The sequence below is a fragment of the Pezoporus occidentalis genome, unplaced genomic scaffold (genome assembly GCF_034315485.1).
Source record: "Pezoporus occidentalis ecotype Australia unplaced genomic scaffold, CSIRO_AGI_Poc_V1 ctg37, whole genome shotgun sequence".
Classification (NCBI taxonomy): Eukaryota; Metazoa; Chordata; class Aves; order Psittaciformes; family Psittacidae; genus Pezoporus; species Pezoporus occidentalis.
This window is the reverse complement of record NW_026915691.1, coordinates 2,908,091-3,440,380: the sequence shown is the minus strand read 5'-3', so window position 1 is coordinate 3,440,380 and position 532,290 is coordinate 2,908,091. Positions and strand designations below refer to the sequence as shown.

General features: G+C 42.2%; 13 protein-coding genes and 2 long non-coding RNA genes across 35 annotated transcripts; 6 read left to right on the top strand and 9 right to left on the bottom strand.

Moving 5' to 3' along the window:
- Positions 1–296: 296 nt before the first annotated feature.
- On the top strand, positions 297–17,269 carry GGT5 (gamma-glutamyltransferase 5). 2 transcript variants are annotated; one of them, XM_062631391.1, is made up of 12 exons: positions 297–677; positions 8,209–8,339; positions 9,862–9,951; positions 11,064–11,253; positions 11,484–11,641; positions 12,074–12,223; positions 12,629–12,762; positions 13,348–13,550; positions 13,960–14,051; positions 14,457–14,566; positions 15,107–15,214; positions 15,415–17,269. In XM_062631391.1, the coding sequence occupies exons 1-12, from the start codon at positions 517–519 to the stop codon at positions 15,559–15,561; spliced, it is 1,674 nt and encodes a 557-aa protein (XP_062487375.1). In that variant the 5' UTR covers positions 297–516; the 3' UTR covers positions 15,562–17,269. The 2 variants fall into 2 exon arrangements, with proteins under 2 accessions (XP_062487375.1, XP_062487376.1); XM_062631392.1 differs by lacking the exon at positions 9,862–9,951.
- A 2,297-nt stretch (positions 17,270–19,566) lies between these two features.
- GGT1 (gamma-glutamyltransferase 1) lies at positions 19,567–81,320 on the bottom strand. Of its 9 annotated transcripts, XM_062631385.1 has the most exons (16): positions 81,205–81,320; positions 79,214–79,318; positions 63,576–63,640; positions 52,775–52,911; positions 31,482–31,649; positions 30,714–30,841; positions 30,392–30,481; positions 29,175–29,367; positions 27,181–27,338; positions 26,170–26,319; positions 25,538–25,674; positions 24,478–24,665; positions 23,544–23,671; positions 22,585–22,697; positions 21,433–21,546; positions 19,567–20,396 (listed from the first exon to the last, which is right to left on the bottom strand). In XM_062631385.1, the coding sequence occupies exons 5-16, from the start codon at positions 31,643–31,645 to the stop codon at positions 20,253–20,255; spliced, it is 1,707 nt and encodes a 568-aa protein (XP_062487369.1). In that variant the 5' UTR covers positions 31,646–31,649; positions 52,775–52,911; positions 63,576–63,640; positions 79,214–79,318; positions 81,205–81,320; the 3' UTR covers positions 19,567–20,252. The 9 variants fall into 9 exon arrangements, with proteins under 9 accessions (XP_062487369.1, XP_062487370.1, XP_062487374.1 ...); XM_062631386.1 differs by lacking the exon at positions 52,775–52,911; XM_062631390.1 differs by lacking the exons at positions 52,775–52,911; positions 63,576–63,640; positions 79,214–79,318; positions 81,205–81,320 and adding an exon at positions 52,384–52,519.
- LRRC75B (leucine rich repeat containing 75B) lies at positions 60,900–82,311 on the top strand. Its single transcript, XM_062631399.1, has 4 exons — positions 60,900–61,550; positions 66,214–66,342; positions 69,559–69,671; positions 80,447–82,311. The coding sequence occupies exons 1-4, from the start codon at positions 61,293–61,295 to the stop codon at positions 80,967–80,969; spliced, it is 1,023 nt and encodes a 340-aa protein (XP_062487383.1). The 5' UTR covers positions 60,900–61,292; the 3' UTR covers positions 80,970–82,311.
- Positions 82,312–96,405: 14,094 nt separating this feature from the next.
- Positions 96,406–100,255, bottom strand: SNRPD3 (small nuclear ribonucleoprotein D3 polypeptide). Of its 3 annotated transcripts, none has more exons than XM_062631403.1 (4): positions 100,163–100,255; positions 99,110–99,259; positions 98,166–98,358; positions 96,406–96,564 (listed from the first exon to the last, which is right to left on the bottom strand). In XM_062631403.1, exons 2-4 carry the CDS (start codon positions 99,233–99,235, stop codon positions 96,503–96,505), a joined length of 381 nt encoding a protein of 126 aa, XP_062487387.1. In that variant the 5' UTR covers positions 99,236–99,259; positions 100,163–100,255; the 3' UTR covers positions 96,406–96,502. The 3 variants fall into 3 exon arrangements, with proteins under 3 accessions (XP_062487387.1, XP_062487388.1, XP_062487386.1); XM_062631404.1 differs by lacking the exon at positions 100,163–100,255 and adding an exon at positions 99,898–99,998; XM_062631402.1 differs by lacking the exon at positions 100,163–100,255 and adding an exon at positions 99,877–99,982.
- Positions 100,246–110,960, top strand: GUCD1 (guanylyl cyclase domain containing 1). Of its 2 annotated transcripts, XM_062631401.1 has the most exons (6): positions 100,246–100,408; positions 102,232–102,316; positions 103,775–103,940; positions 104,652–104,743; positions 106,371–106,612; positions 107,254–110,960. In XM_062631401.1, the coding sequence occupies exons 1-6, from the start codon at positions 100,372–100,374 to the stop codon at positions 107,343–107,345; spliced, it is 714 nt and encodes a 237-aa protein (XP_062487385.1). In that variant the 5' UTR covers positions 100,246–100,371; the 3' UTR covers positions 107,346–110,960. The 2 variants fall into 2 exon arrangements, with proteins under 2 accessions (XP_062487385.1, XP_062487384.1); XM_062631400.1 differs by lacking the exon at positions 100,246–100,408 and having other exon boundaries at positions 102,131–102,316.
- A 22-nt stretch (positions 110,961–110,982) lies between these two features.
- On the bottom strand, positions 110,983–127,503 carry UPB1 (beta-ureidopropionase 1). Its single transcript, XM_062631398.1, has 10 exons — positions 127,378–127,503; positions 126,558–126,729; positions 124,966–125,053; positions 124,167–124,261; positions 122,853–123,014; positions 118,752–118,921; positions 115,552–115,633; positions 114,670–114,712; positions 113,432–113,586; positions 110,983–111,219 (listed from the first exon to the last, which is right to left on the bottom strand). Exons 1-10 carry the CDS (start codon positions 127,476–127,478, stop codon positions 111,124–111,126), a joined length of 1,164 nt encoding a protein of 387 aa, XP_062487382.1. The 5' UTR covers positions 127,479–127,503; the 3' UTR covers positions 110,983–111,123.
- A 245-nt stretch (positions 127,504–127,748) lies between these two features.
- Positions 127,749–136,620, top strand: LOC134170162 (uncharacterized). Its single transcript, XR_009967141.1, has 2 exons — positions 127,749–127,819; positions 136,206–136,620. It is a non-coding gene; the product is annotated as an uncharacterized LOC134170162 (long non-coding RNA).
- Positions 136,621–150,160: 13,540 nt separating this feature from the next.
- Positions 150,161–184,118, bottom strand: ADORA2A (adenosine A2a receptor). Of its 3 annotated transcripts, XM_062631343.1 has the most exons (9): positions 183,968–184,118; positions 182,060–182,149; positions 181,648–181,715; positions 180,982–181,030; positions 180,844–180,901; positions 179,166–179,291; positions 177,622–177,743; positions 161,183–162,075; positions 150,161–153,821 (listed from the first exon to the last, which is right to left on the bottom strand). In XM_062631343.1, the coding sequence occupies exons 8-9, from the start codon at positions 161,530–161,532 to the stop codon at positions 152,861–152,863; spliced, it is 1,311 nt and encodes a 436-aa protein (XP_062487327.1). In that variant the 5' UTR covers positions 161,533–162,075; positions 177,622–177,743; positions 179,166–179,291; positions 180,844–180,901; positions 180,982–181,030; positions 181,648–181,715; positions 182,060–182,149; positions 183,968–184,118; the 3' UTR covers positions 150,161–152,860. The 3 variants fall into 3 exon arrangements, with proteins under 3 accessions (XP_062487327.1, XP_062487325.1, XP_062487326.1); XM_062631341.1 differs by lacking the exon at positions 182,060–182,149; XM_062631342.1 differs by lacking the exons at positions 177,622–177,743; positions 179,166–179,291; positions 180,844–180,901; ... (2 more) ...; positions 182,060–182,149; positions 183,968–184,118 and adding an exon at positions 177,260–177,383.
- Positions 184,119–185,049: 931 nt separating this feature from the next.
- Positions 185,050–254,147, bottom strand: SPECC1L (sperm antigen with calponin homology and coiled-coil domains 1 like). Of its 4 annotated transcripts, none has more exons than XM_062631338.1 (17): positions 254,097–254,147; positions 239,649–239,838; positions 237,478–237,576; positions 233,550–233,709; positions 230,943–232,576; positions 228,916–229,123; positions 222,209–222,282; positions 221,526–221,701; positions 219,681–219,844; positions 217,936–218,027; positions 212,894–212,984; positions 210,908–210,991; positions 208,857–209,013; positions 205,298–205,400; positions 195,588–195,704; positions 194,693–194,752; positions 185,050–192,552 (listed from the first exon to the last, which is right to left on the bottom strand). In XM_062631338.1, the coding sequence occupies exons 2-17, from the start codon at positions 239,799–239,801 to the stop codon at positions 192,463–192,465; spliced, it is 3,462 nt and encodes a 1,153-aa protein (XP_062487322.1). In that variant the 5' UTR covers positions 239,802–239,838; positions 254,097–254,147; the 3' UTR covers positions 185,050–192,462. The 4 variants fall into 4 exon arrangements, with proteins under 4 accessions (XP_062487322.1, XP_062487323.1, XP_062487324.1 ...); XM_062631339.1 differs by lacking the exon at positions 254,097–254,147 and adding an exon at positions 253,715–253,995; XM_062631340.1 differs by lacking the exon at positions 254,097–254,147 and adding an exon at positions 241,550–242,459.
- A 217-nt stretch (positions 254,148–254,364) lies between these two features.
- On the top strand, positions 254,365–257,341 carry LOC134170158 (uncharacterized). The gene is made up of 2 exons (XR_009967138.1): positions 254,365–254,451; positions 256,643–257,341. It is a non-coding gene; the product is annotated as an uncharacterized LOC134170158 (long non-coding RNA).
- A 5,698-nt stretch (positions 257,342–263,039) lies between these two features.
- On the bottom strand, positions 263,040–356,594 carry BCR (BCR activator of RhoGEF and GTPase). Its single transcript, XM_062631336.1, has 23 exons — positions 354,700–356,594; positions 309,712–309,896; positions 299,824–299,928; positions 299,143–299,328; positions 295,505–295,612; positions 293,739–293,799; positions 292,794–292,846; positions 292,302–292,442; positions 284,003–284,124; positions 282,641–282,809; positions 281,166–281,285; positions 280,915–280,990; positions 280,220–280,324; positions 279,366–279,440; positions 278,234–278,331; positions 277,433–277,564; positions 270,013–270,072; positions 269,766–269,875; positions 268,811–268,950; positions 267,193–267,327; positions 266,548–266,653; positions 265,525–265,687; positions 263,040–264,888 (listed from the first exon to the last, which is right to left on the bottom strand). The coding sequence occupies exons 1-23, from the start codon at positions 356,210–356,212 to the stop codon at positions 264,799–264,801; spliced, it is 4,053 nt and encodes a 1,350-aa protein (XP_062487320.1). The 5' UTR covers positions 356,213–356,594; the 3' UTR covers positions 263,040–264,798.
- Positions 356,595–363,588: 6,994 nt separating this feature from the next.
- On the bottom strand, positions 363,589–373,359 carry RAB36 (RAB36, member RAS oncogene family). Its single transcript, XM_062631626.1, is given in 9 exon segments — positions 363,589–363,653; positions 363,885–364,004; positions 365,657–365,750; positions 367,031–367,086; positions 367,684–367,748; positions 369,525–369,600; positions 369,873–369,877; positions 372,398–372,479; positions 373,293–373,359. Coding segments are annotated over 9 exon segments (630 nt in total).
- A 3,446-nt stretch (positions 373,360–376,805) lies between these two features.
- Positions 376,806–462,352, top strand: RSPH14 (radial spoke head 14 homolog). Its single transcript, XM_062631335.1, has 6 exons — positions 376,806–378,020; positions 379,793–379,895; positions 380,057–380,175; positions 459,376–459,601; positions 460,948–461,081; positions 462,025–462,352. The coding sequence occupies exons 1-6, from the start codon at positions 377,822–377,824 to the stop codon at positions 462,264–462,266; spliced, it is 1,023 nt and encodes a 340-aa protein (XP_062487319.1). The 5' UTR covers positions 376,806–377,821; the 3' UTR covers positions 462,267–462,352.
- On the bottom strand, positions 387,447–445,282 carry GNAZ (G protein subunit alpha z). Of its 3 annotated transcripts, XM_062631332.1 has the most exons (4): positions 444,889–445,282; positions 441,805–441,938; positions 421,368–422,648; positions 387,447–389,509 (listed from the first exon to the last, which is right to left on the bottom strand). In XM_062631332.1, the coding sequence occupies exons 3-4, from the start codon at positions 422,088–422,090 to the stop codon at positions 389,165–389,167; spliced, it is 1,068 nt and encodes a 355-aa protein (XP_062487316.1). In that variant the 5' UTR covers positions 422,091–422,648; positions 441,805–441,938; positions 444,889–445,282; the 3' UTR covers positions 387,447–389,164. The 3 variants fall into 3 exon arrangements, with proteins under 3 accessions (XP_062487316.1, XP_062487317.1, XP_062487318.1); XM_062631333.1 differs by lacking the exons at positions 441,805–441,938; positions 444,889–445,282 and adding an exon at positions 440,740–440,887; XM_062631334.1 differs by lacking the exons at positions 441,805–441,938; positions 444,889–445,282 and adding an exon at positions 436,552–436,573.
- Positions 462,353–469,916: 7,564 nt separating the features above from the next.
- On the bottom strand, positions 469,917–499,158 carry SLC5A1 (solute carrier family 5 member 1). Of its 2 annotated transcripts, XM_062631331.1 has the most exons (16): positions 499,053–499,158; positions 498,435–498,565; positions 494,902–494,973; positions 487,043–487,147; positions 484,887–484,946; positions 484,442–484,546; positions 479,748–479,853; positions 479,443–479,523; positions 478,103–478,323; positions 477,329–477,464; positions 476,446–476,553; positions 475,274–475,424; positions 474,530–474,698; positions 473,429–473,644; positions 473,027–473,129; positions 469,917–472,127 (listed from the first exon to the last, which is right to left on the bottom strand). In XM_062631331.1, the coding sequence occupies exons 3-16, from the start codon at positions 494,968–494,970 to the stop codon at positions 471,907–471,909; spliced, it is 1,851 nt and encodes a 616-aa protein (XP_062487315.1). In that variant the 5' UTR covers positions 494,971–494,973; positions 498,435–498,565; positions 499,053–499,158; the 3' UTR covers positions 469,917–471,906. The 2 variants fall into 2 exon arrangements, with proteins under 2 accessions (XP_062487315.1, XP_062487314.1); XM_062631330.1 differs by lacking the exons at positions 498,435–498,565; positions 499,053–499,158 and adding an exon at positions 496,839–497,186.
- Positions 499,159–532,290: the final 33,132 nt, after the last annotated feature.

Below are 532,290 nucleotides of genomic sequence, written 5' to 3'. Positions count from 1 at the left end.
TTTTACTTCTCTGAGTAGTCTTATGGAAAGAAAATTCCCCAACTTTGCAATCCCAGTGTAGGATTGATACAGTTTTCCCAGTGATTCACCATGTAGGCTGCCTTTGTTTGGTGATCTGCTCTATGGGGTAAGGATGTGAAGACAGGGAAGTTGTGTGAAGCCAATAAGCAGTGTAGAGATTTCACTTTAAAGTGCTCCAGCAGTGAATGTGTTAAACATTTTCATCAGAGCCTTAAAAAAAAAGACACGTGGTGGATATGCCTGAAAAAGTTTAGTTTACGAAAGAGAGTGAAAAGTTTCTCACGTGTAAGGGAGCAGGAAAGGAGTACTCTGCTTCCTTTTTAACAGCTTTTATTCTTTAAGCAAGTGTAATTCCCAGTGGCAGAGGGCAGAGCCCACTTCAGTGGGACCTCCCTCCAAACCCGCCGGGATCCTCTACTTCCACCCTGAGCAAAGCAGGCGCCTTCACAAAGGAGTAAAAGGCTCCCAGCTGCCTCTGGCAGCATTGGAATAGAGATGTCTACGGGGAAGGTCTGTTGTCTGGTGCTGCTGACCCTGGGGGTGCTGGCTGTGGTTGTTACACTTGTGGTCATCCTGACTCAACCCAGGTGTGGTCCTCAGCAGTACCTGCACGGCGCCGTGGCTGCTGACACTGAGACCTGCTCTGTCATCGGCCGGTATGTGCATGGATCGCTTGGGTTTGCGGGTTATCTGTTGTGTATGTCGTGGACTTGGACTGACAGGACACTACTAACCATGGGAGTGAGCTGGGTTTCTGCCCTGTCCCCACTTCTGGGGCTAAGCAACAGTGCTGCTCTCAGTGTTCTCCGTCTGCAGTGGAGCAGCTCAGAGAGCAGATGGAGCTCTGCCTCTGTGATTGTTGCTTATTTTCATTATCCCATGTCACAAAAATTTGCAGCACTGCAGCCCCATGGTCTTTTGGAAGGTACAAATATTTACAATATACAAATACAATGTTGTTTTTAAGTGGGAAGCAGGAAATGAACTGTTTACTTCATGGTGGTAAGTCTGTCAGATAAGTGGTTTAGGAATAAACTAAGGAAGAAGTGAAAGCAAGTAGAGAGCAGCAGCTGGGAGGGTAAGGGGGACTGGGCATCGCACCCTTTAGGGTGTGTGTTTAAGGACTGTAGCCTGCAGCAGGTGTGTCTGCTATGACAAAAGACACTGTATTGGAAAGCACAGAGCAAGTTTAATTGAAATTTGGCCAAGACAGTGTAACTACAAAAGACATACTTCCATCTCTTGGAAGGAAATATGTAGGTTTAAAAAATACTCTAGTTGTGCAAGTCATAAGACCTGTAGCAAGCTGTAGTGTAGCAATCTCCCTCTCAAACATTTTGTCTCCTATGTTATTAATTACTTCAGTGCTTAAATGCTTTTATGCATGAAAGTAGAAGGATGGAACTTCACAAGCTACATGCTGGATGCTCCAGCAACGGATGTGTGCTCTGAGCTGTGTGCTCTGCCTTGTGGCTGGATGAGTGAGGTAAGACATGGTGCCATTACACCATGCTTGCCATGTCACACGTGTGTTCATGCAATGATGTGTTGTCACAGCATTTCTGAGTAGTTGGAGAAAATGTACCGTGGCTGCACATGGGTTTATTTATGCTAAGCCGCAGGTTAGCTCTTCAGAGGGCAGAATAAGTATCTTTTAAGTCCGTATTAATGGAAATAGAGGAAAATACATTATTGGATTACTCAAAAGAATCTGCTGGGAAAACCACAGCACTTGTTCTGCAGCTATTGGAATTTACTTAAAGTATTGTAGAATCAGCTGGAAGGCACTGAAGTGAGAGCTACAGAAGTCTGTGATCAGGTGGACAACTGATAAGCTTTGGCTAGCTGGCTCCTGCTGTTGGGCTGTCATCTGTTTCCTTCTCTTCTCTCTGCAATACCTCAACCATTGCTGTATCTGTGCCTCCAGCACTTGCTGACAAGGTCCATTTGTGTCCCTGCAGTCTGATGGACCATCTTACATTTCCTACAAATAGTGATCTCCACAAAATTCTGCCCTTGCTCCAACTTCCCATCTCACATTTTTCCCCCTTTTCCCCAGCCTGGGGCATCTGCACATCACATCCTGATGTATCACGCTCCAAATGTATCAGCTGTCTCCCACAGCCCTTCCAAGCCCCCTGGATCTCCCCAGCCAGCACTATTCACCTTGGTTCTCTATACCACCCAGTGGTTAGCTCTGCTCCCCTATTGCTGCATGCTATCTGCTGCGTTTCCTGCTATCCTTTGCCTGCAGCCAGTCCTGGAAACCTGTGTGCTCATTTTCTGCTTGGAATGAACCAAGCTCCTGTGTTGTTCTCCCAGCTTGAGCTATCTGCTCATGTTCTTGCAATAGACCATAATAAAACTGTTCGTTTATGAAAATGTGCCTCTGCAACAGAGCTTGTGGTCAGAAGCTTTGTATGGTTGCCCTTTTTGTTGTCATTGGCATATTTCTCTCTTTGTCCTTACTGGCCCATAGTAGTGGCTGGAGGAAGCTTCCTACATGCTCTGTACTCAATGTGATCTTGTTAATTTCTCCCAGACATTTCTGTGCTGTTAGATCTGTATGTCTCATTTTAGTTCTTAGCTATTAGCACATGATAGTCACCACTAAATTAGTTCTCAAAGCAATATAAATAAGTATAAATGAGGAAGTCTAGCATGGCACTTGTACTTTCTGGATACCACATCACAGTCTCTGCCTTTCAGAGCAATCTGTCCTGCTCAGGGTGCTTCTTGCACTGACCTTCCATGTGACTGTGCAGGGGGAGGGCTTCCTTGAGCCTGATCCAAAGGTCTGGATGGGAGCATCAGGAACTGAGAAGCATATAGTGGCCTTCTCTCTAATCTTTGCTGAACAAGATTATAGCATCATATAGGAATTTTATCAGAGTTGTAGCAATAAAATCCACTTTCTCAGAGTAGTCTTAGCCATTAGACCCTGTTGTCCCCATGAGCTGCCACTTCATTTGCAATTTAATGCTAGAAAAAAAGCAAGAGCTGGGCAAAGTGAAGCATCCCTTGATGCATAGACCCAGCCTCTTTCTGCGCAGCCACTCAGCAGGTGGGTTTGAAATGACAACAGTGCTGTGGACTTCTGTTGTTCAAATATAATTAAACTCCCAAATCCATGAGTCTTAGGAGAGAGGAAGCAAGATGAAAAGATTTATCTTGGGTTTTTCTGTTTCTTACTAAGCACTGGGTCACTCTTTTTCTGCAGTTACGCAGAAATCTGCAAGTTTTTGTACTGGCTGTTTGGACTTGGAATACTGTAGATTTGTGAAGTTATACAGCAATTATGAATGGTGAGATCCCCAGTGGCACAAGAGCTGGGACCTGTATTGCAGCTCCTGAGTCTCTGCTGAGCCGTTTGCTGCTGCTGCTGTCTTTCTTCTGCTTCATTGCTGCTCCATCCCCAGCTCTGTGACTTCTCCTTCCCACATGTACCCATCTCCTGTGTTGGTGTTTGAGTCTGTGCAGTCACTGCTTCTGGTCTTCTCATCCTACCATTGCACCATTACCCCACTGCTAAACTGCTCAACATTATGGGCTTTCTTCTGCCCTGATCCTACTCCAAAGCTCTGCCACCTCACTCCTCTCCCACCTCCTCTCTGTTTGAGACAGGACATGGCCACTCTCCTTGCTCATGGACCAGCCTGGGGAGCACTGAACACCAGGGATAAGAATTTCCTCATTTTTTCCATGTCCCAAAGCCATGGCTGTTATCAGATGCAGTTTTTTCAAGGAAGCTGTGCTAGCCTCTGCAGCTGGGGATTAGAACAGGCTCATTTCCACTATTATTGCTTAGAAATCACCAAAAATGGTTAATCCACTGATGACCACACATGTGCATTAAATTAGAGTGAATCGTTTGAACTGAAGGCAAGCTACACGTCTGGCTTTGTACTTGCACACTGCAGAGCCTCCTAACAGATTTTCTAGAGGAGTTTAAATCAAGTAAAATCAGGTAAATGAGCAAATTTTCTCAGTCTAATTTTTTCTGTAATTGCTGAGTGTTTTTAGTGGAAGCATATGGCCTCCAGCGCTGTGGGAAAGAAATGAGGTTTGGTGGCTTCAGTCTATCAAAGCTGGAACCAAATGAAAACCACATGTTGTAACTGAACCTGTGAGCCTGCCTGCCTGCTGACAAGAGCAGGAGACATTGCAGCCAGTCCCTTCAGGCACAGCACAGGGTGATCCAGCAGTGCTGGTTCGTCCTTGCTGTTCCCTGCTGACCCTGCAGATGCTCTATCTGCTGGGACCCTGCAGCCACCCCTTTTATCCTACAAATCCCCCCAGATCCCAGGAATCTGCAGGGGATGCTCAGAGTACCTCCACTGCAGGATGGGCATGAACCAAATCACACTGGTCCAGCACCTACTGTCTAAGCTTAAAGTAGCACCTGGTCTCTGACCTACTTACAGATTTTATTCTTTAATTAAAAAATGTTGTTTCTTTTACAAAAAAAGGCAAAAAAAAAAAAAAAAGCAAAAAAAAAGCAACCCAAACCACATGCTCTGTGAGTTGTCTTTAACAGCAATGAAATTCCTGGGGCATTACATGATACAGTGTTGGTTTAAGATGCTGCTGTTTAAGACAGAGTCTTTGAGTGCTTTCCTAATAGAACTTCCAGTTGAACTTCTCCAGAATAACAGAACTGGACCTCTTGCCCAAAGAGCAATCTGTTTTTTAACAAGGGGGAGGGTGGTTTGGGAGAAGCACCTCAGGGCCCATGTGTTTCCCTTACTGGTAGTTCAGCTGTGAAGGAAGGGTCAGTAAAAGAAGTGTGTGGCTCTGTAATTCTTTAGTCCAAACAGGAGATGGGGGACAGCCCCTGTTTGGTGCTCTTCTTCTTTAGTTATGCTCAGCTGTCATCTTCAGGTTTGGGTTTTCCAGCTCTGGAACTGGTGTTTGTAAATTCTGGATGGTGTAAGGTTCGACTTTCTGAAATCTTTATGCAGCTCTGGCTCTCTGCAGGAAGTGAGCAATCTCAAGAACCCTCCGGTGTGTCAGCATGCTTGTTGGCAGGTCCTGTGCTAGAATTGCCCTTAGCCAACTGTGCCCAATATTCAGTGCTGAACAAGGCTGGCTCTTCTGCTGTGAATGGTTTTCCTACTAGAGACTGGGAGCTGAGAGCAATATTGTGCAGTTATCTGGTCCAGACAGGGGCCCTGTGCTGGAAGATAACTTGTTTCTGGGTGAAGTGAAACACTTCTTTGGTGAAGAGGGATTGGAGGCTAAAAGGAGAGTCAGAGTTTTTATCACAAGGACGTGCATTTGGTATGAAAGGCCTCCTCAGTATTTTGTCCTCATGTCAAGAAGACGTGAGGAGACAGGAGCTGATTGCCCTGGCAGTGAGTAGTACCCAAACCCACCTTTACCTTAGCATCTTTACCTCCTGGCAATGGAAGAAGCTTTTTCCATCAGCCACACAAAAAGCTTTATATTCCCTACAGATGCGCTGTTTGAGCTCTGCCATGCACTGCTCTGCATCTGTTTGTTTTCCAGCTGGCAGAAGCAAAAGCCAGCATAGGTCCAGGGAGAGATTTAGGAAAAGTGCTTATTCCCACTGATGGGATTCACTGCAGCGAGGTGCAGCACCAAGGAGCAGCAGCCAAGAATCAAGTTGCCGCTGTGCTGGTTACAGAGCAGGAGCAATAAAGCCTTCTGAGGAATACACAGTGCCAGTGTTGGGGGCATGACCCCTCTGAAAACAATTGGGTGGATTAACACCCTGGAGTAATCACTGCTCATCAAGAAACACTTGCTTTGCCTCCACCGTGCCAGGCAGGATGTGTGGTGAAAGTCCTCCTCCCACTTGTTCCTTGATGCTCTCAGGAAATCTGTGTGCCTTTTGCCAATGGCAGTAACTGTCCATGTCTCAGCTCCTTGGAGAGGTTTTGTGCTCTCTCTAGCAGGTAAATACACCTTTTCTGCTGAGACTTAGACCTCATTTGTCCTCCCTGATCTCAGTGGAAGCCAAAGGCACAGCTACAAACTGGAGTTCACACGGCTTGTGTTATCCTGGCTCTGTGTCTAACTGGGAGTTTTGGAGGGCAGGAGCATAGAGAAGGTCATGCTCAGAAACCCTCGGGTTTGTATGCTTTGTGAGTGTGCACTACATTTGCAGTAGTTAAAGGTTATTTAGTCCACAGTGTTGCCTTTAGAAACAAATACTTGGAAGCAAAAATATCTCGGCATCATCCAGAAACAGGCCATTTAAGTGTATGAATGTTAATCTATAAATCGGTAACTGTGGCCACCCTTTAGGACATGCTAAGTTAATGCAGTTCCAGTGCAGAGCATTCTGGCTTGGTGCAAATCAGTGGGGAGAGAGGGAAAAACTCATCTTTCAGAGCAGTTAGCCAACCATCAGCAGATGACACAAGAAGGGGTGAGGATCTTCATCAGGGAGTCCTCCTTCAGGCACAAGCATTGCTGGGGACATGGTGTATGGCACCCACTTCAGAGGGAATGTGGCTGGGAAGTTGAGTGAGAATCATCTGATGCTTTTCAGGCTTTGGGAAAATGTGTCTGATGTTCCATGTTAAGGGCTTCGTACATTGCATTGAAATGAATACTAACAGTCTTGCAATTTCTTTTGAAAGTTGTTTTTTCACTGCAGATTACCTCAGAACGCTGGTTTTCCCAGGCACAAGGCTTTGTACATAGGCCAGGGTCTCTGCGGAGCACTGTCCTGGGCCAGCATCGTGGTCCTTCTGCCCTGTTTCCCCAACTTTTAACATGCTGTCTGGGCCTTCTGCAGGGTCACTTACTTCCTAAGGGAAGCCCTCGTGTCCTTCCCTTCTATTGTTAACATTTAAAAAGCTGCAGTTTCAGGAAAACACCACCCAGGGACATTCATGTGGTGAGACTCTTACCCCTGCTTCGAGGAGACGGATGGGTGAGCCTGAGCCTCAGTCTCCATTTTCAGAGCTACAGCCAGGGATCTCTGGAGACTAAAAGCCATGCAGACACCAAACAGGAAGCCTGGTGATGTCCCACTTGTCCATTTCCTTACAGGCAATGGTTCCAAAGGTGCTCAACTTAGAGAAACAAAGGAAAGCCACAATCAGTGTGCCTGCCGGCAGCATCCTGTTCCCAGCCCCAGCAGGTCCCACCAGCATCAATGGATGTAAAATAAACAGCAGTCCCTATGTGCACGCTGTGTTCCATCACAGCTGCTGGGAGCAGTTGCACGGCAATTAATGAACTATTCCACTTTTCCTTCTGGCTTATTATATCAGTAATATCCCAATTCAGTCAGAAAACTTCCTAGCAAATACCAGTGCTGGCTACGGGCAGGCTGTGCAAGGAAACCCTACCCCAGCTCATTTCCACAGCAAGGAAATGATTCCATGTCCTTCCACTGCAAGGAAATGATTCAGCTGTGCTTGAGGGAAGTATTTGCTAAGACATGTTTCTCTAGCACAAGCTCATGAGGCTGCCTTAATGCCAGTTTATTCTTTGATGTGCCTGTGCCTAGGTAGAAAGAGTTGAGGTTTGCTTTTCCTACTTGGTTTTTTGATGCTTGTTTTGGCTTTGGGGATACAGGGAGGGAGTGAGATGTCTGTGCTAAGATCACATAAGTACAGGAAGTCACATTGTAGAAGCAATGAAGTGAGGCCTGAATTTTGTGCTAATTCACATGTAAAGTCTCAGGAGTTTGCTTTTCATGTGGACCCATGGTTCCTGCTTCAGTGTCCCTGTCCTGTTGACCAGCATAGTCCTTTTTATTGGAAACGGTAGCTGGAGAGCTAGAAACCAGTTATTTGGGTCCCAGCATGTGGAAAGCTGTCTCCTCTGCTGAGAGTGTTCTCCTCCACGTCTGGGAGCTCCTTGCTGTCTCTTTTTGACAGGAGCATTGGTGAGTGTCTGCAGCTCGCTCCCATTACTCTTTGCCCAGAGGAAGACCAGCCTCACACAGGTCTGGCCCCTACCTGCCCTTTAGCCCTGCAGACTCCCCCTTCTTTTCCACTAATTTTGATTTCTCACTCCCACGGGGGAAGGTGCCTTCCTGTGCTCTCACCCCCCACACTGCTGCCAGTAGCTTTCTCCAGCTGCTAGGTACTCTTGTCAAGCAGGGGCTGCTTTTCAGGTGCCCCAGGGAGACATTTTCGTGTGGCTCCTCCATTCTGTCATTCCTGGATTTTAATGTTACCCTTTTCCCCTCTCTTTTTACCACAGGGACATCCTCAAAAGTGGAGGCTCAGCTGTGGATGCTGCCATCGCTGCCTTGATCTGCACCTCAGTGATGAACCCTCAGAGTTCAGGCCTGGGTGGTGGGGTTGTATTTACCATCTATAATGCCAGCAAAGGTATGGGCCAGCCCCGTCTCCCTTGCAGACACACAGCTGCCATGGAAACGTCAGAATCCTTCATGTTCTCGCAGAGCAATTTTTTGAATATAAAAGTTGCATTCTCTGATCACAAACTTTTCTTAACCCAAACATCCATTACAGGGAGTGCATCTTCTTTTTGCAGCAAGAACATGGCAGGGGTGCAAGGAGCTTTGGATGTAAAATGAACTGACTGCCTCGCTTTACCCTACAAAGGAATCCTAAATTACATTTCAAAGTCATATAGCTGACAGTGCAGCAAGGTGTGAGTGGTGCTGAGCTGCTGCTGGGGTTCCATGGAGGCAGGTGGGAGCAGGGTGAGGTGTGTGCAGCAATGTGGAGGGGTTGAGGGCTCACTTGAGCCCTTGGGCTGGGACTACAGGGCCCATTCTGCCCTCGCTGGTGGGGGTGGGACTCCCCAAAGCATTGGCGAGACTTTCTGACCCAAGAGATGCGTTCTCATTTCAGAAATCTCAATGTAGCAATGGTCAGGGCCTGCTGGGAGCCTTTCTGTGCTTGGCTTAACTCCTAGTGTTGTGATCTTGCGTCTATGTTTTTAATGTTGGAGGTTTTTAATTGTCTTGGCTCCCCAAAGGCCCCCGAGCTTATTGGTCTAAACAGTAAAATCAACAATGGACACAGTAACAATGCTGTGGTTTTAAAAGTACTGCCAAGGAGCCTCACAGATTCATGGGTCTGGAAGTGCTTGTGTGGCTCTTACACAATAGCATCATTTGGCAAAACACCTGTATTGTTCTTTTTTCCTTTTTGGCAGATCCATGTCCCTTTGTCCCCTACCAACAGTCCTTTTCTGCTACCTGTAGTATCCTGCTGCACAGAGCTGCACATGGCCATGGACAGCTCAGGTGCTTGGTAAGCTAGGTAGCTCTGTGGGCTCCTGCAGCACAGCTGCCTCTGTGCACTGTGGTAGAAAAACAGAAATACAAGGCAGAGAAAGAGGTGAAATAACACCTGAAGTACAACGGGCATTGGGTTTTTTTTCTGTTCAAGCTTTCTGATACATAGAGGATCTTTGGGTGTCTCCATTCTGCTTATAAACATGATGGATGTACCTCACCATCCCTTGCAAAATGGCCCAATAATGAGCATAAGGCTCACGTTATGTCTGACATGTCCCACATGTAGAGGAAGTCAGGAACCTGCAAATCAGATGTGAAGCAGCACATCCCAACCCATGTCTCAGGCCCAAGAGCTCTGAGGGGACCTCAACTGGCTGGAGACAGGCTCTGGCCTTGTCCCTGTACCTTTGTTGCCTCCAGGCAGGCACTGCTGTGCTGTAACTAAAATCATGGATGCAAATGACTGTGCTGACCACAGCCTGTCCCTGCAGTGTGCATGGCCCGTTGGCAAAGGGCTCCAAAGCAGTTCAACCCCATGGGCTCTGGCCTTGTGGCCTGTGCCGTGCCCACAGCTTGCTGAGAAGTGATGTTCACCCGCTCCAGGAGGACAACGTTATGTATTTCCCCCCTTTCCTTCCTAGGAACAGTCGAGGTGATCAACGCCCGTGAGACGGTCCCACAAGAGTTTCCGCACAACTTATTGTCCGGCTGTGCTGCTGGTTTCCCTCTTGGTAAGGACACAGAGTGGGCCATGAGGGCTGTGTCGCAGAGCTCGGGGGGGACACCTAAGACCTTGCTGACCCCATGTGAAGCTCTGTTTAATTGATTGTTCACATCCTGGGTCTTCCTTCCTTACTTTTGCAAAAGTAAGAAAAATGCTAGGTCCATAAAATGCCTGTTACGTAGCATTGGCAACCTGACCAGCAGGGAGGGTGGGGAGCACCACAGGAGGAGAAATGGGAATGTAACATTATAACTTCATAGGAAGTCTGCATTTGAAGACCAGCTTTCCCAAAGCGCTCATTTCCCAGCAGTTCCTATGGAGAAAACTGTGTCAATAGCACCTCTGACTTCCTGGAAATGAAAAAAAATCAATCTAGTGTGGCTGCCCATGTCCTCACATTGGGGAAGCAACCTGGCAGCATCAGGAGTGGAACTGCTAGGCTCTAGCTTAGCTCAGCTAGCTCTTTGCCACCTTACTCCCATCCCAGGAAGCTCCATGTCCATCTGCTACTACTGGTTTGGCAGCAGGCACTTGCACAGCACATCTTGGATCTCTCCACATTTCCTGCTGCATTCATTCTCCTCCCTTAGCACATTTTCTTCCAGGGTGTGCCCTAGCTGCTGGAGGAGATGTTCTGTTCTTCTCCTTGAAAGACGAAAAGGACTCAGGAACAGCTCTGGTTGGAAGGGACAGTTGGCAGTCTCTGCTCCATCTCCTGCTCAAAGCAGGGGGATGTCAGAGCTGGCTCAGGCTGCTCAGGGCCTTGTTCTGGCACAGTTTTTACCTTTTTCCAAGGATGGACAATTTAACAGCTTCACTTGCTCTAGCAAGTGAACTTGACCAGGCTCCTTGTAGTGCTGTTTCTTTTATGTCCAGCTCCCATTTCTCTTGCTGCAACATTGTGCTTTCACTGTGCTCCTTGGAGTCTGGCTCGGGCTTCTCTATACCCCTTCTATTAGGAGGTAGAAGAATGTATGAACAGAAGAAGATCGACAGTGAAAAAAACAAGCCTGCTTTTAGAAGTCTCAGTTGCCTCTACAAATCCACACTTCCCTTGGAGTGCTTTCAGGGAGGTGAAACCTCAGGGCTGTTACTGTGTGACACTTGCTCTGCTTTCAGGTCCCAGCTGGATTGCTGTGCCAGGAGAACTCCGGGGGTATGAAGCAGCCCATAAGCGATACGGCCGCTTACCATGGAAAGCCCTGTTTGAACCAACCATCAAGGTCCTTTCAGAGCCACTTGTCATTTCCCCAGTTATGGAGAAGTTTATTCATCACCCAGCCTTTGCCAGTCTAGGAAAAAGCCTGTGGTAAGACCCACAGATTAAATTGCAGTGTGAGGACCACTGCTCCCTCAGCATCAGACCCTTCCTCTGGCATGCTGACTTGGAGCACAGGCTGCTGCTCAGTGAATGCTTGCTATGGGGAGGGAGGGAACAGAACTGGGTTTTTAAAAGACATCATTGGGTAGGAAAAAGGGATGGGTGCTGAGGACAGAGTAAGCATGTGCTGAAAACTGATGGATGTTTTTCTTTAATAGCCCACTACTTTGTGATGGTCAGAGGTTTTTGAAGCATGGAGAGACCTTCAGGTGGCCAGCGCTGCAGCAGACACTGAGGGTTGTAGCAGAAAACGGAGCTACAGCATTTTATGAGGGACAGATAGGAAAGGCCCTGGTGGAGGACATTAGGAAAGCTGGTAGGTACCAGATGTAGTTAATACTAACAGACAAGCGTTTTCCCAGCAGCTGGCTAACATTGAGTCAGCATGAGGGGAGAGCCAACATGTGCCATTCACTTGCCACTTGGGATGGTAGCTGGCATGGGAAGGGGCCACCTTTCCCCAGTTCTTATAACTCGGGCATAGAAGCAGGACTAAAAGCTGCAGCTCTGGCATTCACCCACAGTGCTCATGCACTGGCCTGCCCAACTTAGGCTTTGTGGTGTCCTGGATTTTGGTGGTAGGTGAGGACACATGAAGACGGTGCTGTGCTTGGTGGAAGATATTTGGGAGCATACAGAAATGGTTCTTTAGAAGCTTTACCAAGGCTCTGGTGTAGCCAGCCCATAGTAGGTAGATGGTAGAAGATAATGTGCTAATGACAGCTACCCATCTGGTTTTCTGTTGAAGGGTCCAGCCTGTCACTGGAGGACCTTAAGGCATACAAAGCAGAGGTGTCCTCAGCTCTGAACATTACCCTGAACAACCACACCACAGTGTTTTCTCCTGGACCACCCATGGGAGGTGCTGTGCTCATGCTCATCCTCAAGATACTGGAAGGTAAAGTCATAAGGGAAAGCAAATAAAAAATGGTTTGCAAAGTGTTGCTCTAGAGCAGTAGCGAAGTCCTGGGCAGAAATGGAGCTGGTGAGCGATAATGGGTCCAAAACAGCAGCATGACCGTGCTGTACAGTGGGATGATGAACTGGCTCCTTTTTACCATGTGTCAGCATCACCACAGCTGCTGCAAAGGCCAGAGGACACACAATTTTTCCAAGGCTTCAAGGATTAAGTCACAGCAGAAGTTAGTACTAGGTTGCCTCTGTATCCACATCCTGCTAAAGCACAGGGAAAACTTGATAAGACCTGGGATGGCAAAAGGAGGTGCCTTTCAATTTTGTATTTAGAGTTCTTAAAAAACCTATTGCCTTGACTCTAACAAAATTATTTCATCCTGCTCTATAGAGTATAAGCTCCATGAAGCATCACTGGCAACCCCTGAGGAGAGGGTAGAAACCTACCATCGCATTGCAGAGGCCCTGAAGTTTGGCAACATGCTAAAATCCAGCATGCGTGACCCAGCCTTTTCTGAAGCTCTGGTAAGCTGGCATGGTACAAAGGGGCAGCGACAGACACCCACAGCACTGACAGCTTCTTCTACACTGCTGCTTGACAGAGAAGGAGCAGGGAAATCCCATCGCCTGCTTTTCTTTTTCAAAACCTGCATCATCACCAGCTCATTTTAGCCTATGTGTTTAGGCTTCAGGCAGGCTGCCTATCCTGTCTGCCAACACACAGTACCAAGCAATGTGCTGTCCTGCTTTGCAGTCACAGAAGGAAAGAAACTACTCAGAACTGCTAGGCAAGAGCACTGCAGCTCAGTTGACCACGGCAGAGGCAGGATTAGGCCATTTACTCTGTCTGCAGTTTCTGTTCAGCCATAGGCTGGTGCTCACTTGCCTGATGAGGGGTGTGCATATGCTCTTGCCAGTGTTGACGGGCCTCAGTACTGAGCTTGCTTTGCTTTCTGTGTTGAGAGTGGCCTGGGGATTCAGGCTGGATCTGAATGCTTCAGGTCCCCAAGCTCAGACTATTGGGGCTGAATGCCCCAGGCTTCCCTATGCCTAAAGACCCTGTGCCTGTCCTTTTATGACTCAAGCTATGTGTCCTTGCTGTCATTGCAGAAGACTGTGGGGCGCATGCTGTCTGACGAGCTTGCTGAGCTCGCCAGACAGCGAATAGATGCCCGTGGTGACCACCCACTTACCCATTACAACCTGTTGGAGCCCACCTACAGCCACAGATACAAAAGCAAGGGCACAAGTCACGTCTCTGTGCTTGCTGCAGATGGCAGTGCTGTGTCCGCCACCAGCACCATCAACTACCCGTGAGTAGCCAGGGGGCTGGTAATTGTGTCACAGGCCACGTGTCAGGTTCACGGGGTACCTGCAAGACTGTTTACCAGAAATGCAAAGCCCTTGGGCTTCGCTGGTGTAGGCAGTCTTCACTTGTGAACAGCTTTTCCATATGACAGGAAAGGTCTTTGAGAATCACCTCAATACTGTAACAACTTGCTGAGCTCTGTGGAGTTTCTGTGGATTGGGCAAATCCCCGTGTGCACTAGTGACAGGGAGCTCATCTCTGGCACCAGCACAGCAGCACCTTTTGGACACCCCATGTGGGGCAATTCTGGGTTGGGAAGAGATAGTGATAACCCACAGGGCACCTTGGGTCAGTTAATGTCATCCACAACAGCAGAGCACCGGGCACTGAAAGGCTTCCTCTCTCCCCTGCAGGTTTGGCTCTTTTGTGTATTCTAACCAAACTGGGATCATTCTAAACAATGAACTTGCTGATTTCTGCATAGGAAACAAAAGCATTAAACCAGGTGAGTATTAGCACCCCCAATATAAAACACAGGGCAGGAGATGGATATGCAGACTGTGTATCCCCTGGGTCTGCCAAGAAAGAGAACATCAACACTGATGGCAGGATTGCTGCTCACAGTTCCTCAGCTGACTTGAATATACTGTAGTAAGACCTGAATACTTGTGGTCTTATTGAATACATACCAAGAGGTGCTGCCTATTTAGCCTGTGCTATTAAGGTCCAGTTTCTGTGAGATAGGGTCTGGTCACAAGCACACTCGTTTCTCTGAAAGACTTGAGCTTGAGGAATGAGCAGCAGCTCATTTCCTTGGGAAATGCAAGAAGAGTGGGGCAGCTAAACTCGTGTGTCTCTCCAGCCCCCTTAAGAGCTACATTACAGAAACAATACTCTGCTTCTGCTCTAGGAGAGAAGCCTCCCTCAGCAATGGTGCCTTCCATTCTCATCTCCAAGACAGGAGACATGCTGGTGATTGGAGGAGCAGGTGGAAGCTGGATTGTCAGTGCTACTAGTATGGTGAGTGAACAGGTACTGCAGAGGAGTACCTTCCACTGCACAAGGGGAGCACAACCTGTCCTGAACAAAAGGAATTACTTTGCTGCTGAAGTCTAACAAACATCTTGTTCAGATATCAAGAAAATACAGGTAAGGCCACAAGAGGAAAAAGAGAAGTGTTTTTACTTCAACTTTCTTAACCTGGAGAGAAGCAGGGGAAGGAGTCCCTGCTAGCACCTGAGCTGAATACAGAAAGAACAATTGTCAGTATAAAGATATAAGATCCATCAGTAGATATTGAATTCAAGGACAGCACTTTGGCTCAGGGAAAGCATTCTGGGAAACATCATTATGTGCTCTGTTATTCTAGCAGGATTCGTGGTTGAGTGGTGGTTGAGTCCTGGTTCAGTGCAGCTCCTTTTACAGCCCAGGTTTGCCCCATCCTGCAGGCAGGATTTACAATAGAGCTGCTCTGGCCTAACACCAGTGCAGAGGCTGGCAGAATGGGACCCAGGTTTTTATTCAATATCTGTAGTCAGGGTGGCATTCATTTCCTTGCAGGCAATTATAAACAAGCTGTGGTTTGGCTACGACTTGGAACATGCTATTTCAGCTCCCATCATGCATACTGAAGGTGAGAGTATCCTGTTTGAGGACCACTTCAATGAGGTGAGTGGCCTTGTTTGGAGAACTTCTCCTTTTGGTGAGAAGGACCCTGCTTCTGTAACTCTCCTGAAAAATCCTGGTTGCTTAAATCCCACTTTCTCAACCTGACCCCATGTACACATCCTTCATTTTTACACCTGGCAATGCTAAGACCTCAGGTTTCTGCCCCATTCACTCCATTTCCTCTTCTCTCCCCCTTACAGGAGGTTAGAAGCAGTCTGCTGAGAAGAGGACATAAGGAAAATAAAGTTAATTTTGCAATGAATGTTGTGCAGGGAATTTCCAAGGAAGGAAAATGCATCTCTGCTTACTCTGATAAAAGGAAGATGGGGAAGTCAGCTGGATATTAGCATGAAATGCCATCACAGCTCACAAAACTACAGGAGATAACTAGATTCAGAATGTACTTTGGCTTGGACATGCCAGTATTGCCTGTTCCCATCAGGATGCCTCCGAGAGCATGGGTAAAACTTGTGCTTAAACCCAGTTCCAGAGAATGCAAGTCACCCTCAGGCAATGCAACAGGTCAGCCAGCCTTGTTTAGAGCTACACCCTCCCTCACTTATCTGATACATGGAAAAATGTATTTCTTGAGCATGTCAGCTATTCAGAGTAAGATAATACAAAATGGGAAAGGAAAACTGGTCCAAGCCTCACTGAGAACACTGTGATGGCCCAGATGTATCTTCCATTCCTGTTGGAGAGTCCCAGTTAAGGGTAGGATTGGTTTCTTTCAGGCTGTTGCCACAATAATTATTATTGTGACTCAGCAATGTGAATTAAGTAGCTATTCTGGTTATGAGGATTAGGAGCAGTGTCTGTAGGGTCTGAACTGTAAAATCGTTAAGTAAGTGTCCAGGCTTAGAGGGTGGGTTTGGAAAGGGAAGAGAGTAAAACCCCACACTCTTCCTCTTTGGTTCCTTACCCAAAGAAGCCCAATTTTTCCCAAAGGAGGCAGATGAAATTGGCTCACCATAGCTCACATCTGCTGTCCTACTACACTCTTGCTTTGGGGTTGCAAAGGACCCACAAGCTTAGAGTAACTGTGCCAAAGCATCCTTCAACCCTGCCCATTGGTGACTTTGAGAATAAGCTTCCTATTGGACAATGTGTGTTCCCTGGGGTGGACAGGCTTCAGCTCAGCTCCCTGGGGGCACCTCTCCCTGTGGCGAGAGGAGTCCCAGATCATGCCAGTTCTCCCTCCACATGCCAGCAGAAGTCATTTGGGCAGGCAGGTGAGGCCTGCAGTGGAAGAGCTGTTACTTTGGGAAGCTTTAGAACTTTCTTCAACATGCAAGGGATATGTGCCCAGAAGCCTTGTTTGTAGTCATGAGCTCAGCCTTGCCAGGCAAACACTAGGGCTTGCTGAGAAGTGATGCAGCACTACCAAGCATTACCACAATGCTTTTCTCCTGTAGTCTAAGGACATGCTCCAACTCCCTGTTACCACAGCTAGTCTCTAGGCAGAACTTATACACTGTCTTAAAAGAGCTATTAGAAAGAGGGGAATCCTCTGGAGGAGAGAACAGAACTCATGTGGCTGGACACAAAAGGTCTTTTGCAGTTATTTCATAACTTTACTTTGCTCAAAATGGCCAAGAATCAAACATTAAAAAAAAAAAAAAAAAAAAAAAAAAAAAAAAAAAACCTAAAAAATAACCCCAAAACCAACCTCCCAAAAGCTTTTCTCAAATACCAGGGACAACTTCCCATGACTCCCAACAACTCCATCTTCTGAAAGCTGATGAGCTGTACTTCCCTATGGGCACAGACAATATTGTATGTGTGTTCCTGAAATTGAAGCCAAATCAGAGCAAGGCACTAGCAGAGGCCTCCCCTGTGTGTTTTAGTTCTTATCTCACACATAGCCCATGATATTCCTAGTACCCAAGCAAACAAAATCCCTCTGTAAACACCATAACAAGTACTTGTGCACATACTCTTAAAAACCAAACAAGGCCACGCACAAACCCACTTGCAAACAAGGCCAGATAGGTTTGAAGTCTACATTCTTAGCCACAGTCTGTCCAATAAAGCCATTGACTTGTTGGAATCTCAGCCTTCACTTGCTCTTTAATGATGTGCTGAGTCAAGCTGACTAGAGCCAGACACGTTTTCCTTCAGAAGTTGTACACTAAGGACTATAGCATGACTGCAGCTTGTATAAGAATGGATTCTGATGTATGAGCTTAATGAGAGGGAATTCTGAGCTGCCAGATCATAGCCGCAAGCACTTCATCATGCATATGAAAGACAAGTTTGTTATGTGGAGAGCCAGCTCCATGCACTGCCCCATCCTTCCTCATCCTAGTGGAATATATCTTATATCCCCTAGTTCAGGAAGGACTACTGGTTTCTCCATTAGTGGTGCTCACTCAAGCAGAAGTGGCACAGCACCCTGTTAGTAAACATTCAAATGTGGCTGAATGTGAATAAGGCCAGGGAATCAGCCCGAAGTTTGGGGGGGGGCAGTTTATATTCATTTGAAAGGGATTCCTTTGGGGGTTTTTGGCAGTCATCTTCAATCTACGTAATTCGCTATTGTCATTAACCCCCTCCTTCACTTCAGCTGCCAGTTCCTGGGTACATTGGTTCTAGTGTCAGAAATAACCCCCTATGGGGTGCACCTATGGGCACCAGACACCATCTGCAGCTCACATTTCAGGACCAGACAGACTAACTAGACCAGACGCTGGCTTTAGCCAGATCTGAAGTTGGTTTCTGGCCAGCCCAGCTGAGCTAGAGTTAACAAAAACCAACCGAGAACGGCACTGGCTGCAGACAGGCAGAGCAGCTCTCCCTTCCCTTTTAAGCTTTGGGCAGCCTTAGGCCATGCTCCATCATGTCTGGGTAGCAGAAAAAAACAAGTCACCAGGTAACTAAGCCTCCAATTGCATTCACTTCTGATTACTTCTGTAATCCAGCCCATCACCTTGCCACAGTACAGCAATATCACAGCTGCTTCCCACCAAGAAAGTGTGGGAATATTATCTGTAGTCCAGAGCTCACTGCCATTTAACAACTTTGCTACTAACACTGAAACTGAGCCAATTAAGCAGTTTATAAAACCCACCAGAGCTTTCATTTGCAAGATGGAAAGGAATGAGAGCGCAGATCTCCCACTGCAGCAGTCCTGTAGTCCTCACTAGCAAACAGCTCCTGTAGGATCTCTGCTCTCATTCTGCCACCTCCTCACCGCTGTTGAGATCGGCTTGAGTAAGGAGCCCCCGACTCTGGTCTCTCCCCATTCATGCTCATGCCAACAGGAGAGAATTATTTTTGTACTCATCTTACACAGATTGTTAAAGCATCGCTGTACAAAAGCTGCTCTATTTTCTAGTGAAGTCTTTAAATTATATTTTTAATAAAGTGTTTTAAACCAGTCTGGGAATTTCTTCTTAAACTGCTGCCTACCCTGACACCCAAGCAGAGGGCTGCTTTTGAGAGAGGACTGTGATGCAGGTGTTTCCAGAACTAACACTTGCTCATCTGGAGACTCAGTGCGCTCAGTTCAGTGACAAAAGGATACAGGTTTGTCCCCAGACCACTCTCATTCATAAAGGAACACAATGACTTTGGGTTATTTACCACCACTGCCTTTGCTGCATCTAACACACTGTCATCAGTAACAGCTTAGCAAAAAGGAGCACAGAGCACATCCCAGGCAACCTGTGGTAAAAGCCTCTCATTTAGTGGAAGTGATAGAAGCAAATATACATGTTAAAGTTGTGACTCTTTAAGCATGATATAGTTCATTCCTTAAAAGTAGACTCTCCTCTGTTCCAGAAACTGTCGGGAAAGAGAGGCCTGATTCCTAAAATCTCAGCCTTTCATTTTCTCTGCAGTGCATTCTGTATTTTAAGGTTTTTCCAAACTGATGGGAAGTTCCAACAAGCCAAATAGCTGAGTTCAGTTACTGCTACTTACAAACATCCCTAGAGCTTGACGACATGCTGGAATTGTTGGCTTTTTTTTAGGCTATTAGTCCATGCTGGTAGGTGAACACCAAAACCTCCTCGTGCATAGTTACAAACACTGTTAGCTGTTCCAGATCAGATACGGATTTCTGGGAGGTCATTCACCGTCTGATTAATGGTAACTTACCTTCTAACAAGAGTAGCTGCAGGGTGCCCTTCTCTAGAGGCTTCATTTCCTCAGACTCTGGTATTTCAGGCCTGCAGTTTGATGTGGTAAGAAGCAAACTGGAGAAAAGCAGCCTTGTTTTGGAGATTTAACTTTTTTTAACTCCTCCTTTCATCAGAGGCGTGAAGAAAAGAGAAATACCTCAGGAGAGCTTCTTTCACACAGGCTCTCCCCATCCTTGCTCACAGGAGCAACTGCGCAGGCAAGAAAAATGTGTGACTCCATGTTCATTTATTTAGTTGTGCTCAGAGTTTTACAGGTAGCATTTTCCCTTTAGACCTTCTCAACAGAAATATAAAAAAGTTTGAAGCCATTTCCCCACTTACACACTCGCCTCCAATAACCAACTGAAGTGAAAAGCAGAAACATCTGTAGTTAAAAGAAAGAGCAGTGAGATTGTGAAGGCTTCTCCCAGTCTAGAGCTGGGCTTCCTGCTAAGGCATAGACCTACTAGTCTGTAACTTAAAAAACTCCAGTCCCCAGAGTCCTGTAACTCCCACCTACTCAACAGAAAACAACTCTTCTCTAGCAGTGACAGGGACATTCCTGGTAGCTGACGCTGTGCAGGGCAAACACTTCCTGCAGCTCGAATGAGCTTATTCAGAAACTCTGGGTACCCAGTTCATGCGCTGAAGAGGAGACGGAGCAAACTCTTCAAGGTGAAACAGTCTTTTGAAGTAAGTACTGCACGCCCTGATATGACATGCCTGTCTCAGCAGACTGCTGTGGCATGAGGCACTTCAGTCATGGCTGTAGAGAACTGTCCCAGCTCTGTCAATAGAACCACAGGTAAATTTGTTCTTTCCTGTGAGAAGTCCCTGAGTTGCAGACCTAAAGGATCTTCCCCCCAAACACACCTCAGTGTCACCAGACCACTGAAAAAAGGAGCCGAGCCACATCAGTAGCCTGCAGGGAAGCCTCCTTTCCGGGAATCAGAGGCTGCAGCCCATCCTTCATCTGTTCTGAGAATGGCTTGCACAACTGCACCACCGCTCACCCGCGTGGTGTTGTGTTTCCTCTTCCTTAGTTCTTCTTCTATACCCTGGAATGCAGAAGTGAATGAGGACAACGGGAGGGGAGCTGCGCATGTGCTGTAACCTGCATCCTCTGTGACTACCAAAATGGCTGTATTAGGTGGACCTAAAACTACATGCTGCTCCTCCTCTTCACTGGCATGCCCTGCTTTTGAGGAGGTGGAATTGGGAAGATGTGGCATTTGTGGTGCTTAGTGTGAGCGACCAATACTGTTCCTGGTCATGGAGCCTCTGATATTCATATGCAAACAGCCAAAGCTGATGGATCCTGTTTGGGAATGGGGAAAACGTAGGACTTGTATAGAGCAGGGCATCCTCCCCAGTGCAGGCAGGTAGCTGTTACCTTAATAAGATGCTTATTAAAGGAGGATCTTCTGCATAGTTCGATGAAGAAAACTGCCTTATGTAGGAGTGTTTTTTCTAATATAGAGGCATGAGATGAGAGATATACAAAGACTTCATCAGCCTCAGGCCTCTGGGACATGTAATTCCTCAGGGTGAAGGAAGCTGCCAGCTCAGGTGAGTGATATGCAGGGCTAGGCAGATGTTGCCATTGGCTCTCATACCAACAGTGCTGCGCAGTCACCTTTGCTGGGAAAAGATTTCCAGGTTTGTTCTCGTGTCCCTCTATGCATCCCCCTGCGCTCTGTGCCAGCACAACTGGGAGGTTGTGCAATAGGACAAGCTTTTCCTGAGGGTCACTGGATTTAGACTGCTGAATGGTTGGGGCCCTGAGGTGGTTTTGTGTTTTGCAAGTTTTGTGAGGCAAACAACAATGCAAAAAAATACATACCCTCAGTTTCAGATGTAGGTCATGTTTGAATGCACCCCTTCAAACCCATGGGACTGAGATTAAACCAGATTTTTTTTAACTGAGATTAAACTGTTCAGATTACACTCTGAACAATACTTAACCTATCAGCTTCAGTACTGCTCACCTAGGAGCATTTGGCAAAGCTTTGTGATTTTCCACAAGCCTGTCTTCCCAAAACTAGGAACCCAGCCCATACAAGTTCACACACCCCAGGCTCCAGCTAGACAAACCTCCTCTATTTCCTGCTCAAGCTCTGTGATACTGGGAAACAGCTGATCATGAATTCTTGGCTCTTCCACGGCTTTCTTCACATCATAGCCAAACCAGATGGAATTGATGATTGCCTGTAAAAAGCAAAAAGCCTCAATGTTAGTTACTTGTCTTTATAGAAGCCTGGCCCTTGTAGCAACACAGGCAGAGTTATCTGAAGAATGTTCACAAGAGACCATTAAAGGCATACTTTATTGTCCCAGATGCTTTCAGTGGTTCCTCTCTCAGCTAAACCAAAACACAGGTACAGCAAGCCATTTTTTATATGCTTAGGAGGATTCCCACACAAAGAGACTATGAGTTACTAAAATTAACATAGTAAAAGGATCAGATCATCAAGCTATTGTAGCTGGATTTATGATGCTGTGATTAAGCTAGTGCTGGCTGACACACACAGCAGTCACCTCAGCAAACACAGCTACAGCCTCCTGTTACTGTGCAACCGGTTTCCTTAAACCTGGTTCATCTCTACATGATTAAGTTGCCATTTGGAGCTGCTGGCAAATGAAAACAGCTTTGGGATGAAGGGCTAGAAAGCTGCTTGTAGCGGTTTTTACAGAGACTTCTTTACCTGAGCCAGAAAGCAAGATCCAGCCTGATGTGATGTGCACAACTGTGTGTGCTGGCACAGGAGACAGCTTTCTCCTGCATTCACTTCTAGGCTAGCTGGGCATTTGAATGGCTGCCACAGCAGCCCACAGAGAGCCTGCCTGTCAGATGGCCTGAGACCATGCCTGACCTAAGGTCTTACTCAGCTTCTCTGTGTGACTTTCATCCAAAGTTCAGGATTTTGGAAGGGAATGGTTCTAAAGTAGCTAAAGAGACTAGTTCATGGAGATCCAGAGAAGTTGATGCTAAACTGAAGTCAAAAATCTTCTGCAAGTGGTAAGAACAACTTGCCAAAGGAAAAGACCTGGAATCCCTGAAAGAAGTGAGTACCTTTGTAGCTGTGGCAGGAGTGGCAGGAACCTCCCTTTCAAGCCCCTGGCCCACAGCAGAGCTACAGCCATGGTGTAGCAGGTGCACACTTCAGCCCCTTACCCCAAACGCTGCCTCTCCCCCACCTTGTTTGGCCTTAGCTGTGTCACCTGTTCTCCCATATCATCACATACCAGTGCTGTTGCTGTGGTTATTTTTGTTCCTCCAGAAGCACCAACCACCATCCTGACCTTCTTCGTTTTATCCACCAAGATGGAGGGGCACATAGAGGACATCGGCTGCTTACCTGTTGGGGTCAGAGGTGCAAGACAGGCTCAGCTTTCCACCTGCAGCTTATGAACTGCCAGCTCCTGCCCCCATGTCTGAACCCAGAGCCTCAGTATCTACCCTCCTGACTCAGCTCCTGTGTCTTGTCAGCCCTTGGAGATCCCACTGTCCCCTGTACCCATCTCCTTCATGCTTCTGCGATGCAAACTCAGCCCTGGTTCTTCACACAGAGGCTGAAGGTACCTTTCCTCACAGTCCTGTCCCAGCTGGACTTGTCTGTGATGCAGCTGCCTCCAATATGCTATGGCACATTCCTTCCTGTCCTTTCATTTCCCTGTCCCTCTCCAAAACACAGGTTAGCAGAATCCCAGCCTGCTTTAGTAGCATTTATCTGGGTCTGCAGTAGTGGAGCAGGCAGATTGCTTGGGTTAGGTATTGTAAGCTGTATCTACTCAAAGCTGTTTTACAGCTTCCAAGGCAGCACAGGGAGAAGGCTGAGCAGTGCCATCTAACACTTTGTAGTTAGCTCCTGCTGCTGCCTCCCTCTTAAATCAGTTCAAAGAAATCTTTTGCAGCTCTAAGTAATTTCATTTGGCATGTGCTGAGCTCCCAGGGAAAGGATTTCTGGCTGTTGGAAGGAGTCAGACACAAAAGCTGTTCTTTAGACAGCCTCTCCTTCAGGACTGCACCGGGGGCTGGTTGTGTGCTTCTGCCAGGGATGCCAGATGACTTTCCATCCTCTGCAGAAAGGCCCAGCTCTGTGCCTGATGGCAGACATACTGCAGCCTACCTTGCAGACACCACAGCATTAATATGCAAGACATAGCCAAAAGTCGGAGTCAGAAAGGTAGTTTATAGTTCGTACCTGGTGCTATGAAATTTGCTGGAGAAGGAGGGATTCCAAATCCATTGATTATGTAAGGTGAGCTGAAGTCATCCATCTCATCATTAAATATGATTCCACTCACTTTGGATCGTACATCAGAGCCAAAGCTAGAGAAAACAAGTCGGTGCAAATATGTCAAAACTAGAGCAAATCCAGGAGAACCTTCAGGTGAATTACTGCAATGTCAAACCTGGAATTTGATTGGAATTACTCTCCAATCTCTCCTCTTGTAAAGGACGTTCTGTCACCTCTTGGGGGAAGGAAGTAGTTTATGCCATGAGTACACAAAGAGGAAAGGCAGCTCAGAGCCCTGCTGTACAGCTCCCCTGTAAGGACCCCAAGAGGAAGAACAGCACAGCAACTAAGTACAACTATTTCCCTTTCCAGCAGGCAGAATGGCACTTCATCCAGAGGCAGCATAACTCACAGGCTGGCACACTGGGGAATCACTGAGGATTTGCTTTGATGTGTCAAGCTGGAGACATTTTCTATGGACAAAAAGAACCTTCACCCCCCCTTCCAAGCTTCAAGCTACACACACGGAAAACAGCTCTTCCTGCCAGCACTTGAAGACAAGCACTGCACTTCCAGGCCAGCTGTATTAGCTCAAACTCCTGTCTGGGAAGTCAGAGCCAGCAGTGATACCACTGCTTATAATAAGATCCAGATGGAGTGCATGTTTTCTTGGTGGGTGAGCTCCAAATGAGAGAGGACACATCTTGTTCTCTGACCCAGCCACATAGGTCTCAGTGTTAAGAACTGACCTGCAAGCTCAGCAGTAGTGCCCATCAACAGTGATATTCATCACTACCCCAACAAAGAGGTGACAGTTCAGTGATGTTTTATACCAACCACAGAACCACCACTAGGAAGATGACAAAGGCCTACATGGAAGTAATGTCTGAGCTCATACTATTGGTTGATGGTGCTGGTGGCGGACACAGCACTGCCATCATCAGCCACAATGGAGAGGTGGGATGTACCGGCATTATCTCCAGTGTAATATACTGGCTCATAGTAGTCAACTGGATGGGAGGTGTTGTCTGTGATTCTCCTTCGGAGACTATCCGCAAAGAACTCAGACGTCATGTTTCTGATCGCCTGTCAGAGAAATCCAATGCAGTTACTCAGCAGATTAAGTTTAAGTGACATGTAGTTATGAGGTTGATATCCAATACTTCAGAGCATGGAAGAGTGGCAAATCCCAGCAGTGAAGCTATAGTTTTCCAGCAGGGGCATTCCTCCTTCTTGAGAGATGGACATTGTACCAAAAATCATTTTAAGCAGTCACAAAAGCAGCTGGTACAATGCAGCCCTTTGTGTAGGGAGATAATCGGCATCTATCATTGCAGGTCTATGGAAAGCTGTCATCACTTTACATCACTGTGCATCAACACTGCTGTAAGGCGTAGGCAAGCAGTGTTACACTTGCTTCAAAGGTGAGAGGAAAGGAATCGAGAGAACTAGGCCAAGGCAAGCTCTGATCATTGCTCTGTAAACAGCAAATTGGTATTCATCAAGCTGGGCTGGGCTCAGATCCTGCTGCTTTTGCAGAGTCACAGAAGTAAAAGCACAAAGTGTGAAGTTGGGAAAAGAAGGGTTCCTGCCTCAGCCCTTCCCCTATGTTGGTCCATTTACTTTAGGCAGGACTGGGGTTAGAGAGCCACAGGGATGTCATCTAATAAGGCTTCAAGCACTATGAAACGAGGGAGGGTTAGCCCTAAATATACTCAGATGCTCCTCATGAATTAAGGATTTTGGTTTTCTTTACATCAGGGAGGTTTCCTCCATTTATATCCCTCATACTCAGCCATGAGTCACACAGGACTTCACATTTGGATTCAGAGATATTACAGTGCCTGCAAATATCAGGTGTCACAGAGCATCCCTAACAAAGTTTAGTCACCCATAAACTTTAAGCCGTGCTCCAGCCAGTCTTGGTGTTGCAGAAAGAAAAGGCTTTTGCCAGGTACCTCTGTAATGTTGACAAATTTGGGATCTCCCAGTAAAGTCCTCTTGGCATAGGCAAAGCGAAAGGCCTCCACAATGCGGTGGTAAGTCAGACCTTTCTTCTCCACCGTTTTGATGCTGTCAGCAGAGAAATTATATCCTGGCAACAGAAGACAAATAACTGTGAACAACAAACGAAAGTACATGGTCAATGGATTGCAAATAAACCTGTGACAAATGGTATAATCTTGAAGCCCAATCTCTCAGAGATGTGATCACTGGACTGTCCTAATCTCCCCACAGAGAACGCAGGAGCTCTGGTAGTTTTGAGCACTAAGGGAATCACCAGCAGGCTTTTTACTTTGCAGAGATGTTTCCCAAAAAAGCCTCAAGTACAAGTTAGTTTCCACACATGCAGGTATCAGGGAAGTGCCCCAGTCACAAGCATATTTTCCCTCTCACACCTGTATTTCAAGTAGGAAGGAGTTTGCAACAGAAGAGAAATGTTTCCACATCTCTGATCCCTCCTGGGGTATCAGACTTCCCACCTGCTGGAGGGCTATCAAGGGAGGCACAACTCCCAAAACTAAAAAGGTGTTGTCTTTGGAGCCCTCACAGTCCTGTTGCCTGTAAGGTACTGCTCAGGGGCACTCACCTTTCAGTATGTTGAAGATGAGGGCAAGCACAGGGCCACTTAGAGGGGCACTAGGTGTGTAGAGGGTAAACTCCCCAAGTGTGATTGCTATGGGGTCTTCTATCACTGTTGCATTGTAGTCCCGCAGGTCTTCCAATGTGACAATGCCCCCTGGAAAAGAAAAGGAAACTATAAGTGTGGGTTTATGTGATCTTTGGTAGGAAGAGAAAGCAATACTCCATCACTGCGCATCACAGCAAGGACAGGAGGGAACAGAGGCAAATCCAAAGAGTTGCAAGGTAAAGAAAGCAAAGATGGATGCACAAGAGATTAATTTATTCCTTAATAGATCCAGCTGAGGCTCAGATAGCCTAAGCTTGAAGTTGGGCTGATTTACAGCAGCCAAAAATCTGGTCATCCATCTTTTTTTATTTACAAAGGACACTGGCAATGTCAGGTAACAAAGACCTTAAGAGTCCTGTTTACAGAAGGAGGATGCAGCTTTCGGGTGCTGTGTTACCCCACAAGCAGAATCACTTTTATGTTCTATTGCCTTTCTTAACAGAAGGGGGAAGACAATAATTGACCACCACAAATGACTTATTCAGATGAGGTTCAAGCTGGCCAATGCTAGCTAGTAAGGATACGATACTACCACCATCTAGTGGTATCGAGAGATTAAACAAGCTCAGAGTTTACAGGACCGTGTCATGTTTTAGGTTGAAACTTGTTGGATTCATGCTCTGTATGCATGTATCCACTATCTACATCCAGAAACACATAGGCTTGCTAGACTTTATGGTACAGAAATGCACAGCATACACTGTCCATTTCAGACTGAGTTTCAAATGCATTCATTAGAGTGCTAAGAACTTCTCTAGTGTCCTGCTGCCACACTTCTCAGAGGCAGCATTTCGGGCAGGGGACTTGACCCACTTCCAAGGTTTCTGCAGGTCACTGGCTCCTCCCTGGGTGCTGAGCAGCAGCAGTCAAGTCACTCATGCTCTTTTGGACAGATGTCCTGTTTCTCACCTACACTGTGGATGTCATCGATGATCTGCTTTGCCAGGCTTCCTGTGTAAAAGGCATCTGCTCCTTCTCTGGCTATAGTCTCGTATGTGTTGGCTAGTTTAGGCATCTTCATGATATCGCCCTCATGCAGAATTTTCCCTCTTTTGCAGAACACTTCACTAAATGAGAAAGGAGATTGAGAAGATCAGATCTGAGAGGCAAGTTCAAAACTATGTGTACCTGTACCGACACAGTATTTGAGTGCTCATGCTAGAGGCTTCTTGGAGAGAAGAGAGACTGTGTAAACCATGCCCCAGGGGTCCTGAAATCTTGCACTGGGACATAAAAGTGAACAGTGGCTCCTGACCTGAGATTCCACATTGCTCAGAGTTTGCTCAGTGAAGCCTACAGGAGGGAGTGTTGACATTTTTCACCAAGCCAGGCCACCCTCCCTAGCTGCCCAAGGGGCCCAGCAACTCCCTCAAGATGCCCGGGAGAGGCCATAGTTCTTGCACTCAGTTCAGTTCAGGGCACAGAATGAAGCTATAAGGCTCAAAGCTTCCAGTGAGCCCAGGAGAACATGTTTTGATCCCAGTTTGTCAGAGCACTTTGAGGTAGACAGTTTCATCTTTAGCTCCCTGTTGTGGTTTAAGTGTCCTGAACCCAGGACACTCCCTCATCAAGGATCACAAATGTGCTGCTGTGGACCTGCGAGATGGAAGTACAAGAGATAGGCCCAGGCTGTACATCCCAATTGGATTGGAAACCATCTTGCAGCTGCCAGAGATTTTAAGGAAAAGAGAGACTTAAGCATGATCTCCAGTAGGGCTGGACATAGGTAGGAAGGGTTTGACTGTAAGAAGTGGAGGAGCACTGAAAACCCTTTATGTTCATAGTCACTGCCAGAAATGGATGGTCAGAGGCATTGTTTGAGGAAAGGTTGGCTGCAGAAAGCCAACCGTGTCCTGGGCTGCATCAAAAGGAGCGTGACCAGCAGGTCGAAGGAGGTGATCCTGCCCCTCTACTCTGCTCTTGTGAGACCTCACCTGGAGCATTGTGTGCAGTTCTGGTGTCCTCAACATAAAAAGGACATGGAACTGTTGGAACAAGTCCAGAGGAGGCCACGAGGATGATGAGGGGACTGCAGCACCTCCTGTATGAAGACAGGCTGAGAAAGTTGGGGCTGTTCAGCCTGGAGAAGAGAAGGCTGCGTGGAGACCTCATAGCAGCCTTCCAGTGTCTGAAGGGGGCCTATAGGGATGCTGGGGAGGGACTCTTCATTAGGGGCTGTAGTGACAGGACAAGGGGTAACGGGGTAAAACTTAAACAGGGGAAGTTTAGGTTGGATATAAGAAGGAAATTCTTTCCTGTTAGAGTGGTGAGGCACTGGAATGGGTTGCCCAGGGAGGTTGTGAATGCTCCATCCCTGGCAGTGTTCAAGACCAGGTTGGACGAGGCCTTGGGTGGCATGGTTTAGCATAAGGTGTCCCTGCCCACAGCAGGGGGGTTGGAACTGGATGATCTTAAGGTCCTTTCCAACCCTAACGATTCTATGATTCTATGATATGACCCAAATTCCCACTGTCTGAGAGCAGGAGAAATGTTCGAGGAGTCTCTGCAATTTCCCCAGCTGCAGGTAAGATTAGCTTGATATACTTACAGCATGAGGAAAAGCTGAGGATTCAGAAAATATGTTGCTGTCTGACAGATTTATCCCAACAAGTACTCTAATTCCACCTTTGCTCAGACAAATGGACTTCAAAAGACCAGAATTTCTCTCTCTTTAAAGGTCAGGACTGAACATTCCTAAAATTGGCCACATTATTTAGCACTGACAGGCAGCTAGAATAACAACATCAGGCACAGTGAGTGCTGTCACTGGAGGAGAGGCATGCTCCTCACAGATGCTACATTACACAAACATAAAGACTTTTCAGCTAGAATGAAGTTACCCCAAATTTCTCTGTAGAGAACAACAACTGCTCTACCTACTACAGTGAGACTTCTCTACCTACCACAGTGAGGGATTGCTCTCAATTGACTCCTCTCTTGATTTGATGGCTGCTGCAAGGCCTTTCCCAATAGGGAACCCTTCTCTTGCCAACTTGATGCTGGGCAGAAACAGGTTTTCCCATGCCAGTTTGCCATGACGTTTGTGAGCCAGTTCATACCCACGGATTTCTCCTGGCACAGCAATGGACAGTCCTCCTGGAGCAGATGAGGAATGTATTAGTGTTCCATAGCAAGAAAAGAAAGTGATTATAATAGAGTACAGAGGTAGAGCAGGCTTCTATGTTAGCCCTGTTTTTAGGCAGGGATTACTTATACTACATATACTTCCAGCTCGTTTTATGCAGATGATGCTAATGGAATTACGCTGTCCAACATAACATGCCTACATATTGTGGACTGCACCAGACAGAGGTTGAAACACCTCTACCCTCTTCCTATTAACTCACGTTGTTGGGTCTTTTCCCCTCAGTGGGCTCTGCACCGGGGAAAAGCTGCTCAGAACACAGAAGTTATCACAGCTGCCTGCAGTTTCCAGTCCCTCAGAGGAGGACTCACTACAGTACAAGGACACAGACATACTTCAGCCAAAAACCTTTTTGCAGCATTGTAACTACAATTGCAATATATTGATTACTGCATTGCACAGTGATGATGCAGTTTGTTTTGATCCTGTCTTTACTGGCACCTCCCTGAAGTTCTACACATTTCTCAAACCCTCTCCAAGATGCTGTTCCTCCTTGGTTACAGGAGTGACCATGAAGAGAGCTAGTTAGCATTTCTTTTGGTTTTGATTAGAAAATACTGCCCTGAAAGGAAATGAATTCTTCTCTGGAGCCCTTCAACCACTAATTGAAGCCACCACAAAAGGTGTTTAGGGAGGATATTGAACTGACAAGAACTAAGCTGATCCACAAAGATTTATTCAAAAAGGTGTAAAGATAGAACAGGTCATACTCAGTGCTCTGGATTCACCTGCATTCTCATAAAGTGAAAAGCAGGAAGTGCTGAGGTGAATAACCAGTTTGAAGGGCATTATTTTTAGCTTGCATTGTCAGAACAGAGTTTGCAGACTGTGTAAAAGAGGACATTTCTGGGTGAGAAATCCTGGAGATAGGCAAGAAGCTAATTTAAAGAAATACTCTTAATTTAAACATGTCAGTAGTAGCTAATGCTGGAATTATTTGGTCCCCCCAAAGCAATGAAATAGCTTTTGCCATACCTTTCAGAGAAAGCTGTGTGTTGTTCCAAAACATGTCCTCCGATGCTCTGCTTGGAGCCACCTCTCTTGCGTTAATGATTTCCACTTTTCCTTTAATGACAGAGCAAGGAAGATGATGTTTAGCTCTGGACTCAATACACAGGCGTGGTCTCTGTTAAAGTCTGATCAATATGAGCCAGTTTCTTGGCAATTATTTTGAGGATAGTGTGCTCCCCCAGAGGCTGTCAGAATCAATCTTTTACCCTTATTCAGGTAGGATAAATCACCTGCTTGAGTAAAGACTTACCAAACTGTTCCAGATGTGTATGGCCCTGTCTCTTACCTGTGCTGCTATAGATGGTAAAGAAGAGACCCCCTCCAATGCCCATGCTGTGAGCATTCATGAGTCCTACACAGAGCATAGCTGCAATTGCAGCATCCACTGCTGATCCACCTTGCTGAAGGATGTCCCTGTGAAGCAGAAGAGAAGGCATCATATGGTGACATGTTACAGTGTTTCAGCTACCTGTGAGCAGTCAATTAACCTCATCAGAGCAGCTATGACAGATTCTCTAATGCCCATTTGTCTATAGGTTCCTCAGGAAAAAGAAGTTTTGAGCTTCTATCAACTTAGAGAACAGATCCTAATGGTCCAGTTCCAGACCAGATCAGCCCTCAGAGACACATCCACACTAGTCTGGAAGCACCAAGATGTGTTAAAGTGCATGTGGGGACAGGCATCCCAGACACATTCACATGAGAAACAGCAATGCTTGGAGGAGCCTGAAATCTCAGCATTTGCATCTGGGACTAGAGGACAGTTTGCTAAATGAATTTTATAAGGAGCTCAAAAAGCATCTCTTGTTCCCATTGTTCATGAATGATCATGGGGATCTTTGCCTGCTATGCTGTCTTTGAGCAACTGCAGTAACTTTGGTGAGGAATGGTAAAAGCCCAGGTTTTATTATGGCCTCCTCTTTCCACGGGGAGTTTAGAGGTGACCTGTGCTGGTCAACTGCCAGGCTTGCACCTGGACACTGGGGAAACAACAGTTTTATCTTGTGCAAGAGGTGTCAGAGTTAATGCAAGTCACAGAACAATTAGTAGGTACCTTCCAATTATTGAGCACTGCCCCGCGTCTGTCGCCACAGCCGCCTTCTTGTAAGTGTGTGTGTCCCCTGAGTCAGAGGGCAGTCCAAAGAAGAGACCCAGGAACAAGATGAGCCCCAGCAGGGCTGCAGTCAGGACTCCAGTCACCACATAGCACTTCTTCATCTTCCTGTGGAACAAGACAGGATTGTCAACCTTGCAGCTTCTGGGGTGTATGGGAACTAGAAAGCAAATGATCAGACGCAAGAGCAGCCTTTTCATCTGTCTTCTTTCATATCCACTGTTTCCCCCTTCTACCCCCCAGCAGCTGAAGCTCTGCACATGGGAGGGTGGTTGGGAAGGAGTGGCCAGGGGAGCTGTGAGCCCAGTTCTGTATTCCTTGACATTCACAACAGGGTGATGTCCTGCTTTTAAATGGACTATTAAGAGAGAAGAGGATATTCAAGATGTCCTGGTACTGTTACCTTTCAATGGTGATAGGACAACCCAGCCCTTTATGACTACACTCTGAAGATTTTAGATGCTCAGCAAGCATTTAAGTTATGCCCTGCTTGGGAGAACAGGGGCCCAGTGTCAGACTGGATTTTAGCTAGATGCTAAGTCAAGTCAGGAATACCAATCAGAGAGTCTTCACCAGATTTCCCTCTCCTGCACATGCTGGCAAGGCCTTTGCCCCTTTGTAATGTGATGGAGTTGGGCACTACATCCTGCCCACACCCTGGATGCAGGCTGGATTTGATCTTTTCCTCCCTATTCTTAGCCACATGGTGAGGCTGTATATGACCCTTCCCACCTTTCCAGCCCTTGAGCTATGGGCAGTGAATGGCTTCCTCCTCCCCCAAACCTCTCACAAACAGGGTCTTACAAATATCTGCTCACTCAGATTCATACCAAGACTTTTCTATGGGCATTGCCAGCACCATTTCTATGCCCCTGCCATCACTGTGCAGAACAACTATTCTAACAACTCCAAAGCTTTTATCAGCTTCCCCTTTACCCATTCCTGCCATCCTGTTTGCAAAGTGATCTGCTTCAGTGGGCACCTGAAAGCTCTGAAGTGTTACCAGAAAGGAAAAGGCCCCCAAACAGCAACTTGGGCTAGTTACAGCAGGTAGGCAACCTCATACACCAAAAAAAAACAGTAGATTCATAGGTGAGAAGGGAAATTCAAAGAGCAGAACATAACTGATGTTAGTCATATCATTTTCAGAGGAAAACTTAAAAAAGAAATTAACTTTATATAATGTGCTTTCAAACACCATGTCTGTGGAGGAGTCTCTGTCCAGAAGGCTGTGAATGACCACTGCAAAACACATCTTAGTCATTAGCAAGCAACCTTGGCCAAACTATTTGGCACACCCCAGTATGAACACAGCATCCCACCCTGTCCAGGCCCTTGGCCAGAGCACCTTTCCAGTGAGCCTGCCACTTCCAGATGGTGATGGGCAGTGGTCACGTCTTCATGTTTCCTGGTGCTGCACACAGCTGCTCCTGGGGTGCACAGGGTTACAGTTCATCTGTGAGTGAGCAGAAGTCACCAAGGAGCTCTCTGGCATGCACGTTACAGATACACACCAGGAAGATTGAGAGCTATTGCGGGGATGGAGAGTTACTACCACCTTGCTGGGACTCACAGTTGATGAAATACTTCTTGAACAGCTACACTTTGACCCATTTCCTTTTCCATTACAAGATTCTTCCATCAAAAAAGACCTAAATTCATCATATTGCCTTCAGGGACCGACTTCCCCCTCTGTAGGGCAGCTCTGGGTGTTAACTTTGACTACTGTACTTGTGTAATAGGCCAAATGCCCTTTACCTTTTGGAAGCATCTTGCCACATTCAGAGACAAGCCAATCCATGGCATTGTGGGTGAAGAGTGGATCCATCAACCCTACCCTCTGTGGATGCTCAAGAGCCCAAAGTAGAACAAACTCCATCAGCCAGAGCAGCACTCGGCGCCTTGCAGCAGCAGCAGGATTAGGGAGCAGTGAGCATGCCAGCACTGAGGTAACTAGAGGAAACAGGCCAGGCCAGCCAAACCAAAACTCTTCTCAGAGGGAGGAGACCAGCAAGCACTGTCCCCTCACCCACCCCACTCCTGTTATTTCAATTAGGAGGTCTCTAGCCAAAACCTGTATCTGTGGGTCTCATTCTGAGCAGTAATGATATCTCCAAGTAAAGCAGCTCAAACCAGGGTGTAAATATACTGCTGTTCTGCAAACAAATGTCAACTGAGGGCAGTAAAAGGTAAATGGATGAAAATTCTTTCCAGGTTCTAGAACTTGATTTACACTCAACTACTTTTAGAAGAGACCAGTGGCCTGTTAGCGGAGCAATGACTGTGCAGGGAAACAGAGAAGCCATTATGCCCCCAACAATAGCTCACACACAGCCTCAGAGTTTACAGGCAGTTTTGTTTGTTGGCAGAGGGAGCTCAGCTTCAGCACTGGCAGTCTCCTCCAGGCTTCACAAGAAATGCCAGGGGAGCTTTTATCTACGCCCCAGCCAGGCAGAAGGTACTTTGTTTTATCTGAAGGCTGCTCTATGCTGGGCTGTCCTGCAAGCACGGGGTGACTCAAGTGCCTTGGTGGGTGAGTTAACCCGTAGGCTCCTGGCTAGGGCTGTGCAATTCTGTACAGCTGCCTGCCCCACTGCCAGGTCAGGCAAGATATTCTTTGAGCAGGAGAGTAGAAGGGGAAACCTCAGCTGGTACCTCTGCTCTCATCTTTCACCTCCTCTCTGGATTCAGATGATGCTTATGAGCATCTCCTAGACCTGTAAGAGCTTCAAGCAGAGTGTCCAGCTGCCTGGTGAGTGCACAGACCTTGAAAAGGGTTCTCCAGCTCACTTCATAAAACTCAGGTGCAGCTCCAGGCCCGCTGCCAGTCCCTCAGACACACACTATTGGCAGCAGGAACAAGCACACAAACTGCCTCGGAGACACTGCTTGCCAGGCACTGCTTCTGTACAGCACTGTGGGACCACATTGCCCTCTGTGGGCCAACTGGGGCCAGAAAAAGTGAATGCTCTTGATAAAAGTGCATCTGTGCAATCTGTCAGATTGATCCTACTAAGGAAGAAACAAACGCATGAGCTAAAGATCTGCAGCTTTCTCTTCTTAAACAGTACAGAAGGAAAACTCAGCTGAGGATAATCCCCTCTGCCTCAACTGCCAGCTCAACTCCCTTAAGTTCCTTAACCTGTTCCAGGCCTGACCCTAGAGGGAAACATCCCTTGCACAGTTCTTACTGCCTTCCTAGCTGTAGCACATCAGAGAGCCAAAGAGACATTTGTTTTCTGCATGGCAAGTGGGAGATGGATCAGAACCCTGCAGATATCCATTCTCTAGCACACCTTTCCATACTTCCCTGTGCTCTGGGTAGGTGCGTTGCAGGAATTTTGCACCAATGGTCTTTTTGAGCCTCAAGTCCCCACTAGGATTTATTGTTGGGTGTAGAGCAGCAGCTGCAGGCCACCACACGAGCTATTGTCTGCTGAGGCTGGCTTTAACCTCCAAATTTCTGCCAAATCCAGCTGCTTGGAACTTGGCTAGCACTTCAGTCACAGAGCGTTGCTTGGCAGCAGCAATAGGTCTCCAGGAAAGAGGCCTATAAAACCATTAAAAGCAATATGATTATTTCTCACTGTTATAAAGTTTCAACAGTCAATCCTAGCCATGGTATTTATAAAGTAGCCTGATAATCTGTCTTAATTTGTATTAGGAGAGGGGGAGGACCATACGCTTGTATGAGCAACCCAAATGAGCTGTATTCAGATGTGTCACAACATTCACAACCTTATTTTAAGCATCACACTTTTTGAATTAGAAGAATCCAGTGCAACAGGCTAGCTAGTGTCAGGCAGGAAATACAGAGTCTGACATCTCTGCCAAGAGGGCTGGTGTATGCTGTAGAGATGAGGCACCTGCCACTGTCAGGGAAAGCACTGGGAGAACTGGAAGAGGAGATGTACCAACCAGAAAGCAGGGGAGAGAGAACAGTGGAATACCAGAGGATGACAAGGGAGTTCATGCACTGCCTTGTTCTTGAATGAAGCACTGAAGGAATCATCCACCGACAGCATCTAGAACTTTAACTCCAAACTTTAACCCAAGAGGTCTGTGCTTTAAACCCATCATGCAATGGCTGCATACCTCAGCACCACTCCTAATCATTCCTTGTACTCCCAGCCCCAACCCAGTAGCCAGCACTTGGCCATTAGTTTCAAGACATTCCCCAAACAGCACACATGCAGGCAGGCAGATTCCCCTACAAGGTACTGATCGTCATGGTGGACTAGCAGGTGTTTTTTTCCATAACTATTTCTACCTTGTCCACATGGTGTCTTCTAGAGACTTTAAACAAAGTATTAACAACCACCTCTTGTACCTAAGGAAATCACTTCCAATTCAAGTCTGATACAGATTTCTGTAGAAAGCTGACTCAAAGACTAAAGTACATGGAATTCAAAAAGAGCAGGTATTTTAAGTCTAGTAAATTCTAAGCCACACAATGAGATAGGAGATACATTCTTGTATTGAGCTGGAACTTAAAACTATGAAGTTCTTGTGCATACCCATTACGAGATTTAAGTTGAAGTCTTATGCAGTCTTCATCTCCACCAGTGATAAGGGAACTTAAGCAGAGTTCAACCAAGCCATAAAGAAGCCCAAAGAGGCTTCCAAATTCAGATCTAGGCAGTGGTCCTGCCTGGAGCAGGGGGAAAGAGCAGTCCCTGGAGAGACTTCAGTAACTCCATTTGACACAGTTAAAAGCCTTCCTCAGAGCTAGTGCTCCATGTTGGTTCCTGCCCTGCTGTCCTGCACCCTGTGTGACTTGCTGCCTCCTTCCCCTCAGATGTAGGCAGTATTTTGCCCAATGTAGAGCAAACTCTGAGCTCACTGAGAGACAAGAATTTCCTCTTGAAGCAACTTTTTTCCCCCTGAAAAAGCTTTCATGTTTTCCTGAAGAAATTTTAGTGTCAAATCGAACAATTTTTATTTTAAGACACCCAGCATAAACTATGAAGTGAAAAAAAAGCAGAATGGTGAAATAAATGCAGAATACCCCATTTCACATTGTTTTCACAGTGTTTTCTAGTTGGGGACCTTCCAGAAATCCAGAACTGTCAAACTCGATCTCAAAAATGCAAGTTACTAAGATAAAGTTTTATAAACCCATTCAGAACATCGCTGTTACATTCACTCCCAATTTAAAATCAAAATGCTTCTTAAAATAGTTCTATTCTCCCAACTGTTGCAAAAGATGTTTTCAAATGCTCTTCTGACATTCAACTAGAATTTATTAGACTTGAGCATATTCAGACTTGTTAGTCAGGTCCCATCAATTCTCTTTTGGCAAGCTTTCATCTGAGTGTTAAAAAAGTCACATTGTCACAAAAGTCTGTTGAATAAGATCCCACACAGCACTTCCAGGCTGAGGGGATAGCCTAACAAAGGTAATTTCTAATTTCCTCTTACCTTTCAAACATATTTGCAAGTCTGTTTTGTTCTTTTTACGCAGGTCTCTATGTACTGATATCCTTTGAATATCCTTGCTCATGCATTGAACCGTTTCCTAGGGACGGTACATCCTTGTAGCAGTAACCACTTATGTTCCCTTAAAAGCTCTCTGAAGTGTACCATTTGATATTTGTACTGTTCTGCTCACGGAGACCAACTCATTGAAACTCATTATGTTTGAATTCACAGTACGAGAGGAATGCACATGTAATCATTGACTAGGTGAAGTGTCAAGAACCCACACCTTTTAAAATGCATATTTTAGCATCCACAAAGGTTGTGTATCACCAGCAGAATCATTCTGTGTTCTTGAATTCAGTTACTACATGGTGCAAACATGAATTTTCCCACACCTCATCACTAGCTCTTAAGCTCTGAGCAAATATGTGGTCATCTTAAGTAGAAGTGCTCCCATCTCATGTACCCTCACACCCCTCTTGCCTAACCCACTGGCGCATTGTGGCTCAAAAAGAGAGGGATTTCAAGTGGGTCTGTAACTTGCAACTTAAACCTAGACACATGGAGCTGTGATTACGTTTGGTGGGAATAACCTCTCTGCCAAAGGAAAATCACTGCCTGCAATGTGAGGGCACCTGACCAGCTCACATACCTGTTCTTCAGTAATCACAACTACACACTACTTTAAATTGTCATTGGGTTTAGTTCAGATTAACACTCCTGTCATCTAGCTGCAAAGAGAAGATGCAATGCCTGTTCTGCTACCCCTGCTCCCATAGCAGCACCCTCTGGCAGGATGGATGGCAGAGCAGGAAGGTAGGGATGAAGAAACCTGCCCTCCATCACTTATCCTCATTGAGACTTTTAAGCAACAATCCTACATACCTGTTTGTGCCACATCTGGAAGCATGGTTGCAGCTCAAAGGTTGCAGCTCACCTTCCATAAAACAGGGTAGCATAAACCCCAGTAGCAACCCAGACTCAAGGTAATGAGTTGCACAAACTGTCTTTGTACTCAAACAACTTGGTTACAAAAGCTGAATGCCCATCCAGAATGCAGCACAGGCAAATCACAGCAAGAGTTCAAGCTCACATGCCTTGTGGCCAGGTGGCTGTCCTGTAAACACAGAATGAAGCAAAGTCTGCCTGAATGCCAGTCAACACTGCCTGATGCTATCTTTTGAATACTAGGATTAGTCAACTGGTTAATGTCTCAATTCCAAATATGCTCAGTCTCTCTGCCCCACTCCAACCTTTGATACACCAGATCTTTACTGACTTCAGAAGGATGGTACCTGTACTACAATGACTCATTAACAAAGTTTGGCCTAGCTTCAAAAGTAAAAGTATTTGAGAACGTGCTTCCCCTGCTTCAAAATACACATCTTAATAGCAACAAAATGGATTTCTCTTTATTGTTTACATTTGGTAAAATCAGTACTATAAAACAAGAGCATTACAGCCTTAAGATATTTGTAAGGGATTTAGGATCTTTTCAAATACCCCTTTCAACTTTAGGACTATAAAACTATGTCCCTGAAGTAGACCTAGGTCAGAAGAGTACTTCCTGTCTGCAACATTTGTATCAGAGGGTGCAAGGTGACATGAAAATGCTGCTAGATGTAAGAGATCCCTGTTCTAAATCGTAATTATCCAACTGTTACTCTTCATCCCAATTGCTGAAAGGCAAGTTTTAAAACAGTATGCCACCAAAATGAAGCAAATTCCTATGTCCTTCATGGGCAATGCAGTGTCATCTCTGCATATTCTTAACAGCACAGAGCTGGAGTAACTTGGATGCTCCTCAGCAAGTTACTCTTTCACTTATGCATGAGTAGAGTTGAGGATAGGGTCAGAGAAAGTTACGAAACCTGAAGTTAGTGTTTCTGGTTCTGATGTAGATAAATAGCTTGCTACATACAGGTTGTGCTATGCACAACTCCCTCATTTCAGTTTACATGGTCTTTGGGAACAGACAAGTATCTTTGTGTAGGCATTAATACAATAGATAATCCTGTTATAACACAGCCTTGCATGTTTCAAGAAGCAAAGCCACATCTCAGAGTAACACCATATTTAATGCAGCTACATGGCTGCCTTGCTAATCTCAACACAGAATTATAGAACCCATTACAAAAAAAAAGAAGAAAAGCATCTCCTGCAGGGCTTGCCGCCTCTCTCCACGTGTGATGCTCATGGCAGGGTCAGCTTTAAAATTATCCAAAAATTAGCATGTGCTATTACATTGAAACATGAACAACAGAGTGAAAGCTCCATTTGTTTCTTCTGAAGGAATGCATCTGTCAGCATTTGAAGCAATGCCTTCACAGCTCTTGTAATAGAACTTGCAGATACTGAAAACCCCCAGGCAACCTGAAGGCACTTCTAGGTAATTTTCCTTTCTGCTTCCTCCCTCACCCCCACTGATTTTTTCCATGGGGATTTCATGAAGCAACACCAGCAACAACTCGCACAACACAGATCACACAATCACATCTACTGTTAAGATTCCTCCTTTTATGGCAGGACATGCAATACAATCCAATCCTCCATTTCCTGATGTTTTAACTAACACCTTATTGGAACAGAAGCATTAGAAGATGCCCTAATTTTGCAGGTTAGCTAATTTTTTCCATGGGGAAGTCTTTCCCCTCTAATAGAACAATGTTCCATTCCAATACTACCTGAACAGAAGCATCAAATAGTACCTTGAGTGTCCAGTAACATAGAGATGTAAATAAGCCTGCAAAGTTTCTTCCTACAAAATAAGTTTCCTTTCTGATCCCTTGCTCCACTCCTCTGCCTTTGGGGCCCCCAGTGGAAGTCAGGTACCACTCGTGTGTGTAGCAGACAGTCCTAATATAAGCTGGACACCACACAAAAACCACTAATGAAAAAGATCACTGCTGAAAAAGTCCTTGAAAACAAGTGACTAGGGGAGACTCTTAAGAGAAAAGATACTACAGGAACTGGAAAAGTTGCCTAGCGTGTAATAGGTCAAACTGACTAAGAGCATGGGCACAACAGCTGACTTTCAAAGCTGAAACTAAATAAGCAGATATTGGGTCAGAGCCAAAGCACCTCCTTCCCCTCCAATGAGAGCTGATTCCACTATAACACACCTGCTCAAAGAGGAGGAACCCACTGAACTCATTTTATGAAGTCTGGTTTCTGATGATAATCCGTAGGTGCAAAGGTAAGCAATGAAGAGATAATTGGAAAATGAGGAGGTTTATTACCCTTTCTTGCCAGCCACATAGCCCAGTTCTGGTTACATTCTTCTACGCACATAGGTAGCTGAAGTAGTGTCACTGGGACTTCTAGTGTGACAGCTCACAAGGCTCCTTGGTTGATTGCCGTGCAGAAGGAGCAGTGATTCACCTTTGACAGAGAAAACTGGGATGTGCTTAATAGGGGAAAGTTTTGATAAAGCCTTTTGAGGTTGTACTTTTCTGACATCAAGGATTTGTGCCACTGGCATATTAATAAAATTGTTACGGTCCCAATGGGTTCTGATTCTATAGTTACTATAATTCTAATGATATTCCAGATGTAGAAAAGAGATAAATCTAAAGGAGACGATGATTAGACAGTGATATAAGATCTTCAAATGGATTATGACTGATACATAGATTATACAGTTTAGGTGATAAGAAGGGTCAGCACATTGCCTGAGCTGTCTTAGAAAGGAGATTTCTACATCTTGTGTGATCTTGTTCTGCCAGATAGAGGATGTATGTATGAAAGAAGGAACAACTTAGTAGTGGTATTCTGTTTTGTAAGAGCACTGTCTTGATTTTGATAAATAAGGATGTTAACCTTTCCTATTTTCTGTTCAAATGACTGGCTGTAATAACTCAGTATGCCAAAATGAGCATAAAGTCAGTAACAAGGACAAATTCATTAAGCCTTACCTAATTTCAAGTCTTATCTGACAATAACTGCAGATCTTCTGCTCATCCCTTCCAGAAAAGGGCATCTGCCCTCTGTTCAAAGTTTGTCTTATCACTTTTCCTCAATTTATTTTCCCTCTGCTACTTAGACTCAGTCTTTACACATAAATTTTATGTGTATTTGTGTCAAGCTCCACAGTTTCCAAAACCTACACCAATCTGTGCTATGTATTTATCAGCTTTATGAAGCCCTTTCATCTTTGCAAACCCTTTCTGCCCGGCCATCAAGGACTTGCAGCTAACAGATCTGCCTTTCCCACAGCAGCCAGCTCAGCAACACAATCCCAGACAGGCTCCCCTCGAAGTCCTGGCATAAAAGGGAGGAGAGGGCTACTGAAGGAAGGGAGGGGGAAAGAAGAGAGAATAATGTGGGGTAAAGAAGAAAACCTAAACTGGTAGAAGAGAAAAACAGGAAAGGAGAATGAAGGAGGCAGGCAGGAGGACAAAAAAGTCTAAAGGAAAGGAAGAAGCAATAAACAATGCCCGTTCTCAAGGCTAGATGCTTTCTTCAGTTTAGCCTGACTGCTGCAGTTGGATCTATGCTTCACATACACGTGGAAGCTCTCAGATCACACATAAAGTCTGGACTTTCTTAGTGCTCTGCAGAAGGTTTTACTTAATGTTATTGTCATAGCAGGCAACTATTTAATATTTCATAGACTGTAAAGCATCTGGACAGCAAATAAACAAAAAACTAGATTCCAAAATAATTAATGAACTCGAGCCTGCATTCACTGAAGAGGAATCAGCAGACTTCAGCAGAACTTGGAAAAGAGCTCAGTTTCCAACTGAAAAAAAATGTGGAGCTACCTGCTTAAATTCACCTTCTTTTGCTAAATCAAGGCTCTACAGATTGAGAAGTCTTTTAACCGCCATGGAGCTGGTTTGAATAACTTTGCTTCTCCTGGAGTAGCCATGGTCTGACTCCTGCTTGTCATAGACTTCTAGATCAGAAAATATAGCCCAAGGACTGGGACCTTGTGTTGGATTAGAGAGAAGAGCCTTGGTCCTGGGCGGCCTGCCTTTGACGTATTAGAAGGGCATCAGCACAAACAAAATAGCTATATGGGGACAGAGTGTTTTTTTAGTGAGGGATGTGTACCTCTTCCACTAGAGAGGTAACCAGAGCTGCTGGATTCAGCTTCAGTAATTGGCATGAGACGGAGATACCACAGCATAAGAAATAGCCAAGAGCAGGACCAGGTCTTTGGTTTCCAAGCACAAGTAGAAGAGGGGCATTCTTTTTGTTCTGGTAATGCGCATACAGCCTTCTGCATGATGTTCTGGTCCTTCATGTGTCTAAATATTCATTTTCCCAGACAGAATCTGTTCCTTCTCACACAAATACTGTTGCGCTTGACAGCTCCTTACAACAGAAATTTCTTTACAAACAATTAAATGTGACCTGCTTGGTTTAGTTCAGGACATTTCTTTCTGTTTCACAGGCCAGTTTCCCCATACTCAACTAATCCATGACGTGCCCTGCTGAGTGCTGTCCCTGCTCTGCATCAGGAGCTCTGCTCTCTCCCACAGCATTGGCCTTCCACTCTACTTCTCAAAGACACCCCCAGCATCATCCCATTGTCCTGGCAGCTTTTCTGGCTCTGCACCTGCCTCCTGGCCCTCCTCTTTGCTGGCAGGTAAGAAAGAAACCTGTCAGCGCTTGACCTCCAGTCCAATAGGGTTTGCATTTCCTAGGTTATATTCCAAAGCACAGAATGACGTGAAAAGAGGAGCTCTGCAAGATCTGTTGATTTCAAGCCCAGAAACTAACTTTCTCTGAAAAGGACTATTTTTCAACAGGACATTGACTTAAGTAAGAATTTTTCATCTTTAAGAAACTATGAAATCTGCCTTTCAGTGTTTGTATAGCTCTGACCTCTGTAGTAGTTTGAGTCTTTCCTCTATCAGATAAGCACTTATCTTAATGGTGCTGTACTAAATATAAAACTAGGGTCAAATTGTGACTCAGCCTTATGACCCTACATACCAACTTTTCATAGACCTTTTCAACCCAATAAGCAGTGAAGACCACCATCAAGTAGGGTGGCAGATAAGATACCTTCAAAGGGTTGGATGGGCCATGAAAAGGTGAAATATCTTGCCCACTGACCTGAGTAAGATCCCTGGTTACTAGACTCCCAGCTCCCTTCGCTGATCTCAGCCTCTGTCAGAAAACTGAATTCCTCTGGAAACCATTTAGTTAACGTACTGCTGATCCTATCAAGCCACAGTGTTAAGCAACAACCCTAGGGGGTGTTCAGATTGCCTGGACAGAGACTCTGCTGCCCGCGACCTGGCCTTCATTAACTGAGAGAATCCAAAGTCAACACAGTAAATCAAAACCTGGCAATCCCTATAAAAGAGAAAGACTTGCTCTTCAAACCTAAGCCTGAAAGCTTGTGAAACAAAGGTACACTTTTATAACTATGATTAAAGAGCTGGAAAGGCATGCAAGAAAGGGAAAGAAACAACTCTTCAACTTCACACCCCAAAATAAGGAGATGGTAAGATAAAATCATGCTGTTTACTCACTGCTTTAAAAGCTCTGTTCTCCCTGCGTGCAGTTCAACTTTGGCTAGTGACACCAAAAGGCTTCTGCCTTGCTCTCTTCCCCTTACTCTTCAATGGCTCCCAGAAGCAGGGATTTCAAAAGCAAGACTGGTCATACAGAGCCGAGAGGCAGCAAGTCTTTATATATGGGAGTGGTAAGAGAGGGTGATGTACTCATATCTTTGAGCAGTAAAGGCATGCCACCCTTCCCCCTCCCTGTCCCTGAAGAATTGCTGGCTCACAGGGCAAGCTGAGAACAGAGTGGACAGACACTTTCCATGCCGCACTTCCTCACAGTAAAGGGAACAGCATAGAGGGTGGGGATCAGGGAAAGACCAGATTTGAATGGAGACAATACTTTGATGTTAGATACTCCCAGGAGTGAATCTGTTCTGGCAAAGTTGTTTCTTTCCTCTTCTTCACATATCAAACAATAACTCTGCCAGCTGCTGGTTTTGCGTGTGGCACAAGGCCTGACAGCAAGTGTTACAGCAGTGTTGCCCCCACACTCACCCTGTTAGGGAAAAGCCCACTCCTTGCACTCTTCGAAGTTAGCTGATGCTGGAGCACTGCCCTGCTCCATGGCCATACAACCTGGGAGCTCTGTGGAGGAGAAAGAATGTGTATCCCATAAAAGGTGGTGTCCTGGACACTGACCTGGGAAGCTCAAGAGGCATATCCTGTCCTTCTCCACCAGAGGAAGTCTTGTAGTCTGTGAATGGAAAGGAAATCTCCCAAGGATGTACCACTGCTCTCCAAAGGGAAAATAATTCACTTTCAGCTTCCTCCATTACAGTTTTGTTGATCTTTTACTGAAGGGTTTGACCATGAAAAACTACGTCATGAATTAGGACAAGGTTTGCCTGATTCAGAGCTATAAATTACTGATTGAGTATCTCTGGGATAGCGGTATAAAGGAGATGCCAAGGCTAACAGAAGATATCCATGTGTTCTCAGCTGAGGCAACTGGAAAAGGAAGAAGCCAGCCCAGGCTTTCACACAGTGGAATTCATAGAGTTACTGTCACTGACAGTCAACAGCACAAAGATCTGCAGGATCATGCAACAGCAGCCAAATAAATGCCACCAGCTCATAGAATCGAAATCCTTCACCAGCAGGAACCTCCATGGCTAGCTCTTAGGTTTGGGTGGGGAAGGGAGATGTGGCAATGACTCTTGCAAACAGAGCTGCTTGTTGCAATGCATAGTGAACTGGACTGGAGAACGATCTTACTTTTGCCTGTTCCCAGGTTATTTTTCAGCCAGAGATCTCCTCTGTCCTCTTCACATTACATTGTGCCAGCTTAAGTAAGTGAGCTACCTAAAATACTGCAAGGAGTGTTCCTGTATACCAAATCATGGTCCAAATCTCCCTAAGGAATAAGCCTGCTTTGAAAGCGTGAAGAGACTCAAAAGCATAGAATCATAGAATCGTTAGGGTTGGAAAGGACCTTAAGATCATCCAGTTCCAACCCCCCTGCCATGGGCAGGGACACCTCACACTAAACCATGCCACCCAAGGCTCTGTCCAACCTGGTCTTGAACACCACCAGCGATGGAGCATTCACAACCTCCCTGGGCAACCCATTCCAGTGCCTCACCACTCTAACAGGAAAGAATTTCCTCCTTATATCCAAACTAAACTTCCCCTGTTTAAGTTTTAACCCGTTACCCCTTGTCCTGTCACTACAGTCCCTAATGAAGAGTCCCTCTCCAGCATCCCTATAGGCCCCCTTCAGATACTGGAAGGCTGCTATGGGGTCTCCATGCAGCCTTCTCTTCTCCAGGCTGAACAGCCCCAACTTCCTCAGCCTGTCTTCATATGGGAGCTGCTCCAGTCCCCTGATCATCCTCGTGGCCTCCTCTGGACTTGTTCCAACAGTTCCATGTCCTTTTTATGTTGAGGACACCAGAACTGCACACAATGCTCCAGGTGAGGTCTCACAAGAGCAGAGTAGAGGGGCAGGATCACCTCCTTCGACCTGCTGGTCACACTCCTTTTGATGCAGCCCAGGATACGGTTGGCTTTCTGGGCTGCAAGCACACACTGAAGCCGGCTCATGTTCATTTTCTCATCAACCAACACCCCCAAGTCCTTCTCCACAGGGCTGCTCTGAATCTCTTCTCTGCCCAACCTGCAGCTGTGCCTGGGATTGCTCCCAACCGGTGTAGGACCTTGCACTTGGCATGGTTAAACCTCATGAGGTTGGCATCAGCCCACCTCACAAGCGTGTCGAGGTCCCTCTGGGTGGCATTCCTTCCCTCCAGCGGATCAACCAAACCACACGGCTTGGTGTCATCGGCAAACTTGCTGAGGGCGCACTCAATCCCACTGTCCATGGCAGCGACAAAGATGTTGAACAAGACCGGTCCCAACACCGATCCCTGACGGACACCACTCGTTACTGGTCTTCAGCCGGACATTGAGCCATTGACCACAACTCTTTGCGTGCGGCCATCCAGCCAGTTCTTTATCCACCAAGCCAGTTCTTTATCCACCAATAAAGGTACATATGTGAGTTAGATCCCCTTCTAACTGCTGGAAGGCTGCATAAGAGATTTATTTTTCAGATCTAGGACAAACTAGCTTTTTCTTACATACGTAAGATTTGTTGACTACATTTGCATTCCCCTGCAAATTACATAAACATGATCTCAGTAAACTACTCCCTCTTGCTCTGTTGCTTTGGAAGAAGGCTGGCTATGGAGTTGTTGGGATCAAACCAGAAACAACTGAGTTGCTGGGATACTGTTATCCAAGGAAGAAATCTGCACCCTTGGCAGGCATTGTGCAGTACAACCACAACTGCAGCAAACTCTTCCAACCCCATTTGCTCAAGGTGCAGCATGTCCTGTACAGGGTAGCTTGGAGACACCCTGAACACACTATGTGGGTGGCAGAGCAAGCTCTAACCAAGTTGTAAGCAGAAAGAGGAAGAAAAGTCATAATAGGTCCCTTCCCCTGTATCTGCACTGATACTCATGGTACAAGAGGGAATCACACAGGGGAGGCTGTGTAAAGATGCCTAACAAGTAACAGCCTCCAGTACTCACTACATCTACAGGAAGACCCTCAAACTCCATAATCTGTCCAGATCGCCAAATCTTATCACAATCACCACAAGAATGTTTAGTAACTTAAGAGCATTTTGAAGGTACTATCGGGGCTAGGGAATCTTCCAGGCCAACATGAGAAAAACATTCATGTCCCCACTTTAGAGACAGGGCAACAAACAGTCTTCACAGGGATAAGAGCATGTCAGTGTCAAGGTTGGAATAAGGAACCTTCCCCCCAGATTCTTTTAATGATGTTGCTAGACACCCCCTCTCTTCCCTGTCATGTGTCTGATATATTTAATAAATCCAGACGCAGTTGGAAGTGACAAGTGCAGAGGCTGACAATGATCTAACTCCACAGCGCCTGCAGCTCCGTGGGCTGTTGTTTCCAAATATTCTCATGGCTTTGGTTTTTCCCTCGCTGTAAACAGGAAATGAATAAAACATGAAGGTAACACTGTCTCCTTGTGAAAAATGACAGCAGATTAGATTGCAGGAGAGGAGCTGGGGAGAGGTTCAAAGTGTTTGCCCTTTAATGGAAAACGTGTGGATTATTATAGAAAGTTGCTGTGTGACTAATTGCTGTTAAAGTCTAACCAAAGCAAGAGGGCCCTGAAAACAGAGGAACAAGGGCTTCATCCAGGAAGAGCCAAGGTCCACTATACAGACCTTCACAAACCTTTTTTTCATTCTGCCTCAGAATCAGTGGGATTCAGAGGAGCAAGGCTCAGAAGGACATGAAGAAACATTGATCCAAGGCTAAGCCCCACAGAGTTCTGTGTGTGCAGCCTGCTCAAACTTCGCCTTAGGAGAGCTTTAGTTCTTGGGAAGTCTCACAACTTCTTGTCCCTTTCTCAGCTGTTTCTGCCGCAGAATCAGCTCTGCCAGTGTCGGAACAACAAATGAAACCTCTCAGCATAAAATTCAGCACATCCTGGTAAGCCAGAATCAGCCCTGCATTACCTTAGTATTGCAAGTTTTCAACTGGACCAATTAGTACCTCCTGCCCCATAGCAGGGGCAGGGCTGGAACCTCTCAAAGAGGGATGGGACAAAGCAGCAGAGGCCAGAGGCAGTGCAGCATCCCCAGATTTGTTATCCCCACTTGTCAACCCACATCCCCAGGCTTGGTGCCTGCCTGGGGCACTCAGCTGACATGGCAGTGGGAACCAACCCATCTTCCAAGGGTGCTGCAGGAGCAAAGAGCCACTGATGGCTGTTAAATTGCTCTGTTAGAATTCCTACCCAAGAGGCTTTAGATAAAGAGCTAATTTGCACCCAGTGTGTGCAGGGGCCAAGTACTTTCTGACTGCACCTCCACCAGCCTCCAGAGGCCAAAACCTCTTGGGGATGATCACACAAAAACAAGAGTTTCATGGGCTGGGGAGCTCTGATTTACACCACGGCCCTTTTTCCTGCTGTGAGCAGGTGAGGAAGGCACAGAGTAGCAGCACAGTTAATTCACATAGGACTACATAGGAAGGTCTCATCCATACCAGACAGTTCACGCCATAGTGGAGAATCTGGACTTCCATTTCTTTTAATTTCAGCAGCTCTCAGCACCTCACACTCTGTTTGCTCCCCAGAACAGCCTTGGGAAACAAATGATTTTCCTTTCTAAAGATGTCACTCCCTGTAGCTCAGAGTATTCTCCTAGCCCTTCAGGCTCACAGTTAAGACTTCGGTAACAGTTCATTTGCGTGTGCCCGTTTGCAACCCAACAGTTTTGACCTTAAGAGGAAAATGTACTGTACAGGTTTAATCTTGATAAATAACTTTCTTGAGCCACAGCCCACATGTGGGATGGACACTATTGTACAATGACTCCCGTCACAGCCCATGCTTCAGCTGAGCAGTCAAGCATGTTCACCTTCCACCAGCTCAGGGGTACACGCTGAAATCACTGGATGATTCCATGCTTTCCAAGGATGGTGGTCACACGTTACATCCAAAAGGACCACAGAGACTCAAAAGGCCTCTGCATCTGAGTGCAGAAACCTGGCAGGTTTAATGTTCACAGCATCTCCTCCTCCGGGCAGAGCATAACATTGGAATGGATAAGTGTTTCAAATACCAACAGGTCTCCCATCCTGAGAGAGGCAACCTGCTATCAGGCAAACAAGACTCACATCTCAAGTGTAGGTTCCAAAGCCCTAGATGTCAGAAAACAGTCCCTGTCTGGTTTATCTGGCCCCCTGTCCAGCCCCCTTTAGGCTTTGTTTTGGTGCTGCAAAGGGCAGAGAGATGGCCATTGCTTTTGAGATACCAGAATCAGAGGCTTCTGCCTCAAAGCACTTGCAACCTATTGTGGAAACTGTGAACATCCAAGTGGGCTGGAGGCAGAGGCTGTACCACCATGGCTCCAGGGAAGACCCACTTGCTATGGCTTTGGGAGCAGCATGCATGCCACAGAGGCTGGATAGAGAGTGCTGCACAGGGGCCCAGCTGGCACACGAACTTGGCCTCTCCAACCTGCACAGATGGGCTGCCCTGCATTCTCTCCACAGCCTCTTTCTGTTGGGATAGGCCACATGCCTAGTGTTTTCCCATCTGCTAAGCCCACACCTGCTGCCCTTTCCACTCCAGTGGGAATCACAGATCCCTTTACCACATTTCAACCTGGTCTCTGGGGAAAGCCTTGCTTGTTTTCCCAATGTGCCAGGGCTGCAGCTAGCTGGCAGAGCAGGCAGCAGGCCAGTCACACCTGCATAGCACAGCACAAAGGGATATGAGTTGAGCAAGCTGCTTTTACCCCACCCTTTATCAACCTGGGACCCCTGACCACTGGTCCCAGACAGAGAGAAATAGCAACAGATAGGAAATTACAGGCATTCCTCTGGTTCTGTGCTCTCAAAGTTCAGGGTGTTTCCCACAGGTCAAGAGGAGCTGTACTACAAACATAGGCACCCCTTATACTACAAGAGCTGCAGCAGCCAGTGCCATCAGGCACAAATGGACATTTGCCGCGGGGCAAGCGGCCTCGTCCCTCCCTCTCAGCATGGGGGAAGAGGTGAGGTCAGCCTGGTGTGAAATGGGGTTTGGGTGAAGCAGACCTTGTGGACTCAATTAAGCTGCTCTCCCATGAGAGCTCCCTTGGCCAGAAATCAACTTTGAAATCCAGTGGTGCCAGGCAGGCTTGTGCAAAGACAGAAGACTAGATAAAAGAGACCTCTTTTTTGTATTCTTAAGAGAGCAGGAAGGAGAAGGGATCAGCTCAGGGCTCAGTCTGGCTGTTCAGATCTGAGGCTACCAGAAAACACTGGCTGCTCTTGAAAGGGCTTCCTGCCTTCCCCTATGCCACCCTGGCTGCCTCACTGGCCCTGCCACAGAGATCCCACCAGCCTCGAGCTAATTTGGGCTCATGTGAGAGAACACAGAAACACAATGGTGACAGGAATGAAAGGCAGCAAATAACACCCAGGAGACTCAACCTTATCAAGGAAAAACATTATATCAAAGGGGAGCTGTGAAGACAGGGAAGAGCCTTTTATAAAACCCACAATTGAGCCAAATCCTGTAGTTTTCACATGTTAGTCCCCCAGAAACCCTATCATGAAGACTGACCCAAAGGGGGACTCAGGTGCCAGGTCAGGTCGCCGGCCAGACTGCACATAGAGCAGTAAGGCACTCACTGCAGAGCTGCTGTTTGCTCTGTGTGTGTGCTTTTTAATTAGTTTTTGTTTGCAAAGCATCTCTTCCAGAAAAGACAAACTGCATTACTCGCAGCTTATTAAAATCACACTCATAGTTTCTCAACTGCTAATTACACCCACTGCAATTAAGGCTGGGACGCATGTTTGGGGAGCTGGGAGCCCAGCTGTCACACACAGCCCCTGCCCTCCACTGCTCTAACCAGCCGGGCCAGGCAGAGCCAGGCTCAGCCACAGCAACGAGCTCAGCCCTGCCCAGAACTCAGCCCCCCGACATTCCCAGCACAGCTGCTGCCCTGCCACGAGGGAAGATGATGCATGTAAGGCCAAGCATCTCCTTAGCACAGGGGAATGAGACCACTGCACCAACCTCCCTAGATTACAACTGCTGCATGGGTAGGGGCTGGGGAAGGGAAACATGTAGCCTCGGAGTTATAGTGCTTAGGTTAGGAGGGTGAACAGGGGTTTACTCCTGTTTCTACTGCTAAATTATTGCAATAAACCACACTGACTGTCTGAGCCTCCATTTCCTTGCAAGTAAAACAGAGTTTGGGCTTCCCTGTCAAGAGGCTCTGGGGACAAACTCCAGAAAGGACTCTTCCTGGCACCCATCTCACACAAACACTTTAAAGCCTACGTAGACTGTGGCACACCAACAGTCTTGAATTACACAGGGGAAGGCAGGAAGCCCTAGAGACTTCAAGTCCCAAAGTGAGAAAGCAGTAAAGGAGCTTACAGACCTGTGAGAAGCCGGGAGCTCGCTAGAGAACCCACCGTGCCTCCGCACCGATCGATCCAGGAAAAGAGCAAGTGCAGGTGTGCAAACAGCCACGCAGGCAGCATAGCCCAGCACCTGCCCGAGGCCAGAGCTTTAGAAAAGAGCTCTCCAGAGCACAGATGGGACCAAGTAAGCTTTGGGCAAGTGGGGACTTAACACTAGCACTGGCCTCCTGCTGCGAGGGGATGCTCTGGAGAATACTACCTCCAGGAAGATGGAGCAGTAATTAGGGAAAGCTGATAAACACTGCATCTGTTTCAAGATGAGCTTCCTTCCCACTGAAATCCTCACAGTTTCAGTGCACAGCAGGATGCAAACACATCCTTTAATGACTTCCTGGAGCCTTGGTTTCAAAGATCAGTCCCTTAAAAAGCAATAACATGCCAAGATCAATAGCAGCCCCAGAAGAGCTCTGAGCATGCCAGCTATCACTACAACCAGTTGCTTATCAGGTGCTAAGGGGCAATTTAACCTTTTCACATTTGAAAAGGCAACTGAGACTTCCTAAGCAATCAGGCTTGCTTAAGTACCAAGAAAGAAAGTAAATTAGTAGGAAAATTTACATTTCAGAAACAGCCTGACATGCCTGTGCAGTATGTCCTGGAGAGGGAAACCTGCAGAGCTCCATGGGGAGCAAACCAGCAGACGCAGCTCACAAGCAAAGAGAAGCAGAGCTCAGACTCCTGGATGTGATCCTGAGGACAAAAATACATTTGTCTCCTCCTTGAATGACTTTACTACTAACTTCAGAAGCTGCTGATAAGAAGTTTTGGGAAGCAGGTATCAGATAATAATTTTTAATCCAATACAAGTTACAGCAAAGATGGAATGATCAAAATGTCACACGGGAAAAGCTGAGCAGGGTGCCCTGCTAGAGTGAACATGCTAGGGGCAGCATGTTCAATATATTTATAACATATATAATATATAAAATATGATATATATAATATAATATTTCCTGGCGGCCCAGTAATGAAGTGGCAGAAGATAACATGGAGGTAGCAAAGGACATCAGGAAAGTTTCTAAGAGCTTGTGAAAAACGTGAAAACATTTGAGAAACAGGGCAAATAAGAGCAGATGAAATTCAATATAAAGAAATATGAAAGTCTGTCTGTGATAAACCAATATGAAGGATAGATACATTCTGATGGGCTTGAGTTAGCAGCTCTTTTCAACACCATTAATTCTCTTACACAGGTTTGTGGAAAAAATAAAATAAAAAGGCAGCAAGAAGGAAGCAAGAATTTGTTAGCTCCTGATTTATCCCCTCTTATTTAGGGCTTATAAATTAAACTGGGTCTGTAAAGAGGAGAAGTATTCCTTTGAAAAGGATAAAGAGGACAGGGCAGAGTTAAGAACCAAAGCTGGCAAACCAAGCTACAGCTATAGACGCTTTTTGACAAAAATAACAACTTAGTACAAGGACCTTACCTAAGAAATGGCGTAACAAAGGTTATGCCCAAACAACCTATACTTACATTGGGGAAAAAAAAAAGTGTTTTACAATCTAGGGCATTCACTTAAGTAAAGCTAGCTGTAGTTCCCCTTGGAACAGCATTGAAATCTATCCAAAAAGGAGAATTCCAGTGAGAGGTCAGTACTTTTGTTCCTTAAAACACGTGTGCAGCGTCAGAGCATGCCATGGGAACGCAATGCCTGAAAAGCAAACGCAGGATTCCCGAGAACTTCAAGCCTTCCTCTCCCTACCTGCAGCCTCTGGCAGCATAATATCACCCAGCCTCACCTCACCTCCAGCCTCGGAACAGAGTCACTCTCCCCGCTCCATCCGCCCCACAGACACACCTGCGCGCTGCGATCCTACCTGGAACTAAGTGGGATTTTCCATGCAGGCGGTGCGGCATCTCAGGGGTCCTCCCAGTACATCCCTGCCTGGCCCAGGGCTTGCCGCCTGGCCCAGGGAGAGGAGAGCCTCTTCTCCAGAGCGGCCGGGCTGTTCCCCTGTGGGTGAGAGGCTGGGTCAGTCCCAGTTCTTGTACTGGGCACTAGATGGCACAGACGGGAGGAAATTGAGGGTAGCCAGCCTGCGGTCTGTGGGATTTCGGACAAGGGGGTCTGCCAGTTACCCAGAGGAGGAAGCTGCCATGGGGGATGCGCTGCCAGCAGCAGCGTCCCGCGAGGGTGTCCCCTCCATGGGGTGCTCCCCTCGCCACTGCCCTGCTGCATCCCCTCAGCATCCCGTCCTGTCCCTTCCAGCCGAAGTGTCACACGTGCTTCACTGAAGCTGGATAGTCCTAAAAGGAATCATGCCCTTGCCTCCTGGACACGATCTGCTGTTCCTCACCAAGCACATGCCTCTGGCATACAAACACCTTGTTTGCACACCAGCCCTGTATTTGGCTCAAACTGCAGCAAAAAGACGGAGGAAATCTCTGCTGGAATCATCCAGGCTGATGCCTGAACAGGGCATCAGTCTGCAGAGTAACCAGCAGACACCAGCGAGTGCAGGGCCAAGTACCCCATCAGCAGTCCCTCTGGGTGCAGGGGAGGTCTGGGAATGGCACCTTGGCACTTTTCCTTTGCCCTGTGGGATGATGGCACAAAGCAGGGAGGCACTTAGTCACTGCTCTTCAAAGCATTTTTCACAAGGTAGCTCCTCTAAAGCAGTCCACTTTTCCCTCTGGATTTCTTCCTTTTCAGCACTGCTCCCTGCAATCACTGACGTAGAACCTGTGCCCCAGAGCCTTCACAACCTCATCTTCCTCAATTTCTTTAAGGTGTGGATGAAAATTCCTTACAAGTGAACTGTGTAGACTGACGCAATGAGGCAAACATGGGCTAAGCCACACAGAACTGCTGTGGTAAGCACAGAAAAAGCCAAAACATTTTTTATGGCGAGACAAAAAGTAGGGGAAGGTGGAAGGTTGTATGTTGGCCTCTGCTGTGCTGACATTAGAAATGTGCTTTGCTTCAAAGGTTAACAAGGCTAATATCTCTAGTGATGCTCTGACAGACTGTCTGGAAAGGCTCCATCTGCAGCACTGCACAAGGTGTATAGCATGTGCAGGATGGCACCGAGGTGAGCAGCAAGCTTTGTGTACAAGGCAGAAGCGGCACACATGGTGTTATCCAAACCAAATGTGACCTTGGCGAAGCCCAAAAGAGCTTTTGTGCTGAGCAGCTGGGTAGTGCCAGGTGACACAGACAAGACTCCTAGGAAAAGCCTGTTTGCTTTTCCAGTAGCACCAGACAGGCTACACTGCAGCCTTCTGGAAAAGACTGAGGTGAGCAGTACTACCCTTTCCTGTTTGCTCATGGCACTGCGCTGCAGACTGAAGTGGGTCTGGGGATCTCCTAAGTTCAAATCCCTCAGGGTGCCTTAGGTGAGAGAAAAAACATAAATCAGATGCCAGAAGTTTAAGATCCAAATTCATCTATGGTGTAGCAGGACAGCAGGTCAGTTTGGCACAGTGGCTGTTATCTTTCAAAGGCTGGAGTGGGTGACACTGCTGACCAGGCCACAAGCTTGAGGGAGACTCATGCTAGCTCCAGGAGGCAGCTACAGTCCAGGGTCCAGAGGCTGGCTGAGCAGGACAGAACAGCCAGAGAAGCCCTTCAACATTGGACACTCACCCACAGACTTAGAGACCTGTTTCTTATCGCCCATCTAAGTCTAAATGCTGTGTCACTGGTGTGTAACAATCTGGCTCTGAAAGGTTCCCCAGAGGAGGAAATGCTTCAGAGAATGCTTTTATGCTCCAATTCTCACTTCAAGCCCTGCTTCTTGTACTGTTCTACTAGCTTTTAAGTACTTGGGTTTTTTTTTGGTGAGAGATGTCTTTCTATCTTTGGATATAGATGGAGAAAAACTAGTCAAGCTGGAAAGAAATAAAATCAGCTGATAACTTTGCCAGGCCTGCCATGAACTGTAAACAAGGTTTTAAAAGTACTGAGATCTTTGGAGAACATGGAAGTCTTAGTCAGTGGAGTCACCTTCCTCAGCAGGAGGATTTCTTATGTGTCATCCTGATGGCTGCACTCACTTCACTCTGCCAGAGACAGTGATGGAGAGAGCACCGAGCTTCCCATGCAAACACCACTGGAACCCACCACCAGCACTGTCACGCTTCATGCCTGCTCAGGTCAGACCTTTACAGCCTGGCTGTCTTGTCCACATACTCCCCTGGAGGCCTGTGGTTGCTGTCAGTGGCTTAGCACTGCTGCTAAGAGCTTAGAGCCAATACAATCTGTGCACTTACTGGTTTCAAACTCAAAAAGCAGCTTAGCAGCATCAAACGCTGCCTTCAGCCCCTCCTGTATGGGTTTAAGATGGCTTAATTCTGTTATGAACTGTAACTGCAGCCCATAGCCTGAAACTTGTGGTACTTTCTGAGCCAGGTTTTCTAAAAGCGCTTTAGAAATATTTTTATGAGACACAAAGAAAAAAGGTATCCCAGAGGGACATATTATAAAATTTATAAATACATCAATTTATATTTATATATCAAAGTTATATAAAGAAATATATATACCTATCATAAATATATATATGAAGAATATATCAAATATTTCTGCTTCTTGAAGGCTGGAAATGTGACAGCCCCATAGCAAGATACATTTTAAGTCCTTGCAGGGCTTTCCTCAACTGTTTCTTCTGCCCTAAACCATCCTTTCAAATGGTCTAATGTATGGTAATCCCTGGAGAGGTGGCAGGGCCTTCCCTTACACCTCCCATCAGCCTAATGAAAGCATCAGCAGGCAAGCAGCCACCTCTGTGCCCCAAAGGCAGGTGGCTGAACAATAAAGCCTGGGACCACAGACTGTCCCTGGAGGTGCCACTTCCTGGTGTTTGCTTCAGTAACTGCAGTTGCCCTGCCTTTTTAATTGTACTGTCCCCCTTTACAGGCTGATCAAAAGCACAGGGGGGTACAAAGGGACCTTGTGCTGCTGCCTTGAAAGGCCTCCTGCCAGTCACACTAACTCTCCCTTACCTTTCTGTAGGGTTTCCTGAGGGTCTGTGTGTCTGCCAGGGGAAAACACAGAGCTGGGGAGGTCAGAAAAGGTGTCTGGAAAGCATTCACAGGACCAGGCAGCAAGAGAGAAGTGGATGAGGTGAAGGGAAAGAGCAGGGAAGAGTCAGGGCTTCCCACCACCTCCCTCTGAAAGCCAGCACAGGGCTGGAAGAGATACCCCATGCTGGAGGTGTGTGATACACTTCCTGAGTGGCACAGGACAGGTCAGGAAGGGCAAGGGCTTTGTGCTGAGCCTGGCTAGTTGCAGTGCTTCCAGAGTTGTGATGGGTGTCTCTGGTGGTGCTTTCAGAGCTGCTAATTCTGCCTTTCTGCAAGGCACTGCAGCTGCTGCAGTGGTTCAGTGCAAGACTGTGTGTCCAAACCTCACGTATCTAGCTTTATACATGGCTTCACTTAGTCAAGATAAAATTAATCTAAATGAAATGGGTGCAGCATGCTTCCAGAATGGAGGCAACAGAAATCTTCCACGTACCTCAGACTCTGAATTAATTTGTCATGAAAGCAGTGGAAGCTCAGAATTCTCTTGTGCTAAGAAGTCAAGTTAATGTCATGTGTCACTGAATGGACTGGTGACATTCCCTGTGCTTCCAGCGATGTTGTCCAATTTATCTGTGACCACAAGATCACAAGCTGTTAAGATCCTCTATTCAGGCAATACACAGGCCAACAAATCTGCTTTTATGGGCCCTGCTAGAACTTCACTGCTTTCCCCAGTAATGGTGGGCCAGTGTCCATAGTTACTTAACAGAACTCTGCCATTTTTAAGCCACATCACTGCACAGATGCATGCCTCAGACCCAGAACACCACTAAGGTGCCTCATGGGCTGTAAAGAGAGCCTCAGCTGCAAGAAGCAAAAGGCTTAAAACCTATTTAATATTGCATGAGCTATTGCTGCCATTTCTCTATCAAGTGCAGTCTCAGCAGTGCCTGTCTGTGTGCAGTTGCTACTGCCAGCACCGATGCTGTGTTCACCTTTTATCTCCCCACCTCCACGTGCTCTGCAGAAGCACTAAGAGGATTTCTTCCCCAAAACTGCAGTGTCATCGACAGGGGGACCTTCTCCAGGCTGTGCTGCTTTGTTCAGTCAATAGTTTACACCTATTTGCGACTATGAAGCTTCCTACATACATTTCCCCTTGAACAGACCACAGCTAAAAAGCAAGTGCATTTGCCCTCACATATAAGGGAATTAAACCTAGACTGTGGACTAGTTCTTTGCATGTAACTCTCCAGGGCAGTAGCTCCCTTCCCTGCAGGAGGCTTGGCTTTCAGGGATCTGCCAACAAGCTCAGAGCCATAAGAAATAACAAGTTGGGAGCTCAGACAAGCAGGCAAACAAAAGCTGAAGCTGTGAAAGTATGAGGCAGTCTGGCAGCACAGCCTCACCACCGCCTTAATCCTCTTTCCCTTCTTAAGCACTACATTAATCAATTACGTTTCTAACCCAGCAACAACAGTCAAAAATGTAACCTTCATCATATACAAGGCAAACATAATTAGGATTGTGATTCGAATCCAGCTTGAGCAGCATACAAATCAGAACAGCCTCAGCAAGCACGCAGGTGTGTGAGTGAACCCAGCTCCTCCCAGGCAGAGGCAATGGGAATTGCGGTCACACTGGGAGCACCACAGCATATTTATTTCAAGGGAGAGGGCAGTGGCAGAGCTCTGGCTGCAGCGATCCAGCTCTGCAGTGCTCTGCTGAGCACTCCTCAGACAGGGTGGTGGCATGTTATACAGTGCACACTCAAGGCAACCCTCCAGTTGTGTCAGGGAGGAAGCCACAAACTGCCCTACCGCAGAATATGAGCCTGAGCTCCCTGCCTAGCACTGCGTATGCCACAGAGCCTACACAGATGAGACAGTACAAAAATGAGAGGCTTTGGCAACCTCTGAGCATGGTTGCCAGTGTGAATTCGTAAGGAGTGAGCAGTAACTATCCCCTTCCCTGTTTACTGACAGGCAAAGTGAAACACAGGAGGCTAAGCATGCTATGCAACGGCAAGAGCAAGCCAAGAGCAGTCAATGAAAGCATCAGCCCAGACCTCAAAAGCAATCAAAAAGGCAAAGAGAGTGCTAGGAGACAGAGCAAAACCATAAACCTCACTGCTATTGGGTAGCTCCAGGGTGCATCTGCATCCCGATGGCTGTTGTGCCAATTTGCTAGAGGCTACAGCAGGACTAGAGAAGGGGGTGGGAGCTGGTTAGGGGTGATCTAAGGTCTAAAAAGGCTTCTGGATGAGAGCAAGATTCTTCAGCCTAGGAAACAGAAACTTGAGAGGTTTATCATTTGAAAGTAGCTTAGAGAAGATGAATAAGGAATGACTGCCTGCTGCCTCTTTCAAAAGCTGCAAAGCATCAAAAGAAACTCTAAATGACAGATTCAGAACAAGGTAAATATTTCTTCACGCAACACACAGCTGAACAGTGGAACTCATGGCCATAAGATGCTGTGGATGCCCCAAATTTGCTCAGGCTCAAAAAATGTAGGGGAAAAACCTGTGAAGGACTATGAAATGTAGAGATCCCCACCTTAAGAAATTTGCAAATTAGAGATGGTTGATGGCAAGGAGTGTATTCAGGAACAGAGTGACCTGCATCCCTCTGTTTTTACGCTCCTCTCTAGGCATCCTCTATCAACCACTGGTAATTCAGGATTCCAGGGGAAAGAGGCCTGCAGTCTGTTCCAGTACAGTTACTATGCTGTTTCTGCCACTGACTGAGCTATCCTTGCTCAAAAGGCCAGGAGCTGGGAGTTTTCCCATTACTGGAAACTGGGATGACAACAAGGAGGTGTGCTTACAGCGCAGAATTGAGTGACTAGCGAGAGGATTTCTGTTTACCTTTCATTTTTCCCATTTCTCATTTTAAGAAAGACTTTTGGTAAAACTCTTTTGTTAGCCATGCTACACCCAGCTAGTTGCAGTTGGCAGCACCTTGTACAGCTGTGTTAAGGTTAGAACAAATTAATATCCTTCTGAGAAGTGCTAATATATCCACTGGGATGAGGTGGGGCCTCAGTGAGAGACCCTGTAGTCCTCACTCTGTCCTACCCAACAAGCTCATGAACTGATCTATCTCCCTGTAATGCAACCACAGCAAAAAGGAAAGGGAAGATGGGAACACTCCTGTAGATTGGTATCCCCCAGGTATCCATCCTTGCCTACTGGCTCAGTCTCTCCTGGGGCTGCACAGGACCAGAGGATGCACTCTCTGACACAGTCTACTCTTCCCAAGCAAACTCCTGCCTCCTCCCCATACATGCAGCAAACTTTGTTGACCATCTTAGCTAGAGAAATACACTCACTAGCTGTCATAATGCCCTTCACACAGATAGGGCAGAATAATTTCTTAGTCTACAAAGAGCTGCCATCCAGACATTCTCCCTCAGTAAACACAAGCACTGGTGTGTTTCTCTTTAGCTCCTATTATTCATACTATTGTAGTGTCTCCAGTTGTAAAACACACAGACCAGAGAGAGCTGAACTGCTCCTGCAAGTGTTTGTTTGTTAAGAGGATTTGATCTGTGGTAGGATATTTCAAACTGGCACTCACTTGGAAGTAGAAGGTGTCCTAGTACCAGTGCCATCCTCTGAGGCGCTTGCCTTGGTTCTCCCACTGCCTTGGAACAATGCACATGAGCTCATCCTTGCCTACGTGTAAACTGCAGATTATGTTTCCTTCTCCTGACTCTTGGAGATAAGGTATGAGACAATTAGCCATACAAAGCCATTCAGCTATTAAACCGACCCTTTGGTTACAAACCCTGCTGTTGCCACTTCTCCCTTCAGTAGCACTCGCAGAACAGAGCAGGCAGAAGCACAAATCTAAGGCAGCCTGTCTAGTTGCCTCCGCTGACACCTTTACCCATCGCTCCAGCCAGTTATTGTCCTTCCCTTTGCTCCCAGTGACACTCCTGCAGCCATAATGCTGCACCCCAAACAAGTGATTTTCTCTTGACCCAGCCTCTCTCGAAGCTCTCTGACCAGATCCTTAAATCCTTACTCAGCATCTACTCCCTCCAAATGGAATTAGCCTGAGTCAGGCTCAGTGATATCTCAGCATCTGTCACGCTGATTTCTCTCTTGCAGGTTCTTAGATAGAGCAGGTCTGACCAAACATTGAGTAAAACACTAAGAAGGGCTGTCAGGATTTGGGCTGTCATGATTAGAGATCCGCGTAAATGCTGTGACAAAACTGATGCATTGGCCAGGCTGCTGTTAAGAGTCCAGCCCCATTTTGTCCCTGTCTCTTCAAGCCAGACTGAGGTCACCCATAGCGCATATGAAAGAGGCTGCAATGATGCAGAACACACACGTCTCCAGCCCCATTCACGGCTGAGGACTGCTGAGAAAGAAAATGAACCTTGCTGGCTCTGTACAGCAAAGAGCCACAGCCACCCCCATTCCCCCAAAGTGAAGACCCAATGACCACAAGAACAGATTCTACTGCATATGCACCAGATGATACTTGTTTAAGGGATGCACAAGGCAGTAAGAACTTCAGGTTGTTTCCATAGCTGTGTGCCCTCACATTACAGCTATCACACACTCCTCTGTGTGCAGGACTTACGGTCCATCATGGGCACCTACGGCTCCAGCTCCAGAGCAGGTCAGGCTGAGCCACCACGACTCAGTTGCCTGCAAAACCTCAGTGGTTTGAGGTGGAATTCGAGCGTTATATTTTACCACCCTGTCGCATGGCAGTGATTTTAAACTTGCTGTGCACTGCTGGAGGAGGGAGGAATGCATAAGAGGAAAACACTTTTACCCACAGCAGGTAAGGAATAGTGCCAGCATCATACTACCACTTGGAGACAACGGGTGGTGGGCAAAATTCCTGCCACTTTGTTAAAAACCACCTCCTCTGGGTCCAGCAGCAGACCAAGAGAAAACATAGCCCGCAGAAGAAGTCCTAGACAGATGGCGTGTTTTGAACCACTATTAATCTCGACAACCTTTTGCAGCATTCAACGAGTTTGCCTAGGGGAAAAAAAAAACAAACCAAAACTCCCCAAAATGCCTGGATGCAAGGGGCGCTCCCGGCAGCATCCGCTTCTCTCCTTGTCTTTCCCACCGAGCGTTTCCCGGCACAGGAGGAGCCTTAGGGAGAAGAGGCAGCGAGGGCTGCCCAGCCACTGGGGAGGCGGGTGCTGGGGCTGGGACCCGAGCAAATAAAATACCCCTTGGGCGTTGCTGCTCCGGGAGTGCCGGGGACTACCAGCGGGGAGCACGGGGAGCCGGGGCGGAGCCGCCCAGACCCCCCGCCTCCCCCGGCACCTCCCCCGGCCCACAGCCCCGTACCCGCCTGGCCCGAAGCACGACGGCATCGCGGTCGGAACGCGGCCATGGGCTCCCGCCTCAGCCGGCAGAGCAGCCTGGAAGAGGAGAGCACCGAGGAGCCCTGCGCCGGCAGGCTAGAGGGCGGCCGGGGCGACTTCCACCTCTCCTCCCTGCTCCTCCATCCACAGAAGCTGCCCGGGGTGCTGCGGAAAGCCTCGCCGGCGCCCTACGTGCGGCGGGTAGGGTGGCTGCGGGAGATCCAGGCCACCATCCGGGAGCACAAGCGGGAGCACGCCGTGCACATCCTCAGGCTGCTTCGCAAGGTAAATGCTGAGAGCGATGAGGGGCCCCGGCAGCCACCTCCGGGGCAGGGCGGGCAACAAAGGGCTGTGCGCGGCGCGGGCGGTGCCGGCCGGGCCGGGGTCTGCAGAGCGGGGAGGGGAGCCGGGGTTTACAAGCCCCCCTCCTCGGCAGTGTGGGGTTTGCAGCTCCCCTCGGCGGGGCGGGGCGGGCTCTTTGTGCTGCCTTTCTCCGCTCCTCGCCCCGGCGGTGCGGGAGCTGCCTCGCTAGGTGCCCGCCGCAGCAGGCAGAAGCGGCTGCCGGAGGCGACACCCACCCGGCCCCCAGCCCGGCTCCCTGTCCGGGCGGAGGGGCTGGAGGATTCGGCTGCTGGCAGGAAAAGGGGGGTCCAAGCCTCAGCTGTGCCCATCCACACCCCTCAGTGCAAGTCGCTGGGTGCGCTCGGGATTGATGTCCCCCCGGAGAAAAGCCAATGCCATCCCGCTGCCACCACATCCCATTGTGTCCATCCAGCCAGGCTGGCCAAGATCTGTTTTTTGGGAGAGCCCAAAATGGGTTTGGAGAGGAAGAGGACCTCTGTGGCAGTCTTCAGGGAGAGGAGAGGTAAAGGGGTCAGTGTATCAGTGGAAGCTTTCTTCTGTCTGCTACTATTCAGGAACAGAAAAGCCAGTGTGCAGACAGTGTGGTGCCAAACTGCTGCTGAGGACAGAGCCCTGCTGCTGGAACAGAGCCATCTACTCCATCGCTCAGTGCTACCATCACTTTCCAGGCAAACTCGCTCCCCCAGCTGCAGGCAACTCTGCAGTCAGTAACACAGGGGATGAATCCTCCCTCTGATTTGGACATAAACCACCATCAGTTCTTAGCTTTCATCTTTGTTAGATAATGACCTACATAATCTTGGGAACATACTCAGTTTCTCACCATAGTGGCAAGTAATCTTTGGGCTACTCGGGGAGTGTACTGAAGCAGGACTGGCTTGCTGGGATGCTTGCAGCCATATTACCAGCTGCAGGGAGCTGCATTAGCAGCCCTCCCTGCTCTGAACATCCTGGGCTTTGCAACACATCCAACAATGGTGGTCAGTGTTCCCAAGCAGGTTGCACATTTAGAAGTAAGAACTTACAGGACCAAAACCTGTATCTCTACTTTTCCTGTTCACTGCCTTAGCATTCACATGAGGATTGCCACCAGCTCAACGCTGTTCTTGCCATACATGTAGACAGATAAAGCCTGTACCGGTGTGGCAGAAAAAGGTGGAATAACATTTCAAAGGCAGTTTGGAGAGGCACCATTACAAGAAGCTTCTGAAGAGAGAGGCAACCACTCACTTCATGAATGCAGCAATGTAACATGAACAGACTTTTGTAGAGTATGCCCGAGGCCAGAACTACAGAATGTTATTTTCTATAGTGCTCAGCACCTCTCCTTGAGACTGAAGCACTGAAATCCTCCACAGGCCTTGGAGGTCTCCACAAGATCCAATTGTGAACAGCCATGGTTTGAATGCTAAGTCACAGGGCCATCTGGCATGGAGGGTCATTTCTAAGCCCTCCTTTCAGGACCAGTTAAACACTCAGCGCATCTGCACTGAGAATCATCATGTCCTGAACATCAGATTTTTTCCACTGCCTTTCCAGTTCCTCTTGTTATTCCTGGTCCCCATCTCTGCCTGCCCATGTTGGAACAGTGACCCTCCGTTCATCTGCTCATGACGGAGCAGTGAGACGTGCATCCTGTAGTCACAACACAGTGAGATGGGAATCCATCCAACACCACCCCAAAGACTCCGGTTCATTGTGTGCTCAGATATTTCAGAGGCACAAAGCTACACCACTAATACACACCACAACCTTCAACAACTAAACACAACTGTCAGCCAGTCTGGGGTCAAGTAACCAGAACAGTCCTCTTCATATGTCCAGCATCAGCTTAGAGGGTACTACGATCAGCCTTTTTTCCCATTTACAAATTTACCTCGTTCCCCAGCTAAATTCATTCCTTAGCTTGGTCCCCAAGCATGTCCTTCCTTACACAGACTGGCCTACCTTGGCAGTAAGATGCTCTAAGGAGTCGCGGATTAATGTGTCCCAGGTAAGAGTCTGTTTGTAACCTGTAAAAAGAAAGAGATACCTTGTTTAGTGGACAGTGATATTTAACACCATACCTCATCACTGTGCCTTGGGCAGGGTACACACACCCCAGAGAAGGCAGAGCAATGGTGAGACCAGAATCACAGCCTCCTCAGGTTGCTCCGCAGGCATGCTCAGGGGCTGCTGGTGTGTGCCTCCTGCTGCAGGCAGCCTGCTGCTCCCGGCAGAGAAAGACCTTGTCCAGCCCTGCAGATGTACCCTGCAGGGTGTAATTGTATCTGCTAGTGGGTTTTGACCTGTGTCTGCAGACCCCAAAGGGCTGTGGACTGCTCTAGGATGTGAGGAGGGTGTAATAAGGTAAAGCAAGCCAGGCAGAAGCAGATCCACTAACACAGATGCAAGGTCCCACCATTTTAGAAGACTGCACTGAGAATAACCACAAACCATAGGTATACACTCAGGTACACTTCCTTTGTACAGGAACGCTTGGACAACTCACTGCACATCACCTTACCAGTCTCAGAAATAACCACTTGCAAAAGGCAGCCCGGATTTCTGCTGGTCTAAATGGACATCACTGAGCTGAAGCCAGGGGAGACGATGGATTTACACCAGTACAAAGTCTGGTACAATCCAATATCCCTGCACCCAGACAATGGCCAAGTATAATTTTTAAGATAACAGCACTAAGCAAACTGATCTGGCAAGACTTACAATATTCTGCTGTCTGCAGCCATCCTTTATGTGGTTTAAAATTTTCCAAGAAATGATAGAGGGAAGGAGGGAGGGAAGTAAAGTAAAATGAACCAGAAAACATCCCTGGGCTAAGAATTTATGGACTATCAACATGAAATGAATATTTACAGCTATATTACATATAAAGCCCTTGCAGGCAGGATTTATAATGGGAATGCAAATTCATCTTAATAGTATAGCTCCAACTGGGGGAGTTTAATTACTGCTCTGACATCCACTGCTGCATGCCCAGCCATGCCATCCACTCGGCAGCTTGCTTCATCGGCGCATATTACACTTGGCGTAGGAGGCTCCATTTCCCTGAAGCCTTATGGTTAAGGGAGACATTGGCATGGTGCCTTGGTATGCTCCTGGCCCACATCCAGCTGTGTCTGGCTGGCTGTCTTTCGGGACTGATCCACTGCTTGGGTTCCTTGCTTGCTTATGGGTGTCATCTGTGTACACACAGTAACGGGGCTGTAAAGCATTTGATTTATCATCCCTTTCTCCACTAGATCTGTAGCCAGGGTCTCTCCTGTACTGTGCTCTCTGCTCAATCCAGGCAGGAGAGAGTAGGTACAACACTGGCTGTAATTGCTGCTTAGGGTTAAGATCCCACACCACTGCTAGCTATGGCTCTGTCCCTGCTGCTGATGGATGTGTGTACACCCAGCTGTTTTTTTTCTGTCTCTCTTCTTCCCTTTTTTCCCTGAGCTCTCACAGCACCTTTCATTGGTGGTGCACACATTCCGTGGAGCAGCGCGAACATATGGGGCACCCATTTGCTTATTCATTTCTCCTGGCAGCAGCATACAGAATGTGCATAGGACTTGTTTCATTCCTCAGCTGAGCCTTCCTTGTCAATTGAATCAAATTCACCACTGTCCCTATTAGGGAGCTCCTTTGTTCTACATTCCTAATCCTGGGTTATTCTTTTTCTGTCCTTGAGGTATTTTCAATGTGTGTGGTCTCTCTTTACCGGATGCCCTTTTTTATTTTCACAGCCCTGTGTGGCATCTCCTGATTGGAAGTAACTGTGCCATGTGTTAGATCTTAGCTTTCCGTTAGGAAGAAACAGCTTAGTTCTCTGCAGTATCACCCATCTGATGCCCCTCAGAGGCTTTTTTGTTCCCAAGGATGCTGAGGGTTCTTCCAGCAAGTCCAAAGGTGCCTCGTACTCGAAGTCCATGCAGGTTAGTTGCATGGACTACAGATATTCCCCCAGCTCACTCTGTGAAAGACAAGAAGAGGACTCCCCATGACTGTCATGGTAGAGTTACCTACAAATTTACCATTACACCCAAAAGGCAATACTGGCAGTGTTAGCACTTAGTGAGAAATTCAAAGGACAGCTAAACTCATACTGATGGGCAGGAAGGACTTCTGCTCTGCCAGCCATGACCAGGGCATATGGCAACATCTAAATACCTGAGAAAGGTTTGATTCTTCCTGGAAAGCTGAGATTGGAGAGGCATTTTTAGAGCGAGCCTTCCTGCACAGCTTCTTCAGCAGATTCACACATACAGGCTGACAAAGCCGTGAGCTTCTCTGGAGCTAATTCTCTCTGGGCTCCAGCCAGCCTGGGAATGATACCACTCTCACCTTCTTATGGTAAGTGAAAACAAGGTGCTCAGGCTGACTAGCTGAACTTAACACTCCATCTCATTCAGCTCTTTGGCTGTCCACATTCCCCATCACAGTGATGCTGAGTCAGACCCAGCTGCTTCACCTTTGTTGGATAGTTTCCTGCATTGAACAACCAGCTGGCACCTCATCACATTTACTTTCTGGTTTCAAAACACCTCATGATTATAGCTTCAAGGAAGCCCATGTATCTGACTGACTGTTTTTCCTGTAGGACCTGGGACTGGAAGGAACATTTCTCAATGAAGTGCTCTACAAAAATGCAACTTTCCTCAATTTGGTGGATCCCATCTCCCACGATTTGCTGATGAGCCTCGCTAGAGATCTGCAGTGTCCCAAAAAGGTGAACCCTTGCCCCAGCCCAGTGAATACTTCGCAACATAGCACTGATGCAAAGAGAGCCCTAATGCAGTGGTGGGTGATAGGTAGTGCTCTGCAGTCTTTCAGAACCAGCCAGTGTATGCCCTTGCAGTGGTAGCATATAGATTACATATAGATACAGCGTAGATTGTGATATATGTTTCCGTAGAAATGAGTTAAAACTACCTCAGAACATGAACGCAACTGAAGGAAGGGGTGGTTATGTGCACAGAAATCACTATTTTTGTGCCAATAGTAAACTTGATGACAGGGTACAGGCCAGATAAAAATGTATGGGGTGGATAGTGGTGCCATATTGACTGGGACACAGCAGAGGTTCCAAGCAGCTAGCTTATAGGGGGGCTTATGGGGCTGCAGAGAGGAACAGAGATCTCTGTGCACCTCTGCCCAGACTGGTACCTCTGCAGGAGAAGAACCTCTCTCTTGCCAGGCCCTTTGCTATATGTAACTGCCCTTTCCCAGCATTACATCCCTGCTATAACCTTCCAGATCCCTAACAGCAGTGCTGTAGGAATACATTACAACTCAGGGTCCAACAAGCAAATGTATTAGTGCACAGTATCCCTGCACTGCTTCGGCACATTCCTTCAGAGACTGAGGAGAACAGAGGTAGGGCTGGGTGTAGACAAACATCACGGATACACAGTCCCACTGCAGTACCAGTATCTTTTTGTTAACCAATTTTGTTTTGTAACACCAGTAACTTCTGTTACTCTTTGCCACCACAAACACTTAGATTTGCAATACACCCATTTACTCATCAGACTTGGCAAGTGTCATGTTTGCTTTATAAGGAGAGCAATAGAGTGAATTTCTTTATTCAAAGAGATATTACTTACACAAAGCTCAGAGCAAACAGCAGGGCCCTAGGGAATACATTGGATGCTTGCTGTAGGTTACTGGCACTTCTAACCTTGTTCTGTCATCTCCTGAGGCTCTCATAACAATTAACCTGTCAGGTGTCAGTAGACAAAGTACATTTAGACAAAGTTCAATTCTCATAACTGGGCTGCGATGCAGCCTGAATAAGATCTTTTGAAGTGTAGTTTTAGTGCAAATTTTATAAGCATCTAAAAAGGAAGGGGGTGGGTTCCAGCAGCACCTCTTAACCATACTTCACTTGACCTCACCTCCAGCTGTTGCACCAGACCATCTCCAACCTCATACTGTGCAGAGCCCTTCAGGGGAGGCAGCACGAGGGAACATGACCTTACTTACACAGGTACCTAGCAAATAACACACTACAGTTCTTACCTACCTGCATATACTTCTCCTCCTCTATTTTCCATGTATTATGTGACAAATGTACCATTATATAGATAAGATTTTCCCCAATCTTAAGGAAAATGTTGAATACCTGAGCTGACCCTCAAAATCAACAGGAGGGCTGGAGACACTCAGTAAGTACCCTACAGCACCAGCACAAACACCAGCAGTCCATGTCCCCTCTCTCTGACCCTGGCTGAGCATCTGGTGGGTGTAAATGCATTACAGGCAAGCAGGCTGAGTGCAATTCCCAGTCTGTCAGTGGAAATTAAATCAATGAGGACATGGGAAAGAACAGGAGGGTAATTCTCAGTTGTGAGCCAACAAATGCTTGCAGAGCATTGTGCCAGCTTCTGCGCTGAAGCCTGCCGTGCACGTGCACCCACTTGGAAAGGTTTGTTGTTTTGGTGACAGCAGGGTGCCACTTGCAGTCTTGCCAGCATTGTAGTAGCCTAAGACAAGGCACCTAACCCAAAGGCATGGGCCAGTCCTTGTGGGGTTCCTAGGGGACCTGTGACAGGGATGAAGGAGCACTCAGCTGAGCACTTAGGCTGGGATCCCTCTCCAGTTGGCACAGCACAACAGCCACATGCTGGCAGCGCATCCCTGGAGAGTTGAGCTGATTCAGTGACTGCTGAGGAAAGCCACAGTGCAGCCGCTGGCCCACGGCACAGCACTGTAACCACTTGCCATAAAGAATGAATTAGCATATTCCCCTACACAGCTTTACTATGTGTTTACCTACCAAATCCCTAAATGCACATGTTGCACAACAGCTGGAGGGCTGAGGAATGGGAATGCAGGTGTCTGCCAGCATTTGGAAAATATGATAAAGAGGGCAGAATTCCCAGCCTTCAGCAGCTGCCATTTGCCATTCTGCTTCACCAGAGGAAGAGAGGTGCTGTTCAAAGTCATGGCAATAGAGAATACATGCAAAAATAAACTCAGGAAGGTATCAGTCATCTTGGTGCCATCTTTTTCTGAGGAGTTACTACTGCAGGGGCTGGAGGAAACTGCTGGCATTAGGAAGTGCCCAAACTCAAACCTCCAGGAGCAGAATGAACACAAGGACGTAAGATGGAGTATGGGGTACTCACTGATCCCTTGTCCTGCTATCTCCCAGCTGGAACATAGGGGGGAACAAAGTCAGGGTGCTGCTGCAGGTGGAGCAGGGATATCCCAGGGCACATCTCTCCCGGCAAGCAACACCTCAGAAACAGGGCAAGGTGCTGAATGCTAAACTTTCCATATCAGGGTAACAGATAAGTCAGTCCAAAGACAGTTTGTAGTGAGAGTTTGGGAAGCGTGGCAACAAGGGTCATTAAGAGTAATTTAGCAGAGTCCTGTACCACATTGTTGGCAGCTTGTCTGCACAGCTGGGGACAAGTCCTGCTGAGGATACAGCAGTGAGGAGCTGAGACACCCGTGCTGTCCCTGCACTAGGCTTTCAACAGCAGTGGAGGTCTTCTGGAGAAAACGGTGTAGGGGGTCCCTGCACAGAGCCCCTCACACTGTCAGCCACCTCTGCCCCCCTGGGTGTTGCCTGGCCTAGAACGAGACTCCCTGCCACAGCTCTAGAAAATAACCCCTCTTCTGAGCTGCACTTGCTCCTGGGTAGGCTGTGAAAGTGTAGCCCCACTTTGGGCAAGAACATATTTGGATGGGCTGGGGTCCTTCCTGGCAGTGCACAGCTCTTGCTGCTCCTCCCCACCTCAGGAGGAGTTGGCATGTAGCAGAGGCACCTCAGGCCTTCTCTCCACTCCTCTTTCATCCTTTCTCTTCATCTCCTCCCTTATATACATACACCTGCTCCACTACCACCTCTGCTCCTTTCCCATCTTCCTCTGTTTTCCCCCTTGCCTCCTCCTCTGCTGTGGTGCACACAGAGTCTAAGCTGTCCCTTTGCTTTCAGGAATATGACCCCTGGAAATCCTCAGACAGGATCTGCAGGCAGCTGATTTACCACCTAACCCCCCACTCGAAATGGCACCGGCACGGCATGCCCCGAAGGAAGTCCCAAGTGTGGTAAGCAGCATGGCAGGGATACTGTGGATGGGCACGGAGGGGGATCTGCCAGGAGAAACTGCTGAAGCCCAGCACCATCCCAGTCTGCCACTGGGATGCCACTGGCCTTCTCAGAGAAAGGTAGGACTAAAAACCTGCATGGCAGCCACTGCTGAGTTTCTTAGAAAGCCTCAGGCAAGCAGCACAGGGTCAGAACCAACACCCCTCTCCTTGGCCTGGCTTGCTATTTACTCCTTTTTATATAGTCTTACAGTTCTTCAACCTCTCCCAAGTGCATCAGAATCAATCTTGTTGACTGCAAAGTGCAGACAACCTTCCTGGCAGGGCTTACAGGGTGTTTGGCCCCCAGCTCTGCATCCCACTTTGTCCTTGTTTATCCCAGCAAAACTTCCCAGCCTGTAGGGAAGATCTCCTATTAAAAGGCACTACCACAAGCTGATCACCCCACTGTGGGGTGGCTGGCAGAGAGGTGACCATCTTTACTTACCTTGCATTTCTCTGCCAGGACTAGAAGGACCCGAGATGGTGTAGAACCTCAAGTACGGGGAACCCAACTCAAAGTACAATGGCCACTGACAGCTACTGGCTGGCAACTGCTTTCCACTACTACAAACATATCAGACACCCACACTTCTCTCCTTGCAACTTGATGGATTTTTCTAACCAGATAAAGAGCAATCCCTACTTCTTTTAAATCCACCCCTTCTTTCCTAATTTTCTTCAAGCAAAGCCTGTTCTGGTGACACAGGTCACCACTGCTGAAGAAAAGACAGACAAATTACTAAGAAAAGAGGTCATGTCAGTCCCACTAGCTTCTCAGGAATAAATGCAGGACTGGATAAAAAAAGTGCAAAATTGGCAGCACTCCGAGAATGGCCTTGGGCTTTTCTGAGACTGTCAGTCTTTGATGCGTGTACCAGCAACTTAAAATCCCCCGTGGAACTGCCCCATCATACCTTTCATTCTGACTCAGAGGCAGCTCCCCCGTGCATCTTAAGGAATAAAATCCCTAATATCATGTGTGTGATATGAATGGCTATCTGCCATTCATACCTGTAGCCCCATTTTACCACTGTGAGTTTCAATGCTCTCAATCCCAGCACTCCACAGGGCAGGAGTGTTCATGCTGGTTTGCAGGTGGGAACCACAGCACAGAACAAGACCAAGGGACCAGAGATGAGAGAGTCCTTTTCCAGATCCACTCAGTTAGATGACATTTTCCCTATGGGATCCTACAGAGCACTAGAGATGCAGGATATAGACAGTAGATCAGACCTCAACCCCATCCATGTCCAAGATAGAGAGACTTAAAGATAAGAAGCGCTGAAAATACGTAGAACTCTGTAGAGGGTGGCTGTCTCAATGCCGAGCTGAAACTCAGCCCCCTTCTGTTTTTCAAAGTCAGAAGTTCCTCCCTGCTGCTGCTAACTCAACCCTCTGCCTATGTACTCCTCTTTGCAGAACAAACCTCTCTTCCAGTTGGACTCCAGGATGGAGAGTCCAACTGGAGATGTTCCCTGATTGCACAGTCCAGAGGACTGCCTGCTGCAAACTCATCACTTACTAACACCACAGAGAGGAGGTCTGTGGCCAGAGAACGAGCTCTGGGCCCCATGAGCCCAAATCCCACACAGAAGGGTCAAGCCAAAAGGTACAGGGCATTGGCCAGAAACAGAGCATCTGTGAGCATGAGCAGAGAGAGGGCAGCAAGACAATATGCAGTGGAGGGAAATAATAGGTCTAAAGTGGGCAGCCCTGCCTGGCAGTCAGGCCCAGCTGCACAGTGTTACATAAAGCACAAAATAATTGTGATTAAATATTAAACAGCAGAGCTTTACTTTTAAGAGTGGAGAGGAGCTGTCTTGCAGCAAAAGTTCCTGCAGAGCTGATACCCAAGGCTGCTGCAAGAAAATGGATGTTGTCAGTAGCAGGAAGGCAAGAAATAGCTGCTTCATTTGGAGATGCAAGCACCTGGTTTTGTCCAGACAGGCTGTTTTAACCTTATCCAAATACTCTGCTTCCATCTATCTGCTAGTGGGAATATTTTACTACAGTGTCTGTCTCTGAAGCCCATGCCCCTGGCTTGCACCCTTGCTGCCATCAAGGTCCTGTAAAAAGTATGGGTGTAGCAGTGATACTTTGATGGCATTTCTAAAATCTAGTGTGCATTTGGGACCACAGGGCGGAGTCAGTGCATGGAGACCACACTGAGGAACTGAATTAATTTTCCTCTTGCTTTTGTGGTCCCCTGGGCTTTGGCTTCTGGCTTTCACTGAGCTGATGGAGGACCCCCTTGTTCTCTTCTGAAATGTGATTTCTGCTTTCTGGCAGCATGTTAGATGGGCCCAGGAGATAATTAATAAGAGAGCTTCCAGCATCTGCCAGGTTCTAATTACATTTGGGCTCTTATGGAGATGTGGTATGGGAGATGAAAAGGACCTGCAATACTGGGACCAGATCACCAGATGTTCCTCCCCACTGCCAAATAGCAAACCAGCAGGTCAGAAGCAAACTAACTGTAGTTACATCCCCATGTCTTCTCAGTGGGACCCAAAGCATCCAGCAAGTAGAAACCTGAGCCACCCATGTACTAATAAAGAAGAAATAATAAGGTACATCAAGCTCTCCTGTTCTGATATACAGGCCAGAAGCAGAGTCTATACAGAAACATAGAAGGAGAAAGCTTATGGCAGCACAGTGAACTCTGCAACAGTAGAAGAGATCCAGCCCAGGCTGTGTCTGTTTTCTCTGCCTGATTAAACTGTCAAAGGTGATGCTGGGAGGCAGTTTGCTCTCTGTATCTGTGCCTCTGGGTTCTTGGCAGTAGCTGTCTGCCTTGTACAGTGAAGGGTTAGCAGCGTCCCAGCTGTGCAGTCACCCAAAGAGACTATTTCAGCTGCCCAGATGATGCTCAGAAAGCTTGCCATACTGAAAGCAAGGGCTTAATTCTCCTTTGCTGCAAAATCCTGTCTCAGGTCTGCAGCTTCCAGCCAACAGCAACATCTCACTCGCAGCTGACCTTATTGGGTTGGCTGCCTAACCAAAAAGAGAAGGTGAGCTCTTGGGGGATTTAAAATTAAAACCAGAGAAACTGGAGGATCAGATTTCACAGAAGGGCCCAGCACAACTTTGCTGCATAGTTTTCAGTCACTTACATCCTCCTGGGAATTCAGTTTTAGCACCATTTTACAGTTGTATAGATCACTCACACTTAATGAGCAGAATTCATCCTAGAGTGTTGTATAACTCCATCTTCACTTCCTTATTAAATGGACATTTATAGTGTAAAGAGTAATGGACGAAGAAAAGCTGCTCTACACACATGAGCTTTCTAGGCTATCAGCACCACTTCTGGGGAATTTTGACAGATGCAGGATTTTTTTTATGTTAATTCTGTTTTCAGAAGTTGAGACCTTCTGCAAAGCTAAATTAAGGAAAACCGTATGTGCTTGTGCAAGTGCCACCATCTGTCTCCAGAACAGGGCTAGACCCAGAGGGTGTATTACTTTCTGAGGGCAAGAGACACTGGACTGCAATTCAGAGTGGAAGGGTATCAAGTGAAGACAGTCTTTGCTTGGAGAGCTCGATCACAGCCTAGCACTGCAACCAAGCTGTGGATTACAACTGAGCTGTCTTGGCAAAAGTCATGTCAGGGAACCTTAATGGATCTTCCACTTGCCTCATCCCCAGAGCTGGCTACTTCAGTGTAACTACTTCCTTTCTTAAGTGCAAGGATCAAACCTGAATATACAGTAAACACAAGATGATCTTTACAATCAGGATGTTCCTGGCACAGAAAACAACCAACAGATTTTCCACACAGTGACTGGTTCTGGAAAAGGAAAGGCAGCTGTGTGTATGGAGTTAGTAACTCCCAAACTGCACGCATCTGGGCTTTCTGTTTCACAAGTCTCACCACAATTTTACTTTGCCCATCTGAGTGATTCTCGGCTTGGCTAATCCAAAGCTGGGTGGAGAACCAAGTATCCCTTCTGGGCTCATTGCTCCATTTCTCAATTATTAATGCACATTGTGCAGACATTGTGGTATTAGATGCACTTTTAAAATGCAATGAAAACAGTTGTGTCTAGAAGACTGCAAGGAAATAGCTTTAAATGGCTTTGGATCTTTTTTTCTTGAGAACATCACTCAGGGCTGTGGATAACAGCTCTGGCAGATTAAATCCCAGCCTTTACATGGCATGAGATGAATATTAAGTACAGCTTGATGTCACCCTTATGCAACAGGGTAAACAGGCCCCATCATTCCTACTTCAGAGATAGGAAGCCAAGTTAGAGAATACAGTCAGTAAACTAAAACCACATGGTAATAGTCATATGGGAGTACAGGAACTACCCCACACAATGTTTTCAAGAGACTGCTGCTCACAGAGAGGTTATCTGGACCGAGATGAGCTGGTGAATAAGTTATGGAAAGGCAGGAACTGTCCCCTCATCTTACAGTGCAGTCCCAAACAGTATGCATGATCAGGGTTCCCAGCAGCATTGAGAGACAGGTACATCTGCAGAGGCTGTTGGAGATGGTAGAAAGGGTCATCCAGCAGCTTGACACTGCCCTGTCACAGGTCAGAAGAGAAAGTCCAAGGCTGGCAAGCAGAAGCTGCAGGACAATCTGACAGAAAGAGAGACAATGAGTGAAGCAATGGAGGCTGGTGGGCAGATGGCAGTTAAAAGGAATCAGCAGAGACCTTGTGCCTTCATGACTCTTACACAGTTGAAGATCTGACAAAGACATAGGCCAATATAAGACATTTACAGTGAGGAGGCAGCATTATTTGCTGTGTTGCTAGGACAGACCTAAAAAAAGAGGAGAAACAACCAGAGGTCTTGGATGGATCACATGGCAGCAGGAGGGAGGCCAAGGGTTCACAGCTCTCTTGAACACACCTTCAAGGACAGAGTGAAGATGACAGCAGAGCAAGGAAGAAGAGAGGTGTTCAGCTGTATCAACACCTACAGGTACCCATGTCCCACCCCAACTGCAGAGGGAGGGTGGTAGGAAAAAGGCTGCCTTTGCACTCCCTGCTCTCCACAGTGAGGGATTTCCCACAGTTGATCAAAAGAGCTTGGGGGCAAGAATGGAGATGTGATTGAGGAAGTCCCTTCTCATGAAATGCTCATGGAGGTGGCCTATATGTGCACTGTCTCCATCTTCACAGAGGTGCTGGGCCCAGCCTCACCAGCTCAGGCTGGGTTAGTCTAGGTCAGTGCTTTTGAGACTTCACTTTCCTTTTTCATGTCTCACTAGAAGCAGCTAAAGCTAACCATGCACAGCAACACCCTGTACCACAGAGAAGCAAAGCAAGCAGATTATGCTAAGTAGGTGATTAAAAAGCCCAGAGTCCATCCCCTAAATCACTGCTCAAAGCAGAGGAGCCATCCAGACATGTCTGTCACTAGATTCTATGCAAGGAATTGCAGCCAAGACATACCAGACTCATGGCTAATTAGCCACTACTGGCAGTGCCTGTTAATGAAGATGGAGATTCTCAGTGATGGCAGTCTCTGGCAACAGAAAATTCTACATTTGGAGGCAAATCAAAAATAGGAGGAGGAGAGGGCTGGTAATTCCCCAGAGACAGGCAAGGAATTCTGGACATCCCTCATTACTGAAATCCAGTCTGACTCAACATTTCCTCCTAGCATCCCACCACAGCATGGAGACAAGGAAGTGAGGCTGGGACTCCACAAATCTGAACATCCTTGGCCTGAACACGCTCTTCCAAATCCCACAAAGCCAAAAAGAGGCAGCGGCCACTGCAGTGCTTGGCAAATCCCATCAGAGCAATGGTCAGGAGCTGTTCCACCCCTTCCCTGTAGCCACCAAAGAATTTGGCTGATGAGCAAGCCATTGAAGGGATTCAGTGCTAATAAACAAATACAAGTGCCGAGTCCTCAGCTTCCTGGACTCAAAGAAGGACTTGGAAGAGGGCCTAAGGGTTAAGTCCCTTAGGGCAGGTCCTGGAAACAAATGACTAGCAACTAATTTCAGGTCTCCTCATTATTTCATCTCAAGACAGCTCTGAATTTGCTTATTTTAGCTGAGTTCCCAGGAGAAAGGAACAATGACTGATCCTTATGTGGAGAGAAGATTTATACCCCAGAAAAAAAGCCAATGGAGGCACAAGATTGTTTCATTCCTTTCCTGTTTCCAACCAAAGGAAGGCAAGCTTTATTCTGACATGTGCAGGTCCCTCAGAACCCTTGCTCTCTGGGCTGGTCCTGGGTGGATCTTACACGGCCAGGCTCGTGGTGCAGCCTGGGGACTGCTGAACGGTAGACTTGGCACCTAAGGAAGGGTGAAAGGAAGGCTGCTGGCCTGTCAGTGGGAGAAAGACCAGATCCCAAGAAGGGAGTTGGGAACAACACAAGAAAAAACTTGTTTCACAAGAGAAACAAGGAGATGTACACCAAGAAGGGCTCCCATCCCTCAGCAGTGCTGGACCAGGGTTGCAACCAGGAGGGTGGGCAGGCACTATCCCTCAGTGGATGCTTCATCTAGCTGCAGGCAGGCAGGAGGGGGCAGGTTGCTGATTATCCTTGCTTAAAGTTTCACAGAATTTCTCATTTGCAGCCATTTCTCCAGAATCTGAGGGAGTAGGGGGTTTGTTTCCTCTCTGAGCTTGTTGCAGATAATACAACACAGTCTGCTTCCCTGCAGCCAGGGTTCAGATCCTTGTCAGATGCAAATCCCCACAATTATAAATCTGCACACAGCACCAGCTGCAGTAGCATTAAGTTGCTGGCATCCAGCCTCCAGTACTTTGCAGTCCTCTGTCCACAAGTCCCATAGGCATCAAGACCCATGTCCTAAGTAGCTACCTTGTCCCACACAGGAAAAAAAGCTTCTGCAGCTGAAGCAGTCTTTAAGCCTACTTCACATGCAGTAGTTAGGGGACAATAGAGGATCCATTTCCCTGGAAGTAAACCTGGCATTCTCTTAGCTGCTGCAGAAGTGTCTGATACTGGTGTCCTGTGTTGTGCACCCTCCCACCTCCCTTCTCCCCTGAGAAACAGAGCTTAACAGAGCTCCAAAAAAATACTAAGTGACAGATAATTCAGAGTAAAGCTTCTACCCACTTCTCCCTGTCCCTTTTCTGACAGCAGATATATCTACCTCTAAAGCAATAGAGGAGAATGAGTGGGCAGCTATTCTGTGCCCTGACCTAGAGATAGTATTTAGCTGCACCTCTTGGAGCTGCACGTAACCACCAAGGAGGTGAGAAGAGCTAGCATGCATGGGGCATCAGATCTCATGCTTCAGCACTTACCAGAGAGCTGAGGGCCTGGCTGCAGGATTAGGGGCTATGTTCACCAGGACGAGGCTTCTACAGACACATCCCTACAAGAGGCATTTTTACAGGCAAGAGAATAACTTAAACACAGAAGGAGCCTACAGTGCTGAGACAGGAGGCCCAGAGTCACCCTGGCAGGTACAGCAATGAGGGCAAAAGGAAGCAGCAAAAGCACAGGAAAGGAAAGAAAAACGAGCCAGCAAAGGAGAGAGGGCGGGCTCTGGCACAGGACAGGAGGGTTTAAACACATTCAGCCAGGAACAGTCCAGTCTGGAGAATCAGTTATGGGAAGATAATTTGTCTGCTTGATTTAAGCCTCCCTGGGGTATTGGCTTCTTGCTGGAGAGAGCAGCAAGAGGTACCTGCTCTGGTCAGAGCACGATACATGATTTACTACTGCAGTGTCTGCATAGCAGCCAACAGGAGGGGGAGGCTTAACAGGCAGAGACAGACAAGCACATTGCTTTTGTCCTTCTGACATTTCTCCTCACGTATCACTGTCTGCATTCAGAGCCAAGTCACTCAAAATGGGACCCCAAGAGCCATTCAAACTTGCCCCCTGTTAAGAAAGCTGCAGCTGCACACGCAGCACGAAAACCGGCACCTGAATGCTGAGGCCCGGCAGAGGGAGCGGTGCTGGCTCAGACGTGCCCTCCAGTGGTCCCCACTCCAGCCTGGTTCCCATCCCCATACCAAACTGGGAGCACTAAGGCTTTTTCCTTGCAGCTTTGCAATAGGAAGGTTAGATGAGGCTTTGCACAGACTCAGACAAGGCTTGGGGCTGGAGGAGCCCTATGTTTATGTCTCCTTTGTGTGCTCCCCCCACCCAGGATCTGCCAATGGTTGACAGCACTGGGGCAGAGAAATTCCAGGAGCCATAGGCTGTGTTTGCACAAAACAGGCACTGAAGTCATTGCAGGCTTGCCTCTATACTTGTTATCCTGTATTCCCCCAGACCTCCAAAAAAGTCTTACTCTACAGGCAAGAGAAGGCTTCCATCTCACCTTCTGCACCAGCCCCTACTGGATAGAGGGGACTATATCCCCTGTGCAGTCAGGCTTACATCAAGATTCATTTCTTCCTGCTTACTTTCACCAGTATGAATGCACATCTCCACTGTGCATTTGATGTTTGGTTTTGCTAGAAGTACTCCACATCAAACACCCAGATAAAACACCTAGAACAGCTAAAGGGATAACATTTTTCCAGGGGAGACTGAAGACTTCCAGCTCTGAGGACAGTCCCTGATAGAATTCATACAGTTTGAATCCTCTTTTGTGGTAGATTGTGCCACACCACTGCTAGTCTCTGGTGACAAACTATACCAAAAAAGCGCACATTTATTTACCAGGAGAGTTGACAAAATACAGCTCCAAGGCAGCCTAGGCTGATATCAAGCATCCCTTGATGTAGCAGGAACAGGGAGGCTAGTCTAGTGCCTTCCAGACTGCAGTATGCACAGTTCACAACTCCTGCTCTTATGGCAGCAGCTAAGAGAACTGCACTGCTGCAATAATATTCTTCACAATCCTGTCTCTGGGGCCCTGATACTGGAGAGGTATCAAGTACCATCTCCAAATGAAGGCCCTTTGGAGAACGAATTTGTGTGATTTCAGATTAATATTTCACCAGTATATCAGTCTTTGCTGTACAGCACAGACAAGCACTGCTCCCCTTGCCCCTCCTGTGATTTACTGAGATGGAGTCTGGGTTACGTAAAGTGTAAGCATTTAGTAAGTAATGTATAAGGCTCTTTTAAACCTTTAGGCCTGAATGTAAGTTATTTCATATTGTTACTACCTCTCTACAATTAAAGCTCATTAACTCAAATGCAAGTTTGCAGATACAGCCTGAGCCTTGCACACTGAATTCCTATGAGAAGCATAAGGGCATACAGAAGCAGCTTGAACAAAGTGCTGCTGAACCCAGGATAGGTATTTTTTGGCTTGAGAATTGACAGGACAGGCCACGAGGTCTTTGACCTCACACTCCTACAAGGAAGCACAGCTACAGGTTTGCCATTGTTGAATGTGTCCACAAAGGGCTGTTGCCTGCACTGACGCACATTTACTCACTTGTGTGACATGCTCATAGGGGATTATTAAGGACTCAGATTTGCAGGATGCCATGAACTGCATGTGTAAAGCAAAGCTATAGAAGCATTGTCACATCCTCTCACAACTACAGCAGGGCCTGGCAACACTAGGGCTTGTAGGGACATTCTCACCTGCCACAGGAGCTCCTGCGGTGCTGCAGCCTCCTCCGAGGAAATTGCATGTCCCCGTGTACCCATTGCTTTCAGGGACTGGCTGTGCCACGGGTGTGCAGGACACTACGGAGAGCCAGATAGGAAGAGTGGGGACCTTCAAATTGGTGGTTAATTCTTAACCCACCCTGCTCCTCCCAGGCTCAACAAGGCACTTACAAACCCCACTGAGCACATGATTAGTGACACTGATTAACGGAAGGTCCTAATGAGGCTCCCATAACCTTAAAGCTAGATCTGCCTGAAAAGAGAGCAAAACTAGAATCATTTGCACCAAGACATTAGGTTCTCCTGCAGCGTATCCCCACCAGCTCCTATGGCTCCACAGCTTCCACTTTCCACAGCACTCTCACAATCCCACAGTCCATCATAAAACTCCACATCCCACTCCCCTTGTATACACAGTCCCACAGCACACCTTTGCCTCGTGCACATCTTACCTACCTCATCCTCACTCCACTTTGCCAGGCAGACAACAGAATAAATGGCTAAACCCCTCTCTCTAGATTTCTTTTAGCACCCCTATGTCCTCACAGCTGCAGCAGATCTCAGATGATTTGCTGACCACAGAGACCCAAATAGGCAGCCACTGGTGCTGCTTAATGACTAAGTGCTGTTTAGGAAGGCTTTTAAAGGGACATACAGTAAATCCACTCCTGGAGTGCAGTTTGCCTATAGATTGTTTTCCTGATAAAATACTCATTTCTCAGCCTGTTAACACTGCTGTCCTCTACAGTAGCCCTGCAGCACAGTCTATTTGCCACAGACTTTGGCATTTACCTGGAGAGGTGGTGCACAAACAGCCCCCACACAGTGCAGACCAGTGCACCTCGAAAGTTTGCTTGCCTTGGTTATCTCTGCTTTCTATGCATGAGCATCTGGACATGTGCATACATGCCCATTGAAATGTGCCAGTGGGAGACTCTTTAGCATCCTGTGTTTAGCCAGTTCTGGCAAAGTTTATGTGTTAAGTGCTGAGAATATACAGGAAAGCCCCAGGACACAGTCTGCCCTGAGGCATGGTACAAACCTTGCACCTGTTTCTCCAATGAACTCCATTAAACCTTTGCTTAATTTTCTAGCCCATGTTCTTAATGAGTTCCCCCTGTCCCAAGTGCTCTCTCCCCTGGGTGAGAGATGGATGAGAGTGTTCTCATTAATGATCTCTCTGTCTCTCCCCCTTTCCACCATTAGCCTGAAGACCAGCCTACAGAAGAAGGTGAGCCAGGACTCCATGGATTTGTCAGGGATCCCCCTGACCATGCGGGATGTCCACCGCATGGCCTACTACCTGCAGAACAATGGGGACCACCTCACCTCTGTGGACCTGAGCTTCACCGAGCTGAATGATGACATGGTGCGCCTGCTGCTGCCCTTCCTCTGGGCACTACCCAAGCTCACTCATCTTTCCCTCAATGGCAACCGATTGACGCGGGCGACCATGAAGGAGCTGACTGATACCATGAAGGACATGAGCAAATTTCCTTGCCTAGCCTGGGTTGACCTTGGCAACAACGTGGACGTCTCTTCCATGCCGCAGCCATTGCTTGTGGGCCTGCGCAAGCGCCTCAGCCAGCAGACCACACTGCCTACCATCTACGAGGCGCTTGACTGCGACTCGGAGATCTCCAGCGGGCATGAGGGCAGCCAGCCAGAGGATGAAGCAGCCGGAAGCACCATGCCACGTGGTTTTTCTCAGCAGGGTTGCGAGAGGTGACTGGACAACAGGCCGGCACTGGCACGCTGAAGCTGCCCCAAGAAGTCTTGAGTACAAATACCAAGCAGAGGGCCAGCTTTACCGGCTTCCTTTGGCTCTTTCCTCGCGCCTTCCCTGACATGTCCCCCCCACCTGCTGCGAGACAAAAGCCTGTCATCCCCCCACAACGTCCTCCACTCCCTCCCCTCACTGCAAAACCCATTGCCCATGTTCCAGAGAGGAAACAATGACTTACAGTGAACCTGGTCCCCAGGCAGGGTCTCACTGGAAGACGGGAAAAGACCTGTCGGAGTCAAGAATATCCTCCAGCAGCCATTGGGTTGAGGGATATGGATGGGGAGAACCTAAAACAGAAACAGGCTTGTAGTTTACTTCCTTTCTTCCTTTTCCTATGCACCTTGGAAACCTTGGGACCTGCAGCCTTGAGTGTGAAAGGAGGTAGCCCAAGAGCCTAGCTGTTGTGGAGCTTAGGTGAAGAGCTGAGAGGCTAGAGCTAGAGCCCAGCAGTGTGTCTCCCTCTTGTGTCTGGCTCCTTTTGTTTTGTTTTTTTCCTATTGTGTGTTTTGTATTAACCTCTGAACAAAGGGACTTGGTCAGAGACCATTGGATCGCATAGGCTGGGGCGGACACATGGCTTGGAATTGCAGCATCAGGATATTTGCTGTGTGACCGGGGTGAAAGGGAGGGGAAGGAGGTATGTGTTGGTGGGAGCATGGGGGATGGGATGAGTTGGGATGGGATGGGAGGAGGAGGGAGGAGAGGGAGTGGGAGCAGTCTCATGGATTAGCAGGACTGGTTTCAAAACCTGTGCTTTTGTACTAAAATTACAAGTTCCAAGTGAAATGGAGGAAAAGCAGACAGCTAAGTGCGTAACTGTGGCACCAGAGGAGCAGGCAGTGAATATGCCAGAGGTGGGCACTTCTCAAATGAATGCGCAAAGCTTTGGCTCCTCATGGCATATTGCATACCTCAGACACGATGTGAGCAGCTGCATCACCATTTCCAATGCTGTCCAAACCCTAAACCACCGATGCAGTATTTTCAGTGTTTTCCACGCTGCTCATGCTCTATGTAAACATAATAAACAGTTCTCTTGGACATGAGCGTGAAGCACTACAGAGTCTGAGTATTTGGGTTGTTCACAGCAGCCCAGACTGCAAGAATACAGACCAGCAGTGCTCCTACAGTGCTGAGCAGTGTGGCAGAGGAGCAGCAAGTGCCATTCACATTGGTAAGAGTGGTTCATCCCTCTAATGAAAGTGAAACGTCGCTATTCATTTGTGGTAGGCTGCCACCCTTAAGTGTTGCAAGGTGCTGATACAAATAAATTGATCACACTTCAGCTGGTAAGTCAAGTCCTCTCAGTTATCTGTCCCCACAGGAATTCAGAGAGCAGGTATGTTTCCGAAAGAGGGAAAAGTTAAAGAAATTAGACATATTAAAAAAAACCAAAACAACAACCAAACAACAAACATGTAAATCCTGGCCCTCTTAAATTAACAATGGTAACTTTGCCTACCTCTGCTGATTCTCTCTGGGAGTCTCAATACATGTAAGCAACTCTCATATACTAAGCCACACAAATCCACATGAAATAGACACACCTTTCATGCTCATTGCTGATTTTACAAATTCTGCAGGAAGAAAATAAGTGATATTTTTCAAGTGACTTATCCCCTTTGGACCAACAGTGTGAGGGCACTGGATAGTATCAGACAGGATCAACTACCAAAAGCCCCAGTAAATCCAGTCTCCTGAGGAAGAAAGCTGGGTTTAGAGACACTGTACTGAGTATTACAGCTTGACACTGCAAACGCTAGAGCCAGTCCTGTTCGTACTCCAGTCACTGGAGGAGGACCTCATGTCCTTCATGTTGTTAACTTGCAAAAAGAAGTGTTGTAGAGTCTGTCCAGCTGACAAAAGAAGCAGAAGATGTAAGAGGGTAAAGCAAATATAGCTAGGGCCAGGTGCTAGCTGCCCCATTCCAGTGGAGGAGGAAGAGAAAAGGCTCTGAGATAGGCGGAATATGATGTTTGGCCAGGAGGATGGGGAAGAGGGCATGCAAATGTAGCCAAACCCCAGCAAAACCCAAGGTGGGAAGCAAGCATGTTCTCCCCTCAACAGTTGTCACCCAAACCCACTTTTTAGCCCTTCTAGTGAATCTAGAAGTGGATAAGTCATTTCTGCAGCAAAGACTGAGTTTGGGGAACATGCAGTTGTTTTGCAAAAGGAAAACCAGAGCTGATAAAGTGGCCATTCCCATTACTGAGGGAAAAGCCATGCTGCTTCCAGAGGTCACCAGCTGCCTCTTCTCAGAACTCACTTTTCCCTTCTCAGTGTGGTATGTTACAGAATTACAGAATTGTTCTGGTTGGAAAAGAACTGTTAAACCCAACACTACCAAGTCCACCACTAAATCGTGTCACTAAGTGCCACATCTACATGTCTTTTAAATACCTCCAGGAATGGTGACTCAGCCACTTCCCCGGGCAGCCTGTTCCAACTCTTGACAACCTTTTAGGGGAAGAAAGTTTTTGTAATAACCAATTTAAACGTGCCCTGGCACATTTCCTCTTATCACTTGTTACTGAGGAGAAGAGACCACCACCCCTATCACTACAGACTTCTTTCAGGTAGTTGTAGAGAGCAATAATTTCTCTCCTGAGCCTCCTTTTCCGCAGGCTAAACAGCCCCACTTCCCTCAGCTGTTCCTCATAGGTCTTGTTCTCCAGACCCTTCACCAGTTTCATTGCAGTTCTTTGGACAGTCTCCAGCACTTCATTGTCTGTCTTGTAGTGAGGGGCCCAGAACTGAACACAGTGTTCGAGGTGCAGCCTCACCGGTGCCAAGTACAGGGGGATGATGACCTCCCTAGTCCTGCTGGCCACACTATTTCTGATTCAAGCCACAGTGCCATTGGCCACCTTGTCCAGCGGGGCACACGCTGGCTCATGCTCAGCCAGATGCCAACTTACACCCCCAGGTCCTTTTCCACTGAGCAGCTTCCCAGCCACTCTTCCCCAAAACCGTAGCATTGCATGGGGTTGTTTGACACCAGTGCAGGACCCAGCACTGACCCTTGTACCTCACACAGCTGGCCTCAGCCCATTGATCTATGCTGTCCAGATCCCTCTGCAGAGCCTTCCTGCCTTCCAGCAGATTAACACTGCTGCCCAGCTTGGTGTCCTCTTTAAACTTACTGAGAGTGTACTTGATCCCCTTGTCCAGATCATTGATAAAGATAATAAACAGAACTGGCCCAAATACTGAGCTCTGGGGAACACCACTTGTGACCAGCCACCACCTGTCTTTAAGTCCATTCACTACCACTCTTTGGGCTCAGTCCTCAGTTTACCGCCCTACTGTGGAAAAGATTACACAATTTTTTTCTTTTTTCCTTCCAAAATACCTTTCGCCAAAAATGAAAAGCATTTCAAACATCAGCAAGATCTGCTTAAACTCTTAAAGCCTGAGCAGAGCAGCACTCTGTGCCAAGAAGAAAACTCAGCCATGAAGCATTTTAAATGAAGGCTTGGAGCCACCTGGTGAGCCAGTGGCATATCTAGAAAGAGGGAGCAGGGGTGCTGTGCATTTGGTACTTGACTGAGCACTGCCTCTGTAAGGCTCTACATCAAGGCATCTTCACAGCTTCTCCATAACAGTGGCAACCTCCTGAAATGAGGCAAGACCCCCAGCTTGCAGCCCACCGCTGACAGCTCTTCCCTGCAGAGCTGCTGATTCAGCCCCAGGGAGGATCTGTGCAGCCTGTTTCAGCCCTGCTGAAAGTTGTGGTTTTGGTCTGAGCTGTGCTGTGCTAATCAGCAGAATGGAGATGAGACATTCAGCCCCTTGCAAGGGAATTCTGTACTAAACCCTGATGATGCCTGGCTGCCAGTTGGCAACTCCAGGAGCTGGAGATAAAGCATGGCTTGAAACAGACTGCTTCAGCTGAGCAGCTGTGGGACTGTGTTTATTCCTCCATATGCACGTGGTTGCTCTGCCACAGAAACCTCCCCACAGAGAACTGATTGTGAATAGATACATGCAAATGTAAATTATGAGGTCCTGGCCTAAGAAATTGCCACTGCTGCTTGCATGAGCTCCGCTGGGCTGCAACTTAGCTGTGGAGAAGCTATCACAGCATAGCCAGCTGCTCCCTGCTAGCTCCTGACTGCACTGACAATGAGGGACTGTGAGCACAGTGGTGTGCATCCAGCTCCAGAGCTGTGAAGTGCCCCAGTGCCCCCTAAGATGAGATGCATGCTCAAGGAGCAGGCGTGGCAGCCCCAAATACAGAGAAAGCTAGTTTCATAAAAGCCAAGTTTATAAACCAGAGAGGATGACAAACCCAAATGAGCCTTTCCTTGCACTGAATGAGAAAGCTCAGTGCTCTCAAAGGGGATTAAAGGGATGAGCTGCTAATTCAGGTCTTCTCACTGATACCAGAGGGACCAGCTTAGTTATGCTCCTAAATCAGGAGATGGCTGCCCTACAGTGAGCCTCTGTCTCCTGCTAGATAACACAGCAGGAGAGATGGATCCCTGTCATACTGAATACTCTCATCAGTACCATACTTGCTGGCGCAGAGCTGTAACCTCAGGTACCTAAAGCAGCACACCCCATCATTTGCAGTTTCCCAGCCTTCCTCTCTGTGCAGGTTGCAGCTGGTCAGCCTGTGATGGGACCTTTGTCATGTAGCAGAGGGGAAGCTGGAGCTGCACAGAGTAGTATCATAGTCCTTTCCCCACCTCTGACCTCCCATCAAGTGATAGTCTCACAATAGATCTCAATGTGAGATACTTAAGCACATTTTTCAAAAGCAGGCTTCTGGAAGGAGAGGTCACCAGATGTAAAGCTATGCCACACTTTCCCACCACCTTATTTTTCCCAGGCTTTATAAAGTACCCCCAGAAAACCTTCCTCCTCCTAGAGTCTCTTTTGAGATCTACCATTGCATAGTGGCAGGGTATGAGATAGTGAACTCCTATCTCCACAGCAGCTTCCTCTCCAGCACCCCTCACAACAGGCAGTTTCACAGCAGACCCCCTTGCATGCTCACAGGGCCGCCAGCAGCACATCACCTCTAAGTGCTGGTGAGCATGGCCAGCTGGGGTCGGGCAGGCAGCACAAAGCTCTAACAGAGCCAGCCTGCAAAGCCCAACCGCAGGGAGGTGCACTTATGTGGGGATGCTGAGCAGTACTGGTGCCAGACAGCAGAGGAAAGCAGGAACAGGCCAGACCTTTTCAGTTACCCAAACACAAATGCACTTGTTCCCTCCCTACCCAATTGGACAACACCTTCCTCACTCCTCCATCCTGCATTTTGCCCCAGCCTCTGACCACAAAACCCAGGGTAACCACCTTAGAATGCTCCAAGTGGCAATATGCTTAGCACTGAGGCCACCACAAGCCTCCCTTGTTTTTGTAACTAAATTTAAACAGGTGATCATTTTGGTGAGGTAAGGATGCAAAAAACACCTGGAAGAACAGTCTTGTCTGATCTATTTTTATTTCACACACTTCAAGATCTGTCAATCCCCTTCTCTCCTGCACATGGGGCTCTTTTTTCAACTTTTTGACCTACAACTCATTCCTCGTCAGAAGCACTTGGAAGATAAAGGAGCTTGCACTGTTTGGGGCAGGCTTGCAGGCTCCTTGGTGGACAGCTGCTGACACAGATGCCAAGACAGAAATTATTTAATCTTAAAGCAAACAAGAGAGGATTAAACATTTGCCTTTACTGATCACTGTCCACCACCAGATCGTGTTTGTTTCACAGCTCAGAAGAGACAAAGGTATGTTGCAATACAAACTTTTCTCACTATACTATCTTGACAGTGCAGCAGGTAAACATTCTTCCAGGGCACTGGCAGACACCGCAGCTCTAAGCTGCTGGGGACAATTATCAATGGACAAAAGAGTCTGTTTTGCACTTTTCTGGCATTAAAAAAGTGCTCTTGAAATAAATGCAGTAGCTGGTTTAAGGCTGCCAAGAGGTAGTTCACAAAAGAAAATAGACCGGAACACTCGTAGCTGAGGCCAGCACTCCAGGAAGCCATGACCACAACTTGATCTACTTCGAGACACTAAGTACTCTATTATGAATCTCCTTGATTCCTCTCTGACTTGATGGTATTCCAGAATAGAGTTCAGTGTTGCCAATTCAAAACCAGAATAGCCACGAAACATAATAATCACACAGTAACTCTTCCACAGGATAAGGGTGAAGAGGAAAGTCAGCTTCTCTTCCACGTGCATCTACTCTTTTCCCAAATCCCAGCACTCCCCTGTTGCACCCAAACTGGCTTCAAAAACAACCACAAAACCACTGACAGCTCTTTCCTATAGCATCAGGTTTGTTTAGCTAGCACACAGGGCATGTCACCAGGGCAGAGAATAGATACTTTGCTGCTCAATGATCAGCAAGTTCCTCCACTTCTGGGAGGATTACTCCTTACAGTCCATTTTCGAGGCAATCTGTCCCAGGTTGGATACAATGATGGGAAGCATTTGGAAAGCTATTGTTGTGGGTAACCCAGTACCATAAAGCCGCTCCCTCCCTCCCCCCCGCCCCAAGTACATGGGCCTTATTCCACCTGTGCAACTCCCCTGAAACACACGGGGCTCTCACCAAGCACAAACATGGCACAGAAAACCAGAAAAAGGCACTTTCCTGGATGAGCAGCAGCGGCTGCCTCTGGGGCTCCACATCAGACTTGTGAGCGGAGCTTTGTTCGTGATCCCCTGAAATCTTTTGGTTTGCGGTTTGATGTGTGCACCTGTGTCTGAACTTTGCTGTAACTCGGTAACGGAGCACATCAGAACCAAACCTGTTTTACCAATAGTTTGGGGGGTTTTAGTTTTTCAGAAGCTGCAACTGAAGGAGAGCAAAATGGAGGACACCAAAGGAGCAGCTTTGCTCTGCAGACACTCGAGAGGCAACAGCCCGAGCATCTCCAGCTCCAAGGTCCCCTCTCCTGGGTCTCAGCCCTGGACTGGCCCATCCCTCAGCTCCAGGATGAAAACGAGTATTGCAGAGAGGACTGTGCTGTGCCTGCCTGTGCCAGCCTGGCACTGCCCAAACCTCCTCCCTGCCAGCGCGCGAGGACCACAGGAGCGATCGGCCATTTTGTCACCGTCTGAACTGGAAGGTCAGGAGCAGAAAAGGCAGCGTCATCACCTCAGTTTTTGCACTGCTAATGCCTGTGCTGTTTCAGTCCCTTTGCAAGGTTACTAGGTCACTGATTTGCCTCTCAACCAGCGGCACTCGCTGACCTTCCAGGCTTTGGCTGTTTCCTGAAGACCTTCATAGAGACTCCTTGATGGCAACACACAGTGGGACGCTTTAAAGCAAGAGGAAGGTAATGCCGGGCTCCTACCTGCAGTTCCTGCTGCCCCTCACTAAGCAGAAACCAAGTCACTCCAGGAAACCACGATGCCTGGTCACTAACCTCTGCTGTCCCACAGGAGAGAGGACGCTCTGCCATGCCGCGACAGGCACTGCTCTGAGGAGAGATCAGGCTGGCTGCGCTGGGCACGGCCGGTTCCGACTGGTTCCAGCCAGTTCCGCAGCAGCCCCTGTGCCGGGCACTGCTGAGCCCAGCTCCACTGGTGCTGGCACCTCGGGGAAAATGCACTTAGGAAAGGGTAAAACACCTCCTGGCAGCGAGGGCTGAGGTAATAAAGTGCGAGGAATAGCCCTGTAACACCAGGGCGAGAGGAGGAGGGAGAAAAAGAGGAGGAAAAGGTGCTCCAGGCACCCTAGTGCTGTGCAGCCCATGGGGTGGCCATGGTGGAGCCCAGAAGGAGCCCCACGCTGGAGTAGGGGAGCAGTGTGAGGAACAGCAGACAACCTGTTACAGACCCACACAGCCCCATCCTCCCTGTGCCATGGCGGGAGGGGAGGTAGAGGAGTCAGTGCTGAAGGGATGAAACCAAGCCTGGGAAGAAGGGGAAAGTACAAGGCATTGTTTCACGTGAGTCTTTGTTTCTCACTGTCCAAACCTAACTGGCAATAAATTAATTCTCCCCAAGTGAAGCCTGTGTTGCCCGTGACAGCAACCGGTAAGTGATGGAAGTCATCCTCCTGTCTTTACCTTGACTCACGAGCACTGTCATCATCTTTTCTCTCCCTGTTGAGGAGGGAGGGTGGGTGCCCTGAGACCCCCAGCAGGTAACACAACTGCAGCTATCACCGGGGTTGGGGTTCAGAGGGAGACAGCCAAGGCACAAAGGACTGGGGATCAGGTTGCTAAAGTGAAGCTAAGGCTGCTACTGGGATTATCCCAGTGTAACTCTTAGACTGGGGATCAGTGCCCCATAGCATTAGTTTCAGCCTCATGAAAGACTCATGTTCCAAAAGAGAGAATTGAAACATACACCAAAAGCAAGGCTAAATACTGCCAGCCTCCCAAAAAACTCACCCCCTCTCCCCAAAAAGCCTAAATGCAACAACCTTGACAGGTCTTAGTTTTAGACAACAAATCTCTTTGTTATTTACAGATGCAAACTGCACTCAACACACAAACTGGAGTACAAAGCCAATCCACATTTGAGTGGCAGAGGTCTGTTCTCTTCTGTCAAGAGGGGTGGAGAGGCTTCTACCCTGAAAACAATCAAGTCTTTTGAAAGGAGGATTAGAAATAAGACTAATCCTCTAATCATCATCTTTGGTTGCACTTGGGCAGAGCGATTTGCAAAGTGTTCTTACCACAGTAATCAAGGCCATTTGATAAACCAGTTGTCTTCCTCATATCCTTGCAAGGAATGTAGCACAGTTATCTTGTCAAGCAACTTCCCTATAAACCTTCAGAAGAGGCAGAGGCTGTAACCTCTTCCCCAGTTTCACAGTCTCATGTCTCTCTCTGAATGCGCTCTCCATAAAGACATCTATCACTTTACCGATAGTGGGTAAATGTTTGCCAAATCACAAGAACTCACAGCCTGATCGCACCCACTGCTGTTATACACTTAGAGGTAACATTCACTTATTCTCCAGAAGGGAATGTTGGCCTGTGTCCTTTAAGGATGACTTTAAAGGAGGAATTAGGGAAGAAGGATGAAAATAAATCAGTGTAGCACAGATTAGGCAGTCCTTACTGGAACAGCCAAACAAGGAGAACTGATGCTTGTTGCAGGAGAGCAGAGCAATCAGGAAAGGGGGTACAACACAGCTATAACAGAAACAACAAAACTGCACTTTTCCAGATGCCACCAAAGGACTTCCAGCAAAGCAGCTTAAATCTCCTAGGAAGTACCCGCTCCACTAAGCCACCATTAAGTGGCTTACTGTTCAGCAGGAGGCTGATGCAGGAGGTAATGCTCAGAGACCATCACTTCTGAGATGATCCAGCAGTTAGAGCACTCACTGGGCCTCTGCAGGCTTTGTTCCTGATCTCCAGGGACACTGTGAGGCCTGTCACTGAAGGACAAGGATGAGTACTGTAAAATACTTAAGTGCTTATCTCATTGGTTTCAGCAGGAGCTGTGGGCCCAAATCTGCCTTCAAATCCTAGTCTGAAACTCTTTGTGACTTGTTCTCCATCTCCCTTTGTCTTTACACCCAGTAATAGTTTTGTAAAGAAAAACACATGAAAGCAACAGCCAGGTACTTTACAGCATGGAACCACAAACAAGCTAAAGGGGCAGTTCCATGTAACATGCCATCTCCCTGCAAATCCAGGCATTCCCATTGCCTTCCCTTTGCATCACCAGCCTAGTGCTGTTGATATTCCTGCCGAGTGCTGTCCCAACTCCTTGTTAACATTTTAGGCACTGCGGGACAAAACGTGAGGAGTTTTGCCTTACAAGCAGCAGTGGTTTGCTCTGGAGTAGATGTGCTAGCATCTCTCCACTGAGCTGGAAATAGGGCAAACCCCCAACCAGACAACAGATTTTAAGTCCCCAGGCAAGGGAAAAGGAAGAACAAATTAAATACTCGCTGCAAGCGGTTCACTAAACAAAAGGACAATGAGTGGTTTTCTGCCATTCCTTTAACTTCTCCCAGCATAACTCCACTTCTTCTGGATGCAGTCTGTTTCTTTGCCAGGGCTTCAACATTCTCCCCTGAATTAATGATGCTGGAAAACCTCCACTTTTCATAGACTCCGATAGTCTGCTGAGCAGCAGAGGGCTGCACAATGCCTCCTTATGCAATGACTGGTTCTGTGCCAGGAATAATAGCCTGTCTACTAGGAACAACCAATTCACACACAAAACCAAAATACTTTTCCCATTAAATGTCTGAATTAGGTGCAGTAACGCACCGCAAAGCTGGCCATGCTGCACATTAATGTCAGCCTCCACACTGAATTAAATAATCCCGCACCCTAGTCTTTGGGAGCAGTTAAGGGTGGCACTTCCTTATTCTTTACCTCTAAAGTACTCTTGACACTATCAAGAACTGTTATTACAGGACACCTGACACAGTTAAAATGCAGCTTGATCTGGAAAAGTAATTTCAGACAAGCACTGCTTTGGCTACTTCATACACTAGTGGATGAGGAGGTGGAGAACAGCATCATCTTACTTGCAAAGTAATCTGCAGCACACTGCCCATATCAGCATTTGTTTTAATGCTAGTCTGGGCCATGCTTTAAATGTGGTGTATCCCTATTGCCTCACAAAGAAACACTGAAGGCAGGAGGGTTCCATAAAGTTAGTTTTACCTAATTTGTGAGGAGGAAGACTAGGTCTTACTGTCTGAAATCAGCTTAGCTGCAATAAGATGCAAGTCTAGTTTTTGGTCTGTCAGGATGGAAACACCGGAAATCCCTGGGAGAACCTTTCCTCCATTTTGACCCATGGCTGAGAAATAAGAGACCAAATCACTGACACTTTCTTGCAGACCTCACAATTCCACCCTCTTCTGCCTTACCAAATAATTACTCCACTGAGATGTCAGTCTTCCATCCTTGCTCACATTGTACTGGCAAGAGGAAGCAGGACATCTCTACGTTAAATGAAAGCTCACTGTGAAGCTTAAGTAGGAAAGAGGTAGAGACTGTACAGTTACCCTGACCACTAGCACCAGACATTCATGTTTCCCACTTCATTCTTCCCTTCTAGAAGAGGTTTTATGGAAGGCAGGGGAGATCAAGGGGCCATCTCCCCTTACTTCTGCTTTCACTGGCAGAGGTTAAGAGGCTGCTGCCTCTTCCACAATTTTAAGAGTTGGTATAAGCCAAGTGGGAGGTGTCCCTGCCCATGGCAGGGGGGTTGAAACTAGATGATCTTACCGTCCTTTCCAACCCTAACTACTCTATGATTCTGTAAGTTCTGTTAACCTGGAGAACAGGGCTTTTACAATGTGGCATGTAATTACACTCAGAGAAGAGGCACCATGGCTTGGCACTTAACTCATCTACACAGCATCCCTTCTCAGCCTCTCAGTCATAATGCAGCACCTCACAGACTGCTATTTTACAAAGTACCCTTGGAAAATGACTTAAAATACAGCTTTAGGATCAAATATAACACACACACCTGGAGAGCAGAACTGCACATGTATGGGATGAAAGCACCTGATCAGTGAGGAAAAGTACTACAGTTCTGTGCAAAGCATTTTTCCCAAGTGATACCTGCTCCAACCATTTAACTCCTCTGTGCTGTCATAAGGATCTCCCCTCTAGTTTTGTTACCAGAGCACAGCCTTGGTTTTGACTCAGGATGACTGGGTGAATTTCTACCTGCACCTTTCCACACTTCATTCTGCGTGGCTGCACTATAGTGTCTCTGTCCCACATGAGCGATGCAAAGGCATCTACACCAATGATATCAAAGTGGCGAGTTCACATCAAAGCTTCAAGCCAGTAGTTTGTCTATCAAAAGCAGGAAGTGACGGTGAGCCCTGAACCCACTGAACAGGAAGAGGTTTACAAGACCCCCCCCCAAAGTGAAATGTTGCAATCTGTAACAAATGTTGCAAATTGAAATGATGCAATCTGTAACAAAAAAACAAAGGCGAAAAATGAGGGAAGATGCTAAAACCAGAGCCAGCATCTTCCATTCCAGAGAAACAGATTAAGCTGCTGAACTCAAGAAATCTGCACAACCTACCTAAATGCACCCACCCAACTAGCCAAGTGCCAGGGAAACACACAGCAACCATCAACAGCTGGTGTAACCTGACTTGTGTATGAAGCCAGCACTCTGGCAACATGGAATAACAAAGAAAATAACCTGAGTATTTTCACGCTGCAGTTTGTAACAGTACCGAGTCCATGGATTTTTATAGCAGAAGTTACATTTCTTGCACTATTTTCCTTCCAGAGGGTTCTGGATTCTTGTTATTTCATTCTCTTACCGACAGAGCCATCTAGTGGATGAGACATCATTTACGTACAGGAAATTTAGACGCAGCGCACTGCAAGTAAGGATAAACCAGACTTCACACACAGGATCTTCAAAGCAGCCTGTAACAAACTAGCACATCATTTAATACAGTTAGAAATTGGTAAGAGATACGTTTGCCGTGGTGGGGCTTACGTATCTAATTATTTTTTTTTTCTAATTTAATTTTCTATTTTTTTCTTAAATTTTTCAGTTGGAAACTTCAGATTTTTCAACACTAATTCACATTACCTTCTGACTCAGCCTCAACCTAATTGCAAAGCTTTTCATTTATGCAAAATCCAGTATCTTCATGAAAGCTAACATGGATTAGAGATGCTATGAGCTTTAAAGAAAGCTTCAAAGCTAAGGCAATACTGGCAGGAAAAAAAGTTCAAGAACAAGTTTCATGGCTGTGTGCTCAGTGACAGTCACTCATACAGAGGGTGAGAAACATCAGAAGTCAGTGGTCAAAATGTGCTGCCATTTCCGTCGGCCAGCATCTAACCTTCAGGAAAGGATGCATGCTGTTTAACAGTCAGAAGGAAACACCAAGACACAAAGCCCATGGGCTAGATTTGCAGCCTTGCCAAAATGTTGAATCTCTTCCCAAAAATATTTCTAGTCAAGCTCCCCATCTGTGGCTTACGTATTTTCCCACATATTTATAGTTCTTTCTGAAGGCTTTACAGAAAAAGGATGCAGAGCTTTGAGGGCTGGGAAGTACTGGATAGTCCCAGCAAAAGAAAAAGATGTGCCAATCCTCACCACTGGTTTCCTTGAGAGGTTACAGGGAGACACAGCAGAAGCCAGAGCCAAGGAGATCTGGCAAAGTGGGGTCTCTCTGCTCAAGCTGCAAGTGCACCTCTTGTTTCTCTTGTTACTTAACAAGGCAGCAGTAACTTCGTTTGTCACCCAGCCATGGCCAAGCTGACACCCTTTAAGCAGAACAGCTTGCCATCCTTCCACACTCACACACTCCATCTTAAACTATTTATGGCAATTAATTGTTGCACTAATTAATCTCAAGTTTCTATTAGGTGTTTGCTTTAGAAGAGAAGGCAGTTCTAGCTGCTGAAGAAGCATCCTATAAAATCTTGCAGCAGATACTTGACTCATTATACAGAAAGTATTTGTATTGTGCCATTCTTGCTCTTCCTCTTGACCGTAACTCCATTGTACAAAAATTCCAACTTGACTAGCAGCACAATCCAAGCCTGATGTATGAAAAGCAGTTAGGGACAGTTAACAGACTGAAAATAAAACACATATTTCAAATAGCCATAATATATCACCATATACTACCAGCAACAAGGAAAGCCAGTGGATGTCAACAAGTACCTATTCTTACCTACCAACCCACCTACAGAGATCCCAGCCATTTGCATGGGATACTAGAAGCAGACAGTTCAATTCTTACCATGAAGACCATGGCACAAAACAAGATGGAACTGTTTTCTCCTTTGTGGGTTAAAACCAGTCAGTCCTTTTGGGCATCTACTATAGACTCAAAATGGATTTCGGCTTCAGGTTGACCTTAAGATGGTCTTTCTCAGAAAAGTCTTGTGAAATTCAGAGGCCTTAAGCATGGAGAGGAAATCCTGTGAGGATGTCTTCTTTCCCACAGGAAGAGCTAGAACCAAACTTATTTAAGAATTCCAAACAGTACAAAGAGCTGCTATTACTAGTGATGAGAAAGGCTGTAGTTTGTATACAGACCAGTGCAGTTTTACTTGCCTGTATCTTACACAGACTCTCAAGAGGGAAATTACCTGATGAACTAACACCAGTCACAATTCTCTTCTGAGTGACCATCAGTTTGAAGAATTTCACATTTCCAGAAGAAGTGTTTAATATCATTAACTAAAGGCCCAAATTGCTGATTTTTAAGTTGGAAATAACAACTTCAGCACTACAGCTGTGTGAACATGACTCATATGCCATGTTTTGAAGTGAGGCTTTGTGAAAACTGTCCTGTCATATGGACAAATTCCTCAATCTAGGAGTATGACAACTTGACAATGTTTTTATAATTAAGTTCAAGCATATCTTAATCACATTTTAAGGAGCTTTCTAATGCAAATATTTAGGATCATGACTACCCAGAAGAACATGTAGCAGGATTTTCCTAATGGTGTACAGCTTTATTTACAGACAATTCAACAAATTAATACATAAGTTCAACTTTCATGTCTGCACACAAGGGAGAATCTTCACTGCGTAAGAGCAAGACTAGCTGTTCTGTACAAGTACAGACTGATAGTTGATTGTATGCAAGTATATGATAAGGTACAGAAATCTTACACTTCTCAACCATCTAAGTCAGTAAGAACAACCACACCTACGCATTAAAGAAAAAAAACTTCAGTTACTCAACTACATTTGGCTTCCTGCAGATCAGCTGATGATCTGTATGACTGTTAAAAACCAAAAGTTGGGGTTGATCCTAAATTTTGTTCAGAAGATTAGCAATTGTATTGAGTTGTATTTAATGGATAACCATTTATAAGACTTTTCCAATATACCTGCATTACAAGTTTACAAAACATGTCAAATTTATCCTTGAAAATCCCTACTTTATATTGTCTTCTTTTCCCAGGCAAAGGGAAAAAAAAAAGTACTAAGAATTCAAAATTTTCACTGCAAATAGAGACTCAGGCTATCAAAGCTGTGTGTTCCTAATGAAAAATTATCCCTGTATCGAAAGAGAAAACTAAGAAACACAAGAATACAAGCTCAAAGTACAGATCTGAAGATGGACGGACCTCTATCTACTGTAAGTTCGTATAAAGCAGAAGAACATAGCGCTTTGCTTCTCAGGAAGCTGACTTTGTTTCACTGTGTTTTCTGTAAATGCAGCTGCTAATACAACTTTAAAAGGTACTGTTTAAAAAATTCTTCATAAAAAGTATATTCCCATTCTTGAGAGAACAGATGACAACAGGACTAAACAAGAAACAGGAAACGTGATCTTTAAAAGTCAATGCATCCCACAAGACAGTCAAATGTAAAAATCAAGTCCACTATTTTCCAAAGCCTTTTCAAATTGCAATTGATCTACAGTGTATTTGCCCAGGAGGAATGCTGCCATGCAAGAGCAGACAAGTTTTTGTCAGAAACATTTATTAAGCAAGACTGACACCAATACACATGAAACCAAGTTAATACCCCCAGTGAAAAAAAAGTGTCACTCAAGACCAAAATTATCTTCGCTTCTGGAAGATGTTGCCACGGCCCATCCCACGGCCTCTTCCTCTGGCAGCCACTGAAGAAAGAAAACATCAAGGATGACATGAATTTGACATACCTCATTATTCATCTTAACTGGCAAACAAAACATAAGCAACACGCAGTCTCGTGCTTACAAGCAAGGAAACGAGGCTGTCCTATGAAGTTCAGAAAGTGCGGTGACAGCAAGAAAGTTTGTGATAAGAACCAGAACTAATGGTTACACAGACTTGCTGCTTAGAACAGATGAAGTGAATACTTACGCACTTGTGTTCCTTCTAAGATGACAGACAAATCTGTATGCCCAAGAGATTTAAAACCCACACTCTTCATAGGTGTTGCAACAGAACTCTGAATGTTTCAGCAGATTTTACTTCCCCATATAAACTTAACTGCATTTGCTAAAGTTAACTAAGGACTTTGCAGCCCATAATTATTACTCGATCTTGTTATAACTACATTGTTCTCCCAAGAGAGGTACAAATGAGAGTGAGCTGCAGAATGGCTAGTAATTACAGCTTCTCAGTAGGTTAAGTACTATCTTAATATCAGTTTGTTTTCCTCCAAAAGCTTATCAAGAACTCCTGAATCCTTCCCTACATATTCCAAACAGCTAGTGGCCACAATCACTAGAAAACAGAAGGCAACATTTTATATAAAGCCCCTGTTTAATAAGGATACTCACTGTATCTAAATTATTGTAGCATCAATATTACACATTCAGGTAATTGAACAGTTGGGAGTCTTGACTCCCACCATAAGATGAAATATGCAGAAAAACAATGTATCATAGAATCATAGAATAGTTAGGGTTGGAAAGGACCTTAAGAGCATCCAGTTCCAACCCCCCTGCCATGGGCAGGGACACCTCACACTAAACCATGCCACCCAAGGCTCTGTCCAACCTGGTCTTGAACACTGCCAGCGATGGAGCATTCACAACCTCCCTGGGCAACCCATTCCAGTTCCTCACCACCCTAACAGGAAAGAACTTCCTCCTTATATCCAATCTAAACTTCCCCTGTTTAAGTTTTAACCCGTTACCCCTTGTCCTATCACTACAGTCCGTAATGAAGAGTCCCTCTCCAGCATCCCTATAGGCCCCCTTCAGACACTGGAAGGCTGCTATGAGGTCTCCACGCAGCCTGCTCTTCTCCAGGCTGAACAGCCCCAACTTCCTCAGCCTGTCTTCATACAGGAGGTGCTCCAGTCCCCTGATCATCCTCGTGGCCTCCTCTGGACTTGTTCCAACAGTTCCATGTCCTTTTTATGTTGAGGACACCAGAACTGCACACAATGCTCCAGGTGAGGTCTCACAAGAGCAGAGTAGAGGGGCAGGATCACCTCCTTCGACCTACTGGTCACGCTCCTTTTGATGCGGCCCAGGATACAGTTGGCTTTCTGGGCTGCGAGCGCACACTGAAGCTGGCTCATGTTCATTTTCTCATCAACCAACACCCCCAAGTCCTTCTCCACAGGGCTGCTCTGAATCTCTTCTCTGCCCAACCTGTAGCTGTGCCTGTATGAACCCTTAATCTCCGTTTCTCACAGTTTACATGCCCTCAGTGATAGAAATGAGAGTTTTCCAGGTCTTCTACAGCAAAATGGGGAACAGGGACCCATAAACAAACTACACACCTTGAGCTTTGAGAATAGCTGCTTTTCCTCGCCCAGCTCCAGAGCCCTGGTTTTTATTCTTCATGCTCTTTAGCATAGGAGCGTTCTTCAACATATCTGGTAAAATGAGAAACCGTATCTTGCTGCCTCTGATGTAGACCTGTTCCAGCTGTGCCACTCGCCCGTCTCGGTATGTCACCGTTATGTTGGACATCTGGAAAGTAAAAATAAGGCAGTGCTCACAGAGGCCTTTAACAGTCTGTGATCCTATTTCCCTTGCCTGCAGAATATACAGTCAGGATTCAAGTACCAAAGCCAGACTTTCCACGCTTTCTTATCTGCAGTTGTGACGCAAGGATCCAGGGCCATTTAAACATACTCCTATACCTGCTGTTATTCAAGCAGACCCATGGCTTATGCTTTCTCCCCAGTTGGTGATTCAGCTTTATCAGCTTTGTTAATTTTCTCATATTGAATCGGTTTTAATAAAACCGATTGTTTAGTCTAGTCTAGTCCTACCAAGGAAACATTTTGATTTCAACAATACCTTGCCTAAAGTCAATCAAAATTAAGTCCTCTTGAGATGACTAAAGTCATGACTAAAGCATAAAAAAAAGCTTTAATTGCTTAAATCAAGGTTTGCTTATTCTTATGATCAGTGTCTTTACATAAGGAAGTCCACCAGAAACACTGTTCACAGAACAGAACCTTAAGAACCCTGATATTATTAACAGAACTGCCCAATTAAACTCTAAAACTGGTAAGAATAAGCTCTGGCCTCTTCAGAGCACTCAGTAATCTTGAATCCATTTCACTACAGTAAGACAGTATACACACAGCAATGGTTTGCTTTATCCTAAGAATAAAAGCAACAGTCTTTTAATCATGCTGCCTACAAGCTAGCTATCAGCCTTTCCAGGCACAGAGCAGAGAGCCCTCCCTTCGTCCTCCTGAAGCAGGTGTACCTGACAATTCATGTTGTCTTCAGCTTCAATAAGTTTGCCTCGGTAAACTTCTCCTGTATTGGTTTCACATGTCACGATATGGCCTTCGGCCTCATGTAGGACTTTAATAGGCACTCCGATTGACATGCTTGCAGTGCTGTGGCTCTACACCTGAGGCAAGAAAAAATGAGACATGATTACAAAGAAAGCTGTAGACCAGATTTTACCTACACAAGCTATGATTTCTCTCATTATAATTTTCTCTCTTACTCAAACACACTGTATGCTTTGAGAATATATTGATAGAGCTTGCTTAGACAGATGCTCATGGGAAGAAATTACTTGAGATGAGCAAAAGCGGATATTTTCCAGGTATAGAAAACTCCCTTACAAATATCAGGTAACGGAACACAGGTACAGCCGCGCACACCTCACGCGGAAACAGCCGCAGGTACATGACGGGGCAGCCACCCTGCCCCGCCGCGCTCGCAGCTCACCCCACACAAGGCATGGGCTCCTCCACGCCCAGCTCACATCATCCCCCCAGCCCTGGCAGGGCCTCCTTCACCCACAGACCCCAGCCCTAGCCCCACCACAGGGGAGAGAAGGGCCCCAGCCCGGGGGAGCTCCGTCCCCGCAAGAAGCCGAGCAGAGGCCCCCCTCCCCGGCCGGTGGCCACCCCACCCCACCCCGCCGCGCCTTCCCCACCTCAGGCCTGGGCGCCCCAAGGGGGCTGCAGCGACACGGCCCAGGTGGGTGCGCGCAAACCCCTGCCCTCAGCACCCACCTCAGTGCGGGCCCGCGCTCACCCCTAATGGCTCCTCCAGCGTCCCGCCGTGCACCGCGCGCCGGAACCGGAAGGTGGCGGGGCGGACGCATCCCATCTCTTCCCTTCCCTTCCCACCCGACCGAACACCGCGTTCCGGTGCTGCCTGTTCCAGCCGGGCGGGGGCAGCTCCCTCGGCGGCGGGGATCCGCCCCGGGGCAGGGCTGGCCGTCGCCGCGCCCCGGGTTCCCCCACCCGCCTCAGGCCGCGCCCGCGTCCCCCGCCCGCCGTGTCATGCTCATACCCACCCGCGCGCCCGACGACCACCCCCAACACCGCCGCCACGGCGCGGGGCAGACGCCCCGGGGCCCGGTCCCCCGCAGCCCCCGCCTCCGCGGCCGGGAGGAGCCAGCGCCGCACCGAAGCATGCCGGGGCCTTGGGCCGCGCCGTGGCGCGGGCCGGCTCGGCGGGGCCGGCAGTGAGCGGGTGGCAGGAGCCGCCGCCGCCGCCGCCACCATGAAGAGCCCCCGGGAGGACGGGGAGCCGCCGCCAGGTCAGTGGCGCGCCGGGCAGAGCCGTCCGCGGGGCTCGTGGCGGCGGACTGGGGGCCGGAACCGGGCGGCGGGATGGGCTGCGCGCCGACTTGGGCCGGGAAGGCAGCCCTGGGTTCGGCCCGGCCCGGCCCACGCCGCGGATCAGTGGCTGGTGTGGTCCCTTCGGAGGCCTGGCCGGCCTCCCCCCTCCCGGAGCCGCGAAGCCGCGGGTTTCGCCAGCAGCAATGTAGAATTACCGGCTCCGGTAAGTTCGCTCCAAGTTCGCTGCGCCGAGGAGCTGGCGAAGCAGAGAGGTGGTGTTACTGACGGCCACAGCGCACACGGGCTTGTCTTATCTTAGGACAGTCCACGGGCATCACTGAAGAAGCCTGGGTGTGTTGGGAAACAGGGTGACTGGAAGCTGAATAGACAAGAAAGTTAAAAGTTATTACCCTTTTAATTCTTCAGATAGAAAATACGCACCTCTTCAGTGAAACTTGGCACTTGACAGTAATAACAGAAATCTTGGGTAATTACAGAAAGGGGACAGAATCATGCGTGGTACTCGGTTGCCATCTGGGGTTAAACCATGACACACGCCAAGAAAAAATAACAACAAAATACTCAAGAGATCCTGGTTTGAGGAGAATCTGGGAACTGGGTTTTCATTTTTTCTTTGGGATACTTAACTAGATTAATCAAAACAACTGAATGTACCAATGGTGTGCCAGACTTCAAAGTCAACATTAAACACTGGCACAACCATGAAAACATATTTGGAAAGAGGCTGGAATTGGCTTGTCCCTACTGTAGGTCGGTAGCTTTGTTAAAAGTAACAAAAGATTACAAGCAACATTACCTAAAACATTTTAGTTATAAAATTGCATCAAAACTAGAGCAGTCCACATGATGTCAAATGTGGTTTTATTCCTATCTTAAAATGTAGCTGGCCTTGTGTTACCAAAACTTTCCAAAGGTCTTCTCTAGATCAAAGGTGAGAAAAACCCTTTATGAGTAACTCGCTTGGATTGATGCTGAAGCAGCACTAATAGGCAGAGCTCTTCAAGCCTGTCGAGTGCAAGGGTATTTCTGCAATGGAAGCCACCACGCTGCCAACCCTATAAAAATAACTGCGGCAGAGGGATGGAGTTATGGTATTCTGGGACTTTTTGGTAGAGATTGTTCTTCCTCCCCTCTCCCTTTGTTGAGGGAGTTAATACAAAAGGCAACTGGTGCCATTTGTGAGCTTTGTTAACCTGGAATCACTCAAAGCAAATTGCAGTCCCTGAGGAAAAAGCTGCAGAAAAGGCTCAAATCTGCAGAGCTGGTGGGAAATCAGTACCTGGAGATCTTGGTTATGTCTGTTTTCTCACAGTTTGGTTTAACTCCTTTTGTGGCACAGAAATAGATTCAGACAGAAGAGAAAGGATTAATACCTGTGCCTTACCTACTATTATTTAGGAGGGGATACAGCTTCATACTGTGGGCTGGTGGGATATCACCCCACCAGGAATAACATGAAACTTCCAAAGGAGAAGGGGGTGTATCATACAGCAGAGCAATCCAGGCATGGAACAATAAAGGAGTACAAGATTAAACCAAACACTTAACTGTACATAAGTACCAAACCTACATTCCTCTCAGAAAGACACAAATATCTGCCAATCACATAAAGTAAAAACATACTTTACTTACTGCCAATCACATAAAGTAAAAAACCCCAAGTTTCCACAACCATAGTGCTGAGGACAAGCTGTGTTTGAATGCCAAGGTATGGAAACCCCATTCTTGTCTGCACTGACATTTTCTGTGTTTTACTCACGCTGGGGTGTTTTCACTGCAGTTGACTGCATCCAGCTGAAAGTGCCAGTCATTCAGCAGCTCTACCACTGGGATTGTGGGCTGGCCTGTTCCAGGATGGTGCTGCAGTAAGTGACTCTCTTGGCTTGAATGGGTGGGAAGTGCCATCCCATCGGATGGGGGTAGTGGGAAGCAATGTCTAGGGAGGTGTGTTGAAGCAGCTGTGAGTTGAATTTAGTCTTACAAGAGTACATACATACTCTCAGGTACCCTCAGAGAATTACTGCTGCTGGGCCTGGCACAGCTTTCCAGCAGGAGCAAGGGAAAATTTAAACTAAGCTTAACTTCAGACCCTTTTGAATAACTGCCAGTTCTGAAAGATGCAAAATACCTGTAAGAACTGTACAGGTCAGCATGCATAAGCTGATAAAAAGTTATTCCTCTTTCCTGCTGTTAGAATTCAGACCAGATGAGTAGCATAGCAATTCACCTGCCTCCTTTCTGTTATTCCCAAATGATGGGTAGGCATAGCCCAGTTTACGAGTACATACTTTCTCTGTCCTGCTGAGCCCCCAGTCTGTGGGTGAATGTTTTTGTTCCAGTAGATTAACTCAAAACAATGCACTGTATTGCCCTTTGGGGTGGTTTTTGGTTTTGTTTTGGTTTTCTTTTTTTGAACTGGTAGCTGTCCTGCTGAACTCCTCTTTCCTTCCACAGAGGAACATGAGCTTAGGTGCAGGAGAAATACCTATTTAGATGTCCACTTAGTAGATATGAAGCAGAAGATTTTCATTTCTCTCCATCCCTTCTGCCAAGACGTTAGTCCGTGTGCTGGTAATTTCCCATCTTGACTACTGTAACCTCTGCCTCTATTCCCTTTACCTCTTTGCCACTCCAGTCTGTCCAAAACTCAAGCTTCCAAGATTAGTCTTCTCACCCTGCTGATATGGCCTCGTTTACCCTGTATCCTCAATTCCAGTCCCTTTTTTTTTTTTTCCATTTACTTCCATTTGTTTTCTGACTTCTAGAACTCTCTGTAACTGCCTTTCCCTACCCCTTTGCAGCCTGTCCCAACCTTTCTCCTGACTTCATCTACCCTTTGTTGCCTTTTGTTCCATCAGTGCCTAAGACAAAGCTTCCTTTGAATATTTACTGACTTCCTTTACAGTTCCTCCTTTTGAAATCCATCTATTGCGTGAAGCAAGTTTTAGTCTTTAACACTTCTGTGTTTGCTCTAATATGCTTGTACATTTAGACTGTAAGCCCTTCAGGACAGAGTTCTATGCTTGCTCAGAATAGCTTGCCTATTGTACAGCACCTGTACACTTCTGTCATTATAAATCAGTCAAGATACACATACATTTCCAATTTTAAAAAGTCAGCAATAAATCCAGTTAAATATTCCCTACACCCTTCCCTTCCCTTAAATCTGTGGCTCCTTTGTGGGTTGTTTTCTTTTTGGTATTTCTTAGCCAAGCCCATTGTTTCAGTTTTCACGTCCTGTGATGTGGAAGCTTGGGCTACAGGGCACATTTTGCTTCTCCTAAGATCTGTGCTTCCCTTCCCTGCCTTTCCTAATATCACAGGTATCTGAATCACTGGGACAATGATGAATTTCAGAAAGCCATCCAGGAACTCCAGTTAACAAAGAGTATCTGGACTATTGACCTGGCCTACCTAATGCGGCACTTTGGTGTCAAGCATAAGTTTTGCACCCAGACACTTGGAGTGGACAAGGGCTACAAAAATCAGGTTAGTAGTCTCATGTACTGGGAGACAGCAGAACTTTAAAAGCCCTGTGTGTCACATTGTAAAAGCTCTGCTGTGTTACTGACAATCAACCACAATCCCTGTAAACAAGGTTTGCCTGTTGCCACATCAGTTCCAAAGGCGATGCTGGATACAAACCCGCATACTTCACATCTTTAATTCCATAACATGAATTTTGGAAAAGTTTTCATGTAGTGCTCATGAAAGGTTCCACTTACTTGACAGCCTGGAGACTGAAGCCCTTTGTCTATCTACAGAACAGGTACAGCCTGGGCAGCAGCAGTGCTAGCTTCCACCCCTTCCCCACCACCGTGCCTCAGCCCTGACCTGGAAGAACCACCTCTAGAGGTGAGAGGGGAACTCAGCCTCTTCAAGACTGCCAGCAAGTGGGCCAGTGAGGGCCCATAGTAGCAATGGCTTTTCTAATGCAAGCTCCTGCCCAGTATGAACCAGGCAGGCTTCTTTCATGTAGGCAGCTGAACAGCCACTGGATGAAATTACAATAACTGACCAGGAGTGAATTTAAACAAATTAGAGCAGGAATCCTTTTCCTCTTACCGGTTAACTAAGGGAGAGATCTCTTATTCCATAGCCAGATCCCCAGTTTATGCAGGCCCTTGCTAGCAGGGATTTAAGTGGTGGATTACCTAAGGGAAACATCATTCCAGTTCATAACTTTTATTATCTCCACAGTCATTTTACAGGAAGCACTTTGACACAGAAGAGAATCGAGTGAATCAGCTCTTTGCACAAGCCAAAGCCTGCAAGGTGCTGGTGGAGAAGTGGTAAGCCTGTTGTTTTCTTTCCTTTCTCTTTGGAGAGTCTGTGGGCCCTATCTTTTACTTGGAGTCAAACTAAAGAGACTGAAATCAAGCCCTGAGCCTTTTTTTGGGGGGGTGAATTACAGTCTTTCTAATAAATCCATCTCAAAAAAAATAATGTGGACATCAAGAGTTAATACTGAAGTTTGAAGAAAAAGAGCTGACACAGAATTACTATTTGAAAATCCTGACTGGATTTTTACAGTTCCACGACAACTTGGCTATTGTTTATGTTTTGAAGCGGATTATCCATTAAAATTACCCTACTGGGGTGCCTGCAGCACTCTAAATGGCCATTGCTAGAAGTAAGGTGAGTGCTACATGGGCACACAACCCATTGTTCCCAGAGCTATGCAGACATTACAGCTCTCTCTTCCTAGACAAACACACAAAGAAAAAGCTTGCAAACAAGCTTTTGCCAAGAGGAGGGTGAAATAAGGAACCTCTATGAAGGAACTGCAAACCCAGGGGAGGAGCTAAAACCGCAGAATTGTTTCACAGCTGACAGTGACGTTCTGCATGGGAAATTACAATGTGTCCATGTGAACATTTGAGTTGCATCCCTTTTTATAGTGAAGCTGGATTTGGATCTCTTGTCAAAGAAGGGTAAATGATCAGGAAAAGAAGAGAGAGTGCAGGGCAGCCACAACAGCTTTTGAATGCTGTAATGCAACTTGCACTGAGCAGAGTTTTCAGTGTCCTTTTTAACACACACACAGTCTTTTTGGCACCATCTATTTAACTTGAGTTGTGACAGGGCAGAAGGTTCAGTCAGTCCATTCTGCGTTAGCCATCTTAAGATCATGGCCTGGATCAAGGCAAGGACAGAGAGCACGTCTGCCTGTGTAGACACAGTACTGAGGCTCGGGTGTCAAAAAGTGACACTGGAAAAGATTAAAAAGCATGAGTTCAGTTAGGTAGTGCACACAGCCTGGACATCTAGAATGTATCCAAAGAATGAGCTTCTAATGCATATGGACTGCACGTGCCCCAGTGAGGGACAGCTTTTAACAGATGAAGTTATATTTGGATAATACTCATTTTCTGTGGGAGGTACTATAGTAATAAAGCCTCAAGAGCATCAGGTAGTCCAAAACTGCTACTGGGAGAAGTGTATTCCTGTGTGACAGAGGCAGATTTGGGCACGTCTTAATTTGGTTAGTGATTGTACAATCTTTAACCACTCAGCCAATAAAGATTTGGTACTTAAGAGATAAGCTTTTCTAGGAGCAGGAGAGAACATTTGCTTTATGATTTTCCCACATCAGAAGTCTCTCAGGTTACCAACTGAGTTGCCAGCTACTTTAAAACTTTTCTCTGGGGCATCTGATACATTCAGAGATACCATTGATGTTACTGCAGAACCCAGAGCTCTTGCTCTGCACTTCAGCAGCAACAGTGAGATCAATGGGCCTTGAATGACACAGGTTTTGTCAGGCTTTGTAGCAAAGCTGGATGGGTTTAACAGCAAAAAGCTGTACCTGTGACAAAACACGCCAGCTGCATGTCTTAAGTACTGTCCATCACCACACACTTCATTGTGTACCAGTCTCTTCCCTGAACTTAAGCATGCCTGATCTTTTTTCTGCAGCACAGTAACTGTTCAAGACATTCAGAACCACCTGTCTCAAGGTCACGTAGCCATTGTCCTAGTGAACGCCGTCCTGCTGTTATGTGACCTTTGCTCAAGTCCTGTCAAATACTGCTGCTTCCTCCCCATTGGACAGAAGTGCTTCTGCAGGAATCCTGACTACCAGGGCCATTTCATTGTGCTATGTGGCTACAACAAAGCCTCAGGGAGTATTTACTACAACAACCCTGCCTATGCTGACCGTGAGTAGCCTGTTCCTTTTGGGTGGATTATCAGCCATCATTTTAGTGACATGTCTGTAATACAGAGCTACAGCTGGACCTGCTGGACCTCCTCTAACAGTGTGCCTATGCTCAAGCATTGCTAACCAATTTGTCAGAAGGGGTTTTGCCACATTAATTATATCAGTGCTGTATTTGTGCTGTGATTTACTTGAGGAATTGATATACTCATTCTAGCAAATGTGTTTGGCTCTCAGCTGGGTTTGTGAGAGATGCTGAACTGTTCCTATGTGCAGAACATAACAGAATGGGCAATTTAATACCTATTTACAGCATTACTTCCATGAGCACTGGCTTTGAGCTGAAAAGATCACAGAATCAAGAATTGTTGAGTTTGGAACAGAACTTTCAGATCACCAAACCCAACCGTTAATCTGGCATTTCCAAGGCCACCACTGAAGCAGGCCCCTAGTTCTACATTTACATGTAAAGCTTGCTTCATGGTGCGTCAAAATGAAACCAATGAGTAAAGCTGTAACCTAAGCTGATAGGTTTAGTCTGTATGCTAGTTATTTTTCTTTGTAGAGGCTGCTAACCCCAGTATAAGAGCCTTTCACAGGCAAATTCTGAATTCTTAGTAACGTTTTGTTCCTCCTGAACAGGAACGTGCTGCACCAGCATCAGTAACTTTGAGGAAGCCAGGACAAGTTATGGCACTGATGAAGACATTCTGTTCATCTACACAGACAGCTGACATCCACACCTGATGCTCCTGGCCCTTTCCTGTGCAGCCTGCATGGCAGCTGGCTGCTTATCTCAGGACTGCCCCTGCAGAGACCTTGCTCCTGAACTGCAGTGGGATCTTAAACAAGGGAGGCTTTATAGACATTGATAGGACTATATTACAATGCTGTCTTTACCTTTTTTTCCTCATGATGTATCTAATTTTGCATTGTATGTCTGGTTTTGGTGTTTGGTTGGTTTTTGTTTGTTGTTGGTTGTTTTTTTTTTCTCAACATTGCACATTTGACAGCAGTTTTAAAATACGGCCCCAGAGCCTAATTTGCTCTGAGCTTATTTTCAAATTAAACACATGAGAAAAAAAGCACCAGATTTATGAACTTTAACACTTGGTACTACATGCACAGGTTTAGCTAAACAGAAACAGGAGGGGAAAAAAGAGAATACCTGTTTCTCTGTCAAAGCATCAAGGGCTGATCTTCATCCAAAATCTAGGGATTTGAGGCTCAGCAGGGTGTTATGGAAGGAAAAAATATTAATTTAAAACCACTGTTAAATTACAAAAAAAGCCTAGCTGGCTCATCAGGTCTGTGTTGTAGGAATGAAACGCATTTACCCAAATTCACCTTACACAAATACAGCATTTATGCCACTGCATTCTGTTTTGAATCGTAGTTATTAGTGTTGTTCCCTTGTCCCACAGACTTAATCTCTTTTGGCTAAATCCTCTAGGATGATTGCTCAGAGCTCCGTGTTGCCCTAGAAGTGAAGATATTTTATTTGTACTTACAAGTCTTGCTTTTTGCCAAAACCTCTGAGCATTATGCCACCCCCATGTGCCAGTTTCTGTAGGAGCCATTCCAAATATAAACTTTAAACTTCAGCCAGTGCAGAAAATGAGCATCTACACTAATGGCATGCATTTTGTGTGTAAATGTAAATATCTGACAGTGTATACTGGATTATAACTAAAATGCTGAATCATTATTTGAGCCAAATTTTGCCATTGGCATTAGTTCAGAGACCTTCTAAGAAGAGCTGAAACCAATTAAGAAGGGGGAATACAAGTAAAAAGGCAGGAACTCATTTTCTAGCTCTTATGCTACAGTGTAAATATTGGGCTTAAATTGGAGTTACTGTATTCAGACATCAAGTGAAACTGTTAGCGGCCCATTCTTAATTCTTTAATGGTTTACATGCGTTTAATCACTTTGCTGAGGAGCGCTCTAAAGTGTAAGGAATAGCCACTTACTTCAGATTTCATCCATCACAATTTCCTACAAGTCCTGATCTCCAGTCCTGTCTGGGTTGAAGCGAGTAGAAAAATCAATACTGATGTAAAGCTAGCACAATTTTCTTTTGCACTTAAGACAGACATCCTGCACCTCTGCCATGGTGTTAGGAAAAGGAACTGTTCAATTTCTAGAACTGTGTAATAACGGTAGAAAGACATTGTTACTTAGTGGTGGAGATAATAGGAATCTACTTTAAGCATTGTAAAATCTTTTGCTAAAGAGAAAAGTTTTCTTCTATCATCAGTTTTTGACGTACTGAATAAATAGCTGGAAAGCATTCAATAAGTAATATTAGTAGAATTAAAAGTCCTCCTTTGCACAAACAGATGCTAACAGATATTTACATGCAATAGCTTTTAAGAAGTCCTGAACAAAAAGTATCTGACAAGAAATTTTCAGTGTCTCATATTTTGCTTATAATTGGTGAAGCTGGAATACACTGCAAAATGAGTAAAAATTAGGATGCAATTTATGAGTAGTAGAACCAGCACATTAGTGGCACCCAGCAGAATCACAGAAAAAAAGTACTAACCTGTTATGGATAAGGCCTTCTGATCAGAAGTCAGTCACCAGAACGCTACTGATGTGGGAATTTTTATGCCCCAAGTCCAAATTCAGGATGTTTGATTTGGAGAGATTGTATTAGCTATGTTACTAATTAACAGGTATGTGTACTACAGGACAGTAGAGTACTTTGTTAACCCCTGTGGTTTCAGGTAGGTAGTTCATTCACTACCAGTGAACTGCCCCAGATTTATTTCAGAGCAGGCTTGGTTAGCTAAATAAAAACAGTTCTTCAAAGGGCTTGTAACTGACATTTAGCCTCTTACTGGTTTGGTTACCAAATATGAATCGTGAGCTTATGCATAAAACATGAACTTGAGAGCACGCTAAGTGTTCTGAAGTGCACAGATAGGTGTAACAATATTGACTCTTCAATATTTGGTACCCAGAGTTTAAATACTTCAACAAAACTGAAAGATAAACAAAGCTGTTTAAGCTAATACAGACGGAGAGCTCCACTGCTGCAACAGGATCTCATAGCTGCCAAAAGCAGGGTAGCTATGAAGGATGAAAACATAAGAAGCAAAAGCCAAGTGAAGAGGCTGAGTATTTATATGACACAAATTCAGATTTAAAAGCAGTTCACTGCACATCTGCATTTTCTGAAACTTTGTTTCCCATTACAAGACTGTCTATGAAAATACTCATTCTGAAAATGTCACTTTGTTTCCTTCATGATGTCAATAGCAAAGTAAGGGGTATTTTACATGCAGGGATTTTATACATAAATATATTTTTATTTGTAATTAAGCCATTCTCAATAAAGGATTAAAGTCACAGATAACCCTGTAACATAATGTGGCAAGTGCATTTATTAACTAACTTATTATGAAACATGTTGGAAAATCTTTAGAGCATGTGTTACATATTTAACTGGAAGTGGCAGAGCTGAAATTGTGATTTGGGAAAAAACCCTAAAAGTTCAAATACTTATTTCAGCTATGAATTCAGAGTTGCTAGGCTGTAAATTCTGCACTTTCTGAACACCCACTGTATCACCTGAATCACACTAAAGCAAATTTCAAGATACACTAGGAGCTGAGAACAGCAAATGGATTGTTGCTATCTATATTCAACAGCTGCTTTGTGTACTCCACAACCACTGAGTACCCTACTGGAGTGCAGCTCCAGGGAAACAGTCTTCATTACCCATCCTTATCCCTGATAGCATCTCCATGGCTTTCTGTTCACAATGCATGGCACTGGCCTGGCCTATGCTTCAGCCAGAGTTTCTATTTTGGCCTCATAGCACTGAGCTTCTGAAGATACTAAAAGCTTCTGTCTGCAGCACTACTTCTGCACCTTGAAGGAGCCCATCAAAGACATTGGTCCAACTGTGCTTGTAATTCATAGTATAAAGGGAAATAGAACCAAAGTGATCTTGCTTTGCAGTACCCAGAGATCTTCAAACAACTTGGACATGTTTGGGACATTACTTAAGTCTAACAGAACTTTATTAAATAGTTTGTAATTAAAAGACAGATTAAAATAATTGATGCCTTCTTTCTCCCTAAATTGTGCTTTTGGGTAGAGGGTAAAGAACTGGAAAGCAGAAGTGAATAGACACACGATGCAAAGCCTATGTGAAAATTCTGATCTCCTCTGAATGCATCATTTCCATCAAACTATATCACAATAAACAATACTGAATACATTTCATCATCACTTTATAGCAACGTAATCCTACTGGATATATTTCTCATAACAAACGAAAAGTTTGGACTCATCAGTGTAAATGAAAAAAAAAACCAACAAACCAAAACCAAAACCGCAAACCAGAACCAAAGAAGCTATTTTGCAATCATTTTACTTAACAAAGGTTTGAGTTCTACTACTTGAAAGTTATTTACAGGAAATTAAAATTACAACATGAAAATAACAGCTTGTGATCCACAGTAAGGCTATCATCCCATGGTACCTTTTTATTTGACATTAATGAGATGCTCTCTCTTTGATTATATTGGGTATAAAACAAGGCTGGACTGCTTCAGTGAGCTTGTCTGCATACATTTCATATCTACCGGTCATCTGGAAAAGAAAAAACAAAGCTTCAGTTCATTTGGTGAGCTGTGGAAGTACTTCAGCAGAAAATATTTACATTCACCCTTTTTTTAAATGATGACATACTATTTATTTTTCCCCAAATGTAAAATAATTCACTCAAAATGCAAGACCTCCAGTGTCTTAGCACAAACTAACCTACTTTTCTAAAAGAACTCACATTGTGTTGCCTAAAACTATACTTGTACCCCCCCAAAAAAGTACATTTCTACTCTGAAAAGTACAACTCCAAATTGAACACCTTCCTGTTTTGCAGCTCTCCTTCATTGACAGTCATGTCTGCTGACTAATTACTTAAGGCTATTTTGGTTATCCTGGATAGATGAAAGTTGAATGTGAAAGGTGGACTGACTTTCTTAGCATCAACAGTACTCTCTTTTAAGTAAATTATGTCAGTGAAGGCAAAGGAGTGTATCTGTAATTATCCTGTCATATCATGTCCTTGACAACTGATGAACTCATGCAAACTTACTGTTGGCAGCAATGTGCCACTGATGGTATTTGGGTTGCTCTTACTTTAGTCATTAATAATACAAAACATTATCATTGCTTTGGGTGATACAGTAAGTTAGGAGGCTGGAATACAGCACTTTATGTAGTGCTATCACCGTCTTCCGAAGTGTACAGTCTACAACACTGGCTGTGGGAGGGCTGAATTACTTCTTTCTTGCCAGAGTGTAATGATGGCTACTTGTTTAACTATTTTCCTGCTGTAAGTTTAGAAAAGACATTCTACTTAAATCCCTTTCAGGCATCATTGAATGCAAACTGCAGATACTAGAGTAGGTTAAATAGGTTCCTGCTTGCTATCAAGGGGTTTATGCAATGGATAACTGGTGGCTTCATACTTCCTCATTCCCCTCGTATCAAGAACTACCTCTGTCTTGGCCACAAACAGGAGGAAAAGGAAACAGATATCCCCTGTCACATGAACAAAAGCTACAGCTGTGCCTTATGTGCCAAAAGACCAACAACAGCAATCCACACCATCAACATAAAGCTAAGGTGCTAAAAACACAAGTCTTGAACACAACAAAAAATAATCAATTCTGTACAATACAGCCAAAGGTCAGTGGTTGTTTTTTTTTACTGTTTGTTTTTCCTAATCAATACAACTGCTTTTGTTCAGATACCCCTATGACACTGTGGTAAGCAATGCTCCATGTGCTTCCTGACACACTAAATCTCTACTCTGCTATCAGGGCTTCAGATTTCCATGGCAAGCAAAACTAAAGACCTGAGTTAAACAACAGTGGGAATCTCTCAGCACAATTTAATTCCACTACTACAACAACCATCTACCCACTACACACATCTGTAAAATAAATGTGTGTTAAAAGAAATAAATAAAGTCCCATCACGCCACTAAACCAGTATCCAGGGTGACACCCCGCATAGCTTGTACTGGCACTACTGAAGGGTTAGCAAATTACAGTGCTGAGGTGTCAGTTTCTTAAACCAGCAGCACTGCTGGACAAATTAAATCAAATTGCACCCTCAGGAAAGCTGATCCAAATGAGCTTTACCTCAGAATATTAAAAGAATAGTAATAAATAAGTTTGTTAAAGCCACGTGGAAAAGCTTGCAGCCATCTTAACTTGCTGCAGGTAAATTCAAAGTGTGTTAGGATGCTGTAGAGATGAATGTACACAGTTCTCTGCGGCTTCAACATGTCCATAAAATTCAGAGAGTTAACAGTGCAAGAAGTTTCCATTCAGAAAGCTCTCAGAAGCATACAGATTGTTGTGGGTTTGGGTTTTCACTGATTTTCATTTAAACTGACAAATAAGGCCTATAGGAACATAAAGATCCACCATATTAGGTCAGATCAAAGGCCCATCTCAGCTCAGTGCAAATGCCCACATACCTTGCCTAAGGAAACCACATGCACTTCCCTAGCAGTACTTGGAGCTCCTGGCACTCTACCGCAAGGACCAAGGCTAACCTTTTCATTTAAAAGCTACTGGCCTCGTTTCCCTGAATTTGGCTACTCCTTTTAGGAATCCATTTGTGACTTTGGCCTCGAGAACATCCTGTTAAATTAGTTCAACAATTTGAGCCCTGGACTGTTGAAAAACAACAAAAAGGGCTGTCTTTAAACTACTGCAAGATCATAAAATCATTATGAAAGCTTGTTTGTTCTAGTATCATATGTTTGTTTCTTTATAAGTAGGCTTACCTTAAAATTCCATTTGTCACTGACTTGCCTGCAAAGATTCAGATCCATCTCCACCACCAGAAGTCCGTCCCGAACACGAGAGAGTCCTGGTGTCCTGCTGCCATCTGGTGCAGCTACGTAACTTGAGCCATAAAAGTAGCCCAAGTCATGGTGTGCTGAAAGATTTTTAAAAAGCATGTAATGCCACCTGCAAGTAAGTATACAACTTAACATGCAGTGTCCTATAAAACCTGGCTCTACTTCTTGTTGTTGCTCACTAACTTGCTTTGAACAAGGCATCATCCTGAAGAGTCACAGCACAATCCTAAGGTAACTGTGTTTTTGACCAGCAGTTACTTTCATGCAGAGTACAGCTTTCACATACATTGAATTAACAGGAGAAAACTCCCCGCACTGCCTTCTAAATAGTGTATGATTATGCCTTACCACTACTAAGTCTCTGAACTAAAGGCTTTGCTTTCACTGTTTTTTATTTAGAATTTAAATGAATTCTTATTGTCAACTCATACATTTCCAAAACAGCTGAGAAAGATCCACCCATTCCATTGTCAATACAAAAGTCAGAGGTGAAACCACTGGGATTTGAAGCACAGGAAATATCTTCATATTGCACAGCTCTCAGTTGTGCCAAAACTTAGCCGCATCTGTTGTACCACTAAGCAATGGGTACCACAGACCTTTCTCACACAGCTGCTCCAGAACTAGGTAAAAAGAGGCTCAGGCCCACTCCAGATAAAGCCAGAAGCAGTCATTGCTGCCACAGGACAAATTACAGTATTTAAACATACAAGTGAAGCAGATACAAGCAAATCTCATGTTCTTTGAGCATCCTCTTTAACTTTCAGCAAATCTGTGGAACAGGGCAAAACTGGCTGGCTGGGGATTTAGTCTAGGACTATTACTGTTAATAATCTTACAACTACAAATAAGAAGTCATGCATGCAGTGACAACACAGGCTGATTTGTGGGATTTCTGTCTTCCAGTCCTGCAACACCACATTGACTCCAAAATGCTTCATCCTCTGAAAATATACAGAAACCTTAGGTGTCAGCTCCTGGTGACCACACACCATGGTGCCTTTAGTAAGAAGTGCTTCTTCTCTCCAGCTTATAAAACAGCAGTCTTAAGTATGACAGTTGCTGGCTACCATAGCTGTCATGGGATAGGCACCTATGGGAGAGCTACTGTTTCTAGTTAACAATTACTAGCAACTGCTGCATGTGATTTCTGAACATACCTTTTCCACCATCTCCAGAAGTAAAGGAATTTCTGTAGTATTCCTGTGAAATAAGAAGAATCCGTAGGTGGCAGTATAATTCCATTTCACGCAAGAAATCCTTGCTAGTCTATCATATTTAATATGGAAGTTTATATAAATCTAGTAAGATTTTTTTCTGGCATACTATCAGCACTGTCTAAAGGGAGTCATCAGAGGGGCCTAATCTCTAAGATGGACAAGGTAGAAAGCAAGATCTTTTTGTGTCACTGCCTGTCTTTCATACACTTTGGGGAACATGCTTCCTATCAGTTTCACAAGTCTATCTTTAGGGGCAAAAGAGAAGACATTTAACCAAACGCATCTTTGCGGATCACAAAAGAAGGCAAATGTATTCACATAATGGCAAGAACAAGTCTGGATTTTTGACAGAACCTCATAAAAGAACACATATTGAGGGTATCTGGACTAATGTGAAGGCAAGAATGACCTCTTATGTGCAATATGAATTTTTAACATAGAATTTCAGTGTGCAGAAAGAGGTACAACAGCAAACAGTTGTGTACCACTGACTGGAGGATGTATTTAATCTTCAGTCATTTTGGCTAAAAGAATACTTACTTTAACACAGAAACCAGGAAAATTAGCAAAAGGGAGGGTGCCGATTACAGAGAGCAATTCAAGAACAGGAAGCAGCTGCAACCAAAAAGTAAGCTGCCAGCAATAAGGCAGCTCTCAATCTCTTTATCATTGTCCACCTTCAAATTATATTATAAACAGTAATACAGTAGTTATACAGTAGAGGAATCTATGCATTCCAGTGCTATTCAGTTTATTACGTTGAATGAACTCATGCTACAATACTTAAATTATGAAATTAAATAACAAAGCGAAGATACACACCGTTCCTACCCTGTTGATGGCACACGTAAAACAGTGATTAGCTATAGCAGCATTTCTTGCTTCGACTGGCCACATTGACTCGCTGCAAAACACAAAAGAGCAGGCAGGTATTCACTACTCGCTACTGCAGTGCTGAATTCAGGTTGTGACAGTCTCACACTACATTTTCTGACAAAAAAGGTCAGAGTTACCTACGAAGACTGATCTTGGTCTTACAATCACAATTATTTTCTGCTCAAATACAAGTTTAAGAAATTCTACCTGGTAATCTGGTACATATGGCTTTGTCATGTGAAAAAAAAATGAAATTTAACACAGCTCAAGACTTTCAAAGCAATTAAAAGTGTAAAATGTTTTACATTCTGAATTATGCAAAGGATTTACACATCTGCTTTCATATTCCATTACCTTTCAATACACCAAACATAATTCTGCGGCAAAGCTGCAAGATTCATAGAAGTTGCATCCTTTTTTTCCCCAGACAGTTGAGGAGAGGCTTTTGTAGCAATGAATAGGGGCAAAAAAAAAAAAAAAAGAGGGAGGAATAATTAAAAAAAAGAAAAAAAAAATCAAAGGAAGGAAAAAAAGTCTCTCTTCCAAAGGAGATTTCAATTCTGATTAATGTTTAAAAATGAAAGAAATCTTCTTTTTGTTAGTTTGATACACAGGGATGACTGGTTAATAGGATGCCTGGAAGCACTCAGAGCTCCAAAACAAAGGTGATATAATTTGTACACTCCTGTGACAGCTTGTACCTGCCAGATTCTGAATACCAAGACAAGGTTGCAAGCATCTGACTCATTAATCTCCCAGTCAGACTCAAGAACTGGACTGATTGCAAGGACTTGGTTTATTGCCTCTTCTCTCAATTGCTTTGAGTCTGGCAGCCAGCTCTTCTAAGAAAAAGGGATTTTACTGAAAAGCTCCAGAACATTACAATTTCACAGAAGAGAGACAGAAAAAAAACCTATAGCCAAGAAGCAACCCCAGAGACAGTTTTTACATCAAATACTCTTTCTGCAGTAAAAATTCTGTGCTTAAAAACAATCGAGTGAAAGCTACTAATTTGGAGAACCTGAAACACTGATGAAGTGCTGTGTGACAACAAGGTAATTTCTGTTTGCTTTCCTGTTAATGGGCTACAAGTGGACAAACATCACAAATATTCCAGTACTAACATAAATGACTCAAAAGCATTGTGTATTCAACTCTTTTCAAATGACATTTCCCAACATTAATATAAACACATAAAATATCTTCTATACCACAAAATATAAAGGCAGTTTGAATGACAGAATCTAACCTGCAGTTCCACCCTCCAGGTTTCTAAACACATGGTTCTCCGCATCAGAACTAGCTGCAGGTATGAAAATTTTATGCCTCTAATATATTTTTCACCATTTCTACCCTATTATGAATGCTCATCATCCTCAGAACTTTCTAACTGGTCAGCAAAATAAAAAATGGATTCATATTCTATGACCATGAAAACTCCAAATTTGCATTAAACATGAAAAGCAAAAGGATTGTGGGAAGCTTGAAGAAACAGAAAATGGAATAAAAAGAAGATATTCCTGTCACATTTCTAACTCTGCTACTGTCTTGCATACCCAGTGAGCAAGTCTGTATTGCCTGAACATTTCAAACATTAAGGTTTACACAGCTGACACCAAAGAAGTCTATTCATCTAGGTTTAAAGAAATAAAAATGAAACTATTCTGTAATTAGGCCAAGCACACAAGCTTAGCTGAAGGGAGAGAGAAATGAGAAAGAATTTTTACCATTGTAAAAGATGTGGGGGCTGTTTTGTTGTTTTTTTTTTCCTACTGGATATTATACTTTGTATTACAATATCATCAGTAACAATGAAATATGCTCCTGTTAGCTTCCTAAAACTTATCTTTGGAGCTGGAAACTAAAAAACAGTTCAGCTGGCCTAAAATATGTTTTTTTTTAACTCACAAAGGAAATGATCTTGTTCCAAGGAACTCGCAAAGCCAGACTTCTCCTTCCCCCATAACAAAGCTAACCACTTATGCTGAAAAGGGTTAAAAATATTAATACTGAGAATTAAGCATAAATTACCATCACTTCCTCAGCTGTATATATGTAAACACCACACACGACTAAATTACTTTTCAGAGCCTACTCTACCAGGGAAAAGAACAAAAAAAATCCCCCCATAACCCCTAACCAAAACAACAAGAAAATGCACAGCTGCTCCATCATGCGCTAAGCTGATGTGCAGACACATTCTGGAATCTCACATCTCAATTTATAAATAGTCTAATTTTAATTTTAAAGTATTGAGTAGAATAGCAAAGGCCAGAATACAATGAGAATGAAAGGAAGGCATGGTGATTTTGTCTAGAGCAGTGGTGTAAAGAACTGCTGAGCCCATTTCTACCAGGTTTGTACCTAAAGAAAGCTCTCCTGCCAGCCCTGAAGCAACGCAGTTATTTTTCATCACCTTATATCCCAGGCAATGCACAGCCTGTGTCAGGCAATGCTTTGGAAGCATGGCACATTCAAATGTGACTGATGCTAATAAGAGGCAGAGAATATTCAAGATCTAATCCCCAAATTAATCATTATGGGCTAGCTAAGAAGTGTATTTTCTTAGTTCATTGAGCTAGTTTTCTTTTGGCTTTTAGGAAATCAAGTCAGTAGGGTGCAATTAATGTCAATCTGCAGATGATTAATCTCAAGGGAAACAGTTTACACTAGTTCAGTCTGGTTCAAGAGGTCTGATAATCACAAGATTGCCAACAGTTATTAAAAAAAATAGTTTTGGGGAAAAGCTTGGCAATTATCAGCTCCTAGGTGGCCAATGCAAGCTGGCAAACTAAGCCTGAATGTAAATTACTACTGCCTGTCGTAAAGTAAAAATATGACATAAATAATGTAAGTAAACTCTCATTAATTTTCAGAACAGCAGCTGGACGCTGCTTAACTCTCAGAGACAAAAGACGTGCAGATGTATAACTGAAGTTTTGGAAGAGAATCAGTGACTGTGAGCAGACTGGTAGCCCAAAATTCCACATGGAGAAGAATGTAGATTACTTCATGAAGGCAAAACAAAGAGGCTACACCTCCAGTTCCAAGACCTTAGGCAAGATGGCCGTGAGGACACAGCAAGCGACTTGGAGGTTGAGTTAACCAAGAAAGTGCGAAACAGCCTAAATCAGTTTGTATTTTACCTGAGCTGTCCAACAGTGGCTGAAGGGTTAAAGATGATCTCTGCTCCATTCATACTAAACATGAGCCAATTCAGAGGGTGATGACGCCCATAGCAGATATTCACAGCAACTGTTCCAAATTGGGTCTGAAACACTGGGTGTCCTGTATTTCCTTCCATATAGTAAGTAGACTACAGACAAAAAAACAAGGCAGACTCTTAAAAAAGTGAAAACTACCACCTCCAACATTGCTTTGACACTTGCAATTTCTGATTATCAGGTTCCAGTAATTAAGCCATGAGAGATAACACCTTTCACTTAGTACACAGCTGCACTGTAATGGGTGTATAGCAAAAAGTGGCTCTCTTCAGCTGCTGAGATCAAATTCAAGCCTATTTCCCTTCAAACTACACCTAAGCGCTGTTCGATTCTGACATACATGCTTCTACTAATGCTAGAACCTTCTACAGAAGCTTAAAGACATTCATAAATGACCAAACCGTAAGCACCTCTCTTAGTACTTTCACCACATGAGAAAATTTTCCGAAGACATAATGATCCTTTGATTCTGGTAAAAAACAGAGATGATGAACGCTGTTTAAAGGACACGTTCATTCATTCCCTCACATTCCTTCAGGAACACATTCATTCCTTTACATTCACCTGTTATGCAATGACATGCAGTAAGTTTATGAACGCTGTAAGGAAATACCAGTGTATAGCCAAGATTCGATATTTAAATCTTCTATATAGCTATTGCTTTGAACAGAGGGCTTGAAATAACCACCAGGAAAATCACAATATAAAACTACAGAACACTCCTCAAAGAAACTGGAGCCAACTGTTGGCTTAAAAGATCCCATTTACCATATGCTGTGAACTTTTATCTTATCAAACATTTCTAAAGAGTCACGAATGCACTGGTTCCTATAAAAGGCACTGGGGAAGAGAAGGACAGGGCAGTTAACGGCTATCAGGAGAGACAAACATTCACAGAGGTATTGTAAATGAAATGTACAGATATGGTTATTCCCAGATACAAGAAAAGGGTACATGTGGCATCCCTGACAGTTGCCTGCTCAGTGGTAGCCAAAAACCCAAGAAAACTTGGGACATAAGCAGCAGGTGTACTAAAATATAATAAAACATTGTTTTGCTGGTTTATAAAAGTTTAGTGTGCCCATGGCTTGAGTACTCCAGGCAATCCTGCTGTCTGCATCTCGATATACTAGAGATGGAATAAGCAAAGGCAGCTGAAAGGGATGGGGCAGCTCTCTTCTGAGGAGCAACTAAAAAGCCTCCTCAATCTGCAGATGGAAGGCTGATGGAGATATAATGAGTAAGATTTACAAAATTACAAAGGCAATGGACAAGATGAATACAGGCAACCCAGAGCAGCAGCATGAGTAGTGTGTATTCTCTAAAATAACAGTCTTTTACCTATTTTCAACCACAGTAACTTTCTTTTCTTGCAACAGGCAGTGTACTTCTGAAACGTGCGTCTTTGTGAAAGCAGGTATTATCACCGGGTTCAGAAGGGATTAGACAAAGACACTGATAAGAAATGAAACAGGCAGGAACATGTCACCCAAAATCCCTAAAACAATGACTGTGGATTCTGAGGGAGTACAGAAGTCACAGTGTCCAGACTTATTCCTGGTAGTCCCTTTTTGTGATGATCTCAAGAGACAGAAAAGCAAGGTACACAATACATCAGGCTGACCCAGTGGGGCACGTCTCTTATCACATTAGAGAGGTGTGTTTGTAACCAATTCCATTTTTATTGAAACTATCTGTCTATTGTAACAACCACAGCACTGGTCTTGAAGGAAGCAGGCCTAGAGCAAGCGCAGCTACAGCTGAAGAACAATCTAGGGCTTCGTGTAAGTGTGCAGGAATGGCATGACAGATACAGCGGGTCATCTTCTGAAATCAAGGACTAGAGGGTCAGCGTGCCCAGTGAAAGTGACATCTCCTGTTTCTTACTCATTATCAGGTCTCGTGAAATTGCAGTCTCTTGGGCACTGATTTTACCTCCATTCATGTCTGTAGACAGCACATGGTGGGCACTCACACAATTCTTTTTCAAAACAATTCTGCTAATTGACTGTATTTCCTTTCTTTTTTTCTTCTATTCTCAGTTTTATTTTATTACAATGGGAGAAGGAAAACAAGAATGCTGCTGCTTCAGGGAATTCATCAGTTCTCATTTGCTGCTCACCAGAGGTCACAAGATGTTGCTCATCTCCACAACAACAAACTGATGTCTCAAGAAGGACAGATTTTTGTTTATTTCTATGCCATACCACAAATGGCTGAACAGGTCACAGACCCATCTCATTCCACTTTTCATTTCATTCTCACTGATTCAGCAAGGATAATTTTAACAGGGCTCCTTTCCCTACCTGTTCTACAGAGATGATCCACAAAAAAGTCATTTCAAATTCAACACTTCCTTGGGCATTAACTTTGTTGATAGAGAAAACAACATTAAAATAACAGAGATGAGCATAATCCTTCCCTGTAGCCTTCGTGGTTTCTAAAGTTCCTTTATCAGAATTGCTCAGCTCAGAAGAGTGGACTTAATGCTTTGCTAACAAAACTAGCTAAAAAGCCAATGCTGTTTTAGGTAAACACTACTTGTTTCTATAAGATAGGTACAACAAGAAATGTCATATCATTATAGTATACCTGCAAGATATACAGATATAATATTGTGGTAATTCTGGCATTTACGATTATAAGAATTAACTGCTTTTACAAATCATGCAAAACTTTAAATGAAATTCTAAAAGAATATTTTTTAGGTGTGTTTCATTACAGTTTCATACCTGGAAACAAGGAATTTTCTTGTAATCTGTTGATGCTCCACAGAACACTAGGACATCATATTTTAGCAAGAAAACAGGAATATATTTTTTTTGTTTGATTACACAAGGAACAAATCAAGAATGTGGAAAGTAACCAAAATTCATTTTTATTAGGGCTTGTATTTTATATGGGTTTGTTAGTTACTGTTTTGCTAGCTAAAAGACAGAGCTGATAAAATAATATTAAATAACAAAAATTATTGTTAAACATAGGAGTCAACACTGGTGACTGACAGGCCTGTGCCAGTAATCTGTTCTGCAGAAACCTGTTAACAGCCTCCTCTGAAGAAACACAAACCAGTCTGATCAGATGTGGGAGACCAGGTCAGAACTGCCAGTGGTCTCGAACACGAAGTTTCAAGACACCAAAAAACTTTTAAAAATTAATAAAAATGCAGTTTGGATTCTGAAGCGTCATCTTGACTGGGGCATTTAGACAGGGAACAAAAGCAACTGCAGGTATATTGCAAACCCCAGTGCTTAGAAGCAATGCCTCTGTTAATAACTCACTTTAGCTGACAAGGAGAGACTCAGGTAAGACAATGTATTTTTAGACTTTGGTTAATATTTAAACCTCATCTTTCTTCTTGTGATAGTTCTATGGATGGATAAACACATTTCAGATCTACCAGTTTTCCTCTGACATTGCCTTTACTACCAGTTCAGCTTCTGAAGCCGATTCTGGAGGACAGCCTAAAAATTACTTCAGTGGAAGTAATGTGATTAGTAAACAGAAGAGGCCATAAACCAGCTATTCAGTCAGAAGAATAACGAATTAAGGGATTCTGCTCTAAGAAACATAAGCAAAGTAACTGTCATTTCCAAGACAACCTCACAGAGAAACAGAGATCAAGATCTGAATGCTTACACCCAAACCATGAAACAACTGCCTTCCAAAGCAAAATAAATTCAACATGCACACATGCAAAAACTATCTAAGCCAATCATGCACAACTAACACAGCAAAGTTGTGACTAGGAATTTTGTTTTAAAGATTCTTGATACTTCCTTAGTTTCCATCAGGCCAAGAAACAGTACCTAACAAAGATTCAGTGTTATTTGTCCTTTAACAGACATACTGATAAATTGACTTACCATAATTTCACCAGAAAAACCCCAAAACCAATTTAACACTTATTGAACCACATTTTCTAGAAATACATTCCATTTGCTGCCAACCTGACTCTGACAGAACATATGCTGACCTGAACAAAAGCTACAAGGTAAGACTAGCTTGAGAATCACATCTTACCTCATTGAAATCTCCAATCCTTGGAATGTGATTTTTTCTACTTTTGCCAAGGACAGCTCCAGAACTAGAAATGACCACTGCAGTATTCCAGAGAGTTCCCCCGTGTGTTTCATCTCGCTCCAGGATTGGAGATATCACAACCATACTGTATTTCTTTGCCAGCTACACAAATGAACACAATTCTATTATTCACAAGCCTGCAGTATATTCACATTTTGTTCATAAAGAAGGATTAAAAAAACCCTTTCATCTGGTCCATTATTCCGAGAGTTATCAAGGGCTAATGCTTAACTTGCACTGGCACGCCCACATCAACAGAGTTTCTTCAGCAAACATGGATACATCACAGACAGCCTTCCCCCTGAATCCTTCAACTAGAAATGCAAGGTACCAACAGGAAAAAGCATTCTAACAGCAATGGTCAAACTACAGAGCTGACCTCTATCTAGTCACATGTATAGGAAGAGACAGATTCCGTTCCATTCTGAAAACAGTTATTAAAACAAAAGTAAAATGTTAAATAACACAGATATAAGTTGAGAAATAGAGCAACTTCTTTTCCTTCAAATCACTTATTTATCCACACTTCCCCAGTGTCATTAATTCCACAGATCAGACTAAAGATATTATGCTGTCTACAAAAACTTAATAGGTCAGTGCATATCTGGGCAAATTTGACATCAAAAGAGTCTCCTGTTGTTTCAGCCACTTGTAAAATAATTGAAATTCCTTATTTAAAAAAAAATGTTAGAAAACAAAAATAAACTCTGCCACCCTTACAGCCAATAGTCTCTGGAAAAATAAAAACCAGACAATAACAAATCTCCTTGGGTCCATACAAAGTCTCCTACATTTGGTGTCATTTCACAGGGAGATGCAAAGATTTATGTGAAAGTGTTCCCTGTTTAGAAAATCCTGGCTATTCTCACACCTTCGTACAAGCATTGCTTAATGCTCAACTATTCTAGGCAAGAAAGAGCTTTTACATTGAAATGGAAATTAAAAATATTTATATGAAGAATGGTTCCTCCCTTGAAAATTCAGGCACAGTTAAAAGGGCAGTTTCAAATGCCTTCCATGGCACAACGTAGTCTATAAAGGCAAATAGCTTAAACACTAAATACTGGGCACAGTTGTCCATTTCTACCTCATTCACTATCATAATGTTTGTAAAGCAAGTCGAAATTTTTATTATTTCAGTTTCCTCAGTAGTATAAGACCAGTACACAAAGAAGAAATCCATGCTCATCAGTGGCAGGTATGGGCTGGGGTTGGAAGCTTCATTGGCGGTTTTTTGCTTCATTGTTTTTTTACCTCCTGACAGAATTTTGTTGTTGGCCCATCCTCTGCTGACTCAGCAAATTCAGTCCAAGGAAGCTTCTCTCTTGTACAGAAAGCAAAGGGCATGGCTGCAAAACATCAACGCAAGACAAAATTGACAGGAATGTTCATGTCACTCAAGAAATACACACTGCTTGCACAAATACAGACAAAAAATAGTTAAGCACTGAAGAAGGATTCAACTGTTTCCCTTGTTTCAAGGCAAAAGCTAGTTAAAATATTTTAAACAAGGACAGGGAGTTTTGGGCCTTTGCAGAGCAAAACAGAAGAGTAAGAATGCACTCAGTGAAGCCTTACTGGAGGTAAAAATACAAAATATACCCCAGTCACTACTGTACACTTTCTGTGAATTTTCACAAACATTTTATCAGCCTTCGGTTTGGTTTTTCCTCTATTCAATCTCAAAGACTGTATCTTCATTAAAACTGAATTTTCTTACTACCTGTATAGAGAAAAAAACCAAACATTTTAGGAGAAAAAAAAAAAGAGGAAAGGCTCATGAAAGATGACATGAAAAAGGAGCACACCCAGAAATATCACTGTTGCAGCACACACCACTCTTCAATATAACAGACTTCACTATAGCATCTTCCACACAGTTTTGCTAACTAAGATTCTTTGGGTTTTCCTCTTGAAAGTAAATCAGTGAACTGCTCTATCTTGGAAGATCTCTGCCGTTTACTTATAAAACATACTTCTAGTACAGGGTATGTGTTAAAACAGAAGGAACTTGACCTCTGAAAATCTAGGAGAAATCACAGAAAATACTCACTCCAAGCCTCCTGGAAACAAACTATGTTGACCCCAGATTGTGCAGCTACTTCCACAATCTCCGCAATTCGTCTGTGCAGTGCAGCCACCTGATTGTGAGAAATGTCATGCTATAAAAAATGCTGTATGTTCGAAGTCATTTGTATATTAACAGCCTGGGTTTACACGTTTTATTCACACTGAATTTATCTTTTTCTATACTTAGTCTCATTGCTTTCAGGGGGAATAACTCAGGAAGTTACCATTTCTGAACACTGATAATAGAAAGAGTTAGGTTTTTAAAAGCATTTAGATGCTGAAAATAGAGAAAGCAATCCAATGGAATTCTAATTCGATGGTTACAACATTTAAATACAGGGCACTTCATTGCTTACTGATCTGCAAATAGCAAAAAAACTGTAACAAAATCAGCAAAAAATGTTGCTGCTCATTGCAAACAATCTACAGAATGATGTTAAGTAAATACAAATTCAAAGTCAAATACTCAGAATCTTAAAACGTGATGTAAGGACAGTATTTCCTTCATTATCTCCAAATCCTGCTCACACTTACGGATCTTGGACACTCTCTGAGTTATTAACTCCAATCTATTTTCTAAATCCCTGTCATAAAACCAAAGCAGATTATTGCTAAGAAAAAACATCAAAGCATGTATTAATTAGTCAGAAAACACTGTTTCAAAGTACTTTTTTCTTGAGTATTCTACTTAAATATAAGCATAGGTGTAGCCCTTTGCATTGATGTGTTCAGCTGTCAATAAGAAAAAGTCAACAGTGACCTATGAACTCAACAACTGTACACTGATTTACAGAAATAGTTAACTAGTTATTTAGAAGGTAAAATCAAGAATATAACTGGTAATCTTTCAACAGATGCTACAAAGAATCCACAAACTTGATCCATTTACTGAATTAATTATTTGCATCTGAGATGGGTAATCTTTCCAAAAGAAATTACTTCAGAAATATTCTGTCCTGTCACTGCATAAAACTACTGCTCCAGATTTTAGAAATAGGGTATTTTCTTTCACTTTTTACAAGCTACTTTTAGGAGGCTATTTCTCTACATGTGTCACCGCAGTGCTTTTGTGTCCAAGATGGTGAGAAATGATGGTCACGTTGTAATAAGATTTCATTTACTGCTGTACAAAGAATCATGAACACAGCTTTATTAATCTGTGTTTACCCTAACAGATTTTCCTACAATGGAACATTTCTCGGTTAAAACAAGAACTGCGCCTGTGCTTCCATGGCTTGATTTTGGGTAAATGATTTTCCGTTTCATTTGAGAGACAAAGGGTTTTCATGGACAAAATCAGTGACTAAATATTTAGCTTTGGAAACACCGCAAAGGGGGGGGCTGGGGCAATTCACTAGGTGAATGCAACACAACAGATGTTTCTGAGAAACATTAAAACCGAACGTGTCATTTAAATTTCTTAGAGTATGCTGTATTAAAACAGTGATGGGTCCCCTATTGCCAGACAATCAGCAGACACTGCACAACGGAGTTTCTAATATCAACCTGTACGCTATGTCTCAACCCAGGAGAGCATGAGTTACACACAGACAGCCCAGCTCCCAGTTTGTGTACCTGGACTGACACTGCTGTGTCTGTGGGCAGTGGAATTTTGTTCTGTATCAGTCCCACTCGAACAATACGTGGCCTTCTCAATTGCTCTGGCTCGGCATCAAATCCATAGCCCTGCAGCTCAAAATCTCTTTCCTGAGCAGCTGATAGAGCAGCAGCTGGCAAATGAAGTTTTCTGAATTGAGGAGGAAACAAAAACCTTTCAAGATGAGATGCAGTTAACGAAAAGGATCACAAATGCAGTCTGTCTCTCAGACACCCGAGCTCCCATGCCCCAAACACTTTCTGATACTTCCCAAGCATAAGGGATGTATCAGACAGTAGCCAGGTCATGTGCAAACCTCACTGCTCTCCTCCATGGCAGCAGACTCCCGCTGTCCTCCTCTGTAAACGTCAGTTCCAGACATTAATAACACCTTGCTACAGAAATCAAGGCGCACGTACGTACAAACCTCCATCTACCACCCCCGGATCACAAACACTTTAATGTATTTTCCTCATGACAGATCCCCGCTTTTCCCGCTCCCTCACCCCAAACCGACCAGATCCCTCTCAGGTCTCTCATTCCTGTCAGCCACCTTCTCACAGGACCTCTGTTACCGCTCAGCTTCCCAAAGCTGGATTACCTCCGCAACCACCCCCCTTACCACAGGCCCTACCCTTCCTTCTCCTTTCAGCCACCCTGCATCCCGCGCACCCCTCCTCAAACCCACTCCTCTCCCCTCATCCCGGGCTAAGCAGCCCCGCGGCGCCCAAAGGGGAGGAGGGAGCCGGGCCGGGCCACACCACCCGCGGCGGGGGCGCGGGAAGCGGGGCAGCGCACCTTGCCTCGCCGCCGTACAGGATCCGCTTCACCTCGGAGAGCTCCTCGGGCGGGAGGTGCCGCTCCAGGCACGACTCCACCGACTCCAGGATCCCGGCCATGGCGAGGCGAGGCGAGGCGAGGCGCTCCAAGGGCTGGGCACGCGCTGACCCTGAGCCACGCTTGCGTCCACCCCGAACTTTACCCCTTGGCGGCCCTGTTGGAACCCGCCCCTCTCCCCTCAGCGGGGTTCGGCGGGGGCCAGCGCCGGGTCCGACAGGGCTGGTTGGGTTGTGCGGCCTGAGGTGCCGCAGAGAGGGAACTTGGTGCTTGTGGGGCAAGTCCCCAGCCTCGGAAGTAACTCATCTGGAAGCAGAACATCTTGAGGAGCTTTTGTGTAACGGTACCGTTCAACAGAGAGGCTTAGAAACTGCCGGTCGTAAAATGGGAATGGTTTCCACAGGTATGCGTGTGCCCGTTTTACAGCAGTAAGACTCTGAACAGGAGGCAGTACGAACAAATGATTTTGTCTTCAACATGAGTTTGAGGCCCAATATACTTGGGCATCGATTCCAAAACCAAAGTTAGTGTCAGACTAAGGACTGAACAAATTAAGACCTCATTCCGGGGCTAAACAAAGTGCATCTAAATAAATCGTGTTAAACCAGGCACTTCCACTGAACTACTGTCTATGCCTTCTGCTTCAAAATGCAACTAGAATTCACAACGTGGTAATGGTTTTCTCATGAAGCACTGACCCCAGGGATGGCTGCAGGCATTTAAATATATGGCACTAAGTTTAAGCGCTGGTTTTTGTGTCTTCCGGAGGATGTAACAACGTTCAGCACTTAGCATTTGCAGTTGTTCAGTATTTTGAGTTAAACATTAAGCCTTTTAGGCTAAATAAATAAAAAAAAAAAAAAGAAGAAAAAAGGCAGAGAGTGTCTAACATTTAACTTTAAACAGAAAGTGTGCTTGGATAACCTAGATAGCACTCTTTCACTCTAATCCACCCTTTTTAACCCCAAAAGAAACAGCGATGCTCTGTATGCCCAGTGCACCATGATAAACACGTTGCTTTGCTAGGGGCAGGAACTCCTTGGAGTAACTCCTAAAGCACTGTCTAAAGGTGTTAGTCTGCTATTGAGGAAACCCTTTAATCTTTGTGGGAATTTTGAAGATAAGCTGAGAATATGTTACAAAGCAAAGAATGGTGAATAAGAAGGAGAAGAAAAATACCCCATCATCTCAGAGGAAGGAGCTTCTAAAAAGTTGGGATAGCTAGTACATAGTTTTGAGTACATTTGTCCTGTACTCACGGGTGTAGCAGCTCCCTGTTCATGACCAAGGGCCTAAAAACCTGTTCCTAGGAATTATGTTACTTTTCCAGTCACAATTCTGAAGGGCAAAAATAAGCAGTGACTGATACTTACATAATATTTATCATCTGATGATCCTAATTTGGTTGAATGGCCAATTTTAAAGGTATGTAAAGGTAACACTTTGATCCATTCATGGCTGGCAGATCTTTAAACATTGCAGAATGCGAGATCAATGCAAAAAATCAAAAGGAGCATGACCAGCAGTTCAAAGGAGGTGATCTGCCCCTCTACTCTGCTCTTGTGAGACCTCACCTGGAGCATTGTGTGCAGTTCTGGTGTCCTCAACATAAAAAGGACATGGAACTGTTGGAACAAGACCAGAGGAGGCCACGAGGATGATGAGGGGACTGGAGCACCTCCTGTATGAAGACAGGCTGAGGAAGTTGGGGCTGTTTAGCCTGGAGAAGAGAAGGCTGCGTGGAGACCTCATAGCAGCCTTCCAGTGTCTGAAGGGGGCCTATAGGGATGCTGGGGAGGGACTCTTCATTAGGGACTGTAGTGACAGGACAAGGGGTAATGGGTTAAAACTGAAACAGGGGAAGTTTAGATTGGATATAAGGAGGAAGTTCTTTACTGTAAGGGCGGTGAGGCACTGGAATGGGTTGCCCAGGGAGGTTGTGAATGCTCCATCCCTGGCAGTGTTCAAGACCAGGTTGGAGAGTCTTGGGTGACATGGTTTAGTGTGAGGTGTCCCTGCCCATGGCAGGGGGGCTGGAACTGGATGATCTTCAGGTCCTTTCCAACCCAACTATTCTATGAAATCAGCTGACAATACAGGAGGGAAATCAGGAGACCAAGTAAGTTCCTTTCCATATCTGCAAACCCAGGATACCAAAAGAAAAAGCATTTCTGGAGCATTTGTAGAAACAAACAGAAGGGCTTGGGTTTCTCTGGGAACTGCTGAAGTTCTTTTCTGCCTGGACTGCAAATTAAAAGGAAGAACAGCAGGTCTATTTTGCATCCAGCTCCTGAAGAAGGTCACATAACTGAACTTTTCTCTTCAGGCTTCTATTCTTAGTGTGAACTTTCACTGACTCCTCTATTGGTGCCTTGTTTATTTGTAATTTAGTAAATTGTACTACATGTAGGAAATGGACTTCATGGCAATAAAACCGAAGCCCCTTAAAAGAATACTCACGAACAGTGGAGATCTGAAAAAACAGTACATTTCCTGTGCACCATATCAACCATCCTGCAAGAACACAGTGAGGTCCCGACTGCGTGAATAGGAAATGGCAAGCCTAATAACGATCAAAGGAGATCAGGCTATTCCACAGGGACTGTGCCTATATAAAAGTATAACTCTAGCCAACACAATAAACCTTCAAAGCATGAAATGTTAATGTTCAGCAGGAAAGTAACCTAATAAAGGCAGATGCCTTCCACATCCCAGACAAAGCATATTAGAGAGCTTAGATTTAAGTCTGAATGTTCCACCTCAGTCATTGCAATTATCTTAAGTTTGATGCTGGGATTCAGCTCCTAGTGCTGTTTCTGACTTATTCACATATCTGTATTTAAGCTTCTTCCCAGTTCTGCATTACCCGGACCAAGAAAATATTTTGGGAAATAGCTGAACCTTTTGGGATGAACACAGGCTGTAATAATGTGTTCAGAGGGAAGTAAGTCTTTTACTTACAAAGAACAAAAGTTCTTTGAAGCAAGGGAAAATTCCTGCAAAACATTTCTGAAGTTTTCATCTCTATTGCCCTCAGTCAGGGTGGTCCAGGAAGTCAGATGTAGAAGTCAGGACCACACAGTGTAATCTGTACAAAAAGCAGTTCTTTGGCACTTCTGTGTTGAAACCCTGTGTTACAGAGATACCATCTCGGAGCTAAAACTTGGTTTTGGTAACTCTGGTCCACACTGTGCTACAAGACTGTTCCCAAGGGTTCCTGTAAAACCCCACAATAGCACCCTGGCATTAGTCAGAAGCACCCTGGAGAATGAAGTTAAGAGCCAAACATCTAGAGTTCAGGCTAAAACTGGGAAAGACCCAAGAAAAGATTTAAGCAAACAAACAAAGTCTTTCCACTGTAACCCAAGATAGGAGCAAAGGCTGAACAGCATCACATACAGAGCTAGTAGGCAGTATTGTAGGCAGCATTTCTGTCTTTCCTTCCTAAGTTAGTAGTATGTACATACACTCCTCTGAAACACCCAGCATCTTTCAAACCCTGCTACTATCATGCGAATCTTGTTTCCAGACACTTTCTTCTCCTGTCATTACCTAAAATGGGTCACACAGAGTTCCCCAGAGCAGCTAAATAAATGAACAACTCATGTCCCTAATGCTGTAACTGTTCCAGATCACCCACAAGGTCGTGCTGCTTGTTGTTGACACCTATCAAGGGATTTAAGTGGATGTGGACGCAGATGTGTCCTGCAAGGCCACATGATATTGATGTTCTGTCTGAGCTTGCTTTCTAGATGCTGCAACACCCTTCAAATGACCTTCTACACTGGCCTTTTCCAGTGGCCACAAAATAAAGTACTGAGTTGTTCTGCAAAATATATTACTGAAACTGATCCTTACATTGCTTCACCTCAAATGCACGTTCACTTGCTTCATATGGAGATATAAAACAATTCTCTTGGAACCCACCTGATTTAAACATTCTCAGCTAAAAGAAGGAAGAAAGTTGCTAAACTTCCTTTCTGTCCTGCTTTGGTTTATATGTTGAGCCAAATGAGCTCTAAGGAAAACCAACATACTCTGTTGTAAAGTCATTCCTTTGTACCACAACCTCTTGTTAATAACACTTAACTTTGGCTGCGTTTTTTGGGTTTGGGTTTTTTGTTATTGGTTTTGTTGTGGCTCAGTTTGGTTTCTTTTTCATTTACACTGGTTCCAGACACAGAGCTCTTTCTCTGACTCTACTTAAATCTTTACAAGTATTCTTACCAGCTTTAGAATGGGTCTGTATGTAAACTTAAGCCAAAGCAAAGTTGAGAATTTTGATATGGATGGAAAATTCTGGTCTACAATGTGATTTGCTGCCTTTCCCCTGGACTCTGCAAAAAAACACAGGTACAATCACCTATCGGGTGGGAGAGCCAAATTATAAACCTCATATAGTTGGCTTTGTGTCATCTGCTTTGGGCTTCCTGCTATTCTGAAGGCTGGGTGAGGGGAAGTGGCTGAAAACTAAGGAAGTTAATTGTTGACAATACATTTTGCCTGCTCTCAGGCATGCCTGGGACCAGAGCAGTCCCTAACCAGCCCCAAGTCTGGGGGTGAAATACAAGTTTTCAGTCACCTTCTTCTCCCTCCCACGGGAAGAGTTCAGCTCACAGTTTTCAAAGTTAAAGTACCTTTGGTAGAGTCCTTCTGTTGTTAGTGCTGTTGTTGTTCTAGCTAGAAATAATCTCCTTGCTTGCTTTGACTAAATCACACCTGGAAATGTAATCTTTAAACCAGAACAGACTCACAAATTGACCACTTTTCCCAATTAAAAACTTCATTCTTCCCTGGAATATGGCTATCTCCCTCATGCACAGGAAGGGCATTAAAGAAATAGTACACTCATAAAACACATTTAATGATCTAGCATTTAAGAGCAGCATTCTTGTTCATTACTGTAACTTTCTGCTAAATTACCACCAACAAGATTGCTCATGGGCTCAAAAGGTCAGTGTTATTTTTGCTGTTGAAATCGTGGAGTCTGGGAAACAACTGTGTGTAAATTGCTGATAAACTGGAACAAAGACAGAAGAGAAAAACACTGAACATATGTAAGTAAACCAGCAGGAAAGGAGGGGAGGGGAAGAATCTCATGGACGGTTTATTAAAAGAACAAAAGAATAAAATCTGGCACATTTGTTTTCCAAGGGTTCAGGAAGCCCGGTCTTTAAGCGCCTACTATAAATAGAGTGTTTAATCCTTCATCAAAGCAGGAGTAGTCTATACCAAAGTGAATGAATTTTAGGTATAATCTGGGAAGAGGAAGATGTCCCTCCCCTCATATTAGGAGAAAGAGCTTTTGTTTCAATCCTTGCAGAAATAAGGTAGTTCAAAGTGCAAGAGCTGGAGAGATGAGGCAGAGTCTGGAACATGATGTGTGTGTACTGCCAGGTTCCTGGTAAGAATATTGTTAGAGCATGGAACCAGCAAACATTTAATTTGGGATTGAACAACCTGATTTTGAGGAAGATGGTCTTCAAGTGTGCCTGGCTTCAAAATCCTCAAGGAGCTCCTCTCTGGGGGGAATCTCTATTTGAATTCTAGAAACTTCTGAAATTTAACTTTAGAAATTTCTAAAATTAAAATTCTAAAAAGCATTTGATAGCATTTGATAAAAAGTGTTGATAGGGATGACATATAAAAAATAATGGGGACTTATTTGAAATTCTGAAAAGGACAATTTTCAGTCATTAAGCCCTCTGTAAAGCATCCGAGTGTAAAGTAATGCCAAAAAGCTACCTCAGAGCCATCCAAGTTAAAACATAATGTTGAATGGGTTTGGGTTTGATGTTAATTCAAAGCAACTCAACAAGGAGGTTGAAGAGGTTTGTTTCTACCTCCTGCCCGCTGAACTGAAAGCCTAACACATAACTTTTAGGATAGGCACTGAATATTCTTCAGGCAGGTCAAAGCCTGCACACTGCAGTCAATAAAGGGCTACATTAATCTTTAGTTTCACACTTGGCAGCACAAAAGGAACAATAACACCTACTAACAGTCAACGTCTTGCATCCTGGGAAGGCATTCAAGCTGTCAGCCATGAAATTAGAATAAGGCCTGCCTCTCACAAAGCATGAGACCCTTCCTACTTCATTATGATTATTAAGGAGAACCTGTTAGGCATATACACAAGCACTAAAAAAAAGGACCTCCAGTGCAGATTGTATGGACTGGCCCAAAGACAGAACATTCTCCATACTCAGATGCTCTCTCCCAGTAGCTATCCAACTCAGGTCCCACAGAGCAGAGGTAACTAGGGCTGCAGTGTGATTTGGGTGGCAGGGAACAGAAGGAAAAAAGGGAGCATCTGAGGGCTCACACTGCTGCAACACGATGTAGGAGCACAGGTTTGTGCTAAGAAGTGGGGAAGGTGGCTTCAACCCTTCAGTTGAATTTGTCCAATGAGTTGATGATAGCCCCTGACACTGAGGAGCACCGTCTGTCAAGATTTCAGGCATTGAGGGGGTTTGTACACAGGGACTTAAACTGACACCCAGCGTGGAAACTTCTGCTTCAAAATAATTTGATCTGCTTTATAATTTATTTCTGAGCAACATACTCTTATTCCAAGGTGAAAATATCAAAGGTGCTAACCAGAAGTAATATTTCACTTGAACTGCAGACTCCACCACAATCCAAATCAGTTGTCCAGGGGAAACAAGTGGGAAGACAACAGATCTTTTAAGGACAGCTCATGGAAGGGACACTGTGAGTCCTCAACAGCACATTTGTGCACTGAAGCCCAGTATCTCTGGCTCACAGCAACATGTGAAATTGGGCAGATGGTTGCAGCTGCACATGGCGAACAAACAGTAGTAACCTAAGCGTGACGCTATAAATGATGGTTATTGAACTAGTGTCTTCATGAAAAGGCTAGATGTTGGCAAAAGGGCATGAGGAAGACAAAACAGAAGTTTAATTAACTTAACAGGAAAGCAAAAATCTCCTAGATAAAAGGAAAAGAGCAGTTTCTGAGCCAAGTATTTAAAGGGTTCTCAGACCTTCCCAGGCCAAAGAGTGTCTGTGTGTAATGCTGACTTCCTTCCAGCTCCGTCTGTGCCAGAAATAACTCGTCAATGGAGTGTATGTCAATAGTGTACCTTTTACCAAGCACATTCTTGCAAAAAAGTGATAGTTGCTGCCAAGATGCTGCTGGCAAACAAGGAAGCAGGCAGCTGCATTTATGAAGAGTGTAACACATTCTACTCTCCTTCTGCTTGAGCACATACACGTGCTTGCTGACTCATAATGGCATGAGCTGAAGACACAGAGCAGAGTGTGTGCACAGGGCAAGAGTGGATCTACAGTGACCAAGAGGAGAAGAAGAGGACTGACTGGCCTCATCAAGATCTTGGGTGTCTTCAGTGTCTTTCAAAGGCTTGTTAGCAGCTTACATCACTGATACTGTCTTTCGTATCATGTTGCTCCTAGCCACAGCAGACTGAACCCCTGGAGTCAGCTGGTATGGTGGTCACACAACATATTGCCGACCAGCCAGCTGGGTTGTAAGCACAGAACAGACTTGCACGTTGCCTGTAGACAATACATAGCTCTTGACTTGAGAGAGGCACTGAAAGAATCTACTACCTATATGGTTATGCATTCATCCACCAACTGGCTGAGGTTTGCCTGACATGCTACAGTTCAGGATCTGAGCTTTAATTTAGACAGAAAAGTATATTTCTATCTTTCACAGTTTAAAGGAAAAAAAAAAATCATGCGTGAATAGAGCAGCTGAAATAGCATCTGCTGAAGTCCGCAGACAGCCTGAAATCAAAGCTCCAAGAAGAGTAATTGCCTTCTACCCAGGTATCTCACTGGGATCCAAAATACAAAGACTGGCTTTATGCAAACACAGAAATAAAAAGTCTGTGTTAACCATTTCATTGCTGGACAGCAGTGTAGGACACTAGAATTTAAACTAGTTGGACAAAGATGAAAAGACTAGGCTCCACGTGGAGCTTTGGTCCAACCTCACAGTGCAGAGTTCAGCGGGTCCATAAGAGAAGACAGTACTAAATTTATAGCCATCATCTACTATTCAGGATGGAATGTAGTCCTCTCCAGTAATGAGCGAGACACTCCTCCCACAGCCAAAGAGAGGGGCTTTTATCATTCTTCTTTTACACACAGGGCACCCTCCTGCCCCCACCCTCCCCCGGCACTGCATGCATATAGCCATTTCCTGAAACATTTCAATTTGTTTTCCTTAGGTTATTTGTGTCTACAGCCACCAGCTGCTCTCCGTCAAAGCCGATATGTTCAACATATTATTCCATTATCCTAATAGGTTGAACATGTCCTTCCTCCCATGAGAGCTGTTAAGATATCAGTCTTGGAGAAAAGAGACAGCTTTAGTCCCACTGTCACCTCCTCTTTCCTTCTGAGTAGCACACTGTCCTCAGTGATCATATGGAATATAGCTAACTTCTTAGAATACCTTGATATTTTGTGTTCACACATGCAAGAAATGATCCTTGGCCATTTAATATCCAGCCCTGCCCTGAGCAAAGCCACACACATGTATCAGGTGGGGGGGAAAGAAAAAGCTTTGAAGGCTTGAAAGAGACAGTGCCTAGTGCTTTCCTTTTTTCATATGACAATTTTCTCTACCATATTATAGGGCTCTATAATTGCAAATTATCACTTCTCCTCCTCCATCAAGATATTAGTCATATTTCCAAAACTGCTCTCTTGATCTTAAAAAGTCTTGGAAAACATTTCCAACTCAGGTCAACGACATTTAAACTGAGGAAATGGTCACCTTTGGTTCTTCTCTGCAGGATCCTCGTGCCCCTGGGAATGGGAGAGCAGAAATTCCTGGCTGGTTTCCATGACCCCAAGGACTGAACATTCCTTGCTTGAGGAGCCTTCCCAACCCCTCCAGCAACTACAACTAAGACTGCTTGTGTCAACACAGATTATTCAAAAGATGCTGTTTAAAGTTGCTGTGGGTAGAAGGCAATGGGAGGGGAGAGGGACGGAGGAAGTGAGGGAGGAAAGAAGAGGAGAGAGATGGAGACAGCCAACACACAAACAAATGAGCCTACTTCAAAGATTATGTAGGATCTCCTGGGGGAATACTTAACAACAGGAGCACTAGCTCTTGCTTTGCTCCAAGAAGCAACTGGTTGAGAAAGTCCCTGAGCAGGGGACTTTTCTTTTTACCCACCAGAAGTAAATGGTTTTGAAACAATACATAGCCCTGACTGTTATTTGCATGCCTGAAGATTTCCACTTCCCTCACACCCTGCACTTGCACAGAATCTCAGAAATAACTGGTGAGGGAACAAACATCCCCAGAGCCACAGGAACAGGAGGCAAATGTAACACATGCTCCCTGGATAGATCGTCTGCAAGACATAGTCCACCCACAGATGTAAGGGAGTGCAGGAAATGAGTGAGTGTGGCAGGGCTGTGGGATGGATAACTGGGGCATGCAGGGAAAAAAGAAATGGGATAGCGCCTTGTCCCATAAACAGCTAGCCCAGCACCTCCTTACCAAATCAACTCTCTTACTGATCTGACAGGATATTCACAGCACTCAGTGACAATAAAGGAGCATTGTTTTCCTTTATCAGTGACAGCAGAAAAAGGCAATGCTACAGCACATCTTCCCCCAACACACTCTCTACTTGATTCAGTCTCCAGAGAAAAAGGGAGCTTGCAAAGTCTTCATATCTATGTTTTAGTACCTGCATTCTATGCTTTTACATCTTTTGTTCCACAGTGGGAAGCAGTCACAACCACATCACTCACAAACCTGTTGATGCTCAGTTCAGTTCCTCCTGGTTCCAGCATAATGACAACCACCAGCATCAGATCATTTCTAGGAACTGAATAAAAGAAAATCATGTTTAAAAGCCTCCATCAAGCCAGGCTGTGCCCAGGGGTGCCCCTTTAACACAGCCTCCTCCTCCTGTGTTAACCAGAAAAATTAGTACAGAGCCCACGTGTGCTTACAGACCGATTCATCTTCCCCTCCTCACCCTGACTCAGCAGAGCATTATCAGGTATTTCAAGCGGAGGTGATGATGTGTGAGTAGGGTCCATATGGCCCCTTCAAAAGGCACCAAAATTTGTAACTGACCCAGGAAGCCAGCGTTCATCTCTATTACTGCTGCATCCCCTCCAGCTGTAGATTTTTACCATCCTGTGACACTAGGGTTGTATGTTCTCCCCAGAGAGCTGGGCAGTAGGTGAAAATTAACAGGCATGCAGCCAAACCATAGCAAGCTAATGAACAAACTGATACTAGGGCAGAATGGAGAGGTTAATACCAGTAGTTCCCATTGAGAGTGGCTGCGGGATCACCATTTACAGATGATGGCAGAGAGGCTTTTAAAGATGTTTATGCTTGGAAACAGTCACTGGGAGCAGCAGTTCCCAAACAGAGGAGAGCAGCAGTGGTACTGTTATTGTGGGATGGGACAGCTGGGGGATGCCAGAGTGTCTCCTACATGTGCTGTGACTCAGACCATACCCAGCCTCTTTTCTAATACACAGGGGTACCATTTTTCATTTCCTTCCTTGCTGAATTGCTTTTGTCACCATAAATCCAACTGTTCAGGCTTTTGGAGGGAAGAAGCAATTACACCAAAGGGCTGTAAACCAACACAAAGTTAGGCTGTGGTCCTGAGGAATTGCAACACTTCTGAGGTTCGCTTGGACCTTGCATTCAATACAAAATTCATCACAAAAATATGATACACTGACTATCACATCTGCTGGTCCACGCTTCTCTGTTCATGTTATGTGCTTAATTTCATGTTAAATGTACAGGTCCTCAAAGCATCCTTATAACATAGTGTAATTCTGCAACATAAGCAAGCCCTCTTTAGAAACCATTACCAGACTACCTGGGAAGCTTTGCGTACACAAAGCTGTCGTTTTCAGTGCAGGAGTTCTCCCCAAGGCTAGAAGCAAAATGTTAGTAGAAGGATTCCTCACTTCTTAGAGGTACAAAGAACCATTCTCTAGTTATGGTGAGTCAGAAGATCTTGAATTACCAGGCCTAGAGGAATTTTACTTACAGTGATTTAGCAGAATGATGGAATAAAAAGGTGAGAGAAGCAGCAGCATAAAAACACCATCCAAATGATCACAGTTTCAGAATGTTAGTGCCCAGACCCTGGAGCCACAGATTACCAGACAGAAGCTGGGAGCAGCCGGCAAATGATGTTCGTAATGATTGTGCAGTTTAACCCAGCTCTCATGAAGATGGATGGATGTAGCATGCAGATGTATTGCTGCCTGCACCAAACAATTGCTAAAATCAGAAAGATGACATAGTGCAATTTGCAAATAGTTACTATGCCCGTGGCCTTTCTTCACCTTTCCATCTCCTTATGCATTAGACAAAATACCCATGTCCCAGGCAATAATCCCTCCCAGTTCAGATCTCCGCATCCCACTCTTTCCTCCTGCTTCTGATTTGCCAGTCATTCACCCATGTGTCCTTGACCTGTAAGTATGTTCTCACTTACTTTCATACACTCAAAGCAAGCTTCTAAACTGAGTACCATTTGTCTCTTAGCTGCCTGCTTAAGATTCACAGCTCCTGTACAGTGTGGATGAGATCAGACACATGATCAAATTGGTTTCTGTTACTCTGTCTTATTTCTATGTCTAATTTTTCTACACTGTGTTCTTTTTTAGCTTGTTCAGTGTGTACAGCTGCTAGCAAAGCAAGGGCCAAGGTTAACAGCAAAAGAAATATTTAAGAAGATTGTTTCCCCTCTTAAACGTAGAGACTTCAATTTAACCCACAGAAAGTGTCTCTGATGGTTTACCAGCAACCAGACGCAGGAAGCACCGAGGTGGCTATTCTTGGGCCTTTACAGAGAACTTGAACACAGTGTTTTCCATTCATGCTATGGACAGTTCTGCCACATCACCTCTCTGTCTGATCCTTGACAAACAACAGAGGGAAGCATTGAAAACCATCTAAAGCCCAGCCTCTTAGCATGACCTACCTTGTTTAACAATGAGCCCTTTGGGCTTATTGTGTCTTGTGCATGCCGGGACATGTTAGCAGTTTAACCGAGGTGAGGGAAAATAGCACTTTCATGAGTTGTCAGTCCAGTGAACACTCAGAGTGAGAAAGTCTTGTTGCTCCTGACCAGAGCTGCTCAGCCTTCAGGGGCACCCAACCGAAATACCTTAACAAAGGGTCAGTTACGTTACAGCTGAGAAACACAGGAACATCTTCCTGAGCACAATTCCAGAACGTGGTCTGCACAGAGAGAGAGTTGGGGCAACAAACAGAAAGCAAGCAAACAAAGGGGAAAACCCTCCAAAAGCAAAAGAAGGCCTCATAAACATGAAGTGAGAGGCCATACTGGTTTGTCCAAAGAACAAAAGGGTTTTCTTCTGTTCCTCCCACCATCTCTGCCAGCAGTTCTGCCCTGTTCCCCCACCCACCCATACAAATTCACCTTCAATTACCTTACCTCAGGAATATTCATTACAGGAAGATGCCCTGAGTGGATCAAATTAGTGCCTTATGAAAGCCCATTCAGGAAACATCTATGTGATTCTTATTCAGTTAGCAGGAGGGGATGGAGTGGGGATGCCAACTGACAAGGTGGTTTTATGCAAACACATGGTTTAGGACTGATGGGATAGCAGTGCTCTGCAGGCACAATGCAGAGGGACCACATCCTGCCTGCTCTGTTCCGAGCACTGATGCAGCCTTGCAGTTGCTTTTGTTTTGCTAAAACCATTGTATTTTAGAGTTGCAAAATTTCTAATCCTAGATAGAAAGCACTGGGATGAACAACTGGGCCAAGAGGTATCCACAGGAGTCACCCCATTTTCCGTTACAAGAGACACAAAGGGCAGTCAGCCTCAGATGTCTTTGGATGGTGTTGTAACCTCAGAGCTTTGATACGAACTTAAGGCACTGCAACAAGCAGCCAAGTCACTTGGAGCAACAACAGAGATCACAGCACTCCAATGTAGCTGGGATTGGGAAAAGGTGAGATTTCCATGTGCAGTAAATAGAGAGACTTGACTGCAGCAAAATCTACCAACCAACTGGTTGAAACTGCCTGTGACACACTGGTGCATGTCTTCAGCACGTTTCCTTAGGTGCTCTACACAGATCTCATCCAGGGGGACAAAGCCACAGATTAGTACCTCTGCTTCTTGAGTATAGAAGGGTACAGGAACATAGTGTCTCATAAAAGTGTCCCATTCTCCTGCTTGTGCTGCCCCAGGGAAATGGGATGTAACATGCTGCCAACAGCTGTGAGCAAACAAGATTGTCCACAGGCAGCTGTAAGGCAAACAGGGCTGGAGAGAGATAAATTCTTGTCTCTGACAATAGCTAATGGGCTCCAGGCAGACTGGCAGCTGCAAAGCACCCACTTCTCTGCTCTGGTGCTGCTGACCAGGCACCGCTGGGACTGTACTTTGAGCTGGTGAAGAAAAGAGGCGGAACAAGTCTGCTTCAGTCTATTTATATATTGCAGCTCCATCTGCTCCTCTCCGCAGCTGGCAAGGCCTGGAGCTCAGCTTAGATCCTCCCAACAAAAAGCCTCTTCATGAAGTATGGGAATTCCCTCCACTATCAACACCATTTGGATTGGATTGACCAGGCTGAGGCTATTTTGGGCACCACAGGTGGCTTCTCCATCTTGCTGAGCACAAGGATGGAGCCAGCAGAGGCCTCTCCGCAGTATTACCCAGCCACACCACCAGGGATGAACTCTGAGTAATGTGGGGCCTCGGATAAGCCCACAGGATCTGGGAGGAAGGGACACAAAGCAGAGGCCAAGAGGAGGAGTTCAGTGGGTGGGATTCACAGGTGAGATAGCGTAGAGCTTCCAGCAACACAGAGACCCTCAGAACTGCTTTGGAGACACAAAACCAACCAGTTAATTAGCTCATTAGCTTGAGAGTCTTTGCTCTGGGCAAAGCACTAACTCACCCCACATCTAAACTAAAGATCTTTCAAGGCCAGGTTGGACGAAGCCTTGGGTGGCATGGCTTAGTGTGAGGTGTCCCTGCCCATGCCAGGGGGATTGGAACTGGATGATCTTAAGGTCCTTTCCAACCCTAACTATTCTATGATTCTATGATCTTCACTCCACAGACCCTTTACCTTAGAGAGCAACTCCTCTGGACAAAGCAGAAACCTCCTTTTCTCTACTTTCCTCTCTGCTGAGGCAGTAACGCCTTCCTTTGTGCTAAGGTTCAACATCTGCTTGCTCCTGTTAGAGAGAGCTCCAAGCTCTGTCCTTCCCCCTGGCATGCAGCAGAAAGCTGTCCCAGCCTCTCCTTTCTGTTATCTCACCACATGGATGTTATTTCCTGTGTTTATTTTTCCTGCCTGTCGAGCTGGCCTGGAGAGTCTCACCTGCTGGAAAACTGCCATTACTTCTCCATCTGCAACACTGACCAAGGACTAACAAAAAAAGAGGCTTAGGTCACTTCTAATTTCCTTAGGATGCCTGACTACCAGCAGGGGCCAAAGGCCACAGATGCTGAGAGAGAGCAGGTTCCTGTGTGTCTTACCTGGAAGCTGACATCAGCAGATGCATCTCTTTAGGAAGCAGAACAGGGACATGTATTTTATAGCACTCGGATTTCCAGCCACTTGGAAAACACCAAATCCATGGCTACATCCACAAGGACCTCTCTTCAGAGACAGTGAACGTGTCTGTGCAGCAGAGAGAATGCAGCCTCTTCCAAGACCTGATTGACACACAGGCTTCAGCATTCAGTGTCATCCACATGTCACTGACCCCAGGATGCAACCTTGTGCTTTTGATGGGAAAAAAACATTGTGCTCTCCCTGGGAGGATCATATGTCCCACACAGTGCTTCCAAATGGGAAGGTCCTCCTGTAAGGGAATCAGGCTACAGTTAACATAGAGAGCATGTCCCTCCCTCCAACCACACAGTGGAAGTCTACAGGAAGGTTGTTGCTACAGTTCTTTTGGAAGTCCAGGTAGTGCTGCCCCAGGGAAGGGGACAGCCAGCCCCTTCATCTCAGATAAACCTCTTGTGCTTCCTGGGCCTGGCATACTGCAGGAAAGGAGGATCATCTGCAAAGGCAGAAATTAGGATGGGAGGGAACTTGCATGGGAAGCAAGTGCTCAGAGAAAGCAAGCTATAAAGGTTTCTGATTAAAACCTTGATTCCCAAGCACTGGCTCAATCCACAAGGAATTTGGTTTAATTTAGTTGCAGATGAACATTACATGGCTTAGTGCTGCAGACTGGAAGGCCTCGGTGCAAGTGAGGGATGTTACTGTGTATTTCTTCTGGAAGGAAATCAAAATGCTATTTCACATGAATTCAGAAAGAATGCAGCTGTAGGACAACCAGCTGACTCTCAGCTTTAGCTGTGGCATTGAGTTACCAATGGTGGGAGAAAAGACTATTTCTGTTTTCCCAATGCAACCTTTAGCATTTTGATCCTTCTGGAATTAGAGGAGGATCTTGAGGAGGGTCTGTGATTTTTTGTCTCCACCCTATTCTTTTAGTGCTTTTGGCATGAATATAAAGAAAGGCAGGCAACTCAGAAATTAAGGAGCCAATTGCCTTTTACTTTCAGATGCTGAGTGTTCATGTAGCCCAGCACCCTGGTGCCAGTGGTGGGTGCTCTCCTCTTGAGACTCTGCCTTTGAATCAGGCAAAATCTTTGTGAATGAACTGCAGCTCTCCCCCTGTAGGCTCTCTGGGACTGGGAATGCAAACATTGGCCCTCTTCTTGTCTTCTGGTCTTGTTCAACATCTTCGTCTCTGACATGGGCAGTGGGATTGAGTGCGCGCTCAGCAAGTTTGCCGATGACACCAAGCTGTGTGGTTCGGTTGATCCGCTGGAGGGAAGGAATGCCATCCAGAGGGACCTCGACACGCTTGTGAGGTGGGCTGATGCCAACCTCATGAGGTTTAACCACGCCAAGTGCAAGGTCCTACACCTGGGTCGGAGCAATCCCAGGCACAGCTACAGGTTGGGCAGAGAAGAGATTCAGAGCAGCCCTGTGGAGAAGGACTTGGGGGTGTTGGCTGATGAGAAAATGAACATGAGCCAGCTTCAGTGTGCGCTTGCAGCCCAGAAAGCCAACCGTATCCTGGGCTGCATCGAAAGGAGTGTGACCAGCAGGTCGAAGGAGGTGATCCTGCCCCTCTACTCTGCTCTTGTGAGACCTCACCTGAAGCATTGTGTGCAGTTCTGGTGTCCTCAACATAAAAAGGACATGGAACTGTTGGAACAAGTCCAGAGGAGGCCACGAGGATGATCAGGGGACTGGAGCACCTCCTGTATGAAGACAGGCTGAAGAAGTTGGGGCTGTTCAGCCTGGAGAAGAGAAGGCTGCGTGGAGACCCCATAGCAGCCTTCCAGTATCTGAAGGGGGCCTATAGGGATGCTGGGGAGGGACTCTTCATTAGGGACTGTAGCAATAGGACAAGGGGTAACGGGTTAAAACTTAAACAGGGGAAGTTTAGTTTGGATATAAGGAGGAAATTCTTTCCTGTTAGGGTGGTGAGGCACTGGAATGGGTTGCCCAGGGAGGTTGTGAATGCTCCATCCCTGGTAGTGTCCAAGGCCAGGTTGAACAGAGCCTTGGGTGACATGGTTTAGTGTGAGGTGTCCCTGCCCATGGCAGGGGGGTTGGAACTAGATGATCTTAAGGTCCTTTCCAACCCTAACTATTCTATGATTCTCCCCAATGTCTTTTGGCTCTGCAGAATAACTTTGCAATCTGATGTGTTACCATCACTGAACAGCTTCAATTTAACAGCACACGATCCCTGTGTCTCACAGCCCCTGCTACCAGGGCTAGCTCAGAAAACCTGTGATTGCTCACAATCGTGGTTAACAGAGGAGATGACAGGGCATGAATTTGCTCGGCAGCAGGCAAGTCTCAGAGCTACCATTCCTGTCACACGCAAAACCGGCCACATCCTCTGGATGCTGGAATTGTTTAATATCAAGTGTGCAGGGCAAAGCTGCTCCGAAGACATTAATACTGGAAGAAGTACTGCTCAATACAGACTTACATGCTTGACAGTTCATAGTAAATGAAAGGATGCGAGTCGTCTTTGCCCCAGGATTCATACCACTGCAAACAGCATTCTTCCTGTGCAAGACACTACTTTCCTTTCTATGGCCAAGCACTAAAAAGTTATATCAGCGTGGATTCAAAATGACCTTCATCCAGCCTGGATCAGCATGGTCAGAGATGCTGGGTCCAGCACACCTGCCCTGCAGAAGGCTTCAGCATCTGCCACTATTCAGCCCTTCAGCACACCTCCAAAATAGGAGCTTGGCAAACAAAGCTAACAGAGTGCATTACTAAGCAGAACATTCTGCCGAGTCCCGGCACCAGGACTGCACGTTATAGGGCACTTGCCAATTCCTGAGTCAACTTTATTTATTACACACTAGAAAGGTCATGACGAATCTCAGAAGATAAAATCTGTGTCTGTCAAGCCACCTTCCTTATTTTCATTGGCCTGGACCCTCACGTTCCACACCAACAATAACAGGACATGGGTTCAAGAGGTACCATGACTGCAGCTTACCCTGAGATGGCCCAGGCTTGTTTTGCATTCTTTGTAGATCTGATCCAGGCTGCTCAATTCTCTTTATTAGGACTTTGTTGGTGGTTGTTTTTGTTGTTTTGGTTTGTTTGTTTTTTTCCCTGGATGCAATCACCACAATGCACAACAGCCTCCTTGCATCCCTGGAACCCCAAAGCACAGGCACAAGCTTTCAAGGCACAGATGATGCCAAATGCCCAAATGATGCAGCTGTAAGTTCTCCAGCAATATGAGGTATTCAACTGAGATACGCAGAACTCCCATTTAGATGTAACATCCTACACCTATACGAGCCCAAAAAGACATCCTCATGACCTCATCAACAGCTGAGGCAGCAAGATACCCCCACACATGGATTTTCTCCACTGTCATTATGAGCTGTTATCTAATCTCCTTGCCTTAGGTAAGGCAAAAATGAGAGCTGCCCAGGGCTTTGGGTAAATCCTTGGCAAACAAAGCCTGAGTGTTTGCAGCTCCAGTGCTGTCAGTGTCTTGCAGGTTTAAGGATTGCACTGGGCTCTGTAGAAGTTTCAGTCACCTCTCTGGATTGCAGCTGGACACTCCCAAAACCCACAGTCCCAGCTCTGGAGTTCAGTGCAACAGGCTCAGACCACACAATATGGCTCTGCACTCCAAATAACCTCATTTGTACACAGTTCATTCTGAACCGTCGGACTGGAAGCTCTTTACCCAGTCCTTGCCTTTCACTTGCTGAAAACTCACCGCTCTACTGTGGTGCCTAAGCCCGGCTTAGAGCTTTTTCTCTGAAGTGCTGCAAGGACTCCAGTCCTTGAAATTAAGTTCTGATTTTCTGAGATATGGGTAGTGCTTTCCTGTCACTCTGCAGGATCTCAGCAGTGACTACTGCAGTCACACAGCAGAGAAGGGATTGTGCTTCTAAGAGTGGCACATCTTACAGCCAAAACCCCTCCACCAGTGCCATCCACTTGGTCAGTTCTGAGGAAACAACACCAATACTCAAAAGTGCCCCCCTTTGTTCTCAGAACAGCACTGAAGAGGAGATTGAGACATCAGGGAGGAATACAGCTCCACTTACCATTGAGTGAGACCCCAACCCGCAGTGAGTCACATCATCTAACCTGAGGTGCATGTTATCTGTGGGATCAGAGGTGGATTCCTCACAGGATCACTCCAAGCTGGCAGAAGTCTGTCTCCCTCCCCTGAATGAATACACAGGGACTCTCACTCTTCACTTGGTCACTTCAGTCAAACGCAAGTGCGTCCTTCCTGTGAAAGTAAATTGTGAGGTGCACAGGGCCTCAAAGAAGGTGCTCAGAGCTTTTAATTCCTTGAATTCTCCTTGAAACACATGATGGCCAAGGCCACAGCAGGTATCTATGTACTATTCTTAGCAGCAAAGGCTTCATGTTTGGGGGCAGAAGTGACAAGGAAGATCCTGCTGCTTCAAATACTGTGAAAGTTTTTTAGCCAAAACCATTATCCACCCATTAGTAGGGAAAATGCCATCCCTCACAGCCCTATCCTAGTTCACCACTCAGAAATGTCATCGGTTCCCCAGTGCTGCAGTAAATATTACACTTGTAGAGCTGTATCATCCTCAAACAGCCTTAGCCTACAGCAAATGCTCTGCAAAGCCCAGCTTCTCTGGCTGACTAAGCCAAAAACTGCTGAGCAGAGGTTTCCAGATCAGACCAATTGTGCTGTTAAACTGGGAGCTCTCTCTGTTCTTTCAAGTACTTGCTTTCTTCCCGGGTCCAGGTAGGGCCATTGTTTCCCTGGGCTCCTGCAGACGCCCATTGTTCCTCCGAGCTCCTGGCCTTTGATGCTGCAGAACAAAATGCACAGTGTTTGTGAAAGGAGGGAAAAACCAAAAACCTTTTCAATTACACAGTTGGTTGAACAACTTGGGCACAGCTGGCCACAGAGCACAAGGGAGCCAGCACTGCTCCACAAACTGGGGCCTCCAGCAAGGCCTCTAACCCAGTTGCAAAGTGAACCAAGAGAGGGAATGACCAGTCATTGATGGTTATTTGGTGAACTTTCATTTCATTATTTCCCAATTCCAAATGCTCCTGGATTGTAGACTTCCATGAACCTCCTCACACACATATTTAGTAGCTGCCAGCTGGAAAAAGGTGGAAATTATTCCTGCTTCATCCTTCGGCATTGCTTGGAAATGGCCCTAAGATTCACTCCCTCCATTTCCACACTAATGTGGCTGATGGGGCTATCTCAGCCTCAGTGGCACAGCACAACAGAGAGAGGTCTGAAATTGTGAGGGTCTTACAAGGAGGTCTGAAGTGCACTGGCAGGGCCATGTGGAAGGAGAGCCAGCAGGCTGGGATGCCCCTCTCACAGCTGCAAAGTTGTTTCAGGGTCCAACTGGGGGCAGAAGTGACAAGGAAGATCCTGCTGCTTCAAATATTGTGAAAGCTTTTTAGCCAAAACCATTAGTAGGCAAAACGCCATCCTCCACAGCCCTGTCCTAGTTCACCACTCAGAAATGTCATTGGTACAGAAATGTCAAGGGTACAGAAATGTACCCTTCAGGTCCTGCTATGCAACACATTGTTCCTGATACTGCAGGGGTTTGGGCAAATGCTGTGCTCTACCTTGTGTTCAGTATGCAGCTGTAAACATTTGCTCTTACTGCAGAGATGACAGATCCCAGGATGTCACAGATGTGAGGGGTCTCCTAATCCATCTGGGTCTGTCACTTCAGTCCATGCTAGTACGTTCTGCAACAGAGTAGGCAGCAGCAAGAAGGGAGCTCTCTGGAAAGGTCAATCTATGGGAAAAGCTAATAAAACAGTAAGAAAACACTTGCACAAAACAGGGTGGCCCAGCCGGGTCTTCCTGAGACAAAGGCACTCACACTCTCTTTTACAAATATATTTTATTATTTGAATGCTTATTAAGAAATGTAACCAAGACAGACTCAGCAGCACTGGTGGCTCCTCACTGCCCAGCAGTCTGACGACTTCACAGATATGAAAACTTCACAGATTGACAAAAAAAACCCCTTTTGGTCAATGCACTTTAAATACATTTGCATGCACAGGTTCTCCCACCCCCTTCCCTCCCCTCCCACTGGTAACTGACAAACAGGGAAAACAACAACTATATTCATAAACCATTTAAATTAAAAGAGTAATTGTTTTATAGTGACAGTGTGTGCAGCAGGGTGTTCATAGTGTCTCGGTTTGCAGACCACAGAGACAACCGCTCCACAGGATGAGGGCAGGAACACCAGCTCCTGAGACAGAGTGGGAGAAGCAAAGGATGGACTCAGATCAACAGGTTCCAGTCTTGATTTTAACAGTCCCAGCAGACAAATAAGACAGGGAGTTACACACAACACTGCCCCAGTCTAGGGATTCTCAGTCTGTCAGGGTTAGGCACCTCTCATGCAGATAAGGAACTGGTGTGATTTTCCTTCTTCTGATGTGTTTTACTGTAAAGAAGGCCAAAAGCTGAGGGCTAGAAAGACAAAACTCTGGGATGACTCAGTGCAGTGTGAGTCCCAAAACAAATTGGGAGAGAACTGACTATGAGGCAGCTAAACATAGCAAAGACCACTAAAGAGTATTCTACAGTTCTGATGCATCACAGCACTTACAGCAGGCTTGTCCTCCCCACAGAACACGGCTGGATTGATTTGGTTTTAGGTAGGGCTCATGTTCATGAAGCAGAAGGGGTTTTGTTGCACCCGGACACAGTCATGAAATGTGACAGTGTCTCTGAAAGGGAGGTAATCCACAAGAACTGTCTCTGCCTTGGTCACTAACAGACCTTACGAATTGAACCCTCCGCATGCACCCGGTAAGGCTGACTCTCTGTACTGACCCCCGGAGAGCTCTAAGACTGTACACCCTTTCCAGAGTCCTTCCTCAGCAAGTCCCACCTTGGTCTCATGCCAGTGCCATCTGGGCCATCCGCAGCACCTCCCAGCACATTCCTGCTCCCCTGAAATCCTCCCAAACATCTCCCCTACAAATCTCCCTTCACCACCAAGATTTCCCATCCATTCTAACCCTCCGTTCTGTTCCCACACCTCAGAGACTTTTCTGTATCCACCAGCATCTGCTGGAGCCTCTTCTCAAAGAACAACCAAAGATTCAGACTCTGCCCCATGTAACTCCCAAGTCCATCTGCACAATAAGCTTCTCAGCACCAAATGAGACCAGTGGCAAACCTTTTTTGTCTACGCTAACCCCAGCTGTCTCACCATGCCGAATTGTTTCTCCGTTCAAGAGCTGCAGTTCAAGCTTACACAGAGCTTTGAAATACCACTGATCCAAATGAAGCCCTGCAGGACAAAGCTGTAAGTGCACTTATTTGCACACACAAAACCCAGCGTCTTACTGAGGAGGGGGCCCCAGGAAGAACTCTTGATAAAATTACTCCTGGCAATTGATCAAACTTTACTTTCTCTGAAACCCTGTAAAACAAATAAACCCTGGAGCCAGAAGTCTTCAGGGAATGGTGAAATTCGTGGACTCAATCACATCAAATGAGGCATCACATCTCTCTGTGGATCTTCAGCCACTTTTAGTAAGAAGCTCCAGTTGAATGGAATCAGTTTCTCCATACCCCAGCTCTTACTCTCTGGACCCACTGAACCTTGGATTCCCAAGGAAGCCTCCAGCCTCTCCTGATAAGTCACCTCACTCTTCCCTTTGTCTTGGTACCATCTTTGTTTATCCAGAAGAGCTGTAGTTCATCAGCTAAACATTCTCCAGCTGGAAGAAGAATGGGGATGAGTGGGAAAAAAACATTCCATTTTTCTACTGATCCCTGTGCAGTTTGGAAGACAGGTACTTTCCAAGAGTGGAGAACGCTGCCAGAAGAGCACATTTCATTGATGGGACCGTACAGCTCTTTTTCCTTTTTTCCCTTAAAAAACCCCAACTAAACAACAAAACCCCCAAAAGCAAGCCTTGCAATGGTGATCCCCACTGCACTTCCTTCTGCACGCATCCCCTGGCCCCTTCACACACCCTATTCCTGTCAAATCTGCATCACTAATATTGAAAGGGACACAGCCTGTAGTGCAATTGCCATCCCTTCCTTCCTGTGACAGCAGACTCCCAATGCTATATATAACATGCTGCCTCCTTAGCCCCACTGCACTTCCTTCTGCACATCTGGACACACCCTTCAGTCAAATCTGCATCACATGGCAATCTGGTTCACACAACAACAGAAAAGCTAATTTCAAGACATCTGGAAATTCAGTAAGCTTACATGGCAATCTGGTTGGGCAGGCAAGTTTTCCAGAGTGGCAATCCTAAATTTGTCACATCAACATAGATCAACTTGATTCTCGTGGCAACAAAGCAAGAAGCTGCCATAATTGAGTGTGAAGAAGCTCAGGAAACAATAGAAAGCAAGCAACCCACATCAGCTGTTGAAAGTCTGATGCAATGTGGCATGAAACATCTCATTACAATGGCATCTAAAGCTCAACAGGGGACACTTCTGCACTCGTGTGTGTTCCAGCACATAAGTGATGCTGGTATTTTCCCACACTTCCTTTCCTGCTCTGCTTCTTTGTGGACCTAATTGTTATTGACATGAATACCGGATGTAATCTTGTGTTATTCTTAGAATCATTTCAGCTCCCAGCTGAGGCCTGGAGAGATCAGACCCCCATTTTCCTGACTGAGTTCCTCTGCCACTGTTACACAGGAGGTCAGAGGAGCCATCCCACAAATAACCTACAGAAATACCCCATGCAGAAGCACCAAGAGGAACAAGATCCCAGGTCACCCTACAGAGGAACCACCTACAATGTCAGTCCTGGGGAAACGGCTTCGTGTGTGTTAATGGTGCTGGAGTGATAATCCACTCCCCTGACGTCAGACTACGTAGAAGAGCCGTGCCAAGAAAGCAGCAATTCAATTAAACTGTAAAGTCAATTGTTCTACAAATTTACCTGTCTTTCTGCTAAGGGTTGTGGTGGCAATCCCATCTTTTTGTCCATCTCTTGTGCTACCCTGGAGCAGTTACGTACTTGAGCACATTTAGCACTATAAACTATTCTCCATCTTCATGTAGGGACACTGGCAAAAAGAAAATTATCCTCAAATAAAACTGACTTTTCATTTTAATAGTTCACAATATATAAAACAAACATCGAATAAGAACACACAAACCTAACCTGCTCTTCCTCAAATATCAAAATCCAGTTCCCCTACCCTTTCTGCAAAAGAGATTATTTGGCTTCTGAAATGTTAGCTGACGCATGTGAGGAGGAGCCAGGTTTGGGGGGTGATATTTCTGATGTTTTCAGCCAGGGAATAAGCTTCAGATCCCTGGAATTAGTGGACTTTTCATTTTCCAGTAGGACCATTACCACCAGTCTCTCTCCAGAAGGCTGGTGGTATTAGAATGTGAATTATTTGTCTGGAGAACAAAACCAAGACAATCTTTAGGTAGAATTCAAGCTGAACGTAGCATTCTGCTGTCCTTAGGGTATAAAGCTTCATAAATGATCCAGAAAATTATCAACCTGCTGTGAAATACCCCTACACCAAACCACACCAGTGCATACATTTGCTGCACCATGAATTTGCCTGTTCTCTTACACAGGAGACTGCAGTTCCTAAGCTGGTTTCCTCTACTACCGATGTCTTTCAGCTTCTCAGAGTAAAAGCATCTTCTAACCAAACAGACCCACTTCTGTTGGCCTCTGCACCACAGGGACACATCAGGCTTCACAGTAAAGCACTTGAGGAAAAAACTGAAATCACAGGAGAAAAGGTGTTTAAATAGAGCTCATTGGAATTCAAAAAGTAAGCGTTAGGTAGGTGTGTGTGTTCCTCCCCACCCCAATAAAGAAGATTACACAGCCTTTTGAGTGAGGATGAAAATGAACAAAGTATGGGAAATCAGCTCCCCTCACACACATCTGGAGCCATGGCAAGAATGTGCATTCTAGGAGCTCAAACACAGAGATGGGGTGGGAAGAAGCAGACAGTGCCCACCAGCCTACAGACAGCTCACACACCTCGAGGCATGACCACCCTGGTGACGCAGACCACAACCTGGCCTGTTTGCCTGCTGTCTGCAGCACCAAGTCCTGCTAACAGCCCTTTTGCTAAGGGAAATCCATATTACAGACTCCGTTTTCCTTATTTACTAAACAAAGTAGAGAGCTGTGAGTTTATTTGCCTTGTGCATCTGGAACGTCGAGCGCTCAGGGAACGGATATGAGTTCTGGCCCATCTTTTATAACTTAACATAGAAGTAATCTTATCAAGACAAGGAAAAAAATACTCAAGCAACCTGTTGCAGTATAAGCTTTAAAAACATGAACTGAAGGACAAAATGCCATGGTTGAAGGTATCCAAAGTTCCCATCAGGTAAATTCCTTCTCTCTCCAAGCAGCTGCTGGCATCCTTCCTGACCGACAGATGTTGCTATCCCCCTTGTGTTTGTTGCAGGGCCAAAGTACTGAACGGCCCCTTCCCTGCTGCTCTTCATAGTTCAGTGAATACTTTCAGGCACACTTTTATTCCTGCTGGTAAAGCCAGCAAAACTGACATACAACCACAGGTACACAGTACAGCATAATGTCATAATATGCCCTGCATCAGCAGGGTCTCCCAGTGCTGAACTTGGAATGCCATCTTCGACCTCGGCACTGCTCGTGGTGACAGGTCATTGATGGGTAACGCGTCCCTCCTTCCTTAGTCCATTTCAGTGGTATCTTGGCTTTTCTCCAGTCTAGTATTTAGGATCATCCCAACAGTCCTGGGGAGGGACCCCTTTCTCCACAGCAATAGAGATTCACACCTCTCCCCCCGCCCCCCCCAACCTCCCTTTCTGCCATGGCAGAGGTCACCAATGGGAAAAAAAAAAATCATTCTACCAGGAAGACTTTGCAAGTCTCATCAGGAAACATCAGCTGCTGCCAAGGCTGCTCTTTCCAGATCTGAGTAAGACACCTGGGCATCAAGTAGCTCTTCACTGTGCAGCTCCCTGCTCATGCACACATCTGAAAGAATCCCATTTTTGCAGGAATGTAGCAGATGACCATTTGTCTCCATGTCCAGAGCATTTCCATTCTGGTGCCAATCCAAGCCAGCTTTGCATTTGTTTAGGTCCTGCTTTTCAGGATCCCTGTGGATCTCTCCATTGGTGTATACCTCTAACGCATACTCACTGATTCGTATGCTGGCGTTCTCCGCGTCCCCACCGTGAGTGGAAGTCCTGGAGCTGGCTGTTCCTGCCTTGAATGGCTCCTTCCTGCCCAGGATGTGCTGGCTGATGATTTTACGGAAGGTGTATCGGAACTCCCTGATTCGGTAGGCATAAATTAGAGGATTTACAACCGAGTTGGCATGAGACAGGATAATAGCCAGATACATCAGCCAGAGGGGAGCATGAGCACAATTTGGGCAAAATAGGGTAAAGCAGTTAATAATATGCAGTGGAAGCCAGCAGACTGCAAACAACCCAACAATGATGGCTAAAGACTTGGCTGCATGGACTTCCTTCTGCAAAGTAGAGCGAGAACGTTCCCCATGTACCATCTTGTTCTCCATCTGCTTGAGCTGTCGCCGGGCTGCCATGAAGATTTTCAAGTAGATACCAAACATGATGAGTAGGGGCAAGAGCACACAGGCAAAGAAGTTGTAGTAGACCATGTACTCCATGGTGACCACAGCCTCAAAGAGACATGCCACCATACTGTTGCTGCAGTTGATGGGAGAGGACTTGTTGGAACCCAGCTCATCGATCTGGGCACGATTGTGCCACCCTAGCATTGGTGTCAAGCCAATGATGAAAGATAATACCCAGCAGATGGCAATGATACCTTTAGCTCGAGAGCCAGTCACCAAGCCATTGTACCTATAAAGCAGAGGAAATGGGAATTACATCAGTATAATTCAACAAGCCCCTGACATTCATACAATTTCCCAATGGCCCAGAAGACACAAGACAGCAAGAAAGGCACCTGCTTCTTCAGATGGGCCCTCGAACTGCCATGCAGAACCCACGCAGCAGAGCACAGCAAAGACTCCATGGTGATGTATGCCACCTACTTCCCTCCCCTTTCCTTTAGGCAGTGAATATGTGACAGAAAACCAGGGAACTTAATACAGTTTTCATCTGTGTTTCTTCATCAGCCCACTTGGTCATGCACATACATCTTGCAGCCTGAGCAATCAACAGCACTGTCCTGACCCTTAGTGATGAAGGCCACCATGGCCTTCTTGCCAAAGTCTGAGATAGTTCCTCCTTTCTGGCAAAGGAGCAGGCTTTTAGCATAGAACTGCTATGCCTGTCTTGCAGTAGATCTGCAAGCCAAACAGCACAAAAGAACCTGGAGGCACAGCCACTGGCCCCATGTCCATGGGCAGGTGTGCTCCAGGGAAATTCTGCTGACTCAGCAGCAGAAGCCAGGCTGGCATTGCCTCTCACAACACCTCACTCTGCTCCACTATGGCACTTTCAGGAAGGCCAGCACCGCCAACCTTCCTGACACAACTGAGACAAGTCAGCAGCGTCCTCATCAGCCCAGCTAAGAGGACCCCAGGCATTTCTCAGAAAGGACTTAAGCTGAGTGCTCTGACTACAGGTGTTCTGTGGGCTGCACTGCACACACCAAAGGAGACTTCAGTGGTGGAGGTATTAGTCTGTTGAAAGAGGCAATAAGCAACATGGCAAGAATCTGACAGTACAGGGAGGGACCTCGGTTTGTTTGCAATATCAGCCAGTTCCCAAGGCCTCACAGGTTACTGCGAGTCCTGAGCTGACTCTACCAGTTCTTCTCTCTGAAAATGTAAATCAGGGCAACAGTTTATTTCAATGCACTTTCCTTCCCTTGGTAATGCTTAACATGGAAAGTAGATGGCTGGATTCCCACATTGTCCAGTGTGGGTCCCACACTGTACTTGACCCCATGTGTCTGCGATCGGACAACAGTAGCGCAGGGCTCTCAGTGTTTACCCAGTGCTCCTTCTCCCTCTGTCCCCAGAATTCTCTCAGCAAACAAACATCAAAAATAAAATAATCCAACAAGCCACAGAAAACTTTCCATCTCTCAATGAAACAGTCACTCCCACAGGTTCATGCTCCTACCCCAATGCAAGTTCAAGACAGGGGAGGAGAGAGGCTGCTTTTGCTGGACACAGTACAGAATGGAGATCCTGCATGTGCTTTAAAACCCTGCTGATGGGCCTTGGGGGAGATACAGACTCCACACAAAGCCTGGCAGGCTTGAGTCTCCCTTCCCTGGTTGCATTTCAAAATCAGAAAAAGGAGTGGGTGATGGAGCCAACCACAATTCACAGTATCCAAAAATACCGAAACCCTCTTCCATAAATAAGGGAGGAATTTCAGCTGATTCTGAGAGATAAAAAGCTTTCTCCAGCAAGCAGTGGATTCTGCTCAATGTCTAGGGGATGCTAAGGGCACAGCATTGACAGTAGCAGGGGGCTGATCGCATTCAGACCTCAGCAACGCAGCAGAACAGCATCTGCGCTTTGAAAAGTACACTCAGGGAGCAAGAGCTTGGCTGAAGGCACTTGAAGCTTGGAAAAAAAACAAACCAAAAACCCTCAAAACCCTGAAGCCCTGGAATTGGCTGCATCTTGTCAGAGGAATTTTGAAATCGTGCAGCTGTTATCCCACGACTAGAGATGTCCCTTCCCTTCCACTAAAAATACATTCATTACTGCTCCAGGCAAGCACCCCCCAACTTGTCCCTCCCTCTTCCCCTCTGGGGAATCCCATGCAACAAACTTTACAAGGCTTAGGAACAGCACTTAACCCAAGCAGCCTCCTGCTTTCCAGCTGCAGTGTATTGTGTTGGCAGTGGCAATTGCCAGCCTACCAGAGAGTGCATTTCCACAACACCCTGCTCAGTATCTCCAAGGGTTAAGAGAGAAAGCTCACAGCACCTCATGATGTAGCACTACATTGGACAGGAACACACTGAGAAATGTTAATGTGTTTGGGAAAGCATAATTTCTAGCATGCGCAGGGACACCTCTGGCTGACTGAGGGAGGGTTATTGTCCAGGCAGACTTCCCTGGACTCATTCCTTTTGTCCAGTTAGAGATGTCTGAGAGACACTGGAGAGTTCATGTACCTGTCTCAGCATCTTTCTAGGCTCACAGCAGCCAGGCCAAAGCTTGTCTCTGTAAGCTCAGTGCTGTACAGCTCTACATGGCAAGTTCAGGGCTTGCAGGAAGCATCACATACACTGTGAATTGCTGGCACCTATGCAGGAGACAGCCTGCTGCAAGGAGCTGGTCACACCTACAGCCCATGTTCTGCATAGCTGGCAGGTGACTTTGTAGTGTGTCTGATGTGTCCAGACAGCACTGGATTGTCCGTGCACAAGCGGTTCTCGTGCTTCCTGGAAATACTGGACTCGCTATGCAAACAATGACTTATCCTCGTGAAATTCCAGACACAAAGAACATCAGTGCAGAGCACAGGGATGCTCACAGTGGGGCTGGGTCACCTGACTCCTCTAGAAAACAAACCCCACTTCTGCAAACACATTAAATTGTGGATGTTTTCCCCAAAATAATTTCACCTGCCCTGCTGCTCTTCCGGCCATCAGCCTGGCAAACTGCCTCCAGGAGCACAACTGCCCTTGGTGCATGAACAGCTCAGCAGTGCTGCCTAGAGTAACTCAGCTGAGGATGTGATGCTGCTGGGTCCTTGTCAGCAGGATTCCTTCACAAAGTGTAGCACCTCGCCAGTCCGATTCACGAACTATGAAGCTGGGTGGAAGGCAGAGCTGGTATAAGAACCACAGTTAACTCAGGTAGGAGTTAAAATCATTCCATACATTGCACGATATGTAACTGGCCTAACTCTTTGTCATGGCATCCAACCAGCCAGCTGCTTGTCTTCAAACCCAGCTCTGGCTGACAGCACTGCACATCCTGACCAGACGGCTCTGCCATGCATGGAGCATGTTTCAGCCACCATCAGCACACCACACCAGAAAGCCTGTGCTGAGCACTGAGGGCGCTGGGCTTTGATCTGAATCCCAGCAGTGCTCAATGGGTTTCAACAAATCACTACAAAACACCATTCACTGGGTGCATCCACTCAACAGCCCCCACCTTGGGAGCTGCAGCCATAGGGGCAAGACAACAGGAGGATATTCTATCCCTATTACATGCATCTGGAAATGACAGACACTGACAACCCCAGCATTGCCCAGGAAATCTTGTGGCAGAGCAAGAAGCCAAACCCAGACCTTCCCATGCATCACCTAAACAATCCTTTCCCAAAAGTCTCAAGAAACTTCCTGCCCTATTACCAGGTGCTGTGTAGGCTATGAAGACAGTGTAGAGTTGGATCCCAAAGGTGGACATAGGGCTGTAAACTCCAGAAGCAGTAACTGTGGGCAGGCTCCACTCTTTTGCCCAAGGCACAATCAGTTTCCAGACTAAAAGCTTGGAAACAGTAAGTTCCACTGTGGCCCATGAAGCCGCAGACAACTGGCAGTGCTTTCAAAGCCATGCCCATGCTTGTTCAAAGGAGGAAGTAAATTACTCTTCTTTCAAATTAGGCTGAATCTGCCCATGATCTATTTGACATGAATGAAAAAAGGAAACACTTGTCATAAAGTCAACAGGTTTATGGTGAGCAGGGAAAGAAATAAGTCCAGATATGGCTCAAAGAGATAATAAAACTTGAAATCCCTGATTCACTGATTCAGATGTTCGTATATGAGCATTTGAGAAGGCAACCCTAGAGAATTAAAGCAATGGCTGAAACAGACTGTTGTCAGCACGAAGGTCCTTTCCATGTCCTATATTTCCATGTCCTATTCAGGGTTTGCGTTCATCTCCCCTATTCTACCTACCCCAGACTCTGAGAAGCCAGTTCTTCATGTCCATCATCCCCAGCCTCTGGCAGAAAACATTCCAATGCCCCCTCAGAGCTGTAGTTTCAATCACCACTACATGGGATAAATCTGTCCCAGTGTTCCATATGACAGGGAGCTGCACCTTAGTAACGCTTTCCTAGAGAGGCATCCCGGCAGCTTAGGCAGTCATCTCCAAAGCAGCTTTCATCAGAGGAAAAGGTCTGCACTTCAGCAAGTTACTGTAGTTGGCACTGTATGACCTACATCAGTATGTAGGCCACAACACCTGAATCCAGCACACTGAGCAGGCAGTAACCTGAGAAAACTTTTCCGTCTGGCTGCAGGAGGAAAAACGCCTCCCCTCTCCCCAGTGCATCGGAGCTACCTGTCCTTCACCATGGGAGTATCCTTACCATAGATGCCTACACCAGAACACGTGGCTGGGCACTGTGCCCATGAAGCCTTTGCTGGTACTAAAGAGCCTGGAAAGTGGCAATTGTTTGTGGCCTATGACTTCATCCTGCAGCTCAAACTTGCAGCCGGTTTTGTTCAGAGCACCCAGGGGGTCTGTATCAGTGAGCACAGATTTCAGGTTAGAGACATTTCAGATCTTATCCCAGACCCAGCAATGGCTCACACTCACTTCCTTGGCAGTGCTTTTTGTGCCACGTGGAGAGTGTTACCTTCATATAAAACATGGCAGAATTCAGCAAAGGGTTTGAGAACTTGTGGAAAGGTTATGGAATTCCATGTTTGAATCATCTGAAAGGCAGAACACATGAGACTTGCACAAATTAGATTTAACGTATTGTTAAAGTTTACATATTGATGTCTTTTCTCACTGCAAGTTTTGGGGAGAAGGTCTTTTATCCACAGAAAAATCATTCCAAAGGCAACTGATTATGAAACGAGGTGTCCAAAAACCCAAGCAGAATCATAAATCCCACACTTCTGCCTCCTTAATGCCGACAGATTATTTGTGTGGGAATACACATCCACAGAGGTATCCAGAGACATGTGATTACCTTCCTTAGGACAAACCAAACATGAAAGAGTTAAAAAGAACTAGAAAATATAGGTTTGACTTTTTTGGTTTCACGAGAGTGAAGGAAGTCTGTTTTATTATTTTCTTAGGAGCATCCATCTAATGAATATTAGGAATGCCTGGTGTTACCTTTCTTGTCCTCTGAAGGGGAGAGAAGAGGCTTTCCCAGGCATTAAATGACGGAGTGAAAACGTTCCATCTTTAGCGGCAGGACTTTCCTTCCACTGGTTTGACTCATTTTTGAGACAACCGGATAAAGGACGTGAGCAATCTAAGTCATCCCACATCTCCCTCTTCAGCTAACCAGCTTTCACTTGCTCAGCATGTCTGAGGCTATACATTTAATGCTTATTCATCCATAAAGCCTTCAGGGGAAACACAATTGACAAGTTCTCCACTCCTACTGTAAAAGGAGAAACCTGTGGAGGACAAGGAGGAGAGGAACCCATGGATGTACCTGTGGGTTTCTGCATCCAATCAGCTCCACTGTTCCCGGGGCAGAGGAAGGTGTGTTCTGTTATGTCAAAAACAAACCAGCAAACCCAGTAGGGTGCCCGGCACTGATCGAGTCTGGTTTTTCTAAAGGACTCTTCACCTTGGCTATTCCAGGAAATTAAATTTCAAGACAAGATCATTACAGTGATACAGCCAAAAATGGGCAGAAATCCAGATTTTAAAATCCTTTTCCTGGTAAGTCATCCTCTAGCAACAAGAGCGCTTAAACTGTCCACAAAAGCCCTCGGGGTTAGCTCAAGGGGGAGGAATTAAAGACATCAGCCCTTCTCAAAACCGTTTCAGAGGCAAGCTCCCAAGTACTCTACATATGGTTATATGGTTATTTGTGCCATTTATCAATACATTTGTTTATAAACTGAAACTACAGAAAAGTGGAGACAGTTTGATTTATAGGTAACTAGTATCAATAGAGTTTTCTCTGCAATGGAATGGTCATTCCTGACAACTACATCAAAAATAGAGGCTGTGACAGGTACAGCTCCAGGTTTGGAACCTGACAATTAATGGTAATATTCCAGCAGCCCAAGCTTGCTGAGGCTAGGCTTCAGGAAAGGCTACACTGCCCTGGTCCACATGGAAAGGTAATTTCTGCAGCTTTAGGGAAAAGAATACTTTCTCTTTTGGAATGGAGGGTTTGTGTTAATTGACATAAGTGCTGGATGACCAAAGTATTCACAAGAGACAAAACTAAATTGCAGAGGTCAGCACAAGTGAATTAAGCTCAACAGGAGTGAGCATGTCCAAAGCCTCAAACTTGAGAGCACAATAATCAGAAATTTGTTCCATTTTTGCAGCCACATTTGTTGTTAAGGATAGGAAGCAAGTCTATCCATTCCTGACAGTGGGCTGCATCCTCCTAAGGGCAAAACAGGAAGGAAGGAGACTCCTACACTGTGCCTACACCAGCCTCTCCCGGGGCTTCCTCTACATCTTTCAAGCTTACTGAATGACTTGGAAGCACTGTCACACAGCATTCAAACCCAGCCCACAAAATTAAATGCTGCTTCACACCCACGGTCAGATATATCCCATCACAGCACCGTGCTTCTGGAACACTGAACTGAGTGGCAGCCCCTGTGCGTGTGGTAAAACTTCCCCTTGTCCCTGGCTGCACACAAAGTAGCAGCTAGTCATATTCAGCTTTCAAGCTCTAATACTGGAATGTGCTTTTCTTCCTTTAAATGCCAGAGTAGACACCACAGAATAACCATCTGCAGGTCTGGTTAGGGACAAGCCTCTGCCTTGACCTAATAACGCTTGTTTCCAGAGGCAGTGCCTAAGCTATTTCAGATCCTCCTAAGACCCATTTCTTCATCGCCTGCTGCTTCTCCTCCCTTCACATTTAACAAAACCCCATCCACACTCTCCACAACCTGCTATGGCTGCAGGCAGAGTCCCACTCTCCCCATGGGGAAGGAGACAAGTTGTCCTCACCCCCTTTCTGCCCCCACCATGCACTGCTTTAGCTCCACTTTCCCCCAGGGATCCTTCTGGTGCTGCTGGCTGCAGCTCAGAGCGCAGGTTGAGGTTACTGCATGATCCTGTTTAAATTGGGAATGGCAGCTCCTAGGCAGTGCAATGCAATGCCATGAGCATACACCATATGAGAGCAGAGAACTGGAAAAAGAAGCAACCAGAAGATCCAACAACCAAGGCAGCCTTCAAGACCTAGAAAAGTGGGGGCTTTCTTTCAAATTACAAGAGAAAAAGTGCTGATCCTCAGTTAACTTTTCCTTCCCCAGTTCATCTCCAGATGTTATTACTGTGTTCATCCCTCACCACCCCAGCCCCACCAGCCCAACCCGTGCTTACCTGAGGGGAATGCGGATCGCAATGATTCTGTCAATGGCAATAGCAAGGAGGCTGAAGATTGAACTCTGTGTCAAGACCAGGACGAAGCAGGCAATGAAAAGACAGCCATAGAAGAAGGCACAGAAGCCAGTGCTGATGGTGATGGCAAAGGGGATTGCCAGCACACCCACGGCAATGTCAGCAGCAGCCAGGGACACCACAAAATAGTTGGTGACGTTCTGCAAGTTGCTATTCAAATAGACTGCCCAGCAGACCAGGATGTTCCCCAGGATGGCCAGCACTGCAATGATCAGTTCCAAGATGATATAAGCTATGTCTGAGAGGAAGTCTTCTTTCCCATGTACTAGCATGGTGAGAACGACCAGGCCAATGTGAGAACGTGCCAGAAAAGCTCAGCGTTCATATCTGCAGAGCACTGAACAGTCGAGATACCTCAAAGGTGCCTTCGGGTCTGAAGGGCGCTCAGCTGCCAGCTGGTGAAGGTTGCTCACACATCCCTTTTCTCCCCATAGCTTTTGAAGTTCTTTACAGTAGCAGGTGTCAAGAAAAATTCCCAGGGTTTGCCAGCTCCAGCAAAGTGGGTTAACCAGATGCAGAACAATTCAAACTCCAGCAGATGAATGGACAGGAGAATATCTCACGTAGACATACACTGGTTCCCAGGCCACACAGTCCAGCAGGCAACAAGACACAGAAAGTGTATTGTATGGCACCATCACATCAGCTATGGCTTTTTGTTTCCTGTTGACAATCACACTGCTAGTCATGGCTTCCTGTCATGTACATACCTACTAGCAACATCCTCTGGTTCCCTTCTTCACCTTTTCCCACTAGGACCTGGGAAATATTCTCTTCAGCTGAAGGAAACATTCAACTTCTTCACTTGTCGTTTCCTTTAGAAAAAGAAAAAAAACACAAAGAGCAACCACACACGCTAAGTAATCAGCTCCATGGAGGAGATGGAAAAAGCAAAATCTCATTAAAGTGGCACATTAAATTGATAATGGATATAAAACAGACCTAGAAGAATACATCATTGGCAAAAATCTCACATTCTTGTCTCTCCTGAAAGCTGCAGGGCCAAACCCAAGGTTCAGGAAGGCAGTAAGTCATTCACAGCGCTGATGAGAAACAAGGGACGTTTTGTTTTCGAGGCTACCAAGTGAGCTGGCTCTTGAGCAGCTGCTCAATAGTCTGCCCTGAAACATGAGAGCCCCACTAATGATGCCTTGGCAAGTGCTGTGGCTGTATGAAGGAAAGGTGGAGGAGCCTTCTCATGCACACCTGCCTCCCATGACCCAACACAAAGACCTGAGCCATCACGTGCTGCCCACCCTCACGTGCTTTGCCCTAAAAGCACACTGCTCTGCGGTGACACAAACCTTCATTCATAAGGTGGCTATGTTGCTGGCATGTGTGGTCACCACTCTGCTGCCATACCCAATCTCTCCTCCAAGTGCAGGAAGGACACTGGAACGTGATCAGCGCCAGGGAGAATAGTTTGAGGTATGTCAGATGGTGACACCTCTGAGGACTTTCCTGCTGAGCACACGCACTCCCTGCAAGGGTCTCTGCAGGTTCCCCTCCTGCAATACCATCATTTTTGTTCAAGTAAGTTTTCATTCTATGAGGAAGCCATTTATTCGTTATACCTGCATTGTCCATAGTGTTTGTTGCATCCACAGATTCAAGTCAGCACCTACAACCAGCCAGAAACACACCCACCAAGATACACTTCTCCCAGAAACACACATAGGCACAATGTCAACATCATCTCTCAAGTATGCATTCATGTTCCTGCAGCATCATGCGCACAAATCTGGGATTAAAGCTGTTGCTGCTTCAAGGAAACACAGTCTCTAGAGCTGCCATTTCATAGGAACCGACAGACATCACCTACATGCTTGCATGTCTTACACACTTATCTTGCAGGTCACCTCATCCCTCTGCTTTCAGATACAGATGAATTTCATCAGTTTCAGCTAAAGTATAGCAATGGAGAATACAGTTCCCTCAGCTTTGTGCCACAATCAAGAGATAATTATATGCTGTCCTACCCTGTCACTTCCTGAGTGGGTTCTAAACCTTATTTAGAAAGCTTTAGCAGTAATATTTTCTCATTAATTTAAAAACCCACAGCTACTTGAAACGTCAGAGAGCTGGGGGAGAGAGGGATACAGGACTAACCCATAAATCACTCAAACTCAGGTTCAGATGCAACATGAACCTCCAAACCAAAAGGTTTTCAGGACCCCAACCACAGGTGATCTGGTGTGGTCTAACCCAGCAGGGTTTCATGCCTTCACAGTTCACTCTGTTTTTGAGTCAGGAACCTAATTTGTCAGGAGAAAATAAAAGGGTAAAGACAGTGATAATAAAAGAAAATATGATTAACTTGTGATTCACATCTGATCTCAGGAATATAACCTAATTTTAGACCTTTCATTGATTTAGAGCTCTATTGCTAATGCTGCATTTGAAAGGAAAATGAATGATTCTTGGTGGTTTGGGTGTGCTTCAAAACCTTAGCCTTTCCTCCACCTTCAGCAATCTTGTTTATGTCCTTTGTGTGGTTTGTGTGGAAGAAATCAACAGAAGAGTTGTGATCTGGCTAGTAAGAGGATAAAGATTGTCTATTTAATCTTTCCCAAAGAAAAAAAAAACAACAAAACCCCCCAAACCAGCCAACCCTCCATATTGTCTATCTTCCTTTAGCAAAACCTCCAGTTTTCCACTGATCTCCTAAAGATTACTTATACTTCCCCGAATTTCAGGGGTGTCAGTGATATGCTGCTACTCTGCAAGCATCAAAATGTCCATTATAAATCCCAATAGATTTGTTTCAAGGCAGAGATAGTGAAAACCTCCCTATGAGCGTGATTTCCAGGGAAGTGGATTAGAATTAATGTAAGATAGAAATAAAGAAAAGCTGGAGGGAGAGAAAAAGGAAAGGGCAAGATGAAAAATAAACAATGTTCTGTGCATGTGTGTGCACAAAAAAAGGGGAAAAAGAAGACAGGAAAAAGCTGTTAGGAGAACAAAACCCCAACAAAACAAGGGAAGGAGTCCCATGTCCCTTGGCATCATGGCAGCAGAGACAGCAACAGGGAGTGGACAGCAATGGAGCAGGGAGTGGACACTTCCCCACTTCCCAACATGCTCATGTTTCCATGCAGGTCAAGCTCATGACCAAACTCCAGTGTCAGAACAAGCTTAATTAAAATTAACAAATTACTGTGACATACTGGGGCCAAACCCACTGCTGTGTAAAGTAAACCCACCACAAACACCTCCACAAACTACTGAGATGAAGTCAAAAGAACTGAACAAACCATTTCTTGAAAGGACCTAAGAGCTGGTCACCTTAATCCTGATGCTAAGAGGGTTTACTTGCAGTCCTGCTGTGTTGCTCTTGCACCTCATACTCATACCACATACATCTCAGTGAAATTACGGGGACACTCTGACCCATTTCAGGGCTTCCTTTGGTAGGATTATGAATCCATATTGATCCCAGATGCATTTTGTTTAACCTGACTCTTTCAGTGGCTCAACTCAAACCCATTTTCCAACAGGACGTGGAGAGAAGTAACAAACCTATGCTGTGGAGGTCCACCACACACTAATTGTTCAGCAGAAAGCTGGAATTACCTAAAGCTCTGCGTGCATTCTGATAAAGCACAACGCTGGAATCTGGAGTTCAATGACCACATCACATACTGTTTTTTAACACAGCAATGCTTTTAACCTTACACTTCAACTGTTTGTTTCATGGTCTGATGTTAAATTTAAATTTACCTCTGAATTTGCTTAGTCCCTTCCCTTTGTTTCCCCCCTTGCCTTCACAAACAATGGCCTGATTCTTCAAACCAAGCCCTAGCCATTTATTCTGAAGCAATCTGTGAGATGGGATGTCCAGAAGAGGACAACGTGTCCTTCCATGCTCTGCTCTCAGAAGGGCTGGAAACCAGAGTTCTGCAGAGCCAGCACATCTCAGAAGAGAAATGACTGGAGCTGAGCAGGTGTCCCAGCCACGACACAACAACATCTTGTGCCTGCTTCAGCACCAGTGCTGCTGCAGTAACCACTGGCATTAGAACAAGCAGTTATTAGCCACAGAACCCCAGCACATCAGAGACCTCACCTGCTACCTACAGAAGGTGCCACAACCCAGGAGGTTCCCATAATCAACCTGAACTCACCCATCTCATCTCATTCATCTCTTGCAATGTTAGCCTGTTAACAGCTTTCACAAAACATGGTAACAACTCTAACTGTAGAATTATTTGCAACTTGCTATAGAACAGGCACAGGCTCAGACGTTCTGCTTATATGGCTAAAAATCTGATTCACAGGGACAGAAATGAAATACAGACCACCTAGAGAAGAAGACATATATCCAGAGGCAATACAACACGTATTATTAGATTCATCTACTTCATGCAAGACCCAACGGCTCTGCAACCAGGTCCGACAAGACAAAAGTAATTAACAATCGGCTTTACTCACTGGGGGAGTGTATATTTAACATCTCAGGCCCTCGAGGGCTCAATATTGCAAGCTTCTTGAAACTTAAGAAAAATAACCTGTATCACACAACCTGCTGGACAGTTACAATTAGTATTTCTTCTTAAGCCCGTGTTTTATATTGTTAATTGGATTAATTCCTTCTTGATACCCTGGGCTATGTTCGACCTTTCTCCCATTATTAAATAAACCTTTTTAGCCACTCACAAACCTGTAAAGCTGTTGCTACGTTCGTTTTTAGTGACTTGGAACATTCTGTTCTCTCTCATATTTCAGCCCCAATGAAAAACTCTCCTTGAAAATTCAGTAAAGCATCTGAACAGCACGTTCACATGAAGCACTTCACTGCTGGAGTCTAAGTAAGCTTTTGTTCGGCCATCTCCAGTTGGCTTTGGACTGAGGTGTTGCCTTTTCTCTCTCCTGAGCACCAAAAGCATCGAAGCAAGCCCTTGGCCACTGCTTGGTGGAAATTACCCACCTCAAGTAAATTCATTTCCTGTTCTCGGCCTCTTCGGGCTGAGTTCAGGCACCCTGGTTTGGACGCCCACACTCTTGCATACTCTGCTCCATGTGCCAGGCTGTTGTAATGACAATGCCTGTGACACTTTAGTTTGACAGCTACCCTCAGACATTAGCAAAATCTCCAGGGTACCAGCAGCCTTCTGGGCACCCAGTGCAGTCAAGGAGCACATAGGTGATAGGCTGCAGCTTCCCTGTGATCCAGAGAGGGTTGTTTTCTCCTTGGCTGCTTCAGGACAGGGGCAGCAGGCAGCTCACGAGTCCATTGGGGAATCTTCATCAAGGCTCATTCCACAGATCACAATCTAGTATCTCCTTTTGACAACATGACCCTTTCCAGGTACCAGCCACAAAGAGATTACCTAACTCCCTCAGGGAAAACCCCTGAATTTACATATGGCCATAAGCAGAAAAATTGGTGCTGCTAAATCATTTGTTTCCTACTTTCCAAAGCCTGGAGGGGGAGATGCTTGTCAATTTTCATCCTCTCTTTGAAATCCCTTCAGCTCAAAGAGAATTTCCTATCTTTAAAATCAAAGACTCTAAGAAATCCTGTCTCTCCCCATGATCAAGTCACAATAAATAAGCCAATGTGCTCACAGGCAGCACAGACCTGCAAAACAACTCGGGCTGTAAAACACAAGGAAAACAGCTGGAAGGCTGCAGTAGCCGTTTTCTGCATTGCTCAATGGTTTCCTTTCTAAAGTTTGGTATTTTATGAATACTCTAGATAGTTTGGCTTCCCTGTGTCCCTGACTGCTCACACAAAGCCAGTGTGCTTGGAAGTGTCAGCAAGCATCCTCACTCCTGCCTCCTACCCAGGGGTGAAGAGAAGTGGCTGGGTGGGGCAGGAAAGAGAGGAGGGAGGAGGCATCACCCTTCTAACTAAGATGTACTTCTGGTCCCCCTATTTGCTTTACTATTGGCTGCTGGCTAAATGATCTTTTAGGTCATCTGCTTACAGTAATAGGAGAAAATTAAATATTAATAATAGACTATTTCCCTCTAGACTGCTCTTTGTTAACAAAAGGATACAAGTGAAACAAAGCATGCAAAATTATCAGCATACCATGCTCTTGGTTTTCATGTACCTAGAGCACTTGCAGTTTCCTTCAGCATTCCTTGGAGTTAGAGATACTGCAATGTCCTGCACAACTACCTGTGGGCTCCACATGGCAGTCTGACCCTTCCAAAGCATTGTTTCAGACTTTATCCAAAACGTCATCTGATCTGAAGTCCTTAATGACTAGGGGATTATCCGAGACACCCATACTGCTGCAGCAGCGACAGCAACAACAGCATAATAAAACCATACCCTTCAAGCCTGTCCCATGTCTCTCTCTCCTGTTTATACCCCATATAAAAGTTGCAAAACAAAAATACCTTGAAAGTGAAACCTCACTGGACAAGCAGCAAAGGTCGTAACACAGATGGGATGGCTAATAGGAATATCCAATTCAAAACCAGTATTTCAATGTTGCCTTCCTGCCCTCCAAATGCTAGAAGTGGGTTAATTTTTATTGCAGTAGTGGAAGAGAAGACTAGAGCAGAGCGCGTTTCATCATTTCTTTTTCTAAGTGAACATTATAAATGTTTCAAAGCAAGAAAAAATCCCTCACAGTAATTATTCCCGTTCTAATGGTCCCAGAAAGCCAGGGAGGGCAAAACTAAGTAAGGCTGAATGACCAGCAGTTAAATAAGCCAGATCAAACAAACAAACAAACAAAAGGGAGAAGGTTCCCCTGTGCTCACTGAAGTCTCACTGGGCAGCAGGCTTCTTGATATACTTCCAAAAGGCACAGAAACATGTTGGATTTTTGATGAAGCCATTTGTATCTAGGATTGATGATGATGATTTACCTACAGTGGCATTTCCAAAAATAGAAAACAGAGCATTTGAATAAGCTTTCATAAGACAGATGTGTAAAATGCATAATTAAAACCATGTACCATGGCCAGAAACAAGTTACTACTGCCAATATCATCCACAATGTCTCTGAGGAGCCAGTTTTCCCTTCCTGTGTGAGTGAAGAACTTAAAAGCCAACTCTGCCTCCCCATAGCCCTGCTAAAGCCAGCTGTGTTCTACATAAAGAACATTTCCTTCAAGAGCAAAATAAGAGAAATGAGGAAACAGGATACCAAGAAGAGGTGATCCACTGAGGAATACAGGCAAGGGAAGAATTCACTCTAAAAATATTTATCCTATTGCTAATGCATCCATTCTGGTGTATTTTAAAATAATGGAGCAGACTTCTCTCCAGATGTGACTTCACTTCTCTTTTCTGCATGAAGTTTCCAGACAGGCAGTTGAGAATTGGGTACATCTGTTTGTTTTCCTGCATTTTTATCCAGTTGTTCCCAAATTCTGTTTCCCTTCTCCAACTACAGGCTTGCTCTCCATGAGGCTTTGTGATCATTGCTTCCACTCCTCCGAGCACCTTCCTTTTACAGGTTGCAAGTAGTATTTGTGGAAGCTCTGCCTGTGAAATAAAACCTACTCCAACCTACTCCAGAGCAGGGAGGGCTGTTGTACCAGCTCAACCAACATCCTATCTTCTACAACAGAAGGAACTTAACTCCTTCCAACTCTCTATATGTAACTTACAATTATTCCCCTTGGAAGCTGTCCTTCCCTATCCTGATGAAGGCACTGTGCAACTTGAACAGAGATTAGTAAATTCTACCTGCTTCCAAGCCAAAGCAAGGCTGTCTCACTCCATTAGCTCATCCATGGCTCATATGCTGACCCCTCTGAGGAAGGGTTATTACTGAGGACTCACCATGAAGCTCCCATTACCACCAAAGTGGTTTGACTCATATCCACCCACAGTATGAAAAGCACTCAAGCCTCCATTGGGTTGCTAACCCAGCTCATCACATCCTTCCTCCTCAACTTCTCCCTGCTCCCTTCTCTTAGTTTAAGCAGTGACACAGCAGCAGCACAGAGCCTGCCTCACAGCCAAACATCCCCAAAAGCTCACCAATCCTCTGCCACTGCACACTGCTCACTGCTTGCTGTTTGCTCTACATGGACTCTTCACTGCTGGCTCAATCACAGAGACTGACCACATGCTCCCTGGGCCTTGCAATACCTGCTGAGTTTTGGCTACACAAGAAACCCTATTTGCTCCCATGCCCCAGGGTGTGTGCTGTCCCCCTGCACCCCAGCCTGTGCACCAGTTTGTTTATTACCCAACTCATTTCACCTCAGCTTGTCAATCAGCTGCTAGTGAAAAGGCATTTAGACAGAGCGACAATGCTGGTGGTGTTCATCCCAGCAGGCAAAAGCCACAGTAACTAATTTCCTGCCCTCTTGGCTTGTTTCCAGCAACTTTTCTTCTTCCATTTTTTAAGGCACTTACCCTAAGTCGCTGATGCCTATTTGCTCTGTGTCATGCCTCATCATCCCCCGTTACCGTTTCTCTCTGTCTCAAAGTTATTCAAGACATTTTTAGGACTCTGCCACCCTCTGTGGATAAGGAGAAGACACTCTGATGAGGCCACATGCCCTTACTTTGTCCCTCCCCCTTGTCTTTGCTGTCTCTGACTTGCACCATACTTCTGTTGCTCTTGCAAAGTGACTTGCATTTTCACTCTTAACAGTCAGGCACGCCAGAGCAAGCCTTTCTTAGAGGTACTCAAAACGACGGACTTTTTTCCCCCAAGTATTTGGTTATAATCTGATTTATTTAGAACTCTCCGGTGTCACTGCTTACTGACACCGAGGTCTCAGTGTTTAGCTGGTGCTCTGAGGACTCTACCAAAATCCTTTCTTTGTTTCCTTAGCCCTTGTCCTGTGGTAAAAGCACATTCAATTACAAGAAACAGTCTGCTACCTCTGCCTACTTCCTCCTCTTGCTGCTCAGGCCAGAGACACTGATGTTCTGGGGTGGAGAGAACATGCAACTGCTGGCAAAATGACATTTCTAGTCATCCATTTCTTTCTTCCTGCATCAAACCACTGCACTGGAGTAGACATTAATAAATCATTTTAGAAATGGTTTTACTGGACTTGCTAGCTGTTTATGAGTTAGTGTGCTTGTCTGGAAAGGCAAGGAGAGCAGCCACAAGTACCCTGCTACAATTGACACATCTCTACCACACCTGGGAAGCAGCCCTTTTCTCCTATGAAAACTTAAAATATTTCACAGTTTCTCCACAGCAAGAGAGCGTAAAAAGCTCCAGCTGCAAAGAAACCCTGCAATCACTCCTCAAATCCATGACAGTCAAGACCCTCACACCTAGCTGAACAAGGATAACCCAAAGACTCCCAAGGCAAATTCTTTAGGGACTGTGGCATTTGAGTTCAAACATGAGAGTTGTACCCAAAGGTGGATGGCAGGGAGGTGCCCACAACAGACATCCCCAAGGCTTGAGGATGGTTTCTCCCAGGTGAACTGTGTTCATCTCTTGCCTGCTGTAATCTTATAACTAGGCTGTACTGTGTCTCCATGGAGGAAAAGGAAGATTTCCTTTCAGGAACAGGTAGGAAAGACAATAAAAACCATCAGTGAATCCTCATTCAGCACTTCAGCCCACGAATACAGCTTCTTAGCTTTCTATATCCTGCAAGAGCTTACACCGTACACTTGTACCGGAGAAAAAGAATCCCGTAACTACAAATCCACTGCAATCCTCTGTCTACCCATGTTATAGCCCTAAATGAATCATAATGGTCAAGCAGAGTCTGGCTCAGCATTTAGCAATACACAGGATGACACAAACCAAAAGACTGATGTTTTTTAGGTGTTTGACAAAACAGTTCTAACAGGTGCAGCTAAAGAGGGCTGATTTCTGGGAGGAAAGCACTGTTTGGAATCAGCGTATTTTAAGGAATCCCTGACTGGCAGCCGTTAGCACAGGTCACTTTCTTTTTTGGCCAAAAATCCAGGTCTGCAGAACATTTAAGAAACTTTTTAAAAGCCAATGTGCTTCCCCACACATGCTCCAGGAACTGTAATGGTGCTGGTGCCAGCCCAAGTCAGTCTGATGTTATTTTCCATTGTCCCATTGAACCTGGGCACTGATCTGTGGATCAGACGTATGTGGAAACTGTAATTATTCAAATCAATTTCAATCATGTGCCTCTGTTCTGAAGATTGTATTAAAACCCCACATAGCTCTTGAGTGTCTTTTATCCTGGGAAATATTTCCTATGGAAAATCCCAGTCTGCACCCAAGTATATGAATATTATACTGGTATCAAAGTTGTTATCACCACAGAATATGATGTATAATAGTCTACTTCCCTTAATTCCTCAACCTCAACAACTGATTCATACCAGAATCTAATAATCCTATTATGGGGAAACCTCAATAACCAAAATGATAGGTCAGTTTGTAGAGGACTTTCCCAGTACAAGATGGGGGTTGTAGGTAACAGGCCAACATTACAGCACATGCAAAGGGAGCAGAAACACTTATGTGCCCCCAGGAAAAAAAAACGGGGGGGGGGGGGGGGGGGGAAGACAAGAATTTAAGAGGAGAACACAACAGTCTAAAACCAAAATAGTTCCAAAGAAGCAAAACCAGGAGAAAAATGGAAGAGACTCTGAGGTCTGAATACTAAATGAGGAAAGAAACTTCTAATAGGGAAAAGAGTGCAGACCTCACCACTCCCAGAGGGATGCATTAAAAGAGCAGAATGAGACTAAATTGCACTTCCCTCTGTTCGACAGTATTACTCACTCAAATGCACCAGGGACTCTGCCCAGGGAGATACGCAGACGTGACCCCCAGCTGATGCTGGCTCAGCTTCAGCTCAGCTTCCAATGGCTCCACCAGCGAACCATCCCTCTCATGCCCTCCTTGAAGAGCTGCTGAACAAGGAGGCACAACTGCGCCTGTGAGCGTCACCTGGGATAGAGGCAGGGGACAGGGAGACAGAATGCTGTATCTCTGCTAGCCGGAAGATAAAACAGTCCCAATCTGCAAGTACTAGAGGCCTCCTGAGAATGCCTGAGTGCCTTCCAGCCTGGATTTGAGTGCAATCACAAATGCTAATCAACACAGAGACAGGAGCCCAGCATGTCATTCGTCACGTCTCCAAAGCTTCAGGAAAACCCCCCTTTCCTCTTGTAGCAAAGAAGGACAGGAAGATTCTCTCATCCCCTGTCTGCCCTTCCCTCCCCCTGTCCCTGGCTCAAATCATCCCTTGGAAGAAGTTTCACTCCCTGCTAACTTCTCCATTGTCTCAGATGCATTGTTTGCAAATGTTCCCTAAAAACGTTGTGTAAAGTATTCTTTATTCCTGTTTCAGGTTTTTCCACATCCCTATGTAACACCTGGACTTTATCTTTCTCGTTTACCTGTCAGATAGTGATAAACCTACAGCACACAACCCCTGACTTATCATCTAAGATAAATACAATTTATCTTGGAGCTGTCATTTCTTTTCAAACCATGCCTTCCACCGCTGTATTTGCAATTGTAACAAATAACTTATTTTATTTGGGTTTGAATTATGTCACTTTCAAAAAGAATTCAATTAAAAAACCCAAACAAACAAACAAACCCATCATCATGAGCCCCAAAACATACAAAAAATTTCAAGCGTGGCCCTCCTGGCATTAGACTTATTGCTAATTCATGGGCAAAGAGGCTCTTGTATCGCTCTAGTGTATCTTCTACAATGGCATTTGCATATATTGCACACTGTATTTTATGCTACCTGGTTATTTTTGGTTTCAATAATCAACCAACATGCCCAGGGATGAAAAGTTTTCATCCAGATGATGAAATGCTTTCTCCAGAGCAGGTCATAAAATACACTGATAAGGTTTGTGTTAGCCGCTTACATGTTGTAAGTGAATAGTGAGGTCTAAAGTGCTCTAAGCTATCACCTGAGCCTCTGGTGTCACTTTAGAAAGGCATGCATCTCCCTCAGGTCCTATCCTATTCTCTGCCAGCCCCACTGGGATGTCTCACATAGCACTAGAGGTCTGTTTATAGCACCCATATCAAGCCCCAGGCGTCCTGAACAGGAAGGGACAACGCTTGCACTCAAAACACAAGCTGCAGCACTGTTAACACTTTCACCTGACAGCAGTGATTGCCCTCAAATGCAAGTTTTACAGAAGCCATTTGTTGCATTTGGCTTCTCTCTGAATTCTCCTAAGCACTTAGTGGCTCTTCAGCTCTTTTCCTGACCTCATCGCTGTGTGTTTATCCAAATGACTTGATTCTAACTTTACTGCTGAAGCATCATAAGGAGCTGTAGCCCAGCCTATCTACCCCATCCCTCCCATGCTACTGCTGATCTCCAGCCACACCAGGCGCAGGGTAGCCATGTGTTGTGTGATTTACCCCTTACAGAACACAGATTGAAGACAGAGATCATACCTTCATAAACCCAGAGTTACCAAATAATTCCATTTGCTGAAGCACTTCTAAATACTCTTTGCTGAGTCTCTCTCTGTGGGCTGCCCACTGTGTTTAGGATGAGGTGTGACTTACAGCAAAGGAAGTTTAAATTGGACATCAGGATGTTCGCTGCGCACCAGGAAAGTAAGGAGTCTCCACTGTAGGTCTTTCGGAGCAGGGTTGAGAAATAGATGTCAGGAATGGCAAAATCATAGCCGATCTTGCCTTTGGGCAGAGGCATGGGTTGGGTGACCTCGAAGTACCTCCTGAGGATATTTTCTGTAACTGAGAGTGGTATGTGCCATCTGTCCATTCTGATCAACAGAGATTTACTTCAGGAGGAGCAAAAAGTGCAATACAACCAATAATTATTCCTGACACAGATACAGCCATTGGGAGGGGGGAGGCACCTCCCAACTCTGTAGAGGCCACTGAAACCTTCAGAGGTTGAATCACCTTCTGTGTAATCTGCTGAGATCCTTTTGCCCTCCCAAAGCAGGATGCTGTCAGTTCTTTCCCCATAACAGACCAACCCTCAACATTCAGCTAGATGAGCATCTCACTAAGTAGGCAACTTTCTCTGCCTTTTTAAAATGAGCAGAGAGGTGAGGAACTGGTGCTGTTGTGGTCAAGTAGCTTCATCAAGGCTGCTGAGGTGCACTGATACAAACCTGCACATGACCCATGAGGCAACCAAGACTTCTGGTCCTAAATACCAGACCCTAGTGAAAGCGAGTAAGTCTCCACTGACTCGTGAGAGTCCTCCCTGATTCACTGACACATAGCTCAAGATCTCTTGGTTTTTAATTTCAAATTCAACAAAGAAGAAAGTTTTAATATCCCCCCTCCATTTTCAGATGGAAAGCACACAATAAAGAATGACCTGGACGGTTATTCACCATCCAGATCAGACGGAGAGAATGAACAAGAAGAGCTGAAATCTGTTCAAGCTGAAGACAAGGACAAGCTTTGCAGGACACCAACAGAGATGCTGATAATGCTGATATCAGCCTTTGGATGGAAAACACCTCGCTCACAGATGCACAGAACTCTTAGAGAAAGCTTCACCACATTATGCCTCGTCCCATCTCACGTGTAAAATGTGGGTGGAAATGTCAAACCAAAGCAAAGAGCTGAAGCATAGTGAAAATAAGTGCCTTGGTGGAAAATCTGTGAAGCCTTAAGCATCCTGTACAGATGAGAAATTGTACAGCCATCAGGCACCCAGGCAGAAGTGGTAAAGGAGGAGGTTTCCCCCCACACCAGAGGGAAAAGCTGCCAGGCTCAAGAGCGAAGGGGATGGACCCAGCCAGCCTTCCAGGACCCTTCAGAGAAACACAACTGAAAGGAAGGGTGAAAATTCAGAACAGTCCCTCCAAACCTCCTGCTGTACTGAGCTTTTCCCAGTACGTCTTAAGAGGGCTTAACCACACAGCTGTACATAAAATCTATCATTGAAGATTAAACAGAAAAGATGAATAGCTTTCAAAAGTTGATTACATCCAAACTCAATAGTGCCAGCAGCCCTTATGGAAACATCCTATTAAAATATCAGCAAAAACAGAAATGCAAACAGAGGAGACCTGGCAGGAGGCTTCTCAGCTCAGATCTTTAGTGCCTTTTGCACCCACTCACAGAAGGACAAACACCATCATCACCGGGCTGGCATCTCCTGACCCGGCACAGGCTGATGCTGAGTCTGGTTTTTATGTATAAAAATACATATGAAAGTGAGACAGATGACCTGTGTGTGTGAATTCCAGCCTTACCCATGAGCAGCATTAAAATGGACCTGCTTGCCTTTTTTAGTTTTTCACACCCAGGAACAGGTCGTTTTTATTTTATGTACACACACACGTTTGCAGTTTGGACCCATGTGTTTTCTCTACAAATTCGATGGCTCCTAGCTTTCCTGGTTAATCTGGGATTAAATCCATTTGCCACATTAGATGGGATATCATTTCCACAGTATTTTGGTGATATGTGATTGCATTTGTATTGACTTTTTAATTGCAATTCGAAATAAGGTATTTCTTCCACAGATCTAATTAAATTGAAATATTTCTCACATCCCCATTGCTCACTCTATCTAATCCTTTTGTATTTCACTTGGGCAGTATGTTCTGAGGTGTCTCTAAGCACAGGACCTGCCCATGCTTTCTTTCTCCCCTGCAGAAGAATGAATTCATCAGTTGCTACAGCTCTTGAGTTACACAGGTCTGAGACTCATGAGCCTCATAAGAAACCTTAAATACATCCAACAATTTATCTAATAGCTGACCATCTGCTTAGGAAAATAATTTTAAGTAGTTAGGGCAATTCTATTAACTGCTATTTACTATGTGAGTCATGTTGCTCTTTAAGTTAACCCTAAGCTAACAGAGTCTCTTCAGTGGGCCCTGGGCCCTCTGCCCAAGGCAGTTTTGAAGAGGGTGCTTGATCACCTTTATGACTTTCAAGCTCTAGCAAAGTCTGCAATACCTCTGCACTCAAAACCCACCCCAAGCTCATACTGCACCGGGGCATAAAAGAGCATTAAAGCAACTTCTGAGTGACATTTAGACCACACAAACAAACATGCAGAAAATTCTCCCCCCAGGAGCATTCCCTGCGAAGGTACCACATACCAGCCCAGAACACACCAGCTGAACACAGAACGTACCAAACACAGCAGAACATACCTGCTGCCCAATGCACTGCTCCAGGATGGGCTCCTGCACCTTGGTGAGGGCAGGACACCCTGAGTGCTGTCTGTCAGAGCAGAAAGCCGCCTCACACATCCTCCCAACAGCTCTGGAAACAACCAGCACCCTGCAGCCTGTTCCCCTTCATCTGCCTTCTCACCCCCAGTACAGAGATATGAGGCCCCTCTGTGTGTGGCAGCTCCACTAACATACCTGCTGGGTCCCAAGGCTCAGAGGGCGGCAGAAAGATATCGCTAAAAACTGTTTCAGTCGCTTGACACAGATGAGGTGGGATGAGGACAAGGAAGGGATAAGTGTGCGTGCAGGTTTAATGCCATTTATTCAGTCCCTGCCCTTTTCCCCTTAGCGTGATTGTAAAGTGCATGATCTCCTTCGTTAAACACGATGGAGAAGTTTACAGGATGCAAGGTGCTCCTGTAGAATCACTATTTTATGATTAAGCACAAGCACAAATATCAGCTGAAGGGGCAGAAGGAGGGCTGGGCGCAGGGGGGCAAAGTCCAGCATTGATATCTGAAGGAAGATCCGAGGAGGAAACATCCCGGAGCGTGGGGGTGTGTCGAGGGACTGACAGTTGGTTGCACCGGCTCCACGGTGCAAAACCCATCCGAGCCGGGCAGGGTGAAGCGGCGGCAAGGAAACCTCGCCGCCGTCCCGGGCGGGGGATTCGGCAGCACCGAGAGGGCAACGGCGGCCACTTTGAAAAGTCGCGGGGGAGGCAGGAGCGGGGCCGGGGACACGGCGGGGGACGCGAGGGAAGTTGAAGCCGCCCGCGGCGACTGCCGGGACCGCTGCCCGCCGTGCTCGGGATGCTCGTGCTGGGGCCGCCCGCACCGCGCGGACCGGGGGAGGCAGCGGGGCGAGTCCCGCAGCCCGCCCCAGCCGCGTGGTCCCGCTGCGCCCTGGGAGCTCGCACAGCGGGCGCCCGCCCCCCTCACCGCGGCGACGCCGGCATCACCCACCTGCCCTCGGGGCGCCGCTCCCCTCCGCGCCGCTCCGGCCGCGCCCGAGACGCGTGTGGCGGTGCCGGCCCGCCGGGCGCTGCCCCGGCCCCGCTCCCGCCCTGCGGCGCCCTCCGCCGCAGGACGCGGCAGCCCCGGCGGCGCGGAGCCGGCAGCACCGACTCCCCCTGGAGGGCGGCGCGGGCGGCGCCGAGCGGGAGAGGCGGCGGGGACGGGCCCGGCCCCTGCCCCTGCCCCTGCCCCTGTCTCTGTCTCTGCCCCGGTCCCGGTCCCAGCCCCCGCCCCAGCCCCGGCAGGTCCCGCGGCCGCAGAGCAGCTCCCCACAGCGGAGCGAGCGGCGCCCGGCAGCCCCGCAGCTTTACCTGGCGGTAACCGGGCACCGGGGGGCTCCGCACCGACGGGGACAGCCCGGAGCAGCATGTCGAGAAGCGGCTGAAGGAGATTGCCACTTATTTCAAGAAGTCCAGCTCTTGTCTTCAGGGACCTGCAAGGGCCAGAAACGGGCTTGATCTGCATACAATGAAAGGAGGCAAGGAGAGGAGAACAAGGAGAGGAGGGCTTTCCCCGTACATTCTACCGAACATCTACTTCTTTCCAGGCTTGAAAACCCATCCAGTGAGTTTAAGCCCACAGCCATACCAAGTGGCACAGGGCAGTGCAAAGCAGAGGTATCTGGAAAGACTGCACAAGCAGAGAAACTTGCACTTTCTTCCCTTCTCTGCTTAACTGTCCTTTACTACTAATGGAAAGGAAACCCTGTGCATTACTATTTACTACTCTGGAAGTGTTTAAGAGTTCTCATTAAAGATATGAAATCTTTTACACAAGTTTCCCATCTCCCATCGAGTAGGTCCCACCAGCGTGCACACAGTGTTTCCTGCCCCTGCCCCTCGGGGCTGTGCCAGTCCCCAGCCATCGCCTGCTACTCTGCATGAGCAGACTTGGGGAACAGCCATGACTCATCACACAGCAATTCTGAAGCGGGGAGAGAACCTCTCAAGAATCTGAACCCGCTGCTCTTTGTGGATCTCTTCTAAGGTTTTTATTATTTCTATTTTTCAACTTTACATCTTAGCAAGTCATTTATCTACAAGTTCCTATTGGTTGGATGTTACAAACAGGAAAAAACATCAGCACAACTCCACACTTCCCACCAACCCCATGGCAAACCCCAGCCTATGAAAAACCCGATTCATTGCAATGTCAGGCAGCCCAGGCCCTTCTCTGCAGGGGACTGCTACAGCTTGGAGGCTTGTGCCATGCAACTGAAGTTATTTTGGGATTCCCAACTCCAGAGATGGCTCATGCCACATCTGCCCACAGCAGCAGAACTGGAACCAACCACTTCACAACACCCTCAAAAACTATGAACCCCTAAGATTAACAACCTAGCACCCAACCCCTGTGCTGTGCTGGGCTCCCCTCTTACCCCAGATGGGTGGCACACAGGCTGCCTTTCCACGCGGCTCTGAGTTAGAGTGGAAGCCAGAGCACTGCTCCACACACAATGGGAATCCTCCAGGGAGGAAAAAAGTGATTTTTCCCAGAAGTTACAGAAAAAGCTGGAGTGATCTCCCACACAGTAATACATAAAGATTTTAAGAACAACATATATTGACTAGCCAAGTCAAGAAAAAAAGAGAAGTGGGTGACTACGAGACATTCAGGAGCCTCATCAAAACATGCTCCAATAATGGTGAATTTAGAAATGCTGCCTGCCCACATGAAGTTGCTAGGGCTTTTTGAGAAACTCTGACCCTAGAACTGGGCACTGCTCATGTACATGGCAAAACTGAGACCATTACAAGAGGCAGTATTTTCCCACTCCTCAATTACGCTCCATGAAATTTTATGCTGTGCAATTGTATTTGAACTAGATGGGGAAGTGCCATGCTGTAGCGATTACCTGTTTGCCAGAATTTGCTGCTCCTATTCAGCACTGCTCCTTCCCAGGGTAGTGTTTCCTATATGGTAGAGGTTGCCTCACATCTCTGGCCCAGATCCTCAAAGTCATCCAAATGACTCTCTCCCACTGAAATCACTGAAAGCTGGGAATCAAAATACTTTCAAGGAGCAGGGATGCAGTTTCTAAATCTGATTTTCCTCCTGAATACATTAAAATCAAAGTTGCTGCAGTCAGCTCCCTTTATTAAGCTGTCAGGCTGTTTTCTTCCAACCATCCCATCCTCAGCACATCATCTCACAGGTTTCCTGAGCCACAGATGTTGATCAAGTTATCTTTGAAGGACTCCATAAATGCTTCATTATGTTTCTTCTCCCACTTATAACTCTTTTTTGATTTTTGCAGCTGATCAGTTTTAAGATTTGATGTAGATCATGTAGATTTTCTTTTAGATCATCAAGTCATACAAGACCCAAAGCAAATATCCGAGTGCTTTCACAAGGCTGGCTGATAATGGCACCCTGACAAGCCTCTAATGTTTCTTAGAAGTTATTTTTCTTTTATTCCATTAAAGCATTCTGACACAACTACCAAAGCCTATTACCTTCCTTTTGGAAGGAACCAAAACCACTGGTTCCTTCCCTCAGTGGCCATTCCAGCTTGGATGGCGTATCAGGTCGCCACTGTCACCTACTGATTTTCTCTGTGCAGCTGGGAAGCCTGCAGTGTTTCAATATGTTAAATATCAGCATCAACACCTCAGAGCAACTGAGATCCTCTGTTACTTTTCCATGCTCATTTCTCACTTCTGCACAAGTAAATGTGTTTATAATGAGCAGCTGCAGCTTTATGTCCTATTTAGCAGGATAGGATAGCCTTGATTACTACACTGTGATCTGAACACATCTGTTGCCTTTCATTTGAATTAAGAAATTAATTGGCTTTTATTATTTTTATGTTATTATCCCTGCTAAGTATCAGAACTGCACTGTTTTTCAGATATTTCTTCTTGTACGCATTCAACGTGTATTGTTCTTACTTGTAGATGTTTCTACTTATGCTCTCCCTTACCAGTGGCCAATACCTACAGTAATTTGGCCCTAAGGAGTACAATAATCTTACATTTTTACTTTGTTTTTATAATATATGAAGAGATAGCAGTACAAGAGAGTGCTAACTTCCTTTCCCTCCTTAGTCACTCATGAAGGAAAAAACAGCATTACTGTGATTGCTGTGGCCATATACGCTTGGACAAGGGACTACATGAACAAGTAGGCTGAAACTACCTGGAAACTAAAGAGCCTCCAGCAGCCACGGGGAAGGTACTGCCACATGCTCAGAGGTGGCTTGGGTTGCAAGCTGAAAGAAGTTCAGGACTGCAAGGAAAGAAATTAAGTTTCTGATTCTCCTGTGTACAGCCAAGAAGGGCTTTTTCACTCCTGAAAAGTGGAGTTGCAGTAGCATACTGTACACTGCATCCTAATTGAACAAGCCAAACTCCTGAGTACTGGGCAGCTGAAAAGCAGTGATACAAGATTATTTGCACTTCTCAGACTTAGCAACTGAGCTCAAGTAGTAAACTCTAGAAGACTCCCTAGAATAAACTGTGAAATGCTTCCTTCAAAAAGATGAGAGCAAAGTAAATAGAAACTTCACACTTGAGACCTGTCATGAAACTCACCCCTCTCTTTGCCGATACTCTGTGAGTGACAGTCTGCTTGGGCGCATCAGTGATGCCACTGTAAACACAAAGCAGACTCCTGCAATGACTACAGCCAAAATCAGCCTGCCACTCTGGTAAGCACCAGGAAAGTCATACCTGTGTATTGGGGCTTACTGTGAAGGGCTGAAGATGATCATCAGTTTGTCTAAAACAGAATACGGAACAATTATTGCTTTTTTAAATAGAGAAATTATTTCTGTCTAAGAAAGAGATTACTTTCTGTCAGTTTTGGAGCTCTTCTCTCTGGTGAAGCTTTTCTTTCTAACCAAACCGAATCATCTGATATATGCAAAATTACATTTAAGGGATGCGTAGTTTGCAAAGCATCATCAAACTGACTACTGCATTAGCACACATACGCAGTGTTGTTCAACAGGACACTTAAAATGATGTATTCCAATTTGTATGTAATCCCATTCCCACAAACACTGTCTTGCATCTCCTTAAAAGCAGTGAAGGGCACTTGTGTTAGTCTAAGAGAAGGGATGGAGGCAGGGTTACTTGAGGTCTTTTGGAAACACTAGCAAATTCTTCAACATGACAGATATACCTAAATAAAAAAATCCTTATGTGTGTATACATAAGCAATTATTTTTGCTTACATTGGTCAACAATAAATGTTAGTAATTTTAAAATCAACATTGGAAAACAAAAAGAAAAGGCAGCAGCTAGATTTTGTGAAGAGAATGTCCTTTAACCAAATCACACATGCAAAATTCTGCTGGAAATGCCCGTTGCTAACAACTTAATGAAGGACACTACTTGGTGTCAGAGAGCAAAGCCTCCTCACAAACCACTCAATTCCAGCATAGGAGGAGTTCAGCTTTTACCTAGGCTTAAGGAAAACAAGCTAAAGTCAAAGCAAGATTTGTGCTCAAAGGGAAACGTGAACCCTATCTCCAACACTGCTTAAATCCTGCCATTTGCACTTAGGTCAGGAACAAAAAGAGGATCTTCAGTAATTTAATGTTAAGGGTTGGACTGTTCTCTAAAAGGCACTGTCCAAACAGACTGTGGATTCATTCCTCTAAACACTATTCAGCATGACAGAATAGGAGATGGGAGTTCAATCTAAATTTAAGCATTCTCTGTAGACTAATAATAGCAGAAAAACTGGTAGCATGAATCATCATGTGGGAGCTGCAGAGCAACAGCTATTATATATATAAGTTACCTTTATACAATAAATGAACTGTTGGAGTTGCAAGGCCCAGCAGAGGAAGTCAGATGATTCTTCTTCACTTAACACTATTCTCATTTTATTCTAAGGAGCAATGAAAGGGCAACCCTTATGTAACTTGTCAAAATACACATTGTGTATAACCAAGCTCTGCCACAACAGAAATTGGAGATGAAAAAGTAGCAACTGGCCCTGTTCCTGCTAGGAAATAGTGAGTCTTGGAAATGGTGCAAAATGGTGAAACTTCGTAGATTTATGAAGTTAAATTAGTGTTTCAGTATCTTGTTCCAATGCCTGTGTAAGTTAATGACATCCCTTCACGTTTCTTCTCTTCTGGGACAATAGCCCAGCTATATTATTTTGTTAGATTAGCCATTTTGAAGAAAGATTTTTTGCAAAGACCAAACATTCTCCAAAGTTGTGATTTTTTCACAAGATAGTTCTGGTTATGAGCACCACAGACTTCACCATGAGCTTTACTCCACTGCAACTGATGGACTCTGAATGCAGGCACCCAGAGACACACAGTGTTAATTAACTCAACACATTGGCATTTTGGTGCTCTGGGGGACATTTATTTATGAAACCCATGATAGAGTCTGCAGCCCTGTGAAGCTCTCTCCAGACTGTTATGTCTCCTTCTCAAGTTTCTTTCATTTTTAAGAGCTTAACTTTTAGGCTTCCGGTGTGAGGAAAGAGCCTAAAATTGCCTAAGAAAAGGAAGCATAAACAAGAGAGTGAGCTATGAACAGCACTGGAGAGAAGCACAAATATTCCTTCACACGACAGAATCAATGCAAATGTCTAGCAGTAAAAATACTGTGATAAGACACCGTTGTGTTGAACCCCGTTTTCATAATGCTATTAAAGAGGTTCCAAAGAGCTGAAAATCCTGAAGGGCAAAGAACATGTAAGAAAAGTTGACATCATATTTTTCCAACATGGCATTTCATATATAGAAATTCAGTTCCACAGAGTTCAGTGAAACCATGGTGATACAGAAGGCAATGGCAGGCATAAAGGCTAATAAAAACCTTGGATTAGGATTGATGGCATCACTCCTTATCTACTTTTCTTAAAATTCAGAGACAAATTTGTTTCTAAACATATTCCTGCATGGGAGAAGTTTCAAAGCAATTTTTCTAACGGAGATCAACCTAATACAAAAAACCAACAAACATTTAATTAGACGTAAATACTCTTCTAATCATGAGCTGCCAATGATAGACATTAACAAGAAACTTCTCCATTCCAGGTAATGGTTGCAGCATCAAGCAGTAATTCATATGGAAGGTACTGGAGCTTTCCACAATATAATCCCTACTTTTTGAGCAAATTCAACAGTAGGTGCTGGCTGTTAATAACTTCCCATCTGGAGAAGAGAGTTCATTTTTAATGATAAGTTAATGTCTCTGTTATAAAAGAATTTTGTGTGGAAAGAACTTACATCTTCCTCGGCCCCTCCTGTCTATGCAAATTGTGGAACTACAAAGAGCCTCTGGCAACACAGATGATACAATCCAAGTCTCTCCCATTGATCAAACCAACTGTGAAACCCTTTGTTTTGTTTAGCTGAAAGTTCTGTAATGCTAACCTAGTTCTTATACCTCATTTAACTGCAAAACAACAAATATAAGCTTCTGTTTAACACAATGAATGTTATATTGCTGTTGCTTCAGAGGTTTTTATTTTCCTATTCCCTATAGCTGCAGATTTTCATTTTAGTAAGACATTCAAAAGTTATTTAACCAATTTCATTATGTTCAATACACTTATGGAGCTTGGAAGACAATGCACGAAAAAAAACCAACCCAACTTTGGTTAGGGAGCATTATCTCAGTGGATATGGGAAAGAAGAGTTGTGATTCTACAGTCTGTGCAGACACTACTAGTTTAGCATACCTCAGGCCTGGCCTGTGTCCGGCTCACTGCTGTTGTCTTGACCTTCAGACTGCAGCTGCAAGTGTGCAGGTCACTTCTACAATGCTGTCATGCACTTGCTACAGAAAAGAAAAACATCTATTTTCTGACATGAGTTTACTACACTACCCTTTTAAAACATTTAACACCACCACCACCCCCCCCCCCCCAGCAATTATGAAAACTGATGATCCATACTTAAAACCAGGATATAAATCCATTTTGAGAACTAAAGGAAGAGTTTTCCTAACCCTCTCAAATTCAGGGAGAGTATTTCACCTCAGGAAAGGAGATGCTTTCTTGCAGAATAACATTGTTTGGACAAAGATTGCTGAACAGTCATAAATCACCACTCAAGCTAAACAAAAAGTCAGTCCATTTCAGAACATTTGCAATAAATAACTCATTCCAAAGCTCTGGACCCAATTTATTCCGGAGCACTTGAAATTGAAGCTCTAAATCAGGATTTGAAAACAGTTACCATCGAGGATGCTGGAGACCAAACAAGGTTTGAGGTGTTTGAGTCTTTATTTTCACCTGGAAGTTTTATTTTTAGGCATCAGACTTTGAACTGTTCTAGGGATCAAGTCCCCAATTCCTCCCCAGCCCAATTGCTTTAGAGAGGGAGGGCGCGAGCACACACACATGCACTGCTTTATGTGGGTTGGGTTAAGTAACATTAATTCTAATATTGTAATGTATTACACAAGTTGCCTAAATAGAACATATTCTCTGCATTTCCTTTCTCTGCTACTCATGTTCAAGACTAGGTCAACACTGGCTATGTAGATGCCTTAAGTATTTACCTCTTATGTAGGGTATTCACCAGCTTATCATTTAAAACCCTTTGGGAGCAGATACTGTAGAGTATGCTGGTATACCAAGAGAGACATGACTTCCAAACCCCATGATGTTACAGGCATACGAATCATTCACATGCACTTCTCATCCACAGTGTATAAACTACTTCCTGTAACATTTACTCTTGAAAAAATACAGTGTTAGAAACAGCCTTAAAATATTCCCTTTTATAGCAGCTCCACTCAAGAAAACATGAACACACATTTTGCTATTTGCAATCTTTATTTCATGAATAATTAAGAAGAGAACATGGCAACATTGGCAAATTGAAGGCATACATACTAAATACTTATACAGAATACATTATGGAGAAAGTAAATGCCCAGATCTTTAGTGGTCCTTGCAAACTAAAAGCATATTAGGTCCTCCAAAAGGTTTAGCTTAAAATATGCTTGTTGACCTTTTAAGTTCCAATGATGAACAGCTTGTGCCTTCCAAACCAGAAGCAGGGTGAAATACAGTTTGAACATACTACCAAATTTTCCTCAGACCTGTATTTCTCAGCTCTAACTAGAAGCAAACAAATTGTTGGGTTTTTTCTCCTTATTTTTTATATATACACACTAATACACCACCCTAAGTATTCAAGACGCAAGCACTTCTTGAAACATGTTCAATTTTATTAAGAACCTGTAGATGTACCTACATGTATAACATGTATACATGTATGTAGATAGATATATATATCTATGCAAAACCTCTCTATAGATGTAAAATGTCCATATATGCCAATGTGTGTGTGTAAAACATTTGAAAGGGCTCTGGAAAAAAGCGCTTGTTGTCTAGAACAAGAATTACTAAACCCATACATGTACTGTTAGGTAAAGTCTACAGTTGTGTTTCAAGGGACTATAAAGCCAATACAAATCAGGAAAGCTGGATGGATGAGAAGAGCTTTTAAGATTCACTGTGTTCTACATCACCTTTAAAAGCCACTGAAAATGAGCTTTAAATTAGCTATTTGAGATATTATTGCTGGCTGCAGTGTCATCTCAAAGAAGGTTAGTCCTTAGTCCTTATCCAACATACTGATGTGAAGTTAGAGTGAGATATCAATAAAATTCTGTTCTTTCATGAAGTCCAAATTAATCACACTGTTCTGCTAATTCTGCCTCACACCTGAACTGAAAGGACCCTCACCCAAGGGTTGGAGGGTACCTATTAATGCCCTTCTGTCTTTGATCTGGAGAGCTGTCCAACATTAAATGGGATCACCGATTTATTTCATATACATAGAACAACTCTTGATCATTACTGACCTAAAGTGAACTTACAGTCTGGAGGCTAATTAGTCTATGCTTTGTTTAGTAGTGTTATACTTGCTTGCCATTAGATAAAATGCAGGAAAAACATTTCTGTTCAAAATAACCCTTCAGATATGTTTAAAAGTGCTGCTTAAAAATAGTAAAATTGACCTTACAATACACAGAAAAAGTTTCTGACAAACTGAAATGTTGTAAGTTACAAGGATTAATTACTTCAGTATGTTACATGTACTTGTGCCCTCTTTACTGAGCTGATTCCCAAGTAATCATCCTAATGGAACATATGCAATAATTGGAAACCAGTAAAAGCCTCCAGAGAACTTTCAACAATGGGACAAAAAAAGAGCAGCCTCTTTCTCCCCAGCTGTTGAAACACAGTCCAGAAACAAAAACGACTATTCCATTATTGCAAATGCAGTCTACTGTCAAACCAGGTCAGTTCATGAACTGTGGAACCGGGACTGCCAATGGCTCCTCTGCAGCAGGAAATGTCCACTGGGCTTCCTAACTACCATATAAATACACTAGTTACATGCAATTAAAATAATACACATATCACTAGAATCAAAATGCCTGTAATACATAGCTATACTGGGGCAAAGTAGGTTTTAAGCTTTAACTTCTCCAAACACCTTGTTCATATTCTGGAAATCTATGCAAAATACAAAAGCCTTAGAAAAGTGCAACAAAACTAGCTTCATGACATTTTTCTTTCCACTTCCATAAATACAATCTCATAAAATATTATTAAACAGAAGCATACTTCCCAGTGGAGAACAAATGTGCCACATTTCAGCTTTGAGTAAGGGATTTTGGCTAAACTGAAACCCCCTGAAAATAGGGGATTAAAATGAAACCAGCTTAACTGCATCAGGCTGCCATAACACTCTACCAAAAGTTTACCCTACAGTTTTGCATCCACAAGTCCTGCTGGAACTGGCTGGAACTTTATGGGCAACTCTGTGGCAGACAGTGGCATAAGAGTAAAGAATATTCCAAGTAAAAGCTAAGCTAATGTCAGTTGGAAGAAGTCATCCTGTAGTCATAGGTTTTACTGAAGTTTCAGTGAGAGGAAAAAACTCTATTATTTCAGAATGAATGAACTGAAGGAGACGAGGACAGAGGCCTCGTCAAACTGAGTTCAAGGGTGCTGCATCCCAACAACTGGCAAGCACAAATACATAAGGAAAAAAGGACACTTGTATCAACACGTTAACAGAAATCAGAACTGTACAAACCTTGACCTTTTAAGTTACTTTACATTAATTACCAAAAGCATAGCTGCTACATATTCCAGATGCTTAACATCTTGGCTTTGACAATTAAGAGTACTACAACACTGATACCGAAATCAGGGAATACAACAGAAAAACCATACATGAATGAAGGACTGGGAATGCTCAGCAGGCCAGATAGCAATTTAAACCCCATCCAGCCACTCTCCTTTGAAGGCAGAAACACTGTGAGAGCAACCTTTCTAAACAAGGACAATTAAACATACATTAGAGATGTCTGCAAACTCTTAACTCATCTAAGGAGTTGATAACCTGGGGGCAAGGACACCTGATGGACATCCTGGGATGATGTAGGCTGTATGAGAGATAAAGAAGTCATGAGAGAGTTGAGCAGCTCTAACATGTTTCGCCAAGCAACACAACAGGAACACACTTTACGCTTGGGAAGGCACAATGGCATGTCCAGAACTTGTGGATGACAACTACACTTCAATACCAGTTCTCTCCACATCATTTTTCAAAGTGATTAATATTACTGAGCATTCAGACACTAATGCTAGCTTAATGGAAGGAATTCCAGAAATAGAGCTTGGCAGAACATAAAAATAAACCAGGAATAAGTATTTACCAAGTCAAGGGAAGGATCACAACCAAAGTATATAGGCAAATCAGCCTGTACATGGACACTAGTACTTTAAATCCTCTCTCTTAGGCCACCTCAGCAAGAGCAGTACTCACAGTAGGCAAAACCATAGTGTAAAGGTGTACAACTGGATTCCTTCCCAGAAGAATTCAGCCCCTTATCAGCTCTTGCTTGATGCAGCCTGCAGTTAAGCTGTGATTGTATTAGTTGCAAGAGGCAAATAAGAAGTCCTCACATGAACACAGTTTTAAAGGCTTAACTTTAGCCTGTGCATAGCTTCACACCAGCTGTCCAGAGGGGGCAACTTTGGAAGATACAGTCATGTACCACCTGAAACCAGACAGCATTTCCAAACCAGTCCCAAGCAGAGCACAGAAAGAAAAACACCTATAAGTTCCCAAATAACTTTGTTTAAAACAAAGCTATAATGAAAATTGGACCAAAACTGTACAGCAACACAGAGAACTAAGTACAAGTAACTTTTTGATGATGGAAAAGATGCAATAGAATCCAAATGTCTCAAGTGTTGAATCAGGGAACTGATAAAAGAATAGGTAAAAACTTAACATTGATATCATTAACAGAAATGAGATGCCAATGAGAACTTTGTGTCACAGCTACAAAATTCTTAAGGCAGGCCCTCAGCACTTCAAACTACTGTACTGCAAGCAACAGCCAAAGTGATTTCTCCTTAGGCATGTAAACCCAGAATGTGACCGCTGCCAGTGATATTAATGCGAGTTTACACCTACACATTAAAGCTGAGTTCATTTAGCTCTGGCATGATGATGGGCTTTACAGAAAAACACAAACAGTGGAAGCATTTTACAAAATTGGAGACAAAAAAATATCAGAAATGCTACATGTAAATTCAGGAATATATTTTATGCAAAAGAGAAAAGAATTACTTTTAAATCAGAATATGCTGTAACTGAATACAATATTCTGGATAACAATCCAGAAACACAATTCTCAAAGGGAAAATTTCACTCACCATTTTTCAGAGGCATGAGAATGAGAGGTCTTTATGAGGGCCAGAGAGTCACACCAGAGATACTAAACTAGTGTTTCTATTTAAGTAGACAACCAAATCAAACTGGATCAAACAAAACCAACTGAAAACCAAATCAAATGTAATCCACTCTGAAGTCATACCAGTTCTGTTACTGTTAGATATTCCATATCAAAACTTCTCCAACAGCATTTTCCTGAATAACCCAAGTTAAGTTTTTCCTCCCACCCATTCTTCATTGGTAAAGAAAATCCCACCAATGTTCATTCAGTTCGTTCCTACTAATCTTGCATGAGGATGAAAACTAGCCAAACCAAATCCACATTTGGCTGTGAACTGACCTCTCTGGTCTATGGAAGTGTTTCAGTAAACAGAATCAAAAGATGATATAGCTGTATCCGCAGCAATATGCTCCATTTTATTGCCCACCCCACCCCTACAGCTGGCAATGAGTAACCCTGATATGCTACAGCACAGGCATTTGCAAGGCACATATTAAAATGCAGTAACATAAATTGATGATAAAATATTTGTCCTTTTTCTAGTACATTCAGAAATATTTTCTGGATTAGAAAGAAAGGAAAGTAAATCAGCATAAACTTACACTTCAGATGTACAAAAAAACCCATGCTGTTTCACAATTAACTATGAATAGGAACCAAACAGAACAGTACCATCGTGTCCAGAAGGACTACAGCTATTCTTCCTCTTGAAAAATTGAATGCAGTTTGGGCCTTCAGAAAAAGAATGTTGTAGAGTGCAGCAGAATGCTTGGTTTGGATCTCCCATTGCCTCATTACTTCCACTTGGACAGCAGCTGTGCAGCACCTTCTATGTAAAGGCTCAGATAATATCATTATAGAAAACACTCTTCATGAAGCCCAATATTCCTTTACAGAGGCTTATCAGACAAATCACACTAAGAAGAAGTTTACAGAGCTCTGAAGTTGAAAACAAGGTAATGTTTTTAATTCTTTTTCCTCTCTCCCTATGAAGACTAGCAATTCATCTTTTTCACAGAAAGTATCTACGAAATGTGATTTCCCCTTTTACAAATGATGACACTATTAGTGTTGTTTCAGTTAAGGACTAATAGAGCATACCAAGTAAATGAAGTTGACTTGGACAGCAAAAATCAGCTTAAAGCTCCAATTACCTTAAGAAAACAGGTCATGGGTGAATTTAGACCAAGAAATGCTTTTTCATTAGAAGAATATTTTCTTCAAATCAAAAGCAACGAGTAAGACAATCATAGGTAAGGAAGTCTGTCCAGAGGATGAATAGAAAGATTTTTGAACACAAATAGGCAAAACCTAGAATTTATTAGTAGGAGATGGACTGTGAGACAGCAATAATATGCATTTCCAATAAGACTATTCTTATTGAAGCTTACTGGAAGAAATTAAGTAACAATTTTTGAAGACATATATGGGAGAGGAATTTGTATTTTAGACTTTTATTAGAATCTGTTAATGAAGATTTTTCTCTTGAAGCCTCTCTTTCAACAACTGACTTTATATTACATTTGCTCTTGAAATGCACTAATGAATCATCTCTGGGTATTTAGCTACTTTTAGGGTACCAAAGAACTGTAAGTGTGTATGAGACCCTGCTGCTCTGAAAACTTCTCCCAAGTCCTTCAGCATGGATTAAGTAGTTATGTTGCAACTTTTCCTAATTTTCACAGGCACATATCAGTGTAAGCACGTATTTTTACGCAATGCTAGCTGCTAGAGACATGCTGAATTGTTACTCTTCACATGGGCTGTTCTTCAGATGATAGATTTTTGGATTTGGCAATAATACTGAGTTAAATCTGTGCTTTTATACCATGATGAAGTTTCACAGATGCCAAGCACAGTTGCATTCACTGCGCTAACATCCTTAACAGTCATAAGAGCACCACAGGAATGGCAGATTCATTTTCTTTGTAACAGGGTTACTGTGTTGAAAGAGCATGTGCTTATAAATAGCAGTTGTTACAGAACTTGCTTCTAAAGTAGGCTTCTGCTCAATATTAATGAGAGATGTTCAAGTGTGGATTAATTGCTGATAAGTATTCAGAAAAATAACAGGCAGAAGCAATGATAGAGTGAAGTCTTCCCTCGATTTGACAAACAAGATTACAACAAACAGCTTATTACAAATGGATATATGAAATCATTCTGAGCTATTAACATTCCACACAAGGCCCTGAAGTGCCAGGATTTATCAATTCAATGATCACTAAGGCACTTACTTGAACTCTTTTGCCCAAGAACTGTTACATGAATTCAGGTACATTTTAGGAAAATAGAAGTTGAGCAGACGAAAGTTTCTCAGTTCCTTCCTTGTGACAGTGAGTCATTTCCACGCAATATTCAAGACTACTGGGTGTATACACATTACATCAGTTCCTCCATAGTTCCTGTCAGAGAATGTCTCACCTTCTGTCAGACAGATGAGGATGTGCAAGATCAACGAAAACCACACAGAAAACATGGCAAAGATGGATTTTGAGACAAACTACTTCATTGTTACATCTTATTGAAAATATCTTCTCTTCAGAGAAATGCTATCCCAGTTCCAAAATTCTGTCACAGAAATCCATGATGTATGTTCATATTGCTGTAAAGCCTGGGGTAGCTGTGTGTGCTACACAAAGGAGAACCAGCGGAAAGAACAAGCCATGCAAGGGTTAATTATTGTTTCATTTCTGTTACAATGGAAGCACAGGGAGTTTGGAAAGATTCCTTGAAATACAGCATGCCCGGAAAACCAGGAGCTGTGTGTGCTAGTCCTTATAATCCATAAAGTTGGAAGCCACATAGCTGTGACAGAGGTAGGCTTATAATGAAGCTTTAGAATGAAGAGTTCTGTGCCAAATTTTTCGAGGTATTGAGAGCACTTTTCCACTCAATTTGTCATTAGGAATAAAAGCTTGTTTTCCTAGAGCATTGTGCACATTTAAAAGGAGGGAAAATAGCTGTAAAGGCAATAATTAAATTACCATCAAGAACTCTACTGTATTGGGGTGCCATATGCTGTTGATAGAATATTCTAAGATGCTACAGAAAGTTCAGTAATATGATGCCATGTTATCCTTTTCCTTCTCAAAGCTTTATCTTTGCTATATGCTATAGGATCCATTCATCTCACTCTCCTAGGAAAGAAAGCTCCAGGAAGTCTGGCTGGAAAGGCAGCACATAAGTAGTCCAGGCTCTTTAGGCTACATAATTAATGTGAATAGCTTAACAACTCGGGTTATTCCAAGCACTGTGGCAACAAGTTCTTGCTTTTAAACACCTATTTCCAGGCTTAGTAGCTGAAGCATTCTGAGGCAATCCAGCATAGCGTCACTGAAGTTTGAGGGGACTCAAATGTTGCCAGTTTTCAGTGAAACAGGGATTAGCATTCAGTAAGGTTTCCATCTGGTAACTCATGTTGGTTCTATCCCATGGATCTGTTGCATTATTATGGTTTCAGGTTTCAAAGTATTTGTAAATTGCTGTAACATACAGCATGACATTCTGCCAGTCCGGACGCTCAGTTCGCACCATTTCATTGATGTCCTGTCACAGAAAACAGATTGGTCAAAACCAGGAATGACAGCCTTGTGAGTTACGTGGTAGTGTTTTTAGAAATTCCTGCAAATGGTAAATCTGTCAAGTCTCCACAATTTAAAGCACTGATGAAAGCTCTGTTTTCTTCCATAGATCTTTGTATTGCTAAGAAAAGGTAAACAGCTATGAATATTGTATTTGTAAATAGGTATTTTCTTGACTTAAGATTGAAATGTCTAATGCTGTGCATACAGGAGTTGTCCCCCACTTTGTACAACAATACAGTAGTCAAGACTTTAGTGTTCACATACCCCCTACACCAGCCTCCAAGTCAATGCAACCTACCTAGAAACTGTGAGCATAGAATCAAGGCTCAGAAATTAACTGAAACTAAAGTTACTATCAGGGTAAGAGTCTTCAATAAAGAACTGAATCCCTTTTTACAGCAGACTACTGAACTTTTGATTTGAGTAAAGATGCAAGGAAGAAGAAAGTTTCCTACCAATTTGGGTATATCCAAGAGACTAAGCCATGGGTTCGTGTCTAACTGATTGGCCAGTTCACACATGTTTCATGGTAACAGTCCAGCAGACTGTCAGTGAATGAGCAGCATAAACAAAGCCTGATCTATCCTTTTCAGCACATGTACAAGGGAAAACAGAGGGATGTAGTTTCTAACAATTTTTGTTTACTGTAAGGTTCTGGTTTGTTACCTTTGGGTCCAAGAACCTCCAGAGCTCAGAAAGAGAAAGTAGTTATTTTATTTACCACAAGGAAGTAACTAAACACTTTCTTACTCAGGAAGCAAGTAACTTCCCCTTACATTACCACTACTATTTAGATACAGGAGTCTTCACACCCTTTTTCACCCTTCACCCATCGACAAAGAAAAATAAAAAATCCACAAATATACATGGTACACACTGCATACGTAGGTATGAAAAAGAAACTAAATCCTTACAATGGATATGATTTGCACTTAGAAGATGTAATTCTATTCACTTTGCCTTTTTAGAGCATCTGTAATTATGTACATGACAAAATGAAAGGACAGACAGTAAACATTTAGACTGAAGATGAATTATGCAAGAACTGCGGCAGTTATTTTCCACAATCTAGTTCTTACATCAGCACTTTGTGAGAAACTTCCATGTTTCAAATCACTGACAATGCCCAAGTACGAAAGCCCAACAGTTGCACTGCCATTGTCAGCAAATACAATCCTGGGGGACAAAAGTGCTGATAAGGATCAAGGCAAGTGTTATCTTGAAAGATGCGTGACTTTGTTGTATTATTAGTTGCCAACTATGGCAGCTCTGTTAGAATTCAGGTTACAGAAGTATCAGTTCAGTATCATTTCTGATACTGGCAATTTTAGCTGGGAGGCTCCTAATTCCGTACCTTCAGATAGCTTCCTTTTCTAGTACTGTTGAAGTCTAGTACTGCCTAGTACTACACTGTTGAAAACTAATTCTTTTAAGCTTCTATTTGTATAAGAAAGCTTATTATAAACAGTAATTCTTGCAAAAGCTTACAATTATTTACAATGATGACAAATTAAAAGTCTAAACTTGAGAAGTAAATTCTGACTTTCATATTACACTGACTAAAAGAACAAATTACGTAGCTTGATTTCTACCCCCAGAATCCCAAAAAAGCCAAATCATTTGAAAGTAGGTCAGAGACAGGAGAGAATTAATGAATTCTTGAAGACTGTATCATATAACTATTTTTCAAATACATTGCCTTTAGTATTCTTTCTTATGGTACTGAGAGATGAGTTTTGGTGAATCTTCCTTTTATACCTCAAGAGTTTATATGCTATAGGCCATCAGCTTTTTTTTGCTATCAGCTGCTTTGGCTGCAGCTGTTGCTGGACTACAGGTCTGTATCTCAGCCACTATTTAATGCAAAAACCATGTAAAGCTTAAGTTATTGATGACAGTGGGTTTATTAAACAAAGCCACTGGGATAGGGAGTATCTTTTATGTTTTTCACTCAAGCATGACACAGGGGCAATAGCCACTAGCTGAGCTCATCTGCTGCTATTTTTAAGTATAAAGCAATAAAATGTTTCAAAAGTACAAAATAGAATAATTTGATTTCTATAAATGGGTCATCATTTATTCAGTATGCATTTAAAACTTACCAGAGTAGATTTGATGCCAACACTTTCAGCTGCCTGAAACGCCAAAGTGAAATTTCTTCTCTGTTAGAACACAACATAAAAACATGTTAGAAGACAAGGAAGTATTCCTTAAAGCATAATAAAGTGGTGTTACGAATTTTCATAGTAATGCTGCTACTTTTGCTTCAAATGGAGTTTGTTATTTGGACATGGAAAATTTGTATTAATTCCTTATTCAGAAGACTGTGCTGAAAAATTACTGCCAGTGAAGAATGAGCTAAAAATCCTAAAGAAGAGATAATTTATTCTTTAAAAAGCACAAATATTTTCATGTGTTAGTAAAGTATTCTTGTATTTTTTTTAGGCTGCATTATCATTAATAATACATCTCCAGGTAACACACCATTAGGTACTAACTATAACACACTAGAACACAGACAACTGCAGTCTTGACATCTTCTAGTTTACCTTTATTTGATACTACCACTTGAGAAGAGTATGAGAAAGTAGGATGAAACAACATCCTTGTGATATTGAAAGAAATGAACAAAACATGTCAAAAATCAAATTTGATGGATTTAAAATCTTTAAGCTTAGGCACTCCTTGCTTCAAAAACCTGACCTGAAAACACTTTCCAAGTGTTTGGGTTAAATAAAATGCCTCAGACTTAAATTTATGAACTTTTAATGTTTGTTTGTTTGTTTGTTATATCTGTTCCAAAGTTCTGTTTAACCCAATGTTCCCATAATATTAAGAGCTTATAACAAGAGTAGCATCAAGGTAGTTTGAAGTGTTTAAATTATGAACCCTAGTAACATTGTTTTTTTTAAAACTCAAATGTGGTCATTCTTCTTTATTAATTCTCATTAATGATACAGTCTCACAGTCCCAGGAAATGGATTTTTAATATCTTACCTTGTCCTGGCTATTTAGTTCTTGATAGGGAATATGGGCTGGGAGGTAAGTATGGAGGACTGCACAGAAAGCCAAACCATCATTCCAGCTACTGCTGAAGTTTGTTATGTCGATATTCTTGAAGGGGAAAAAAAATATAAACAACATTAAAATCATAACCTAGCAAGTGTTAGTTATACCAATCCACCAATAGTTGTGGGGTTTGGTTGGTTGCTTGGTTTTTTAAAATACCTTTGAAGAAATCAACAGAGAAAGTGAACAATCTAATACTGAAGTTCAGGGGTAAGAAAACAAAATGCACTGCTACAGAGATCAACAAAAAAAATGGAGTTATAAGAAAGTCAATTACTGCAATCCTGCATTCTTCATTATTCAGTTCCAGTAGAAAACTCAGTGGCACTGGTAAAACACACCTCCCGAGACTGTGTTCATGACTGTAAAAAGTCATCCCAGTCCAGCAGAGTTCTGAAGATGCCTCTGTGACCTGCTAAGTTACTGTATGCTTGGCTGTTGGCAGTCAAACAGTGGTAAAGAGGCTAAGTGGATGGCAGTCTGTTTAAATTTTAACTGAGAAACAACCAGTAATAACAACTCACAGTTTACCTTTCAGACTTTTATGGAGAAATATAACTACTCTTTTAACATCTAACTCGGCTGGGCTTAAGCAGACACTAACCAGTTCCCCTGTTCAGTTTTTTTATGTAGCAGGAACTACAACCTTCAGCCACAGAATTGCAGAAACACAATGACACAAGTCAGCCATTCATCTGAGAGCCATTTAATCATCATCACCTGTCTTTGACAAGACACAAGAACTCCTCACTCCTAATGCAGAAAACTCCACACAGAGTTGGTGTTACTGTGCCACGCTGGCTGAGAAGCAAGGCAGTTGTATTTCTTGTCAAAGCAATGATTTGGATTACAAATGGAAAACAACAGAGGGAAAAAACAAAACTCAAGAATGTCTCCATTTCCTGCTCAGCTTTAGCACTTTTTATACAAAGTCCACCAAACACAGGTTGGAGCGTACGTGCTGAGGCTCACAATGCCCAGGGCAGTGGTCTGAGCCTCGCCGGCCGTGCCGCTGCCTGCCTGCAGACGGAAATGTCATTGTTGGAGACCCCCAGTCTGTGGGAACGTGTTCCTCACACAGCTTCCTCCAGCCACAGGGATGGGAAAATGTAACAGCAAAAGGAAAAAAAAAAAGCAGCTCTCCCTCCTTTCTCCTCAAGAGAGACAGGAAATTGGGTTTAAACTAATGCTTGGTTAAAAGTTTTTCAGTGTGACTTAAATAGGCAAACAAATGCAACACGGTACAAGGCTTTAAGGAAAAAAAGGGGAAAAACAGGAGATTTTTTAGAGCCAGTAAATTCCTACTTGTGCCTGCTTACAAAGAAACTTTTCAGAAAACTCTCTCTCCCTAGCCTGTAGATCACATCTGGACCACTAGGATGGATAAAGGTAGGGAGAGCGCTTTTTCTTGTCACAGTCATCTGTGGCAAGCTAGTTAGAAAGAAATCAAATGGGAATGGCCATGTTTCCTTTGCTACACAACCTACTGAGGGAGAAAAAACTTTGATCCTGGGTTTCACCCCTTGGCTGAAAGTCTCCCTCCTTCCCCAGGATGGGAGAGTGATGTGGAAAAGGGAGGAGAAAGAGGTCCGTTGGCATTGTCACAGCTAAATTAAACACAGATCTGCTCAGACATAAATGCATGCATTGAGCCAACTATAAAGAAATACTAAAATCATACTAGTTAAAGCTACTGGAGAGCATTAGCAAATATTTAAGTCTCAAGACTACAAGGATAGATATGACATTCCTTATTACAGTAAGGAGGAATGCTGAAGCATTGCTGAATCTTGTTAACAGTTTTTAACCCATCAATTTCCAATCTGGTGAACTGATGTTGGATATTGCTTCAGCAAGTACCTGTTGAATTGGTATTATTACAGCATATATTCTATTTACCATAGACCATGAGTCCATTAAAGCCAGCCAGCAGTCACTACAAATAAAATGAAGTTTGATAGTACCTTGTCTCACAAAGCTTACAATGGTTTTTCTCTCCCAGGTTATTTATTGGAAACTTTAGTAACAGCTTGAGCCTAAACACCAGCATCACTGAAGCACAGACAAGATCTCGGTATAAAAACAGGGATGGAAGGGCACACAGCTGCAATGTGAGAACAATAGCTTCTATTGGAAATGAGCACAGAGAAAGGAGAAGCAACCAATGCAATGCTGTTGAAGCTATGAGCTGGAATAGCGATCTCTACAACAGTTATTAGGATGGACATCAACAGGTAAGAATGCAATCATCAAAATTAGAAAACAGGATGTTGCAATGATGTGTGTGAGATCATAAGAACTACACCTGAGGTTTGACGCTGTGGATGAAGAAGGAAGACTTGTGCTCAGAGTATATGAAGAAAAACATCGCAAGGTATCAAAACAGTCTGGATGCACTAAAAGATAGACCTACAGAACTACTCGGCCTGAAGAGAACTCTTCACTTAATGTAAAAACCAGGATTGCTTACCTCTAAAATCTAGAGACCTTTTTTATATTTCTGTTAAGTATATTCCCTCATCCCCACACATGAGCAAGAAAAACAGGATAAAGTTGTGATAAAAATGACAGATTAAACTAAACCAAGAGAAAGTCATCTTCCCTCACACGTTATGGTTGTATAAACTAAAAAAATAAAAAACCCAAGAAAAACCCCAAACCCACTTTAAATATTAGTAGTATCCATACAATGTTGAATTTTGAATGGGGAAAAAGGGCACTTTATAAAGTTAACCTACAAATTTGGTTGTTTCTCAAAAAGAGCTCGGAATACCCTGTTTTTCTAAATCTTCTTGGAGGGTCCAGCTTTTATTATTAAGACAACAAGCAGAAAACAAACCCATCATCCAAGAAGCTTAATGTATCCAGAGAAGCCGAATTAAATACAACGGAAGGAAACAATTAAAAGGGACTGGTTTCTGTTTCCAATTGCTCTGAGCATTATGAATTATTATTACCTCTCAGACTAAAAAAAGTGTAATATTGGTCAGACACTAAAAAACAAATCTAGAAACTGGACAGATTGTAATTTAAACTGAAAATTTAATTTTTTAAGGAGGGCTTTGAGCACAAAACTGGCACATTTAAATACAGCACAATTTCATTTCCCAAATGCTTTTAACTACTTGTGGTTTTCTGAAAAAGCCTGGGCAGTATAATGAAATCAATCTTGCATTAAGCTCTTATTTCTCAAGGAACTGACGGTAAACAGAACATCAGCCTAAAATCTCTGACATAATTTCTTCTTTACTGCTTTTATTAAGTAATTGTCTCTATTAAGAGAATTCTGCTGGAATCTAATCTGGAACTTTTCTTCAAGCCATTTCAGACCGCAAAGTATTAAAGCAATGGAAGGACATACTTTCAGATAAATTGTCAAATGAGGAATAAGCCTTTCTAGAGATAGGTGAAGTGGAAGGAGAGTTATCAATCCTTGTCAATGTTTAATACTTCAGAGGGCAGTGAAGTCACTTCTTGTACATGGGAGAGATTGTTTTTAAAAAGGCAATTCTAACAAAAGGAGTTGAGCAAGTGGCTGTTGTCACAAGAAGATCTGTGGAAGACATTTTCCAATCAGGAATAAAAACAGTCAAACATTTGTAAGATTTTAGTTCTAGAGGCAAGAGCACACGAAGATAACATTTTACATAACCCAACAGACCAAATGCTACAGTCCATTCTACAGCCATGACAAAGAGGAGAGAAAAAGATGGTAGGCAACACCCTGGTGGATCCACAACCAACAGACATTTCAAGCACGACTCAAGCTCCTATTAAATTGCAAAGTGCAGAGTAGGAGCAGGCACCACGAAATGAGCAGCCCCTTAAGCTACATATTAAGAAAGAGTAAGAAGATTCTTTCTGAAACAAGGCTGAAATGTAATGGGAACAACAACTGAAAAAAAAACAACAATCCGTCAGGGTAGGCTGGAATATAATAGTGGTTAAACAGCAAATGAACTGCATTTGAACATGAATCAGAAATGCATCCTTGCAGTAAAGAAGGCAATCTGTATCCTGAGGGCATCACTAAAAGTACAGCCAGCAGAAGGAGGGCTGGGATTCTTACATTTTACTGTACCCTGGTCAGTCTACACCTCAAATACCATATAAAGCTTTGGTCCCCCCAGTTTAAAATAGTCAGTGAAGAATAAAACATGGGTCCAGCAGAGTTATCAAGATGATTAGATGGTTAGAGAACTCAACAAATGAAGAAAGGGTGATGGAATTTGGTTTATTCAGCCTAAAGAAGATTTAGGAGAGTTGTAATCAGAGTATTCCAGTGCCAAGGCAGTTACAGAGGAGGTGGAGGTAGTCTCTTCACAAGGACACATGGTGACACAACAAGATGCAACAGGAATAATTTTTTTCCTGGAAAATTCTGGAATTTCTGTCCACATATAATAAAAAAGTCTTCACTGTGAAACAACAAAGTGTTGTAATAGTTTGCCCAGACAGTGGAAGACTCTCCTGCAGTAGAAACATTCTAGACTGCTTAACAGGGCTGTGTATAACAGGGCTCTTGCAACCTATGACTTTTCTAGAATTCGTAATTTTAAAGTGTTTTTAACCAGTGTAGTGCTAACTTTGAAATTGTTTCCTCTCGCTTTTTGCAATGATCCTGAATTAACTGAGGGCCTTCTACAGTCAGTGAAAATACCCTTTTTTATTAAAAAAAAAAAGGCAAGAAACAACTATTAACTGTTCTAACCCAGTGAGTCAACCCTTGCTCCAACCCGAAAACTCCACAGCTAAAACCCTGCAAACATCAAAAACCCCAACTACACAAAATTTGGTTTCTAACTTGCAGTTCCAAGCGAAGAACAAAGCTATGTGAACTATCACTTCAGCAGACACATCCACAGCTGTCTTCAATTTCCCTGAACTATGTATATTACAATCAGAGCAGAGGCACATACTGCATAGCAGCTATTTGTCCATGCCTTACTCTGCACAAGAAGAAGAGGTTCCCACATCTTAACTCAGTTTGGCTGCGAAATGAGTTAGGACATGGAGAAAATAAAAACATGTGTCTATGTCTCTGTTGTATTGGTTAACAAAATAAGCAGGCTGAGAAAGCAAAAGCATTGATATGATTTGGTACTATAATATATATTAAAACCATTAAAACAAGATTTGAGGTTTAATTGTACAGACCTTGGCAGGCTTCTTCACATGGCAGAAAATTACTACTAAAAAGCTTGTAAAGACATATACACACACACAAGAGTATCCACTAAAAAAATTACAAAAATAAAACTACAAAATAACTGCTATCCACGCTCCACTGAATCAGGATTCAATGATTCTCAAATCACGGATTTAAGTCAAGGCTATCAGTACTTCTGGCAGTAGGCAAGAATGTAGAAGTATTTCTGCAACAGATTAAAGAGCAGTCCCAACTACTGCCTCTTCAATCCTAGCTTTTAAAAAGGCAGTAAAAGGCAAACTACCAAAACCCTTAAATATTGACTGTTAAAACTTCTTTCCATCCCGAAGACATGTTACTTTTCAGTTTTGGCACAAAAAAAACCAACAATAAAAGGAGCGGTCATACTCGAAAGACCCCAATAATAGCTTCAGACATTAACATGCGAAGCACTTACAGAGATACAGACAGCCTCATAATTTATTCTAAATATTGTCATAATTAAGTCTAACTAGTTGACATTTCTCTTGTATTAGAATTCAATCCAAACAGAAAAAGGAAGCATGTCCTTCCTTAACTGAACAATTTTTGGCTAAAGCATCAGAGCTTAAACCAAGGAGAGAAGTGTTTTGGCAGCCTAACTACTTAGATGAATCAATCAGACAGCACCAGGGACATCATGCACACCATGGAGTCATTATTTGAACACAGGCTGACATAAGCACACACTCGTGGCCTCTTTTAGTGCTTTTAAAGAAAAACAATATAATACTCGGAGTAGAATACAGTCTTGCTCAGTGTTGTTAGAAACGTGTATATAAGAACAGGCTTAAAAAAAGGCAACCCAAACCATCTTTTAACTTTAGCTTTGTTATTCTACACTTATTACCTGAGTACAAATGAAACCGTTGCTTGATTTCAAGGTGCATTCAGCATAGCATTAGGTATACATACATTCCTATCCGATCACATTGCTCAGTCACCAACAATTTTATTGTTTATTGTTGCCATGTAGATCGTAAGTTTTAAAGTTTTAGTAAGACATGTAGCTTTGGAGGTACAGGAGGTAAAAATTAGGTGGTCTTTCCAGAAAAAAAGCAGCATTGCATGAATTAGAGGACAGGTACCACAAGGTCTTCCAGAGTATCTGTAATTAGGAAGTGTGGAAAGTGTAAAGAAAGGTTAAAACCGCCTAATTTAGTCTATTCTTGCTGCTATCTTGAACAATTGAATTTTGGTTTCAGAATGTTGGAAGTGAATTATATCTCTGAATGCTGACAAAAAATGGAAACTAAATTGAAATACTGCTATAGATAAGAATGGGTGAGGATGTGCATATCCTGTTTATTAGTCCCCTTCGTAACGTGCAACACGCATGCTCACACCCTTTTTCGTATTTTTATTAGTTGCATAGTCAAAATGAAAGTAGCTGAATTCCAGCTAGGCTATATGCTCCGTAACAGCTAGATGGAATTACTTTATGCTTTGAAGACATCTGGAATTTATGATAGTTTTATGACACTGCACATGCTTTAGGGAGCCAGGAGGATTCTATTCTCTCTGGAAAACACAGCACTTGGCACTGTGCTCTGAATCAGTATGTCAGAACCTGAGCAAAGCTAACACGTTATCAGATTGCAAGTGTTTTGTCCCTGTTCATCTGAACCCTAAAGGTGACTCCTCCTTTATCTAAATTCTTAAAAACCCCACCCTTATCTTAAGAGAGCAGCTCTCCTCTTTCATGGCTGAGGAATCTGTTCAGCCCTGAATATAATTACACTCAGTAACTTAGTGACTGCAAGACTGTCTAGACTGAACAGGCTCTAAATGAAAGTTAATACAGAACCTGCCTGCTAATAGTTCTTTAATGACCTTCTGCAGATCACCATTCTCCACCCTAAGCTTCAAGGAGAAATTCTGCTTGCAAAAAACATTCAGACAGCAGGTCTACTAAAAGCAACAATGTAGTAAAAGCCATCCAGTTTTTTTTGTATCAGGAAGAATTTCTTTTGTTTTCATGGCTATTTTAACCTTATTCTTTTATTGAGGTACTCTTTAAAAAATACCAGATTTGGAACACAGTTAAATATTGTTTAACAACTACATTTCAAAAAATCTGCCCATTTATTCCCTTCCAAATTTGCCTGAATAAATCAAGTAAACTGCACAATGAAGTCATTCATTATATTTTTTCAACAGGATTATATATTAGCTTGTTTATCATAATGCCTCATAAGAGAAAGTCTTAAGACACCTTTAAAAATTGTGCTGTGTGTAACTACGTATTTGTCAGAGGTGGAAATATGAATAGGACACAATTAACAAAAGCACTATTCTCAAACAAAACCGTTCTAAGACTTCCTTTTTATTGTTTCCAAGCTATGGTTAAGCTTTTCTAGGTCATTTTAGAACTTGTTACAGACTCAATTTGCAAGTATTTTTCCTTTAACCTGTTACATTTATAAGTAAATAAGTAATAGCTAACTGACTTAAATTGGTAACAGGACAGAAATTGGTGACTAGATAGAAACTGGACCTACTGCTATTCCTACAGAGAAAAAGGCTGGAATATTTAGGACTTGTCTGTTCTGTGTGGCTCATGCAGCAGCTCAAACGACAGTCAGCTGGTCAGTCAGCATGCAGGTAGGTCTAAAAAGCATGTGCTAGCTCTGGCTCAGATGCTAAGGCAAACACAAATGAACACTGGTATGAAGAAAAGTAGAAGTTACAATGATGGGAAACGCTGGGAATAAAAGGAAACTGTGGCAGAGTCTAAGACATGAGGAGGAGCTGGAGGTAAGAAAAGGTACCCTGTCAATATCTGGGTGACAGGGAAGGAGGAAGAGAGCTTGAGTACCTTAAATAGAATTGAATGAGGGAGATATTCATTATTCTGATGCTTGCTCACTGCTTGTTGGGTTTGAATCCATGTAGTTTTAAAATAAAATTCAAACTAAGTGAAGCTTCAATTAAAAAAAAGTTAATCCTTGTCTGGTATTGATGGTATTTCTGAGATGCCAGAAAGCTGGATAAACACTATTCACAGTGAATGTAATGCTGGAAATGTTTGAAACATTCGGACACTACTAACATGGTCCTCAGCCAGAACTGAATTTTGGGGGATGCTGAAAATAATCAAATTCAGTACAACACAGAAATGAAAAAAAGCGACTGTGCCTAAAGCAAAAAAGCATTCTTCTCCAAAAAATAACTTCATATAACCTGCTGATGTTAATCATAGTCATTCAAAAGAAGGCCTGCGTTGGCTTCTACAGATGCTGTATGCTATGGTTTCTCAGTAGCAATACAAGCAGAGAACCATATTGCAGTTGTTGAAGCAAGTAAAGTAAGCCTCAAAACCTATTCGTCTATTAAATGTTTGTAAAACTCAAGTAGTTAGAAGCAGCAATCTACAGAAACAAAAGCATGCTCTTGCATGTACACACAACTACAGAATGAAAAGTCTGGAATACTTTCTTTTAGAGATAAGGAAGCTGTCAAAGTCATCTTTCGTTTCAAGACAATATGGGAAAATATTTTTGCATTTAGTTTTAGAGGATTTATAGAGAAATATAACATCCTGCCTTTTTTAAAATGTGGGGAAGGAGAAAGGCTCTTTCCACAAAGAAGCTTATCCTCAGAAATAGCACAGTTTAGAGCTAGACGTGCCACAGGAAAAGGGGGGGAGGGCTTATATCACAAGCCTGTCCATTGTACTGAAAGATGACTTTTCCTATGGATGGGCGATCATCCTGTTATGTGGCTTTCCACTTCCTCCTGCATTGTGAGTCTCAAGTCATGGAAAGAGTAAAGTTCTTAAACTGAGGATTGTGTTGGGAACTCCAAACACTTTCAATACAAGTTAACCAAACAAATACATCATGGGCAGACTATTAACATCCTGGTTTAGTGCGCTGAAGCCACTATTCTTTCAAAAAAAATAATGTAATCAGGAGAGCTCTGGATAGTTATCTTGGTAGTTCTTTTGGCTTCTGATAACTACAGTAGAAAGCCAAGTTCAAAATGCAAGACAATGAAACCATCAGGAAACAAACTGTCCCCAAAGAAAGCTAAATGGGAGCACACTGAAAGATTAAAAAAAACCCAAGCTATAAAAAAATGTCTCTGAAATCCATGCAGTGGTACCCTAACTGCATGTGGAAAACATTAATTTAAACCTTGAGTTGCTAAAGGTTCAGTTACAGTTTGAAAAGTGCAATCTGTAAAAGGCTGATTTAAAGTTCCTCAGTAAGAGGTCAGCTGCCCCCTTAAGAAAAAACGCTATTATCAACTTGGAGCAAAGCGACTAAAGAGCTATTAATGTTAGTTAGGTTAGGACTCGTAGCATGTGTTCCAAGAGGAGAGTACAGTACATACCAGTGCCATTGCAATCTATGCAGTCAACTGTGGAGCAGCCAGGTTTATGCCACTGGCAGATTCTAATGTGTTGCAGCTACAAGTATGCTACATTAAACAGCTCTGCAGTTACCTGATACCCTTCTGTTTTTTTCTGGCACCACTTCAGCAAGGCGTTTCTCTTGGATCCTCCATATTCCCTTGCTAGGGCAGACAAGGGATCTTTCCTCTCTTCCCTAGGAACAAGGCAGAAGTGCAACTTAGAGCTTGTACTGTATCTTTTGCAACAGAAATACATATTCTAAAAGCTTAAAAAAAAAAAAGACAAATACAGTGAAAGTAGCAGAGTACATTACTGACTGAAAAACAGAATACACAGGAATACCTGCAGACTTGAGAGTTATTTTGGAGTAATCCTCTAGCAAATAATGTTTCTTATTCCTTTAAACATTTTTTCCTAGGTGTTTCAACCCCAATGATACTTTTTCTATGAGTCCAGAAAATAAATCTCACAACATAGTAAGTTCCAGCTTGAACCATTAAGCTAACTCAAGTGACTTTATTTTGTATTTAGAAAGAGAATAAACTGATGCTATCTCTTTTGCATATTATGGCTGACTACAAATGTCACCTTGAAACAAGTTTGCATATTAGCAGCATGGTGTTATTAACAGAACATTTGCCTGGGATTTGGAGTTCTCCAAGAAGAGGAGAGAGATCTGATTAGGCTGATCTGTCACTTGCTATCCCAGCACAATAAAAGCTATCAGTTCATTTCACTTCCAGTCTGTCAAGCTATCTTAAGTAATTTTTTCTCTAAGGAAAAACTGGGGAAGAAAAGAACAATCCTATCTGATTTGGCAATTTTTAACATGAATCTTACAATATAAGCATCTCTTTACCAGGCTTCAGAAATAAGTGCTTAGATTAAAAATACGTATTATAAGATTAATACTTTCGTAGTGGCCTAGTCACATGATTCAGTATTTCTATACTCTGCTGGACAGTCTTTAACAAAAAGACTAGGTATTATACCACTATGAAGCTCAGTTACAGGGCATAAGTGTGCCAGCATTTGTTCTTATTTTAAATAAGTTCCATTTGGAAAATTCAAATGAGACAGCCATCAGTGAACCCATACGGCAAAGACTCTCTGCCATCTTCTAAAGAGCTCCACGCAGATGTAAGAAAGAATCTCACAACATCCACAAAGATTATACCCTATGCTACTGCTTTTGACTATTTCCAAAAGGATCCACATTCAATCTTAAATCCTCAACTCTTTGTTCTTTACAACCCACTTGGTGACTGGAAAGACAGCTGGAATGTGGAAATACATAGTCTATTCAGTGGATTCTCTGTTGTAGATTGAGGTAGCAATTCTCTGGGTCCTGCTAGGGAAAAAGAAAGCATCCACGGAATGTGGATTTCTTCATGCATGTGTGCTGCTAGCAGAACACCAGAGACTGTTCCACTTGTCAGCATCTGTTACTATGCATAAAAGAAGAGAACATGTACCAACATACAACAAAACATTATCAGGCACTAATCTTAAGTATATGTACTGCAATTTGTTTAGCTTTCTGCCCTGAAATACGGATGGCAACATCTCAAAGTTGCTTAGAGATAACATTTGAAACACCCATGAAAATATATGCACAGCAGAACAATAAACAGGAAACAGTAAGTGCCTTCCAGCATGTAAGATAGTAGTACGAGCCTTCAAACCTGCTAATCTCAGGGAAAGTTAACATGACAAGGAAGTTGCTAATTGTGTATTTTAAATGCGAAATAACTTATCTGCATAGGTTCCTATATCTACCACACAGCTAAAATAATGCTTTGAGAAATTCTGTACTTCAGTTCTTAAATCAGTATATTTTTCAACAACCCAAATGTGTATTTTTTTCATTGGTGATTGAGAAAAAATAACAATGAGATCCCATATTCAATCTACAATGGAGATTATCCAACACTATGAGAACTTTAGAACAGAGACTGGGGACAACATAGGAGAACCTAAATTAAAAGCTCCCTCTCTTTATGCTAAACATACTGATTAGACATGATGGAGCTGTACAGCCTGTTCTCAAATTCCAGTAAGAGCACATGGTTTATATCAGGTTCTCACAGTTATGAAAACACTGCTGAGAAAAATAAATTAATGTAAGTTGTATGGAGATAATGAGAAATGGTTCGACATAAATCTTACAAGTTAGTGTATTAGGTCAACTGTATTCCAAATCGAAGAGCCAATGAGATTTCAAGTAGAACAGGGAACAGTAAACTGCAAGCATTTGTTTTAGTGTTAACTAAACTAATAACTAATAACTATTGCAATAACTGTTTAATTTACAGCATCTTTCAGAAAAAGGCAGGGGGGGGAAAGAGAAGATCACATAACACATCAAAGTCCAGCAGAGACGTTCTAAGGATGGTTACATAGAGTGTGTGGGCATCACTGCACACCCACTGCTGCAGATTCCTCTGCTAAGGCTTCTAGCAGTGCTTAGGATGGCAGCCAATGTTGAGCAGCTTAGTAACAATATCATAATTATAACTGTACAATTGTGCCATGAAATGCCACACTATTTGCTACAGTCTGCAGACTGCCATCAACGCAATTTTATACATTATAAGTTCAGCGTCATATACAGGTAGTTTAGTCTTTTTTTTTTTCCATTTATAGATGTACTCAGCCTAAATTTAGGTGCTACCACACAAGATTAACTGTTGCGGGTGAAGTAGCCACAGATCTAAACTCAATTCAATTTGTGCCCAGTGAAAAGAAAACAGCACTGAGACATGTCTCAGCTCATCTCAGGGAAATCATTTTAAACAGCACACACAGCTGTAAATAACTTTACAATTGTATAATCTAATTATTGCATATTGCAAATGTCTCAGAACATTAAGGGTTTAAATATTTCTGCTGTACACAAGCTTTGTCAGGAAGCTCTGTGTGAAATGGTCTTGAGAAAGTAATTTAACTTTTGTCTGCCAGTTTCTCTATCTACGAAGCAGGGCTAACTACAGACGTCACTTGCATAACAGGGAGGCTTAAATACTTTGAAGTCCTTTGATTGATAAGACTACAGATAGGAAAAGTTTTAAATTTATCACAGACGTATCTTTTTATCTTATTAATGAAAGGGGGTTGCCTGGCCATTTGTTACTTAGACTTGCATTATGATTTCATCTGTGAGACAAATAAACCAGAGAATCATAAACTCATGGCTATTTAGAAGATTAGTGTTTTGAGTGTCTGGAATTGAGACCTAATCATGCTACTTTCTGTCTTCAGCTGTGATTACAAGAGGTAAGGTTTATCATATGGTCTCCCTGGGTTCACGCCACTCTGAAACATTTGTTCAACATGCTGGAAACTTATTTCTTGAATCTGGCCTCATGGTATTTTTGAACTGGTAAGTGACACACCTTACCTTGGTTTTCTAGTGCAGCATAAAGTTTTGGTATTATACTCAGAAGCTAACATCTAACTTCTGGTCTAAATTTTAAAACACACTGAGCTGCAGAAAACACCTTCTGAAACTCAAAGATTACTGAAGATCATTATTGTAGGGATGGCAGTAAAGTCTGCAGTCCTAGTGCCAATATTATATACTGCATCTATGCAGAGAGACAGCTGTGAAATTAACACACTTCAGTGCACCACAAAAAGCGGTTCTTACCTTATTCGACTTCTGGTTGTAGGGGTGACTGATGCTGTAGGAGAAGATGAGAGTGACAGTTGTGGTGAGGTGGTACCCATTGCCATGAGAGATGCTGGAGATGCTCCATCAGGTGCACTGATATCCCGCTTGATTTCTTCACTACTTCTTCGAGAGACTAAGTGGGAAAATGCCCATAGATTTATCATTTGCAAATGTTAAACCTTTCAAACATATTCTCACTCTCTGACAAGCGTTAGCTCAGAAATGATGCATAGAAACCTATATCCAATACTACGCTTCAACATTTTTCTGGGTACTTTCCACTTCAGAAATACCAAGGGTTTAGATGGCGCTACCAACATTTATGAGCAGGCCTGTATCTTGAAGCAAAGACAATCTGATGAATGTATCTTAATGCAATATTGCTAATTCCATTTGAAGGCTTTTATGAATAAGAAGGGATTTTAACACCAAACTATTTGATTTTCTCTAATCCGTGTGTTTACGTTACTAAGCTTCAACTAGTTAAAAAAAAGAAACCCCAAAGCAAAACAGTTGAGAGAGGACAGCTGAGCTATTTCCACTTCATTTTAATCAGGAACTGTCATGTACGTGATGCTCTGGACATTAACTAAACATCATCCACGAGCATATTAAAGACTGACCTGAGGCTACTCAGCCACATTCTACAGAGCTTGCTGCATTTCAAAGAACGAACAAGATTTCTTTTGTATGAAAGCACGAGCATTACACTCTACAAAATGGATTTTTGAATGGTTGTATTTTTTCTACATGGAAGAGTTTCCAGTTAAAAGTATGAGGTTTGCCTTTTATACCTAAAAAGTCACCACTGTTTATACTTGGGCAAATCAAAAATACAATTCTCCATATATATATGTATGTGTGTGTGTGTGTGTGTGCATATATCTGAGAGATTTATTTTCTAATGGCTTAGGGCAAGTAATTAATTTATTAATACCAGGCACAAAAAGATGGGAGAAAAAAACACTTTTGGATGTTTTTTGTTGGTTTTTTTTTTTGACACATTTTTAGGACAAATCAAAATTATTTTAAATGCATTTTCTTCTTGAAATTATCTGCACAAATACAGGTGTTTTTAAAAAGTATTTCACTCCAGTTACTTCTGCCTAGTTCTTAAAAAGTGTCATTTTCACAGCATCACACTATTTGTGCTATTAATCTTACAGATCTGTTTTTAGAAGTCCCTGCTGATACCAAGATGCCAGTTTGATAGTAAACTAACACTGTACCTAAACTTCTAATTAGCAAGTTTGTATTTTAAAAACCCAAAGTTAACATCAAATGTGCAGCAACCACTCTGAGTAATACTGAAGGATATTGGTGGATGATGCCAATCACAAAATGGACTATTTTAAAATGATTCACTGCAATGGGTACAATTTTTGCTAAGTAATATGCAAAACATTTATATACATTAGATAATGTAGAATGACGTATCTGTTACCTAGAAAGAACAATCATGCTATTTTAAGCCATTGACAGTAATTCTTTCCACAAATAAAACCAGAATGGCCTAATTGGAGATGGGTAACATGCTTCTTTGCCTCACTCAATTAAAAAATAATGCTACATCCAAGCAAAGAAAAGCAACAGCCAGGAACAGTTTCTTTCCTCACATATACCTTGTACACCTAAACTGTCTGTAATGCAGAGAAAGATGACATAGAAGTCAACTGTTACGTGCATGATTCATACATGCACGTATACATCTCGTATGTTGGTGGACGTCTGTATATGCAACAGTGAGTACACTAGATGATCAATTACAATTCTCTTCAGTTCCACCTGATGCAATAAAACAACATATTATTTTACTAGTGGACTTCAGTTTCTTTCCTCAAATACCTGAATAAAAAACTTGAACACTGAAAAATAAGCTATTCCATACACTCAAATAGAGTTTTCCTGACAAGAGCTTGATAGTCTGAAGACCAAAGCTCTCTCTTGACAAAGTAAAGTAGATCTGGAAGTATATTTTGAAATAAGAGTTCCTAATTTTACTACTCATCTAAAAAACGTGATATTACCAGAAATAGATTTGGCACTTTCCATGGCAGGTACTCTTGGCAAAGATGCTGGCCTGCTGGTAGAGGATGTTCTCAGCAAATGTTCTGGACAAAGAAGAAGAAAACAGCATTAACAAAGGCTCCAGTTAAATTTAAGACATTTAGGTATGAGTCATTAATACTGTCTACCAGTGCCCCAGCTTGGCTCTTTTACTGAAAGCAACTGATTATATCTGTATGAAAGAGAAGGCCTAAATTTGCTCATTACCAATGAAGCTCACTATGAATACATCCCTTCTTAATCCTTTTTCCCTAAGGCCTCTTAATAATCCACTTGCCCTGGTCTATGAAAAATTAATTTCTAAACCAAAAGGCTGAGCAAGGAATCCCCATTTAGTACACAGCCAAAAATATTCAATATGCCAATGAGGATTGTACCCCATGTGGTTCTTTTCCCTTTGGGTTGTTGAAAGTTGGTTTGGGGGTATTGGAGTTTTTTATTTTTTAAATAAAATCATGTCCTTTTTTTTCTTCTTTTCCTGCAAGCATTGGAGTCCAAAAGATACCTTTAAATACTGAGGGGAAAGATGAGTTCTGCCTATTGCCAAAGTAAAATCAAACTGTAACAAAATTCATTTCTGTAGCATTAAATCAAAGCTATTTCCTATTCTTGAAGAAATATTCCTTCAAATAAAACCTTTAGACTGTAAACAAAAAGTCTACATACTCCTATGTAGAAACACTTGGAAGGCAGTAATCTAAATACAAAAAAAAAAAATCATAAAAATGAAGAATGAGGATTAAAAAATAGTGAAACCCTGTTCAACAGTTGAAAATGTGACATAAAAAGCTACAAAATACCTTGATATAAAGATGCTTTAAAAATATATACTGTTGTAAACAGAAATTCTGTCTGGCAAAGTGTACTGGAATGCAGTCCTTCTCCTGCATTAACTGACTATAATGGAAACACAGCTACTATGTAAAGCATACCACTCATTTTGTCTAAGCTGATATCTACCCATGAACTCTGTAACAGTTAAAGAACACTAAACTATCTTCTTGGAAAGGCATTTCAATATTCCTAAAAATACCCAAGTTTCTAAAATTAAAACTCCAGCTGCATTGTACAAATAACCTCAATATGCATTTAACAAAAGCAAGAAGGAAATCTGGCACATACAGACTATTATGAAGTGCTACAAAAAAAAAAAAACAACCCACCAAAAACAAAACACCCAACCCTTTAGAAAGCATCAGACCCCAGGAATACCAAACTGAGAGGAAATATTCAGCCTGGAGTCATATGGGGATTATCTTGAGAAACATCTACATGAAAAAAACCCACCCCTAAAGCAGGCATAAATCAGAGGGCTGCACCCAACAGATGATAGCCATTCATTCTCACAGGAAGAGCACATTGTGAACAGTGTTATGAGAGACAAAACAAAGTTTGCAGAACAGGGAAATATTGGGAAAGAGATAAATCAACACTCAATTCCATTCAATTTTTCATCTGGCTCGTGAAGATTCAATACTTAATAAGTTTATACTTCGTTATTCACATGCAATGCCAACCATCATCCTTGTTTCATTCCTGGGGGAAAGAAACTCCAAACACAAAACCCCCAACCACACAATACATAATGTAACCCCAAAGTGTGTATTTTTAATAACTGGAAGACAGCTGCAAGACATGTCCCTGAAATCACCTTATCTTGATTTTGCAAGTGATTTCAGTTTATGCACACATTAACAACTGTCAGAATGATGCCGAGTTATCAGCATGCAATCATGGTTTTGTTGAAAATTCATCAAAGCATCTTTATGATATGCCACCATGTGTGATGAAACACAAGTAATAACTTGAATGTGAGATATTATATGAAAATATTTAAATACTTTGATATTAAAAAGCATATAACATGATAATGCTTTAGATAACAATATAAAATAAATATTAATAGCATTTTTAAGAGCAAAATTGGAATGAATTTGGATAAATACCTTGAACAGGTATTTCAGCATAGCTTGGTCTTTTGTCTGTCAGCGTAGCAAGGGGTTTTGAAGCTGAGATTGGTCCACTTATAGAATGCCTCTGAAATGGAAAAATACTTGTGTCAAACATAATTTGAAGGTAAAAAAGCAAATATGGAACTGCAGAATCACTTTCAGAAATCAGATATGACACTATTAGTGAATTAAAAGACCTAGAATAACACAGGAACCTTTAAAAATAACTTGGTAAATAAGGATGTGTCCTCTTTACCAGCTGCTTTTGCCATACACACACTGTGCATTGACACTGTTAACATTTGCTTTTTTAAACTGAAACCTGTTCCTCAAACCAATGTTGCAAATTAAAGCTGCAAATTCTCTTGTAGTTTTTGTGTTAATTTTCACCTTCATTTATGTTTCGTTTGTGCAAACCTGTTCTAGTTAAACCTGGTATATTCAAACTAATACAACCCCCTATAACGCAGCCAAGATTTTAGTGTCTGATTTGTGTTACTAACTTAGACCTCTACTTTGAGCCTCTTCCTGGAAAATTAGGATAATGGTGTGCTGGGTATACACCAAAGTCCCCTTTGCTAAGAAAAACCCTAGTGAAAAAACAGCTTTTAAAGTATTTTTACTATTTACTATTATTTTACTGATTAGAACATAAACAGCTTTTGTTACCACCTATTTGAGATGCTCTGTGAACAACTGGAGAGAGACATTTTGTGAAGTATTTCTCGAATATGTAAGAAAACACAAATATAATTATTTTTTCTTTCCCAGGTCACTTTAATTTCTGTTCTGCTCTACACAGGCTACAAACTGAATTTTGTCTTCTCAAGTTTTATGTAAAATACTTAGCAACGCAAGGCTTCTGGCAGGTTAAAGTACAAGGACCTGATCACAGATGTGTTAAATCTTGCACACAGGAATTTAATAACCACTGGATAGCACTGAAATAAGCATTTGTGTCACACAAATTAACTGGAGAATGCAGTAATTACCCTTACAGTTACTGAAACACATAGGCACTTGCTGAAGACTCTGGGAAGACCATCTGGAAAGAGCCTATTGCAAATTACAGTAGATTCATACCCTGTCCTTTCTATTAGGTTCCAATATTTAACCAAAATCAGCTCAGTAATTTGTTTATCCTGAAAACTCTTTCTGCTTTCCATCTGCTCAAGGATTAAATGAGATGTTTAAATGAGCCTTATCTTCATTAGATAATAAAGGTCAGATGTTTCTCACACCGAATCATGTAGGCAAGACAGACAAATTCAAAACTGTGATTAAAAAACGTTAGCAGTATATACTCTGCGGCATCATGTAGCGCAAGCAGGATTACAGGACTACTTATTCATTCTATACAGTCGAACTAGAGTTATGCTTTTGTGCTAGAAATCAGATCAAGAAAACAACTGCCAACATATAGCATGAAGAATTTCCTCGCTCTATATATCTGTAAATGTGCAGGTTAAATTGACTGGATTGTGAGCCATGCACAGAAGTGTCTACAACAGCTTCCCATAGGAGCTGGTATTTCAAGCTTGCATTATACCTTTAAAGTTCACTTTACCCACTTGGGATTTTGAATAAAGGACAAGGACGGTACCTAAGTGAGAGCCATTTTGTTCCAGTTCCTCAAGGAAACAGCAGATAGATAATGAGATTAAAAGAAGACGACTTCCTTTTGGTTAGCTTTTGGATTGTCATTACAAAGACAAGGCAGTACAGAACTTTAGCCAGGACCCAAAGGTGTGTACAACAGAGCAGGCACATTGCTGGCCAGCCATATATCTTTATCACTCAGATCAGTTTCCAGATATCACTTGAAAACAAACATCCTTTAAGGATATTGTCAGAAAGTGGTCATACTGCTCCACTGATAACTTGCTGTGTACAGGCCTTGTCCCTGTTAAGCCTTTTTGCTCCTGTTGACACAGCAGACAGAGCTTACTTTCACTACTGCTAGTTCCTTATTACATATCTTATAACTACCAGTGGTAACATCATGACTAATACACCACAAATTAGAGGAAAAGGAACCAACTAATGCTTATCTAGTTCTACTGGGCATCATCTATCTGGTAGTAAAGCACAAGTCTCTTGGAGAATAATCTTCCCTGAAACGTTAATACAAATGTTAAAAACTCTTCTGCTTGACTGAGCTTTTGGTGAATTTGCAGATTAGCCATTCCTCATTTCACCTACAAAACAAACCACACCTGAGGTACAATTGAACAAGTATGGATCCTACCAATCCCTTTATAAACACCTCTTCTCCTTCAACTAGAAATATGTCCTAAAACTCAATTAGCTGCTAAATACCATTTGTCCTCTATAATAGCATTCAAACTCCTCAGCACTAAATAAAAGGATCAAAAGTTTGGAGGAATCACTTGCTTTTGAGGCTACCCACGGAGGCTACACATCGCACAGAAATTACTAAAGATGCCCTGCAATCTGTGATCCTCTTGTTCATCCTACATTGAAGTCTAGCAGAAGAAAATGCTAGAAAATTTACAAACCAGTTTTGATGTGAACAATTTTCTTCACACATCACAGTTAAATAAAATGTTTCCACACAGCAGTCTTTGTATAATGCAATTACAGTAAGAGATAAAGATGCTAAGATAACCAATAATTACTTTCTCACAGCCATTCCTAGTTTGAAGATAAACTTTCCGCTAACTACTTATGACCTTCCAGATTACATTTTTTTGTGCGTATGATGAGTAACAACTCTAGAAAAGGAACCAGCACACAGGTAAGACAATGCAGAACAAACATCTGCCATTGCACTCACACGTGGCAATTTCAGAACAAACACGGTTATTCACATATTAAATAGTGAAGATGTGGAAACCTTTGACACCAAACTGCTTTGAGTCTGAAAGTTTATATGCTCAAAGCAAAGCAGAACATTCAGTGATGATGAGTAAACCTGAACCCGCACCTACTTCAGAGGGTCCTCCAGCAATGAAACAGGAAAAAAAAGTACTTAGGGAAAACAACAGACATTCTTCCTTTCCTTACATTCCTCCCTAGGCATCTGCTTTGGTCACTCTCAGTGGCATACCAGACCAGCTAAGCTTTGGGCTAACCTAGCAGGGTTGTTTTTATAGTCTGAAGAGCATTCTCTTCATACCTGTCTTCCTAAACTGTTCTGCAGCATTGCTAAGCGCTGTGGTAAATAACAGCTATGTTCCACTGTGGGCTTGGACCTGAATCCAAAAAGAGTTTTGTTTGTTTGCTGGTTTTCAGTTGCAAAAATGTCTATTAGAATGTATCTCCTTAAACATAACTCACACAGTGATGACTTAGCAAAGTCTTGCTTTTCAATTGCAAAAGAACAAAAAACAACAGATGAAAAATTACATAGAACACACACACACCCCCCCCCCCCCAAGGTAGTAATATGAAAACAAAGAAAAAGAAAAGATAATGAAAATTGGTTTTGAACCAAAACCCCTTCTCTGTTGAACAGGAAATAGTCTTTAAATCAATTTACATAATTGAGGTCACTAAACCTATTTGCCTTCTAGATAATTACAAATACTTTCAAGAAAATCGCCTATCTTCAAAAAGACAATAGAAGCTGTTTCCATTTACAGGCCCTCCCCTTTGTTTTTCAGGCAATGTTTGCCACTAATGAGTATCCAGCTGTTAATGACTTGGTTGTATACCAGAAGTTCAATTCAATATTCAAGTAATTCTGGCAGACCAAGAACATCAAAGAGCTGTAAATTTGAGCAGGTTTGCAGTATTCTAAAGGATTATTTTGGATCATGGTTAACTTACAGGTAAATAAAATGAAATAAGCCTTAGGCTTCATCAAAAAAGTCTTCTGTCTGCCAAAGCTCTGGCCTAGCCTTTCAGAACATGAGATTAAGTCTGCCTCTTCCTACAAGAGCACAGAAATAAATAGAAATATAAAGACAGATCAGTAGGAACAAAGCATCTGTCAGAGAACTTGTCACATTTAACTACTTTAGAAAACTGCTGTCGAGTGACTGAGCCACAGAAGTAGCAGAAGCTCTCACAAAAACATTTATTTTTTTCTCTGTTTTGAGGCTATCTATTTGTTTCATGGAATTCACTCTCAAATTAATAAAAGCTGCACTAGTCTAAGCATAGGAGAACAGTCAGTCTGTTCCAGGTATACTGAAAACTTATAGGCATGTAAATTACTCAGTTCACACAGAGAGGATTTATTCCCAGAACATTACACTGACCTACAGTAAAAATTAAGTTCTGGTACTTCTGGTACACAGTATCTTGAAACCAACAGCAGAATTACTGATATTAAAATACATAGTAGCTTCTTTGATTTTTAATTTGTGAATCTGGTCCTATCTGCTTTGCCCTGAAACTTGCTGGCTTTTGCCAAATCTCACTTCATGCAGGTAGTGAGATAATAAAACCAGCAATGATCTATAAAGCTGAGCATGATAGTGTCGATGATGCAGTCCTAGTGTATGTAAGCTCCTTTAGCAGCTGAACAAATGGACAAAGCTATAGAGGGGACAGGACAAAATACACAGTACAATCACCAACTTGACAAACTTCACTCAGTACAAAATGTACAAAGACAATTAATTCACAGTTATTTCATTCCTCTCTGGTCAGGTCCGATATTGAAAGCACACACCACACGGGATACATTTATACTGATGGTCGGTGACAGATTCTATGCAGATCTCAGTTCATTGCCTGAAGGGGGGATTACTGCTGTTTCCATGCCAGGCGCAGGACTAAGAACTGGCAAATAGCAACTCTAAAACTAAGGAATGCAGATAAAGTTTTTCTCCCATGCTTCTCAGTAGCACAGGATAGTGATGGTTGGGAATATTTAACGAGAACTTCTAAATTATGCCAAATCTTCTATTTACAACTCAGTTCTCAGTGAAACACTCCTGTGAGACAGAGCATTTTAGTAACTACTTCCTTGAGGCAACATTTCCCCAGTATCTGTATACTACCACTCACAGTTTCACATGCTTTTCTTTACAAAGAAGGATTAAGCGCAGTCATAAAACACATACCTGCATAGGGGATACAGCAGCAGCTGGGGGAGTTTTCATGGGACTTGGGCTCAGGGGAGTGCGAGGAATTGTGGCAGTAGCAGGGCTTGGAACTAGTATGAACACAGAAAGGAAGCCACCATGAGCATTGCGCTGTTTTGCAGTGAAACAGGAGATTGGCTGTTGTAGTGAACTCTCGCTTTGTACTTTACATTACTAGTTATACCAGATGACATTTTTCAGAATTTCAATTAGTAACTGACTGCAAAATCATTTAAATGTATGCCTACACATTTACTCCTCTGTAATTACATTCATTTTCTGTCTTGAATATATCACCCACAGTTAAAGCATAAGTTTACTGGGGGTGGACAAGGCTAAGGTGAAGGATATTATTACCCTGGCAGATGTAAATGATGGCATCATTAGTTCTCTGATCTTCAGATAATTAAAAAAATGGTATCAGGTTCCTGGGTCTGCCAGTAAGACAAGAAAGATAACCTGTATCACCTGCTTCTCCTTTCTGGTTTCCAATCAAAGGTCACAGGTACTAGATATTATATCCCTGAAATTTTGGGATTAAACAAATAACAAATTTAGAAATGTATGAAAACAGATAGATACTGAATTGGTGAATCAGTCATCTGATTATTTAACAGCATGTTTAGACATGAATGCTGAGGAATAAGGCAGACACTAGCTTGAAATAAAAGATTCAAAAGAAGGGATTTATCATTTTACCATCTAACTCTGTCAGGAAAGCACCTTTATTCAACAGCAGATTGGAAAAAAACCTTCTAAATTAACATTAGCAAAGTAAAAAACTGTAAGTGCCTATGAAGAAAGAGAACAAGTGTAGAAATAGAAACATGCACAGAATCACCAAATAATATCGAGATGCTTCTATACCTTAACCAATTTTCAGGTTATACGCAATTAAAAGTAGATTTGCCATGCACAGTACAGTGCTGTCTCTCTGGTAAAACAGTCTACTTCAGGCCAAGCCTTTTTGCATAAGAGACTCACAGCAACATTACTGTAAGCGAAATTCAAACCCCAAAGACCTGACAGGGGAAATATTTTAATCCATAGAGGGCCTTCCACGCAAACAAAGCTAAACCCCAAACACTTCTTTCAAGGTAAGTAATTGGATTCTTTACTCTGTTCATCTACAGAGAAGGACAACAGCACCTGTTTCCACAATCAGAATTACAGTGAATACTCTGTCTCAACAGTGAGATCCCTTTCATTTTAGAAAATATTCCCTCTATCTTTTAACAGGTGATACTAGCTGGACCTTATTTTTAATTTTCAACATCACTTTGGTTACAAGAATGTAAGTCATTAAAAGAAACAAACTCAGCTCTAGCTATTACATGGCTTTCAGAATGCTTAATTTGGCACATTAAGTTCACATTTTAATAGTCATCCTGAAATCAGCTGTGCTTCTAGCTATAATTATGTGCGTAATATGTGTTTATGTATTTCTAATATACAGGAGCACTGAATCAAAGCATCTAGCATATGAGTCATTGGCAATGCAACAATGAAAATAAAGACAAGAAAAGGATGCTTGCACATAACCGCAGCAAGCAATCTGTTGTGCAGTCTAGTTTAGGTTGGTTTGTTTCAGCCATCACTTACAGGTCATGACAGTACAGTTAAATAATTTATCTTTGCATTACCTAAGCCATTAGAAGTGTCCCTGCCAACATATGCAAAAATCATACCTTGGTACAGCTACGACACTGGTTGAAAATAATTACCTTGGGAGGCACTGTCAAATGACTTGATGAGTGTTTTTACTGTAGGAGTTGGCTCTGAGGAGGTGGATGATCTGCGACTCAGGCCCATTCCTTGTCTCAGAGCTGCCAAGTCTCTCTCGACAGCATTCATGTAATTGTACACTCGACCACGTTCCTCTTCCTGCCTGAAATCAACATGCATCCCATTTAAGGCGTTTAAATAACATTTTAACATGCAAAGTCTTAAAAATTCAATGGAAATTTGAAGCCAAATTAAAATCTGTGGTCTAAATTGGCCATTACATTAACCTAGTTTTCTTTCCACTATAATTTAGAAATAGATTACCAACCTAAATTATCACTGTAAGTTCCTACTATTTGTTAGCAAGAGAACTTCAGCACCACGTGAAAAGTCTATCAAATCAATACTTGATTTAAGGCTTGATTCCTGCTTCTATCTTTCCCACACACACATGGATGGAAAAAAACTGAGCCTTAAGAATTTCACTGTTTCTCATGAAAGTAACAATCTCAGAGAGCAGATTTTTTTTTCTTCCACCTGCATAAATAGAAAACATTTTACTAAGGAGGTAAGAACACATTTCTGGCATATGTCTTTAGACGGCATTTGAATCAGTTTAAAAAGACAACTACTTTGATTTTTAGTACAGAGCATTGACTGATTTTTTTTTGCTTCAGACTTTTCTAGCACCTTCCCTCTAATGCAATACCAGTATCCAAAGAATCTGATTCAGTTGCCTCTTTTCTGCAGTGCATCAATAAGTCAAAGAATGCTTCTGGATAATATGGAAACAGCAAGCCAGTCCTACCTTCAGAAGTGCACCTGTAACCTCAGAGGTTCACTTGCAGTAACTGAACAATTACAATTGTGGCTGAGATGTATTAGTAAGAACTGTTCATATGTCTTAGTTTGGTGATCTTACTTCAGATAGATGCCTTCTGCCCACCAGTCATCCAGCCAGATAATTTTCCGTTTTCAGTGTAACCAGTCTACTTTTCCTACCATTTTTATGCAAGTTCCACAGCCTGCATTACTTCATATCCTACTGGATGCTGGGTTAAGTGTAATGTACACTATAAAATGCCCATCCACATGGAAAAAATTGTTTAATATATAGACATTGTTTAATATATACACAATATATAATACAAACATCATTACTGCAATTGTAAACTATACATAGATATATTCAATCTCTAGAGACAATGTAGTCAGATTCAAATGATGCTGTCCAAGATGTTCCTATTCTATGGATATGAGGACTTCAATATTTCTGAAGGATGTATAACTCAGTTTCTAAATAACTGTAGCACCTAATTCAAGTAATAATACATTATAGTTTGAATTGTTCTACTAAAAATGTCTTTATACCAAAGCATCTCTATTCCCAGAAACAATTATCAGTGGAAAGAAAACAGTACAGGATATATGCAGAATTAGATGAGGGTTTCTTCTCAGGTAAAAATCCAGTTGTATTTTAACCATACCAAAAGCCTTGGCTGCTAATAAGAAATACTAATGATGGCACAGAAAGGCCAACACTCCTTGTTTTTCCACACTGAGGAAAATGCCCAGCTGTTAAATGGGAAAAATCCCCCACTTAACCTGGTTTTGCAAACTGAATATTTTTGGATGGATGAAATATAGTATATTGGATGGATGAAATAGTATAAAGAAACAAATACTGTTCTTAAAGTTATTTTGACCCCTGAAAGCCTGCATTGTGGAAATACAGACAGCCACAGATCTATGAACTTCCAGAGTCTCAGTAATAGAGAAGATACTGGATTTCCAAAGTTGTACCCCCCTACAAAAGCAGCATTATCCCTACTGTCTTTGCATACTTGCGTGACTTGATTTCTTCCAGCTCTTTAGTGAGCTTCTCATTTTTCTCCTGAGCTTCATGTAATCTACGTTTCAGGTCTCCTATCTCTTCCTGGGCCTCAGACTTGATATCATTTGCTATAACCACTGCAGTCTGTAGATCAGCCTGGAACTGACGCCATTCTGCTGACTCCTCCTACAAATAAATAAAACACAAAATTGAAAGCAGCAGCAAGAATTTTGAATCTAAAAATAAAAGTTACCTTTATTATTCATAGTTTCCCTATGCTGTTACAGGAGTGGCAAAGGCACTCATCTCTGGCATTAGATACAACCTAACTTACAGGTTAAATTGAAGAAGTTTTGCTGGAAATAATCAGACTTCCAAGGTCATGAATTTCTTTTCTAGAAACAAAGAAAATGCTCAAAGTGGAGGGGGGGGAATTACAAAATTAAACCATGCATCAGAAGGCACAGGAACATTTTCTCCTACGCCCAACACTGTATCTTTGTGACACTAGGAACGTTCCAGAATTCTTTAGTGTCTGTAGGTTAGTAAATATTTTTCTATATGATGCCCATCTCTCAGAAATAATTATTTTAATGGTATTACATCTAATAATATTATCTTTTCACAATTGCACATGCAGGTCTTATGACTTTCCAAGTTCACAGTTTATTGAGTTTTTAGATTTTAACCTACCCGGAGTCTCCTGTGGAGATTCTTTATCTCTCTTTCCATGTCATGCTTTTGGTCCTGAAGTTTTTTAACTGTATCTGGAAAGAAAGTCAAATTCTCTGTAAGATCTTAATCAGGGATCTATTTACTTTAAAAAGAGTAACTGAAAAAAACACATAAAACCTTGCAAATGCTTTTGAAAACTTACTCAGAAAACGTATTTTTTTCAACCAAAGCCATCTGGAGAAAAACATTATGAGGAGAAGTAAGTTTACAGAAAGTGTCAACAGGTACAACTTCTCTATGACTGGTGAGGGGAACAGCATAAGCAAATTCAATTCTTATACAAATCCCAGTTTCTCTTCTATCCTTCACAGTATTAAAATGACAAAGCAATAACAAAGAACAAATAAAACAGATAGGTAATCTAACATGGAAGGATCCTTAAAACATGGAAGTCTGGGGGTTTTATCTCTTCAAACATAAGCTACAGCTACATGAAGCCTTTTGATTCACAATTTACTCCCTGCCACAAAGCAGCTGACATAACACTCAGAGCCATGCCCTCAACGGGGATAAAATTCCACTCCTGTCCTCAAGAATCCTACATTCTTGTCTCTCAAACTACTATTTGAAGTCAAAGCAAGCTATATTTACAGCAATGGGACAAACTGTCGATAAGATTAAGTTATGAAAGAGATGGTCCTCTAAATCTGTCAGCAGCCACGCAAAAGGATATGCAGCTTGATGGCCACCAGCTCCTCACGTGGCGTCTGACAGACTGGCTACTGCAATTATTCATTTGCTCCTTTATTCAATACACAACGACAACGTGATTGATTACTCCTTTCTTATAACTAAGCAACTAATGAAGAAAAGCACAGCATAGATTTCTAATTAGCATGGCCCTTTACTGATCCTTGGATCATAGGACGGTTTATACAGCATCATGTAGCAATTTTCAAATTGTAAAAATGATGGATCAGTTGATTTAAAGCCTTTTTATTTTGTTCAGGTTCATTGTTCCAAGACCTGCTTGACACATTTTTCCTGTATTGTAGCAATGCTCTTTTCACAAAAAGATAAAAGGTGCCCAATACACTCAAACTGTTCAAAATACAAAACCTTGTCAAATCTAACCGCATAAGAAATGTTTGAATAGTCAGAAGATGGGTATGTATGTTCATACAGACTGATAAAGTTTTGTGACTCACATTTTCAACATGAAAACACTTTCCAGTGCTTTGATTTGGGTATCAGGACTCAAGAAAACCATTAAACCAGTTTATTCTGTTCTTCTACCAAAACCTAGCAACGCCCTCCCAAGTAAGTCTGTATCTTCAGTACTCCTGGTCTTTTGTCAAAGGGCTTTTCTTAACAATAAAAATGAGCCTATGTCCAGCCAAACAGAAAACAGTAAGCATTTTAAAAATGTTTAAATCAAATGTTATGTTGAAACTGGATGATCTTTAAGGTCCCTTCCAATCCTAACCATTCTACGATTCTAGGATCTAAGCTAATTAATGCTGCTGTGTACATTCAGGAGCCTTAACTATGCTCATTTCAATTTTTCAGCTATAGAAACCCTTCTGGTTTCTTCACCAGGAGAAATTCTTGAGTCTTGCCTCTACTGTCCCAAGTGGCTGACAATGCCACCACCAGTTTTTTTCCTTTCTTTTTTTTTACAAGAATTATATAAACCACAGTTTTCCTGAAAACATGAAAACCTTTCAGGCTTGGAAAAGTTGAAACACTGAAATTAGACAGCTACTTCCGTATTTACCAACTCACTATAAGACTGCACATTTTAAGATGCATCCAACTGATCTTTAAGCTTTGAAGATAAGCCTAACAGGCCACTCCAATGTCATGCTACCCTGGTACTTAAGCAAAGCCCTCCAATTTTTAGCTTGTCTCTATACACAAATTGTTTGAGTTAAAATCAGCACTGAGATGCCAGCTTTAGGTCCAAGTTATAAGTCACTCCCTCTCCTCATCCTATTTTCCTTTAAGCACATGCTAAAAACCCAGTTGAAAATTAGATAACTTTCAACAGTGACAGCAAGTCAACATGCCCTAAAGAGCTTCCAGTAGCATTCTGAAACAAAATGACCATATTCTCTTTTAAAGTTCAAAGAAAATGTGTTTTTCAAAAACAAAATCTGTTCTACTACTAAAATCAAGCTACAGTTCATCTAAAAATAACCACAAACCAGAAACTATAAATGCATCCAGAATTAAAGCTTGTGTAATGCCATTGTTTTGAGCTCTTGTGAGATATGAAACGCACCATTAAGTTTTAGTATATTTATGCTTTGAAGTAAAACACAATGGTCTGAATATTTTGCAGTTACTATAAACAATACAGAGCACTTCACAACAGTTGTTGGAAACAGTCTTATCCCTCAATTCATCCAAGAGATTTAAAACCAAAACAAACAAACAAACAAACAACCCCCCCCCCAAAAAAAAACCCTACCAAATTGCAACTGCATTTGAAACACAGTGAGAAATTAAGACTAAGATAAGCAATTTCATCTCTGTCAGTCTGAACTCTATTCTTCACATTGTGTCACCAATTACAGCCTGAAAATTCAAGTAGTCAAACTGGGCACACAGGCAGCAACTCCCCGCAGAGCTGCCTTGCAGTATCCTTCCTTTCTGCATCCTCACAACCTCCATGATTCTTCTGTAGCACACACTAAACCTTTCCACTTGTATGTGCTGTAATTTGTAGGACAGGTACTTTTCTTCTACTATTATCTGGTCTCCATTTAAGGAGCACAGATAAGAAAGAGGATTGAGATAAAAGTAAAAGTAACTATTGTTTAGGGTATGTGAAGAGCAAGGAGACCGTTCTGATGAATGAACAGGCTAATCAAAACTGGCAGCTCAGCAGCTGCTTGTATTTTACTGCAGGATCCAATTATGTCCACATTTTACCAAATGATACTGATTTAAATCACAGTTTAACAAGGCCTTGCTTTTTAAAATGCAGAAAAATAAATTATGGGAAAAACATACTGCAAATGATAAAGAAAAACATTGCAACTAGGGCTGGAGGTGGGAGGAAAAAACTAAGATGTCATCTGAATGTTGTAAGGCTGCCAGAGAAAAAGTATCACTGTATTCTGTACCTGGAACTCTTACTAATTATAATCAGCCATTAGAATTTATCACTACAAAATAAAAGTTAAGTATCAAAGATCAGCTGATTAATTTCAAAAGTCTTGGGGGAAAAAAAAAAAAGAAGAAGGGAAAAAACAGAAAAAACATGATAATCCTGTCATTCCTGATATGCAACACCAATGCAAGTAAACATGACCCTGGCAAACCTACAATGGGCATTCTCACAGTTTTTGCACTAGTTCCATTGGTTTGCCTTATACTAGGATAGCATTTCAATTTTTGTTAGCACAGAAGTGGCTATGTCAGTATAATCTCATCTACAGAGCAGCACCAGCATCACAGTTCACTTAAGAATCACAGCTTCTTTATACAAAAAAGAGGTACTAGTTAGAAATATGCCAAAGCTCATGCTATTTGCACATAAGTCTTGCTCTTGAGCTCATCACTGTCAGATAATACATCTAATATAGGAAGAAAGCTGAATTTTTAAAGGGTACAACATTAGCTCCCCCCCCCCCCCCAACCTAACAGTTAGAAAATGAGCATCCAATTGTCCTTTCCAACACTAGGGTAGAAAAGGCCTAAATATGGTAATGTAGAAATTAGGTTTTGCAACTGCTGTCAAGATCCTCTTCAAAATGAGATATAGCAGAATTAAAAAGACTGTCAATTCCATGTAAGAACCATTTATTCACTCAACAATAGATAAATCAACTTTCTTGCTCACCTACCCTTGTCCAAAAAATGTACTGACTTAAATAGTTACAGACTAAGAGAACTGATGTTTTTAGCACATGTACCTTGTGCTCAGTGAACATGCAATTAATATTTTCAGGCTTCAGAAGAACCATCTGACAACTGATAATCTAACCTACAAATAGGAACTTTCCACAAATCAGGAGACAAAGTTCTCTGAAAAAAAAAAAAATCCCCCACAAACTCTTATTAACTGTTTGGAAGAACAATAGGTTTCTTTTTTCACCCAACGTGACTAATGTGACAGCTTGGCTACCTGACTGCAGTTTTCTGCAGTGAGACACGAAACCCAGAGGCATCACGCCACCTAGTGCAACGCTCGCCTCTCTTGCACTTCCAGCCAGCCCCTCGCCCCCACTCCAGCACCTACAGTTTAATCGGTGCAACTTACATCCTACTGTCCACATCAAAGAGATCCCAGTTTTTACAGGCAAACATATTAACAACTAAAATGTGATAGTTCAATATTAAGATGACTGTGAAAAAGGCTTGTATGTGTGTTTGTTGTACTTCTTTCTGGTTTAGACAGCCCACAGTGAAGCATGCCCCTATTACCAGTGCTAGAGCATTTCATATTCCTACATTACTATTTAGGGCTGATTAATCAATAACATTGAATGAACACTCATCACCTCATCTATGAAGCATCTTTTTTCTAACTGTAAAGTATGCCTTTTACTGATTCTTTAAGTGATAATTTTCCATCACTTGTCATTTATTCAGGTGTCTTGCTGTCCCTTTCTTTCACTCAATAACTTTGCCAGTCAGCAAACTCTCCTTAAGGCATGGGTTAGATTGCCTCATATATTAAAATCTAAAATAAAAGTTCACTAAAGAAAACCTTTATGGTTCTTTACAATACCTGGGTTATCTGGGCTGAAAAAACACCATTCTTCTAACTAGTGCTTTATAATACCTAAACCTACACTAAATTCTCCACATTTAAAAGCACAGACATTATACATTTGGCTGTCAGAATACCAGACCTGACCAAAAGTCTCATCAGCATTAAGAGAACTTCTACTACCAGCATGTGCTTTTCTGTCACTTTAATACAGATTTTTAGAATTCTCCCTTTTAGATGTTGTATGTACTAGCACAAGTCACAGAGTTTGTGGTCACAAAGAACAGAGATGCTGTTCTTTGCTGTCACTACTTAGACGCTACCACCAAGGAACTCCTGTACGAGGTTTAAATACGAACCCATAATGAACAGTGTTTCAAAGCGGCCACAAAAAAAAGTTCAGACTATTTTACGGGTGCCATTCCTTCTTACCGCCACTAGATGCCACTCTCCTTCCTGCCTAGAGCTAAAATCCAGCTTGCTTCCATAAAGGATCAGACCAGGCCAACAGCTAGTACAGTTAAATTTTCCAGACTATGTCAAGAGTGATGAGTAGCAAAGATCGTCATAACTTCTGCTGAAAATTCCTGCCCAGGCAGAGGTTTATCTGTTTGGAATTTTACCAGTTTCAGTGAAACACCTGCTACCTGGTTTGCACACCCAACGAAGCATCTAAAAACTAGAGCTGCCTTGTAACCAGGTATCACAAGGCAGATACCTAAATGTTTACTTGCCTACAGTGCTGTTTCCTATAAGAATGTATTTCATCTAATGGACAAAACAATGCAAGTATAAAAGTGTTCAACCTTCTCAAGTCTTGCTACAAAGACGACTTCAACAAAGTCAGAGCCACTGACCATGTGCCTGAGCTCCTGCTTCCAAGCAAATGTGTCTTTGGCTTTGGTAGAGAAACAAAAAGAAAAAAAAAGGCAAAATAAAAAGCTTACACACAATTTTGTAAAAAGAAACAGTGACTGCCTTTCCAGACAAAGAAATGTTGTTTAGGGAAAGCAAGCTGACAGCCATGTCTGAAAACACTTCAGTTGAATAAGCAATGTAGCTTGCTTAAAACACTACCTGTTCTTGAGGGCAGACCAATTTAAATCCTTTCTATGAATATTTCCCTTGCTGTTAAAAGGGGATCATGCTTTGGTTTTGTTCCCATGTTGTTTAATCTTTGTATGCCATGGAAAAGCAGCAGATACACTGCATGTAGCACTGTGTAAAGACAGCTTGCCAGGGTACAGTTGCCAAAGTTCTTATTTAGATGGAGACTAATTGCAGAATTCCAGCCTGCAGTAGGAATGTCTCAGCACATCTTGGAGAACAGAGAAAGATCTAAGGCACAGACAGCTGGACGATCACACAGTAATGACACTACAATGAATGTCATTATAAGCCCTAAGCATTTCTTGTATGGTGGCAAAAGTCAAGAGATAAAATTTTATTATAGCTTGCTTAAAGTTTGTCACATTCATTGCTAGGTTCACAGAGCAGCTTCAGGACTTGAGCTACACAGAAAGAGGTATAGAACACATCCATATTGCCAACTCAGCTCTGACTAAAACCACCTTTCTTCAGGTGGGAATAATGATTAATTATACACATGCTCAAGATACCTGGGAACTCCTGATATTTGGGCACTCAAAAGAGTTCTTCAAAAACCACCACCAAAACACTAGATCAATCATCCAATCTCAAAAATGCACAAGGAGCACACTAAGTCTGTAATTACAATGCTCTTTTACTTTGAAAAACGACTTGAAAACATCATTATCAGATTTCATTTTTATTCTCAGTTCACAGGTTTTAATTCCCACACCAGCTACTCCTTGGACTGGAAAAACAAAGCCAGCTTGATTTTTTCCCCTTACTGTATAAGGGTTCTGCAAAGGCCCATCTGATTTGAATTCAGACATACAGAAGACAAGTGAAAATATTTCCACAATCACAGTGTTCTTAAATTATCATTTCTCTCACAAGGGAAACTCATAACACTTACTCTCCAAATCAGATATGATGAGGTTGTCGTGAAGCTTCACAGCACGATGCTGCTCTACTTCATCCTCCAACTCAAAGATAGTTTCTTTCATATCACTTCTTTCAGTCTCTTTTTCATCTAGTTCTGTCCGAAGTTTTTCTAGAGTCACATTGAGATCCTCAATTTGTTTCTTGGCTTCTTCTTGGAACACTCTGTATTCATCTTCAACCTGAAAAAACATGTCTTGTAGTAACTAAATTGGTTGCATTTTAAAACACACTTCTAGTTTCTACCATACTTAAAATACGCTTTTTTTGCAGCCATAAGAAAGTATGGGACAAGTCGTCAAGCGTAAGCCTTAAAAAACATATTGTTCTAGTGCAACTATTTTCCTGAGCCAGAGCTAAACTCCTTTATTCCCAAGATGAATATATGAGCATTCCCCAGCTACTTTAACATCAGCGTCTGTATTCAAGAGAAGCAACAATACAATAGTACCAAGGCTGTAGTTTCATGAGCAGCTGATCCAATTTAACATCTAACTGCTGTGGAAAAGGGAAGGGGTGGTGGGGGAAACTCTTTACTCTTTCTTTCTCTTGCCAAAAAAAGGCCTGTTCTCTTCTGTGCATCAGTTTCATTGCTTGCTGGACCTCTTAGATGATTCATTTCCTTAACCAAGTAGCAGGATTCACTTTTGTGTGTGAGATGTGTTAGTGAGCTGAAGTAGTTCCCAGAGGACTCATACTAGCTACTGAACTGAAATACAAAACCAGAAAAAAACAAAAGCCCAGGGAAAGGAAGGAGCAGACTTCTTGCTTTGAGGAGCAGCCAGGCTATTTTATCTGCCTCATGAAACTGCAACAGAAGTAACAAGCTGAGATTAGAGGCACTGTAACTTTAACCCAACAACAAAAATAGGGCATCAGAAAAACAAGAGAAATCAGGTGATGGCTTAGGGTGGGTCAGCACAGGCATCAATTTTAACAGACAAAATGCCCTGCTTTAAATCATCTGTTTCAGTATTTTTTATTTCAATAGCACTACCCAACTATAATTATTAAAATTACACTTTTTTTTCTCCTCCCAAATTAAGGTTGATTCTAAACTGGCTGGTGACCTTGACTAACATGCTGATTCGAAACTAAAATACAGTTTAGACTACATTTGGCATAAACTGTCTCATCAGACAGACCTTTAAATGCACCCTGAAAGTTACTGAATATTTTATGATTATTTTTATATTATCTAGTAAATATGTCTTGTAAAAGCATTTACCATAAATTAATTATATCTGGATCAAAATAGATGTTCTAGAACTAGAAATATACATTTCAAATCAAAACCCAGACAATACACAAGCAGCTGCAGGATGGATCATTAGTGAAAATCCCTATGCATATTTGCTGTATTTAATAATCACTGTTAAAAAGCTTATCAGAATATTTTAGTTTGTGGGGTTTGTTTGGTTTTTCATTTTAAACTAAAATATGTATTCAGTATATTTAAGTTGGGTAAAATTTCTCTCTACCTCAGAATTAGTCATACCTTAACTGAGAAAGTTCTGCTTTCTTTATCATTAGATAACGACCAACTTGAATAGGCTGAAACTCTCTCCACACCTGTGACAGGTCCCACAAGTCATCACCAGCTTGGTGAACACTTCAAGCTTTGTCTCCCAGTACTTCCTCAGCAATACCCTGGCACTAACTCCTTGAAACTCTTGAAGAAGTCATGCAATTTAAGCACAAAATTCATACAGTATCTTAACTGCTGCTTGAGTTTGGTCCTTGAAATAAGTTGCAGAGTTTAAATGCCAGTATTTTAAAAACAGCAGCATGACAGTTACCATGTGGCTGAATGTGTCCATATAATTTCTAAAAAGGCCTCCGACATTTTCATAACAAAGATCAAGAGAAAGGAACCAACCCTAACACTGACACAGTCCTATTAACCTCATCATTAATTCGTTACTTCAAAAAGATCTACAGTGACCAACAGTAAGTCATATTATATACTGGATGTTAAAATACAACTCTTTTAAACAGTACCTTAGCAATGGCATCCTGCAGTCGGTTGGCATCATTGCGGGTGTGTGCCAGCTCTTCTTGCAGACTACTGGCCAAAGTCTCTGCTTTTTCTTTATCCAGCCTGACACTCTCCAGCAAATCTTGTATATCTGATTTGTCTCCAGAGTTGTGTATGGAATACAACTCAGCCACTTTCTGCTTTTCATGCTCTAACTGAGCTTTCAGCCTGTTCATCTCAATCTGGTCACTGGCTACTGTGGCTTTGTACTCCTCTAAGGTAGATGCTATCGCTGTTTTGCTTTTCTGCTCTGACTCAATAATCCGTTCCATGTGGTGATTTCGTTCTTTTAATGCCCCTATCATTTCTTGAGCCTCCTTGTTGTCTTGTTCCGCCATCTTCAAAGTGTTGCTCAAGTGCTGCTGAACACCTAACAGCTGCTCTCGCTCAAACCGAGCGTTCTCTGCAAGGTCCATATAACGCTGCTCTAACTCCATGTAGCGACCACTTTTCATATCTTCATCAATTACATATGAAATATGGTGTTCATCTAAAAGGGACCGAAAATACTCGATCTGGCGGCTGAAGTGTTCCAACTTGTCACTTTGCTGGCATAAGGATTCCATGAGGATTACTTTTTCCTCTCCAAGTCTTTCATTCTCACTGTTTAGCTCTTGTGTTATTTGTTGCAAATCTGCAAGTTCTTGAAGTGTGGCTTGGAGCTCTTCAGCTGTACTGTGCTGATTCTCTTCCATCTGATGTATTCGTTCTGTCAGACAAGCTACAGACACTTCACTTGCATTGCCACTACTTCCCTTCCTAGATCTCTCTATACTTGGTACACCTTCAGACTCCGAAGATGATGGAGCATCTAAGGCATCATCACTTGATGTCAGTGGCTGATAAACTTCACTGCACTCACTGTCTAAATTATCCATGGAATTACTATGTTGGTTGTCCATCAAAGTGTTTTCATCCTGACTTAACAAGTCTTCCATTGATCCAGGAGCAGAACCTTCCACTGAAGATGTCAGAGTACCACCACCATCACTGTGGTTGCCAGCTGTAATCTCTGGACTCAAGGACTGATAGCCAAAGAGTTTTTCAGAGTTATCCAGCCTTTGTTCCAAAGAAAAGCCTAATGCATTTAGTCTGTCTTTTAACATTCGATTCTCATTCTTCAGCTGGTTCAGCTCTTCTCGGATGGCAGTGTTTTGTTCCTGTAACTGTAGCAATGTAGACTCTACATCAGTTGGCTGATGGACAACTATGGCCTCTTTTTCCTCAGATTTTTCATCACCTTCAAGCTGATCTTCATTAAGTCCCAGCTGAGCACGCATATCCCTTAGCTCATTCCTCAGATGCAAGATTTCCACATCTTTAGTTTTTGCCAATGTCAAAAGATCGTTCACCTTTGCTTCCAATGCAGCTTTGTCACTGATCTGATTGTCTGATTTGGACTTACTCATTCGAATATCTGATTCTGGGTTGGTGCGACTGCGGGAGCGTTTTGCCAGTACCGTATCATTGGTCCCCTGGCCAGTCAAAGGCAGCTTTTTGCTCTGGCTTAAACGAGAACGGTCGCGTATTCTTTCTCTAGAAGAGCTTGACTCTTTATTTCCAGATGAAGTGCTACGCTTAGTTGTGGAACTGGTACCTGTATGTTTTTTGAAAGTTAGGAACATTAATTTAAAATACAGTTATCTGTAACAGAAGACTGTGTATTTTGTATCTGCAGTACAGCAGTTGATCTTCTGAATCACACGGGTCAACACATTTCATAAAATACATTTAGAGTAAACACTTCAACAACCTGAATCATGAATCAGTGTAGTTACATTTTAATTTATACACACTTTACTAATTGCTATGCTTTACCTGTATATTGCAAATGAGAAAGACCTTAAAGTTTAACATTTGCAAGTTTCTTTTTTTTCCCCCTTCAACAGCTTCTGATAAATTACGCACAGACTGCAGCAGTGCTATTCCTACAAGTTCACATTTGTCTCTCTTTTGAGTAAATTTGAATGCAAGTCTTTAAGCTATGGTTTACACATTATGATTCCCCAAAATAAAAGTTAAGGGGTTTTGTATTTTCATCTCATTTCATAAAGACAAGGATAGATTATTACTACTTTATTTCCAGAAGCTTCACAGCTTTGCAAGCATTTTTGTATCAAAAACAGCAACAGAAGGCAAGACATACTTCCAACCACATTGATACTACACTAAATTTCACTTTTCCAAACAGTTTCTCAAAGCTCTCTTACTTTATAAAGCAATACAGGATGTCCAAAATGTTGACTGCAACAAGTGATCTCATCTTAAAAGATTAGAGCTTGAGGCATGGATTTTTTAAGACAAATTATTTTAGGCAAACCTATGATTCTATAGATTAATTATAATACCTAGTTTTACATAGTAGTTGCATAATCAGTGCTGGAAAGAATAAAAGGAACACCGTTCAAAAAGGCAATTACATTATTGAAAACTGTACAAAGAGAATAGAAGCCATTTGACTTGAGCATGGCCTTACTGACATTTCATTAGGCAGCCTAGAACCTCAATACGTAATAAGAAAATAAAAAGCCACCCAATTACCATCTTTAAGGATCAATATATCCATTTACCTGCAATAGTTTTGGGTTTATTTTCCAGACTGTTCATGGTTGTCCCTGAAGCTGAAGATGCTGTTGCTACACAAGTACTCTTCTTTGCCTTGACACCATTGGTCATTGTCACTCCACCACCACCTGCCATCCCCGCTAAGAGGTCATCATTGCTCTTAGTCTGAAAGAAAGGGAAGAAGCAGCTTTAAGGCAGCTGGCTGAGATGTCTGCATAGCCAACATTTCTTATGTTAAAGATTTCATCAGTTTAAGAAGTACATATTTGACTAGTCATATGTCTATGAAAGAATGTTGAAAAGTATAAATGCACTGCACTGGGCAGGGTTACTAAGTTGGATGTTGAACTTCAACTCCTTAAATATGATTGATCATAGAAAACGACTCTTCTCTCTCCCAGACAAAATGGTTAATGCTTCAATACCAAAGCAAAAAAAGAACATAATTAAAGTACAGTAACACACCACAGTGTAACACTTGTCAAGTTTGACCGAAAGCCTGCTTAAGCATAAGAATGAAGACAAACCTCCAAATACTAAGAAGTTAGATAATGCCCTTCAATAGAATCTGATCAAGCATTTTCTGGTGGAAAAGCGCACAACAAGAAGCACAAACCAAACAAAAAAAAAAATCAAAACCACAACAACAAAAAAACAACATTAACAAAATACCTGAACTCAGAGGATCAGAGGGGGAAAGAGCCACCCTCACCATATATCCTTGCTTTGTTGTTATGCTCTTTACTAAGCACTCTCAGAGACAGAATATGTTTGATGTATTTTTGTCTGACCTTGTATGATCATTCCTGAAACTACTGTTAGCCACAAAAGCTGCCTGGAATGTGACAAGGCCGTAAGCACAGGAGTCTCAAGAACCAAATTCCCAAATAAGAATTCATCTTTCAAATTAAAGCAAAGGCTACAAATACTAAGTTCTCAAGTATTAATTGCCAGACTTTACAACTCTTTAAAATGCATTTTTTCAAATGGTGAAACAATCAAAATATGCTAAACACTTCTCCTGTTATAAGGCCAAGAAAAAATTAAAAGAAAACAGCTGTGTTAGCAGCATTCCTTGAGTAACTGTATTGTTCAGCTGGACAACACATTTGAAACTCAACCAGCATCCCAGCAAAGAGGTAGTGCTTAGGAATTAACCAGCTGCTTTACTTCATGACTTTCAAATTCTGCAGGTTTATAATTTCTAGCTCCCATACATATTAATGTTAAAAACTACATGCCAGACATGGTTTTACATAGTAAGAACAAAGGTATGTTTGCTTAATTGAAAAAAAAGAAGCAGTTGCATCTCCATTCTATATAGTCCCTTTTTTCAAGTGGGAATTTCAGAGCAGTTAGGAACACTGATCACGATACTGTGGAAAGGATATGCTGGGATTTATGCCATTTACAAGGAATAGCTGCAAAACAAAAGGAGTTTGGGAAGAGAACATATTTGTTCTATGAGCAGTTGTTAGAAATACAGATAATTTGCAGATAGAAACAGGTATTTGTGAGGGTAAAATCCTCCAGGACAAGAACGTTTTTATTGAATCATGGAGGAAGTGGTACAGCCTTCTAAAAAGGTTTACAGAAGGCTGGAAGAAAACATTACTCAGAGGCTCTTGTCTGATGTGCAACAAAGCTGGCTTTTCTGCTACAAAAAAGTCACTGTTTCACCCCACTCTTCTCCACATGCTTACACTGAGCTGTGTAAATTGAAGCCTTTTCAAAGGGCTCCTTTCTCCCAGGAGCCAGATCCATTCCTTGATCTGCTGTGTCACACACCCATGCAAACCAGCAGATGCAATCTAAGTACCAATGGGACAATAAAAATGTTGGAGAACTACAAAATCAAGAAAACTCACACCACTTGTGTGCGAAGAGCTGAGCGCAAACTACTCTGTATGACAGTCCTCCACTACTGGTGGTGGGGGGAAACAACCTTGTGATGCAACTATCACCTAAACCAAGGTATTCTAAAATGGTGTAGAAAGTGATTTTCTATTTTGCTACTGAATCTACCAGTCAGCAAAGATGAGAGTTCAAACAGACTATTAGCTGTCAACAATTTTACCCTGTTGAAAGAGTGAGGAAATCAGATTAAGCTTTTAGACACTTATAGTACAAGTACATGTTATCAAGCCAAATAGGTCAAGAGGTGACTCAGCTTAAAGAAAAAAAAAGCCAAGTAAAATACACACTTTCTGACATTAGTCATCCCCAGTCCTTGCTGAACAAAGGAACTTGAGACAGCAATTCTTCTTCTGACTTACCCATAAACTATTTCTAGTCTAGATTGGAAGGCAGTGCCTCCTCTGCAGCCAATTAGTAAACAGTTTCTCCAAACTGTAACACTACACTCTTGGCAAAGAAAACTATTTAGCAAAGCTTTGGAAAAATTACAAACCAGCAGCTCTCTTTTCTTAATGCTCCACAATGGCAACCATTCTTAACTGTAAAAAAACAAAGTACTTTTGTTGTGTATATTTTTAATGGAAGAAAAATCAACATTGTATGTTTATTAAACAGTTTTTTTCCTCATTTACTGAGGACAGTGCAATCCTGCTCAGTGTTAAAACCCCCACATTAAAACATGAAACATTAGAAATTACCAGAATTAGAAATGCTCATCCAGACCTATTTTGATTTTCCGTATTGAAAAACTACTTTATAATCATACAAATCATAGTCTGTTTTCCCTCACATCTTTCTTTCAGTGCAATGTAACTTGAATGACCTCTACAATTCATTTCATCTTCATTTCTCAACGTGTATATCCTATTTACTGCACCTTATTCAAATCCCTTTATATATATATATATATATATAAATATATATAATTATTCCTACCTGGAACTTTCTTTGAAGCTTGCTGTTGCTGCATTTGAGTGCTTCAAACATCAAACTTAACAACAATCTGTAATTAAGTTACTGCATTTTGAAAACGCAATACTGAAGCCTAGACACATGAATACTGAAAACACATTCTAATTTTGAATATTCAAATATTGTTGTCCAAGTCCTGGCTTTTCAGGGACACTGGATTTTGCAAGGTGTTTGTATGAAGTACAGCTGCCGTCTGTCCTGGGTTCAGCACTAGCGGTCACTTTTCTCTTTCTTAGTAGCTGGTGCAGTGCTGTGTTTTCGAATTTAGTCTGGGAGCAGTGCTGATGATAACACAGTGATGCTTTTAGTTCTTGCTAAGTAATGTTTACTCCGATCAAGGACTTTCTCAGTCTCATGCTCTGCCAGTGAGGAGGGGCACGGGAAGCTAGGAGGAAGCAGAGACAGGAGACATGACCCAAACTAGCCAAAGGGGTATTCCATACCACAGCACATCATGCCCAGTATATAAACTGGGGGTAGTTACCTGGAAGGCCCAGATAGCTGCTTGGGTCGGACTGGGTATTGGTCGGTGGGTGGTGAGCAATTGTTTTCTCTCCCCTTGTTATTTCCCTTATCCTTATTGGTGGTAGCAGTAGTGGTTTTGTGTTATACCTTAGTTACTGGACTGTTCTTATCTCAACCTGCGGGATTCACATTCTTCTGATTCTCCTCCCCATCCCTCGGGGAGCTGGGAGAGGAAGAAGCAGGGGCAGGGGGGAGTGAGCGAGCAGCTGAGTGGTTCTGAGTTACCAGCTGGGCTTAAACCACGACACCATTTAATTACAGTTGTGAGCGTCAGTATGATCACAAGCACATCAGACAAAAAAGTAAAATTAATAATCTTAAAAATAAGAACACATTGTTACTTGCAGAGTATTTTTTGACAAATTCAAAACTAGAGGTGGGTGGCAGTCACCCTCCTGCTGTAATAACATGGGGTGATGGTGGGTGCTGAACGTTACAAAAGTCCTGGGCAAAGTGGGAGCCAGACACCTACATGAATTAACCAACAAAAAGCACAGTGAAGCAGATGGACAAACCAACCTCTGGAGCTGTGCTCAGCTGTACAGAAGGGTGGGTCTCAGAGTTCCTTCCTGGGCTCATTGTCCACCCACTTTGAAAACTCCACAAAACAGGACAAATCTATGGAACAATGCATAGTGAAAGAAGCCCACCTGAAGCTGAACACCATTCTATGGTTGTATCATGAAGAGGAAAATTCCCATCCTATAATTACAAAGTAATATTCAATTTTGCAGCATCATCGCTAAGACTGGTATAGTAGGGTATATGTGTATTTCTTCTCTTTAACAGTGATCTTTCATTCAATATCCAACTCAAAGGTTTCTGTACCAGTACACACACTTTCCCTGAGGACTGAACAAATGAGTAAGCTTTGCAGTTGAAGTTATTTCTTTGGTTTTTTTTTTGATTTTTGTCAATGAATATTAAATGGAATTCACAATGCACACACTAATTCATCAAGTCACAGGGAAGATCCTCCAACCACTAAGAGGAAAAAAACGTGCCAAATGCTTCACCTACAAGATCAAATATAAAACTGTATGAAAAATTATTTTTAAAATAATACAACTTGATGCTCCTTTTAAAACAGCAATTATAAATGTGATTTTCCAGTATCAGTAACAAAAAAACCAGACTTTGTTGTGTAAGTATGGGATGCTCAAAGAAGGTAAGATGCATCATTATTATTAAGTCACATATTTGGCACAACAGCTTAACAACTACAAGACATCCAACTGTGTGAGTAAGCCTGTCCGTAACATAAAGCTGAGATAAGTCTGAGTAATTAAGAGAAAAATTTTCATTGTGTCCCAAACATACAACTGTCATAAATTCTAATCCCACACCCAAAAATAGCCAGAAGTGTTAGCAATACAAGTAAAATTGTGAAAGCATACTGGGCCAAATTTCTTCATTGTTAGATCATTCTTCTTCTTTATCTCACCGAGAGCTATGACATAAGAAACTTGGTAAGTAAACTACAAAGGACTTTTGTTTCCATATTCTTTGAAATGTTTCTAGAAATACAAAATAAGTAGCGTCAACAAGCATCAAAAGATTCTTTAAAGTTAAGAAAACTGCAAGATATGTTGGGTGGCTGAGGAAACAGGAGGGCACTGGGAGAAAATCTACCTGAAACCTGGCTTGCAAGTTTGTCAACAAAAGTATTAACCATTCTTCCATAGAAAAAAAAGCAAGAAAAGCAAGAAAGAGAACACACCTTTTGATTTCACTAATCCTGCACAGCTATTACAGAAAGACCTCAGCCCTTACCACCTCTTTAATTTTAGGTCTTTATTTGTCAGTTATTGAAATGGCCTATCTGGCTTCCTGGAGGTGACAGTGGTTCAAGTTCCAGTTGCAGACACCAGCCCTTTCCCTTGTTCTGTTCATCTGCTCCAGGGCAGAGCTTTGCCACAGCTCTGCATACTGAGCTGCAGAAAGGCAAAAGGAGGTGGGGTCCAGCCACGTTTTCAAGCCAGGAGAGGGAGGCAGCCCAGGCTCACACCATCCATCCATGCAACACAGATGTGTATGCTCCCAGGTGAAAACTCCACACTAGCACACCTCAGCACGTCTTATTTTTCTTGGTTGTTGAAAACCATATCCTTCCAAGGTTACTGCCCTGTTTTGCTAATAAGAGAAAACCTCTACCTTTGAACTTGTTCTAGGAGCAAGAATCAACTTGTGAAAATTCAGCTCAAGCAGTATTTCACGGAAAGCAAAGGCCAAACCAGCTAGAACAGTGCAGCTGCACTGACCCAACACACATCACTGATACCAAAAAGTTTCCTATGTTAGATACCTCATTAGTTCTTGTTTCAGAATCAATAAATAACTTTTATCAAATCCTATTAGTCACTGACACACCATTCAAGCATAAAACAGACACTACTAAAAACATTCATCAAAATGCAACTTCCACTCTGCTCCTTTTGCAGAACAGCCAGGTTGTGCAAAGTACATTGCTTTCCATCACATCACACACTGCAGTATGAAAAATACAGCTTGAATGCCCCTCAAAATCCTACACCCTGCCCAGTGCTGTGTAACTACTCAAATTCCCTTCAGTTACCCACAGAGCAAACCTCTAGTCTAAGCTGCATTAAAGACACACCTTAAAATTCTACTCTTTTTTAAAGCTTTACTGTAAAAAATATAAATAATCAGACCATTCTATTGGTTCTTACCTTCAAAAGAGATGCTGATGTCCCGGTTTTAGAGAGTTTTGTTACTGCAGACACTGAGGAGCCGTTTTCTGGTTTGGCTTTGTCAGTTGTTTGAGTTTTATTTACTCCAGGCACTTTGGGCACTGAGCCAACACTCCTGCTTGCTTTCTTCATTCTGGGCTGTCTGTTTATGATGCATTTACAAACAAATCTACAAGCAGAAAGAAATTTTATATATAAAATACAAATGAAAAGCAGTGCTTTTTTTTTTAATAACGCTCTATTTAAGACCAGAAGTCCAGAACAGAAAAGACCACAGATTAGAGCCAAACAGAATGCATGTGACTGACCAATGGGTTTTACTTTTTAAAAGGAATTTTTATCAAGAACCAAGGACTTCCTACAGCTCCACTCTAAATTATAGTGCTTTTTTTCCCAGTTCTCTTTCCACAAATGGAACTGAACTGAGGATATTTTATAAGTGACCCATGTTGCTGAATTCACTCGTTAGCTAGCAAAAGAAAAGCTTATTAGGGCAGCAATGTTCTTTATTCCTGACTGTGGGAAGGCAAATACTGTGGGAGTATTCAGGCAACAGCCTGACTACCAACAACACTGGATCTGAGATTACTGCCAGCTTGGTAACTGAAGTACTGAGAGAGAAATAGCAGCTGCAAAGAAAAGAGTAATTTATAAAAACTAAACATCTCAGATTCCCTGAAACCATTTATTATTAAAAATCACACTCTTAAACACATGGGATTTCATAGAATTTAGTACTAGTCATACAATTCCAAGGGTTATCCCTAATAAGAAACTGTACATAACCCACCACACTCTAAGGTCCACAGTCAGGACACTGCAGTATCTTCACCTTTGTCTTCAAGGTTTTTCAAAGAGTAGACAATTGTCAATACTGTCAATCTAACCACAAGCAAATAAAGGAAATCCCAGGAAACAAAGCTGACTTTACTCAAACCAGGAGCAGCTGCAGCAGATCCGAACATCACAGTTCTCACAAGAACTACTAATTGATTCTGGAAGACAACCTGAGAAAGGGTAGACCGGCTGACAGCCATAATTTGAAGCAGGGACTAAGAGAAAGGCTACACACATTGAAATCTTTTCTCTTGTAAGAGTGAGATAGTTGTCAGCTGTTTTCTTCATCTCCCTTGAGTCAGAAGACTCAGGATGCAAGATTAAGAGGAGGAAACTTCCACTCCTCTTTCAGTTTTACACATTCTGGGTGGAAGTAAGTGATCAGGTACATCTGAACCAATATCCTACAGCTGATTAGAAACATGAAACACAGCTAGTTGTTTCCATCTCTTAAGAAGTGAAGCTTTTCAAAGGCACAAAAAGCAGACTGGTGGTTGAGTACAAGATGTGCCACACAAAAACACATTGATCAGGAGTACTAATTCTTTTCAGTTAACAAAATTAACACTATACACCAACACACATTCCTCCTTCCCTATCACCACCTCAGCTGCACACAAGTAATCAGTAAAACTCCAGTTGCCTCCTCAGACCCCCAAGTGCTGTTTACAGAAGCAACAGGAAGTTGCATTTTAAGACACTGAAAATATTTGCTTATAGTTTCCAGATTCCCTTTAGCTCTGAAAGCTGGCAAGAACATACACAGAAAACTTTGTTTGCTGTTGCAGTTTCATCATCAGAATGTCAAAAATGCACTGGTCCTGCCACATGGCTACTAGTAATCATAATGCCTTCAGAGAAGATTAAATAACTGAGAGGTAATTGAGATGAGACACTCCTAAGAAAACCAAAACCCAAACCAGAAAAGCCCCATGAAGGTAATATGTTTGCTATACACACATAATTTTAAGTAGTACAACTACCTACTAGATTCCAGAAGTAGATGCTAATATTTACACGTAGTGCCAAGTTGCCACACTTACATTTCTTGCCATTTTCATGTTTATGAGTTCAACACTTGTGCTTTGATCTTATGCAGTTGAAAACTCAAACTGAAAAGACCAAAGAGGATAGAGCTGTTTAGTAAAGCTGGCATCATTACCATTGAATATTTTGATGTTCTACAGACTACATAAAGAAGTTGCCCACAGCATACTTGAGAAACAAACGAAGTTCCACTGCGCAGTGAAGCTGACTGCATTTAAAAATTACTTCAATTTGTCTTGCAACAAATCCAGCAAATCAGAACCATAACTTTTTGACAGCCCACAGAGCTAGAAAAACAGTGCTACAATGAAGGTTAGTGTATGACTATCATACATTTGGTCAGAGCTTGACAACCTTGTCTGGCAATCTAGATAAAGCAGTAGTTTCAGCTGGCATGCAGACACCCCGCAATGGCCACTTGCAATACACATTTATCAAGTCTACAGAGCACACTCATCAAGTCTGACACACCTTACAACATGCCAGATGCCCACTGCACACATGATCTTTGCACACACAGTAAAAGATCCATACATTTTGGATCCACTTATTACAGCAAGTAGTACAGTAATGTAACCCACTGGATGTATAATCTCAAAGAGAAATACAGGCTAACATTAGCTTTTGCAGTACAAACTATTTATACTCCAAAAAATATATCACAGAGGTTATCAGTGACAGAAGACTGGGTGCAGCCAAATGTTTCTCATCCACAATGGCTTTTCTAAAAACACGTTTTAGAAACACATTTTGTTCCTGAAAACATGCCACAGTATTTGCTTCAGTAACAGTAACTGCATTGCAAAGTGACGTAACTAACTGAAATTCAATAAAGTAACTAAGTATAACCCTTATGTTTCAGCTCAGCACTAGTTTAAAATACCCATAAATTCTACATTGAAAACTACTCTTTGTTATTTAATGAAATTCAAAGGTAGAACCACCTTTCTAAGAAGATACTTAGAGAACAGGGAAGTTTGGGTACTGCTGGTCCTGTTTTTGTTCCAGACAAACTAAACTCTAGTGGTTACTTCTTACTGAAAGAAGATTTTGTAATTATAGTTTTAAAACTGATAAAAAGATACAAATGAGTCCCACTTAGCTTAAAATAACGACAAGACATTAATTAGCATTACAGGTTCTTTAAGCAGCTGTTCACTCAGGCTCCTAAAGTGAATTTACGACCTCTCTGGGCAAATCTCTCTCCTCCTGCCTTCTCCAGGAAAGGAGGATGGGGTTTCAGCACTGAAAACAAAGGCATCAATATTGTTGAACTGTAAGTGGAAAATCCCTGCTTCACCCAGTTTCTCAAAAGGCAGATATTGCAGGAAAAGATGACCTTTATGCTTCTAAAGATGAACACATTCCTTAGGAAGACACAGTATTAAGAGTCAACAATAAACTTGTCTCTGCCCAACATTAATTTTAAATAAGGGAAAAAAATGCTCACTAGCCAAATAAAACTTTCTAAAGATTAACACAAAACACTAAATAACACTCTCATTCAAATGAGAGCTAAAATATTCTTTCACTATTGTTTTAAAAAGCAAATACTGCATATGAAGCTGTAGTTCATATTTTACCCTAGGGAGAAAGAAGGAATTACTGAAGATTTCCTTTCCCTTTACACACAATTCCTCCCACCTCAAGAAATAAATTAAAAAAAAAACCCAACAAAACAACAACAAAAAAAAAAAAAAACCACAACCAAAAAAGTGAAGTAGGAGCTTAACACTAAGAAGTTGCAGTGTCATTAAGAGTTGTAACTCTATGAAGTAGTCAAAAGAGAGACTTTTGGAGGTTCCTCATCTCACACTACTAAACAAACAATTTATCAACAGGCACAAGACACTGCTGGAAAACACCTGATCAACACCAACTCTACAGCATCAATTATAAAATAAATCAAGATGGAAAACTGACAACACAAAGCCCAAAATATCAGATAGAAAGACTGCATTCCTAAACTAAAATGTAACTATTTGCTCTAACCTGTATCCTTTCCCAGAGGTCTCTCTTTCCACAGCACACATAGTCCCGGAAACAAAAGAGAATCCTGTTCAGTAGCGTGCTCTCCTTGCTCTGTGGAGGCATGTGAAACCAGTCCTGCATTTTATACCAACTGCAAATACAACTCCATAAATAATAATTTAAAAGTGTTTTGCCCAATGGCATGGCTCTGCTCTTTACTGGAAACTGATATGATACATCCACCCAGCCAACATGCAATGCTTTCAGGGTGACTCTTATGCACTCTTTAGAAACCTGAAAGCTAAAGCAGGGAGGGTATGATCTCTAACTGCAATTAAAATAATCTCACCCATTATCTAACAAGCCTATTTATGCCAATATTGCTGTCACAAAAGTAAGGCCCAATTAAAAGAGTACAAAAAGTAGTTTATTATGGCTCTAAGGTAAGTGAGGGTTAAGCACCTCAGAGGTGTTAGTCTTTTGCTTTTGGTTGGAAATACAAGGTATCAAAAGGTACTAAGGAGTTTTATCTATTTAAAAGTTGTGAATTATTACTAAAGTTATAAATAATCTTCAAGTAAACTTCTAGGAGTTCCAGAAATATAGAAACAACTGATCCCTCAAAACTGACTATACTGAGCATATTTGAAAAATCACATTTCCTCAATTACAGAGGAAAACAGAAATATTCACATCTAAGAGCAATGGAGTTAGTACACTTTCACCCTCTATTTGTACAGGTTCTTTAGATTTGATGTATTTAGGCTGACAACATTTGCCCAGATAATAAGGGAATGACATTTTTAGGTCACTTACATAGTCCCAAAAGGCAGAACAGTGAAGAAAAGATTATGAAATACAGCCTCTTCAACCCCCTGTGAAACACAGATTCAGAATCTCCCTAGGTGGATACAAAACAAGCTACATAAGAAGAGACAGAGTTTTCTACATTTATAAGTTCCATAGCTCAAGCTTCCAGCCTGCAAGCTGCACAGGCACTCTACCATGATGTCTCTTGCTCAATAGTTTCAAAAACATAATCCATTAACCACCAGATTCCACAAGCCCAAAGCAGTGCATCTGTTTTATTGCTCAAGATGAAGACATCAGTTTTAGTGACCTGAAAGTTAGCTGATGCTAGAGGGTTATTTAAGATACCAAGGATAACAGGAAACTGCATGGAATCAGAAAAGAGCCTAACTAGACAATAAAAACAGCAAAGAAACTTAAATTTAGATAAATAAAAAGCAATCTAACTCTTGGGGAAAAGCTTCATATATAAATGTGCTCTCAACTCATCAACATTGTTCATCAAGACTTCAGTGTTTTGATTCACAGCTTCATTAAACTATCAGTTTTTATTCCAACAGTGTTTGGAATAAGGCAAAACACCCCAAACAAAAGGACACCAAAGCAATTCCAGGAATTATTAAAGAAAGGAACAGGGAACAATTCATAAAATACAAATATCTCACTCAACAAGTCAAATTTTTGCCCATCTACCCACAGCTTAATTGATACATGCAGCTCTGGTCTCTCCACCTGAAAAAACCAAATGATTCCCTATAGACCTGGCAGAGTTTCAGCAAGGGGCAAAAATAAGATCAAAGGTATATAATGTATAATAGCTCCCATGAGACATCTCACAGGGAACACAACAAAAGCCTATCAAATCTTGGAAGATACTGAGAAGGCAGATGGGGACTGGCTGTTAATCATCTCTTCACTAAAAGACCAACAAATGAAGTTAGAGCCAGGTTCAAATTAAGAAAAATGAGCCATATTTTTAATGAAGATTGAAAGAATGCTGTGTCTGCACACAGAGTGAGTGGAAGAGGAGATTGGACATGCACAAGGTAGAGAAATTCCCTAATGGATGCTAAATAGGTGAGCACAAAGGACCCAGAAACCCCTCTGAGCCAAAAATAATTGCAGGGTGGGAAAGCAGGCAGAGCAGGAGGGAAGGCTTCGGGTTTGGTTTTTTTTCCTGAGGCATCTGTTCACATCCCAGTACCAGGTGGGATGGATCCCTGCACCAGCCAGGGCCATGTCTGCTCTGTTCTTGTACAGTCAGTAAAATATACAGATGTCAATGATTTATGGATGCTGCAATTTTGGAACAACTGAAGCAGGTAGTTATTTACAGAGGAAAGGCTTCCCTATTACTTTCTATCTTAAAAATTCAATAGGGTTTTTAGTTTTCCATTACAAGTTGTGGAATTCCGACAATAGAAATTCTACCTTTTTAAGTTACGTTTTCCATCCACTCTTTTCAAGCCACATTTGCTCTTGCTACTTCTCTTTTAAACCGAGGGGAGGAAAGACCAGAGCTTTGGGCAAGAATTGGCTGTTATATACCTAAATTTCTCTACTCCTTCTTTGGAGAAAACTTCAGAGCTTCAACTGCTGTGAGCAATGTGTAACTGTTGCAATACTTAACATTCCAGACAAGTGACAGGAACATTTACAGAGCTCCTAAACTTACGAACTGTGCTCTAAAAGCCTTTTCATAACAAAATTAAATAACGTAGTCTTGTTTTCAAGCTCCTACTTTAAACTATTTCAAACCACTGCTGAGGAAACAAAAAACAACTGTTCACCAACTAAATCCAAGTGATTCTTCTAGCATGGGGAATCTGTTCCACTTGGAAGGGGAGCACTGTCTCAGGACTTAATTTCTACATTGAGCGCACCTTCAGAAGCTTCTTAGGGTTTTTTTTTGATTACAGTTTTGTATACCAGAACAAAAAAATCACCTTATTGGTATCCATCATGAGCTGATTAAAAAATGTTCTAAGCAGCCTAAGTACCCTGGAGCATGCTCATTAACTATGCTGCTCATGCTATAGATGAGAATACCATCCATGTTACTATTAAGCAGGTTTTGTTTCATTGGTGTAGATAATACCCATAGTGGAAAAAAAAACCTTATATGTGAAGGCAGTCTGTGTGTCTCATACAGTGCAAGCTGACATATACCTCAACCAGCAGAACATGGTAAAGGAAATAGAAGAGCAAATACAATATGTAGAATATTAATTATGATAAATATGAAAGGACACTAAAACCTGGTTTCACAGAATCACAGAATCCTAAGGGTTGGAAGGGACCTCAAAAGATCATCTAGTCCAACCCTCCTGCAAGAGCAGGGTAACCTAGAGTACATCACACAGGAACTTGTCCAGGCGGGCCTTGAATATCTCCAACGTAGGAGACTCCACAACCCCCCTGGGCAACCTGTTCCAGTGCTCTGTCACTCTCATAGTAAAGAAATTTTTCCTGATGTTCACATGGAACCTCCTATGCTCCAGTTTACACCCATTGCCCCTTGTCCTAAGGGGCAATGGTTTGGTTTGTCTTTTTTCACTCCTTTTGCTAAACTTCACAGTTGTACCCAAATGTCACACCATGCACTAACAGATGATGTAATATATTCCTCTTTCCGGGATATTAATTACACTTTTTAGATTTTAGACATAGGCTCAAACAAACTTGGCAGAAACATCGGCCTTCTCTGTAAAACCCTTAGGTTAAAATTTCAATAAACCAGAACCATCTCGTATTTTGGTACTGTAGGTTTTCTGGGGAAAAAAAAAGAACCACAGTAAATTTCCCAGCTAAAGGACTAGCCAGCTTTAACTAGGAAAAGCAGATAGTCCAAAAAAATGATACTTGGTCTGTTAACCACGTAACTGAAAGTGTTGTTTATCATCATTCCAAGCATGTTCTACAGTAACTGTTATTACAAAAATCAATAACCCTCCAGTTACAAAGGTGTATTTAATGTCATATAAACCTAAGCATATACTGTATTCCTTACCCAGATTCTCCTGCACACATGGAAATTTCCCTTGCACTGCCAGAGAAGTACTTTCAAAAGCAGCAGTGTACAATTTTAAGACCAGGGAATTTGTCAGAATACCACAAGAGGTGCACAACTAATACAACAGCTTCCTGTTCAAACTGACTAGGCTCAATAGACATTTCAGTGTGATGTACTCTTGTCTTTAGCACAGCTGCTCCCAAAAGTGTTGGCTAGAGTAGGTTATCAGTGGTGATCTTTTCCCTTCTGCCCACTGAAAATGTTGTCAGATGAACTCTTACATCAACAACTGCAGCAAAGGCTTCTGCTGCTACATGAAGCTCCCAAGGAGAAGACAAGCAGCAGTAGCTTAGCTCCCACCAGAAGAATGGATGGGCAGTGTGCTACTTCAGGAGCAAGACCAGAGGTTCCCAACATATGTATGTTACAGGTAAAACCTGTAAGGTAAAGTGAATACCTTCAACCAAGTGCCATGTTCATCCAAAACACGACACCAGATCTTCAGTTCATAAAAGCTCCAAAACTGAATCCTCCTTCCAGTATAGTTATGACAATAAATCTGTTCTTACCAGCTGTTGACTAACATATTCTCAACTAGAGCACTTTCTATCGCCTGGATTTATGGACCTGGGAGGTGAGTGCATGCTCACTATGTCCACCTCACCACTGACCTAGTCTGGCAACATTCCTGAGGGCACTGCAACAAAAAAACTAAGAGAACAGGAGAAGGATACAGAGATACATTCCCTGAGGACCATCCCAGCCCCCAGGTGCTTACAGCTCTGGGATTCCCAGCCCCAGAAAGACCATCTTGGTCACAGGTGACCCAAGGGAATGGCCTGGATGGGAATGGACCATCCAGAAGCCAGCCTTGCTAAGGCTGAAGGAGGAAAGTGCCTGCTGGGGATTGCTTAAGCTAGTAATGAAAATTATTTAATTGCACCCTGCCACCAAAAAAGGCTGTCCCACCGCTTCCTCAGACCTCTCCCTTCTTTCTAGTCTAGCGATCATAGGTTGTTTTTTGATGAGTTGGTCTTTCAGTCAGATCAGTCCTGATCTGACTCACCCTGTAATTGCCAGATACTATGCAAAGGAAGCAGCGGGACCTAGAACTGGGAACAAGAAGGAAGGCTCATCCTTTCAGAGACAGTGTAGCCTCAAATTTGTTTTAATTCAGTCTCAGGCTATTGGAAACTCAGCAACAGCCCTGATTTAAATGAACCTCTTACTGCCACCTTACCACCACCAATTTCCAAGCCACACTATTCTGTGGAGACACATGGTATGAAAGGTGAGGCAAGAGTGATGAACAGTGTCATTTTAAAGCAATCAACACAAGACAAAACAAGGCACTGAGGGGTCTGAAGACTGGCTATCTATGGCTCTGACCCACATCTTCCTTCACCTCCAAGACCTACCAGCAGTGCACTCATTACTTAGTTTAAAATCCTTTAGGCTTGGCAGAGAAGAGATGGAACTGCATGCAAATCTTTCCTAAATAACCTGGTATCACTCAGGGAGGAGCTACCCCAGTGTGGAAGCCCAAGGACATACATTTGAGTCATATAGGAAAAAAGTCCTCAGGACAGAGCCTTGGGCAACATGGTCTAGTGTGAGACATCTCTGCCCATGGCAGGGGGTTTGGAACTGGATGATCTCAAGGTCTTTCCCAACCCAACCCGTTCTATGATTCTATGGCAGGATGGGGAGGTTCCCATTTGTGGCCACTATTTTTTTTCCTCCCCTGGGAAAAAGGGTAAGATACTGTTTCACATTTTTATTCCATGCCTTCTGGAAAAGAGTGAATCAGTAACCAGTTTATGGAGTACCTGTTACCATGGACAGTTTGGTTGTTGGAGCAATGCAGAACTCTACGTAAGACACAGCCTGTGAAAGTATTAAAAGCCCAGGACCAGTACAGCATCCCTAAATGATGTGACTACTCATGTGCTGCTATCGCCATGGAATGCCAAGTACCTAACACCTTAGCACTTGCCATTGTGAAACACTTCTACTGTATTTCTCTGATAAGCTCTTGTAACTTCAGGTTTTGTGGTGAGCCTTTGATGTTTGGCTGAAGAACTCAGAATAGCTTTCCCATTCCCACCAGAAAAATGTAGTCTTTCTACTCAGAAAGACATTATTGAAGTCTTTAGTTATTTTTCCTTCAAATATCCTTTACTTACACACTAATCCATAAGTTATAGCCTTAATGGAATAGATACTATTTATTTTACAGGTATATACCAGAAACATTCTCAGAAACCTACCAAGAAAATCTTATAATGCATATTGTTATAATTTTATGGTTTTTATATAGCAAATTTACTTCTGAATGTGAAACACAAGTAGACTGAAATCTCATGTGCAAACTTGGAATGATCATCTTCAAAGTGTTTCTAATGTTTTTCTGTAATTTTACTGTAAATCACAGTAACATCTATCATAGCAAACAATCAAAACCTTTGGAGAATAGCATAACAGCACCCTCAAGAACTTTTTCAAAGTCAGACTCCCAGGTTAAGGAAACCTGGAGGTCTATATTTTTGTACAGTTTTGTATAAGTCTATACAAAAAGAACAGCAATAATTGTGGGTGAAACGTTTATGGCAGCAAGTGTTAATTTTAACATCTTAATTCTTGAATAAAAGTTCTCAGTATAGCCAGACCCAGTGACATTGCCACATTCCAGGACGCATCTCATATTTAGAAATCATAAGTCAAGAATAATTTGATGACAACTTCCAGCAACTATAATTATTTAAGAAACTCATCTTTTCAAGAGACCATGTGATAAGTGAGTATAGATAAAATGTGGCTGTGCATGCTTCTGTCACTGCTAGGAAGGAAAGATCTCTTTTGTCACAGAAAGAACTAAAAGAGAAACTAGAGCTTCAAGTGAGCAGAGTTACTCAGATTTATGGTAGAAATTATGTCTATAAAGAGCAGTTTTAATTTTTCTTTTTCTCCAGAAAAGTCCATATTTTTCAGGGACTTGAAAGAAATATTTACCTCTAACTATTTACAACACTGGTTGGTTCTTAGGGAAAAGCAAACTGAAATAGACATAACCCTTATTTGCAAAGAAAGAGAGGTTTTTCACTGCACATGATGCTACTTTGAATGCATATCCATCATCAAATCTCAGTGCCCTTTAGCTCGCTAAACAAAAGAAACTTTAAGCTCAGTACAACTTGGCAACACAGTTAAAATTAAAATTAAAAAAAATCCTATGATTAAACAGAGAAAGTCAAGCTCTAATGGACCATTTTTATAACTTGCCTGTGTCAGTTAAGACTTGTCAATATGAAGACTGCCAACATTTTAGCAATGAAGAGTGAAATGTTCTGTTGAAGGAGCCTCTCCAGCACCAACCCTCACAAAGCAAGGAAATTCTGCAGCCAAAGTTTCAAGAAGGCTTCATCTGCCAAAACCACAGAGTGCTTTTAATTAAGAACATATACAGAAATGGACTAAGAAGAACATGAAGTTTCAAGGAGTGTTCAGAATGCCAGCCTCTTGGTCAATCTTTCCACCCACTCCCTAAAAGTATATCCCACAGGAAATCATTTATTCACTGCATGTACCTGTGTAGAACACGTATCCTATAATGGCCAAATGACCAGTCGAGGAAATGGTTTTAGCATCAGAAAATACTGATACTTTCAGGCTGATGTCATCAAATACATCACTTGAGTACTTCCATACTACCTTTATTCCTTTTAAATACTATTTAAATACTAGATGTTAGATGCCTAGTTTATTTTCCTGACTAAAACTGCATATATAACAGTTAGTTACAGGCAATCATTCGCTTGGCTTCATTCTGGCAAACAGCCCTGGAAAATAAAATTAACTGAAGATCATGCAAGACTTTTCTTTCACAGACGTCAAACCAAGTCCTTAGTAAAAATTAGTTACTTTCTCTCTTGGAATTTTGCTTAAGTGACTTTACAACCCTTTAATGTGTAACAAATGGCTAGTTCTAAATTAAGATATTTTTCTTTTGGTACCGACAACTTTCAGATTGATCCCCTTAAAAAAGTCTCTTTGACCCAACTTCACAACTGGTTCTTGCGCTACCCTTCTCTGCAATTTGGGAAGCTATTAGTTCTGCCACTTATTTGCAACAGTGTCAGTTCTTTGCAAAATTAAGGAATCCTAAGACATTTTATTTACAAAGATGATCAAAAATTGTAGCGTCTTTATGGTAAAGAAAAAAAAATCCTCCTTCCCAAAGAAAATAATGCATGTGCCTGTGAAAACTCTAATGATGTGTTATTTATATGTTAAAAGATAGTAACCTATGATGATTTGTAGGCTGCATTAAACTGTTAAGTGGCTTCTGTGATCATTTCAGTTGGAAAAAGCTCAAAGGAAACAAGTAATATGTTCCTTGTGACTAGTCACTTAAGGCTACGATTAAGAATACAACTCAGCTTCAACACCCATTTTCCCTTTTTCAGTAGAAAGACTAAAAATATGATCAAATGGAGTGATTTTTGAAGCCAGGAAGTAAAAGCATAACATTTCTTACACCGTTTTCCCCACTGAGCAATAGAGACATTAATAGCATTCTACACTTCTAAAACTGGATCCTAGTTGGCAACACAGGCTCCACCATTGCAAGATCAAGGCAAGAAAAAAGGAACTTCTGAAGTATGCTAGTGAAAGATCTCTTATGAATTTCCATCACATGCCTCTACCTTCTGAGTGTATTTTCCTCTTTCATACTAACAATAAAGCAAAAACGGCACAAACTTGATTCCCTTCACCACATTACTTAGAAACATATATTTATTCATACCCAAGGAGTTAACTGTACACCACCTCATCTATTTCGCACAATGAAATCTTTGCAGCATAAAAATAACTATTCCAACATGCACATAGACAGAAACTTCTAAAACTCGTTGGCCTTTCCTGAAGCCTAATGCAGAAGACGCCTTTGGTAGCATGCCTAGAAAGCCACAGAGATCACACTGCCTTAGAACATGGAGGGAAAAGGAAAATACCACAGAGCTGGTAAGCTGCAAAACACAGTAAAAAGCGCAGTCCATGAGCACTGGAAATCCTGCACAGAGGTTTGCCCACTGTGATGTTCCACCATCACCAAATTTTAATAAAGCAGTCTTTTAAACTGCTAAAGAGAGTACAAAGATCTTTATTGATGATCACACCAAAACTCACGCCAATAAATAGTTCTTTCACTTGAGCATACAATAACTGGGAAATGTGGACTGCAGTACTAATCTAGATGACACTGTATCTGACAGAAATGCTACAATCAATCAAAGAGATTTGAGATGTTTTGTTCTCTGCAATTACGTATTGTATTCGGTAAAGAAAGGAAAACAGACACAGGTCTTCAGACATACTGAAACATCTGAATAAACAAGTTTCCTTTTCTGCAATTTCACACAGTCTACCAGCCTAGAATCTGATCTTCCCATCAACTGAAAGTTAAGTGGCAGTGTTACAAGATACAAGAGACTACTCCAATCTCAGTCTGTTTACAGTGATCCGCTCTTTTCATTTTTGTGAGCAACTACCCAACACCGATCAGCTAGGCTGGAGGGAGCAGGAGAAACTGCACTTCTGAGCCACTGCAGAACTATATTGTGACCCACAGGGAGTTAAAAGCAGCCACTGGCTTTAGTTTGTCTACATTTCAGCAGCCAAAGTTCATACCATTAATTAAGCAGGAAGCAGCAACAGAAGATTCATGTTTGCTTTTGGGGTGAGCACAGCTTGCATGGACTACGTCCTTCAACGCAACCTATGGCTCTTCAGAACACTTTCCACTCAGTGGAACCATTTACAAGCCATACTTTTTGCTATGAGACAGCTGTGTTTTCCAGATCCCAGCAGAGATAGACACTCCATGCAGTCACACACAATGAGATGCTGTTGTAGAGAGGAGTGTGCAGTTTGCTGAGGATCAGCATTGCACTGTTCTTCTCTCTGAGGACACCGAGCATGGAAGACCCTTAGAACAGGCTGATGACTCTGATTCTGTCCCTGATCACATAAGGCTTACAAGAAGGAATACCGTGGAGTAGAGAAGGGGTGACAGCAGGCACAAAACTGGAGCTTATAGATCTTTCAGCTATGAAAATACAGAAAAACGGCACTCCAGACAACCACGAGACCAAAATCCAGACAAAGGTCCTCCCCATCACACCAAAACCTAGCTACAGGGCATTGAAGCGCAGGCAATCCACCCTTCTCCTCAGCAAAGCTTCCACACGCCCCACCGCCATCCCTCTCCACAGAAACAAGCCAGCAGCGTGAAACGGATGATTGCACCGAGGGATGCAAACGGGAGCTTGTCCCGCTAGCCGGGAACGGCGAAGCCCTCCGGTACCTCACGGCTCCCCGGGGGCGGCTCTGTCCGGCTGCGCCTCAGGCACAGCCACAAAATGGGTGACAGAGACGCGGCGGCTCCACCAGCCAGGGGAGGGAGGAGGACGCGGCCGCGGGGCGCGCGCGGGGACCTGAGGTAACTGAGGCGGGAGCGGGGCGGCTGTCACCGCCGGGCTCGGCTGAGGGGTGACAGCGCGGCCGGAGGCCCCTCAGGGCACACGGAGCGCAGGGGGCGGCGGCCGTAAGGAGGAGATCGGACCCGGGAGGCGCGGGAAGGGGCTGCGGGCGGCGGGAGCCCGGGACACGGGCCTTGCTGGGGCCTCCGCGGGTGGCCCCTCAGCGAGCGGGGGTCGGGGCTGAGCTCGCCGGCGCTCGGCGCTTACCGGGCAGCCGCCTCCTTCCCGCTTCTTCGCGGCGCGGCCCGTGTGTAGGGGAGGGGAGGGGAGGGGAGGGGAAGGGACGGGGACGGGGACGGGACCGCGCCGGGTGAGGCCGGGCTGGGCCGCGCCGCGAGCTCCGCCGTGCGCCGCGGGGCGGGGCTGGGCCGGGCCGGGCTGAGGCGGCTCGCGGCGCTGGGCGTGAGGAGGTGGCGCCGGGTGCAGGTGGCCCCGGGCCCGTGATCATTTAATTTGGGAGGTTTTGGTGGTTTTTTTTCCTGGAATAAACCCGTCTTTTTTAAGCTGCAGAGAACCCTTGAGGAGGGAACCCGCGGGTGTGCAATAAAGCTCGAGAGTGAAGGTGCGGCGGTGGCGGCCTCGCGTCACCGTTAGAGCCAGGGCCCGGAGCGCTGGCACGGCCCAGGCTGCCGAGGGGGGGGCAGAGGAGCTGTAGGTTTCCTAAAGCTGTGGCTGTGACGTACACCGCGATGTTAGGTGATTTACGGGTGTCCATCTGAGCAAGGAGATGTTCAAGTGCTGCGGGCAGTAGCTTTGCTTGCAAAAATTTAATGCGAACGCAGGTTTTCTGACTTCCAGCTCCTAAAAGACTGCACTAAACTAGGTTTTGTAGTGCAACGTTTGACTTGTCACGTATAACAGGCAACTGCAATTAATAAACCCAAATGATAGTGTTGGTGCTTTAGTGGGAGGTATAGCCGAGTCTGCATTTACAAGTGTTGGCTAGAAAGTGCTATGAGCACAGTAACTAAGTGAGACCAAGGCATTAGGCCTTAGCTGAAATAACGTTGCTTTTTAGCATGAGTATGGCTTAGCACCTAAACGTGAATGCTGGCTCGACAGGGTGCCCCTCTGAGGATGGGAACCTGACTTTCTGGGGAAGCATGATAAACAATGCATTAGAATTGGGACCTGTAGACGCCTTGCATCTGCTTCTGTAAATTGGTTCTAAGCAGGCACATCCCTAATGGTAAGTTATGATAACAATTTCAGCAAAGAACTAAGCACGTAGCTTGCAGGTATTAGTAATTGAAAGCTGAAAGGTAACCAATAGACTGTCATTGTAGCCCTAACCCGAGTGTGCAGTAGGATAAGAGGACTACAGTTATATAACTTACCCAATTGTATGTGTTCATGCTTTAGGTAAAATTATATCAAGATGGGAATGTAAAGTATAAAAATCCCCGAAATTTACTGTGCTTTGGAGATGTGTATGGAGGTTTGAACCCCCATGTGCTCCCAGTGCCGACGGAGGTCTGTGCTTTACTTACAGTGTGTACTGTGAAGTGATTTGTTTAAATCAAAGACAATGTGCTGACTTGATATTCCTGTGAGAGTTTCCTCATCAGGGTTTCTGTTTAGCTCAGGCCATGGGTTAAAGCCCCTGTCCCAGCAACAATGCAACTGTTTCATTGAAAGGAACGCCTCAGTGTAAGATTGCATTGCAGCCTCTCCCCTGGGGTACTTTTGCTCCTAGAATTCATAGGCCTGTAGATTGTGAGTGCAAGTCTGATTTACAGCCCCATTGTGATCTTGGGTAAAATTTGCTAATTGTAAATCAAAGTAAATGACATTCAGGTTTCATCAGAATCCACTTTAAAACTGAGGATGTTTGTCTGTGGTTCAGCCTTACCGGCTGGGCTTAAACCATGACAGTGTTACAATGTAGTTTGGTTTACATTGAGGGGAAAATGTCCTATTTATGTGTCTGATAAAGTCACTTCAAGGGCACAGCATACCTATTTGACATTGAAAGGCTATTTTATACTTAAGTAATATTTCTGGTGTTTGTTTCCAAACAGTACAATGTCACTCCACTATTTTCTGATCCATGATAGATTGAACAAAATGTTGTTCTGCGTGTCTCCCTTTAGATTGATTTTAAAGTTGCCAGTAAGGCTGTGGCATTTCGATGACAATCAGCAGCATTACGCTGTACTAGGGATGTGGAGATGCCTGCTTTTGTTTTGTACAGTGTATTTCTCACCATAGCCCACAAAGGGGCTCTGCTTTCTCTTCTCTAGCAGGAAAGAACAGGTTTCGTTCAGCTAGTGAATGAATGAATAAACTGGTAGGTGGCAGTACATATGGCTGGTTCAGGAACTTACAAGGTCCCTAAAAAACTCTGCCTAAACCTGCAGCATTATATCCTGTAATGTGTGCAAGGGCTGTCTACTAGGAAAGATTTCTCATTGTTGTTATGTTCAGGATTAGACTGCCCAAGAGGATGATCCAGGAGAATCTCCATAATTAGAGGCCTCTAACAAAGAGCAGATGAATGTCTCCAGAGTCGAGCAGGTACAGCTGATCCTGTCTCAGACTGACAGCTGTATCCTGCAGGGCCTCTGGATGAGCAGCTGCCTCGGGGCAGCCTGTCTGAGCCTCGGGAAGCAGTGTAAGGGCTGCCTGGAAAATGAAAGGCAGCTGCTCCAGTGTAGCAATTTGCACAGACCATTCATGGTTATTATGCACTCTAGTATGTTCTTTCTCATCCTGCTCCAGCCTTAAGTTTCATTTGTTCCTTCTCGTTACAGGGAAGTAGTGTACTGAAACTGTGTACCAGCTGAACTTGATTCATTTCAAGCCCATGGCTGTGTTGCTCACTCAGCGTCTTCAGGTGGGGGAAAGCAGCTAGGAGAAATGGCTGGGAAGTAGCAGCCTGGTAGCAGTGAAGGAATTGAACAGTGAAGGGAGTGATGCAGTAAGAGCATGGCTGTGTGAGCAGAACACATGGCATAGGACATCACAGCTTCCAAGCTCATGCAGGGATGTCCTGGTATGGTTCCATGTGATTGCTCTACAAAGGTATGCTTTGTAATGGAGTGAGAACAATTCTGGAGACTTCTACATTGAAGCCATCTGAAAACTATTTTGAAGCTATTGCATATTTTACAGCTACACCACTGGCAGGAAGTATTCATGTTAGTCATTGATCTTCTTTTCCCAATACAGGTGGTAAGTATGATCATTTATTTTTCTTGATCTGCATCTCATTTCAGTGTTAGTTTTGAACACATTCAGCTAAATTTTTCTCTACTTTGGATATCACCCTTGAGACGTCATCTTTGTGATCCACACTGAATGAAAATCAGCTAGAAAGCTTCCAAGCAGGTATCTTTATTATAGAGAGGTTTATATATTATATTAAGTTGGACTATAGCAAAACATAAATGTACTTTAATTACATTAATAATTTAAATATTTGATTTAAATAAAGCACCAAGAGAACTTGATTTAAATGACTGATTCAGTTTCCACACCAATTCCTACAAAACCCACTAGTTTCATGCAACGTTTGAATAACCTAGAGGACAGAGCTGACTTCTTAGCAAATACGTAACTACAGCTGAAGTGCTCTGCACACAAAGGTAAAGTTTACAAGGTTTGAGATGGTTTGCACTCTGAAGCAATACTCCTACAAAGGGGTTAATACAGATTGAAAATGGACTGGTTTGCTCAGCTGTGTCTCTACCTTACATGTAAACGATTTCCTCACATTATAGCTGGGTTTAATTCTGTACTAACCTCTAGAGTTTAAGTGATGCAGCTTTTACCTTCTCAAACATGTAGGCCCAGGTTTTAGTTAAAGAAGACCAAAAGAGCCTGACGTAGATACAGGAGATTTTATTTAACATTGTGTACAAAGAAAGGCTACAAATGCCTTAGACATTTTTCCCCAAATACAGTTTTTTGGATCCCTTTTTTATACCACTTTTCTCAGAAAAAGAAAAAAACATCCAGAATGACAGTTTCCCCCCCCCCCCTTCCCTTTTTCTTCTCTCTTTGGGCCTAAACTGAGAGATGTTTAGCAGTACAGTTTCAACACCTTTCAGTATTAAACTACTATTAGGTTTTCTTCTCCAAAACCAGAGCACTTTTAGATACTGAAGCAATAGCAACAGCAGTATAAAATGTCAAAACCTGACTCCCTAATATGGTAGTGTTAAAACAATGCCAACAGTATTAACTCTGATGAAACCCAAAGTTATCCAAACAATACATCTTCTACACCTGATAATTTAGCACTAATCATATAATTTAATTGTATTTATATTTAAATAAATAGTCTTAACTCCTTTCCTTGGAATTCTTCACAGATTATAAACACTTGCAATACTAGAGATAGGAATAAACTACACAACTTACAGAGGCAAGAGGAGGCTTTGTTTTATTTCTTTTGCTGGACAGACACAGAAAGGACATTTCACGGTGTCCTGCTGAGATAGATAATCTTTAAGTTCACTTTCATTGCGGTGCTTCTCAGGCATCCAACACAACAATTCCTTACCCTCTTTTGCTGCCTTGGTAATCACTTTTGGTACTGATATCCCAGCTCCTGAAACATCTGTCCCTGTGTAGCCAAGTTTTATCCAGGATTCCACAAGTTTTGCAGAATAAGGTAACCAAAGCCCAAAACAAGATTTCTCTGAAGCTTTGAGCAGCAGTAAATAAGGGATTAGAAGAGGCTGTTGGGAAGAAATGGGAAGAAATGTCCTTTTGCTATGGCAGCTTTTACATTACCATCATATAGATGAAAGATGTAAAAGATATGAATCAGTTTTCAGCTATTTGCATAATCCCTAGAGTTAGTGTAGTCCTAATTTCTCCCAAAATAGCACTGAAATGGAGGAAATTTGAGCTACTTTATGTAGACTGGGATTCAGTTAGGCACAGTAAGAAGGAACTGGATGAGTTTTTTCCTCTAACTGCCTTCTGGATCTAACTCAAACTGCCCCAGGAGTGATGTGAGCACCTAAGGACCAAGGCCATCGCTCACTGGTCGGCTCTGCCTGTTGTGATTCTTGTTTTGGGTCATCTGCAGAAAGCTGCTGCATTCTTCCAGGCAGGAAGCTGCTCTGTACACGAGCCTGCCCTTTTGTACACCCACAGGGATATAAAATGGCCTTGCCACATGAGTCATTCTACAGATTAGAGAAATGGGGCATCTGTACAATGTCTTTGGTTCTCAGAACATCTTGTCGCTGGGGAAAAAGGCTGCAACAGCCACACAAACAAAAGCTCTAGTGGAAAATGAGGAGTTTTCTCCATTTTTGACGAGGACATGAACATGACTGCAGCAGAGCAAACACAGCCTTGGGGACTCAAGCATATTAATTCCCAAATATGTTTGCACAGGTGTAATTAATGGAATCTTATTTAACTTGCAAAACAGGAATACACTAGCCCAGAGCTTTAGCAATACCTGTTCTATTCCGTACCGTAAGACTGGAAATACTTCAGTTATCTTCAGGGACAGCTCTGCTACAAACTGACCCCCCCCCGTGTGGTAGTTTTTACAGTGCAGAATGACATGAAGTGATTTCTGTTGGAAAAGGAGGGGTCTTTCTCACTGCAAGGTGAAACACAGCAGTAAGGACTTAAGTGATGGAAAATGCTTGCATGGTTCACCTGTGTGTTTCTGCAAGGGTCTCCAGCAATTCCACTATTGGATGGTAACACAGAATCGACAGTGGATGCAAACGAGGTCATTTAATAGTTTTCTAATTCATGGCAATAGCATTTATGTATTTGTTTGCCCTAAAAGGCCTGAACTAGGGATATAAGCAAGGGAGGACGAGAATCAAGTTTACACTCAGGTTTGCTTTGGTTCTACTGTTTCAAACCACCTCATCATTACAGCATATGGTGGCATTTTATCCTTGCAGGCCAGAAACAGACTTTTACCTTAAAAAACAATCTACCTTTCTGGTTCTGTTAGTTTTTTTGTTCTCTGCAGTGGTGTTTTACCCATGGTAATACACAGACTCTAATGCTTCTCCCTGTCTATTGCCACAGGAGTGTGGGGAAATGTAGAGAGCAAGTGATAAGCATTGCATTCTTAGCACTGAACTGTGGATTTTCAATTGCAAGCAAGAGGGACCGCAGCACAGAACTGGGAGGCTACAGTAGCTAAATTCCTGGGGTTCCTAAATTAATGTTTATTTACTGAAAAGACAGCTGTTGCTCCCAGTTACCTGGGGAGTAAGCCTTCTTCCAGAACTTGGAATGAGATCTTCTTTCTAGTCCCAGACAATATGATCTGAGTGATTTCTAATTATGCTTCTCTTTTGTATTACTTTCACTCCCTAAATTAAGGAATAATCATTAAGTGCTTCCTTTAGGGCTTCTGTTGCTTTTAAGGGCAATGCATGTATTTAATTCTACTCAATGAGAAAATCCATAGAATACATATGAATGTTCTTTTCATTCCACTTCAGAATGGGGAGTCGCTAATACTGATCTACCTACAGCTCCAGTATCCCAGTCGCACACAGCCTGTGTTAAAGGAAGTGAATAGTATCATAGCTGTACTACGATGATGTCAGCAAAGCTTACAGAGAAAAACATACCCAGGCTACAAATTTATGAGGGCATAAACACGAATGCCCTTAGAAACTGCCCTTTCAGATTTTGCTTCTTCAAGGACCTGAAGCAAACCCCTTACACGCAGCATGAACATATTTATCTGTGGTTTGTTCCCACACGGCCACACCTTCTTGAACTGAAGGAAAAACAGAAAGGCAGCAGTTTTTTCTTAAAACTTTTCTCATTCCTAAGAGTCCCACATCTGAAAATGTTGTCCCAGGAGGTGAGCAAGCGCTGAAACCAAGGGGTTAACCAGGGAGGAATCAGAGAAGGTTGGGTTTTGCCATCAGATTTTCACCATTTTTAAAAGCCATATTGGTCAATTTGCATTTTATACATACTTGAAAGAATGGCACATTAAGATGAATGAGCACATTGCGATGCCTTCCAGTGTTACAGGTGTGACAGATTTGGAGATCCACATATGCTTTAAAGAACAGTACATTTGTTTAAATAAACTCATAGGAAACCAACATAAACAACCGTAAAACAGACTTCTAAACGGGTAAAATGCATGAAGTGTAAAAATACCGCATCTCCCATGAACAGACTCTGTGGTGCCACCACCTTGTGGCCAACGAAACTGTTGCAGTTTTGCCTCAAAACGGTGCCGGCCGATTGCTTCGTCAAAGCAACTAAGGGTCAGAATGGAGGCAGGCAGCGGGCATGAGCAACTACAGTCACTGCGCTGCCCTAGTGCCCTTAGCTGATCCACTGAAAAATAGCAGCATTGAAGTACAGCTTGAAAAAGCCCAGCTACTGCCTCCGCTTGTTAAAACTGTGCAAGAATAAAGAACACCAGCAGCATCTTAATGGATGTGTTTCAATTTGGTTTCAGACGCTCCCCTCCTATACAAAGCACATCCAAACACAAAACTGAAACCAATCTAATAACTGTTATTTCTTGTCCATCTCTGAAAACTCATCCCATAATTTGCTTTACTTTTTTAAATTTTACCTAAACTCTTCTGTGTTCAGAAAAAAAACCCCATTCTAACTTTAAAATAGTTTTTAAATGCCAGGAAACGATGCTTTTTCCTCTCCTTGACCTGCAGATACACAGAGCATCCTCATCACCCCAATTTCTTAAGTTCAAGTTCTGACATTTCAGATTTCTGTTACTGAAAGCTACACTTTTAGGAAGGTCTCTCCAATACACTAGAAACAGAAAGAACATAAACTCCCAGTGCCCATGTAAAGGGTAGTTTGTTTGCTAGTTTGCTCTTATGTTGTTTATATTGTACCTTTGTGACATAGGAAATGGAAGAGTTAGGTTTTTCTGACAGAGCTTGCAAGGGAACAGATCAGAGTAGAAATCAGAAGGCCTTCTCTGAAGCCAAGTTTTGCAATTCCCTTTTTGTTTAAGTATGATAAGGCTTATTAAAAACATAACTAAAGTATCAAAAAAACCCCAAACCCCAACCAGCACCTTTTGGAAATCCTTGTGGAAACATAAGGCTATTTGAAAAAACTTAATTGCAAAAGTAAAGGAAATTCAAGAAATCAATTCTCGTATTTCCAATCAGTCCATGATTTCATCATCAGCAATAGGATGTGCTACCTTCTCCAGCCCAAAATTACCAGCTTTGGGGAAAACATATTCACACTTAACAGAAATAATTAACGGGCTAAGTTAAATTAACTTTTTCCCTGATCCACATGCCTGCATGTTAGATAGTGTTACAGTAGAAATGAGCATTGTAATGAGAGACTAAAAGCAACAACCTGTAACAGTAACCAAAGCAAAAGCCATTTTCTCATGGTTACATACAATAGATCAGTAATTTAATATTAAAATTAACCTCCTATATAAATAAAAATAAACACGTTGGGCAGAAGTAAATTGGCACAGTCATTATGGTATTGCTTTCCAGTTTCAACACTGCAAAGGGCAGCCACGGATTCCAAACACCAAAAGGAAAAGGCCTTCACCAACCACCTGCTGCAGCTGGGGTTTTTCTCCTTTCAAGGTAAGTCATCAGCATTGCTGCTGCCTCCAAGATCCCAAACAACAGCTTGGAAGAGGTAGGGGTGCCGCTGGCAGGACAGGGATTGCTATAGAACTGCTATGTGACAATGAGAGCAAATACAGAAAACCAAGCCCAGGGCGTGTGGTTTACTGCATGACTGTTCTTAAGTCAATGGTTTTCAGGATTGTGACTAATTTTTACCTTAAAAAGGCAAATAATAATAAAAATCAAAATCTTACGCCTTCAAGTTTCCTTGCCTTCATTCCCTCCCTCCCCAAAAAAGCACCTCCTACTATAGACACTGTCTCTGGTTTACAGGTTCGGAAGTTGGAATGTAGTGGAAATACATACAAGAGAGAAGGAATTTCTAGTTGTACATTACATTACAAAAAGGTTTTCTCCCAGACCTAGGGACGGAGGGATACTAAGCAATAGTAAATTCCTATAAGAATCCTTACAAAGCATGCAAAATATTGATATACTCACAAAATTGAACTTTATAATTCTTCCTTTTTGAATTTGCAACTTCACAGTACAATGATTTCTAATACGCAGCCGTCAGAATTCCAGTGACTACAGAATCATTTCCCTTTCATTTTCTTTCCATTTGTTTGAAAGATTCCTTTGACTTTTTGTTGAGAGGTTGCAGATCACCCATCAGAAAACGGGAAATTCACGTAACAGGGGTTGCTTTCTTTGTTATACTTCCCCTCAAATGATGTTGACAGCCTAACTACCAATGTTTCCAAACCCATCCCTCCCTCCCCTTCTCATGCCCATTCCTTCCCTTGTCTCCCAGCTGTACTTTTCTCCTCCCCAGGATGACGATGGACAGATGGCACCAAATGCAGAGCTGGGTAGGGAGTGAAGGGCTTGGGGTGCTTCATGCAAATGGAGTCGCTCCCCCCTGCCCCAGGGTGTTCAGCTCAGCTGCTTCACAGCCGGAATGCTCTGCTCTGCTCTGCACAGCAGCAGTTGGACTGTCCTGTGCTCCCTGGACAAAGCTGCCCTGCACCCCTGTGTGACCACGGTGGCTTTGACCACTGTAAGCACGGCAACACAACGGCGGTGTTTGGCTTGACCTGTACTGCTCTATGTAGCTCCATTGATATGTCTTCACTGCTCTTATTTAAAACAGGGTTGGAATTGCTGGAGAATACACAATGAATGCTGCTTGCCGGATTGTCCCTGAAGTACATTCTGACATGGTTTATCAAAGTGGAGCAATCAGAAGAAGGCTCTTGTAGAAGCAATGTACAAAGCCTCCAAAAATTCAAGTATCAAAAAAAACCAAACCAAAAAACCCCAAAAACAGATGTTCTGAGAAAAGCCTGAAGTAAGCAGCCAGCCAAACTGATAGCCACAGGTTATTTTGTCCACAAAGCCTTCAATTCCTTTTGCAGTGATCTTTTCTTTGGAGTGTTGGGAATTAACAGACTTCCCAATTAATTTTCATGAAGTTTGGTGGGGCCTAACGAATTTACCAATCCTGCCTGGATAACATCGCCCCTGCTTTTATATGCAAACAGACAACAGAATCACTGACTCATCCTCCCTGCCTGCTCAATTTGCTATATTATTTATAATGTAACATCATTAGGTCTGGCTCCCTTAACCCAAGACCCATCAGAAGTGCAGCCTGGGCAAGAGCAGGGCATCTCCTTCCCTAGAGCTGTGGAAACATTTGCAAGGAAAGGGGTGGGCAAGACAAAAATAAACTAAACTAAACCCCAAGCCCCACACAAACCAACAGCTCGAGTTGTACACAAACCTGTTTAATTGCTTTAGAACCCTGGTCAAATCAAGACTTCAGTTTCTGAGGAGGGAATCTCAGATCCCAGACCCTTCCCTTCTGCTCTTCTCTTGCAAAGCAACACTATTTTTGTGGCCTAGAACAGTACTTTATAAACAGCAGTTAGTAAAGACACAGTTGTGATAGATTCTTTAACTCCCCCTCACCCAAAAAGGGGTCTCCTATCAAGTGGTCCAGTAGAAATCTTGAAGTTTCTTTTTGATAAATTAAATCCATAAAGTGAGGAATACCTTCTGTCACATTCCCGACAAGAACAACAGCCACACTGTGGTGCATTTGTTCAAGTGTCTATTGCTCCTCCTAGTGGAGATGCTGCACAGCTCCATCTCCAGTCCAGTTCTGCTCCTACCAATCCAGAGCAGAAGCTTTTCTCCCTCTTCAGCTTGTCACTGGTTAACGAACAGCAGAAGCGCCGAGGGCTGCAGTTCCCCGGGGCAGGAACAGGCCAGCAATGTCTGAAGAAACATCAGTTGTCTTTTTCTCAGGCGTGGCAGGTTTATGCCAAAAGCAGTCTTTTGTGTCCTGTTGGTATCGCAGGCACCTACACCTCTGTGGAAAAGAGAATGCTTTGCCTCTTGCTGTCTGGGGTAGGGATAGTCTCTAGCTGCAGGAAGTACAGAAGAACTTGAACCTGAAAGAGAAAGAGCCCATCAGAAAGCCCTGTTAGCTCACTCTTATCCTGGCTATTAGATAGCTGGCAGACACACCTACAGCTCTCTACCCTGAACACCCTCCGGTTATGTATTTGTTTTAATACAGGGCACAATACCAGCAGGAATATTAAAACCTGCAGAGCTTCAGAGAGACTCTTTTCAGGAGTGCATTCCAGTGTGTAATAATGGTGTTGGTGTTCGTGTTCCAGTGTACTCTAAAAATCTGAGCTATAATTTGCCATTACTCAATCAAGAACATACAAAATGCCCTTGACCAGGGAACAGCCTCTCTGCACCACCTTCAGAAGGCAGCAGTAGCCAAAGAAATCTGAATTTAGCAAAGAATTTTCTTGTGCATCAGTGAAGGAGGTTTAAGTCTTGAGGAGCATCATGGAAAACCACTGATGGCCTTTAACCTGACATTTGTTCCATGAAAGCTGTGTTGGTACAGATACAAACTGAACTGTCTCAAGAAACACTGTTCTACAAACAGTCTAAAAGCCGGCGCAGGGGTGAAAGTGTCTGTGGTCCTCAAAAGGCCCAGGCCTTGCCAGAGGACTGCAGTTCCCCAGGTACTGCCTGCAGAAGATGCAGTAGCACACTGAGGATTTTACCTGGGACATGACTTCTAGTGACCAACTGTCCGTCATTGTGATGGGTTGCGTCGGGTTGGCAGGGATTTTACTGTCCTTCTCTGAAGGTCTGAGCAGTGTTGGTCCAAAGACAGTTGCAAGATTATGCAGGGACATCTTGTTAACGCTTTCCCTCTCAGCAACTCTGGGAGAGGAAACAATGAAAAAGGCAAGACTTATAAAAACCCACATTTGGAAGTGTCCTTAAGGAAGAAACCGGATTTATTCCTGTTGTAAAAAGGTTTAGATACGTTCAGTCAACCACTCTCAGGAATAAAGGAATGTTTCTCGTCCCAGTTTTATAAATGACAAACTGAGGCACAAAGGTTAGAAGATTTACCTAAGGGCAGAAAAGCCTGCAGCAGAACCACAAGTAAAACACAGACTTCCTGAGTCCAGGCCCTCAGTCACAAATCACCTTTCATCTCTCAGTGACAGTTGCTGGTACGTACAAGTTACATATATCAATGTGCAGGAATTGAGCAAGCTTCTTACATTAATATCAACCATACAGTTACAACCATATTACAAAGATCTAGACGAGAGCAGGACCAATCTAAGCAGGGAACTGACAAGCCCAGAGAGCAGAAGTGCTGGACTTTTCAGAAATACATCCTGTTTGATTGCAGACCCCTCTCGAGACAGGGCTTACAAGTCCTTAAACATGGCCAAAGCTTCGTGAGTTACACTAAAACCTTTCCTCATCTCTGTATCCAGATGCAGGTGCAGTTTTGCAATGATACTGCAGCATTTGCACTAGATAAGCCCAGGGACTTTTGTTACCCTTTTCCTCCAGTTCTAATCCTTTCAATGTAAGTAAGGATAGAGTTCAGGATTTAGTGCCTAAGTGAACATGAGACAACAGCTATCTGATAAGCATTCACCGTAGATCAGCAAATGCTTCTTCCTTTGTGTGATTCAGCATGAGCTCAAGGAAGAGGCTCCTCTTCTCAAAATAATGATGATTTACACATAAAGTAAGTGTCTAAAGGATCCGCATATTACCTTTTTAAATGGTCCAAAAGGAAAAGGAATGTCACAAGGTTGGGCTCTGGAAGTGATAACAACAGATTCAACATACAGCTTTCCTTTGCAACAGGGTCTGAAAGTGCTGCAGGACAGAAAAGAACAAAACACCACCATGAGTGGGAGTTTGACCACATCACTTCCCAAACCAACAAACACAGAAGGCCCTGAAGGGGCTGTAATTGCATCATAGGTTGGAAGGTCAGAGTTGCACATCAGTACCCCACAGGATCTCTTTGTTTCAGAGACACATAGAGAATCCTTTCCTCTCAAGCAGTTCAAGCGCTTTCACATTTACCACCCTACGATGTTTTTACCCAGACAAGGTATAACCCCACCCCAAGAGGGCTTCCCTAGTGGGGGACATGGCGTGCTCACCCTCCACAAGCAGGGGCTCATTCTATTCTGAACCCACCCTCAGAAACCTGCACGTTTTCAGCTTACAAGACAGCAGAGCAATTCCCTGTATTCAAGCTCACAGGAGGATGATGCCATTCTGAGCTCCATTCCACTTCCCTAACAGCTTGTTCCAGGCTTCTGTCCAATGCTATAAATATGGGGGTTTAAGAGCAGCCTCATACAGAAGAGTTTCGGTTATGGGGAGTTATTTCTGCTGCTACCTACCAATGCCCTCAGCAAAGTTGGGGTACAGCTCATCTGTGAAGAGGGGTTCAGGCAGCTCCCGGAAGTACAGTTTCAAGGTGCCTGCAATGGCGTTAACATCCATCTCGCTCATCATCACCGACACGTCTTTGTTATCTGGGAGAGGGAAGAGGGGAAGCAGGGTAAAGAAGCTGCTGGCCTTGCATTCCTTCCTTTCTGGCTTTGGCCCTCTTTGTTTACCCGCTGTCTTTGCCCAAATAGCTGAGAGTTTTCCTGTTTACGTTCCTCCAGACTTAATGAGCTACTTCTGACAACTGAGCAGCGCTGCACAAATGACTGCAAACAGTTCATAGCTTTAAATGGAGCAGAGGGAACCTCACACCACCCAGGGCTAGTTACACTGTGCCAGCAGCCTCAGCCTGATCTGGAACTAGCCCCACTTGACTGTATTTACATGCGTTTCAACTTTTGTTATTCCAATTCCCTGCCTCTTAACAGCTTAGAAGAAATGATTTCGGGGCTGTCTGACTCCCCACTGAGTGCAGCCAAAGTACACAGGCAATTCAGGGTACTTTGTTCCGTTACTCACATTTCAGTTCTGTGACCATTAAGAACAACAAAACCACCCCCCTTCCCTAAAACAAACAGACCAACCCACAGAGGCAGCGCTGGTTTCACGAAGCTCAGTGTAAACCAGCATCTACTATGAATGAAAAAGGTTGTCTTTCAAAATGTGAACCTTTTCTTGCACTGCTGAAGGCTCAGGTCAGGAATCAATGGGGTTTGTAACTTAGGGCTACAAGAAAGAAGAAACTTCACAAAGTAAACGAAGAAAAAGTGCAGGGAGGGTGAATTGAGGCACTGGGCACAGGCCTCCTGACTGCCCAGATCAAAGAGAGCTCAAATGCAGCTTGAGCAGTCCTTGGACTGTCCTGTGGAGGCTGGAAGTAGGGCAGAACTTCACTTTTTTGTACCTCAGCGATCTGGAGGCATTTCCTCTGCCTGATCTTGGATGCCTGTTGGGACGTACAGGCCATTCTTTTAAACACAGCTCCAGCAAGGAGCCCTTTTATGCTCAAGATCAAAGAAAGCTTTACAGAGCTTGGTCAAAACTATCTGATTTTACAACCTGCAGACATCAATCTGGAGTTAAGAGGAGAACTCAGGAGCCCTGGCAGCCCAACTCCAGTCTCACAAACCCTTTTCCTGGGTAATGTTCCTTGGAACATCTTTCTTTTTGGCTGGCTTCCTTCCATGTAACATTCTTAGTTTCAAGGGCTTTTACTAACTTGGAGACCTCACAACTCTGAGGAAATTATGACTTCTGGTTCCTGCCACTTCCCCAGAGGAAGGTGTCTGCCCTTTACACAGATCTGCAAGGCAGGCAAAGCCACCATTCCATGTCTGTTGGGAAGAACAACGGATGTGTTACCTGCTATAGGGACCCACTATGTTGTACACCTTGTATCTGGAGCAGAAGAGTATTAACAAAACATGCAGCCAGGGGTAACCCGATTCTCCTTGTGCGAGGGAATCTCTGCCTCTGAATGCTTCTTGGGGAACAGAAGACTAAAACCGCATCACCACCTGACGGGGAGCTCGCGCGAGGCAAAGGAGAACGTCAGACACAAATACTTACTGACATCAAAGGCGGCTTTCAGAGCTTGGATGTCGGTTGCCACCCCAGAGACACGGTAGATGCCCACCTCCTCCATCCCACGCCGCTCTATCTCCTCCACACACTGGCGAACTATGTAAGGCACCTTTGATCTCTCTCTCCTTAAGAAAGCCAAACAGAAGAGTTCAGTGCAGCCCGTGCCCCCCCTTGCCTGTCACCCCAGCCAGGCCAGCTAACATCACCCCACCAGTTTGTTGTGCAAACTTTGTCTGGGAAAGGGGGTGGGAGAAAGACTGAGGGGCAATCCAGTCTGAGCTGAAACACTCCTTTTAAAACTGGAGGGGCTTTTCTCACTGTCTCAGCCTGGCTTTGGCTGTTCTACAGCTTCCCTGAGTGCTTGAGCTTCTTTCTGGCCAAGTCCCAGAGCCCCAAAAGCTTATGACTCTGCTCAGGTGATCAGAGGATTCCCAAGCAGTCCTTGGATACATAGCAACACTGGTGCTTTCAAATCAATGCAATTCCATAGGGAGGAAATACCACACTTCCCAAACTGTGTAACAGAACAAAAAGGTTTCTTTTGGCAAACGATTCATGACAAAGGATCAGGGGTTAAAATAATATATCAGGATCCAAAGAACTTCAACATTTCTGGTTACGGAAACACCACTGTTTGGTGGCTCTGGAAATTTGTGACCAAGTCGGTTAACTACAGAGTAAAGGGGCAAGGGGTATATCCGGAGCTCAGGAAAGTGATATACTGTAAGTAAACACCCTGGGTTTCAAAGCCTGGGCCCACACTAGTTTTTCGCCTGCAAAAAATGAAGCTCAGAGGATGTAGAGCACCTCTTTTTTGCAGCCACAGCCTTCTGTGCTCCTGCCCTGTTGAGCAGGCTGGCCTGACCGACCCCTCAGTGCAAGCCCCTGGCCAAGTGGATGTCTAGTATCTTATAGGGAGAAACGTGACCCATCAGCTCACTTGGTGACAATAGCTATCTTGACCCCAAAAACCCCGGTCTGCTTCCGGGATGGCATCCTCTTCAGGCTAAACTCCCGACTGGTGAACTTCACTGACAGCTTCACTTCAACCTGGATAGAAAAGAGAAAGAGAACAGCTGCTACTTCTCAAACATTTTCTTTTCTTTTTAATATGCTGCAATGAAGAGCAAGGAATTAAAGCACATGAGAGGTACAGAAGCAGTGCTAACTTCTACTTGCATACTTACTCCGTTCATTGAGATGACCGTGCGTTGCCAGTCTTTGTCCTGCAACACCTGTGGGTCCAGCTGAAAAACATAGAAGTGATGCATGAGCTAGAAGCAGACTTCAGGGAAATCAGCGAGCCTGGAAGGGCTGTGTAAATGAGCAGAGCACCTTCAACAAGCTATTTCTTTTCTATAGGAAAAGATTTCCAAGGTTTCCCCGGCTCCAGGTAACGGGGCACTGCTGTTGTGTGGGTCTCTAAGCAGGGCTGAGGAAGACAGATCTCTGAAATACTTCTGATTTGAAACAAAGGAAGCTGTCTCCCTCTGAAGTTTTCTAGAGACAGATGAGGTTGGATGAGTGTGATATTACTACACTGAAGTAAAAAGCCAGGCTGGAGAACTTCATGGCTCTTTGCTATGAAGCTAATAGCTTCTAAGGAGGACTATGTTCCACTGAATTCAAAAGACATAACCACCCCAACAGTGAGACCAAGGAAGAGAAACATGAAGTGTTTATACAGAGACAAGTAACTTCAACCAAACCAAACCTCTGTCAGGATGTGACAGAGAAGAAATGGAGAAAATTGGACCAGAAATCATGGAAAGTTGTCCTCCCTCAGCTACCCATTCCTATTCATTTCCAAGCATGGAGGCAGGAGGTACACCTGGCCCTGCTATTGCAAGCACTCATGAAATAAAAACGAGTCCTGAGGCAAAGCCCTGATCTTCCATTTTCAGCTTTGCCTGATCTCTTTTGAGTGGACAGCAAGGCTGGGGAGCAGCTGACCAGTACTCAGACACCACCCAACAACACCAATACTGCCTGGGAGAGCCCAGACACACCTGAGTGCATGAAGAGTGGCACTCGGCTCAAGCTAGACTGGGATAAGAGATAAGAGAGCTGTGTGCATGGGGACTCCTCTCAGCGATCAGAACCAGCCAAAGCAAGCAGTCTTTGGTGCCCCCCGTGATGGTTTTTAACACTTGGCTCTTGAACACTAAAGCACAGTATAAGACCAGGAGGAGGCAACTGCAGCAGACTCTGTGTTCTGAACTTACTGTCATCAGCAAACAAGAAGACACTCAGAAACTAGAGCCACTTCTGCAGCCCAGCTCCTTCCTTGCAGCACCCCTTGCAGAAGCAGAGCTCTCTGACAGGTAGAGGTAGATGCTGAAGCAACGGCAACTGCAGTATATCCGGGGAGATCTTAGATGCAGTCATGCTCTTTCAGCTCATCAACAAACCAGCCCAATGCTGCTGTCAGCTACAGACACAAGTGCCCCCTCACCCTTCCCCACTCACCAAAACACACAACCACCAGAGAGAAAGGTTTCTCCCTGCTTGCTCCCACTGCAGACCCCCCAAGAAGCAACAGACAAGTAAGTCAGGCCAACCTTATCCCTGCGCACTTTGTTACGGACGTGAGCCCACAGCGGGATGCTGCCAGCACACATGTGCTTCCCTGTCGAATTGGACCGGTTCCTGTAGGTGCAGCTCTGGCAGAAACTCCTGAAGACTCCTTGTAAGGAATAGTCAGTAACCAGTAGCTCCCACATCTTGGGACTGCACAAAGGTCCAGGAGACCAATAGGCTGCAGCGCTTAGCTTCAGTGCTTCAGCAAACCCAAACAGCAGACTGCTTGCCAACAGGGTTTGCTTATAAATCGGGCAGAACAGATCCGCCCCGCTGGCGCTGCTGGCCAAGGGCCCCTTGAGCCAGCCAGAATCAGGGCTGTTCTTCCCTGACTTTCCGTGCGGGAAGTTTGGTTCCTTTCAACAACTGCATTCTTTCCCAGAATCAAGAGGAAACCGTTTCTGAAGTGTCTGGTTTCCTCTGAAGAGCAGCCACGCTCAGTATTCCTGACAGCTTGATCTCCAGCTGCCTAAATAGTCATCTCGCTAAGCTGCCAAAACAGCCCTGCTGATAGACACAGTCACAGCCAATCCACCAGCTCAGAAGCAGTTTTCCATATGTTTTTAGAATGGAGACACTGAGACTGTATTATTTATAGGAGGGAGAGACTGCTCAAGAATGAAAGGGAAAGAGGGCCCTGGTAATTGCCAAGAATACTAAAGGAAGAGCCCAGCAGGCTCCACTTACAGGTTATTGAAGCTAACAGGTATTGCTGGTCATAGCCCAGTGATGACCAGGGAACCCCTACAGAACAAAAGCAAGTGAAGTGTTAAAAAGCATGAGCCCAAAAAAGTCTTGCTCTCTCTCAAGAGCAAAGGGCTGTGAAGGAGCAGTAAAAAGTGTCCTGGAGCCCAAAGCTCACAGAGACTCCTCCTTGCTGGGTAACTACTGGAGCTGAGCACAGACTGTGAGTGTACTTGCTCCTGCCTCTTGCTCCCTTATCTCTGAAGCCTGCTGCAGGGCCAACAGGACCCTGCACTCCCCACCTGCTCTTTGATTCCTGCTTGTATTGAAGGAGGCATCCAGGGAGAACAAGCACCAGGAGTGGTCCTGGCTGACCCAAGTCAACCTGCATAAATCACTGGCAATAACTACAGCAATTAAGAAATCCCCCCACCTCCCCTGGTGCTTTTTAAATAGCAAACCAAAACGATGGATGCTAATAAAAGAGCAAAGTTTAAACAAGCTCTCAGCAACAGAGAGACAGGAAGAGCAGGTCTAACAGTCTGAGAAAGCTGCAGCAGGAAATAACAAAGTCAACAGGAAACTAGGAACAGCCTTCAGAATTCGAGCAAGGTTTCAGTCCTGGACCCTATCAATGAGCAACCTTCCAAGGGCAGCAAGAGCAACTCAGGGAGAAGGCAGCTGGAGCAGGCAGGTTGCAAAGCAGACTGAAGACAAAGACAGTGAGTGTGATGCTCCCAGCACAGAGAGGGCCTGTGATGAATGAGATTGTGCTGTCTTATGGCCTCATTTGGAGATCAGTGATCTGGAAGGAGGAACACTGAGCAGGAGAATGTGTTCTACAGCCACTGTGCCAAAAGCGAGCACAGTGCCAGCTTTGCCAGCTCAGGCAGGGAGCACTGTGAAACGGCTGCTTTCCATTAATGTGACAGGAGATATACTGCACCTCTGAACATTCCCTTCAAACATCTGTTTGGTTTGAGTGACAAAAGGACCTGTCCTATCTCTAAAACTAAAACTGCAAAAAATAGTGTGGTTTCCGAGACCCATGCAAACAGGACAGACCTGCTATAACCCTCAACGACTGTATCTCAGGAGCTTGTTTGCACAGCTCACACTGCACAGGGAAAACACAAACCAACCAGTTTGTCTTTACCCCTAAGCACCTGCAGTCCCTTTGTGGCCCACTCCCTGCCATTGGCAGTGGCAAGCTACAGCCCCACATTCACTAATGCACTAAGCAAACGCCTCTCCATATCCTGCATAAACCACAACAGAACAAAGCAGCTCAGCACCACAGGGACCTCTCAGTGCAAGTCTCTGGCCCTCACTGCAGCTTAGGACTGAATTAGGACAGACAAACAGTGTACAGCAGTCAGCAGAGGCTGAGTGTGCAGAACACAGGGTGCTGAGGACATGGGAAAAGGTGAATTGTGGATGCTGGTCCATGGTAAATGCAGCAAGCACTAGAACCAGGGTGTCCGTGCTCTGCCTTAAGGAAACCACCCCAGAGGTCAATGATTTAGTTTTGTTTTCCCCAGAAAAGCAAACATACAGAAAGAGGAAAAGTCAAAGAGGCATCAGTGGAAATGAAATGCCTGGGAGCAATGACTGAGGCAATCTTAAGGTTAGTGTGTTTTATGGTATGTATTCACATTACTTCCTCCCTTTATTAAATCTCCCTGGCAACTTTACACTCCATCAATTTTTAATTGTAACTGATGTGACATACAAGTTGTCAGTCTCACTGCTGCTAGAAACTCCCAGTCCAGCCATAACCCCATTCTTCTCAAAGCTCCCCACTGACATGTTAATCTTTCCCACCATCACCCTTTAGACATGACCCATTGCTTGCTTCATTTTCACTCTGTTTTCATTGCTGGGATACTGTTCTGCATGAGCAAACTGTTTAAATGAACTCAAGTGTGTAAAAGGTTTTCCGAGTTGACACTTGGGAGGTACAGCCTCTGACAATCTGTTTTACATGGAAATCCACCTAGGTATCTGACAACAGCCATGTGCACGGCTATGAGACATCCCCAATAATTAGGGAGAGAGTGATTGTTTTGCATGGCAACAGAGGAATGGTGTTGTGCTGCTACCACAGAATGACTGATCTAAGGTCATATCCTCTGGTTTTCCAGCACTGCTGTGAGGGAGAAGGAAATGGTTTCCCTGAGCTGATCATGCAGAAAAAGGAAAGAAAAGGAAACAGCATTTTTAGGAGGTACCAACTGGAAGAGCTGGATCACAGAGGAAGTATCAGTTTACTCATGTCATTTGTTCCCAAGGCAGAGGCCATTTTTGCTGACATATGTGCCACTTAGATGCAGAGTCTCAGGACCAAACAAAAGGCTGCAACACTCAAAACATGCAGATGTGCCACATAAGGGCAAAATTCAAAGAGCAAAAGGGCCGGTCTCCCGAGTAGCCAAGGTGGATGGCAAGGTAACAACAGAGGGGAAAAAAACAAGTTCAAAATGAGAGCAGCTGATGCTTACAACTGAACTAAGTCTCATGTTCCCACCCATAAGATAATGTCCATTCCTTTCTCCCCCAAGCCCCAAGTAATTTCAGTTTCAGAGCATACCCAGGAATGGCACCTTCTCCCTGTATTTCTTACACCCGAGATGTAACAGAAACCCTCAGCCATGGATACTGGCTGGCTAACCACTGCACATCCTGCCTGTCACTCCCAGGTCTGATGAGGACTGTATTGCCACGTTTCCAGGACGCTCTCCCATATTAAAACACTGTGGGTTTATCTGTCAGGGATGAACCTTGCAGCTTGGCAAGCAATGAAGCTCTCGCATGTGGCTATAAAAAGAGGTAAATAAAATGTTCCATAGGAAAAGAAAATATGAGTAATGGAAGCTATTAAAATTGTTGCCCATTCCTGGAAGCTTCTGACCACATGGACCAATTTCCAGGCTTCCTTCCTCCAGCAGCACAATCTGATGGAGAGACTTAATAAACACTCCACAGTCAAAACAGCCCTGGTGCCCCTGATGCATTGTCTTCATCACTGCAGGGCAGAGAATCTGGTGAGTCAGAAATCCCAGTAGTGGGAAGTTGCAGATTTACAATAACAGTCGGCTTAACAATACACTGCAATTTAACCAGAACAGAAATTTCCCTGTTTGTGTCAGCAGGAGGATGCAGACACAACTCTTGACATTCCCAGAGATTTTAACTAAAGGGAAGTTATGAAAAAAGCCTCATCCAGCTTAGGAGACTTGGCCTTTCCACAAGACAGGCTGTGGCTCAACAATGGCAATGCAGCAAAACCAAGTCAGAAAGCCCGAGACACAACAGCAGTGCTCAAGTAAACTAAATTTGATGTAAAAGCGCCTGGGAAAACCCTGACAGAAAATGACTATAAACACAGGGCCTGGAAGGGATGCTGACAGCATCAATACCGCTCACCTTCAGCCACAGATGGTAGCTTGATTTTGGTTTTCTATTATAATGATTTCTTAATAGAGACATGGTATTTGTTTTAAAAATAAAACTAAAGCAAAATAAAAACCTTCAATAATTCTTACCAACCCAAAATCTCACAGACTTTCTTAAGACCTCTCTTTGCTGCTACTCCATAGTGTTAAAAAGTGGTGTGGTGGGAAAGAATCACTGAGAATTAAGAGGATGTTCTGCACTTTACCACGTTTCTTTATAAACTGCAAGGGGCATTTACTGAAAATAAGGGACCTTTTGCATTTGCCTTTTGTGATACAACTGAATGCAGCTTTTGCACATTCATAAAACCCCTCTTTTTTCCCCCCTCCTTACTGTTTAGGTTTCCCTAAAAGAATCAGGATGCAATTAATGTTCAAGTGTCTCCAAAGAGTATTTTTACTTATAAAGTGTTTTAAGAGAAGGTACAAGTGCTGTGCATAAAAATGCCCACTCTTATGAAAAGAAGAAAAAGTTTAAAATTTAAAATATTTTTATTGATTTTAATACTTCTGTGTAAAATATTTAAAGAATTTAGCCGTTCAGTGATTTCAGGATTTCCATTATAAGCACACTCCAGGGCATTTCAAGGCTGAAAACCTGCTCTTTTGCAGTTGCTCAGCTCCAAGGAAAAATAAGCTTTTGTTAGCAGAAGGGACATACAGATTTCTGGTTAGCCTGAGACATACACAGGAGCCACCCTGTACCAGCATTTCTTGATTTATACGCAGGTTTTCTTTTAAACACCTACCATGCATTTGATGACAAAAGCCTTCCCTGTAACAGCAGGGCAGCCTCAGGGCTGTGAGGAGGGAGGGAGGGAAAGGAACAGGCCTAAAGAAACTCATTTGGATGATGAACCCTTCCAGAGGAGAGGCGAGATCTGATCCTGCAGGCTGCCCTCAATCAGAGCAGTTCTGAAATCCCACAAATGGCCTGGGCCTGTGTGACCATCGCTCAAACGCTGGAGAAAGCTGTCATCCATGGAGTGATGATCAGTGAAACGTAAATGGAGGAGAACGATGGCATTTTTCAGCATGCCAGAAAGAAAAAGCTATCTGTGCAGAGTCCCTGTTCTGTACAACAGCCAGGCCAGCACAAAGAATGTGCTCTCAGAGCAGGCATTTAAACACCCTCCTAAAGCTGCGGACAGACAGCGCAATGAACTGGCAAGAGATGGGGAACATATTCATCATGTCATCCTCACTGATGGCCTGATTTCTCCTGCCTAGAGCTTTAAAGCTTCATCATACAGCGGCTCCCTGAGAGCAGCATTCATCTGCAACCATCTCATCACCTCCCCTCCTGTATTACAAATTCACCACATAGACAAAGTGTCCCATGCTGATTATCAGCAGCGGAAATCTCAGATGCAGCCCGCTGTCATGGACACTGTACTATGGACACGGCAGTTACCAGGACAATAAGCCTGTCCTTCAAGGCCTTGATAACACACCAATCACCTTCCAGCAAGTAGAGAAGGTAGTATTTCTTCTGCTTGACTTACAAATGGGATAGCACATTCATTGCCTCCTCTTTTGTCACAAATGGAGCATCCCCGACAGTGCCCAGGGCTCAGTGAGAGAGCAGCTCCTATGTACTGTGCTGGAAGTTTTGAAGTTAACAGGCAAATCAGAGGTCAAAACATAAATTCTCATGAAAAAGCATCTATTCCTTAAGGGTACTGATGTAGGCAGAGGGGACAAGGCAAGAGGGGAAAAAGCTGCTTTCTGCCTGTGAATCACACTGAATACCTCCCTATCTGGAGAAAAATCTCCAGTGCTGAGACAATCAGAAGGCAGAAAAGCAGCCTCCCTGGTGCTCCAGGATTCAGAAGTCCTGTTATGTTTTGCAGTAAAGGTAGCAGGATTGAATTAAGCACAGTCTTACCTGGATCTGTCCTTTACCCATTATGCGATCTGTGCTCTCTCCATCCTCTTTAGTAAGCTTGGTTTTGTTGTAGCACTTTTCATAGCACAGAATCCGCAGAGTTTGTGAGCCCTCCAGCTCAATCTCAAACTCCTGCAGGGCACCAGGAAAGAGCAATGAATGCATCACAGCAGGACACCAGTCTCTGAATAATCAATATAGTCTCTGAAAACTCATCAGGAGGGAGCACTTAAGGACTGACCAAAACCACCCCCCTAATGGAGTTGGTCTACAAATAAAGTGAGATTGTATTTTGTATATACAAGTGGTCAAATCAGAGACTAAGATGTTTGACTCCCTAGTCAGGTTTCACCGAGTTTCAGCAAAGCCTCATTCAAAGAAACAAAACTCGCCCACTTTTCCTGTATTTAAATTAGCTCCCCAATAGGTTTGAGTTGGCTGTAAACAGGCAAAATGTCTATAGCTAATTCTTCCCCCTCACAACAAATAAAACAAAACCACCTCCTTCTTCAATGTATTTTTCATCTGTGTCTTTCAAAAAATAACCAGACATGCCTCTGTTTAGATGATGAAATGCTCGACAAGACTCATGTGTACGGAAATGTTTGTTTAGCTAATCCAAGATAAAATCTGCAAACCCTGACAGCCAAATGAACCTGGCATAAAAGTGTTCTCTGACAGGCAGCAAATGCAGCACAAGTACTGAGCATGCAGCAAGTTCTTCCATTTGTGGGCTTTCTGACCATCATATGCTGATGTTCGGCACATGGAGCAAGTCACATTAAGAAAAATCCAACCCACCTCATTCCAGTTGGGCTCTGTGGTGTCCCTGTAAACTCTAGTTTTAGCCTTGTTCACGAAATACCCAAAAGAATCCACCTCTAACGTGCAGTACAAATCTGAGGAGGAGAGACAGAAACTTGTAAAAAATGTCTAGAATCTCCTACCTTGTGTTCATCACTTTCAGGGTGTGTTTTCATCTGCATCTTCTTTGTATTAACATTGATAACACCATCCAGCACAAACCTCATCATCTGGACTAGCAGAGTTGCCTTTACCAAGCTGAAGTGCCAGCACAGCTGCATAAATGACCTCCACACAGACAAGCCTTTCACCTCTATCAAGAATCAGGTGTATGCTATTACCCAGTATTTCCCAGATCAATCCACAATGAGCAGAATGTACATACCAAAGAGAAATGAAACTTCCCCAGCTAGACACTGGACCCCATCAATACATTAGAACCAATTTCACTGAGAACAGCATCAGCATCATATCCCTCAGAGAGCTGGTTAGAGGCTAGCCATCAAAACCTCATTCTCTTCACAAATTGGTTCATTTTGTGGTATCTGGTGTTTTTGAAGAGCTAGTAATGAGCTGTAGACATTGCCCTTATTTGTGAATTACACTATAAAGTGATGTCAGTGGCCTCTGGGAAGCCAGTGCCTCAGCAGGAGGAAGGCTGACAGAAAGGATGTACATTCAGTTCACTCCTTCCCCCCGAGACTGCACAGGCACCCTAGATAAGCACAGGATCCCCAGCCACATGGCTAGGTGAGCTTTCCAGCTTTGCCTAGATTATCTTCATCAGTGCCTCAGAAGCAGGTTTATTTCTACAAGTGTTGCGTAATCAGCAAACACTGCTTAAAAAATACCAACAGACCAGGCCTAAAAATTAATACTGTATGCTTGATCTTTGATCCTGATCTGTCCTGGGTTGATCTTAAACCACGACACTGATCTTTCTGAGTGTTAATAGTACCATTAAAAACCTGAATCCCCTTAAATTCACACAAGAGCCTCCATTTCACTTGCAGTTCCCCAAATCACCTCTCCTCACCATCACCCCAATGCTAAACCAGCCCACACCCAGCTGTCCCAGCATCTGAATTATCTAACCCCTACCTCTGTGTTATACAGAACTGCAACTCACTTGAACTTTGCTTGAATCCTGTGGCAGAGTGGACAATGACATTCAGGAATCCATAGAGACCTGGGGATTCATCATCTGTACAAAAGAGCCAAGGAATTTTGTTACATTCATGGAGGAGTCAAGAGTGAAAGAATGATGGGATTGATGTTACACAAGTTAAAGAGCAGAAGGTAAACTGTCCCTACAAAGGCTGGCAGGAGCATGTAATCCAGCCATTTCAGCAAGAGGAGACTCATCCAGGTTCAGTGCTGCTTCCATCTGTAATGCCTTTTGGCAATGTATGGCTTTTACAATGATATTTCTCTGGTCAGCAAGATAACATGGAAGAAATTCAAAGGAGAAGTAGTAAAATATAGAGGAAAAGTAGTAAAATATAGAGACTAAATTATGCTAGCAGATTAAATAGTAATTTAGGATGGTCTCTGACACAATTTTGGCCAACTAGTGCTCTTCCATAGGATTGCACAGCTAGGACTCCAACAGGCACTCCAGTCCCTGGCATGATGGATGCACGTAGAGACCACTCCGTAGTCAACAAACTGGAAGATGTCCAGGAATGTTTTACTAATTTAGATGTAACCATATAATTTGGAGGTTGTATTTTCATTGTTGCAGCAAGTAACCTTGAGATGCCAGATTGACCTTGTTCCTGCTGTTCTCTATTTGTATGCTATCTACTTCAACTAAACTACGCAAGTTGGGTACACATGCTCTCAGTTTGTAACTCATCACCAGGTTGAAGCCTTTGGCAAAAAGAAACAGTAAGAGCAGTGCTAGTGGAAACGCACAAAGGCAGGCAGAGGTAGGTTTTCAGTGCAGCTGAACCATGTGAAAGAATAAACCAAAGGTCTCACCTTCCTTATTGATAGTAAGGGGAATGTTGTGGACAGTCTGAAGCTTCACACAGGAGTTTGTCAGCATCTGGAGTTCCACCGATGTGAGTGAGAAGCTTTTAAAGCCTGCCAAGGAGAGTCAAAGAGCGAGGAATTAAGATTCAAAGCAGAGGCTGGATGCATGCTTCCTCAATATGGGCGTACATGGGAAGCTGCTCCCTGGGCAATGCTCAGCATCAGGACTGTGGTGCTTAGGACTGTATTGCTGCTGCAGCCCAGCTCTATTGAGGGCATATTTAGTGTCTCTTTAGAGTAAAAAGTCTCAGAGTGGTTCACAGGAACCAGCAGTGCTTTTATTTGCTTGCAAAGCCAAAACACACCCATGGCAAAAATGCTTCTTTGGACTACAGCCAGATAAAAGTGTGCAGCTGATCCCTCTACCTGGAATTGCACAGAGCTCTACTCTCTAAGGCAATAGGGAGAATCTCTCCACACACTTACCAAGTGCTTTCCCTACATGTTCCCTACATGTTTCTGCAAGCAAAAGTCCCTCAGACAGGCTCAGATATGCAGAGACAGAAGACATCCATGTTGTGCTGTGGATTTGAACACATCTGTCTTTCTGTAGGGAACCCTGCCCCACACTCATCATCTGGCCTGCTGCCCTCTACTAAGATCACAGTATTTGTACCAATACCCGGCTGAAGGACACTCACATTTCTTCTGCTGCTCCCGGATGTTCTCCCTCCACTCTGCCCTTTCATAGTCGGATGAAATGAGGAACGTGTAACTCTACCCAGGAAGACAGAAGAAGAGGGGGTATGCATTAGTCTGAGTGACCACTGAGACCAGACCTGCTTTCAGGCCAGACAACAGGGCATAAAGACCTTGTACAACAGCGTATACAAACACACACAGCCCATGACCTCTGACTTGTACACTGAGGGAGACTAGAAGAGCCACTCACCTTGCCATTGCGATTGTGTACCCGGAAAGCCATGTTGGGCGACATCAGCAATAGGAGGGATTCCTGCTCCGACAGCTTCTTTTTCAACCTCTCAATAACCTTGCTGCCTTTATTAGCCCTCTGGAGGATGGGGGAGAGAGGGAGACAGGGGACACATCATTCTCCAACATCTGCCCCTATTTATACTGACAGATATTTAAAGATGCACAATCTCTTTCCTCTGTGAGTAACCAAATGGGCTGGAGAAATGCTGTCAGGAGGATCCACAGGGCCATCAGCTGCTCAGGAAAGTGTTACCTGCAGTATATCTGCATTCAAACTTGGCTCTGTGCCCCAGTTCCAGCTGCCCCAGATGAAGATGCAGAGGTGCATGGCCACTGTCTCAGCTATACCCTGTACTTTCTGTTCCAGAGGCTGCAACAGCAGCAAGCCAGTGGGCAGCCATAGCACTGCCAGGTCCTCCACAAGTATCCTTATTCTAGGATACTATAAGGAACTTCTCTAGAAGCTGCCCAGAACTCTCCCACTCACCACCCACTGATCCATTTTCAGAGGTCAGCTAAATCCAAGGTTTTTCTTGGATAAAACCCAGACCCAAGCCCAGCCAAGTGTATGGTTTGGCACTGATGCACTGAAGCGTGTATCTCAAGACTCCTGCACCTCGTGAGTAAGAGGCTGCCACACAGTGTTCTTGCTAACATCTTACTTTTTCCAGGAAGCCCTCTCTGAAAGCCAGCCAGGGAATAAAGGCAGAAGCATGTTATTTGGAAGCACAGGTGTTAGTCTTCTCATGGTACAAGCAATATTATTGATATCCTGTTCTACACACCAGCAGGCTTTTAGTGTTCAAAATCTTACTACTCTTTCAGGTTCCAGGAAAGCTGAGTCTAACATCTCTGAGAAAACATGTCTTGAAAGCAAGGAGAAACCTGGGCCAGAAACACCATATCTGTGTCAGACTGTCCAGTCAGTATAATTGGTGTTCTCCCTATATTTGCTGGTGCTTTGATACTGGTGAAGTCAGAAAAAGCTTCAGATATGTAACTGAGCCTGCAAAAATTCAGAAGTACATGGCTTCTGACCAAAATCAGTTGCAGCATCATCCTTCGACAGCCAGAAACCAGGAGGACACACTACCAGTCCACAGCATAAGAGCCCTGCTCCCCACATGGATGCTAAGCAACAGCAGCCACAGGTAGTTCAAGTAGAGGAGCCACTGACTACAAGTACAGGTTCTTTTTGTTTCTGCCTCCTCACAGGAGACCATCATTCAAGCGACGCACTAGAACAAGCAACGATGGGCTGCAGAATATCTGAATATCACTGGTAACAAAGCTGCACCACAAGCCTCTGCTGAACAGTCTGGTTTAGTGTGACCGCTAAAAATGCTGTGCAGCTCTGGGAATTCTGCTTCTCTCAGCACCTCATCTCAGCAGAGACACTGAGTCTGTACAATAAGCTTTAACCCCTTTTACCTTTTCACGCTGGATGTCATTCTTGATCTGGGATATCTTGATCTTCATGGCATCCAGCTCCTCATCGGGTACCAGTGGGATATTGGGCACTGCCTCAGATTCATCCACCATTTGGAAACTAAGGTCAGTGAGGGGGATGTACCATTTGCAGTCATATTGTTGGCTTTTTCTGAAAGACAGAAGATCCAAACCTTTTACAGTGTTTGGCAACACCCTCTCCCCTTCCCACAAGTCCTTCTCTGCTATAGTGCATAAGATACAGAACTAGGCACAACTTCACTGTGACCCCCATGTGGGAAAAGTCTGGCAAAAGGCTACTTTCCAGCAAGAAAGCCAAAACCAGACAATAGCCAGTACAGCACCTAACAAGGCAACTTGTTTTGTTGTCTGTTTCTTTTTCTCTTAAGAGTAAGAAACTACAGTGATCTTTTGCAAACCCTTTCAGTCTTGCATGCTCTCCCTTTCAAACCTCTGCAGAGGCAATGGTCAGAAGCCATGCCATGCCTCTCACCTAGCTGCTACCTATCTTCTAAACCCAGCTCTCTCCTGCCTGAGCTAAGAGGGCCAGATGAACAAGTATGTATAAACCTCTGTGTAATCCAACCAGAAAAGAGCAATTACAGCTTTTAGCTGCCATTCTCCAGTAATTTCACCAGGATAATCCATTCACTTTTTTCATGTTTAACATGATTCACTCCCTCTCCACTTCAACTGTCTTGGGATGTCCCACTCTTTTGACGGTTCATTCCTCATAAGTGTGTGCTTCAGAAAGGGTAGGGACAACTTTCTGTCTGAGGAGGGCAAAAAGACAAGGGGGGGTCTCTTCAAGTAGAACATTTACCAAATGAAGAGAAGCCCTGTTTGAGGCAGGTATGTTGATAAAGGTTCCTCCCCCCGCTTTTGTGAAGAATGCCAACAAGACTGCAGAGCTGCGCTCTGGGGTTGGCACATGGCCTGTTTATTGTACTCCCAATTTTTCTGACAAACCGTTAACTGGCTGTACCTGCAAGGCCAAAATTAATAACCTCAGTAACAAAAGAATGTGAGGAATTTCACCTGTTAAAGGAAAGGGGAAGTAGAGAAACAAATAGCATCTGTCCAGAATGACAGCAGTTATAGTACATTCTATTTTCCTAGGAAGGCTCAGGGCAGTGCCAGGAGGAATGAACCTTTCCTGAGGGATCAGGACTTGGCCAAGGTCTCGTAATAGACAGTATTATCTTGCTGATCATGCCTAGCTACATCTTATGGACTATGGTTACCCATTTCTGGGGTATTCAATTTCAACTGAAATTGCTGGCTAATCCCAGGATTCTGCTGAAACTAAGGCACAAAGCACATAGTCCAGAAGGAAAACCTCACCCTCCGATCTGCTTCTTGAGCTTGGCACACAGGAACAGATCAGTAAAAAGGAAGACATGACGTAGTTTGCGAGCCCCCTCAACCAGCTCCACCATGAAACTGTCTTTCAGCAGCTGCCGGTGCTGGTGAAAAAACAAACAATGGTTTAGTTAGGGCAATGTGAGCCACAGATCTGGCACTGGGGCAACACATTCCATAGACATGACTCCTACCAGTGGCAAATTCAATAACTTGGTCTAATTCAGAAAGAAAAAGGACCATTAAATGTTTCTTGCTGTAAGCCCTTCTTCCTGCTGCTGCCCTCCCTCCCAGGGGACGAGATGGCCGTGCATCTCCTTACTATCTGCTTCGGGGTCAGGCTTCAGGCTTCTCTCCATCACCTGTTCCTGAGCCCAAGTGTGATTTACTATGAGTCACTGCCCCGCTTCTGCACACTCAAGGGCCAGAACCGCTGACAGAATATCATACCCTCAACAAACCAGCAGAGAGCAGCAAACATCACCGTTCTCAGCTCAAGCCACCCCACCAGGAGAAAAAGGAGCAAACACCTCCACCCCCCATTCACAACAGTAGTCTGTCAACATTAACAGCTAAATGCCATTGCTGCTTCTTTATTGCAAGTGCTGTTAAGGGATAATTCCAAAACAAAATGTGTGTCTAGTGAACTTCAAGGAAGTCCCTTATCAGCCTGTGTTTAAAAAGGACCATCTGGATGTGTCCCCACCCTGTGCCTATATAAATCTCTTTTACACATCATGAAGATCCTCCAAACCTAGAAGATGCAACAAAGCTGCATAACTCTGATGCCTTTATTCCTGTTTCTAGTTCCAGGGAGCTGCAGGCAGAAGCATCATTTTCCTAATTCCCTTATGGGAACTCTGTACTCAAAAGACAAAAAGACTGGAGCACTAGCACCGAGACAGATGGCTGTGTGCTAGTGACCGAGCCAGGAATTCCAAGCCCTGCTCTATGCTCAGACCTTCTGCTCCGATGGCAGGATCAATAGAACTCTGAGTACACATCTGGAATAGGTATCTCCCACTGATTTTCAAGCAGAAGTATGGGATATACAACTTTGGGCAAATTTTATTCCCACCAGTATGTATAGCTGCAGTGTTGCCTTGCTTCACAGCCAGTACAAGCAGGAACCACCAGCTCATCCACACATGCTAAGGTACGCTGAAGTACTTTCTTCTGACCTGTACTGTTTCCTTGCTATTCCAGCTAAGAGGATGCTCCCCTGAAAACCAAGGAGCAACATGTTACACATACCATATATGTCCATACAGCACCATGGCTCGGGATGGGAGAGATGTGCCAACACCACCCAATGTTAACCAACACCTCCCCTGCTGGCTCTCACTGTCAGCCTTCTCCAGGCCCATGCTCTGGATTCGTCAGCAGAACTCACTCCTGACCTGCAGTATTTCAGAGATCCCCACACTGGGAACCACATACACAAACCCCATCCATGCCCAAGAGGCAGCTGTGCTCAGCTGTGCAGCAGCAGCAACAGGAAAGCAGTTAACATGAGCAAGGTAAGGACATCCAAAGCAGCCCTGATGCCTCTGTTTCTCAGGTTATGCCCCATGGGTTCTGTTTGCTGCGTGACTCAACAAGCCCTCCACTGTTACTGCAGTGGGTGTGGGAGTGCAAACCCCCCACGCTGACTCTCCTTCCGCCTGCCATCCTTCCCATCTTGGCTCTCCCAAAGGAAAACAAACCACATCAGTCCCAAGCCCAGCAGGCATCATGGCAAGGAATACAAGGCAGAGAAATGCCCTTGCAGACATAATTCTTGTTTCCACACTCTGTTCTACAGCACTCAAAACTTCCTGACATGGACTAAGAGCCTGCGTTTTCCTGTCTGCAGCTGCACTAGTACCACAGCTAGCTGTTAACAACACACACATAGTAGTGTCAGCAGCTCACCTTGGTGCTGCCTTCCATTACACAAAAGTCCTGAAAATCTGTGAGCAGCAGCAAAAAGCTGCACCTTTCCCATAATATCAGAAAGCAAGGCTGCTCCCTAGAAGACTGTTGCACCATCTCTGGGCAGGAATCTGTGGAGATCTGGTATCCAGCAGTGATTCAGGCTCAGAAAGGCCTGTACATATGTTAATGTTTATTTTTAGGTGGGTGTGATCCTCCTAGCTGCTCCTCAGTGTTTTTGGAGAGGATGCTGCCTGCATTCACGTCCCTGCTGCTGATACGCACTTGTGCATGCCTCTGCCTCCTGCATGACAAACCAACTCCAGGTAGGAAACCAGAAAGAGAGCTTGGAAGAGAAATAAATAACAAGGAGGAGAAAGTACCTTTTCAGTAACAAAAACACTCTCCACAGCTGCAAAGAATTTCATTTTGGAACAATAATGAAGTGGAGGAATATATCTTCTGAGGAAGTCAAAACCCTGATCTCAGATTTCCAGTTCTGATGCATATTAATTAAGCTGCAAATCAGCTCAGCTCCTCTAGGGTAATAAGAATAGCTGCTTGTTGCCAGCTCAACCTCTGCTCATTGTTCGTAGGTGTAAAGATGTTCTCACAGTTCACTCATCCCTGCTACCCAGCAGGATATGGCACAGTCCCTTCCCCACTTGGCAGGGACATGGCAGTGTCCTAACCTGCCCTTCTGTCCGCCTCTGCCAGGCACTGGCAGTGTGTGAGATCAGCCAAGATGTCACCCCAGCACCCTGATGAATGTTCCCAGCAGAAAAATACCCCAAGCTAGTCAGAGCACAGAGTCAGCACCACATCTCTGCTCATGGCAGAGACAGGCCAACAGCATGGGCTTCTTCACAGGCAATGGAGGACACAAGCCCATGACACCTGTTGGAGGACTGTGAAGGACTACTGCTCAGCCCTAGATTAGCCCCCTGGTTTTGGCAGTATTTCAATACCATCATCCAGACCAGAGCATTTTGAAGACAAGCGTGTCCTCAAGTGAAGGCAAGGCCCATGCAGAGACACTAGTGACTGGAAACTTTCATGTCAGGCCTCCACAAAGTTAGAAAAGAGCCCATCAGTGCTCCCTGCAGCAAGTCTATAGACCTCCCAACATGTCCTGCCTGGTCCAACCAGGCCACTCCCCCTTCTGCCTTCCAAAGTCACACCTAAATGGCCACTGCACAACCAGCTTTTGGCTGTAACCATCCAAGCAGATTTCCCTCAAACAGCCATGCTCTCTGTCCCACATCTCCCCAGAGCCCAAGCAGAAATCTCAGCCATACAATGCCAAAACAGGGATGTGATTCAACACCCTTCACAGTTCCCATCTGGGAGTGAGGTACTCATTTGCACTGAATTTATTTTGGTAGCACTTCTGGGTACAAGATACCCTGACTGACATGAGACAGTGCTAGCATGAGGCAGTAAACTTTGGCAGTCTGATCTCCCAGAAAGAGAGCTGAGTGGGAAGATGACAAGGCTGGATTTCCTAAACTTGACTGGAACTGAAGTAAGCTATGACTATGACCACGAGCTAGCTGAGAACGTCTGCCCTCAGCAAGCAGCAGAAGTAAACTGCCACAAAAGCGATCAAGTATCTGTGGAGGAGAGGACAGGAGAAAACATCTGTGGATGTGTTTGTGGATGCTTGATGTTAGATCTAACTACTACCTTCTCTTGGAAAACAGGACTTTGGTTAGAGCTGGGCACAACAGGCATGCCCCAGGCTGCTCAGCATCAGTGGAGCAGAGGAGTGCTCCCAGCAAAGGGTCACATCCTCTTCTGCACATGATTCATCTTGCTGCGAGGGCTCAGCACATCAGAGGAAAACAATAAAAGGATCTGCCAACTGGCTTACCAGATCCCTGCCAAACCCCACAGTGAGGAAGCACACCCTCCCGGACCTCCCGACATGACTCAGCCATTGTACCCCACCGGGGAGCCAACAGCCCCCTCAAACAGGACTCATGCCAGGCAGATGCTCATCCCACCTCAGCTCCACAGGCCTTCTCTACGGTTTGGGAACCAAAGCCCACTTTGGTCAGCTACTCACACCCAGGGCCAGCAATAGCTATTCTTTTGGTGGCCTCCTGTTAAACCAGGTCTCCTGAAACATGAGGTCTTCCAACTGGTTGATCCTGCCACACGTGACATACAACAACCTATCTGTGGAAAACCATCTCTCTGCCTTGGTTTTAAAGTTACTCTGAAATGACATAGAAACTACAGAAACACCAAATAAACATCCCATTAGCTTAGCATCAGAGTGCCAGTACTGTGGCAGAGTGACCCCCTCTCCTCCACAGACAGCCCCGAGACTGTCAGAGGTCCAGCACCAAAGCTCAGCTAGGCTACAGAGATGTTCCAGGAGACTTGGCGAGAGCTTCCTATTTTGTACCCTATTGTATTTGTATCCTATTTGTTTAATGGAATTAATTAGGATCATCTTTAATCTCTCAAACAGTGCTCTGGACAAAGCAGCTCTCCCTGTACATCTTTCAGTGCGTGGATAGCCTTTTTGGACTACCTCCTCCTTTTGGCTTTCCTCCTCCTTTTACATCTGTCAGTGAGCATCTCCCCCTCCGCTGCTACCAACCTCACGACTTACCTGTATGCTCATCATCTATTCATCCTACATGTTTTTGTGCTGCTTGCATATGCTAACTCCTGCTGCTGTCACATGTTTAACTCCAGGAAGTGTGACCAGCTTGTCTGAGACACATTACAAAGAGCGGAACTTAAAAAACCACTCATCCAGCACTACAACTGTACGAAAGGCCATCTCCTCCCTTGTATGCTGAGGAAAGAGCTCATCCGATGTGGTGACAGCAGAGGCCTGCAGCGTGCGTGGGTGAGAGCCTGGGAAGGAGTGGAACATGTGTGATGCAGGAGGAGGAGGGTAAAAGCGGGAGATGGGTATTGGCATATGTCAGTGAGGAAGAGGTGGTTTGGCTTTCTGCAGAGCGTAGGAAGAAAACGATTCCTCGTGTGCGTGCGCGTGTGTTGCAGGACCAGCGTTGCAGGATAAAGGGATGCTCTGCCTAAGGACAGCACTGGCTGCTCTTTGAGCATTTTTATAGCCTTTCTTTTTTAATTTCCAAAGCTCCTTTCACTGGGAGCTCTCTGACTCCAGTTGTAAGACGGGGTATGAAGTATTCAAGATTATTTTTGAGTGCTTTATTGCCAACGCCTGCCCAAGGCCTCCAGAAGCAGTAGGCACCAGGCCTCAAGCTGTGCCTGGATGCCTGTGTCTAAGCTTAGCTCCCAGCTTTTCAAAGGCTTTAGTTTGCAGTTTTGCTCCTTTGCAAATGTCCTTTGTCCTTTCACTTCCCTAGCACACTTGGTCTCTATTAAGTTAAACAGGAGCCTAAAGCAGTGATACCCGGTCTCCTGACTGCAGCTTAAAACCACATTGAGAAATACAGTAAAGCAGCTTGCAAAGCAGCCTCTTCTCTACAGGGCAAGGGAAAAGGTACACAGTTGCATAAGCTGATCCAACTTGTGATCTAGGGGGCTTGCCTGTCAGCCCTTTTGTGTCTAAACTGATGGAACGGGACGCTAAGCCACTCAGCCAGCAGAGCGACCCAAAACTCAAAAAGGCTTCTTCTTAGGCAGCTCCAGTCCTCCATGGCACTGTGGAGCACTATCACCCACATGAACTCTGCAATTTTTTTGCAGTTTCATTAATTCCTGCTTTACAAGAATGGGCTGAATTAGCTGGAAACACAAGCCTTTACTTCTGGCAGGGAAAGACAACACATGCTTGACAGTCACCTGCATCCAGGCTTAGTTGAAAAAACCCCATGCAGACCATAGAGCTGCTCTGTTAATGCAGAAAGGTTATTACTGCTCCTTTCCTTCTGGTACATAATAGTGGCACATCCTGCACATCAAAGCATTAGTTTTCCTGCTGCCCCAAGGGACCATCCCTGGGAGAACTTTAAACAGATTCCCCATTTAAGTCAGGAGGACAGTGGTGAAAAAAAATCAGCAGTGAGAAAATAAAATGCCTGCTCCATGGTCCTAAGGGGTGGAAGATTCTCCACCACTTGCATTCAGTCAGAATGCTCATTGCTACTCAGACCTCTTTTTCCTCCATACATTCGTTTGCTTATTTAGAGGGCTGGCAAAGTAGTACCTGCGGATAATCCATCAAAAAGAAAGCAAAACCTCTAAAGTAGGAAGATGGGAAGAAAAGGAGGGAGCAAGAGAATGCAGCAGATCAGGCTGAATGGGAAACACACCCAAAAGTCCTCCTGGCTCCCCTGTATTGCCAGGCTGGGTCTGGTGCTCTCCTGGCTTCCCTCAGCAAACCACGAAGCAGAGAAGACAAGCTACAGTCAGCCTGGCAGGCAGCAAGGACCAAACTATGTGTTTGTAGGTTTAACCCACCAATACTGCCTTCCCTGTTATGGCCCTTTCTGTCCCTCTGGTTTTATTCCTTTTGTTCCCATCTCCTGGCACACTCTGAAATACTCATTTAGCCCAGCAAATTAAACCAGAAAACTTTATATGCCTACGTCTAGAATTAGATAAAAGCCTCCTGAGCCAAGCAGAGCCAAGGGGGTGTTGTGCTGGAAGGACACCTGACATCATGCAGGAAGACAGCAGGCAGGTCAGACTCAGTTGACGCTCCCAGAGCAGGGAATTACTCCTGCAAAAGGGAGGAATTCTGTGCTGATGAGCCTGTACTCTCTCCTGACCTGCACTCCTCTCCTCAGCAGCCTGTCACTAGGGAAATTAACAACTGGCTGCTTTCCCCAGTTCAAAGCAATCCTGAAAAAAAGAGCTGGAGCAAGAGGCTGGCAAAGGAGATTCGACTCCTCCCCACGATGCACTCAAAGGAGAAGAATATTCTATACAAAAGGCGAGGACTGGGGAAAAAAGATAACTGAGATCAGCACCTAAGCAATACATGAGGGGAAAAAGCTGTTTTCCCTCCTTCCTTTCCACCAAGGAAATTTCAATGGGAGGAAGACAAATAATGAAAAAAGCCATCAAAGCAAGCTGGTGATTCATTAAAATAAAAATGCATTATGCATTGAGAGCAGTCAATTAGGAGATGCAAACTGCACGCTGTCCTGTCACCCTCGGGGAAGCACCAGCAAGATGAGTAGGAGGAAAGGATAAGCAGAAAAGGAAAGATTTACAGCCATAAACAAAACCCAGCTATGACCCCAAGCTGAGTAGCTTGTAGGAAGGAGCAGCCTTCACTAATGCACACAGAGTAGCTGGGAGCAGATTCGTGTCTCTGGGTTGCCATGCAGAGAGTGAATGTATCCAGTATTACTGCTTCGAAAAAAGTGGGATATTAATGCTAAATGACTACAGAAAGTCTCCACCATCAGATTCCCAGAGTGAAAGGCAAACTATGGGAAGCATCAAAACCAAGTCCTTTCCTTCCCTGGGCTCAATGCAAGATGTGTGCAGTAAGGGAGAGCACAAGGTTTTCCAGTCTCCTCCAACACACCCACAGCCCTCTCCCTGGATACTGCCCCTTCTTTCCCTCCCCACATCATACATGGAGTCACAGCAGGACCAGTGAGAGTGTGAACAGGCCTGCTGAGCCCAATCCTGACAAGCCTCCCCTTCTGGTTAAGATCTGACAAACACATCACTCCAAAAAGAAATCCTCAGGATCATTCTCCTGAGCCTGCCCCTCTGCCTGGGCTCTGGCAACTCATTAGGATTCTGCATGACATATGCCCAAGCCTGCATCCTTCACTGAGATTCTGACAGACAACTGGAGAACACTAAATGCTCCCTTCCCTGCAAGGGGGCATTTTAGTCTGCTGTATCTTCTATGACCCAATCAACATGCACTTAAATGAGTCCATCTACTATCACTGAGGCCCTGATGACTAATGTCTGAGCTTCTACCTCAGCTTCCAACTGCTCAGCCTCTCCTTTTCTCAGCTGCAGACCTCCTCAGTTGACAAAATGAGACAACAAACAAGACTTGCAGGACAAAGGGCACTGAATTCCCAGTACTGCAGCTTCTAGGTGGTGTTTCCTCACCTTTTCCTCCTCCCAGGCTTCCCGTTTGGTTTCAGTTTGCAGGTAAAATACAAGTCCGTTTAATGCACAGCAATACCCATCACAGAAATTATGTAAGACAAATGATTATAACAATGCTAAGGACAAAACTCTCATCACACTTCTCCTCTGGGTCTCCAAACTGTTTTCTGAACAGAAAACAAAGGGGAGCTGTACCACATTCTTCAGGGAACAGGGACACTGCATAAACTGTAACTTGGCAACAAACAAATTAATAGGGTAACTTCCTAGTCTGCTCTACAGAAAAGGATCAACTCTTCGAAACTGAGAAAATAATGAAAGCAGGAAGACTCACCTCCCCCTTCTTTACAGTCATTGACTGCCGGCGAGGAGTGATCTCCTCATTGATGCTGGAGAGGAAGTTCTGTGAAATCCGCAGAGCATCCTGCAGGAGTGGATGATCAGGGTGGCTCACTGGAGTGTGCTTGAGCAAATCCTGACACCAGGAACACAAATAAAGAACAGAGCTATGAGCAGCACTGGAAAGCAGAAGGTTCTGAAGGCCCCTAACTAGAAGTGTTGGACAAGATGCTCCAGCTTCTCCTTACGGATTAAAGCAAGGCTTCACTTCTAAAGGAAGAGAATAACACTCTGCACTTTTTGGTAACACCACTGCAGAAGTAGCAGGGTCATACCAATGACCTCCCTCCGCTTAATGTAAATGTAAAAGGCTCTTATGCAGCATGACAGGTTTATTTTTGCAATCCTTTATCTTCACGGCAAATTTAAAGGGCAAAGAAAATAAGAAAGGGGTCTAAAGTTTGAAAACCATCTTTCAGATACTTACATGCAGAACAAGTGTGCTGCGAGTCACTCTATCGACTGGCTTGTATAATAGAGCTGTGAACAAAAAAGCAGAAACATAAGAAAGAGGTACTTAAATACAAACCCTACAGAGGAACTTGTCCATTGCCACTGATTGTAAAGGCACAGGTTTATTAACCAGTGAGCTACTGGAAAATTCCCTTCTCTAAGGTTAATGTGCTGCACAGCCAATAACACGCACATGAACACACAGACAAAACAAACATGCTTCACAGCAAACACATGGCCACTTGTGAGCATGCCCTGCTAGGCAGTGGCTGAGGAACACAAAAGGTAGTACAGAACAACTGCACACAGCATGGGACACTTTGGATAACTCCCTGGCAATCTGCCTGGTTGCACAGATCAGAACTGGTTCTTGCACTCAAAGTTGCCAAAGACTGGAAGTGCATTCCTCCTTCTGGAGTTCTGCGTGACATGTTGAGTGCTTCCAAATCCTGACAGTGGGCCAAAACAGGAAGGGGACTGGCTTTTATATTAGTGAGTATGGAAGCTTGTTATAACATGGGTCATCTTCTACTTATGTGCACAGAGCCAAGCACCACGAAACATGATCTTGACCAAGCTCTCTGGATGCTACCACAGGGCAAAGCCCATATAACAATAAGTGGTAGGATTGTGTTTGTGCTATCACTGGGTAGCAGGTGTTCTCTTAAAATCACAGCAGTCCTTCGCTTGGCCTGGTTTTGCCCAAAGGGACTGATGAGGTTTTAAACCGGACAGGGGCTTTCCCATGCATGCATGCAGCTTACTGTGCACAAGCTCTGCTACTTAGCAAAAGGGAACTGATGTCCCAGGCAGAGACTCCATAACTTTCCAGCATTTAAAAAGAAAAAGGGAGAGTGGAGGTTTGGCAACAGCCTCCAACAGTCCTGACAAACCAGTTTCCTCTGCATGGATCACTCACTTTCCAAGGAATTTTTCGTCGTCTGATCCTTAGATTCCTTTGTGCTTCTAGCCTTTAGATTCTAAAAGAAAAAGAAAACCCACATAGTAGATGGTCAATCGCCTTGAAATATCACACAAGAATGTAAGACACTGTCTGCTCCTCTAAGGAAGGGCCTAAAAGTGAATGGAGGACAATGCAAGTCAGCAAAGGAAAAATGTGCTTTTCTTCTTGGTAAAGCCACCACTGCCATGTCACAGGCACCCACATATCTCAAATATTAAACAATTATCTTAGGAGTGCATGCCAACAGAGATGCAGCTAAGCAGGGAACCACCACTAGTGATAAGGATGGTGGAGCTTTTATATCACCTGCAGGAGAAAGACATATCCATAAGGATGCAGCCATTGTCACAGCATGTGTACACCACCATATAAAGTACTGGATTAGGATTCAGTACTCCCAGGTTATACTTTCTTATACCTGTACTCAGAGCTGGGTGACCTTGGACAAGTCAGCAATTTCATGGCAGAAAAGAACAATGCCTGTGACTCTTCACTTTGCACATGGACTATGAAGCTACATCCACTAATGTGCTGAGCTCTGAAATCCTCACCAAGACACAAATGCAGAAGTATTAACACCATCATTCCAAATACAGTAGATACTAGCACAATTTCAGAGTTATCCTCCAGAAAACAGCAAAACCAAGGCATTTGCAAGGAGCCCAGGACCCTAGGGCCTTAATCTCTATTTTGTCTTCTAGGAACTACCATAATACTATTTATACATATTACTAATTGGTTATGTCCTTTAAATGCATTTTAGTACTGATAGAAAAGTAAGCACAGGGGAAGCTACTTTACTAATGAGTCAGTCAGGCAAAGGACCAGAACCTGATGGAAATCCTCAGGAAAGGAAAGAATAGAAGACTTTTGCAGTCTGATGAGTAGTACAGCAGGTCCCCAAAACCAAGCCTCATTTCACAGAGGGAACGCATTTTACCTCTTTATTATAAAAATCCAAAGGGACATGCAACATTGAATGTACTCAGGAGTTTTTTCAGAGCAATAAACACCCCAGTATTATTGAGCTCTGATTATTTATCTGCTTGTTTGTAAGGACACACATATAAGTTCAAGTTTTTCTTGGCACCTGAGTTCTTCAAGATACAATCACCTCAATACAAGGATCAATGAGACCATGCCTTGCAGGCAAAGCTGGTGGCCTGGGGAGCCTGAAAAAGCATTCAAAATGCTTTGACATGAGGTACTCCTCTTAAAGGGAGGAAATTGAAGCAGCCCAATGAATAATACTATAGATTACGAATGACATGCCTGCCTTTTTATACACAGTTTCCTTCCCCTCTCCGTGCCAGTGAAGCCTACAATTCCACTGACAGCCATAATACAAGCCAGTAAGGATGGCTTTTTACACCAGTCAGCATCATTATTAGCAAGAGAAACACCTTAGCAACTCAAATACAGCCTGCCCTTCTAAGAAGTGCATGACAGTGGCACAGAGCTGACAAGTTCAAAGCAATGCTGGTTTTTACTAAATCCCCTGGGTGGGGACAGTACATAAAAGCTGTTTGTGTGACAACCTCTGTAGGCCCAACATATAAATGGCTGTAAGAACATGAGTTGAAGCACTGAGTCTAAGAGGAGCTCACAACTCCTCCTCCATAAGTCAGGGCTGCAAAGATTCTTGGAGGACAGACAGGAGTGACATCGCAGGGTATTAGTCAGATCCAGACAGCTCGTGTGTCTGAACACCGTGACATTACCTCAGAGATTTCAGCAAACTGAGCATTGGCTTGGCAGCATTTCTCTGCTGTCTCCATAGCAACTTCATAGTTATCCACAAAGGCCCGGTACACTCCCAGCTGGCTGGCCTGCAGGAAGCAAAACAAAATCAAATGAATGCTGTGGAAGAAGAGAGTTTGGGACGGCCAGCCTCAGTAATCCAGTGATCAGGTCATGTCCCATCATGCCACAGAATTACACAGCATGCTAAGCAAGCCCAGAAAGACATCTCTGACCCGTAAGCTTTGCACAGGTGATCCCATGCACTTGGTTCAATCTGTACTGAACGAGTTCATTTGTGAAGGATGTGGAAGCCTGTGAGAATGAGACATCCTTATTACTGCCTTCAATTTTTCCTTTCTGAACTGCCAGATTAGTATTTATTAATATCTTAGCTCCTTGATGTAATTGGAACTGCTGGCTATTTGCCATAAAATATGAATCAGACAGGAATGATTCAGCCCAACAGCACAAATGTGACCCCAGTAAGCTACTTGTTGGCTTTTGCATGATGGAGACATTAAATCAAATCAAGATATTAACCCATATCTGCACTAGTGGACACCTTTATAAAGGCAATGAAGTGCTGAAAATATAGAAGGGAGATCCAGAGTACAAACTGGAAGGCAGTGACAGCAGCACTATGTGACAGAATATGGCAGTTTTTCCAGCAGAAGGGCAATTGGTCCAGAGGAAGATGGAGCAGGCGTCAGAGTGCAGTAATAAGCCACTATTATCACTGAGTCTTAGTACTAATTCCACTTGCTGACTTAGGAATCGCACCCATATTCATGCCAGAGAACATAAGATCCAGCTCAGGAAATCCCTGGGTAGCTTCCAAGCTTGTCTGGACTGCAGAGATAGTTTTGTGTTGCAGAGCTCCACAGGCTGTGCTTGTAAACACCTCAGCAGCTTGACCATGCTTGCAAGTGCATGGTCAGCAGCGAGCCAACAGGTGGAGTGCCTTGAAAGGCTCCATTACAGAGAAGTTTGTTACCAGAACTTGCACTTACCTTATTATTTCTGGAACTTCCCTTACACTTCTGCCCAAGAAATGCAACAGGCAGAGCAGTTAACTCTCCACAGACAGTGCTCTTTTCCTCTCCTGCTCCCTTACAATGACTGCGTTTCCCATTCCCTACGGAGTTTTGTGCAAGAGACATTGGAAGAGAAAAAGCCACTCTGAGAAGAACGCTCCCTTCACAAGGGAGGCTGAGAAACAGTGAGCTGTTTCCTGGGACACATTTTACTGGAAGATTAGGAACCAGTCTCAACCCCCATACAAAATAACACAGCTATGGCTGAAGGAAACCAGGCTCACTTATAACAGGGATGACCTCCGCCCCAGGACTGTGGAGCCAATGGGGCACAATTCAGGGAAGAAGCTGCTGTCAGAATTACTGATCATTTGCAGGGCTTATGACATTCAGGTTTGGATGCTGCCAGCTAACACAGCAGATCTGTAAAGCTTCTCCATTCCTATGTGGCTCTTCCATTTCTTGCTACTCCTGAACAACCGTTCTGAGTTTTTGTTTTCCTCCTCTAAACATGCCATCACCTTTTTCATTATAAACTGAGCTTCCAATCAAAGCAATAATGCTCACACACGGTGTTCATGCTGGTTTAAATTTTCTCTTTTTCCATTAAAAAGAGCACACTGAAAAGGAAACCAGCTTTGTAGAAATAACCACCCTTTGATTGAAAGTTTTTCAGTTCTTGAAAACTACCAGTGATAATATTAGTTAAATATTTCTTCATTTCTAAAAACAGTTCTAGTTTAAGAATGTGTACAAAATACTCCCCAAAAATGAGAAGTGTTTTTCACACCCACATGCCTAGCATCTTTTTTTTCTTTAGTTTCAACAGGAAAAAGGTGGAATAACAGTCACTGACCTTGCAAATGGATTACACTTTGCTCCAGACCACATGAAATTCTAAAACTCTATGCATGCACTGTCTGTAACTTCAATTTATGGTGCTTTGTTTTGCATGATATTAAAGGAAATGAATGGCCCCAGGGACTTCAGGATAATTACAAGGATTCCAGGATTTATCATGAGATTGCATGACATGACTACAAGTAAACAATCTGCTCCAAAAGATTTGATGTACATCCAGTATAGATGTCTTGTAATGCCTGATGATCTTGCTATCTCATCTAGCTGCTACCCATTGCCTGCCAAGAATTATTAGCTTCATTTCATCCAGCAAATAGTTCACAATTCCCACTGATACTCTACTAAAGCACCAGAAACTGAAACCGCTAAGCTAGCTCAAATCTTCCTGCACTAGGGCAACTTGGTCCTTTGCTTCCAATACTAATCCAACAAAATCAGTGATTCTGTCACAAATGCAGAAAAATCAGGGAAACATAACAGAGTGCCAGAAAGGCTTAACTCCTGCACCTGTGACGATCATCAGCAAGAAAGGGCCTTCAACAAAGGTTTAAGTAGCTTTATGGCAATTCAAAGCTTGCTCAACAGCCAGCAGTGGGAAAGAATATATTGAGGTCTTCTTCAGTTAGTTCTATCTCCATTCCTGCACTACACTTCCAATGCAGTTTGCGAGGCTTCCACTTTCAGCAGCCTTATCTTTACTCCCTCCAACGAGCAGCAGGTGGTTTGGTCTTCTTAAACCAGTTGCTCAAATTGCATACCATGAACTACTCACCAAGATACCAACTTGACCCCTTCTGGCTAAAACATGCTGGCAGCGAAAAGCAGATTCCAATATTCTGATCTTGAGCTTCTGGCATGCATGGAAAACCTCATCTTCCAGGCCCATCTCCTCCTGCTCCATAGGAGATGGGGCTGGTGCTGGGCTCCACAGCTGCTAACAATTGAGTGACCCTGGTAAAGCACCCTTCCTATCCAATAAACCCCTCACTGGAATGTCACTCCTACCCTGAGAATCAGAGGCACCTCAAGAATGCAGAGGTTCTTTTCTAAAAAGGAAAAAAACAGCTTCTTTAATCCTTTACTCTCTGCACATGCTTGGGGAGAGGCTAAAGGGGCCAAAGGAATCTCCTAGAATGCAAACAATTTGTCATCTGGCTCAGAAACTCAGTATTTTTTACTCAGCCTCAGGAGTACGCTGTATATGCCTTTGTACTGTTCTGCACTAAGAGAATTTTGTTGAGGTTGCCTGGAGGATTCTCAGCAGCAGGTTGACTGGATCAGCACAGCAGCAAGGGGAAAAGAGGCCAGGAAAGCAAACCAAAGGTGACGACCAGAAACTAGAGAAAATCAGCAGAAGATAGAGCAATGCATCACAGAAAGGAAGTACATGTGAAGGACTTCAGCAAGAATGAGAAACACTTAGCTGTTGGTGTTAAAAAGTGTGCTTTTAAACACTACCATTCTGCCATCTTCCTCTAAAGCAAATGGTTTGAAAACACTGCAGATACCCTGGAGATTCAACATTTCTCTGATATTGTATTTGTATTAGTAGCAAAGCTTGCTGGAGTCTTTAATTACAGACAATGAAACAGCTGCTTCTGCTGCAGGCCCTTCAGTGAAGTATGGGCTTTCATCCTTTCAGTCTATGCACAAAGTGAACCACACCAGCACCTGTGAGATGAATGAGGTACCAGGACCTTTGGTGATGGCAGCTGACTCACCAGCTTCTGGAAGAGGTCCCCTACACGCTGCTGGTGACTCCACTGCTGCACTCGGGGAAAGAGCCCATCGTAGAATTCTTTGTGGATCTCATAGAGCTCAGGCACTTTAAAGAATATTGTTTCAATCTGCTGACTAGTCAGCACAGGCTGAGAGGTGGTGGCAGCTGCTTTCAGAGGCTTCATAGGCTGAAATGAGGAAAGAAGGAAATCATTATCATGCAAACCAAATACATTCACCCTTGCCACAGTACAACACATCCCTCCAGAGAGTTGATTTTCATCCTATTAATAAGCGATATTTGCATTCACACAACTCCTGAAAGTGCGACATTAACAAGTTCTCTCGTGGGGATCAGTCACACCTGATTTTCCCCAGGATATTAATGGTGCCATTAAAATCCCTTTGCAATCAATTTCCTTCATCTCTGTCCAACTGTACAACAATATGTCTAATAATTAGCACAGGATACTTAAAAGATAGGGCTCCTGGATACTACTACACTAATAACTGCCTGGTTGTGCCATATCCAGTCCTTTCTTTAAGCCTCTCTCTCACTATCAGAGGAGTAACAGGTTCCCTTTGCAACCCATGATATGTGAAGTTCTGGGAAACTCTAGACGGAAGCAGCAATGAAAATTCAAGTACCAGTGTTTGAAATGGTATCTGCCACCAGCACTTACCAGCAGCAGAGCCTCCAGGTGGCTCAGGTAGGTTTCCTCACTGGCTAGGATTCCTGATAGGACCCATTTTCTCATCTCCAGGCCTTTCTCCAGGTCTGGCTCACTCTACAAAGATGTTAAAGAGAAAAAAAAAAAAAAAAAAAAAAAAAAAAGGTGGAGAAGAGGTAAAAAAAGCCAAGAATGAGGATGCGGTTAAAGGTATCATTCAGCTGACCACAGCATACTGGGCATGGCTTTTTACTTCCAGACTAAAAAAAACCAACCAAGCAAAAGACCTACCTGAGCTCAGTGTCCTGTTTCTAGAAACACAGAAACATAAACCAAAGACTTTTGTATTTCCTAGCAACTGATGTCACTCAGATGATTTACAGGTGTTGGCTTTAGTCCTATAACGTCCGTGCCTCAATTAGGTGCCCAGACCTCTTCACTAAATTCAAACCACAGAACTCCAAAATTCAGCATTTATCCTCCTAAACAAATCACAAGGACCCTTGCATTATGTGCATTTCACTCTTTCCTCCCACAAGAGTTCTCCATGATCTTAATCCCAAACCATGTTTATCTCTGCAGACAGGATCATTTCCTGCACCTCCACAGATGCGCATGAATATAGAGCAGCTCCAGCCTGACACTGCTGTTAAGATTGCTGTGCTTTCTCCCACTCTCTACTGTTCACCAAATTATTTTTTAGTGCCAGCTTGCACAATGTCTATTTTTAGTCAGAGGATGGAATAATCAGCACTGCTTGGAAGGCACATGCTGATTTTCTTACTGGGATTACATGAAGGAGTTCTTAACCAAAACTGTTACCTGGAAAATGTTTAACCTGATAAAATGAAATGGAGTGTTTCAATAAGCTCTGAAAAAAAAAAACTAAAACCCCCATGGCTGAACAATGGAGGTTATAAATCATGAGAAACACCGCCCTTTTAGAAAGTCTTATTTTCAGTCCCTTTTATTTCTGTCATTCACAAAATAGCTTTTTCCAGTTCTTGCAACCTTTTTATATTGTTAAATGTCTCTAAGAATAGAGTCAGTAGATGGATCTGAAAGGGTGGATACTTCTCAAGGGCTTTGGGTAGGTTGTTCGGGGCTCCATTCTTCCTACCCCTCTTAATACCCAGAGGAATCTTCACCTATTGATTTCAGCAGCAGGAGGATCAGGAAACATAGCAGTATGCACCACTCTATTGACAGAACATAAAGCCCTACAGCTGACAAAAAAACCTCCATTTACTTTAGGTTTACTTTAGGTCCTATGCTTTGAACCCTGCAGATGTACATATATGATGTTCATTATGGAGAGAAAATATCCTGGACATAGGTAAGCTTACAGTAAGTAGCACATTCCAAGTGTGACTTTGAGCCTACACACCACATGAAGCCAGAAACAGTCTCAGATATTTCTGGACTCAGTCTCATCAATAACCACCCTCATTTTTGAACACTTTCATTACATTTCACAAGCTATTTTCTAGGCTAAAAGATTTTATAAAACATTTGCGAGGTGTCAAATCCCACCATAACCTCTTAAATAAAAGTGGCAGACAGAAGCTGTTCTAAGGAAATGAGTAAAATTTACATGCGCATCAGGTACTACATGGAAAGAAGAACTTGTCTTTCCTTTCTACCCCTTCAGTGACATTCAGGAAGAACCACAGTGCCTTTTAAAATCTTGAAAGGGCGTCTCAAAGAAGCCAGGAATTTGTAATTCAACAGTCGTGTTGAGAAGATTTCAGGAAAACACCAGTGACAAACTACATGGTAAAATGAATGCTGAAACAGATTCTGTGCACCCACAGAGCACCCGGGTGACTGCCTGTTACAGCTCAAAGAGAAATGTGCAACAATGTTGTGACCATTCCTTATGATTTCTGTACCAGCAGTGCCTGGACGGCTGCCTCATGGACCATTTTGCAAGGCAGGCTACATACACATAATCCAGACAGACAGCCCCATGATGCTTAACAAAGGTTGCCTTCATCCAAAGAGGCAGGGATGTAGCAGCCTTGCTGCAAGGAAAACACAATACCTCTGTGGTTTCCAAAGGTTTCTTACAACATTTACAAAAGAAAAACACTGCCTCACAAAGAAGCATTGAGAAAAACTAACAGGGATCCAAAGTCCTCACTGCTGAGGATGAAGTAACTGGTCAATATTGACAAAGCACTGTAATGCTCTTTAGCAGGTTCTCTTGGAGGAGGTGAGGAATTAAAAGCCAGCTGAATATGTTTGGAACATCTGTAAAGAGCAGCACACAATCACAGGTTATTTAAATAATCCAAACTTCCTCATTACAACAGTGGCACAACTGTTTTCCTTATGGCATTGAGAGCAGTTTTCCTCTTCACAAATGAAAGCTTTAATTTACAAGCCAGTTCTTGCTGGGCACCGTCAGCTGACAGGGACAGCATTTTCTGCCTGAATGTTAATTTCCTCTCTTTAAAAGAGATGTTCTTTCAGAGAGACAAACATCTCCCAGGACACACTAGAGGCCTTCCTTCCTGGCCATTATCATGAAGTTACTTTGCAAAGTCCATGGTATTGTCCAAACCCTTTTTAATAGGAGTATTTTCCAAGCTTGGTCCTTGCAAAACCAGCCTCAGATGCAGCCAGACAGGGCAGGGCCTGGCTGCTTTAAGCTACAGTACAGCAGTTGCTGGAGAAACCCTCGGGGGAGTTTATCCAACAATCACATAGCACATAACAAGGTTTCCAATGCAATACCTCAAATTTACATACAGATTCCTCATATATGAAAAAAACGATCTCCTGCTGCTCCTGCTGTGCCAGGGATCAATAGGACACCATGGTGCTGCTGTGTCTGCATTGTGCTGCCACTGTGTTTCCTCCTGAGGGCCCATGCCCTGACAAGAGCTTCCTGCCGAGGGAGGCCTTTTTTGAGAACATCATCTGGGGTTGCACTGAGCAGCAGCTCTTGCTGCTACATGAACATCTGGAGAACAGCCCCTGTGCTTCTTCAGCCTCAGGGTGCTTTTTAAGTCACACGTGTTGTGAAATGTACCCCAGGCCTGAGAAATTCACTGGGAGCTGGTGCCTACATCAGGAAGAAGAGGAGTAAATTTATGAGTTGGTATTACAACATTCCTCACTTACAGAACTGGGAACAGGCTCACCTGCTCACCCAAAACAAGGCACAGCAATTAGCAGACAGAGATAAAAAGAGACTGACTTTCCGAGACAGCACGCCAAGATGTGGTGCACCCAGTGCCAAGGGCATCTTCTGCTTTGCCCATATCTGACAAAAAGGGAACCAAAGAGCAAGACTGTGACCACAACACCCTCACTGGCTTCTCTGCTTCTGCACTCCAGGCAGAAGGGCAGTTCAGAGAGGCAACATCCTGGGCATAAGCACCAAGCTCCCATCAGTTCAGGGAGACCTGTCAAGGCCAAGAACTCCTTTCCCCTACCCTGGCAAGAAGGAAGCAGTCAAAATCTTTGAGCTGCTTGTAGCAAGGGGAGGAGCTGGGATTGGCTAGAGAAAAATACACCTATTAACCAAAGCACAGATGGGATGGTCCCAGCAGGATGTGGGAGACGCCTGCATTGGCAAACTCTAACCACTCAGCAGGGAGTGCCTGGTGGTCAGCAGTCCACCCCATGCTTCCCACCCAGCCTGGTTAGCCTGTTTTTCACTTGTACAAGTCTGACCAGTATTTCATGTTCTCACTCTGTCCCTGCCTCTTTGATGCCAGCGTTCATTTCTAGCCTTTCACTATTGCCCTTCCATCTTTTGGTTACCTCGACACACGTTTCAGACCAAAACTGTCTTACAAGGCTATCACAGGGCAGCAGCCAGAGCATTCCTGTCTGCCTGCCATAGGAGCTGTGAGGACCCAACTCCCAGCCAGGTCTGAACAACCAGTGCTTTGCTCCTGCTCCTCATGAACTACATTAAAAAAATAAAAGAAACAAAAAGGAAGGTGGAAAGCAATATAAAGTTTCATGGGTATCTCATGCCAATAAGGTTCTGGTGTTTTCTTCACAGCTGGGTGGTGCTTCTTGCTATTCCAAAGACTCAAAACTCAAAAGATTGAGTCACAGCCGTAAGTGCAATCTTGCGACCTGAAGCAAGGCCAGTCAGAGTGGTGAGAAGCACTGAAGATATGAGAGCACATGGATACACTGGCCCTGAGCCATGGCTGTTCTCAATGTGTTTACAGCTTGTCAGCCTAAGTACTTCAGTTTACTAACCAGGTTGGCATTGCATGTTGTATTCAATTACAGCGAGCCTGAGATTCACTAGCTCCAAGGATTAGACAGATTCAGCCCCTCCTGACGCTGTTTAGAGAACTCTGGCTTTCTGGTTGCTGTTTAAATTAACAGCGGTGTTTTCTTGCAAATGTTGGATGAACGCAGATTAAGGATCTAGAAACCACAATACATCAGATTTTGCAGAGTGCTTGCTGCCAGCACAGCTCTGTAAAGAGAATCAGTGATTCAAAGTGGGCGTATAAAAGGCACTTTAACTCTCAGACCTTCTTTTGGTACAGTGTGTTCATATGCTGTGCAGTGAATACATTCAAAGGAGAAGTTTCCCATAAGGACGGCTCAGAATCTCATAGAGAAGCTGACTGACTACAAAAGAGAAAACACATTCATTTCCATTTTTTAAGTGTAAATATCTTTGAAAGCATCTGCTAAACAAGCTGGAGGTGTCTCATTGTCTCGGTGATATTAAACAGGGCGAATTCTGTAATCAAGACAATCATGCTCCATGCACAGAGGGGAAGGAGCAGGGAAAGAAGCCAACATTATTTATAACCTCAGTCCTGGTGTGCCAGTTCTCCTCAGGAAGGGCTGTGCATCTAGGCAGAGCCCTTAAGGAGCAAAGAATTGGAGAATAAAAAGGAAAAGTTGCATCTGCTGGGGATGGTGAAGGAAAAGTGACAGTAGAACAAACCAAACAAAACCAAATACTGAGAGGAAGAAAGAAGAAGGATTTGGAAATGCTGGAGAGGGAAGGACCAGCTAGCAACAGAGCTACCAAGCAGACCAGTAATCCCATTTAGCGATGTAGCTTCAGAGGTCAGATTTTCTGCCCCCCCCGGGACCAAGCTAGAAGAAAAATCTACAACCTGCTCTGCCATACCCCTCTTTCCACATGGCTGGCAGACTGAGAACAAAAGAACCTAGTCTGAGGGTCAGCAACACAGGCCAGCGCTGTGCTAACCAGGGCCCACACAGCGGAAAAGGGAAGAGAAATTCTACCTGCAAATCTCCAAGTAGCAGCCAATTTCCATCCAGACAGAACAGAAAGTAGGATTTAGTTGCTCAGCTTTAGCATTCCTGCCTTCCTGGGCATGATATACCCAAGAATTGACCTATTTTGGCAAAAAATTCATCTTCTCAACCTAGAAAAGTTCCTCTTCTTGTTTCTGGGGGACAGGATGGAACCAGCCTCTCCACCAGCTGCCCTGTGCCCACCTCCAGAGCCACACACACCCCTTTGAGCCTGGCTTTACTGGCAAGATCTTGAAAGGCCTTTCTTACTTTTACTCTTTCCACAGCTGTAACCTCTTCCCTCATGAGTAGCAGCAATAAGATCATGAAGACTGCAGGTTCCCACCCCCTCTTTAGCCTTCAAGCTGCAAGCTATGCCCTTGTAAACTCTCAGCAATAACTCTCAGCTTCTCTGTGCCCCAAGAACACTGTAGCAAGCTCCCCCTCTGTCCTCACTGAACTCTACCCAGGTATCTCCTCCACTCTTTTTTTATGGAGAAGATAGACACATTCACATTCTTTCTCTTTCTGGGGCTGAATTGCTAGTACCTATTATAAACACTGTCTGAAACCTTCTGAAGCCATCACTGTTTTATTTGGCAAACACCTGGGCTAACGTTTGTCAAGGCAGGTTTCCAGAATTATTTGTAAGTTCAATCACAACAGTTCAACTGTTACAGAAAGCAAGGTTCAGAAAATTAAATAACTTTTGAAGTTAAACAACCAACCAACTTAAACATCAGTGGAACCTATTTCTCCTTTTTCCTCTCTCCCCTATATGCTTGCTTCAAAGCAACAAAGTCTGGCAAAAGCACTGGATTTATGCCAGGACATGCACCAGCAGCTCAGCATGACATTCTGGAAGAGCCAGAAGAAGGGGTACCACATGGCTTGCTCAACAGAAACATTTGTTAAGGCCTCCTTACCACAAAAATGACGAGTCAAGGGATGCTGAGATCCACACTACAAACACCCGTGTTGATGATGTGCTCTCTGGGTCACAGACAAAGCTACTGCTGGTGTGCCTCTGGTTACTGTCCTTGGATCGTTTGTGCAATGGACACATAGCAAATGGAACATGAATACATAAGAGGTGGCTGATGTGGTACAGTCTGGAGAGAGACTAGCCAGTGTATTTTAAATGTGCTTATATGATTCAGGTGGTGGTGGTGGTGGTGAATCAGAAAAGAGATCCCAGATGACAAGGTGTAGAACACCACAAACCTTCTCAAAGTCAACTGCAGCCCTCACTCCCTGAAACACAAAACATGAGGCACTGGGAGAGTTGATCACTCTGCACATTGAGGGAAAAACATGAAGGCCCTCCAGAAGCAGTCCAGACGTTCCTCTTCATTCTCTTTTAGACAGAGACACTGCTTTTGCCACTTCGTGCTTTCTCTATCATGGCTGGGAAGACCATGTGCAACCCTAATGCATTACCCAACCAAAGGCTGCTATAAGGAGATGAAAGGACTTACTCAAACACTTGGCAGAAAAGTACAAAGCCCAGAGTAAGGCCACAAAAATAAGTCAAAGCAAAATGCCCTCAATATGGATAAGGCATATGAGGATCACACCAGAATGCTGCTATGCCTGTGCAAGACTAAGAGAATTACTTAGAATTATAATAAGGGGAAAAAAATACCATTGTTTGCAATGTCATTTTCTCAGTGCCTGACTCCACTGTTGTTAACTGTTGGTTGAAAGTGAAATTAAAGGGATTTTACTTTAAAAATGAAGAAAAACACATCAGAAGTCAGAGCCTGGTCTTGCAGAACATTATGCATTGCACATTAAGCACCCAAAATTAGCAGATGCTTTTCCTATAATCTGTCTGCCTTGATTACCAGTGGTTAGTGAACATACCAACCTCTTATCTCACAGGAACATTGCAAGGATAATTAAGACCTGTGTAGCATTCCAACTGTATTTGGAGTTAATGGTCATGCCAAAAGGAAATGAGTATTTTTGTACCCACTGAGTGCAGTTTGCACAGTGTCCTGTAAGGTGCACACATAACTCTAGAGTTAAAATACTGAATACAGTGAGTATCATTCACTGCATACACTGAACAAAGCAGGAGAACCATAGGAAGAAAAAAAAAAAGGCTTGATTGTGTAATTGAAAATCATCATAAAACTTCAAGGCAAGGCTACAGGCACAAGGGAAGGCTGGATACCATAGGCATTTCCTAGCTTCTGAATGGCTTCACAATCTTAGTATTGTGACAAAGCAGTGTATGTACCGCATGCGTTATGTTGTTACATACAGAAAATCTTTTATTTCTAGACTCTGGTCATAAAGACAATTGAAAATTTTCAGAAGTAATTGCAAGCACCTAAGAAAGAAGCAAAAGGCAAGGAGACAACTATAAAAGCAAACACAGCTAAACAAAAAGTGTTTTTTCCTAATCAAGTGTAATGAAAAAGAAAATAGGAAAGACATGGTATTCCTCGTCCAAAACCTTTTATGTGCTTGGCTCAGCACAGTGTTTGACACTTTATTTTGTTACTGATGTCTTTTCCACCACAGCTAAAAACATTCCTTCAGTACAAGCTGACAGAAAGTTTAATTACTTTGGGAAATACTGCAACCATCTATAAATTAGTCTCTTCCTCCTTGTCATGGACCATCCTTCATTAGTGGTATTGTCATTTGTGGACTAATTACAGCAGGATCAACTGAAGCAGCTGAGGTTCATGATTAGAAGTCTAATCTCTATCAGGACACCCCTTTCTTCTGGAAGCCATAAAACATCTGCAACATCTGCCATGTATGTTAAAAATCTATCTTTAAAAAGGCAGGCTTCCAACACCATTAACATAACTTTGAAATTAATTACTGTTAAATGCTTATGAGAAAATATTCAAACAAATAAAGAGCAAGATTAAATATTAGGCAGTGTCTCTTCCAAGCCTCCAGTCACAGGCACTATGACAAGCGGTTCTTTGCAGATAACCCTCAGCCATATGTAGTCACATAACATTTTTCCTTCATCCTGTGAAACATAACTTGAAAATCTCAAGCCAGTATTAAAATGTTCTTAGAGCTTTTGAATTTACTAATGACCACTTCTTCATTCAAAAGCCTCTTGCGTATCCTAAGAATTCTCATCTTAAGAGATAAAAATAGTATCTCGGAACTAATAGATTAAAGCATGAGAAGCTAACTATATTCCATACTTTATATTCAAATAAAATTAAGCAAATAATAACATATGTACATGCTAATGCCTGAAGATAACTTGACAATGCATTTTTATAAATGAGAAAAAAAGAACAAGAACACTGCCTCAAGTAGGCTTCTTATTCTAACATACAACCTACAAAAAGTAAGGAAGCATATGATCTGGCACTAACCAATAAAGCATAATAGAAGGATGTATATAACTAACTCTAAGTAGCAATGGTTTGTGGAACTTGTCACAACTCCTGAAATCATTCTGGTGCAAGAGAAAGAAAAACAACCTGTAGATAAAGCTGATGGTGTAGATCTACATATACACCAATATCTGTAAAATACCCATCTTCTTCTCCCATGACACCTTGATTAATAGAACAATATAAAGGCAACACATAAGCTAAGCCACTTGACAGATTTCAAAGTGTCATTTACAGTGTGGGAATTCAAGGTTGTTTGGCTACGCTTTCTTAGAAATAGGAAGGAAGTGACAGTTGTCTCTGTGCTATTAAGTTTTTTTATGAATGACTTGGGGAAACCAAATGTTTGCAGATGACAAAGATATTCAGGGAAACAGCATCTTAGGATTGAGTTCTCTACAATAGAAGAAGGATAAAGAGAAACAAAGGTTGAAAGTCAAACAAGTTAACTTAAGCTGAAATATTTAAGACGTTTCTGACTGAAGTTAGCAGAGTCAAGAGTTATTTACCAAGGCAAGCAGCTGAGTCTACCAAGGCTATTGTAAAAACAAAACCAGAAATTTTCCTTAAGTTCCATGATACTGAACCTGAAGCAAAACTAAGGCAGGATATCCTGAAGGTCCACATCAAACCACAGGTCAGGCTAGGTGGTCCCTTCTGAACTTTTTATCCACCATAGACTATATAGAGAGCTATTTAGTGATTAGTCAAATTTATTATAAGTGGTCACCTGCTACCCAAAGTAACCATACTCCAGAACTGACAGTTTTAATTCCACTTACTCCATTTTCATAGGGTGAGGGAAACAGATCTTATATTCTAGACGTTTTATCAAAGCCTTTAATCTACCTGAAAACAACTCTTATTTTCCTTGTGAAAGGCAATGACAACCCACGTGCACAGATGTATGAACATCATAATGTAGGATACTTTATTTCAGAGTCTGCTTTCCAAAATATTTGGTATTTAGAGACCCTCTCAACAGCAACTAATCACCTATTCTCTCCACTAAAATTCACAAAGGGTGAAAAACTGAGGCTTAAAAAGCATACACACAACACTCATCCCTGAAGTTCAGGCTCAGCATCAGCTAGAAACCTCAGTTTAGCTTTACATCTACAATATCAATCAGGCACTGTTATATTATGTCAGGTAATCTGTCCTACAGTGCTGGTATTCCCTGTCTTTGCTCCCTGTTCAAGCACTCTAGCCCTTGCAAACCTGTAAGACTTTGCTGACTCAAAAAAGGCAGAAAAGAACTCACTGATTTTGTAGATTCCAGAGACCCTGAAGATAGGGTGTCTCGGCTGCCCCGACTCTTGGAACTGAGATGGGGTGAGGATGATGGCGAGTCATCAATATAGGGCATCATATCATGATGTCGCCTCTGTTCTTCAGCACGGTCTGCATCATAGGCATAGCTAGGTGGTGTGCCACTGAATGAAGCATCTGGAAAACACAGGAGAAAAATCTGTCTGGTCAGAGTCAAGCTGGGCAGGAGATAGGCTGGTCAACCAGGGCACTGCCTGCCTCCCACCTATTATGATTACTTATCAGCAAACCCAGAGTCAGTGATAGCTAAATATACATCAAGTGGAGGTGTAAATTTAATTACACTCATGTTGGCACCAAACGCTCACTTCAGTCATTCTAAGTCCTAAAAGGTAAAGTCCTTTCCAGTATCTAAAATCAGTGTTCATTTAATTACAGCTCCTTCCCTCAAGTACTCCCTCAAAAGCATCAGCATAAAAATTTCATCCTTTTGCAGGCTCCAACAAAGTTCTGCAGTCTGGGGTTAGGCACATAGTGCATTAGAGTAATAGACCCTGGTTTTTAATGCTGAACAAGAACAGATGATGCACCTGCCAGTTTAGCAATCCTAGATAATACACAGCTATGGGAGAAACATAACTCTTTCCAGACCTCTCAGGAACAAAGAAAGAAAGGTCTTACATGTCAAGTGGACCAGCCTACTGTCAAAAATAAAATCCTAAGAGGCTCTCTTGTACTGACTGCCTGCTCCTCCATTTGAGGACTAACTCCTTACACAAATGAACAAACCACCACCCTGCTCCCTCCTACACCACCACCCCCCAAATAACAGAAACAAACCACCCAACCAAAACCAATCGTGAATATGTGGTATGAATAATCAAATTAACCATTACTGTATGAGATATCAATGAACTTCAGCTGGAAAGATGAGTAGTAAAATTGGTTCTGGTACTTCTAGTAGCTGCATACAGAGACTGTTTCTGCAAAAATCTATGTTCAAGACACAGTGAGCAGATCCTTGTACCATAGGTTAAAAGGTCTTTCACCTCATTGCACAAAGAAATATACACAAGAGGACCAAAACTTGCTTTCTGCACAGTGGCACTGCCTCACACACATCTTGCCTGAGAGAAGCTGGAGACAACCTTACGTATGAGTTACATGGGCCTGGAAAGCACCTTCACCTGTCATGCCCACATGTCCCATGTGTAACAGGAACTGCCACACATGGCTGCACTTAAATGGTAGGGTTGTTTCTCTTCTTTCACTTACAGGTCACAAAACACCACTCTTCTCCCCAGACTAAAAAATAACCACAGGGAGATAAGCGAGATCCACTTTTACAGTAGCAAGGAGCTTTCTGGAAAACAAAGTCACACGTATAAAAAACAAACAAAAACCAAAGGTATTTTGTCTTACAAGTTTAAAATAATGCATTAAATTCACACTCAAACACAAGTAGAACTAATTTTTACTTGTTTTCACAAATATCCAGGTTCTGTGAACATACTAAGCAGCAGTTGCCAAGCATACTAATAATTGTGTTATACATCACTAAGGCAGGGTGGAGGAGTAACATTTTAAAGCCCACTTTCCTCCCTCACACTAAACTCAGTTAAAGCATGACTCATTCCAGTAAAGGATGTGAACTCTGTGTGGAACAGAATAAAACTTGATCCATGTGGCTTATTCAGGAGGGAGAGCTGGTCTAGGGAATTTACGCAAACATACTGAAAATCCAACAATAAACCCACTGTAGAAGTGAGCCTCTGTCTTGATTCATACCAAATACCACCCAGCCTAAGAACAGCTATATGAGGCCTTGAGGCTGCTGAAGGACTATGGCAATATTATTTTAACAAGCTCAATGAATTTTATGTCACCCACCCACTCGTGGTATTACCTTGTGCTCAAGAAGCTCTCAAGAGTTCCTCAAAATGCTCATTAGATTGAGCAAGTCCACAGGAATGGGGAGGAGGGGAGAGAAGTGGTACATGTGCTCTGGAAGAGACTTTTGTCTAGATGTTAGAGGTTTCCAGAGCTCCCCAGCCGTTCAGAAGACACCTTATTAAGTTGATTTGGTAAACAGGGGCTTGAAAGGGAGTTGTTGAAATAAGGATATTCAGTCACAAACAAAAGAACTTTTAGATATCCCAAAGCTGCACAATGTCTACACCTGCAAGCCAAACACATCTCAGGCTGGAATTTTCAAAAGCTCCTTAGGTAAAAGCATGCAGAGAGAAGACAGAATGGCCCCACCAAACAGGGGAGGAAACACTGAAAAGAACAAGTACAGCTACCCTCCTCACACACAAGATGGATGGTCTCTTGTTTGGCCAGATGGGTAAGGGACTGTTACACGAACCAGAATAATAAAGAGGAAGGAGGCTAGGTGGCTCATTGCATCCCTGCACTATTTATGCCACATTAAAACATACAATAAGAAGAACCCCACACCACAAAACCCTAACACCATGTAACTTTGGTGGAGGAGTACAGATACCTGTTTTCCATTCAGTTGTGTCTGGTGCAACTTTCTAACCCAAGAAGCCTGCAAGGCATTGCTTACAGTTTAACGCTGGCATTATCCAAGGAGGAACATCAGCACTGGGTGCTTATGTAGGCTTCATGCTTTGGTCAAGCAAGAGGTTTTGTTTCCCTTCAAAAGTTTCTTCAAACTACTTTTGTCCAAACCAGCTCCTCCTGAACACATGCTGTAGCAGGACCATGTTGCTGTGCAGAAATTAAGGCAGGAATACTTATTTTCACTCCCAATGCTTGCTGTCAAAATTTGTAGTTTTCTCCACTTCTGTTAATGGAGGAGTGAATGTAGATTAAAATATATTAGCAGAAAGGCTTGCAGTGAATCACAGTGTTTTTACTTTCCTCACTTTCTCCTGCTAAAAAGCAGGCTTCACACTTCTACCTTCCATAACATGTTCTGTCTCCTACTGCACAGGGAAACCTTTATCTGTTTATCAGAGAAACTGAAGGCAAGAGCAGGTGGAGGACTTAGGCTCAGAAGAGGAGATCTATTCCTAGCTATGCAACAAGATTCAGTCTACCTTTGAATCACTGTCTCCCTATCCATACAAAGGAAAATAACACATCTCAACAAGTAATGAATCCATCAGTGTCACAGCCTGCCCATGAGATCTGTGCACAGAAAGCTCCATACAGAATTTAAAACTTTATTTCTGTATCCTCCAAGGATCCCTCACACATTAAAAAGCTTAGAAGTAGTTATAATCCCTATTCTTTCTATCACTGCTGCGTGCAGCACTGAAATTTACCTATGGAGGTTTCAATTATCTCCAAGGCACAAGGACCTTCTTGCTTTTATTCTACCTTTTTTTTTTCCAACAGAAGCTAAGTATTACTGTAGCCAGACACACTATGCAAGTCTTAACACTAATAACAGAGGTAGACTTTTATCTCTGTGATTAGAGAGACCACTGTTGCTAGGGAAACTAGGTTATTCAGACATCCTAAACCCTCACAATGCTGCACAGGCTGTTCAGGCTCTACCTGGGAGCAAAAAGAGCAAAGCAGAGATTAGAGCCAGCAGCTCACCTGCTCAGACACTTCCAGGTGCTGCTGTTCTAGATGGCAATGGAGACAGCAGCCTGGCCCAAGCAAGAGCTCTTGGTTTCTTAGCCAGTGTCTCAGGCAGGGTGAGCATTAAATAGGTTCTTATTCTCGTTTCAGAGGCAGCCAGCAAATCATCAGTAACAGAGCAATCAAAACAAGAGAAAGATGAAATACAGGAATGCCAATTGCTGACCAAGGACAACTAAGGACAAAAGGTAGGCATGCCAGGATGATGTGCTCACATATGCTGTATTGAGAGAGCACCAGGGAGGGATACTGAGGACACTACTAAATGTGTTGTACCTCTCTCACCTCACCAGCAGGGCCCCTTTCTCCTCGTCTTTGGGTAACCCGTAGGAGAGCCTAAGCCATAGAGAAGAGCAGCAGCTGTGACTTACAGAAATGAGCCCTCTCAGCACCCGTGAGTAGCTTTCTCTCATAGAACTCCTCTCCTGCACCAGCACAATCTTCAGATGCAATGATCTACCTGGGGCTACTACAATGGTTCATCACCAATTCACATATTCTGCTAAAACCCTCATTTATTTCCATTCTTGGTTCTGAACCTCCCTGGCCTTGCTTTGCTCCAGCTTTTATGAATCTGTTCCACCACTCCCCTCCTCAGTTACTGCTGCCATCCTCTCACTTCCTTTCTCATGTCTATCCCCTTTTCATTCTTTTGGTTTTCTCAGACTTAGTATTCCTTTATTTTCCTGTTTGTCCCCTCTTCTAAACTGCTCCTCTCCTTCACTGGCTCAAATTTCACCTGGCTGGGTGTAAGGAAGAATCTAACAAATTTACAGTTTGTCACAAATTCACTGGCACTTGGACATAGCACAGAAACACTGTTCCCTTCTCCTTTTGCCTACACCCTTCCTGCTGGGTGCCACGTTCATTCTTTGGGAATATGAAATCCAGTCATCCATCTAACTTGAAAGCAGGAAGGGAAAAATAAATTAACTTATAAGTAAAAAGAAAGATTTGCTGTGTCTAATCCAGGGCCACACAATGGTTCAATGCATGTGTCATACTTTCACAGCATCACAACATCCATAGCTGCTGGAGAGGCTTAACAGCGGCACACAGAGAAGCTTCCAAGCTAACTGTGCTCAGCTAATCCCGCTAAAGGAGCGGTGAAGCTGCAGCAGCTCAGACCTGCCTGCCTAAGTAAATACCTACAGTCCTAGAGGGGGAAGGGAGTTGCACCTCATGCCAAAGCCCCACATCACTGTGGTTTCATTGTAAATGGTACCAAGGCTAGCACAAGTTTGTAATGTCTACACTCACTCCAAAAACATTCCTGCAGCTGCAGAGCAGAAGAGAGCAAAGGCAGTTTGCATCCTCAGACTGTGTGTTTCTATGCCAGGGAATGTGTGAGGCCATAGTTTGACAATGCATTGTCTTGGCAGCAGTAAGGTTTAAGGTTTCCCCCACCAAACCATAAACCACTGCATGGCCTTTTCCCCTCTTACCCCTTTATTCTGCAACCCCACAGATGTCTACGGTCCAGATAAAGAACTCGGCCAGCTCAAAGAAAAGTATCTTCCCTTCTAAGCTGGATCAGCTCTCTGATCTAGTTCATGGCACAAAAATCCAAACGGAAAGGATACATGCGTGGTAGTTCAAGGGTGGATGTACATGAATATGATGTGCTGAAGACATCGTATTAGCAAAACACTGCTTGAGTTTCCTTTAGGCTGAAGCTGAGTCAATTCCTGAGATTTACACAATTGGTTTGGCCATAAGCTACCAAAATGAAAGACTTATCTCCACTTCCCTCTTCTTTTTTTTCCCCTCCATCCTTAGGGAAACCTTTAAGTTACTAATACGCCTTACCAGCTTTAGCTCCAGCTTTTACATACTGCTGTCTGCCTGGTAATAAACAATACAGAATCATGTCATTTATTTCTTAGTGCTGGCCAGGCTACTTGAAGAGGAACCAGGGATTCAGGCCCAGCACATGTAGAATTATTTTGGTGTGGATAGGCTGTGAATGCAGTTGCCTAGGGGATACAGCAGCACTTTCTAAAAAACACAGGAGAGTTAAACTATGGGAAACTAAGCATCTTGTTTACTTCCCTGATACCTTCTGAATCATCATCTCCAAACCCTTCTACACTTTTGCACAGAACTGAGATCCATAAACAATAATTATGCTGTCTACTTGTATCAGGAGCCTGTCCCAGAATAAAGATCATGCCATATCCCTATGGCTTTATTCTTCTCAGACTGATGAAGAAAAACCTCTGCTACAACGCTAAACAGACTCCAAACCATCTCCTTCATGCTCTGTATCTTTTCTCTATGTAAAGACAGTACATCTACACGTAAAGACAGTACATCTACACGTAAAGACAGTACATCTACACGTAAAGACAGTACATCTACATGTAAAGATGCATAGTGAAACCTGAAGTCTTCACTCATATACAAACCCAATTCATTTAGCAGCAACAAATCCCATTACTTCACAAATTCATCCTTTAGTATTAGATGAGCATGAAAGCAGAACAGCAAAAGGGAACAAAAGCTAGCTCTAAGCCTGCCTACGGCCTCAAGTGGTATTTCTCCATTAAGCACATGAAGAGAATCCAACTATCAGTGCTGAGACTCCTACAAGGCCCCCCATCATTTGCCATAGAAGAAAAATGTCCACAGAGGATGATGTTGCTCACCACTGCTGAAGAAGGCCTTTAGGAGCATGGGTTACAGAAGCAGAACTGCAGTGAAATATAACAGACCACCCACAGGGAGCATCCATCAGCACACAAAACCAAGGCAGAGTTAAACCAGCAGTTTCATGCATTGCAGCCAAGCTGCTGTTTCCTTTCTGCAGGCAGGCATGAAATGGGCTCTGGAAGCGTGCTGCAGACTGACAACTTGCAATGAAGCACTCATTAGGGAACAGGACAGAAGGGGAACAGTACCCCAGGAAGGAAGGTTTCCAGTGTCCAGCTATGTATTTAGAATGACAACTACAGCTTATACAGCAACAAAAAAAGGAGTTCTGTGAATCCAGAACTTCAGCAGATTGCCCATACTTATTTCAGGTTTGCATCCTCCCCTCTCCCATTGTAAGAGGTTGTCTCTTTCTGCAGCATGTTAAGTGGCAGAAACAAGTATCTGGCACATAGAAATTTTACCCAATGTTTCATTTTCTTTTAAGGGCAAAGGTGTGTTTGTGTGTGCACGTCAGTGTACATATACGCATGCATGCAGAGATTGAGAACTGCATCTTATTTTTGTGATGGCAGAAGAAGAAAGCAATGTACCTCGCATATGGAAGCAGCGAGACAGCAGGGGGTTCTCTCCACCCTCCCTCCCCTAAGGGACCTCCGAGAAACTTCTTTCTCTACCACAGTTGAGCTTTATCCTTGTAGAAGACAGCACACTTCAGTCTTTAGGAGACAAATAGACTGCAGTACACTTTTAATCTTTGAGGTGTGTCAAACCCACATTATTAAACATCTAAGAAAGAAAATCAGAGCTCTTTAATCTGCCCATATATTCCATGAAGAGTCCATGCAGAGACTAGAGGACAGGTCTGATCTGTTTGTGACAGTCTGTTACCAAGACATGTTGCTGCATTTTGCTCTGACTGGCGATTTCCTGGGGACAGGTTTAACATCCATACAGATCTAATATCCATGCAGAGTGAGGGTCCATGATCCAGCCACGATGTAAAAGCTGGGACTACTGAGACCATTCTCCATCTCTGGGAAGCCTGAGGCATCCTCACACAGAACAGGAAGACCTGCTCACTAAGGCTATTGACAGAGTTGTTATCATGACAGAAAAAGTCTGGAAGCATCCGGGAGAATCCATCTTTTAGCAGACAAGACTGCACTGTAGCATGCAAATTTCTAAGCTTTTCCTTCTGCCAGCCAGCCCAATTTCCCCACTGCTGATCTTTGCTTCAGACAACTCTGGCTTAGCAACCATGGAGTGCTAGATGCTAAGGAGTGTAGACCAAGCTGTCACCCACACATTACATTCAGACAGGCTTTGACACAGTGCATGCCACAGAGGTCAGCAAGGGAAGAGTAGCAGAGGTGTAAATTCCCACTTCCCTAAGACATCTGACACTTGGATCAGTTTCAAGCTGAAATACTGGGAGGGAAGCACAACCACTGCACACCATAAACTAGACAGAAGAGTTCGACTGATGATAACAGTTGTGATGAAGAGTAAAAAAGGTTACATATTTAGAAGATGTGGCCTTTCAAATACAGGGTGTCTCCACAGCAATTTACAAGTTTCAGAATATACAACAAGCATGCTGTATGTAACTAACCCTGGGAAAGAAAGTTACCCATACTTACTGTAGAAGGCAAGACTTGCACATTTCTCTCTGGCAGCTGACAAGACCTACGCTGTACTGGCTGCTACCTGCCCTCCAAGGCACTTAAAAGGTTTAATCACCATCACTTAGAGCCCTAAACATCAGTGAGTAAACACACACATACATGAGGTATGTTCCCAGCATGACTGGCTGCAAATATGCTGTCAACAGGTAAAGACAGAGCAATTCTGGTCAGGCCTGAATTATACAGGTATTTTCCATTCAAGGAAGAGCGTGAGAATACCTAACTCACAAGACAGGGCAGGGCCAAACCAGTGAAACTCCTGTTGCCTTTTTTCTTCTTTTTATTCCTTCTCCTAAACGTTTACCGCTAAGTCATATGGCACAAAGTAATGCCCCATAACATAGATGAATACCTCTTAGACTCCTGCCTTGGAGAGAGCAGGAAGTGAATCTGTTTTCATTCAGGATCTATGTTGTCAGATTTCTCCCCTGTTCTGTTTTCCCAGGCAGGCTGCAAAGGTTTCCATGTTCAGCTCGTGCTGGCAGTCAGGCCACTGGATGTTCTTGGCAAAATAATTCCCAGAGCAAACTGGAACACCTTTTCAGTTTTCCTTTGCATTCCTTACTCAGGGTTGTGTACCAAGTTAAGCGGTTCTCATTCACTGCAAGTCTAACAGGCAGAAAGCAAATTTTAGACCTGGTTACTAAGTAAAGACTTCTTTCAGTATAAAAACACACAGACAAGAAGATACATTCATAAGTCCATGTGGCTATGCACCAAAGGCACCAGGAGCTTTAGCACTGACTAGATCAGAGGTGCAAGCTGACTGAAAGAGAAAAAAAGGTTTCCATGAAAAATAAGGTTAAAAACCAAAACCAAACAAGTAAACACCAATGAATGACACACAGCTATAAGGAGAAGAACCCAGAAGTCAGACTATTTCCCAACAAAAGCAGGGGATGCAATATGAGAGCTAAAGCTTTAGGATCCCAGCAGTCTCCACTCACTTTGTAGGTTCCTATCCATGTCTCTCCCACTGTCCCTTAACAGACATGTTTCCAGGCAGCACAGCAAACCAGGAGCTGGCTAGGCTAAAGAAAAAACTGGAAAGGCTGTTATTTTATAATCCAAAGCAGTTCCTTATTCCATTCTACTGATCATCTCCACACAGTGTATCAGCATAACAGCACAGAGGTGGCATGGAACAAATGTTCAAGTCAGTACTACTGCTGTGCTGGAACTACGGCTTTCATTTCCTTTCTAAAACAAATCCTAGAAACAAAGCCTAAAAGGAAACTGCATGTACTAACTACACTGTTAAGCTGCTTCTCTCATACCTAGGGTGGGTTTATCATTTGCCAGGTGAATGGATGAAAATTCCAGCCATAATCAGCATACTATTTACTATTTTGTTCTCCACAGTTGCCTCAGTTTTGTAGCCATTTCAAACAACATCTGGCAACAGGAATCTCCAGAGAAGTAGGAGAGATTAGAAATTTATAGAAACTAAATGAATCAATTGTCACAGCACAATCTGTTAACAACAAAACCCATGATGTATAGATAACATTTCCTGTATTTAACTAGAGCAGACCTAAAGTCCTGCCATGCAAAGAGGAAAGCACCTGCTAAAACAGGAGTTGAACTGAACTGACAGTTTTGTTGGAAGGGAAGGGAGGACCAGCCCTAGGCACAGGGGGTAATAAAGTCTGTTCAGAAAAAAAACAGCGCATGTGTCCGATAAGAACGCTGTGCTGTTTCTAGACCTTTCAGGATGAGCTGCTCTGGCTTTTATCCCCATATTGTTTTGGTTTCTCACTAGAGCACTGGAACACCAAGAAGCCAACAAAGCCAGCCACCATCTTCCTTGCTATACTGTTAAAAAAAACCAAAAACCCATAAGCTATTGATTTACCATATTGGCCTAGAACAAGCAACCCAAGCTAAATGCCTTGCTGTGCAGATGGCTCTGCCTACACCACTAACAACCTTTTCTGAGCACAGCTGCTGCCCAAGCTCAGTGCCTTCCTGTCAGCTGACTGGAGAAGAAAAACCAACAGTTTTGTCATTCATAACCATGGCAAGGTAGTTACAGGAACTTTTAACTGAAGATGCTGAAGGTAGCACACAGCTGCCTTCCAGCATTAATAAACACCATCTACTCCCCATATCTTTTCCCTTGAAACTACTAGATAAGATGAAGGTTGCTGGGGTCACATATCAAGGCTTGTTCTGGGCTAGTAAGTTCTCACCTGACACCACCTTTCTTCCCAAACTATGTGCTTCTTTACAGAACCTGCTTTTAGAAGTGGAAGTCTTCCAATTGTTGTGACTGTGAAGAATAATCTTAGAAAAACATGATTCACAAACAAGCAGCATAGTGGTGCTGGTCAGAGTTCTCAGAGAATACGAAGAGCAGATGAAAGACCTGTCACTCAGATCACATGGTGTACTCCATCAGACACCAACAGTGCTATTTTACACTTCAGCATCATTGACTGATTTATTGCCATTCAGATTTTATCAAAATATGCAATAAGAGGGATCTTATTTTGGTAACACAGATGTGTAACAACATTATGTTAAGCCCTGCCATCCCACAGCATGAATGAGCCGTGATTTTGAAGCCATGCCAAGGGGAAGCACTAAACCACCAATTAATTTAATCCAAATGAAAACAGGACCACAACAGTCCCAACTAAGATGAAACAACCTATTTAGATGATAGTGTCCCCCAGATTCTTTCCTCTTTTCTATCTACAAAGCAGAGCTCCTGGCTCAGGCAGTACCTATCAAAGCAAATTATTTTGAGTACTTGTACCCAGGAAGTCACAAAGTAGTTTCATTGAATAACTTTGCACTAAGGCCAAGAACTGAGCCCTTGTGCTCCCTAAGACTTCAAGGGGAGCTGCAGATATGCAGAGGCACACAGACCCAGGCAGGATCAGAGCCTGTGCAGACAGCTGGAACTGCCACACACACTTCAAGGGCACTCAGAAGCTGTAACTCACATCAGCTGGTACAGGAGAAGAGGGCAAAGCAGGACAAGGACTTACCTGTGAAAACAGCAGTAACTGCTGAAAGCCTTAGGGAAGCCTCTGCACTATTGCTGTACTGCAGATGATGCAGCTCAGGACATCATTCCCTGTGAATGATGAGGACTCATTCCCAGGCAAGTCACAAAATCAACAGAATCTCAAGGGAGTGTGCACCCACACCCCACTGTCCTGCACAACACCCTCTTTCCCTAGTAGTGAAGGAAGCTTGCTAAGGAAAAGCTCTGGACACAAAGTGTCAAGATACACAAAATATATGCACCAAGTGTGTGCACATACACACATACATACATATATATATATGCATACATACACACAGCCTACAGCATAAGGTTGAGCAGTTGTCCCAAGTACCTGGGAACAGAATTTGGCTGTGCCAAAACACAGGCCAAACCCAAGGAATCCACACCAGACCCCTACTGAGAGGCTTCTACAACAGGATAAGATTTTAAAAGATTCTTTGAGACAAAATCCGGAAATCTTCAAGCCACAGACACAGAACTTGCAAAAGCCCTTCATGTGGGGCAAGAGATAATAGAACTTTGTGCCCAAAGGCATTTCAAATACTCATACGGTCTCAGCACCTTGACCAGACACCTTAGGAAGGACAGAGACCTAAATGCTTATTTGGCCTCATTCAGGTAAGGTTAACACATCAATTTGTATTGTACCGGAATCTAGCCAATGGAATAGGCAGGTGGCTAGCACCACCTACCCCTGAAACAACTGATTTAGGAATGATGTCAACTTTATGCAGCCCAGAGGCATATCCAGAAGCAGAGAAATCTCTTAGATGGAGTAAACTGCTTACTGGAAGAGGCTCAAACAGAAGAAATCCTCACAGTTATGCTCTCCCCCACCCCCAATCAGAGAGAGAGGATCCAGGCTGTGGTTTTTGACTTGACCAGAACATTTTGTGAGAAAAAAAAAAAAAGAAAAAAAAAGAAAAAGAAAAAAAGAACCAGGCACAGATACTTATTCTAAACTAAGTACATTCTACATACAGCTAATGCTTGTGCCAGTAACAGAGCACACACCCAGTAGGATGGCTGCACTCCTCCATGCGGCACAGCTGTGGCCTGCTGGCTGCTCTAAAGCTTAGTTGCTTCATACCTTCATTCCTTTTATAGGAAATGTATGTATTTGTTTTAATCTCTTGTCTTTCACATCATGTTTGTAGGTGGTTAAATATTTTGAGTGAAAACTTCAGAGAAAAAACCTAACCATCTTTAAATGGAATAAATGTACAACCAGAAGCAAGTAAAACACAACAGGGGAAAAATAAAGGAACGCTTGTACATCAGCACTATATTTAGATACTCTTTACTAGGAATTTTACAGAAACTTGGAAGACGTGTTGTGTTGATGCTTGGTCCGGCCCTAAAGCAATTTGACACAGCCCTGAAATAGAAGTTGTGACGTTTCAGACTGCAAGCTGCACAGAGCAGATACTGTTCACCAGCACAGTAACTGTTTTCTACAGGATCTCTGCATGCCACTACGTTTCCTGGATTAATGCTTCACTTGAACTTGCAGCAGCATTTTTAAACAACAACTACACTGTCTGACAGACTGCACACTTTGATAGGTTTGAGATAACTGAACAATTACTAAGACAAAGCAATACTCCTGTCAATAATACTACAGCAGAAAGACATAAATACTGCTTGTAATTTGCTATATGGGACTAGGTATCTGATGTGCTAAGCAGGGTATCTACTTGCATAGTGTACAAAGTTGGCTCCTGCCCCAAGAGTAGGGTTTGCCCAGAATGGAAGACAGACCAGAAAAAAAGAAGAACACTTTAACCTGGGATTTGTTTTAGTTCCTCAAAGTGCCACAGTATGGATTTTATATAGTTCTTAAAACATACCCAACCTAGCACTGTGGGCACATTTTATTACAAAGGCTGTATGTGGCAATGGAAATCCTGTTCAGAACGTCACTATTACAAAACAACCGCCACATTCAAGAAGCACCTTTTCTGTCCTAAATACTCATTTCTCTTCCTAAACCAAAAACCATTGAAAATAGAGAAGGAGGAAGGTATCTTGGGAAGGTGAATTAGAAAGGGATTAATTAACTGGTAGAGGACATGGAGAATTTTAGGGACCACACTGGTACCTCACATATCTGAGTAATCCATGAAAATTAGACTTAGACCCAAGGTACTCGAGCAAATTTTAGCCTAGATCCTTGGCGAAGAAGCTTTCGATCAAGAAAAGTATAAAAACAGCAGGTGTTAAAGATGCCACAGAGAATGACATCAAGTAGTAATGGAAAAAACTCAGTTCACACAGCAGAGATGACAAATGCCCTCAAGCATTTTCTTCCTCTTCCTCTTAATAATCACAACCACTGAAGCTGTTAGTTTCACATCAGTAAGACAGGGCTTGTGGACCACAAGTGGCCACACACAGAAGGAGCTACAGGAAGTGAAACATGTCCATTCTGTCCAAAAATAAAAATGAGCTTGATGTCAGTATCAACGGATCATTTTATAAAGGGCAAGATGTCTTTTAACAGCAGTCTAATAGAGATGGAAAATGATGGAATAGCCTCATTTCTGTTTATGGGTTTGTTTTTAACAGATGGGAATGAGAGAAGAGAAACAAAACAAGGACAACTCATTCCTTTTGCAAATTACTCCTGATTGTAACGGCAAAGATAAAATATGAAGCTTCATAAGCACCTGCACTGATGATCCCCATGTATTAATGAATCTTAACAGATTCATTAATGAAGCTTAACAAAGCTTTCATGAACCTGAAGGCTAGGTTCAGTTCTTAGACGGTGAGAACTTCCTAGGTGAAGCCAGCATACCCTTGTGCTCACCAAACACCACTCAAAGATTACTCAGTCCTCAATTCTATGTCAAGTGGATGAGGTCTCTTGCCTTTGATCATTATGCCCCTCTTCAACAGGAAGATGAGGATCCATATTTTGTCCAACTCTACTGCAAGAGTTTCTCTTCTGATTATGATTAGTGTCTGATGTTGACAAAAAGGGCAATAACAAGGGGGGGAGGAAGCACAGCTCACCCTTGTCAAAAGGTAGCTGTATGGTGGCCTAGACATCACATAAACTGGATGTTAACCACAGGACTTGGTTGCTCAATATTAATCACCATCCCTATTCTCTACGAGTCACCACAGGACCTTACAACTGCCAGATCCCTCTTCTAAAGCTTGGAGATTTAATCTTGAACTGAACCTGAAGTTAACTTGGTATCATGCACATCAGCTCAAAGAGGCACAAAGGCTCACAGAAGCAAAGCCAGTGAGAGTTTCAGGACCTGTAGTGCTCACTCAAGAGACTATTTTAATAGAGAACCACAAAGTGTTCCTGCTGCTGTGGTGTCTTGATTATAAGGATTTGAGCCTAACGTGAGTCTCCTTCGACGGCTGCCTCCCTTCCACAGGGAAGGATGAGCACTGACTGATAGGTCCCTAGCAAGGAGCAGCCACTATTCATTTTCTGTAGCTGCTTCTTGGAAGCCAAGTTCCCCATGGGATCTGAAAAAAAGCCAAGGGTGAACTGCAAAATTTAGTAACAGCAGGATCTGCAGCACAACAGTCTCACAGTGCACAGACTTTTCCAAAGGGATTACTGGTTATCAGCCACTGTCAGAGGGGGCTCTTTAGAGGAGGCTGGCACTTCTCCCAGTAGAAGGTGTCAGGGGATGACACAGACCCTAGGTAAAGAGGCATAACAGCCCACTGCTGTGGATGAACGCCCTCTGAGAACCAGGGAAAAGTAGTTACTGCAACAGCATGTTCTCTCAAATGACAGTATTAACTAGCAGTGCACCAAACAGAGCTTAACCCTAGAGCACCCCTTAAACACAAAGCTTAGGCTCCCTCCCCTCCTCCAGTCAGGGCCAGGCAAATGGTACAAGTGGAACCAGCACTTACAAGAGACCATCACATGTCTTGGTATCACATGAACTGGTCTCATGAGGACATTATAGATCAGTGCCATTTTCACCAGGTGCATATAACCAACTACAGGTCCCACTGGCACTTGGGAGGAGGCAATCGTGCTGTGCCTTATAGTGGGGAATGTGGAGAGATGTGCAGTAGCACACTTAAGAAAGCTTGTGAGTTCAAAAGGCAGGTGTTTAAAACCCATTTCCCAGTAAAAACTTGGAATGAGCACATTGCAAAATGAGCTTCCCTCTGGATATACAATTTCATATTCAAACCCAGACTCACCTTTCAGGCATATAAACAGGTCAGAAATGTCCCTCTCTCCCAGTTATAGTATTTTCTCGCTAATCTGCCCTCTAGATAGGGCAGGCTTACCAGTCCCCATTGCTTCTCTCTGACCAGAATGTAAACCTTCTTGCCTGGTATCCTCCAAGAACCTCAGACGCCTCTTGCTTAGCCCACAAGGTCTGCTAAGCCAAGGCTGGAAAAGTTCTAGTATGTGAATATTCCTATTCCACTGTCTCAAGCATTTCTGTAAAACAGCTATGGCTGTACAGATGCCAGGACACCAGGCCTACAACACAGCAGGTTGACTTATGGAGTTCCAGGAGAAACTTTGAAGAGGATACATCCAGTAAGATTCTCACCTCCTTCAAATTCTATTAATAATCGACTTCGCCTACGGAATGCTGTCCATCCATTACACAGATCCTAAGAATGCCACAGTGTGGGTCGGGTACACAGCCCTCCACATCTGGAGGCCTGCATACAATGGGAGGCCAAGGCTGCATCATGTGCCAGGAAGTTTTAGGCACCATGCAATCAGCTCAGCTAGTTTTGTGGTTATGTGCCTAGCCTCAAAACACCACGTTCCCATTTTAAACCTAGTAAGACCAGCTCAACTGATAGGCCCAAATGCTGTGTATAAAATATGTATATTTAAGGGAAGAGAGAAGTTGGGGAAGAAACCGTGAATAGAAACCTTTATGTCAGGCGTTACTCCCCATCTAGTTGTTGGGTATTTTATATCTCTCCCTCCCCACTGCCCATGGTTACTGAATTAGATATAAGGGAAGGGGGGAACCACCCTGGACGAGCCCCTCATGCTTAGTTTCTTTAAATGGTAACAGGTACCCATTTAGTTTCACCATTTGTAACTGAAAACCAGCATAATCCACTACTACAACTACTTATTTTATGTATTTAATTACTTACAACACAACAACATGTCTAGTCAAACTTATTTCCCTGCTCCCAACGATAGTTTTTTCCCTTTGTTCTCATGCCAGATACAGGAGGTATTGTACACAACGGCATCCAATGCCAGAACCTCTTCCATTCCTTAAATAGCAGAGCCCATGAGAGCGATCCTACAGAGCAAGGCTCTCAGGGATGAAAAGAGCTTGCACATGGAAAAAGAAGTGGTATTTCTTGGGATGTCATTACTTACAAGAAATAGAGCACGGCATTCTACAGTGCTGTCCAGAAGAAACGGAAGATTGAAGAAAAAGCTTGAAATAGAAGTCATTAAAAAGCAGTGGCTTTAAAACAGAAACCCATCAGACAACTTTTTTTCTGCACAAGCAAGTAATTCCAATTAATTTCTGAATCCTCCTTCAGTATTTCATCCAAAGGCTCAGGAATTTTTAGCTCCAGACATTTTTTACTACATTAGAGGAATTGAAACCTTCTTCCTCCTTACATGGGGAACACATTTAATGTCAGCTGCGTAATAGATTATATGTGCATGTGAGTTAAAACTTCTCCTGGTAGTAGTTAATGGATGATCCTGGTAACATAAGAATTAGATCAAAATTCCACCACAAAGGATAAAACCAACAGGGAAATAGCTTTGCACCGAGTGAGCTAGAACTACAGATTAGGAGAACTAAAGCTTAATTTAGGTATGCTTCCGTCTGCAAGTGTAGGAACAAGAATTTAAACTGAGGAGGAAAGAGGAGTACAACTGGTGACAAAGAGAGAATTCAGTCCAGAGAGACAGGATGGCAAACAGAAGGTGGCTTATCCGAGAATGACAGCTGGCAAAAGAAAGTCTTGGCATGCAGGAAATCCAAGGCAGAAAGCACTTTCCACACCTCCAAGACTGCTGGAAATCAGGAGCATACCAGTAATTTAAATTCAATTGCTTGCAACATCACAGATCTCTGAATGCAATCAGACTGCTCTGGCAATTGGCAACACCTATTGCTACTTCCAGCATCACTCAGGCAGTTCATTATTCATGAGAAGTGGCCCAGTGAACTTGTCCTTCTCTCTATCTTGCATAGGTACCAAGTCTGACTTAAAAACATGACAGTGATTCAAAGCAATCCCTGTAAAAGTTCTGCAAGGCTTGACAGCACGGCATCATGGTTACTAAGAGAATACAAGTCAGAATCCTGCTGTATAACTAATCCCTTTGTGTTTAACCATCTAGGAATGAGCCCCAGTATTTTAGAAATGCGGCTGTTTGTCAAAAATCAAAGTTTTTCCAATACTTTTTATCTTCCTAAAATGTACAGATGTGCTAAACTTATTATTTCATTCATTACTATTAGGATATGTGACAGACAGAAAACAGCCAAGCAGATCAGGGTATTTTGTATCAGGTACTGCCAGCAAACAGTTATGAAGAATCAATGAGTAGCCAGCAATGTCTTGACTTCCTCCATTTTTGAACTGAGATACTATCTGCTTGCCCTTGGAACTTTAAAGTAAAAGATGGAAAAACAAAATATTTTGAGATTTCTGTGCAAAAGTCAGTTATTACAGAAAACATCAACTCAACCTTTCTTAGGCGAGCCACTCGCCGGAAAGCACATACACAACAAATCACTTCTCAGAGCAGGGAGGGTTTGGTAATTGAATCAGGATCGTCTACATGGCTGAGGACCAAAGCATTCAATTGCAAAGAGGGAAAATTCCAAAGCTTCATTCAGGAACAGGTTTCTGAGACAAGGAAAATTAGACACCTTTAAGTTACTATAGAAACAAGCAAAACATCACCAGGCATCATAGCAGAAGCTCAAAAGAACATGAATCCAAGACCCTCAAAGTCTTACATACACCCCCATCATCACCAAGCCACAATGTGCTATTCTGCAGTCAAGCTCTTCCAAATGCCACAGTTTTTTCCTCTCTTACCTTTCCTACTACCAATCCTTTAATCAAAGCTTCTGCAAGGGCATAGAGAAAAAGCCTGCATCAGTTCCAAATCCACAGTGACTATAGTTTTTATCCCTATGCACTCCCTTCAGTGCAAGTTTGGGGATGCCAGTGGAGCCAGGCTTTGGACAAGTTTATACAGTAACTGACTTGGCATCTTCTTGAATACATTATTTAGGGAGCTTTACAGGTAGGAAGGTCACTGTATGAGCACATCCCTCCTCACGCATCCTCTTAATTTCTCTTAAAATTATGCTCTGGAATACGTCACATCCACTGTCAAGGTACTGCAACATGAGGAAGCTTAACAACGACAAGGATTAATCCAGCTCCTGTATATATCCCACCACTATCCCTCACACACGCAGGCTGTACAAAGACAATCTGGAGTCTCGCTGAGCCAGAACCTGCTACGTACACTTCTACAGAATGAAAGCTCAATAAATAAATAAAAATCCATCTGTAGGATGATGCTCTTTGACCTCCAGCACACAGAACCAGACAGCTGGCTAAGCCTGAGTAGTTTCCACAGCTCCAGGAGCCCTGTATTTGCAGCAGGAAGGCAGCTGGGTCACTGCCATACCTCAGCAGATCACAAATACAGCTTCAGCCTCTTGACACCAATCCCAATTATTTGGTGCTTTTTTTTTGGGGAGGGGGGGAAGGGGGGAGGGGGTTTGATTGGTTGGTTGGGTTTTTTCCAATCAATCATTCCCTTTCAGTCAAAGTATGGGTTTTCCTGTTGTTAAGAAATGGGATTCACTGCTTCAGCCTGGCTTCCTCTAGGACACATGGTAAGAAGAGATAAGCCCTCCCTTCCAGTCAGTGCTGACCACAGATAAGCACAGGGGCTTTATTATTTTCCACCTGGTCTCTACCAGCAGATCACAAGCAAGGATAATCTGAAAACTTGACAGGTTAAGGAGTAGAAGAAGCAAATGCTTCTTCAGCCAGTCTCAGCTACTAACAAGGCTTAAGCACCAGGGCACGTTATTTTAGGCTCAGGAAGTAACCAAATCTTCCAATTCCGCAGGAAAGAAAATGAGTTCTCCTCCCTAGCAAAACTGAGGGCAAATAGCTGCTCTGCAGAACCATTCTTCAGAGAGCAACACGTACTGGAAAAGCTTTTTAAGCCAGCCTTTAGCCGTATTAATTCCCTTTAACACAAAGGAATTTGAAGGCTACAGTCTAACAGATGAGGAAGCTTTGCCATCTTATCCTTTGCAAGTTGCAACACTCTGAAGTGTCAGAGGGGACTGAGCAAAAAATAAGAGGGGGATGACTTAAAAATATACTGTATATTACTGTATACTTTAAAAAAATACTTTCGTTCTAGTGCTCAACAAAAGGAAATTCCAAAGTCCTGCCTCTTATTTTGTCCCAAAATACAATGGTATAACTTAAGAAGTGCATATGAAAAGTTATTTGGTGAACCTCAGCTGCACATGCTGCTGCCCACCGGCAGAGACACTGTACTCCAAACTGCATGGCAGTGTCAAGTCTTGATTTCTTGCCTTCTAAGCTATAATGGAAGAGATGCACTTTTAAAATTTGCTCTTTTCTATCTTGTACCCACATCACCTGGAGGTCTTGCTAGACAAAAACCTGCCTCCTGCAATAAAAGACAGCATTTTGAGAAATACACAATAACTGAAACCCATTTCAGCAACTGTGCGTCTCTTTTATGCTCCTGCACTTCATTCTCCAATGCTTTTAAGTTGTTGCCACATTCCTAAAGGCAGCCAACAGCATGGTAATTGTCAATTTAAAACTGGAGTTCCAGCTTTAGACTTGTGATGAAATAAGGTCTCAGAAATGAGATACAAGAAAGCAATTCTGTACAGTTGGAAATTCTTAGTCAAACAGCCGAGACAATGTTTCTGCACTGGAAGAATGTGCTCTGTTCATCTAAATGCTGCCGAGTACTTTATGTACATTTTCTCAGTGCTACCACTTTCAAGCTGGTTTCTCTTGCTAATTCAAATCCTGTGTGGATGCTTGTCTATGTGGATGCTCATCAGCACTGATCTTCAGCAGATAGTTTACATTTCAGAGACATTTCTAATCTGTACTCCTGAAGTGATTCCTACACATAATTCACTGAAACATTTACTGTAGGCTTAAAAATTTACTGGTCTGGTCTCTCCCTCAGAAACTGCAAAAATTGGCCTCTGTGAAAAGGCTGAGATATTTGTGGGCCAGGCCAAAGAAACACAAAAAGATTATAACTACCTGGAAGAAAAAAAAAGGATTCTTGAAGATCATTTGAGAACGCGGGATTATAGGTCAGAACATATGGTTAGAAGATACACTGAAAACACTAGAAGAAACACTAAAAAGTCAAAAACTCCGATGCGTTGGAGCACGTGCTCCTGAAAAGACAAGAAAGTAACCTGCAAAATAATCCAATCAAAACACAACAAAATAACTCCTACAGAAACACAAAGGCATAAAGCAAGATGCCCTCAGTATGCACAAGCAGGCATAGCTAGGACCTGCAGATCCTACAGACCCAGTTTGATTCTTTCTAATGTTTCTGTAAAATAAGGCACGCAGATAAGCAAATCCAAATATTTTGTTTAATCAATGCCCCCAACAGTGTGCTACAAGAGTGACTGCCAATTTAGAAAAAAATATAGTATTTTATTTAAAGTAGAATGAAAAAACAGTCATAATTAAAATAAGCAGGAAAGTACCCTTCAGTGAGGAAAAGGAGTAACCCTGGGGCAAGTCATTGAAAACTGGTTTAGATTTGACAAGTTACACAGTATGCTCAGGGGCTGTACAAGCAGTACAGTCTGTGCAGCGTACACAGATAAGGAAGACCACACCACACACACATCAATGAGTAATCTACACCATGCAATTAAATATTTAGGGAAATTAGGGCCTGCATGAAGTTCTGCAGGAGCCCTTCCCTCCTTATGCTGCCTGGAAGAGGAGGCATACATTAGGCCTTTGCACAGACTCTGCCCCGAGTAAGGGAAACTTTCACCTTCAAGACAATGATTTCATGCAAAGTTATGGCACAGGAAGATGTGATGTTCCAGGTAACCAAACCACTCCACACAAGCCTTGCACACTTTGCAAACAGGAGAAACTTATGCAGTTCCAAAGGCTTATAGGGTCAGAGCTCTTATGCTGACTAAACAAACTAATTTACATCATATGCATACAGACAATGAACGCTAAAACATCAGCATACCAGTGGATCAATTGTGCATCTTTTCCTGAAACAGAATTTAGAAAGAATTCACACTTCATGCACTGCACAAATGCAAGGAGAAAAGGCCTTACCACTGAACCACAACTTATTCTGCACATGGTAATACAATAACAAAAGAATTAACACACCCTGTAAGGCATTTAAAAGTTTTGATGGCATGTGCACTGCAAACTAACATCAGAACTACATCTTTTATAGCGTACCTGAAGGACTGTATCTGTCTTGCTTTTAGAACATGATAAAACCTGATTTTCTAGAGAAGAGGACTCTCAACATTGCTACAGTAGAGCAAGTAAAACCAGAGTGCAGCAGATACCCAAAAGAACACAGATAAGGACATTATGCATGCACAAAAATGGTGTCAGCCACCAACTTGTACATGCATTTGTCTGCAATTACAGCTCATTATGGCTGCAGTCATAACACAGTTATTCAACAAATTCTGAAGACATTAGCCTCCTGGAGAGTATGAAGTAGTTTTTCACCATCAGAAGAATCAGCTGCAGTGATTGCTGCAGTGATAAAAAACCTCTTTACCTCTACATCACCTTACAGTGATAGCAAGGGCATCAAGCTGAAGGGACAATGGACAAGCCATGTGTCTCTTTAACTAGACATCTAAGGAGTGTAAGGACAACAGAGATGGTTTTGAAAATGATTACCCCAGAGGCAATGCAGACCAAAAAGGATGGATGCCAGTTCAAATGAAGAACCTGCCTTATGATGGGCCCAAGCATATTCACAGGTTACAAATCACTACAGGAAAAAAGCAGCAACATTATATGCTTTACATGCTGCTTTTCTGACATGCAGAATTAAGAAATTATGTAGGTGTTTCTACAGTCTTAGCTCTGACCACAGCAGACTTACATTCCCAGAGAGGAGTGGACACTGAAAAGCAGGAAGGAGCAGCTCCTGGCAGGAGAGGTGACAGCTTGCTTGTCCGGTAGTACAGTGTTGTGGGAACACTGCTCTGCCGTGGCAGCACAAGGAGTCTGGCCTCTTGCTCAGAAACAAATCCTGTTACTGAGGCCTTCCCAAAGTCAATTAATTTAATAAATCACCCTTGTCTCATACCAGTTTGCAGCCTCACTATGAATCATAGAATCATTAGGGTTGGAAAGGACCTTAAGATCCTGACCTTGATTAAGCTGCAAGGTTGGACTGGCCAAGAAATGGTCAGAAAAGTAAGCTGAAAGATGCAGATATTCTATCAAGCTATTCCATTAATTTTCATTTACAAACCCAGCTTTGCAGCTAAAAGAGGACACGTCTCCCATGAAAAGGGTATCCCTAAGTAACCACCATCATAAGGGAACATACTGATTCAGTTGTAACAATTCAGCTTTAAAGCATTCTCAAATCAGACTTAAATAAATGGTGTCATACTCTGCAGACCAACTTCTTTTGAGCAAAAAATGTGTTTATTTTTATCTTCACATGCACAAATCAATACATGAAACATGAACAGGATTTCAGAGCTCGCATTACAAGGACTTTCTAAATCAGAGTTTCATCCAGACAATGCTTCAAATATACCAGGCAGAGCTTTGAAGAACCTCTTTTCTTTTTCCCCATGATTTCACAGGTGTACGTGACACACTACAATTGTCAAGGTTACAGCACATTCCCAGATTCTTTAAACTCAGGTAGAAAAGCCAACCTCTCCAAAACTTATATACTCTTCAGATTTATTGGTACCTTTTCGCCAGTATTTCAGCAGTTAAAGACTCCGGAATGTAAGGTGTGCTGGGACTTGAACTCTGGGTGTGGTTACCGCTAAACTGAGGGAAAGGAACAAGCCAATGCGAGAACACCTCATGTTTTGCCAGGTAGAATGAAACAAAGCTAAATGAAAAACTGTAGTAACAGATATTAAGTGTCGTCGTGCATGGCACTGACTTGTTGCAAGTCAGATGATGTGCAAGTTACAGAGCTGTCTGGGCACAAGAGGATAGCCAGGCATCATTCTGCTCCTGGCCATCAGAAATTTCTTTGCAGATGATGCATGAAGCTTATCAGCAAAACCAAACACAATAAAGAAAATTCCAGTTTGGTTTCATCCGCTGAGCTTTCAATGAAAGTCTGTCCAAGCTGTAATTTTCTCAAGCTTTATAAATCCAAACTATATTTGTGTAATGAGGTGACCATTTTCTTCTTAAAACACAAGCAGGATGTTCTCCGTCGTATCTTATGGTATTCTTAGCTCACTCCTTTGTAACTGGAGATAGCACAGCACACTCTGCAGTGGCTAAACACAAGGACTACAGACATAAAGTCTTTCTGTTATCAAAGATGATTGCTCCTTTACCCCAACCTTTACACAAAGGACTTCTTCACATCCCTATCACAATCAAAAATAATATTGTGTCCTCCACACTTCTCTCTACTTCCCACCACCCCCAGCCTTCCCTATCTAAACAAATATGGAAGGACCAAAGTCTGCCTTCACACTTTACAGCTAATTTCAAACTGATCCAAGTGGCTGTTAATCAGAGCTGAACTTGCAGCATCCAAACACTATCTAAAAAGAAACACACCCTTCTTGTGTAGAACATTGGCAGAGTTGTTCAGAATGTGTAAATTGAAATACTTGTATTTCTAGGGTAAGTTTCTTATGGAAAGCTCACAACTACCTTCACTAATGCCTTTGGGTATTTACAAATGACAGAATACCACTGAGACAATGCACAAAACTTTTCAAAAGCAAACTAGCCCCCAAAATCCTCCCTTTAAAAAGGAAACAACTCTTGTTTCAGACACACACAATCACCTCGACAAATGCACTTTTACTCTAAAATCAATCTGCAGCTCTTTCACAAACAGATCTATGTATCTGGCAGAGGAAAACCCATTTTGCTACAGTGGACAGAAAAGGGCCAAACATCCAAAGGGTTCATAGTGTGTCTGTGGTGGAAAGAACCCTTCCTGTTGGTCCTCACTGCAGCAGATAAAAAGCCAGGGATTCCCCACAGCTCCCAAGAAAACAGCATCAGAGTGTTTGCTGATCTCTGGGACCTAACTCCCCCCCTTACCAGCACCTGTAGCAGAGCATAAGTTTCTAAGGCACTGCTGGGCCATCAGCTGTGCCCTCCAAGCAAGCAGACAGACATCTTTTGTGCCTCCCTCATTTGGCAGCTGCAGGGGAGAGGTGTGGGGGCTGGGAGGTGGGAGTTCTCCTCTAACACTACCAGTGGAGGGCATCAGCAAGCATGGAAAAAAAGGACTCAAAAAAATGGGGGGGGTAACAGAACAAGCACACAGATGCCCATGTATTGACATCCTCTCCTTCCTTTCAGCTTGCAGTTATTGATTCTGAGGGATAGTTTTGAATGTTGAGGGGATTCCAAGTCCACCTAAGGCTGGAGAACATGGGGAAAAAAAGAAAAAATAAAGAAGTGAGGCACAGTACAACAGTGCCTGAGATATAGAGAGGAGTGCCAAAGCATCTCAGACAGGCACAGTAACCCACACCTTCCATCAGCCAGCCTCACAAGCGGGACAAAGCAGAAACGCCATGGAGCACTATGTGATCACTGGCATGCTGCTGTCCTGCCCCATCATCAAGAGACACCACAGTGGGGCATGCAACAGGCTCCATACCACAGGCAACAGGTGGATCTCACCCAGTGCCAAGTTAAAAAGCCACAGAAGGGGAAGAGCAGCTGAACAGGTCAAAGCTCTCAGCAGACCCCAGCTGGAAGTTAGGATGGTGCTGGCAGCAGCAAGTCAATCTAAGCAGCAGGAAAAGCTACAGTTTAGTCCTCCAAGTTCAGTCCTTGAAACGTAAGAGAAAATGCTAAGCAAACTAGCACAGTAACCTTGGGAGAGACAATGAGAGAATCAATGTAACATCCTCAGATAACAGTTACTACTTGAGTAAAAGGAAAAGTTTTCTGCACCTTCCTCTGGTTCTCTGTGTTCCCCTAGCTGAACAATCACCATTCCTCTCAAACTCATGTAAGCAGTGAAACTCTAACGCAGACACGTCACACTCAGGCCCATCCTGCAATATCCAAGGCAAGCATGGAGTTCCACTCCACAGCACAGCTCAGGTGATTAACACCCGCTCAGCTCTGACAGCACCTTCTGGTTTTCAATGCTGGCAGCTGGTCTGGCAGCTGTTTTCTGCAGGTACCTGGCAAATTTAAGAGGCAAAACAGGCAGCAGAAGTTTGAGCACTAAACTCTTGAATTAACAGGGGTTAGACAGGACAAATACATAAGCAGCGGTACTCTGAGGAACTCAAGACTGGAAGCAGAGAGGCCAGAACACAAGAGTTTGTAATTCTTTTAGAATACCAAATGGTATTTATCAAACTCCTACAAGATTTACAGACATACAAGTAGAGGCTGAAACTCACTAAAAATACACACAGGTAAATTCCCCTAAGGCTAATTTATTTACAGTTAAATAAACACTGCTATAGATCAATACTCTACCAATACAAGTCATAAGAAAGCAGGAAATAAGTAGCAAAGTCATGCATTTTTTCACCTACCCTTCTTGTATCGCTTTACCGGGCTCAGACTTTGCAGCATCCCAGTCACTGCCACATTCCATGCAACTACTGGCCACCAAATTTTACCCAGCAATTCATGTGCACAGGTAGGAGACCACTTCTTCCATTAACACAGGTTCCACTTTCAAACAAAAGGCTCAAAGTACTGATACATGTAACTTAATTTCTCCTTCTAGCTATTACAGAGGAGATACCATACAGTTGCTGAAGCTCTCTTACCCATACAGCTTTGAAAAAAAAACAACCAAAAACTAAAGAAACCAACCCAACAAAATACCCAAACAATCAAACATGCCCATCATGCTTCAGGAAAGGCATCTGAACCAAAGTTAACTGGAAGAAGTGAACCCAGCCAGAGCTCTGTAGTACTACTGGCAGTTCCTAATGAAGAGCTCTGCCATGGGGTGGAGTTCAGACACACCCACAGGCAGTTTAGGCATGGATTTGGTTTCCCTTTGCATTAAGTAAAGTTCAAACCAATTCGCAAAGGAAATCACCATCTTCATCTTCCATGAGAAGATGACAGAAGTGCAAAGAGACAAAATATTCCCCCTCAATGGCCCCACTTTCTTCCACTGTACCATGCCATACCAAAGGAATCCCATTCACTTCACTCTGTACTACAGTGCAACAGGACTTTATGCAGTTAGAAGACTGTCCTCGGCAAGATGACCAGGAGCTGAGGAAGTCTGGACTGGAGAATGCTTTAGAAGACCCTTGTTAACCAGTTCTAGGTAAGTAGACTTCACTGACCCAACAGGTACTTATCTAAGCACCTATTCAGAGATGGCGTAAGAGGAGTCTCGAGATTCCCTTCCCTGGCTTTTCACTTTCATTCAACCTCAACAACTTCCCACTAAAGACACTCCATCCAACATCCACCGAGAACTATGGCATGAAAGGAATTACAAGATAAACCACCCAAACTGGTAGTATGTGTCTCTGTCTGGCACCCTTTATTGAGTTCTGCAGTACCCCTGAGCCTTCAACCTTGACAACCAGCAACGTGATGCCTCCTAAAATGCTCCACAGACAGATAGGCTTTTGCTGTATCCATCAAAATCCTTTCTGTCCACTCCCCTACAAACTAAGTTTGCTGGTGTGCAGCAAAAAACCTTGAATGTCCCATCCCATTTTACACAGCAGCAAACAATGACCAGGGTCCAGAGGTAGCAAAGTGAGAGGAGGCCGGCAAAACAGCACCTGCTCAGCAGCCCCTAACTGATCTAAATGGCTCTGTCCCACTGCAGACATAGCTAATGCAGTCATCTCCCCTCCACCCCTTCTGCTTTCAAAGGACTGAATGACAATACAGAAGCAACAGTCACTTCTCACAGCCAGAGAGAACTGAGGGTCTCTGCAACCTATAAAGGATATATGAATATAAATGACATCTCCAAAACTCACACTGTAGTCAAGTGATTCTAAACCTTCTTTTCAAAAAGAAGCAAAACTAAAACAAAAAATCCAACACAGGGCAGACCACTGCTCCCCTACTATTAGGCCATCCTCTCCCTACCAGGACTTCGAGATGATGCGCAGAAACCTCAGAGAATAGCAGCTCATTCTGCCTGACACAGCACTAGCTGCTCTGTGAGCTGCCCCATGAAAGCAGGGGTTCCTTTATTTACAGTTCCTTCCTTCCCTTTCCCACCAGTTATTTTTGAGGGATTATGTTTCCTGTTTTCACTGCTCTGCCTCCATTTGTCATTCATCACAGCCATTAAAGTAGGAGGGAAGCACAAGGGAGCAAAGCAACACAAAGCAAACATTTACAGTTCAGCAAGCAAAGGATTAAATGTCACCTCTCCCCCCCTCAACCTCACCTCTCACACACCCTCCAAGATGGTATGTAAATATGTCTTATCCTCCAGCATATTCCCAGATCCTGACAGGTTTGACAGTTCAGACATTTCAGGACATATCGGACAGGCAACCTATTCATCCCGGCTTGTGACAGCTACTTACCCTCCCTCTGTCTGGTACATTTTGGATCATGAACAACTTGTTCTGGAAAGCCCCTGCCTGTATCTTGTAGGTAGAAATGATGCCACAGCAGTTTTCAGACATGAAAGTAGAGCAATAACCCCACATACTCTTTTTCTTGTTAGGCTGCTGGCTCACAGACATTGTGTCCCCATCACCTCAGTGCAGGAAAGTGTCAGATAAAAAGGACACCCAAGGGTCTCAAACACTTGTGCTGTCTATGAAGGATAAACAAGAACCATTTTAGCAAAGGTGGAGCTAGAAGCATTCCTGCCAAGTCCATTACCCCTCCAACAGTTCCCAGGCTCCTATTCATACGAGGCACAGCCTTCCCAAGACTGCTACTACAGCTGCAACCTTCTCACCTTCCTCTCTCCCAGTCACATTGCAGGGCTGCCCCAAAGGTGACAATGTATTGTACCAACAGCAGATGATGGCTAGGGGATGGAGGGAAAGATAAGAAAGCAAATGTTGAGATGGGACACAGAGACTTCAAAATGCATTTGGTTTTTGAAGACAGCTGAGGGTATGGCTCAAATAAGGTAGTCTAATAAGCAAGTGTGGGTTTGTGCAACAGCAAATCATACACAGAGAGGATTCTTTATTCAGCTATCAGAAAGCAGACAGATCGACACCAAAGAGGAAATTAATCACATGTGAAACTGAACCATGGACAGCATGTACAGACAGGAGACCAGGAGAGACTGGAATGGTAAAAGGCACTCTAGGAAAGGAGAACACCACCACAATCAAAACCTCTGTCAAGGAAGAGGGAAGCCAGCATCTGAGAATGGCTGACTGAAGAAACATCTTCTAAGGAAGATATTTCTGCTCCCAGGCATGGGGCTTAATTTTATTGTACTGCAAAGTGAATATATCTTGGTGCTTAACTAAAAAGCAACTAAAAATCATAGCAGAGGATCACGAGATCCGAGGTTTAGTATCTGATGGCTCAGACTGCACAGCTGGGCAAAAGGGAGAATAACCAACCCTGAAGACAAAGCAATTTCCCAATACAGAAATCAATTTCTCCCATTGCACTAGAAAGGGCAGGAATCCTACCAACACTCACTCAAAATAGGAGTCTAGTCCTCTCTAGCAAACTGTGCCACTGTGGAAGTCTATCACACTGATGCCTGTGCATGTACTCTGCTGATTAAAAGTCTAGGATGAGTAACAGGAGGCAAACTCAGGGCTTAATACTGCAGGGTTATTCAGAAGCAAGTCAAGAGAGCTGTGTAGGTAGTGTTCACTCAGATGATGCATTCCCTGAGGGCTGGGTATTTCTTTTTCCTTTGAACAGTACCACTTTATTTCTTGATAGCAGTGTAAACAGACTCACCACAAAGACCGTTTTAAGGAGCTGCTGATTCAGAGCATTAGCAACTTAAGATTTTTAAGCTCTTCTTAAGAGGTAGAACAAGCAGAGCACCCAGTAAAGGAGCTTTGGAAATAAAATACAGAAAATGAAAAACAAAAAACCCAAAGAAACCAAACTATCAGGTACAAAGAGTACAGAGAGTACAAGCACCAGGCAGTGAGAAACCGGCCAAAGCTGCTGCAAGGAAGATCCAGAAAATTTCTAAGCTTCTCTGGTATACCACAGTCTCAATACAGTTGCATTCCTTTGCTGAGTAAGTATACCAGCTTCTCTCACTGATTTTGCAAGAGAATGTTAATGAGACCTACCTGGAAGGCTTTAAAATTTAGGGAGAGTACTGTTCTGGCAGGAACTTACTGGCTAGTAAGTCAATCTGAAACACAAATGACCTTTACTGTAAATGCACTTTTCCAAGTAGTTAAAAAACAAACACCACACCAAAAAAACAAACCAAGCACCCTCAAAGAAAAACCCAACAGAAAGATCTGCCTTTGTAGCAATGTAAATAAGAAAAGCCAGTTAGTCCAGAAGTCAGTCCTGTAGCACAGGAAAACTGGAATTTTGTTAATTCCCATCTCCTTTATTGTTGCAGGCTAGAGACTGGGTTGATTTCTTAAGCAAATTCAGGGGGAGAATAGACTGGACTTCCCTGAAATATTCTCCTGCCACATAATTTCTGTATTGCAAAGTATCATTCAGTTAACAACAATGGGTAAAGGAAGTGTTGCAGCATGTGAACAGAAGCGAAACCCCTGGACTTTATTATGCTAGGTGCCTCCTAGTAAGGAGTCTGGTAATGAGACACAAACCACTTCACAGCTTCAGTTCATTTACATGCATTAGTAATTAAGAAACAGATGTTTGTTTGGTTATGTGAAAGAGCTGTGGTCACCAGTATGGTTCTTTATCGTTCAAGTAACTGTGGAATAAGCCAACAAAAAAAGCAGTAATAATGGAACTCCCAACATCTTTAGCACTATTTCTTTCTACAGGCCTGCTTCCCTGAAAAACATTTACCCACCCAATTTTTGCCTTATCAGGAACCTGCTACATTCCAAAGGGCTGTGCTCAAGGTTCTAATGTTTTTTTCCAGGCATTTTGCTGACTATTTCACTGCCAAATACGGCCCTTTCCAGGATGCACTTGTTTGCAAGAGCTCAGAACCCGAGACATTAAGAGAGGGCTGCGCAGTATGCTGACAGGAGGAGGACGACTGCTGTTTACTTCACTCAAGAGAAAAAGAGTGTCACTTTGTGTATTTTTAAAACCAGGAATTAATAATTGACATTTGCCTTCACAGAGTCTTTTGATCTCAAAGGAAAAGAAGCTAAAAGGACACAGAGTAGCACAACTGCCCCGGAGTGAGCCACTAGCCAGCTGCATACTGTGTGAGGTGGAGAAGAAAACACAATTTGCCCTGATAACAGGGAAATAACTTCTTCCAAGTCCTTGCAGAGCAACTAGACATTCTGTTATCTGAAAGACAAAGCTGTAAGCAGCATGACAGTAAACAGCCTAAGTGGTTTGCTACTCCTAATTTTCCCCTACAAATAGCAACCCCTCCCCAGTGCTTATGGTACTGCCTGACATCTCCCAGGCACACTTGGTATGCATACAGAGACATGACACATTCTGATAGCAGCAGGTTTCATTTGGAACCATCTTCAAGGACGTATTAAATGATGCAGTTAAATCCACTTAAACACCCAATAAGGTATCAGAATAAACTTGTTGAAAGGATTATTCTACACACCAACCGATTTCTACAGCAGTTGTATTTTTTGCAAGAGACCTTTAAATGAGTATGAGATAAGGAAACCACCTTGGGGCTGAGACCTGTAGAGCACATAGGCAAGATTCACAGGCCTAAGAGAAGAAAACAGCTCTTTTAAAAGGTTCAGCAGAAAAGAACCAGACCCATTTCTGTTGAGTTGTTTCAACTGCCTCAGATATTAATCCTATTTCAGGAATATAGGGAGTGCTCTGGGCACAATGAGTCAGCAGGGTGGGGCATTTTTTTTTCCATGTTTGTGGACTGAACAGGAACAGAAAGAGCAAAAGAAGCTGGAAGCCAGAAATCCAGCACCTGGGTGCTATACAGGCAGGAATTCAGCAGGGTGAAGTCAGAAGAGCTCACAGATCTGTGCAGAGCCAGCACTCACAGGCAAAAATAGAAGTCTTATCTGGGAGTCAAGTAAACATCCTCAATAAAATTGAAATGAGTAAAGTGTAAAGATGCTTCACTGCTGCAAGCCACCTCTATTTTCTCCTGATGACCCTCGTTCTTGATGAAGCTTTGCTCTAGACCAAACTTTATAAGCAAATCACACTACTTGACAAAACCCTTACTTGCACAGGAAAATGACATTTGCTTTTTCAAAGCAAACAAGTGTAAAAAGGCCTGGAAAAAAACCTCCAAAACTCCCCTTCCCGAAGAGACCCATCAAGGGAAAATATACACATGCTATGCAGTTGTAATATTGCGGATGTCTCATTATAGTAACTACATCATTAAAAAAAAAGAAATCTTAGCCCATGAACGTGCACACATACACTGCTAGAAACTCAATGCAAGTTATTTAAGGTCATCTCTCCTTTAAAAGCTGTGCTGACCTGACATCCATACAGTCCTCCTTCCAGATGATTTATGACCTAAACAATCTTTTGGCAGAAGCTAGAGGCTTTTCTAAGCCTTAGTAAAAAGGGCTAAGTATATCTTTTTGATTTACTCCTGGCCATAAACAGTCAATGTATTTGCTGATGTAATCACTAAAAACACGAAGTACTTACATAGGGTACTGTAAGTGGAGCCAGTCACACAGACTAGGATGTCATCTGCTTTGTCTCCCTGAAGAGATGCAAATATCTTTCCCTATTTCCAGCCCTAGCATTTCACTTAGATTTATTCTACAAAAAAGACTATTTCAAACATCAACAAGCCCTTAACGTTGTCCCCCCCCCCCCCCCAACAGCAGAAACAAATCATCTGACTAGGGAAAACCAAAACCAAACACCCAAACCAAAACCAAACCACCCAAACACCACAGATAAATTCCCTGATCCAGTTCTCAGCACGAACCTCCAAATGAGCAGCTGCTGGCACAACTGAGAGGGCAGCATGCCGTAGCATGAAGCATTATTGACAAATACAACTTAAATCAAGACCTAGCCTCAAGGGGCATAATATGAAAATACTGGCAGATACATCCTAACCCATGTGGTAAGATAAAGCAGTCGCTGCCTCAACTTTTAAACAAATAAAAGTGGAAAAAAGAGAAATCAACACATAAGCAGAAGCAATCACAGCCATAGGTAGGCAAATGTAACCCAGATTTTGAACTTCATTATTTAGAGGGGAAACTGAATGAGTTTCTACATGTACATATAGAGGATGTTAATCAATTTTCCAGGTAAAAGAAGTGTGGTCCAGGAAAAATGCACTAAATTGGATTCCAGGATACTAGGGCTCACCAATATTCAGTTAGAAGCCTGAGCTTTAGCATCTCCAAAACCTGAGCTGCATAATCCCCCATTAAAACACTTGGGAATTTATTCATGCAAATCGCTAGATAAAAGCTTGATATAAACTCAAGGCTGGTTTTCCTTTAAAGGTCACTTTTCATTCTTTACATGTGTTTGAAAAGAAAACTTGCAAGTGATTGGTCTCCTTACAGAGAAGGAAAACACAACCACAAAACAACCACTTATCAAATATTATTAAACAAGTCTATTTGCAATGTGGATCAGCCCTACATGGCAAGGACCCATTAATGGGAAAAACAGCTTTAGCAGCAGAATGCTTCCTTAAGCAGCTGTTGATCTAATGACAAGGCTTGTTAAAAAGTTTAGGTGGAACTTTCTGCGGGTGCTTGTAGCTTTTCCTCAGTGCACATTTGCACATAAACTGAAACCAGCCTAAAACACCCACATACAGAAGGAAGGATTTAAGTTCAAAAATTCTCCCTCTTCATGTGCACACATATATTGGGAACACATTTACATAACACAGACTCAAGTCTCCTTCCTTGCTTTAACTGCAGATACTGAGACTTCATATGAGCACTGAAATGGAGGACAGGCACCGTGTTGAGTAACCCTTTACCTGCAGTATAAATTCTATTACATTTAAATACGGAGCACAAAACAAAGCACAGCTTAGAGCACATTAGTATGTATTTTAGTTTGCACAGATGCTGAGACCACAACAAATTATGTATAGGTCAGTGCTCAAGCCTGAATAACTTTGGGGTAGTCAAGGTCAGGGCTAGGGCATGTTTGCTGAACACAAACATGACAGGTCAGTTCCACTGCAGCAGCTAAGATCCCATGGTGGTGTAACAGAACTTCAGCTTGTTGCAATGATGGCCCAGCTGAACGGAAGGTATCTTCTTCTGTTATCTCAGATACTCCAAAAACATAACAGACATATTTTTCCCTCCATGCATACTAAAAAACTCTACCCAAACAAAATTCACTTTGACAGCATCCTACCTCAGAGGACTAGACAAACTGAAAAAAAACCAAAAGGGTATCTGATGCTTTGCTGCAGACACCATTTTATCACTTATCTTGCCTTTCTGCCTCTTAAGATGACAGAGTGGTGACAAAGAATTATTAAATAAAGCAAAAATGCTTTCCCAACTGCATTGCTGTTTCCATAGCACCCATCCATGACAGATGACAGGTGCATATGGGCAGCTAACACAGTTCTCCAAAAGGTAAGAGAAACGTTAAAACAGAATTGGTTTTGAACTGCCTGCCCAGCATAACTCAAGGACAGCTCTCAACCACACCTGCAGTACTGCCGCTGAAACTGGGCAGAATGGACTGCATGCATGGAAGTTTTAAAACATTTATAACCTAGGCCTGCAAAAACCCCATCAGCTCCTTTGAAGTCAGAGATGAAGCCCACACTTCAAAAATCAAGCTATGTTGGGAAACTCTGGTTCCCATAGAACATGTAAACATATATGTTCATAAAAACATACAGCTAGCGCTGTGGAGCTTCAGTTACAGCAGCAGTCACTAGAATTCTCCTGGCATCAGGAAGTCCTGATCGAGTCTGTCCTGGGGTAATTGTACGTCTCTCAAGAGTAGCCATTGGTGTGCCCAGCTGTCAAATAAAAATAATAATCCAAGAAAAAAAAAAAAAAAGGAAAAAAATCAGAATTAAGATTTCTCATTCCCTCCCTCCTCATTAGTCCAGACTCCTGATGAGAACCCCAAGTAGTTTAGCAATACAGGAACATTCTGGTAATGGCAAGGGTGGGTAAATAATTTCTATACAAAGCAGTGTGGTATCTCAACAACTGCAAAGGGAAAGGCTTATGGGTTTGTGTAACTGCTCAGCTCTGCTTAGGACAAACTTTCACAAAATTCAGGCCACCAAATTGAGGAAGTGCCTCTCCAAAGACTAAATGGCTGCAGTGACAGGTCTGCATTCTCTGGGTTGTGTGATCAAACATAACTTAGGAATACAGGAAAGTGGGAAATAATTTTCTTCAATACACCCTGATATAAATTCATAAGATACGAGAGCTCCTGCACTCACATGAAGCAGAACCCAGCCCTCATCTGAATGAGAAGAGCATCAGACCATGCAAACAATCTCAAAACTGCAATCAGCCTCTTATTATTGTCATTCAGCACACGATTCCAGAAGGCAAGCAGGCCTGAAGCTCAGTACTCCACGTGAAATACCAAAGGAAAACCAAGGAATTTTCTTTATACCTAAAACCAAAAAAAGAAGCATGGGGACCATCAGTCAGCTCTATCAAAGGTCTTTGCTCCGGGAAAAAAATAACTGTTCCGTAAGTGTAAGACAGCAAGTGGTTCCCAGTCTCACTGTTGAGGTGAGCACTTCTGAAAATACTGAAGGACTACACACAGCTCCCTTTCACACCAGAGCCCTCTCACAGATCATTCTCATCATGCAGTTCTGCTGTGCAACATCTGGCTTTTGGTCTCATTACAATCACAGGTCTCCTAGACAGAGGATCGTACCACATCCAAACCAGTTACACGATTCACAGCATCTTTCATTCCTATGGGTAAGTTCCTCAGGAAAGAAACTAGAGAACAGAACCCCAACAATTATTCAGGTATCACCTGTCAGCCCCAATGTATTGCTAATGTATACTAGTTTTCTGTCATAGTTAGAAGCAGCTCTTGAAGGCCTCCAAGGAGCATGTGTATGTGAGCAGAGATACTTGCCCCAGCATGTTAGAAAGCCAAAAGTGCCTTTGAGACAATACTCCGCACTTGGCTAAAACATTCTCCTCCTGCTATCCATCTACTCCGTATCAGGAGCTATGGGTGATCAGTATTAGACCACAGAAGTGAGGCATGTCCCAAAGCTGAAGAACGTACTTTCATCAACACTATACCTTGTCATGCTTTTTTCTTCTTTGCAATTCAGATTTCACTCATCAGCTTTTTATCAAAGAAAAACAAGAAAAGTAAAGCAAAAAGCAGACTGTGAGATCTGCTGCTCCCCACTGCAGTCACTAATGCACCTAAACAAGGCATCTTTACTCACAGCTAAGCACTGGGCTTGGTATGCCCCACAATTAGGCTTAGACAGGAGAACTGCAATATAAGTTTACTATAGGACAGCCTATGCTCACTAAACCACAAATTCAAGTAAGTAATTCGTACAATTAGCAAAGACAAATACATTAATCCCAATACCAGGATTTTCTCAAGGACAATGATAGAACATTGCCAGATTGAGGCATTACTATGTTTTCTCAGTGATGACACTGATTTCATCCTTACCAGATGGAGAGGTCCAATAACCACCTCAGGAGAATGTAAAGCAAAAGTACACGAGACACCCAGGGAAGAGAGCTCCTACACTCAAACACTGAAACTAGAAGGATTCAAACAAAGTAGGCAGCATGCAGAAGAGGTGAAGGGCAAGGACAGGGGCAACACACAGAAATCTTCCAGCAGTAATCAACTCACTTTCTCAGCCTGTTATTTTCTGAACCATCACATGGTAATGTCAGTGCAGACCACTATACAAAAATTTCAAGAGCAGAAAAAGGTTTGCAAGAAGCAAAAATAAAGATTGCTATGAACTGAGGCAGCTGGATGCTCACAGTCAGAGACATGCTTTTCTGTGCCTTGGCTCATACTAAGCACCATAATCTAATCTCTTTTGGGAAACCCTGAGCCCAGCCAGGCTGACAAGCCATTACCATCTTCCTAGGCAACATCATACCGTGCTATGTAATTGCAGACTGCAGCAGATACAGTTCTCTCTGTTTGTATGCTACACCTCCCTAGTGACAACAGACCAATCACATTTACTTTTTAGCAGCTCAGACACATCGGATGCTCCAGGGAATGACGTATTTTTCTTCAGAACAGATTATTCTAGGAAGCTGCTGGCCCACTTTAAAAGAACACACAGATGTGACTGTAGGTAACTGAGGGCTTTGATGGCGATTTTTGTGGCCTTGTGTGTGGATTGGCTTTTTCTCATTTTTTAAACCACCCCAACAACTACAGCCTGCTCCAGCCTCACCCAGATTGTGGGTTCAAAACGGGCACTCCTTTTGCAGCCAAGGGAGTATATAATTTCTGATAACATAATAGCTAGCACACATCCCTTCAGAGAAGTGGCTGCATTTCAGTGTTAAGCATAACATATTCTAAAGTTCTTAAAAAGAAGTAAACAGACATAGTGAGCCAAGGCTCAGTGCACTTCACAGATCAAGCACAGATCACAAACAACAGAGGAGCTGCAAAGTCCAGCCACACATGTTGCTTACTATTAAGTAACTACTACAAAAGCTGGCTCCCTAGATTTCACATACCAACCTGCAGATAATTTGGGGCTTTTGGATACTTCAGAATGAGACCTAATCTGTACAAAAGCTTCAAAAGAGGATTGGGGGGGGGTGTGTGTGTGTATATATTATTTTTAAAAGAAGGAGGATTGTGGTGGATTTATTCTCCCTAGAAGACAATTCTTCCCTCCACAAAACAGACAAAAATTAAAAGTGACAAGGATTGGTAAATGACTGCAAATAACAAAATAACAGAAGATAACAACTATGAAAAGACCTACCAAGCCAAAAGGAAAAATTCAATAGTATAAACCAGCAGACTGAACTTTACTAATTCACTTTTCCTACAGGGCAATCACTGGGGAGTCACACGCACATACTCCTCATGTATTCATGATCAACCACCTCAGCTCCAGCTGCCATGTTTGGGCAGAGCTTTCTCTGAAAGAGAGATTCCAATTACATTTGCAATAATGCAATTACTGCATCAGCCATAACCTGGTTAAGAAAGGGTCTGAGATGCACCATTTGGGCAGTTGGGAAGACAAAAGGGAAACATGCTTTTGTTATGTTAGTAACAGGAAATTTGCAAACCACAATCAGATTTTATGACAGAAATACACCACACTAGCCCTACACTGGCAGTTTTACTGTATAAAGCTGTCCTGGGTTCAGCAGTAGCAGTCATTTTTCCCCTTCTTGGTAGCTGGTGCAGTGCAGTGTTTTGACTTTCAGCTTGGGAACAGAACTGATAACAATGATGTTTTGGTTTGGCCAAGGACTTTGTGAGCCTCATGCTCTGCCAGGGAGGAGGGGAAGCCAGGAGGAAGCAGAGACAGGACACCTCACCCAAGCTAGCCAAAGAGGTATTCCATACCACAGCACGTCATGCCCAGGATGTAACTGGGAGTTAGCTGGAAGGGCTGGTAGACTGCAGAGTAGGAAGAGGCATGGGTTGGTGCTTGGTCGGGCTGTGGGGGGCGAGTTATCAGTTGGCTGGTGGTGAGATGTTGTATTCTCTTCCCTTGTTATTTCCTTTATCATTGTTATTATTGGTGGTAGCAGTAGTGATTTGTGTTAAACCTTAGTTACTAAACTGTTCTTATCTCAACCCATGGGAGTTGCATTCTTTTCGATTCTCCTCTCCATCCCTCCGGGAGTAGGGGGAGGGAAAGAAGGGGGAGAGTGAGTGAACGAGTTACCTGACTGGGTTTAAACCTCGACAAAAGCCCATACAGTACAACTCAAAACAAGCTTGTTACGTATTTTAGAATTGCCTCAGCAGTAAGACAGACCAACATGCAAGGATTTACTTACAGTTTATGGTTACTTTCACATCACATGTATTTTAAATATATGATCAGGAAAGCAGCCCATTTTCTTGACAGTGAGCTGGCCAAACCCTGCTGAGTAACTGAAGACACTCAAATTGTTGGTCTGAAAGCACCCCATTCACATGCAGTTCACCCAAACTAACCCATGCCAGCATTTCTGTTGTCACTTGCAGCCTACCCCTCTCTCTGCACAGCAAAGTTGCCATTTCAGCCTGTACCAGAACACCATTTCTTTTCATACATGCACCAGCAAGAGATTACAAAAGCCAATGACATTTCAGCAGGGAAAGAGCAGGATTGGGTCCTTATTCTTTCCATGCTTATGTGACTGGGCAGAACAAATGAAAGAGGAGACAGTCAAAAAACCCTGCTAGTCTTGGTTTCTCTGGGGGGAAAGCAAGCTCCAGATAACCTGTGCCTCCAATCAACAGTCTGATTTTCATGAACAGCAATATGCTTCCCTATGGTAATTGAAACAGAGCAATTCTCCTCAAACAGCTTGCAAGTCTCACCTCATTAACCTTTATGGACTGACCTCCAAAATTCCTTGAAACTGAAATACAGATCCCCCTTGCTCTCCACAATTAACTGTTTAGCCTTAAGAGGTTGGGGAGAGAGGGAGAGCGTTTGAAAGTAAACTGCTAAATGCATTAGAACCAGAAGATAGAGACCTGTCTCCAGGCTGTCACTGGAGCCCAAACCTTCAAAGGCTTCTGTCTCCTTTGCTGGCCCACCTTTCAGGTAGGCTGAAAAGCCAAACTTGAATTATAAATCACCCTTCCCTCCCCAAACAATTATTTAAGTCAATGTCATTACCTATAGTGTGCTGCCTAATTCAAATGAACATTTCCTGATCCATACGTGAAGGTTTTTAAGCCATGGTCAGTGCTTATATCCATCTAAAGACACATCCATTTCCTCCCCATGTTTGCCTATTCCTTCACACAGCAATTAGTTTCATTCACCAGCCCAATCCCTCCATTAGTTCCAAAGCCTAACCAATTCTACCATGCTCATCCCCATCCCCAGCTCTTTGCTCTCTTGCTCACCTCTGCTTCCGCAAGAGAAAAACAGCTGAAAAGTTTTCTAATCCAGAGAGGAAGCCAGTGCAAAAAGTACCAAGACTTCTCCTACTACCAAGGTTTTTCTACTCCTTCTTTCTCTTATATTTTGTTCAGCCACCTAGAAAGAAGACCCCACCCTCAAGGAGGCAGTGCACAGGGTCAGGCAGCAAGTCCACGGATGCTCCCAGCTCCCCCTGCCACTTCTCAGGACAGGACCAAAATGTTGTGAAAACAGCAACCTCTCCGTGGTTTTCCTCTGAAACCATTTGGTCAGACGCTGACAACTATGAAGCAGAATTGATGCATACACATCTGTCAGTTCAACTGCTTTGGCTATAAACCAGTGCTTTTTCAGTACTTTGAACAGAGTCAGCAAGGACCGTAAGAGCAGCTAACTGAACCACAGACTTAATACTGTAGTTCCACTTGCCTACGCATTTCCTTCTCAAACAAAAGGCATTATCATTTTGGTGTGGCATTCACTGCAATGCTTATGCGCTCTGGCCCCAGCTCTGTGAAATCGGTATGCTGAGATCACCTAGGTCAAATTGTTTTAGCATACAAAACAGCATTCTAGTCTGTGATCATCACCATATGAATGCTGTATGGATATCTATATGGCTCTGTTGCAGTTTCATCCTAGTCTTGAGTTCCTACAAGACCCCCAAACCTTAAGTGTGCACTGGCATTACATTTCACCTGCCCAGACACAGATCACTTCTGCCTGGTAGGCCCTCACACAGCAATGGAGCTGCACAGAGTGGGCTCATCTCTAGTGCCAGACAGACCTCTTTAGACTGTTGGTAATCTTGAAGGGATGACAAGCAGCTTTCTATCTAGCCCATTACATGCAGAATTCATAGCTCTCTGTCTACTTATTCCATAGGAAAGACAGACCCACTTTGATCTCTATTGCGGACATTGAAAATGAGCTTTACACAGAGCAGGTGACATCAGCACTCTCCAGGACTTGCCAGCTTCAGACAACTAGTACAAGTTGATTTACCCTCTCTTTTCAAAGGCAGGTGCTTTGTGATCGCAGAAGCACCTGAATGTTGGGGTGCAGAAATTCCATAACCTAGGGTGAACCCAAGAAAAGCAAAAATAAAAACCCTCTGCATACCATTACTTATGGTGGGCCTGAGGTAAAAGTCAGCAACTGTTTGTAGAAGAAGGCACAAAACAAACAGGTCTGCAGAGTCCACTAGTCACTGAGGCCATAGAGCAGAAGCTCCACAGATTCAACTAAATTCAGGTGGAGGGAAAGAGAAATGTGGCAGAGAAAGAGGGTGAGCTCTTAACTCCCCCAGACTAAGAGGTGAGTGGCAGCACAAGCAGCTTGATAATCTCAAAGACGCTAAATCTCTGGAAAGCAAGGGGGGTGGCACTTAAACAGCATCTTGTCATCAGTGCTCCCAGGAAATCCACTGATCATCACAGCAAAGGATTAACATGTTTAAGAAGTAATAGCAAAATGAACAAACATCAGAGAAAACTCTTGTCCCAGTGTAATGCACAAACAGCGTAAGGCAGGACCTGTGGCCAGCAGTCCTTAAATTAACAAATGAGCTGCACATGAGGAAAATCCCTACATTTCAGATCCTCAGAAGGAAGATTCACTACACAGTGGACTGAAGTCTGCCTCAGTTGCTCAAAGGAAAGTTGTATTTCTAAAAAGCATCAACAGGACTAGCATAGCGCCTCATGAGTTATCTTTGTACCAGTGAAACATTGCAAAGCACTTTTCAAACTGGATACAACAGTGGGTTAAAGTAGTACAGAATGAAGAAACTTGTCCAAGATCTCAGAACATGCAAGCAACTCAGGAACAGACCCTTGCAGAAACTGGGACAGAACAATGTCCTTACATGATGATGTACTGCATGATTTCTTGGGCTTTAAATTCATTTATGTCAAGGATTACCTTAAAGGCAGGAAATTCAGCTGCTTGCCTATCTGGTCCAACATTTAAGCCACACTGAAACTGAAGAATCTACAGCTCTAAGTAAGTCTGCACTTTAAAATGGCATTCTGGTCAGCTGAGGTAACAGCAATTTGAGTTTTGCAGTTCACATGCAGAGATAAATTCCAGTACTCCTTCCTCTGTCTACATCAAACTCACCAATAACATAGAGAACACATCATGCTTTTCAAAAAGGGAGCACTCCCACACTTAGTAGAGGCTAAAATAAGTAAAACTTATGGAATTAAATGACACATATCCCAAACTGACCTTATTTTAAGCACAGTGGTTTTTGGTAGCTTTCTAGAGGGAGAGCCTGAAAGAACTCTGGAAAGCACTATCAAGTCCTCTCAAATGAACAGAAGTGACTACTGGGGCACCTTTAAGGAAGCAGCTTTGCAGGTAAACACGATCTAGGTGGACTCCCGATAGAGCTTCCATGCTGTTAGGCAGATAAATAAACTGGTTTCACACAAAGCTGTTGAGAGAGCATGCCCTGATTTTATGAAGCAAGCTACAAGGCCATGCACAACTCCAAGGAGCAAATCAACTAACAAACTATTACCAGTTTAAAAACTGACCCAACTGAGGCCATTGTGAGGCCTCATCACTGCATAACAGCACTGTGCAACTCTCCTCTTGATTACAAGCAGAAATGCACAAGAGGTGGCTTCTCCAGTGTCTGTCTCTGCAACCAGTGTTGAACAGAGTGTTGACAGAAATCTAACTAAATCTTGTTCTTCCTCCACAGCCATTGTAAAAATATTCAAGCTTCATGCAGAGTTCAGACATGATCTTTATTAATTATTATTCTCACTACAGGAAATTAGTGATACATAATTAATCCTAACAGGTATCTTTAACTGGGCTTCATTAAGTACATTTAATAGTTATCACCAGACCTCAGCCCTGAAGCTCTCATTCTGCTCCTTGGAAGAAACTGAATGCCTGCTACCTCACTCTGATGTAAGGTTTTTGATAACCCATCTCCAAGAACCCAGGTTCACATTTTTGGCCTGATCCCACTCACCTGTATTAGGTGACTTCCTCTAACCCTTTTTGGTAACATGAAAGTAGGAAATTATCACTTGCCTGTGAACTCAGGAAAGAATTTGGACTAAACAGCATGTGTCCACTGGCCAACATCAAGCTGCATTGGGATGACAGATCCAGACAAATTCATATTGCACCCATCCACACCACACTCAGTGTTATTGTGGCCAGTCATGAAAAGCAAAGCCAGCAGCATATAAAAATCTGAATGCACAAAGAAGACCAATACTATTGAACAAGCCCCACTTGCCGCTAATTAACATTAAGGCTGGCCAGAACCTGCTGTGATTCAAACCTGCGCTCTCTGCTCAAGCAAAACTTGAGGGAAGCCTGGCAAGACCCTAACTGAACCACAGGGGCAGGAAAAGCTGTCTGGATCCGGGACCTGCTTTCATAGCACATGGTGACAGAGAACAGTCCGCATCAGACCATGTGAGTTGGGAATGGTATCCAGGAGCTAATCACACAGTGAACTCTTGTGCCTTTTGCTTGTTTTATGAAAAAGTGATTCTACCAACTAATTTCAAATCAAAGTTTTTCCTAATCAGGAAAGAAAGAAAATTCATGTCATATGATGCTCAGTAGGAATTAATCAGAAACACAGTCCTGAAAGCGTAAGCCTTTTTAGTTAATCAAAAAGTTGCCACCAGCTAATGTGCAAGACAGTAATGATTAGCCATCTGGTGAAAGTTCCTGCTAAGCTTGCCATCTTACCCACTATGCTGAGGAAAGCAGAAGGTGGATCAATTACATTCTGTCCCTGCCTGCAATTGTGTGGTCATCCTTAGGAACAAGACACAAAGCTTTCCAATGCAACCAGGAATTCTAACTGTTCTGACTTTTCAGCAGCCTTTTCCTTTTTTTTTTTTTTTATGGCTGCATCACACCTATATTATTTAAAATAAAAATCACCTATTGCCTTTCTGAAAGCTGAATTTATACTCAAAGCTTATCGACCTTCGTTATTTTTGCCCCTTTGTTTCCTTCTGCAAAAATTGCAGCTGCCAGGAGGCTTCCCAGTCATCTAAAGAGCATCTGTAAACAAGAGAAGAGACAGATGGCTGCAGCTCAGTTTAAACCAGCACAAGATCCAGCCGCTCCCCTGCATCACAAGTATTGCCCGTAAGATACAAGATATATGCACAGAACCAAACAGGAATGCAGCAGTCCCAGACAGAAAACAACTATGTATATACAATCTGATTAGGAAGAAGTCATTGTGAAGACAGGCTGCTGAGGTTTCATGTACAGTGAGCATCCACTATAACTGTACAGCCTTCCAAACATACAATGGGATGTAAGGATGGAGGGGGGGCAGGGAAGAGTTCTCTCTCCATCATTGCTCTCGAAAGTATTGCTGGAAAAAAAACAAACAAACAAACCACAAAAAAAAAAAACAAAACCAACAACAAACAGGGAAAGTAAAACCAGGCATCTCCTTCCAGCAAGGTCCTCTTCTGAGAGCTAACAGACCAGACTCACACAACCTGAGAAAGTGGCATCTCTAATAGACCTCCCAATTCACCTATTATTCAGGAATTCAGTCACACTGACAAATCACGTTAACCCCTTACTAAAATGACAGATTCAAAGGGACAAAGAAAGAATCTATCTATCTACGAGACAGAAAACTCACTTCTAGAAGTCCATCAAAACAATCATGCTTTTCTTTTTTTTTTCCTGGATTTGACTGGTTTTCATTGCATTGGAGACACAGTGTTTTCCACTGCACTGGAGAATTCTGGTGTTAGCACAAGATCCTATTTACATTATGTGCCTTGCTAAATAAATCTGGATGACCACATGGATTTACCGAATGTATCTGAATCAACAGAGTTCACTGTTTGCCTCTTCCACCAACTATAAACCACTGTGATTCTCCAGACACACCTGCACAGCTCATGGGTTCAAACACTGCCCATTCTTCTTCAAACAAAGATTTTGACTCTGCTGAAATTAAATTAACAGCTCTCCCCCAGGGCCTCCTGATATTCCAAGTTCTTCCTTCACTTAGTGACAGCAGAAAGCTTCAAGAACAGGGTTGCTCAATCATTACCTCCAATCAGCTCTAATTGAAGGATGACATGAGACAGAGGGAGAAATGAGCATTCCAATTAATACAGACAGGAAAAAACATGATTGTGGGAACAGAAGCATTATTGGTAAAGCTCCAGCAAAACCCTCAGGTTGTAGCATGTTGGCACACTGTCACCTCTGAGATAGTTTAACTACTCAGTGCAAGGATACAAGGAAGGGAACAACCTGGTAGTGAATGCTGAACAGTTCTGGGCCCTTTTTACCTCAGTGTTCACAGTGAAACTTTAAAGAACTGATTAACATGGGACTCCTGTAACTGATACTCTCAAAGAAGCCTGAATCAACCCTTCTGGGAATCCAATCTGCATTCCTGCAGTCTGATGGGTGCTTCTGCAGGACCTTCCCAAAATAGGACAACCACAACACAAACTTCTCACATTAAACAGTTGCCCCCTTAGAGCAATTCACCAAGGGTCACTTAAAAAACCTCTCCCATTCACCTCCACCATGCTATTTTCCACTCCATTTCAAACCATTTATAAGACTAAACAAAAAGCTGGTACCCACCTGTATCCCCATGGAAGCAGCTGTCCTGGTGACATCTCCCAGAAGGCAAATCTCCATCACTTGGCCAGATCTGTCCTGTTTTTCGTACGCCCACAATAGTAGCCTCAGACACAATGACCTGCTGCTGCCTGTGCCGTTTCTGAGACTGGGGGGTTGGTGGACTGCTACTGTCAAAGGACTGCTGAGAGTTTTGCGAGGGGGAACGGCTTTTGTCCCGATACATGCGATAAGTGGTGGGGCTGGGGGAGACATGGCTGGACTGCCCTGAGGAGAAGTCTTCCTCACTGGAGGTGAGGTTCTCATTAGAGCTACAATCTGGAGTATATCCTCCTCCAATATCTTCAAAACTCCGGGGGGAATAAGATCTCCTGGGCCACGTGAGATGTTTTTCCTGATCAGTTGTGCCCTGATTTCGCAGAATAGGTCCTTTTCCTTCTCCTTCCCCCATCATTCCACCAACATAGATACTTTGATAGGGCTGAAAGTCCATGGGCTGCCAAGGTGAGCGGTTGCTGCCATTGGCATTAATCAAGTTATCTTTGAGAAACCTGGGGTTCAGTTCAGCATCCTCATATTCTCCATCATAACCAAAGCTGCTCTCCGAGGACCTTCCCCTATAAGCAGGCCTCTGGAACTCGGTGAAGCTGGGTACCATGTTAGAAGGGAGGGAGTGCAAAGACTTTTTGCGTTCCATTTGCATGGCTTGGCTACCAAGGGAGCTTATTTTATCAGAGACATCTTTATCGTTGACCTTTACTAGACCCTTCTCATGATGATACTCCATGTTCACGTAAAAGGGCTTTTCAACAACATCCTTGTTATCTCCAGAAGAATGCGAATTGACCTTTTTAATCCTCTCAAAATTGGACCTTAGGGCTGCCACACTGGTGCTGTTCCCTCTCTCCTTAGAGATAGGTTCAAATGATGCCTCCTTCTCAGCAGATCCCACTAGCCTGCGAGTGGAAGCCGATCTGTGTTTTGAAGGAGAGCCATCTGTATCACAGCGATTCTCCATATCTTCTACAACTCTCTTCAGTTTCTCTTCACCATAGTACTTACACCTGTCCTGCTCTCCCTCTGCATGATGGGGGCTGTCCAAAGGCGACAGGTCTGACCCATCACTCTGGGTCGACAACTTCCGCAGAGAGGGTATCCTCGGTTTGAACTTTTCCTCCCCGTGGTGTGACTTGCTTTTTTCATATTCATCTTGGTCAGCAGACTGGTGTTGCAGGTCTTGGATCTGCTGCTCTGCACCCCCTTCAGGCAACTGAGAAACACGTTTAAAACCCCATCGCTGTCTATCATAGCTTTTTTTCTCCTTTGCCAAAAGAGTCTGCAGGTAAATCATGCGGAACCTCTCCTTGTTGACCTCCATCTCCAGTCTCCGGATAGATGCTTTGCACATCTCCAGCTCCTGTTCAATGTCTCCCACAGATTTCAGCTCCATTTTAGGAGGCTCAGAGTCTGCAAATTGTGCTTTCCAAGCCTCCACAAACCCCACAGGGTCCACCATTTTGCATACAGGAGTATGTGGAGAACACGGGAAGGAGGCTAGAGAGAGATAACTGGAGAGAAGAAACCAACCGGATCTCACATGTAGAGGCAGAAACAGCTCCGGCAGGGTCAACTCAACGCGTCTCTTTCACGGTCCATGCAGGGAAACCGGGAGGCAAACAGCAATCCTCGCAGCAGTCTCTCCTCCCCGTCTCCTTGCAGCTTTTGCCGGCCCGTGCCCCTTCGTATACTCGCTACTCTCTCCCCGGCATGCCTGATCCTTTGCTAACGTACAACAATGCTCCCACCCCGGCGATCCCAGAAGCACTTCAAAGTGGGTGGACAAAGGAGCAGGCTCAGGGCGGGGGAAGGAAGGTAAATATCTTCCCCCCAGCCACCCACCCACCTCCTGCCGCTGCCGTCCGGGCGCGGTGCTCAGCGCAGCCACGCTGGGGAGTCCTCTGCTCCGTCCTCCCCTCGCCAGCCCCCGTGTTGTGCTTTCTCTTTCTCTCCTCCTTTCCCCCTGCCCCTTTCCCTGTCTCCTCCTCCCGGCTATTGTGCTGTGCTCCGGGCGCACACGCTCTCCGGAACCCCCGCGCTGAGCGCCGAGCCGGCGGCGCGTCCCGCGGCCAACTCCGCCGCTACCCCTCTGTGCCCGGGCGCCCCGCGGCCCCGCGAGAACCCTCTCGGCTCGGCTGCTGACGGGACGACAGCGGCTGCCCGCGGCTGCCCATTGCGCGGCCCAGCTCTGTCGGCGGCGCCCCGAATCGCAGCGCTGCGGAAGGGGAGGAGAGGGAAGAGCCCGGCGCAGCGGCTGACACGGAGCTGGGGCCTCTTAAAGGGGCAGCCCGGCCCGGGAGCAGGAGGCCGTGCCCTCGGGACCCCCCTGAATTGCGGGGCCCGGCCCTGCGCCCTTCCCCGCGGATGCCGGGGAGACAAAGGCAGAGAGCTGTACATGTTGTCCCTGTGCCTGCGGCCGCGGGCTCGACCATCCCCACATAGCTATACCTAAGGCTGGGCAAGAACACAGCATGCACACAGGGATGTGTGCACAGGGGTGTATCCATTCTTGTCCACACATCCATATATTATGTGTAACACCAGCACGTTTCTACTCTGTCTTGTGTTCACAGCAACACTCTCCCCCAGGCACTGATGCAGCTCACCTTCAAAGGTCACGTTTCCCCCACTAATGTAAATCCTGTTTAGTAGTAGGCTTGTCATTCCCTCAGTCCTTTCTTTCTTGCCAATAAATGACAAGCTGGATGTCTGAGATGGGCAACTGGTACTCCAAAATCACCATGATATTAACAATACAGGATGGTTTGTGCCTTTTTTTCACGCATTTTCTCACTTTTTGTCCAGTATATTATCCTAGCCCAAACAATTTGTCCCACAAATGAGGTGTGAGTCCTACACCTCAGCTCTGGCCGAAGGGTGGTAGATGATTTAAACAAGTCTGCCTGCTGAGTATCTCTCCTGAAATGACAGTACAGCCCTTCATCCTTTTCATGTACTAATTCAACCTCTGAAAAAGTGGTAATAATTACACCTGAAGTTCCAGCTCCCTATTTGGATGATAGTGGAGTGTGCGCTATATACACCTCATATCCCCATAAACTTGCTTCTCTCATGTCTATGGTGAAGTATATCTTTTCTGGAATGTGTTACTAAAAAGGAAGGTGGGACATAGCCCCAGCAAGAACAAATAAAATCCCATAAGAATGAAAAGCAGAAGCCCACATGAGCAGTTGTCTTACCTTTGAGACATGTAATGTTTCAGAACCCATCAATCAGTTTTTCTCTTCATGCTTTTTTATATGCCAAACAAAATATTTCTGGGTGTTTTCAGACCTATCACAAATGGCTCATCACATATCCAGTCTTGGGTTCATCCCTCTTGGATTTTGTTTTCTGGTTTTAATCTCTTTTCCTGCACATGATTCCTCAGCTTTTAACACATAAGAGGCATTGGCTGACCTATATGGAAAAGAGATTATAATCTAATTCATAATAAAATCTGTATGTTTAGTAAAAACCTCTATAAATCTTTCAAGAAAACTTAGTTTTTCACAGAAATAAAATTAATTGGCTTTTCATCATGGATATTGTCTGCTATTTGTTTGCCTTAGTGCCAGTTTGAACATTAAACAGCTGTACCCTCTTTATCTGCTGAGATACTACAACATCAGAAATTTCAGTTGGAATCAAAGGGATCACTGATTTTCTGTTGGATGCTTTATGCATTCAACAGAGTGTTATTTTAATAGGAGACAAAATTTCATTAAGACTATAGTAGTAAACACACATCTGTGATTTGAGACTGAGAATCCTGTGATGAGGAGCCTAAGCTACAAGGAAGAGTGCCCAGCACATACCCTCTGCCGGCCTTCAAGAGACTGCAAAGCCCTTCTCAGTCGAATCGCAAGTAGTACTACAGTGACTATCGAGCTCCCTCTTGTGGGTAAGAGGAGTCAATCTGCTGAGTCTTAAAATCTCTTGAGCTGTCACTTACAAACTTTCTTCAGCATGCTCCCACACGAGAGAAACAGAGATTTTGTAAGTAATAAACCAAAATCAACCAACCAAACAAAACCAAAAGGTAGAACATAAGAAGAGTCTTTTTAAAGAAAAACAAAACATAATTTCTGATTAATCTGTGGCTGAAATTGAGAAACCACATTTTTGTAGCACAAAGCGGTAGAGTTTGATAAGGCCGGTAAGTCTTGGGATGTCCAATCTGACCTATAACATTCTATAAACCTAGAGAAATTGGAACTCTCCTTCTTAGAATTCAAAGACTGGCAATCTCTTGCTGCCAGAACAAACTGCTGGCCAAAAACATGAGAAACTGAGCAACCATCTCTACTACCAAATGCAGATTCTGCTATAACTTCAACTTGCCAAAGACTTCATTCTAACTCATATACTCAGAGGATGCAATACATAGCATTCATTCACCAGTGCATTATATTGTACTCCACAGACCAACCTCTAATTAATGAAAACCCAAAAAAGACACAGGGGGACAGATTTATTAATGAGGAATGGATTCCAGTCATACCACAACAGGATGAGCCTGAACTGGAAACAAATAGGATTAAGAAAGATGTGAATCAAATGACCTGTAAGGATAAAAATATTAATATTAATATTAATATAATGGTTGAATAATCACTCAAAAGGCAGAAACAACATCATTAAAATTTGTAATTTGTAATAAGAAATTAATTTTGCCCATCAGGTAACTTTCTTAAATGGCTTTTGATCCATTACCAGTTGTTTTGCTCAGATATCTGCATACTTACTTCAACAGGAATTCAGTAACACATTAGCTTCTACTTATTGTTCAAGAAACAGCACATTAGTACTTCTTTTGGGAAACTGATTACTACAATTGCTCGTTAGCATTGCTTCAGACTGCCTCCAAATTTCACTTCTCCAATTCCTCACCTGCAACTTTCACAAAAGGAAGCTGGCACTACAACTTTGACACAACCACTGTGAGGTCTTCAACTAGTACAAAAATCACAGTTTAGCCTACTTGTGTTTAGAGTTAATACAGTTGTTCCAGCATTGTTTCCCACAATATTAAGGCATCCTCAAAGCCAACTAAATTGCTGATAGAATGGATTAACATGCATAGATAAAACATAGACTAGATAGAAACATCTAAGAACTTGACAGTTTATGTTTATTTTTCCAAAGTTAGTTTCCTTTGTACTTTCTTAAGCAATTCATCATTCACAACATGATCCAAGATTTCATTTTAGATGATCATCTATTAATACTGAGTTCTTTGCAGGGGAAGTCTCAGTGAGGCTACAAAACACACACCAAAACCAACCAACCAACAACAGCAAAACCCCCAAACCAAAAAAACACAACCTAAAAGTCTCAAAGCATCCATCACAGAATAAATGGAGTCAGACCATTGTTAAGTGATGGTTAATGACTGACAGAGTACTGCATTTGTATGTGAAGTTTTTGGAGCTCCAGAAGGCACAAACCGGTAATGACACCAAGCAGTGTAATGAATCGCTAGAAAAAAACTGTGCCAGCTGATTTTCTGAGCAATACAATTATATTGTTGAAGGGACTGCATCTCTGATTATGTATAATAAATTGAGCTCAGCAACAAAACAAGAGAGAGATTTTGGGGGGAACTAAAAGTGGAATCCCTATTGTTTCTTATACTTGATACTGAGTCATTTTGTAGCTGTAAACACTAACACATCTGCACAGAAACCTAGCACCTAGCCTGGACAAGATTTGCTGCAGCACAGTGAACCAGCTGTTCTACTCTCATTCAAACTCAGTCAACATGAAAGCTATGCTGCCCACTCAGTGTAACACGTGGTACAAGTGGAGTGTATATTCATCATCCTTGTGAAACAGATTTGGGAGATGAACAAAGACATAGATCATCATAAGGTCAAAACGTTACACATTCAGATAAATAGCTCCATACATACTCACACATACTCGTTTTCTCCACCAAATGCTACATTTCTGTCTTTGCCAACAGAACTGGCACAATTGCCAAAGTGAATAAAAAGAGACACAGAGTTCCTAGATCTCTATTCATCTCCACAGGCCCCTTCCAAGCCTCACAATTCTGTGATGTTCCATAAAGCTCCTCTAACTTACATCATAAGAAAATAAAAGCAATAAAAAGTTTTAAGTCTCCTGTTCTCTACTTTTCCTATTTCTCATCAAACAACTGGGGGAGGGGGAAACCAGCAGAGAATTTACAATATTTTCTGTTTGATGCATAGATTTATTAATAAATGTCTTGATTTTCTCAGCACCTCAAATCTGAAAGGTGCTGTCATCATCAGTTTCCCAGGTACTGTTATTTCTGTAATGACTGTCTTAAGAAAATGTAACTGTCCCTAAGTTTTCTTCTTTCTTTCCAGTGTTTTTATGCCAGCAGAGCATATAGTACTGGATTTGAATCTTAGAGTTATAAGCAGCTTCTAGAGAAACAGTCTTTCTGTTGTCTCACTTTGATTTCTTTGGTAATTCTTTCAAATGAGTGCTGACAGTAATTTAAGGACCACAAATGTGTCTGGTTTAGAGCAAGATAAAGATTTACAGTATCTTATCCATATTATAAAAATATCACTGAATAGATACCCAGAACTGAATATTCAAATTCAGTGAGCTGCTGCAAAAATAAGAGGGAAATTAAAACAAGTGTATCTATCTCCCTTTCACTTCTTTTGTACTTCTGAATCTTAAATCTAGTTATCATAATCAATCATACTAATACAATTTCACAAATACTGACAACATTATTTGTCATTTATATTTCTGGCAATGTCATCTGTCAGCAGGGATGACTTTTAAAGCAGAAATATCTTTTGGCATCAGTCATTGTGTCCCAAAGAGCAGAAGAGCATTATTAAAGCTGCTTTACTTTGATGAAATTCAGTGATACCCAGAGCTAATCTTTCTTCATTAAACAATGCCTGTAACTTCTAAATACTAATTGCACAAGATTATGTCAAAGGATATTTAAAAAGGCAAAACCAGTGCAGTGGTTTTTGATCCAGCCAGCACACTAATTCACAACAACATGTCCAGACAGCAGGCTGTACCAGAAGCAGTCAGTAACGACATCTTCAAAAAGCAAGTGCCTTATGGCTTAACAAGCATGTGCCTACTTTGGAGAACTCCATCTTTTCCCATCCCTCTAAACCCACACACACCTCTAAGTCTTTTCACAAAATGGCAAAACCATTTCTCTACATAGCTGCTTTTATTGAGCAGTGGAGCAAGTTGCTTCCAGCATGTAGTGATCAAATTATCTTGTCCAGTAAAAACAGAAAGAGTGACTAGGAATTCAGCAGCAGTATCAAAACTAACCTTACCAGCTTAGAGTTCCTACCTCAGACAGGGATGAACAAGTCCATGACAGAGACAATGTATGGTTCCAGAATCATGTTACATTACTAGAAACAAAAGTTCCAGTTAGAATAAAATGAAAGTCATTACTCTTAGCAACACAATAGAACTGCAGCATAGATAATATTAATGAAGATCAATCCAGAGAAGGAGTCTGCATCTTCTTCTGAAGATAGAAAAACTGGATTTCATGTCTTCCATGCTATGCACCTATGTTATAATTCTCTCTTATTCGAGAGTGGAAAAGAATAGCATTCTTATCTGGTAACATTTTCAATATATTAGATAGCTCGGATAAAACAACAAAGTTTCTATCTGGGCTTCTCTGAGGCTTGGAAATATTTAAACGCTGGGCTCTGAATCGCAAGTGGAAAATGAAAAATAATACAGATTTTTCCTGGATGGAGAAACCACAGCAAAAATTATGCTGCTGCATTTGTGTACTTCCATACCTGTAATTAAAACAGATTTATTTTGGAACAGTTGTAGAATATTTGAAATGCATAAAAGCAAGTCAGAGTTATTCTATACTATGATCTTGAAAGACAAAACCATATAGCTAGCACCTTTATTCTGAACTGCCATTTGTTTTCTGCTCCCTTGACAATACAACCTCACTATCTAAAAGTTGTAGAGAATTATCAAAGAATAATGCACTAAAATTATGTATTTTTCACTACAAGTGTTTCTGGCAGACAGGTGAGCTACATGGCACTGGCAATGTCTTCTTACATTAAGACAAGGATGTTTCGTTTCCACTCAGTGAGAAAGGGTTATATAAGACTGCACCATCCTGCACAAGTGAGCCTGTAGCAGCAAAGAAACTCTCAGAAAGAAAGTTTGGAGTTTTCCTCCTTCATTTCCAAAAATAAAACTTTCTGTTACTGCTTTGAGAACTTTCCTTGTTGCAGGTGTTGTAGGTATGTGTGTCAGTGACACTAGATAATGGTCCGTGGTGGAACAGACAAAAATAGAAAAGTACTGTTTGTCCGTGGTAGCTCCTCCCCAGAAGGTCCCACTTTGGCTCAGCCCTGGAAAACTCCTGACCCTTGGAGACCTTTCTAGATATAGCTGGCCGCTTCTTCTGATGTAGGCTGGCCCCCTATGTTGGAATGAGTGTGAATTTTTGCTAGTATAAAAGCCCAAGCCTCAGGCAATGCAAGGGGGCAGAACCTCATACCACCCAGGTCAATGTTGCCTCCGTGGGGATGCCCGCTAAGGTTGAAGCCTGCCACCTAGCACTGTGATGATGTTTCTCGGAGCTGGTTTCCTGATCGTCATTACATGGTCCTTGGGGTTGGTGAGATAACCAAACATCAGAGATATCCTTTACTGTATCTTTTGTTACCTCTATATTTTCCCCTGTATTAATAAACTAGTTATGATTCTTTATTGTGTTGTGTTTCTCTCAACCTGGAATTCTCAAACTCTGGAACAGTATGCTAGGCTACAGAGCATCATGGTGCTTACAGAAACACTTGACAGTCAGCAACAGCTCGGGCTTACTTGATAGTTGTGTTCTGGGATTTCCATCATGGTTTTCTCCACTTCTGTAGAAACAGAGAATTTATACAATTAATTCACAAGAAATTATACCATCCATTATAAAGGGTAACAAAAGCTGAATGCAGCCCCAGTCACGCCTATCTGCTAAAACTCCTGTAGATAATGACATGAATATGCTTGAGGTGTCTGAAACAGGCTGTAATGCTTGAAAAACCTTCCCAATCTTTCAGACTGTACATGAGGGAAATACACACAAAAAGCAAAACTCAACATACTGATGAGGTTTCCTGACCCAATTTGGGCGATGTGCCCAGAAATTTTCTCCAGCTACGTTATCACGGACTGTTCAAAGGCCAAGATAGAAACTTGGGAAAGGAATTCTTTGACAATCTCCCCTAGGAAACAGGGCAGAAATTATGTGGTATTAAAACTGCACATCAATACATGAACCAGCATAACAAGCATATTTATGAGCAGATCACTGCTCCATACTGAGCTCTGGCAAAGCCTCCAAAGCCTGCTGGGCATTCTGCAAGGCAGCATGGTTACTGTTGTGGGGCCTTACTGGCCTTGCCCTATAACTTGTGTAGTCAGACATGGTATCGCTTTTAAAATACAAGTCTGCATTCACCTCCCACACAACAGTTACCAAGTGTGACCATTGGATCTAACTATATAGCGTGGTAGGGAGCTATAAAGATGACAGCCAAGCTACTGGTCTTTAAATTCTTGTGACACCAACATTCCCAGCAGAAAAAATTCAGGACGAGCTAATCACAACAGTTCTTTGGGTTTAATTGTTCTTGTCTCTATCTTAGATCCTTTTTTTTACTCCATCTATTTTTACTCCATTGTAATGCAATGGCCTTCCCCCCTTTTTATTTTTTGCACTTTTTATCTCTTCTGAAGACTAAAATTTCTTGCCCCTTCAATAGATTTTGCTTTCTTGAATTTTATTTTTAGTTCTGTTTCCCCCCCTCATTTGTTCTCTGCAATCAACCATATTAGTATCTTGCTCCTCACTTTCAATTTCTAGCCCATCTGTGATGGACAACTCACCTTTGCACAGTATTCTGTACTTTGTCTTACAACGGGGAACCCCTGCACAACTGAAAAGAATTCTGAAGATTTGGGAAGGATAATGTGACATCAAGATGAAACATGAAGCGAATCTGTTGGGAAGATACTGGCTTCATACTGGAGTAATACACAGAACCCACAATCCTTTGCTTTGCTCTTGTCTCCCTTTCAATGGAAAGTGCCATCTTCTAAAACCAGAAACTAACTTACAGTTAAGGAATTATAGCTCAGACAAGACCTCAGATCTGTTTAAGATTGCCAGACCTTCAGAGGTCTGCCACATTTAGCTTTCACTGCAACTCAGAAAAAGCAGCATAAGCAACACAAAGTACCAGAAAAAAACAGACAGACATGCAGTTTTCTGGGATTTATTTCAGTGAAGGGTAAGAAACAAACTGCGTAAGTGATACTATGACAGCTGGGGGTGAGGAATAAAAAAAATCAAAATAAACAGCAGAAGAAGGAAGTTTGCTTTGAAATCTTTAGGAATTCAGCATTGATAGCTACAGAAAGACAAAGCAGGAAGACAAACACAAGACTCAGAATGGTATAGGGTGAGTGCATTATAAACCGTTCTTCTGAAAACGATGTCGTATTCAACTCAGAATTCTTCCCTCTTCCTGAATAATGAATGCACTGTACCTAAAAAAACCAGCCTTCAATATCATTAGGTACTCCCAGCTTTTTTCTGCCTTTTCAGTTGTTTGTATGTTCTTGAAAAATGTTATGCGAAGAACTGAAATAGGGATATTTCAGTAACTACTTCTTAGGGTTTTTTTTTAAAAAGCATCTTCTTAAATTAGTTCCAAGTGCTATTCCAGTTACCTGTGAGCTTTCTTTCTGTTTATTTTGTCCCTGAAGGTCTTTATCTCAAAAACACGGTGTACAGGTGTACAACTTGTAAGGGAAATCAGCTGAGGAACTACAGAGAAAACCTGATTTCCTTATCTGCATTAAATTTACTTACCAGCAAATGTTTGTTTTGTTGTTTTTTTTTTTGTTCCAACTAGAAAGATGAAGCTGGAATCTGGCTCATTCTCCCTCAGTGCATCATCTAGCCACTGTCTGAAATACAAAAGAGTAATGAGGGAATCAGTCAGAGGGACTGAGGAATACAGGGGAAAGTGACTGATAACAAGGTCACAAGAAAAGTGAGAGGATGAACCTATGTGAGATGATCAAAAGCCTTTTCTAGGCAGAAATAGACCAGGAGCTATTCCAACTCCTTTGAATACATGCCTTCCATTAATGAAAAGTTCAAACATGCCCACCACAGAGCATAAATTCAACAATGATTTCAGCACTCAGAGAGGGTATTTATCAATATAGGGGAGAAGGCAAACTTTGGTTTAGATAAGGAATAAAAAGAACAAGAAGCAGAGGAAAAGATATGAACAACATAGCACATTAGATATGAACAGGAATAAAGAAGAGTGAAATAATCTATTCAGCGTTATAAAACAGCTCCCTGTGAAGGCTGCATGATTCTTGTCTCCTAAGCTTTTATATTTCTGTTACTCTGGCAATCAAGTTCCTCTTGAGTCATCCGACACAAATCAAAGAGGGAAGAGAGTATGTGCGTGTGTGGGAAATCAGGATCACAGGCTTCAATTATTTTCAGCCAAGCAGAGACACTAATATATATATTATTTTACAAAGTCATATGCAAATGAGCTAAGTACAACAGCAGTAGTCTAAGAAAATAGTTACATATTCAAATCAGACAGAGTACAAGTTATAAAGAAATATGTACCTACCTTGCAGTCACAACAGTGTGTTAGAAAGATATAGGCTCTGAGCTGGTGACAACAATAGGGATCATAGAGCCAAGTTGGGGTTTGCAGCCTGCATTAAAAGCAGAACAAGTTTACTTAAAACAGTTATTGTGTAAGCAAACCATTACAAGTGCCTGAACCAATGAGTTCAGCTAGACCTACATATACTTTGAGGTTTTGATTTTCTCTCCTCTTTTTGACAGCCTATCTCCCAAAAGAATCACTACAGAAACTAAAGAAAGAAAATTCTGGGCTAGCAGTTTATCTAAAGACAGGCTCTTGAGACATTATGCATCTGATGTATCTATCTATCTCGTCCATTTCACTATTTATCTTATTCTCCACTGACCATAAGGGAAGGCAAGGGTAAGTAGTTTAAATTTATGCTCTGCATTTTCTCTACAAAAATCCCATGCTATGTAATCCAAACAAGTGACTGTCACTCTTCATTTCTTATTTCATTAGAAAATACACTCATGATCCAGCTAGTTCTTAGCAACTACAGACTATCCAAGGTGTTTAAACCTGCTGCAAAAGCTCTAAAGCCTAAGCCAAAATATAGAAACTTATTTGATGTGATCCAAAGTCTGGATATCAGCCAGATCAAACACTGTTATTATAAATGCAGTAAATGACAAGAACAGAGAAAAAGTAAGTTAGAAAGTGTGTCAGAATTCTTTCCAACTCATTGTGTTAAACAGAGAGGATGCTTACATATAGGGTGCAAGAGCAGATTCAACACAGAGTAGGTGGAAGACTACTCATTTGCTCCTTCCTCTTCCTTCTCTAGCACCCAGTAAGACTGCATTATCAGTCTTCCACCTTGTTTAGTCTTTGACTGCAGTCTATAGTGCTATTGTTCCTTTTAGCTTTTATTTTATAAATGGACCACTTAATTTCTGCAGGAATTAACCTCTTACCAAAGGGAATGCCAGAAGTATTCTATATTCTGTCTTCAGCAATAATCTTACCCAAACCCAAATTCTTTTCCCCTAGACACAAGTGAAATTTTTATAACTGAACATCAGAACATTCAGAGCTTGCAGGTCCAACAACATATCAATTCACAAACCTTTTAGTCCCTTCTCTCCAATAAAGGACAATCCATTCCACCACACTGTGTCTACAGGCACCCTCCCAAGGAGCACATACGCATATATGTTTCTGTATAAATTACAACCTCTTGTCACAGCCAGGATCAAAGTAATATTGTTCTCACCCACTGCTCCTTGGTAGTAAACAGATGCAATGCACTTGAACTTCTCCTGACCTGCTGTGTCCCATCTGTGCAATGAAGGGAAAAAAAAAATTTCAGGTTAATGAAATCCAGTGTAACCTGAGTAAACATGCAGCAGACTGGTACAGGTTGGAGAAGAATGTGGTACCAGAGAAGTGCTACCATCTGGAACATGTTATTAATTAACTACTGATAAAAATACAGTAAAGCTCTATTATTTAATGAAGACATTTGAAATCTATTTTTACCTCTTTTTTACATACGTATTTGTCATTTTGGAGATACAGTTCAAATATTTGTATTCTGTATGGTAATACCCTTCTCTTAAAAACTTTTTCCTCATCTATGTAATTTGTATGTATTTCTAGGGCAATCTAATTTTGAGAATTTTCTGTGCTAATACCACCTAGATCATATATTAGCTCATAGAATCTTAGAATCCTGCATTTGCTAGATATGACATCTGTCCATACACTAGAAATTAGAGACCTATACCTCAGTTCACCAGGTACCAATGACACCCTTAAGGAAAACAAACAGTGTGCTTTTATTGATGAATATGACATGCAGTCTTCTCAGCTACTAATGGCACTACAGAGGCTTGGGATTTTGTTACAGACTAGTGCTGCCAGTCATCAACACTTGCAAGTTTATCTTGTATAGAGATCTCTCAGCAAGAGGGGGCACTAGTGCTTATCATATGAAAATGTTCTACCCAGCCACTGAAGATGCTGCAGATAACACAACCTGACATTTAATAGCTCATAAACCTTATTCCTTCAGCTTGCAAAATACTGATACATCAGTCTAGATCTTTAGAGGGACTCAAGTTCCAAAAAGATAGTGCCTGCTAGAATTTTCAGAAACACTGTGACACTAAAATCAGTTGGAAATGGTTTCATAGAATGGTTAGCATTGGAAGGGATCTTAAAGCTCACTTAATTCCAACCCCCTGTCACAGGCAGGTTCACCTTCCAGTAGACCAGGTTGCTCCAAGCCCTGTCCAACCTGGATTACTAAGTATGTTTCAATAAATCCTATTAGCATCTATCTACATTAATGATCTCAGAAAAATATGTGCTCCTAAGTAAACACATGCACTAAAATATTTCCTGCAAAGCATTTTATTTCTGCTCTAGGTCACAGTACAGCATAGATGATTCAGAAATGCCCTCTACAGAACATTACTGCTAGCCACCGGAAATAGCAAAGGACATCCTTCAGCAGAGCCAAGCAGGTGAGAGAAGGACAGGATTGCCGCTAGTCTGATAAACAAAGCTGAAAATCAAAGATTTTAAATCCACATTCTAGTAAAAATCCAGTCTTTCTATGACTTGGGGAAAAATAATTAGTCCCTAAGAAAGAGATGCTGAAATCACTGAACACCTTACCATTAATTTCAGTGACTGCAAGAGTTAAATTCCCGGTAAAGTCAAGTTCAGTGCTCATTGTACCTACTAAACTCAAATGACAGAATGGTGTAACAGTGGACAAAGTCTGTGGAAAAGCTTCCACTTTTGCTTCAAGGAATTTGAATAAAATAGGCAGAACCACTCTGAAATGGTGCATGACATCCAAGATTTTAATTGACAAATGACATTTCATTTTTTACAGATAAGAAATTCAAGAGAGTAAACTTTTTTACTAAAACTGCAAGTAAAAACCAGGTACAGAACCTGGTTTTCAGATCACATTATTCTTTGTGCAATTATACTATTAAAAAAAATAATAATAATAATCTTCATTCCACTAGATCCTGCAGCAGTTCAGGCTCTGCTGAGATTGTACTTTGTGCAATGCTTGACCATGCTGTGTCAACTTACATCTGGACAGCAGATGATACTCCAATTATTTCAAAACGTTCCATTTCAAAATCCACTTCATTGGTAGCCTTGTAGCCTCAGGCAAACTTCTTTCTAAAATCTGCAATTAAAACCAATGATGAAATACTAGTAACACCCAGCTACAAATAAGGGCAAAACTAACACTCTCTTGGGTAAATTATGAAGAAAAGAATTAACTAACTGTGGATTTGCTAAATATTGCAAAAGCATATATAAAGACACCAAGAAACTGATTTTAAAAAAGGAGATACTGGGTAACAAACTAGAAAGCATGCACGTCTAGTGAATAATTACTCAAATGATTAATCAATGAAATTAAAAACTTACCATATCTAGGTAAAAACATGGCAGAAATAATATTAATAATAAAACACAAACATAGAAAGTTGTCATGATGATTATAACATACAGAAATTCAGTGATCTGTTCACTGGACTTAAATACAGAAACAGTAAGAGCTGGTTTTAACATCCAGTAAAGAATCAAATGACTATTCTTCAAAGCATTCTGAATTTTATCTGTCTTATTTCATAAACTACAGAAAGACTCCAGCTTCCTCTACAGCCTTGCAGGTGTAGAAATGAGTTCAGGCACACTCACAACAATGACTTAAAAATATTTTCATGAACCACCCTTTAAGTAAAGAGAAAACATGAAGCCAAGACTCAGAAACTGGGAAGATTCTTACTTATTTCTTTTCGTACCTTCTAATCGTTTAGCCTTTAGAATGGATTTCTTAAGAAAACACTGTACCATATTTGACTGGATAAAAATAGTTCAAAATATAGCATATTTTGATTGAAGTTCCAGAGCTTGGCTTTCTGTGTTGGCATATCAAGCCTGTTGCATACCCTAGACTTTGTTTTGGTTTTTATTTAATAACAAAATCATGGTTCAAAAGAGAACCATGAGCTAGTACCCTGAATGGACAGGAATAGAAACATTATAACATTTATTTGAGATAAAGCAGAACCAAACTATCTGCTGAGATACACTGTACCTGTGGATAAGGCTGGTTTTCCCAACATACATGTGGTCTCCTACCTATCCAGACTGTTATAAATATTTGAAAAGATTACACATTTTTAGTAGTGATTTCAACATTGTCTCTCTAAAAATTCTGATTTCAATCCTTAAATTGCAAGCAATGAGCACATTTACCTGTGACTCCAATTTACCTAAATGACGCTGTGTTGTAGAATTGGTCTTAAAGCCAAACCCCTCTGGAGCTGAAATAGTCAGTTTCTTAGTCTGCATATTTTTTCTTAAATATAATCATTGGGACCTAAATTCTATTCTATTCAAATTGCTTTGACTGCAAGTATATACATTTATAAATAAGACCATAAAGTATCTACATCCTTTTCATTAAAATTAATCACAATTTTTTCATTGACTTTAATAGTACAATTCAAGTCCTAAGTGCAGAAACAAGAAATTGCTGATAATAAAATACCCACTACAGAATTTGTCTCTGGGGAAAAAAAAAAACCCACGTGGTTTGAGCCAATGCATTTTCTGACTATGTAGAATAATATTAATCTGAAGTTGGCTTCATGCAAATAATCTGCTTTGCTCTGGGTCCTCCCACAGAATATAGCAGATGGGCTTTAGGTGACTCAGCTGCATTCTTAAAATTGAAGTGTAGTGTATCTTTTAAGAGATAAGGTGGTTAAATGAATATATTTGTTGGCATAAACTTGGATTGACATCTCCTATGCACATGCGACAAAAATGGCTTAAGAGGGTTAATGTTCTTTTGTATAAAGGAATGGCTTTTTTAAACAGATCAGTTATTTTACTGAACACTATTTCTGGTTATATTTGGCTTCTATGTGATACTGATTCCAAGTTACCTATTCTAAATAGTCCAAACCTTGACTGGTAAATTACATGACTAATATTGTGCGCCACTCAATATTAACTGGGTGGCCACAGCTGACATGTCTGTGCCTGATTAACTGTTATTGATGAAATACTGAATAAAATCAACAGCCTTAAGGGAAAAGCAAAAAAGTGACTGATGGTTTAGAGGTGTGTGTTCCATTAATTCATACTGGGGGAAAAAAGCTCCCTGGATTAGGCAATTTAACACACTGATGGAATATCAAGAGAGTCTTAAAATACATCCATTAGCTACTGAATTTATCAGACTACCTTTCCAAATGACAAAGGAATTGGGATAATGGAAAATTAAGATAATGGCTATTGCTGTCAAGCTTTACAGTTACTGTACAAAATACTCATAGTTGTCTGTCCCTCCTACCCTGGCTCCACCAAAAAGGTGACCAAATAATAATACCTAGAGAGCAATGACAGGCAAGTCACAAAGCCAAAATGTAAAGCTCTGATATCAGAATAAATGAACTGGAGAGCTGGTTTACACTGCTTACAGAGAGGAAAATGCCTCAATTTACTAAAGTGTGTCTTGTTAGCAAAATTGTGTGGACACTTATACCAAATTTATATGACAGTGTAAACTATGACAGTGACTATGCTTGCTTCTAAAAAGCAATAAGCTCACTGATGTCTCTCAGGGAGACATATTTTGGCCTTTTCCCCCTACCCCCCCCCCCCCAGTGAAGTGAATAAGAAGTTCATGACAAATTTTGTAGTAATCAAAAATTCTAGATTTGAAGGAATAGTGAGTTAATTGTCAGTATTCATAGGAGCTCCACTTTATGAAAGATCCTGCACACTGGAACACAGAAACATTTATCACTAAAAAATACAGCTATTTATTTTAAATGAATAGTGATAATTTCTAACAGTTAAGCTTTCTAGCCTTACTTCAGCAATTAAATCAGTATTAGTAACAGTTCTTGGAGAGAGATAATCTCTTACAATCTTACCCAGTGCTCTGCTGACAAGCCATCCTCACCTCTGCATGGAAGTGCTCTTTGAACTGCAAAGAGGCCTCAGGTGTGTACCATTGAAAACAGGAGAGAACAGCTGTTGGGATAAATCGTGTGATGCCTACTTTGCAAAAGTCCTATCAGCAAGGAAAAAATAGATAAGAAGATTAATTCAAAGAGTTTGTCAAGCACAGGGATGTCCTGCCATAAGAGAAGGGATAGCTTGGGTTACAAAGCAGTAAAGCCTTCCCACAGCTATGTTTGTAAAACCACCTTTGGGAGGATGCCACCAGCAAGTCAGAGTGAAGTCTTTTAGATCCCTTACATGTGTGAAGCACTGGTTTTATTGCTAGCTTTTAATTAGACATTCGTTAAAAATGAGGAAAACTTATTTTATATTTGCTTAAAATAACTATGATAGTTTTCCTGAAATTAAAAGCAAAATATGTGGCTAACACCAGGCATGGAAAAAAATTGCTGACTCCCTTATAAGGATCGTTTGATCTACTGTATGACTAAGGTTCCTATGCAAAGAGAAAATTAAAATTGCCTCAATTCTTCAACCAAAACCTCCATATGGATCTAATTAGATTCTTTGCATATTTGATACCAGCTACGGTTCTTATTTCCCCTCAGCATAGGAACTCTTTAAGCATGGACTCAATGTTTGGCTGAAATAATAAGATAGGTATTATAAGATAACACTTTATCATTAATATATCAGCACTGAATGGCAACATGAGGCCACATTCATCTTTAAAAGAAATCCTTATAACAATTCCTAATTTTAGCAGATGACAACTGTACATTAAATTAAAATACTATTAGCAGGAGGGAAACAATGTGGCAGGTGCTACATACTGTGAGCAGAGGGATAAAGAATACTTAACCTTGGGAAATCAGGAGAGTATTCTGTCCCTGCTTACTGGGGGGACTAAATGCATTAGGTTGGACTTCATCCTCCAAATTCAAGTCAACTCTACTAGACAGGAAATACATAAAGAGAAACATAGTTTTCAGGAATTGCTTCAATACAGGGAAGACTTGATTGAAAAATAACAGTTCTTACAGGCTTATAATCTTTTCTCACTGCAGTACAACTGGTTTGTGTTAAATAAAACCTGTTTCTTATGCAAAAGGGACCACTTCAGGGTGCATAGCTGTAGTAACAAACAGTGGCTTTCTGAAACTACAAGGCATGAACTGTAATTCCGTGGGAGAGCAGATAATTAATTCAACATAAGTGCTTGCAGTTTAGCCTTCAAAGGATTTTGCAGAGTTTAATTTAAAAATCTTGCTCATCATCATTTGAAATACACCTGCACAAAGGACATTAATAAATGTTAGGGATACCAGATTTCGTTTGGTCAGAAGAAGGGAGGAAAGATGAAGCTGTCACTTTTCTTGGCACAGCATCGAACTTTCATCCAAGATCAGCTCAGAAAGAATGGAATCAGTAGATAGGCTAACTTGGAAAAAGAATAATGTTCATATGAAAATCACAAATGCATTTAGATAACTCACTTGAGATGTATCAATTTGGTTATGCAATGATACCTCGTGGGTTGTTGGGGGAGGGGACCCTTAATAGCATACCAATTTCTTGCTGGCATTCGAAAGAATGTTTCTAAGAACATTCATCATGTGGCCAAGTATAAGGAAGGACTCACCGTGCAGCAGCTGATGCAGCAGGATTCCAGCCACACAAACAGCTCAGCCTGCTGCTGTGGCCATAGCAACAGGCTCTCAACAGTTCCCTTCCTTCCCTTCTTTTACAGATTGGGAAGGTGGGGTTGGAGTAATTTAACTATATGTAAGGCCCTAGTTTTAAAAGGACATACTGGTTTTAGTGGCCGTATAGATTCCTGTGATCAGAAACTGCTTCTTAATAAATCCAGTGGTACCTGAATTCTCTGTAAGACAATAGTTCTGTTTTCTTCAAAGATAATTGTATATATGGATAGAAAGAGCAGGATTAACTCAACAGACAAGGAACTAATGGAGTGGGGAACTGTTACAGTGCTAATATTAAGCTTAGTAGCAATTATAAAGCAACTCCTGAGGGAGTTTCAGAATTTCAACTTTGTTTCATCTTAGCTTTAGCATCAGGAGACTCGTGCCACTAATGAGACATTCTGAACTGTATAGATGTCCTTCTAGTCAATAGTAATCTTGCTTTCTAATGTACCAAACACTAAAGACAAGGAATAAGAAATCACACAGCTCTTTTGTATTGGCTAAGTATTGTTAACCAACTCATTAGTTTAGACAGCACTTAGTATGCTAGCCTGTAATTTAAGATGCCAAAAGATTTTCCTATTTATTTACTATTATTTAAATTTCCAAATTTCAAGACAAAAGAAAGCTCTCACATTCTAATATTTGATAATGCTGGAACAGTCTTGGACCTCATAATATTCAAGAGATAAGCCTCTCTCATTCATGCAGAAGACTAAAAAAGTTAAAAGGGCAAATCAACATGGACAAGTAATTTTAAACAATGATAAGTATATAACAAAACCCCTACAGCTGTGTTTTACAACACCACTAAGAATAATTTCAACAAAACTGCCAGTCAACTACTTAGAATTGAAGTTTTATTCTCTTTTGTGAGGAATTGCTTTTAAATCACTTCAGACACCCATGTGATCTCAACCATACTGAAACACCCTATTCTCCCCAAGGAATCCAGATTTGCAGCTAATGGATTATTCACCAAAGAAAGTGACATCACAGTATTTATTTATCACCGTATGCATAGTTCTGCTTATCATGCTACTTGTGACTGTATAAAATTAGTGAGAGCTAGGCCCTTTTTATGCTGTGGCTCCTGCCCTTTGGCAAATTTGAATGATTTTACGGCAGTGTCTTAAAATAATAGTTCTGAAAACAAAAACTCTACCACTTGGTAAGAGTTTCAAACACTAAGCTGCTTTCTCCATATTCTCCTAGTTCAACACATCCTAGACACATATAAACGTGTCATGTATCCATAGGTTGACTCACTTCCTGTCTCCTAGAGTTCTGTCACAAACTAAGCTACAAAAGAAAAGTAAATAAAATCAATTAAACGATCTTAGTGAATCCAAAGTATAGGTGGGACCAAGGCAACCAAACAGAAACATCTTCACTTACATTTAGTGTATTTAACACATAAACATATCCCAAATCGGGCACACCATTAGAGGGAAATCAATCATTTCAAGGGATCAATTATTTTAGAAATACGAAGCTGCTAAAGATACTGAGTATTATCAGTACTGAGATCCAGATTTTCTCTTCTTACAAAGCTGAAGGAGATTCAGTCACCAGGAGGGACTGGAATACAGTGTCTCCATGGCATCACAACGCTCCTGACATCAATTTTGCAGGAACAGGAGCACCAGCAGATTCTGTAGTTAGCCAAAGAATTTGAGGAAGGCATTCAGTAGCTGTACATAAAATAAGTTAACATCGTGACCACTAACCAAAATCAGTATTCCAAGCTATGGTGAAGAACAAGACAGAACAACTCATGCCAAAAGGATGAGAGCAGAGTTAACACTGAAGGACAAGAGAGGTCCCTGATCTTCTGCCCCTTCTGTACTGAGAAATGTTCATGTTCCTCCTATTGAAATAGGGTGAAACTTTACAAACATATAGCTAGTGAAAGTCTAACCTAATTCAGGAAAATAAACTCTACTTTAAATAATCTCCTCTAAAATGTTGTAGAAAAAATGAATCCTCTCCACAAAATACTTTTTAAACTAATAGTTTTTCTTTTATGGATTTTGAAGATCAACAAACCATAATCTATTCCTGTGCTGCATTTTAATCCAACTGATCTGAACGACTTTGGCTTTGTAAAATCCAGTTTAAGAACTTGATTATAATTGTTACTCAAACATAATGGAAAACATCTCAATAATTTGCTTATTTATGCTGAGAACTGACCTTTTATAGCTGTTCAGAGTTGTTTTTTCCCTCATGCCCGATCACATCTGACCATCCAAGGCACCCTTAAGGTGTAATGACAGCATTACAGTTATGTTTTCCCTGTGCACAATCCTCAGACTATACTTTTTAGCAGAATGATACTGAAAAAGATGGCCAAATCATGAAGACAGTTACATGAAACTACCTCATGATAATGGAACCCCCTGCTACACATTCTAGCTCCTTAGTGGAAAGCTACTGAGCTCCCTTCAACCCTTGCACCTTAAGGCACTCTCACCTGCTACACCTCTGCATTAGCCCGACCACCATTTTGTTCAATCCGATTTTTTTCCAGTTGTATTCAACTGAGATTACTTTTAAAACGGCGGGTGAGAAGAGAGCCTCCCTCTGCTAAAAGCAGAGCGGGGACGTAAAACGGCCTCCACACTGCAACCCCCGCCCCGACGTTCCCTCTCTTCCTCACCCGCCCTCTCCCCTAAGGGGCCGCGCCTCAGCCCCGTCCCGCGCCTCAGTCCCTCCACGCGCAGCGCTCCCCGTCCCGCGCCAGCAGCGGCCCCGGCTTCCAATTCACCAACTACGCCGCTGACGCTGCTCTCTCACAACAGCTACCGTCAAACGCGGTATCTCCGCTGTTGACGTAGGATAAGACTCTGTATGCTTGGCTGCGTTATTCTTATTCACGGAGCGGGATGTTGCGGTAACTAGAGCCTGTTGCTGTGGTAACTAGAGCACGCGGGCGCGGAAGCGCAGCGGGCAGGAGCTGCGGCGCGGGAAGCGGGACGGGCTGAGGCGGTGACATGTTGGTGGGACAGGGCGCCTTTGATTATTTAGTCTATTTTGTTTTGAAGAGAGAAGTGCAGTTGTTCAGCACTTGTTTGAACTTTGCAGCTGGGTTTCTCTTCGTTGTTTTGGCAGAGCAGTTCGCCGCGCTGGCGGTTGTGTTTCTGTCAGCTGCGCCGTTTTCCTTACTGAGAGAAGGGGGAGGTCGGCCGTTACCGATTCTGTCAAAAGTTAACGGATTCTGAGGGCGGGTTTAAAAAAATGGTTTTTTTTTAAAAAAAAAAAAAAAACCTGACCTTTTGCTTGCTTTTGCTTTATTTTTTGATCCCCTTGTCTGGTTCAGGACATTGAACTACTTCACTTTGATGCTTTGAAAAACATTCCCTCTCTCACCTTGCAATATTAAGCTTGCTTTCTCTCTCTCTTCCCCCTCCCCTCTTTATTATTTTTTTTACAGTGCAGAGAATTAAACCAGAGAAGACAATTCAGCTGATGAACAGACATTAATGCTGAGGACCACAAACCATTTCTGCCTCTTTCATAGCTTCCTAACAATGAACATGTGCTAAAGTAGCTCTTCTGGGACACAGAACACCATAAAAAGTCAGTAGTAGTCCTTTTGGTACATTATCTGTCCAGTCACCACGTACAGTCGTTCTGGAGTAGTTTTAGGGAGAGGGAGAATCCTTCCCAGGAAAATTCAGGATGGCACATGCTCGTATATCAGCCAACCTCCCCCCTAATATAGATCCTACAAAAGCTCCTATTGCTTTTGGAAGGAGGGCCCTTCCTAAACTGAATGAAGAGTTACAGTCTCCTGAGCTGCTGACTCAGCAGCGGGCATTGATGGCGCTCTGCGATTTGGTCCATGACCCACAAAAGGTCTACCAGGCACTAGAATTAGGTAAGTGATCTGTTGTCATAAGCTTTGACACAGGGGGAAAGGGGAAGGCACTTTTGTGCACTACTTTTCTCCTTGTACTACCTTTGATGTCACAAAATGGCCATGAAGTTTTTCCTATTTTAATCTCTTTTAAAAAGGTAAAAAATATTACAATGCCATATGCATAACGATTATTTAAAGAATATCCTCACTTTAGGATTCATCAATGGCCCACTAGAAGTTTTAGCACTCCCTAAATACAAAAGTAGTGCAGAATCTTTTTTTTTTCATTTACACTGAATTTTATTTAAGTCTGAACGCAGTCTAATAATATGTATCTATAAAAAAACATTAATCAGTCCAAAGTTAGAAACACCACCCCCTTGTTGCTTAGTTAAATCTCATTTGCCTGGAATCTTCTCCAATCCTGTTTTCCATGAACCTTTCAGAAAAAAAAAAAAGTGATCCTATGAAAACTACTAAATACATTTTATTTAGAAAGAGGAAAATAAAAAGCTTTTAGTTATCCTAGAGCAAGAAAAAAAGCAAAATCACCTTTTTTTCTTTTCCCTGCATTCAACATTTTTTACCACATATGACTCAGGAGAGTGGTACTCCACCGGATTTTTCATACTTGAGGTGCTCAAAATACTCATATCTCAGATCCCATAATAATAAGAGGCAAAAAAAACCTTCGATGAACCTTTAAATTTATAATTAATAAAATAATATTTAAATAAGCTTTACAAGTTCATTTGCAAAATCCATTAAATCCTGTTTTGTCACTCATTCCTTCAGCAGTGGACAGCATGGCACATCCAGATATAACTTTACCAGAGACAGAAAATATCGGACCTTTTTATGCATAACTCCTTCTCAGAACTCTCTTAGTGACTGTAGGATGAGTCTATAGCAAAAAACAACCCTGAAACTTCATGAGAATTTAAGATACAAAAGAATATGACCAGATCTCTTATACTCATCAGGATTATATCTGGCCACCACCATTTTCAGAGGGCTTTATCTGAGCACTTGGAAGACTCTTAAGTGTGGATTTTGGAGAAGAAAAAACAAAACAAAACAAAAACACCCACCCCCCCCCAAAAAAAAAAAACCCACAGCTTATCTTTGTAATTTTTAGCAGTCTCTTGTTAGTAGGTAACACAGAAGTCTTCCAGTTTGCCACTGCTTTTTTCTCCATTTACTTAATATTTTTTTCCTCATAAAAGATACCAATAATCATGTTCAAAATGTATTGTTATTTATTGATCAACAGTAGCTGCTGAAGCAATGCGAGATTGTTGTTTGGGTTGTTTTCCTTTGGTCAATGCTATGTATGTATCCACATAATCATTAATGGTTCACCTGTTTCTTTCCACATGTGAAAAGCAATGCTGTGTGTTTATACATAGCACATGGTACACCTAAAGAAACCTTTAAAGAAACGTAGGCATCAATCCTGCAAACATATGCTTTTTGAAAAGCATATTTGTATTTCATGAATATCTCCACTTCTTTTTAGAGTTATATTGCTTCATAAATATTTGTAAGATTAGAATTTAACTTGATACAGAAGTCAGCAGCTTGTTTGTAGCATAGCATTGTTGACAGTAGGCCTTGACACTCCAAAGTTTGCTCCCAAGTTGAGATAAAACAACAAGAGTTTAATTGTCAGAACAAGATGAAAAAATTCTGATTATTTTCAGTTCAAATTGTGATATAAAAATCATTATTGATATTTAAAATTAATGCTGAAGGTAAGAAATGTTAAAATGAACTATTGTGTCTCATAGGAGTTTTGAATAACCTGAAGACTTTGCTGGTACATCAGGACAGTACTGTCCGACAAAAAACAACAGAAATCCTCCATATAATGACAACACATAATGTTGGCAGGTAGGTCTAATTCCAGAGTTTACTAAACAGTAAGGGAAATGATAATTTTCAGTGTGAAAGTTTTTACAAGACAGGTGCAATGAAAATAAGATTTAGCATTTCACAAATATATATGATTTTTATTATGCTTAATTAAATCTTTTCTCCAATGTTGTTTGCAGGCATGGGCTGATACAAAATGGAGTGATTTCTGCCCTTGCTGAGCTCTTGGATGATCCAGTAGATATCTGTCGGAAGAACACACATCTCGTTTTTGAATATATGTCAAAATTAACTGAAGGTAGGGATTTTTTTCAGCATTTAAGTATTCAAATAGGCAAAGAAAATAGGTAAGTTTACCTGATTCCCTATGCAATATCTTCCAGATTAATTTTATTCAATTTTATTTGAAAAACAGATTTTAAAACAGTATCTTTTCTGTCTTTGCTTGACCAAATTTTCTTTAGTTAGTTTTTGTATGAGAATTTATTCTTTGGGTTCTGTCAGAAAACTTTAAAAAGTATGACTGTCACCTTTTTTATTGGTGGAGATAACTATAGTTTCTAGAGCTGTATTTGAAAATTGTGTAATAATAGTGAGACTACTTTGCCAAAATACAGAAAATGCATTATATAGATAACAAATTAAATGCTCCATGTTAACATAACACATCTGCGAATAGTCCTGTCTATGTGCTGGGGAGATTGATCTGGATAGATCTGTTAATTTTTTTAGGTCTTATACAAGCTAAGTCTACCTGCTCAAGATACAGGTTGTGAGGACTGCAGGCTTGAATTCATATTTCAGAATCTGGCGTCAAAAATTCACTTTTTCCTCTTCTGTTCAAAATGATGATCAGCTGCTCATCATGGCACACTAATTTCACAGTACACAGGGTTCGTAGGAGGTTTTTCTGGTGTTTGTTAGAAAGTACAGATTTTGTGGAATGTCTTCCCTGATGCTTGCAACCACTGGTATAGAAGGATGCAAATGAGCAAGTAAGTGCACAGTCCATTGCACTGTGTATTCCACAGATAATGTATTCATGTGCCTTTGACCTTAGGCTCATAGGCACCTTTTCTTAAATGTACACTTTGACATTGCTTTCAAGTGGTGAACTAAAAAAACAATCCACACACACCCCCCCCCCCCAAACAACAAAAAAACCCAACGCACACTTGTGGGTGATGCAAGGAACAATGAAGAAGTTTGCTTTATCTGATTATTTTATTCAAATATTGTTTGTATTTATTATATTATTATAATTTTTTTTAAATTTTTTGCAAATTTTTAAATTATCTTGTTAAGGTACAAAATTAAAAATGTGACCAATTACAATTAACTTTAAATGTCAAATTGAGCTAGTCATTCTACACTCCCTGCATAGCAGGCATAAAATCAGTATCTAAATGAACAAAAAGTCTGACATATAGGTGCTTAGTATGAGTTCTGCTCTGGTGATGTCCATTTATCTCCGGTGAGATAACTGGAAGAGTTAATTACATCAGAATTAGGCATCTAGCTTTTAAATGCTTCAGAATAATAGAGGAATCCAAGCTGAGAATTTGTCTTTGACTTGTCAGAAGAATAGGTTGTTGTACCTTTTACATATTTTCTTTATTATGTGTATTTATAGTTTTCCAAATATTTTATGCACTAAGGGAATTTATGCTGGTTTGTTACTTTTATTTCCAGATTTTATTACCGTAATTTCAATAGTTTTCTAATTTGAGCATTAGTCTTAAACTTTTCCAGTTTATGAAAATTATAATTTTAAAATTTAAAATTTCAGTAGATAGAAATTATCAATTGAAAAGCTATACTATGTAAATTCATCAGGAAGTATCTTGTCTGATAAATTCCTGGAGCTTAAAAAAAGAATTAAATGAATACTTAAAGCCTTGCTGAGTGAATATACATGAATTAAAAAAATAAAAAGATGTATTCTTACATGCATACAGCCCTTTCTAAAGTTCTAAATAACTAAATCATTATGAAGGATGTAAATACGGTGGACTGAACAACTTTGTTATCATCACTATAGAAAACCAGTTAAGTTCCATAGTGATTTTACAGATTTTCAAATCAAATGAGGCCAGGACTTGGCTTACGTATATTTTGACCTGACTGCCTTTAAACAGTTCTGTCCCTTACCTGTGTTAGGCAGATACTGTCCTGTGAACATGTGGATCACAATAGAAACTTATGGGAGAAGAAAACATTATAGAAGTAAATAAACATTGCCAAATTTTTGCAGATGACTGGTAACAGGGAAACTACCTTAGAGTTTGGTGGCTGCTGTACCATTTTATATATAAATTTAATGTAAATTACAACTAATATTACATGTAAATGCCTGCTTTTAGGTTCTATCTCACAAAACTCAGAGCATTTACTAAGTAGGTTGGAAGTTTAGCTACATAATCAGAAAATATTCACTGAAGGATTAATAAAAGTTTGGGGTGAGGGGTTGGAGGAAACAGTCTTTATGGAAACTATCCATGTGGCTCTGAGAGGACGTGAGAACCTTTTTTTTTCCCCCCAGTGTTTGCAGTAAGACACTAGCATTTTATTAGAACCATTTTTTCTACTTAAGAGACTTACTGTAACAGTAAGCAATGCTAAGCTGTTAGTGTGCCAAAACATAAAGTATTGCATATTAAGAATTCTACATAAATCAAAATACATTGCCCAAACCAGAGATTATTTAATGGTACACCATACTGCCACACAGGTCTACACCCATTGCTCCATCTTTGGCCCTTCTGACATCTGAATATAGCCTCTTGGGTCAGGAACCACTGATGGGAACTGTCACAACTATAAAACCAGTATGGTGATAATCAGGAAGTGCGAGATTATACTATACAAGGAGAAAACAAGTTGCCTCCTGCAGTGGAAGGATTATCCAACAACTGCCAAGCTGAAGCTGAGAGCCAGCTGCAGCAGTTTCTCTCCTCAAAACCTTGCCTTTGAAGGCAAAGGATTTACAACAGCTCTGAAGTGAGCAGGAGCCTCTGCCAAACAAAAAGCAGCTTCCAAATCTTGTAACAGTCCTAGCCTAGCGAAAGTTACCTACATGTACAAGAAAAGCTGCAGCTCTCTTAGTGGTAGTTACTTTTCAACAAGGCTTCTCTTGAGCTAAGACTGATACCAGTTTCTTCCTTTTATGTCTCCCACTTCAGGTACTGATGGCAGATAAGGATCAGATTTTCCAAATCAAACTAACACAAGACTTGTTTCAGGGAATGGTTCTGGGGTTTTTTTTTGAGTCCAAAAAGCAAAAAAGGGTAATTAGTAGTATGAAAAGAGAGCATTTAAATAATTGTAAAATTAGTTATCTGGTAAAATCTGTGCATCAGTGTCTTAATTGCAATTTCCTTTTAAACTTCAGGAGAATTGCTTTATTTGAAACCTGCTATTTATGTCTGTTTTGAGTAATTTTTTGCCCCTTCATTAATTCTCGGTGTTTTGCTGTGATCTGTGCTATATGCATGTAGGCCAACTTCTTCCCTATTTTTCCCTCCTTCTCTTCTATTTATAAGAAATTAAAACTGAATGTAGAGGAACCGTTTACATCTGTGAAGCAAGCAGAATTTATCTGATCCTATATTCAAATCTCTCGGAGAGCATGATGTGTCTAGCAATCTCTTTATAGCTTGCTTGAGTCATACCTTTCTAGGTTGAATTCTCTTCCAAAACTTAATTTCTTCAGCTATAAAATCATGCCGAATTTTGGCCATTTCCCCTGTCAATGTTTGCGCTATTAAAATCCTCCAAGGCTTCTTCAGGATAGAAGTCCTTGACAAGTTTAAAATAGTCTTGCATAGCTTTCTTCAGACCAGATTTTTATACAATATCCTTTTTGACAGTTTTGGGGGTGTGTGTACGTGAAAACCTGCAATCCTCAGCCTGTCATGTATACACAGTCTGTAAGATCAGTGGTGTACAAGCTGAGGAAGCACGTTGTCTGTGAAAGCATTTCTGAGTAATTACCCTAGGAAAAAAGAGGTTTTATGAGCAATGTATTTTTTATTTAGATAAAAATATAACCTATATATAAAAATATACGTGCCTGCATTTAATAGTTGGAAGATGAGGCCTTGAGCAGAATTGAGTTACCATAGAATGGACTCACATACAGAATGCTGCATACAAGAAAAATAGAAATGTGGTAAAAATGTTTTCTTTGCTGTGAGGCAATTTGGGGAATTATCAGGGAGAACAGCAAATATTTTTCAATACGTAGTAAGAGTCACAAGGCCTGACGTATTTCATTTGACATGTTACAGATACAGAAATAGTCTCTGCCTGGTAATTCAGACTTCCTCAGCTAGCCGAGAAACTGTCTTCCTCTCTGCATTTACTTCTGTACCTCACATCCAGATAATGAGATAGAGTGTACCTTGTGTCAGCTTGAGGAAGTCAGCAATAATATACTATTCCCCAGCTAAATTTCTGATGTTTTCTAGAGCCGAGGTAATTTACAGGGCCAAGAATGCAGTATGTTCCACACTAGACAAAAAAGAACGTAAGATGTGCATCTATTTGGCATAAAACATAGTTGCTTTTGTTAGCTGGGATGTGGTCAGTGACTCCAGTTAGCTCTATGCCAGGCCACCTGGTATTTCTCTAAACAGGAATAATTTAGGAAAATGTGGTTATTTTAGTCAAATCCATTTGCAGACCATAATTTAAGGATGTATACCAGTATCTTTCAGGAACAGTGGGATCATTAAAAACTTTTGGTTGGGAAAATCCACAAAAACTGGGAGAACACCAAGGAGTAGTATTTCCAGAAGGAACAAAAACTTAGTGGCAAGAATTAACAGCAGAAGCACAATAAAAATAAAATGGATATATGAGGATAGAAGAGGGAGAAGAATGAGCAGTGGGGGAAAACTTAAGAACATTGGAAAAACTAATAGCAAAACTTGACACACAGTACTTAACGATATAAGCAAAAGGGTGCTATGCAATGATAAATGGCAATAGCAACAGCAAAAATAGTTCTAGGAAAAGAATATTTCACTAGAGTATGGTTAATACTGGAAAAGTTTAATAATGCTTACCCATTATCTAGCCTGTCTTTTATGGGTACTTAATCCTTTTTAGACAAAGATGGAGGTAGACTGGATGGGGCAATGGGATTTTAAGCTTGCTAGAACCTCTATTTGGGAAGAGTCCAAGAGATATTTCTCATACTTTACTGACTCAAAGTGTGTTCACTATTCCATCCTTGGAAAATCATAACCAATCAGATCTGTGATAAGGACTGTTTAAGGATACTTTATTCCCTTTGAAATTTGTTTTGCTGAATGGAGTGCGAATGATGAAAGGACAGATGGCATTCTTACTGCAGCAGATGGAACATCTCTTCTGTGAATGTCATTGTTGCCCAGGTGAAGTGAAATCCCAGCTGTATTAATGCAGCTCTTTCGGGTAGCAGTGCACTGCATCACTGATAAACCTGAGAAAATAGATGCAAATTTAATTGCATGATTTATCCAGACAGATGACTAAGAGTCAAGTGATTTCATTTCAGCACCTGTCTTTGGCCTAGCCTTTTTAGTTTTAACTTCCCTGTGCCTCAGTTTTCTTACACAATCAGAAAATAGGGTTATTTTACTTTTAACATCTTGAATTCTTTCAGATAGAAAAGAAAATATGAGCTCCTCAGAATACCAAGATCAAAAACATCACAGGAATTAGTTGGTTAGACAGTTTATAGCAAGGAATTGCTACTCAGAGAACATGATTATGTGATTTATTTAATTATTTACAGCTTTATTCCTCCCCATGCCAATGCTTTTCTCAAGCCAAGTAGGAGCACATGACATAGCTTCAAATTCTTTTCTTCTTCCCAAGACAGCTTCATTCAGTGAGCAGTGTGACTCCTTTTCTTTAGAAATACCCTTGGCCCTTTGTTAAAATACCCTAGTTTCTCTACTTCTACTGCAGGTTGCTTGTAATACTTAAGGATATTCTCAGTTGAATAAAGAATTTCTTTTTCATATAAAATGTTTTTTACCCTCCTCAAGACTGACTACACTTTTGGTTTTAATTTTCCTATCAAGCTTTCTCACCTTGAAACTATGATGCAATGAACAGCAGTGTTTTCTTGTCACTTCTCTCACTAGTCTGAAATGGTCACAGTACCACAAAAGGTAGAGGTGAAGGAGGCAATACATTTAATAATCCACTCATTGGGAAAGAAGGCCCTGACTCATTGTATGCCTTATTCACAATTCAACTGGCTCATAACAGGATATTACACTATAGAAAGCAATTCAGACAGAAATACTGTGCAAATTCTCAAGTAAGAGAGAGCATTTTAATGGCAAACAAAGTTTAGAGGATCCTGTACTTGCTATACAGACAGTACTGGCAATTACCATGGATAGCTTTTAGTAAACTCACCAAGTCAAGCAGCATAACTGCAAATATCACAAGCAGGCAATAATATCTTCTCCTTACAAGCAAAACCTAAATACTCCCTACTGGGCACAACAAATCTTTTATCCCTTCAAGGTGCAGCCTCATTGGCTCTCTTGACTCTATTCAGGTGCAACAGTTGACAGGGAATGCTTAAAGGGCCCCTGTCTTGAGCACAGAGATAAAATACCTTGTTCAAAATTAGACAGATTTTACCCTCATTATTAATTATGTCTACACTGAAGAGTTTTGAAAGTCTTAACTCATGACATGAGCCTCAGAGAATATTTTGGTTGAAATAGCAAGGTTGAAAATTATTATTGCTTAAACCACTGCCTTCAAGAGTATTGCAGTTCTCTTGGCAGTCCCACCTAGCTCATCATTAGCTTAAGTCTGAAGGTCACTTAGAAAAATCCTAGCTTGAATTTAGATGTTCTCAAACAGGTCAAAAGAGGGATTCTTATGTGTAAGGTAAGAAAGATTAGGACTTCTTGATGCATTTTGTAGAAATGCTGAGAAGCAAGCAAAGCAATGAAACTATCCAAGCACTATCAAATATTTTTAGCTGGTCTCAGAAATGATTAATGGGTGAAGGGTTCTAAGTCAAACTCTGCTTAAACTTCAGGGATGTTACTTATCGAGCATCCTCTACGAAGTGATTTTTATGAGTTTATGCTGTTTGTACATGAGTTGCCCCATTTCTTAATGTACATCCAAAATTTTGAAGATTTCAGCAAGAGGATTTTCTGGAACCTTGTTATACTCTGAATGGATGGATTTTTCTCCAAAACACTGAAAAACCATCAGTAAGAATTATGCTGATAGGTCACCTGATATGATAATTTTAAAAAATACTTAGATTTTTCTCAGAGCCTAATTTTTCACAAGCATGAGCCAGACAGATTTTTGTATTGATAATAACACTCATTCAGATTTTATGAAGATAATAAATGGGAACACATATCCCTTAACTCTTACTGAGTTGCTCAGTTGTAATTGCTAAAGACTGAAGTGTCTGAATGTTGATGAATAAACTGGGGAAGATGATCTGGAGCAAATAAACAAAACTTCACAAGCATTATCCAGTTAAGTAACTGTCATAGCACTCATTAATAACCACACCAGAGACACATTCAGTATCATTTGAATTATTTATTTTTTTAAGTGGACAATTTAAATGTTGATGTTATTTAACCATTTTGTTTGAAATTTCTTAGAGCCCTTGGCTGAGATTTCTTGCCCTAATCATAATACATAGGGGGAACAAAAGTAGGTTATTTTCCAGTGTGCATGTGTGTCTGTGTCTCTGTGTACGTATGTGCTTTACAATTATCAAACATATATTTACACACCAACTTTACACTGAAGTCTTTAAGAAGTCTTTTCTATGGCAGGGGAAAGAATCAACTGACCAAAGACTTAGGTCTATATGATCCATTTGAGATTTTCCAGTATAGTCCCACAGAGCTTCTTATGCATTCAAACTTTTGCCGGAATGTTACTCCATCCAGTAGTGTTTCTTTATGAGATGAATCCTGGAGCTGAGGAATGCATCTCTTCAGTTTCCTTAACTTCACTAAACTGTAAATAATTTAAATTATTAAATTGAAATACCAAGACATTTAGTTATTGTTCATATCGCTCATCTTTAACCTTCTAATAATACAGCACATTTTAAAAATAATTTAAAAAACCAACAAAAAAAAAGAAAAAGAAAGACTTTGGAGGCTATATACTACACAATCTCCATAGCTCCTGCCTCTTGGGAAATCTGTTACAATATTACAATTCCCAGAATGCAGTTGGAGCAGTGGAACAGAATTGGCTGTTGGCAACTTTCACATTCAGCAATCCAGACACTACAACAATAATTTTAAAAATTGCCTTGTGATTTATTTTGTTTATCTGTATTAAAAAAGGAACACTAACCTACTTAAATATAGTTTGGTTTTTGTGAAACACCACAAGATTTGGCAAAAAAAGATGTAAAAGAAGACTGGTTTGATGTATAAAACTCCTTAATAGTAGAAGAAACACTGACCTTAATTTGGCCTATTCATAGATTAATTTTATGTAGTTTTGCTGCATATTTGAAGCCTTCAAGTGCAGAACAAGCTGCTTTCAGGTTGGAAATCACACAACAGTTGCACACCAACAATTCCTTTAACAGGCAAGGTGATAAACAGTAAAGCAAAGCAGAAATGTGTACATAGTATGTGCTATGAGTCATGTGCACCCATGATGTATAGTTATATTCTGTTTGTGTGTACCACTATTGTGGGTGCATGCCCATTCTCTACGAATTTAAGTAGTATTTTGCTAAAACTCGCCTGTTCTGTAGCCTCTGCTTTGAACCAGCTTTTTCTCACAACCCAACCATTCTGCTCTATACCCTGCAAACAAGTTCATCTGTCACTCACCAGCTTTTTATCTTTGTGTCAGTAAAATTTTAGGACAACTGGATGAAGAATTATTTCTTACACACAACATGATAACACTCCCACTGTAGGAAATGGAATGAAACAAATGGAATAAAAGTGCAGTGACTATGGTGAAAAATTATCCACAGAGTTAGGCCTCAATCTCTTTCTTTGTTTTAGTTTGGGTTTCCTTTTCACTAGGTGGGGCAGAATTGTGTGGGTTTTTTGGAGAGGAAGTTTTCTCTCTCCAGAACATATATTTGTGAAAAATGGTGTAGCAGGTTAAGGGGGCATAAGAGGAACTGTGTACGTACATCAGATTTCCCCTTTTCTCTCCTTGGGCTACTAAGCATTGCCCCATTTATTTAAATGAGAAGTGGCAGTGGTTAGCCCCTTTTTTATCACTTCAGCAAAACAGATTAAGCCCAAGGATTCTTAGCAGAGGCCAATATATTTGAGATTGTTCTGAATGATGACATCTGTCACTGCATCAAAGACAAACTGTATGTTACTGGTATCAGTGGCACAGGTAAAGTGTGAGTAGATCTCCTTGGTCTCCTTGTTGCGATTTAAGTCCTCAAACTGGCGCTGGATGTAGACTGCTGCCTCTTCATAAGTGTTTTGGCCTTTGTATTCAGGAAAGCAGACTGTTAAAGGTATACGTCGGATTTTTTCTGCCAGCAGATCTTTCTTATTCAAAAAAAGAATGAGGGAGGTGTTGATAAACCAATTGTTGTTGCAGATGGAATCAAAGAGACGCAAACTTTCTGCCATTCGACTCTGTAGGAGAGGAAACAACATGTTAATAACAGTATTTCAGCATCACTGGAAAGCACACAAAATATGTCTATCAATGAACAAAACCTACTTTTAGAAACATTTTTTGTTTCATTTGGCAATGGTCCATCTTACCTTACCATGAATTACAGGGACCTTAATTCATTTATTTTGATGCAATACATTTCTTCATCTTTTTTTATCTTTTAAAATATTTGGTAACTACAGAGGAAAGTTTAAAACCGAAGATTTAGAAATTATAGGTGTAACTTGGGGAAACATGGTTGTGTTCAAACTTAGGTTAGCACTACAAACACCTTCTTTAATAAAAGGAATGAGTAATTTCTAAGGATTTCACACTACAGAAACATTCTGTTTAAAGTTTTTGAAAAAGAAGGAGCCACTACAGTACAATGGTAATATTGCATCATTACATGTGTAGTTCAGCACATCATACATACTCTGATTTTTTTCCTTGCCTTTCTTCTTCCCATTGTGTAATGGTAAGCTTGAAAGAATACACAAAACTCACGTTCTACTCACACTGGTGGGACAATTTGTGTATTTATGGGGGAAAGCTCTGTTTAGTCAGACATGTTTAACATCTTTGTGTCTGCTACCCTGTATGTAGACAGACTCCACTGATGAACAATTTAGGATGACAAACACAGTTACATATTTGGAAAAAATAATCCAATGCTGCTATAAACTGAAAGCAGAAAGGTCTGTTAGAAATCAACGGCTGTCTTGAATTGCCCTGATGGGCTGCTGCGGCAACACTCTCAGGGTGCAGCTGGAGCTGTCCATGGTACCCAGTGCTCTTGGCAGGCAGCTTTTATCGTTTGGTTTATACTTATGAATAGGTGTCAACAGATGCAGTGTTTGGAATAGAAAATATTCTAGATGATTAAAATAAATAGCAGTCATTCTTTGTACAATTATAATGTGTATCAAATAATATATTCCTTCTACCTAAGATATGTGCCATAGCACACAGTGGCAGTGTTCTCGCAGTGCCAGAAGGTACAGCAAGTACTTCAGAAGTTTGCTTACTTTGGATAGTGAGTGTAAAACCATTATGACACTTCACTATGTTCTAACATTCCCACCTATTCTTCTGCAATAATTGTAATAATTCTTCTAATGTTAACTTGTAATGAACTTACTGTTTTGAACACTATTAGTCACATTTCCCATATAGATCACTCTGCAGGTATTGCACTCCTTTGTATACACAATATTTCAGGTTTGTAAAAACCTTACTCATACATCATGAGTCACCACAATGGTCCAGAGTAAGGGTACAGAAGGGATTTGGGACATTAAAAAAAAAAGTATATTTTGCTTAGAAGATTATTTGCAAATATTCCATTTGTCTGGCTTGCATTCAGAGTGAATGAAACTAATCTACAGAGTCTGGGTATTTTTGTTGATGTTTGACTGGGAAGGATTCTGGCCAGTTTTCCTGTTTGGAAAGTGGAGAGGATGATTTTCGCTTTTAATAGAAGTAACAGTATTTTGGGACTAATTCTCCTGAAATGTGTATCAGTTGTGTCTAGTGTATCTCCCTTTACTTCATTAGAGTCACTCCATGTTTCAGTTGGTGAGACAAAGAAAGAAGAATCATTCACTCTTTCATTACCCAAAAAGTAATATGAAAATATAATTTGCTTAACTCTACTTTTTAGTTTTAACAGAAAATGAAACTATCTTCTATTGTTATTAATTCAAAGGAAATTTGCAACAGTATTGAGCGTGATTATTACACTAAAACAGTATCCTGAAAAAGTTACCCCTTAAAAATGCACAGTTGCTGAACTGCTGGCAGTTTTACCTAAACTTTTCAAATTACTTCTTATACTTTCCTCATTTTATTTGTGTTGCTATTCCTTTCCATTTGCTGTGGACTGACTTGCTCAGAATCACATCCTCTGTTCTCAGAGTTCCACAAAGGCATTGATTTAGTGATTTTAGTGACTAATTCTGTGTTTACAGATTAAAACCAAGACCATCGGCAGTTTCAAAAGCTGCAGGAGCACAGGGGCACACCATGATGGTTGGCACTGCCACAGCAGCAGTATGTAGCAATGTTAAAATCTAATGTAGAGCCTCTTAAGGCATACTGAAATATAAACAAATTGACTCAATACCTATATTTGGTTGGGATTTTTTTGTTTGTTTACTTCTTCCTCTGTAAAGGTGGGGTTGTCTAACACTTGAGCCTACTTTGTGTACAGACAGATTTATAGGTGTTAAAATGTGGCTTTAAAAATCTGTTTGAGGGTTTATATTTTAGTATCACCATGAAAATCCTGTCACAACAAATAACCCACCCCAAAACATCATAGGTCTGTTTCCAAATAATCATCCTTTTCTTTCCTTTCCTGAATTTGTAGCTCTGTTGAAATGCTTTCTCTACTAATTGTTTGGAAAAATATGGTTTAGAGCTAAACCTAGGGTTTAGCCAACTCTCTGAACATTCATTCCAACAGGATATTGCATTTTAAGAGGTTTGTGTTTATTACTGTATTTTGTAGTGAATCACAATAATGTTCCTTTACTACCAAATCCTCAGCTGGACTCTGTAGTCAAAGGACAAAATCAAAACCTTTCCGTAAATTGTGAAATGCAATGACTGTGTACAAGAGGACCAACAGTTTTCAGTTATTGTAAACTTGGTCATCATGATGTAGAGAAAGAATTTGTAAACTGGCACCTGCCACCTAAGGAATTTCTTTTTCAATGTAATATTAATTTTATTATATTGGTTGATTATCTGAAAGTTATACAAATCTTAACTAAACCAAATAGAATTTCTTTTAGTTAAAAAGCAAACAAGTTGATTAGGAATAATTTCCTACATAGATGCATGCTGTATTACACCAGTGCAAGACTATGGTTGTATGCTATAAATGCTTCATATAATGCTATAAATGCTTGATATACCTTCGAAAATGAACCTTCCAAATCCAAACTATAATAGTGGAAAAATGTATCACTGAGCAATGAGGAAATAAATATATCAGAAAGGAAAATCCAGCAATTACTCTCAGTAGGATGTCATCCATGTAGTTATTAAAACTTTAGGGAAAGAGAAATAGCCAGCATCTATTTCATATGAAGAGCATATAAGAAAACTAACTGTAGTTGCTTCAAATTCTTTTTAACCTGTTAACATGGAGACATGAAACAGTGCTCAATATCACTTTCCACATGGAATTATATGACAAACATATAAATCCAAACCCAAGAGAAAATAGTACACATGGCAAGACAAGGCCTGTATAAATTTTAAGTAGTGGCTTGTGATTTGCACAGTGCATCAATCACATTTCAAACAGCAATGCATGATGTGTCTCAGGCTTTTATAGCCAGATGACATCTTGATACAGCTGAAAATCTTAAACAAGAAGTCATATATCCACAGGTCTAAGATGAAGGCTGACCTTGAAACTGAGCCTAAAGATACATGATGTATCCACTCACATAGTCCTATCCTAACGTAACAGGCTCATTCCTGTTTTTTTAAAACTACTGTACATATTATAGGGAAAGCGAACTAGAGAGGGTTAAGGCTTATTATAATAATAAGAATGATAGAATAAATTATTATACAACTCCTAAAGGAGTTACACAGATTTTCTATTAATATGAAGGAAAAGTAATGGTAGGAAAAGGCATTGTTCTTCTCTGCAGTGTCATTTCCAGTTCAGGAATCCTGAATGAAGAAGCTAGCCAGGTGGTTGGAAAAAATGTGCTGCTGTAATTCCATAGTCATACACAAGCTGGGGTATAAGCAAGATAATGCCAATGCCTTATCCAGATGGCCTTCTTGGGAGCTAATTGCAAATTCTTCTCTGAGCATGAGAACAAGGAATTGGTTGCTTAAGGGAAAGAACATCCTAAGGAACAGATGGCTGCTTCTGTTCTTCCAATAATTTGCAAACATACAAACATCCCTGGTCATGCTCTGGAACAGCAGAGGTGTGCTTAGCAGGACAGAGTTCCAGGGCAACTAAGAGTTTTTGAGAAGGAAGACCCTCTTAGTCAGTTAATAGAAAAATCACTTGGTAAGTGAAGCCAAATTGAATGTAGCATCTTCTCGCAGCTTTCACATTAAAACTTTCTGGTCACAGCTGGGAGAGCTCTGAACTTAAGAACTATGAAGAGAGAAACTATCACAGATAAAAGAATTAACTGCTATTTGTATTAAATACCAAAGTACTTTCCATCATTATTTGTCTTTCATCATTATTTTAAACCTGGTTGGCACTTCAGGATTGTGAAATCATCAACTAAACTAAATAAAATTTATCTTATGTAAACCATAAACAAAGATGAATAAAATTAGTGCAGGAATGGTGTTTGCTTTCCAGAAAAGTTAGAATATCTTTAAATGTCAGCAAATCTTGGACAAAGCAGTGGAAGCTGTTGCTATTTTCCTGTAGAGACTTTTCCTTACGATAGTGGCTGGCATTTAGCATACGCTGGTAGCTATAAGCTATTTCACAAAATGCCATGAAGCTTTTCTTTCCATTTCAAATGTGTTATTTCAAGACCTGCAACTTAAGACCTTCTAAAGAAAGCAGGCGAAGTTAATGTATTTGAAGAAGTGGTAAAGGGGTAAAGAGGCAGTTGAATCTGTTGGATGTAAACACTGGGCTTTCCTTAAGATTACTGTACAAAAAAAAAAAAATAAAATTGAATTTGTTCTGCAATAATGACAGTCTACAAAATAAATCTAAGGAAATACCACTGCCCAAGACAGTCATTGTCAAAGCAATTCAGGAATTCACAGCATGTTTGTATAAATATGTAATAAGAAGGCAGAGGAAAAGCAGAAGAATTTTGCAGAAGAAAATACAGATGATGCAGAAAGCAAGGAACAGCTTGGGTAAATAGAGATACTTTTTTGTTTAAAAAAAGCCTAGATTGAGTGCCAGATGAAAGGTCCTTTCTGTCTAGCAGTTAGACAGTCCTGATTGAGTGCTGGGTAAGAAAGACATGATTCAAAAGGAAAAAGACTATTGCATAATTCATCTTTTGTTCAAAGAAGACTCCTACAAGAATGCGCAGGACCAGATAGCTATGTGTCTAAATTGGGAAAATCGATGATAATTTCATGAGTTACAAAAAATAATTACTTTCATCTAAAATGAAAAAGAAACATTTGGAGATAAGTAAATAGACAATCTAATTCACTCTACATATCTCTCAAATTAAAAAATTAAGAACCTCACTGAGGTAGGAATAAACTGGGATACAACACTCTTCCTGTGTTGTCCTGTATATACCTGTTTCCAGCTTTGGCTCCTCCCAGAGGGGACAGGATAATCAGGGGTTTGACTAGATAAAATCATTTTGCCTTTCTAAACTCTTTCTTTCCAATCCCAAAGTTCTCCTGGAAAATGCTGCAAATTCTAAAATGTCAACATTAGAGGGAAATACAAGGGTAAGTCCTTTTGTGGATTCATTAAGAAGTGTTCTTCAGTCAAACAGCATCTTAACTTATTCTACAAGCAGACAAACTCATTATCCCATCACCAAGGTAACATGTTCCATTAGTCTAAAACCACTGCAGGAATTCCTGACAAGTTACGTGGTAAACAAAACAGGAAGGAGGTCAGGATAACAGCTATGTCAATATAGCACCTGTCATAGGGATACGTACATGCATGTGTCACCTATTTCTGTCCTTCCTGCCAAAATTCCTTTTACTGTCTTGCACATTTAAGAGGATGCAGAAAGGTGGAAAACTAACATAACATGTTATGTATATACGTATACTTTATGCTATTGCAATAAAGGGAAATTGAAGGGGATGATAAAAGGTTTTATAGTAGAGGCACCTCTACTTTGAAAAGAACACATAGAAGGCTAAGAACCATTGATGTTATAAAGTGGAGCCCTGAAGAAATCTCATAAGATTTTGGATAGGAAGATACCTATTTATATGGTGAGGGCAAAAAGAAGTTTGCTTCTAGTTTTTTTAAACAGATTCATCCTCAAATTAGGAGGAAAAAATCATACTAGCGAACAAAATCTGCAAACCAAATGAATTCTTCATTATTTTAAAGGTAATGTCCTGTAATTGTTTCTACTTACAGCTTGTAGGTGAAAATGTAGAAGAGGTAGAGGAAGCAGTAGTCAATATTGATAGCTCTTTTCCCGAGAAGAAAGGGGAAATAAACCTGAGAAAGCAGTCCTGCAGCATACTGTGTCCCTTGATGATTTCCTGTGGAGTATTACTACTGTCTTCACAGCAGATTCTGCAAATAACTGAATCTGGCAGCATGAACGAGAATTACATGGGGACCTTTAGTCTTGGCTATTGTACAGGATGACAATGAAACCATTATGAATATTTTATCACATATGAGCTCTGTGACTGGAAAATAATTGTAGTGTTACTAAGGCTTACTGTGGACTAGACTACACAAAGCAGATTTAATTGGGACTATTACTTTAACAGAGTCCTGAACATTTGTCTTTGAAAACTGATTCCTGCAATTTTTTAGGTGTGCATTGAAACAGCAAGTCACGTCTGTAGGAGTATGTGATAAGTTAAGCATTGTTATGTATTAGATACATATGGGTGCCAGTGACAGACGGGGGTAAACCACTCTTTAGTACTATCTATCAAAAACTGTTTTATATTTCTAGATCAGGAACAATGCAGATTTGTTAATCCTAGTGAGTACAGTCTGACACCAAGCTATGATTATACCAAGGAGAGTGCCTGAGCTAAGAAAGAAGTTTGATTAAATTTTCTGACAGCAGGATTAGATTTTGATCCCAGGAATTTCCAAGTAAAGGAACAGAGCAGGTACTGCTGCTATGACTTAAAAACTAAAGGGAACCTAAAGAAAGGATATATAGAAAACTCCTGGAAGTACAGAGGAAAAGGTTACTGGGTTCAAGGATCAGAAAAAGTGTGGCATTCATCACTTAACAGGAATGCTAGAAGATCCTGATAAAGGCTACTGGAATACATCTGGCCAAGGTATTAAAGGCTGTTCCACTACAAGGAGGCAGAAACAGAAGTGGAGAAATACATGTAGATTGAGTTATTGCTTGTGAGTAGCTGTACATAGCTTCTAAGCAAACTGAGGTACAAAAAAAAACAAACTATATTTAGAAGTTATAACATGTGCGTGTGCTAGGTGCCACTTTATATTTATACATATATTTATCACTTCTCATAGGAGAATTACAAGTCCAGAGAAAAGTTCTAGATAAAGCTCTGCTCAGGAGAACAGAAATATGGAGCAGTCAGTACTGGTCCTTTGCCTGACAGAACAGCAACACAAGTCAACATTTCTGGGAATGAGTAATCGGGATAGATTGGCAAAAGAAATGCTACTACAGCTGATGCACGCCAACGAAAGCTAAAGTGACAATGGGCCAACATATTTAAACCTCAAAATTACATAGATAGTGCCTATAGGGCAGTGCTGCTAGGGCTGTAGTAAAAGTATACAACATACATAGTATCATAGAATATACCTCCTTTCACAGGTCTCCATTTAATCATGTGGGTAGGTAGCTTGTTTTTCTCCTTCAAGGAAAGCTTGCTGGTTCAGGTGCTCAGCAAACAGCTGTTACCACTCTCCTTTTACCACCTCAAAGGTCAACAAAGCTTTATACTACGTAAGCCTCCTGATGTTAAGAGTTAGGAGAGCTTGCACTGTGATTCTCTGTGTATTATTTTGAGGGGCAAGAAGTTTTAAGAGGGCAAACCTGCCATAAAAAGAATATAAGAATAAATATTCAGTGTCTTCAGTTGTGCCAGAAAACTAAGATTTCTGGAGCTGAAATTAAGATAGTTCTTAATTTAGTTCTAAGAAACAAATTAGCAGCATGTAATACCTGTGCTTGCTCTTCTTTTAAGCATTGTACAATATTCAAAGCAAACTGCATATTTCTGGAGTTTAGAAAAAATCTAGTTTAAAAAAGTTTTCTTGTTAAAACCCTATTAATTTAAAATTTCACCATTCTTGATATCCAGTAGCATGAACATCAATACTTTAATTTAAAATATCTGGATGTTTCATCCTTAGATTGAGTTTTACATATAGTAATGCAGGCCAGGGACTTTATTTCTGATAACATAATTCATTTTATTTCAATGCTTTCTCACTGTTTTCAAGTGTGGTGGGTTTTTTGTTTTTATTTTCCTTCAGGCCTTTAGATTATTTGCTTAGCTCAAGGGAAAAGCAGCATTTGAAGCACACATCCAACATAGCTGAAATGTTGCTTAGTTACCAAAAAAAAAAAAATGTGGTCCAGGACATTAGCTGTCCTCATCTGAGACCTTTAAGCTTAGTATCAGCCTTCTGTGTCTAGGCAATAAGTAACTTAATGTGCTGACCTGCAAGGAGAGGCTGAGGGAACTGGGCTTGGTTGGGCTGAAGAGAAGGCTAAAGGGTGATCTAACAGCCTACAATTACTTGAGGCATAGTTACAAAGATGCTGCTGCTAAACCCATCCAAGCAGTATCAGATTAAAGAGTTAGTGGCAATGAGCACTAATTGCAGCTTGGGATGTCCAGATTTGATGCCAGGGAAAAATTTTCAATAGAAGATGTGCATAGCACTCTGATAATTTGCCTAGAAATTTTGTGAAATCTCCTTCCAGAAAGGTTTTCCTCATTCAACTAGACAAAGCCATAGCTGGCCTGATTTACTGTTGGCAATAGTCCAGACCTGCAGAGATCACATCCAGCCTGTTTCTATAATGCCATGAATTGTAAAAACAGAGTTATAACTGAATACATACATGAGAAGTCAATTGAATGCATGCAGTTCTGCGCAAATCTCAAACTTTTTGTCCTGAAGAGGCAAATTCAAGCATAAGGACTACCCTTTTGATGGAAAGAGTTACACTACACTCAATATCCTGTTGGTGAGACAGAAAGAAAAGGAAATAGTCAAAGAATGGAGCAGTGGCCTTTGTGGAATACCCATTTTGTATTGTTTTCTGCTCTTTCAAGCTATTAAAATACTGCAGAAATCTGCATGAGAACTACATGAAAATATGCAAGCAAAAGAAAAGTGTTCATTCAGTGTTGCAGACTGTTGGCTACCTGAGCTTTTGTATTGTTTACCTAACCCAAGCTCCAGCTGATAGATTATGTGTAAGGAAACAATTTTTCTTATTGCACCGTCTTTTCTAATACCCCAGGAGCAGGCGGGAAAGAGTGTTAACAGGGTCAGTATTGGTTCCTGTCACCCGGACAACTGTGTGCCTTAATTGCATATATGAGAATTTTTTTTTTTTTTTTTAATGAAATAACCCCATTACTTTTAACCACTAGAATGCACTGGCAAGTTTAATAATCCGGTGTAACAGAATAATGGCAGGGGGACAGACTGCAAAATCCAGTGCCTGTGAATGCCCTTTTCTCTGGATAAAGAACATTTGAAATCTGAAACACTGGACTGGACAAGAGTCCAACCTGATAAACTATCATAGAAAGAAAAGAGGACTTCTCAGTTAAGTAGGTTTTCATTTTCAACACAGACAAGCCCAGCTTTAAAACAGGACTTTCTGGATATTTATGAAAGCTCATACGTATAAGTAAGATGAGGGAGTATTTCCAACAGTAGAATTAGAAAACATAAAGAACACCATCAGGAATTATCGTAAGTACGGAATGACTATCATACCAAAAAAACAACCAACCAACAAACAAACAAAAACCCACAAAAAAAAATCAAAACCAACACAGTAGAGCTCATAAAATCATGAATGGTATGGAAATGGTGACTAGTGAATGGCTTTTCAACCATTTCTTACAATGCAAGAAGAAATCTCAAATTCAGTCATCTGACAGCAGACAAGTATTCTTCTATGCAGTGCATAATTAAATGTAAAACTCTGTCATAAGGTGTTAGAGAATAATCATAGTATAAATCATAAAAGTGTAATTGGGCTCAAAAAGCAATTAAATTAAAAGGCCACTTAAACAGAAAGATGTTGATGCAATGTTCATTTCAGTTATCTGGCAGGGTATACTGCAGGAAGTCTCAGTGTATGTTTGATCTGTTCCCATACTCTTTCCCAAATATCCACTGCTGCCCACAGCTGGACACAGAGTACTGCTATTTCTCAGATTGTTTGACATCTGGAGAAGGACACATTTTACCCTCACAGCTTAAGCAACTGAAACAGGAGCACTGGCTTTTCATTTTATTCCATCTTTGAAGATATTTTAGGTAGAATGCTTACGGAGTCTGGTGCAGCTACAGCTCTTGTGGGAACAATGACTATTGTCCCTTTTTATCCCATCTATGGTGCAAGATTCATGTAGCATACTTCAGAAGGAACTGTTTATTTCAGATCTGTTAGCAGCCTTACCTATAATTCTAACATAGTTCTTGCCATCGTGCTTATATTTACGTTGCCTCCCGCTAACCTGGAAGAATCAGAAAGGCTTTAGGGCACACAGGTCAGTGTTCAGAGTCAAGGATGAAAGAACAGGAAAAGCAAGCTAAATGAAAACATGCAAAGCAACATGCAATAGAGGGTCTAAATCTGGGTCTGATCTTGGCATCTTTTTTTTTGCATAAGCTGAGAGAAATACTGCATGCAAAAGCAGCATGTTTAGCAGCATAGAATAAAAAAGAATCATGTCTTCATTTTCCATAAATTCTTCTGGTTTTAAGCAGCATTAGTGGAATTTAGATTAAATCAGTCTGGAGAGATAATTTCCATGAAATCTTTTTCCTGCTCTCTCCTACTCTGATGTTTCTGGTGTCTCAGCTTTTACTGGAACCAAGTTTCAAATGCTGAAATCAGAGCTGCTTATGTAGTGCTACTCATGTAAACCTTGTGTTACAGGAACACATAGGGTTAAGTCATTGAACCCTGTCTCATTCATCTTGCAGGATGGACAATGTCATCTGCTAGTCAATATTTTTCTTTATTGTCACAACTCAAGTTACAGACTCATGCTTTACTATAAACTTACTATTTATGAACTGCTCAAAAGACAGAATTACTAGTTTCTTCTCAAGCTTATAATTATTGTCTCTGAATATTTCATTGGCTACATTTTATTTCCACATCACGTTGTCAGATCAAGAGGTACTATTAAAAGCAATTTATAAATAGGGAATAATGCAATCTCTACAATGAGAAATTACAGTTAGAAAGAACCCAGTAATTCTAGACACCCAAACTAATTTTTAGGAACCTAATTTTTCAGCACATGTATTTATTTAACAAAGTTTAATTGGTTTTTCAAGCTAACATTGATATCTGCTGTAGCTCTGAGTAATCAGACTTACTAGAAATGAAATCACAGGATCTCAAATGAGGTCCCTTGGAGAAAAGTAAGAAAGAATGTGGGATTACCTATGAATGTTTTAACTTAAGAAACTGATTTGGAACCAAAAAGGAAGGAATGTGGACCTATGCCAGGACCTGCTACAGTTACTCAGAGTAGCCATATGAACTTTCTCTGTTTTCCTGTAATCCCATGTTTCATTAATTTGACATTTTCCTCCTTCTGCAACAGATGATGGCAGTGTTCCTGCAGTTGCCAGTTATTTATCACATAAGCCCTCATTAATTGTAGCAACCCCATTATATTCATTGAATGAGGCAGAAAATCCAAGGAAAGAACCCATTATCACCATAAAGCCTGAATCAAAACACAGAAAAACAAGATATTCAAAATAAGGTTACACCAACAATCTTCTCCCATTTCCTAACTCAACTATCTGATTTCACCAGATCACTTAAACCCCACGCCATTGCATCGTCCACCCACAATCTAAACTTACTCCCAGCTTTCTCACCGTTCCAGTTGTTCCTCCTCAGACTTGTACATTGCAGATGAGAAACAGCACCTATGGAATTTTGTACTATTAGAGGCTGAACAGATATCCCTAAAGGGGATCTATTCCATTCAGATTAGCACAGGAATTTGCACAGTTCAAATTAAATCAGACTCGCAAGGAAATGAGGAAAAAAAAACCAAGTGTGAGGCAGGGGCTGTGCCAAATATTAAGGAGATCTTGTTAAAATTGTCAGATTTTTATTTTTTTTCTTTTCTTATAATGGGTGAAAATAGTTTTTCCACTTGCAAACAGATAACCTTTGTTTGAAAACTCAGCACACAGTGCACCATTTGAAGGGCAGAATTAGTGTCTTCTCTCCCCAGCTTTCTCATCTCTAAACTGGTACAATAAGACTCCTTAGTCATCTTGGTGTGTGTAAATGTATCTGCATCTGATAAAGGATCTTGGCTGTAACTATTTCTAAATTGATCCTACTGTACTATTCTAAAATTCCTTCTCTCCTACACTGGGGACAAGTACACTAATCCTGAAATTCACAGTACTAGAAGATGAGGCTGTTCCTTTTCTACATCCGTCACCAAATTTTAATCATTCATTATATATAAATGAATTTTATGTACACTGGATTTTTTTTAATTTTTATTTTTATTTTTTGCTAAATTATGGGATACCACATTACTTTGCCACCTAATAATTCCAACTGAAATCGGTGATGCTTCAGGACTGACTGAGTTACACACAGTGAGAGCCTGTTCACAAGGGAGTGTCTCATGGGCCTCTCCTGCCCTCAGAAGACAAGAAAAACATAATAATTTTGGTCCATTGAGTCTTGAACTTCGCCTAATCGCAGAGTAAGAACTCAGGACGCCTTCTCCTCCAACCTGTTTTACATTGCATTAATTTTAAATTCCTCTTCAGGTTTCCATGGAAATAGCAGAGAAGTGTGCTTATATTCTCGGCATTAAAATATTCGTAAAAAGAGAGAAGGAGATGGTTTGTATGGTAGATGCTGTATTGCTGAAGCAGGCAGTCAAAAACTTAAGCTCTTTGTATGTAAAGGATCATACGCATAAGTGAATGTATTCTGGGGTGAACAGCCCCAGAAAATATTCTTCACACAGAGAGGAGGAGGAATAGGTAGTATAATTGACCTGCAGAGAAAGCAAGGATTTCTACCTGCAATGCAAGACTTCCCAGAGTAATGCAAAATAAAATGCTGCTTTTACCATTAGAAGTTGAAATCTTTCTCAAGGGAACAGAAGATAACTTAAACTTACTACAGAGGCACGTGGTGTGCTAATGATCACATATTTCAACCAAAATGTCTTCTCTGAGAAAAAATTGTATGTTTCTTGAAACAGAATTCTTGGGTTGCTCTCAACAACCAATATGTTAAAACCTTTAAACCCAAGTAAAACCTGTCTTCTTCATAGAAAAGTCTATAGAGAAAGTTCTGTTTTTATAAACATCAGTTTATAATCCTGATGTTTGAGCAGACCCATGAAAATCACATTAACAGCATTTTAGGTTTTCCAATTTAAAATGGGCAAATTACTATTAACTGTATGTATTTTAAAAGAGACAGAAGCAGACTTTGAGTAAAAAAATACATCTAGTTGTCCCTGCAGTTTACTATATGTACTAGAAGGACAATGAACTATATAATGAATATAAGACTGATTTCTCCCTGAAATCTTAATACTCATCATAGATGCAAGCCTACATTTACACATCAGGACCACAAAATGTAAACTATGAGCCATGCCAGAAGGATGTCTTCGCTACCCCTGAATGCAGAAACATATATTCACCATTCTTCATGATGGATATAGTAGGCTGGATGACCCTGCCATTCATCCTATATGCCCTTGCAGTGGCATTACACAGGTAACATGAAAAGTCTGCCTTAAGCCTTTCCTGGGTGATTTCCAGCAATGTCTGCCAGAGGCCAGATGAGGTTTATGAAAGGAGAATTATGCAGACCATGGCTGAGCATACAAAGAATCACACCATTTTTTCTTTTGGAAGTGTCCATCCTGATTTGAAAAGGCATGACAACAGCCAAAATCTATCCACAAGGAAATGACATTGAATCCCAAGTCATGCCTTCCTTTCTAATATTGTCTCACAACAATTTGAAACATGGCTCTTTTTTTATCTTTGTATTTGATATAACAGTATTAGGCAACATCAAACTACACCTATAGTTGGCAAATACATCTTTGATCTCTTGCTTCTTATACACTGCAATTGTGACTATATGTAGATAGACATACATATGTCTGCAGCAGAACTTATTTTTATTCCCATCAAGAAGGGTACTTTTTAAAAGAATTGATTTCCTTGACTGCTTTCTTCACTTATTCACATCAGCATTCCTTATCAATGCATTTTTCTATTTTAAATATTCATGTTTTGAAGAAGACATTGAATGACTTGAGTATGGCTTTTGTATTCTCTGAACAAGGTGACATTTCTTCGACTCCCTCTGGCCTTTAAAAGTTTCTCCTTGAGCAGAACAGCAGTGGTAACGTCTTAGAAAAGCTGCATCACTCCCTTTTACTCAAGACGCCTCCACCTCACTTCTATTTGACTGTCACTCCAAAGAGAATTTATTAAAGGACTTCTTTACAACTATCATGCAGCTTAAATCTTGTCTTAGGGTGGATCACAGGATATTTTGTGGAATTTAAAGTCTGAATGGGAAGGACCCGCTTTGACACCCATGGATTAGCTAGGTTAGCAGACAGTATCCAAAGAAAATCATAGTAATGTTGGTGTTCTGGAGGGCTAATATCCCCTGGTGTCAGGGGATTTCTTGCTTGTTTTTTAAAATAGATGTCCTACCTTTTGCATTAATATTGAGGAGAGGGGAGGTGCTGGTACACAATAGTTACTGAAGTATACAGCTTATTTTGTAACCATGTAGTCTGTAAACACGGAACAGTCAGTAACATACAGGTTCTCTCCTTCCTCTACTAGCAGAAGGTATAATTAATTCCTTTTTATCCTATATTTCATTTTGCTATTAAAGCTTACTACACCATTTCCTCTCTTAGAAGTGAATACAGGTATATTAATCTAATCTAAACCTAAACATCCCTGGAAACAAACATACATCCTGTATTTCCATTTCTCATTCATTCTCAATATTTAAATTTGCTACTTAATCAAATTTTCTTAGTTATATTCTGAATTTTCCTCTTTTTTTAATTTTTATTTCATGAAGTTGTACTTCATTTTATAATCTTCGGAAATTAAATCTATCACCATAATGTGGCAATACAGATCCACGCCATTCAACTTCTCAGTGCAGATGTCTTCTAGGTCCATTCAGAGCTGCTCCATATGAAATACACATGGCTTTGATTCAACATCTTTGTTTTCATAGGATGATAAAAACTAATCTTGTATTGCAAAGGTACTGCAAAAATTCTGTGGATGAGTTTCATATGCTGACCAGTGAGAAATTGTAACACCTGTATTAAGCTAGAGCCCCTGATAAATTGACCTTGCCAGTGAAGCTGGAAAAGAAACAACCCTACTCCTGCAGTGCAGTGGAACATCCCTCTGTTACACCGTCACATCTTTCTGTGAGGTCACACTCTAAATGCAATCAGTAAAACTCCTCCAGCAAAAAAAAAATAGCTCATTTCAGAGAACGTAAGCAAGCAGCATAGGAAAATAAAAGAAAGACGGTTTGGAAGTCTAAATTAAACTGGTTGCCAAGGCTGTGATGAAATCAGGCTACGTCTAAGCAATGCTTGAAACAGATCAATACATAGTAAAACTAACATAGGATTAAAATCAGGTATCTGCTATGTTTGTACAGTGTAGTGATAACTGTATTATGTAAATAGTCAGCAAAGAGCACTGATAAAAAAGAAATCATCTTGCCTTTCTTCCCTTCCACCTACACAACCAAAAGGATTTCTTCATGCTTCTGAAAATACTATCTGGGGAAGAAGCTGCCTGTATTCCCACCCTCCCTTGCACCAGTACATAGTATCTATTTAAAACTAAACGGGTCCTGAGATCACCCAGCTGGGGCTGTGTGGTAGCTGGCAGGGACAGGCTTCCTTTCTCCTTCCCCTACCCTCCTGCCTTCAACATCTCTCTGCATAATGGGTCCTACAACCAGCCAGATTTTGCCTCCTCCTTTAGCATCCACACTCCTTTTGATAATTCTGTTACAATACTTGGCAGCAGTTATGGAATAACTGTGTATACCTCAGTGGATAGGCAAAAGAAACAAAATTAGGACAAGACGGAAAAAATACAAAACTAGAAGTACTTAAGGGTTATCTTTCGTACCTGAAAAACGATTTCACAACTCCAAACTATTTAATGAAATTTTGAAGTCTCACCTGTATAAAACTTGCACTTCTTTTCACTCACTGCAAACGGAACATCTGCTACAAAATGCAATTAAAATTTCACCCCTTCAGAAAGACTCTCACATATTTCAAACTTGAGTACATTTAATGTTCTAAAATAGCCATAAACCCCAACATTCTTTTAATCACATAAATTCTAATGAGAAGCAGGAAATACACATATATAGTTTTATTAATGACTCTTACTCAGAGCTACTTTACTTATTTTACTCATTACAGATATCTGAATCTTGAGCATTACTGAAATTATTCTAATAGTATAAACAAGCATTTATATCCTAGGAGGTCAGTTTATCTAAACAAAAATGTAAGCTCCAGTCCTTAAAAGACCATTTCATAGGCAGCCTCCACTGTCATACTTGGACCCCTGAGGAGAATGTAATACACATTTATATTATAGAACCGGTATGTAATATGAAAGACAATTAAAAAAAACTGTATCTATGAAAACCAAACATTTTAAGCCTATCAGAGTATTTACTATGTAGAGACTGTGGCTTTCATTTTACAAGAACAAAGGTATTTTTAAAATAGATGTATGTAAAAATAAACACTTCAGTGTGTCAAAATAACAGCAGTAAAAGCCAAGAATGTTGTATTGACTTGTCTGCAGGGAGTTATTCTCAAAAACCCCTTTCAAATCATAAGGCTGATGACCAGTGCATACGACTGAAGGCCCATCAGGATGGTTATTTGTATCTATAAAATCAGCCTGGGTTTCATCATGTTTATCAGTAAATCCTTTTTTGAAAGACATTCAAAAGAAGGGTATTATGGTAATACAGCAGCCTGTTAAACCTATTATCTCAGCTGTACATGTAACAAATACCCTAAAATATTTTTATGCTACAAAAAGTGTTTAAGTAAATATCTCTTTCAATAAATTTTTTTTATAAGCCATACACATCTGCAACTGAGCCAAGCAAGGCAGAACAAGGAAGATTAAGCTATTGACGCAAGATGATAGAACAATCAAGAAAGAGCTGTTGAGAGAAGGCTTTTATAACACAGAGAAGGAACATTATAACAGAGAAGTTTAAGAATTGTTGTTGTACAGTCAGTACAGATAAGCTATTTTGACAGCAGCTATGAAATTTAATAATTAACATTTAAAAAATAATGCATATCGTTTCATATACAGTCCTGTATTATAACATTGCAAATCAGGCCTCTAGGAAATGGGCTCTGTAGTGGAAATGTATGACAAATACTAACACTGAATCAAGAGGATAACATCAACAGGAACACGGAGGGTTTAGAGGGGGTATGTTTTATGCGTGTAGGTCTGATGAACAGAGAACAGCAGGACAGAAAGCAACTATTGGAGATAAGATACTTTGAGTAAACACGTTCGAGGGTTTAGACAGCAGTAGATCTTTTTGGAAGGTGCATTTTTGTAGGTGGCAGTCACATTACACAGCTGTTTGCAAAGGCTGACTGTTTTTCTTTATCTAAACTTCATTTTCTTCGTGCCACCAGAAATGCCACATGCCCATATCATATCTGTATGGGGAAGATGACACAGATAGCACTTTACCTCTTTATTTTAAGAACAGTAAAGGTATTTTACATTCAGGATTTATTGCCTCAAAAACCCCTTCAGTTTCCAGCTTGCACTTTTGGATCATCAAGTAATTTCCCTATAACTGAGAGGATGATCATCTTCATAAAAGGGAAACAGTAGAATTAAAAAAGCATCGGTCAAACTGTTCTAAAATCACCCATAATTTGTTAACGTCCTAGAATTTGGCATGTAAGGTAAACTGAAAAGGCACCTCACAAAAGCCCTCTGTAAAGAACAGATTGTGATTTCTGGAAAATCTTCAGTTTAAGTTGAATTTGCAACTGACTGAAATCATGCTATTTGTAAAATCTCTAGTCAAAGTCATTTTCAACTAAATCTCTGACTAATCACTCACAGTTACATTCCAGTGAAGCTAGATTCTGTCAGCTTTAGAGCAAAAAAACTAAACCATGGGACAGAACTGTTTCAGCAAAATTCTAACTGCATAAATGTTAAACTCAGAATATTTATGAATCTTTCTGCCTCTGGCGCTAAATTGAAAGCTGATTTATGTGACCTAACTTTAAAGTCAATAAATAACAATTCTTAAAAATGAGAGAAAAGCGAAGAAAAAAACCCAACATTCTTTCAAAAGCAAAATGCCTGGGCAAAGAGTTAAGGTAGCTGGCAACAGAGTGGAAAAATATTAGCAGTCTACCATATGCATGACCTACAAGTTCAATATATAATCATTTTGGTGAGCCAAGGCTTAATCTTATATCCCATGTTCATTTTACTGGATATCATCACCTTACTTGACATTTTGCAGAGACTATTATTGATTTGTGTCAACTAAAGAAAGTGACACAATGGTGACAGTACAGGTTAGGGATTGATTCTCCATTAGATGATGTATTTCTTTAAATACTGAGCATTTTTTCTCTTTTTGGGTATTTATACATTGAGCAGAGACTTTGCAATCCTTTCAGCTAAACAAAACAAATTAACCTTTTGAAACCTTTCTAAATGCTGTAAGTCTCAGTCTGGATTTGTATATAGCAATGACAGCCAGATGCTCTGCAGAACACTGCCTCCAGGACATTTTAGGCACAACCATGCTGTATTTACTGTTTGTCAGCCTTTCATTTTATTTTTTTTTTTACATATCTCTAACCTCCTTTATTAACCTTTCACATTTCTAATTCACTTGATCATTTTCCTTTTTTTTCCAGCTACAACTTGTTGGGTTTTTTATTTATTTCTAATTACTGCTTTCATTTGATCTTTGAAGAACAGCAAAGGCACAATGAAAGCTGCTATTAGAACCATCCCTCTCTGTATCACTGCCAGGAGAATTCATACTATTGGACTACACCTAATACTAAAAGGCATTGCTAAAATTATTCAACTCTGCTAAGTCCAATGACACCTTTAGCTAGTATTATCAGGGCACTACTGCATAAGCATGCACACCAGTGGAATTCCAACTGATTTTGGCAAATATTAATGGAAAAAACCCTCACTGCAGTGGGAAGGCTGAGATTGCTAGAAACATTGCTAGCTTTGGCAGGACACAGCTGAAGCAAAGCTCATTGTCGGCTGATACGACACTACCATGCCATGTTGCCAGGGAAACAGCAGCAGAACAGAAGGTTGTTAAACTGGAGAGGTTCTAAAAAACCAGAAATTAAACCAAAAAATGCTCAGGGCCCAGCTGACCTGAAGGAAGCCTATCTGCCATCATGTTATTCTACAGAAATAGTTTAGTCATAACCTTCCTCCCCATAACTGATGGACTGAAGGATTCTTGCTTCTAAAGATACTACTTCCATTACATGGATTTGATGATAAATTGTGTGCAACTATTATCACTTACTTTATTTCTACTGATGATCCTTGTCTAGCGTGAGGTGTCTGTGCCCACAGCAGGGCTTGGAACTGGATGACCTTAAGGTCCTTTCCAACCCAAACCATTCTGTGATTCCATAGAATGGTTGGGTGATAGTTACTTTTTGTCAAGTAAAATATGACCAATCAATAAATAATGAGGTAAAGTAAACAAAGGATGACTGGATGTGTATTTTTTAAGGTTTTTCAATCAGTTTAATAGGGGTAAGAAAGGACAGTATCAAGACCAAATATCTAAAAACCAAGTTAGAGAACTGGGTTAATTGGAGTAGAGGAGTTATTCGCTGCCTGCTAATTTTAAAGTATAATCAGGGGACACTGTCATTAGTTGACAGGTTCAAAATTCAACTAAGCCTATTAATAGCTTTTAAAAAATGCATTTGGAAACTCAGAAATGTATCCCAAGAAACAGGTTTATGGATTCAGTCTTGGCAGCAAAAAAAAAATAAAAAGGAAGAAAATCCATGACATTTGCATATATTGTCTCATCCATTACTCTTCACAAGAAGACAAAAAAAAATACATGAAATAGATAATTTGGGGAGAGGAAGAAAATTAAGATCTGGGGAAAAAAAAAAAAAAACATAAACCCTTTCCTAGTATTTTATCCCTGCTTCTCAAGACCTGAACTCAGAACTTCCAAGTCAAAAGCTCTATCTTGATATTTAATAGGTCTTGCTATATTTCTTGTATACATTTTTCTATTCCTTCTAAACTTGTGCAGAGTTTGTGCATGGCACTCTCAGGCAACAAGCTCCATAATCTCACTCTATGTTCTGTGGACTTGCACTGCCTGTACCTCATTCTTAACGTGTAAGCTAAAAAAGAAATCATTCAATATCCTTGATTCCTAGAAGAGAAAGCAGACAATGATTAGAAATCAGTTCTCCATATGCTTGTTGTTATTTTATTAGCCCACCATATTGCCCTGCCTTATACATCTTATTTTTTTCTAGAAGAAAATATCCCCATTTATTATTTGTTATTTTAATGGAAAATACTTTATATTTTAGGTCATGCTTGCTCTAATTTTAATATATTTTCTTCAAAATGTAAGAAGCAAATCTAGACAGCATTCTGAAAGCAGATAACCTTTGCATTTTATACTGTTCTCTGATTTTTTCCTTAATCTTTTCATAATGTTTTGGGCTTTTTTGCCCAAATTGAACATTTTGCCCTTTATTGAAAATTGAGTTGATATTTTCAAAGCTGTTACAACTCCAGAATCTCTTTCTGGTATGTGCACTGTATGATAATGAGTAAACAGGATACTCAAACGTCTAACAGTATCTTTAAAGAAATCAAACTTTCCATAAAAGCCTTGTCACACTGCCAGAAAAATGGCAGTTACCCAAGAGCTCTCAGTATTAGACACCATCAGTTTTAGCTAAAAACCTGCTGGAACAGCAACACTGTCAAGCAAGCACCCGACTTCTGTTCAAGAGAACCTACTCTTGAAAAGCCTGTGTAGGAACAGCACATACATCAGAACAAAACAGTGATGATACCATGAGAATAGTAAGAAATTTTGAGTTCACACGAACAAAAGCACTGACACTACTCATTGTATTACTCTGGCTTTATGGCAGTACCGGCTGCAACTGGAATGAGTACGCAAGTGGCTTATATGCATGTCAACAACTGCAAGGTGACACAGGTCTTAGTAAACACCTGAAAATTTATGCTGCAATAATCTAGGTTAGTTGGTTCGAAGTCCTCCTCTTGCTCTTACTTTTGTTTAACCATGAAAATGTTGTTGCTCTTACTGCGTATTGTTATATCTAAGCCTGACATATGCCTTTCAATTCATGACATTAAAGAAAAGCCTCTTGTAATTTTATGTAGCCCAAAGCTTAAGCAGTTTCTTAAGTTTAAGATATCAGCTCATACTATTATCTTGTTATGATTTGATGGTTTATTTGCTTGAGCAAGTTCTCATTTTATGGCATCATCTTAATATATAAAACTGTGATCACATTATAATCTTTGACAAACCAACTGTCATCTCTCTTGATGAGTTAAAACTTTTTATTGTATATAATAAATATCAGGTCATAGAAGGACTTGAAATTAGGCAATAACCAATTTACTTAACATTAGCCATAGTCTCAAACAGGGGTCAGTAACATAGTACAAGAGGGAATAACTTTAAACTGACTGAGGGTAAATTTAGATTAGATCTCAGAAGCTCTTCCCTGCGCGGCTGCTGAGGCGCTGGCACAGGTTGTCCAGTGAAGCTGTGGCTGCTCCACCCCCAGCAGTGTTCAAGGCCAGGTTGGACGGGGCTTGGAGCAAACTGCTCTAATGGAAGGTGTCCCTGCCCATGGCAACGGGTTGGAACTGGATGAGCTTTAAGGTCCCTTCCAGCCCAAACCTGTGTTTGGTTGGACTCTATTAACATGTTCCAAGTACTGTCTGTTTTCCAGTTTTACAAACAACTATTTGGTTTTGCCTTAACTCTGGCTTGTAGAAGTGTAGTCTTACAGCTCCAAGTAATATGGTAGTACATAATTTCTACAGATATGTAGAAACACATACAGATATGATAATACTTAAGATAGAGACAGCAGAATACTCTGCCAGCATCTAGGATCCCCAGAACATTCCCTGGGTAACCAGGTAGTAGGTTTGTTCAATAAGCTACAGGAGATAGTAGAACAGGGTAGATAATGTGGCAGAATTCTGATGATCCAGTGTGCTGTAGCTCACTTACTGGCAGCCAAATAGCAGTGCCTGAACTCTGATGGAGTTTACAAACTCCACCTAGTATATACAGAATTCTTTTTAGGAATTACTATGCACAAAGTCTCTACATCCTGACTCTTCACCTTTGAATCAGGAGAACTGTGCATTCTTCTTACCATGACCAGTGTGTGACATAATTACTGGCAAGGCATTTGCAAGTGTTACAGGTACTACATTTACCCATACGCATGTCTGCCAAATTCTTCAGTTTTTATGCTGCTTTTACTCCATTGTTACATGGAGAACTTCCATACAGACTAAGCTCCTGGCTATGAAGATTATTCTGCCTATTGAAAATGGCTGAAAGAGCAGTAAAACAGCAGCAACAAATGCAAGTTACTAAATACATGCAAGTGTATAGGCAGATTCTACATGAATCTGTTTAAAGTCCAAGCTTATTTAATATGTTAGGTAATGACAGAAAGAATAACTATACTTGCAGAAAACACTGAATTAAAACATACCTTAAACCCCAGCCAGGACAAAGTCAATAACCTAGCAAAATTAGAACTGATTACAACTGTATGCCAAGTCACTGAGGTTTTTCATTTATATATGTAACTGAATTCAGGGATTCTGCAGGATTGACAGGGATGGGATCCACTTAGGATTATTGCAAAGGAAACTTAAGCAAAATGAGGTTCAAGTTGAGATAATATTTTTGGCATCCACAGAACATTTTCAATGAAAAAAATAACACCAGAAAGTTACTCTTGAAAAGGCCTTAGTCTAGACTGAGTGCCACTACGACAATATTGCTAATTTCAGTGGTCAGATACTTGCATCTGCAAAACTTTATAGCCTAAAAAACCCCATCCTACCACCTTTCCACCATGTACAACAAATACTTCTATTTTTTTAAGATACAAGGTTACTGTCAGACTAGAACGGTCTCCTTTTACTAGTCCTGTCCAATTTAGGTAGAATAGTCTATAGCATAACCACCAAATGGTTCTGAAAACTAATACAGAGACAACAATGAATTTAATTGTATTCATGCTGTTCATTCTGAAGTGCTTTGCATAAAAGGTGATCAGTATAAAAATATCCTATAAGGATATCAATATAAAGGGCAGTAGACAGAGTTAATGGTAATTTTTTTTTTAAAAGATAACATGATCAAGAGGAGTAAAGGCACCAGAACAACCCTGTAACACGCCACAGAACAAGAATGCCCAGGGATCAGTCCATGGACAATGCTGACCGAACATGACAATTCATGGGACTCCTCAGCCCCAAATCTTTCTGAGGTTGCAGCATCCAACTGTCTTTGAGCTTTTGTTTGTCCTCTAGTCTCACCTCATCTGTCCAGACTGGCACTGTGCACAAAGAGAATGCCTATGCTGCAGGTGACTGGTAAAGCCAGTCACTCCTGGGAGCACATATGCCTTACCACAAATACACAGTAAAGGCCTTCAGCACATGTCCAGAATTGTCATCTGTAAGAAGAGAGGAAGGACACTGACTGGTTGCTACCACTACCATGCCAGAACACACTATACATGAACTAGATCTGTTACACAGTAGTGGAAGATGGCAACGTGGCTTAAGAAATAGCTACAGGCCGCACTGAGAACCACAAAAGAAAGGAGAATGCACTGACCACAGGGAAGTCTCTTTGCTTTAATGCAACTGAGAAGTTTCTGTGCTACCACATAAAATAAAACAGCTTAAACATAAGTCAGAATATATTAACCTTTCGTTCAAAGTGATAGCAGATACAAGGTTCTTAAATACCACACTGGAAGACATTGGGCTCTAGTGAGAAAGTCAGAAGTATTCAAGCAATGATTAAATATTTATCTAAAAGATTTTCAAGAACATGAATACCTATTTTATAGAACAGAAGTGATAAAAAGATCGAAAACATGTACATTTTTGTAAGAATATATGTAATACTCTTATGAATCTTACCACAATAATAAATTCTTAGAAAAATTCTATTTGTAAGTAGAGTTGATCAAAAGCCTCATTTGATTACATTTCTCTAAAAAACAGATTCCTTATTAGTAATATTGAGAGCTCTTCCAATTATTTTTCTATAATACATCACATTTTCTATTCTTCTTCTGCCCATAAAGCATCAGTAGTAGGTCAGACTGAACAGCAACTTTTTAATATCAATTTGGGAATATTTTAAACAATGGAAGCTGCTGAGAGCACCTCCTGCTCCTCTGCTACCTCCTTACACTGGAAGAATTGTCCACCAGCTCCTACTTCTCCTGCCACCTTTAATCAACTTTTTTGTTCAGGACAAACCATCCCCTCTGGGACAGAGGAAAGCCACAGCAGCCTAGTTCCTTTCAGAAAGCTGCTGTCAAAAATCTTTTTTCCAGAGTAAAATGGTTTCAGCATCCGAATTCATCTCCTGCATACTTACTCATGTCTAAAAAAAAACCCAACACAAAAACACACAAACCCAAAACCCACACCACCACACCAAAACTGACAACCAACGAACCCAGAATTAGCAACTTCAGAAGGCATGACTTCCATTTGCAAGAACCGTATTTATTCCTGCTATATATTTTTTCATGTGTCTGCGTATTCTAGTCTAAGTTACTAGTTTCACCCAGTTTTTTGACCTGTGCATGCAAACAACAAAAGCTATTCTTGAAAACTATGTCAAACACAAACACAAGTAATGTGATGTTAGTAGCAACACCTTCAAGATTATTAAGTATTTGCTCTTCACTTTGTAATGCTTTTCAAAAGCTGGTACTTAATATTTTTAGGTTTCATACATGATTTTGCTTGCTGTACTACTGAACTGTTTTGGTTCTCCTTTGTTACTAATCCTGTCAAACCTCACAGGGCTTTGGGCATTCAAGACCACTTCCTATTTTCTTATTTCATGCCACACAACTTTCTTCACTAAAGCTTGTCAAATGCTTCACAAGTTCTGTTACCAACTTCCAAGCTAGATGGTTTTAGTCAGTGAATATTATGGGAGAGATCTGCTCACCAGTTAGGAATAATGATGAGTGGTATGGCATTTCAGGACTAAATTTCAGATCAACCTTTCATTTTCTAACTCTCTAAACGTAAAGTAGCAACTCCACCAAATAACAGCAACCAGAAAAATTCAGTCAGCCTCCATTTCAGGATGCAGTGTCTTTCTATATTCACAGGCAGAAGAACTATGTCAGATGTCTCTCAATACACCGAAAAAATATGTACTGGGAATACACACTGAGGAAGTGTTCTAACATCCTGAAGGGGTTTTGGATTGCTATCCCAACAGCCTAGAAAGCTCAAATGTATGCCAAATTACACCTGTTATTAGGGATGAGAGGGGATTACAGAAGAATATATTACACTGTGCAGTAATGGTCTTATTTACACACAGTGTTCTTAAAGAGTCATTTTCAACTTTGTATTGAACGACATAGTAGTTGTTCCTCTGAAGCTTAAATCTCTTAACGTCCAAGCAGCATATTTTCTAAAAGGCTAGGCCGTATCTGTCATTTATGCATCACAGCCCTAAAAGTTTATGGTATTCCTTACTGTTAAAGGCATTCTACAAGGGCAAATACAGAATTTGTTTTCAAGTAACTAATTTTCAATAGAGTCATCAAGAGCGTTTCACATAAAGATGGCAATTCCTTACAAGAGAACATCATATTGCTTTGGTCTATTCCCCTTCTATGTGTGGATATCCATATCAGAAGCATAAAAAACTAAATCTTCAGACCTGAGATAATATCTAAATTGGGAATTGATCATTTTATGTATACTTATTATTTTACTGCTATTTACGTATTTTAGAAGATAAATGCTTGGCTACAAGCCTTAAGGCTGGAATCTTGATATATCACCATTTAAAGTTAAACTTTGGTAAGGGAAGATATATTTTACATTCTTAAGTGAAAAAAAAGCAAGGCTAGAATTCCATTTGAAGAGCTGAAAGACTGCACACATGAATGCTGAAGTCATCCAGGCTTTGCTCCCACACAAACTTCACTATGAAATATCATGAAATGGAAAGCCTTCATAAAAAGTGAGAGCACCTGAATGGTTTAGGTCAATCTTTTTTGCAGATTCCCAAGAGACTTATTTTGTCAGAAAGATGTTTGCTGCCATGTTTTATTTCCAGCGGTAACTCCAGGTGCTAAGAGGGCCATGTATTACATGTAGCACAATTTCCCCTCTGTTCTCGCTGTTAGTATTGCAGAACAACAGCCACATGCCAGGAAGGAGTTTAAATAGTCTCAAAAAGCTGAAGTATCAGGAAAGGCAAATAAGCTCCTTAAGAATTTGTTTATTCACTAAAAAAAATCCTGGCAGAAACAGGATTTCTGTTCAGAATTCATACAGTTAACACGTGACAAAGAGCTTTCCAGGTAAATTATTATTAGATAATTGAGAGGTTCCACTGTGACCCCAAAGATTTGCACGAGGCCTGCTGCAGTCTGAACTGGTTTTGATTTTTCATCTGCACCTTCCTTTTAACAAGTTACTCCACTAAAAAGAGCCTCAGAATTCCCTCAAATTTTATTTTTCCTTTCACTGCTAATAATGGCTATAAAAAAGGAGAAAAATTCTCTAAATCTGAGTCACCTGCAAGTAGCATTCACACTGATAAAGTTATTGAACTAGTAGTATTTTTAGAAAAAGCAGACATACCATCTTTGCTTGGTATCTCCTGCACTGTGTGAATCTGTTACAACTACTGACCTCAGGAACTCTCAATCTTATATCCATGTTTAATTAATTTCATTCCTTCATTATTTTATCTCTGAAGACCCTTTCTAATGGTCTAGAACCCTATTGCAGCTAAACACTGTAGAAGAAAATTGAAAACTATTCATCAGGATGTATAGCAGGTATGAAACACCAAACTGCATGCATACAGATGGGGGACTTGCAAAGAAACTGCAAGGCTCCCTTTCAGGGTGAGAAGCAGGAATACTAACATGAAAGTACAGATTATTTAACATCCTCTAGTACACATTCATTTAAGGAGAAATTTAAATCAGCGTGAGACACTCTGATATTAACAGGAAATTCCTAAGTGCAGGATGCAACATGTAAGAAGGGAGGGGGAAATAAAAAAGAAAAAGATAATTTTACATTATCAAAGGCCAGAGGTGACATCTTAGTACATAATAGAAGACAGAATGGGTCAGTAAGCTGCTAAGGACCGTGAAAACTAAGACAAGCAATTTGATGCAATAGAGAAGAAATCACAATGGAGATATAAAAACCAATGGCAACCTTCTCAGAGTGCTGGTCAGGAATAATGATCTTGCAATAAAGCAGTAGCATTCCAAAGGTATTGTACAAACCAATTTTGCAACTGTGTCACAAGAAGAGGCAGCTGTTACCTAGCTGAGTCATACTAAGTAGGTATGATGCATACAAAGATACAGCTCTGTTTATCACATCTTAGGTAGAAGACAACGCATAACACTGTGGAAATGAAAACAGACTCAGATCATATTTGCAGATAACCTTAGATAAGCAAGAAAAATATTGTTCTTGAGAATGACGAAAGAAAGCACACAAGGTGGAGGAAGAAAAAAGTGAAGAATTCTATTTTTCACTATTTTGCTCTTCAGTAAGCAGCTAAATATTGAACAGATAAGTCAAAATTTGGCCAGACCTACAAACTGTTAGTGCAGGTGATTTTTGCCTCTGCAAATGAAGTTATGCAGAATAAAGCATAGCAGGAGAAAGAAAAAAAGCCCCAGGAAAAGAAAAAAAATAAGAAGTCTTCCCTTTTCTCATTTATTTCCAGGCAGGATAAATTTTAACTTACTTTGTCTCTCAAAACCACAGACAAAGGGAAAAACTGTCCAGGTAACTGGTAATTTGGGCATTATTTTTGTTCTCCCTTCTGTACACTGGTGTCACTACAATAATCTTGCCCTGAACAGACTCCATGAGTTAGCTATCTTCAGGACCTACCAGTATGCCAAACTAGCTCATTTTTCACTCAATTTTCACCCTATTTGTCAATCATTATTTTAATGCATCTTCAGTAAAGACAGAGCTCATGCATAGCATTTATCCATTTCTGTCAACAGGAAGCCCAGGAGTTCTCATATTCATACAGACTCTTTGCTCAACTTGCACAGTTTACGTATCACCCAGATTCTTACACTCTCTGTCAAGCGGCAAGTTGCAACTAGTTTTCATTTAATAGCTGTTTTCAGCATAGAAATTACACCAGGAAGCATTTTAAAGTCAGCAATGCTATTATTCATAGGGCTTTTCACAGGAGTGGCAGTTTCAGTGTTGCAGTTCAGTTGATGTACCTTCTCATAGTTCTGCTGTCATAGCTGTTTAATGCCATGCGACACACATGAAACATGCCATCTCTGTATAGTAAAATTATGGATGTATGTTTGGATAAAAACATAATAGCCAAAGAAAGATGGGGCAAAAGTAACCTGTTCTTTATGATTATACAGCCAGGTTTCCCCTGAAATGCTATTAGTATCCCTCTCCTTTTTGCAACATAAGAGGGAGTTACAGGATGATGACTGTTCTCACCCATCTGTGTTCCAGTTTCTCCACAGATTATGAGAATATGTGTGCAGAATTTAATTTCATATATGGGCAAATACTTGGACAGTGGTTGCATATACATAGAAGCTGATGGATAATAAAAGTCTGAATTTCAATGATGAGTACATTCTGTAAGCAGTAGCACCAAGGAACATCAGCTTGTAGAAAAGGGATAGAAAGACATCATAGGAGCTTAGCCCTCCAGGCTGTTAAAACACTATGCATAAGTGGGCTTCAATGTCACTCCGAAATAACTCAGACACTTAATTCATTTGATTCTAAATACTGGAATCAAAATCAACATCCATAAGGATTTTGATTCCAGTATTTAGAATCAAATTTCGATTTCCCATTTGGGCTAATTCTTTTTGATTTTTAAATCTGAAAGGCATGGCAGGAAAAGGCTAAGGAATTGCAAGAAGCCCAACTAACTCCAAGTCAGGGTCTAGATACAAATAACAGATGTTTTTCCTAATATCTCTGAGAATTAACACAAATAATGCTTCTCTCATGCCAACAGGAGGTCACTAAATAAATCAACTACAGAAATCTGTTACAACAGGAAGGCACTAATGCCAAGACAGGAATCTCCAGGTAATGAAGCCTAAGTCCGTATGTAGGACAGTGAATGATTAGTTACCATAGTACAGGGAAGAAAATGGAAGTGCAGTTGATAAGCTCTAAAATCACTAAAGAAGATAAGAATAGAGAAATATATGTGATAAGCTCTACCAACAAAAAAATGGCCAATTTAAACAGTGCTTACAAGGATTATTGGAAATACCAGATCTTTGCCAAAATCATTTAAGAGAGAATTTCATACTCATAGAATGGCCTCAGACACATGGAGACAATGATGGAGATAAGATAGAAGGATGCAGACAAAGTCAACAAAGCTACTAAAAAATTAGGTAACTTTTTTTTCTTAGAATAATTATTTCTGGTCTGATTATTTCTCATGACCCAGTGGAACTGCTTCTCAAAGTTGTCACTTAGCTGCTTTCTAATACAAAAAATCTTTGTAACAGATTCAGTACTCATAATGTATATTTCATTTGCAGTAAAAATCAAGTATTTCAGAAGAGTTTTATCAAAATTCAGCTCAGGTGAAGGTTCTTGACCGTAAGCGTTTTTTTGCCTTAAAGAATCATAGAAAGAAAATCCAAAAGGGATTCAAGCATTTAAGACAAGCTTGTAAAACGTAGGGAATATTTTTGGAAATGATTTTGTAGTCTAATTGCATCTCAAACTTATCACTTAGCTCCCTCCTAATAAGAAAACTCTTTGTAAAAACTGCATTAGCTACCAAAAATACTGACAAGGGAATTAGAAGTGAAGATGAGTTGAAATGATTTCACATCTCTGTACCAGTAACAATAACAGATTGTATAAAGTGATACATAAAGAACTCCTTTCCTGCATGGGATGCATGGGATGTGGATGGAATAGTTTCACTTGCTTTCTTCAGGGATGATCTCGTCTTATGCTGGTTTGGAGGGTAGGAGTTGCAGAAGGACATACTAGTATCTCACTCCAACACTACCATGTAAACTGTGAAAAATATGTTGGAGGTATCACCTATTAAAGTCTTTTCTTTAGCCACTTCCATTTCAAGGAGTTTCATCACCTCAATTGCTGTCAATTCCAATCACCAGAACTGTGGAATCCCCTGGGTCAACTGACATCTTAATCTGCACTGTGATTCTATGATAAGTTATACTGTATAAACAGCAGATTAAATAGAAGGCACTGAAATTGCTCCAGGTACTGATATAGTTCACCTTGCCTCAGGGATCTGGTGAAAGGCATGTGTTACATAAAATAGGAGTAATTTCTGGGAGGATTTCACATTTAGCCACTGAAGCCCTTCCAGTCATTATCAAAACCAAGACCATCTATTTGGCATCTTTAAAGAGCACAGAAGCTCTCAAGAAACAACTTTTAGTAATAAAATCAGGTATGCAACTAGTCCTGTACAAAATTCATGTAAGACAACTGAAGATATGTAAAGGAGTACAAGAAAAGTAGAAGCATTTTAAGGTTAACTTTCTGATTTTACAATATAGATTAATTCTTCCTGAAAAGCAGCTGTTTTCAAACATAAATACAGCACGTTTAGGAACCACTAGATGACAGAATCATTATATGTTCCTACCCACAAACCTCTCTCTTAAGCATCACGTTTTACAAAGCTGTCAAAAAAATAAGTTCAAATGAAACCCTTTAAAGGTTAACTCAGGCAACCTAAATGTGATAGCAAATACATGGTTCCATATGCCTTAATGTTCATGTGTTTTTCCATAGTTACTGTATTTGTGTGCTGTGAAAAGCAGAAGCTAATAGCATCAAAGGGACTTAAACAGGAATAGTTATTCATTGCACCAGACAAATCAGCCGTATCAACAAAAAGTCAAAGAAAAAAAAATTAAATTTCCATACACATCAAAAACTTCTTTTTTTCTTAATTACTTTAATCCCAGATTCTTATTGAAGATCCTGGGGAAATAAATGGGGAGAAAGCTGCTACTCAATACTATTTTAGCTTCAAAATTTCCCAAGACTCGCAAAACATGGTGTCCAAACACCTTTGTACAGCAGGATGTTACTGCTGTCTACGCAGTAGTAACGCTACTAATCACTACACATACTAAGTGATGTTTGGAGTAACAGTAACCAGATAAACATTCAGCAAAAAGGCACCCCCCCCTTATATATAAAATACTGCAGTCATGTGAAGAGCACCTCCATTTCCCAAAAGTATTAATTAAATAAATCTGTCCAGTGGAAAAAATTATCCAAATAAAGGAGTCTTAGTTTCTGGCTTTTTGCTATAGACTGGGGGCGAGGCAAAGGAAATCACATCTGGGGCTAAGAACTTGGGGATTACTGCCTTGGGAGGGTAGGAAGGTGGAGGGAAAAGAGGCCAGACACTGGGGAGGAGGAAAGGAAGAGAAGGCAAGAGAATAAGGAGCAGAAGGTGCGCTTACTGTTTGGTTATCTTCATACAGCTTCAAGTCATATCCACTCAGCTCCACACAGAAAATTATTGCTGTAACCCCCTCAAAACAGTGGATCCATTTTTTGCGTTCAGATCTCTGTCCACCCACATCCACCATTTTGAAAGTCAGCTCTTTGAAGGTGAACTTATTTTCTACAATCCCTGTGGTCATGTCCCGAGAACGCAGAATATCTTCCACTGTAGGGATGTAGTCCAGTGCTGCAATCCTTTCTAGGTCATTTAAGTAGTATGCAGCATTATCCTCTAGGTGGTACTCGTTGGAGCGGCAAAAACACTCCTGCACACCAGGGTCTGCCCAGAGCCGTTTCATGACTCCCAGGAGCTCAGGGGTAATCTCACCTTTGCTCTCAGCTGGGCCTGTCAGGGCAAAAAGCTGTACAGCATCATATGCTCTATCAGGATTGTGAAACTCTATCTTAAGGGTGGCTAGAGCCCGAATAATACGTGTGAGAGAGTCAATTGCATTATAGATAATCAGAGGTTTGTATTCCTTACAGGCCTCCAAGTTAAAGCCACCACTATGAATGATTTTCATCTGCTTTACGATAGTGCTCTTCCCAGAATTGCTGGTACCCAGGAGTAGGAGCTTAATCTCTCTTCGCTGTCGCTGACTTTCAGAGCGCAGGTGGCGGTCAATCCTACGGGACCGCCGCGCTGCCTCTTTCTCCTCAGAGCTTTGCCGACATCCCATGGTATAGCAGGTGGTTACAGAGGGGGAGGCTTGGAGATTGTCTCACTCTGTTTGTGTCTCTGAAAAGGATCTGTGGTGTCTTTCAGTTCCCGTGCCAGGTACACCTTGAACAAGAAAAAAAAGTTGCTCTCCAGTACCTGATGGTCCAAGATGCCTGTACCACCTAATTCAGTCCCAGCAGGGGTGCAAACCCATGTAGATATGCAACCACAGAAATAGTCTCTTCAGCAGATCTCATCGCACTCCCCTTTCCAGCACATGAACGGTGGCACATTCCTGTTACTGAAGGCACACTTCCCTTTGCCACTGTTTGGCTAGATCCATGAAATACTCTTTTCTGTTCTGCATAATTATTTTGCTGCCTTCTGTCCAAAGGTAAGGAGCTGCACTTTCACCTTCTCTGCTCTAGCTCTTGTCTTTTGATTGTATTTTCTGGTTGCTGTGGTGATGCTGCTAGATAAAGCTGAAGTTCTTTTCAATGGCGCTCTACTTGTTTTGTTTCTCTTCCCCCACTTCTTCAGCTGATCCAGTTCAGCTCTGTAAATCAGTGCTTTCCACCTGCCAAACAATGAGAAAAGAAATGAATGAAATGAGAGACTCCGCTTCCTTGCTGCGAACCACTCACTTTCTGCTCTTCTAGACTTCTAAACCTTTTAGTATCCCAATAATGGATCAGAAAATACAGATGGAAAAATATGTAAAGAAAAGCAAAAATCTAAAACCATAGCAAAAACGTAGGGGCAGCTGAAGCTTGCAGACCTAAGAAAATGTGGTTTCTGAACAACGGTAAATCAAATCTCCTTTTCAGCCTTCTGAGTTTTATTATCTAAACCTACATGAAAACAAACAGTGCTGAGCTGTGCCCCAATTTCTCCCTCAGCAAGAGCTTATGGCAGTGCTTTTCCTGCACAGTCCTGTTCTGACTGGTTTTCCTGAAGTAGAAAATGAAACAGACTCACAACTACTTTCCCCAGTCTCTCTATTTATGTCAGTATCTTGTACTCAGACAGATGTCCTCCCGAGTTTTCTTTCATCTGTTCTGAATGCATGGAACATTTAAATAACTAAATTAGGAAGCAAAAGGAGGTGATCAACTTTGCTTCATGATTTTGCAAAAGACAGAATTACTCATCATTGCAGAATACAGTAAGAGATCATCTTTCCCCTTGGAGACCAGTACTATTCAACGTACTACGTGTATACTGCTTAATCAATAAAGTGATGCACTACTACAACAAACTTCATAAGCTTCCTTCCATAGCCTAGTTGTTATTAAGCCTCTTCCCTTCCATTTTTAAAACAGGAAAATCTGAGGTACAGTAAAAGTGAATAGTGACTGTAAGTACTATACTTACTATATATGTTTACTAGAAGTAAGTATAAGTGAATAGTGTTTAATACAAAAAGCACAGGAAATGCCATCCCAAGCAAGGGCTGACAACTTTGCAGTGACTGTTAGAGCAATTAGTCTTTCCCAAATTAGGGGTTAAGCCTCCTATTTGGAACTCTGCAGAAGGCAACAGCAGGAAGCAGTTACCTCTCACAGAGGGAAAACACATTACTAACAGCTGATTGGTGATAACTTGCCTTTTTCCTAGGAAGGGCTTACTGCTCCCACTAAGCTTCGAGCACAGTGGGCAGCAGAATCACAAATGTCATGGCTTCCACATTGTAAGCTGGCCCCAGCCCATTTTGGCACTTATCTTGCTGTCTGCTTACTTGTGTCTAGGGGGGTTTCAGTGAGTATTTTTACAAACTGAACTACATGCCACCGAGATACTCTCAGAGATAAGGTTGAGTTCAGAGCCGACTACAGGAATATAAATTCTACTATATTTTAATAAGACTGAATCTTCCAGATTTTATTTTCAAAGTTGCTGTAGAAGTCTTTGGAAGTTTTCTTGCATGAACTTCCTAGCATTTCAGTGTAGATGTCACAAAGCATTAAAATACGTATTGAAGAGGATGATTCCACACTAGTATGAAAGGGACAGAATGATCCAAGCCAGATGTTGAACAGAAGCTTTGGTGAGAAAAGAAATGGAACTACAGCTACTTGCAACCTCATGTATGTTGCTTTCTTTCTTTCTTAAGCATCACAGCAGAAGTTTTAGTGAACAAAAGACATCTCAGCACACCAAAATACTAACCTGTAATCAAGTATTTTGAACAAAGCACCTGATTTACCAATATGTATTTTTCCTTTCTCCACATCACCTACATCACAGGATATGAGTCACTTACGTAGATATACAGCAGGACATGGTGGTTCTCATTCTTACCTGGCCACACTGCTCCGGTTGAAAAATATGAACTTACGTTTACCTGACTTCTATTTTAATGTGTAACATATTTATAAATGCATACTTATTTACTAGTAGATGTTTTGTAAGAGAGTGTTTTACTATTGAGAATTTCAACTCTTGCTTTTTGTCTTGCCAAAAATCCTTACCAGACAGGGATTTCAGCAAGATCTTGTCCTCCCAGTAGTTGTCACTATAGTAGAAATTAATTATAGTAGTAATTAATTATATCAAATGATAGTTTTAGCTAACCTTTAAGTACAGTTAACTGAGATATAGCACAGCATAAAGACTTCAAGATGAGAGCTTCTCACATATAGATAAGGAAGATTACATCAGCCGCAGTACTGAAGGTGGGTTAAATGGGTAAGAAAAGGATAAACCTAACTTTGTGAGTTCCAATCTCACATTTACAAGAAAAAAACATTCTTAGAACATTTATTTGGGAGGGTAATAAATTATATATCTAGGATTTCATTCCTGAGGTAGTAGAAACAAGTGTAATGATCTCAATCTTTACTGTTTTGCAAGAGGTATTACTATTCTTCTGTTATGTATATATTCTTCATCACAGTGGGCCATCCTAATCTTAGTTTCTATACTTTGTATAGCTTTGTCTGTAAACACGCTTAAAAACACTTACAGATCTCTTCTAATTTATGATTGTCTGACAAGTAGAAGGGTAGCCTATCCATCTGCTTTCAAATCCAAGTCCCCACTGTTATGCATCTGGGGAATCTATAGTTCTGTAACAGCACCTTGGTATTAGGCAGGTTCTTGCAATACACTGGATCCCTTTTCAGCAGTTTCCAGTATCTAAATGTCAAGGTATCTGGGAACACAAAACACGTACATATGGAAGGACAAACAGTTTCAGCAATCACCATTAATCCCTTAACATCAGAGAAAAAGATGTTGTAACATCAGAGAAAAAGGACAGAGTCAACGGATGATAGTTCTACATACTCATTGCTGAAATTTACTGGGATGTTAGCCTGGGACAGTTGAACTTGCAATCACTCACCCTGAGATACTTTTACTGATTCTGTATTTATCTTTAAATCCCTTCCTAACTCTAACCCTGCTTAAGGGAGATACATAGTTGAACCAGAGTAGACCTGGATTCATGACTACCACAATGAGTCAGTATAGGCCAGGGCTGGTGCCAGTGAACTGAGGAGAGCTTTATATTTTAGTTAGAATAAGATGAATAGATGATTGTTGCAAACAACTGCAAAATTCCACAACTGGAACTCCGACCACAAAAAGGTGGTCAGAAAATCAGCATATGAAGTATGCTGATATACTTGGATATCCCACTCGTTCTTGTCTTTCCTTAGAGTCCCAGAACACTGTAAACATATGCATTTTCAGTACAGCAGCTTTTACTCAGTTCTGAAGATTTCCTGTACAGTATTTCAACTTCCCATCTTCTTTCTTGCTCCCAGTTAAACCTGTCTTCTCACTATATTCTTTGAATGTCCATGCTCCAACTCCTGTAAAGGCACCCCAAATCCACAGGCATGAAATTAATTAACTAGAACAGGACTTCTGCAGTGACCAATTCCAAAACCTAACCACAACAGTATTACTCTCAGTTGTTCTGAACTAGTTATCCAGTCAGTACATGAAGTCACCTCTACATGGCAGTATGGAGTGCTTATCTGTTGTCTTTGCCAGTAGGAACCACAATGTATGAACAGGCTTGTAATGTAAGCACTTTGGATACCCGAAATATAAAAATATCTGAATCCTTTGCCCCAAATGCTAATACCTGGTCTAAAATTCTACAAGGAGAGTCTTAATAGCAGTTACATTTATCTTTCCTTTTGCACATCAGAAGGACATTAGCACAGGAAGAACAGATTAATCAGCAGAAAGTTAACAGCATACACTTTAATAGAAGGGTAATCAGCACAGATTTAATACATCAAAGATGTGGGAAGAAAAACCTTCCAAAACGAGGAGTTATGCCTTCTTCAAATAACTGGCTTTTTCCAGTGGTCATAGAATATGAAAAATAAAAGTTGAGGAAGCTGTTTCTTACTGAGTAGCTTTCCAGCCACACGGAGAGAATGGAATTACTATATCGGATGTCAGGCCAAATTCTTGTTTTCATTGCATAAAAATTAGATTGGGCTCCATTAATCATGTTTATTCTGACATGTTCAGAACATTTAAGTCCTCATCATTACCTAATGACATGACACTCACTGTCATGTCATTAAGACCCGGCTGAATTCTTTGTGACATTTTCTACACATCTGTGATTAAAGATGAACAATTCTGCATGCAGCACATATGGGACTCCCCCTCCTCTCTTTAGTCAAGCTTCATCCTGGGAAAACAAAAAGGCTCACTAGAGACAAGCACAGCAAGAGGATACATATTCCTCCCAAAATGCATCAGCACTCCTGATAAATCTGGAGATTTTATGCCCATATAAATAGAATTTTCATTCAACTTCCTGTTATTGGCCTCAACAATTGCTTATGACAAACACTTTGGTAGAAAGACACTTTCAAGAAAAAAAACTTTTCAGACCACCTGTGCACTGTGTTTTGCTTCCTACTGCACATTTCCACAGGCATTCAGGTGGATCATTCACATCCCACAGTGGTTTACCTATCAATTATTCTGCTTGTCATTCATTCCTATTGCATATTTTTATAACGTATTTGGATATCACTATTTCAAGTAGGAATACAATGGAGCAATCATATTATTGCTTTGTAAAGCATCGTAATAGATACTATTTCCCAACAGTTCACGACAGTAAAAAAATTGATTTAAGTTTTTCTACATACACTAAGAACCATCTTCCAAGTTCACAGTCACTGCTTTTTAAAGTTAAGAAAAAGAATAAATTTATGGAGCCAGGACAGTAATGCAGTAGCAGTAACATAATACTTTGTATAGATCAACTTCCTCTCATCAGGTTTACTTTTCCTCGGAATATACTCGGAAAACAAGGCAGTCTAGAATTTGTTCTGAAGGGTTTTTTAGATCAGTTTCTGCATTGAAACTGGAAGTGTCTCATGGCTGTAAGTTCCTAATTAGATAAAAGTATTTTCAGTTACTGTAATGGAAAGCCCTATTGCTTCCTTGCACTGTGCACATTTCTCTCTAAACTTAGTTTAAACAACAAAAAAAATCTTATTCTTTGAATGATCAGATTACACTGCATATGTAGAACAGGGTGCCCAGAGGAGCTGTGGCTGCCCCATCCCTGGCAGTGTTCAAGGCCAGGGTGGACGGGGCTTGGAGCAACCTGCTCTAGTGGAAGGTGTCCCTGCCCATGGCAGGGAGTTGGAACTGGACAAGCTTTAAGGTCCCTTCCAATGCATTCTGATTCTGTGTGTATCTAAACCAACACACCTGCCTTCTCCTGACAACTGAAGCTGCTCAAAATGTTACTATATTTGTTTAATCTGATGTTATATATGGGCTATCTTCTAATGACTGAAATGGGTAGTTCTTCACACAAGATAAAATTAACATGCCCCAAATCCTGAGCTTACAGTGATTGATTTCAATTACCAAAGATGTAATGCCAAAACAGTTTATAGAGTGGGAAGAATATCTGAGAAAAATTCTACACTGGTTTATTATATAACATTCTTCTGTCCATACTTTTATAGCAAATAAAACCAGTCATTATTGTTGATTTCATATCTAGTCTTGCTCTTTGTCTCTACCCATCACTTTTGTCTTGTTCAAACTGATCTCTGTGTTTGCAATCATAAACAGCCCTTTGCTCAGCATGTCCCCAGGTAACAGTGAGGGCAGGGAAGGAGAATGGCAACACCACAGTTGATTTGTGCAAATTTTCCTAAGGAAGGATCCGAGTACTGTATCCTGTTGCATTAGCTACTGGCACACTACCATGGCATGCCTTGAAAGATGTTCCCCCCTCCAAGATCTTATTGAAAGGAGCTGGCTTCTAAGCTCAGAATAAAGCTAAGGGCTGTTACTATCACAGTCAATGTAGGCTGTGCGTAAGGTACACTGCTAACAGCAGGAATTTCAGCTAGCATTGTAGGAACAAAGCTATATTCTTCCTCATATGCAAGCAGTACCAGTAACCTAATAATTTAGCTTCATCACCCCAACATGCACACACAGAGCATTAGGAGTCCAATCTTGTTCAGCTTTTTACAATATTTCTGTCCTAGTAGCCAGATGTTAAGTATAAATTTTCCCCAATAGTACCTAATTTAAGAAAGTAAAGTGAAGTTCAAAAGGTTGCAGCAAACTGTCCACAACAGTCTTAGCTGCACTTGCCAGCAACCTTTGTTGATTCAGGACTGGTGCACTATTCAGTATTACAGAACATATGCTACCAGAGGAAGAAACCAAAACCATTACCAAGCTGTATTTTCCCAGGTTATTGATTCTGATCACTTCTTTCTCTTTACTTACCTGAAAGTTTGGAGGTGGTGATCCTGCCTGTTTGAGCACTTACCCATGTAAAAGCAAATACAAGCAAATCTAGCAAGAAGTAGCACAGCACACATCAGACTTACAGGTATAAGCCAATCTAATGTCATCCGTTTGTAGTAATTAGACACATCCACAGAGAATTCCAGTAGTTTAACAAAACCTTATTTCTACAGGTTTAAACTTTCAATCACTTCTTACACTATTAAAAAAGGGTAAGATGACATGAGGGAGTACAATGTAGCAGGAAATACCCAAGGTACTTTACTGAGGAGGAGCTCAAGTGTCCCACTAAACAGGCTTTTTTCTTTTTAATCTCTTTTTTGGAGCAGAACTGAGGCTAATAAGGAATAAGGAAATCGGTTCAGATTTTAGAATCCAGGAAAGCATCCACAGAGTCCCAGATATGCATGCAGAATAAATGCAAGGTTGAAATACTTTCATGTACAGTGATTAAAGTGCATTTATTACAGACAAAAAGTTGTTTTAAAACAACTCTGGCCAGAGGCATTACCAACATTCTCTTCAGACAATCATTGAAATCTGAAATAAGAGGAAGAAAGGATGATTTTTTTTTCCTAATGCAACCTCCTAGTTGATAGTACAACTTGTTGTTGCAGTTGGCTGACAATATTATTGATGTTGCTGTTTTCCATTGCTTAAAGACTTGGGAAAGTACTTGGGTTGAAAAATCTCTCCAGCAGATATCCTTCCCTGAATAAATGTCTGAGTGCTTGGGCAAAACTAAACAGTTCACCCAGGCTAAAAGAAATTGAAAACTCTACTGCTATATCTGCAAACTTTGAGGCAAGGATGCAAAATTCAACAGAAGAGGAGCTTTATGGTGTGGATATCCATTTGCCATTCCCACAAAACAGGAAATTCAGTTGGAAACTTTGGAAGATTTTAGGCTTAGACAGAGTAGAGAAAGATTCCATTTCAAGAAAGCACTTGCTAGACAAGGGCAATTGGACTTGCCTGGTCCACCTATGGATACATGGAAGAAGAGTTTTACAAGGAAATAGTGGAGAACCCAGAGTAAACTACTTGCTCCTATTACATGTAGTCATAGACCTATCTATGTAATATAGACGTAACAGAATAATTTTCTGCAGTGAGATATTATATTCATAGGTTTAAAAATCACATTTTTTCTGTTGTTTGGAATCATCCAACATACTTTAGCAGTACTGAAATACCACTTAGGCTAGTTAGTGGTTTCCAGCTAGATTTTGAGCTTTAGTTAGTGGCATTAAAGTTTGCACCAACTCAGGTGAGATTCAGACCACAGCAGAATACAGGGATCTATTAGTTCTTTTTCTTTAAATGATGCACACCCCACTTACTTTAGGAAGTTGGAAACATAAATCCTGTAAAGCATTAATACCTAAATACTTGGCAGATATTTAAATCATGACCTGCTTTAGCACATCCACAAATTTGTATGAAACAGTGAGAAGCAGCATCAACACAACCAGTACATAATACTGACTGATTCTTGAATAGAGCCAAAAATACAACAGTTCTATCCTGAGTTGTGTTACTGAAAATCCAGAGTAGTGTCAGTGACTGCATATAGATTTGCCTGTGCTTCACAGTGTTTTAACTAAGACCAGGATCCACCACAGCAGTCATTTCAGAGGTGACCTTCAGACTTCCATAAAGAATGAAGCATTACAACAATATTACAGTGGGTGTGCAGAAAATCCTGGCTGCTAGAAAAGGGTGAGGAGAAACATCACAGCCAGCATCTGCTTTAGGGACATACAAACATCAGACTCATTTAAAAATTTGTAATAAAGCAAGAAACAAAATGCAGGACCCACTCAGTGTTTTGTAAGCACCTCAGGTGATGACAGCAGGGCAGGTTATGTCTTCATTAGACTTGCTGTTTAGCTTTTATCATTGGTGTTACTATAGTTCTTATGTTGGGTGTTCATGAGCTAAGACTCACATACCACAGGGCTGCCATTCCATGGGTCTTACTGAGATTAAGGAGATGATTATGCAGAAAAGCTAGTGAACATGAGGTTTGGTTAAGAATTTAATGTTAAATTTCCTGTCACTCATTCAACCTTATTACACACAATATCTTATGAAAGCATAAAGAAATTTGGGTAGTTATAGCCAAAGAAAGTTAAAGAGGGATTTGAAACAGGATAAAATTGTAGCTTTGTAAAAGGAAGTTTCTCTTCCTGTGCATATAAGGTCACATTAGAGAACAAAAACATGCTTGGTTTAGACTGTTCCAGTGACAGGTATAAACTAATCAGAGGTCAACATCAGAATCTCTGTAGTAAGAACTTGAGAGCCTGGGTACAGACAGCAGTGTCCTGAAGAAAAGAAGTCTGATTAACGTAATAGGAAAAAGCAGCCAGTGAAGATTCAGAGGTTGAAGCTCGAGGCCAAACAAGAGGCAAGGAAAAGATGCTCTGGTAAATGGGAACCATGGAAACAATAGACAAGTTTTATCTGTGATCATGTTTTATCTGTGATGAAAGCATCCTGGACACTCTACACAGAAATAAATCACAGCAGTTCTGCTTATGCATTTTCTTAGGGGAAAGAACTAGAGGAGAGGCAAAAATCAAGGAAAAGAATGAGAAAGTCACTAAAGCTAGGCAAGATTTCTAGGGTAAACTGAAACAGTGTATAAATACAGGAACTGAGAAACTTCTGTATTCATGAAAACAAGATGGAAAGGAAAGGAAGAAAGATGGAAAGTAGAGAAAGGAAAGATGAGCAGAGGAGAGCAGATGGGCACATCTTACTAGATCACATTGGCAGAAACCTATATAAAGAAGAAAAAATGCCAGTGGGAAAGGATTGACTCAGCTGTAAAGATGAGTCTGCACATATGGAATTTAATTACACTGGGGTGGGAGGGGTGTAAATCCATGGTGGAAGAAGTCATTTGGGTCATCAGATTTCCACCTGAATGGTTTTGCTAGAGAAAAGACATTGCTGAGAGGGAATCAGGGCTGGAAGCTGGCAAGACAAACCTTGCAATGAGAGGCAGAGGAAAAGGTTTGGGAAAGAGGAAAGTAAAACATGGGAAATCATTTCACTAGAAGTAATGAACACAATTCACAGAAAGGCTGAGTGAGAGCATAGGAGGAATGGACTGGTGATGTGACAGTTAAAGTTGGGAACTAAGCAACAGAGAATGAGTAATGTTTCTCAGAACAAATCAAAAGAACCTCGGTGAATGGAAAAACAGAAAAACAGACACAGGTTGAATGAGTATGAGGGAACAGCAAGTTATCAACATGAGGTAAAGTCAGAAAAGGAATATAGATTTGTGAGAAGAGAGAACAGCCTGAGGGAGTTCAGAGACAGCAGCTCAGAAAAAGCATGAGGGGAAAGAGCAACATGATGCAAGAAGAGCATTAAAGAGCTGGTCAAAACAGAAAAGAGTAGGAGAGGAAAGCAGGACTGTGAAAGAATAAAACAATTCTCATGAAGGTCTAATTTAAAGAAGGGCAAAGAATCTTCAGCAGGTTTGTCAGGTTTATCAGCCTCAAAACAAGACATAAACATGGATTAAAATGCTGTTCCTAGTAAGAAAGAAAGAAAGGAAGAGTGTGGATAACAGCCTAAGAGGCAGGGCTATTACTGGGGATGACTTTGGTAGGTAGGCTAGAGAGCAATTTCCAGCCTTGGGCCACCTCTGAAATTAACCATATGAACTGTGTCAGAAGGTATCTACATCAGAACTGTGGATTTCTTAGATTTCATCTTAACAACTCACATTAACATGAGTTTATGCACAGAAAGGGAGATGAGAAGTGCACGAAGTATTAGACTGCAGCCCAGGGGAGGAGAAAAGATACTAAGAAAAAAAAATTCCCAAGAGGCTAAACAGAATCCACAGTGTTCTCTGAAGTGTGTGACTCATGGGAGAGGACTTGTATGCTACCAAGCACAGATTACAGCTGCAGCCTACGCCTGGTCTCATTCTTATTCCTTTATGAAATTCAGAAGCTTTGACAGTCTTACGATCCTGCAGCATGCAAGAGCTTCAGCAGGTACATCTCAGCTGGCTGAGCCACTGTCGTAGTTACTCACTAATTCAAAGGAACTTTTTTGTTAATAAGCTGAATATAAAGAAGTTATTTGATGTTCTGGTCTTGATATATAATTTTTAGGGGCCCAAACAAAAAAAAAAACCAGATCTACTTCACTAATTCTGCAACCAGAAGCATTTAAGTACAGCATTGTACAATAGCTAATCAGCTCCTGTTTTCAAAAGCTCTTTCACTCACAATAAAGCAAAAGGCCTCAATACCCCAATGCATCAACTTTTTAGCTATCATTTTCCCCTCTATCAATACGCCCCTCAAAAAACAAACAACTAAAAAAATGACCACCAAAACCAACCAAAACTAACACAAGTTGCAGCCACCATAAGGAACCTAACATCCCTTTCAAATTTTAGCAGCTACTAGGATTTCTCTTCAGCCTCTCCTTTCCAATTCCCTATCTCTGGAGGGAAGATCGCACCTCCCTTACGCTACAGCTGCAGTTACTGCAGTTACACACCCACCACCACCAGCCAGCAAGATCCGAGTTGCTTCCTGGAGGCTAGAGATTATGAGAAGCTTGTTATGTTGAACATACAACGAACCTTACAGAACACTGAAATGGTTAAATTCCTTTCATCAGACTTTAAAAAGACCTTTTAATAAGAAAGTTGCTTGCATATGAAGTGAGAGGAGGTGCAGGTTTAACTCTCTGAAGAGACCGAAGGCCTAATTTATCCAGAGAACACAGTCAGAGCAGCAGTGCAAGCATCTCTAGCAATATTCTCAGTGTGGTTTTCACCACTTATGCTCTGGGGAGTTCAAGTTTCCTAAATAATGTTAGCTTTTTCCTCTTTTCCACCTTTTTGCTGAGATCAAGAACATTTCCACATGGCACTAAATGAGGTTACAATCTGAGCTCAGGAAACTTTAGTTGTGGTGAGACAGCAGCTTATGTTAAGTGACACTTCAGGGTGAGAATACTCATGACTCTTCCTCAACAAAATAAATCTCACTGCCATTGTTTAAGGGAAAAATAAGAAAAAAAACCCAAACCCAAACCCTGTCAAATGCTATTGTTGTGATCCATTTACTGTACATGTTTTAGTTGACTTCAGTGGGCTTTGAAATTCGCCTGTATCCAGTTTTGAACAGGATGTAAATAAACATAATGTATTTAAAAACATTGCAAGCAGAATACCTAACTGCCAGCACCACAGACAGGTTTACTGAGGAAAATTCAGTATTTAGTGTGTGATTCATACTCTTCTTGTGAGTGAATATCTACAGCTGAAAACCTTTGTGAGAACAGATCCGAAGCTGAATAGTGTAACTTTCAGCTCTCCATTTTATGTGATCTCATCAGTGCTATATTACTAGTGGATACTGAAGCATGTTCAGTATCACTGTGCTTCAAGATTCATTTTTCCCTACATGCACATGTTCCAGGCCTGGAGTCTGCTGGCATTCACTATGTATATTTGTTCATAGGTCTAGTCAATCTTGTTAAAACAGAAGCCAAATTTGACCACGTAGATTGAGTCATACTGTGACAAAACCTAGTCAGGATGGCTTTGCATGTTCATCACGCTGAGCAGACTGTCAGCACCACTGATCACTTTCATATTCTAAGAACAGATTTTGTCCAAAACAAAGACATTAGGTATTTTATACTAGTTAGTATTTGTTGTTTTAAAAGTGCAAGGGTAACAAAACAAGCTGCTAAATCTAAGTTCATCTTTTGAGGAAGCTTGCATGGATTTTTACCCTAGGCATTTACAGTAACGCAGGAGCACCAGGATTTAGGTTTGAATGGACAAAGTTGTAATTTTTCAGCCTCAGGAGAGTTTGTAATTAGTTAATTTTCCCCAAACCTGGCACATATAAATGACAAATGGATTTATTTTTGTTATTAGAGATGAACCAAAAAGATAAAGAAAAAATGTGATAGAATGTGTTGTTTTTCAGCTGTGCATTGGTAACTGTACTAGTACTGCTACAAGTATTAGCAGTTGTAGCTCCAGATTTTGTAATGCATACTGACAAATCTTTTGGTGTTCTGTTAACACTGTTAGTACTTCTGTGTGTATACATGTGCATGTGGAGAGAGAGGGGGAGGAGGTAACTATTATTCCTATGCGAGTTTATGTTTTATGTAAGGACATGTTCAGCATTCATGTTTTTTCCCCCAGTTACAAACTGCAGGTCTCCCCAGCCATGCAGCCACAATTTCTATATTTTTACTACACATTTTTGCTGGTTCTTTAGACCTTAAATTCAGTCTGCAAATCTGTCCTATTGTACAAGGTCTCCTGTGATGAGGTCAGAAAAAATTCCCTTTTGTATCACACCTCATGTAGAATTATCTCTTCTCTTAAAGGTACCTAATCAATTAGTTCACCATTTTGTGACCCTTCTCGTTTCATTCATTTTGTTAGAAGCAGGCTCTTCCATCAAATATTGAGAACAGATAGGTTAATTCATGATACTACATACACGATCCACTGCCACTGTTAATAGTAGTAAAAACAAGTTTTGCAGGTCTTTCCTGCATGTGGCAGGCCTAACAGCTTATGTGAGTGTTTCACAAACCAGACAAATGTATGACAATAACCACACAGTACAAGTTTAACAGCAGCATTTCAAATGGTTGCTCTTTTGTTCTTTTTACTCTCAGTGACATCTCTTCTTGACTCAAATAGCTGTGGCACTAAAATTATCTTAAAGCTGAAAGGTGCTAATCGAGCCTTTAGTTTATTCATTATTCAGCAATGAATCCTTAGTTATTCATTTCTTATATTACCAGAAAAAGTTACTTATGGTAACACTGTATCCTACTATTAAGATGGCACAAAAAGCTGAAATTCTACCATTAATAAGAAGACATGGATTCCGAACTATTCTAGTTTGCATTCCACATTTCACACACACGACACATGCAGGAAAAAAGCTGATGACTTACTATCTTATTTCTTTTTGCTCACTAAAAATCTGCTGTTGATACTGTCGTAAAAACAGTTATGAGAAAGGAGCACACATCTGGGATACAAAACAATACATACACGGGAGGTTACTCAGAATGCATCCATACCTCAGTGGAAACGTCATACACAGATTTCTCAGCAAGGTGTATCAGGTCAAAACAGTGCCAACGCTCTTGCAGCTGTATGGATTCCAGCTTCCAAATTCACCCTAAACTCACAAAGCAGATCTACCAGGTAAAGGCAAGCACCCACAGTGCACAGCAGAACAGTAAATGATCTTGAGAACTTTGTTAAAAGTGAACAAGAACACCTCTGAGACCACTCAGGTTACTCTGTGAGCAGGGGTGAGGGGGGCTGCATTTTCTGTGATCTGTTCTCAGGTACCACTGGGTAATACCGTTTCTTGCCTGGTAACTATTTGTAGCCTTCCAGAATAACCATACTTAGAAGCATGGGTTTTGTTATGTTTTGGTTCATTTACAGCATACCTTAAGACTTCCAAATTGAGGTATTAGATTCAGTATTGTAATTTAGAAAAGATGACAAGGGTTACTGCCTCCTCCTAATGCTGCCTGTGACTTTTAAGCAGCTTCTGCATCTTCATTGTTGCAAGGTTTGAAAGTTTCCCAGAGGATACATCTAAGTAGTAAAAGAATAGCTCATTATCTAATATCAACCCAAAAAGCTACACACATTCCATAAAACAAGGTACCTGAAATGTCTTTCCTCTCAGCTCAAGAAAGATGCTTGATCTCTTCCCACCTCTACCAAAAGCACAATACAAAGGCAATAGCAAAAATGCTCAGAGCTGACTTAGCCTTTAACCCAACCCAGCTTAAAGCAATTTGAATTCTGTTTCAGTTTCTTCCAGCTGGCAGCAACGCCATTGAGATGCAATGCCACTGATATACACCTTTACTCACAGTCTTCTACTCCCTAAGTGTATTTTGCACCAAATAGTTCAGGAGAAATAAAGGCAACAGTTTGTGTAACTCAGCCTACGTAACTCCATCAAATATAAATCTTCTTCACAACACAGGTAAAATCAGATAACAGACAACATGCCTACGAAAAATTCCATTTGCACATCACCTCCCATAGCAGTGCTGCACAGATTAGCAGCATTCTATCTGGCCTCCTTCAAAAAAGGTTTACAAGCACTTTACTATTTTCTTAAACAGAGTTATCTATTATAAGCTTTTGATAAGTTTTATGAAAAGTTCTCAATGGATAGTTCACGAAAACTTAAAGTACCCAAAATCCAAAGTTTCAGTGATATAGATAGCTTTGATTCATCACAGATTACCTATATTTGAACAAATAAAGCACCAAGAATAAGATAGGGTACAAAGATATCTAAATACTGTATTTTGTCAAGACAATGATACATTCAAAATTCTCTCTGCTAATGTTTTCATATTTCACCATAAAGCAGATGAAATCAGGTTAATTTCTGGGGACTGTGCACATTCCGTGTACCATTTACTCTGACACACAGAAACCAAATGCAAACATAGATAAAGCACGTTCAAGTTTTATTACAAAAAAAAAAACCCACTTTTTTAAATAATTAAGATTTCTAGTGTCCTATAATATGTTGCTGCCCATATAAGGTGGTACATTTGAAGTGCCACTTTTATTATTTGTGATCAAAAGACAATGTTATTCAGTAATAACTTGACAGCAAAAAGAAGGAAAGTGTCGCTTCTTTCACTCCCAAGTTATTTTCAGTGAGGAAGAACAAGTCATACCACCAGCAGCAGTTCCTACTTTCTTTCAGGCTTTTAATCAAATTTTGCCATTCTTGATTCTGACAGCCAACCTTATCAGTTGTTTCCAGTCAGCTCAGTTGGGTGATCCTATTCTGAATAATCTAGGAAGGCGCCTCTAGCTTAATAAGAACTCTTTAGTTCAGACTTACAGGCTGGGTATGGAATGGGAACTCTTGTTTTTCATGGACAATGATCTGTGCTTTCCCATCAGTGGAAAAGAACAAGAACTCTTGCATTTTTCAATTGGCCACTGCCCTGATAATACCAACTAAACTAAACTTACTTTTTAAACATCTAAAGACAGGTACTTTTTTGAGCAGGGTCTTTCCCTGTACTTCAAAGGTAGTCCTATAGGTGATACTGGGTAACTGTTAATTGCTTGTCTATCATATAGGGCCTTTTTTGTGGAGTACTATAAACTTCTATTTGATTAGCCTTTTCCATTTGAGTCTTATGAAAGACTGGTAGAAAAGTATAGAAACAATGTAGATTATAGGATTATGAGAAAGTACCAACTGTCCTTGTATTCACTTGAATTTCACTTGACTGAAATTCTCTCAAAGGCAGTATTACTAGTAGAACTTCTCCAGAACATAAGAAGAAAGGGAACTGTCCTGTTCACTGGGGAGTTCTCCCATCATCTGTTAATTAAGTCCACAGTACTTCAAGGTACCCCCCCAGAGTTCCATGTGTCTGTGTGCCCAACTTTCTCTTTAAAGCATACTTTTGCTATAATGGGCATCACCCCTTTCTTTCAGATCAATTTTTACAAATAAATGATTTCCAAATTAGGATATTGCAGTATTTTCTACTTGGGATTCACTGCTTTCCAGGATCAGCAGACACAACTAGAAAAGCAAAATGAATTAGTCAAAAATACAGAGAAACTGAGACAATTGTAGTCTTGATCTGAACAGGGGATCTGAAGCCTAAGATCTGAATAACAAGAAATGTTTTTTGTGATTCAGCCTTCATTACAGAGCCAGGTTGGACCTGCCAGAATCACAGCAAGTGAAAACAGTTTCCAGGTAGGATCTCAAGAGGTCACAATATCAGTGGCTGTTCTTGGTTTCCTTGACTGCAGAAGTGGGAAAAAGAGTAGAGTTGCTAGGCCAACATCACAACAGGGAGAGAGACTTATCACAGACAAGGCACTGGTAGAGAACAGGACTGTAACAGACCCAGCAATTCAGTTCTTTGCCCACTTGGTAGGTTATTACTTTGTGTATTAACTTCTGTTACACAGAATTGCACTGCTTAGGACTGCAGTGAACAACCAGTCCTCCTGGGGGAAATGGAGAACTGTAATTTGCAGTGTTAAAAGTCACAGATTCCCACCTCTTGTTGATGTTGATACCTGATATTTCAATTTGTTTAGACTACTGTATTCACTTGACCTGTGAAATCAAAGAATATCATACTGATACAATAAAATGCACTGATAACACACTTCAGCCTAAAGTGCTGCCATGTTAAAAGCAACAAATACTAATCCCTTGCATTAATACATTGTTTAAATTAGTAGCCAAGAATTTGTTCCTGCCACTTAAAATTACATAAAGGCTTCAGCATTCTGTTTCTTTTTGTGAACACACTTGCAAAAAGCAAACTTGACACACCTATGTAATCACCGTCATGAGGCAAAGTTCAGATTTGCTTTTGGGAACATTCACAGCAGGAAACATAATCAGAGGACTTATGCACATCTAGTCAGGGAACAGAAACAATATGATAATAGAACAATTGTTCAAATTTGAAGTAGGCTAGCCTTAGCATTTTAAATACCAACATAAATGTCACTGCATTACAAATTGAGGTAAGTTTATCTGCTCATGGACATAAATGGATTGAAAAAGAGGTTAAAAACATGGCTCTGAAATGACTAAGGTGAGATTAGAATCATAGAATCGTTAGGGTTGGAAAGGACCTTAAGATCATCTAGTTCTTAGATTCTGGTAGATTCTACCATTACTGAGCAATACAAAATGAAAGCTCGATAGGTTCTTAGCAATTGTAAGAATATATAAGTATCTGCCTGTTACAAAATGGCTTCTACTATAGCACCCTGCCTTTGCCAAATTCAAAAGGCCAGGCACAGAAAGTCATCTTGAGAGAAAAGCTTCCTGCCAAGATCCAGTTGCCACAAAAGTATTTTGTGGGAAACTATCAAACTGGTGGAAGTACAGAGAGATGCTCCAGTTCAACAGTGTTTATTCTGGTATATGCTAGTTTGGAATGGATTTGGTTAGTATTAATTTACTGATGGATTTTATGTATGTATAAATGTGTATTATACATCCAAAAGAAATAATATTTTGTTAATACATTCCAAATATTTGGATTATATGATTTGGGCTGCTAAACATCCAGAGGATGAACTTTTTATTTAAAAAAACCCAACCTGATAACTCAAAGTGTGTTCTTTTCAGAAAGGTGTTCCCTTGGATGATACCTGAATATCCTTTCAAATCATACAGGTACTTGTCTTTTAAAGGAAGAAGTGTAATACCAAGGTGCATAGCCCATCTAAACAGCAAGCCCTCCGAGAGCTAGACATCCAGCTGTGCTCGTTACTGTGCCATGACACACTCATCTGAATCGATTACAATTCAGTTGAATTGGTTTTTCCTTCCACAACACAACTGTGTCAACTGCCTTTGTGCATCAACACTTGATGTGCTGCCTAATTGTATTTGCGTTGATGTGCTTTGTGAAGATAAAGGTAGTTATTCCACATTGTCTTGATGAGGTTTAAAAATGTAGAAAGCAGGCACACAAAATAAGGGCAGAAACATACTGGGAACATATGCTACAATACTGCTTGGAGTGTGAGGAAAAACTGGATAAAAGATTTGGATTACTTGTACTGTTTTAGTAAAGTCCTTCCTTCATTTTCCAATAGCGCTCTTAAGATACAGTCAGAGGCAGAAGACAGGTAGCCAACTTCCTATCACAGAAACCAAGAGCTGGTAGGTAGGGGATAGCAACTGTATTATTACTTACAAATATTTATGGTGAACCATAAAAATATCTTCATAATTAATTAGTTAAGGTCAGTTAAACATTACAATATAAACAGTAAGAGACATTCATCTGTCCAGATTTAGCATATTCATGTAGGTGGTTACCTCTGAGCTAGTCATTCCATGCTTCCTTTGTAGGCAGTGGAGAGAAACAGTAATTTCCAGAGGTCAGTGCATCTCAGACTAAGATAGTGGTCAAATCCTATCTGATCAATTACATTGCAGGAATCTCTTTTTCTCTCCACCAATTATAAGGAAGCCTTAACAACTAGTCCATAGGTACATGTCCATGTTACAAGTACCTAAAAGCGAAGAGAATAATTCCTTCCAATTGCTAAATGCAGGAAATTACTATTTAATTAATCTACTGTAAAAAATATCAGATTAACAAGTTATAGGTGCTAAAAAATCATTATTCACTTTCTGGTCATTATCATTCACATATGTGGGCAAAATGAATACTTACAATTTGGCTGCAGGTTTTCAGATTTGACTCTTTATGGTCTTATACTGGCCAACATTGCCAGATCACTGGTAATTTCACAGGCTATTCCTGTAACATAGAATTGTCTGGAAATGTTATCACACTTGTCTTTTGATGTGATGACTTAGTAATCCAGAGGAGAAACAGCCCTCTGGTATAAGGGGCTTAAAGAAAAAACAAAGGCAGAGGAAAATAGGATTTGTCGGGTAAAACTGTGTTCTCTAATGATACTTTGAATGTCCGATACTAAATAATAAAATGGAAATCTGGGGAGAGCTGAGTTGCTGCTGAGCCACAGATAATGCTCTGAGCTACAGAAATAGAAAAACACATGGAAAACTGTTGCCTCCTGAAATTTTGCCAAGTGTTTGTTAGCTGTGATCTTAACTGTATATAGTAGTAAAAAATGTTTGAAGTCTAGGTAACATGGAAATGGTGGCTCACATCAATAATCTGTTTCTTTCCCCCCAGTTCACCAGTGCCCCTCAGTGTCAGTGAACAGCAACAGTTGAGAGAAGAGTATTTTCTCTGCAGCTTTCATTTCAAGGGTTAAATTCTGTCCTTGACTACAGTGGTCTAAAGCTAAAAGAACTTAAATTGCTAATGCGTATCAATTCCAGATTTAATAGCAGAATAAATAAAAGCTGAATTTAGCCCTTTTTTGTCAACTTGTGTATTCCACATACCTCCAACGACCACGAGACTTGAGAAGGGAATCAACTTTAGTTGTTTCGGATCAGTCCAGTTTTCCCCTTTTGTGATTATTCTTTCATCAATATGGTAGTTGAAATTTGGACTTCTTAGTCAGCAGTCTTGGATTCTGGAAAGTTTAATAAAAATATGAGTTTTAATAGAACATACATAGCATAAGTCAAATTTTCCCCTCAAGTAGACTGAAGGGAATCTGTTGTAACTCTTAATGGATGTGGATTTATTCTGGAGTGTTTGGGGAGGACAAGGAACAAAACTTAGCCTTTTAATTTTAATAAAAATAGGCCACTTTTTCTCACCCAGTATAAATAATGCAATTGTATGTAAGTATGCCAGTATTTTCATTCTGAAGGGCTTTGGTTTAAAAGTTCTCATGGATAAAACAGCTAATCCCTTGGGGAATAAGCTGGTACTGCTGACAGTGGGTTACATCAACCTTAGCAGCATTTGGAGAAATAACACTACAATTTTCACTGTAAAAAGGATGCCACTGAAATCCCTGATAATTTACAAATTAGAGTCTGTGATGTTAGTAGAGAGTTACTGAATCTGTCATTGAGACTGTGACCTCACTGAAATCAGCTATAAAACTGTTCAACATTGCTGTTCCTAGAGGGCATGGGAGAACCTCATCGGTGAAACCATATGGGCTTATATTGATCCTGGGCTCTCTCCCATGGAAATCAGTGACAAAACTTCCAATGACTCCTGTGAAAGCAGGATCAGAGCTTTACACAGAAATAGTCATATTCAGTTCTCATAAATCTGGAGAATCTCTTCTGAAATAAGTGGAATTACTGTGATTTAACAAAAAGCAATTAAGAGTATTTTTCTTTAATTCATGGAGGGGGAGAGAAAAAAGGACATCATTCCCCTCTGCTGCCTCACCACCGTGCATCAACCAGGACTCTATCTGCTGTCACAATCCTTATCTGCTTAGGCTAGAGAGGAATAGCTGACTTCACCATTTAAGGATTTAAACTGTTATTGTCTACTGAATTTTCTGTTACTCTTATCCTCTACTTACCCTTTCCCCACTGCTTAGCAGATAGATTCCTTAAGGAGAAGTGGAAAATTTTTGGTTTCTGGTTCTATCTAGTTTTCTTAAAATGTAAGGTACCTTATTCTATCAATGTGTAATCTGAACTGAGACAACCAGAACACTTCCACTTCAGCCCTTCAGAGCTACCTGGATGGTTATTTTTGGATTATCATAGTTAAGTTCAAAGCCAAGGCCTGCAGCTGAAGCAGTGGGCTGCTCTGGAGGCTCACTCAATTCAAGGTAGTGCCTCCAGAAGTCGTTCAACTCTGTTCACCAGTGGTCAATGAAGTGACAAGCACATAATCCTCAGAGGTGTAACATTCTTTATGTAGCACACGGACTTTATTCTTCTCTTTAAGGTCCACTGTCAGAATGAAACCTCTATGGCCTTACACAGAACTGATCTGCTTTTCTTTATTTATAAGCATTGCATATACACACAGAAGTGAGATTCTTCTTTGCAAATGCAAGTCAGTACTTGGGTAATGGGAGAGATCAGGAGATTTTCTCCTAAATATGCCATATAACTGAGATGTTTTCTTTTGATTGCATCTGTCACTGGCTTCTTGAAGACTGGAACTTCATTCTTCTGTACACAGGACTATCCTGTAATAGTGTCCTCTGTCCAAGGGCAGGGATCTGTGCTTTTTGCATGACAGCTTCCAACCAAATGATTTGATGGGGACAACCAAGTTAATGGCAAAAAGCTCCCTGTTCAGCCACGCTGTATCTCTTTGGCTAGCAAATATGTGCCCTGCTGCAGAAAAGCAACTATTTCTTGCTTTTTCTTATAAAGAGCATGTAAGCCACCAGCTCAGACTTCAAATGTCTACATCCATAAAGTCAGAAACAATTTCCCCTAAGGAAGTACAAATTACACACTCATTTTGACTCCTTCATGATCCATCAGTAGATGTTCACCAGACCGTGTTTATCTACCTGACCTGCAGTTGTAACCTTTGTAAGACGCAACACTGATGGCCACCTGAAGGGTGTGATCCACAATGGTCTGAAACACGGAGCCAAAATAAGAATCAAGCTGTGGGTATAAGAGTATCGGTTAAAGCACATAAAGAATGCTGAAGGGAAACATTGTCGAGATTGGTCAATAGCTTCCACAATGAATACCACAAGAACACACGTTAAACAGCTTTTACAGGGAAACAACCAAACCAGCTCAGAGCAGTACCTTTAGCAGGAATTAACCTGACATACAGTTATCCGCAGCACTCCCAGCTACCATGAAGGGTTGAGGAGGGCTGCCCAAATCACTTGCCCAAAATGCATATGCAAAGATACCCAAAAACTTGTGGGCCACAACTGCAGCTGGGAGCCATCCACAGGTGAGGATTGATTAATATCACCAAACCTCCTCATTCCTTCACACGCAGAGCCACACGCAAAGAGGTTGAGCATCCAGGCTCCGCAGAGCCCCCCATCTTTACATCCTTATGAGCAGATGGGACTCGTAGAGGGAGGATTTATGACAGAAATTCAGCAGCCAGGAGTCTTTTCTGACAGAGCATTAGCCCGCCTGCATTTCCCTGGGAGGAGGAGGTGCTACATAGCGTGGAGCCTCTTCTCCCAACAGGCGGAATCTAATGGATTCTCTTTCTGAATCATTAAGAGAACACAACGGATCTTAGTGAGGCGCAGGTATTGGATATTAATGGGTTACAATCCAGGCTAGGACAGGGAGATGACTTAATTTTGTGAAAAAGGGATTGAGCTGAAGCAGCATCTGATAGAAGGCCAGTATCCCATGAGAAGGTCATTTTCACTGTCTCAGCAGCCTGTCTCTCCTTACTATTTTTTCTCTGCACACAGCAAAATATTTCTACCTCACAGTGACATTCATCTTGTCTTTCATCCAGCAAAAACATAGCTTACTGTTTCAAAATGACATCTTTTGCTTGTGGCAAAAGAAGTCCCTTTTTATTTTGGAAATACACGGCGGGGTAAACGTTCATCATTAAACCGGTTCAAGAGAGAAAGAAATACGGAATATTTCACTCACCTCCCCGGCACCAGGCAGGCAGCCGCCACCTCCTCAATCCATCAGTCCAAACGCTCGCATCCACTGACGCTTCTCCTCCCTGCTTCGGCCCTTTTTCACATCAGCATCTGTGATTTGCAGGGAGCAGACACACCACGACCGCAGACGCTACCCGCGCAGCCCAGACAGGGGCAAAACCCTGCGCTTGTTCATTTTCCCCCTAGAAAAGGCAGGTTCAAAAGCCGGGATTTTTGAACGGCGCTACCAGGAACCCTCTCCCGGTGGCCCCCCGCGGACAGGGAGGTGCTCAGCGGTCTGCCCGGGGAGCCGGGGCAGGGGGAGCGCGGGGCTGGCGCTGGGGGAGGAGCCTCGGCTGCCGGCCCGTTTCCACGCCAACGGCGGGGGGGACCGCGGGCGGGCGGGAGGCGGCTCCCGGGGCGGGGGGCGCGGCTGCCGTCGAGGGTGGCCGGGCCCTGCAGCCCCCGCCCCGCCCGCTCCCCGGGCCCCGCCGGTGCCGGGCCGTGCCGCAGCTCGCAGCGCGGTGCGGCACGCGGGCAGTGGGCCGGGCGCCGCCAGTGCATCGGTGTCCTCGGGCTTGTGCCGCGGTCCCATGTTTCCCGCAGCAGTGCGGTTCGGGGCTCTGTCGGGATTAGGAGGTTTATGATGAATTTCGCCATGCGTATCTTAGGGGACTGCTGAAGTAGATGGACAAGTCACATACGTGTTAGAACGATGCAGTAAAGGGTAAAGGGAGAAAAAGAGTTCAGTTACACGGAATGGATCTCCTGTTTGCATTCCACTTTTTCCATCAATCAACGAATGCTTCCAGTACTGTGCATGTGTTTTCTTCCGCTTTTCCCTTTCTGCTTTTCTCTTTTCCTGTTTGTTCCATTTGTGCATGTGTAAATTACTACAGGTTTCTTAAGTATCAATGAGTGTAATTTGCTTTTTATCTCATTAATGGATTGACCCTATTTATATTTCACTTTTTTTTTCTAATGTCTTTTTCCTTTTGGCCATACAATACCAGCTGCACTGTTGAATCTGCTGGCCTGAGCAAATAACTGTGATTTCTCCCTGCACTGTTAATTTTATAAAGATAATTTGTTAGTGATACAGTGCTGCTGGAGATGGCAATAGAGACTCACAGACACAGAATGCAGGCAGGTTTTCTCCCAATAAGGCAAACATAACACAGTGCAAAAATTATCTGTTTCCTGTAAGTAATATCACCTCCAGTACTGATACTATCAGCAGAGCTGCAGCACTGATGAATTATAATTATGAAATATTTCAGTATTAAAACACAATATAGCAACATTATTTTGCTTGCACAGAAATAAGAGCCATGAATCAGTGTACCACGTGAGGGGCATTTTTCTGTAAATAATAAACCTCAGGTCTTGTTCACACTAGGGGAGCTTGCCAGCACATCTAGACAGGCAAAGTTGTTCTGGCAAACCCCTGGCATTTAAAAAAGAAATGTCATATACATAACTTGCATCAATTCCCAGCAAAATAGTAATACTCAAATCACCAATTTACCCTGCTTTAATAAAAAATAATAAAAAAGATAAGCTCCACAGTTTTAGTTTGAATTTTTAGCTTTCAGTATCTATGCACAGATGTCTTTTGGTGCATTTGCATGATCAGATGGTGGTCAGTTTTAAACTTCTAGCAGTGTTTTGTTTTTCAAATGTACTCTCTACTTGCAATTGCATCCTGATCTACTTATGTTGGCAAGGGAATAGAATAAAAAATTGTATCTGTGGTAACTGAGTAGTCTAGATAATAGGATGAAAGAACAATAACAAGGTGTACAGGTTTAATCTGCGATTCCATAAAGAACAAGTAGTTACTATAGAAACTGTCACATTACATGTATCTTTAGTATAGTACTTTCTATGTGAGAAAAAGCATCTTCCACACATCAACCAACTTTGGCAGAAATAACAGCATCAGCTAGCATCATCCCAGGTAGGAAGATCATTGTTCACACTCTCCCTACAGATTTCCTCACTGTTTGGTGTTTCCAACTGATACAACAAAGCACTTGCTTTCTTGCAGTTCCGAGGGAGGACCCTAACTGTAGCTCACATTTTGCTGGTGAAGGAATAATGGGCATGTGGTATGTGGGTAATGGAACAGGCCCTTCTCTGAGAAGTTTAGGTGTTACTGTTTCACCACCACCATGTGGGAGCTGTTGATTAATGGCCGAGTTAAACCCCAACCTGAAAAATAAATCAGCAAATATGTCCAAGTTTTCTTCACTCTCACCTTGTCCTGCATCCAGAAATTCTCAGTTAGGGCCTTTCAGCATGTATTGATTGCACTACATGGAGCTAAGCTCCCAAAGGAATCTAAAGAGAAATGTTTCAAAATGGCATATACAGGTGATTAAATGCCATAGTCAAAAGCCATATAAAACCAGGTCTTCAGCTCAGTAGTCTAGTGTTCTTTGTATATGGATAGATAGAACACACACAGATGTATTCAAAGTGAATAGTTGGTGTTACTTTTCTCCCCCTGAAATAGTATCCAGTGATCTGAGAGGACTGTGCTGATCTGACTGGATTCCTGCTCTCTCTTTCCATGTGAGGCAGCTCACCATTTGTTTTCCATATCAGAGCAGGTTTCAGTTTGAAGGGAGCAGCATTTCACTGCTGAGGTGTAACATCTCATACACAGCTTAGTGGAGCCCTTAGCTGCATGAGTTTCACTCAATTTGCCAGTGCTATTCATTGACCAAAAGCCAAATCTTCTCCTGTTTACTGTTGCTTTCTGTTTGGGATCAATCAAACCAGATGCATTTATACATGTCTTGTTTGAAGACAATAGTGCTAAAACAGAAATGTGCTCTTAAGTGGAAAATCCCAGAAGGATTTTTCTAATCAATTACCCTTTATTATACCATGACAACATCAAAATATTTATATGCACACATGCAATGTTCTTGGTGAATGTACATCTCCAAATGATAGAGGGTAAATTGAGAGGCCACATCTGGTCTGTAATAAAAAATATAATAAAAGACATTTTGTATTTCATTCAATTTTCTACCAAACACCCTCTTTTTAACAAGCAATTGTAGATCTGGGTTAGATATTTATAGACGGGTCTGTGATTCTCTTAGCATGAAGAACTGAGCAGAACATTTAGAGAAGAATAAAAAGGCTGTATTTTTATTTTTAACCATTTTCTCACGTGGAAGAGTTTAAAATAGCATAAAGTACAGATGACTGGGAGCTGATATTTATAACTATCTGGCATATTGTTGCTTTGTACCAGTGACTGTGAGATGGTGGGGAAAAAATCATGAATGCACCTTTCAGCAGGTGGTATCAGCCTGACCTCATTTGGCTTTATCATCTAGGATGAAAATTCACTTTCTACCGGGATTTCACCCTTCAAGTAACTGAGGGTTTCATTTAACATCAAGTGTTTACTCGTCCTGTGAGGTCAAATCAAGACATTTAAGAATGCCAGACAATGAGTTACAGCTAATACCACAGTGGCTAAAGACAAGGACTCCACATTTAGAAAAACAAGCATTAAATCCAGCACATGGAGGGCTGCTGGAGGCTCACCTGGAGCCCTGGGAGATGCTGCCTTCCCTGGGCAGTTATCTTTACACAGCCAGCCTCACCTACCCTGAACTCTGTGATGGATACATGGAGCCAACTGCTCCAAAGCCTGCATAGGAAGGAAGCTACAGATAGCATTACCATGAAATAAGGTGAAGGGATGTAGTTCTTTGTAATGGACCCGTCCTTCAGTTCTGCATTATTACTTTTTTAAAAAGGAGAATGACAGTATTCTTTCCTCATCCTTCACTATTAAGAGTAAAGGAATGGGAAAAAACCTCAAAACAAACCCAAACCCCTTCAAACTTTAACAAGAAAAGGAAGTGGGGATTATTTAGTAAAGTATATAAGAAAAGATCTGTGAAGAGTGAATACCTGGCAAAATCACCTGAGATCACAATATATAGATTCTTTGGGAATTACACACAAGAAGATGCAATTCATAGGGCCAGGAATGTTTTGAAACCAAAGCTTTTAAAACAAGAAGTACCAGCTTAAGGTCTCCTAGTAAAGTGGCCTGAACAACAGATTGTCAGCTACCCTTGGGATACCCTCTTCCCTCCTGCAGTCTCCCAGTTTGCAGGTTTTCCATTTTATAAGAATGATTAAATATTCATTGAAGCAGTGAGTTGAAAGTAGGTCTCTCCCACTTGAGGACACAGGTAGGCATTTAGGTTTGGTTTGATCTTTGCAATAACAAACAAACAGGCAAACTGTTGTTTTCAGAATGTTTTGGTTTCATCACTGATGTTCTTGCCAGCCAAAGAAGTATCAAATTGAGGCCTCAAATCAATTATATATATTTTTAATAGGTACCTAGGAAAGATGTTGTCATCTGATTTCATATTTCCTTGTTTCCTTTACACATGATAATTCTACTTCATGTAAGAACCACAAGATCCAGCTACACATTCTGCAGGCCCTGTTACCTGTCCCTTTTATTACCTTCTTGTGTCTGATTAACAGGAATAAGAAATTGGTTTTAAGGAAAAAAAGACTGAAAATTCTGTTTGAGGACACACAGGTAATTCTGGGAAGCTCAGGAAGAACTTTGTGTCTACATAGAATCATAGAATCATAGAATAGTTAGGGTTGGAAAGGACCTTAAGATCATCTAGTTCCAACCCCCCTGCTGTGGGTACATAAATAATAAAGATACGACATAGATACACCCATCAACCAGGGATCATTTATGAAGCACAAAGTAGCTATCCAAAGTGGGAGCTTTAGCCAGTTATAACTGATCTCCGTCTCTTTAGTGAAGCATTTTTAGACAGAGGGGTGAAAAAGTTTACAAAAGACTGTTTGGTCTCTGACTACACTAGTAGTAAACTGATAGGAAATTGCATACATGGGACTGCTGGTCCTCATGACTTACCCCTCCTCTCTTTTAAAAGTGTTTGCTCTGTCAATAACACGCACAAGATCAATGCCGGTAGGACATGGAAGTGACTTACAGCCTCCACACATAAGTCTCTAAGATCATATTCAGCTTCCAAGTGCATCCCATCTGGCCTGCAACTGCACCCTAGAAACGTCCAAATGTTCTGTAGGTCTTAAGTCATACCTGACAGGTCCAAGTGATACCTCAGATACCAAAATGGCATTAGAAACCCACATTTAGCCATCTGAATCACATTCTTACTCACTGGGTGACGGAATCAATGAAATGAGCAAAGCACATGATGTTAACTTTTCCTAACAAATGAACTGATTAAGTTGATAAACCCTTTATCAAATCTCTCAATTCATGTATTTTTCAGACTTACTTATAACTATGTTCTCTTTTAAAAGCAGATTAAAATGATAGTAATTTCTGTCATCTGATGAAGTAGTTTCTGGTGTCTGTTATAATCATTGCAAATATGATTCTGTGCTTTTGTTTAACAGTGTTTTGAATACTCTGATATAATGTTCTTAAAGATAAGCACATTAGTAGCACTGTTGAAGTGCCTATGCTTAATCTGGCATGTTTACAGAAGGTAGACCTAATATTTTGGTCCAGGTTAAGTAATAGGTTCAGTTAACTGTTGCTGTGGCTTGGGTCCTACAGCACTAGCATAGATACAAAAGGCCTTTCTGCAAGAACACCTTCATTCATTTACTCAGAGAGCCTCATTCAGGAATCCATTTCTAATCAGAAAATCAGTGTACTGTTAAGATGTGCCTATTTGTAAATCACAGCAAACATTTCTGACTTACAGCTCACTGGAGGAATAAGGCTCTCAACCCAAGAGCCACATTACCGGGGAGGAAAAACAAATCATCCTCAAAGCAGCTCACACCTTGGCATTCTTGTATTCAATTAAGATTAAGGAATTTTTCACTGCTGGAAAGAAAATACAGACTAAAGCACTGGAAAACCCTACTGTAGAACCTCATTCAGAGCAAAATGCAGTTTTCATTGAGTAGTATAATTAGTTTTCCCTAAGAATATGGCTTCTAATGGAAACTGCAAAGTACCAGGTCGAGTGGAGAATCTGTCTGCCTTTCCATACAGCTCCACTCCTGCTGTGCAGCCACCTGGGCCTGTGGTTCTAATCAAGATGTGTTTCTTCTACTCTCATTGCAAACAAAATTGCTAAGTCAGACCATCTGAAGCAGAAAGAGATTTACCTGCCCATGGTACCATGCTCTTCCTAGAGGTTTTGGTAGTTCTAACTTAACTGCAGCCCTGCCAGTGTGCTAGATCACAGGTACAGACGGGGGTGTCAGCACTGCCATTTCTCCAGTTCCTTCTTCTCTGAAATTTCTACCCAGTCAGTTTTTAAAGTACCAAAAAAACAAATCTCCCACCCTTCTAACAATGAAGAAAATGCAAAAAGGAAGTGCTTGTACAATGAGACTGAATGAATATTCCATTTAACTTCCTCCTGTTGTCTTCTAGTACTATCTGCAGTTTTTCAGTCTGTGCAAGGATTCAGATACTCAAAGCAAGTTTATGTTCATTTTCAAGATTAAACTCCTCAGTATCTGACACACGATTAGATATTGTCTTCCTTTAAGCCTCCCATTTTTATTTATTGTTTGAGAGTGGTATAAGCAAACCTATACAGGGAACTCTCATACACCTCTATTTCTGATTGTGATTCAGCTCTACTATGGAAGTTCAGAGAATATTTTCACCATTTTAATATATTTCTCCTAAGGAATAAAACTGATAACATGACTGCTGTTACACCTGAACACCTGTGAGGTTAATACACCATATGAGGTTAATTGTGAAGGTGAATGCTGAAGGTAACCAAAATGTTACAAGGGTCATTTTGCTATGTAATGCCATTTTGTGATAGTGTTCCAGTAGCACAGATACAGTTTCCAGGTATAGACATTTAAGATAGTTATCAAAACTGTTTATTAAGCTTCATTCACGTTGCTTTATTGTTGTGGCTTTTCTGCTTCAAGAGAGGAAAAGACTGTTTTAAAAATCTGTTCTCTCAGCAGAAGTTCTGAAACCTGAAACCTTGCAATTGTGCATTAAGGGCTTGTAAGGCAGTCAGACTTCAAAGTGTAAGTAAAACACTGCCACAGTTTTACCCTGAAGGGTATCTCTCCAATCGGTCAGGCAGCTTTACCCCCGCAGTAATAGGATTAATAGGAAGCCTTATCCGCGGCTCTGGGAAGCTGCCGGCTGCCTGCTCTCGGACAGCTGCCCACAGAGGACGCTTCCCTTGTCCTGCCGAGCCTCCTGCCTGTCCCACCTCCCTGCTCGCCTCTCCTGTGAGATCAGGGGGAGGCCAGCGGGCTGCAGTGGGCAGGAGCCTCCTTCCTGAGCACCCTATGTGAGCTGCGGCCACCAGCTGAGCATCAGCACCCGGAAGCAGAGTGACAAACAGCTCTTAATGCTTTCTCAACTGTTCACCTGACCTGAACAATTACTTTAGACAACCTTTTGCCTCTTTCCTTCTCATCCACTCCGTTTGCCCCATCCAGCTAGGCAATAATGTCTGTAGGAAATGAGAGGTCTCACACATCTTTACAATAAGCCTCTGTGGGAAAGCAGACCTTCTTTCTCCATAGGAATCTGTGAAATTTACTACAATATAAGTAATAAGCATATGAACATCTATCAAACTGATCATGACCTGTTCACCTTGCAGTATCAATTTCCTCGTGACTGAAACTTGCTATAGTAGTTAACAATTTCTACACTCTTGATGTACATGTTGGTATAAAGTACAAAATCTGATAGTTAAGTTAGTGTTTGTGAAAGTGCCAGTGCAGGTTCTCTTCTGAACATAGCCTGTCACGCACACCGAATTCACTTTCTGTGAACGCTGCATTTCACAACAGGTACTTGTGGAAGCAGAATGTCACCAGTCTCTCATAGTTAAGGGCTGCACTGGTCCCTTTGAGGCTCATCTTATAGCTACATGGCTGCACTGCTGACCTGAAGGGAAAAAGGACAAATTTTGACCTGGGAAACCTAAGGTGGCGCAGTAACTCAATGGCTGAGATTTGGCTTTTGGGGGTAGTTATCTGAAGGCTTTAATTTTGCCTGCAGTAATTGATCTGGGACTTTGGAACAAGTAGTTCCTATGTCAGATTGTTTTCCTTCCTCCATGCGTTTTGGCAAAGTCTTCCCTGTAGAGGAAATTAATAAATTTCAGGATGACATTTCCTTCTTCATCCAAAAGAACAAGAAGGGAAAAAAAAAAAATCCACAAAAAACCTAAAAGCAAAGAAGGAATATTTTCAGTATTTAATTTTTATGTTTTTAAAGATATTTCCCTGAATAAAGGAAAGGTATTTTGTCAGAAAAATAAAAGCCAATAAATTTCCTAATTAGCATGACCAATATGCATGCAAGATCAGTTGAGTGCATGTTATACGTACGCATATGCATTCACCCAGGTAGGTAGGATGAGCATGAGCAGATCTATAAGTTAAGTTATACATTTAGAAAACTTCAAGAAGATTAATTACATGGGAGGCGCAAGCAGCTGGAGTTCTGAAACAGAATAAAAGCACAGCAAAATGGATCAGTGCTTGTGCTTCAGTGCGCAAGCAGACTACCAACAGAGCTAGGAAAAAACGTAAGCCAGTATTACTTTGTTGCTTCCGCTTCACCTCCATTTTGTTCATTTGCTTTCTTGTAGGTGACAATGTATGAATAGGGTTTCAGTAAAAAAGGAAAAAGTTGCTTTTATTTTGGATACTTCTTTGGATGCTTGGTCATGTGATTGACCAGGGACCCACAGTTCAGGGATGATGCACTACTGCAGCAGAGTATACCTCGGTATTTCCACCATAGTGGTTTTTCACCCTAAAAGGATCCCATACCGACACTTCTATCAGTCAGCAGTAGGGTACTTGTTTTCGGCAATTAATGAACTCAGGATTCTGTACAAAAGCAGAACCCAAGATGTATTTCTCATGTTGCAAACTGCCCTTATGTGAAACACAAGTGTACTCTGTCTAATTCATCCCTGGGGTTTCTAGAAATGCTGTGATAAAAAACATTCTGTAGATCAGAATTGTTAAGTTCTTCAGCTATTACTCCTCTTCATAAAAATGAATGACTTAGATGGCTAAACCCATTGCTTTCAAGCAGGGAGTCACAGGCAGTGTCTTATTTACTACCAAAATGACAATAAAAAAAAAAAAAGTGTATTTCTTGGATTTCTAAATTATATTAGAGAAGCCAATGCAAATGTATAATGCAGCTGTATTAGTTGGAGTTTCTAGGTTATTTTCAGTGGTGCTTTGATATTACAATTTTACACACGCTAAAGCAAGGTCTCTAAAACTAAAAGCAAGGTACGCTGGAGTCTCTCTAATGCTTTACTGAGGATTAGGAACCTCTTGTTTATCATACCAATCTTTCCTGTTCCTTGTCAATGCTGCAAACATTCTGGATTTTTAAAGGATCCCCAGAGGCAGGCACATTATGTGCTTCTGCAGTGTACTGCTGACTTTTTCATATTCTCATAACCTTAATTTCTGCTGTGTCTCCCATTCAGATAACACCCCAAAATCCTTAGTATTGGAAAAGCAGAACCCATCATGCTTTTATAAAGTTTATAGCTATTGTATTTTAGTGGGGATATGACAGACACTACTATTGAGGCTGTGATTTATACCTGGTAAATCCCCAGGGCTGTCATAAGATAAATGCATTCAGCCAATGCACAGATTTGAAATGGTTTGAAATAGAATTGTTTACTATTTCTAATCCAATACCAATATCTACAGTGTTTTTCTCAATTCTCTTAACATCCTAATAGCACTTCAGTTCATTTAAAAAGGGACTTCCCACCTCTGAGTGCTGTAAAAGAAGAGATACTCTTTGTTTCTAGGCATAGGCATCATTTGGGACATTATTGTTTATTCCTGTTAAATTATATATTGAAAGGCAGAGGGTTGTTGTTGCAAAGAAGAGGAAAATATTCTGGATTTCAAAGATGTCAATGAATTTTCAGTTAGAAGACTTGGTAAAGCTCATGGGGTACAGGCAGGTGAGTTTTATGTAATTTAATGTGGCCTAGCTCCTGCTCTAAACTTACCAGAGAGAAATTTCAGCCCAGTTTTATGCTATTATTATATTTAACCTACTCCCTTAATACACAGCCTTAATTACTCCCTACACAGCCTTAATGCTGGAAGCACTGAGACTCAGAATGCTGACTCTAAGCTACTATAGGGTTTTCAGACTGTGCTCTTGTGACTGGTGACTCAGAAATCTTCTCAGTGATGCTAAAGAATAATTATTTTGAATGCCTGTTTTTCAATGAGAGCAGTAGTGAGCAGGAGATACTATGGGAGGTGTGCTGGGGAAGGACCTTCCATGGTCATCTTCTCACTTGGAAAGGAAATGTTATACAAGCACTGCATTTTTACTCTGTATGGTGTCTGCTAGCACTCACTAGTTTAATAAACCCTTCATTACCTGTAAAATGGTGTTAGTGTCTTGGAGTACCAGCAAGAGAGCTGCCAGGTCTGGAACTTGTGTCAGGATCATCTGAGAGCTCACAGTCAGTGAGCCCCCACTCTGGCGATTTCACAGCCATTGTACTGGATGTGTTGGTGTACACCAAGATGCTGAGCAGCATTTTCTCTTCCAATTGCGTCTGGCTCTGCTTTTCTTTCCCCTGTCTCCCCCTTCCCAATTAGAAATGCTCATATTAAGCATTTCAAATCATTGTGTGAACACCACAGAGACATCTGAAGTGTCAACAACACATTAATATTCTATAGAATCCATATTTATGTATTATTTTACTGTTACCCTAAGTGGTACATCATTTTGTGGCCACATGCTTCCTACCAAAACAAACATTTAAATGGCTTTGAGTTGAAAGCTGACATTTGTAAAGAAAAGGATTTGTAACGTGATTTAATTGATTTATGTAATTGAAAAGCAAAACAATCCCCCGCTGTTATGTACTAGAAATGATGCCTTTGTCTTCTCCAAAATTCCATTTGTTTACATGCCCTGCAGCCATACTGAGAGAACGGAATCACGGCGATTCTTGGGCCTGTCTGAAAAAGGAGTCAGAAAAGGGAGGAGGAGAGTGGCCAGAGGCTTGTGAGAAGGAAGAGATGAGTGCTCAGATAAAAGGCAGCCGGAGGGAAGCCTAAAAGTTCTCAGAAAACCAGATCAATAATGATGTTAACTGCAGCTGCAAACGCAACTATTTGCATTTTTGATTATATTTTTCCCGACTACTTCACAGAGTACCTTGAACACTGCAACAGATAAACCACCTTCGGAAGGGCATTATTTGAATGGAAACTCAAGATCCTGAGGATGCTGCTGCATTTCTCAGTAGAGGGCTAATAGGAACACCAGCTTCCCTTCCCCTCCTACTGCTTGCTCAGCAAGATGCAAGGATCTGAGACTGCTCTAATTTACAAGTGTCTCCCAAACAACTTTCCACTGACTTTTTCTCCTCCCTTTTACCTTCCTAGACCTTTCACCCTTTGGTTCCCTTGAGAAAACCATGACGAATTTCCACCTGGAAATTTCAGTCTCAGTGTTAGGTAGTCTCTTGTTGGTGGTGGCCTTTCCTCTCCACCCTTTCTCTTCACCACATTGAGACTTTTGACAAGGTCAAACAATTCATCTTTGTTTCTATATTTATACTGGGAAGCTCCCTTTAGGAGCACAATAACATTTCAGATAGGACAGCCTGACAAAAACAATAGATAAGAAAGCTCCTGGTACAGAAACCTGGCCTGGTAAAATAAAACATTTTTCTTTTAAATGAAAACTTCCTGAGTTTTCACACAAAGTAAGGAATAAAGTGCAGGGCTACTGAAAGCTGTCCTGTCCTGAATGTATTTGTTGGATATTTTAGAAGAGAAGTGAAAGACAGAGACACAAAAGTGAAACCTGAATGCTGATAAATGAAGCGATCAAGAGAATTGCAATAAGTTCGTGAGGAAGTCCTGAAAAAGAAGGAATTAAAGGAAACTAAAAATGGAAATTAAGATGGGTTTAAAAATGGCCATTGAGTATTTGAAAGCAAGTACAAGAAATAGTGATGGATACCTGTCTGGGAAAGTAAACAGAACATCTGCCAGCATGAGAAAGGTGGGCAGAATGCTCTAGCCATAGTTGTTACAGAAAAATGGGAACTTAAGACAAGCAATGGCTTCTCTGGGCAGAATGCCGACTACTCCGTGCAAGAACAAGTGCTTGGTTAAGAAATGATGTGACGAAATGCTTATGGCACTACCCCAAGGAAGATTGGTATCAACATGAATTAAGCTCCACAATGGCTCTGGGGGACAGTGGAGTTTAAACTTCAGTTCTTTGCTACTTTTATTTACATTTACATTCAGTGTTTTATCTTATCTAGAGAGAATGAAATTACTTTAAGGTCAAGTGGTCCAGATGTGGGCTTTGTTCAAAAGTATCACAGATCACCTGGCAAAGCAACTGTACAATAAACAGGTGCTTGCTGCAGAGAATGTCAGCTTATAAATCTATCACCTCCAATTCATTAATCTTCTTCTGAAGCTGTACCTCCCAAATTTTGATTTCATACTGATTTCCACAGCCACCCAGCATTTGGAGGTGTACTGATGTGTGATGATGATTGTGTGAGCAGTTTGGGTATCCCAGTTCCATGCACACAGGCTACTTGGTTTATCTTAACGAAAAACTCTGGGAGGAGTTTGGAAAGTTGTCTTTGGGAAATCTTGGTTTTCATAAGCTATTTCAAAAGACCAGAGGGAAGTGTGGCTAAGCCAATCTGGATATGAATGATTTATAGTCCTCCAAGACTTCATTAAATTACTTCCATGGGAGTAGTTCACTAGTAGGTTCCCTGTTGCCTGGGACTCCGTAGGGCACCAAGTATTCCCAACCACTCTTGTTTAATCCCCCATAACCCTTTTATGCCTATAACCTACAACCCAAACACCTGCAATCCCTGTCAAGGGAGATACTGCTGGGGATGGAGTCAGCTGTCCAAGCTTTGCCTCCTTCTCAGGCAGCTTGAGAAAGTCCTTTGCCAGACCAAGAGTGCAGGTTTCCTTTACCACATCCTGCTGCAGAAGCAGTATGGATGGGCTGGAGCTGATCCTTGGGAATTTTCTTCTCTTCACATTCCTCCAGGGGATATAAATATAAGGTTGGGTTTGGTGGTTTGGTTTGTTGAGGTGTTTTTACACTGAAAGTGCCAACCCCTCCATGCAGTGATGCACAGAGCCACAGCCTCAAAGATAACATGTTTTTCACTTTCCTTTACCTTTCTGCACAAGGAGAAAGCTTTGTTTTAAATTTCACTAGCCTTCAAGAGCGAATTGTCTGACTCTGTTTTGCCTTACTATTTATTTGAATCCTCACAGCAACTGACCTTCCAATGTAGCACAGGTGGTAAAAGCTGTAATAATACCACCTCAAGGTGTTTCTTTGCATTTGCATTAAATTGGTTCCTAGTAAGTTAGTAACATAAGAAGCTGTTCAATGCCAGCAAAACCTCAGAAATATGTAGCACAGAATAACCTCTAGATTAGAATCATGTTTTTCAGCTGACTGTCAAGTTCTCCCATGCGCTGTCAAAGGTCATTAAAACCTCTGTCCCACTTGTCCTTTTATCCCTGCCTGTGGAGATTCATTTGAAAATACCTTGATGACTCCCATCCACAAAACTTCCTTATCTAACCGTATATGAATCACTTTGAAAGCAGCTGCATTTCTCTTAGCAACCAAAGAATCAGTCTTAGCAACAAGACAGCCAGAGAATTTTGTGTTCACATAGCTACTTGTGGACAGTACGTTCTGCTCTCTGCTTTTCCATGGCATTGCTGATGCAGTGGGGACTTTCTGAACTGGTACAGACAGATCAGACACTTGTTCATAGGAAAGACAGCCATTGCAGGTCAAATAATGATCTTTGTGCCTTGACTGTGCTTTCCTTTAGGAGACAGTGCAAGAGACTGACTGCTGGAAAGCTCAAAAATTACATTTTCCCTGTGACAGAATTACTACGAAGATGTGTGTGGAAGCTGACAGCTTCCAAAATCTTGACCTCCCCCACAGAAACCATAGTGGAGAATCAAACTATTAGCTGTAAAGTCTCACATCTCAGGCTCTCTCAGCATCTGTTCAAGAGCAGTTAGAAAGGCTGGCTCTAAGGTGACTTTTATACATATTTTTTCTCCTATATTTTCATAGCAAGAACAATTTTGGAAGAAATATTATAATGAGAGAAACTGGGAACAGGAGAGCAATTGCCATTTTGGTTATTGCCTGGGCTGTTTTCTTTCCAGGACTGTTGGGGAAGCTTCCTGAGGAAGCAATGCTGAGATGGCATTTATGAACAGAGCAGCGTTGTAGTAGTTTCCATCTCTCACATTGGAAGGAAATGAGTTACCATGTGTAGTTTGAGCCTATTAAGAAATTGGAAGTGCAAGTAGAAATAGTAAATGCACTCACAGCCCACCTGTGTTCCTCCTCTGTCTCCTCCCGTAGGCGCTGTTGGCATACTGCATGCCGGTTTGATTCCCCTACTTGTATCCAAACTGAAGAACGAGTTGGAGGAAATCCAGGAGCTAATCCTTGGTACACTCTCCAACTGTCTGCGTGTGGAGGCTTCTGAAGCTCTAGCAGCTGATGCCGTCACTGTCCTGAAGGAAAAGCTCACATGCTCATCAGTGGCCATCAGAAGCAAAGCAGCTTGGGTCCTCTTAGAAATCAGGTAGAGAAACCTGCCTATGACATATGAGCCCAAGAACATACTCATTTCACAAGGGAGTCAAGGTCATTAGTTTACAGTGGCGTTCCACTACACACTGAAGCTGTCACATTTCCCATGTAAAGCGGTATCAGCCTCAACACACACATACATAGAAGACTTCTAAAATTCGTAACTGCTGTAAATACTCAAGAAAGCAAATGCAGATCAGTAAATGCCATTCCTTATCCTTCTGTTTGTCTTTGGTGTTGGCAGTGAAATCAGGATTTTTTCATTATTTTCTTAGCACTGCTAAGAAAATATCTTGCATGAGAAATGTGAAAACAAGATTCTGACCAGGAGTAGGGAGCAGGAAGAAGTAGAAAGTAGGGAGAAGCTCTCTTGTTTTTTGAACAACTGCTCTCTAAAAACTAAATATCCTGGGAAGCTTTCAGTCTGATTGAGAATAGAAATAGTTTTCTGACACGGACTGCTACAAACATCAGTGATGGATCAGCAAAAGCAGTCTTTATATTCCACTTGTGGGTCAAACACTGGATGGAAGGAACAATTCCAGTCCACTGTCCTGCAATCACAACATATAATAAAAGTACTCAGTAGATGTCTGGTTTAAGAAGGTCTGCAGGTGATGTAGCTTACTTATCAACTGGCACAAAACACTTCCTAATGTCCTGTAACAAGGTAAGGCCCTATAGGAAAAGCGAGAGAGTATCGATGACTTGGGTAATAGAAAGAAAGCAGAAATGCAACCTGAGTGTGGACATCAGCTAGGCTACAGGTCCCTGCAGGAGCTGGGCCATGTCAGATACTTCCTCATTAGGCTGGAAAGAGAGGGAGAAAATTGACCTGGGAGCATTAATAACTGCAGACCCCAAACTTAGAAGGTTTTAAAATCTGTGTAGGGTTCAACAGCCAGGTTTCTACCTGAACTGTCATAGCACATTAAACCCTAACACTGGTACCTGCTGCTGCCCGGCCATCTCCAGCGTATGGCAGATGGTAAAAAACAAATAATCCAAACATCACCTAAAAATAGTCTAAACAATTGGTAAGCCCACACACATCGGTTAACATGATCTCATCAGTTTTGTATCAGCAAGTAGATTTCACAGACACCAGGCACAACAGACATCCCCTTTCTTTTCTTTGTGGCAAGCAGTGGAGCTTGCCATCTGTCCAACAGTCAGAAAGCTGTGACTCCAAAGAGAACAGAGAGGAGGACTGTGTCAGCACCGCTGTCATCAAACAAAGGAGGGCTGCAGGGATCCAGGCGTGGGGAGAAGCTGCAGCTAGCTCTGTGGTTTGCAGGCACAGCTCAAGAAAGCAACTTAACCATCTTTCCTGTACAGTACTCATCCAGAAGGGAAAAATGAGGTGTGTGAAGAAGTTATTCCTGTGCTGGTGAGCCTGCTTGAAGATGCAGATCCTGAAGTCCAAGCCAGTGCAACAGGAGCACTGATGTTTGCTACTATCAAACCTCAGGGTGAGAGACGGGGGGAGTTCTCTTGGGATACTTTCTGGAAACCCAATTCTAAGCCAATTTAGTCACAAAACTTTTGCCCCTCCACCCCCAAGTTCTCAGTTTCTGATGGTGTTAAAGCTCTTCAAGAAACCGTAAGATTAGATCATTTCTTTCTATGTTGTTATATCTATTGTTGCTCCCCCACAGAGCCTAGAGGGGACAGTAGATCTCACATTTCATTCACCTAAAGTAGGTCAAGAAGTTATTTACCTACCCCCCTGAACCTTTCCCCTCCAGAGGGGGAATACCTTCCATTCAAGTCCAGGCCACACAGAGATCCACACACCTGAAGCTACTAGAATCACCAGTCCTCAGCAGAGGAGCACTACTGTCTGGAAGCTCTTTCTGTAGTTAGAGGCAGTTTCTCTCCCACAGCTGGGAGAGGAATGAATATTAACAAGGTCTGTAGTTCTCCCAAGTCACTTACATGACACTGAAAATTTTCAGTGGGATGAATGAGTAATTAGACATAAATGACTCTTAATAACAGCAGTTGTGTTCCAGACCTCCTCTGCAACCATCCCCCCTGCTTCCGAAGACAACACAGGAGTGGATCTCACTGTTTGAAGTGTCTTTAAAAATGAAGGCATGGAGGATGTTCCTAAGGGCATCTAACCCAACCCCAAATACCTTATCTTATCCCCTGGTGCCTCGTATATTCTTAGATAATTCATTGCCAATGAAATAATAACATGCAGGGCAGATAAAGTTAACCAAGATCTTTCCTCTTAAAGCTAAACAGCTGGCAGCTAGCCTTGGTCTTCAAAAGGAAAGCATGTCCGACCTCTTTGCACTGCATGCTGCTGTTCAGAGCTGTGGCTGGCCAGGGAGTAGAAAGTAACAATTCAAAAGCTCGTTGGTTGTATGCAATAACACATTTTAAAGTCAGCTTATTTCTCTACAGGGCGATTCTCAGCCCTAGGGGCTGAAGCCATCCCACCTTTGCTGAAGCTGGCTGCTGAGGAAGGTGGCAAAGCCCGGCTGAGTGCCATCAAAGCCCTCACCATGCTGGCTGAGCTACCAAAGGGCCGCCAGACGCTCCTCAACCATTTAGACACGTTTCAGCAGTGTCTGAAGGATCCCAGCAAGGCAGTGGAAAGAGCTGCCAAAACTGCCATCAGTGTCATCCAGTGGAAACCTTACTGAAGATGTAAAGTTTCCTAGAGATCTGTTGCCCTCTGTTGTTGTCTGGCTGTAAAAGTTGCATGATTATATAAGCCCTTCCTTCAAAACTCTTCTTTCAGTTTCTCTGGATCAGTTCCTCCTGAAAAGTCATTGATTAACAGTTCACATCTACATTGCAGGTCACAAGCAGAATAAGGTGGGGGGGGAAGGAGCTAGGAAGTCTAGAATTCTCCACCAGGAGTTATTTCCTGAGTTGCCAAGATTTTCCTGTGATACAAGAAACCATTCCTTTCTGGTTCCTTCATCCTGTTCTTGCCTTCCTTTTCCTTTCTTCTTTTGAAACCTCAGCCTATCAAACAATCATTAACTAATTCTATTAGAAAGAGGAGTTCAGAATGAAGTTCTCCAGCAGCCTTGTCTATGCCAAGAAATTGACCCAACAGCAGGAATTTACAGTTTTGCTGCAAACTATTGAACATAGGATTGGAACCATTCACAGCATCATTACAGGCAAAGTGATGGCAGTGTCATAGAAGGGCTTCCCCAAGAGAATTATGAGACTTTCCCAGCCTGCAATATAACCTAACACTTACCAGCACCCTTCTAATACATGAAGCTGCTGACATGACTTGCCAGCAGTAAATCCAGTGGAGATGGACCCCACTGCCCTGGGCTAAGAGCCCCTCAGTCTCACCCTGTCCCTGTGATGAGGTTTATTCATGTAACATTCCAACACCACCAGCTAATGACTTCTCAAGGAGGGTTTTAGTAGCAGCCCTCACCTTACTTTGCAGCCCCCCCTGAGCCCTCTCCTCAGCCTTAGCTGTAGTGATTGCTCTTGTGTTTTCAATCTGGTGAGGATCTCAACATGCAAGTTTTCTCCTTCTGTGGGCTTGGATCCAGGCTCAGGGCTGCCTCATGCAGTTGTCCAAGCTTAGGGTAAAAGGAAAGTAAGTCAGAAAAACTTTACTAGGGTAAAGCTTGGTGAAGGTTTGTTGGCGACAGGCTCCGCTGCCTCTAACAGAAGAGGGGTCTGTCTGAAACTGGGTGTAGTATGGAACAAAAGTGCCTCTGTGTTTGTGCTGGTACTTGGTATTTTGTCGTTTTGTACAGCTGTAATCTATCCTTTGGGTACAAAAGTTAATAAGTACAATGGAAATGGAAGTGTTGTGCCAGAACTGAAGAGTTTGCTACTGTGGCTCACTTTTGAGGGAGGAGAATGGGGTAAGAGGAAAGCTGATCCTAATGTTATGGTCTATTCCAACAGCAGTTGGACAAGGCAATCTCCAGAGGTACCTTCCAACCTCTTGTATTCTATGATTAACAGCTGTCTAAACAGAGATGACATAAACAGGACAGAGCACTGAAAATGTCAATCCCCTGCTTTGGACAAATGTGTTCAGTTTTTATTTTCTTTTAAAAAACTTAGTTTTTAAAAAACCCTTTTACCTCACAGAATTGAGAATAACAGAAAATTCAGGCTGTTTGTGTAAGCCAGCCCATCCAACAAGACATAAGTTGCCTGAAGGAAAAGAGGTGGTTCCTGTGTTTAGAGCTGATGGGCAGTGGAAGCGATGGAAAGCTCAGTAGCATTTTACTCGCTGTGTAGTCAAGGCAGGTCACTACAGATGCTGCAGATTTCTCTGTCTGCAGTATTAAGTGTGTAATTGAAGAGGCATCAGCAAAAAGGCTGGGCAAAGAAATAAAGGAGGCCAGCAGGACAAATCCTGACCATTCCCAGCCACCAAGAGAGGTGTGATAATGTGGCTGACTCAGCTTTGCAGGAAGTCCTATTTGTTTTCACTCATACCTTGCTCTCATGTGGTATTTTTATATCTAGATACTACCAGTTGTAGCTACAAACAAGCTGCATCATCTGTATAAAGGGGTCGTGTGTCAGGGCTGCTTTTCCACTGCAGAAACCTACTGTCACACCACAGACTGCACTACCCTTATACAAAGGGTAAACTTATAGGAGTGATTAAAGTTGAAATGCTTCCTTCCATAACCTACCAAAAGGGTGATTTACAAGTACTGAGTCAGTTGGATTCATTCCCTCCAGGCAGGATCTTGGAGGACCTCTGCCTTTTAAACATACTTACATACATAAGGCACTCATATGTAATGCATACTGATGCCAGAATGCACCCAACTCGGTATCAGGAGCAGATGAACAACGTGCTGAATGTTCAGTGAAGGACAGGGAACAGCAGAGAACAGTGGGCTTGTCTACACTTACAAAAGTGCTGCAGGAACATGCAGTGCCAATGATCATTTCACCTCAGTCCCAACCTTCTGTGACAGACTCCCTGGCAATCCAGGTATCCCACTTCAATGACTGTGCAAAACAATTGGCTTGTTCAGGTGTAGAAATAAGACCATCCAGACTGAACTGCTCTGACTAGCAGAAATGTAGCTGCCCTGGCCCTTAGGTACTGCATTCTAGGCAGTGGATCCTTGCTTTAAGACAATATAAGCTCTATATGATATCAATGGTCTTGTCTCACATAGGTGCACAGTACAATACTGGAGCAAAGCTTTAACTGAACGCTGAAATAACAGTGTTAGTGACACCCCTTCCCCTGATTTGTCTCGGCAACTCTTTGGCACTAATATATCTGACAACATAAAACATTCTATTTCAATCACAGCAGTAATTCCTCTGGCCTATGCTGACCACTCTACTGCCTACACAAACACCAGAATTTGAAGTGTGCCTGTAGAGCAGCCATGAACCATTATTAACTTTTTTTACTCACAAAGCTGTATTTACTGACAAAAACGTTGCAGATATAATTCAAATTCACAATCTATTGACAGGACTGCAGCGGATAATCTCTTGCAGGGGCACAGCACATCATATGGCCATGGTGGCAGAGTTAAACAGCCTGTGTGAAGCAAAAGATGCTGCAGAGAACATGAGCTAATGCAGAAACAATGCTGTTTATTGTAGAACACCATTTGGTACCTTGGGGGGTTTCTAGAGCTGTGTTATCTTGGTGTCCACATATTTGGTGCTGCAGACTCAGCCCCACTGCAGGAATACAGCACAAGCACAAGGCAGCAAACCCCTACACAGCATGGGCATGGATCTACCTTACACAGCAGAGGAACATCACACTATCTCCTTTCTGATCCTGACTATATAGAACCAGAATTAAAAGGTCAGGTTTTATTCTACAAAATCATTCTTCAGGGTATATTAAAATGTAACACACAATTGCTCCCGTAGTAATATGCCAAGTCCTAAATCTCCTTCCCAAAATGAGATTCTCAGCCAAAATTTGACATCTGAAATGTCCCTTCATTTCATAAAGACCTTTGAGATCTCAAATGTAATTGAAATTAGTCAAACAAGTACAACTCCTAACTAAATGTTCTAATGCAGGCTGGTTTTCCCTGGGAAAACGTAGACCTGCCTTCTTTTTAAGTTATTTGGCAGGAAATACCATAACCTGGTTTATTAGAAGACAGAACAAAAAAGAAAAAAAGATAATTTTAGAGGATTTCTACTATAGACCACCCATATATTTAGTAACAAGGCATCAAATCAGCATGTAGATATCAAGACCATCCACCAATGTTAGCAGTTACCAAGATATCCAGGAATTTGGGGGGATATGTTTCAGTGTATTTCTGAATCCCCCTGTTAAAGCAGTGACCATGAGCTGGGAGATGAGATTACAGCTCTGAGACAGTGGTTGGGAAATCAAAGCAATCAAGAATATGTCCTTGAAACAGTTTTCACCAGTAAAGAAACCGGTGATGAAAAAGAAATGTCCACATTGACCCAAAACAGGTTTAGGACAGAAACAAAAAACAACCCAGTGGCATGAACAGAAATGACAGGGTAAAAAGAATTAGTTAGAAATACACAGCATAAGCCTGGATTTTCAGGCTTGGAATTCCCAGTACTGTTACTAGTTGGTAAACTGACTGACCCTGTAATTTAGCAAATAATCACTTAGAAAATTCCCATACCTAAAAAAAATCCTTATGGGTTTTCTTTTTCTTCTGAGGTACACCAAGTCTTGAAACAAAGGAGGACAAGGTGTACTGATGCTGCAGTAACACTAGTTAACACACAGGCTGGAGTTAAACCAGGATATCCTTTGGCCCTGGCAGTGTTTTCACATCTTTCAGTTACTACTTCACTGCTAAGTACAGTTTTTCCCTTTAGACAGTGCACAAAATGAAATATGCATCCTAAAATTCGTCTTGTACTCACATTCTGATAAAACAAAAGGGTCACCTGTCCTAGCAAGTTCAAAGGCAGCAGTTCAGAACATGTTCCCTATGAACCTCACCAACAAGATGATGGCCCTGCTGATGTTACATGATGCTAACTGGGCAACCTGTACTACAGAGTTTCCTGTGGCTGTTGTCTCCCTTCCCAGGTTAGCCGTGTTTTTGACCCATAGCACAGATTGAGCCGTCGAGTCGTGCTCGGTGCTTGCTGGCTTTACAGTCATCCCAGTGTGGAACATTCATTCAACACGCAGCTACAGACTAAGGAGCAGGGAAGTACTGACACAAACAACAGGCATGGGGAGTGCCACAGCTGTCTACAGCCAACTTCCCACTTTGGGATGAGAGACAATGGTCCCTAATTGGGGAGGCTGGGCAATTAATTAGTATTCTAGGTGCCAGTAAAACAGTGAGCTGGATCAGAGAAACACAGCTGAGCAACGCTTCCCCTGGACTGACTTAGCTTTCAGTAGAGTGCACTCCGTAATAAAGCTGCCACAGACTTGGTCACAAAGATGCTAAAGACCCTTTTGAATTGCTTCATACGCACTTAAATACTTCAATTAACATGTCAGGATGTGGCACCCTGGTACCCTGTAATTAAAGTCATTGTTTCAACAGAAATGTTGTGTGTACAGCAAGTCTTTGCTTTTAGCACTGTGTGCTCCACGCTACAATGACATTAGCACCTAGGTAGACTTTTAACTTCAAAGACAAATGGTTGGTCTTTTTAAGCCTGAAGCCAACAACGATTGAGGCCCAGATATAATTAATGTGGTCCTGGGTCACTGCTGGAATTAATTCAGTTGCACCCTGCACAGACCGAGTTTTCAAACAGGCTGCCTGTCTCAGCGATACCAGAGGACAAGACCTTCTTGTCTAAGCCTCATGTCCCACCCTGCCAGAGCTCATTCTCAATGCACAGAGATCTATATTAGCTTTTCCTAACAGTCTCTAGAAGGTTAGGAGCATTATGGCTCTTTGTTCTTCCAACTACAGACTCATTCCCTATCTCCATTTGCTTTCAGAAGTCCAGGAGTTGGAAACCATTCTGTCCTGCTCTGGAAAATGGCAGCTTTTAATTCTATCTCTTTATGTTCCAAAGCAGGGAGTATTATTGCTTCCCACCATACACTTTATTTAAAATATGCATATAAATAAATAAAAAACATATTAAAAATGCACAGAAGCGAGAGCTTTGTCCAGGGACAAAATAAAGAGCTTGGGAAAGTCAAATCTGGCTGCTTCCATTTAAACCAGGAGGGCAGAAGGTTTTTTCGATGGCTACACACGAGTCAACATGCTGGGAAGTTCAAGCACAGGACCTCTATTTAGCAAGACAACATCTGCAATTTGAACGGATGAAAACCATTGCAGCGATTTGTTTGAATGGACTTTAAATGTAAGTGTGTAAAGGTAAAGCTCGCACTTACCTCAGCTCGAAGCTCATGCAGGTCCCCTCAGAAGAGCATGGCTGCTGCTGGCACAGCTGTGCCGGGGCTGCTCTGCCCTTGAGTGCTGCCAGGTGAGGAGAGGGGCAACGTTTCTGTTTCACAGCTCCACGGAACATGGCGAGCTGCAGTGGCCTTCAGGAGGGACAAAGAGGCAGCCTCTTTCATTGGTAATGAGGGTGATAACCACCTTAGGCCCTGGGGCTGGGTGTGCTGTCCTTCATCAGAACCACTAGAGGATACAGGAGTGCGCGCAGGCCTGCGGTACACACTCCATGAAGAAACAGCCACCCGGAAGGAGCTGGTGGGGTTTGGCATCTCCCGTGTTCCTCAGTGCTTCATCATCGCCCTCTGTTGTTACACCCGTGACACCGTACTGCGTGCACGGTGTGGGCAAAGGCAAGCTCGGCTCTGCCCTCGCTTTCTCGCTACACCATAGCAGCGCTGCGGGAGCAGGGCACAGCCCTGCGCTGGGACACGCGATCGGCAAACACGTTTTAAAAGCAGCGCTTCCTCAGATCCCTTTGCTGTGAACGCACCCGTCCTGGGCACAGCGGGGGACCGCAGCTTTAACTCCCCCAGCCCAGCGCTTCAAACCAAGGCATGCAAGTGCTCTTCACAGACAATAACCAGGGCCTTACAGCTTTTCCCCCAGACGCCAGGCACTGCTGGTGGTGCATGGATTTATCGCTGCTCTCTGCTCCTCAGCTTTGTGTCCTTTTACTTCATGTAATCATTCCTCACTTCACCAGTTGACCAAGTGACCTCAGCAGGAGCGGAGCCATTGGTGATCACAGCTGCTGGTGGTGCCCGCATCACAACAATCGCCTGCACATGAAGAACTCAGCCTTGTGCCATGTCCTCCTTCACCCTAGACAGACGTTTTGGTTCAAACCAAGGCACGGTTTCTGCAGATGTATCCTGAATGAATCTACAGAGCTTCCCTCCGCCAGCATTTCAGTGCGTGAGCTTATTCAATAATAAAACAGGAATAAAACCAATTTCTGAGTTGGAGGAACAGAGTGTTCTCAGGATCATTTATAATGAACATTTGTTATGACTGATACAGAAAAATGAAAACATAAATGGGGAGTGGATACTCTTTTTCAGGAATTAGCCTGAAAATTATGTAGTGATTCTTAAAAGGAAGGTCTGATTTGTGTAGTGTGAGTTCCTTATACAGCGTGTTGTACTTGGCTAGAGTGCTATTAGGTGAATTTTAGTTATTCAGTTTGTGCAGTTCATTTAAAATAAGCCTGTAGATCTAACTAAAGTCCACCAAAGTAAGCTGTAACCTAGCTCTTACCTGACAGGATAAGCTGTCTCAGGATCTCTTGAAACAGAGATGTATTATTTATGCTGTACGTACCATGCATGTGTATGGTGCTGTTAGCCAGAGCTGGAGTCTCTCCGCTCACTGGAAGTGTTCCACATTTACAGCCAAACACTGGGAGCAAGCATGTGCTCACTGTTCCCGTTTTTAAAGCATCAGAATGCCCAGCATGGTGCATGCTGTGGTTTTACCCGAGAGTGTCCCACAGCAAGGGCTGTAACATGGACAATTAGCATGAGAACTGGAGAAAAGTCACTTTCTTCCTTAAAATCCTGAAACTGCCTTTGAATTCCCTAGGTTCCAGCCTGAGGTGGCATTCAGCTGTTAGTCCAAACAGAAAAGGTTTGATCGGCTGCCCACAATATCCAGCAGTTTTTCTATGAAATCCTACATCAGAGGAGTGCCAGACCGTCTGTGAACATCCCAACCCTGCCCTCTGCAACGCGCACTCTTCAGACTAGAACCAAAGCAAGCTGCTGAGGATGTCCAGTGAATGTCCCTGGGAAACTGAGAGTTTGTTTTTCCAAACTCCTTAATCCTGGGGAGGAAAACGAGTGCCTGATTAACCAGGAGGCCATCTGAAGGCTGCTCAGCCTGCCAGGGAATCACGTGTGGTGTTTGTGCTTATCCAAATGGCTCTAAAGTTTCACCATGTTTTTATTTTTGTAACAAAGCATGACAAAGAGGGATCTGGGCAATCCTCATTAAGGTATTTCCTGGGGTTTTGTCACCCGTTACTATTAGCCAGAGCCAGAATCCTGACACTGCATCAAGTTTCTCTGTCTTCCATCATATTATATAAAATTCCCATCATTTTGTGGACATCAAACACTTCAAAATATACAAATACTTTTAATACACACAAGTCTTCATAGTCCATTAAATATAATTAATTCCATGGTCTTCAAAATAGTATATCACTGCATTAACTGTAGGAAAAAGGTTTGCACTGGTATTTATATAGTACTGATTTGATCCGGCCTATGCAAAACCTTTCAGCACACCGCAGGGATTAAAAAGAGCAGCAATTCCACTAAAATCCACAGCATTTGGGGTTACAGCCAAACAAAGAAAAGATGCTATCAGGAGATTAGCAAGGGAGAGTGATTACAGCTGCAGGAGTTAGCAGCAGTGCATATAGCTCATACAGAGAGAGTACACTGGCTTCCGATTTAGATGCACTTCTGGCAAGTCCAGTGCATCCTGCTGGAGAATCACACTGAAATGCTTTGGGACAACACAGCATCCCACAGAATGGGTGCAAGAGGAACAAGGAGTTGTGGTGCAGCTTGACTACTGCAACCGATGTCTTCTTTTGACACTTGATTCCCCAGGAAGCTGAATTAGATGATAAGAAGATCTACTGCTTTTCTGCTTTCAAGTGGTAAATGTCTTCTCCTGTATCTCCAGCTGGTACCAAACTTACCAAGTGATGACAATCAGACCTGTTTAGCTGATATCCTGCAGCTGGAACCATTCTCCTTCATGAGCTGTTAACTCATGCTGTTGTAAAGCATGAGTTCTATTTCTCAATGAAATCTTCACAAGAAAGATTTACAGCTTTGCAGAAAAGCAGTGCAGAGCCCTCAGATGTGCTTGAAGGAAAAATGCAGATCCAGCACTCTGATGCTGTGGGCTTTTAACCATGTGCATGGATTGGTTTGGAGCACAGTCCATTGAAAGAGGCAATAACACCAACCCTAAGATAAAGAGGTCCCAGTAGTCGTGGCTGGAGATTAACTCTGATGTACCCAAGATGGAAATTGATCAATAAGAAATAAATATATATATACACACACACGTACATACAGACATATTTAAGATACATACTATATAGTACATATATATAGTGTATTGCATGTGTATATATAATATATGTATTTTGTATAAAAAAGCTTCACATTCAAGTATAGATACATATTAAAATATAAAGAAAGGAGGAACTTTTGAAGATAACCTGAAATAGAAAATCTGTCATAAGCAGAATTCTTATTAGCATCATCAAGACACGTTTGCCCTAATTTCAAAATGCAGATGGTTAGTGAGAAACACAACCCAAAGAGAAGTGAGAAAAAGGGGAAAATAGTGATAATGGAAAATGAGATGTAGTGTCAAATACATCAGTATATACATAAATCCTTTCCTTAAAATATCCCATACTTGGAGGGAACAAAAGCAATGTTTTAATTTGAATTCATAATATGGTCCTTCAGTTATTGTGGATTTTTTGTAATCATCATAGCCAAAGGAAAAAGATACCTGAATGATCAGAAGGGTTGAAAATCAAACTAGTACCGTCAACCCTAAAAGGTAGTTCACAAACCTTGACATGAAATATGGCTCATGCAGCTTTGTTCTGCACCTAAAATATGAAATGTACCGTGAGTAGAGAGAATATTGGATGGAAATTCTGAACCTCGATTAGCCCTGCATGGATTCAATGTCTGAGCAGAAATTCTCTCAGTGGCCTTCATCTTCAGATTGTTGAAATTATGCTCACATAATCAGCAAGTAAATCACCCTGACTTTTACAAACAATGAGAACACTAAGTGTATCTAACTCTGTAAATCTACAAGTCATCACTTTTTGTTTGACAATACAGTACAATCTGGAACTGTGATCAGAGGTTTATGCAAAGAAGGCATGGCAAAACACAGCCACAGTCAATAGGATGATGCCGTTGATATTCACAACATTTCTCCAAAGTGGCACTTCACTTGTGTCAGTCAGTTTCTTCTTCAACGCTTCCTCTTCCTCCTTGCTCAGTTTGGGTCCTTGTTGTTGATCTAAGCCACAGAACCAGTTGTATACTCTCTTCAAGCATCCCGGTTCTTCCCTTTCCTCGTGAACTGGAAGGAATAACACACTGGTCATGAAATGGACCACTGCATACACTAGAAGATCCCTGTGACTGAGTGTCCTGGGTTCCGAGTTGCTGGCTGGACTTAAACCACGACACTGAGGACACTCCTGTATTTAATCCAGCAGTTCTGCTTTATGGTCATAGTTACATGGAAACATTTTAGTACAAGGCAGTACAGGAATCAAGTTAATATTGTGCTTTCACAGCTCATCTGGAAAAAGTGATTTCCCACATGTTGCAAGAGAGCCTTGTGCAGAAGACACTTGCGCCTTTAGCAGCCTAGAGACTTGGTTTCGTACTGGAGAAGCAAACTGTGCTGCAAAGCTTGAACTCCTTTTTTTCAATACTTTCTACACTTTGAATTAAAAGGCATATGGATGAATTTGAGCATAGTTATGAAAAGGAACTTGGGAGCCGAACCACGAACCAGCTAAGAGAGCAGGTCGTTTTGCCCAGATGGGTGTCTGGCAGTTCACTTTCATGATGCCTTGCACCAGATCTCTGCTCCTTCAATCCTGGCTATTGTTTCCAAGTGAATTCTCGTCGTTTCATTCCAAGTGCTGGAGTTGTGGGCAGTTCTGCCAATACACACCACCTCTCACCTAAAGCATCTCCGTATCTCCATTGGTTTAGTCCAGCACTGCCACCTAGCTACATAGAGAGCAAGATTTTCTCCTTTCAAATCCGCTTCACTTCTGATTTATGCTAGGCTTGTTACATTGCTAAAAGACATCTTACCAGGCATTTAAATATGTGGGGTTTGTGTTATTGTTGCCTGGGCGGGTGGGAAGATGACTTTAAATATCAAACATGTCAATGTTTCTTCAGGAATGAAATAGGGATACACAAATATGTTGATAAAATCTCTACCTATTCAGCAGTTACCTGATTCCTCGTCTTTTTCATCAGCTTTGGTCTCCTCCTCATCTGCATCAAGATCAATACGTTCTTCTTTGCTGTTCCGTAAAGACCAGCACAAGCGGTAAAGCTGCCATGAAACAAATGAGTTTATGAATTTCAACACAGGGACAAACCAGCCTGGCCAGCACATGAGCAAGACCAAATGTTTATTACGTCAGTGTCTAAGATTATTAGGAGTTACTGAAGATTTGTGACAGATAAATGAAGACTAGTTCATTGGCCTTCTTACATGGACTGTGTGATGTGGGTAGCTGGGACGTCAGGAGCTAATATACCAAATACCATTTATAATATAATACTACAAATAGTGTTTAAACCTAGCATTGAGTTCCTCTTCTCAAAGAGCAGGAATGCAGTAATACTCACGTGTACGTCAGGGATGGGTTTAGTCATGAAGGAGACTGCCAGAATGACAATGGCGGAAACCCCAAAGAGGATGATTGCGAAGTAAAGGTAGTGAATCCCACAGATGATGAATGGGCATTTGGAAGGGGTCACACAGCTGCCAGTTCCGTAGGCAAACTCTGCAATCATTCTGCTGAGTCCAGTCAACAGCCCAACTATCAGGCCCCAGAAGGCACCCTGCAGACAAGGTGACAGAAGTTACCGAAAGAAGCCATTTCAGGCATGGAAATAGCTCTAAGCTCTGAATAGTTGCTGGAGGAAACATGGAGGTCGTTATGTGTGAAGTTGGCTTTGGCACATGGGCTTTACCCAGATACTTTCAGTGACCGTATTTACAGCTCAGTGTATTAATATAACTGAAACTTTATCGTTGAACTCAACTCCTTAGAGCAAAACTGAGCAATAGGCAAGTATTGGTACTCCTAGTATTACAGGAGAGAAACTGAATTCCTGAGTAGTGAGCTTTCAGGATGTCTGAGACCTCAGTTACCACGGCTGGCCTATGGTCCTATTAAAGCATGTGACAGACCTCATGCCCTTCTAAATGACTTACAAAGGCTCAAGTACAACATTTCTCAGTTCACTGCTCTATGAATCAAAATCAGTTATTCCCAGACTAGGTCCTAAAAGCAGTGGGAAACAATGCATGAAGCAACAGCAAGTTGTTTAAAAGAGCATTGACAAAACATACAGTGGTCCAGAGGAAGGTGAAAGGTGACGTGTAGTGAAGCAGTTTGTGACCGATACGCTAAGGGATTACTTTCAAATATGTGTCCATAAATTATCCATGTGACACACTTCCTGGTGAAGTGACAGGTAACCCAAGTTCCAGAGCTATGTAGGAATTCCTAGGTGACTGTTTATGTATCAGATTAGCAAGGAACTTCTTCAAACTCATCTCTGAAACCTCAGGCCCTGATGTGTGGAAACAGAATCCCTGGACTATAATAGGGTTTAAATAAACAGGAGGAAGTTGTTAATAGAAGACACTAAACCAAAGCAGGCAGTTCTCACAGTGCCTAAAGGAACATGCAGCATTCCTGTTTCCTCATTTGTACTTACCGGCTCATTGACCCGCTTGCAGAAGATGGCAAGCAGGAAGAGAGCAGCAATGGGAGGTCCCAAGTAGCTGGTAACTGACTGAATATAGTCAAAGAGCTGCCCACTTTGAGCTGACTGCACCACAGGAACCCAGGCAATGCTGATGCCAATTAAAAGTAACATAAATGACCTGTAAACACAGCCAGATATTCAATCAGTCACCTGCTTCGAAGCATCTATCAGACAGAAAAAAGCAGCAATTAATAATTTAAACATCCATTTTGTATTTCAACCAGCAAAATCAATTGTAATGGCCAATGCCCACTGAATATACAAAAGAAATCCAAGTTGGATAGTGTCTGTCAGCACACAGCTAAATGTGCAATCAAACCATAGAAATCAATTTTTTCCTTTGTTTGTTATGTCCAGAGACAAATCAACAGCGGATCAACTACAGGAACTAGTTCATTGATGCTGTAGTATGGTGCAGCATAAAGCCTGTGAAGATAACTCAAAGTAGTTCCCTTTGAACAGCACTTTAGCTACTTCATGCACTGGCAATTAAATTGGAAGCAAGGGGGCATTTCCACCAGGAAAGGGTACGGTGGGACAGCCTGTCTGACCACAGGAGGCCACTGCTGCACTGCCCACACCCTGTGGGAGCAGGTTTCCACCCCGGCACTAGGTGCATTCCTTGGAGGCTGCAGCCTGCATGCATCTATTGCTAACTGTTTGTAGTGCTGGAGGAGGCTTGGCTGCACTTACCTTCCTGCTAACATAAGCTCTTTCTCAGATGGTCGTGTTCGAATCTTGGTGTAAATGTCCATGGTGAACAGAGTACTAGCACTGTTGAAAATGGAAGTCAGGGAGCTCATAAGGGAGGCCAACATGACTGACAACATCAGACCCCGCAGACCTGCAATACAAAGACACGTGAACTGAGCTGAGGGTTCTGTGAGGGTCTCCGTACGTGGCACAGGCCTGTGTGGTCCTTTCAAGCCAGGCAGCTCTGAGCGTGTCTGGCTCATTCATGTGCTGATGCCTGCCTGACATTCTTTCCCAGTGCAAGCAGGGTAATGCCTGCTGAGCTTTGGAAGAGCTGCCTACAGCACTGACAGGGCAGCTCGTGAGCTTCTGGAGCATAGGTACTTCTTTTGTGAATGCTGCCTGGTTAAGTGCTGACATAACTAAGCAGACTGTACCCTACAGTTATAAAAACGATTTCTCTTGCTTGCAGGCAAATGCTCACTTGCTTGCAGTACATTTGTAAACCAGTTGCTTGGCAAAAAAAGAAGTTTCTTTTACTGTCTGAAAACCAGAGTAAGCCACTTTTCCAGATGGCATGATCTAGTCAATACAGGGTGAGGAAGTACTGTAGTATTTTAACAATCCTACGTACAACAGTTCTAATGCAACGGCAGAGTGCTGAAGATACCAGGGAAGTACCCTGGTGTGTATAACACCCTAATCTGGCTTTGTAGCCTTCTGAACCAGAAAACCAGAAAACCTCTGTTTTTCTGCAGAAATTTATCTTCTACATGCACCTTGTGGTGCCTTGTTCTCTCACTGAACAGGTGTCCTGGGGGACAATGTGTACCTGGAATATTTTCTTCTCCCACCTCAATGGCTTTAGCAGAAGGACTCCAGCTGTATGCCTCCAACTTAGAAACCCTGGCAGAGACAGTTTCTGTAAATCATTGGCCAAAGAGGTTATGTTTGACCTTCTCAGAAAGAGAGTTCAATTCCCATTTCATCACCGAGTATTTGTAGCTATTCTGCACCTACAGCTACAACTAACACAGGCTGTACTTTGATAGCAGTACATAATTCTAGCAAGAATTTGGGAACTAAATATGGGACTTGGGCTCCACCTGATTTTACAGTCTGTCAGCCTCACCCTTCCTAAAACAAACTCACAAACACAGGCAGTATCCTACCTCTTGGCATAAGCTCCACTACCATCTTTGGATAAGCAATGTTTGTACAGCCAACTGCAGTGCCACAGGCCTCCTGACAGACTTCAGGCACAACACAAGCCACCACATCTGAGGAGAGAATAGTGAGACGGGGTTAGACAAGGTCATATAAACAACAGATTGCTCCCAAATTAGTAGAGCTTCCAAAATTTATCTGGGTGTTGAATCACTGAATTGACATGCTTGATATCATCCTAGGTCTGCTGGCAAGGAGGAAGGCTACTCTAAGCCTCTATCTTTCCTTTCCTCTCTAAAAGAATACTGAGAAGTGCTTCAGGTCAACAAATCAGCATTGGTTCGTCAGACCAGAACTGAGCAACACAAGGAGAGCAAGTAGAAAAACAAGCCAGGGAACACAAAGGCCTCTCCCTGCAACCTGAACATCTCTCCCTGGCCTGCTGTTAAACATACTGATGGTTAAGAGGGAGGGAGGTGGGCATTTCCCCCACGCTGCACTCAGGACTGTCTGTGGCCCAAAGGGTTGCTGTCTGACTGATGATGCTCTTTCTCTGACTGGCAGCAGAGTGCCAGTCCTGGACAGCATTTTCCACTATTCAGCCAGAGTGGGCTCTAACAAACACATAACTGGGGAGAGACACTGTGGAGTTTCTCCCCTAAAACAGACAGCGGTAGGATTAGCAGAAACCTGGGATCAGAGAAAAGAGGAAGACCTGTGGCTTCTTACAGTGTAGTTAGTCTTTGTGCATACATGTGCCTGGGCAATTTGGATGACAAGATGATAATCTAACAGGTGTTTTGGAAGGGACAGAGAATAGGAAATTGAGATTGGCAGTGAAAGACAGGAAGCAAGAAGAGATTTGCACTTCCATGTACACATGTATACCTGTATACAGAATTCGGCTGATCATTCCAGGCATCACTATGATAAACATGGGCAAGAGTTTCAGGTATCCACACATGACACAACCAGCCTTCACATGGGACATGTTCTTGCCAGAGAGACATCTTTGGACAATAACCTGTCAATGAGACATGACAGCATTCCATGAACACACCATGCCAAATTGCAGGAACAAAGTACTTCCTACCCTCAGGGAAAGAGCCTATGTTCTGTTTCTGTCACTAGGGAAAATAAAAACTACATGAAAATCTAGGGGTATATTTGAAATAAGTAAAGGTTGTAGGGAGAAGGGAGGAAGACTGAGGAAGCGTCTCCAGACTGAAAGACTTGACAGATAAAGAACAGCCTCCCAAGACTGTGCATGCAAAGATGAAAGCTGCAAAAATAGGAAACAAATTAGTATTACTGAATGGGGAATCATATCTAGACCCAGTCTAACAGGGATCATTCGATCATTCGATGCATGGTTTCCTAAGCTGATGTTCACATAACAACCTCTCTGTGTTTTTACATCTGGTCACACACAAAACATAAGAAAGGAATTATACACAGTATCTGCTGGGCAGAGTGCATAAGAAGAACTGAAAGAACACCTGTTCCATCACATGTGGGAAGGGTTTAGACTGACCAGTTGTGAAATACGTGCCATTTGTGTGACCCAGCTGTGAATCACAGTGGGGAAGGAGCACCCCTGGGTCACACCAGACTGCAGAGTTTTGTGTTCAGCATTTCCAAGGCAGATGGCATCCACGTTACCTGATCTGTGCACCAGTACCACAAAGCAAGGATGCTCAAACCAAAGATGACCCCTGGCCATGGCAGATCTCCAGTGACGGCATCTCGGAAGATGTGAAAGGAATCCTTCCGAGGAGTGTAGCATTGTGGATCTATTGTAGTATTCCCATAGGAGATATTGGATGGAATTGCTTCCATGTACTTCCGCATGAAAGCATCATACCCTCCTACTTCAGCAAATGCTGAAAAACAGAAAGTGAAAGTAGTGATGAGGTGTTTAATTCTGAAATCTTGTATAGAGCTAGAGAAAGCGAAGAGAAAAACCTCCTGAATACGGCTGTACAGAGCCCCTAGCCAGCGCACAGCAACCCCGTCAGGAAGCAGCACAGGTGTTTGTAAGCATGCACACAGTCTAAGTACCCAAGTGACCTTTCTTTTTAGGTTTCTGCATAACCTGCAAATGTTGGGTTAGGCTCCACTGTCTCCACATTTCTTACATGCGCCTTGCCAAGAAGTGAAATGACCACACATTATTTCCACACACTGTTAACCGAGGCAGAGTCCTACCAGGTTAGGTCAGGTTGAAGTTTCTTGTGTCGTAACAGTGGTGGAATAATTTTATTTCAGTGAAAGACCCAGCTAGAGGAAAACCAAGCCCTGAGTACCTAGGAGATAGGGAAAGGACACTACAGATTCCTGCAATCTTACCACTACTTCTTTCTTTCTTATAATCCTTCCAATTCTGTTTAACTGCATGATTTCTGTTGTAAAAAGCATACAGACTTCTGGATACACCCACTGTCCTATTCATAAACATTCAGTTCATATCTTCTGTCCAGCTGGCAACATAGTGATGTCCATAGATCAACTACAAGGCTTACTTAAAGTGTTGATATGATTGCTTTATTTTAACACAGGCTAGCAGCTAGAAACAAGCTAAAAAACATGCAATGGGACCAACAGCTTTTCACTTTGAATCAGAAATGTTCATGTATTAGCATCTGAATATCTATGAAATTATAATCTACTCGAAACAAGATACTCCCTGAACTTCTCAAGAGTATCCTTATCACGTGCAAACAACTCTGCTTTTACCTCATTAGCCATCACAAGTCCTGTTCTGTCATGGGATGCTGGTTATTACCTTACACATTCACGTGTGCTTTGGAGATGGAGTGGTCTCAGTGACTAAAAGGCTTGGCAATATGCCTTGTTTTAGCAATGTGCCTATTTTCAAATAGGAATAAGAACTGAAATCTGCTGGTTAAGACAAGAGAGTTCCACACTGCTTGACCCAATTCCTTAGCCACCGTGGGATTTGTGGTTGAACATTCCAGTTTAATTCATCTGATTTTACTTACCAAATCCCATGAGAATAAAGGATCCCACTACCATGATAAATGTTTGTAAGGTGTCAGTGTAAATCACAGCTGCAAGGCCACCTAATGGCAAAGAAAACGCAATACAAATACGTTATTCCCTGTGGAAATGCCTCAGTGGAAGTCCTGATTTTGTAATTTTCTCACCACCTCTCTCTTTCAAACAAAGACCACTTAAATAACTCCCCTTCCAGACTCGCATTTGTCCCCTCTTACCCACCTCCCCTCTTCGCTTTTCTCTGTCTCCCCTAACTTGTTTGATTTATCACACTGCTCTGCAGACTCACCTGTGATGGTATAAAGAGCTGTAATAGCAAGCAGGATAATTATGGCCAAATAAAGATTCAGGCCTAGGGCCAGATGTATAAATACAGCTCCAGAGAATATGTCTGCCTAGAAAAGAGAAAATGACAGCTCAAGCAAGGTTTCAATTTGGGAAGATGATGTATCACACATACACGGTGAGGGTGCTGAAACACACAGATCCCGTACAGTGCTGCACACACCCCCAGAAAGAACCAAAAAGAAAACAGAGGCCATTTTAGTACAGCTGCCAGTCTCCTCTCAGTGCTGTGGTGCTTTCAGTACAAGAGTTGTAACACTTCCCAAAGAACCTCCAGGTCTTTCTCAATGGGTCATTCCAGCTGGACACAGAGTCACCTCACTACTCTGTGCTTACATGGAGAGACAGCTTAATAACCAGTTTCTTAAAACCGAGGTTACACTTGCTGCTCTGCACAGGGATGGACTCTGACACCTCCAAGACACAGCATGGTTTCCTTCATGTAATGCCACTCTGTAAGCCACTCAGTTTTCTTTATTGCCTGCCCACGTGTGGTACAGCTCGTCTCACCGGTTCAGGACAAATGGTGCATTTGCATTAGAGGCAAACATACCTCTAGTTCTAAGTTCCTGTCAGAATAACTGACATCAGCTGGCTAACAGAAGAGACCTTTAGCTCTTGCGTAAGAAAGGAATTGTGCAGGTTTCAGAGCAACACTCTGGGATTTTAATCGCATTAAATCAGTTCCTGATGTAGAGATAATTTGCATTAATGTTACATACCCAAGTTTGCAATCACAATAATCTACTCCAATGCACTTGTAATGCATTACTGTAAATTATGCTTTCATTTGAGTTTGCATCTAGGCCAATCCTTTCTCCTGAGCATCCAGGTCCTGGGCTCATCTCCAGTCCCACCTGCATGCCTCCTTCCTGTATACTACACCACCTATACAGGACTCTATGCAGGGAATCCTACCCCCATTTGACAGTACAAGTCAGCATTCAGTGACCTCAGGAGCTGCAAAATGTCCATATGCAGGGTTTGAGAAACAAAGATAAACACCATCACATGTGCCCTGGGGTCAAGCCTGCACACACAACTGCTGCAGGGCAGCTGCTAGGAGCAGCTTGGTGGAGGAGGAGTTCCCCAGGTCAGGCTGTGGGCAGCAGGAGCCCGTGATCACACAGCAGGCACTGGCACCACTTTGTCCAGTCTAGGCTGGGGTAAGGCAGGGCCCATCCACTAATAAGCAGTTACAGAGTCTGGCTAGCTGGGAGATGGCGGATGAAGAAACCCTCTTCATTCCAGAGACACTGAAACCGAGACTGGGGGGTTATGATCACACCCTTAGCTCACTCTGAAGAATGAGGAAGAGGTGAGGACCTCTGCAGCAAGAGACTCGCCAATCCTACTGCCCTCACACGCAGAAAGCAAGAGCGTGAATCACAACAGAGGTCCCACTCCCCAAGCTCTGCCTCTGGAGCAGCTTGAGACTATTTGATTTCTTATAGGCACTAGGAACCATGACTTCTAGCTCTTATCCCCAGTGGCTGTTAGACCATATCCTTTGTCCTTTCTCTGTGCTGTAATTAACTTTCTTCCTATCTTTCCATACCTTTGATCAGGTTGTGTCCCAGATCTTTTTTTTTAATTGTTCTTGGCTTTAGTTTAGCCTAAATATCATTAAATTTTAATGGTCCTAAAATGACACCCAGAAAGAAATGTATAGTTAATTATTTAGCATCCTGAACTATATAACAGCTCCTGTAAATTGCTGAGTTACCTTCCAACTTCACTGTTCCCCCTTCCCAATTAGATTATTGCCTTCCAATATGTCCTTATTTCTCCATTTATACTTTTTTATGGACACTGTTTAATCTTTACCTTATCTCTCAATAGAGTAAACCTTTATACTGTCATTCCAAAACCATGTGCAGATCATGCAGGAACAACTGGCAGAGCATGTGCCAGCTGAGTGAATCCAGCTGCAATGCTAATGTGGGAGTCAAGGCAGTGGCACATGCTCTTTATCTTTACCCCCTGCACCATGCAGCCTTAAGAGAGAGTTATCCTTCCCCTTCCTCTTCCACCTGGGTAAGTCTATGCCCATACATTTACTACTGAAGTTATGCACAATGAATGGAAAGAAAATGCTGTAACACATTTGCAAATCCAAACCCGCAGTTTCTGGTTTCTGCAAAAGCTTTTGGATCTTAATTCCCTTTGGTTTGTCATAACTCAGTCAAATACTCTCCATCAAGATTTCATTTTTACTAGGCCATTTTTTTTGGCATAATGACTGATTGACTGATATCAGCAACACTATTTGCTAGCAAGGCCCTGAGAGCTGCTACAGGCACTGCTCACAAAGCACTGCAGGCTTAGGATGCACGTACATGTGAGGTGCCTGTGCAACAGAAATGCTTTCAAGCTCAAAGATCTTGTGTGTCCTGGCCCCAAAGATCAACACCTTGGAGCACGACCTCGTCTTGCAAGTGGCTGATTAGACACAAAACAAGGGAAGAAATCAACAAAAAATACACAGAAAATGTGCAGGAAAAGAGAAAGGTGTGCAAAGGGAATCTGAGCATCACATGGTGGTGGGCACTGTGCCAGAAAGAGCATGCCAGGACTCACACAACCTGACATGGTCTGTTGTTCATTGGAAAGCACCGTAATAATTATATTATTAAGAACATTAGGTATTTCCACATATCAAAGAAGCAGCATGTGAAATACCTACCCCAGAAACAAGATGCCATTCTTCTACAAGGATAAATGGCAGTGGGCATCACTGCCAGATAAACCGATAGGTGTGACTGCCCGTTAAGGGCAGGGCAGAAACCCATCCTATACCAATTCTCAATAAGCCCTGAAGATCACAAGGGAGTGTTTGCAAAGGCAGCAGTCAAGGAAGTAAGATGCAAATTTCCAAGCTGACTATGACATGGACTGTCAACATATGGGTATGTTCACATACACAGCATGCCTCTGGAAGAGACACCTGTGCTGCCTTCACACAGCATATCTTTACGCATCACAAAGCTAGCTATGGTCCAGGATGGAACAGCCTTTCCCTTTTTGCTTCTGGAGCTGGCTCATCTGGAGACAATTAGGGCCTGGTGTTGCATAGCATGGTATAGAAACACCTACTCTGACATCCTCTGACAGTGTCTGAAACCTCCAAGGCCTTTGACTGTTGTGTCTTTTCTGAGTAAGATATGGCAGGTAAATCAGACCTGGGCAAACCCTGCACTAGAGAACAGTGTGACAACTGACATAAGACAACGGTGCAGAAGACGTGTTTGTATAGTACAGGAATCTGAGCCACGTTTGTACATGGGGCAGGCACTGTCAGAGTTGTTCTGGGCAGATGGGGGAAACAAGAGAAACACCTAGAGGAATTTGTGCAGCAGGTTTTACCCTTGCATGGCACAGAGCTCCAGCCCCATGGCAACTCCCGTGCACATCTGGAATAATTGGGTTGATGGGAAGCTGGAACCGGCCACTGGTTGAGTGCAGCCCAGGTAAACTGCTGCTGTATAGATCTCGTGACTATTGCTTTGCTTCCTAATAAGACAGGACCACAGAAGCAGGAGAGAGCTCTTCAGCCTCATGACCACACTCAATGCAAGGCCAAGGCACTCCAACTGAAATGGGGTGAAATGCCATGACCAGACCCCTAGGTGTGGTAGAGGCTGGAAATAAAGATAGATAGTTAATTCATAACCTTGTAACACCTTGATGGCTCATTACAAACGTGTTGCAGAACAGTACCGTAAGTCATCTGACTGGAGGAGCTTCTTGGCTGCTAGAGCTACCAGAACTCTGTCGTACCTGGGATTTCTGATTATGGTAGTTAAGCACTACAGCAGCAAATTAACAGCTCCACAGTACCAACCTGTTTAATTTATAACCTTTCTAAGGATCGGCTGTCAGGAAGATGTGAGAATGAGAGCAAAAGGCCAATCTTTTAGCTTAAATTGCACTATTATCACTCAGCTGCCATTCAGAGGGCAAAGAGTAATCTGCCATGGCAACTTCTGCAAAACAACAGATTGAGGTATGCCTGAACTGTGGACTTCTTTAGAGGCTTGGTAGTTTCAAGATATAGGGAAAATACAAGTTCCCTGCACTACTTGACAGCAACACAACCACTCACTTCATAAACATTAACTTCATAGCACCTTAAACTTTATACCAGCCACTTGCCCAGTAGAAGAAACTCTCCTCTCTTCTCCTTTCACCTCAGCTGTTATAATTCCACTCCTTTCCATTTCCCCACTCCTTTGTTTTCTAATTCCTATTATTCTCTTATTCTCCATAGCCCTCTTGCTCTTTTCCCTCAACTGCATCCATGATGGCATGTTCACCAGAGGATGCTAAACCAGATAAATATGAAGTCTGGGGACAAAAAATCCTGCTACGTTTTTCAGGGATCCCTAGAATCACAGTCTGTAATACAATACAATTCCCTCCACTCTGACTTGTTCTATAGGAGAGCATAAGTATAAGTAAACCTTAAAACCTGAAAAAGAAAGAGAAAGCACAACAAGCATCTGGAGACATTGCCAATTCAACCAAGGGCTCCAAATGAGAAACAACTGACCAATTGTGTGAGCAATATTGTAAATGGGAGTTTCTTTTCTTTAGCTCAATGTAGGATGGAAGAAATGCTGTAGAAGTTTTACTTACTGAGATCTTTGTGAAAATATACAGGATCAGTGAAAGGACTGACAGGTAGACCTGAATCCGTTTCCCACCAAAGCGCTTCTTCAGATACTCTGGCATTGTCACCACCTGCAGGGGAGGAGTTGAGGTTTCAGGTAATGGGGAACACACATAAAGCAAATTAGAGGAAGTTTTTTGCTACTCAGACACTGTAAGAGTCAAAGGGAGAGGAGCTGCAAATGCAGTTGCAAGGAGGAGTAGCTCCAGGAATCACAGGAGAACAAGGAAAGAGTACCAAGTACTTCTCAGCTCAGATCTCTGAACAGACTCCTCACCTTCAAACAAAACCACACACACTACAGTTCTAGCATACTGGGATCTCTTGCCATTCATAATGCTTTGCAACATTTGAGACCTGATCCACAAATATGACCAGCAAAGAAAAGCATAACATACTGTTTTGACTTACCCCAGCTTTGATGTAGATGGGTACAAACAGCCATCCTAGAACAACCACAAATATCAGAGCCTGTAGCCAAGACAAGATCAGCTGAATTAGTCTCCTCTCTCTAACTAGTACTTCCAAAGCCCATTTATCAGGCCCAGTGGCAGCTAGAGACCATTGAAACCACATAAACCTGCGTGTTGTGGGGGTGAGCTAGAAAATATTAAGGAAGGTGAAGTCTGCTACCTGAGACCTATTTACTAGTATCTTGATCTCAGAGCCTCTAATGCAGGATACCTTCCCACCCAGAATCAAGTGTGCTGCAAGGGTGTGTTGTGACACCTGAAAATCTAGGTACTGGGGAGAGCAGTGCTTCTTTTGGTTATTATTTTGATCATTAACTGCCTTCTGCACTGCTCTGTCTGGATGGTTGTATGTTTTACAACAGCCCCACGTAGGGTATATCCATTGCAGGATATACCACATGCATTTTGTAAAGTATTTTGTATTCCCACGTTACCACTTCATAATTTATTTTGTGTTACCATGTGTATTTTGTGAACTGTAGATCTTACTGTATTGCGGTGTCACAATTTTCTGTGGCTTGTCTGATACAGAGTTGTACATATTTAAATGGACAAATGTAGAACAAAATCCTGCTCGCAGAGCTGCACTCTGCATTATGCTGTCCACAGGGCTTAAAGGGCTTTTTTAACTACATTTTTGAAGTTCTGCCCTTAGATCAAACCTGTAAAATGGACAAGAAATACTGCTTCTGCTGTCATACTAACACAAATTAGAAATCATTTCAGTGGAATAACAGTGATAGAGAAGGCAATAACAGTCAAATTTGGTATCTCTTTTAAGAGGAGAATCACATTATACAGTCAAGAGCAGTATTTGCACCATATCTCTTAATCTGTATGCCAGTTCCACTATAAGTAATAAAACTTAAAAAAAAGTAAAACCATAAGTGATGAATTACACAGTGTATCTGTTCAAAAACACACATGCATCATTGCTTCTTCCTAAACAACAATTGTTGTACACTGTGTATTGATATCAGCCTACAGAGAATCTCCCGGGAGACGAAGTGTTAGAGGTAGGTATGTTTGAAGAAGGATATGGGTCCTAAAGCTTTGAATACCATGAAATTCTGAGCAACGCTTGTTGTGTTTCTTTTTGCTTAGTTTTGGTACAGTGAGAAGGAAAACCAGGTTTGGTACAGAATTAGTGTAATCAAATAGAGAAAGATGACAAATTATCTGTGCACATCTCATAGGGTTCATTTTAGCCTTTATCCTTCTCCTTAAATATTTATATCATACAAGTACTTGACTATTTGTAGTAACCATCCACTTGCTAATGGAAAAAGCCAGATCCCTGAGGGTGGTATGCCTCTTTCTCTGTGTAGAGTTAAGGGAAGTATCGACCTATGTATGCTCATTAAATTCTTTGTGTAGTGTTAATCCCTTCTGTGAAGGTGAATTATGCAGAACAAGGGCGTTATTATCCACACCCCACAGTGCCTGAGAACACAAGGGAATGGACTGAATCAGCTCATGTGAACCTCCATCCTGTTGCAGTTAACACCACTCCTGGTACCCCAAGTAGTTAATATAAAGTCGGCTTCGATATCTCTACCCTAGTCTGCAACTGTAAGCAAAACACACACATAATTAAAGGAAGGAGAAACTAAAGAGGAAAAGATTTTTGGCATGCAGGTGGTTGTGAAGGATGCCCAAGATTTCTTACAACCTGTGAAGAATTCAGAGCCCCTTCAATAATTCTGCACAGCACAATGCTGTAAAAAATACTGTGGATTACAGAACTGGTAAGCTCTGCCCAACATCCTGCAGTCTGAAAGGGCTCTTTACAAATACATTGAAAGTAACCACCAGATATGTACAGAGAAGAGAATCCACTGATTCGTTTGGTTCAAACACTCTCTAAAAAGCCCCATTCAACAGAAAAGGGACATTTTTTCCCGGTGGCTTGGACAAGGACCAAGGAGGATGAGCTAAACAGTAGATCACATTGGCACTTAGTAGTTTGTACAGAAAACAAGTGTTGCCAGACACAGACTTTGACAGTCTAAATTATTAGTCAGTGTTATTTTGATTAACCTCAGCAGAAAAGCTGATGTCACAAATACGTTCACTTAAATGCATGCCACTTACATTCCATTCGTATCCTCCGATGGCAATCCCTCCAGATGCTGCTGTTCCTGCTATTCCCACAAAATGTCCACTGCCAATGTTACTGGCAAATAGAGAAGCACCAATCTAGAAACAGAAAGAACAATATTTGGCTCTTAGGTCCTGTTCATGGTTACTTGAAAAAATCATGTTCATTTGGCATTGTGAACTCATGCCCATCTGTCATCAAAGGGTGATGATAGAAATGATTGACAACCAACTTCCTTGACAACTTTCAAGACTCTCTCTTCCCATTCCCCCTCAAATGTGACACTCCAACCATCATATTTACAATGATGAGAAAAAAGAGGATGTTGCACAGGACTTCTTGCAGTTGAGTCAAACAGTTTATTACATAAATATAGATTTTTAAATATCTGCAAAACTTGACTGACATTTGGATGACATCCAAAGAATTAGGGGAGATTGTGACCTGTCTTGCTCAAGTCGGAAACCATAAGTGCATATCCACTTGTCAGACTGGCGCTCGCTATTTCGTATTCCACAGCCTGTGGAGCTAAATGTGTTACTGGTGAGAGCTGAACAGATTTTGTCCTTGGTTCACTTTCCATCAAAAGCTGTGATCCCTGAATTAAATTCTGAAAGCTGCATGGAAGGAATATCTGCTGAGAAAGTGCTTCTGGAAGACACAAACACCAGCAGATCAAGGAGTTCTACTTACGAAGTGCTGGATCTCCAAGAACCCAAATATTAGGAATTGCTGAACAGGGAGAGATTAAACGAAGAAGAATGCTTTATGCTGGGTTACAGACAGGCAGGAGCCATTCACAAAAGAGAGTCTGCCAAAAGATCTAATTCTCTATAAAATAGCTCAGGCAATAAAAAAGATAAAAGAAAAGGTAGGAGCTTCATTTCCTCATAATGAAACTATTAAAGGCAGAAGAAATGCCTAACAATGATTTACAGGGTCAGACACTGAGGGATGTAGGGTGAGAATTCAAGCATGAAAAAGGGGTTGGACTGGGTATTGTGGGCAGAAGACATATGAGCCGGAGTAGTTCTGAGATGAAAAGAGGTGAGTGAACAATGTTTTATTCACTTCTATCTTTCCTTTATATCCTCTGAGAGCTACAAAGAAAAAAAGGAAATAGGGTTAAAAATCAAAGAAAAGCACATAAGCAGTAGGCAAAAGAACCTTTGCTGACCAGCTTCATTTGAGGTAGATCTCTCATGTTGAAAGATCCCAAGGTGCTTGAAAATTGGGGTTTTAGACATAGAAATGCAGGACCTGCATCCAGCACATTCTTCTTATGTAGTTGCCAAGTGCAGGTGGTTGGAATATGTTTTGAGTCACCTTACAAAAGGGAGAAATATTCCTTGACTGCAATTCACTGGGAGAGCTTTAGGGTCCTAAAATATATATCAAGTGAATAGTTAAAAACTTCCAGGTCTACAGGCACTGCAGTGAGTTCTTTCAGTAGCACTGAAAATCAGTCAATCTTTCAGGAGCACAGGGACGACTGCTCCAGGAGGATGAAAAGGATTTCATTTTAGAAGTCCACCTTTGAATACCAGATTTATTCTATAGAGCTATGCTAGAGCCAGGAACAGCAACTCACAATCCTGATCTCTAATCACAAAACAGATCTCCCTCCCCAAGGTTTTACATGCAATGTACAAATAAAATTCATCAGAGGATTCCACTTGCTTTTCCAAGCTTACTTTTTCTCCTTTCCTCAGTTTGATCTCTGATGCTTTCTAGTCTATTTTCAGACAAACTGTTCTTTTGCTGTGACAGGACATTTCTGTCGCTAAGGTCACACAGTTCCGCAGTGCTGGAGTTTGTTTTCCCCTTTTTTACACGTTTCTAGAAGCCGGTTGTGCCCTACAGAAACGTAACCAGTTTGTCATATGGCAGATATTTCTACAGGAATGATAAGTGTTGCAACAAGCATTAGCAAACCAGTCGGAGAGATCACTGGTAATAAAGAAAACCTTTTCTTCTAACCTCTTTGTGACAGCACCTGTGGTTTTCCAGCAATGATCATGAAGAAACAAGACCCATTTATACCAAGCATTAGCACTGTTCTCCAGTGCTTTCCCTGGAGACTGAATAATTAAACTTAAATCTAGGTTACCAGACATGCAGTCACCAGAAAAGATGAACCACATTAATATCTGATTTTATTTAATGTGTTCCCTCTCCTCTTTCAAAAGCTCAGAATGTTCTGCAAGCGGATCCACCTAACAAAAACAGCTAATGAAGATCCTGAAGAACTGAGAGCTGTAGTAAGCTTTGGCTCAGTGCCTGACACCCCAGGCCATACTGTAGCACTCATTGACACTGTGGTGTTCCCAACTCTGCCCAGAGTACAACCGCATTGAAAGAAAACCATGAAACCCAACAAAAACAGTGCAAAATTACCAAGATCTTTAGCGCCAGTGTAAAGACAAAACAATGTGAGGGCAGATACCACACTTTCTAAATTCTCTTCTCTGAATTAGGGAACAACCCATGCAGCAGAACTGTAAGATCAACACACACAAATATGGATGCGATTTAAAACATGGCTTTTTCTTGTTATGTAGACATGGAAAGATGGAACTTGGCTTCATAGCTGGGAAGATGCCTGTTACCCATGCAACTGTGGCATGGTTAAAGCAAGTGGAGTGCTTACCAAACGTGCTTGTATCCTGTTAGCTCCTGATGCCAGAGGGGAAAGAGAAATTCCTGATCTGCCACAGCAGTACTTTAAGGACAAAGCGAAAAAGGCAGATGGGCTCTGGGCCCAAGCTGTCTTGCTGAAGAATCAGTGCTGTGGTATTTTTGTACCGAAATGGCTGTTTCCTGGAACTGCGTGATTTGCTGGTGGAGATGCTGCAGTACACCTATGCAGTACACCTATGCAGTACACCTATGCGGTACACCTATGCAGTACACCTATGCAGTACACCTATGCAGTACACCTATGCAGTACACCTATGCGGTACACCTATGCGGTACACCTATGCAGTACACCTCAAGAAGGCTGAGCTGAAACTGGCGCGGACAGAGGCAAACAATTTTCAACTGTTCTCAGTGAATGTGTTAGTGAATTGATTTTTAAACCCAATCTATGTGGAAGAGTAAAGAAGAAAGTTGACTGAAAGGAACAAAAGCTGTTAAGAGGGAAAGAGAGGACAAAAACCTGCACTAACCTGAGGCAAACGTGGAACATTAACTCTTTTAAAATATTTTAAGAGATCAGGTTTTAACAAGAGTCCTCTGCTCAGGAAAAGTATCACCACACTGCAGGCAGATTATCATCACTATGTTTTTCCCATGTTATCCATTAACAGTTTCACCTTGCTCTTTCCATTAACCTGAGGATGCACTGACATCCCAGTGCTTGCTGTTCCGTTCCACGTGCAATGTGCTCTTCAGGTAAGTGACAGCATGCAGATTTTACAGCTTATGGCTGATACACATCCTATGTCCCTCGTGTCCCCTTTCCTGTTTGAAAGTGTTAGCTCGGTTCCAAACTGTTTTCCCCCATCCCAAGCACACCTTGTCTGTGGCCTTTAGCCCCTTTACAGAGAACAGCAGAGGCTCCCTTACATCAGCAGGAGGTCGTGAGCCTTGCCCTGAGGTATCACTTATCCCACGGGTCACCTGCAAACCTCTCTTCCCTAGACAAATTTCTCCCTCCCTTGTTGAGAAGTGCTCCTTGACACTGTCCATGCTTTTCTTTAACTCACAGTTCTTCCCTACAACAAGTGACAGATGGAAGAACATCATTTTTCCTACCTGAAAACTTTGGAAAAAATAAGTTCCTACCTTTCACTTTAGAAAAAGCAGTGCATTGCTTACAATGAAGATTTACTGCCACCCTTTCAAGGCTCTGAGATCCAAATAAAGAAGAGTAGGTTTTTATTCTGCTTCCCCACTTGCTCTGCAAATTCTATGTACTGCACTATTGCCAAATCAAAACACATTTATACACTTCCCAGTTCACTAAGCAAGAGAGTTGGATACACTATACACATCAAATGTGTCTCTGTCTTCCAACAAACCCTGTAGCTGTTGGAACAGCACAGTTGCAAGCAGGCTGATCTGATACCTTTCTACCTTTGTCCTCTGAGACCGAAACAACATTTCCTGTCCAGCTGGAAAATTCTGATGGATTCTGCAGAAATCTGTTGCATTGAACTTTTCCTTTTCTACCAGAGCTTTGATTACTTCATTATTCTTCTTACTCTGAAAACTATTGATTTCATATTATTTTTTCCATGGAACTTGACAAAAGAAGTTAATTTCTTAGTCCACTTGACCTAAGAAAAGGAAACATGAACTTTATTCATATCAGAGTTGTCTTTCCTGGCCCCTCATAGCAGTGTCAGTCTCAGCAAATGGCAAGAATTCTGAGCGTATGTAAAGCTTGACTGGATGCAGAGATGAGAAAAATCTTACTAGTGGCCAGTTCTGATGGCCATGAAAATGAGCCATGCAGAGCTGAAACAGAACTGTTGGGCTTTTTTCCTTACTTCTTACCTGCCCACAAAGCTCAACACATCAGTGACAACAAACAAGCTCAGTTACATTTCTGTTCAAAGTGTAGTATTCCTTGACCCTGCACGCTTCCTACTTACTATGCAGTACATCTTTCTAACCATAGCTGGACTTCAGATGCCCAGCAGGTACTCTTTGTCCTATTAGCATTTATGCCTCAGGAACTAAGGCATAGAAGGTAACCCATAACTACAGAACCTGAGGAGGAAACTTAAAAAGCAGAAAAGCTGCAATATTTCAGCTTGATGGGGCTTGGGGTTTTAATTATTTATTTAAATTATGCATAAACCCCTGTAAATCCTGTGAGAGTGGCTGCTACAACAAATGACTGTTCTCCAGGAACAGATACTTCATGTCCTACAGTGGTAGAAAGTATTTTGCTGAACCTAACTCCTTCATCTACCAAACCAAGCTGAAGTTCAGTCTGAAAGGCCCACAGTTACAAAGCTGTCACTTTCCTTGAGCTTCTCTTTGTCTTTCTGGCAAAAGCAGAGCTGGCTATGAGTATTTGAAGAGCCATATATGTCTTTCTTGAAGACATTTCCCTCAAAGCCCAAGAGACCAGAACCAGTTTCTTGACGATTCTTCTCTCATTTTCTGTAAGACGACTGTGGAGAGGGCACAGCATTTCTGATTAACCAACAATGATTTCAATTTCTGGCAGTCAGTGAGAATGTGATTCTATACTTTGATCCCTAATTAACTACTGGAACTACTGAGTTAGCATATCCACTGCACAAGGACAGTGATCCCAGTGAACTAACACAGAGTGACCTATTACGCCAGCAGAACAGACAGAAAAGACTAACTGTGGGCTTGGCTCTGCAAAATGCTTCATGAATTCTGCTGGAGCCAACAACTGGAGCCACAGCTGGACAGATTTAGCCAGGATAAGTGTCCTGCTCCTACTTTATACATGGAGGAACTGAATCTCAGTAACAATTTTGCCAGTGACTAATATACAAAATCCATATCAAAAGTGGGACTAACCTCCAGCCCTTGATTCCCAGGGTCTCCTCTAATCTACTAAACAACAGCTATTACATCATTTCTGTGAACTGAGTCCCTGTCTCAGGCTCGTCAGTGAGAGCCTAATACACTGCTAATGACTCTCTTTCCCTGTGAGGTCAGAATAGCCACTTATGCCTGCCCTGTAGAGCACAGAACATGCACAACCGCTGAAAAATACCATTATTTTACAGGAATTCAACTTTTCAAGTGTTTCAGAAAGCAGTTACACAGCAAGGGGGCTTATCCTGAATTGCAGGGAAGAAATATGATAAATAAGAGTCCACTTACAAAACAACTTCCCTCACTCTGCCTCCCATCTACACTCTGTGGAAATGTATCTGGGCTTTCCAGAACCATGCCAAGCTAGTCCTGGCGTGGCACAACATTAAAGTCAAAGCACAAAAGAAGTAAAAAAGTACACACAGCATTAGCTGCTGCAGAACTGAGATCACATCTTTGACTGAACTTTCTATACTTTCATTGGTTTCCTGGTCATTTCAGCCCAGTTTGCACTGGGTGATGGACATCCTATCTACCTGCTAAACCGTGGGAATAGGTGTTTTGGAATCTCTCCTTATCCAAGGCAAACTGCCCAAGGTGGTGCTGCTGACTTGGTATTTAGTTTGTGGTTTGAGTGCTTGCCCTTTGTTTATTCTGAGTGATACCAGGAAGAATAGCAAGAAGGATTTATTTTTCTGGTGCAGAAAGACAGACACTCCTGGCATTCCAAAGGGAAGGCCCAATGGGGTGGTCTAGGACTCCACTGATGAGTAGCACTTCATCCATGCTGAGCTCATAGAGTTTGGGAAGGAGAGAGATGATCCTAGCAGCAACCACTGCACCCTGGGGTCATCCCTTTTGTTTCCCCCTGGAGGACTGGAGCTTGCTGAATCTCTTGGGTTTGTGTTGGCAGAGGACTCACTGTTAGGTAATCTTCCCTGGGTCTTAGGGGATTCATTAGGAATTCTCAGTGCCACTGCACAAGACAGAAGTTTTTTATGGTGAGTCTTTCCTGCCTTGTTTCTTCCATCTTAATTTACATCTGCACAAAAGGGTATTCATATTCACCCTTGACAGGCATGCAAGAATTACACAAGATAAAAACCAGCCCACAAACTGAAGTGATAGTTAAGCAAAGTAATCTGTTTGGGTTTTTTCTCTCCTCCTAGAATTACAGGATTTGCCTTAACTTGGAAACTTTCTCTGTCCTTGATCTTCCAATGGAACCTAAATTTTCTTAGATCTACTATACCAAATGAGGAAACTTTTTACTGTCATTGGTCTTTAATCTTTTTATGTCATTAAAGAGGCTTCTAAAAGCAGAGAGCAACTCCCTGAAGAACAAGAAGACTGAAAGATGTGTAGGGATTTCTGCAGCCCACTTTAAGAACATTCCTAAATTGTTAGGCAACAAATATCTACTCTCACTCTCTCTGACCCTGTTACTGAACCCAGTAACTGGGTGGAATCTTGAATCAAAAATCTTAATGAAGTGCAAAAACAATTTTGGAGAATGAATGCAAGATCAGGGATGTTGAGGATTTCCATTCAAGAGCATGGAAGTATGTACAATACAACCAGTACAGAAAATGCAGGTTTGTCCAAGTTTTCTGCTGTTCCAAGAGCTCACACTAAATAGACTGTATGGCCTGAATGAAATAGATAATTGTTTCTAATACCATTTGTGCCACAGGCCTGATGGAGGGCTATGATGGTGCTTTGTGTCTGTGACTCCTTTTCTCCACCTTGGAAGAGAATACAGATCCACAGGAGAAAAATAATGCAAGTCACAAATAATCTTTGAATAAATTGAAACTGTATTTTCCAATAACAAACTTATCACGATATTTCTAGGATTGTCTCCTACAGACCAGAACTTGTTACCAAAAGTGGAAACCACAGAGCAATTCAGGGAGAAATTTCAGTGAATCAGTTCTCCTCTGTGATAACCTCACAATGAGCCAGCTTCGAGTGCAGTGAAAGGAATAAAAAGTTTTAAAGTGGGCACTGCATTTGTCTACACTGACACTACCAATGTACCTAGGTTCAAACAAGTTGTTCACATAATCAAGACAGCTCAGACCTCAACACAGACAGCTTCCCCAACACTTTTACCTGCCTATCAGGTGGCTTTTGTTGTGCAGTTTGCCCTGTGTCACCACAACTAGAGATAGAGTTTGAAGCGCATCTACATGAAATACCCATCATAGTCTCAACAGTACTGTAGAGATACTTCATATTTAAGGACTAGGCATAGTCACATGGAAGTGGATACACACATACAAATGCTTTCTGTAGATACACCATGTATAGCACTCACCGGCCACCAAACCATGCTTCGTCCAGCCAGGAAAAATCCACCTACTGTCCCTCGGTTGGTTGAGAACATAGCCTGGGAGAAAAGAAAGAAGGAAAGAAACTAAGAAAGATTGAATCATATCTCAAGTATAATAGTCAAGCTGTCCACAGACTAGAAAGAAACAGCTGGAAGGAAGGGATATAATATATGGGTAAAGTGAAAGAAATAAACAGAGGGGCTAAAAGGAACAAACACGATGAAGAAAACAATATAACAATGAGATTTGTATCTAGGTCTACATTAACCATTCAAGTTCCATTGCTTCACCTTTCATTACAGCGCCAAACATTAAAATAAAATGAAATTTAACAAAAAAAAAGAAAGATCACTGAAATAAAACTGCATATGAGCACTTCATCAGGGGTGCCTTTGATTTCCAGCATCAAAAAAGACTAAGTTGCAAGTTCCTTAACAGAAAGTGTGCAGCTCTTTTACTCAATACTGTTTAGCCCCAGCAGATGTTGATAAAAATGCTTTCTTGTAGAGATACCAGCATTGTACCCACTTCTCTCTAAAGTTCAAGAAAAGAAGTTAACTAGAATTGCCTTTTCATACACTCATTTTGTATCAGTCAAGAGATGGGCTTTAGAGGGAAGCTTCATCCAGTTTTTGTTAATGACCCTGATCCAAATAATGGATTCCCACTGTCTCTTCTGATGGACTTTGAACAGGCAAATAAAGAAAGAAGACCTGGGAAAATTAGCCTGTTCTTCTGATGCAGAAGAAAGGAAGTAAATACAATAGATTTGCATTTAACTACACACAGCAACTGGCAAATTATTTGTCCAATAAAGAGGACATTGTTGCTGGAAAGAAACTACTCAGCACACAAGTGCCTGATAAGCCCTGGATCAGCCCTTTTTTTGTCACAGACCTTTAATATGAAGTTCAACTACAGCAACACCCAGACATTGGTGGCAAAGCACCAGCTCGCTCCCGCAGACAGCAAAGTGTTCAGATACACTGGGGGCTGCAGAGCTTTTGCTACATTTTTGGCATTTATGAGCATGGCGAAGAGGTAAAGAAAATGTTGTGTCCATTTCGTGTACAGTCTAAATCTTCGGTGCGCCCCAAAACATTGCCATGCTGCTACAAAGGGACGTTTGCTTTGCAGCTGACTTCTCTGCACTGTGAAACAGACCCCCGGGATGCTCCTGCCAAGCAGAGGATTACTGAGGCACGATGCCTCCTCTCTGCTTGTTAATGGTCAGGTGTTTGGGTGACCAGGAGAGCTTGCCCCAAGGAAATGAAATTTAGCGACATTCCACTGCTTACAGCTGTGTAGCTCACACTATTTGCCTATCATCTTCAGCACTGAGGTTACACCAATAAGATGGTATCTGCCTTTCTCCATCAGCTGTGAAAGCACTGCACTTTGTTTTCAGATTAGGCACAGAGTTTTCCCTTGCAGTCCTCAGCACATTCAGCATTGCCAGGGTGAGGGCAGGAAGCACCAGTTTGTGTTTAGATCATGAACAGAGTCATCACCTCACACCAATTCTCACTGTAGTCCCAGTGCTCCACAGGGCTAAACCCCATCTACTCACCTGCTTCCTAATAGAGACCCCAGCTAGCCTGACATTTACTGATCTGATCTCTCAGCTCCTTCCCCACACACCTCACCACTCCACTTTCCCCCTAGTTCCATTCAACCCCCTAAATGGATGCCTTCCCATCTTGCCATCCCCTCTCCAGTAAAGACCCACATTTTCCCCACCATGCACTCATTAACTATCTCAGTTAAGCACCAAAATCTTTATACAATTACACATTTTCATCTACTGAACCATTTTCCCAAGACCCTCTAAACTACCTGCTAATAGAAATAATAAAATAATAAAATAAAATAAAATAAAATAAAATAAAATAAAATAAAATAAAATAAAATCCCAACCTACCCATAGTCCTACTGCCAGGACTACCAAAAAATAGATGACAATAACAGAGATGTCTGCAGCATTGTTGATCTTTACGCTGGATTCCATCCTGGCTGCTTCTCTGGCTGTCTTCTTCTCTCCTTATGTCCTTCTTGCAGGGTTCAGGTTAATGATAAACTGTTTTCATCCCCTGCGTCTTATATAATGTGTAACTTCAGATTCACTTGTCTCCCATGGGCCACAAGCATGGGACACAAGTTGAAGCTGCTGCTTTTCCTTAGACAACAATTCCTTCCCAAATATTGCTGCTCGATGTTACAGGTGCTGCAGATTTCAGAGTTCAGCTGCCCTGCCAAAGGTGCTCAGGGTTTTAACATCCAGGAGCGGATGTCTGAGAAGGAATGAGTACGGAAAGGAGTGGCTTGGCTGCAATAAACCCGCATATTTACCTCACTGTGTTTGAATACTGTTTTTTTTCCTCAAGTGGTTGTACCTGTAAGTCTAGTCATGGAAGATGCAGGTCTTTTAGATGATGATGGCAGCAATTATCTGTGAGGAGGAGTGACCTGGCACCTGGGGAAAACCCAGGGGTCCAGGAGCTAGGACACCCTGTGTCATCTCTCAACCCAGCAGCATTACTCAATGGAGAAACAGCCCTGTATTTCTGTGAAGACAGCCGGAAGCTGCCTACATCTCTCACAAGTATACAGGTAAAGATGCTTGTGAACTACAAGACTTAGATCCAAGAGCTTGCTGTGCTGAATTTCGGGGTGTTTGACTGTGGTGTTGGTTCTCTCTATTGTAGCTAATCAGCTTCACATTCAAATAAGTTCAAAGTTCATCAGAGCTTGGGTCTGCTCTCCCTTTATTTGTTCCTCTGACTTCAGAATCAACCTAAGCAAAATAACTGATCACAAAGATGTGAACACGCTGATTATAACAGATCTTCACAGCTCTTAACAAAGAAGCTTCCCCAAATGATGCCTGTGATCCTCTGTGTGAGCTAGAAGAGGTCAGAAAAATCGAGGATATTTAGAACAAGAGACACATTTCTCTGCTCTGAGAACATCTGAAAGTCCTGTTCTCTGCTTTATACTAGGGAATCATTATTCATGTACAGCTGACTAGGCTGCCTTTGGGGAGCAAAATGTTACCTTGAAGTCACACTGAGCAGAACAAGCAGTACAGTACACAGAAAACAACAGGTCTGGCTGTTCATGCACTGGTTACTTCCTTGAGAGTTGAAATGGAGGTCTGGCACTCTGTTCATTGGCAACAAATTTTTCTTAGGTAAACTCCCCTTTGGTAACTGTGGCTAATAAAAAGCACCAAAGTCTAAGGGAGCTATAATAAAGTGTAATCGCTTGGAAGGATAAAATAAAAATCTTGCTAGTGTTTCAGCATCTGAACTCTTACAAAGCAGTCCTGTCCTCTGATCGTTTAGGCATCTCTCCCAAAACACATTCTTCAGTTTGTCCTACAGGACTGTGAAATGTTAGCTTTAAATCCAGCAGAGAAAAAATTAACCTTGGAAGCTGCTGAGCATCCAAAATTCCCATTAGCAGCAACCTTCCCTGCTGTGTATTTCAGTGGAAAAGAAAAGACTTATTTACTAACCTTAATTATCAGGAAACAGTTTGCCTAAGATAGGCTGTAGGTGGCACTTCTTTACAAAGATTGACAGATGCCTGTGGGTCCTTGCAACCAACCAAAAGTTTGGTTTTCATGGATTCCATGTCTGCATCAGTCTGCAGAGGTAAAGCAAAGAAAACATTAGGCAGGAACTCATCTACTATAATTTGAGTTCTCATCCAGACCTCTGCAAAAAAACAGAGCTCAGAGGCTAAGAAATGCTACAGCCTCCTGTCCACAGCTCCTACCGTGGCCACATCCACAAGACTTCAAGGTTTGACACAACACCGGAGAATCAGTGTCTAAAAAATAATAATCATGCAATTCCTATCTTTATATACAGTAGAAACATACTTAATTCTGTTTTCTCTTTGAAGGCCACAAACCCAAACTAAACAATCTCTACAAGACTGTCAAGAAAGGGCAGGCAGCTTTGTCAAGGCCCATAATATCTCATCTTCACATCCCTCCCATCTGCAGTCCAAAGAGAAACCTTGAAGCATTATACGCAGCAGATTGTTGGTGTACTACATTAATCAAAGGCATATAAATGGTCTCTGAAAGGTCACCCAAGTTCCTAGATTTGAAAAAGGCTGAACCTACCTTTTTATTAAAGCTTTTGAAGATAAGCATGAGTAAACCTCCTGATGAGAAGGGTGAACTTCGCATCAGGAGACAATGATAACCCCTTTTTCTCACACTCGGCTAGTGGTGTGTTTCAGTGGGTACTCTCATCATCCTGAAGTGTGTGGTCAAACAAGTGAGGGCTTCAATACCAGAGAAAATGACAAATAATTTGATATACTGAGGAAATTTCTCTCCTCCTTCCTGTGAGCCACACCAGTGCATTGAAGCAAGAGAGATCTTAATAGGAGTAAGAAAAATAGTCAAAGTAGCCTAACACGGTAACTGTGATCCATGTCTATGATTGCTCCCCTCTGGATCAAGTCTGATGACATTTACCTTATCATGAATTTGTCTGTTTGTACCTGAATAGACAAAACAGACAACGGACAAGAGCACAAATACCTACAGGATGGTGTACGGACTCGTTCAAAATCACACTCCAGATTACTGACGGAGACCAGAGCTATCATGGATTTGCACACCCAAGTCCGTAACTGCAAGGGCTGACAGAGGCACCACTGTCTGATGGGGCACAGGGCAGTACACGAACTGTGTAGAAGCTGCAAATGCTCTGTTGTCATTACCAAGTGGGGCTGTAGCATAGAAAATCTGAGAATTACAGCCCTTGCTGCTCCCTTAGCCTAGTCTCTTAAAAACGTGTAAGTCTTTCTCCTGAAGACAGCAAATGATAAAACAAATAGTAAACCAACCAAACTACAAACAAAGAGAAAGATGCATTATGATGCAAACTACCTCCCACAGGGGAACTCCTCTAATCTTGTCTCTGACATTTCTCTACATTTCTTTGTAAAGCATGCAGATTGCTTTTGGGGATGCTCTTCAGAAATGCTAATTTATACACAGGAGCCTTTGCACAGTTAATAAAGGAGAAAAGCAGACAAAAAAATTGCAGTTATTTTACTTGCATAAGGCTATATATTACCTTAGTCAAGTCTCTCCCCTCCTTTACTGGTTTCCTAGCTATGCAGCATGAAGTTAGCGAGAAAAGAGATCATATTTGCAAGCAGACAAAATATAAATTAAAAGGCCTCCAGCAAAGTTTTCCTAAGATGGTCCTAATAATAGAGGACAGCAGTTACACTGGGAGACAGGAGAATTATTTAGCACCTATTCTTTGATGCCACAAGACCTTTTTCTCTTTGTGCATCCTTGCTTAAGTGAGCAAAAAACTTGGCTCTAATTAGAAGAATTAGTCACAGAAGGATGTCAAAAATGCTGGAAATTAAAAAGCACAATCCATGGAAGAGAAATTACTGAAAGGCAAAAAGATCCAAACTCCAGGAGATGTGATGGAGACAGAAGAAAATATCAGTAGGAAACCAGGTGCCTTTCTAAAAAGTTATCAGAGAGAAAGCAATGTCATTCTATTCTTACTCACTTAGAAGATCAGATCAAGAAACATGAGAAAAACCACGCATTTATCAACAGACAAAAAGGATAACATTCTCTAGACTAATTATCTAATTAGTATTTCTATGAAGGAGAAATACCAGAGGACACAAAAATAGGTTTACATGCACCAGGACTGAAGCAAGGAAATACATTCAGTTCTTCAGCAACTGGTTAAATTATCTCTGTGTTTTACTAAGTACACCCAGCCCTGCAGTATCTAAGCATTGCTAATGTTATAAAAAGAACAGTTCAAGGACTGTACTCTTCCTGCAAGATAAGCTAAGACAGCAAATAAAGTAACTTGGATTTATTTCTGGTTTATTGATGGGTTATTCGTTTGTATCATTCAGGAGATTAATAGGGGAGGATTAATGGCAAGAGATGGGTTTGGAATTTCCACCGCAACTAAGCTGAACAGCAGATTAAAAACTACTCCCCAAAAGCAATGCAGACTGGCAACCAGACTGAGCCACCTGACTGCGGGCAGACTGCTGCCCACAAGCAACTCCTCATTGAAACATGATTATTATCTTATAGACTGCATAACACACAGCATATTTCTTATCCTCATGGTCTAACCCATCATATTTGTATGTTAGAGGCTTGCTAATCCTTCTTGGGAGTTTTCTAACTTTCCCCCAAATCAATGCTTCCAGAAAAATATTTTGTTAGAGATTGATAGGTGGTGATTTGCCACTTCTATTACAGATAAAATTAAATCATAGAAGGAATTACCCAGAGTGGCTGCATAATGATGACCACATCACATTTTGTGATGCTTTAGGGAAAATAATACCTCCACTGCATAGAACACAGGAAAGGAATGAACAGGAGATGAGCTGCTCATGCCCCTTACACTGAAATAGTCCTCCAGTTCTTCAGGTGAGCTAACAAAAACCCTGGTTGCTCCTACTCTATTTTGCTCGAAATAAATGTAATCACTCTAGAACAACAGATAGCTTCAGCCCTTGTGGGTGTTTTGATTGCCCTGCAGCAATAAGCAGCAACAAATATATCATTATTATGATTATTTATTGTATTTGACAGGTTAATTTGATTTAAAAAAATCTAAGTGGAGGAGGGAAAAGATCATAATCTGCTAAGGTAATAGCCTAATATATATGTCAAAACTGTTCTACAGGATCCCAGAGGCTCTTCAGTTAAGAACACTTGCTTGCACAGTGTTTGGTTGGAAAAATAAATAAGGAAAAGAACCTGAATAATACTGTACAAAATGCAATGTGAAGCTTCTGGAAAAAGGTAAGAGCAGAAAACATTATTGGAGAGAACCCAGGGAAAACATTCCTTAAGGAATCTGGGCTGAGAATACTTGCATTTGGCACAAATACTTTTTTGCTACTGGAGCAATAAATTGACCAGAAACAGAGAACAGTGAGACATGGGACTCCCAGGTCAGGATAACACCGAAAAAGCTAACAAACGAAAAGGCCCCAGTCAACAACAAAAGAGACCATACACAGATTACAGTTGGGGAAAAAAGATAGAAATGGAAATTAACATGAAGAGTGTATCAAATACACTAATATTATCCGGAAGCAAAACCACTGATAAATTACTAGGTACATCTGTGCAGAGGTCTCTTCCGGTCAGACTGAGATCTGACAGAATCTAGAACAGAACAAAAGACCCAGGTGTTATTTTGGCATGAAATGGAGATCCCTTCTGAAGGGGATGGATCTGGCAACTGAGAAAACCTCAAAACAAAAAATATTTGGTCTATAAAAGTTCAATAGAGTTTTGATCTTTTAAACATATTTACTGCTAACTACTGAAGTTATTAAAGAACTACTGACTTGGACGTTAAGGCAGGAGCCTGCATCTATTGCCAGGAGAAACGCTAGCCTAGTTTGGTATCCAAAAGAGTCTGTAAAACTTTCCTAACAGAACCAAAAAGTAGTCTAGTCATGAGCTATGTATCCTGAACACAATACAAACCAATGACATATCTCCTTACTTTAGTTATCATTGAGGGTAAGACATGGATAGTACTTGGAAAACTTCGTAAAGTGCTACGATCGCAGGTATCATCATAACTGTATATCAGATCTCAAGACTCTTGTACCTCTAACTGAGCTCCTAGGAACATGTGAATGGAAGGAACACTGCATCGATTACTGAAGTGAAGGAATAAAACAATTCCAAGGGAACTATACCTTTCCGTTTAAAAGACCCATCCTCAATTCCTAAATTCTTTGGAAATCGGGACTTAAAACATTAATTAAACTATAATCCAGAATGACACAAGAGGCTCATGGCTAAGCACAGCAAATGTTAAATAGCTCAGTACCTGTAATAAAGTTATCACTCATTCATATTCAAAGCTTTGAATTATGTTATTGCTTTACAATATGTTCTTGGTAGCATATTCTTTTTACTCCAATTATAAATGTCATGACTGTACATATCTGATTTAAGCTACATCTGGTCATGAAGTTTATAGCTAGTCTGGTGAGCAGTCAAATTCAAGTAGCTAAATATATTGTTTAAAATACTTCATGAAGCCTTCTGATACTGTGCAAAGTATCAGCCACCTTGTGACTGACAGAGTGTCAGCAAAACTTTGTGATGACTAAAACTGAAACCTCAGCATACATGAATGTTATCATTTTATTTGCACTGCCAAAATAGATGTGAAGATTTATAGAATGAATTGAATAATAGATAGTCATCATTTAAACCTCCCCCATAAGCAGCCTTTGGAAAGATTTTAAATGTTATTTTGCAGAAAGCTGCACATTCTAGAAGGATTTAATTTGTGGCTCTCACAGATCAATAGCTTTATACATTGGATCTGTTACTTCAGTCTGTAGTAGACATGTTTACCATACACACCGTGTGTTTTATGTGAGGATTTCCCCACGCATGTGAGAACCCCAGTGCATGAACAGAGGGTGACACATTGATGGGTGTGGCTGTTCCCAGGGCTATGAGACATGAACTTTTTAGAAGAGTGCTGATGACACCAGCAAATAAACCCCCACACACATACTTGAGCTTTACAGGTGCTGTGCAATGTGTTTCCTCGCCCTGTGATGTAAAGAGCTAAACTACAGCAACAGACAAACTGGTAATTAAACATAATAGGCTTTACAGTAAGGAAACTCCTCAAACTGCCCATAGCTCTTGCTAAAACAAATCAGCTGTCCCGATTCTGACATTGCTAACTCCCTCAGGGAGACAGGTTACTGATGCCTTGGACATCACGTTTAAAACTGCCGAGAGCACTTCTAATTTGAAGCAGTGCTTAAAGCAGAGGTACCAGTCAAGAAGACATTAGCATTCCCAGTGTTATCGATCCCTTTGTTAAAGGGAACCCAGCTGCCGATTACCACCTAAGAATGCACTACTCAGGCACAAGAAGGAAAATATTTATGAATACACTAGCTTCAAAAGCCATATCTTTCCTGTTATCAGACAAGTCAAAACACCAGAAAACCTGACTAACTGGATGGGCAGGTATTCCCCAAACCAATACAGAATGTAGGGAATACAGAGGGTAAAAGTGACACTCAGTTATGGATGTTCTCCAGCAGAAGAAATGGTCTTCGGGGGAGAAAACCTCCTGGAGCTGTTCTGTGCATTCCTGAAACAGCTATCCCAGGATTAGCACAATGTAACTAAAGTAATCAGCACTGTAACCTTCCTTCTTTCTCTTCAGTGGTCACAGACTCTTGTTCCAGGATTTGATAAAAAATTAACTTTTCTACCAAAAATAGTGATTAATATTTTTCATTCATCCAATCCACTGCACAATCTAGAATTCACCTTTAGTATCATATACCAAATTATTCTGTTCAACAGTGTTAAATGCAAACACTAACACATCCTTGTACTGGCTAATTATGCTAATACTGAAAGGTATGGAGAAAAACTCCTGGAAACTTTTCCTTTCAAATGGCTCCATGGGAATTCAGTATCTCCAGTTTTCTGCTTTAAAACCAGAGAAGGATACTACTAACAATTAGGAGTGGGAAATCAGTAAGAGCTTCTTTTAGCAGCAAGACATCTCAAATTCACCTGTTTTTCAAGTCATACTGCTGAAACTCCTCAGGCTTTGACAGTTTCTGGCAGTATGATCTGTAATGGATACATAGAATAGATCATAAGTAAATCCAATTTATTCAGCAGCTACACTTACCCTATTACTTATGCTTGTGGCAATAATTTCTGTGCGTTTACTCCACTTCCTCACTACATTACCACAGCATGTAAATTCCGTATGAGGCAATCCATCAGAAATAAGGATCATTGAATGAAGCTGTTGACAGCCTAGGACATACTAAAGGTTGTTAATGTGAACTGGTGGTAACTGGGCAAGGAAGCTAAGCATTAATGATAGGTTCTTTATACGTGCTTACAGTAAGAGAAGGTGGTTAGCTTGGAATTACCCTTTACTGTCACATTACTTTAGGTGTGGAACTTCAGTGACTCAGGTGCAGTTGCAAATCACAGCAAAGGGTGTCTAAAATTTGGAAGATATTTTTCAGTGTCAGTTAAGAAGTTTCATATCATCACAACATTGCTTTTGGAAACAGTTAAGGACTGTAAGACTTACCTATGTAAATGAGGTTGAGTACTGAAGTCACCCCAGATAAGAATGCAGCTTGCACTGATCATATCCAGAGGGACTACATAGCAGTGGAATATAAACTCACAATCTACTCTGAAAGATTAGTCCTGGAGAATGAAAATCTCTTCTAACTCCTCAAATGTTGGTGATCCTCCTTTAAACTCATGCAAAAGAAGTGTAAATGTTTTGGGAACATCATGCAAAGATCACTGATAGAATGAGAGATTCACATTCCAGAACACCCTGGGTATAGCCCAGAGGGACTATTAGAGTTTGAGTTTCCATTTGTGCTCACAGATAAAATTTTACCTGAATACTTTACAGAATAAGCAAACCACTCATTTATAAAAAGAATAAAATTCAAAGACTACACAGATTAGGCCTTTTGGTTGCCAGGAGACATGGCACGTGTGTGAATAAACACGTATGCTTGCTGGAAACCTGTAGATTTGCAGCTTTAGGGGATTCTTTCCACATCTAGAAACATTTTTACATTATATTTGTCACTTAAAAAAACTCGAAGCTATTTCCTGCACATCAGTAATAGAAGTTTCTATAAGAAAGCTAGATCTCCAAACTAGGAAACACCTAAAAAGCTATTTTTACACATTCATTCATTAGAAATGACCTCACATGGCTGAAGTAGTACTTAAAATGTACTTTTCTTCTCAGAGATCACAATGGATAGATAATACTAATCATTACTGTACCATCACAGGACACTAAACTGATTGAGTGGCTATTATTTTACTACTTGTTAACATTTCCTTAAGAGTCCAGAACAACTGGCAAAAATAGAAAGGAGGCTCATTTTACCGCGTAAGACTCTTCATCATGATCAGATGCTTCAGTGAATCTGAACATAGGGTGCCTCCGACCATGTCAGAACTGAGGTGACCCTTATGAGCACATCACTGTTAAATAAAAGCTATCAAGACATACTTGTTCACCATTCTGGGGACAGGAGAGGACAACTTTCATTGTCAGAGGTGACAACAGTAAAGCTAACACACTACAGCTACGCTAAGGAAGCCTGCTGCTAATACTCGTGCATCCATTACAATGGCCAAGAAATTTCCACATGGCTGGTGTCACCTCCAAAATTATGATGGAAGGTGAAAATAGAGCACTGGCTGTCTCAGGTTCCAAGGCTTCCCTTCTCACTGCTCCATGCCGGTTGCTGCTTTGCCAAATAAGCATTGGGCTCCCCACTAAATGACATAAATGTCCCTCCCATTCCAAAATCCTGCTTCCAACGGTAGTTTCTGTACACTTGCAGAATAATCCTGTACTCTGGATGCTTCTGTTAGACCAAGGCACTGTTTAGATTGAGAAATTGAAGCCCTTCAGGCTTGATTTGCATGTCTTGTCAGCATCTGCAAAAAGGTCAAGCAGTGCTGCCTTCTCCTGCTGCACTTCCCCTTTTGCCATTTTTTCACTAGATGTATTCCCTGATGAGCAGGATCTTGAGGTCCCAGCAATGGGAGTCTGCATGCATCTCTGTTGCTACCTTTCAAATTAAAAGAGCAGCCTGTAGGACAGCTGCTAGGCACTTTCAGGCTGCTTTTTGCTACAGTCTGGCAAACTGCGTTTGAAGGGTAGATCAAAAATGGCACAGTATCCAAGCACTCACGAAGCACAAGTGTCCTCACCGTAGCCCAGTGTTTTCCTTGACACTGCACCTGGAAGAAGCTAATCTCAAAGAATAAATTTCTCCACAATCTTGCACATTATACAGTGTGTCCTGATTTCTTACTTTGTCATGAAATCAAGAGGAAAACGCATGGATATCAGGACACAGCACATTTGAGGATATCCTTTTGTATACTGTGCTAACAGCTAGCACAAATACTTCACCTGTGCTCTCTCAGATAATTACAGCTATGATCCTGCTCACGTGCCTGAGACACATCTGATATGAGCTGCTAGTGATCCAGCCTTATCCCAGACCAAACTTACAGGACGGGTAATTCTTCCTTAGGATATCAGGGCAGAATTTTATAAGACTTTGACCAACTTGCTGCTGTAGTATTAATTTCTACTGCTGTAATTGGCTCGGAATGTACTGTGGAACATAGGAATTTCCCTTATTTGAAGAGGAACAAGTCCAAGGGACAAAAACAGTGACAGCTGCTGCAGATTAACCAAGAGAACATTTTGCCTGATAAACCTGCCTGCCTTCTACAGTAAAATAATTACTTCTGTGGATGAAGTAGCAGGCTTTTGACATGATCTTCCACAGCATCATTATAGCCAAACTGGCAAGGTAAGGACTGGATGGGAGAGCTTAAAAAGGGGGTGAAAAACTGGCTCCACCATCAGACTCAAAGCTTTTACAAGACTAAGTGAAAGCTGATTCTACGTCACATCAAGTTCAATACTACTTAATATCTTCATCAGTGACCTGGACCTTGACAATAGGACAGAATGCACCTTCATCAAGTTTGCAGATAACATCAAGTGCAAGAGATCAATTAATGTGATGGAGGTCCTGGCTGCCATTCTGAGGGACCTCAAAAAGGTACAGGAATGGGCCAACATGAACACTGTGCAATTCAGCACAGGCAAATACAAATTCTGCACCTGGGACAGAATAGGTTCATAAAACAGGCTAAAAGGATGCTGGTGGAAAGCAAATGCAACATGTGGCAGCAACTGCAACATTCCTTTGCAACGGTGAGGGCTAAATGCATACAGAGCTGCATCAGAAAGAGCACAGCTAAGCAGGCTGATGGATGTGAACCCTGCTTTATCCTTGTGAGGCAGCACCTTGAGCAGTGCATCCAGTTTTGGGCCTCTCATCACCAAAGTGATACTGATAAACTAGAGAGAATAGTGAAAGGTCAGTAAAATAATTTAGTGCTTAGACCACATGGTTTCTGGAGGCCTGTTTCAAACTAAATTATGTTAACTGGAGATCTCTGACACGTTTCCTGTTCTTCAAAGGCCATCTTGCTGGTGGCTGTTTGACAAGCTCATCTCTGCATTCAGGTGTAATCTCATAGGTTCCCAAACCAGTTTTGATGCACGTTCTCACAATTACAGCACTAAAACAGTCAGTGCTGTCATATACTCATTTCTTAGTACTCACTGCTAATCCTTGAGGTTACTATCAGGCAAACTCCCATAAAACCCTGGAGAAAGCAGGGTATACTTCAGTGCCACTACTTCATTGTGACTTATCTGAACAGAAACTGCATGTGAGCTAATTGAAACTATATTAGGGCTGTGGGGGCAAAGTCTGGAAGCTCCTAATCACTATTTGTTCAGTTCTTACATAGACCTCTCTTTGGAGTTGCAGGAATGGTGCCTGAATAAAGGCTGAGCAAAGCTGACAATGGACTCCACTAGCTGCCTGCCACTGATTTACACTAAACTGCTGGTGTATGATTTGGAGCCTGAGGCTACAAATCCCAGGATTTCATCACGGTGGAGAAATCAGCACTTTTTTTTTCCCTTTCAGACAGGAATGTCAGTTCTCCTCTCAGATGCAGAAGGATAGCTGAAAATCAGTGGAACAGCTGAGAATAAAGGAGAGTAATGACTTTGACTTCCGTTTGACTTCTTGATCCCAAAGCTCAACAAGGGTAACCACAAGGTACCAACAATAACAAAGGTCAGCCTTGGGATCCTGACTGTCTGTGGTCCTAGGCAGCACTTGGGAGTGGCAATCGTTAAGAACCATCCAAACCTGAGCCAGATTCACCTCCATCCTCAGTTTCTTTCTTGCTAGAAATATTTCCTAGAATACAAGCCCAGTGAAAGTTTGGCACAGAGAGCCCGTGTAGCCGCAGTGGATTCTTCACAAGAAGTTTTCAGGTGCTTTGCAGGATTAGGATGAAAAAAGTAATAAATCAAATGTAGTGACTAGAAAGAGAAGGATGAAGAGGAAGAAAGCAGCTGCTAGATTTTAAGAGCAAACTGAGATTCATCAATGCATGCACACACAAAAGCTATCTATATCTACATTTGGTGTTAAAGTCGTTGTGAGTTAGCTAATTATAATGGATTACACATATTAAATCCAGGTAAGTCAAAGTTAAAATTACCAAGATATTAAAACTTAAACCAACAGAAAATACTTCACTGTGTCCTTTTCCCACTTCTAATTTTTATTTTCATATTCCACACAGACCCTTGGAAAATGTAGGCCTGATCTTTCGTTGCTTGGCAAAAGCTTGCCTTTAATGTGATTCATAATATATGGTAATGTGAGTAGGATAAAGAGGTGTTCAGTAGATTACCAACACAAGAGCAGAAAACATACCCAGATCTGCATTCTCATTATTCTGGCCATGCTTAGAGCTTGGTGAGTTGTAACTCTCCATTTTTTTGCTCTCCAGTTATGTCCTTTCCATTGCCTGGAAGACTGCAAGGCTGTTTCATGTAGGTTTCTAAGGGAGAAGTAGTTGTTAACGGCTAATATTTGCTTTTTTATGAATTATGTTTCTAGGGCTTAATGGCTTATGTTTCCTTGGCAACAAACACATCATGTGCTTTTTAATCGGGTTTGCATATGGGCTGTGTACAGGACTGTGCCAGAGACAAGGTTTCTAAAACATTTTGAATTGAGACGAGTGGATCTACCCTTTGACAAAGCAAAGGACCACACTGGTGATTTGGCAGAAGCGCCAGAGCCTTCCCTTGTCTTTATAGAACTGCTCAAACTGCAGTCTCCTGCTTTTAGTATCTGTTCATAGTGCACATAAGACAGTGATCAGTCCTTACTAAAGCAAAGACTACCCTCACTTATTTTACATCTATATCATTTCATTAACTTCTTGGTTATCCACTGAAATATCCTACAGTGAAAAAACACAGGAATTCAGTTTGGCCAGTAAGGCTGCACTGTGGTTTATCCTGAGGAAATCTTGGGAAAAAAAACAAGCTGTTTATTTTGTTCCATATTTTTCTACAGAACAGCTTGTTACAGGAAATAGGCTGCAGCCTTTTCAGAACTTGAACATGTTTTGTGAAATCTTCTAAAGATCACAGGAGGGTATCCCACATCCACAGAAAACAGAGATCTTAAACTACATAAACCATACTGATGAAAAAACAGGCTTCTGATAAATATGCACAGGCAGAACTAACTCTTATGACTGAAGTCAGCAGAGATCATTAAAGTGGCACTCTGAAGTGCCTCTAACATTCTGTTTCATAACAAACATAAAACCTCTATGTTCAAGTCTGAAAAGAAAAAAATTAACTCAGAGTTTGTCAGAAAATTACGGTTCTTGGTTTCAATGATCCCATAATGCTATCTTGAGGCTGTAATTGTACATACTTTCAGGTTTCCTCTTCATAAAAACAATTAATCTTATGTTATGGCTTTCCTATTAGAACTTCCCATAGCCTTCTTGTGAATTAAATACTTAGTTCTAAGTTCTGTACTCAGGTATATAAACAACTACTGCTTTCTCCTTCCACTCCATTAATAGTTTCAAACTTCCTTTGCAGGGTACCAATCCTGGCAGAGAGAAGAGAACCCGAGTTGCAGGACTTTCAACCCCAGTGGGACTTGAGCTGGGATAGTTTTAGTGATGGGAGATGAAGGCTGCTGGTCACAAAAGGATGTGGATGTCTGCCCCTTTGACAGGCACTGACCAGAAATACATTGCATGCGTCATTTACAAAACACTCATAAACCAATTACTCACTGATTGGGCAATGACTTTATATCTTTCTAGGACTTACAATGAAAGTGAAAGGCAGAGAATTCCACTCTATTATCATACACAAACCATTGCCTTCTGATTCGGTTACACGTTCCAGAAAAGCCTCATTCTACAATCAGATCACCTCACTTGCAGGTATTCACACCAAGTCTGGGGTTTCACACAATCACTGTTTGTTCACCACACAAAATGAAGGGGATTTTTATCAAGAGGATACATGAATATCTCTCTGTGGAACAAGGCATACAAGCAGAAAGAAGCATGGAAGAACTGTCTGCCTCCCCAGAAGACTAAACTTGGGACTATATAACTGGAAAAAAAAGAAACAAACCTTGTTCTGAAGCACTGGTCTTCAGCAGTGACTGAAGGTGGGAAATGATGTTGAAAAGGTCACTTTTATTTTCTTTACTTGATCACATCCCTGGAAATCAGTAATGTCATTAATACCATATAAATCTTGGCTGACCAACCCCAACATTCATAACACTATAAAACCAGCAACAACCAAAAGAGGGTGGAACACTGAATTTCTAACGCAGTGCCAGATATTTCAGTTGTTTATATTCTTAGAGAGTCATTTACACAGTATCTGATGTAAGTAGTAAAGAGTACAGTCACGTGATCCACAAGCACCTTCAAACATGTATGGGTGAGTAATCCACATAGTGCTCAGAGGTAAGGGAGGCTTACATCCACTGGCATCAGTACCAAAAATAAGAGGAAGGAGAGCTCAGCAGAGCTTAGCTGGCTTCCGCATTCTGCATCTTCACTGATAGCTTCAGACACACAATAAATAACAAGACCTTATGAACAAAGGTGAAGTTAAGTATGGTTTAGCAGTCAGCTTATACAGACTCCTGTCCTACTGAGTCTGCTTGTGAGTCAGGGAGAGAAGAGAGGAACAGAAGCATGCTAATGATCTGCTGCATGGTGATGTGAGAGTCAGGCTTGTCTCTAGAGCTTCTGTGGAAAGCAACTAGATGAACTTTTCAGTGCTCCAAAATCTACAGCCTAAGGAGATAAACACTGATGCAGTTCTAGAGACATCCACTCACACGATATGGAGAGACTCAGTAAAATAAAAACCACCTTCCTTTTCTAGTTTGGAAGTCAGGTTTGGTGCCATAAAACTGCAGAGAGTAAGAGAGGTTTCTCTGGATGATGCTGCACACATCTCACTAATGGTCTTGGAATGTTCCTCAGGGAGGATACCACAGATCCTTTCTTTCTACTCCACATCTTATCTCTTGGGTTTTTATTTATGTTCCAGAAAGAGAAACTTGCCTCTTCCCATTGTTTCAACTGGCATTCATCTGTTTGGCTTCTTTATATAAAGCAATCAGAAGCTTCAGAAAGAAACTATTCCAAGCACAGGAAAAGAGTGCTCCATTGTTCCACCTGAACCCAGAAACACAATGAAAGGATTATTAAACACATGGAAACAAGATCTAATAGACAGGGAAGAAGAAAGAAGGAGGAAGCAGAACCAAAATATACAATGGAACAATTAGTATAAGATATATCACAATGAACAGAACTAAAATTAATAAATAAAGTGTACACTGAACCACTACAGATGGCATAGAGAAGAAAAGATGGCAGCAAACCTGATGCATCAGGTGAGCTTGTGTAAACAGAGGACCTTGTTTAACTCCTCTCCTTTGCACAGCTATATCACATCAGCCTAGATCAGCACAGCCAGGACTCTCCAGCTGCTAATGCACCAATCTGAGCACAACTGAATATCAAGAATGGTAAAATGAAATTGCCTCTGGTTGCCACTTCAAAAGATGTAATAGAATGGTTCTCAAAACCAACATCAACACTGTACAACAGAGCATCACTAAACTGTAGGCAAAGCAACTCCCACAAAGCTTGCAAACTGGTACATCGGGCCCAGTTTCACCACTGGCCATGAATGTTGCCATCATTGCATCATCAAACCACTGGAAAGAATTCATTGTTCCCAGTTTAACAAAGCAGCCAAGGCACAGGAACTTTCTGCTTTGGAACACAATCACTCGCTTCATCAGAGACACAAAGGTAGAAAGCATGAGGCAGTCATGAATAACTAGCTGCAATGCTCATTCTCCACAAACTGAGAAGTAAATTGATTTCTCTATGACTCAGCTGCTCAAAACAATACCAAGCCTCCCTTCCTCCTGCACGCACACAGACACTTTTTTTCTTTTAAAATAACAAGTATTATTACTATTAGAAGTCCTGGCACTCAGGTGAAGTTCCTGCTGACCTGGAAAGGGGAAACATAACCCCCATTTTTAAAAAGGGAAAATAGGAAGACCCAGGGAACTACAGGCTGCTCAGTCTCACACCTCAGTGCCCTGCAAGATCATGGAGCTTCTGGAAACTATGCTAAGGCATATGGACAATAAGGGGGTGATTGGTGACAGCCAACGTGGCTTCACTAGGAGCAAATTGTGCCTGACTAATTTGGTGGCCTTCTGAATGGGGCTATGGCATTGGTGGATAAGGGAAGAGTGACTGATGTCATCTACCTGGACTTGTGCAAGGCATCCGACACTCTCCTGCATGGCATCCTTGTCTCTAAACTGGGGAGGCAGGGATTTGACAGATGGACCGCTTGGATAAGAAATTGGCTGGATGGTGACACTCAAAGAGTTACGGTCAACAGCTCAATGTCCGTATGGAGACCAGTGACAAGTGGTGCTCCTTAAAGGTCAGTATTGGGACTGGCGCTGTGTAACGTCTTTGTCGGCAACATGGACGGTGGGACTGAGGGCACCCTCAGCAAGTTTGCTGATGACAGCAAGCTGTGTGGTGCCCAGAGAAGCTGTGGCTGCCCCATCCCTGGGTTGGATGGGGCTTGGAGCAACCTGGTCTAGTGGAAGGTGTCTCTGATCACGGCAGGAGGCTGGAACTGGATGTGCTTTAACGTACCTTCCAACACAAACCATTCTATGATTATCTCAAAATTTAAGAAGCATCATACTGTGCTTAACATGGTACAAGGATGTTTTTCAGGGGAAAACTACTTGGAAAGATTTTCTGCCTGTTACTTTATCCAGTGAAAAAATTGTCACTGTTTTTTTGTGAATCTGGTTACAAACAATTGTGGTGCAACAATTTTGTGTTCATGTTCTTCATCTCTAGGAAAATGGTCCTAAGATTTGATGCCGATTTTCCATTTGAATCGTGTCTATCAAAACTACATCACATCTTTATTTTTACAGTCCTATAAGGTAAAGAACATACAAAACCATCATTTCCCTGGGATATGGCACTGCCCAAAGTTACAGCAACATAATGCAAAGGCAATTGAGGTCACTTTAAGTAGATTCCTAACGGAAATATAAAATTGTCAACTGACTAAATATCAAATTAATAAGAACTTCCTGAGAAAATGATCTGAAGCATCAAGAGCACATGCGTCCATTCACAATGACAGTAAGTAGCTCCATCTCGGTTCCAAAGCAGTAAGAAGGAATTAAAGCCCATAGTACACAGACTTAAACCTGTGAGTTACAGTCCTCGAAGGCTCTAGATGGTATGTAAGCCATAAAGATACTGACAGCCAGAACACTCTGAGGATGAAAGCACACACATCAGCAGTGGAATGTGCTCCTGTATGGTCATTCAGAGAAAAGCACTTCTTCTGCCTTTATTTGCCTATATAGCATGATGGACTGGCAGCATTTCTTTTTTGTTTTTTGTTTTTTTTTTTTAACTCCAGATAAATTCTTTTTATTAAATGACTCCCAGTGGCAGCTTCAGCTATTGCTGCTCCTGCAAGTGAAGTAAAACCACAAGGAACATGATAAATGCCTAAAGTTTTGCCTATGGGCTCCACAGAATTCCTTAAACTGCACATCCAGCTCAGTTAACCCTGCCCAAAGGTAGTTTCTAGTGACTGCTAAGGTGAACAGTAGTTATTTGTCCACACCAATTACGAATTTTGGAGACAGGCTGTAGTGTTCCTAACACTCACAGATTTGTTTCCCCACATTCACAACACTCAGGGCAGAATCAGTGCTGCCAAGCAGTACTGAGCTGTTCAGTTTCAAATAAGCACAGAAACACCCACAGAGAGGATCAATTTTTCTAACATCAGTGACTACTTAGTTATCATCGAAGGAAGATAGATACCTTAACACCTGTTCTTTTTCCTTAGCAATAAAGAGCAGCCAATGCAAACCCAAAGTCTCTCCTTCCTGCCATTCTTGTCATTTTTAAAATGTTCAACCCCTAAAACCTAGGCTGTGCTTTGGTTTTTGAACATTGTTCTGACTCCCTGCCTTAAACCAAAGAGCACTTGGCATGGTTACTGTATAATTAAGTTAAACACCCTAACAACATAGCACTTTATCAAGCACAGGAATTTCAGGTAGCTTAATGGTAACATAAAATCGAAAAGCTGATGTATTCTAAGGAATTAGTTATAGAAGGCCATGTCAAGAGCATGTCAAGCTTGCATGTGAACTGAAGATACTTATCTCACTTTAATAATGGTCCCAAAGGGCACAGGTTGCATAGATTGCAGATATGCAAGGGCAAGGTGCTCTGACATTGCATCCTTTTTATAAAGACACTGTACTAAATGCCTTTATCTTATTTATACAAGTATAAATAAATATATTTAATTAAAAATAAATATAGTGAAGCATATTGTCTATACATAGGAAGATAAATATTCTATATAATATATTTACTCAATATAATTATAATCACTATAATATAGCTACTATATAACATTTATATTTAAGAACTATAATTAAAGATGAACTCTGTTATCTTCATATAGGAAGTAGTATATACTATATTAAAAATATATTTTGTATAAATTCCTCTAAAATTATTTCTTTAAGTAGTACATCTAGTCTTACATATAAGCTTATAAATTTTATATATACTTTATTATTTACTTTATATATAAATTTACAATTTAAATCCAATATAAGCACATGATATTTATTTGCAATGCCACTGTATTCAGTTCAAAGGTGCTCTGATGTTATTACTTGTAACAACACTCATAAATAATAGTAACATAGCACAAAACCTATTTATTCTTTGTAAATTTTATAGTTTGGGATGGTTTGATTTTTTTTCCTACAAAACCTAACAAGGATACAGCAGCCATTCTATGCTGTCCTTTCAATAAATCAATGGAATTGTAGGGAAGAATGAGAATCATTCATTTAAGAGAGAAAAGCAGGCTGGGAAGTACGATTAGCTGGGCTATAGCTACAGGTCTCAGCAAACAAGTTTGCTCCAAAATTCTCTAATCAGACACTTCAAGATGCTCAAAGATCGGGGTGATGCTAACAAGGAAAACAGAAGCTACCATTTGTTCAGTTTCTTCTCAGCCACCACTAGAAGTGTCTTTCATTTCCCTAAATGGTAAATCAGTGCTGATTACAGTGATGCTTAGGGAGCACAGGCAAAGACCTCCATGTACTGTAGCAGTGTGAGTAATACTGAGTGACCTTTTCTAGTCCCAGTTCTAAAATATGTATCTCAATGGATATCTGCCCCCATCGTGTTCAGTCATAAAGCATAAAGCAGCCAGTCCTGCAGCCCCTGAAGTCTCCTACTGAAAACACTGTTTTGTGTCATGAGTCACAAAATCACCTACTAGGAAGGTATTTGTAGTTTCTGTACTTTATTCTGCTGTCTTAGAAACTCTATTTTGAAATAAAACATAGAGTATTGATTCAAGATAGGCAGACAATTAACCACCTTTCAAATGTAAAGCTGTAGAGCACATAAAAGCATTTGTGTTAGCTTCTCAGAATAACAGAGAAACTCTCTTATGATAATAATTAATAATTAATACATCTCTGGGTTTTAATTAACAGACTGGATCTGAGTACAATAGAGTGAATCCTGTGAGAACACAGTTCTCCAGTAGATGGAAGCATTAGTCAGCAAAAGCTGAGCTCATATAGCAGATAGGATTGTCTACCCTGCTTGCTGTCTTCCCTACTACACACACAATTTTACCACGTAGATAACCCCAAGTGGTTGACACTGATGGAAAACAAATCTATAATTCATTATAGACAACTATGATAATAATCAGCATAGCTCTCCAGTCTTGCTATATCACAGCATACAGTTATTATTTAAGTATTTACAAAAACCTGATGTTGGTGAAAGATTGGAGGCAGATATTCCAGGTAAAAAAGACCAAAGCCCCATAAGCTCTACCAGCCTTTTCCCATAGCTCCCTGACAGTTAAACAAACACAGTCCAGCTTCCTGCTTTCTTTCTCATATTTCACCAATAAATGTCATCCTAGTGTAAATGTTTAAAAAGTGCTTAAATACAATAAACTCAAGTTGCCAGGTATAATGCTGAAATAAAACAAAGCCAAGTTCAGGGTTCATTCCGAAGCTCAGCTGACAGGAAAAGTAACACAAGTGGTCATTACTAGTAGGATCAAATATCTCTCCAATTATAGATTAAACGATACCCATTCTAGTAACTGTAAAATTGTTCCAGTCCATCAGACAAGGAAAGCTGCATGATTACTGACACATATTTCACAGTGATGCAAGTCCCTGAGCTCAAAATGAACAAAGCAGCCTGATTTTCAAACACCACCACTGGTGCTCATTAACGAAACACTGTTAGTAAGTTACCATGTAAGAATTTACACACAGGTCTGAAACATAGGCCAGTGATTATTCACATCTCCCACCTGACTGTTAGGAACCCCATAACATTGACTGGCTTCTGCTTTCCACCTTCATTAGCTGCTCTGTTTCATTGCCGTCTGATCTCTTATAACTGTTGTTTCCTGCAGGCTTACCTAGTTACAGATGTGAAACAGAATTTTCTTTTACCATTTCTTTGGCACAGAGGCTGAGATTACTTTGTCCAGTGCACTGAACAAATAAACAGGAAATCAAAGAGTATTTCTGAAGTATGAGGAAGGGAATCCAAACTAAAGCTCTAGTAACATGTTTGTACTGCTTCATCCTGAGCATCAAAATCCCAGCCACCCAATGAAGTTACATTCTCTCTTCCCAACTCTTCACCTAGCTCTGCCAAAACTGAGATGTTACCCCAATTCCAGCCTCCTCACAACATTTCAGGAGCCCTGAATTTCAATCAATAGTTCAGGCATCCCAAAACTCCTCAGTTATCTGATCAGCCACCAGCACTCTCCACTGCTGCTTTGATAACATTCTTGTTTTCAACTCCACAGTACTTGTAAAGTTTTTATCCCAGATTATGATGTTCCACTTCAGGATGACCACACACAGAGGGGTCAGTGAAGGGTACATTTCACGGGTAACTAATGGGAAGTTTCACACTATGGTTTTTAGTCAACTTTAGAGCATCTGCACAGGTACTGAGAGTAGAGAGCCTTTATTTGGTATGTGGGGATAGTCACTCTTACATATGCATGATTTAACTTTACACATGTAATTCACTCAAATTGAAGAAAGTCTGGAAAAGCCATTTTCATAAAAGCTTATTTATCCACAGAGCAATTATATGTAAGTTTATACACATATACAAACTCTGCCAAAGCTACAGATCTGCACACCACACACAGGCATAACAGACACAGTTCTAACCACTGTTTACATTCCCACATCCTTACACAAATCATGATCAACCCCACACACGTGTTTGCACATTGTTCTACACACTCAAGCCAACTAACTTGTTCTTGCGTACCTTTCTGGGTCTTTAACAACTGCCTCCTACTTTTTATTTAACCTCTGCTTCACCTTTCACATTGGACATTTCTTGGAGCTCCTGGAACTATTAAAACAAGACGGTCACATTTCAGCAAGGATGAAACAGAAATTGGGGAAGGCAGGAAAGAAATGGAGAACAAATTACAGACGCACACAGAGCCTGGTGGGGATGAAGCAAGCTCAGGTGTGTTACATTCACTGTTATTTATATCTCTGACATCTGCTGGGACAACTGGACTGGGCTATTCATCACAGAAACAAAAAGAACCAAACGGGACAAATCCAACAGCAATAGAAGGTGGGAACCCATCTTCCACAGAACCATGGAACAGTGTAGCTTTTCTCCATTTTATTGTGGCTTAGTGCTCATGGTAATATTCAACAGCAGGAGCAGAGGACCAAGATCCCACAGACCAATGGAAAGCAGCCCAAATGGAGCACATGTACCAGAGAAAGAAACAAGGTCTGTGAATCACAGGCAGCCCACCCTGGAACACAGAAATACAAATAAAAGTCTCTATTCCCATTAATGGGAACATTTCCTGGCACCGGTCAGATGATAAGCCCTTTTTTCCCAGTTACCTCAGCCAACTCAGTAACCATGGTAACTGTCTCTAGTGCAATGACATCATATGGTTTCCCAGGCAACTGCTCCCAGTGCAGTGACATCATGTGGTCACCATGGTGATGCTCCATGAGGCCAGGCAGAAAGTATTTTAACTAGGAAGATAGGTCAGGGGGGACAAAAGAGGGCTCAGGAAAGAGCAGGATAAAAGATAAAGGAGATGAAAATGTGAGCCTTAGGAGAAGGAGGGACACAAGCGAAAGGAAGAGGGCAAGCATGAGGACAGACAGCAGACTGAGATAGAAGTTCTGAGAAATTTAAACTACTGATGAAAAGATATATATCTTAATTCCATTATCTGCTTTAATGATACATTACTTAGGTCAGACCGGCTGAACCGCACCATGTTTAGTCACATGAAGTTAGGCATGGCTTAAATGCTGATATAGTGGAGAGACTTCTGACAATCCATAAGAAACTGCCAGAATTCTCCAGAGACACCCCAGGTGAAATCACACTATATAGAGTACACTGGGTTCTTTTTCTAATACAAGGTACATTTTCTAATAGATTTCCATTCTCTGACTGACCAATTACTCAGGAGCTCTGTCACAGCAGTGCCAATAACCAGATGTTACTGTCTCCTCTACAAGGCTTGAGGAGAAGACTTCTTTGCCCTTTACAATCTGTACTTTGGAGTTGAAGAGAAGGTAAGAAAAACCTGGCCATCTGACAAATGAAAATGTGTTTTCCATTGATTAAAAGCTCCTTCAGACCCTCATGAAGACAGCAATAAAGAGTGTCCCTTCTTTTTAACTTTCTAGATTGCCTTCCAATTCTACTATACTTTCAAATGATTTCCTGAAGATAAATATCCTTTCTGAATTCATTTGTCTATTAGTCCCGGACAGTCTCAGCCAGTGGACAACATTAGTTCCAGCTTTACTTTACATGGCTGTAAAGCCCCTGGGAAAAAGCTTCTTGGCAATGAAACTCTGGAATTACTATTTTATCAGTGTACATGGCCTTGAGGGAAAGATAAAGTAATGAAAAGTGATGCCTTCTGAGGACACCTTGCAGTCTGAAAGCTTAGGACAACCTTCTTGAGGAAGTTTCCAAGCCTACAACACTGTATTCTTCTATTCAGCAAGGCATCTTCACATTTTCTTTCATAAGCAAAACTTATACTTAGTTTAATTAGCACAAAATTGCCCTCTGCCATTTGAAAGGAGTTAATGAAAAATTAGATGTAGTAAGTCTGACTGTAATATAGCAACTAAGCAAAGTAATGTTGTAGCTATGACATCTTCGACCAAAAGCGAGATGTTTTTACAGCTGAAGCTAAGATGAACCTCAGCGGGTTTATTCAGACCCAAATTTCAAACAACACTAAGTTTAGAAACCTGTCTAATTTGAGCATAGCAGTAGATGCAACTTTTGTTTCAGGCTACCTCACAAAGTGCAGAACCTGAAAAGTCCATGGTAGTAGTGTCACCAGTTCAGCTGTCTGCACACTCCAGCAGAAAGGAAGGCAGTAGCTTTCTAGATGAAGGATTCTGTACAGTTTGTAGCAACAAAATATTTTTCTACTAGGAGACCTCTTACAGATTGTTGCTGTTAATCAACAGTGCATTTAATATGCCAAGCACTTCTGAAATCTATACAACAGGCATTAGGGTACTATAAAGTCTGACTCCCTCAGAGCGTGCATTTCAAGAGGCAGCCAACTCTCAAACTCTCAAAGGAGTTTCATTGCAAACCCCTGCAGTCATCAGGCTGGAAACATTCCAGGTGCTTAATCATACACAGCAGAGTGAGAACGGAGAAAGAAAGAAGAAAACTCTCATGATAAGCAGCAGTAGGAAGGATGTGGTGGCTGAGCGAGAGAAACAGGAAAAGGGGAGGAGGAGAGGAAAGGGAGAAAAAATATCTCACGCTGGTGATGAGCAGAAACACAAACACCAGAGAGAGAGACATAAAACAAGGCCAGCATCAGCTCCCCAGAGTTATTCTTCAGTCCTCATACTCTTCCTCCCTAAATCAAAAGAAATTAATGGAACAGCTACTTGCACATCTCTCACAAAAATACACTGGGCATTCTCATGCAGTCAGGAGGTCCTACCCACCAGTTACATCTTCACACCCAAATGTATTCTTCAGGGAGAGTGGGGGAGGAAGGAAAGGTGGTCAGCACAAAATGAAGGAAGAAGACTGCTTGAGAAGAATCAAGTAGGAAATAGGTGGTGGAGAGGACTTCTGCTATGTGGTTTGGGGTTACTTTCAGGTTGAGCTGTGAGACTGAAACATCTGCATTAATTAAGCTATGTTTAGGGGGCAGTCTTAAACAAATAGGATTTTTTTTTGTTTAAGAAACAGTGGTGAAACACAGGGTGAATTGAAAATGCCCTTCAGTTTGACTTCTGATAAATCCCTTTCATAAACCATGATACAAGGCTGTTGGTGACATGGTTTAGGGGTGGACTGGACAGTCCTGGTGAAATGGTTGGACATGATGATCTTAAAGGTCTTTTCCAACCTAGGTGCTTCTATGATCCTATACATGCCAATGTTAAGCCAAACTAAATGCTGAAAGTTGGCTTGAAAGAGAGAAAGGATAAAAATACAAATAGCTAAGTAGAAAAAGGGGGGACAAAAGAAATCTATTAGCTGTTTAAAACTGTGTTCTCTTAAGTCATAAAGAATAACATGTACAAATATCTAATTACTTCATTATTGCAGCAAGTGCTATGCTTTACAATTGCACAAATAGGTGTTCTGCATTCATTAAAAATAAGACAACTTCTGCTCTGATTAATACAAGACAATAAAGCCCACAAGTGATAGAAGAACAGGTAAAATGCAGCTTACTAATATGGACAAAGTAATATAGCAAGACGTAACAATAAAACCTGCAGACTGCTTTCCTAAAAGCTGTCAAATGCTTCAGCTCTAAGCTAGGTTTAACCCTGAAAAAGTAACTGATTTTTAAAATATAATGTTGAAATAACGTGAAAATGAAAGAAAGGACCCCAAAGTAAGCCAACTAAACCCAAGAAATTTCTTTATAAGAGCAGAAAAGATACGTATCAGCAGGAATTAGAGTAACTGTTGAGCAAAATATCTCCTGGGTATTCTTGACTCTGGTTAAGCCCATCCAGCTGCTAATTAGCACCAAGATATTATGCGATTGAACCAGGATAACAGGCTGAATAATTCATAATACCCTACCCAGACACCTGGTACATTAGTGGTTCTTAATGAGTTCCTAATCCCAGGATTTCGCATAACTTTTATGTCACAATTGACAATATACTCACACATACAAGGTATTTGGTAAAACTGTTCAGCAAATGTTTTAAACACAAGTAACACTGGGCTACTAAGCTCAGATACAGCTGGGCTTTACTAAGTAAAAATCACAGTTAATTCTGTCTACTCTTAGACAGAAGTGACGGGCCATGGCACCAAACTCATAGAATCACAGAATGGTTTGCATTGGAAGGGACCTTAAAGTTCACCCAGTTTCAATCCCCTGCCAAGGGCAGGGACACCTTCCACTAGAGCAGGTTGCTCCAAGCCCCATCCAACCTGGCCTTGTGTCAGGTGTCAACTCAGCTGTTGAGCTTTTCATTCCCAGTAAAATGTCAAATGTTTACTGTAAATCCCCAAATTCCTGTATGCCTTCTGAGAACAACACAGTGTAAAAAAAACCTTATAGGACAAATCCTTCTAATGACACAATATTGAAGTAAAAAATTCTAACTTTACTTACAGTACTTTGGAGTTTATCTACAAAGATAATTATACCAAAATGCTTAGTTCAGGATAATTGTTCATTCCAATGACAAGGTTGACTATGCTGCATTAGTCTAGAATAAGTACCCTGGTAAATGTATCATACATTTCCAAGCTAGAAAAGTTCTTTCATTATAGGCTGAAGGCATTCACCCGGACATCAGTGATACAATCAGTCCACGAAAAGACTCAGGTCCTAATGTATCATTTCAAAATTCAAAGAAAAGAGCAACAGTAAAGAATTTCTGCTGCAATTCAGCCTCTATGATTTAACTCTCTATAGTAAATGCACCTCATTAAAAATTACATTAATTTCATAATCCATTTCATTCTCTTTTTAAAATTTTTTCTTTGTATCTCTCTTTGCGTGGGAAGAATTTGACTACTTAGTTCCTCCTGGTTTTGTAGCTCACTTCTTAAGTCCTCTACTTGTCAGATTTAGCATAATAACGCAATATTTAGCTGCAGGAAGAAGGGGAGCAGCTTTGACAAATTAAGAGAAGATTCAAATAATGATTTCTTACTTTGGTTTTGTGAAATCTTCTGGGGGTTTTAAACAATTGAACACTGAAATAAATGAAGGTCCAGACAGGACAAGCAAGTACCTAATAGATGATTGGAAGGATGAAAAGATATTTAATGGAAAGAACTATTCTCACTGTTGGGATCTTAACTTTCCTCCTCAGTGATACGATGTTCAGCTGTCAAAGGAGAACAAACAGAAGCTTTAAGGTGAAATTCAGATGAGCTGTTTATGGAACTTGCACCTTTTTTTCTTAGCAATACCAAACATTAAGTCAAAATATGGCTTTTACTGCAACAGGCTGCAATATTAAAATTCTATCATGCACACTTATAATTTGCTAATAAAGTGAGATGTTTTCTGTCATGATATTTTCCAAAACAGCTTTATCATAATTGCTAGTAATTTTAGATGTGCTCTTTTATAGACTGCCTTCCACATTGCAACATGAGGTATTCCCAAAGTTAGAATACCACTGATTTCTTTTATTATAAAAGTTTTAAACATCACAGCTGTAATTACTTATTTTCATTGCATGATGCTTATTTTGCAGTGTATAAAAATAAACATCCTTAACACAGAAAAAGAGAAGTGCAGAGCCAATCTCAAAGCAAGGAAGCCTCAGCTGTGAAAACCAGCAGAATGAATCAGCAGTAGTACCAAAGTATTCTCATCTATTAACAATGTTGGATAATACTGGTGACAGCAAATGTTTCAGCTTCTCAATCCCTCCATACCATTTTACAGCCCAGAAGAGACAAATAGCAGTCCATAAAAAGCCTGAGGTGGCACAAGTGAGCAATAGGAGATGTTCCTGCCCTTTAAGGGGATGCTGGAATCTCAATAGAAACACAATGACCCAACCCAGCCAACAAACACTTGGAGAGAAGAGTACCATTTCCTGCCAAAGGCAGGCTTAGGCCTTCTGCTCACTTCTCTGGATCTGGGATGCAGATTGGAACAGGGATGATTGCTCCAGTTGCCATGGAGACAGGAAGCCACTACAGATGGTCCTAGCCAGTCCCCACATGGTGCACACAGCTCCGCAAGACACGCTGAAAGTTCATTTATTCTGGGTGGTTTTAGAAGTCCTCACAGCCTTAATTCTCAGAGACCCTGAGCAGGTACCTCATCGAAGTAACTAGGACTGTGCTTGTATAAAAAATAACCCGGGATCTGTTTGTTGGGGTTTTCCCACCCTGTGATTTAAAACAAACATGGGACAAACATGAGGTTCTCATTGCAGAGGGAGAACATGCTCCATTTGACTCAGCAGGGAATGCAGTTACTCAGTTGCTATGTTACTACACACATCTACCAGCCTCTGCCCTCTCCAAGAGTCAGATGCTCTTTTGTGGTACTGAACACAACAACAGATAAAAAGCCTGTTAACAAAATGCTTTCTTGCCAACCCCCTACAATCCCTGCTTCCTTCCAACATGTGCCTTACGTGCTTGGGAAAGAAATCAACCCTTCACTGCGATCCCCTCTCTTTCAGTAGCCTCTGCTTGAGAAAACTGAATAAAAGTCATGCCTTAGATGTTCAAACAAGGTTACAGTTTTCCAAATACCACAGATCTTATATACCATTACTGCAAATATAACCAGGTTACCAGTACGTCATCACTGGAAGTCATGTAGACAGTGTGTTTGGGCTGTTCATTCCCTTAGACATGCTGTTAAACTACATAATTCTTCAGAGATGGAAGAGTTCAATTACCAATGGAGTAAAACCTAAACTGGAATTGATCACACTACCAAATTATGTGAAAATAGCTCATACTAATTTAAGTACATAATTGCACATAACTGATTTCTTAACGATTACATCCATAAAAATGCATTCACTGCTGGAATACTCACAGTATTCTGGAATACTCATAGTGCCCTAATGCACTCTGGGGTTTAGAGGCAAATACCTAACTGGATGAAAACAATTCACTGGCTATGTTTGAGGTAGATCAAACAGATTTGTAACTGTTAGTTAAAATCACTTAGAATAAAATATAAGACGGCATGTAACACTGAAGATTCAGGGGAAAAAAAAAGTATAATTTAATTATATATAGGTAATATATAATAACTGCATTACTCTAGTTATGTCAGATTAATCATAATTGTCATATAGATTTTTAATAAGCATATTTAACCTTGTGATTTAATGATAAAATGGGAAAAGGACTTGTAACCATAATACCCAGAAATTTACACAGCTTGCTGACAAAGCTGTGCTCAGTCTTAACTGCCTGCAGGTTCCAACTGCAGAAAACTAAATTCTAGTGATAAAAAAGTATCTTGCTAACAATAGGCAAAAAGTACTGATACCCACACTCACCCTAAGTTTTTAATAGGAATCTACACTTATCCTGAACTTTTAAAGAGGAAGGTATTGCTTCATCACTCACATATTGCTGATCACCAAGCATCTTTACCCTACAAGAACAGTGAAAAATCAGTATTATTTTCCCACAATTTTGTTCCTAAAGATTCTACCTGTTTCTCTTGAACACTCTCAGTTCTTTTCATTCTACATCCCTCTTTCTCAACTGATCCATACAGCTACTGTCCCAACAACTCAAAAGTTAGCTGTGATACAACAAATAAACTTGACAGCACACAACCCAAGTGGGGAGTAACTGGGCAAAAGAACCAGAACGTGTCATTAAAAATCACACACAGTATATATATATATTTGAATATTTAAACAGTCCATCTTCATTTCCCCAGGCAATAAACTCTTTGGAGCAGAGTGCCTCTCAGAACATTTATAGTTCTAAAATGTGCCCCTCCTAACTGTACCTTAATCCCAGCAAAGCACTGATATTAAATGCTTTCTCACTTGATTGCACTTATTGCAGCAAAGACAGACTGTACAAGATTGTTTCCTCCAACTTGAAAAACGTGTTGGGACAACTGTGCTGTATGTTAACTGTATTGCTTTCAGCAGGCAGCTTTCCTATTTCTAGGAAATATTTAAGCATCTAATTAAAGAACTCCAAAAATAAACCTTAAATATTCATAAAAATTTAAAGCTGACAATTTATTCTGCATAATTGCCTGGTGGAATTCATTTATAGTGGGCTACCTTAAAATCAATTTGCACAAAATATTCCTGTGTACAATCTTCTTCATAGCTGTTTATAGTAGCCAACCAGTATTTAATTTTCGTTTTGTAAGTATGCAGTGAGTACAATTAGCTGATCAAACTTTAATATTAGTAGCTCACTGTGTATCAGGCCTTACGCAGAGGGCTTAAAGCTTGCAGGTATTTCACAAGCCATTTAGCAGAGGAACTACCTATTGCCAATTTCAAACCATGACAAAGCAAATCCTTAAAACTGATGGAATTCACTGCATCAATTTAAAACTAGAGATAAAAAAAGATTAAAAAAAAAAAAAAGACTAAAAAAACAGATAAAAATCAGATCTGTTTAGTGAAAATTCAGATACATAGCAAGTACGTATTTGTATTGTGGTTTCTAACCCTTGTTCACATGTGTAACTGAAGAGTCGAGTTTTATTTTGATGTATTAAGAATGTGTGAGCTTAGCTTCAGTTAATGTAACAGCAAAAGTGCATGCAAATAACTGTTATGGAGACTGAGTGATGAAGAGGAAACACTGAGTGTGAAATTTACTTATGTTCAAGGATTTGCAATTATAAATTTCAATGGGATATTAAATTAGCATGTGGAATGGAGTATAATAATAAAGTGAAATATAGATATTTCTAAAATATCAAACTAAAAACAATAAAGAAAGGGCTGTTGGTTTCAGCTCTGGAATAAATGTTTTAAATTTTTTTTAGGAGACTAAAGGAATGGCTCTGTAGTCCACAAGAGATTAGTTTTCCTGCAAATAACATTACAGAGTCAATGCCAAAGTCTATGAAGCGGGCTGACTCAACTCTCTAACTGTAGAAAGTAAAATTATCAACTGATCAAAGACGAGAAAACAGAGAGAACAGCTCATTCTACATTCTCGCTGTTCCTGTCGTCATGTAACTGTTGACTCAAATACTTCTCCCTCAAACAGTGGGGTTTTTTTCTGTTTTTTTTCATCAAGAACAATAAAAGTCTACAGGTCTTTTCACATACATGCTTAACTAGCAGAAGATGACTACTGCAGTAATAATATTCCAGAAACTTACATATTCTGCATCAGTCTAGGAACAGGATACATTCCTTGTTATTCATGTTTGACATTTTATTACTTGACAGAATAAAATACAGTTAGATCACAGGACTCTCAGAGGCTTGCCATGGGAGTGTGCACTTTCATGGAAACCTTGTTGGGTTGGGGTTTTTCTATTTACCGTACTGTCCTTAGATTTTTTCCTTACTTGTTCCCAAAACATTCTTACCTGAAATAGCTCTTTTCTGAGGGCATTTTGCAATATTCCAGTGTTTAATGTTGCTTTTTCACATGCAGAAGATAAACTTCTTTAACCTCTAGGGTCTCTTACCTCCCACAGTATATCCAGAAATATTTTATGCTTGTTTATTGTCTTCACACTACATAGACACAAGAATAAAAACCAAAGGAGAAGCCTGAATATATATACCTGTATTTTCTTACAGACACTGCCAACACCAGTATCGAAGAACAGTTACCTGAAATTAGTTTGGGAAAGAAATTGTATCAACAATGTACCTGCTCGCTTGGGGACGTGTAGATAAAGGTAGCTGGAAGCCTGGCTTGCTTTACTTCTAGCAGATGGCTCAGTTTCTGGCACTAATTAAAAATGTACCTGGGCTGACTTCAGTGTTTGGAATCTGTATCAATTAATCTCTCTAAATCATTAAGACTCAGAAACTAAACTATCTGCATTTATGTGGAACTTCAAGTACTTTGGGCTTGTTCAGATCAAGAACTGAACATCCTCTGTCAATTATGTGTATAATTAACTTCATACTCTTCAAACAGTGGCAGATCTCAGTGAGCTCCTTCAGTGAACCTAAAATGTATCCAACACGTTTTTTCATGTTGTGGCTCTGGTTTTTAAGTTATGTTAAATTAGTTCAAATATATGGTGTGGGCAAAACTAAAAAAGCAAGAAACCAAAGCACTGAAATAATTTTTCTGATTTCCCCCTGTCCTTAAACTGGTTTGTTGACGGATTTTAGGTCGGTCCCACAGTGGCAGAGAGTATTTTATAAAGTATATTGACAACAGTTTTCACCCTTCTGACTTTCATTATTAGTAAGTCATTCTCATGTATGACTTAAAATACAGCCAATCTCTTCATTTCCCTCAAACTGAAGTGTACTACTAAACTTTCTTTTCTACATTACTATATACCAGCTGCTGAAAGCAGCCACAGGAAAACGTTTGGAAGCACTCTCATGCTCCTTTGGAAATGCATGCATCTCAAGAAGTCAGTCCATCCAACTTCAAGATTTCGGTCACCAGTGTGAATATGAAGGATGGAAAACCAGAAATAGAAGTTATATACAAAGTAAAAGCAGCATGAAAAAACTGCTTTCAAACCCATAGCTATACCAGAGTATCGCTAGAAAAAACGGCTACTTACCAGAACAACTGTGGTTCATTGAGGTGGGTTATCCATGGAGATCCCAATCTCATTACTCTTCTTAAGGTTTCTGCTTGCCTAAAAGTCAGTGTTCTTCAAGGCTATCACTTACATTGGATAATAAGCCTCTTATTACATTTAGCCTAGATTCCCATAGCACTGGCACATTTTGTTCTAGTGTGGGTTCAAAAGGCTGTGGGTGGGTGCATGTACTCAAACAGATGAAGGTAATGGTTTATATAAAATTTGAACATATCTGAGCGGATCAGGACATAGTCTGAAAGTACCTCTGTCCCTATAAACACCACACTACTAAGTTACGGTCTGACTACCCCTTAGCTTTCAAACTCATAAAGCGTCATATAAAACGCTGCTGTACTGTTAGCAGCTATCAGGATGCTAGAAATTCGAGGATACACGTACACTTTGCTACTACTACATCAACACCATCAGAGTGATCTAACATCTCAATAAAGTTTGCCTGGTTCTGGATGTATGTAACCAGTGTAACCCTCACTGTGTCGAAATTAGCAGGCATCCAGTTACACATGAAATCAGGCAAGTAAAGAAACCTCTAAAGCATGTGAGGGGGTGTCACTCAATTTTAAGTCTTTCCATTAGAATTACTCCTGCTTCAAAGAATGTTGTGAACTCCAACTAAGCACTTCTGGTGAATACGACTGGTGTCTTTAAACAATAACCAATAAATTGGGTGTAGCCTAGGACTTTATTATATTTTCTTTACTCTGAGAGACAAAAGACATATCTTGGAGGCCACCTAAGAGAAATACTAGTTTCAAAACATCTCAATCCTATGGTCCACTGCAGAATATTGCAATAAACAACATGTGTTGTCCATCTGCTTTAGTTTCCCCTAGATCATCCCTACAATAAGGATTACAAAAAAGCATCTAGCAATCCCAGGGCCCAGGAAATGAAAAAGCATCTGAAGTGGAAGCAAGAACATGGATTGCACTGCAGCGTTTCTTCTTCTTCTTGCTCTACTGACACCAAAAAGCAATCACAAAAACATGCTTTCTGTGCCATGGATCATCCACTGACAACTGAAGAACAGTTGCCCTCAGACTGAAAACCAATATACTGCTGGTGGCAAGAGCTGGTGAAAGAATTTGGCTTAGAGGACTTCCTGAGACTCATTAAATGAGTAGGCATCAGCATATGCAGAGCAACTGTGCCTATCAACATTTGGTTTATGAACCTCTAGCAAGGACAGAAATGCTTTTTATGCCACAGACCACCCAGAGAAAAAAAAAAAACATTTATATTTAATTAACTTCCTGAGAAAAAAGGTACAGATTACTTGAAGATTCAGCTAAATAACTCACCTTATTTATTGTTTTCCTGAGCAGATGCTCAGGAAAGCATCCACTGCTACAAAGCTATAAGGCAGATCACACAAAATAAGGGCACACCTAAATAGTCATTCACGCCATTTTAAGGAAGCCAGAACTAATTCTGGGATTGTGACCTTGTGCACACAGTTACTTGAATACACCAAATAATTTCACTCACCTACCTTAAGCTCATCACCCTCAAATGAACTTGATCTACACTCAGGTATACTGAGACTGCAGCTTGAACCATCTTAAGTCCACAGGCAGCCCAGCGCACACACACCACCACTTGACAGAAAACAACCTGTCAGCTGTTCCTCATGATGAATTTCAACTCTCCCATGTTTCAGAGGACGACAATCTAGAAAAACTTGAATCTTTTCCTGTTCACCAGATTCTACTTTGCCAGGAGCACTTTATAATAAGCTGCTTACATTTGATGGGGTTCACTGACAGATTTTGTCATTTTGGTGAGTTTTATGTCAGGACATTGAATCAGGGAACTCTTGCTATTCCTAGTTCTTTGGGATAGTTCCTCGGAAGATCCTGGCACAAGATCTGTAATTCTTAGAAGACAGCTGCTACTTTCCAACCACGTCTACTCATGCTATTAGATCCTGGCCCAAGGCCTAGGTAGCTTGGAGGCAGAGCAAGCGTATAATGCCTGGTATGCAGCACCCCAGTTAGCATTACTAATTTTCCATCACCTCCAGGATCGTGAGGGCCTCTACATTCACAAATTGTCAGAATGCCCTCAGCCAATAAGAGAATGTGCAACATCCTCTTGTGATTCAACAAGAGACGATGAAGGAGCTGCAAATTTTCACACAGCTTCCTAATATGCAGCTATCTTTTATCTGTTGATACTTATGGCTATAACACTGATACTGCTTGGGAGAAGGGAATCCACCCTTCCAGCATAGTCAGAAAGCTATTTCAAAGCAAAATTTCATACTTTATGATACCCCACAAAGATTTATTTTCCCAGTTTAATGGCAATACAGATAACCACAACCACCTGATCTGCATACTTTATAAACCCAGAAATTATTAAGGCACGTAGCAACTGCACCGTTCTACAGAATACCTTTGGTCTCCATTGTGGATGTTATGCACCAGGTCAACAGCTACTCTTCAACTGCCTAGTCCAGAGATGTCAGAGACCTGCTGATTCACTTGCAGACCACAGAGTGCTCATACATTTGTGACAAAGGGTCTGCACAAGACAGTACCTAAAATGAGAAAGGACTCCTTAATTTTTGAATTAACAGATAGTGGTACTTCTATAAAAATAAATAAAATAAATAATACTAATTATTAACCAGCTAGAGTGTTGCAACATAAAAAAGCAGTCTTATTGCCAACTTCTACCTTAGGTCCACAGGGGCAGGTAAGCAGATCTGAGGGGAACGAAAGGAAGCTCTAAGATCTAGAAGGCTAAAGCCCAAACAGGTATTACTGACCAAAAGACTCTTGCAAAACTTACTTGCAAAAAGGGGAACTAAAAAAACGAGGACTTTAATATTGCCTAATGAAATAGAAGAAAAAATGACTTCCAGAACAGGCACTGGCAGATAGTACTAACTTCAAACTACTTTCAGAGGTCAAACACCTCAAGATTATACAATAGTACACCACCAAGTATCTGTATTTTCATCTTTTTCAGATGTGGCATTTGTCTTTCAATTGTCACCAACTTTACTGCTGTAATAAAGTCAGTATTAAGTAAAAGATAAAATACATAAATACATGTATCTACCATTAAAAATTCTAATCCTACAGATACTTAAAAATAACTAGTGAACTGCTTTAAAAAGCATGATTAGTTGTTGTGGGTATTTAGACCAGTAACATTTACCACACAAATTAAAGTAGACTTAGATAAATGAGAACTTATATGACCTCTGAGCTAGCTCAGGTGCCAGCAGCAGTCTGCATACAGTGACATGTAATAGCTAACTTTTCCTGATATTCCATTACAGAAGTGTGTACAGAACCAATAAATATACAAATATACTAACTGCTGGGAGAGAAAAAAAAAGGAAAGAAGAAAACAAAACAACCAACA

What these genes read in the sequence shown, in the direction of transcription:
- RSPH14 (XM_062631335.1), top strand. Translation starts at nt 377,822, where the DNA reads ATGGCACATGCTCGTATATCAGCCAACCTCCCCCCTAATATAGATCCT. An exon ending in ACAACACATAATGTTGGCAG is followed by an intron (nt 379,896 to 380,056) that starts GTAGGTCTAATT and finishes TGTTGTTTGCAG; the next exon opens with GCATGGGCTGATACAAAATG. An exon ending in TGCTACTATCAAACCTCAGG is followed by an intron (nt 461,082 to 462,024) that starts GTGAGAGACGGG and finishes ATTTCTCTACAG; the next exon opens with GGCGATTCTCAGCCCTAGGG.
- SPECC1L (XM_062631338.1), bottom strand. Translation starts at nt 239,801, where the DNA reads ATGAAGAAAGCAAGCAGGAGTGTTGGCTCAGTGCCCAAAGTGCCTGGA. An exon ending in CATCAGCATCTCTTTTGAAG is followed by an intron (nt 237,577 to 239,648) that starts GTAAGAACCAAT and finishes ATTGTTCCATAG; the next exon opens with ATTTGTCCTGTTTTGTGGAG. An exon ending in AAAAAACAGAAGGGTATCAG is followed by an intron (nt 195,705 to 205,297) that starts GTAACTGCAGAG and finishes TTCCCCTTCAAG; the next exon opens with AATATCGACATAACAAACTT.
- GGT5 (XM_062631391.1), top strand. Translation starts at nt 517, where the DNA reads ATGTCTACGGGGAAGGTCTGTTGTCTGGTGCTGCTGACCCTGGGGGTG. An exon ending in ACCTGCTCTGTCATCGGCCG is followed by an intron (nt 678 to 8,208) that starts GTATGTGCATGG and finishes TTTTTACCACAG; the next exon opens with GGACATCCTCAAAAGTGGAG. An exon ending in TTGAGGACCACTTCAATGAG is followed by an intron (nt 15,215 to 15,414) that starts GTGAGTGGCCTT and finishes TCCCCCTTACAG; the next exon opens with GAGGTTAGAAGCAGTCTGCT.
- ADORA2A (XM_062631343.1), bottom strand. Translation starts at nt 161,532, where the DNA reads ATGCTAGTACATGGGAAAGAAGACTTCCTCTCAGACATAGCTTATATC. An exon ending in GCGATCCGCATTCCCCTCAG is followed by an intron (nt 153,822 to 161,182) that starts GTAAGCACGGGT and finishes TCTGCTTTATAG; the next exon opens with GTACAATGGCTTGGTGACTG.
- GGT1 (XM_062631383.1), bottom strand. Translation starts at nt 37,921, where the DNA reads ATGCTACCCTGTTTTATGGAAGGTGAGCTGCAACCTTTGAGCTGCAAC. An exon ending in AATTTGTCAACATTACAGAG is followed by an intron (nt 24,666 to 25,537) that starts GTACCTGGCAAA and finishes TTTCTCTGACAG; the next exon opens with GCGATCAGAAACATGACGTC. An exon ending in AGCAAATTTCATAGCACCAG is followed by an intron (nt 22,698 to 23,543) that starts GTACGAACTATA and finishes TGACCCCAACAG; the next exon opens with GTAAGCAGCCGATGTCCTCT.
- SLC5A1 (XM_062631330.1), bottom strand. Translation starts at nt 496,925, where the DNA reads ATGGAATCCAGCGTAAAGATCAACAATGCTGCAGACATCTCTGTTATT. An exon ending in TCCTGGCAGTAGGACTATGG is followed by an intron (nt 494,974 to 496,838) that starts GTAGGTTGGGAT and finishes CTTTTCTCCCAG; the next exon opens with GCTATGTTCTCAACCAACCG. An exon ending in GAAGCATGGTTTGGTGGCCG is followed by an intron (nt 487,148 to 494,901) that starts GTGAGTGCTATA and finishes TTCTGTTTCTAG; the next exon opens with ATTGGTGCTTCTCTATTTGC.
- GUCD1 (XM_062631400.1), top strand. Translation starts at nt 102,162, where the DNA reads ATGGAAACCCCATTCTTGTCTGCACTGACATTTTCTGTGTTTTACTCA. An exon ending in AAGGTGCTGGTGGAGAAGTG is followed by an intron (nt 104,744 to 106,370) that starts GTAAGCCTGTTG and finishes TTTTTTCTGCAG; the next exon opens with CACAGTAACTGTTCAAGACA. An exon ending in CAACCCTGCCTATGCTGACC is followed by an intron (nt 106,613 to 107,253) that starts GTGAGTAGCCTG and finishes CCTCCTGAACAG; the next exon opens with GAACGTGCTGCACCAGCATC.
- BCR (XM_062631336.1), bottom strand. Translation starts at nt 356,212, where the DNA reads ATGGTGGACCCTGTGGGGTTTGTGGAGGCTTGGAAAGCACAATTTGCA. An exon ending in AGTTTGCTGAAATCTCTGAG is followed by an intron (nt 293,800 to 295,504) that starts GTAATGTCACGG and finishes TTTTTCTTTTAG; the next exon opens with AATCTAAAGGCTAGAAGCAC. An exon ending in CCGGGAGCAGCAGAAGAAAT is followed by an intron (nt 280,325 to 280,914) that starts GTGAGTGTCCTT and finishes TCTCCTTGGCAG; the next exon opens with GCTTTAAAAGCTTCTCACTC.
- LRRC75B (XM_062631399.1), top strand. Translation starts at nt 61,293, where the DNA reads ATGGGCTCCCGCCTCAGCCGGCAGAGCAGCCTGGAAGAGGAGAGCACC. An exon ending in ATCTGCAGTGTCCCAAAAAG is followed by an intron (nt 66,343 to 69,558) that starts GTGAACCCTTGC and finishes CTTTGCTTTCAG; the next exon opens with GAATATGACCCCTGGAAATC. An exon ending in CGAAGGAAGTCCCAAGTGTG is followed by an intron (nt 69,672 to 80,446) that starts GTAAGCAGCATG and finishes TTCCACCATTAG; the next exon opens with CCTGAAGACCAGCCTACAGA.
- GNAZ (XM_062631332.1), bottom strand. Translation starts at nt 422,090, where the DNA reads ATGGGATGTCGGCAAAGCTCTGAGGAGAAAGAGGCAGCGCGGCGGTCC. An exon ending in TGTATGAAGATAACCAAACA is followed by an intron (nt 389,510 to 421,367) that starts GTAAGCGCACCT and finishes CCTCTCCTACAG; the next exon opens with AGTCGAATGGCAGAAAGTTT.
- SNRPD3 (XM_062631403.1), bottom strand. Translation starts at nt 99,235, where the DNA reads ATGTCAATCGGAGTGCCTATTAAAGTCCTACATGAGGCCGAAGGCCAT. An exon ending in AAGACAACATGAATTGTCAG is followed by an intron (nt 98,359 to 99,109) that starts GTACACCTGCTT and finishes TTTACTTTCCAG; the next exon opens with ATGTCCAACATAACGGTGAC. An exon ending in AGCTATTCTCAAAGCTCAAG is followed by an intron (nt 96,565 to 98,165) that starts GTGTGTAGTTTG and finishes TTCTTTCTTCAG; the next exon opens with TGGCTGCCAGAGGAAGAGGC.
- UPB1 (XM_062631398.1), bottom strand. Translation starts at nt 127,478, where the DNA reads ATGGCCGGGATCCTGGAGTCGGTGGAGTCGTGCCTGGAGCGGCACCTC. An exon ending in TTGTTTCCAGGAGGCTTGGA is followed by an intron (nt 124,262 to 124,965) that starts GTGAGTATTTTC and finishes GATGTTTTGCAG; the next exon opens with CCATGCCCTTTGCTTTCTGT. An exon ending in CAACAAAATTCTGTCAGGAG is followed by an intron (nt 123,015 to 124,166) that starts GTAAAAAAACAA and finishes TCATTTGTGTAG; the next exon opens with CTGGCAAAGAAATACAGTAT.